General features: G+C 41.0%; 1 protein-coding gene across 1 annotated transcript; it reads right to left on the reverse strand.

Moving 5' to 3' along the window:
* Window positions 1-26,618: 26,618 nt before the first annotated feature.
* Window positions 26,619-482,725, reverse strand: GRM8 (glutamate metabotropic receptor 8). Its single transcript, XM_077807845.1, has 9 exons — window positions 482,216-482,725; window positions 401,180-401,396; window positions 275,394-275,529; window positions 274,774-274,928; window positions 274,118-274,255; window positions 210,917-211,117; window positions 117,297-117,433; window positions 78,052-78,987; window positions 26,619-26,915 (listed from the first exon to the last, which is right to left on the reverse strand). Exons 1-9 carry the CDS (start codon window positions 482,723-482,725, stop codon window positions 26,619-26,621), a joined length of 2,727 nt encoding a protein of 908 aa, XP_077663971.1.
* Window positions 482,726-542,237: the final 59,512 nt, after the last annotated feature.

The raw sequence follows: 542,237 nt of genomic DNA on the forward strand, positions 1-542,237 counted from the left end.
CAAAAATATGTTCTCTTCCATACTGCTGACTTCCCACTGGGGTCAGAATAGGTCTGTATTTGGATGGGAGATGTGGAGAAGAAACACATAGGTGCTAAAAAAGTGATGTTGTGATTAAGTAGGTGATCAATTGATATATTGCCACGAGTATATTGGAATACAAAATGCCCCAACATCCTAGAGGGTAACAAAATATTGTTTACATGGAACATAAATAGTGTACTTTCTGGCCAGCTCTAAGAATTTGCTTCCCCTCCTCAACTGTTGTGCAACACTTAAGGCTGTTAAAAAGCTGCAAATTTTCACCTCAGAAATGACTATATTTCAGTAGATGGTGATGTAGCTCCTAAATAGGGCATGCAACAAACAAACAAAAATAGAAACCTACTGAAAGCAGACTTTTTATAGCCTGAAAAAAGAAGACGAGACAGAGACATCATGAAGTTCTCTAGGGACTTCAGAATTGTGAATCTCTGTAATCTGGAGGGTGTTCAGATACTATCGTGGCAGGCAGAAATATCAAACCAATAGAGATGAGATAGATTCTAAAACACTTGTGTGTTGGGAGGGCATGCTTACCAGTGGCGTCACCTAGTGCTTAGATCATTGGGCCCTCAATTTCCCTCTCTCAATATCTGGTGCCTCCCACCAGCAACTCCTCCAGTACTGGGCTAGCCTACCGTTAGGTGGGTGAAGACTTGGCTCTCCAGCCAGGTCACCAATTCAGGTCAACCCCCCTTTTCAGGGTAGTGGTGTGCAATGAAGTAGGGGGTTCAGTAGAATATTAGGGTTGCAAGAGACTCAGGAGATCATCTAGTCCAATCCCCTGCTCAAAGCAAGACCAACCTCAACTAAATCATCCCAGCCAGGGCTTTGTCAAGCCGGGCTTTAAAAACCTCTAAGGGTGGCGAGTCCACCACCTTCCTAGGTAACCCATTCCAGTACTTCACCACCCTCCTAGTGAAATAGTGTTTCCTAATATCCAATCTAAACCTCCCCCACTGCAACTTGAGACCATTGCTTCTTGTTCTGTAATCTGCCACCACTGAGAACAGCCTAGTTGCATCCTCTTTGGAACCCGCCTTCAGGTAGTTGAAGGCTGCTATCAAATCCCACCTCACTCTTCTCTTCTGCAGACTAAATAAGCCCAGTTCCCTCAGCGTCTCCTCATAAGTCATGTGTCCTAGCCCCCTAATCATTTTTGTTGCCCTCTGCTGGACTTTCTCCAATTTGTCCACATCCCTTCTGTAGTGGGGGGACTAAAACTGGATGCAATACTCCAAGTGTGGCCTCACCAGTGCCAAATAGAGGAGAATAATCTCATTCCTTGATCTGCTGGCAATCCTCCTACTAATACAGCCCAATATGCTTATGGCCTTCTTGGCAACAAGGGCACACTGTTGACTCATAGCCAGCTTCTCGTCCACTGTAATCCCCAGGTCCTTTTCTGCAGAACTGCTGCTTAGCCAGTCTGTCCCCAGCCTGTAGCGGTGCATGAGATTCTTCCTTCCTAAGTGCAGGACTCTGCAATTGTCCTTGTTGAACCTCATCAGATTTCTTTTGGCCCAATCCTCCAATTTGTCTAGGTCACTTTGGACCTTATCCCTACCCTCCAGCACATCTGCTTCTCCCCCGCAGCTTAGTGTCATCTGCGAACTTGCTGAGGGTGCAATTCATCCCATCATCCAGATCATTAGTAAAGATGTTGAACAAAATCAGCCCCCGGACCGACCCCTGGGGTACTCCACTTGATACCGGCCGGCTGCCACCTAGACATCGAGCCATTGATCACTACCTGTTGAGCCTGATAATCTAGCCAGCTTTCTATCCACCTTATAGTCCATTCATTCAATCCATACTTCTTTAAGTTGCTGGCAAGAATACTGTGGGAGACAGTATCAAAAGCTTTGCTAATGTCAAGATATATCACATCCTCCGCTTTCCCTATATCCACAGAGCCAGTTATCTCATCATAGAAGGCAATCAGGTTGGTCAGGCATGACTTGTCCTGGGTGAATCCATGTTGACTGTTCCTGACCACCTTCCTCTCCTCCAACTGTTTCAAAATGGATTCCTTGAGGACCTGCTCCATGATTTTGCCAGGGACTGAAGTGAGGATGTAGTTCTGTAGTTCTCCAGGTTCTCTTTATTCCCTTTTTAAAATATGGGCACTATATTTGCCTTTTTCCAGTCGTCTGGGACCTCCCCTGATCACCATGAATTTTCAAAGATAATGGCCAGTGGCTCTGCAATCACATCACCCAAGTCCGTCAGCACCCTTGGATGCATTAGGTCTGAACTCATCCCTTAAAACAGGGATGGGCCCTCATTCTGTCTCCTGGCCCCTGGAAGTGGCTTGTCCTTGCCATGAAGCTTTCAGGGTCTCTTGCTACTCATGAGAGGGGAGGAAATGAGGTTTATGTCCTTATATGGCAGGTTGTTTGGTACGGGATCCTGGACCCTCCCACTCCATAAGGCTCTGGCCATATGAGAGGCTAATATCAGGCACCAGAGTATGTCTCAAGACTGCCTCCCTGGGTCACTTCCTACTATCTACCACCCTCTGCAGCCTCAAAGTCCAACTTAAGCTAGCAAAGGGGAAAAAAAGAGTAACTGAACTTTTAGCATGGCTGAGCTCAGATGTAGTCGCCAGCAGCAGCTTCTGTGGCAGGTTTGGTCAGGAGGTCTCAGGGTAGATCTGCCCTTTTCCCACATCTGAGGCATCTGGCTCCCTTTTAAGATGTAGTATGCTCTACAGGTTCAGGGCGATGAATGCACTTAGGCCCAGAACTGCTACTTAACCCCTTCAGTTCTAGAGGGGGTGGTTTACTAATCTATTTTTCTGGATAAAATACTATATAAATGTTAGCTGTTAAGTAGTAGCCTACACTACTGGTTTCAGGGGGTCCCTTGTTCAATTATTATTATAGACTGATACCTTAGTAATCTGCCAAAGGTGAATACCAAGTCTGAAGTCTTCTAGTTGGGGCATACTTTAGGCTCTGTGGTAACCTTCAATACTCAGGTCACTTAAACACTTGGTTGGATGCCCTTGAGCCTGTGTCAAACAAAACCACTTCAGATTCACCATTAAAATTACATAGTACAGTGGTCACTGTTGAAAAATAGCTCCTCCACAGAATTTCTCTCTCCTTGTGACTAGTTGTGGGTAAATGCTTATTATATATTGATGGCTGACTACTGTACTTTTAATGACTTAAAAGTATATCATCTCATGTAATTAAAGAGTTTTCACTCTTGTTTAAAATGGACATTATTTACATATATTAATATCTTAATAGATTATGGGGTTTTTTAAAATTTGTTTTTAATCTCAAGGTGTGCTAATAGCCCAGGAATTTCACCTGATAGAGTTTTGATTGCTGTTGCACAACAGAATAACGAATATGTCGTAGGTACAACTTCTGTTTGATTATTAAGTTGACATTTGTGGTATAATTTTGCTAATTACTATACAGATATATCCTTCCCTTGGTTGCTTACGTCCTTCCGTATAAACTTGATGGTGAATCTCCTTCTTTACCAGACACAGCCTTCCTCCATTTAATATACAGTTACTTTTTGTAGAGTTGGTCATACTTACTTAAAAAAAACACCACCACCAAGAGTGGAATACTTGTTTTTCAAAAAGACAACACAGTAACAGAAAATATTATGTGGGCGTTGAAAAGAGAGTTGAGAACAAAAAGGGCGGTTTAATTTTGAAGTTACCCAACTTTTGAAAAGCATAATTTTCAAATCACATTTTTAAAAATATATATTATTTGATTGAAGTAGTACCTAAGAAGACCCAGTCATGGATTATGGCAGTCTTGTGCTAGGTATCATACAAACAAAGAACAAAAAGACAGGCGGTTATACTCAGGTACCTCACTATTAGTGAGAGACACGGAGAGAACTGATTGAAAAATACCCAACAGAATCATTTTTTGTTTGAAAGTGCTGCATCAGCTAAATCAAAATAGTTTGCAGGAATGTATTGATTTCATTTTTATGGAAAATTATAGAAATGTTTCATTTCAATAAGGTTGTTTTGATACTATCAACATTTTTGTTTACTGTTTTAACTTTATATTAATTATAATTAATATTAATTAATATTAATTATAATTACCAGTATATTATATTATATCCTTGTCTTTATCAAAATGAAACATTTCAATAAGGTCAAAAGGACACTTTTTGGAATATTTCATTTTGCAAATAATGCCGCAATGTCACAATAGGGGATGAAACCAAATTCAGAAATCTCAGAATTTTTCATGGGACATAAAATCTATCTTTTCATCAGCTCTAGACAGGGCAGAGCTGTAGAATTAGGACCAGTTCTCAACACAAATGTCCATGAACTTAGATCAGAGGTTTGATGCCAAGGTTTGGCTTTTGTTTTCAAATCCAGTAGCTCTCTCCCCATTCACTTCACCGATAGTCAGTACATTGTGTGAAAATATTGTGGCATGTTGTGCTATTTGATGCTTTCCTGTGCATCCCAGACACTGTCATGTGTCTCTACTGCTCTGGGAGACAAAATACACTTTTTTCTTTCCCTTACTTAAAGGCATGGCATTTGGTAGACAAGAACTATTGCTATAGCACCAGAGTATAGAGTGTTACTGTCCCTCCCCTTCTCCCTCCCACACAATTATGTAATGCTGCTAAACATGGGTGAAATATTGACCCCTTTGAAGTCACGGGAGATTTGACATTGACTTCAATAGGGCCCAGATTTCACCCATTGTGTTTCCAGAACTCTCTGCAGGCTATGTCCTCAGCTCGTATAAATTGGCATAGTTCCACTGAGTCAATGGAGCTACCCTAATTTAAAACAGCTGATGAGAGGGCCCTTACGTCCCAGATGCACATTTCCTAATGGTTTCTCTGCGATCAATTTTATACGGTCCCTGATCGGCAGAGTTAAAGCCCCAGTTGAAGTCGCAGTCCCTTTTCTTTTTTGTCTTTGGGGAGCCTGCAAGCATCTTCTTGAAGATCCAGACAACAGCACTCCTTTCACCATTTCCCGAGTACTGTGTCTGGAAGCCGAAGCTGTAGATTGCAACACATCTCCAGGAGGTGTTCTCCTGTGTGTAACACAGGAGTGTTCCTTTAGTAAAGAGGCCTACAAGTGGCGCTGCTTCACTTGATGTTTATGGGGCCCAAACTCCTGATGTCTGGTATACAGGACCGTATTATTTAATAGACCTGTGGGGCCTGAGCACAGAGATTTTGGAGACACTGTTTTTGTGATGCAGCACCATCATGGGAAAACAGACACAAAGAGCCTGAAACACTTTCCAAGCAGAATATATGTAGCACTGCAGTAGAGTAGGCCATTCTAACACTAAAATTGTAGCTACATGCCAGCTGATACATGGGTGGGAGGATGACAGACAGGCTAGGGGAATGAACTGCAGAGGTGGCCCTTGGAAAAGAAAGGGTGGCATCCTTATCATCATGTTGCAACATTTGATCTAAAGGTTAAGTGTTGAGGGTAAGGGGTTACCATAGTGACTGGGGGCTGGACAACACTGTGGATCCTGTGCATGCTGGTTGGATGCTCCCAGTAACTTTTCCTTATTTGCTCTCTCCCCAGGACAATCAGAGTGCATGTTCATCCTACTACCCATCAACTATTAGCATTAATTATCTCCAATCAATGGTTCTCTCCTGCTTCCCCTTTAAATTATGGTAAGTTCTAGGTAGCGTATATGGATGAACACTCATGCTCCAGGGAGGTTTCTGTGCCCTTGATGGAAGTTGTTATGGACCTTTTAAGGTTAACAGGATGCTTTTAAAGGAGGTGGTTCCCAATATTTTGTTCTCTTATCATTTGGACTTTGATTACCACAACGGCGTCACCAGTCCTTTTCCTCTTCTCTTCATACACCTCTGAGTATGCCATGTTTGCTACTTCCTCAGTGGTACTTGTCATTTCTGCAACATACACATAAGGCTGACTTGCCTTCCAGGATGTTGTGGATCCTACTGTGCTTCTCACCGTTGTTTGGTTTAGCTTTGGGAGAAATGCTGCTTGCCCTTCTCTTCCTACTGCCTCACTACTGAAAACGAAAGTTCCTGGAGCTTACTACTTACTACACACTATCATGCCAAGCAAGAAAATGATTCCATTCAGTATTGCAATATGATGGTATATCATGAATATCAATATTCATGGAATGTGTCAGGAATTTTACACGGAAATTTTGTAGGTGACCCTTCTGCAGATTTCTTCAGACTATTTCTAAAGCCAGTGTAGCACACACCCAACTTTGCAGAATTCTTTTACCATTATATCTAGCCCACAACTGTGTCTGATTAGATACAGCTTTTGCTTCCTTTACATTATTAACCAGAAATATTGCCCAGTGAATGTGTTCTTTCACATCAAACACATGCCCTTTGCTTTCACAGCATAAGTGTAGCAATTCAATTCTACCAGCAATATACTTTCTAAAATCCATGACATGACTCAGACATTTGGGCCAAGGAAATAGGTGAAATGGGCCAAACTACAGAAAACAGTTCACAAATGGAGACTTTTCTTCTTAAATATGCAGTATTAACTGGATCCCATTAGTCACAAGGGCAATTAGTGCACAGTGCATTTCACTTTCTATTCTTAGCAATCATGAAAGTATATAGTGAAGTCATGCATTAGACTTCTGCCAATTACATGAGTTTGGCTCCCTTCTGAAGCTCACCTGAATATAAAAGAGGAAGAAAGATCCAATTGCAATGGAAACCAGGAAGCAATCCTCTCCTACCCTCTTCCACCTCCCCAAGAGCACCTCTCCATGTAACCTTTGCCTTCTCAGTGAAAATAAATAAATTAGCATTAAGTTGAAGCTGTCATTGGAGCAGATGGTATGGCTATATTCCACTTAGACACATGTGGCGGGCCTGTGCTCAGGCTAAGGGACTGTTTAATTGTGAGGTCGATGTTCAGGATCGGGCTGCAGCCCCAGCTCTGGGATCCTCCCACTTCACAGAGTCCTAGATCCCAGGCTCCAGCCTGAGCCCAAACATCTACACCGCAATTAAACAGCCCTTTAGCCTGAGCCCTACGAGCTGGAGTTAGCTGGCACAAGCCAGCCGCGGCTCTTTAATTGCAGCATAGACATACCCCCAAAAGTTGTGATCATGTCCACAATGACTGAATTTTTGGTCCTGATTCTGATATCCTTTACACCAACGTAATACCATTATAACTCCATTAAAATGAATAACATTAAACACTTGTGTAAGTGAAATCAGTGGAAAACGGGTATAAGAGAAATCAAAATCAAGCCGGATGAGACTGTGCTTTTCCATTCCATGCTCAAGCTTTGCCCAGTGCAATTTTTAACAGGCACTAGTTTGCAGAGACATATTTGTTTGTCTTAAGCTCACCCTATGATAAGCAGCCTATCTGCAAATGTGTTACCATATTAAACCATCTTTCTAAATTAGTGGCTGACATGATGTTGCAATAAGCTGCATCATACAGGTGAATTTTAAAATTAGAGCACAATAAAGGAACACTATAAAAGAGACATTTTCTCTTTATACATCATATTATGTCCGCCACTTTCATGTTCTGCTTGAGATACATAAAGAAGGTAATTGTATTTTAATACAACATATTTACAAATGTGAGATGTTAAAATGTCTTCTAGCATTTCTTCCCTTGGTTAGTGATAAAAATTATCTATTCATTGGGAGAGAATTGATGCTATTCGTTAAAAACCCTACTGTGTAAATTGCTATTTAGGCATTTCTTGAAAAGTGGATTTTTGACACAGTGGTCCATTATAGTTTCTACAGAATGTTTAACGTCTCTCTCTTATAAATCCTGTTCAATTTCTGGTTCATTGGTCTGATACATAGCACCATTAGAGTCCATTGTATCTATCCTGCAGTCACAAAACCACATTAAGGACCGGTATCTGATTTTCAAAGTATAATAGTATAAGTCATCTGTCCTGATGAATTAGCTTCTCTGTGCACACATGCATGCACAGTAATTGAGTTTTTAAGCTATGGTCTCTCGCTTTTCTTCTGTGATCAGAATTGAGCCCTAAAAGTCTGTGTGATAAAGAACCCTTATGGATTTTTTTTTTTTTTTTTGGCTGAAAACATTACTGTGCCTATGTAGCCATTTATCTTTTACACATTAAGAACTCAGATGAGGCGGTTAAATTTTTAGTACTCTGGGAATTGACTGGATTGAAATCACTCAAGACTGAAGCACTTTGTGTAACAAAAGCCAACGGGAAGCATGGGCAGCCACAGTTCACACACTGCCTTGCTGACGTGCCTGAGCTGTGGTGTGAGAGGCTGTGCAGATACAGCCTTCCGCCTCTTTGCTGAGACAGCCTTCCAGGGGCCCAGCTAGACTTCTGCCAATTACATGAGTTTGGCTCCCTTCTGAAGCTCACCTGAATATAAAAGAGGAAGAAAGATCCAATTGCAATGGAAACCAGGAAGCAATCCTCTCCTGCCCTCTTCCACCTCCCCAAGAGCACCTCTCCATGTAACCTTTGCCTTCTCAGTGAAAATAAATAAATTAGCATTATGTTGAAGCTGTCATTGGAGCAGATGGTATGGCTATACTCCAGTTAGACACATGTGGCGGGCCTGTGCTCAGGCTAAGGGACAGTGGTGGCTTCTGAGGTTAAAAATTAGGAATGGACTGTAGACTGACGTATAAGGCATGTGTGATTCATAAAGGCCATATTGTGGCATTAAGCCCAGGGCCTGGGCTGAGAGTGAGGCGTTTGCAGGAGTGGGCCCTGGTTCAGCGTAGGCACACCCTCCCCATATTTTGACTGACATGGCAGGCTCTCTGACCCAGCTCCTCAAAGGCATTTAGGCACCTATCTGCCTCTTTAGGTGCCTAATCCACCCCTTAGGCACCACTGACATTTTCAGAACTGATGCCCAGCTGCTACCTAATTATTTAGGATCCTACATCCCCTAGGTGCCCACGTTTCCACCAGTCAGCATTCACAAAGCTGGGTGAACCCTGACACCATCCCATAGCTAACAAGCAGCTCAGAACCTCAGTTTAAGCCCTGGAGGTCCCAAAGCAGCATTCTCAAACCAGTGGCAGTCAGGTTTTGTAACAAGGTGGGGTGGGGTGGGGAGGGTGATGGGTCATTAGTAGTGCCTCCCTATTCAATGGGAGCATTCCTCCTTCCCTGACAAAGGGGCACCAGCAGCACCGTCTGCCCTGTCAATGCAACCCTCATCTTGGACTGGTGCAGAGGTGAGGCCCCAGACTGGGATGGGAGCATCAGTTTGAAAAGCAAGCTGGCCCTGCATTCAACAGGCAGTGGTGGCTCCTGTACCTTGAGGCTGAGCCTGGCTCCCCACTCTGGGCATTGCAATCTGGTGCACAGATTTGCAGCATCGCTCAGGTTTGGCATGGCCACCCCTCCATCATAATAAAGGAGCAACCATCCAAAAGTGAGCGAGTGGTGCTGTGACAAGTTGCATAGGGTCTCAGTGTCACGTGGCCCCATGCACCATGGCACACCGCCCAGAGCAGGGAGCCAGGTCCAGCCCCGCAGGAGAGGAGATTGACTTGTATATGCATGTGTGGTTTTTCTGGGTCAGTGCAGGGTGGACTCGCTCTCCAGCCCCATGTGAAAAGGCGCCACACATACTGAACATCACCCTGCCCCGCATTTACTCCACTACTGTCTCAAACTAGGCAGGGGAACGCCTAGCTCAGCAGTGGAGCCCAATCCTGTAGACATGCTGTGAGCACAACTGAGAGCTGATACCTATCAGACCCTGCAACAGGAGGGCTGGATGCAGCCCATAGATGGCATGGAGGTCAACACAGCATCCATGCAAAAGATAGCCAAGGGCACAGTGAAATATAGGGTGAGCAAGAGACAGATATTGAGTGTAAGCAGGAGAGAGAGAGAGAGGGAGGTGGGGTGGTTTGACTGCTAGAGCAGCGGTACCTAACCAGAGTGCCTAACTCCAGGAGAGGGTTCAAGGATGAGGATCTTGAATGGAGGCAGGTACTGATTTCCAGCCCATCATCCCAGCACCACTGGTCAGAGACTTAGGTGCCCATGCTGCTTGCTCCTCTTCTCTCTCCTGTCTTTGCACGTCTCGACATTTCAATCCTGGCTAATTAGGCAGCTTCCTGTTTGGCTTGCTGGCTTCTAAGGATGCCTTTCTTAGGTGCCTTATGCTTCCCATACATTGTATGGGAATCTGGGCACTTAGCTTAGGGCTGGGGATTCCACTAGGCATCAGCTGACTGTGGGTTAGGCATTGCAGTGCTGCTGTGGAGCAAGGCCGAAGTACCTTTGAGGACTGAGCTTTTGTCTCTGCTCCCCCCTCCCCCGCCATTGGGTCAGCTAAACCAATTCCCTAGCAGCCTGATTTTCAAGACGAAGCACCTGCAGAGCCTAGTGAAGCCAATGGGATCTGAAAGGGTGCTATGCCTCTGCAAATCTGGCCCATATAAGATGCTTAGTACCCATTAAACACTAATTCACATGTAAGCAAAGGCCTTGTAAACACACACAATTTATGCACCTGAATTGCTCATGTGCATTAGTGATGGTGGGATCAGCTCCTAAGAATGCACACATAATATTTAATGTAGCTCTCAGCATAACTCTGCTCACATCGGTTTACACAGTGTTACTAGGTGAGAAAGCAGTGACCTACATTATTGATTAAATCAATGGAGCCAAATCCAAACCCTATTGAAATCAATGGGGAAACTTTTATGGACCCTTAAACAAAGAAAAAAACATACACTGAAGATGGGTCGAGGATTATAGCTTAGTATGTGTCTTTTACATACTGTGTAAACCTAATTCTTCAAACTGTAGCACAAGCAATTGGAAGACATTATGCGATAATCATTGGCCAACATTCAGGTTTTAAATTGCTACCGCCCTTCAGTTATATGTGTTTGGGAGATACGTTCAATGTATAAGCTTTTCATTTTTAACCTACATAAAACTTCAATGGAAAAAACGATGATGGTGTTTTTGAAGAGAGTATTTCAGACCCATTCTTAGACTATACATGCCAAGTTTCATCCTGCAGCGTCTTTGTAAGGCTGTGTTAAATAGTAGAATTTATAATGAAAAATGCTGACAGGTTTAACTACAGCTTAATGACTGGCAAGGCTATAAACGAAAGAGTAGAATGGGCTAGACCGAGAGAAGAAGGTTGTGAAAAAAGCAATGTGTTTCCTGTATAAAAGGAACGAGTGATGGTTAATTCCAAGAGAGAGGGAGAATGTGTGGGAGAAATTAAGAAGCTTCCTGAGTATTCACAGACACAATAAGCACAGATACTACGGGATTTTCTCTTATTGCTGTCCAACCTCCTGATAAAAAGGGACCTGGTAACGTAAAGTAAAAAGTATAGCAGAAGTCATTTTTCCATAGCTCATTCCATTAGATTCCCATGCTCCAATTGTAGCCATTTTTTCTCCAACCCTGTCATGACATTGCTCTTTTTATTGTTTTATTTTTATTGGTTAGTCTCTAAGGTGCCACAAGTCCTCCTGTTCTTTTTGTGGATACAGATTAACACGGCTGCTACTCTGACACCTCTCTTTTTAGGAGCAGAATTTTTATAGTGGTTAAATTGGGGAGAAAGAACCAAATAAGGTAAGAACAAAATAGGTAAAAAGAAAAGGAGGACTTGTGGCACCTTAGAGACTAACCAATTTATTTGAGCATGAGCTTTCGTGAGCTGTAGCTCACAAAAGCTCATGCTCAAATAAATTGGTTAGTCTCTAAGGTGCCACAAGTACTCCTTTTCTTTTTGCAAAAACAGACTAACACGGCTGTTACTCTGAAACAAAATAGGTGTTACACCATGGCCATTGCAAAAAAACCCAAAAAACCTTTCTTCTGTTTTGAGTTAGTTTACTAGTAATGCTGGCATATCTCTGAGAAAGTTGTGGTGCTCTTGTATGGACTGTATGCTGCACTACAAAAATTCCAGTAACATCACTGTGTGTTCTGCATGCTGAGGTAAGCAGGATCTGGACCAATATATCTTAATAATGTATGGTACCCTGTGTTTTTGACTGACACAGTGCTAATATGAGTGAACAAAGAAGTTCCTTCCTGACTACTGTGACACCCCCCCCCCCATTCAACAAGGTACATAAACAAAAGCATAACTTAAAAGTTTGTGAAGTCAACGGGACTACTCACATTCTGAAAGTTAGGCATGTGTGTAAATAGCCTGTTAAAGTGAAACCAATACATCAGTAGTGTAAGTTAGACATTGCAGGCTAGATTCACAAAGGGACTTATTTTTAGGTACACTGATGACTAGTGGACTTCACAACCCTGAGTGAGGTGCTCAGGCTCCCTATACATTGCATGGGGACAACTAGGCACCTAAGAATGGGATTCACAAAAGCCAGCATGATGAGCAGAGAGGTGCCTAAGGTAGCCAATAGGAAATGGCAAGGAGAGGGGTGTGATCTACGTCCCGCCCCTCAAAGGGCTGGAAGGAGGTGCCTATTTCCACTTGGGATTTGCAGCCATGAATCCACTCCTGGAGTGAGGCACCTAAGCCATTTTTTGCAAGAATGATGTTGATGCTTCCCCTCCCCCCCCCACCCCCATTTTTATAACTTTTAGTCCAGGGGACAGGACACTCACCTAGTATGTGGGTGATGCTGGTTCAATTCCCTGCTTCTCCCTGATGTGGAGGAGTGATTTGAATTTGGGTCTTCCGCATTGCCGGAGTATGCCCTGACCACTGGGCTAAAAGTTATAAAGGGGCTGCCTTCACTCCCCCACCCCACCTGCGGTGCGCATCCCAGCCATAAGATTGGCTTTTTTCACATCTCTGACGTTAACATGTTTGGCCTGATCCTGCAAATCCCTACTCACAAGAGTAATTCCACTGTGGGTAATGGATTGTAGGCTCATTCATCATAACAACATTGCCTCTTAGTGTTCTTCTTCACAACAGATTAATGGGCTATTTCTTACTTTACCTGAACATTCACTAGCTTCAATCAGCGTCACATGCAGAGAACAACTTCAGGATCAGGCCCATTACTGATTAAGGGCTTCATCCAGCAAACACTCATGCAGATCTTTTGAGCAGGCCGGAAGACAACAATTCCATTTCATGACAACTTTCAGCATTTGTTTTCATTCTGCACTGGAATGAAATCAAAACCTTTTAAAGGTTTTTGCAAACTGCAATTGTGTTGAAATGCCTGTTTACAGTTAGAAAACGTCAGGTCTCTCTGACTTTCTCTCTCACATCCCCCTGAACTTGAGAAACTTCCCATTGAAACCTTAGTCAAAACTGATATATTTTGGTTTGGACACAGTGGCATTCTCTGCAACTAAACATTTCATCAAAAAGTTTCCAAGCAGCTCTACTGAACTTTAAACGTGTGAATACTGCCCATTGACAGCAACGGCACTAGTCGTCCATAATACTAAGTGTATGTATGTCTGTAGGGTAGGGACCATAGTATGCTTAATGGCTTTCAAGCATAGTCAATAGAAAAAGTAATTAATCCCTGGTTCTTTATTTTTTCATTTATAATTATTTTGTAGTTTGGTGAGTGGTCAGTCATAAACATTTCAATTACACTATAGTGAATGATACATCATCAGTAACTCAGGCGTCCAAATATTGGGATAGATCCTTCCTAACTGTACTTTGTCGAAGTGCTTTGGAACATGGACATTCACTGAGGCGATAGTTGACTGAAAACAGTTTGCTGGCTGCACAAGAGGGTAAAGTACAGAACTGTAACATGTAGGAGATTCAGTTTCAAATAAATTAGCCTTCCCTTATTCAATAATGTAATCCAGGGTCCACTGCAGCCTCCTTGGAGAAGGTATGTTACAAAGAGATAGCGCCTATTGGAAAGAAGAACAATGAGCCGTCCAGGCTAAATCAGCAGAAAGAACATTTAATAACAAACTGATTGCGAAGACCCATTGACTTGATGAATGGCAGATATTGTATAGAGTAGAAAAAGTCTCAAAGCGCATCATAGACATTGGTGACAGAGCTGAAAGCCTCTAGCAGTCTGCTTTTAACTTGTCTAGAGTGGCTTATTAACATGATAGATCTCTACACTGGTTCCAATCTCTCTTGTTTTCTCTCTGTCTTTGGTACAACCATTTCTAATGGCATGGCACCATTAACTACTGAATAATTTAATTCTGAAAATTAGAAGACATCAGAATTGTACTCAAATAGCCATTTCCTTTGATTTTCAAAGGTTTGATAAGTTAGTTCATATATCCACTTTACTGCTTTCCAAATATTCTACTGATTCCTTTCCATGTTATTTCTAAGGCATTCATCAATAAGATGTGATTGCCAGCAATGGCACGTCATCATAGCTGATGGGGGAGTATCAGCAACATAATACCATTGTACAGGATAATAAGATTAACCTTTTATTTCAGTTTGCTGGTTCTGATTACTATAAGAAATCTGAGTTTTTCGTTTTTATCATCTTTGCTATAATTGTCTGATAATTTTTTCAAAAGAAAAAAACCAGTTGCTGAATCATAAATGGTGAGCACAACATCAGAAATCCTTCATTTCACAAAATCTTATAAAATGTATTTACTTTGGGAAAAACTCCCATCAGCAATTTTAAAATAATAACAATTTTTAAAACAAATAAAGTCACCCACCTCGGAGAGTACACACACACACACACACACACACACACACACACGGACACCCCCGTCAACATGCTTCGACTTTACACTGCATTCTTCTGACACCGTTATTATTGTTTTATTTATACCTGCTCCCCCCTTTACTGCACATTCTAAACAAACAATAAACAATACTGTCCGGACTTAAAATATTATTTGTTTTTCCTTCCTTAAAACTGCAACGAAACAAGTCTGAACATTTGCAAAACATTCCTTTATTATTAGAAATAAATTATTTTGTATAAAAATTTGCATGCGTCAATCATTGCACTTATTTTAGCACAACCCAGGGCTTCAATTCAGTCAGTCATCACAAGAAACAAACTCATCTTCTTATACAAGTTCAACAATGTGGGACAGGAATGGAAATTCTCACAATCACAAAAAAGTACTTACAAGTATAACATCAGACATGGTTTATTTCAACAGCATTTTTTTTTCACAAGCTAACATTTACTTCCTTTTGTGAGTAAACAGTTCAGAAGTTTGACATTCGGTCTGAAGTGTATAAAACTGAGCTTTTTCCTTCCCCACCCTTCCTGCTTTTGGCTCGTGGTTAATCTTTGTCCATTAAGAGACTGACTATTGATTCGATTGTAGTCTACAGCTCTTTCCAAGACCGAGGTTTTGGTGGTAGTAAATTCATTATTTATTTTTTTTTATTTTCACATACTTCAGGTGCATTTCATTTCCCTGCTCAGTTTGCATGATTGCTGTAGCTGACATACGTTGTCTTGGTAGAGGAAGCTGCAAAGCAAAAAAGAAGAAGAAGAAAAGAAAAGAACAAAGTTACATTTCAGGTTTTGGAATCAACATAAAGCACTTTGTGTAGCAATAAGAACAGTTGTACTTGTGGCACCTTAGAGACTAACAAATTTATTAGAGCATAATAAATGTCGTGTGGTGTGTGGTTGCTGGTGAGTATTTGCTTCAGGTTGGGGGGCTGTCTGTAAGCAAGGACTGATCTGTCTCCCAAGATCTGTGAGAGTGAGGGATCAGACAGACCAGTCCTTGCTTTCAGACAGCCCCCCAACCTGAAGCAAATACTCACCAGCAACCACTCACCACACAACAAAAACACTAACCCAAGAACCTATCCTTGCAACAAAGCCCGATGCCAACTGTGTCCACATATTTATTCAAGTGACACCATCATAGGACCTAATCACATTAGCCATGCCATCAGGGGCTCATTCACCTCCACATCTACCAATGTGATAGATGCCATCATATGCCAGCAATGCCCCTTTGCCATGTACATTGGCCAAACCGGACAGTCTCTATGCAAAATAATAAATGGACACAAATCTGACATCAGGAATCATAACATGCAAAAACCGGTAGGAGAACACCTCAACCTCGCTGGCCACTCAGTAAAAAATTTAAGGGTGGCAATTTTGCAATAGAAAAGCTTCAAAAATAGACTCCAAGGAGAAACTGCTGAGCTTGAATTGATATGCAAACTAGATACCATTAACTTGGGTTTGAATAGAGACTGGGAGTGGCTGGGTCATTACACATATTGAATCTATTTCCCTAAGTTAAGTATCCTCACACCTTCTTGTCAACTGTCTAAATGGGCAATCTTGATTATCACTATAAAAGTTTTTTTCTTCTGCTGATAATAGCTCATCTTAACTAATTAGTCTCTCACAGTTTGTATGGTAACTTCCAACTTATCTGTCTCTCTCTCTCTCTATATATATATATCTATATCTTACTATATGTTCCATTCTATGCATCCAATGAAGTGGGTGTAGCCCACGAAAGCTTATGCGCTAATAAATTTGTTAGTCTCTAAGGTGCCACAAGTACTCCTGTTCTTTTTGTGGATACAGACTAACACAGCTGCTACTCTGAAACCTGTGTAGCAATGAAATTAATTTAGTATTTAGTCAGCATTCAGCTGTATAATCAACTTCACCAAGGTTCCAATTCAAGAAATCACATGAGCGTATTCTTGACTTGAACCATATGTTTAAGTGCTTTTCTAAATAGCTTGCTGGAAACAGGGCCCAAATACTGTGCTTTTGATGACATTTTATTTGTGTGTGCTTTAGGGGTAATATGATGGCTGCTGGGTGAGAAAAAGACACACAGCTCTTTATTCTACAAGCTATTCGGCATATTTCATATCTCTTGCTGGCTAGTTGTGTTTTTTTTAAATATAGTGTGCTGTGCCTTAGTTTCAACATTTTATTTGGCTAATTTAAAAAAAAAAAACAAATTAGCAAAACAATTGCTGGCACATCTGGGGCTTGAGTCACGCTCCAATTTCCACTGACTGAGGCCGGCTAGGCATCCACTGGTGGAACGGAGACCTAGGAGGGAGTTACAGGCATACAAGACATCCACAACACCTGTTATATGAGGGGAAAGAGGCCAAAGGTGGCTGATGCAGCCCTGAAAGTGGCAATGCTGGCTGATGAAGGTATGTGACCAGCATCCTCAGGAGATGCTCTGACATAGAACATCTCTCTTCCAGGAAGTGTCCACAGGCATGTTTACTAGAAAGCTCAGACTGTACTTTAAAACTGCCCTCCTGTGGTGATATTCCTCAGGCAGATTAACAGCATCAACAGCACCACCCTTTCTTACAAGTGAATTTCCCCTTCGGGCAGATATTCTCCTGCTTGTTCAGAAAGGTGCAATATGTGAGGATGAGTCAACTCCTGGACTACTATTAAGGTAAAATGGTGACAAGTCACTGAACCTAAATATAGTACTGGGCATTTCTACATGGCAGCCACTGTCCCTTATTGTTGTTAGAGATGTAGCCAGTTCTCCATTACGTGTTCAGATAGAGTGGGCAGTGGTGGCTTCAGAGAGCCACCGGGAGCTCTCTGATCCCCAGCTGCATGGACCCAGCAGAACTTAGAGCAGTAGGGTGCTGACTGTATCTTCCACCACTGTTATAAAGTCTGTACGGCATCAGGTGCAGAGGGACTCGGCTTCAGCACACCCCTTTCTGCCTCTAGCCTGCCTCTGACATACTCCATTTACCCCAGTGGGTGGAGGCAGCTGGCAGCACAAAATGAACGTAGTGGTCTAGAGAATCTGGCCCATATAATTCTATACGCACGCCAATTTAAATCATGAGTAACTGCACTGACGTCACTTCTCCATAAGACTGCAATTCTCCAAAGACTTAGGCCGCGAGTAGTCACATTGTCTTCATTTGGATGGCTCATATGCTTAAAGTTAAGTAGCGCAGGATCAGGCCTAAATCTATAACTCCATTGAGGTCAATGAAGTTACACCAGTGTAAACTGGTGTGAGCTCAGAATCAAGGCTAACACAGTATCAATCAAGCTTTTTTGCTCTCTCTCTCTCTCTCTCTCAGGACAGTCCTTTGCTATGTTTTATTGGATAGGAATCCACTGATGTTTTTACATAACTGAAATAGGAAAAGAAATCCTCACACTGTCTAAACCTGGCCTGGGAATCTGAGGGTGATGGTGGAAGAACAGAAATACAGAAGCAGGGAAATAAAATCTTCTCTGGGTATAAACTTTCATGGGTAAAACATCACTTCTTCAGATGAGGAAGTGGAGTTTTACCCATAAAAGCTTATGCCCAAATAAATCTGTTAGTCTTTAAGGTACCACCAGACTCCTTGTTTTTGCGGATACAGACTAACACTGCTACCCCCTGAATCTTCTCTGGCCCAATCCCCAGTTCCACTACATTATGTACAGAACCGTGTTATTGTAAGATTTCTAGGGAATGTGACTCTAATCCTGCAGTTGCAGCTTTGGAAGATACCAGGGAACCAGCCCACTGAAATTCAAATCGGATTTGACTTTTTTCATTAGGATATTGGAATGCATAATCATGAGAACACACACATCAAAGAAACTGTCAAAGAGCTTGTTGTTTATCACCACACATACAGGTACCTCCAGTTTTGGAGTTTCAGAAGTATGACCCCTGGGAAGGTTTGGATCTGAGAAAATGAATGTGAATTCTAAAACTCAGCTCAGTGGAAACTGGCAAGCAAATTGTGTTGCTTACAAAAATAAGAGACCAGTGGCCATCCAAGTTCAAGAGAAGACTACTCTGAGCAGGTGCTGGGCAGGGCCTTCATAGGACTCTGCCTAAGCATCAGAGTACCGCATTCCTGAGAGGAAATAGCCCTGCTTTTGGAGTACCAGGACTCTTTAAGCAAGTATAGGCAAATTCATGTTTTTTCAGAACCTTCGCATGGGACATGAGACTCCTTTGTGAGCTCGCTCTCACGCTCCCACAGCTGGATTGGTGAGGAGACTGTTCTCACTCTGCCCTGCATTCTCCCATCTGGGAATATAATAGGATTGCTGAAACTGGACCAATTTCTTTAGAACATAAAGTGATTTTTTTCGCAGTAAAACATGAGTAAATAAAGCACACATACTCAAATTGGACAGGTTTCTTTTTTGTGTGTGGGAAAAGAAGTAATGTTGAATTATCTGCCAGTCTGAATACATAGCTTTGATGCATCTAGTGTTGGATGAGTCAAGAAGAAGAAAGTAAAAATCAATAAATAGGTGTATTCCTTACAGTATGACTTTGAAAATAAAATCAGATTTATTCCAAAGTATTCCCATGGAGGGTTTATATAGTAGTTCATACTGCCAGACTGGAAAAATCAGACCACCGGCATATTCAGCTTTTCTCTTTTTATTTGATTAATACCTTACATATCTACACAGTTTATGCTAATGAGCCTGCAGCTCCTGTTTGGAATTTAAGAGCCTCAACATCTAGTTTCTTGGTCTTTAAGACTGTGAACATTTCAGAGTTGTTGCATAGACCACACTCAGCAAGCTTATCTGGCCAGGGAGGGCAACAAATTTGACTTATCATGCTCCTGAAAATAGCCTTTTCAAGGCCCATTTATTACTCTGCTCTTGGAATGAGACAACAGAAGTAAACCAAAACAAAAGGATTTAGAGTTGTATAGAAACACTATCATGAAATGTCCTGTACATATTTAAAATAGGTGACATAGTTGTTTCTTCGGTTGACCCATCTGCACATCTTTTTTTCTTCACTTCCTGTCCTAGACAGCTGTCTAATTTGTTTGACACTGGTAAATGTGCACCATACTCCACTCAACAAGGACCTGTGTTTCAATGAGGGTGAAATGGAGCTGGGACGGAGGGGATGTAGAGAACAGGGGCCTTGCATGGGAGATTAAAGGACTTCTGACCCCTGTCTCCTACTTTCTGTAAATTTACTGAGGTATGCTGGGAGGAGATTCCCCAGTGTCTCTTGCCCCTTCCTTACGAGCAGCAGGATGTTTGATAAGACCTGCCTAAGCACGAAGATTTAACCCACCACCACCGAACTTTAAATGCCTCATTAGGACCACACCCAAACCCCCAAAAGCCTTAACTTGTCCCCTGCCAAGCCTGTTTTGGATCAATCCCTAGCAGAGGAATTATAAACTGATTGAGGTTCATTTGGGGCTCAGGAGCCAATCTGGTCTTTAGGAGTCTACAAAACCAGTTTGCAGAGTCCAATGGTATGTCCTCACTTTGAGCTGAGGGTGTGATTCCCATCTGGAGGAGACATACTAGCTTTGGTGGAGCTAGCATGCTAAAAATATTGTGTAGACATGGTGGCACAAGTGGCAGGAGTTACATTTGCTGTTATTCATTTATTTTATTGATTTTTAGAGCAGCTCTTGCTGTAGCAGCCAGACATTTATTTACACAGAAGGATAAAACTACCCCAGGATTCAATCAGGGGTATTTATGGTGTAAGTCATGGACAGGTCACAGGCTGTGATTTTTTTTATTTCTTGTCCATGACCTGTCCATGACTTTTACTAAAAATACCAATGATTAAATCGTAGCCTTAGTAATGACAAAGCAGCACATCGAGGCCCTAACGTTGCATGCGTCCCAATGTGGTTCAGTCCCTGCACTCCTGTGGAACCCCCCGGGTGTGGAGATGTGCCCACATGAAATAGCTTGCAGGATCAGTGCCTTGGTGTAGAGACATCTATTAGTGAAACAAAGTATAAAACCAGCATCCTGTGGTGCACATTTTCCTTCCCCTACATGCAAATAAGGAACAATGGTAGGCTAATATTAGCATGAGTTCAGAGATTTGGAAGTCTAAGTGCCCTGTTTGAGAAATGCAATTTCACTTCTGCATTTCCCAGGTTTTGAATGTTTTAACTCTTTCGAAAAGTAAAATGTAGTCAAACCATTGATATGTGCTTGAACCTTAATGACAACTTAAAAAAATAAAAAAAGATAAAAGATATCTGTCGGAACATATATTTGCATAAGAGTTTCATAGTAGAGAGGAATAAATGTACAGTTGTGGTTACCTATGAGAACCACAATATTATTTGGAAAGCAATTTAAAACCTATATTTTATTAAAACCAAAGGAAGGTTGTGTTTAGTCCAGTTATTATAGCTGGCCAAGATTCTCCAAATATTGAGTTTGTTATGCAATTTTTGTAAAATAATTCAGTGAAAGTCAGGTTTTTTTAACCATCTCTACCTATGATTTAGCATATAAAGCATCTGTGATTAAGTTGTCTTGGATGAAAGTTACTACATAGAGATATGGTGCTATCATTTATTTTATTTTCATACTGTATTACAAAACCTCCACGTTTCTTCTTCTTACTAGATGTTTATCAGTGGCATCATTAGGATAAAAAAAGGCACAGGAAACTCCTTCATACTTGTTTGAGTATTTTTTTTCTTCCAGTTTTACCAGGCAATGCCAATAATGGAAATTAGCATTGAATATTCAGGATTAGCTTTGTGAAAATAGACTGGGAATATATTAGTGGCTTTGTCTCAATAGTTCTCTACTGAATACCAAGTTATTGATGGGCCCATATTGATTCCCATAGCTTGCTTCAGCTCACTGCAACTTCTAGAAGGACAGAAAGAGCTTGTTGCAAACACAAACAAAACAGAAGATAGAGTTTTGGGTCATAATCCAACACAAAATAAAAACAGAGAGTGAAATCACAAACATCAAACAGAGAGGGCAGAGAAGTAAACAAACATGAAGAAAGAAACAAAGAAAGGAAACACAAAAGAATGGGGGGAAAACTAACAGAGAACATGACAGTGAATCAGTTGACGCATGTGACTGGGAACAGAGAAGCTAATGGAAACAATCAGCATCGGAAAGGGCTAGAATACCTGGTCCCTTGGTGCCTGGAAAGAGGACAAGGGGTGAGGGGCACTGAGATTCACTACTACCTGTTGTGGGAGAAGAAGATTCTGATATGAGCCATGTAGAGTGCTCTGTTAGGTATAATGTGTTTGATCCCAGCCCAAAAGACACTAAAGTAGAGGACTGCTTGGCCTGCCCTGAGTGGGAGTAGCATGGAAGCTTCAACAGAAATTGTTTAAGCCCCTAGGTCATCCCTTGCTCTCTGCAAAGGTCTGGTGAATTTGGATGAATGGAGGTTGAATGAAGACTAAGAACTCCTGTTTAATCAAGCCACTTGAGGCGTCCTGTTAGGCAGTAACAACTAAACTGCAGTGAGTGATGCTGTAATATATGAATTTTGTACATGACCACAGAGAGATCTCATTTAGCTCAAGCAGTGTGGTTTCTCCTTTGTAGAACTGAAGGATAAGGGTTCTACTCCCAGATCTCAAGAGTTGTGTGTAATTTATCTTGCATTTTTTTCTCTGCTGTCTGAAGCAAATGGCTTTGGTTCAGTCTATGGGTGAAATCCTGGCCCCACTGAAATCTGTGAGTTTTGCCATTGACTTCAACAGGGCCAGGATTTCAGTTCATGTGCCTAGAAGATTTTGACAGAAAAAAAATGATTTGTGAATGGTCAAGCACAGGAGTGTAGGGGAACAGATTAAAAGAGATGGACCCAAGAAATGTAAAAAAAAAAAAAAAAAAGATATAAAGGACAGACCTAAAGCACAGAATAAGGGCAGCCAAAAAGGAAAAATAACAAAAGAGTAAATGGCTGTAGTGAGTAAAATATAAACAAACAGGACAGAAGACAAAGAATAGGAAGGGAAAATAAAAAATAAAACACTCAGTATATAAAAAACATAGGAAGAAGAATAATTTAAAGAGAGAAAAAGTGTGTGGAGGAGAGTGAGTAAGGAATTGCAAAGCACCAAAAAGGGGGTCAGGGGGAAGAAAATGCACCAGAAACAAAGACACTAAGAAAAAGAAAAAGGCAGAGAGCAAAGAATGACAGAGAACAGAACAATGAAAAGGTGGACTATGAAAAAATCAAAATATATATGACAATGAAAAAAACAAAGAGGCACCTGAGAAAGACAGCAAGAATAATACAGATCATGTCAGAGGAATCATCAGAATGAGATGGGTAGGAGAGAAGAAAACCAAATTTGGTGACTGTCTGGTTTTAACCTCCTTGTCCCTCTGTTTATTGCCTAGTGTTCACTTGACCACATGCTGACTTTCACTCTGCCCTGTCTGCTCACTCTCTGCTGGTGACTGATCAGGCACACCTGATCCCTGCTTTGGACCTGATCTTGCAGACCTTTTGAAAGAAAAATCTTCTTTTGATTTCAACAGGAATTACTTCTGCATCTAGGCTGCTGAACTAAGCCTTCTGGGCCAGATCTTGAACTGGTATAAATTGGTATAGCTCCATCAAAGTCCATGTTTTACAGCAGTTGAGTATACAATCCTGTTGTAGTTATCCTGATGTATCACGCCTACTGATTACTCTCTCTTGCCCTCCTGCCTCTTCAAGTGGCAAATTTTGTCCTCAGACACATGCACACAGCTCCCTTTACTTTAGCATATACAGGTATATATAAATGGAATCAGAATTTGGCTGCATATCTTTAAATAAGAAATCCCAGAATGCACCATTGATGCCTCCCAAAAATCAGCAAACAAATTCACTTCTTCCTGTTTGTGCTTTGGTGGTAAATTGTGGTTGTTGTCATCAGTATCAGCATCGTCGGGGTAAGGGGAGGGAAACTTCTCTCTCCATTTCTGGAGTGCTAGTGATACCCTGATTTTGTGTATTCTGTAACTTTCTCCATTTTTGGAGTGTGAGTGACACCCTGCTATTCTCTAGATAAGACTTACATGCTGGAACTGTGATCACCTAATAACAATTTGAGACTGGGTTACAGGTGTCAGTTCGAAGAGACATTTTTCTGTATTTTTTGGGTTATTACAGCAGATCTAGATTTATTTTAATGTGTCCTTCGCTACAGCCTCAAAAACTTGTTGACAATAATTATTTCAGCAGAAAAGAGAAAAGTTAACAAAATCTAATGGATATAGTATGTTTTTTGAAAACCTAACAGCCCATTCTTTTAGCCAAGCCAGCTCAATTACATGGGGCTAGCTCTCTAAAATAGGGATTTGTTGATTTTTCTGAACACTTGCCTATGGAGTATAACAGTACATGGATCAAAGCCTTGAAGAGATGTACTACTGAGGCACTTGAAAATTATAGGTGTGCTAGTGTTAAATCAGGTTTAGAATATGGTAAATTGATACTTCCCTGCCTGCGTCACACTGCTGGAGAAAGCATATTTGCTTCTAGTGGCAGCTGTTTTCATGAATTATGCATAGTCATAGTTAAAAGAATACCAGACACAGCATTTCTTCTTCATTAGGTACAGCTGATAAATCTCAGGTACACAGGACTTTCTTACCATCTTCCTTTGTACCCCATTGTGGAACTATATTTGACCTTTTTCTCTGATGTTGATCATTTTGCCAACTCAGCAAGGAAACTCTCTTTCTCCCTCCTCCCTCTCTATTTTCTTTTGGTGACTTCTGAAGAATTGTAAAAGATGTAGGGGTTTTCGTATTTACAGGCTGACATCTGATCTACAGAGAATTTCATCATGATTTCTACCTTTGTCCCCTGTCATAGGTTGTAGTATGAACCTATCGAAATCCAAAGGGCAGTGGCTCCATTGCTTCATCTGGTAGTTACACACCTTTGAATGACCATAAGTTTTGCAGGCGAATTATTGAATTTTTAAAAGATAATCTGTACCCAGTATCCTCCAACAAGTGAGTTATGGAACAAATCTAAGATCCTCACTCACTTTTTACACTGTACTTCACTCTGGTGAACTCTGACTGAATTCATTAGGAGTTCCATGTGAAAGGAGTAAATTTCACAATCATACGTGCAGTGGTTTGTCTGCATGTACAAGCAAAATATTATTATTCAACTTTCCTTCAACCTCAGGAGTAGTAATAATTCAGAAAACTCTAGAGGATCCATTTGCAGCATAATGGCAGGAATTAGTCCTTAACTATAACAGGAACTACCATTTCACTGAAGCTTTAACTATAACATAGATTATGTCTTCACTACCCGCCGGATCGGCGGGCAGCAATCAATCCAGCAGGGATTGATTTATCGCGTCTAGTCTGGACGTGATAAATCGACCCCCGAGCACTCTCCCATCGACTCCTGTACTCCAGGGCCTCAAGAGGTGCAGGCAGAGTCAACGGGGGAATGGCAGCAGTCGACTCACCACAGTGAAGACACCACGGTAAGTTGATCTAAGTACGTCAACTTCAGCTACGTTATTCACGTAGCTGAAGTTGCGTAACTTTGATTGATTCCCCCTCGTGTAGGTCAGGGAATAGAAACTTATGTTCTATTACCACCGGATTTGGGAAAGGGGATTCATTAGCTTTATTCAAAACTTTTTTATTATTTTTGTTCAGAAGTACAGTTAATCAGGCTTTATTACTAGAGTTGGGCAAAACATTGATTTTTCAATTTGCTGGCAATTCCAAAAAATGTAAAAAAAAATCTTTAAAACAATATTTTAGGTTGACCCAACAACAACATTTCTGGTGAATCAAAGAGTAAAATAAAATTTGTTTGGAGCTGAATGAAACATTTTGTTTTCATCAAATTGAAACGTTTCATTTCAGTTTTGACCATTTTATATGGTTTTGATTTTTTAAACGTACAATTAAAGGAAATGTTCAAATGAAAAGTCATTTCAAACTAAAAAATCAAAAGAAAATGTCAAAATAAAACAGTTTGGGTTTTGTGGAAATTTTTTTAATTTCCAAAACAATTTTGGCAAAGCCAATATGAATTCACTAAACGTTTTGGAGTCACTGAATCTGCGATTGTGACTGAAAAAGGCCGAGTACAGAAAACATTCACTCAGCTCTATTTATGACATGCTGCTGTCTGGAAGTTATAATAATTTATCAATTCCTAAGAGATGTGCCAGGATTCAAAGACCTTCCAGATGTGGAAAATACTCTCTTCCCACTTCTATCCTTTGGTAACTCTAAAAATATAGTGTCTAATCTATATGTGCATGAACACTTGGAACATAGATACTTATGTTAAATTTTTGTAAACTTAAAAAGAGATCCAGTACTGTTTGTACAAAATGAAAAACTACAGCAAAGATTTGGGTGATGGGATCATGCGGTACTTTCTCCCAAAAGTCCTCACAAGGTGGAGGCAGGCAGCCTTTTTAGGACTTTAGATAAATCATAGGAAATGCACAAGTTATACAAAATATTCTAGTACACGGTAGAAGGTTAAGGAAGGAATATTTTCACCCATGTCTAGTTGTATTTTAAAAAATAATGTAGAATATGAAGCCATATTTTTCAAAAGGCTAGAAAATGGCTCACCTAAATATATCCTAAGAAGCATCAGTATATAATGAGACTGCCATAGTAAAATCCGATGCAACAAATTAGTGCTTGCTAGGCCAGATCATTTAAAAAGATGTAGTTTTTTCAAAATGTGTTCATTTTTTTAATCACCAGTTGTCACCCCTAAAAAAGATTTGCATGTAAGCAAACCATAGGCATTTCTGTGCTCAAAGGTACTTGAATTCTGACACGTCTCTGCATTCATGCAGGACAAGCAAAGAAAAGAATAACGTTTACAATTAAAAGTGAGTGCATTCTTGTGAACGTACATCTATTAGGAAGTGTTCCCACTCTTGACCATGGGAAAGTCTACAGATGACTTACTGTTGGTGTCAAGACTTTCACACAGTTCAGTTTTGACCTCGCCATTTGGTCTGTCATTTCCTTTTTGGATCAGTTTGCTTTGCATTGTGGCAGCTGTCACAACAGCCTTGAAGCTTCTCTTCCGTTTTTGAACATTCTGCTCTGGATGAAAAATGATAATATAAACCTTGGGCATGTACAGCATGCCCAGAGATACTGAAGCACTTAAACTCATGGAGACAGTAAGTGTTGTTGTCTGGATGTACATCTGTGGGGGGGAAAACAACATAAAAAACAATGTTTGTAAGACTGATAGAAAATACATAGGCAAATGCAGTAATTATCTTAAAAATACTAACTGAACATGGAAATGGTATCATGCTGTCACTTGACTGTGTGTACATTAGAAGGAAGCTTCACTCAGATTGTCTTTAATTATAGTCAAGCGTTCTTTTTTCTTCCACTGAAGAGTGGGTGGTAGAAGCAGCTAATGCTTATTAAACTCCATTCCCCTAAAAATAATTAAGCCTCTGAACCACCTCCATTTTCAGATTATAAACAAATGTGTCTGTGCAGACATAATATACAACAAAGCTGACAACAAGGTTAGCCCTGTATCATCTATTCTAATAAACTGAAACTTCTGACATAATGTACCATTCCCTGATGCACCAGTGCATGCAATACTGTTCAACTGGCAACATGCTTAACACAGAATCTAATGAGAAACATTTGATTTACTGTTTGACTCCTGTGCCTGGAAGAAAATTAGTTTCTCCACAGTAAAGCCTGAATACCATTTCCTTTAACATTTGTACATTACAGTCGAATTCTAATCATACTATTATGTGGCACATAACAAATACTCTTATATGCTATGGACTTTGTAAATAGGAAATTGGAATATAGTGTCTCCAGGGAACCAGTTTGAAATAGACTTCTATCCCCTATAGACAAACAGAAAGAATTACCATTTCAAAGGGAGTGTTCTGTCTATCACTTATTACTTTGAAAACCAAGCTATTCTGATCTTTTCCTGCTGCCTGGGAAGAAAAGGTGATGATGGCTCCATGGTAATAAACACCGAGTGCAAATATTTATTCAAAAAAGCACATTAAAATACTCATTGTGGCTTTGTTCAACATTTACCTCTCATAGAGGATTTTATATTATTAAACAAGAATTTTACGTACAATTCTGCATGGTTTACTCCAATTTCTCTTTCTAGCTCAGCAATACTGTGACTGTATCAGAAGGAACACTGAGCCCACTCTATGGGACAGAATAAAACCTATTCCACCTCCTAACAGAGCTTCACTAACATTTAATCTCAGTGTGGGGTGTGTTTTTATGGCATAGCGACTATCATCATGAGCTACAGTACTAAGAATCTGTCAATAATGTCAATCTCCAAATCACCTGTTTTCACTACAGCCAATCCCTCAGTAAATCGGCCCTAAGCAGAAAACTAATGATATAATAAACTGGCCTAGAATAGTCCAAACAAAAGCACATTTTGAGTATTCTTCAACTCATGAACAACGTTTTTCCATTAGCTACTTTACCCTTAGAGATCACAAACAGTGCTATCACTTAAAACACCATTACATGAAAAGTGTAACAGATTTGCTTAAGTGGTGTGAACTCACACCATGGGGACACTCCACAAACTATCTGTGTTATTCTATAGATAATGTGTAAAATCTCACCAAAAAGCCAAGAGTGCCCTGTGCAATTTACCACTTGAGTAGAGATCTGGCACTTTTAAACCTGACAACACTAAGCATACTAAATGTAGAGTTGTCACTCTCCACGGAGTTGTCTGCATGCAACTGTCAGGATAATAAGGTCCAAAGGATTTCGCATTTTGTTACTGAAAGTGGTATGCAGCAATTCCTTCATTTAAATAATACATCACTATAATAGCTCCAGAAGTGGATAAACCCCAATTGTGTACTCACACCAGTATAAAACTGGAATAACGCCACTGATTTCAATCCAGTTGATCTGGATTTACATTGGTGTAACTAAGAGCAGAGTCTGGCCCACAGAATGCCTTAAGATTTGTCCAGGTAACCTTATATGGAAGGTAACCTTAAAATAACTGGAAGGTTTTTTCAACCTTATATGGAAAGATGTTTGCACATACATGAAATGCATATTTTACATACAAATGGCATCAATGCCTGTTGGCTGCTTTAAATAGTGAATGGTTTCAGAGTAACAGCCGTGTTAGTCTGTATTCGCAAAAAGAAAAGGAGTACTTGTGGCACCTTAGCGACTAACCAATTTATTTGAGCATAAGCTTTCGTAAGCTACAGCTCATTTCATCAATAAATTGGTTAGTCTCTAAGGTGCCACAAGTACTCCTTTTCTTTTTATAAATAGTGAATATAATCTGAAGACAAAGCACATTACAGACGCCTTTACTGCCAGTAGGACTATTCAGCAGCTAACAATTGTTAGTCCTTTCAGGTTCCATTTATTTGGTGTAACTAATATGCCCAGTGTTTTACCGACCGAGGGAAAGGGGATTGCATTCATTGCTGGAATAAGTTTAAACCCATTGTTGGCATAATTTAAACCCAAAGAGTTATAATTTACACTCCAAGGATCTTATTACTGTGGATTACATTGCGCCACTTAGACACAGCCCTGCAATGAGAAAGGGGAAACTCAGGATGAAATGTGCCTCAGGTAGCCAATTTCTTCCCTGAGTTCCCAAGTACACAGTGTGGGTGTTCAGGCTGCACCATCCAAACTATGCCTGACACCTTCCCGTTTCTCCACAACTTTTGGAGGGAAGTGTTTATCCTCAGGGAGAGAACAGTTCTCTTTTCCTTGTATGGTGGTGCGAGGGCCAGATAAAACCTGCCTGTATATTATTACTTAAAACTGCAGCTTTAGAAAACATTTGCAGTAAAACACAAAATATGTTAAACTTAATTTCACATTCACAGAATCATAGAATATCAGGGTTGGAAGAGACCTCAAGAGGTCATCTAGTCCAACCCCCTGCAGGACCAATCCCCAGTTAAACATTCTCACATAGTTTGAAATTAGCTCCTGATTCATCCAAAGCTTAACTGTGACTAAGGTTTGTTCAAAACTGGGCCTCATCTGTGGATTGAAATCAGGCAGTTTTAGTTTCACACAGTTTCCCTGTGGAACTAGGTGAAACTTGGACCTTTTCACTGAGTTTTACCTTAAACTTCTAGGTTTATTCCAGCCTGAAACTCAAAGTGAAACTCAGGGGATGCAAATGTGCACAGAGCAGGACCAAAGACAATGTTGCATGAACCCACAAAAATGGAGCCACCTAATTTTGCACGGTTCTCCTTACATTTAGAGAGAGGCCCAAATCAAAATGCAGGCTACAAAGATATCCCAGGTTTGGAGAAGGGTGGATCCAAACTTTGTAACTGGGGCCCGTCTTGTCTTATATCACTCATCTCTACAGTACTTCATAACCCAATTAGCCCAACCAGTTCTACAATAAGTAAAGAACATTTAGGTATGGTGAAAGAAGGAAAAATAAATAGCCCTCTGACAGGTTTCAGAGTAACAGCCGTGTTAGTCTGTATTCGCAAAAAGAAAAGGAGTACTTGTGGCACCTTAGAGACTAACCAATTTATTTGAGCATGAGCTTTCGTGAGCTACAGCTCACTTCATCGGATGCATACCGTGGAAACTGCAGCAGACTTTATATACACACAGAGATCATAAAACAATACCTCCTCCCACCCCACTGCCCTGCTGGTAATTAAGCTATTACCTCTAAGCTATTACCTCTAAGATAATTAAGCTATTATCTCTAAGTTGCCACAAGTACTCCTTTTCTTTTTGCAAATAGCCCTCTGTTATTGCAACCAAAGACCATCAGAAAACTGGTTTTTGCATGTAATGAGAATGGATAGTGCTTGCACCAGTTCCCATTCTTATTACCATCCTTGTCACAAAAAGAATTTTTCTATTGTGCTACTTTCTGTTTGTCTCATAAAGAACGCTGCTGCTGGGAGCTGCTATCACTGATTCGATTGCACTTGCTCTCTACTGCATCACTGATGTTGTTCTCCATTCCAGATGAAACAAACCCAGATCCCAAACTTTGGGCCTAATGCAACCCCAGTGTCTTCAAAGGGTTTGGATCAGGCCCTCTTATAAGATGTATCTGTTGCTAAAATTGTATCTACCTGCAAATTTTCTCTGGATTATGCTAATCTAAGCTTCAATTAAAAAAAAAAAAATAAAAAGCTTTTGCCTTTCAGGTTGCAAAGATAAGTTTTAACAATAAAGTATTTATAATGACTGTTGTGTTTTTGAATCAGACACCAGGCATACTGAAACATTAGCACTAAAATAGGCGTGACCATAGCCTATTGTTCTTAATGGTGCATTGCCTCTGAAACTTAATTATGGCTACTTAAATGCTGAGATTGTCAAGCATTTTACTGCTAATTATTTTACCAGGAACATTGAGATGCTGTGATTAATACAGTGCTGCTGAACATACCTGTCAAATTCTCATGTCCCATTAATAAAAAGGCTTCATGTTTTGATTATGGAAACAGCAAATGATTTTTAATGACATCATTTGATTATTTGGCTAATGTTGGGGTAAAGGTGGTGTTTCTTAGCATCTAAAACTTATTCCACTAACAGAGAAAACTGCCTGGAGCCCTGAGTGGAGGAATCCCCTGTGAACAAGTATGTTGTACCCATGATTTGAGCATTGCGCTGGCTTCCAATTAGTGTCTGGCTGACTTCAAGAAAGACATTGCTGAGGTGTCCTGTTCTTTGCAGGTCCAACCCTGCAAGGTGATAAGCACCAACTCCTGCTGAAGCCAACTGGAGCCGAGGGCACTGAACAACTTGCTAGACTTGTAAAGGCAGTCTCTTGATCACTTTACTGCATACCCCCATTGCAGCATTCAGCTCCGCTAGGAGAAAGTCTGACAGCCCCTGTGCTTAAACACTCCGGGCCTGATTCTCTGTTCTTCTGCACCTTGTACCATCATTTATACTAATGCAAAGCAAGTGCAAATGACTACACAAGATGAAGGGCAATGGGAAAAGAGCCTCTCCATGTCTAGTGACAGACTTTTCTCTTATGATGGTCTTTTCAATCTTTAGAATTCACTCCTTTGGCACCCTGCCAGAGCCCAGGTCTAGTGAACTGCAGAGCATTATGTATTCGGTTTAACTTTTGTCTGACTCTTATCTTCTGTTTGATTTTATTCCTGACAAAAGGATAGTGGTTTTTTAATTGCTATGCATTGTGGGTAGTTTTATCCTTCTGTGTAAATAAATGGCTGGCTGCTACAGCAAGAGCTGCACTAAAAATCAATAAAATAAATGAACAGCAGCAAAGACAGTTTAGTTTAATAAGCTAGCAAATACTGAATGATCCTCCATGTGTCTCACAGTGGTAGCTAACCTTAAGATATAGAAGTCTAGGAGCTAGGCTGCCACCGCTGGGGTAAGTTTAAAAGAACTACACACACACTTAGGCCGGTCTACACTACCACTTACTTCAGTATAACTTACATCACTCAGGGGTGTGAATAAGTCACCCTCCTGAGCGACATAAGTTACACCGACCCAAGCACAGTGTGGACAGCGCTACTCTGGTGGGAGAAGCTCTCCCGCCGACATAGCTACTGCCTCTCACACAGGTGGATTTATTATGCCGACGGGAGAGCTCTCTCCCGTCGGCATAGAATTTCTTCACCAGACGTACTACAGCAGCATAGCTGCGCCAATGTAGCACGTGTAGTGTAGCCTAGCCCTTTAGACCCCTCCCAAACTACACCCCTTTTGTCCAGCAAAGCCCCTTCCAAAGTCCACACATACACGGTTCATGGTACTGCGAAAGCAAGATCCAGCTTTGCTTAAAAGAAGGCATTACAAGTGTACCCATTACATTTAAAGATATCATGATTTTCATTATTTTGCCCAAAGATACATAAAAATACAAAGCCAGTGTCCGTGGACAAGATTTTGCTTCAAACTTCTTTGTGGGTTAGAAAATATGGGGCACTAATCAAATATTTTTTTGATCCTTATTAAATAATCTTTTGCCAAACCTATCAATTAAAATCAGGCTGTGAGAAAAATGAAATCTCTCCCACCATGTTCATTTGCTTATTATCATTAACAGTAAACACAGATTTGATTCTGTGTTCTGCACAGAAGATTGGGAAAACCAATTCTGGCTCCTTAGCTGTACATTTCAGTAGCTTTCAGATTTTAAGGGGAAGGAAAGATCTGAGGGTAGATTTGAAATTAAATGTGTATGAATGCATGACTTGGTATAAAGCTGAGGTGACATCATGACAGCTATGGAAACCTATAGCCTCACTGGAGCCCATGTGTACCTGCGCTCCCCAAAATTACTGATGGTAACAGCTCCACTGTCCAGATATTTTTCATTTAAGTCATATGTCTATAAGCATCCCATTTTTATCTAAAAATTCTTCTGTTGTGACAAGGGAATAGCTTCTGAATGGCTTCTTTATTTTCTTTTCATATTTTATTTGTTATTTTAAATAACGTAACAATATCAAGGGCTCGAATTTGCAACCCACTCTTGGAAGGCTGTATGTCCAGTAATTGTAGATGACAAATATTACATAGGTGATTCATATACTAAGTAACAACTACTATTAATTGCCAGTATGTTACCAAAAATGCTTTCCCCCCAGGTGCCTGAAGCTATTCTATGATGGGGCTCTCAAGCTAGCTAAAACAAGTCCCAGAGGGTTTTTCCCACTTCAGCCTGCCACAGACTCTGGGTACATCTACTCTGCATCTTGGATGTGTAATTCCCAGTTTGGGTAGACGTACATGCACCAACTCTGCTCAAGCTTGCGGGCTAAAGCTAGAAGTGTGGCCGCAGCAGCTTGAGTTAACCACCTGAATGCGTACCTAGAATCTCATTCAGACAGCTAGCCCGAGCCACCACCTGCACAGCCGCAGCCACATGGCTATTTTTAGCATGCTATCTAGCAGAAGCAGAGCCTACAAGATGGGAATTACACCTCCCAGGGTAGCTTCCGGAGACAGTTTCTAATGAAGAGGAACCCGAACTTCAGAGTAGGACAACTCTAGTCCAAACAAACATACCTCCCGGAACCCACTCAATGAGGGACAAGTGAACTCCAGTTCCCTCACCTAGTCCCAAATATCCAGTCATGACTACCCGGCAGCACCCCTTTCCCTGTTCCTCTCTGCCCAGTCATGGTCATCCAGTGCCCCCTACAAATTCCCTCACTTCATACACTACCACCTGTACCTTGCTTTCTCTACTCCATTTCCAGTAAAGGGGCCATCTGGACACCTTCTAATGCATCAAAGGAAAGGAGGGATAGCAGGCCACTTGGATTTCTCTAACCCTGAAAACAAATAAGGTAAAGGGGAGTCTGGGCCTCTAAGAGGAAGGCTGTGCAGGGAGACAAAGTACACAGCAGCATGAAAATTGCCCCAAACTCAGTGGAAACTCAGCCCAGTTTTCATGAGTTGCTTTCATAACGAAACCCCAGAAAAGACGTTTTCCCCTTCTTTTTGTTACAGACATTGTAACCTCTGGAGACCGAGCCTGCGGCCTGGTAGGTAACCTATGGTAAAGGAAGCTGTACTTAAAATATTGTATTGCAACATGTGGGGAAAATTAGTAAGAGACATAAAATGTTGTGCTGTCAAATGCTGTGATCATTGGAAATCCCCAGAAAAAAAGCTAGGTTAAAACAGTTATGGTTCAGATTTGTTTAATTTACAATGGTTATTATGTTTTACTTAGAAAATAACAAATGTTTGAAAGTAAAGCTACTTAAAGTTTAAGTTCCTTCTACAACTACCTTAAATCTTGTCCTGCAGCTTGGTCCATCCTCTCTAACATTCAAATGCAAGCTCACCCCACACACTCAGAGAGAACTCTTCAGATTAGCTTGCAAAACTCCAGACTCACTTATTACTACTAGGTGGAAGGTTTGACTATTCTCCCTTCTCCTGACACAGATCGGATACAACAGCATCTCACAGACTACATTCCATGCACCACACCACTTCCATCCATTACACCACTGTGGGTTGTCCATCCTACTGTAATCCATTCACCCCACAATCTGTATTGTGAAGAGGCCCTGCTGTGTACACACTGGTTCGAGATCAATCTCTAAAATTCCCATTCTACACAAAGATCCTGATACTCAGAAGTAATACGCTCCCAAACCTTAAATTACACACAGTGGGAGCTGTGATTCACCCCATCCAAAAAATACTCTGCAATGCTCACCACCTCTGAAAAATCAAGCCACTCTGGGGTGAAAATCTCCAAACACTAGTCGCACCATTGCATTATTGGATTGAGATCTGCAGGCACTACAGGCCAGAACGGTTGGTGCAAGTTATATAGTTAAAAAAAAAGGAAGAACATATGTGCTAAAAGGCAGAAAATCCTACCATTAAGTGAGGGGTGCATTGTGGGAAGAGGGCAGAGTTATATAAGAGTGAGGAGTTTCTTTGGTATTGAACATTTAAGTTTTACTTTTATCCCAATTGCATTTTATTTGCATCATCTATAAAAGACATATATTCACAACCTTAATTATTTCCAACTGAAGCCTTTTTGGGAAAAGGGATACAGGGGAAAGATGTAAAGATTATAGTGGCCCTGCTGCCTCAGCAATGCACAATGATATACATTTTTAAACTAACAAACTCTCTTACATGCAATTGAGGGTTATTCTCTGTCTTAAGGACAGGTTTCAGAGTAACAGCCGTGTTAGTCTGTATTCGCAAAAAGAAAAGGAGTACTTGTGGCACCTTAGAGACTAACCAATTTATTTGAGCATGAGCTTTCGTGAGCTACAGCTCACTTCATCAGATGCATACCGTGGAAACTGCAGCAGACTTTATATATACACAGAGAATATGAAACAATACCTCCTCCCACCCCACTGTCCTGCTGGTAATAGCTTATCTAAAGTAATCTTCAGGTTAGGCCATTTCCAGCACAAATCCAGGTTTTCTCACCCTCCACCCCCCCACACAAATTCACTCTCCTGCTGGTGATAGCCCATCCAAAGTGACAACTCTTTACACAATGTGCATGATAATGAAGTTAGGCCATTTCCTGCACAAATCCAGGTTCTCTCACTCCCTCACCCCCCTCCAAAAACCCACCCCCATACACACACAAACTCACTCTCCTGCTGGTAATAGCTCATCCAAACTGACCACTCTCCAAGTTTAAATCCAAGTTAAACCAGAACATCTGGGGGGGGGGGGTAGGAAAAAACAAGAGGAAATAGGCTACCTTGCATAATGACTTAGCCACTCCCAGTCTCTATTTAAGCCTAAATTAATAGTATCCAATTTACAAATGAATTCCAATTCAGCAGTTTCTCGCTGGAGTCTGGATTTGAAGTTTTTTTGTTTTAAGATAGCGACCTTCATGTCTGTGATTGCGTGACCAGAGAGATTGAAGTGTTCTCCGACTGGTTTATGAATGTTATAATTCTTGACATCTGATTTGTGTCCATTTATTCTTTTACGTAGAGACTGTCCAGTTTGACCAATGTACATGGCAGAGGGGCATTGCTGGCACATGGTGGCATAAATCACATTGGTGGATGTGCAGGTGAACGAGCCTCTGATAGTGTGGCTGATGTTATTAGGCCCTGTGATGGTGTCCCCTGAATAGATATGTGGGCACAATTGGCAACGGGCTTTGTTGCAAGGATAAGTTCCTGGGTTAGTGGTTCTGTTGTGTGGTATGTGGTTGTTGGTGAGTATTTGCTTCAGGTTGCGGGGCTGTCCGTAGGCAAGGACTGGCCTGTCTCCCAAGATTTGTGAGAGTGTTGGGTCATCCTTTAGGATAGGTTGTAGATCCTTAATAATGCGTTGGAGGGGTTTTAGTTGGGGGCTGAAGGTGACGGCTAGTGGCGTTCTGTTATTTTCTTTGTTAGGCCTGTCCTGTAGTAGTTCTGGGAACTCTTCTGGCTCTATCAATCTGTTTCTTTACTTCCGCAGGTGGGTATTGTAGTTGTAAGAAAGCTTGACAGAGATCTTGTAGGTGTTTGTCTCTGTCTGAGGGGTTGGAGCAAATGCGGTTGTATCGCAGAGCTTGGCTGTAGACGATGGATCGTGTGGTGTGGTCAGGGTGAAAGCTGGAGGCATGCAGGTAGGAATAGCGGTCAGTAGGTTTCCGGTATAGGGTGGTGGTCATATTCCGACCTATTCATGATGACAACAGCACCTCCTTTGTCAGCCTTTTTGATTATGATGTCAGAGTTGTTTCTGAGGCTGTGGATGGCATTGCGTTCCGCATGGCTGAGGTTATGGGGCAAGTGATGCTGCTTTTCCACAATTTCAGCCCGTGCACGTCGGCGGAAGCACTCTATGTAGAAGTCCAGTCTGCTGTTTCGACCTTCAGGAGGAGTCCACCTAGAATCCTTCTTTCTGTAGTGTTGGTAGGGAGACCTCTGTGGATTAGTATGTTGTTCAGAGGTATTTTGGAAATATTCCTTGAGTCGGAGACGTCAAAAATAGGATTCTAGGTCACCACAGAACTGTATCATGTTCGTGGGGGTGGAGGGGCAGAAGGAGAGGCCCTGGGATAGAACAGCTGCTTCTGCTGGGCTGAGAGTATAGTTGGATAGGTTAACAATATTGCTAGGTGGGTTGAGGGAACCATTGCTGTGGCCCCTTGTAGCATGTAGTAGTTTAGAAAGTTTAGTGTCCTTTTTCTTTTGTAGAGAAGCAAAGTGTGCGTTGTAAATGGCTTGTCTAGTTTTAGTAAAATCCAGCCACACAAAGATGGACTACAAGCCGTCAGGAACACTATCCCCGATAATGTCACGGCTAACCTGGTGGCTGAACTTTGTGACTTTGTCCTTACCCATAACTATTTCACATTTGGGGACAATGTATACCTTCAGATCAGCGGCACTGCTATGGGTACCCGCGTGGCCCCACAGTATGCCAACATTTTTATGGCTGATTTAGAACAACGCTTCCTCAGCTCTCGTCCCCTAAAGCCCCTACTCTACTTGCGCTATATTGATGACATCTTCATCATCTGGACCCATGGAAAAGAAGCCCTTGAGGAATTCCACCATGATTTCAACAATTTCCATCCCACCACCAACCTCAGCCTGGTCCAGTCCACACAAGAGATCCACTTCCTGGACACTACAGTGCTAATAAACAATGGTCACATAAACACCACCCTATACCGGAAACCTACTGACCGCTATTCCTACCTGCATGCCTCCAGCTTTCACCCTGACCACACCACACGATCCATCGTCTACAGCCAAGCTCTGCGATACAACCGCATTTGCTCCAACCCCTCAGACAGAGACAAACACCTACAAGATCTCTGTCAAGCTTTCTTACAACTACAATACCCACCTGCGGAAGTAAAGAAACAGATTGATAGAGCCAGAAGAGTTCCCAGAACTACTACAGGACAGGCCTAACAAAGAAAATAACAGAACGCCACTAGCCGTCACCTTCAGCCCCCAACTAAAACCCCTCCAACGCATTATTAAGGATCTACAACCTATCCTAAAGGATGACCCAACACTCTCACAAATCTTGGGAGACAGGCCAGTCCTTGCCTACAGACAGCCCCGCAACCTGAAGCAAATACTCACCAACAACCACATACCACACAACAGAACCACTAACCCAGGAACTTATCCTTGCAACAAAGCCCGTTGCCAATTGTGCCCACATATCTATTCAGGGGACACCATCACAGGGCCTAATAACATCAGCCACACTATCAGAGGCTCGTTCACCTGCACATCCACCAATGTGATTTATGCCACCATGTGCCAGCAATGCCCCTCTGCCATGTACATTGGTCAAACTGGACAGTCTCTACGTAAAAGAATAAATGGACACAAATCAGATGTCAAGAATTATAACATTCATAAACCAGTCGGAGAACACTTCAATCTCTCTGGTCACGCAATCACAGACATGAAGGTCGCTATCTTAAAACAAAAAAACTTCAAATCCAGACTCCAGCGAGAAACTGCTGAATTGGAATTCATTTGTAAATTGGATACTATTAATTTAGGCTTAAATAGAGACTGGGAGTGGCTAAGTCATTATGCAAGGTAGCCTATTTCCTCTTGTTTTTTCCTACCCCCCCCCCCCCAGATGTTCTGGTTTAACTTGGATTTAAACTTGGAGAGTGGTCAGTTTGGATGAGCTATTACCAGCAGGAGAGTGAGTTTGTGTGTGTATGGGGGTGGGTTTTTGGAGGGGGGTGAGGGAGTGAGAGAACCTGGATTTGTGCAGGAAATGGCCTAACTTCATTATCATGCACATTGTGTAAAGAGTTGTCACTTTGGATGGGCTATCACCAGCAGGAGAGTGAATTTGTGTGGGGGGGTGGAGGGTGAGAAAACCTGGATTTGTGCTGGAAATGGCCTAACCTGAAGATTACTTTAGATAAGCTATTACCAGCAGGACAGTGGGGTGGGAGGAGGTATTGTTTCATATTCTCTGTGTATATATAAAGTCTGCTGCAGTTTCCACGGTATGCATCTGATGAAGTGAGCTGTAGCTCACGAAAGCTCATGCTCAAATAAATTGGTTAGTCTCTAAGGTGCCACAAGTACTCCTTTTCTTTCTCTGTCTTAAGACACTGTGAATTTCAGGTTTCAGAGTAGCAGCCGTGTTAGTCTGTATTCGCAAAAAGAAAAGGAGGACTTGTGGCACCTTAGAGACTAACCAATTTATTTGAGCATAAGCTTTTGTGATCTACAGCTCACTTCATCAGTACTCCTTTTCTTTTTGTGAATTTCAGATATTCACAGTGGGTGAAATTCACTCCTGAGGCTGGGAAGTAAGCAGTACTTTAAGCCTTGTGCTGGCTTCCTACATGGGTGTGAATTTCACCTTTCATATTTCCAGGTGTCCTTTCACAGTCAATGCTAGAGACTTTCCTGTACAGATATGTTCAAGTTCACAACACATTTCCAACCTCTTTTCAAAGACTTGAAACACGCTATCTTCTGTTCTGTCTTGTTCATACTTACACTATCCACGTGGATAGATAAAGCTAAACAGAACACAACATGATTTAAAGAATCATTTTATATTTGCTCTTTTGGAATTTTGCAGAAAAACATCCTTTTAGAGAAGATGCTAGTCTGTAGTTAATTCAGTTTGCAGGTATCTTCTCTCAATGCAAAATGTAATAGCTGTCCAAAAGCTAAACCAACTAGCAAAAGTGGCAGATGGGCAACTATTCAAAATAAATTCATGTACATTGGCACATCTTCAATTATAATCCCTTTGAAAATATGGGAGATGACATTTTGGAACATTCAAAACTCAAAAAGCCAGTTGGCAATACCAAAGTTGTCAATTTCATATGCATGATTGTCTTGTAATGGAAAAGAAAAAAATGTTGATTTAAGGAGAATTACAGAGATATGAGCTAAGTAAAGAAATGTGGATTGAAATTGATTTCTCCATCTTCATGATTTTAAAAATGAGTGGTTTCCCACAGCATAAACTGACCCTTTAATTGACTGGTACAACCTTTGATCTGCAGTATTCTAGCTGAACAGCAAAGATTATAATTTCTTGTTCAATTATGAAACATAAAGAATGTTCCTGTTCTGCATATATTTGCTAAATGACCTAACCAACAGTAGTGGAGTTCCATTTCCATGTCTGAAAGACACAGAAAAGAATTATTAATCCTGCTGATGCATAATGCTATTAATTACATTTCACTTCCTAATTTCTGAAACACCTAACCTGCAATATAACTTCACTAAACAAATAATGGAGAGCACTACAAATACTATAAAACAACCTGGAGTCCGGTGGCACCTTAAAGACTAACAGATTTATTTGGGCATAAGCTTTCATGGGTAAAAACCCACTTCTTCACATGTATGGAGTGAAAACAAAACAATCTTCAAAAACAGACTTCAAAGAGAGACTGCAGAACTACAATTCATTTGCAAACTTAACACCATTAATTTGGGCTTGAATAGGGACTGGGAGTGGCTGACAAAAGCAATTTTCCCTCTCTTGGTATTGACACCTCCTCATCAGTTATTGGGAGTGGACCACATCCACCCTGACTGAATTGGCCTTGTTATCATTGGTTCTCCACTTGTAAGGTAATTCCCTCCTCTTCATGTGCCAGTACATCTATGCCTGTATCTGTACCGTAATTTTAACTCCATGCATTTGAAGAAGTGGGTTTTTACCCACAAAAGCTTATGCCCAAACAAATCTGTTAGTCTTTAAGGTGTCACCGGACTCCTTGTTGTTTTTGTGGATACAGACTAACACGGCTACCTCTCTGATATAAAACAACCTCTGATTCTATAATAATTAACCTGCTAGTAGGTTTGTCTTTAAAATGTTTTTATTTATTTTAACGCATATGGCACAAGTGACAGAGTTCAAGTACTTGACAGAAAAATATTAAGTGAAGTACATTTGTTCGGAAGATAATTTTATTTAGCATCTTTAAGCAGGGCATAATTAAGATACTGTGTCATACAAAATGATTGAGGCTTACGTAAGTAACAGCTGGTTACCCCAATGGCTGTACAGCTGCAGGGCAGCCATTCGCAAGAAAATCTGTGCGAACACAAATAATGTACTATGCTAATGGACACAATGTAATAAACAAGGAAACAGCTAAAATGGAAAGACAAAAAGAAAATCAAACAATCAAACAAATCCCTTTAGACCTCAGCATGCATTTAAATTGCAATTAGTACATGAAAATCTTACAGAAGTACTACCCTTATTTGGAAATGTTAGTAGAGTCAATTTCTTATGTCGGCTGAAGTTTAGTGACAATAGGAGCGCTCCTCAGCTGCTGTAAATTGATATAGTTTATAGACTTCAATTAAATTAGAAAGCTGCACCAATTGAGGTCCACTGATTATAGGGGTAATTAGGATATTTTTCACAACTGTCGTCTCCCACCTTTTAGAAGAAAAATAAGCAAGCTGCAATTTAAATGGTCATAATTAGACGAAACTATGTCCACGATGGATTTATGGCAGAAAATCAAAAAGGAATCCTACAAAAACTGGAAATGTGGACAAATTGCTAAGGATGAGTACAACAGAATAGCACAAGCATGTAGGGACAAAATCATAAAGGCTAAAGTGCAAAATGAGTTATACCTAGTAAGGAACATAAAAGGCAATATGAAGTTCTTTAAATACATTAGAAGAAAAAGATGAAGGAAAGTGCAGGTCCTCTACTTAGCAGGGAAGAGGAGCTAATAACTGATGACATCAAGAAGGCTGAGATGTTTAATACCTAGTTTGCTTCAGTCTTTACTAAAAAAGACATTAGTGACCAGATTATCAACACAATTAATACCAACAACAAGGGGGATGGAATGCAAGCCAAAAGAGGGAAAGAACAGTTAGAGCAGTGGGAATAGCATATTGCTATTCCCAGAAGACTGTGGTGGGCGCTGGACACCCCGCTGCCGAAATGCCGCTGCAAAAAGCGACAGTGGGAAGAAGCGTCACTGCTGAAATGCCTCCGAGAAATGACGACGCTTCTTGGCAGCATTTCGGCTGCAGGGTGTCCTGTGGGCACGCAAAAATGCCCCGGTGGGCACCATGGCGCCCACGGGCACCACGTTGGGGACCCCTGAGTGAGAGAATATGTAGATAAATTAGATGTATTCAGGTTGGCAGGGCTTGATGAAAGTATTTAGAATATGTTGCATGTAATATTTATACATTTCTCAAAAACAGTCATCATAGGTATGATGGTAAAGCGAACAAGTTTTATATGAGGGTCCACCTTTGTAGCTCTGCTGCATTACCTTGTCATTTATTGTACAAACTTTTCTGTGGCCTCAATTATTACAAAAAGATTACATAAAACCCATCTGATTTCACATTCAGCCCCTGCCATACACGTTGCTCCATCAATGACATTAGTCTTAAGAAGTGAGCATTTTCCCATTCCATGGGAATTTCTGAGATTTAAAAAAATGTTTCTCAGCACAAATGGCATGAATAATTGAAATCTCAATTTTTGGAAAACCAAAAATCCACCCAAAAAATGCAGATTGGATCAATTGAGCTAAAACATTTCCTTTTGATAATTTCAAAATGTTTCATTTCCATTTCAACTTTTTGATTTATTTTTTTTTTAACTATAAATTAACTAAAAAGAAAGTTGTTTCAAACAAAAAAATGGAACTGTTCATTTCAAAGAGGTCACACTGGGACATTTTGACAGTTTTGAGGTTTTTTTCAAAACATGTTTGAAATGGGAACTTCATCAAAACTGACTTTTTTCCATGAACAGTTTCAATTTTGAAAAACTGGCAATTTCTGACAAGAAAATTGAGTCAAAAAATTCTGACCACTTCTAGCCAATCTCTCTTTCATCTCCTTCTCTCACAAATACCTCTGTGCCTTCTTCCATGCTTCTGCTGGGGACATTCAATTCAAATCTATTCACTGAGCCACCTCCCTCTGCTTGTGTAAATCCCTCATAAAAATACAGTTATGCTATGTCACCGACAAGAAGTTAGCAGGAAGGAAAGGTTATGATAATAATAATGAGTCATGATCATTGACTGGAACTATCAAGATGTGTTACTGAGTTATCACATGGTCTTACTATTGTCAGCTTTGGCCTTCTTTTTCCTTTTCCGACAGTCTAGTCTTTAAACCTCCCTTGTGTCTTCTTGAATTGAGAATATAAGCACTTCGTGGCAGGGAGCATATTTTCATTTGTTTTTGTGAGACGCCTAGCACATTTTTGAGTAATCAAATATACAATAACTAGTAGCAATAATTTAAAAATAGTATTCAACCTCAAGTGCTAAATTTTGGTTCCACCTATATAATATACATACAATTTAGGCCTGCCTAATATAATATTTTGTATTTATATGGCACATTTTAGACCTTGCACAAACAAAGAGTCCTATCCCAGAAGGTACTCTATAAATTAGGGCTGTCAATTAATCGCAGTTAACTCATGCGATTAACTAAAAAAACTAATTGCGAGTAAAAAAATTAATTTTAATTAATCCCACTGTTAAACAATAGAATACCAATTGAAATGTATTAAATATTTTGGATGTTTTTTCACATTTTCAAATATATTGATTTCTATACAACACAGAATATAAAGTGTACACTGCTCGCTTTATATTATTATTTTTATTACAAATATTTGCACTGTAAAAATGAACAAAAGAAATAGTATTTTTCAATTCACTTCATACAAGTACTATAGAGCAATCTCTTTACCATGAAAGTGTAACTTACAAATGTAGATTTTTTTGTTTGTTACAGAACTGCACTCAACAACAAAACAATGTAAAACTTTAGAGCCTTCAAGTCCACTCAGTCCTACTTCTTGTTCAGCCAACCACTCAGACAAACAAGTGTGTTTATATTTATGGGAGATACTGCTGCCTGCTTCTTATTTACAATGTCACCTGAAAGTGATAAAAGGCATTCGCATGGCACTTTTGTAGCCCGCGTTGCAAGGTATTTACGTCCCAGATGCGGAAACTACAGAACCCTAACCACCAAAAAATAAAATTAACCTTCTGCTGGTGGCATCTGACTAAGATGATGAAAATGAACATGCGCTGGTCCGCTCTGCTTTGGATCGTTATCGAGCAGAATCCATCATCAGCATAGATGCGTGTCCTCTGGAATGGTTGTTGAAGTATGAAGGGACATATAAATCTTTACCACATCTGGCACATAAATATTTTGTAACGCTGGCTACACCAGTGTCATGTGAGTGCCTGTTCTCACTTTCAGGTGACATTGGAAACAAGAAGCAGACAGTATTATCTCCTGCAAATTGTAACCAGACTTGTTTGTCTGAGTGATTGGCTGAAGTAGGACTCCGTTTTACGCTCTAAAGTTTTACATTGTTTTATTTTTGAATGCAGTTATTTTTTGTACATAATTCTACATTTGTAAGTTTAAATTTTATGATAAAGCTGTGGTGGGCAACCTGCGGCCCATGGGCTGCACGTGGCCCATCAGGGTAATCTTCTGGCAGGCCGTGAGACAGTTTGTTTACATTGACCGTCCGCAGGTACGGCCGCCCGCAGCTCCAAGTGGCCGCAGTTCGCCATTCTGGCCAATGGGAGCTGCGGAACAGCGAACCGTGGCAACTGGGAGTTGCGGGTGGCTGTGCCTGCAGACGGTCAATGTTAACAAAATGTCTCGCAGCCTGCCAGCGGATTACCCTGATGGGCCGCGTGCGGCCCGCGCGTTACAGGTTGCCCACCACTGTGATAAAGAGATTGCACTGCAGTACTTGTATTAAGTGAATTTAAAAATACTATTTGTTTTGCTTTTTACAGTGCAAATATTTGTAATCAAAAATGAATATGAAGTGAGCATGGTACACTTTGTATTCCATGTTGTAATTGAAATCAATATATTTGAAAACGTAGAAAACATCCAAAATTATTTAAATAAAAGGTATTCTATTCTTGTTTAACAGCGGGATTAATCACGACTAAGGTTTTTAATCGCTTGACAGCCCTACTATAAATATTAATCATTAATCTTAGATAAACCATTTTCTATGGTGCTATGATTCCTATGCTGGATTTAAATCCAATACACAACAGATTGCTCATTTTCAAAGTGATGGCAAAGCTTTAAACCTGACAGACAAACCTCTTGATTATGATTTTTCAGACTATTCGGAGTGCCTCTACAAATCTGTTGTAATGATTAAATAAGAAGACACTCCACCTCTCAAGGAAACACCGGTTCAGATGTGCTAGCAGGCTAATGGGTACGTTTCTCCCCTGTCGTCCCCACACACTCATTTTTAGAAATAATTGACATTTCTTCTCCCTATTTATTTGCAAAAAGAAAAGGAGTACTTGTGGCACCTTAGAGACGAACAAATGTATTGTTTTCAAACTTTAATGACACTTCTCATTATATTACTGAATGTATAGGGAACTGTTGCATGCTACCAGTTGTACAATATCCCAATTACTATTTAGTAAATAATTATTTTCTATCATTATAGACTATTAACAGTCATCTCTAGAATTATTAGTTACAGTTCCAAAGCAGCTAAATGAGGAATACAAGACCAACCTTTTCTTTCAAACTAATGAGAAAATCTAGCTGCTTTCCCCATGAGTGCATTTCACTCAAGGAATTGGAATGCAGAGTCTCAAGACTGCAAACTGGTGGCCAGATAATGGAGCCAATCTCACCAATTAGCCAGTTCCTCCAACCCGTCACAGGACTCACCCAAACACATTTTTCTTAGCTGACAGACCACAATTTGTAAGTGCAGTATTGAGAATGTTAAAAACGATGCCTCCAAAACATGACAGAAATGGAAACCCATGTGATGGATTTGCCTGTTACTGTCGCCCAGGCTTAAATGTGGACTTTCAGGGTCCATAGGCCTTGGCTTGATTATGTGAGAATAAAGGCGCCTTTCCCTGCCAGTAGAGGTCACTGTGAGCTTGTTTCAGCTGGAAAATGCTGTACATATATCAGGGAGGAAGGATAGTGCAGTGATGAGGTTGCTAACCCAATACCTGCGTTCAGTTCTGTGTGTGACCTTAAGCAAGTCTCCTAACACCCAATGGAAGTTAGATGCCTAGCTGCATTTTTTGGTGCCTAAATATCTGCCCAAAAAACCTGTCTCTTAGTCTCTCTGTGGCTCAGTTTGCCATTTGTAAAATGGGATAGCATCTCGCAGGGGTTTAGGGATAAATTAAAAGATTCTGTGGTGCTCAGATATGAAGGTAATGGGGCCACTGAAGTAGTGAAAACAGATGATAGCTTACACTGAGTTCTCTCCTGCAGAATCTCATCAAATTCCTGCCTGACTCTGGTTGGAATTTTACAACATTTCCACCTCTCATTCTTATTAAACCTGAAGGATTTTTTAGATTAATGGCTAATAAATTTGGACTGTGCAGCAGAAAACCCCATCATTAGTCTTCTGAGGAAAAGATGGGTTTTGTTTCATGCTCTGCAATCGGCATAAACAGCAAGCAGGAAATATTCATGGCACAATCAGATGTAAACTATTATTTTATTCTTCTTCAACTTTATCACAGTATAAATAATCTGGCTTGAAGTCGTAACAGTCCACTGTGGATTTAGCACACTACTGATAGCAAACAGTGGTGGTTTGAGTAAATTGCGCAGAGTGACAGGCTGTACTACTGCGAGGCAATATTTCAGAGAGAAGTACCATGATAACTTGAGGTAAAATATATCTGTGGTGTAACACAGATAATAAGCATACTGTGTTCAGTCTACTGAGTTTCAGTTGAGAGGCATAATAATACATGGTTGGCCCCAAAGCAAAATTCAAAAGTTTGACCCCCTTCATCCAGCAGCTTCCCACAGCCACCCCTTTCTCCTCACTCAGACAACATGTTCACCTGACTCATGCCATATTCTCTTGACTCCTCCTTTATTAAATTTCCTTCCTACGTTAAATCCTTCCTACGTTAAATCCACCATTTCCCTTCTCTTGCTCCCCCTTCTCTCTTTATTTCCTCACCTTGCTGTCTGTTTCCCCAATTCTTTTAGAGTATTTTATATTTGTAATTTGATATTCAAGGCATGAGACTGGGCACCTAAGTTATATGGAATGGTATTGTCTTTCCCTGATTGGAATACTTAATTTATATAAACAGGAGCAGCTTTATATAAACAGGAGCAGCTTCCCATTTCTCACTGGCGACGGCAGTGGGATTGATTTTCCTCCCCTTTGACATTGTGGTGATGGGTGACGATCTTGCTGAAAGTTGATATACTTCTCCCTGGACCATGGTAGATGCAGGGGATAATCCATTTTTGACCACAATTGTCTTGAGGCTGGACCTCATGTAAGTGTCTCTAGGCAAGGGACCTTTCTGCTGCTCATATTTTCGTTCCCTTCACCCACATTTTTCCCTCTCCTACTTACTAGTGCTCATGCTGATGATGCCTTGATTTGGTTGAGAACACCAGTGATTTTAAAATAGCCTTCTTGTCTCATCGCTTTCTCTTATGCCCTGACTCACAAATATGTAAAGCAAATGTGTACAGGAGCAGGCGTGGTAGGATGCTGAGTTGAAAACCCATATTTACGTGACTATTTGCTCCATCACAAATGCACTTAAATAAAAAAAACAGATGTTTGGGAAAAAAGTGATATTTAAAAAAAAAGAGTATAAAGGTGTTTGAATCGAATCAAAAATCAGATTAAGTGAATACAATCAGAAATACATTTTTCTATTATTCACCCATCTTTAAGTCTCTTAGCAAATAACATTTTGTCGCATAAGATTGGAAATCCCATCTTCTCTCTAAATCTACCCTCCTCTGTCTCTTGTATTTGACTTACACTGAACCAACAGAAGAAAGTGACAGTTAATGCTAAATTGCTCCTCCCTGTGTTTAGGGATTGCAGGGGTCTCCCAACAGCAAGTGGTTTTCCTCAACATATGTGCTTCTTTGTCTTGGCCCAGCAAGACTGGAAAACACATTTCACAATTTTAAAATCTATATTTGCTATTTAAGTATTGATTGCAACGATTTGCTGTGTCTTTCCTTTCACTGTAAACACTGCAACTTGATACAAATGCAAAAGTGAATTAGTGTGAGACCAAACCCCAGATTATGTATTTGTTGCTGACAGGCCACCCAGTTTATAAGTGTAATATTGAAAACCTTACCCACAGTTACTACAGTATATGACAGAAATGGAATAGCATTTAAATTTGCCGGTTTAAACAATGGGTGTTCAGTTCCAGGTTTCATAGACTGGACTGTAGTCAGCCTCTGCATGGGTGCACTAAGGAGGAAAGTGGGAGTGTATAAGGAGCATACTTTCTGTATTGCATCTGCTATACAGCTAAAACTGCAGCTCTTGTGCATTAGGTTTGGGGAGACAATATGCTATCATCAGGTATCGTACTTTTTCCCCTTCTTGTACCTCAGCTTACCTTTCTGCTACAGTACAGGCCAGAGTTTAGTCTTTTCAGGACTTTGATATCTATCTGTCTATATTATAGAGAATTAAATTTCTGTTAGAAGGAGAGTGACCCAAACTCTCTAAAGGAAACTGTTTACTAAATCACTCACTCACTGTCTCTCTCTCTTTGAATATGTAAGAGTTTACTTGTATCTTGAAACAACTGTGAATATCATCAACAACTCTTTGAAAGACAATGTTTTGGGGAAGGGGTCCTCCCAATTTATAGTACTTGTTATTATCACGAATTCAAATGCAAAATATAATTATGCATACGCCTACTTTCCCAGGGCTCTTCTCTGGGAGGATTTACTGTCTAAGGCTCTGTGGAATGCACAAGCTCCTTAAAGTCTTGGAAACAAATGATAGTCCCACTACTCCTTCACACTCCCTTTGAGTCTCTGTAGTGACAGCCTGAAGCAATTCTAGTTGTCATCTTCTCTCATGGGGGGAGGGAATCTGCAGTTTAAATCAGCAAACTGGCAAAGTCCCTGGAACACAATCCGGACAACAGACCCTTTTGATCCTTGTTGCACTGCTCCACTGCTGAGTGTTCCAGTCAGGCTCCCACTCCCATTTATAAGCTCCCCCCTCTCCTCTTGAGTTCCCATTCATTCCACTCTCAGAGAGTGATTCTGGATGTGTCCTGTCACTCTGCTTGCCCACAATGGAAATCAACTAAGCAGTTTTAAACAACTAATGAGCTTCTCTATCCAATTTCTGGATGATTCTAGCTCGTACAGCGGAGTCAATTCCCTCCCTGGCTACAGCAAGTCTGCAGGCACACAAAGTCCCCCAAAACAAAGAACCAAGAACTATGTATTCTCCCTGCGATGTCCTGCACCTTTAAGCACTTCTCCCTCCCCACTGCAAAGCCTCCCTTTTATGTTAATTTCAGTTCTGCTGCCTGAACAATATAGTGAACCATCACAGCAGAGAGCTGTGTTTCTATCACCTCCCTCTGTGTTTGTGTCTGTCTCCTTCTCTGCTGGGTCCAAATATAACATTCCCTACTGTTCTGTCCCTTATTTACACCACTAAAAACTGCAATGCAAACATGTGTTGCATTTGTATTCTCCTGAGCAAGAGGGCATGTACCACTGAATGCTGTTACCAAAAGGGGTGGCATGGGGAGATGCTGGAGCCATGGACCACCTCTCTATCTCCACTGTGGCCAGCACAGATTACCAACTGCAGAGAGAAGCAGCCTTTGCACCCATTAAAGCAGATTTACTACCTTTGCATACAGGGGTACTATGAGAGGCCTTCTACTAAAAGGCCATCTATAGCTCCTACGGTATTCCAACTCCACACCACCCTCAACTTGCGGTAGTACTTTAAAGGCACTATATATAGTCTATAACAGTGGTGGGCAACCTGTGGCCCATCAGGGTAATCCGCTGGCGGGCCACGAGACAGGTTGTTTACATTGGCCGGGAACGGTGAACCGCGGCCACTAGGAGCTGCGGGTGGCTGTGTCTGCGGACAGTCAATGTCTATAATGAGGGAGGAAGCCCTTCTACCTAGATTCTTATATTGGCACCCATTACTGCTGTATCAAAGTGCCTGGAGATTCCTGAGGTTCTAATCTTTTACTGGAGAAAATGTGGATTTTAAATGTAACTCACAGCTTGCCTGTTAGATTTAGGCCCCTCTACACAAATCTAATTCAGGCCCTGGACTAATTCATATCATGTTCTTCATATCATGGGTCAATCAAATATGTACAGAAGCTGTTTAACTTCAGACATGGTCTCATATTGCAAGGCCGCTAATAGTTTCTCAATGTTCACAGGGCCCCATGAAAATCATGGTCCTGTCTAAATCCACTCTTTTTTCCACCACCATTCAAAAAAATAAATCATAAAAAATACACCCCAAAACAAACAAAAGAGCAGCACCCTCTTCAACCCTCCCCAAAACCCCTTATTATTACAATAACATAAAATCACCTATGAACTTTCTGAAATTCTTGACTCACAATCTCCCAAAATAACAGATATCTTTGCTGTCACTGATTACCTGATGGTACAAAAATAAAAGTAAAATAGATTTTTATTTATACTAGTTAGCCAAATGGTGAAATAAATTTAAAATGAGCAAAAACAGGCAGCATTTATTTTAGCTATGTATCTTCAAACCATTAAAGGATTAGTTTATATTTTAGTAGAACTCTTTAAAGTCTAATCATGGGTGGCAATATATTTTAATTTCACACTTGTCTCCTTCTTGCTTCTCAGCCAAAACTTTATAAGTTAAAATACTTCTGAAGATTTTTTTCCCTAAGAAAATCATTCTGCGAAGTCTTGCGGCAAATTCTTTTGTTGTTGTAGTAGTAGTAAAGTAATTTAATTTAATGAAAAGGAACAGTAACAAACTCATTTGAAAAAAAAAGCTTTCTTTATCATGCCAAATTAACATAGCAGACCACAGTCCTACAAGGAAATTATGTCAATGGAGCAAGAAAATGAACATATAGTGTCTAACACTAAATGTGTTCTATTTCTTCTTAGAAAAATTACTGTAAATCATGCTAACATTGCCTTCAAATGTAAAACCTACAGAACCCAAAGTTTATGACTAACATAAGTGAACAGAATTGGTTTGACATTAGAACTGTTTAGGGAAAGATTGTCTGGTACCGTAATTTGCTTGGTCTACACTAGAAAATTAAGTCAGATTAACTATGTTGCTCAGGGATGTGAGCGGCTTAGTTAAACTGACCTAACTCCCAGTGTGGACAGCTCTAGGTCAACAGAAGAATTCTTCCATCAACCTAGCTATCACCTCTCAGGAAGGTGGATTACCTACGCCAACAGCAAAACTCCTTCCATTAGCATAGGTAGTGTCTACACTGAAGTGCTGCAGCAGTGAGATTTCACTTGCTGAAGTATTTTCTATTTATACACCACTGAAATGCTTTATATGTGCAGTTACAGCACGTTTTATTTTCTGTTTTTTCCTTGTGCAACAAAGAACTGCCATGTATTTACTCATGCATCACAGAGAAATCTCCTGCTGCTACGCTGACAAAAGTTAATAATTGTGGTTGAAAGTTTCCATATGCTGCAAATACAGAGACAAGAGTCAATGCAATATACACATTCATGACACTGGTAAATGTGAACATCTTCTAGGGATGGTCAAAGATGGAATTCCACAATATAACATGTAGTTTTCGAGTCCTGATTTGTGCTTGGAGAAGGTAGTTTCTGACCAGAGAAGTGGTGTCATTTTTGTGGCCCTTGTGTCCACATCTAGGGTGGAGATTCAATCTACTGTGTGTTTTGTGTGGCTGGGAACAGAAAACATCTGAAAAAATCTCATAGGGGTTTGGATGGAAATGTGGGGCAGGGGAGTGTCCTGCGTATTGTCATGGTCAACATGGCTATTAAAGTCTCTCAGAGATGAGTTTTGGGGATTCTCTGACCATTGCAGACCCTTGTTAGCTTTTCTAGAAAACAGTTTCTGTGGTAGCCTGTAGACCATTTCTCCAGTGTTGGCCTTTTCAATGATTCATAAATTAAGTAAACTGACTTGCAGGACATTGTTTTTTGTGGGGTCCTTTCTGATACAAGCTGGGTTGGTGTTGGTATTAGTCCATTACAAGATGGAAATACAAAAATAATCAATAATAATGCAGGAAAGACAGAGTGTTTATTAAATATTTCTGTTCTGTATCTGGGAAAAAAACAAATTACGAAGCCTTATCGTATGCTGCTGATAATACTCTTTCAATTCCGGTAGTATTGCTGGAGGCTGTTATACAGAAGCTACTGAAGATAGACATTTTAAATCAGCAGGTCCAGATTACTTGCATCCAGGAGTTTTAAAAGTGATGGCTGAGGGGCTTTCTGGACCATTAATGTTGATTTTCAGTAAGTCTTGGAGCACTAGGGAAGTAACAAAAGACTGGAAGAAAGCTAATGCTGTGCCAACTTTTTAAAAGGCTAAATGGGATGACCTGGGTACTTATAGGCCTGTCAGCCTGACATCAATCCAGGAAGAAAGTGGAGCAGCTGCTACAGGACTCAATTAATAAGGAATTAAACAGAGGGTAATGTAATTAATGCAACTCAACCTGGGTTTATGGAAAATAGGTCCCTTCAAAGCAACTTGATATATTTTTAGATGAGATTACAAGTTTGGTTGATAAAGGTAATAGTGTTGATGTAGTACACTTAGACTTCTGTAAAGTATTTGACTTGTACCACAGATGTTATTGAAAAACTGGAACAATATAAAATTAATATTTTTGTTTTCAATGTTGTAGCCATGTTGGGGTCCCAGGATATGAGAGAGACAAGGTGGGTGAGATAATATCTTTTATCAGACCAACTTCTGTGGGTGGAAGAGAAAGAGATATATCTCTGCTGCTATGATGATCAACAATCCCAACAACACACCTTTCAAAATCCGTGGGTCTTACACAGGCCTATCACAACATGTCGTGTAACTCATCCAGTGCATCAAATGCTATGTGGGTGAAACCAGACAATCACTCTGCTCTTTAATGAACTCACAGAGGAAAACGATAAAAGACAAAATCACCCTATCACTAACAATCAACAAAACAATCACAATGACCTCTCAGGCTTCACCTTCAAAGGAAACCTGAAGAATACCTTCAAAAGATGAGCCTGGGAGCTTAAATGCATAACTTTGCTTGACACTAAAAATCATGCACTCAGCAGAGATACTGGTTTTATATCTCCTTGCAGCAATCTGTAACCTACTAACCCTCCCTTGTCTTAGGACTGCAGAAGTGTTAATGGCCCACTTCAATTTGTATGGTCCCTTACAATGTGTTAACTCCTATGCATGTATTTATAGACATAGACTTTAAGGCCAGAAGGGACCATCATGATCATCCAGTCTGACCTCCTGCACATTGCAAGCCACAGAACCTCACCCACCCACTCCTGTAATAGACTCATAACCTCTGGCTGAGTTACGGAAGTCCTCAAATCATGATTTAAAGACATCAAGATACAGAGAATCATTTACACTACTGTAAACCTGCAAGTGACCAATGCCCCACACTGTGTTAGCTATAACATTCTGATTACTTTCCCCAGACCTGAAGGAGAGCTCCATGTAGCTCGAAAGTTTGTCTCTGTCTCTTCCACTGACAGAAGTTTGTCCAACAAAAGACATTATCTTACCCACCTTGGCTTTCTCATAAAGTCATATGGCACACACAAAATGGATTAAAAACTGGCAAATTGATAGGTCTCAAAATGTAACTATAAACTAGAATGATTGAGTGGGTGTGTTTCCAGTGGGACCACACAAGGATTGGTTCTTGGCCCTATGCTATTTAACATTTTTTATCAAAGAAGAAAACAAAATAATCACTGATAAAGTTTGCAGGTGATACAAAAATTGGGGGAGTGGTAAATAATGAAGGGGACAAGTCACTGATCAATCTGGATTGCTTGATAAACTGGGTGCAAACAAACAATATGCACTTTTAATATGGCTAAATGTAAATGTATACATCCTGGAATGAAGAATGTAGGCCATACTTACAGGATGGAGACTCCATCCATAAGAAGCAGGGACTGAAAAACAGTTGGGGGTCATAGTGGATAATCAGGTGAACATGAGCTACCAGTGGGATCCTAAAAGAGCTAATGCAATCCTGGGATGCATAAATAGGGGAATCCTGAGTAAGAATAGAGAGGTTAATTTACCTCTATATTTGGCATTGGTGTGGCCACTGCTGAAATACTGTGTCCAGTTTTGGTGTCCACAATTCAAGAAGGAGGTTGATAAATTGGGGAGAGTTCAGAGAAGAGCCATGAGAATGATTAAAGGAATAGAAAACATGCCTTATAGTGATAGACTATAGTTTAACAGAGAAAAGGTTAATGGGTGATTTGATTACAGTCTATAAATATCTACACAGGGAACAAATATTTAACACTGGGCTCTTCAATCTAGCAGAAAAAGGTATAAAACTATCCAATGGCTAGAAGTTGAATCTAGACTAATTCAGACTGGAAATAAGGCATAAATTTTTAACAGTACAAATAATTAACTACTAGACCAATTTACCAAGGGTTGTTGTGAATTCTTCATCACTCTCAATTTTTAAAACAAGATTGGATGTTCTTACAAAAAATGTTTTTCTAGGAATTATTTTGGGGAAGTTCTATGGTCTTTGTTACACAGGAGGTCAGACTAGATGATCACAATGGTCCTTTATGGCCTTGGAATCTATGAATCTTACATTGGGCTTGTTGTAGTTGATATTTTATTTTAAAGGGGTTGTTTCAGATGCCTGAATTTGTTCTTACTACTGTTGCTGGGCCAGTTCCTTCTACCAAAGACAAAGACACTGAAGTATATTGGAAGAGAAGTGGCCAGCATATATAAGTTCTTGTGTACTAGTAGCTTGCCAGATACCTAGGTTGCTGCATTATTGCTCTGCTGTATCCTTCCAGACACTGGCCACAAGTGAGGGAAAGGAGCATTTATGCAGAAGTGGAGTGCAAAGTAGAGTGAGGGAAGAGCGAATGAAAGTGGAGGAAAGTGTTAGAGCTAGCATTTTGGCTCAAAGTAACAGTATGTGTGTCCTGGGTGTTATGCTCATATTGGAGCTGTTTTCCTCTGTCCTTTGATTATGAATCCTCTTTCATTGCTGGTGTATGAGTGTGGCATTTTGAGGGATTGTGGAATTAGTGTTACTATGCTGATACTATACCAGGGACGAATCTGGCCTGCCAGCATTTTCTTAAATCAACATTTTACCATGCTATTGAACTTTGTTTTCTTGTTTCTCGCTGCGCTGCTGGAACTGATTTATTTTTTTTTTAATTTGCCAACGTAAAAAGTGTTGTTAGGAGTTGCATCAGTAAAATGCAGAAACATCCATGTTGAAATACATCAGGCCAGAGATGTTTCATGGCAAGTTAAACTGGCAAAAATTTCAATAAAAATCAAACTATTACGTTAGAACATCATTCCCCATTAGCTTTTGTGATCATAATAATAACATATTCTAAGGGTTAGATCCACAGGGATTTAGGTGCCTATCTGCCATTTTAGTGCCAAAAATGTAGAACTTCAAAATCGCCACTCAGCAACTGCCTAATCCTGTAGGTGCCTAACGTCCATTTGGCACCCAAGTTCCCATTGATAAAGCTCCTTAGGTGCCTAAAAGTCTGCTAGTGGACATGCACACAGCCACCACATTCCTGAAAACCCAGGCTATCTATCCTATTACTAAAATGAAGCACGCTCCTCAAACTAGGCATTCCTCCTCCTATCTCACCTTCAGGGCCCAATTCTCAGATGTCATCTAACAGATTGGGCCCCACACAAAACAAGGGGAGGAGTTGCTGCTGCCCATATCACCTTTACCCCAGTGAGCAGAGCACTTGCCCAGGATGTGAGAGACCCATTCAATCCACCCCTCTGCTAATGGGGAGCATAGACTTGAACTCACTTCTCCCACTTTCCCCAGGACTACCTTAACCACGAGGCCACTGGGTGTTCTGCAGTAGGGTATTCTCAGTCTCTTCTGTTGAAGCCCAAAAGAAACAAGTCTTTTCTACTCTTTCTGCCTCTGCTTCCATTCCCATCCTTTGCCTGTCTTTTCTATTTAGATTGGAAACTCTTTGCAGCCGGGACCATCTCTTACTATGTGTTTGCCCAGTGCCTAGCACAACAGGGCTCCAGCTTTGGTTATAGCCTCTAAGTCCTACCATAATAGAAATATGAGGCAATTCATAATTATGTACACAACACACAGTCCCCCACCTCCCACACACTTGTAATACTCCTATATTCGTTTTTCAACTAAAGTATAGATGGAAAGTAATTTACAAGTGTTTTGTTGTTTTTTTCTGAAAACTACCATCTCTTTACTCTGATTTGTTTGGAGGACATTCTCAATTTATTAAAAACAAAATTGAAACATGACCCATGAACTGAAGTTAAAGGTGCTTCAATTTTAAAAGAAAAAAAATCACATGCAAATTGCACTGAGTTTTAGTGGAGGTATCAGCACTATGATACAATCTATTCAGGCTCAGCAATATTGCTCATAAATTACATTTCAAAACAAGTCCCAGGTTGCCCTGTGAGCTATGTTATGGAACTCAGTGTAATTGTTGGTGCAGTATCATTATGTTTCCACTAATCGTCTGAATTTATATTATCCAATATATCCAATTATCCAATATAATAACAAATTATCCAATATAAATTCAGACCAACCATGTGCTGAGTGCCATGCCATTTCACAGGAGTGTTCAGAAGAAAGAGAAGAGGAAGGATAATCTTTTCCTTCTGCAGTCTTTACTTCCAAACTTGCAACTAGGCAGCTCATTAATAAACACAGCGGTGCTTTCTCCTCATTTAAAACGACAGGAAGAGGAGAAAGGAGTAGCTCAGAACAGAACTATACACAGGTAGCCTCATCTACGTGAAGAGGTATTCTGTAAACGGCTGATGCCTTAACAATTATGTCAAATTAGGGAATCTCACTAACTGTGTGAAATGCAAAAGCCTCTGTTAGGATGAAAAGTCAGACATTATGCACTTAGAAGGTATTAAACATTGTGACTTGCATTATCAGATGAAAAGAACTTGGTAATGAGGAGAAATCAAGACACAAACCTGCAGTATTTCTCTTTAAGAAGTACACTGTTGGTATGCAAGTGGAATATCACAGCAGGATTATAGATGCAGATTTACTTAGCTGCATGAATACAAATGTATTTAAAACCTTCAGGGACAACCACTATACATAGAGAAACACCTTTCTTGTTATAACCAGAGACACTTAACGAGGGATTTTTGCAGCACTTTATCTTTCACACAGAATAAATGACCAGATCTCTCACATACAGAATAAATGGAAAAAACAGATGGTGCACAAATTTACAAGGTTGCACATCAAAAGACAGTCTCAGAAGCTCAAGAACTGAAAGAAAACTGCCTTAGAGGTAGATCCTAGGAATGCCACACTATGAAGGGGGAGAGGCCAGAGACATAAGAGAAAAAAATATTACAGTATCCAGACTAATTTATTTTTAACAGCTGCTGTTTCTTCTGGGGAAAAAAAAACACATAAAATATTTTGTCCTTAAAATGTTTAAGAATGTATCAGCATAGGAAATGTCAAATTGGATCAGACACATGGTCCATCTAATCCCGTGTGCTATCTCTGACCATGGGCAGTGCTGGACTCTTCAGAGGAAGATGCAAGAAACCCCACAGTAGGCTGATGGTGAAGTTTTCATCCTAATCACTAATATTCTAAAGAGTGCATTAAGGTCTGAAGCATGATGTTTTATATCCCTTCCAAAATTTGCACTAGCATTAACAAATATGAACTGGTATTGTTATTAATTTAAATCTAGTCCTTCTTTGAATTATGCTGAATTCTCATCAAGTGGGGCAGGAGTTCATTTTTTGTATAATTCTCAAATGACATAACTCTGTTTTGGAGGCCTACCCTGTGTTTTAGCATCAGTATAAAATGCTATTATGATGGGCATTAGAATTAAGAATTTGAGCTCAGTCCCTCACTCCTCAGCTGTCAGGATCAAGGATTATTGCAGCAGCAGCATACTCAGACTCTGGGTGCACAAAAAAACATATTTCACTCTACAACAATGAAGGCCAGCTCCTGAACTACCATGATTTACTCTAGCTGAGAATCTGGCCCTGTATTTTTTATCTTTCTATAGTCCTGGACTCTGGCTGATAAAGCCTTAATTGCTTGGCAATAGAGGCATACAATCTGCATTGCTACAAGGATACAGGTAGCCCAAATAATAGGTGTTGTTGGATGTCAAAGGATGCAATTAATCTATGCATCACCTCACCAGCCTCTGCTGTGGCAAGTCTCCTACGGAGCCAGCCGTGAATTTTGGAGCTGTCCCCGTTTCGCAGAAACTCTAAAGAAGGGTTAGATCCTTCTTAGATGCAAAGAGGTGTAATTTAAGAAGAGATAACATTCATTCTTCAAAAAGAAAAGGAGGACTTGTGGCACCTTAGAGACTAACAAATTTATTTGAGCACAAGCTTTCATGAGCTACAGCTCACCGATGAAGTGAGCTGTAGCTCACGAAAGCTTATGCTGAAATAAATTTGTTGGTCTCTAAGGTGCCACAAGTCCTCCTGTTCTTTTTGCGGATACAGACTAACACGGCTGCTGCTCTGAAACCATTCATTCTTCAGACTGTTTCATTGGTCTTATCTCACAAACAGCTTGTCCTATTATCCCATAGGTTTTCAGACAATCGCCTCTGCTAGAGGAGTATACCTTGTAATTTTCAGACAATCTTGGTCAATTTTGGTGAAGACAGAGGAGTGGAAGGTCAATGTCCAGCTTGTAACAGTAAGCCGGCTCCATTCTTAACAATAGCGAGACTGCGCGCTCTCTCTCTCTTTCTCTCTCTCTCCATAATACAAAGAAATGTGTCGCTACTGATCCTGCAGCATGTCCACAAGCCTGTTGCAAAGATGATTAGTGAAACGTGGTGTGAAATGAATGAGATAAACAGTGGTATCATAATACTTGCTAAAGTGTCTCCAGGATGCAAAGGCAGGGATAATTGCAGTGCTGACAGCCTTTCTCTCTAGGCGAAGGACCTGTGCTGATCTTATGTGTTTGCTACATTTTAGTCATGGGTCAACACTCACTACTGACTGTAGCCAGAGGCTGGTTGTCTCTCCTTTAGCTCATCTGGAGAATAGTATACGCACAATGGCCTTGGAGGAGGATTGTAAGAGAGGAAAAAAGAGAGGCCCTGAATGAAATCCTAGTAAGAACGCTAACCCACTTGACTGCTGCACTCTCCCCTTGCACAGAATTTATAGAAGTGAAACCACCCAGCCTCGTATTATAGGCTGGGTCAATCTGGAAATCAAAAATAATCATATTCACATTCTAAGGTCATCTGCTTTAAATTACAGCCATGTTTTACAAAGCAAACTGCCCTGCTAGTAGCTGTACTTGTAGCATGTGGGGTTGTGGCAAAGTTGTAACTTCTGACAGTAAGTAGTAGGTCTGGGCAAATCTCTTTTGTGGGGAAAAGAACTATAGAAAACCCTAGCTAGATTCTGAGTGTTTCTCCATAATCAGTGCCTCCCAGAGTTCCCAGGTGCACAAGGAGAGCATGCCCCTAACTCTACCACTGTTGGGGGCTTTGGGGGAGGGGGGCATTTGGGGATGCTGAGTGCAGGGTGGGGGGGCCTGGGTCCTGTTGCAATTGAGCTGAGCAGCTCCAGTGGGAGGGTTGTGGATGGGGAGTAAGTGCCCAGCCCTGGGGGTAGAGGAGGCTTGGAGAGGGTTCGGAGGGGCCGATGGGGGGGGTGAGTTCCCAATCCTGGGGGGTGGAGGATAAGGCCGGGGGAGTGGCCCCGGTCAGAATTAATCTCTTTTGTTTGTTAGAATATGTTTCTCCTAATCAGGCTAGATTCACTAGGGCACTCTAGTTCCTATGCAACATTTTGACAATAGAAAACCATTGTCTGATCAGCCAGGTAAATTGAGTTTATGGAGTGGCTCAAAAATAGCTGGAGCATACCAGTGAATCTTGCCCCATATGGGGTAGGATCAAACCTTATCTGAACAGCATGTGTGTCTTAGTGGTACTTAAATGTAACAGACATTGCTGAGGACTGGCTTTTTATCCAGCTCAGGTAACATTTCTATGTTATGGAAGCAGACATACCATAAGTCCCTGATTTAGGGCTTCTCTACCCAAGCATTTAGTTCACAGTAAGCTACAGTGTGAATTGAGCCCACATTACCCTGCTGCAGACTAACTGTTTGGGTGCACCTTGCTGGTGCACACTAGCAGTCCGCTAATGTGCTTTTAATCAAGTCCTGTTTCTAAGAGGACTAGATCAAAGCTCTCCAGCAAACTGTTAACCCACGTCAGGCTAACGCAGGGTAGATTCACATGCCAGCTTGCCACAGTCTAATTGTTCATGTAGACAAGACCTAAGTAACATAAAATGGACAAGGTATTGTGATCTTTGAAAAGTGCTGACGATAGAGTTCTTTTAAGAGGTTTTTGTTCTGCTTTGTTTTATTTTCATGGCACTATGGATTCCTGTGTTTGGTTTCTGAGACACAGAGACCACATTTTCAAAAATGGTCTGTCTATTTGTGACAACACTTGCTTGCTTTTGGTGCCCAGGCTCATGACTGGTGAATGCAAAACAAATGCGGTTTTGCAAATGCAAAACAAATTGCAAATTTTTCCATAGCAAAATTATGGGTTCAGTTATAAAGTTTTGAGGCTTGATTCCCCATTGCATTACTTCCTTTTACAGCTGTAGGTCCATTAGAGATGCACCAACTTGAAACTGGAGTATCTACGTGGCTCTGGGAAGAAGGATAAAGGAGTTTGAGGCGCAAGTGGTGTTCTCGTCCATCCTCCCCGTGGAAGAAAAAGACCTGGGTAGGGACCGTCGAATTGTGGAAGTCAACGAATGGCTACGCAGGTGGTGTCGGAGAGAAGGCTTTGGATTCTTTGACCATGGGATGGTGTTCCATGAAGGAGGAGTGCTAGGCAGAGACGGGCTCCACCTTACGAAGAGAGGGAAGAGCACCTTTGCGAGCAGGCTGGCTAACCTAGTGAGGAGGGCTTTAAACTAGGTTCACCGGGGGAAGGAGACCAAAGCCCTGAGGTAAGTGGGAAAGCGGGATACCGGGAGGAAGCACAGGCAGGAATGTCTGTGAGGGGAGGGCTCCTGCCTCATACTGAGAATGAGGGGCGATCAGCAGGTTATCTCAAGTGCTTATATACGAATGCACAAAGCCTTGGAAACAAGCAGGGAGAACTGGAGGTCCTGGTGATGTCAAGGAATTATGACGTGATTGGAATAACAGAGACTTGGTGGGATAACTCACATGACTGGAGTACTGTCATGGATGGTTATAAACTGTTCAGGAAGGACAGGCAGGGCAGAAAAGATGGGGGAGTAGCACTGTATGTAAGGGAGCAGTATGACTGCTCAGAGCTCTGGTACGAAACTGCAGAAAAACCTGCGTGTCTCTGGATTAAGTTTAGAAGCGTGAGCGACAAGAGTGATGTAGTGGTGGGAGTCTGCTATAGACCACCGGACTAGGGTGATGAGGTGGATGAGGCTTTCTTCCGGCAGCTCGCAGAAGCTACTAGATCGCACGCCCTGGTTGTCATGGGTGACTTTAATTTTCCTGATATCTGCTGGGAGAGCAATACAGCGGTGCATAGACAATCCAGGAAGTTTTTGGAAAGCGTAGGGGACAATTTCCTGGTGCAAATGCTAGAGGAGCCAACTAGCGGGGGAGCTTTTCTTGACCTGCTGCTCACAAACCGGGAAGAATTAGTAGGGGAAGCAAAAGTGGATGGGAATCTGGGAGGCAGTGACCATGAGTTGGTTGAGTTCAGGATCCTGACACAGGGAAGAAAGGTAAGCAGCAGGATACGGACCTTGGACTTCAGGAAAGCAGACTTCGACTCCCTCAGGGAACGGATGGGTAGGATCCCCTGGGGGACTACATGAAGGGGAAAGAAGTCCAGGAGAGCTGGCTGTATTTCAAGGAATCCCTGTTGAGGTTACAGGGACAAACCATCCCGATGTGTCGAAAGAATAGTAAATATGGCAGGCGACCAGCTTGGCTTAACGGTGAAATCCTAGCGGATCTTAAACATAAAAAAAGAAGCTTACAAGAAGTGGAAGTTTGGACATATAACCAGGGAAGAGTATGAAAATATTGCTCGGGCATGTAGGAATAAAATCAGGAGAGCCAAATCGCACCTGGAGCTGCAGCTAGCGAGAGATGTTAGGAGTAACAAGAAGGGTTTCTTCAGGTATGTTGGCAAGAAGAAGAAAGCCAAGGAAAGTGTGGGCCCCTTAATGAATGAGGGAGGCAACCTAGTGACAGAGGATGTGGAAAAAGCTAATGTACTCAATGCTTTTTTTGCCTCTGTTTTCATGAACAAGGTCAGCTCCCAGACTGCTGCACTGGGCATCACAACATGGGTAATAGATGGCCAGCCCTCTGTGGAGATAGAGGTGGTTAGGGACTATTTAGAAAAGCTGGACGTGCACAAGTCCATGGGGCCGGACGAGTTGCATCCGAGAGTGCTAAAGGAACTGGCGGCTGTGATTGCAGAGCCATTGGCCATTATCTTTGAAAACTCGTGGCGAACGGGGGAAGTCCCAGATGACTGGAAAAAGGCTAATGTAGTGCCAATCTTTAAAAAAGGGAAGAAGGAGGATCCTGGGAACTACAGGAATCACTTCAGTCCCTGGAAAAATCATGGAGCAGGTCCTCAAAGAATCAATTCTGAAGCACTTACATGAGAGGAAAGTGATCAGGAACAGTCAGCATGGATTCACCAAGGGAAGGTCATGCCTGACTAATCTAATCGCCTTCTATGATGAGATTACTGGTTCTGTGGATGAAGGGAAAGCAGTGGATGTATTGTTTCTTGACTTTAGCAAAGCTTTTGACACGGTCTCCCACAGTATTCTTGTCAGCAAGTTAAAGAAGTACGGGCTGGATGAATGCACTATAAGGTGGGTAGAAAGTTGGCTAGATTGTCGGGCTCAACGGGTAGTGATCAATGGCTCCATGTCTAGTTGGCAGCCGGTGTCAAGTGGAGTGCCCCAGGGGTCGGTTCTGGGGCCGGTTTTGTTCAATATCTTCATAAATGATCTGGAGAATGGTGTGGATTGCACTCTCAGCAAATTTGTGGATGATACTAAACTGGGAGGAGTGGTAGATACGCTGGAGGGCAGGGATAGGATACAGAGGGACCTAGACAAATTGGAGGATTGGGCCAAAAGAAATCTGATGAGGTTCAATAAGGATAAGTGCAGGGTCCTACACTTAGAAAGGAAGAACCCAATGCACAGCTACAGACTAGGGACCGAATGGCTAGGCAGCAGTTCTGTGGAAAAGGACCTAGGGGTGACAGTGGACGAGAAGCTGGATATGAGTCAGCAGTGTGCCCTTGTTGCCAAGAAGGCCAATGGCATTTTGGGATGTATAAGTAGGGGCATAGCGAGCAGATCAAGGGACGTGATTGTCCCCCTCTATTCGACATTGGTGAGGCCTCATCTGGAGTACTGGGTCCAGTTTTGGGCCCCACACTACAAGGATGTGGATAAATTGGAAAGAGTCCAGCGAAGGGCAACAAAAATGATTAGGGGTCTGGAACACATGACTTATGAGGAGAGGCTGAGGGAACTGGGATTGTTTAGTCTGCAGAAGAGAAGAATGAGGGGGGATTTGATAGCTGCTTTCAACTACCTGAGAGGTGATTCCAGAGAGGATGGTTCTAGACTATTCTCAGTGGTAGAAGATGACAGGACAAGGAGTAATGGTCTCAAGTTGCAGTGGGGGAGGTTTAGGTTGGATATTAGGAAAAACTTTTTCACTAGGAGGGTGGTGAAACACTGGAATGTGTTGCCTAGGGAGGTGGTGGAATCTCCTTCCTTAGAAGTTTTTAAGGTCAGGCTTGACAAAGCCCTGGCTGGGGTGATTTAATTGGGGATTGGTCCTGCTTTTGAGAAGGGGGTTGGACTAGATGACCTCCTGAGGTCCCTTCCAACCCTGATATTCTATGATTCTATGATTCTATCACCATGAAGGCTCAAGCCCTTGGACTTTTTGACTAATGACGTGTACTCTGGATGTGCCTTGCTACTTGGTTTAAAGTTTGGCATATAAACACTGAGTTATGCATGTTTTATGTTGGTACAATATGTGTATTTATTACTAATATGTAAAATTTCATAATTGCTGTTGTGCAGATTTTCAATTAGCTAACTTTTACTGGAAAAACGTTAGTTACGTTGTGAGTATGGGTGTTTTATCTTATGATGACATCACACATATCTATGTCTCACGTGACAGAATGACCAACTTGAGATCAATTCTGCAGGGTTCTGGCACTACATGTGTAGATAGCCTGCAAAAATGTATAGACAGAACCTGCATATCATGTTTGTGTAGGTGTGGATAAGATGGATATATTCTGATTTTCCAACATGGTGAAAGGAAGCAAAATTTTAGATTTTGGAATCAAGAAGGGGGCCCCTAACCTATTTTTGCAACCGGGTCTTCTGGGGTCTTGTTATGCCCCTGAAACCAAGTACATAGGGAGGCATGTTGCCGATGGAAATCTCTTCCCTTATCAAAATGTCCTAAAGTATCTATAATAGAGATGAAACTTAGAATTTTAGATACATTTAAAAGAGCTCTATAGAAATTACTGTAAAATCCTATACACCTTAATCGGGAATGAGATCCTTTCCACAGGTGTTATAACCTGTCCTGTAGAATTCTATAGCACGGCTAGCATCCTGTATTAAATTCCCCAGGATAGTCAAAATCACCTATAAAAAATTATCTGTTTTAGTTAGATATTGTATTCAATTGACTAGAAGTTTTCCATAAGGATGTGCCTCCACAGAGGCCCCACAGAGTGAGAAATGCGTTCATCGGATTTCACTCTAATCACAATTTTTTTTTTAAAAGTGAAAATTAGCATTGTGAATGTCTATCCTTCTGGCCTTAACAAAACTGAAGCCACTAGCTCCTTTCCATGCCTTCTCTTCCTGTTCTCATCCCACAAAACCATCTCCCGCACAGGACCTGCCCCATTAGGGTTGCCAACTGTCTAATCACACAAACACAAACTCCCTTGCCCAGCCCCATGCCCCGCCCCTTCCCCAAGGCCCCAGCCTGCTCACTCCATCCCCCCTCCCTCTGTCGCTCACTGTCCCCCACCCTCACTCACTTTAACCAGGCTGGGGCAGGGAGTTGGAGTGCAGGCTCTGGGTTGGGGTCAAGGGGTTCAGAGTGTAGGAGGGGGCTCTGGGCTGGGGCAGGGGTTTGGGGTACAGGAGGGGGTGAGGGGTGCAGGCTCCAGCTGGGCAGCATTTACCTCAGGTGGCTCCCAGTTGGCAGCACAATGGGGCTAAGGCAGGCCCCCTGTCAGCCCTGGCTCCGCGCCGCTCCCGGAAGCAGCCAGCATGTCCCTGCAGCCCCTGAGAGGGGGGTCCAAGGGGATCCATGCACTGCCCCTGCCTGCAGGCACCACCCCCGCAGCTCCCGTTGTCTGCAGTTCCCGGCCAGTGGGAGCTGCAGAGTCGGCGCTTGGGGTTTAAAACTTCCTGCCAGTTGATGCAGCCAACCCTGTCATCTCCTCTTCTTCTTGCTCTCTGAAGGAACTGCACTCCCTAGTAGTCATCTGCATATTCATCTGAAAATAACCAGACATGACTAGATAGCTGCAGACAACTGCATTATTTTAATACAGTATAATTATGGGTGCTTTGCCTGAGGAAAAAAACTAAGAACTGCAAGATTTGGCTTAGAAACATCCTTGCACTGTAGAGGTCCTTTAATACTCTATAATAAAAATAAGTATTTTAGTCTTTTCAGAAGTGACATTATCTTTTTTTTAGACTTAGTCCAGCCATCACTCATGTATTTTTCTTCAAAAACTGCTTGACTGCAAAATGCATAGTCCTATAACATGAATATAAAAACAGATTGACATCTAAAATCTCTGAAGAACAAAAGTGCACTCGTTCTCCAAAATAAATTAAAGGCTCTGAAAAACAAAAAAAAGTATATAAATTGAAACATGGATGAAATGCAATTTCAACAAGAAGGCAATAAGGCATTGACCATGGGGTTTCTATGAAAATATTCTTCACCCAAATGGATGGTTTTGTAGGAGGGAAAAGAGTATTGCTTAGCAGGGTTGACAAGCGGGGGGAGGGGAAGGCTCGAGGAGAAAGAAGAACACTGGTGCACTGAAATGCATAGCTGCTGGCTAACCTGACAGGCTAGATCTAACTTACTTGCTTACACACTGTCATTTTAAACAGCATGCTAGTGCTAACTGCTGTAAAAATAGGTCTTGGCATCCACTTTTAGGCATTACATGTGTTGGAGAGGTGCCCAGTGTTTCATTTTGCAGTCATAGGCATCTATTCTCTGTGTGTGTGAGTGCGTCCATGGGCAAAGAGACCCCAAAGAGCTCACTTTGGTATTCAGGTAGATTCAGGTAGCATAATTAATAAGGCTGAATTTATAATTTCCACTGTATAGATAAAAAGTCTAGTATAATTTTATAAAAGCTTTTATTTCAGGCATGCACAATAGATAGAAATTATTATTTAGGCTCATAGTTAAACAGTAAGATTAGCATTTTCCATATAGTATTAGTGTATTCTGTGTGATAAAATCTACATAAAACTCAGCATTTATTAACTTTTATCTTATATGCTGCAGTAACTGATCTATCTTTGCACATAGCTAATCTCTAATTATGCAGCTCTCTTGAAGCACTAAGAATAATATCCCCCCATGCTCTTCAGTATTGGTGATTCCCACAGACTGGAGTAGAAACTATGTGAATTTCCTCCTCTATCTTCCATCATACAGGAGAGGCTAGTTTGCCCCCCCAGACATGCAGCTCCTTTTAAACCATGGTGCTCTTGGGAAATCCACCAGTGGTATGGGCCATCCACACTCCCCTTAGACCCTGCATTGCTATAGAGAGTCTCTGGCTCCCTACAGCAGCTAGATATGTCAGCTCCATCGGGAGCCATACCACCAGTGGCTTACCTGACTATACTGCCCAGAAGAGGTGTTCCAGAGTCCAAAGAGGAAACCCATACAAGCACCACAAGAGTCAATGTTTCTTGGCAGCATGTGTGTAAAGGGAAAGCATGGCCCGAAGAACAGCCATTCCCCAAGACTTGCCTCTTGCCACCTCATCCCAACCTGCAGATATGGTTTCCCTTGGACCTCTTATGAAGGGGTTGCCATAGGATCTAAGAGAAGGAACAGGGAGCGTACCATGAAACCCGCTTTCCTACTTCTGTGTGTTTCCCATCTCAAACAGAGGTTTCGGCTGCCCTCCATTTGTAAACTGGAGAGATGTAGGAAACTCTATATTTTAAGGATAGGACACATTTAGTACTCTTTACTAGTAGGGATGTTTAGGAGACCAAACCTGCCTGGAGAGTAATTTTTATTTCATTTCTTCTTTTCTCAAGGTGTATACTAGTTATAGTATACTAGTTGTGAGCAGAACTACAGAAGGTTGCAGTGTATTTATTGGAAACATGCAAAAAAGTATGGTAGAATATTCTGCAAAGCAGCTATTGGTAAAGTTTGGTTAAATCAGATTCAAGCTCTTGGATTTTTACTTTCATGCTAGATAAACAATGAAAAATACAACAACAAATTCAAACTTTTCATTATTAATTGTTACTAGTATAGTGCCATTGGTGTGCAAAATGCTAGCACATAATTTAGATAGATCCTTGCCTCAAACAGCTTGTAATCTAAATGGGATGGATGTTTTGCAAACAATGAAAGGATTCAGGGCACTGGTAGGAAGAGATAGGGCAGTGACCTACGTCAATGGTAAAATTTCCATTGGCTTCACTGGGGCCAGGATTTCACTCATAGTCTGTCAACCATGAAAGGCTAAACAAAAAGAAGTGGGTCTTGGATAGATTTGACCATGGAAATGATGGGTGCTAAGTGATCAGTGGCATGCCAAAAGCTTCAGGGGTTCAACAAGATTGCCAATGATGGACACAAGCTGAATATACAAATAAACCACCTTAAGCAACTTGTCACACACTGATCTGGGTGGCATTTGATTTGCCTATGGGATTTGCTATGACGCGATGATGGTGATGATAGTAGATGGAAGGAATGGAAATTGTTTTAACAATAGCATAAGACTAGGCATGAAATTAGGAGTGGGAGTTGGGAATAAAAGGAACATTAAGGAGAGAACATTGAGCAGAGCATAGTGTCCATGAGGGAGAGTAGGATGAAAGAAGAGCTGGATTGTAGGCAGTGCATGTAAAGTTTTAAAGGTGAGGATTAGGTTTTTGGATATGAAGGGGAAAGATGTGGAAGCCATTGGCTGACATGGTTAGGACAACAGCAGAGGAAGGTTAATTAATGGTGGTATTTTGGATAAACTAAAATGAAGTGGACTGGAGACAAGAGAGGAGGATATCAGAGTAACTGAGGTGAGGGGTAATGAGAGCATGGATCAGGGCTTTGGCATTTGGGAGAAAGAGAGTTGACAAGTCTCCCTGACTGCAAGGACAATGCAGAGAAAATAGCAACTTAATCTGTAATTAGGAAATCTAGAAACTTTTATGAAGTTGGATGACTTTTGTTGCAAAGTGAAAGCTTATCATAACAATTCAAAAAGGTATAAGACAAAGCATTTTGGAGGATGTAAGCCCATTATATTGAGTTTTATCTGACCATATTGTACCTAGCATTGCATGTGTAAGATTTCTATTTCTGCATCATCACTTCAGCAGTTCAACTTTAAAGGAAACATATGGTACAAACAAGGCCCTCACAGAGACGGTGTGAACAGCACTCTGTTGGCAGGAGCGCTCTCCTGCCGATAACACTAATGCTGCTCGTTGGGGGTGGAAGTTTTTTGTCCGTAGGAGAGCTCTCTCTTGCCGACAAACAGCGGCTACACTGCACACCTTTTAGCGGCACGGCTGTAGCAGCACAGCCATGTCACTAAAAGCTGCGTAGTGTAGACATAGCCTGAGTGAAGTGCGAAACAAAGTCAAAAGCTGTCGAAAGTACAGACGAACATTTTGTGGCAACATATATGAATGAATTGTTTTTTTTTACAGTAACAACTAGGTCACTGCTTAATCTTGAGTGGTTTGTAAAAACTTTAACCGTTGTAATAACATTGTGTCTAGCTGCACAACCATGTTGGCTGCGACAGGTATTTCTGTACTCTATCATTATTCTGAGCAGAATGGCCAACAAAGCCACTGATAGTTTTGCATAAAAAGTAATGGCAGGCTATGGTCCAGACAGTACACCTCACTCTTCGTTTTCAATCACTTTGTGCTCCAGTGATCTTGGCATGACAAACATGCCCTCCTTGCACACTGCATCTGAGAAGGATCTTCAGCAATTCTAACAGTTTAGTAAATGTGGGTTTCCCTTGCTCATTTACAAGCCTAGCCTCAATGTGTGCACTGATCAATGTCAAGGTGATCCTGGTAAAATGTGTATCATAGGTCAAGAAAATGGATTAAAGGGCAAATCCAGGCTCCACCTCTTGGTAGTACAAGCAGTGCAGTTCTGTTATGTGAGGCGAGCACTAGATGTGTGTGGAGGTGTGAGTTTGTATCCAGCAACATAGCACAGAGCCCATCTCCACAGAGGCTCCCTGTTGGGCAGTGTTCATCTTCATGTAAATCCTCCAGCTCTCCCTTAGAGGAAGTGTGTTGAGACCAAAGCAGGATGTTGCACTTCATGCATTGTCTCATGACACCTGTGTAGAGTGTTCTGCAAAGCTACTTCATTGCCTGAGGGAAGGATTCTCTTCCCCCCAGTCATGTTTAGGGGTAGATTTAAGATTTGGCCTATGTGCACTATGTTCTTTCATATTCTTCTTTGTCTTGATAAGAATAGGTTTATTTTGCGCCACTTTTAATCCTGTTAACAGCTTTTTGTCCTGAAAATATGGCTTTAGTAATTGGCAAACCTAAAAGAAACTATTGTGTAGAAATCAGGATGGAAATCTTGCTGGAACAGCCTTTCTTGTGAGATTCCTGGTACTTCTTAGTTCCTGCTGAGTTGGAAATAGAACAGAAATAGCCTTTCTTGTGGCATCACAGTATTTTTACTTTGGTCATAAGTAGAGAAGCACATGTAAAAAAATGCAAAAGAGAAAAAGGTTCAAACATTAAAGAAAGCTTTTGTCTGAATTTTGCATGGAGATTCAGGTTATTTTTTATTTTTATCCACCCCTAGTAAGAACGCTAATTCTATATATGCTTTGTAACACTGAACTAGCCTACCTAGATTTTGTCAATATTGTGCAGTTTGATTATTTGAGAATTTCTATTCATCCCTGTTTATATGTTCAAGAAGCCGCAAGAGCTAAAGCAGGAAGCCAATTAAAATACAAGATATATCCTTGGAGCTTCATTGGGTATTGGCAATACTGTATTTTAGTCCAGATTTTACAAATCTAGTCAAATATTATAGTCTGTTATGGAGGATATTAGGCATTAAAATGACATCTCACACTCATTATAAAGATGGTAACATTGAGAGTCAGATAATGAAAGAAATCTGATTTACACTCTCGCTGTGTGGGCTTAATATTTACTATTAAAATACAAAATTATTTTCAGGAATATAGTTACTATTAAATTGCTACCACTGAATATATTTGTTTTCTATTTTACACTTCTCATTACACTATTGTGGTCAAAATAGACAGACTCTTTTCTCTGTTACTAGAGAAAAAAGAGTCTGTGCCTTTAAAATGGCCAAGAGGCTGTAGTTCCAATCCATATTTGGCAACCCTCCAAGAAACAAAAAAAAAAGTGTAACTGGGCTCAATGAAGCTTACGTTTTAATAGTTTCCTTGGAGCCCTCTTATGAAGAGATAAAATGAGGGTGGAGATGTCCACAGCATCGCTTGTCGTCAGCAAAACTTTTGTCTTTTGGGGGTGGGGGGACTTTTAACACCTCTGAAAGACAAAATTTCTCAAGCCTCAAGCTGCCCCAATAGCCCTGCTTTCTCAGAAGCTATCTGCAGAGACCTGAGAAGCTGGTGCCTAAGACAAAAAGATGTCATTTGAGGTGAATTCCACACTTTTGATCAACAAAGACTTGAAGAAAACCACACCATTCATTTAAAGAGCACAGTGAAAGGAATAATATATACTGCACAGGAATCAGGGCCTCGAGTGTATGCAGATAGAGTGAAATTCTTGTCTATGCAGAGGACCAGCACATGGCCTATGCACCATATACATCCCACTACGGATATGTCTACACTCCACAGTTTGGACAAAGAGCGTGTGAACAGCAGTGCACACCAAAGTTCCACTCTGTAATTCCCACTGTGGACACTGCAGGTGCAAACTTAACGGTTCCAAGTTCATATGGAGCATAAGCACTCCCTTACTGACTTTCACTGGTTATCTGGATTGTGGGTGGGAAAGAAAGGGATAATAGCCTTGCAGTACTTCTGCATTCACTAGTTGAACATGTGGACAGAAGTGGATCTGGTCCACAACTGCACAGGGGAGCTTCACTGTCTGACACATAGCGGGAAGTGTGCTGCTCCAGGTATGGACCTGGAGCAGGGTACTTCCCCCACAGACCTCACGGAGCCTAGATTCTGAGTCAGACCGTAGTTCCCATTCTACTCCTGGAGCATCGTAAAAAACACATGGTCCCTTGCTCAGCCCTTTGAAGATATCAAATGTCATGATTTATTTGAGATTACTAGAAAAAGTTTAAAACTGAAGAACTAATTTAATTAATAAAACACTTTTTGGAACAATAAAAAAACTTAGGGCCTGATTCTCTTCTCACTTATACTGGTGCAAATCAAGAGTAATGCCACTGAAATCAGCTGAGTTCAACTGGAGCAAAAATAGTGAAAGTTAGAGGAATATCAATCCCACAGTCTGCTAAATGTGCACACCCGAGCACTGTACACTGATGGGTCTACCAAAAAAGTGTTCATTACCGCTAGCTGAATTCTTATGCAGTTTGTTACACTGGAGCAAAGGATTCAATTAAACTCAATACAGACATTATGAACAAGATGAAATAAATGTTAACATGATGAGTTCCCTTTCTCAAGATCTGCTTTCTTTCTTTGGTGCTGTGATGTGTACACGATGGACAACCTTCAGAGACACATCTCTGAATATTGTCTGAACTAGGAGGATGATACTTTGAGATGAAGAAAACTCTCAGTGCAGGCTGGTTCATTAACAAAGTCTGAAGCATTATCAGACATTTTGTTTTCTTAATGTCACCTTCAAATCATTTTGAATTCATCGTAAGTGAAATAAAAATTAGAAGAAAAAAATTTGACCAACATCTCCAGAAATGTAGGGGGGGCAGAGGGAATTTACCTGCACCAGAGTTTTCAAGCTTTTTCATCGTTTGGACCACATTTTAACAGATAGTCTCTTGTGGTCGCCTCTCCCTCCCATTGGAAATTGAATAATATCCTTATTACAAGTACAGCAACAGTTTGCATGGACAATTAGTATTATGAAATGATCAGATGTATTTGTATCTTCTTTTAAGTGACTTAGCAGCTGGTAACAAATAGGAGAGCCATGTTATGTGACCAGCAAGTTCTCTACCCACTCCCAGCTATTGCTCCCTCAGTCACCTTGAGTCTATGTACAAGAGCTTAAGAACTGTGAGACTAGTAAAGCCGCAAGAATAATGATGTATTGTAACACTCATATGATCTGTTTATGCCATACTTTTTAATTTGCCTTTACTCCACTTGTTGGAGAAAAGATCAAAGTTGTAGGCAGAGTTTGGAAATATGCTGAAATGTTCCTGTCTCTTTAAATTACCCCTTTTGGTTATTTCACTGCTTCCAGAATGGGGAGAAGAACAGGAAGGGGGGAGAATGACTTAGTGTTTTCTGTGGGTCCTTTTTCCTTATCAAAAAGTTCAGCCTCCTTTCTTTTGCAAAATGGAAAACAAGTATTCGTATGTTCACTCAAAACAGAAAAGTACTAGGCTAATATAATAAATTATATCTTCATTATCTGAATGAACATGATTCATCCACCTGTCAAAACTTGTAAAACAAGTAATGCAAGGAAATTAAGTAGATCTTTTCATTGAATAGAGATGTATTTTAGACAGTCATTTATCCTCTGCCAATTCTTGTGCAGTCTGCCGTTGTAACATAATTTTACCCAGTGGTTCATAAAACATCTGTTTTAATCATTCAGCCAACTTCACTTTTTATTCTACAGCATTCCAACCATCATGACATTTTAAGAGATCTCTATTTCAGAAAATCCCAGTACTTTAACACTGTGCCATGCAAATGTGAGGTCAAAGGATATGCAGGCTGGAATGCTATCTTGTACAGTTTTGCCACTTTCCACTTCAAGCACCTCAGTGACATTTACTTCTGTGCAAAGGATATAGTGTTTTATGTCTTGAGGTAAATTTTCTCCCATTATCCCCATATAGCTTCGAAATATCTTTCAATGCTTTTAGTAGGTTTCCTTTTTTTTATAGTAGAAGACAACAGCATAATCATGAAGTGACAAAATAAGAAAGAGAAAATCAGTCCAAAAATACTCAGCAGAGTCATTGCCCTTTTTTGCTCTTACACTTAGGCTGATGATGGAATCTGCTGATGAACAAAACCTGCATACTGTTCTCGTCTGCATCTTTTGAATCCCGCTAGTAGCAACAACCACAAACTGAAATGCTACAGAAATAATAATCAGAAGAAAGGCTTTCTTAGGCATGTATGTTGGTTTGATGTTCTGCTGGTTGAGATTCAAGATAACTGAAGTGTCTGGAAATTTATAAAAACCATCAGACTAGGATGAAGGGAGGTTCAGAAGGTTTTTTTGTGCCTTTGCTTATTTGCTACTTTAAATTTACTTTTTTTTCTCATATGTTTCTAAATCCTCCCAACTATGTTTTATTTTTACACCTACATAATTACAGATAATCGGAAGGTGAGTAGAAAAACGATCATAATGGGACTATTAATAACAAACTACATACATTGGGCCTGAACCTGAGCGAGGGTAATCAGCCTAGCCCTATTGACTTCAGTGAAGTTACGCTAATTTCCACCAGCTGAGGATTTGGCCTAGTAATTATAATCTTGAATACTCACATAAGCCTTTTCTTTTCCTCAATCTCCAGTGTCCCTTACATATGTCTAAAGTCCAATCCAGCATCTTGCTCATTAAGACACTGATGCAGCAAATTCAGCAAAACACTTAACCACATTCTTAACTTTCGGCATGTGTTTGAGTCCTATTAACATCAGTGCTTAATTATTGACTTAATTAATCAGGGTCCAAAGTTTTTGTAATAGTTGTACATTCAAACTCAGCTTCATCCTGTCCAAAATCTCACTGGACTCTTATATCTTCTAGGATTTCTTCAAATACCATGAAAGTCAATGGGCATCTTTCCATACATTAATTGACTTTGGATCAGGCCTTCTGTTAGTTTCAAATAGCAAGCTGTTTAAATTACCTTGTCTCTCTGTTTATCAGTATAAATATCTTGGGAGTGGAAGAACAACAGGAGATCCTAAAACATTTTCTACCTAAATTGTGTGCTCATTAGTTCTTGGGATGGGCAATTGTGTATATGATTCTTCCAGAAAATATATTGGTTTCTGCTGCTTGTTGTGGGTATCAGTAGCATTTAGGGGACAAAGAAGTGCCCATCAGGAAGCAGGGCCTGCAGCAGAGCCAGTCTCTCGGCAACCTGCCCCAGTACAGCTGGCCTGTAGTAGGCTGCCTGAATTGCTACACCACCTGATTGGCTGGAAAAGTCAGCAGACCGGCTCTTAATCCCCATAGAAGCACCACCATCAATAGCACCACAGTGACTGCTCAAAGTGTATCCCATGGCTGCAAAAGCTCCTGTGCCTGCTTGCCCGCAGCCCTGCTCTGGGCCTGTTTCAGTCTTGGACCCAGCATTGCCTGTCTTGCCTCACTCCAGGTTAACTGGTTCTGACCCTTGACTCCAATTCCTGACTTCTGACTCCAGCTCAGACTCCTGCTCAGGCCACTAGGCCCCTGATTCCTGCTCACGCCCCAGTTCTGACAGTGCCCCAGAACACTTTCAGAGAAGTTTTAACTATTTATTATTATGATTTATTATTAATTATTTTTATTATTATTAATAGGAACATGTCTAGAGATACAGATGCTGTAAAGTACCAGTTGGGAATAGATTTGGGATGTAAAGACTGCCTTGCTCAATTTTATTCCCTTCAGCATTTCAAGAATGCAACCCTTGCTCTTATTCTGTCCTTTAAATTCCCCAATTTATAGCTAGATTCCCTTTGAACAAGCTCAAGCCGTATAGCCAAATAATATAAGGGCTCTAAAATCAATTGCAGATAAGGTCCAGGGTGATGAGCATCTCAGAAACCACCACTTCATTTAATTTATCGCATTATTTCCTTATCAGATAAAAATAGGTGTACAAAAAGCAATTCCAATTACCAGATTTTATAGTGTATTAGCTTTCCTTAGAACATGCGTCTTTAGAAGTTCTATATTGACTGAGAAAACTACAAGTAACTTTGCCTAAGTATATTCAGAGACTTATTATATATGTGAGCACTAATCATTACATTTTTGTCCCATTTAGAGCAATAATTTAATTGCATGCATGCTTGAGCTATTGTGATGATGTCCATAAGGCTCAGTGTGGAAACATGTTTTTATTTACAACAAGAAGCAGAAGGGCTGAAAGAATTATTTGAATTGCAAAACTACTGTATTAACATTTTAATTTGTTTTTTCCCTCCTGAAAGTCATTATATGAAGAACAAGAATAACTGATCATTTTTTTAAAAATGCAACAACTAAATAACAGAGTTTAGTGCCAGAACCCAGGAGATTTAGTTATGTTCATTTGTCCACTTTGGGAGTTCACATAAGAAACCAAACAGAGGGGTTTATTATTCTCTTCTTTCGAAGTGGAGAGCGTGTCATCTCTTGCGTCAAATAAATGAGAACCTATTGTGTAAATTAAAAGTCATTCCGGAACCACCGGCCAATAGCATTTTCCATTATCCAGAAATACATGTGTTTAGTCACAAATACCATGCCTTGCTAAACTCAGCATGCCCTGAATGGTAAAACATTCTCTTTCAAATAATAAGTATTGCATCCCTAGCCACACAAGTTTTTACTGACTTAAACCTATACATAAAAGCATCAGCATTTAAACTCTGTTCACACATACAATTATCAGCTAAAAGTATTTCCCTGTTCCAATTATAAGTGTCACAGTTCTTCAGCTTTACTTACTTCACCTATGCTGTGCCACTACCTTAGGGCTTAATTCTCCATAAAATATTAATGGCCTTTCATTCTGAACAAGGCCATGCAAGTCATGACAGGTCACAGATCTTGGCTTTGTGGCAGCCTGACCTATTCAGCAGTGAGTGTGCTTAGTACTTTTTTTTTTCTTTTTTTTTTTTTAAGAAATCTGGGTGAAAACCACATTGATCTATGGAAATGAAAAAGATCATACTAATGAGCTCTGCTCCCCCTGAAAACTTTTCTGACTGAATCAGCAGGTGTTTTATTTAGTCACACATTACCACTTTTTGAATTTTGAAGCCAAGGGGGTTATGCCAGCCGAAAGCATGTGGCCGTTTTGCATATACATTAATGGGGATAGATTCCGTAGTCCATTTTCTGAAAAAATATTTTGGATAATTTAAAAAATATTTTTTTAAAAAATCACCCATTAGGAATGGGAGTGGGGGGAGGCTCTGGTTCAGAGATTCATACCCTACATTTCTGCTTTTCAAGATTTTCCAAACCGTCTTGGCGATTGATCTGTGTTTTATTGCTCTTTCCTGGCAGATTTGCCATCTTTCCCAATGTCAGCTGGAGACAAACTCACATAGCTGACATGTGTCTCTGTCTTCCCATTAGAAGCAAGAGAGAGAGAGTTAAATGTCTGAGATATTGTATATGGTTCTCGCTGACTGATATTACGAAAGGATCTTGTCAACTGAACAAGGAAGAACTGACCTCTGAACATGTTAGACTGAATCTCTCATCAAAAGAGCTCATTTTCATGAGCCTAATTTCCTCAAAAAGAAAAGGAGGACTTGTGGCACCTTAGAGACTAACAAATTTATTTGAGCATAAGCTTTTGTGAGCTACAGCTCACTAACACAGCTGCTACTCTGAAACCTGTAATTTCCTCAAGGCGCTATTAATTAATTAACTGAGCCCTTATGTAAAGTTTTAAATGAGATAAATATTCAATTTACTGAGTATTTTTCTCTCCATATTTGTATTTATTTATTTATTTATTTGTATGTGTGGCTGACAGGTAAAGGTAATGACTTTCATTCTACCCAAACATTCTTCTTCATTATTTTTGACAAGTGTAAGTAGATCTTGGTGGAGTTTTGAAATATATCTATTTACATCAGTTCTGTGCTAGGCAGCAAACATTTATAGCATTTTGTATAACAGACTGGAGCATCATGAATAATAATAATACCCATTAGTGGAAGCAGTCATTTAAGGAAAAGATGTATCCAGAAAATAACTTGGTCATTTTGGCAATCATGGCAGTTATGGCAGTCATGTCATAATCAGATCCCAGATCTTGATACAAATCCCAGGAAATGTACATCTCCAAAGACACATACCATTACCTTCCATTTCTTAATATTCTAGCAATTTGTGTTCACATTCAGAATTAGTAATTTATAAGACTTATAAGATTTATTAATGTAATGTTACAAATATTGTAATGGAAAAAGGCAGGTTAACATTTGATTCTTAATTTTATTGTCACTTACCTTCTCTGTGGACTGCGCAGTACCAAAAAAGATTGGAATAAAAGCTAACCAAATTATGCAGGTGGTGTACATAGTAAATCCAATGGGTTTTGCTTCATTGAAGGTCTCTGGAACCCCTCTTGTTTTAATTGCATACACAGTGCATGTGACCATCAAGAGAATACTGTATCCAAGGGAACAAATGAGAGAAAGATCAGAAATGTCACATTTGAGAACTCCCCTGGCATTTTCAGGATCTAGTGTCCTCTGCTCTCCATAGTCTACTACGATATGTGGTGGATCAACAGCAAACCAGATGAAGACTCCAAGAAGCTGCATGGATATGAGGCTGAAAGTGATCACCAACTGGGAAGCTGGGCTAATAAACTTTGGAGCTGTGACAGATTTTTTACCTTGCTCAAATATTCTGTGGATTCTATTAGTTTTTGTGAGCAAGGCAGAGTAACTGAAGCACATGCCGAGTCCTAAAAAGAGCCGTCGAAATGAGCAGATCACTGTGTCCGGAGCGGCAATCATTAAAAAAGTGATAGAGTAACAGAGAAAAATCCCAGTCAATAGCACATAGCTGAGTTCGCGGCCAGATGCTCTGACGATGGGTGTGTCATTGTAGCGGACAAATGTCACGATGACAAAGGTGGTTGCAATAATTCCGAGAATAGCTATGAACACAGGCACGATGGCCCAGGGAGAATGCCACTCCAGTTTGATTATTGGGATAAGCTGGCAATCTGTGCGGTTGGCATTTGGTCGCTTATTAAATGGGCACAGTTCACAGGTGAGCTCATCCACTTGGTAATGGTACCCTTCACAGCGTTCACAGTGCCAACAGCAAGGCACTCCTTTTACTGTTTTCTTTCTTTCCCCAGGTTTACAGGGCAGGCTGCAAACAGAAGCTGGATGTGTATGATCTCTGTTAGCCCACTGCATGTCTTCTACCTATGGGTATAAAAAATTAATGAGCCTTCCATTTTCCTTCATTTATAATATCCTAATCCTGGCCACAGGTTTGTTATAAATCATGGTTTGCTGACAGTACAAATACAGTTTACCATAATAAGCAACCTGTTTCTTTCCCTTATATTGACTTTATGAAAGTGTTAAATGATCGTGCCCAATAAATCATTCATGCCATGGGCTTGATGAGTGTCATTTGTTTCTATTTACCTCTTTACTGCCGACCAAATTGACATCTGTAAAGAGATTTATTGACTCCAGGCTAGTTTAAAGGCAAAATGTCCTACAGAAAGAAGTGTATAAACTAATCACATGCAAGTATAAATACCAGTAGTTTTCCAACATTTAATTAGGAAATGTGGATGATGTGGGTTTTGAATTAATTTCTGGTACAGCAAAAGGACAGATTAAAATCTCCATGCATCAACTCTGACAGAATAAAAATTACCAGGGAAGGATCCACTTCCATTTAGACATAATGCTATCTCTTCCAAGAAGAACCTGTTATCTGTTCATATGTTTTCATCCTTCAACTTTTGCTCAAAATGCATAAGAATATCTTTTTTTCCCACTTCTAGTAGGTAAAAATGTGTATACACCACAATATAATTAATAATTTAAAGAGATGTCACAGCTGCACTTCAATCCTCCTGGTTTAAAAATTCCAATTTTTTTTATAATTTAAAATTCATACACACAGTGCAACCTTGTTTCAAAGGGGCCATCAATCCTGGATCTCTCCACAATGACATATAACAAAACAGGAAGTCTCCCCCACAAAAAATAAAATAAAATCTATAAAGAAAACTAACGGATCTAACAAGATTCTTGCTTAACTTCTGCAGCTTGGCCCAGATTCTGCCACCTTTACTCAGGTTGAGTAGCACTTTGTTCCACAAGGGATCCCACTGCTTTAAACAGAGCTACTTACAGAATAAGGTATTATTGCAAGGATGGCAGAATCTGGCCCTTTTCTTTGTGCTGCATCCATGCCCCATCCTTCATGTGTACATTATTTAATTAGATTGTAAGCTCTTAAGTGCAGGGACTGTGTCCTGATCCTTGCCTGTAAAGTGCCTAGCACAGTTCTGGATTTATAAATAAAACAGCAATAATAAACCTTTGTGTGGCATGGGTGTTTTCACCTCCCACTGGCAGAGGACAGAGTAAGGCCAGGTTGGCAAAGGTGATCATTTTGGCCTTAGCAGTTCCAGCAGTGTTACCACAAATTTCAGAGAGCAGCACACCATGTAAGGCAGCTGCTTCACAGCCCCACTCCCCTGCCTCCGAGCAGCCAAGCACCAACCATACAGCCATGTTGACGTGACAGTGGAGCCTCCATTCCCTTCTTCTGTGCCATAGGTGACCTTCTGGTTCATTTTATTCTTCACAGCAAAAGTGCCAAATTATAATGATGTGTCAAACGTAAACACACTCATAAAGTCAAGTCTCTAAGGCCTAAATCTTCAAAGGGATTTCGGCATCTAACTCCCATTACAATCAATGGGAGTTTAGGTACTTAAATATCTTTGATGATCTGGGTCTAAGGGCCTAATGCAAAGCTCACTCAAGTCTATAGGAGTATGTCTACACTGGAATAAAACAGCTGTAGCTAAACTGTGTCAGCTAGGGTTGCCAGCTTTCTAATTGCACAAAACCAAACACGCTTGGCCCAGCCTCCTGCCCCGCCCCTTCTCTGAGGCCCTGCCCCACCACATCCTGGCCAATGGGAGCTGCAGCCCCAGCCTGCCTCAGCCCCACTGCACTGCTGACTGGACTTTTAACATCCCAGTCAGCAGTGCTGACCAGAGCCACCAGTGGCCCTTTTTGACTGGGTGTTCTGGTCAAAAACTGGATGCTTTGCAACCCTAGTGTCAGCTTACTCAAGGTCATGAGCAGTGTTCCCTCTAATTTTTCCCACACATGTATGGAATGAATTTTGTTATGTCACACATCACCTCCATATTGGTGCACATAACAAAATTCATGTGGTGGGGGTGGGGCCAAGGGGTTTGGAGTGTGGGAGGGGGGCTCAGGGCAAAAGCAGAGGATTTGGGTGCGGTGGGGAGGGTGAGGGACTCAGGACTGGGGCAGAGGTTTGGGGTGCAGGGAGGAGATGAGGGCTCTGCCTGGGGGTGCAGGTTCTGGAGTGGGGCCGGGGATGAGGGGTTTGGGATGCAGGCTGCCTGGGGGCTACAGCAGGGAGAGAGAACTCCCCCCAGCTCTTTCTCCCCACAGAAGCACCTGGGCTGGCAAGGGGAGAGGCACCTCCCCCGTCACGGCAGGTCCCTGCTGGGGCTGGCAGAAAGAGGTGCCTCTCCCCACCATGGCAGGTCCGTGCTGGGGGAGAGGCATCTTTCTCCACCACAGCCCTGAGCCCTTGCGTGGGGCTTAATAGGCAGCTGTGCAGCTTAGAGGGAACTTAGGTAATGAGGCTTAGGCTACAGGGCTGTAAAATTGCAGTGTAGTCTTTTGGGCTCAGGTTGGAACCCGGGTTCTGGGACCCCACAAGTGGGGAGAGTCCCAGAGCCTGGGCTGTAGGCCAAGCCCAAACGTCTACACTGCAGTGTTATAGCCCCACAGCCCGAGCCACACGAGTCTGAGTCAGCTGACATAGGCCAACCAACATGGGCCAGCCATGGGTGTTTTATCACAGAGTAGACATAGCCGTGGAGTCTTAAGCTATTCTACAGTCCTCTTGATTCTCAAGACCAGCAATCATACTATTTTGAGCAACCTAATTCATCCAATAGGAATGAAGGAAAAGTGTTGCTATGATTCTGAATGATAAGTACAGTATTAGCACTTTTCCCTCACATCGGTGCTATGAAGATAAATACATTAAAGACTGTGGGTAGAATTCTTTGAGGGGTCAACAAGCCTGTGGACCAAGGAGATCCAGTGGATATAGTGTACTTAGATTTTTAGAAAGCCTTTGACCATGTCCCTCACCAAAGGCTCTTATGCAAAATAAGCTGCCACGGGATAAGGGAAGGTGCTTTCATGGATTGGTAACGGGTTAAAAGATAGGAAACAAAGGGTAGGTATAAATGGTCAGTTTTAAGAATGGAGGGAAGTAAATAGTGGTGTCCCCCAGGTGTCTGTACTGGGACCAGTACTATTCAACATAATCATAAATGATCTGAAAAAGGGGGTAAACAGTGAGGTGTTGTAGATGATACAAAATTACTAAAAGTAGTTAAGACCCAGGGAGACTGCAAAGAGCTACAAAAGGATCTCTCAAAACTGGGTGACTGGTCAACAAAATGGCAGATTAAATTTAATGCTGATAAATGCAAAGTAATGCACATTGGAAAGCATAATTCCAACTATACATATAAATGATGGAGTCCAAATTAGCTGTTACCACTCACGAAAGAGATCTTGGAGTCATTGTGGATAGCTCTCTGAAAACATCAACTCTATGTGTAACAACAGTCAAAAAAGCGATCAGAATGCTGGGAATAATTAAGAAAGGGATAGATAATAGGACAGAAAATATCATGTTGCCTCTATATAAATCCATGGTACGCCGACGTCTTGAATACTGTGTGCAGATGTGGTTGCCCCATCGCAAAAAAGATATATTAGAATTGGAAAAGGTTCAGAAAACGGCAACAAAAATGATTAGGAGTATGGAATGGCTTCCATATGAGGAGAGATTAATAAGACTGGGTCTTTTCAGCTTGGAAAAGAGACGGCTAAGGGGAGATATGATTGAAGTCTATAAAATCATGACTGGTGTAGAGAAAGTAGATAAGAAAATGTTGTTTACTCCTTCCCATAACACAAGAACAAGGGGTCACCAAATGAAATTAATAGGCAGCAGGTTTAAAACAAATAAAAGAAAGTTTTTCTTCACACAATGCACAGTCAACCTGTGGAACTCCTTGCCAGAGGATGTTCTGAAGGCCAAGACCATAACAGGGTTCAAAAAAGAACTAGATATATTCATGGAGGATAGGTCCATCAATGGCTATTAGCCAGGATGGGCCAAAAATGGTGTCTCTAGCCTCTGTTTGCCAGAAGCTGGGAATGAGTGACAGGAGATGGATCACTTGATGATTATCTGTTCTGTTCATTCCTTTTAGGGCCCCTGGCACTGGCCACTGTCAGAAGACAGGATACTGGGCTAGATGGACCTTTGGTCTGACCCAGTAGGGCCATTCTAATGTTCTTACATAATAGTAAGGTAATGGGGGGGGCATACAAATACATCATTCATATTATATAAATCACTCGGGTACTTCTGAGTGTTTCCCTTGTTCAACTGGGCAAAATGGGCATGGTTTATTTTAATCTACTACTATGCAGTATTTGTTCTTGAATGTCCCTCAAAACTCTTGTGGTTGGTAAAAACACTTGAATGTCTCACAAGTTACATGATCCAGTGACAACAGAGGTAATAAATGCCCATCTTGAGAAGGTCAGTAGTAATGATTCACATTATAGTTTTCATTCCAGTAGATCTGGCACACAAAATATGTACCACATAATTCATATTATGGCAATATAACGTTACAAATATTGGAAAAACTTCCCAGAAGAGCAAACTTGCTTCTTTTTTTCTTAAAAAAAAAAAAAAGTAATCATTTTAGTCTTCTAAGCCTAGAATTATCTAAAACAGAGTGATCTTTCAAGGCTCAGAAAATGTATGTAAAAATAGGAAATATTCAATATTTGAGGTGGGTTGGAATGTTTTATTCCCCTATTTCACTTTATTTCTCCCAATTTTTTTTTTTAAGGCTAATCTGATGATTAGATTCATAGATCCAGATTGCCCCAGACATGGAAAAAAGGTCCCTAGCAGACAGGAAATTCTGTGAGTCCCTGCTTATGGGATTTTCATTGCATCATTAAACCTTAGGAGAAAGAAGAAGTAGTAAGCAACTGGGCCTTCTAAATCCAAGGACACCCAGTAATCTTCAAAGTTGTTTTCCCTTCACAGAGTTTCACATTCAGCACTTCTTCTATACTTGGATATTCCTTTGGGTCTGGGGAAGGGTACAATGCTGCAGAAAGCAACTGTTCCCCCAGCTTTGCTCCATCCCACTCTACCACCCTCTTCCCCCCCTCCACTGCTAGGGATCCCTGCAGATCACTCAGAGACCACTCCCATGGAGGCAGAGTGAGAGCAGGATGATACCACAGAGCAAGCGTTACTTTTCTTTGGTGTCCCCAGACCTGCTAGAGGTCCCCTTTACTCGCAGAAAGGGAAGCAGCAATCCAACTCACATAAATTAAAGACTGGAAAGACATGTTGCTGTAGGTCATCTAGCTGAACCCCCATGTACCTATAAACTTCCAGTATGCTATGCACTTCATATGTTTTAAAAACTTTATTTTACTTAATATGAATGTATTGAAGTAACTCAGTACATTTCACAATGGCCAGAGTCTTTTACAACGCTCTCAAAAGCCCTTGCAGTTTTTCTAACATAAAGTGAACAATATAAAAATGGATTAAGCACCCCAAACCTCAAGGCATAATCAACCCGTAAATTGACAGGATTGCATTTTTCTCTGAATTTAACTGGAGACCCACTGGTTATAAGAAAGGATAGTAAGATACGAAAAGGAGAGGGAAGAAGACATGGGACAAGACTTTCACAATTGTTTGCCTAAAGCTAGGTTCCTAAATCCACACTGAGGCACTAAAATAATGGTCTAATTTTCAGAAGTGTTGAATGTCCATAACTTCCACTGAAGTCAAAGGGAGCTGCTGGATGCTCAGCACTTTTGGTAATCAGGTCATTTATGTTGGTGTGTAAATATGGATTTAGGGGCAGAATTTTCAAAAGTGCCTAATGGAATGCATTTAATTCAATTCATTGATTTAAATGCAAGTTAGTCTCCTTACATGCTTGGGTGCTTTGGAAACTCCCTCATGGGTCCTATCTGCATTTTTAGATGCCTAAATGCCTTTAAAAATCTCACAAAAAGTTATTTAGGAGCTTAACTTTACACGCCTACTTTTTAAAAACTTGGTTTAGAAGAATAAAAATAAAAATAAGACAAAAATAAGATAGGAGAGAGGAGAAAGAAGAGAAAGTCCCAGTAAGAAAAAATAATAATTATTGTATCACTTCTGGGACTATTTTACCCAGGGTGAACAAGAGGCAGACCTTCTATTGCTCAGACTCTGCTAAAGCTGGCTGAGGTCACTCAGATTATTTGATAGTCCTTGGTAAACTTCATTTCTGGTAGGCTCATTTTTGTTACTTACGTTTGTGTGTGCCAGCTTCTTAGTACTCTCAACTACAACATCAGCACAAGACCAGGCAAATTACTATTTTAAATCCATCCTAATCTGTTGCCCAGGTTAGGTGAGTACAGAATAGGCTAGCTCAGATTTTATTATTGGTAATAGTTTAAACCTGATTATCAATTTTATTTCAGTGGCTCCTCTGAATTTTCAAACCAAACTCCTTGATGGAATTATGTGCTACCAAGATTTGTCTAAAGTTCCCTTAGCAAAAAAGGCATTAGATGATGAGCTGCCATTTTCCACTCTCTTAATGATTATCCGCATAATAACCAAAAACAGAGTTTATAATAATTTCCTTAAATTACAATATTTGTTCGTTTTAGCACTAATTTGTCCGAACAGAGAGAATGTGCCTTCCTTGCTATTTAATCTGGAATAACCATCATAAAAATCAACTATGTAGGAGATGTATGCCTGATGGAGTTGTAATTTGTTCAGATTTACAGCCCTAAAACTCATTATATCAGCTAACTGATATATATAACATAGACTGAATGCGGTTTCATAACAATGCTGAGTAAATAGTGCCAGCCTTTTATGAACAGTACAACTACATTTGTTCTTTAACCTCTAATAACAAAGCTAAAAAATAACGCTGGGAGAGCTGGGTTAATACAAGGCATGATCTGTACATGCCGCAGTACAGCATACAGCAGGCATATTCGCAATCCAGCACCTACATTCCTTTAGCTACTCAGCAACTAATTTAATTAGTAGTGCTCTTAGACACTAAAGGAGACCAACCATTAATGTTCTTAATAGGTTCCATAACAGATTTTTTGAAGCAGACTTTCCATTATTAATGACAATAGTATTTGAGGGAGGGCCAAATTCTGCCCTCCCTCAAATACTACAGTAACCAATGACAATATCAGAACCTGGACGAGAGAGAGAGAGAAACAGATTGATCTTATTGCTGGGGCAACCCCACTGACTTTCCTGGGAAGGACAGAATCTGAAGAATAAATCATGGTTTTATAGGTGTTCATCAGGGCTCTAACTAAATATTATTGCAAGGCCCATAAAATTGCTTCAAGATATATAATATTATAACTTATCATTAGGAAATTACCTTGTATTTGAACTTTTTAAAACATTAGTTCAGAACCTGATATTTACTCAATGACAATTCAATAACAGAAAGATATTTCTTTAAGGATAATGCTGTAATGAGCTGAATAATACTAGCTATAGACAGAGGAAGTCATCAATCAGTAGTATCTCTCTAGGATATAAATGGTGTATTCTGGTCGCATTAATTGAACAAACAGGCTAATGTTTTCATTTAGAGTCAGGCAACTCAGTTCTTCAGAAGCATCAAGACTTCTGGGTATCAGTTAATATGGCTTTTAAAACATATTCTAATCCTGATTTATAAAAATGACCAAGAACTAAAATGTTACCCACAGCTCTTTCCAAGAGTTTTGCTTAGTTCTGTCACAGATCCCTACAATTATGTCTTTTCTGACTAAAGGTTCATCACTGAAGCAAAACAACTGCATGATATAATACAATTTAGTCTAATATTTAGCCTTTTGCATTCTATAATGTATCTATAACTCCCAAAGTACAAGTTAAACTCTCATGTACCTTGTCCAACCAAGTAATTTGAACCATTACGTTCAGAAATTAAACTGAAACTGACTCACCAAAAGTGAATGTTATTCATTACAAGCCTAAATATGATGATCATTGGATTTGGCCTGCTAGCCAGTTTTTATAGCTCCCAAGACAGGCTGGTGTACTTACAGGCTGAAATTACAAATATTTAACTATGGATGTTTAGACAGGAAACAAGTCAAGGGCAACCAATCCATCAGAAAGCAAACAGAGTCAGAGATAAAAACTGTCAGGAATCTGGTTTGCCAATGGCAGTGTCAAGTCAGTTTCATTACTAACTTCGTCATGTTTGCTGTGAAATGTAAGCCCCTGACCGCACTGCCTGATGTTTTCCTGCACATTGAATATTGATTGTCATTTCCTGGATGCCCAGGTTTAGACATCTGCCTAAAGCTTGACAAGGTCTTCTACTTTACTACAATCAGTTATAAAATAATCCAATCCTAAATGAAGCAGACTGGATGAAGATTCTGAATAACAGAATCAAATATAATTATCACTAATGCACCAGCTTGGAATGTTGTGAGAAATGTCATTATCTCCATTTTAAATCAGGGAAAAGAGAGGCATGGAAAAGCTAAGTCATTACATACTGAATCTCTGTTAGAATCAGGATGAGAGATTAAGACTCCTCTTAACCCACTAGCCCACAATCCTTCCTAGGCAAACCACTGAACCTCTCTATGGGTACATCTACATTTTGTGCTGCAGGTGTATATTCCAGCTCAAGGAGGCATACTTGCAGTAGGTCTGACTGAGCTAGCATTTTAAAAACAGAGTGTAGCCATGGCAGCACAAGCTGCAGGAAGACTAGCTGCCCATAGTACAGTCTCATCTGGAATGCTAGGCATGTACTCAGGGTGGCTTGTCCACTTGTGCCACTGTATTTTTAAGCACACTAGCTCAATCAGCACTAGTGTGGATATGTCTCCTCAAGTTTGTCTACACCTCCAGCTCAAAGTGTAGACAGACGCTACTACCTCTCAGTTTCACTAGTTATAAGATGGGGCAATGATATTTACCATATCTGAAACCCTGAAAATATATAAGATTTAAGATATCCCCAATTACATGTAGGTAGGTCAATTATCCCCATTATTTGGGAAGAGAGATACAGAAAGATGAACTGACAATAATGTGTTCTAAAGGAATTTGTATAGGACTGACAGTCAATAGGCCTGGTTGTGTGATACTAGTGTGATGTTGAACCCTATAAGGCTTTATGGAAATATGCTTATGAATGTATATATGACCTAACTGGAATATATTTTATGCTACATATGCCATGTAACCTATCTCTGTAAAGGTTATGATTTACTGAGTCTATTCATCCTATTTGTATGCATGTATCATTTTTGTATTCGAAGTTATGAATATTGGCTCTGTACTGGTTTGATTTTAAGTAACCTTAGTAAGGCATTTCGGCAGCTTCTTTAGAAAGGAATTTGCAAATTAAGTGCCCAGTCAAGAAACACTTAACGGACAATGGATCTTGGAAGGCTCTAATCCACATAAGAAGACTACTTGAGGACATTCAAGGTAGCATGTGAACCATGGCTGCTACCTGTAAGTTCTGAATCATGCATGGACATCTGACTTGCCCATGTGACTCCAAAACTCCATTTTGTAGCTGGATTCTACACAGTGGGAGGGAGGGGTGTCCACCCACAAGAGAAAGTCTATTTAAACCCCTGGGAGACTCCTCTATTTGGTCTTCAGCTGGCTCAAGAGGTAGCAGCTCCACCCCAAAGGATACCTTAAAGAAACGGGTACAAAGGACAGTAACTACAGGGGGTGTGAGTGATTGCTGGATCCAGACTAGAAGGAGACTAGTCTGTAAAAGGAAGCTTACTGGAACACCTTTGTGGGTGAGGTTTTACCTGTATTCAGTTTTCTTACTGGCATAGACTTGTGTGTTTTATCTTATTTTGCTTGGTAATTCACTGGGAAGATCTGAGGGTGCAAGGGAGCATGGCCTGCAAACCAACCCTCAGGTTTATAATCCACCAAAGCCATTGGTGCCCATTGACATCTGCATTGGAACAACCCTTCTGGGTACTTTGGGGTGATAACCTCAGCTAGATAATAGTTTTAAATAAAGTTGTGGCCTCTGCATTTAACCATATTATGATGTCTGTCTCTTATTGTTGCTGTGTCCATATAAATAACAACATCTACCAACTTGACTAAAAAATATCTGTAAAGTTCTATATCAGAACAAAGTACTATTAAAGCCTGACAGGGATAGAGTAATTCTGGAAAACGTGACTCACAGTTGGGTGTTTAATACATTAGACCCCAAGGCCTCTCGAGACCACCATGTTCTCTTGTCTTTTTACAAAACTATTTCTGTATTTTCAGAACAAAAATGATTTTCAATCTTTCTCAAGCATTCCAATAGAGTAAAAATAATGTGCATGAAATTTTGAAATAAACATTGATTATTTTAAATGCTCCAATTTCACACACTTTTTTTTAACTTATAAACAGAAAAAAAATGTAACAACAACAACAAACATGAGTTTGTGTAAGAAATACTTCTCCCAATATTACCACAAAAGCAGCTTGGGTAGATAAGGACAGTTGTGGTACTGAAGCTGCTGACAGGAACTGGAAGTCCTGGCACAGTCAAGGAATTATGATGTGATTGGAATAATAGATACTTGGTGGGATAACTCACATGACTGCAGTACTGTCATAGAGGGGTATAAACTGTTCAGGAAGGACAGGCAGGGCAGAAAAGGTGGGGGAGTTGCACTGTATGTAAGGGAGCAGTATGACTGCGCAGAGCTCAAGGATGAAACTGCAGAAAAACCTGAGTGTCTCTGGATTAAGTTTAGAAGTGTGAGCAACAAGGGTGATGTCGTGGTGGGAGTCTGCTATAGACCACCAGACCAGGGGGATGAGGTGGACAAGGCTTTCTTCCGGCTACTCACAGAAGTTACTAGATTGCAGACCCTGGTTCTCATGGAAGACTTCAATCACCCTGATATCTGTTGGGAGAGCAATACAGCAGTGCACAGACAATCCAAGAAGTTTTTGGAAAATGTAGGGGACAATTTCCTGGTGCAAGTGCTGGAGGAACCAATTAGGGGCAGAGCTCTTCTTGACCTGCTGCTCACAAACTGGGAAGAATTAGGAGGGGAAGCTAAAGTGGATGGCAACCTGGGAGGCAGTGACCATGAGATGGTTGAGTTCAGGATCCTGACACAGGGAAGAAAGGAGAGCAGCAGAATACAGACCCTGGACTTCAGAAAAGCAGACTTTGACTCCCTCAGGGAACTGATGGACAGGATCCCCTGGGAGAATAACTTGAGGGGGAAAGGAGTCCAGGAGAGCTGGCTGTATTTTAAAGAATCCTTACTGAGGTTACAGGGACAAACCATCCTGATGTGTAGAAAGAACAGTAAATATGGCAGGCAACCAGCTTGGCTTAACAGTGAAATCCTTGCTGATCTTAAACACAAAAAAGAAGCTTACAAAAAGTGGAAGATTGGACAAATGACCAGGGAAGAGTATAAAAATATTGCTCGGACATGCAGGAGTGGAATCAGGAAGGCCAAATCACACCTAGAGTTGCAGCTAGCAAGAGATGTTAAGAGTAACAAGAAGGGTTTCTTCAGGTATGTTAGCAACAAGAAGAAAGTCAAGGAAAGTGTGGGCCCCTTACTGAATGAGGGAGGCAACCTAGTGACAGAGGATGTGGAAAAAGCTAACGTACTCAATGCTTTTTTTGCCTCTGTCTTCACAAACAAGGTCAGCTCCCAGTCTGCTGCACTGGGCAGCACAGCATGGGGAGGAGGTGACCAGCCCTCTGTGGAGAAAGAGGTGGTTAGGGACTATTTAGAAAAGCTGGACGAGCACAAGTCCACGGGGCCGGATGCGCTGCATCTGAGAGTGCTAAAGGAGTTGGTGGATGTGATTGCAGAGCCATTGGCCATTATCTTTGAAAACTCATGGTGATCGGGGGAGGTCACGGACGACTGGAAAAAGGCTAATGTAGTGCCCATCTTTAAAAAAGGGAAGAAGGAGGATCCTGGGAACTATAGGCCAGTCAGCCTCACCTCAGTCCCTGGAAAAATCATGGAACAGGTCCTCAAGGAATCAATTCTGAAGCACTTAGAGGAGAGGAAAGTGATCAGGAACAGTCAGCATGGATTCACCAAGGGCAAGTCACACCTGACTAATCTAATTGCCTTCTATGACAAGATAACTGGCTCTGTGGATGAAGGGAAAGCCGTGGACGTGTTGTTCCTTGACTTTAGCAAAGCTTTCAACACGGTCTCCCACAGTATTCTTGCCAGCAAGTTAAAGAAGTATGGGCTGGATGAATGGAAGATAAGGTGGATAGAAAGTTGGCTAGATTGTCAGGCTCAACGAATAGTGATCAATGGCTCACTAGTTGGCAGCCGGTATCAAGTGGAGTGCCCCAAGGGTCGGTCGTCGGGCCGGTTTTGTTCAATATCTTCAAAAAAGATCTGGAGGATGGTGTGGATTGCACCCTCAGCAAGTTTGCAGATGACACTAAACTGGAAGGAGAGGTAGATACGCTGGAGGGTAGGGATAGGATATAGAGGGCCCTAGACAAATTAGAGGATTGGGACAAAAGAAATCTGAAGAGGTTCAACAAGGACAAGTGCAGAGTCCTGCACGTAGGACGGAAGAATCCAATTCACTGCTACAGACTAGGGACCGAATGGTTAGGCAGCAGTTCTGCAGAAAAGGACGTAGGGGTTACAGTGGACGAGAAGCTGAATATGAGTCAACAGTGTGCCCTTGTTGCCAAGAAGGCCAATGGCATTTTGGGATGTATAAGTAGGGGCACTGCCAGCAGATCGAGGGACGTGATTGTTCCCCTCTATTCGACATTGGTGAGGCCTCATCTGGAGTACTGGGTCCAGTTTTGGGCCCCACACTACAAGAAGGATGTGGAAAAATTGGAAGGAGTCCAGCAGAGGGCAACAAAAAGGATTAGGGGACTGGAACACATGACTTATGAGGAGAGGCTGAGGGAACTGGGATTGTTTAGTCTGTGGAAGAGAAGAATGAGGGGGGATTTGATAGCTGCTTTCAACTACCTGAAAGGGGGTTCCAAAGAGGATGGCTCTAGACTGCTCTCAGTGGTAGCAGATGACAGAACAAGGAGTAATGGTCTCAAGTTGCAGTGGGGGAGATTTTAGGTTTGTCATAAATATAAAGGGAAGGGTAAACCCCTTTGAAATCCCTCCTGGCCAGGGGAAAGCTCCTCTCACCTGTAAAGGGTTAAGAAGCTAAAGGTAACCTCGCTGGCACCTGACCAAAATGACCAATGAGGAGACAAGATACTTTCAAAAGCTGGGAGGAGGGAGAGAAACAAAGGGTCTGTGTCTGTCTGTATGCTGGTCTTTGCCGCGGATAGACCAGGAATGGAGTCTTAGAACTTTTAGTAAGTAATCTAGCTAGGTATGTGTTAGATTATGATTTCTTTAAATGGCTGAGAAAAGAATTGTGCTGAATAGAATAACTATTTCTGTCTGTGTATCTTTTTTGTAACTTAAGGTTTTGCCTAGAGGGGTTCTCTATGTTTTTGAATCTAATTAGCCTGTAAGATATCTACCATCCTGATTTTACGGGGGGATTTCTTTATTTCTATTTACTTCTATTTTTTTATTAAAAGTCTTCTTGTAAAAAACTGAATGCTTTTTCATTGTTCTCAGATCCAAGGGTTTGGGTCTGTGGTCACCTATGCAAATTGGTGAGGCTTTTTATCCAACATTTCCCAGGAAAGGGGGGGTGCAAGTGTTGGGAGGATTGTTCATTGTTCTTAAGATCCAAGGGTCTGGGTCTGTAGTCACCTAGGCAAATTGGTGAGGCTTTTTACCAAACCTTGTCCAGGAAGTGGGGTGCAAGGTTTTGGGAAGTATTTTGGGGGGAAGGACGCGTCCAAACAGCTCTTCCCCAGTAACCAGTATTAGTTTGGTGGTGGTGGCGGCCAGTCCAAGGACAACGGGGGGAATATTTTGTACCTTGGGGAAGTTTTGACCTAAGCTGGTAAAGATAAGCTTAGGAGGTTTTTCATGCAGGTCCCCACATCTGTACGCTAGAGTTCAGAGTGGGGGAGGAACCTTGACATGGTGGCATAGTGGTGGGATTAACCTGAAATCATTTTGAGATCCAGTTGAGATTTTTTGAACTAGAAATACAGATTTAAAAAAAAAAAAAACAGCTGAAACTGAAAGCTGAAACTGTGGCCAAGCAGAGACAAAAGGGGATTATCTTTGTGAATTGCAGGTTTTCTTTGCCTGGAGGCAGGGTACTTAACTCCTGCAGGGAAATTCACAGTCTTCCAACCCAGAGTTTTTTTTTTCTTTTCTTCCTAAAAGTAAATAGGGGGTGTGTGTTCTACCCATTTGCTTTTTCTTTGGGCTGGATAAGCAGGTTTCCAAGTAGTTGGAAGTTTTTTGCTTTAATTTGGGCCCAGAGCAGAGACAAGGGAATTGTCTTTTTCTGTAGGCTGACAATCACTATCAGAGAATAGGTATTCTATTCCAGCACAGCAAAATTTTACAGCCAAGTTTTGTTTTTTTATTTCTAAACCTCGGGTGTAAAGTTAGTTAAAAACAGAGAGGTTAGAATGACCAAATCCTCAGCTCGACTACAGCTGGAATTAGCCAAATTTCAGGCTGAGGAAAAACAAAGGGAACATGAAAGACAGATAGAACTCATGCGGCTGGAGAAGGAGGTACAGGAGGCTGCCCACAAGAGGGAAATGGAGGCAAGGAAGCATGTGGAGGAGGAGAAGGAAAAAGAGAGGAAGCATGTGGAGGAGGTGGAGACGATAAAGGCCCAGCAGAATATACCAACAAACCCTAGCAATCCTTCTCCAGGTACCACTTCCCATCCCAGAAAGTTCCCCACCTACAAGGCAGGTGATGATACTGAGGCCTTCTTAGAAAACTTTGAAAGGGCCTGCCTTGGGTACAACATCTCTACTGACCAATACATGGTAGAGCTGAGGCCGCAGCTCAGTGGACCCTTAGCTGAGGTGGCAGCTGAAATGCCTAAAGAACACATGAACAAGTATGAACTGTTTAAATCCAAGGCGAGAGTCAGAATGGGGATAACACCCGAGCAGTCTCGTCGGAGGTTCAGAGCCCTAAGGTGGAAACCAGACATGTCATTTACCCGACATGCCTACCACATTGTGAAGCATTGGGATGCCTGGATATCAGGAGCAAGTGTTGAATCTCCAGTAAATTTGCCCTTCCTAATGCAAATGGAACAATTCTTAGAGGGTGTTCCTGAGGAAATAGAAAGATACATCCTAGATGGGAAACCCAAAACTGTAATCGAGGCAGGAGAGATTGGAGCCAGATGGGTGGAGGTGGCAGAGAAGAAGAAAACTGGTCGCAGTTGGAGCGGAGACCAGAGGGGACCACCCCAGACCACACCCTATTACCGGGGGCCGCCCAAAGCCCCACCTACCTCCCAAAGAACCCTCCAGACCCCTTATCGTCCTGCCACCCTGTTCTCCAGCAACCCTCCTCGCCCCAGTGACCCGTCAGCTGGACGATGTTTTAAATGTAACGAGCTGGGGCATGTAAAGGCCAACTGCCCCAAGAACCCCAACAGATTACAGTTCATTGCACCAGAATCACACCAGAGGTCCACAGGCCCAGATACCTCCCAGATACCCTTGGAGCGGAGGGAAACTGTGAGTGTGGGCGGGAAGAAGGTCACCGCGTGGAGGGACACCGGAGCACAAGTGTCAGCTATCCATGCTTCCTTAGTGGACCCCAATTTAATCAACCCAGAGATCCAAGTGACGATTCAACCCTTCAAGTCCAACTCTTTCAATTTGCCTACAGCCAAGTTGCCTGTCCAGTACAAGGGCTGGTCAGGAACATGGACTTTTGCAGTCTATGATGATTATCCCATCCCCATGCTGTTGGGGGAAGACTTGGCCAATCATGTGAAGCAGGCCAAGAGGGTGGGAACGGTCACCCGCAGCCAGGCTAAACAAGCCGTGAGGCCTAGCTCTGTTCCGGAAACTTCTATCAGGACCCGGTCAGAGGTGATGGACCGGGACCCCAGGCCAATGTCTGCAACAGCAGTAGTGGATCCAGTCCCAGAGACCCAGACGGAACCAGTCCCAGAACCGGAACCAGCCGAACAACCAACACCAGACCCCGTGTCAGCACTGAATCCAGTACTTGCAACCTCAACACCAGAGGGCCCCACCGAACCTGAACTGGCAGCAGCCGATAACCCTACACAAGAGGCTCAGCCGGAGCCTGAATCCCAACGTAGTGCACCAGCGGAGAGCGGTTCACAGTCAACGGAAACAGCTCCATCCCCTATATCGCTTCCAGAGGGACCAAGCCTAGGTCCACAATCCAAGGAGGAACTGATGTCCCCAGCATCAAGGGCAGAGTTCCAGACCGAACAGGAAGCAGATGAAAGCCTCCAGAGAGCTTGGACTGCGGCACAGAGCAACCCACCGCCTCTCAGCTCTTCTAATCGATCCAGGTTTGGATCTTGAGCTTAGCCCATGATCACCCTAGTGGCCATGCTGGGGTGAACAGGTCCAAAGACCGTTTGGGGGGATCATTCCACTGGGAGGGAATGGGCAAGGATGTTTCTACCTATGTCCAGTCTTGTGAGGTGTGCCAAAGAGTGGGAAAACCCCAAGACCAGGTCAAAGCCCCTCTCCAGCCACTCCCCATCATTGAAGTTCCATTTCAACGAGTAGCTGTGGATATTCTGGGTCCTTTTCCGAAAAAGACACCCAGAGGAAAGCAGTACATACTGACTTTCATGGATTTTGCCACCCGATGGCCGGAAGCAGTAGCTCTAAGCAACACCAGGGCTAAAAGTGTGTGCCAGGCACTAGCAGACATTTTTGCCCGGGTAGGTTGGCCCTCCGACATCCTCACAGATGCAGGGACTAATTTCCTGGCAGGAACTATGAAAAACCTTTGGGAAGCTCATGGGGTAAATCACTTGGTTGCCACTCCTTACCACCATCAAACAAATGGCATGGTGGAGAAGTTTAATGGAACTTTGGGGGCTATGATACGTAAATTCGTAAATGAGCACTCCAATGATTGGGACCTAGTGTTGCAGCAGTTGCTCTTTGCCTACAGAGCTGTACCACACCCCAGTTTAGGGTTTTCCCCATTTGAACTTGTATATGGCCGTGAGGTTAAGGGGCCATTGCAGTTGGTGAAGCAGCAATGGGAGGGATTTACACCTTCTCCAGGAACTAACATTCTGGACTTTGTAACCAACCTACAAAACACCCTCCGAACCTCTTTAGCCCTTGCTAGAGAAAACTTACAGGATGCTCAAAAAGAGCAAAAAGCCTGGTATGATAAACATGCCAGAGAGCGTTCCTTCAAAGTAGGAGACCAGGTCATGGTCTTAAGGGAGCTCCAGGCCCATAAAATGGAAGCATCGTGGGAAGGGCCATTCACGGTCCAGGAGCGCCTGGGAGCTGTTAATTATCTCATAGCATTCCCCACCTCCAACCGAAAGCCTAAGGTGTACCACATTAATTCTCTAAAGCCCTTTTATTCCAGAGAATTAAAGGTTTGTCAGTTTACAGCCCACGGAGGAGACGATGCTGAGTGGCCTGAAGGTGTCTACTACGAAGGGAAATGTGGTGGTGGTGTGGAAGAGGTGAACCTCTCCATGACCCTTGGGTGTATGCAGCGACAGCAGATCCAGGAGCTGTGCACTAGCTACGTGCCAACATTCTCAGCCACCCCAGGACTGACTGAACGGGCATACCACTCCATTGACACAGGTAATGCTCACCCAATTAGGGTCCACCCTTACCGGGTGTCTCCTCAAGCTAAAACTGCTATAGAACGGGAGATCCAGGATATGTTACAGATGGGTGTAATCCGCCCCTCTGAAAGTGCATGGGCATCTCCAGTGGTTCTAGTTCCCAAACCAGATGGGGAAATACGTTTTTGCGTGGACTACCGTAAGCTAAATGCTGTAACTCGCCCAGACAACTATCCAATGCCCCGCACAGATGAACTATTAGAGAAACTGGGACGGGCCCAGTTCATCTCTACCTTGGACTTAACCAAGGGGTACTGGCAGGTACCGCTAGATGAATCTGCCAAGGAAAGGTCAGCCTTCATCACACATCTCGGGCTGTATGAATTTAATGTACTCCCTTTCGGGCTGCGAAATGCACCCGCCACTTTCCAAAGACTTGTAGATGGTCTCCTAGCGGGATTAGGAGAATATGCAGTCGCCTACCTTGACGATGTGGCCATATTTTCGGATTCCTGGGCAGACCACCTGGAACATCTACACAAAGTCCTTGAGCGCATAAGGGAGGCAGGACTAACTGTTAAGGCTAAGAAGTGTCAAATAGGCCTAAACAGAGTGACTTACCTTGGACACCAGGTGGGTCAAGGAACTATCAGCCCCCTACAGGCCAAAGTGGATGCTATCCAAAAGTGGCCTGTCCCAAAGTCAAAGAAACAGGTTCAATCCTTCTTAGGCTTGGCCGGTTATTATAGACGATTTGTACCGCACTACAGCCAAATCGCTGCCCCACTGACAGACCTAACCAAAAAGAAACAGCCAAATGCTGTTCAGTGGACCGGAAAGTGTCAGAAGGCCTTTAACAAGCTTAAAGCGACACTCATGTCTGACCCTGTACTAAGGGCCCCAGACTTTGACAAACCGTTCCTAGTAACCACAGATGCATCCGAGCATGGTGTGGGAGCAGTTTTAATGCAGAAAGACCTGATCAAGAATTCCACCCTGTAGTGTTTCTCAGCAAAAAACTGTCTGAGAGGGAAAGCAACTGGTCAGTCACTGAAAAAGAATGTTATGCCATTGTCTACGCTCTGGAAAAGCTACGCCCATATGTTTGGGGACGGCGTTTCCACCTGCAAACCGACCATGCTGCACTGAAGTGGCTTCACACCGTCAAAGAAACTAACAAAAAACTTCTTTGGTGGAGTTTAGCTCTCCAAGATTTTGATTTCGACATCCAACACATCTCAGGAGCTTCTAACAAAGTGGCTGATGCACTCTCCCGTGAAAGTTTCCCAGAATCAACTGGTTAAAATCGTCCTTGAGATGTGGAAAATATTGTTAGTCTTTATGTACTTGGTAGTATATTTAGAGATGCATGTGTCTTATTAACTCTGTTTTTCCTAGAGCTCTAGGAAGAAATCCCAGCCAGTGTTTCACCCTAGCTGAGATTTGGGGGGCGTGTCATAAATATAAAGGGAAGGGTAAACCCCTTTGAAATCCCTCCTGGCCAGGGGAAAGCTCCTCTCACCTGTAAAGGGTTAAGAAGCTAAAGGTAACCTCGCTGGCACCTGACCAAAATGACCAATGAGGAGACAAGATACTTTCAAAAGCTGGGAGGAGGGAGAGAAACAAAGGGTCTGTGTCTGTCTGTATGCTGGTCTTTGCCGGGGATAGACCAGGAATGGAGTCTTAGAACTTTTAGTAAGTAATCTAGCTAGGTATGTGTTAGATTATGATTTCTTTAAATGGCTGAGAAAAGAATTGTGCTGAATAGAATAACTATTTCTGTCTGTGTATCTTTTTTGTAACTTAAGGTTTTGCCTAGAGGGGTTCTCTATGTTTTTGAATCTAATTAGCCTGTAAAATATCTACCATCCTGATTTTACAGGGGGGATTTCTTTATTTCTATTTACTTCTATTTTTTTATTAAAAGTCTTCTTGTAAAAAACTGAATGCTTTTTCATTGTTCTCAGATCCAAGGTTTTGGGTCTGCGGTCACCTATGCAAATTGGTGAGGCTTTTTATCCAACATTTCCCAGGAAAGTGGGGGTGCAAGTGTTGGGAGGATTGTTCATTGTTCTTAAGATCCAAGGGTCTGGGTCTGTAGTCACCTAGGCAAATTGGTGAGGCTTTTTACCAAACCTTGTCCAGGAAGTGGGGTGCAAGGTTTTGGGAAGTATTTTGGGGGGAAGGACGCGTCCAAACAGCTCTTCCCCAGTAACCAGTATTAGTTTGGTGGTGGTAGCGGCCAGTCCAAGGACAACGGGGGGAATATTTTGTACCTTGGGGAAGTTTTGACCTAAGCTGGTAAAGATAAGCTTAGGAGGTTTTTCATGCAGGTCCCCGCATCTGTACCCTAGAGTTCAGAGTGGGGGAGGAACCTTGACAAGGTTGGATATTAGGAAAAACTTTTTCACTAGGAGGGGGTGAAAAACTGAAATGCGTTACCTAGGGAGGTGGTGGAATCTCCTTCCTTAGATATTTTTAAGGTCAGGCTTGACAAAGCCCTGGCTGGGATGATTTAGTTGGGATTGGTCCTGCTTTGAGCAGGGGGTTGGACTGGATATCATAGAATTACAGAATATCAGGGTTGGACAGGGGGAATATCCAACCCTGATATTCTATAATTCTATGATATCGAATCAGAATGATAATTGAGTGTATTCATTTGACACATATATTCATCAGCTATATGACATGTTACTAGAGGATATAAGGGGTAAATTGTTTTTGGTTGTTGGTATTTGTGCGGCTTAATCTTTTCAATAGATCCATCAGTTAAAAAAAATAATATGCTTTACTTCATGTTAAAGTACTAAATGCTCCTGCTAGTTGTTTTTCCTTTGTTGCTGCTTGTTTGTTTTAAAGTTACATTTGTGTGGGTGAAAAAATCTCTATATTCATTCCTCCCACAGCAAAATAACTGACTGCAAGTATACAATGAATATATTCTCATGCATTCCACTTGACACTGTATTTCCATTGTGTTTGAAACCCTTGCTTAGAAATCAGCAACTCAAAAGGCAACTCATTTTGTTGAAAATAACCTGTGAAAGATAACTTTTTTCCTAGAAGTTATAATGGACTACAGAAAAAAGTAGGCATGACTCTTCATCAGAATGGCCACATTGGGCCACACCAATGTTCCATCTACCCCGGTTCCTGTCTTCTGACAGCAGCCAGTGCCAGATGTTTCAAAGAGGATGTACAGAACAGGACAATTTTGCGTGATCCATCCCCTGTCGTCTTGTTCCACCCTCTGGTAGTTGGAAATTTAGGGAAACCCAGGGCATGGACTTGCATCCCTGAATCTCTTGGCTAATCGCCAGTGATGGACCTATCCTCCATGAACTTATTTAATTCTTTTTTCAACCCAGTTATACTTTTGGCCTTCATAACATCCAATGGCAATGAGTTTCAGAGGTTCTCTGTGTGCTGAGTGAAGTACTTGCTTTTGTTTATTTAAACCTGCTGTCTGTTAATTTCAGCAGTTGATCCCTCAGTTCTTGTGTTATGTGAAGGGGGTAAATAATAATTCCCAACTTACTCTTTTCATACCATTCATGATTTTATAGATTTCTAGGTTGACCGTATTTCCCTGCGCTGAAAACGGGACACAGGGTAAAAGATGGTCAATGTTCAGGTGCTGGTGTTGATGCTTGCCTGAGCTGAGATACTTGGCATCGCAGTTTGCCTGAGTCCTGCTGTATGGGGCTGGTGTCACCACTCGCTGGAGCTGACATCACGGATGCCACAACTTTTTTGGCAAAACTGGACATTTGTCCTGTTTGCTCTTGCCTGAACATTGCTCTGTGCCCCCCCAGAGCAAGACTAAATGGAACAAATGCCCAGTTTTGGCAAAAAAAGTCATGACTTCCAGGACAGAGCTTAAAAAGGGAACTGTCCTGGCCCAAATTGGGACATATGGTCATCCTATAGACATGGGTGAAAGTAACGTAAGCAGGGTGGCCTGAGCAAGGTGCGTGGGCAGCTCTGGGCTCCTAGAAGGGGTAGGGCTGGGGCCAGACTTCCCAGCCAGCCATTCAGTGCTGCTGGGCCTGTGCCGCCCGGGGCTCTGGGAGCAATTTAAAGGGCCTGGGGCTCCTGGTGGCTGCTACGACTACCCCAGGTTCTGGCTGCAATTTAAAGGGCCCGGAGCTCCAGCTTTTTACCAAACCTTGTCCAGAAAGTGGGGTGCAAGGTTTGGTAAAAAGCCTCACCAATTTGCCTAGGTGACTACAGACCCAGACCCTTGGATCTTAAGAACAATGAACAATCCTCCCAACACTTGCACCCCCCCTTTCCAGGGAAATGTTGGATAAAAAGCCTCACCAATTTGCATAGGTGACCACAGACCCAAACCCTTGGATCTGAGAACAATGAAAAAGCATTCAGTTTTCTTACAAGAAGACTTTTAATAGAAATAGAAGTAAATAGAAATAAAGAAATTCCCCCGTAAAATCAGGATGGTAGATACCTTACAGGGTAATTAGATTTAAAACATAGAGAAGCCCTCTAGGCAAAACCTTAAGTTACAGAAAAGATACACAGACAGAAATAGTTATTCTATTCAGCACAGTTCTTTTCTCAGCCATTTAAAGAAATCATAATCTAACACATACCTAGCTAGATTACTTACTAAAAGTTCTAAGACTCCATTCCTGGTCTATCCCCAGCAGAAACAACATATAGACAGAGACACAGACCCTTTGTTTCTCTCCCTCTTTCCAGCTTTTGAAAGTATCTTGTCTCCTCATTGGTCATTTTGGTCAGGTGCCAGTGAGGTTACCTTTAGCTTCTTAACCCTTTACAGGTGAGAGGAGCTTTTCCCTGGCCAGGAGGGATTTTAAAGGGGTTTACCCTTCCCTTTATATTTATGACATGCCCTAACCACTGCCTGCTCTTCCTCCTGTGATCAACAGGGATGTGGATTGGTTTCAGTTTCCCCAATGCTCATAGGTGCATCAAAGTGGTAGGAGAAGGAGTGAAGAAATATTAGATCAGGCGGTAATGGCATAGAGAAGAAAGTCAAGAACGAGGAGGAGTGGCCAGGGAAAGGGAAAAGGAAGTCAAAACTGCTATCAGGAAGATAGGTGTTGCCAAAGATGAGAACAGCTACCAAGAAGGCAAAGAAGGGTAAGTAACTACTAAGGAGAGTGAACAAACAGGAGAGGGTAACCACCAGAGAAATTAAGGGGAAGGGGTGAGATGCCTAGATAGAGAACCACCAGGAGAAGACTCCAGATCAATGAGGCTTATATTACTTTTTTATTTTATTTTATTCATATTTTGACCCCTTGAGATGTTACTTTGAAGGTTGTTTTCTGCTGCTTCTTGGTATTCAAGCTAGATTTTGGTAATGTAAAGTAATTGCCCCACCGCTCCAGCATAAACTGGGAGGAAGAGTCTGGAGAAAAGAAAGCAGGGAAGTACATTACCTAGTTCTCACTGGAACTTCTGGCAAACCTTGGCCAAGTTTGGAGTGAACATTTCCAGAGTTATGGCTTGCACATTTGTAGTGAAACCTGATTAGTCTGATAACTTCACACTGAAGCAAGCATTTGAGAATGGGGCTTCATAAAATAGACACAGAAATCCAGCAAATGTCAAATATTTGCAGGTTTGATAATTATGTGTGTGGCAGGCTGGCAAGCCCACAGAACCATGCATTAAAATTTTTCTGTGATCACTGGAAACACATTGCTGGTGACACGCAGCTTTCATAATTCAAAGAAACCAATTATTTAAACTCTTAAAACATGAGCAACGATTTCTCAAAAAATAAACACCAGAAACCAAAAAACACTGTACACAGCATATTAGCTTCTGTTCTAATCAGAAAGACTCTTATCCTCTCCACTTCCCTTGCGCTCAGTATCCACTAGGATTAATAAAGCTATATTGGAGTGCTGCTTATCTTATGTTCATAATAAAAAATGATTTTGATGAAAGAAGAAAACTGGAGTTAAAAAGGAGACTAGAGTGGAGGAAGAAAATGTAGTGAACAGAAAGGAATTAATGTGAGTCGGTGGATGTATATCTCTCACACCCCTAAACGCTTACGGTGGAATCCTGGCCCTACTGAAGTCAATGGAATTTGCTTATAACTGCCGTGGAGCAGGATTTCACCCCCAGGGCCAAGTCCTTCAATCGTAAGCAATGAAACTCATGGTAGCTGCACACTTATAAAGTGGGACACATCATGGACATTTTACACGGGAGCGCATCATATCACTGCACCATAATCTGCACTGTCTGCCTATTAGCTCCCAGGTAGAAGTTGTTGGTTTTAAACTGAATGGCTTGGGACCTGATTACATAAGAGCCTGCTTCTCTCCTCATGTGAGAGGGAAACAGCTAAGGGAGCAACAAAAGCACTTGAACTAACACCCTCTTGGTTTAAAAGGTAGGCGCTGGTAATAAGCCATTTTCTGGGACAGATCCTCACTTTTGGAATGCATTCCCTTCTTCAGTCTGCCAGAAGCCAGAGGCCAGATTTGTAAACCACCAAGGGAGGCTGCAAGGATCATCTTTCCCCCTCAGGCTTATGGGGAAAGGGGAGGGTGCAGTGTAGTCTGGTGGGCTGTCAGATAAGGGGTTACTGACATTGCTGCAGATAAGTATTACTGTGGATTTTTATGGCATTCCAGGATGCATTTTTCTGTGTTTGTGTATGATTTATATTTTTGTAGTTGTAAATTTTAATTGCCATAAAAGCACCTAGAGCAGGAGAAAGGCTCTTCACTTTCAAGGGAAATAAAAAAAATTACCCTCTTCTACTTAAAGTTTTTATGCCCCAGAAGTATCCTACTCAAGTTGCTCTCAAGAGACTTTAAGTTAGTACATAACACATTTCCCGTGGAGTGTTCTCAAAGAAAATATATGACAGCAAATGAATCATAGAGAGTAATTGCAAGAATGACTGCATCTTTTCTATTATACTTGTGGGCAGGGGCGCTGAAACAATTTGCATAGTGGGGGTGCTGAGAGCCATTGAACCACAGTGTAAACCCTGTATATAATGGAAACCACTCCAAACCAAGGAGTGTGGCAGCACCCCCAGCACCCCTAGTTCCAGCAACTATGCTTCTCGGATTTTCTTGAGAATTCATATTCATTTCTTGTAATTCATATTAAAATTGGTGACAAATTTGTGTCGGGGAAACGCAGCTAACTTTAATTATTCTTTGCATTTCTATAGTACCTTCCATGCAACCATCTTAAGATACTTTTCAAACATTAGTGAATTAAGGCTCATAACATCCCCACCATATACCACAGTGATAGATATGGTAGGAGAACCTAAATAGAACAGAGAGACCCAGATCATTTTCAGATATTTAAAGGAGAAGGCTACAGCACATTAATACTTAACTTTCACCACCAGCTGAACTAACCAGCTACTATACCATCTTTCTTTTTTGTACTTTTTTTTGGGGGGGGGGGGGAGGATGGAGTGGAGTCAAAGGAGGGAATTGAGCTATTTATTTATATAATATGTTTTTCCATTTTCAATCCTCGAGGGGGCCATTTAGGGATCTGGGACAAAAATTGGGGATTGGTCTTGCTTTGAGCAGCGGGTTGGACTAGATGACCTCCTGAGGTCCCTTCCAACCCTGATATTCTATGATTATGATTCTATGAACTTGAAGCATTTCACCTTGCTAAATCCAGAGATTTATATATTGATATTACTTTAAGTGCTATCAGCTGTCACTATAATAAGTCATATTTCTTTTTTTAACTACATGCCAGTTCTTTTTAGGGAAAAGTCAGATCTTCCTACTGTAATTAGCTCCTGATATGTCAGTTCTACATAGACAAAAGAAAATCACATCGGCGTTTTAAACATGATTCCAGTGCTGGGTGAACAAACTGGATCCAAACATCTGAAAACCTGAACTGGTTCAGAACTGTGAGACAAATGTTTGTTTGTATTTTGAGACGTCTAGCTGCAAAGGAAAAGCTTGTTTTCAGGTCTGTTTTGCCACTTATATGAAGAGTCAATACATAATTTGAAAATTCTACACTTGGACTTAGTGAGCTGCGAACACAGAAAACAAGCAAGAGAAACAAATTTAAGCTACAGAAAATACTGTCAAGAAGATTTACTAGAAGAAATATCTTTTTGCTAGGGATAAAAGACAAACATGAACAAAAAAGTAGAGAAGACTCAAAGCATAAAACATTTTGAGCTGCAATAAAAATTAAATAAAGAGAAACAGTAGTAAAAGTAAAACATTTGATGTCACATTGGAGACCCCCAGTTAAAAGGTTTCAGGATCTGACTGCTGGGACACTAAAGACCAGATATATCACAGAGGTTGAAAATTTTGTTTCCAGGGGGGGAAAATAAGAGGGGATTGCTGATGATCACACCATTCCTCATGATTTCCCAGCCACCTGATTATACAGCATTAGAGATATCAAAAGTAGAGATGCTGGATTCATCCCAGTTATCCAGAGGGAAAGTGCTGCTGTGAGGGAAAGCAAAGGAAGGGCTCAAAGTAAATGAGAAGGGCCCCAGATTGTAGGCATGTTTTTTGGGGTAAGCTGTGTACCTACATCCCACCCACAAATGAGGGGAAATGCATCAACATGTGTGTCATGGACATATTTCAGTTTGGAAAATTATTAAGTGGGCTTCATATATTGTCCCACGTGAAGGAGCAAAATCCAATCCGGAGGTAATAAAGGCATGGGTTACCATGGTGAATTCTGTGTCTGAATGTAAAGATCTTATGCATCTAGCAAGGAACAGATCTAAAAGGCACATTTCACTACTGAAACCCTCTGAAGTGGCATCAGGTGTACTGCAAGTTAGTGAATGCATAGTGCAAAGAATGGAAAACAGCCTCAATATTGAAGGCATTAATCTTCTCTACTATAACAGCCCTGTCAAATGCTTCCTCCACACCACGAACATCACCTCCCTCATATCCAGACTGAGCTTCAACTTCACTATCATTCAAGTACTAATCTGGAGAGATTCATAGATTCTAAGGCCAGAAGGGACCATTGTGACATCTAGTCTGACTTCTTCTATGACACAGGCAATAGAACTGTCCCAAAATAATTCCTAGAGCTTTTTAATAGAACATCCTGTCTTGATTTAAAAATGGTCAGTGATTGAGAATACCACCCACAACCCTTAGTAAATTGTTCAAATGTTTAATTACTCTCGCCATTAAAAATGTATGCCTTATTTCCAGTCTCAATTAATCCAGCTTGAACTTCGAGCCATTGGATCATGTTACACTTTTCTCTGCTAGATTGAAGATTGAAATATTAAATATTTGTTCCCCATGTAGGTATTTATTGACTGTAATCAAGTCATCTGTGAGGGAGCAGAGGAACTGCCACCTGGCACAACAGGGGTTAGAGAAAACGTGTGTGCTCAGCTAGCCCCACCCCAGTATACATACAGTGGATGCCAGGCCTGGAGCAGGGAGAAGAGAAGGGAGCCTGGCTCAATTGGGGGCTGACTGGCAAGGAGGCAGGAGCTCTCTGTTTGCCTGCCTGAAGCCAACACAGCCACTGGTGGCAAATAAGCCTTCCCCTGCCAAGGGGAGCCTGCAGGTATGCCCCAAATACAGGGTAATTGAATTAGCGGGGCCAGGACCCAGATTAAAGAGACTTTAATTGGATGTAGCCCAAGGAAATGGGTCTTGAACACACACCCCGGCCAAGAGGCAGACCCATCTCTCCTGTTAAGGGGTTGAACTACACAGGGCCCTGGGGAGGGTCCAGGTCCCCCTCCAACCCCTCTGACCAATGGTATAGCCACTAGGCCACCCAGTCACCAAAGGCCCCTATCACATTATACCTTAAACCTCTTTGTAAAGTTAAATAGATTGAACCCTTTTAGTTTATCACTATAAGGCATGTTTTCCAATCCTTTAATCATTCACATGGCTCTTCTCAGAACCCTTTCCAGTTTATCAACATCCTTCTTGAATTGTGGGCACAAAAACTGGACACAGTATTCCAGCAGCTGTCACACTAGAGCCAAATACAGGAGTAAAATAATCTCTCTCCTCCTACTCAAGATTCCCCTATTTATGCATTCCAGGATCACATTAGTTCTTTTGGCCACCGTGTTACACTGGGAGCTCATGTTCAGCTGATTATCCACCATGACCCTCAAATCTTTTTCAGAGTCACTGCTTCCCAGACTAGAGTTGTCCATCCTGTAAGTATGTTCTTTATTCCTAGATATATACAGTAATAATAAAATGTATGCATTTACAATTGGCCAAATTAACGTGCACATTTGCTTACACCCAGTTTACCAAGCGATCCAGATTGCTCTGAATCAGTGACCTGTCCTCTTCATTACATATCACTCCCCTGGTTTTTATGTCATCTGCAACCTTTATCAGTGATGATTTTATGTTTTCTTCCAGGTCATAGAAAAAGTGTTAAATGGTGTAGACCCAAGAACCAGTCCCTGAGAGGTTGATGATGATTCCTCAATCACAGTTACATTTTAAGACCTATCAGTTAGACAGTTTTTAATCTATTTAATGTATTCCATGTTAATGTTCTATTGTTCTAGTTTATTTATGGAACTATTGTGTGGTACCAGCCAAAAGCCCTTATATATTATGACAACACTATTACCTTTACCAACCAAATTTGTAATCTCATCAAAAAAAATACCAAGTTAGTTTGAGTGGATCTATTTTCCATAAACCCAGGTTGATTTGTATTAATTACATTACCCTTCTTTAGCTCTTTATTAACCAAGTCCTGTATCAGTTGCTCCATTATTCTTGCCTGGGATTAATGTCAGGTTGACAGGCCTATAACTACCCCGATCATCCCATTTACCCTTTTTAAAATTGGCACAACAATAGCTTTATTCCAGTCTTCTGGAACTTCCCTAGTGCTCCAAGACTTACTGAAGAGCAACATTAACAGTCAAGCCAGTTCCTCAGCCAGCTTTTAAAAAATTCTTCGATGCAACTTAAATGGACCTGCTGATTTAAACATGTCTAACTTTAGTAGCTCCTGTTTAACCTTGTGGAATGAAAAGAGTGTTATCACTAGCATATGATGAAACTATATAATTTGTTTTCCCACAAATACAGAACAGAAATTTGTATTGAACAGTTCTGCCTTTTTTGCATTATTATTGATAATTCTACCATTTCCATCTAGTAGCAGATAGATATCATTGTCAGGATTCTTTTTGTTCCTAATGTATTTTTAAAAACTTCTTATTGTCCTTAAGTCTTCTGGTCATAGATTTCTCCTTGTGTCCCTTGGCTTCCTTATCAATAATCTACATTTTCTAACTTCTGATTTATATTCATTACTATCATTACTTCCCCTTTCTTCTGTTTGTTATATATATTATTTTTTACAAACTGCCTTCACTTCCCTCTAAATCAGGTCTTTTGTCATTGTTGTTTTTTTAACCACCACAAGGGCTCTTCCTCAGTTGTAAGATTGTGGGGTTTGGGGAATCTAATAAGGTGTTCTTAAATGATTCCCAATTATCATTCACATTTTTCTGATTAAATTCTTCCTCACAGATGATTTGTCTCATAATTGTCTTCAACTTTGTGAAACTGGCGCTATTAAAGTACCAAGTATGTATAAAACTGGTCTGGACTTTATTTTGCTTGCACATTATAAATTGATCCATGAGCACTTGTATACAAGCTACTATTAATTTTTAATCATGGGATCAGTTCATGTTTATCTGTTAGGACCAGGTCAAATATAGAATTCCCTGTGTTGACTTCAGCACAGCAGAACTAAGTGTCATCCACGTACAGCTGCAACCACACCCCAAATTGCCCCATAGTTCTATACCATCCCCTATTTCCCTACACCCCAGTGACCTCAGAACACTTCCTAAAAAGACTTTCCTATATTCAGCTAAAGTTTCAGTGCAATTTGGTATTCTGTCTTCACTTCCTACTCTAAACTGTAATGGTGTATAAACTGTTAATTAGTAACTCTATTTTTCCCAATGTTGGGTGGTTTCCAGAAATACACAAAGGGATTACTTTGCATATCAGTTAATAAAATTTGCTTTGAGATTGATCTGGATGAAAGACGCTATATAAATATACAAACATTAACAATATTTTGTGCTATAAATTAGTTAATACTATTGTGAGGGACATAACAAGCCAGGACAGAAAGTATGATAAAGTAAACAGAAAGAAATATGAATTAGTAAATGAGCTGCCACGTGATGGTGGTTCTCTTTTACAAGACTCTATCCCCTGAAAATTCTATTCCAGAATGTTTTCTTTAATTTAATGATTTTTCATTTAGTAGTAGAGTTCAGTTATTTAAAACAAATGCACAAAAATTAAAGGTAATTTAATCAACTACCCTGGCTGTTAACAATAAACATTATACCTCCAGATTTAAAGTACAGTTTAATTTTCAGCGACAAAAACAACCAACCAATGCTGGTGGCCTTAGCCTACTTTTTGCCCCATGTTCCACACTGCCTCACAATTTGCTGCATACATACTGTTGGCAACACATTCACTGAACTACTTGTTATACCTGAATAGATGTTTCTCTGTGTCAAATATAATCACATTGACAAGTTCCATAGAGCAACTTACCCAACACTCGATGGCTCTTAGTTGCTCTATCATTGTACAGTGGCCTTACGTGTGAAAGAGGAATTACTTATTTAAAAACCGAATAAGATTATTTAATTTATCATATGTCATAGGGGCTCTTTATATTTCTTGAAATGATCAGAAGTACATAAAAATAATCTGCAATCCCTCATGCTATGGCTATTTAAAGTGTAGTTCTTTCAAAGCATATTTGTTCCTGTATGTAAGGATCACAAAAATGATAAAATACTTACTGCTGAAGCAAGAGGCTTGTGACAAATTCATAGTCAAGTTTTTCATCACACTTCCCAGTGTTTTACTGTGTAAGCAACCCCATACTTCACTGGAGAAACCTGACTTTCACTGACCCGGACAAGGTGGGAAAAATCTCTATTTGTCTTAGCTCTGGAGCAGAGGCAGTTTTATTGGCAATGTGGCATCTTTCTAATGATGAACAAATGGTTATCCAAGTCCAAGGCATTTCCTCTGCATCTCACTTTGTTTCCCCTGTACATAGCATTTCATGGAAGCCTGACTTCTATTTCATTGGGGGAAAAAAAGACTATTAATTCTGTCACACAGTAAGCTTTCGAGGAGAAGATATGTTCTTTTTATGTATCTTTCTATTCATTGAACCCTGAATCAAAGGTCTGTTCAGGTGTTCAGTAATGTACCATATGCTTCCTAATCTAATAGAAGTACTTCTCCAAACCAACTGCTGTCTTTTCTACATCTATATTCATTTTGCTTTTTTCTTCAAAGGTAAAATGTTTAATAACATTGGGATGTGCAGTCTCCCAATGCTACAAATGTTCCATTTTCCCGCTTTTTTCCTAATTAGGCACTCACAGAAGTGCTACTTTTAAAAATAATCTCTTTTTGGCCCAACCTACCTATTTCACAGACTGTCCCACAGACTACATTCATTGTCTGCTGTTATTGATTGGGCTGTTAAGTCTGGCATCTGCACTTCCTGCGAAGAGGCTCCCTGATGTATTCAGACTGTTAGTGAAGGAGAACATGAGTCATACTCATCTGTCAATTCTATTGAACACCCAGGTCTATTTTAGTGGAGCCTAGCAACTCTCCCCAGCATTATCTAATGGTCTTTTCCTGCCTGGCTTTGAGCTACCATATACTACAGAGAAAGTCAATGGAACTTTTTCAGGAACAGTAGAGAAAATTCACTTCTTCGTCCATCCATTCAGTATTATTCTTAAGACATCCTGACCAATGTCATGATCATTTGCATTGTTGGAAAGCAAGGCTGAACTGTATTGCTATGAGATTATTTGCATGCAAAAGCACACCCATCAACCACCCTGGTCACCATATAGTAAAATATATTAGGATTATGACGAGTGGTCCAACTTTTTATTATCTTCCATTAGGTGCTCCTACTAGGAATTCTTGTTTTGTTTTTTAAATTTTTCCAGTATTATACTTCGAGTTTGGATTCAGCAATGTTCTATAAAATCAAATTTATATTAGCCATCAGAGGAAAATAGATTCTTTGGGTCCTTTAATGAAATGTAATGGCCTAGAGCAAGTCCTGAATCATGTTTACTACAGGTAGAGAAAACATCATGACCATCTTATATCATTTGCTTTTGCTGCAGGTAGACAAGAAGTCAGTATAGTTTTAATTCTGACTCATAAAAATTGAGGGATCTCAATTCTGATCCTCTCCTACAGGGCTAGGCTTATAATTTGTGAGGCCTCTAGCCACTGAACAGAGACTGAGCAATGACTCACCTCCTCTGGTGACACTACTGCCAGAAGGTAAGTTCTGTCTGCTCTCTAGGATTTCCAGTGTTCAACTGTTCACCAAAGCTTGTGCTTCAGGTCAGCACTGTCTTCTTATGATTACGACTATCTCTGCTAGATCTTCATATCCACAAAGGTTTAATTTAACCCTTCCTTAGCTGAAAAGCACTGCAAATTAAGATGCAGCCACAGAATAAAAGCCATAAACAAGTCACTTAACATTCTTGTATACAGTCTCTGATAATCTGAGTGACCAGGCTTCTTCTTACTGCTAAAACAATCTTGTAAATCTGTGATGCTTTTTTTTCTTCCCCAACTTCTATTCAGTGTAGGAGGAAAGAAATCTAATGTTAAGTACAGTTTTTCATAAACCTCCCTGTGTTTCACTGAAAAGTTTTATTATGTTTAGATGTCTTCTTGTCTTGCATCTCAAAGACGGTGATAATTCCAGTGTGCCTTTGCTTCAGCTTTTCATAGCCTCAACCAAGCCCCAGATATTAGCTGTTCTAAATTCTGGGTCAAACCAAAGCCCAGGTCAACATGACCAACTTCAAGTTCAGATTTGAATCTGATCTTCCTGGCTCAGGAATTTGTCTAGTTACTGCAGTTGAGAGAAGCGGTCAGTAAGCATTTCTAGCTAGCACTCATGTTACAACACATACTACTAAGTGACACAAGTTCTAAAAGGGGATTCATTATTAATCATAGAAGGAAGTACATTTGCCAATTCATAAATGCCAAGGACTGCTAGCTTGTTTTTAACAGCTTTCCTCCTGTGGAGATTACATGGCTGAGGGCTCAAATTTGCTAAACCCACACATTTGTTGGGAAGTACTACATCTGACCTGGTATGCAGAGTACTGTAGCTAAATGAATAAAACATGATTTTTTGGTGGAAATAAAACTCCCGTCCTTTATGTGTTTCTTATTTGTTATGAATATGAGCACCTTTTTATGCAAATATTACTTCTTTCAATGTTTGCTCTGAAATACCTTGCCTGCTACTAGTAATAAAGAAATGGAAATCACAAACAGACACTTAACTTATTGTCAAAGATCATACTTTATAATAGCCCTAAATTTCTGTCATCATAATATAAAAATCAAGTGCTTTGTGTCTGGTTATTATTTATACTGAGCCCCTTTTACAGGAGTCTGGGAGTGTAAAGGGATTTTAAAGTGGGTGTAAATGTATACTGCCACAGCGGTAAAACATGGCCTTATTGTGAATGAGAATCAGGCTCTTTGGGTTTGTGATATTCATTTGACAGCTTTAAGCATCTGCATTCAGATTGGTCTGGTAAAGGTCAAGTGTCTGATGTCTCCAAGCCAAAGAAAATTCTGTTCTTGTGTTCAAGTGTATATATAGGAGCTAACTATGCTTTTTTATATTTTGACTTCTATATTGTGTTTGCCAGATGTTTTGCTTCCATATTAGCATTGTCAGGTTAAAGTGTTTATTCTTGTTGGTTCAGTGTTGAGCAGTAATCATAAACCCTGATTCTGGAAGCTATAGCTGCTGCAGAGGGAATCTGAAAGGTCAGTCAGCCTGAAGGAAAGCTGAAGATTAAAGGAAGAAACCCATATCATAGCTAGAAGGAGCTCTGAAGCCGGTCAAGTCTGCTGACAAACAAACCTTTAGGGATTCGATATAGAGTCTTTATCTAAATACTCTATCTAAATACTAGTGTTAGTATTTTCTGCACCATGTGAAAGCCAATATCACACAAAAAGAGGGACAAGTTGCCAATGAGACCCTGAGGAACCAGTGAAAACTTTTGAAGAACCAAAGGTCCCAGCACACAAATCCTGAAGGTCTGGCTTAGAGTCAGGACCAGACAAGAGGGTAGTCTGATGCACTGCAGCCAAAATCTGATAGAAAAAATATCGGGGACAATCCTGAAAAAAATTTCTAGTTCAATACTCCACAACAGAGAAATGTACTAATCCTTAGCTAAACTTAACAGTGGCTATTGATTGTTCACAGAGAAAGCCCTAAGAATAGACACAAAACTTTTATGAAGTTTCACTATCCTGCTCAAAAAAATATAGTTCACTGAAGTATGGCATTTACTGAATAAAGTAGATTTATGAGAAAAGTGTATTAGCTTATGAAGCAGTTTGAAATGAAAATGTCGGCAGAAGCTGGAATAGACCATATGAACAGAAGTGTAGCATCATGCATCAAACATTAGAGTGGCACAGCAGGGACCTGAGTTCTAGTTTCTGGCCTGCTGGGTCCCCTTGGGCAGTATTCCTTCTGTAAAATGGGGGTGATGATACTGTACTTACCTCCTTTGTAAAGCACTTTGAAATCTACTGATGAAAAAAATTAGTGTTAGGTATTATAGATGATATTTGGTTAATATTAATTAAAAATCGCAGTCATTTAACAACTGGGTATGTAATGTAGCTTCATTAAAAGGAAGGTATCCACTCTGGAGGGTGAGAAAGATATTGAAATAAAAAGGCCTGTCCTTTGTAGGTCAGTAATGTAAAAAGTTGGTCTATTATCTTACACCAGTATATTGCCTTTGATACACCCATTGCCATCAATGGAAATTCCACTGGGGATCAAAGACTATAATATGGTTTGCAGTGTGATGATTAACAGTGCTGGTAATTATCAGTAAAGGTTACCCAGTGCCCAATAAATGTTGTCTAGTGAAAGAAATATATTATTTTGTTACAATAGGTAATCAGTAGATAAAATAACACCCACACATGAACTAAGCTTGGTGAAAAAGGAAATAGGGCCTAAACAAAATCTATCATCATCATCAATAATTAATTTATTTCTATTGTGCGAGTGGCTAAGGATCCAAACAGGGATTAGGACCCATTGCACTAGGCACTTTGCAAACACGATTACACGGAAACAGTCCCTGCCCCAGAGAGTTTATAATCTAAAATTTAGACAATATGTGGCAGGTGAATAAGAAATAAATAGGAGAGGAAGTAGGAGAGAAAGAGATGGGAGGACAAAATTGTAGCAGACACAGGTGTTCAGTGTTTTCACTTGTAACAGTGTTTTCAGTACTCCCTGGTACTTGCCAGACTCACCTTATATTTCACACACCATCATAATTACCATATGACAATGACATACAGGCGCTATATGGAAAAGAACAAACAACCAGCAGCAACAGGACTGAAAAGCTAAAAGACTGAATGGGAGCTTTAGTCATCTTTTTTTGGAAGAAAACATGAATGCAGTTACAACTAAATCAAACAGAACAAAGCACAAATAATTATGAAAAGTGTAAATATTTAAATAGAAATATTTCTTTTCACCGACAAGCTATATCATGCTACCAAAACTGTAGCATTTCATGGAATATGGAATCTATCCCAAAACTGTAAGGAACACAAATTTAGTTTCAAGTTCTTGTTCTCATGTGTTCAGGACCTGGCTAGTACATTTCTCCTTATGTTGTTGAGCACTTCTCTTTCACGTCTCCTATTTCTCTTACACTACTCAGCAGACTGATACAAAGAGGAACTCTCCCTTTCATAGAAGACTACAGGAAGGAGATAATACAGGCACATAACCTGTTGTCAAAGGCTGCATATTTGTAGGCTTCTATTTGGGCCCCAAAAATAAACCAATAGTGTCTGGCCAAGCAGCAATAGAAACTTAATAGTAGATATGGTAAGGTGATTTATCAGAGCTGTGGCTGAAAAGGGGAAGCTATAATATTGGTAGCACTCTGATAATTACTGCAAAGTAGTCTCAAAGGAACAATAATTTGTAAATACTTATAGCTTTGTTTTTGTTATTATTTATGTACCTGTTATACTGAAAACCAGAGCTGTGTGAAACCAACTCTTTGAGGTTTGCATGATATCAGGATCCAATGGGTGGATCCAGTCATCAAGGTTCACAATTCCTTAAGTTCATTTTGTGTTTCAGGTTTGCAGAGACCCAGAGCTTAATTTGTAATGAAAGAGGTACTGGAGCTCAAGCAATTTTTTTTACATTCATAACTGATGCAGCAAGCCCAGGGGTACTGGGGCTATGAACGGTCAAGTTTAGAGGTGCTGGGGCTCAGCCCTCGCGAGCCCTGGCACAAATTAAGCACTACAGAGACTCCAAACCAACCTCACACCAAACCCTGTAAGTTTTTTGGGGGTTTACACTGAACCTGGTGAATTTCAGCACCCTCCTCCTATGATCATAATTTCCCCTCCTCCTTACATTGTGCTATTTTCTGAAGGAAAGGTGATGTTCCATGGCCTCTCCCCTTTAGGTTGTAGCTATCTGCATCTTTGGGGTGTGCATAGCTGGCCCTATCCCTTGTTGCAGGGATTCCCCATTTGATATGGTGTTTTCTGCTGAAAATATACTCCAGAGGGAGGTAAAGTGTCTTCAGTGAGGCAGCAATGGATCTTAAGAGCAATTCCAAGTTTAACTACTGATGGTGACAGAATTGGCTGCCAATGCACCTGCATTTTATGGATTAGACTTAGATTTCCACTCAAAAAAACCCAACCAAACAAAAAACATGCTAGATGGGGAGCAGACCAGCCAGCCAGCCATTTCCTGAAGATCTGATGGCGTGGGAAAAGGATTGTTGGCCTTTTCTTCACCAGCAGAGACCACCAGGTAGGGATGGTTTTGGGACTACCTGAATTAAGCAGGGTGCATGAAGGGTATGAAGGGATTTGGTATCTATTGGGAGGGTGGATATAATGAGGAGAACAGCATTCTGTGAAGGGGAATCATAGAATCATAGAATCATAGAATCATAGAATATCAGGGTTGGAAGGGACCCCAGAAGGTCATCTAGTCCAACCCCCTGCTTGAAGCAGGACCAATTCCCAGTTAAATCATCCCAGCCAGGGCTTTGTCAAGCCTGACCTTAAAAATCTCTAAGGAAGGAGATTCTACCACCTCCCTAGGTAACGCATTCCAGTGTTTCACCACCCTCATAGTGAAAAAGCTTTTCCTAATATCCAATCTAAACCTCCCCCACTGCAACTTGAGACAATTACTCCTCGTTCTGTCATCTGCTACCATTGAGAACAGTCTAGAGCCATCCTCTTTGGAACCCCCTTTCAGGTAGTTGAAAGCAGCTATCAAATCCCCCCTCATTCTTCTCTTCTGCAGACTAAACAATCCCAGCTCCCTCAGCCTCTTCTCATAAGTCATGTGTTCCAGACCCCTAATCATTTTTGTTGCCCTTCGCTGGACTCTCTCCAATTTATCCACATCCTTCTTGTAGTGTGGGGCCCAAAACTGGACACAGTACTCCAGATGAGGCCTCACCAATGTCGAATAGAGGGGAATGATCACGTCCCTCGATCTGCTCACTATGCCCCTACTTATACATCCCAAAATGCCATTGGCCTTCTTGGCAACAAGGGCACACTGCTGACTCATATCCAGTTTCTCATCCACTGTCACCCCTAGGTCCTTTTCCGCAGAACTGCTGCCTAGCCATTCGGCCCCTAGTCTGTAGCGGTGCATTGTATTCTTCCGTCCTAAGTGCAGGACCCTGCACTTATCCTTATTGAACCTCATCAGATTTCTTTTGGGAAGGAGGATCCCCAGTCAGTTCAATTCTTCTTTGATGTTCCCTAAAGCCTGAACAGTGGTTTGGATTCATACTAAAACCCAGGATCTGGTAAAACTGCTCGCTTTCAGGTTTTGATGTGAAATGTTCCCACAGCCCAAATGAACACTATGTACAACAGCTACCACAGTAGAAATGAATATTTTCATTTCATGGCACCTTAACGCATGAATCTGGGCTATTTATTGTTCTTGTTGAAGTGTTATCCAAATTAACAGTATAAATATATAGCCATAACTTCATTCCAGCCTCTCCCTTTTTTATGTTCAGAAATTAACATTTTATTGGTCTGGCGGCACAGTAGCCCTGTACTTCACTTTCATGTGGGTGATCTGAAGTCAGGAGTGATTGCTGGACAAATCTGCCCCTTGACTTCAAGGACATTGTATCCATTTGCATCAAGGACATGAGTGGTGTACATCCAATCTTTTTGTGTAATAGCCTACTTATGAAGAAGAAACTTCCATTACCCCTACCTGGCTATAGAGAAGATTCTACAATACAGTTTAACAGAACAGAGGAACACAAGGGGAAATCTGTGCTAAAATACAAGATATTGTTTTAGCTCCCTTGCTTAGGAGAAAAATGGGAATTTTCTTGCTGCTGACAATTATAAAAAATAATATATGTTTTTTAAATGAAAGCTCAAATGCTCTAACTTCTCATTAATGAGAACTATGTAATCAGCCTGCTACTTACAGTTAGGTGAAGTTGATTTGTCCAGTGACCAATTACTTTGTATTCTGCACTTTTGTTGGTCATTTGATACTGAAATATATCATAGCGCCCAGGTGCATCTCCATTTTCATTGAAAATAACAGGCGTTCCAGCACTCCCTACAAAAAAGTTGAACAACAATTGATATAAAGTTCCTCCAAAAATATTCTCATAAATCTACTTTAGCTTCTATTTTTTTTCTTTAACGTGTGCTGGAAAAAATGAGACAATATGATATAATTACATCAAGCAAGTTTTCATGCAATGTTGCCAGTATTATAATAAACCTAAAAAACTTGTAGAGAAAGGCCATTGTTACTTGTAGAGAAAGGCCATTGAAAGGACGTTATTACTTGCATCACAATATAAACTGTCCGTCAGTGCCAGCTAACCTATGTAAAATTAATCAAACCAAATTACAAAGGTAAATGTTCAGTTAAATGTTTAACACTGATTAACATTAGATGGCTATTTTAAGAAGCAGGGATAAAATCCTGGCCTTGTTGAAGTCAATGGCAAAACTCACACTGACTTCAATGGGGGTCAAAACTTCACCTCAGGACTGAGTACAGTGTAACAAAAGTGCAGGCAATAGTCAGGCTGTGTCTGGTCAGCTGAGAGTTCCACAGGCATAGGGGAGCTCTCAGCTAAGCTGGCATAGCCTGGTCTTGCACCACACACCCCAAGGCCCATCATATGAGGCATGCTAACAGCAGCAAAGGGTTTTGCTGGAGTGCTACTGGACTCTGGCTGGTCTCAGCTAGTGAACAGTCACTTTGGGACAATTGCCAACTGGCATAGAGTTAAACCAGCATAGAACGGGTGTAACTCAGTGACGAATAAAGCCCAGAGTTTCTCAGCAATTACAATTGTCAGGAGTGGTGTACTGAAGGTGTGGCGAATTCCAACTCCCTCCACCCTGAAAATTAGAAAATGAGAGAACAGTCAAAGTGTTGGAGGAAGAAAGCAATGTGGGATTCCACTTGTGGAAGTGAGTAGCTACTTGCTATGGTATAATGTTAAAAGACTTTGGGGGCCTGTATCATGACTTAGCTAGAATATCTAGAATATCTTCAGCGGAGGATGAGGTTGGAGATCCACATCTGGGAGTTGCCTTTTGGTGGACCTACCTGTGTGAAATGACTTGGGTTGGTTTTGTGAAAATTTTGCAATATTGCAAAGCTCTGGTGGCTGAAAACAATGGCTAAAACAACATGGAAAACCAAGTCTCAGTTCTCTGCACGTTCCTCTATCCCCACTCCGGAGGCAGCGAGGCATTCAAATGATGAGAGGCTGCAAAGAATCTCAGGTGCCAGGTCGCCAAAAGGAAACTGGACGACTCTCAGTGTGCACTTATAACTGCAGAACACTGATGAGGGAGGAATCGATAAACCATCTCATGGAGGAAAAGGCAAAAACAGCATGCGATGTGCTGGGTGTTTGCGAAACATGAGGAAAGAAGGAGATGGAGGTCAGCTGGAGGGATGGAAGCATGACATTCTAGGAAAAGGAGAAGGCACGAGGACAGTTGGAGGAGTCAGATTCATCACAAACAAGGAATGGTCTTCGAAAATTGTCTCATGTCATTTTAAGTCATTGTGTATCGGGGTGCTTTACCTCCGATTGAACCGTAGTACCCTCAAAATCATCCAGATCTATGCTCCCACAAGTGCATGAGAAGACGATGATGTGGAAGGATTCTATCAACAACTGGAGGAAACCCTCGTTCAGAGTTCCACATAAACTATTGTAATGGGAGATTTTAATGCCAAGGTTGGAAGAGGGAGAGAGGGTGAAAAGTTCATAGGAAGGTATGGTATCGGAGAATGAAACATGCAAAGAGAATGACTAGCTATATTGGCAGAGACGAGGAAAATGTTCATTGGTAACACCTGGTTCTGAAAGAAGGCCAACAGAAGATGGACCTGGATTGCACCAAACGCGATGACAAAAAATGAAATCAATTACTTTCTGATCGATAGATGATGCATCGTGCAGGATATATCAGTAGTGCCATCATTCAATATTGGTATCGATCATCGCCTACTGAGAGCCAGACTCACGTTCACTGTGAAGGTGGAGAAAAGGGCGCTGTGTATGGTAAACAGAAGGTGCCAACCAGTAGCTTTCGATGAGGCAATCCTGAAGGAAAACATTTCTAGGGAAGATTGGAGCCTCCTGGACGACTGCAACGATGATTATGAGAACTTCAGTAAGAGACTGAAACGGTGTGTGAAATCAGCTTAGCATGAAAGACCAAGAAGAGCTAGCGGAAGAATCTCGGAGAATACAAAGACTTTATTGGACAAGAGGAGGAAAATGAAAAGAAATGGCAGTGACAGGCTTGAGTACTCCCCTCTCTGCAAGCTCATATGAATGAAGCTGAAGGAAGACTTTGAGAAATTTTGAACTGAAAAACTCCTAAAGGCTGCTGAAGATCGCAAAAGTCTCAAAAAATGCAAATGGGAACTGGAGTTGTAAGGTCATCATTATCGGCTTTGAAGAACAGGGACGGAGAATCAGTAACCGATTGAACAGAGGTGGAGGCAATCTGCAGGGATTTCTATACCCAGCTGTTTGCATCCCATATAGATGTACCAAGGCCATCACTTCACCAAACCGATGAACACATACTCCTGGTTCTCATCAGCAAAGTCCGTCATGCAGTCCATCAAAATAAAGAGGGGAAGGCTCCAGGCAAGGATGGTCTGACAGCAGAAGTGCATAAGGCGGGAAGTCAGGAACTTTGGAAAGCTCTCACCCAAAGGTTTAGCTGCTACCTGGAAATCCAGAAGATAACGTCCAGTTGGAAAGAGTTCAATACCGTCTTGTTCCATAAGAAAGGCGATCGAGCAAATCTAAAGAACTATCACCCAATCTGCCTGCTTTCGCATATCTATAAGTTGTTCACTAAAATAATAACAAATTGACTGTCACGAAACCTGGATGAACAGCAACCTAGAGAGCAGGCCGGCTTTTGAAGGAATTACAGCATGAGAGACCACATCTTCACTCTAAACCAACTACTAGAGCATTCAAGGGAATACAAGTTCCCTTTGTGCATTGCCTTCGTGGAATACAAGAAGGCTTTCGACAGCATAGAGACTAACGCCATTCTTGAAGCTCTTTCAGAACAGGGCATCAGCATGAAATATATCACATTACTAAAGGAAGCGAACTCTGGCTGCAGCACGGACATATCGCTGTTCGATACTCCCCTCCGAATCCCCATCAAGAAAGGTGTGAAACAAGGAGATACTGTTTCACCAAAATTATTCACAGCCTGTCTTGAATTGGTTTTTCAACTAGCAGACTTGAAAGGCTGGATTAATATCAACGGTGAGCGGCTAAATCATCTCAGGTTCACAGATGATATAGTGCTGATAGCCGAAAATATAGCCCAGCTTGAGAGAATGCTTAAAGAACTGAATGCGAAAAGTAGTCAAGTTGGATTAAAAATGAACTGGTCAAAAACAAAATACATGAGATCAGATGTTCTGCCAAGAACCCAAATAACTCTTGGAGGAGAGCAGATCCAAGAGGTTGATAAATATGTTTATTTGGGCCAGGAAGTCAACATGCGCCATGATCAGAAAGGCGAACTGTCGTGCAGAAAAAAAGCTGGATGGTGCACATTCAATAACATCAAGGACATCCTCCAAGGAAAGATCAGCAAAACAACTTGTGCAAATCTTTTTAACTCAACCGTGCTTCCAGCGATGTTATATGGCAGCGAAACATGGTCACTGACAAAGACTGAAGAATATCAACTGTCTGTCACACAGTGGGCAATGAAACAAAGATTTCTGGACATTTCGCTCCGTGATCACATCCCCAGTGAAATAATTAGGCAGCAGTCTGGAGTGCGAGACGTTGTTGTTGAAAGTAGGCTCAGCAAAAAGCAGTGGGTGGGACATGTGGCCTGACTCAGCGACAACAGATAGACCGCAGCTATATCCAAGTGGTATCCGTGAGAACAGAAACGGCCACGTGGTCGGCCTCCAAAGAGGTGGGATGATTTCCTAACAAAGAGATATGGACAAGCATGGTGAAGGATGGCCAGAATAAGAGAAGATTGGAAGACGTGTTGTGGTCGGCTCAGTCTCAACTGATGAAGGACCGACAGTCTATGCAGTCTATGCAAAGCTCATACCAAAAATCTCTAGACATTCTGTTCAAACTACAAACAATCGTTATAAGTTCAAAATCATTTTATGATCATTTGTCAGCAACCATTTAACACTGTATTTTAAAAGTAAGTAAATGGAGGCTTTCCATGTTTTATCCACTTATAGTGTAGTTATGCTGCAATCTATTATTTTAACCTATGATTGATGCAGGTACTTATATGCAACATGTCACCATTGTAACTATATTGAGTGCTTCACAACAGAAGGTATATGGTAGAAATCTTAGGAATGAGAGAACTGGTTTGGATAAACTTAGAGCTTAGCTGGACCTTCACCTGACCCTCAAACCAAGCTTTTTCTGAGGCTCAAATGCATTTATGTTTCTTGTTGTCCATTTCTTACTCACTTTCAGAACCAAAAGTATCAAAATATTTCAAGAAAGTCTGTATTTCTAGCCTGCCTGGAATCAGGAAGTACTTCAATCTCTATTCATAAGGTCTCCAGACCATTTTAAAAAGCCCAAATGGGAAGTATGTGGAAACATTACTCTAACCAGTCTCCCCCACATGCCAACCAAAAGTGAGTGGGGTGACTATGCTGAACCTTCAAAGAAGTGCAGCAAATTATATTCTTCTCAGCGCAACATCAATACTTCCCGATACTCCCCCTGGGGGTGCAGCGGTGCACCATCCCTTCTGTAGGACTGTAGTTCAATCGTGATATAGCCCTAAAGAGTCATACAGAAGGACGAGCAGATGGGCTGGATATCTGAACCAGTCCCCTGAACTTTGCACATCACTAACATAGTCCTTTTTAGGTGTGCATTTTTCAATTTTTAGCATCCTTTTAAAGGGAGTTTCTGTGATTGACAATGCATATTGTAAGTATTCTGTGGCCTCCTAACGTCCTCAGAGCTCTACAGGCGCAGTGGGGCTAGAACTCAGAACCACCTCCTCCCACCTGAACAAGAAGAGACTCTTTCTTAACATGACACATAGCTGGGTAGTTCTGATTGCATCCAGCTGAAGGCAATGTATATCAGACAGTTCAACACAAAATAAAGGGAAAGATTACCATTTATTAAGGCTAAAGTCATATTTCCTTATCATAATTTGAAGTAATAATCTAGTACTGAAAAATCCCATCCACCCTGGGTAGCAGCAAATGACTTTTTGTGGTCAACTAGCATATTAGCTAAACAGTATTAAATAATGGCCTTCTGACCCAATCATAGGTGAACCCTTCAAAACTGAGGTCGTTTAAACAAGGCCAACACTGTGATTCAGGAAAAACAAAAACAAAAACAAAACCCATAAATGAGGTGTATGTATGAGAGAGGGGAGCAAAAGGAAGCTAATATTATAGAAGTGTTTGATTTTTTTAAACCTTTTGGCAAGAAGGATTCTTTATGGTAAACAATTGTTTCACAAGAGATTCCTTAGACATGAAACATAAAGTCAGTGAAAGTGTAAAATATCACAGATCCACAAGCATGATACAGCTAGCTGAATATAATGTATGACAATACATCCTGTAACACATTCGGTGTTAATATTACTGAATCTGAGAGGAATTAAAGAGTCCTTAATGAAAATGAATGTGTGTGGTGTTGTGTGTGGAGGACTCTGAACAGCAAGAAAAGCAGATACTGAGATAGTGGTTGACTCTGATAGACAGGCATTGATTCCCCAGTAAAGGACCTTAAAATTAGTGCAGTGGTCAGCCTTTTAGATATGTAATTGGCTATTTGAGAGAGGAAAAATGCTAATTTCTATCATAGTCCTGGGATTCCTCATATAGAAATGTTTAATGCTTCAGGAACTTGGTGTAAAAGCTAAAAAAAAAAATGGCTGTGATGATAGGCTGAATCAGGGCCACATACCAACAATTCCAAACTCTCCTGCAGCAGATTCAGTACAACGATTTCCATAATATTCCATCAAATCTCAACACCTTGCCATTCTTATCATGCCAGCATATCAAACTGTATCTATTTTCTTAAAGACAGGTTTCAGAGTAGTAGCCGTGTTAGTCTGTATTCACAAAAAGAAAAGGAGTACTTGTGGCACCTTTGAGAGTAACAAATTTATTTGAGCATAAGCTTTCGTGAGCTACAGCTCACTTCATCGGATGCATTCAGTGGAAAAACTGAATGCATCCAATGAAGTGAGCTGTAGCTCACGAAAGCTTATGCTCAAATAAATTTGTTAGTCTCTAAGGTGCCACAAGCACTCCTTTTATTTTCTTAAAGTAAGTGTTAATACAGAAAAGCCTCATTATTGAAACCCTAATCCTGGAAGCTGATCCATGTGGGTGGATCCTTTTTTCCACTGGAAGTCCCACTGAAAATGAAGTCTCATTGTGGGGGTATGCCCAGGTAGATCAGCTTACAGGACTGAGTCCTTCTGATGCATTCAAATATAGACAATAGACTGGTCTACAGAGAAAATCTCAGAATGTACTATAGCTTAAAAAATGTGTTAGAATTAAGACATATTGGAAGAGTGTGGCAGTTTATAGGATCATCAGTCATTATGATTAATAATATAATCAGTTTTGAGTGCTAAGGATTTTTATATAGCTTCTCTTTTTAATTAACTGTTAAAAACAACAAAGAGAATGTCTGATGTACATTAATTAAAATGTGATTGGGGGAGTAGCAAAGGAAAAGCTCATATTTGAACTGACAATACTTAGAAATCCCAAAAGGGAAGGAAGTATCTTTAACATTTAAAAGGAACTATTTGTCACTGATATGCATTTCAACAAGACAGAAGAAAATAGAAGGGTTAAATGAAATCAACTCAGAGAAAAAAGAGGAGTTGTTAAAACATTTTATACTTGGTTAAGGGACAGAAACGGCAAAGAATTATCAACAATTAGGTAGAACTGAGGGAGTCTAATTTACGAATGTTAGGCTGGAAGACAAAAGAGCAATATACACTCTATCCAGTTATGTAAGGTTCAGTTATAAATGCAGCTATTATCTATGCAATCTCCATACAGAAGATCATATTCAAACAATGAACAATATGGTCTCTAAAATAGCAAACAATTATTGTTCTACAGCTATTAAAATTTGCATTTTCAAACAAAGATCTTTGATAACAGCACTCTAGAATTACTGATCATGAGCTGTTTCAAAGTAGCAGCCGTGTTAGTCTGTATGAAGCCAGTGAACGATTCTCCCTTATCATGTGAGATGATACTGTTGCCAAGTGGCTGGCTCACAGAGAAGATAAGGGGCCCAGGTACTACAGTTCATATTGTAGAAGCCTATTTTAGGAGGTGCTGGATGATTCTAGTTCTGATTCCATAGAGGTGGTGTAATTTGTCTGGTGTCTGTTGCCTGCAGCATATGGATTCATTATAAACCTGCTGCCCATTACATTTCTGCACAAGAGACAGCCAGAATCCCACACCTTGTATTCCTATGCACAAAGGGGAAGTGTTAGTGCCATGAGTGATAACAGATGTCCAAAAGGGAGCAGACTAGAGCTACGGCTTCACTGCCTCATGCACTATCAGCTATATCACAGCTAATACTGGGAAGAGCACTCTGCACCCTATGTGCACGCAGGGGCTGATCCACATGTGCTTCCTTCTCCCAGCAAACCTTGAGGCATTCTGCCAGTTCTCTACATAATCAGGAAGTGTATCAGAGAAGCTTATCTGGCTTACAGCTGGACTGCACAGTAAGTTAACGGAGAACTACTAGAGTCACACAGTAAGTACATCGCTGTATTCCTATGAAAATGGAAACGTACAGAAGAATCCATTAAAAAGTCAACATTTTCCTACCCACATAACTCCTATTCTATTTATATAGAAAAACAGTGGTAATCTCACCTACCATGTGACTGTTGGCAAATCACATGGATACAGTGAGACATCAGAAAAAAATCAGTTTTTGTGCAGCAACCACAGCACTAGGATGCATCAGAGACACAATGTTGCATTTGTGTGAAAGAATGGGCTGGAGTCTATCAAAATGTCAGTGGGCAGATAAAATTCATTTTTTAAAAATGTAAACAAATACACAATGATTTTAAAAGTTGGGTTTTTTTAAACATATCTTGCACCTTCAACAGTAGCTGGTGTATTTTTCACAGTCCTTCTCAGAACAGCTAATGGTCCTGATGTTCTGCAGAGGGAAAATCAGAGCTCTTTTGCCTTAAATGAATGCCGGGAACTGAGTTGAGAACTGCCAGGGAGCCTCTGTCACAAATATAACTGAACTTCATTTGCAGTAGTGTCAGCAAAATAGTACATAAAGCTCAAGAGAACAGTATAGTTGTCACTGACTCCCTCCCCTCAGAAATCACATATCCTCCCTAGCTCACACTCCTCTACCATCCTCTCACACTCATTTTTCCTGAGCCACCTTCCTCCTCCCAGCTCCCATTACCAACCTTCACTTTTCCACTGTTTTCTTTCATGCAGATCCACCCCACTTACCTAGAAAGATATACTTATTGTACCATAATTACTTCTTCACTGCTGGCCCTCCATTGCCCTTTGCTACGTTGTCATTCCATTAGGACATTCCTGTTCGGCAGCACAGCAGGTGAATTCTCCCTAGAACACTTGGTACTAATCAGGAGGTAAACATGATACCCTGATGACTTAATTTATAGCCCAAGATATTCTGGAGCAGTGGTCTCATTGCAAAGTAAATAAATAAATGAAAAAGTTAAAAGGAGGGGGCATAAGTGTGGACCTTACAAAGGGCTCTAAATGAGGTTAAATGTGCAACTCATGATTTTATAAGACTTCTTCATCTCCCATTGGTATCTGGATTGTTTCCTCTGAACTGAGCCCTTGCGGTGGGTTGTATTCCACAACGATGCTTTCAATGTCACTTCCATACTACACCCTATTTTCGACATGTGCACACACCCTTAACTTTGCAAATAAAGACTTATTGAGCTGAAAATTGGTAGAATGCTTCTTGGGCCAAGGTAGAATATTTCCTACCAATTTACCGAGATACTGAAAGTGGGGAGGAGGGGTTCTGGAATTACTATCTCTTCAAATACAGGGGGTGCCTATAGTTTGAAAATTCTTCTCTCTTTTTTTGCTCACTCATAATTCCAATATTAGAGGTGGTGCAGACATAACACACACCTATCGGAGGACTCCCTTTGGGCACACACTAGTGCCAGTATCAGACCAATAAAAACACAGAATTCATTCAGATTATTTTGGGGAACAACCTTTGGAAATGTCAGCAAACAGGAAGTTATTGCACAATCACTGGAAGAAGAGATTTCTTCTTCTGATTCCAGAAAGCATGGCCATGGGGAGCCAGGGAAATGACAGTGTGTGTTGTGAGGGAGTGGGAGGGGAGCAGAGATATGGGAGTACATGAAGGGCTCAGTGGAGGGCATAAGCACGGAGTTGGATCATGCATAGCGTCACAGCACAGTACAAGGGGCTCAACAGGGAGTTGAACTGGGTGGGAAAGTTGTAGATGAGATGAAATCCACAGAGCTACCTATAGCCATGTGGTATTGCTCAGAGATGAGATTCAGACTCCTGAGTAGAACTTCCAGGCTCATGGACTCCTGGAGGCCTGCCAGAGCATAGCTGCTCTCTGGTGAATCATGGTGGTTTGTTAGAAGGAGAAGCTACTATGGTTCAGAACAACACCTGTGTGAGGAGCAGTGAGCACCTTTGGAGTCTGGCGGACTGTTGAAGTGGCATTACTGGGAGGACTTAAATGTCCCCCTAATGTGCCTCATTCCCACGACTTGAGCTTCTACCCAGTCTCCAGTGATACCCACTGCCTGTGAGTCCAGGTCTTCAACCTCCCTGCCAGATGATCCAGTCTGATGAACCAGTTCTTCAGCAAATTTCTACTTTTATCTGCCAGCCTATGGGACAGCTGGTGGTAGCTGGAGTTTTGACAAACCTTCAGCTATCAGGCTCCTCCTCTCCTCTGCCCCTTCCAACCAAAATAAAGGGCATGGAGGAGTGAGTTGGAGGGGAGAAACTAATAACTGAAACTCTGTCAGAGCCATTAGGCTCTCCTAAACCATGACCACACCCTTTGAAGTCTGTACACAATATTTTAATTTCATAATTTTGTTAGTACTTACGTTCAAGGAAGCATATATTTGATGGCATATTTACTCTCTCTGTCCTGTCACTCCTCTCAAAAATTACACTGTCAGGAGTAAAAAAATATCACTAGGGAAATTGCAACTCTCCAAAATTATGTTACAATGAAGTTGAGGTTTTGGCCATTATGACCTTCCTCAATGCTAGTTTAAATCCTTGAAATGTTAGGACAAATCAGGAAATATTTATCTTCCCTTGCACCAGTCCTGCAAAAAGTTTTAGAGATTTTTGTTTTTTGAAAATACATCAAATGTGAGAAAAACAGGAAATGAAAAGAAAGTTTTATTCTTCTCAAACAAGACACAGATGTAGCCTTAATTCCTCCCCCTTAGGAATGCTAGTAGGAAATCAGAACATCACATCAACTTAGCCCATTGTAACAAACATCATTTTTCTGTATGTCCAACACAACTCCAGTTGAGGACTCCTGTTCATGCAATACAACAGGATCCCAAATAAGAACAATGTAATACCATTAATCCATAGATCAACTAGTTATGGTTCAGCAAGATCACATTAGACACACTGAGCTCTCTCTTCTTCCCACAGTATTCTTGCCAGCAAGTTAAAGAAGTATGGGCTGGATGAATGGACTATAAGGTGGATAGAAAGCTGGCTAGATTGTCAGGCTCAACAGGTAGTGATCAATGGCTCCATGTCTAGTTGGCAGCCAGTATCAAGCGGAGTGCGCCAGGGGTTGGTCCTGGGGCTGGCTTTATTCAACATTCATTAATGATCTGGATGATGGGATGGATTGCACCCTCAGCAAGTTCGCGGATGACACTTAAGCTGGGGGAGAGGTAGATACACTGGAGGGTATGGATAGGATACAGAGGGACCTAGACAAATTGGAGAATTGGGCCAAAAGAAATCTGAAGAGGTTCAATAAGGACAAGTGCAGAGTCCTGCACTTAGGACGGAAGAATCCCATGCACCGCTACAGACTAGGGACCGAATGGCTAGGCAGCAGTTCTGCAGAAAAGGACCTAGGGGTTACAGTGGACGAGAAGCTGGATACGAGTCAACAGTGAGCCGTTGTTGCCACGAAGGCCAATGGCATTTTGGGATGTATAAGTAGGGGCATTGCCAGCAGATCGAGGGATGTGATCATTCCCCTCTATTCGACATTGGAGTACTGTGTCCAGTTTTGGGCCCCACACTACAAGAAGGATGTGGAAAAATTGGAAAGAGTCCAGCGGAGGGCAACAAAAATTATTGGGGGACTGGAACACATGACTTATGAGGAGAGGCTGAGGGAACTGGGGATGTTTAGTCTTCAGAACAGAAGAATGAGGGGGGATTTGATAGCTGCTTTCAGCTACCTGAAAGGGGGTTCCAAAGAGGATGGATCTAGACTGTTCTCAGTGGTAGCAGATGACAGAACAAGGAGTAATGGTCTCAAGTTGCAGTGGGAGAGATTTAGGTTGGATATTAGGAAAAACTTTTTCACTAGGAGGGTGGTGAAACACTGGAATGTGTTACCTAGGGAGGTGGTGGAATCTCCTTCCCTAGAAGTTTTTAAGGTCAGGCTTGACAAAGCCCTGGCTGGGATGATTTAACTGGGAATTGGTCCTGCTTTGAGCAGGGGGTTGGACTAGATGACCTCCTGAGGTCCCTTCCAATCCTGATATTCTGTGATTCTATGATTCTTGTTTCTAGCTGTACAATAAGCTGTGCAATAATTAAACAGGCTAACAATACATTAGGAAATCTCCTCATATGATTTTCCAGTAATTGACACAGGTCACAAAAGGCTTCATTTTCTAACTATGCTGGAAGGAGGAAAAGAGACACTGGATGTTGTTTAATTAGGCCACAACTTTATTCCCAAGGCTTTGTCTACACTTCCAGGGTAAATCAACATAAGTTATGGTGCTCCAGCTACGGCTATGTCTACACTACCGCAGGACTGATGCTGCTGTGATCGATACACCAGGGGTCGATTTAGTGGCTCTAGTGAGGACCCGCTAAATTGATTGCAGGGCACTCTCCAGTTGACTCCGGTATTCCACTGGGAATGAGAGGAGTAAGGTGAGTCGATGGGAGAGTGTCTCCCATCTACCCAGCATGGTGTAAACACCGCAGTAAGTTGACCCAAGCTACGTCTACTCCAGCTACATTATTTACATAGCTGGAGTAGTGTAACTTAGGTCTACTTACTCCGGTAGTGTAGACATAGCCTACGTGAATAACATAGATGGAGTTGACATAGCTTAGGTTGACTTACTGCAGTGTCTGTACTACACTGGGTTGACAAGAAACGCTCTCCCATGGACTTACCTTACTCCTCTTGCTCTCGATGGAGTACCAGAGTCAACCGGAGAGTGCTCTGCTGTCGATTCAATGGGTCTTCACTAGACCCACTTAATTTATCCCCGGTGCATTGATTGCAGCAGCATCGATCCTGCGGTAGTGTAGACATAGCCTAAGTGTCAGGAAGTGTCCAGCCAATAAAAGTGTACTACGCAGGTAATTCCATAATCATTTGCATATAGAGGTCTTCTGTCAGCCCTCCCTCTTTACCCATCCTGGTCTCCAGTCAACACGCCGATGGGACCTCACCATACCCTCTTAAATGAGGGTTAAGGGAGCTATAAAGGAAGGAGAGTTTGGCTCCCTGACATATCAATCAGAGGAGCCCCAAACCCCTCATGTTTCTACTCCTTTAAGGAATACCTCCTTTAAATCCTTTACCAATCCATGTTATGTGACCATTGTATCTATTCCCTACAAAGGACATGCACTGGACATTCACCACAAGGAGGCACCAGCAATTAGTTGGCTGCCATCCTCCCTCTGCCCCCCATACCTAGCTGGGTTTCCAGACTTCTACTAAGTGCCCTCTTTAATATGGACCAAAAAGGAGTCAGCTCCAAAGTCTGACAAGTGGACCCCATCCTCCCTGAATAATTCTGGTGCCCCGTATGCTATGTCCAGATGAAAAATTACCAGCCCGCCCCTCCCCCGACTTTGCCAACTGTAAATTTGGCCACCTCCCTATTTACATACCTCCTAGCCTTGTCAACCTGAGGGGACTTCACAACTGCCTGCCACACCCGTCATGTCCAACCAAATAATTTTTACTCCTAGGAAAAGTTCCAGGATCTGCCCCAAGTCCTTCTGAGCTCTAATCATTAAGTCCACCACTTTAAATGTTCCCAAATTATTTTCCCTGAGGTGAATCACAATCATATCTGCTGTAGGCTCAGGGGCCATAATGGTGTACAGAAAGGGCAAGAGCTTGTCTCATAACATGCCCTTCCTCCCACACCAGCTCAAGACTGCTTCACCACGAGGCCCAGCAGTGAACCTCCCGACAACCTGGAAGCCTACCTATGTGCCCAGTAAACAATAGTGTGACCGCAAATCCACACCATCAGCCAGGCCCATGTGCCAGCATCTGGAATGAAAGCACAAAGGAAAAGGAATGCTGATTCCCCAAGTGTGGTCTCACATGCATTCAGCATGCTTTATGTCAACGCCCAATTGCCTGAATTGCACTAGCCCCCAGAACCAGCTTAGTCGCTTCTGAATGAGTGGGAACCAAATTCATGCGCTGGAAGCCCCAACTTGATCAGTCCCCGTCTTAAAACTGTAACAAACTGGTATGTTGTGAGGGGACTCCCATCCTGGTGAATCAAGAAGGGCCCATCACACCCTGACTTATTTCCATATATGCCCTCACAGTCTCCACAGGGCACATCCCAGGCTCACCACCCTCCTGTAGAATAATGGATGCACCCAAGCCTCCTGTAGAATAATGGATGCACCCCCGTATTTCACCTCCTTGAGGTTAATATCACAGATTGCCTCTCCCAATATGTATCCCTCAGTTCCAAAATCCATCCAGGAGAGTCCCTACAGGACCCAGGTACTAGTTCGCTGATCCTAAAAGCTCAAAAAAACACTACCAGAAATGCCACCCCAAACAAGGTTGCGTCTTGTTCACAATAACACACGGCTCTAGAATCCATACCATATCCCTGAGCATATTACCTGGGATGGGATGGGTATCTTCTATAGGGCTGGTGCTTCTAGACCACCCTGTTAGAAATCTCTGAACTAAAAACCCATTAGTAGGATCTGGGTAATCATTCAGCCTACTGGCAAATGTAAGGGCTGCTAGGCAAGTGGAGATGGTTGTCAGGTTGCTAAAGGGATGTACTGCAGCACCCATTCCTCCATAATGGGCTATATCGGTGACAGGCCCTCCCACTCCCAAAATTGCACAAAATCATTAAAACTTCTCTCATAGCTCCACAATGTTTATGGAGCCACTGATCTCCGCACTACCCTGACAGCCATCATATTCCAAGTTTCCACAGTGCTAGTGGCATCCATTCAGGTTCCTTGCTAGCTCCTGATTCCGGCTCCCAGAATCTGCCCATCTGAAAATGAGACAAATTGTCAAGGTTCCTTCCCCACTCTGAACTCTAGGGTTCAGATGTGGGGACGTGCATGAAAAACCCCCTAAGCTTATTTTTACCAGCTTAGGTTAAAACTTTCCCACGGGTATGAACTATTCTACCTTTTGCTCTTGGACTTTATTGCTGCCACCACCAAGCGTCTAACAAATATATTACAGGGAAAGAGCCCACTTGGAAACGTCTTTCCCCCCACCCCAAAATCCTCCCCAAACTCTACACCCCCTTTCCTGGGGAAAGCTTGATAAAAATCCTCTCCAATTTGCATAGGTGAACACAGACCCAAACCCTTGGATCTTAAGAACAATGAAAAAGCAATCAGGTTCTTAAAAGAAGAATTTTAATTAAAGAAAAAGTAAAAGAATCACCTCTGTAAAATCAGGATGGTAAATACCTTACAGGGTAATCAGACTCAAAACATAGAAAATTCCTCTAAGCAAAACCTTAAGTTACAAAAAGACACAAAAACAGGAATATACATTCCATTCAGCACAGCTTGTTTTATCAGCCATTTAAACAAAACAGACTCTAACGCATATCTAGCTAGATTGCTTATTAACCCTTCACAGGAGTTCTGACCTGCATTCCTGCTCTGGTCCCGGCAAAGGCAACACACAGACCGAGAGAGCCTTTGTTTCTCTCCCCCTATTCCAGCTTTGAAAGTATCTTGTCTCCTCATTGCTCATTTTGGTCAGGTGCCAGCGAGGTTGTCTTTGCTTCTTAACCCTTTACAGGTGAAAGCGTTTTGCCTCTGGCCAGGAGGGATTTAAAGGTGTTTACCCTTCCCTTTATATTTATGACAGTGAGCATCTGCTATGCCATTATCAACCCCAGGCACATGTTTGGAAGAGAAAAGATGTCAAAGCTTAAACACTGTAGCATAAATGCCCTACCACCAATCTCATAACTCTGTTTGATCTGGTCAGCTGGCTATTGATAACATGTATCACGGCCATGTTGTCCCGTCAGAAACATACCTTTTTATTAGCTAACTCTATTTCCCAAATGACCAAAATGGGGGAAAAAAAATCCAGAAATGTTAAATCCTGCACTATTTTTGTATCCAGGTGGAGCGCCATCTCTGGGCACACTACCTCCCTTGGTAAAATACCCCCAAACCCATACCTCCTGAAGCATGTGAGTGGATCTTTAAATCAGCCTCAAGTATCCATTCCTCCCTCCCCACAATAGACATTCCACCAAAATGGCTCAGAGACTGCTCCCACACCCCCAAATCCTCCTTCACCCTTCTAGAAACTCACCACAAGTTGCCCCAGGGCTACCATCCAGTAGGCAAAATTAAGAAGCCCAATAATGGATTGAGCTCCCAAAGTGTAACTTTCCTAGATGCTCTGCCTCTCCTAATCAAGCCTGGGAGCTCTTGAAGCTTATCCTGAGGGAGTCGTGATATACCCATCAGTGTGCCTAGTTCAGTCCCCAGGTAGGTAAGAGTTGTGGAAGGCTCCTCTGTTTTTCCTTTGCTAGGCGTACCTGCAATTTTTTGCCCAGGGTCAGAAAGAGATCCATCAGCCTAACACACTTATCTGAAGAGCAGCAGAATATGGACCCTAGACTTCAGAAAAGCAGACTTTGACTCTCTCAGGGAACTGATGGGCAGACCCCCTGAGGGGCTAATATGAGGGGGAAAAGAGTCCAGGAGAGCTGGCTGTATTTTAAAGGAGCCTTATTGAGGGTGCAGGAACAAACCATCCCGATGTGCAGAAAGAATAGCAAATATGGCAGGCAACCGTCTTGGTTTAACAGAGAAATCTTCAATGAGCTTAAACACAAAAAAGGAAGCTTACAAGAAGTGGAAACTTGGACAGATGACTAGGGAGGAGTATAAATATATTGCTTCAGCATAATGAGGAAGGCCAAAGCACAACTGGAGTTGCAGCTAGCAAGGGATGTGAAGGGTAACAAGAAGGGTTTCTACAGGTATGTTAGCAACAAGAACAAGGTCAGGGAAAGTGTGGGACCCTTACTGAATGGGGGAGGCAACTTAGTGACAGATGATGTGGAAAAAACTGAAGTACTCAATGCATTTTTTGCCTTGGTCTTCACAGATAAGGTCAGCTCCCAGACTGCTGCCCTGGGCAGCACAGTCTGGGGAGAAGGTGAGCAGCCCACAGTGGTGAAAGAACAGGTTAAGACTATTTAGAACAGCCGGACATGCACAAGTCCATGGGGCTAGATGCAATGCATCCAAGAGTGCTGAGGCAGTTGGCTAATGCGACTGCAGAGCCATTGGCCATTATCTTTGAAAACCCGTAGCAATTGGGGGATGTCACATACGATTGGAAAAAGGCAAATATAGTGTCCATCTTTAAAAAGAGAAAGAAGGAGAATCCTGGGAACTGCAGACCAGTCAGCCTCAGCTCAGTCCCTGGAAAAATCAAGGAGCAGGTCCTCAAGGAATCCATTTTGAAGCACTTAGAGAAGAGGAAATTGATCAGGAATGGTCAGCATGGATTCACCAAGGACAAGTCATGCCTGATCAACCTGATTGCCTTCTATGATGAGATAACTGGCTCTGTGGATAGCGGTGGATGTGATATACCTTGACATTAGCAGAGCTTTTGATAGGGTCTCCCACAGTATTCATGCCAGCAAGTTAAAAAAGTATGGATTGGATGAATGGACTATAAGGTGGATAGAAAGCTGGCTAGATCATCGGGCTCAACGTGTAGTGACCAATGGCTCAATGTCTCGTTGGCAGCCGGTATCAAGCGGAGTGCCCCAGGGGTTGGTCCTGGGGCTGGCTTCATTCAACATTCATTAATGATCTGGATGATGGGATAGATTGCACCCTCAGCAAGTTCGCGGATGACACTTAAGCTGTGGGAGAGGTAGATACACTGGACGGTAGGGATAGGATCCAGAGGGACCTAGACAAATTGGAGGATTGGGCCAAAAGAAATCTGATGAAGTTCAACACGGACAAGTGCAGAGTCTTGTACTTAGGATGGGAGAATCCCCATGCACTGCTACAGGCTGCGGACCGACTGGCTAAGCAGCAGTTCTGCAGAAAAGGACCTGGGGATTACAGTGAATGAAAAGCTGGATATGAGTCAACAGTGTGACCTTGTTGCCAAAAAGGCCAACAGCATATTGGGCTGCATTAGTAGGAGCATTGCCAGCAGATCCAGGGAAGTTATTATTCTTCTCTATTTGGCACTAGTGAGCTACATCTGGAGTATTGCGTCCAGTTTTGGGCCCCCCACTACAGAAAGGATGTGGACAAATTGGAGAGAGTCCAGTGGAGGGCAACAAAAATGATTAGGGGGTTGGAGCACATGACTTCTGAGAAGAGGCTGAGGGAACTGGGCTTATTTAGTCTGCAGAAGAGAAAAGTGAGGGGGGATTTGATAGCAGCCTTCAACTACTTGTAGGGGGAGTCCAAAGAGGATGGAGCTAGGCTATTCTCAGTGGTGGCAGATGACAGAACAAGGAGCAATGGTCTCCAGTTGCAGTGGGGATGGTATAGGTTGGATATTAGGAAACACTATTTCACTAGGAGGGTGGTGAAGCACTGGAATGGGTTATCTAGGGAGGTGGTAGAATCTCCATCCTTAGAGGATTTTAAGGCCTGGCGTGACCAAGCCCTGGCTGGGATGATTTAGTTGGGGTTGGTTGCGATGTGAGCACGGGGATGGACTAGATGACCTCCTGAGATCTCTTCCAACCCTAATCTTCTATGAGGCTATGATTATATGAATTCATATTCATTATATGAATTCTGCCCGCAAACAAGAAGTCATCTAAGTAATGAACTACCTGCCGTAAACCAACTTCTCGCATCACTGCCTAGTGTAGCATTGTACTAAATTTCTCAGATGCTGAACAGATTCCATGGACACTGTTTTATCAAAATAAAATTGTCCTTCAACAGAGAAATCCAAAAGGTTAAAGTCAATATGCACCGGCAGCAGTGGAAAAGCAGACTTGATATCACACTTGGCTATCAGCGCCCCTGGGAGACAAAAACTAACCATACGCGCAGCCTCATCAATGGATAAACACAAGGCTGGGTCTATTCCATCGTTAACTGATCTACCCTGTTGGTGTGACAAGTGGTGAATTAAGCAGTTTTCTCCCAGAGCTTTCTAGGGACCAAGCCAAAGGAGAATCCTGCAAGTTCTGCATAGGTAGATGACTGCATGGCCATGCTACCCTATTCTACTTTATTTCTTGTGTAATCTTTTTATTTACCCCAACCATTCCCACTAAGGATATCAATTATTTGTACATCACATGACTTCTTTCCCCCATAAAGAGGATCCTAAATCCTGCAGTGAACCCATCCCACAAATATACCCCTTTCATCTCATCAGGGTAATCCCACAAGAGCACCCTTAACACCTCCACCTTAACTGGAGATAGTACTCTTGTCCAGCCCCCCGTTTCAGTTCACCCTCCATCGCTTTCTTTGTCTTGGCCCTCATACCCTGCTCCTGATCCCATGGATCTGTGGGAAGCGCCTGACTTATCCCTCTTTACGTTTCCCCCCTGAGGCCTTCCCAAGTTGCTGTGGCAATTGCTGGCTGTATGCTCCCCAAAGCACATTTCACACTCAGGCCTACATTTGCACATGCCGTGAAAACAAGAACTTCCATTAAATGCCCAGAAAATGTCATTATGAGCCTCGGGCCTCTGGCAGGCTTCCTGCAGAATGAACAGGACACTATCAGTATGGATACCAAGCTCCTATCGTGTCATCCACTCTAATCACAGTGTTTAATGTGGTTTGTGCCACCGGATCCCGGTTTGTGATGCCACTCTCAATTTAAACGGTTTGTCATAGCTAACCCATGCCAGGTCCCCAAATGCATTATATGCATATATTTGAACAACACTGGGCTTCGGTCTGGATAGGCTTCTGCAATAACACCTTCCTAGATCAGCAAGGCAGCTTCCAAATTTTCTGATGTTCTAACCTCCCTGGCCTAGTTGGGCATTTCATTGCCCTGCTTGCTCTGTCCCGACTTACTCTCTGTCATCAGCTCCCTGTGCAACAGTGACAATATGTTTACATATTCACCTCTCAAAATGTTATCTTAGTAGTACTGTGAAGGTGAATTCCCATTGGGTCAGCCACCCCAGCATACTCACAATCAAACTGACCATTGGGGCACCCTCTGTGCTCTGTTGCCCCCCGGCTATCCCTGGGGCAGCAATTCTATCCCACAAATTCACATTCCCTACCAGTGGCTGAGTTGTAGGGTGTTCATAAGTCACCCCCATGCTCACATTAAGGGCTATCGCCCCTGGTGAGAGATTTGCCCCACTTGACTATTGTCTGTTTCCTAAATTCAAGCCCAGGCTGGATTTCCATTATTACCACTTTCAGACCCCACCACAGTACCCACTGAAGCTCCCAGCTGCTGCAACAACTTAGCTTGCAAACGCCATATAATGCCATTAGCTTCTGTAAAAGGTGTGTGTAGCCCAGACAACTCCAACACAGGTCCTAGAACACCAGATTCTTACTCAACTACTCCCACACCCCTTAGCCTATTTGCTAGTTCTGCTACTGTTAGGTTCAATGTCTCCTGCATTCCATGTGGGGAGGGGTAAGTGACCACCCTCCCCTCCCCCACTTAGGTCCTCCAAGAGAAAATGTGGGCAAGTTCCCTGAACCCCACCAACGTCATCCTTCAGATACCTATTTCAGCACTGGATGGAAGAGAATCACTTTCACACCCTGCCCCTGCAACCTTCATCTGGTGCTGGGTACACTCCCCCCTGCTAGCCGTGTCACTCTCCTATCCTGCAATCTGTTCATTCAACTGTCCTGGCTCTGGTTGACACACTACACCTTGTAAGCCTTGTAGTGCTGCAGTAACAATTACAAAAACAACTTCCCAGATTACTTGAATAAATTCTCTCCTGGCTCACCACCAAGAGAGTTTGGTTCCCCATGATCCAGCTTACTTCCCATTTGAGGGAAAGCATTTGGCAGACAGATAGAGTAGCCTGGGATCTGCCCATCATGGTCCTGTGACCAACTCCTTGCCCATGTGACGAGGATCCTATCCTCTAGTCTCCCAGGGCCCCTCGAACCCCACTCAGCTGGGTTTGGAACTCCCTCCCCATCTGCTCTAACACACCTGCTATGGCTTGTTGGAAGGAGAGGGATACCCTGTTTTCACTGGTTTGCTATGGTCCCACACCAATGAGTTTGAAAAGGCCTCCCGTTTTCCTCTTTTGCTACAAAATACCTGCTTCTGCCACTGTGGGCTGGAAGGGTGGGTGGGAGACTTCCCCGCCTCCCTGTTCTCACCAATCTGCTATGGCCCCAAGATGAGTTTGAAACTCCCTTCTCTGTTGCCAGATGCCTGCTTCTACCACTGCAGGCTGGAAAAGTGGGGGTGGGCGGCCAGAAGTGGGACTGGATAACAAGGGATTGATCACTCTATAAATTGCCCTGTTCTGTTTATTCCCTTTGAAGCATCTGGCACTGGCCATTGTCAGAAGACAGAATACTAGGCTAGGTGGACCACTGATGTGACCCAGTACGGCCGTTCTTATGTTTTGCAAGTCTCTCTCTGGCTTAGCCCTTAAAGGGACCCCATGCTTTTCCTACAAGCCAGACAATGGCCTCAACCACTTAATGTGCAGTTCAGTCACTCTCCAAAGAATGAATCTTGCATCTTCTTTGTGAATTGTAACTTTTAACTCTGCCTTTTCCAGTTTTCTGTGTATTATTTTAGATTTCATTTTGTCTCTAATGTTCTAGCATGGATTTTGCATAGGATATTAGCTCAAACTTTTCTGTTTCTCCAACTTTTCAGTTGGAGAATTTAAACTCTTATGTCCAGGAAGAATGAGGAAGACCTTGAGGAACTATGTACCCACACTCTTAACACCATCTTAGCAAAGCATTTTGCACTGGAATAATGTTCTATATCAGAACCTGTTTTTCCTTTATAAAATCTATGCCTTAAAGAAACGAACTTTTTTAAAAACTAACTTTAAGGTTACTCCTTAGTTACCAAGAAGCATATAAAGAAGTGTCATGCTGAGATGTCCCTGTTTGAATCAGTGCTTCATTTCTCTCAAAATATCCAAGGCATTATGTTCTCTCACTGCCACATGTCCTTGTCATGTCTTGTTGTAGATGTTTCAGAAATGTTAAGTTTTCTAAAGTTATTCAGAATTAATACCTTTTATTAATTCTAAGTAGTATTACTTGTGTCATATAGACAGGGCAGGCACCACAGGAGCAGATGTTGAGACGTTTGAGGTACTGCATTCAAAAGTAATAAACTAAAGTAATTATAAAAATAAAAACCCTGAAATGCCATAGTCTCTCAGCAGTTACTGCATTAAAGTAGGGCTGGTTTGTCCCTCTTTACAGCTAATAATTTATAAATTAGAGACTAAGAATAACAAATCATTTCTGGTTTTAATAATCTTGTTTCCTTGCAATTACTGCAACTGTCCATGAATAATTGGTCAGTGTAACAAGTGCTAATTTACGGGTTATTTCAGGCTGTATTGGTAATTCTCAAAGGCATCAAGCAATATTCAACCCATCTATAAAATATTAAGACAGCATTTTAATTTACAAGGATTTGGAAGTATATTATTGGTTACAGCTCTATTTATGAACTGACAAATTTGGAATGGTGATTGTTTTATACTTCTATCAGCTACAGACTCACTTCCTCACGTCCAACCTTTATGGGGGGACGAAGAGGTAGTGGGGAAGAAGGAACTTCAGCTTTGGAGATCATCATGTTCCTTTGTGAAATGAAGTCTTTAGAGCTAAGTTTGGAGAAGCCTATACAGGTGTTACCATTTGGAGTTGGTGTATATATACTGAAGGGCATGCAGCACACCAGAAGGAGAGATACATGGGGAGGTAATCTGCTTCCATCCATGACAAATGCACAGAACTGTTTTTGAACAGCAAACAGATGGATGACTGCGCCTCTGAATACCTGTCAACAACAGTCTGTAGATTGCCATTAAATGGAACTAGCTGAATAAGGTTCTTTCACTAACTCAGTTTACAATATCCGAATGTACTTTGCTTTGCCGTCAACATATGTCACATTGCTAAGGCACTAAAGACAGAGACTGCGAGTTCAGGAGTTATACACTACTAATCTTAGTCTCTACACTACCCCTAATTTAACCTTTTGATTTAGACAGTCATATACAAATGGAGTTACCAGGAGGAATAAGAAGTCAACAGTGTTAACATACCATGCAATTTTATTGCTAGTTGCATAATATTTGGTATTTGTCTGATAGTCCCAGGTCCTGAAATCATGTGAATTTCTGACAATCTGAGTTTTCATTTAAAAAAATGTTTCTAGCCTTCATCGTTGCAGACAAAAGCTTAAAAAATTGACCCACATGTATACTGAAGACAAAAAATAGAACACAAATAAAATGAGTCCAAAATGTTTTTTTAAGTATCATGATTATTCTCTAGTTTACAATATCTGCAGCACAATATTGGATATTGAAGGTAAATGTTTATTTTCTAAATTAAGAGACTACTTAATGTATTTATAGGTCAGGTTTGCCATCATGATTTGCATCCTAAAACTTCACAGACAGATGAAGTCCTTACATCCTTCCACTGTACAGTGAATGTCATATGTTACTACAATTCCAAATTTCCAAATTTGGCACAGTCATCTCGGATAATAATAATATATATATTTAATTCTGTCATATTTGTCCCAAGTCCTAAAAAAAGTGTTATCACAACAACTGAAGGAACATCTGTACAGTGATAATATATATCATTACTGTCTGAGTTTAAGCACATACATAGCAATGACACTGCCCTCATGACCCACTTTTCACAATAGATATGTTTCAGCTGACATACATGTTGCTTTAGGTCTATCTGAAGCTTCCAATACATAGGATTATAAGGTAGTTGAATTGCCTAAGGAGCAGATCAAATGTGTTGAACTGGGTACGATCATACCTGACAGAAGAGTTCCAGTCAGTGATACTTGATAATATGAGTCTGTTTTGGTTCTGGTGCTTTTCAGAAAATATTATATTATATTATATTATATTATATTATATACACACAAAATCACAAGCTAAAGATATAGATATGATACCCTACTTTTCAAGAATATACTGCTATTAGGAATGTATGCAGATAATACTCAGACAAATATTTCTTTATCTTCAGAGTCTGAGAGTAATATACTGTACCTAAAAGTCTACATCGCTGAGATGGGATGTCTAGGAACTGGCTAAGATTGAATCCTAGGAAACAAAGTAAGTAGATTAGTTTGGTTTCAGAGTAACAGCCGTGTTAGTCTGTATTCGCAAAAAGAAAAGGAGTACTTGTGGCACCTTAGAGACTAACCAATTTATTTGAGCATAAGCTTTCGTGAGCTACAGCTCACTTCATCGGATGCATACTGTGGAAAATACAGAAGATGTTTTTATACACACAAACCATGAAAAAATGGGTGTTTATCACTACAAAGTGTTTTCTCTCTCCCCACCCCACCCTCCTGCTGGTAATAGCTTATCTAAAGTGATCACTCTCCTTATAATGTGTATGATAATCAAGGTGGGCCATTTCCAGCACAAATCCAGGTTTTCTCCCGACCCTCCCACCCCCAAACCCACTCTCCTGTTGGTAATAGCTTATCTAAAGTGCTCACTCTCCTTACAATGTGTATGATAATCAAGGTGGGCCATTTCCAGCACAAATCCAGGGTTTAACAAGAAGGTCTGAGGAAGGGGTGGGGGGGTAGGAAAAAACAAGGGGAAATAGGTTACCTTGCATAATGACTTAGCCACTCCCAGTCTCTATTCAAGCCTAAGTTAATTGTATCCAATTTGCAAATTAATTCCAATTCAACAGTCTCTCGCTGGAGTCTGGATTTGAAGTTTTTCTGTTGTAATATGAAGGCAACTTTCATGTCTGTAATCGCGTGACCAGATAGATTGAAGTGTTCTCCGACTGGTTTATGAATGTTATAATTCTTGACATCTGATATGTGTCCATTTATTCTTTTACGTAGAGACTGTCCAGTTTGACCAATGTACATGGCAGAGGAGCACTGCTGGCACATGATGGCATATATCACAGTGGTAGATGTGCAGGTGAATGAGCCTCTGATAGTGTGGCTGATGTTATTAGGCCCTGTGATGGTGTCCCCTGAATAGATATGTGGGCACACTTGGCAACGGGCTTTGTTGCAAGGATAGGTTAGTGGTTCTGCTGTGTGGTATGTGGTTGCTGGTGAGTATTCGCTTCAGATTGGGGAGCTGTCTGTAGGCAAGGACTGGCCTGTCTCCCAAGATTTGTGAGAGTGTTGGGTCATCCTTCAGGATAGGTTGTAGATCCTTGATAATGCATTGGAGGGGTTTTAGTTGGGAGCTGAAGGTGACAGCTAGTGGCGTTCTTTTATTTTCTTTGTTAGGCCTGTCCTGTAGTAGGTGACTTCTGGGAACTCTTCTGGCTCTATCAATCTGTTTCTTCACTTCCGCAGGTGGGTATTGTAGTTGTAAGAATGCTTGATAGAGATCTTGTAGGTATCTTGTAGATTAGTTTGAGTAGGAACAGAAGCATGAACAGAGAAATATTTTTACTGGGTTTCACAATCTTTGATCAGGTGTTGTTTCAGAAGGCCAGTTTAAAGAGTGGTGAGGTCCATAACTTATGACTAATATTTCAGCATTGTGTGTTGGCCATGGTCAACATAATTTTGTGTTTTAAAAATGTCACTGGAATGTAGACCCTCCTTTCCTGGTAACTCTAATGCAATATCAAGATTTCATTACTACAGCAAGCTCTTTTGAGGCTACCCAAGAAGCTGACCTGTCACCTGTAGGCATATCAGGATACACCAGTGTGATTATTCTCAGGGGTATGTAGAGGGGATTATGCATGCACATAACTTCCCTACTGTTTCCTTCTGGGCTGGCTCTCTCTCAGGCCACAAACCGAACATATAATTTTGGTTATAACTTTATAGTCCTAAATAGGAAGGATCCCATATACATTCTTAAACCCTCTTGCTCTCTACCTTTGAGGAAGTAGATCCCACACATGGGCAGAACAGATACAGCTCAGATCTTTGCCTCTGCAGATGTCTTTCTTCAGAATAGACCAACTCCTGTTATAAAAAGTAAAATCAACCTGGGCTCTTTCAGGTGCATTTTAGAAGACACCATAAAAAATAAAATATGATCATCATTAGGTGTTTCTACAGACCAAGAAATAGGACAAATGCAATGGGACTGGTCTTTTCCAATATGCAGGGCCCAGTACTGTTCCCAGATATCCACTGACTTCAATCACAATTGCACTGTTTTTTCTGGGGACAGAATTAAGCCCAAAGAGCTCAAGATTTACGATTTGTTGATCTTGCTGTGTATGTATTTCATGAAACTTTATGAATGCAATATTACATCAGCACTTGAGAAGACTAATATTCTTGAGCTGCCTTTATAAAATGATAGCCACAAGGTAATTAACTCCACATAGTATCCTGAAAGGATTAAAGCCTGGGAGCCAATTTTGTTGAAGCTGGCAATTAGAAAGGTAATTTGCACCTCCCTGCATGAGCCTGACCCAAGGAGGGGCAAACCCTTAAGAAGAGAAGACAGTGATGCTGTCACCTTTCTTTCAGTTTCTCAGCTGTGGAGAGTTGCTTTTAGATACTGACAAGACCCCATCCGAGCTCCACAGCCTACTAAAACATTGCAGTCCTCCTGCATTAGTCCCTGTCCCCAGCACAAATATATCTGTAATAGCCAATCATTATCTCTTATCCTCAAATAAACAAAAGAAATAAAAGCCGAATTCCAGTTCAATTAAATATAAAAAGCTTTTTTCAAATTCCTCAAATCTCAAACTGCCTGAGCAGTTAGCCAGTATTCACAACCTTACAGGTTTGTTTCCATTTGAAAGATAAATTGATTATATGGGTCACATATTTCAAATAATTTACACAAGGTCCTGTTTCCCTTAACACAACAGACAAACAACAGCAGGCAGTCTCCTTGCTGCTCACAGTTTCCAAGTCTGTCCCTCCAGTCAGTTCTGTGCCCCAAGTTTCTGACTCTCTACTCCTTCACAGGGCCATACTCATGACTGCTTCTCTCACTGTGTGCTCACATTTTCCCCTCTCTAATGCAGACACACAGCTTGCCAAACAACACCCTAGCACCTTCGCTTACAACCAGGGAACCCCGCAACTCACTTAGCTTAGCTTTCAGAGTAACAGCCGTGTTAGTCTGTATTCAAAAAGAAAAGGAGTACTTGTGGCACCTTAGAGACTAACCAATTTATTTGAGCATGAGCTTTCGTGAGCTACAGCTCACTTCATCGGATGCATACCGTGGAAACTGCAGCAGACTTTATATATACACAGAGAATATGAAACAATACCTCCTCCCACCCCACTGTCCTGCTGGTAATAGCTTATCTAAAGTGATCATCAGGTTGGGCCATTTCCAGCACAAATCCAGGTTTTCTCACCCTCCACCCCCCCACACAAATTCACTCTCCTGCTGGTGATAGCCCATCCAAAGTCTTGGGCAGAGGCTTCTATTGTTTCCATGTATCTCTCTGCATAGAGGGGCTGAATTGCTCCTTCCTTTGAACTAAATGAAGAGTGGTTAGCCCACCCATTGACTTTAAACCAGGCCTGTGATTATCTATAGATCAAAGACCCGCTTGATGACAGCCATTAACACCTTCTAGCATAACAGTCTAAAAAGTTGCTGTCCTCCTCCCTCACATCACATAGCCCTGACACAAATATATCCATCATAGCCAATCACTATCTATCATAGCCAATCACCCTCAGATAAATGGAAGCAAGATAGGCTGAATTCCAGTCCAACAAAATACTGTAAAGCTTTTTCAAATTCCCAGATCCACAAATTTCTCGAGCTTTACGGGTTTCAGAGAAGCAGCCGTGTTAGTCTGTATCCGCAAAAAGAAAAGGAGGACTTGTGGCACCTTAGAGACTAACAAATTTATTTGAACATAAGCTTTCGTGAGCTACAGCTCACTTCATTGGATGCATTCAGTGGAAAATACAGTGGGGAGATTTTATATATACAGAGAACATGAAACAACGGGTGTTACCATACACACTGTAATGAGAGTGATCACGTAAGGTGAGCTATTACCAGCAGGAGAGAGAAAAAAACCCTTTTCTAGTGATAATCAAGGTGGGCCATTTCCAGCAGTCCACATATCTATTCAGGGGACACCATCATAGGGCCTAATCACATCAGCCACACTATCAGAGCCTCGTTCATCTGCACATCTACCAATGTGATATATGCCATCATGTGCCAGCAATGCCCCTCTGCAATGTACATTGGCCAAACCGGACAGTCTCTACATAAAAGAATAAATGGACACAAATCAGACGTCAAGAATTATAACATTCAAAAACCAGTCAGAGAACACTTCAATCTCTCTGGTCACTTGATTACAGACCTAAAAGTCACAATATTACCAAAAAAAACCTTCAAAAACAGACTCCAATGAGAAACTGCTGAATTGGAATTAATTTTCAAACTGGACACCATTAACTTAGGCTTGAATAAAGACTGGGAGTGGGTGTGTCATTCCACAAAGTAAAACTATTTCCCCATGTTTATTCCCTCCCCTGCCCCCCCCAGCCGCTACTGTTCCTCACACGTTCTTGTCAACTGCTGGAAATGGCCCACCTTGATTATCGCTACAAAAGGGTTTTTTTTCTCTCCTGCTGGTAATAGCTCACCTTACCTGATCACTCTCATTACAGTGTGTATGATAACACCCGTTGTTTCATATTCTCTGTGTATATAAAATCCCCCTACTGTATTTTTCACGATATGCATCCGATGAAGTGAGCTGTAGCTCACAAAAGCTTATGCTCAAATAAATTTGTTAGTCTCTAAGGTGCCACAAGTCCTCCTGTTCTTAGAGCTTTACTGTAGCTATTTGTATTTGTGCATGGGAGGGGGAGAGAGGGATGGCAGCAGCCAATGTTTGAAACTGATGACTTTGAAAAGATGTCTACACTGAGCTCCTGTAAGAAAATGATGACCAGTAAGGACCTTGACAGCCATCCTCAGGACAGCAATTAATCTCAGTAGAGTGGTGGTATATGAGTCCTTTCTGGCTATTTGCCGTGCTCTTTTCACTTACATGTCTTAACTTGTACATCAGCACAACCTCAGTAAAGTGTCACTTTCCCAAGCATAATATTGATTTGGTTGGTCACTGCTCTGCACTACTCTGGCTTTGACATTCAACTGTTAGTCTTCAGTGTATACTGTAGGCTTTGCACAAGCCATTCATATTCCTTCTCAAGGTTTACTTGCATTTGTGTTTTATTCCCAGAGTTGCTATTGTCATGACTTCTTTATGACCGCTGATTAATAATTATGCCCTTTAGAAAGCAGGTCTCTGCCTCCTCTGTAGCTAGACAGATTTTAAAGTATTCAGCTCCTTTCTGCCTCTGTCTTACCTTTATAGGTAGGAGGACTTGTGGCACCTTAGAGACTAACACATTTATTAACATTCTCCTGCTATTACCAGCAGGAGAGCGGGGGTAGGGGGGAGAAACCTTTTGTTGTGATAATCAAGGTTGATGAGAGAATTCTCCTGTCTACCTAGCACTGTCTACACTGGGAATAGATCAGTTTAACCGCAGAGCTCAGGGGTGTGGATTTGTCACATCTCTGAGTGACATTGTTATACCAGCCTAATTTCCTAGTGTAGACCAGGCCAAGGTCTGAAAGGCAGATATTTATAAGCTTGGTGTCCGGTAGGATGTTTGATTGCATTTCTTACCAGAATTATTGAGTATTTCCAGTGACCAAAACTGAGGAGAGAAAAAGCAATGGCATGGCATACTGGTGTGTGTATCTTCTTATAAGACTCTTTCTATGGAGTGTGTGATACTTATTCTCTCTATATGCTATATCAGTGGGTTCTCAAACTGGGGGTCATGACCCCTCAGGGGATTGTGAGGTTATTACTTGGAGGGGGGGATCATGAACTCTCAGCCCCCAAACCCTGCTTCACCTTCAGCATTTATAATAGTGTTAAATTTAAAAAAGGTGTTTTTAATTTATTAGGGGGGGTCACCCTCAGAGGCTTGCTATGTGAAAGGGGTCACCAGTACAAAAGTTTGGGATCCATTGTGCTATATAATTTAGTTAAAAGCCTATTTTTAACTTTAGAACTATTTGCTTATGGCTCCAGTTCAGCTCCCACTGAAGTCAGTGAAAGTTTTTGCATTGGCTTCAGTGGGTATTGTCTCAGATCGTGAGCTACCATAATATCTAAGAATAGCAAGATGGTTTTGCAAGTACAGTATGGCTCTGTGTGATGGGGAGGCTGCCCCTGACTGTCAGAAAAGGGGTTAAAAGCGCTAGGGAGGCTGAGCCAGACGGAGCCAATTAGAAAGTGGCTGAGAAGAGTAGCCAATCATGGCCTGGCAGGCTCATATGAGAAGGGATGCAGGGCAGAGCAGAGGTCAGTAGCTGACTGGAGCTTGAGGGGAGAAGGCCAGGCTCTTAGCAAAAGGAAGAAGCCCCAGCACCTGGAACAATTCAATTCTGCAAGCAGGGACCGGGGGAGCTAGAGAGAGGCCCTGAGGTAAGGGCAGAAAAGGGTGCTGGAGCCACATGGAGACAAAGGACTGTAATTGCTACTGAGGTAGTGGCTGGACAGAGACTGCAGGTCCCCCAGAAGGGGAGAACACAGAGTGTGGCAGAGCCAGAGAGCGGTGTCACTGAAGAGGATGCTGCAGTCTTGGGAGTGGTGCAGGTCCTGGAACAAAAGTGATGATGGCAAGGCACCACCAGAGGAGGGTGCCCTGGCTAGCAGAGCTAATCCCCAGGACAGGCAGCAGGAGGCACCACAGTGGTGAGTCACACCATGTCACACTTATAGTCGTCAATTTCACTCAGCTATGCTGAAGATTGCAACTAAATGAAGATGGCATACCCCATCTTTAAGAAAATGCTGGAGTTTCAAGGCACTGTAGATGAAACTTCAGAAGGGATTTATTGATGGGGTTATTTTACACAATTATTAAAGAATGATCATCCCCTTGAGAGATGTGGGGTGGAAATCCAGGGTAGTAGTTTATACTTAGCCCACTGAAGTATTTTCTCAGAAAGCTCTAGTTCAAATCTGTGCTAGAACCTTACTTTCTCATCAAAGAGGAATTGTAAAATAAGGGAAATATTTTAATGCCTCAGTTCCCTAAGCTTCTTTCTCCAACTTACAGTGTGCACATGAGATTCACTTAAAAAGAGCTGAATCAAAGAGAAACAATGTTTGATGGCTTGATGCTGATGGACAAATTGGATCAAATTAATACAATCATAGAAATGTAGTTCTGGAAGGGATCTTGAGAGGTTATCAAATCCAGCACCCTGTGCTGAGGCAGGACCAAGTAAACCTAGACCATACTTAGCAGCTGTTTGTCCAACCTATTCTTAAAAACCTCCCATAATAGGGATTCCATAACCTTCCCTCAAAGCCTATTCCAGAGCTTAACTACCCTTATAGTTAGAAAGTTTTTCCTAATATCTAACCTCAATCTCCCTTGCTCCAGATTAAGTCCATTACTTCTTGTCCTAGCTTCAGTAGAAATGGAGAACAACTGATCACTATCCTCTTGTAACAGTCCTTAATATATTTGAAGAATTATCAGGCCCCCCTCAGTCTTCTTTTCTCAAGACTGAACATGACTAGTTTTTTTTAGAAAACTTGACCTATGAGGAAAAGTTTTTTAAACTTTTTATCCTTTTTTCTCCCCTCTGGACTTTCTCCAATTTATCCACATTTTTCTTAACGTGTGGCACCAAGAATTGGACCTAGTGCTCCTGCTGAGGCCTCACTAATGCCCATCTGAGCAGGACAATTACTTTGCATATCTTACATATGACTCTTCTGTTAATACACTCTAGAATGATATTAGCCTTTTTTCACAACTGCATCCGCATTGTTTACTGGTATTCAATGTTTTATTCACAATACACATTCACTTTTTGGAAAAAAAACTGAACATTTTTACCTTTTGGTTTTTCAATGAAAACCAGAAAAAATCTATTATATTTTTTAACAAACCTTTTTTAAAAAAAGTTCAAGTAAATCCATCTATTTAAAATTATAATTAAAGCTTCATGATTGATTGATGGTTGGGTAGGCTGGTTAAGAAAAACAAATCAGAGCCCCGTTTCCCCCAGTATATGTACATTTCTAGAAACAAACAGTAAATAAGCCCTTTTTAAATTCTAAAAATGTTTGGATATTTCACTTCCACTTTGTGGCCATAAATAGAAGTGAAATTGTTGGGAACCTTTAAAAAAAAAGCCTTTTCTCTCAAGATTTCCATACAGTTTTTCAAAATATAGAGGTTTGGATAACCGCTAGTGAAGCAGCAGGACCTTTTGAAGCTTAGTTGAACCAAATATGATACCTACATTTTTAGAGGTTTATGTATTAGTAATTCTAATAGCATTAAGGTGCTTTAGGGTATGGTTTTCCCAGCCCATTAATACATACCTCAGATGGTTGAAGGCATGAAGCCATATTTATCAGGCTCATACATACCTCCAAGGTAGGTATTAATGGACCATTACGGTATGCTTGTTATGACTTGCTACATTAACTCACTTTATAGTAACAAGGATGTCATATGTACAGTACTTCTGTAAGAGGTCAAAAAAATAAATTTCTAGTATTATCCTAGTGTGGTGGAGATTGAAACAGCACAGGAAATGTGTGAAATGTTTTTAGAAGTGGCTCAAACAAATCACTCTGCTTCAGAATATGGAAATAGGACATTCATAAATTGGAGTAATAGCCATCGTATGGAATTTTAATTGAGAAATCCAATTTAAGGAAGAATCTTTAGTACCTTCATTATATGCAGTTTTCAGAGTAACAGCCATGTTAGTCTGTATTTGCAAAAAGAAAAGGAGTACTTGTGGCACCTTAGAGACTAACCAATTTATTTGAGCATAAGCTTTCGATGAAGTGAGCTGTAGCTCACGAAAGCTCATGCTCAAATAAATTGGTTAGTCTCTAAGGTGCCACAAGTACTCCTTTTCTTTTTGCGAATACAGACAAACACGGCTGTTACTCTAAAAACTGAGACTAGGATGCTGTTCAGTCTGAGTGAGAGGAGCGCAGTGAAACATTATGAATTTCCAGGAGAAAACTATTGGTTCTTAAACACAGTCTACATCATGCTGACCAACACCCCTGTGATTGACCCACAGCTCTTCGGAGACATAACACATTGCATGAGGCTAGAACTGATCTGAATATGTTGAAAATTGTAATGATATGACTGTACAAACTATACATGCCTTAAGCAGATGTAACATATAGTCGGTTTCAGAAAAATACTAAATCATCAAAAAAACTCAAGTTTTGGTTTGATTTGATTTTTTATAAACACCAATAAAATAAATCAGTTTATATTATTTTTATTTATTTACCAGTGTAGATTTCATTGCAATAGAACAAAAGATGGTTGCTAACCATCAGCATCAAGGAGTATCCTTTATAAATAATAAAGAAGTTGATTATCACACAGCAAAAAAGTTAGGGCAGTTGAAGTGAGACTCTTCTGATAAACCAAAGAGAAATTGACTCGCTTAATGCTTATTACTTTATACTTAGACTCATGGAGGTGGGAACTTAAACTCATTAAATGTATTCAGAAAGGTGAAATTTTTACAAAACCAGATAGAGAGCCATATCATTTCAAGATATTTATTCAGTTGCCTTATCAGATTCAATTTTAGATCTATCACAAATTTTAGATCAGTAAAACTATCTGTCAATTAAACTCACAGCTCGGGACAATTCCTGGCAATATTCATTACTGAATGCTGCAACAGAGACTTCGAGTACTACTGGGTTAATTTACCACCTATGGCCTAGATTTCAGATTTATACACTTGCTATCCACCTCCAGTGTGTGAGAGACTGGCCCATCCATTCAGGAAAGAATATATGACATTTGCACATTACTCTGAAGATAAACATCTTGGGGTGGGGGAAGTTGGTGGAATTTTGATTGACATTTACTGATTAACAGTTTCAGTATAGGAAAAGTGCATGGAGATCTATACTTCATGGGTCACTGGGAACTTAAATTTGGTTGAAAATATGTACTGTAAAAAGAAGACCAATATAAATGTTTCCATATTTTTTTACACTTAAACAAATAAACATTCCCTTGCAGTGTCTGAAACCCAAACATTTCAGTATTAAAAGCTTGCAAATGAACTAACTAAACAAAATGGAACTATTGTTTTTCATTGTTCAGCACTGAAAGAAATACAAACAAATAAAGACAGGAACGTTGGATTTTTTTTAAAAAATCATCTTCCTTTAGGGTCAGATTGTGATGGGCTTTTACACAGGTGCATGTGGTAGAAGGGGAGTGCAAGGATGGTGCAACTCCGCACATCACTTGTGGGGGGGGAGGGGCTTAGGGGAAGGAGTGAATTGTGCCCCAAGCTCTAAATGGGGTACTCTGGTGCCACACTATACGCTAACCCTCCCACCCCCAGCACAGGCCAGTGGCTAAATACCACGATTAGACCTATAGTGATTAAAAGTGTTATTGATGGCATAGATAAAAAATGTGTTTGTCATCAACATATAGATCTTGATTTTTGGCTGCATCTTCAGAGAGACGCTGCACAGAAGGTGCAGACCAGGAGGAGAGGGAGAAAGGTTGCTTTGTGACATTTTTGGACTGCCCAGATGTTAGGATGCTGATGGAGCCAAAATGGTCACCAGTATAACTCAGAGCAGTCAAACAGCTTACCCAGAGCACTCAGGCAGCTGCTACACCCATGTGTAACATAGAGTAGCCCTGAGGCTGTTCTGAGTAGCCCCAAAGACCAAATCAGTTTCCAGACAGACTCAAATTCAGAGAGGGAGTAAGGTGATGTACAGTCATCTTCCTATCTCTCCCCCACCCCAATTCTTATATCAAATCCTGCACCAAGAGCACTTTAGCTGGGCCAGAGGATTGGGCTTTCTGTTGCAGGATAGCTTTGTTGATACCATTGTAATAATGGTACAGAGTCAAATCATTATAATTTAGAAATGAAAGAATGTAAGAAAGCCATGTTGGTTTGTGCTTTTAAGGAACATAAGAAAAATCTAAAGTTTGCTATTGAGTTAATATTAACCCACAGTTTGCTACACAGTACAATTTCAAGGTGCTATACAAGAAAAGACAAACAGGAAGGGAAAGAATACTATGCGTTTAAAGTGATATTAAAGCTCTGAAGAGTAAAAATAACTTTACAAAAATATTTCAGAGTTTACTGTATGTCTCAACAGCTTCTAACCGCTTCTATCTGTCATTTTATAGCCACAATTACTTTTGTCCCACGCAAACTGCTGTTATCTCAGTTCTATAATGGCAAATTGGCAGGGAAATGGACAGGATGATCTAATAGGTCTTTCCATCTCTAATGTCTTCAGTGAAATTATTTATATTACTAATGATGAATCTTGGAACAGAGGTCAAAGAAAAAGTTTTTCTATACCAAAGGAATTATTCCCACACTGTTTTAAGCTTCCTGAACTATTGCTTTTCTTTGTGCTTCTCAGCCTGCATCTTTGCCTGAAATCTAAACTGTTACTGTAGGATGAGCGGCATGCTATTAACCATTTCAACGTCATTAAGCTGGATCTTTATCATGTCAGAAAACAGAGTTGTAGATTCATTGATTCCGAGGCCAGAAGGAATCTAATTATTTAGTCTGACATCATGTATAACACAGGCCACAGAACTTTCTCAAAATAATCCCTAGAGCATATCTTTTAGAAAAACCTCAAATCTTGTTTTTAAAATGGTCAAAGATGGAGAATACACCATGATGGTTGGTAAATTGTTCCAATGGTTAATTACTCTCACTGCTAAAAATGTAAGCCTTATTTCCAGTCGGAATTTGTCTTGCATCCATTTGTAACCTGATATATAGCTTACATAATTATTATAAAAAGAAAAGGAGTACTTGTGGCACCTCAGAGACTAACCAATTTATTTGAGCATAAGCTTTCGTGAGCTACAGCTCACTTCATCGGATGCATACTGTGGAAAATACAGAACATGTTTTTATACACACAAACCACGAAAAAATGTGTGTTTATCACTACAAAAGGTTTTCTCTCCCCCCACCCTACTCTCCTGCTGGTAATAGCTTATCTAAAATGATCACTCTCCTTACAATTGTATGATAATCAAGGTGGACCATTTCCAGCACAAATCCAGGTTTTCTCTTCCCCCCCCCCCACACACACAAACCCACTCTCCTGTTGGTAATAGCTTATCTAAAGTGATCACTCTCCTTACAATGTGTATGATAATCAAGGTGGACCATTTCCAGCACAAATCCAGGTTTTCTCCCCCCCCCCACACAAACCCACTCTCCTGTTGGTAATAGCTTATCTAAAGTGATCACTCTCCTTACAATGTGTATGATAATCAAGGTGGGCCATTTCCAGCACAAATCCAGGGTTTGATAAGAACGTCTGAGGAACAGTGTGGGGAGGGGGGGATAATAAACAAGGGGAAATAGGTTACTTTTTATAATGACTCAACCATTCCCAGTCTCTGTTCAAGCCTAAGTTAATTGTATCCAATTTGCAAATTAATTCCAATTCAACAGTCTCTCGTTGGAGTCTGTTTACGAAGTTTTTTTGTTGAAGGATAATCACTTTGAGATCAGAAATTGAGTGACCAGAGAGATTGAAGTGTTCTCCGACTGGTTTATGAATGTTATAATTCTTGACATCTGATTTGTGTCCATTTATTCTTTTACGTAGAGACTGTCCAGTTTGACCAATGTACATGGCAGAGGGGCATTGCTGGCACATGTCACATTGGTGGATGTGCAGGTGAATGAGCCTTTGATAGTGTGGCTGATGTTATTAGGCCCTGTGATGGTGTCCCCTGAATAGATATGTGGGCACAGTTGGCAACGGGCTTTGTTGTAAGGATAGGTTCCTGGGTTAATGGTTCTGCTGTGTGGTATGTGGTTGCTGGTGAGTATTCGCTTCAGGTTGGGGGGCTGTCTGTAGGCAAGGACTGGCCTGTCTCCCAAGATTTGTGAGAGTGTTGGGTCATCCTTCAGGATAGGTTGTAGATCCTTGATAATGCGTTGGTTTTAGTTGGGGGCTGAAGGTGACAGCTAGTGGTGTTCTGTTATTTTCTTTGTTGCACCTGTCCTGTAGTAGGTGACTTCTGGGTACTCTTCTGGCTCTATCAATCTGTTTCTTCACTTCCACAGGTGGGTATTGTAGTTGTAAGAATGCTTGATAGAGATCTTGTAGGTGTTTGTCTCTGTCTGAGGGGTTGGAGCAAATGCGGTTGTATCGCAGAGCTTGGCTGTAGACAATGGATCGTGTGGTGTGGTCAGGATGAAAGCTGGAGGCATGTAGGTAGGAATAGCAGTCAGTAGGTTTCCGGTATAGGGTGGTGTTTATGTGACCATTGTTTATTAGCACTGTAGTGTCCAGGAAGTGGATCTCTTGTGTGGACTGGACCAGGCTGAGGTTGATGGTGGGATGGAAATTGTTGAAATCATGGTGGAATTCCTCAAGGGCTTCTTTTCCATGGGTCCAGATGATGAATATTGTCATCAATATAATGCAAGTAGAGTAGGGGCGTTAGGGGACAAGAGCTGAGGAAGCGTTGTTCTAAGTCAGCCATAAAAATGTTGGCATACTGTGGGGCCATGCGGGTACCCATAGCAGTGCTGCTGATTTGAAGGTATACATTGTCCCCAAATGTAAAATAGGTATGGGTAAGGACAATGTCACAAAGTTCAGCCACCAGGTTAGCCGTGACATTATCGGGGATAGTGTTCGTGATGGCTTGTAGTCCACCTTTGTGTGGAATGTTGGTGTAGAGGGCTTCTACATCCAAAGTAACCTATTTCCCCTTGTTTATTATTCGCCCCCCCCCACTGTTCCTCGGACATTCTTGTTAAACCCTGGATTTGTGCTGGAAATGGCCCACCTTGATTATCATACACATTGTAAGGAGAGTGATCGCTTTAGATAAGCTATTACCAGCAGGAGAGTAGGGTGGGGGGAGAGAAAACCTTTTGTAGTGATAAACACCCATTTTTTCATGATTTGTGTGTATAAAAGCAAACATCTTCTGTATTTTCCACAGTATGCATCCGATGAAGTGAGCTGTAGCTCACGAAAGTTTATGCTCAAATAAATTGGTTAGTCTCTAAGGTGCCACAAGTACTCCTTTTCTTTTTGCAAATACAGACTAACATGGCTGTTACTCTGAAACATATAATTATTATACTGATTACTTAAGAATTCCCTGTTATTATTTTGAGGGTTGCCAGGTTCTTGTCCCAAGATCAGGCCCAGTATTATTCAAATTATTATATAGTTCGGAACCCCGATGTACACAGCTGCAACGCTCACATTATAGGAACTCTTCTTACAAATATTTTATTAATATATTTATCATAGTCAGAAACACCCCAACTCAGTAAGGTAGATCGAGGTACTACAGAGTGTACATCTGTACATCCATATACTCACACCATCCCAATCTGAAATATTAGCCATCTTTTTAATCACCATCATCTTCTCCCTCATCACCACTGGCCATCATTCTGGCACCTCCCCAGCACTGTATCTCTCTCTCTCCTACTGCCCCTAGGCTGGGATGCCATTTTTATAATATTTTTATGCTGTCGGATGCATATTCAGAAGCGGGTTTTCCCTTTTTCCTTATTTGTATTTCCTCACCTTACCAAGGTTGGAGTGCCCTTCTCCTCTAGGTTAGTATATCAATTATCTCAACTTATTATCATATATGTTAATTTGTTGCCATGGCCCTCTTGTGATTGGTCTCATGTTCCTATGGTCAAAAGTTCCCCTTGAACACTCTATTTTCAGCTCCCCAATACTTGGGGTTTTCCATTGGGCCATATATCTGTTCCAAGTTCATAGGCCTCAAGCTTTATGCTAAGTTGCTGAAGCTAATGTCTTACAGGATACAAACCTGTAGGTTCCTTGCATTACTGCTGAATATAACAAAGGCAGAAATCAATTAACACAAAGCAGTGAATATAATAAAGGCAAGCTAGCACTATGGGCTACACATTGGTCACGTTATACCTTTTCTCTACTAGACTGACGAGCCCATTGTTAAATATTTGTTCCCCATGTAGTTATTTATTGACTGCAATCAAGTCCCCCTTAACCTTCTCTATGTTAAGCTAAATAGATTGAGTCTACCACTATAAGGCATGTTTTCCAATCCTTTAATCATTCTTGTAAATAGGAAAATACAAAAACCTTTAGCTTTGTCATACAAAAATACAAAAGTAATATTTTAAAGATCATGACAAAATATTCAATTAATTTTAAGGTTTTTTGTTATGGAACCATTTTGAGATGACTCATATAAATGTTTTAAAATAATGTTTATCTAAACCGGGATTGGCAACCTTCGGCATGCAGCCCATCAGGGAAATCCGCTGCAGGTTTGTTTACTGGGAAGGTTTGTTTACCTGCAGCGTCCACAGGTTTGGCTGATCGCAGCTCCCACTGGCCGCGGCTCCCACTGGCCAATTGCAGCTCCCACTGGCCGCGGTTTGCCGTTCCAGGCCAATGGGGGCTGCAGGAAGCAGTGTAGGCCAAGGGATGTGCTGGCCGCCGCTTCCCACAGCCCCCCAGTGGCATGGAACAGCGAACCGCGGCCAGTGGGAGCTGCAATTGGCCGAACCTGCGGACGCTGCCGGGAAACAAACTGGCCCGGCCTGCCAGTGGATTTCCCTGACGGGCCGCGTGCAAAGGTTGCCGATCCCTGATCTAAACTATTTAATAGCACTTAAGCAGGGTCTGAATGAGCTCTCCCGTGACATCTAGTGATGAGCTGGGGGAAAAGATTTCAGGAACGGACTGTATTTGCATAGACACACTGATTCTGCCTAGGTGCACAGAATGATGGAGCTGCTTTGCCAAAATAACCACTTTTGGCTGGTGTTGGGTTACACATAACTTTAGAATTGAATGCAGGGTAATGAAATGTTGTTATCCTTATTGTATGAATAAAGGGCAGCAGAACTTTACTTCGCGTGCCCTGATTGCGGGGGTCCCCCTAAATGGAACCTCACTTACTAAGCAGGGACTAGCGATGCCAACTCTCACTAAAGAAGAGAGAAGAGAAAGGGTGGGGGGCCACACGTTCCTACCTGGTGCTGAGGGTTCTGCCTAAGGAGTCCTAGATGCACCAATCTGACCCACTCCATTGTTTAAAGACAGAGCTGATTGTATTCAGCTGAGAGTCCTTGTTTTGTTCAGTAATCACTAGACCTGGGACCAGGTGCTGAGCCTTAGACCTGGTATGGGATAGTGTTGTAGTGAAAGACATTGCACAGCCTGCACTAGTAGTGAGGTTGCCCACTACCTGCTGAAATCACTGAGAGCTGGATTAAATGGTGGACCCTCAGACTGTGATGTCGCAGCAGCAACACAGTGGTAGCAGAGGGCGCTGTCAGAATGAACAACCGCAGCGGTAGCAACTGAGGCGTCGCTCAGCGCTTCCCCGTTCCCCTGGGATAGGAGGGGAACTCACATGAATGTACCTCTGAACTCTGGGTCTCATTTGTTGGACTTTCACCGACCACACTGAGCAACACGGCTGAAAAACGTAGGCCAGTGTTTCATTTACATGATGCACAGAAATGTTACAGAAAACACATGAGATAACAAAACAGTATAATAGTATATTGAATTTCTTTAATATGTCTACCCAATACTTTCCAATACAGTTGGAGGTACATTCAATAACATAAACACCAGTTCCCAGCTTCTCAATGTTTGGCTGAAATCATCACTGGGGGGTTGAAAGTTGAAGCTAGACAAATTCAGATTGGAAATCAGTTGTACATTTATAACAGTGAAGACAATTAACCAGAGGAAGAATTTACCAAATTGTTGTTGTGGATTCTCTATTATAGGCAACTTTTAAATTAAAATTGGATTTTTTTTTAAACATACACTCTATTTCAAACAGGAATTATTTGGGGGAAGTTCTAACATCTGTGTTATACAGGAGGCTAGATTAGATGATCACAACGGTCCCTCTGGCCCTGAAATCTATAAATCATCAAAAATCAATCTACAATGAAAAGAGTCTACAAAAGCTCCAAATTTGGGGGGGAAATTGGTCAGCTCTTAGTAGAAACCAGCTAACACCGGTGTCTTATTATCATTTAAATATGTCGTTTATACCAAACGTTCTGGATTGCAGCCCTTCAAAAGCCTGCCTCCCATGGCCAGTTTTAACACTAGGCATTTTGAAATACATATACTTAATATATTTGCAGTTGCATTGTGCAGAAGTGAAATGAACCTATCGGTGCTAAATAATGTGGAAAACTAATGTTGCTGTTTCCATTCAGAGAGATGTGGCCACCAATCACTTGTGCTAATTCCTCACAGTACTTCTTGGAATCATGTAAATTTAATTTGAAAGCAAAAACAATATTAATTAATGCAGTCATATTAGCAGAAAACCAAGTTATGAATGTCTTAAACATTCATTCTATCATACCAGATAGGCTGTTTTCCTTCTCCCTATGTTCTCCTCTGGTCATATTGCATTTGAAGGGCATATTTGTCTGCTTAATAAAGTGAAACTGGATGATACAATTTGTAATCTCAGGCTGAGAATCTGAAATCTCCAGTTTGAAATCTCAATTTCACTGGGGATTCAGATGAAAATCTGAACCCACTGAAACACCATGTATTCATGTCTCCCAAACTAATCCCAGATTATTGCAAACTCATATTTGGTAAAGAGAAATGTCATTGCTGTCAAACATAGAGAAGATGTCACCCAAGAAGTTTCATGCTGAGGAGCCTGACTCTGGGACACAGACATAAAAAAGAGGCTTTGTCTGAGCATTTGTAGTTAACACAGTTCTGAACCCAAACTTCTGGTTTGGCCTTATCTATCTTGAAGGAACATTGGGACTGCAGATTAGATAAGTAAAATCCTTATCTCCAGTGGTAACAGCAAACTTTCTGTGAACTTGGGCCAGCCACTGCTGAGCGTAATTTAGTGTATGGATGGTTTGAGCTTTTCTTTATCAGTCCATAATTGAGTAAATCTATTCAAGCTAATTCAATTTGCATTTACATCAAGGGAAACACATTTTCTACACAAAAGATACACCTACAGTAGAGGTTCTCAAACTTTTGTACTGGTGACCCCTTTCACATAGCAAGCCTATGAGTGCAATCCCCCCCCCCATATATTAAAAACACATTTTTATATATTTAACACCATTATAAATGCTGGAGGAAAAGCAGGGTTTGGGGTGGAGGCTGACAGCTCGCAACCCCCTGAAGGGTCCCGACCCCCAGTTGGAGAACCTCTGACCTACAGAAAGGTTCTCTTAGGCTTCTGAGGGGATGTCACATCACATACTCTATCCCCTGCTCTGAAATAAAGTTGTTTTGTAGACAATATGTCATCCATGAACTGGAGAAGTGAAATCCTTCTAATGTTGCTAGTCTGTAATTCTTGTACACTATGGGTGGTTCTATTACTTGCAAGAACAGAGGAATATTTCTAATTGACAGTAAATGTTTGCCCTAAATGTTTGAAGAATACATTATTGCTTTCCAAAGGCAATTCCTACATTTATTATCTATATAAATAAATATGTGTTCATATGTTTAATGTATAAACAATACATGTATTCATTATTTTTATTAATGATCTGTGCTCAAAAAGTAGGATACATTTCCTGAAATGAAATTAGCTGATGATACAAAGTTGAGAGGCATTGACAATACAGAGGAGGATCAGAACAGCACACAGGAAAATCTGGATGACCATGAAGACTGGAATGACAGAAATGGGATAAAAATCAATAGTGCAAAGTGAAAGGTCATGCGCTCTGTGTCTAATAATAAGAACTTCAGCTATTCACTGTGGGCTCATCACTTGGAAGTGACAAAGGAGGAGAGAGACATGGGTGTATGGGTGGTTCATAGAAGCCACCAATGTGATGTGGCCGCGACAAAGGCAAATGCAATCCTAGGATGTATCAGGTGAGACATTTCCACTCTCAATAGGGAAGTTTTAATGTTATTGTACAAGGAACTGGTAAAACCTCATGTCATAAATATACAGGGAAGGGTAACCACCATTCTGTATACAGAACTATAAAATCTCTCCTGACCAGAGGTAAAACCCTTTCACCTGTAAAGGGTGAAGAAGCTAGGATAACCTTGCTGGCACCTGACCAAAATGACCAATGAGGAGACAAGATACTTTCAAAGCTGGAGGGTGGGGTGTCATAAATATAAAGGGAAGGGTAAACCCCTTTGAAATCCCTCCTGGCCAGGGGAAAGCTCCTCTCACCTGTAAAGGGTTAAGAAGCTAAAGGTAACCTCGCTGGCACCTGACCAAAATGACCAATGAGGAGACAAGATACTTTCAAAAGCTGGGAGGAGGGAGAGAAACAAAGGGTCTGTGTCTCTGTCTATATGCTGGTCTTTGTCGGGGATAGACCAGGAATGGAGTCGTAGAACTTTTAGTAAGTAATCTAGCTAGGTATGTGTTAGATTATGATTTCTTTAAATGGCTGAGAAAAGAATTGTGCTGAATAGAATAACTATTTCTGTCTGTGTATCTTTTTTGTAACTTAAGGTTTTGCCTAGAGGGGTTCTCTATGTTTTTGAATCTAATTACCCTGTAAGATATCTACCATCCTGATTTTACAGGGGGGATTTCTTCATTTCTATTTACTTCTATCTTTATTAAAAGTCTTCTTGTAAGAAACTGAATGCTTTTTCATTGTTCTCAGATCCAAGGGTTTGGGTCTGTGGTCACCTATGCAAATTGGTGAGGCTTTTTATCCAACATTTCCCAGGAAAGGGGGGGTGCAAGTGTTGGGAGGATTGTTCATTGTTCTTAAGATCCAAGGGTCTGGGTCTGTAGTCACCTAGGCAAATTGGTGAGGCTTTTTACCAAACCTTGTCCAGGAAGTGGGGTGCAAGGTTTTGGGAAGTATTTTGGGGAATATCCATTCCATTCAGCGTCCAAACAGCTCTTCCCCAGTAACCAGTATTAGTTTGGTGGTGGTAGCGGCCAGTCCAAGGACAACGGGGGGAATATTTTGTACCTTGGGGAAGTTTTGACCTAAGCTGGTAAAGATAAGCTTAGGAGGTTTTTCATGCAGGTCCCCACATCTGTACCCTAGAGTTCAGAGTGGGGGAGGAACCTTGACAGGGGGTAACAAAGGTAACAAAGGTTCTCTCTGTCTGTGTGATGCTTTTGCCAGGAACAGAAAAGGAATGGAGTCTTAGAACTTAGTAAGTAATCTAGCTAGATATGCGTTAGAGTCTGTTTTGTTTAAATGGCTCATAAAATAGCTGTGCTGAATGGAATGTATATTCCTGTTTTTGTGTCTTTTTGTAACTTAAGGTTTTGCCTAGAGGGATTCTCTCTGTTTTGAATCTGATTACCCTGCAAGGTATTTACCATCCTGATTTTACAGAGGTGATTCTTTTACTTTTTTTCTTCAATTAAAATTCTTCTTTTAAGAACCTGATTGCTTTTTCATTGTTTTTAAGATCCAAGGGTTTGCTTCTGTGTTCACCTATGCAAACTGGTGAGGATTTTTATCAAGTCTTCCCCAGGAAAGGGGGTGTAGGGTTTGGGGAGGCTTTTGGGGGGAAAGACGTTTCCAGGCGGGCTCTTTCCTGTTATATATCTGTTAGACGCTTGGTGGTGGCAGCAATAAAGTCCAAGGGTAAAAGATAAAATAGTTTGTACCTTGGGGAACTTTTAACCTAAGCTGGAAAAATAAGCTTAGGGGTTTTTCATGCAGGTCCCCACATCTGTACCCTAGAGTTCAGCGTGGGGAAGGAAACTTGACACCTCATTTGGAATGTTGTGTACAATTTTGGTCACCCGTGTTCAAGAAAGATGAATTCAGACTGGAACAGGAGAAGAGATGAGCTATTAGGATGATTGGGGAATGGAGCATTTAGCTTATGAGAGAAGACTGGAAGAAGTGGGCTTCTTTAGCATTGCAAAAAGAAGACAGAGGGAATATGAGTCTCTGTAAAAACAGAGAGGTAAACAGCAGGAGGGTGAAGAGCTATCTAAGATAAAGGACAATGTTGGCACAAAAACAAATGGATATAAACTGGCCATGAGCAAATTAGAAATTAACTGAAAAGTTTCTAACCATCACAGGGATGAAATTGTGGAACAGCCTCCTAGTAGGATTTATGGGGGCAGACAACTTAATTAGTTTTAAGAGAGAGCTGGACGAATTTATGAGTGCATTTGTATGATGAAGTTGTGCATGGTTAGGGGGAAATGCTCAGCAGCCCCAGGGCTCGTTTTCTAGTTTGTCTTATGTTCCTAGAATCTCATACTTCAGGGTTTCAGCTGGCCCCTACGGGGACAGGAAGGGATTTCTTTCCCCAGTGTATTTTAGGGTGGGATTTTTTGTCTCCTTCCTTGAAACATCAGGGGTAACCGCGGTTGTAGACAGGACATTGGAACAGCAAGGGACGTGGCTCTGAAGTGGCACCAAGAATGGTCTCTTTCGGGTGCTCAGCTGGGTGGTTCTTCCTCACATGCTCAGGTTTGAACTGAGTGCCATGTGTAGTGTCAGGAAGGAATTTCCCCACAGGTAAGATTGGCAGTGACCTTGATGGGTTTTCACATTCCTCTGCAGTGTGTGAGTGGGGGTCACTTGCCAGGATTATCTGGGTATATATCACTTAATCATTTCCCTGCCATTGCAGGAGCCTCAGGCATTGTTGCACCTCAGTCCCTCCGATTCTCTCCCTGAGGCACAGAATAGTTTAGTCTCTTGTGATCTAAGGGGGGGAGGGATAGCTCAGTGGTTTGAGCATTGGCCTGCTAAACCCAGGGTTGTGAGTTCAATCCTTGAGGGGGCCACTTAGGGATCTGGGGCAAAAATTGGGGATTGGTCCTGCTTTGAGCAGGGGGTTGGACTAGATGACCTCCTGAGGTCCCTTCCAACCCTGATCTTCTATGATCTGTACTACTTTGGTTTAATTTCAGTCCTGGGTTTAGTGTGGGGGTTCTAGGTGGTGTTGGTAGCCTGTAATATGTAGGATGTCAGACCAGATGATCTGGTGGTCCTACTGGCCTTAAACTATACGACTCTATAACTTTATTTAGGTGTCCAGTCAGACCTACATGGTATAAGTGATTGGAGTAGATGGGTTATTGTATCCAGATCCTGGTCTAAAAGTGCAACAGTTGTGAAATTCCATCCCAAGTCAGGTGGAGTCATGACGTCTAACATCTGAGGTGGGGCACTCAGACAGACCACAGAAAAGGCAACAGGGTGCAAGCTGCCCCAATCCACGACAAAGATATTGTTATTTTGTTCTCTGAAACTGGCACGACACTCAGATATTTGAGTGATGCATGTGGTACATCATCACTAGCTAGATAGGCAGATAGTAATAGACATGTCACACTGCGTGTTTTATAGATTCAGTGATTTTAAGGGCAAAAGTGACCACTGTAACCATCTAATCTAAATAAGTACACTGAAAGACTGTGAGGAGCTGAGATGGTATGGTAATGGAGGTACGCAATGAAGACAGATGGTTAGTCTGATCTCCTGCATAACACAGGCCATACACTTTCATCAAGTGATTCCTTTATCAAGTCTATAACTTCTGGCTGAGCTAAAGAGTAACTTTTAGAAAGAAATCAATCTTGATTTAAAGACTTCAAGTGATAGAGAATCCACCAGACCCCTCGGTAATTTAATGTCTAATTACACTCACTTAAAAATGTACACCTTATTTCTAGTCTGAATGTGTCTAGCTTTAGCTTCCACCCATTGGATCTTGTCATGTCTTTGCCTATGAAATTAAGGAGCCCTCCATCTCAGAAATCTTCTCCCATGTATCTATTTACAGACAATGATCAAGTAACCTCTTAATTTTCTCTTGAATAAACTACATAGATTGAGTTTCTTAAGTCTCTCACTGTAAGGAAAGTTTTCCAGACCGCTAATCATTGTTGTAGCTCTTTCCTGAACTCTTTCCAATATGTTAACATTATTTTAAACAGAACTGAATGCAGTACTCCAGTCATGGGCTCACTAATGCTGTATACAGTGATATTAACACTTTTCTACTTTTAATCAATATTTCCCTCTTTATACACTAAAGGATCACTTTTGTTCTCTTAGCAACAACATCGCACTGGGAGCTCGTGCTCAGTTGGTTATCCACCATACCTCTAAGTCAGTTTCTGAGTCACTTGTCTCCAGGATGCAGTCCCACATCCTTAATGCATTTTTTTTTCCAGGAGTGCGGGGGTCGTTAATTTATTTATTCATTTAGGGCCCAGTCCAAAGGTCATACCCAATGGGTTTTAGATCAGCTCCTTACCCTTTAAAAATGCTTTTTAAAGCCTTTATATCATAGTATGGAAAATGTTTAATCACGTTCCTGGCTTACCTGGGCAACTTGTGTCTCCACAGGACGCACGATAAGTATTTTATAGAAATAAAAAAAGCGCCAAGAAGAATATTGCTATTTTTGACAGTGATAATTCTGTTTGCTTTACTTCAAAAAAGCAATAATAATAATTCCAACATTATACAGATGTTTAATGTTAATAGGTTTAACTGATATTGATACCTCTAATGTAATATAATTGTTTTGTAAGGTTTTACAGTAGCTTATAATCACCATGAAACAGATTGGGATCATTTCAGTGTAATAAAACATTTTAAATAACCAGATTATTCAACATTTTATATCATGTAACCTTCCACTATAGATTCATTTAATGTACTATATACAGTATATTCATATAACCATGCTATTTTTATACCAGGGCAAGTTGGGAAGTCAGCTCTTTAAAAAAGTTTCATAGATTTCCAAGCCTAGGGCAAGTTTAATTACAGTCAATGAAGGATTTCAAAGTGAGAAGAAAATTCAAGTAGTAAGAAATGGGGGAAAATGTCTACTAATGCATTTGAAAGTTGTCCAGGAGAAGTCAAAAGGATCAGATGTTAATGATCATTGATTAAAAGGATGGAATATGTTAAAGGTAAGAAAAGGCAAATGGAAACTATTCTTAGGAAACCTGGCTTTAGAATATGTGTATTGGGCTGGGGGGCCATTGGAAAAGGAATTTTCTGCTGAGAGTGTAGAATGGATTGCTACGAAAGCTTGTGTATTAATATCTGGTGCTTGACACTGTGGGAAGAAAGGCAAAAATATTACAAGATCTTGTGTGTTTCTTTGATTTCCCATTGTGTCCCTTAATCTAGTCATTATCATCTTGTCTGTATGAAATAAAACTCATCTAGATGGTGGAAAAACAAACAAATGGACCTTTGGTTGGAACAAACAGTTATTTTGAAGTTAGTTTATTCTGTCCATTATCTTTTCTGTATATTGTGGCATATCCCTCTCAGGAAGGATAGAGTTCTTTAATTCTGTTCTTATATCTTTGGACTCCTTTTCAGAGGATTTCATCTTAGGTGTTTATTTTGAACTGAAATGACACACTCTTTCCTCATCAGTATGAGAATCTATTTCACCACCTCTGACAGTATAAGTAGCTAGAGTTATGTGAAAATATTCTAATATCTGTAAAAACTGGTGGAAAATCCCATTATCATGGTTTCAGCAAATTGTTTTTATCCTTCAATTTTGCAGTTTCCCCTCAAATATTTACACTGCCTTGTATAAAATAAATGGTATTTTTCACATGTGAAAAAAAGAAGTGCATTTTGTTCACAAGAACAGATTACTCTATGAAAAAGACAAACTTTCTTCACGGTGAAGCCAATAACAACCACAAACATCTAACACTGCTTCTTTTTTCATTTGGGATATGAGGAGATAGCAGGTTTTACAAGGACAGAGGGAAGGCTGTTCAAGTGATGTTAGTGTTATATTTCTATCCGTTCTCATGTTTATTTTATTTTGTATGAGAAGTCCCTTGAATGGATTGTCAAAGCAGTAAAGCAGTGCATAGTAGTAGATTAGCAATCAGCTGTTACTGCCCATAGCAACGGCCAAGCCAGGTATTTCAAAGATCAGCAGTTTCACTCTTCCGTATTGTTTTTGTTTTGCCTGTTGGGTTGGTGGGAGTAAGCTTTTTCTGCTTTCTGATAATTTTGATTATTTTTGCTACACTGCACTCATCTGTGGACTAAAACCAGGCTCAGCTTTGATACAGCTAGTGATAATCCTCAACCCCTCTTAGCCCAACATTAATTAAAATGTCACGTTGTATCATGATCTTCTTTCTTTATGAATTTTATACTATTTTTAAATCCTTGCTTCCTGAATAAGAAATACTAATAAATATGAATGTCAGACCTACTGAATAAGGAAGCCTGGTCTCTCTTTATCAGCATTCCCAGATGTGATGAAAATCTCCTCCCTAAGAAGACATTAATTTCAACAGCTGCAATCATTTATTATCAAGGCTCCAGATCCAAATTCTTTTAGGATCCAGGCAAAGGTTAGATTTCATGCAGCTTTAAAGTAATCTTTCACCACAGAGTTCCACCACGATGTTTCAACAGTGCATGTTTTCTCATGTGCTTTACTGGCAAACAGCAATCACATTTGGAGTTGCATGTCAGCAAATTGTCTATTCATAAAAAAAAAAAACAAAAAAACCTTTAAATATTGTCAAGTTTTGGTTGTGGATTTTTTTGTTTCTTTGTTTGTTTGGTTAGTTAGTTTTTGTTTTGTTTTGTTTTTTGGCTTTTTGTTTTATTTTTAATGAGGTAAAAGTAATATAATGTTGGGAGTTTCAAAGGCACCTTCTGGGATTTGGCTCTCCAATCCCTATTAGAAATCAATGAGAATTGGCCATCCAAATCCCCTAGATCAGTGGTTCTCAAAGCCGGTCCGCCGCTTGTTCAGGGTAAGCCCCCTGGTGGGCCCGGCCGGTTTGTTTACCTGCCACGTCCGCAGGTTCAGCCAATCGTGGCTCCCACTGGCCGCGGTTCACTGCTCCAGGCCAATGGGGGCTGCAGGAAGTGGCATGGGCTGAGTGATGTGCTGGCCACCCTTCCCACAGCCCCCATTGGCTTGGAGCAGCAAACCACAGCCAGTGGGAGCCGCAGTCGGCCGAACCTGCAGACGCGGCAGGTAAAGAAACCGGCCCGGCCCGCCAGGGGCTTTCCCTGAACAAGCGGCAGAACAGCTTTGAGAACCACTGCCCTAGATACTTTTGAAAATCCCACACTAAAAATAGATGAAAAACCCCAAACCAGAAGAAATTTAGGCTTAGAAGTACAGGGTAAACTAAAAGCATCTGACCACATAGACCAGTGGTTCTCAACCAGGGGTACATATACCCCTGGGGGGATGCAGCGGTGTTCCAGGGGGTACACCAACTCATCTAGATATTTGCCTAGTTTTACAACAGGTGACATCAAAAGCACTAGCAAAGTCAGTACAAACTAAAATTTCATACAGACAATGACTTGTTTATACTGCTTTTTATACCATACACTGAAATGTAAGTACAATATTTATATTCTAATTAATTTATTTTATAATTATATGGTAAAATGAGAAAGTACGCAATTTTTCAGTAATAGTGTGGCTCTGACACATTTGTATTTTTATGTCTGATTTTGTAAGCAAGTAGTTTTTTAAGTGAGGTGCAAATTGGGAGTATGCAAGACAACTCAGACTTCTGAAAGGGGTACAGTAGTCTGGAAAAGTTGAGAACCACGGATATGGCAAATACATCCCAGTGACTACAGTATGTCTACTATAACAAAAGTTACACCATCCAGGCAATATAGATATTGGTCTACTCTATACCTGGGGATTAGGATTGTTCAAAAGTCTTCCTTACATTATTCATACACCAAAACCTGTAATACTTTGTCCCTTTTGATCAAAGAAAATGATCACATAGCTAAACTGTGACTGCAATATTCTTTCTGGAAATATTAGGCATCAAAGCAATCTTTTGGGGTACCCACATTTCCAATGACAAATTGATACAGCAATTCAGCAGGCAGGATTGCTATCCAGAACAGGCGGTGGGGAGGAATATTACCTGAACAGACATATTTACCAGGTATACTGAATTTATAACAGATCCAAAGAACAAGAGTATTTACAGGGTATGTCTACACTGCAATTAAACATGGTGTCTGGCCTGTGTCAGCTGACTTGGGTTCATAGGTCTGCAGTGCAGACGTTTGAGCTCAGGATGGAACCCGGGCTCAGGATGGAGCCCAGGCTCTTGGACCCCGTGAAGGGGAATGGTCTCAGATTCTGGGTTCTAGCCTGAGCCAGAATGTCTGTACTGCAGTTTTACACCCTGCAGCCTGAACCCTAGACGCCTGAGCCAGCTGACATGGACCAGCCACGGGTGTTTTATTGCAGACATAACAACAGTGTCCAGATAACTCAATTATACATGGAAATACTGTCACCCAAATGACTATTATCGACGTTTTGTTCCATTAGTATATGATCAAAGTTCTCTGTTGTTTCTTTTTGTGCTTCACTCAATCCTGAAAAGTTATATGAAGACAACGACACTGAGACAGGATAGGCATTTAGGCCATTAGCAAAGAAGCCTCCCAGAGAGATGACTACTTTACCTCTGTCATAACTTGTTGAGGAGTAATCCAGAGTAGCCTTGAGAAATAAAAATGCTATGAGGTTTTTTTTCTTCCTTTCTTGGTTAATCCATTAGAAAGTATATTTGCTTTCATCTATTTTTTATCGCCTGAGAGCACACGTTGAATTTTGTAAAGATTAATGTTGCATACTCAGTTTTTTTTCCTCTCTCTCTTCACTGATTAGTGCCTGGGATCCTGTGTAAATTCCTTTATAAATACTAACCTGATGGAGAATTTCTGATGTAATCTTCAGGTTTGCTCACCTCTTTCTTTTATCTTTACTTTTGTATGGCATCCCATTGTGGTACAAGGATGTCTCACTTTCTCCTGATCTCAGTGAAGGTATTTATTTATAATCACAGGGCTTTAACTTTTTTTGATTTTGTAGTCCATATGCCACATTAATTGTGATTGTGTTACTATTACACAGTACCTGCTGAATCCAATGAATAATACCACAGTTTTTATCTGAAGCTCACATTAGTGTCCTCCATTAACTATATATAAATAACAAATCTAAATAAATTTCTAAGAACAAAATATTAAAGCATTTTGAAGAGATGTTGCACTTGTCTTTTCTTCTCCTTCATTTGGTTCAGATACATGAAAGGCCAATGACACACAGATCTCCCAAAGTTTATCAAAATTGCTATTTTGGTGGTCAGCTCTTGCCCTCCTCTTCTGTCCTGTTTCATCTTTTTCTGCTCCTTGTATGTTATTCTGACTATTCCTTTTACAGTTCACCATCTTGGTTGGTTTCTGTGCTTGGAGCAATATGAATTTCCTTCTGGCTCAAGAGCACAATTTTCATTGTCTCTTTAGGCTCTGTCGTCATCATGATTTTAACTAACATGCTTCTCCAGGCTTGAGAGGAAAAGCAAGTCTGCCGTGCCAATGGCAGTAAGTCCACAAGGGGTTTGATAACCAGAGATTGTAGCTTTTTTAGTTTTTACGTTATGCATTATAAGGAGCAATAATAAATATGATGCCACAGCAATAAGTAATGGAAAATATGCTTATCACATACACTTGATCTAATTCGGCCCAGAGACAGAAAGATGTTTTGCATACATCATATCATCTGAGTTGACTAGTGCGAGGAAACAGATTAGACTGTGTGGGGAGGGAAATTACTGGTACATAAGGCGTGTTATGACATCACGTGAACACCAATATTAACACCAGAGGTTTACAATAGCGGTTTTACTTCACATATAGTGAACCTAACTAGATAGATACAAGCAATGTAGCAAAAGAGTATTGGTGCTTTTTTCGACAGACATCACACAAAAGAATTTCTTAGGATTATAGTGGACAGTAGCACATAGCAGAAGGCTACCCTCAAAGCTTGAATGGGAAAGTGGGTAAAAGTGAATGTCCCCAATGTGTGTTTGGGTGGGGGCTAAGAGATATCCAAAGGTAAGCAATGGGTGATTTGGTCTTGCATGAGGAGAGGAAGGGTCCTGCAGTTATATATGGGAAGGTGATTGTAGGAGGGGAAGATGTTCTGGGATAAGAGAAAGGGGACTCCCAGGAATGTATGGGGGTGGTGGGAAGGGAGAGTGTTCTTGGGATAGGAAGTGTTACAAAAGGGATGTTTAAATCCACAACTAATTGGTCATTGTGTACCCTTTTTCAAAGAATTACTGCACAATCATGATCATTACTCACACAAATTATCCATGTGAACTTTTGCACAAAAATCTTAAAACTGGTCCCATGTATTACATTTGCTCAATCCTGCTCTATTGAGGTTGCATTAAATATACCAGTTTAAAAGAAATGTCAGTGTATTAAGAAACCAAATCACGATTACCAGTGTAAATTTCCTATGTATTAATCTGAAACACTTTAAGTTTTATCAAGATGTCTGGCTTTTAAATCTGAAGCAAGTGGAGCGGCCCAAAGTAACCATTAAATTTATCACTGGAAGATAAAATGTAGATAAAAAGACCATTATTTAAAATAGAGGAAGAAAACACAGCATTGATCCTAATTTTAATGCCATTTAAAGTATTCTTTGTGGGAGGCAGCAGCTTGCAGGAAACATCTGATGATTTTGGCTTCTTAACCCCTTTTGGTTGAAACTCACCATGCTACCAAGAAGAGTATATTAAACTTCATATTTAGAGAACATCATAATTTAAAGACAGCAAGAACTAAATGTGACTCATAAATACTTTGCTGTTTTATTACTGAACCTACACAATATTGCGAAGAGTGAATCATATAGGAGCTATTTTTTGTCTAGGGAGCATCAGAATCTTAACTTCTCTAAATTCCCCTACTCAGTATCCCAAATATGATTTGAGGTCATTAAAACAGCTATCCATATCAATAAAACTGCATCTAGCATCTTGCTATTAATTTGAATATCCAGGGACAATAGCCAAGTTGCAGCTCTTGTACAACAAGTCAGGTATTTCCATATCCAATCTGCTGATTACAGGAAATGTTCTGGCCCAGCTCTGCCTTTGTGTGCTATGATATCTTGTTAAGTTTACACACCTGAGGTGAATAAAGTGTTTGTCATTTCTGCCATAGGAAAATGCTTGTATCTTAGAGACCTTGGCAGTTCTTTGAATGGTAGAACACAACCTAAAATACAGGACAGGAATCAGGCAGAAAGCTGCTTAATTAGACCTGATTCTATGGTATGTGCACACAATTCCCATTAAAGTCATGTGTGAAAGTACTACAGGTTCAGTCCCCAAAATAATACCACAGGCAGCAACCTATACTTTAAACTGGAGTAACTGCATTGACTTCACCAGCATTACTCCTGGTTTACGGTGGTCCAAGATCAGAAGCAGGCCAATCTGTATTTTCTCTGTAACACGGTAGCACTGTCCTGGCCAACTCAGTGCTGCAGGGATGCCTCACATATTACTAGATCACCAGGAAGTATGGAACTTGAAAGCAGATAAGCGAATATCTACGGAGGGGATGTAGCTTTTCCAATAGCAGCTGCTAAGATAAAAGGCAATCTCATGCCTGAGAAAAATTCAGGCAAAACATGCTTTTTCTTCTAGTGTTGCCAGAAATGTCTCCTCCTCCCCCGAGCGCTCTAATCCTAGGAATCTTAAACTTCAGGCGTCCGGATGGTGATTCATTCATAGAATTATCTTCATTGCTATCTCAGCATCAATTTGTGATAATATCCACATCATTTAATAAACAATGTGTGCAATCAATAGCCATTACAGCATTCACTTTGTCTTTTAAAAATGCTTAGTAATCACTCCAGTGACCTCACCTTGTATATCAGAGAACGAGGGACTTTACTTTCAATGCAGTGAACTAATGACATTAATTAACCGTAAGCCTTGACAACACACATGATTTTTACCCAAGAGCATAACTTCTCCATCAGAGAAAGGGAGGGGAGAGTAACAGCAACCTGAAAATCAGAAAAAAATTCATCTAATTTAATGTGTTTCTGGAGGAGACATGGTCAGATGAAATACAATTGGCACTGTGGAGATCTAGACTGCATTCCTGAATTTAGGAGAGTTACCCCAGATTTATTCCAATGTAAATGAGATCTGAGTAAGGCCATTTGAGCCTCAATTTATCAATGTGAAATACATGTGGATTCAGTGCAAAATAGGTGTGAAGTATATATGTTTTGATATGAAACACACACTAGTCTGTTAGCAAAATAAAGTCAGACTTCATCTTTTCCACCTTTCACCCGTCTCTACCCTCCATGACAGGTCTCCTGATTTTTCACTTTGGAAATACAGTCACCCTAGTCTTCTTAATGTCTTTAAAAGGCCCAATTTTCAGTCATCCTCAAAAACAGCCTTTGAGTTTATGCACACAGATTTTGTGGGAATAGATGTGTATGTAAATTTGGTAAGTGTGTGTCACATTTCCCAGTCGGGACTTCTTGCCCTTCTAAATCCTCAAGTCTAGATTTTCCCCATGCAAAAGATGGATGCATTTCTGAGGTTGTAAGAATTAGAAGATGCCATCGGAAGTATGACCCCATGTGACTATGCAACTTAAAGAAAGTGTTTTAAATGTGCCACCTACGTTGGACCTTCAATTTTGTTCTCCATGCATCTAAATATATATTTTTTATTAAAATCTAATATTAACTCCTGGCAAAGAGACTGACCACGTGCTTCCAAGTCCAAACACCTTCCTACATTTTCTGAGCCCACATTTAAGATTGGTGGATAGAAAAGAATCCCATTCAAATTAAAACACTAACAATGATTGCCCACTATCCATCATTATAATGTGGATGTAATTACAGCAAATGCAGATCTATTTTTCAGATACACTTCAACTATTTTCATGAGGGGTAAGGACACATGCTTAGGCCTGAATTTTTATTCTCCTTGAAGTCCTATCTACATATACTCTCAATAAACTAGGTTTTTGTGATAACAAATGCAATAAATCCTGTAAAAACTATAGAGCACAAAAAAAAAAGAAAGGCAATAAAGAAGATTATTAATGGTGATGGCAGCCTAACAATAAAGTGCATCTGTTGGAAAGTACTCCCTACAGAAATCCAATATGTTATTTTATTTTAGTAAGTCTGTCTCTATCTCTGCAGAGTAAAAGCAAAAGTCTCTTAAACTGTCCACCTAAGAACAACTGATGCTTCAAGGATATATGACATAATTTTCTTGCAATTAACTAAGACTTTTTGTTTCTTTCTTCTTTGTTTTTAATGCTACCTTCCTAGAATGAACATGTTTATAAAATTTAACACATGCTGTCAAGACTGAAGTTATCTTTTAATGATGTTATAATACTAGGGTGACCAGATGTCCCGTTTTTATTGGGACAGACCTATGGGGACTTTTTCTTATATAGGCGCCTATCACCCCCCACCTCCTGTCCCGTTTTTTCACAGTTGCTATCTGGTTACCCTATATAATACAGTATATTAAAGACAATCTGTTATACTGTATAGAAGGGAAACCATGCATGATTATATTTGCCAGTGCATCAGCATTATCAGGATGAGGTCCAAAGAAATCTTTCAAAAGGGTGATCTCACAGAGAACTCAGTCTTAATTTCTCTTGTTGCAAACTCTCCAAATGTTCTGGTGCTATGTACTCAGAGGAAATGCTGGTCAAGCAAAATCTAGACAAATAAAAATGCTATTATGGACACAATCATTTACCTCTGTCTAGTCATTATGAGTTTTGTTAAACTGATGGATGAGTGTCACTTCACATTTCTCTTTCTCTTCCCCTCCCTCACACACGTGCACATTTAGAGCTTTGTTGAGTGCATTAAAATTCTCCTGTTACAGAGATTGTCAATATTCAACTTGAAGTGGTTTTGACAGGTGGATTGGCTTTAATGATGGTAACCCTGATAGCTGTGAAATTTAAAATCATTTTGCTTTTTTTCATTTCAGCCTTCTTTTTCCACCCCAACTCAGTGATGGTCCTTCATTACTCCACATACATTAAATGAGATATGAAAAGTATAGGAAGTTACAAGTGGAGGACCTTTCATTCCTGAATGGTGGACCATCAGGGAAATTTACAAACCTGGAATAAATACATGTTAGCCACCTTGCTCAGTAATGAAATACAATTTTATGTCACTATCAAGCTGCAATATATTTTTGCCTTGTAATTATATTCCAGAGTAAAAAACGAACGGTGGGCTTAGGAAACATAAGGGTTCCATTTTTTCTTGCTGCTAACTTTTAGCTGGAGAATTCCAGTTCAGGACAGTTGATACTGTATATAGCTATAATAGTATGGGCTTCTTTGGATTTGGTTTCATATTTAAGCTGAATAAACTTTGAATGTTGAGAGTATTTTTAGGCTATTTGTCAATGCATTCTATGTTCTTTGTGGTGGAATGATTTTAACCAACCTTAAGACATAGAGTTTGATCTTGGTGACTTAACATAGAAGTGTTTCCTATTGACTCTGCTAACAGTTCAAATTGTAGAAAGCATTTCCTATATAAAATGTACACCTGTACAAAATCACCTGTACAAAAAATACATACTTCTTTTTAATTAGATGGCATCAGTAATGTGAGTCCTTGAAAATAAGTGGGTCATGCCAGGGGTTAAAATTTGTTCTCAGTTCTGCACTTGACTCTAGATCTTGACTCTAGATCTTGACTCTAATATTCTGGGAGATCTATTTAAGCAGGGGGAACAGAATGCCAATATTAAGATAGTCTGGGCAGACTATAGTGGGAACTTTTGCTCTAAAGGTCTGTTTTCAGAAGTACTGAACAACCACAACTCCATCTGAATTCAGTGGAAGCAACAGGAGTTCTGCACGTCAGACAATCAGACCCTAACTATATAATCTTCGGCACTGAAGATGACTACTATGCCTTCCCCACCACTGTTTCTTCTAGGATTCTTTAAAGAAGTTTAAAAGATAAATATTTTCTATACAAATCTTAAGCATTTTCAAACCATTCACTATGTATATCAATTCTTCTGAATTAGACACATGAAAAAACTTCTTATTAGTTGGCAACTATATAATATTTATATATACAACCAAACATTACTCAGAAGAGTACATAAATAAGGTAACTATACCCGAACTGAAGCATTTCTAAACAAGTAAATGCAAATTATATATATTCTGCGCAAAACCCTCTGACACCAACATACAGATTTTTGAAATTATATTGATAATGCTGCACAATTAGGCTACTAAAAGTATCTTGCATTGTGAAGCTATATCATTCAGTACTGTCCATTGACTATATATCGCTATATGAACAACAGCTCTAGCAGAAGATCACAAAGTACAGCAAGGAAAGCAACCTATTTTTGAGACCTTTCTCGAAAAACTATTTGGCCTCTTTACTAAAAAACTATGCCCAGCTACCTGCTGATACTTGACAACAAGGGTATTTGCTGATAGTATGAACAAATGAAAGATACAAAATGAGTACCTGAATTTTTAATATAAAAAATAGACTCTGGGGTAACCATTTGAACCCAGGAGCATATACAGCAGGTATTTCTGCTAAAGGATATAACATGGCAGTTAAAAAAAGTCATTCTCCCTTACAGTCAGAGTCATACATTACAGCCTAATGTGCTGTAATTCTGATCCAATGAAAAAATATCAGCTATTTTCAGTTTTAAATATTTGGAGACTCACAATGTAATGTGCCCAAAATGGAGATTGATTTGCAATACATGTGCTATTAAAATGTTCCACTTTTCACTTCATACCCAGCAGAAGCCTCTCTGACAAGTTTTAAAAATGATCCTGGATTAGACTTCAATCATAATCACATTGAAAACCCAAATGCTTCAATGTGTGAGCTGAGTCCAGGGAAAATATGTTACTCTGACCAAGCACTGCCTTTCCTTTGTGGTGGAATTTAAGGCTAAAATCTGTGCATTTGAGGCCTTTCAAAATTCATGTCCCTGCTTTATGCATCCAGATTTTGTAATGGGCTTCAAACTGCTTTTCCATTAATAATAATTATATTAAAGTATTTGTATTAGAGGACCGCCCAAAGACCCCAATCTACTTCAGTGGGACTCTGCAGGGGCACAGAGGCCTGCTCATGCAATTCTCTTACAAGGATCAGGATCTTACATTCCAAGACCCCGATGCTGCAACTGGAACATTACAGGTGTACCTTTAAGTTTGTGTGAACTCCTAGTAAAGTAATGTACATATGTTTGCGTGAATCCAAGGCAAAATATATTTTTGTTTGCTAGGTAGTCTCTTTAAATAATAAATAAGATCATTTGGAAGTATTATCAGTCTCCATTTATTCCCACCAGTCTGTGGGTGTGTGTATGCACACTTGTAAACCCTAGCTATTGCTGTTGATTCACACATCTTTTGTTATTTAAATGTTTCAGGTGAGTCTTCAGGTGACTACTTCTAGAAACATATAGGGAAGCCTTAATTATTTCCAGAACTTTTTCCACATATCCTATGTCATCACTTATTACAATACTAGTTAAGATGGATTTTTCAGGAGTTGCTAACAAGCTCACCCCTTGAATGCTAACATACAGTAGCACTGAGGACTGGATCCAATGAAGCACTTGAGAACATGTGTAATGTTAAGTATGTTCAATGAGTCAATGGAATTACTTGCATGATTATACTGTATGCAGGTATTTCAGTGCTTTGCTGGATCAGGGTCTATAAACTCGGCTTCTAAATCTTGTTTAATATTACCTTCCAGTTCATTTTGCACAGCATTGAACGTTTAAGCTATTCACAAATGCTGTCGTACAAATGATTTTAAGAGACAATGGTATCAGACTCAAGGATTGCCTAGGAAGTGCTGGTAGGTAATAATATCATGTGAGTGGTTTTTCTTTTCTCTTTTAAATTGTAGGTAAAACAATATTACACATAGAATCCTCCCTCCATTCTCTCCACAAACAAACTGGAGCTCCATTCTCTCCACAAACAAACTCGCAACAAACTCCATTCTCTCTACAAACCTCAGGACCAATGAGGTTTTGCTTGAATAAATCCAGGATTGGGCCTATAAAGTATTTTACCAATAGATCCAATTTAATATCAATGCATTATTTTAACAAATCTCAGTTCCCTCACATTTTATATTGAAATATAATTACTTTGTGAGGAAAAATAAGGGCCAGATTCTGCCACCCCGATGATCTCTGAGTAGCACTTTACTTAGCAATTAGTTCTATTGAAATCAGTGAGCACAGTAGTATTCACCATATGTAAGAGCGGACTAATCTGATCCCATGTGAATACAAAATCCATATAACAATTTCCTGTGACATGCTGATGTGATTATGTTGCGATTATTATTATTTCAATACTTCAAATATTTTTAAAAGCAGTGGCAGGAACATAAAGAATCCTTCAACCAGCCCTAAATGGGTAGATAAGTATTCCCCTGGCATGGATTCCCACCTCCCTTCAGAGTAAGGGGCATATCAAGAGTGGGAAGGGGTTAAGAAGAGGCAATTCAGGGCAGGAGACTGGCAGGACAGAAGTATATGCTTCAGTGATCTGGAGCTGCTGGAAGAGTCCTGAGATGACCATCCCACTTGGCATAAGTAAGAGCAGACATGTGGCTACACAAACACGTACCAGTGGCCAATATGGCCCCAGGAGTAGAGTGGAAAAAAGTGGCTTAGAGCCACCTTGCCTTTCAGCTGCTGAATCCTAAACTCAGGGCAGCTGAGGGTTCAAACCATTACTTTTCCATATGAATCGCTGGTGTATGAGGATGTTTTGTAATTATAAATGGCAATTCAATGTGGTTTACATAAGCACGAATGGGAAAGGAAGTGGCCTACAAAACACTCTCTGTTAAGATATTGCCTACATTGCAGAAAAGTTTAAGAACCCCTGCACTAACCAGCTCCCTATTAAAAATCTTAACACGGATCAGTTACTCAGGGTGTAGTACATGTATCACAGCTACTTAAGGACACTCTTGCATATTCATACATGATCTTTCCACGTTTTCTGGCATGGCTACAAGTGATGTTTCTGCTTTAAAAACAAGCATAATTAGTATGGAGGACGGGATAGCTCAGAGGACTAGTACAAAGAAACAAGTCCTTTCACCTCTCTAACAATTTCAAGTCTAGACCAGGCTGGTAGTAATCAAACATCCTTACCATGTGATGGCAATGTGCCAATCCATGTGAAATTAGCTGGTGGTCTTCATCCGTGGACATCAGAAATACTTCCAACACAACTGGAACTAACTGGCATGCTCATGGGCAATTTCAGCAGAGGCCAATGAATGAATACACAAAAACACTGAGCTAACATCTCACATATAGGACTGATCCTTGCAAGTAAGGTTTGAGACATATTATAAGCACAGAGTGAGAAATCTTTGCTGCCACTCCCAACACTATATCTGTTATAAAAATAAATAGAGAACTATATCTTCCTTACCTTTCCTTGATACACTGGCCCTAAATACCACATAGTACTTTCAGGAATATTAGTACATTGTCAGAAATGATTATACCTTTTAGATTTGGGAATAATGGCACAGTTCAGTACAACAAGCAGGGTTCTGGAACTACTGCAGCTGGGGGTGCAGCAGTACCCCTTGGCTTGAAGTGGTTTCCATCATATACAGAGTTTACAGTTTTGTTCAGTGGCTTTCAGCATCCCCACTATAAAAATTGTTCCAATGCCACTGACAGTAGGATTATATTGCAAGTTCAATTGTACCTCTTTGGGGACTATCGAGTGCTGATGGCTATCAAGTATTACTGTAATAGTGCCTTCTCTTGTTTGTACTAAACGGTGCTTTCAGCATTAATTTAGAAATTAATTACAACCCCCACTGGATATTATTACTGCAACAGAAATCTAAATCTCAGATTAAGTTTTGCCACTGCTTAACAAGGAATTATTTTTTAGTTACCGTACTAATTGTGACTCTAGTGTTAATATGAAATTCATTAAAATGTCTCCAGATAACACAAATTCAATCCAGTTTGCCAACAACCAGTGCCAGCTCTGAAATTAGTGCTTTTCGCAAATCTTGGCAACTGCCCTATGTGATAAAAAGTACATCATAGAATCATAGAATATCAGGGTTGGAAGGGACCTCAGGAGGTCATCTAGTCCAACCCCCTGCTCAAAAGCAGGACCCATCCCCAATTAAATCATCCCAGCCAAGGCTTTGTCAAGCCTGACCTTAAAAACTTCTAAGGAAGGAGATTCCACCACCTCCCTAGGCAACGCATTCCAGTGTTTCACCACCCTCCTAGTGAAAAAGTTTTTCCTAATATCCAACCTAAACCTCCCCCACTGCAACTTGAGACCATTACTCCTTGTCCTGTCCTCTTCCACCACTGAGAATAGTCTAGAACCATCCTCTCTGGAACTACCTCTCAGGTAGTTGAAAGCAGCTATCAAATCCCCCCTCATTCTTCTCTTCTGCAGACTAAACAATCCCAGTTCCCTCAGCCTCTCCTCATAAGTAATGTGTTCCAGACCCCTAATCATTTTTGTTGCCCTTCGCTGGACTCTCTCCAATTTATCCACATCCTTCTTGTAGTGTGGGGCCCAAAACTGGACCCAGTACTCCAGATGAGGCCTCACCAATGTCGAATAGAGGGGGACGATCATGTCCCTCGATCTGCTCGCTATGCCCCTACTTATACATCCCAAAATGCCATTGGCCTTCTTGGCAACAAGGGCACACTGCTGACTCATATCCAGCTTCTCGTCCACTGTCACCCCTAGGTCCTTTTCCGCAGAACTGCTGCCTAGCCATTCGGTCCCTAGTCTGTAGCTGTACATTGGGTTCTTCCGTCCTAAGTGCAGGACCCTGCACTTATCCTTATTGAACCTCATCAGATTTCTTTTGGCCCAATCCTCCAATTTGTCTAGGTCCCTCTGTATCCTATCCCTGCCCTCCAGCGTATCTACCACTCCTCCCAGTTTAGTATCATCCACAAATTTGCTGAGAGTGCAATCCACACCATCCTTCAGATCATTTATGAAGATATTGAACAAAACCGGCCCCAGGACCGACCCCTGGGGCACTCCACTTGACACCGGCTGCCAACTAGTGAGCCATTGATCACTACCCGTTGAGCCCGACAATCTAGCCAACTTTCTACCCACCTTATAGTGCATTCATCCAGCCCATACTTCTTTAACTTGCTGACAAGAATACTGTGGGAGACCGTGTCAAAAGCTTTGCTAAAGTCAAGATACAATACATCCACTGCTTTCCCTTCATCCACAGAACCAGTAATCTCATCATAGAAGGCGATTAGATTAGTCAGGCATGACCTTCCCTTGGTGAATCCATGCTGACTGTTCCTGATCACTTTCCTCTCATGTAAGTGCTTCAGGATTGATTCTTTGAGGACCTGCTCCATGATTTTTCCGGGGACTGAAGTGAGGCTCACTGGCCTGTAGTTCCCAGGATCCTCCTTCTTCCCTTTTTTAAAGATTGGCACTACATTAGCCTTTTTCCAGTCATCCGGGACTTCCCCCGTTCGCCACGAGTTTTCAAAGATAATGGCCAATGGCTCTGCAATCACAGCCGCCATGGTTATATGTATATAGCAATATTATATGTGAAGTTATGAAATCCACCTGACGATGATATTAGCATATGTTCAAAACTACCACAGCCCAGCCCAAGCAAAAGGTGTTAAACGGGTCTGTCTTAAACAAAGGAATGTGTGTTTACCTTAGTTTACATAGAAGTAGTAAAGAGGGTCCTCAAGACAGCAAGGAGGGAGATGGCAGGAGACTAATCAAATTTGCATTTCAGCAAACATGGGTGAGGCAAAAGAACATGGAGCCTCCCACCACCAGACTCCATGTCACCCTCTTTACTGCTTGAATAAACTTTATTTTGAAGGCTAACACTCAGAATCCACTTCAAAGGTTCACTGTACTACAAAAGAGAGGGGCAGAAAATCCCAAATTATCTCTATTTCACCTAAAAAGACAATGGTACCAGCACATTTGTGCCTCTGGGAAGATTCTGACCAAGGAAAAGGTCAGTCACCATCTTGCTGGGAGTCTGGGGTTAAGAAAGGCCATTTTAAACAAAGCCTTGAACCAAAACTTGCTAGATTAAGTTTTAGACTTTTAGATGTATGTTTTCACTTTTATTTGCTTTTCCAACTTTCTTTCTTATACCTGAATTCACTTAAAATCCTGTCTTCTCTTGTTAATAAACTTGTTTTATATTTTTAATCTAAACCACTCTGGTGCTGTTTTTAAGCTGAACTGTTTGGTAACTCCAGATACAGTAAAAAACTGTTGAATATTGACTCTGTACAGAGCAACAAACCTTAATATCTGAACTGTCCGGGAGAGGGCTGGACATTGCGTAACACATGCTTTTGGGGAAATTTGCAAGTATGTTGCAGTCACTCTGAAAATAGTAACCAGGGCTGGTGGAATCCAGAGTGTTGCTGGTGTGTTGCTGACTGGCTGCTGTGGTCAGCACTTCTGGACCAGGCTGCAAATATACACAGACACTCGAAGTGTGACCTGCAAGCTGGCAGACTTTTTCTGAGTGGTCCAAAATGGGAGCTACAACAGCAAAGCATTGTGAGGCAACCAAGGTTACAAGGCAGTATCATAATCCTTTACTATCTGGATTGCACCCACAACGTGACACCCAACTATTTAAAAAAATCCACCAGGTCCAGATTTTCTGACACACTGGACTGGATTAAGCAACAGTTCCTTCAGTCTTTTCAGGAGACCATGCTTGTTCTTCACAAAAGCTACAATGAAGATTGTAAAGAAATTACCCTGGCAGCAAAGAAACCCACCATAATCTCAAGAAGTTTTTAAATCCCATATTATGCCTCTCTTTACTGTACTGTACTATTATCTTCTTTCATTCCATCCTTCTTGGACATTCAAGGTATCCATAAAAACATCCATTCACAGCCTCTTTCATTCAGGCACATTAAGAACTTATTACTTATTGCCTTAAGTATGTCAAAGTCTTTCTCCTTTATATTTGTTTCTGTATTTGATAATTACTCGGGACTTCTTTATTTTATCAGCATATCCAAATTTACTTTACAAACTCTCCTCCTTCAGCTAGAGCACATAGTCTTGGAAGCATTTTGATGTAGTGGTACATCAATTTCCTAATCAGGCCACTGAACTAAGTCATGCCAGACAACCTCTTACTAAATCAGTAAATTCATCTCTCCTAAAACTAGCTTTCAGACTTACACACATTTTCTATATCAAGGGATTTTACATACTTTTCTCATAATATATTTTGTTCTCTCTAGGAAATGCCCAACCATTTAGACTTGACAGACAGATGCTATTATGATAGAGTCGGTGAATACTACAGAACAGTGAATTATATATTTTCCTCTCACTTCAATAGCTATAGTTTTCAGGATTTCTCTCTTCCTCGGCAATATGTTGACAACTGTCAAGATGCTGACAAGTAAAAAATTAATGTATCATCCCTTTGGTTTCCTAATAGCCTCCAGAATTAAATGAAGAGCATTTCTACCACCCTTTCATTCTGTTTCTCAAATAATATCCTTAATATATGAAGTTCCTGAATTACAAATAATCTGACAAATACTAACACTAGATTCCATAACCTACCTCCCCTTTTCCTACCTTTATTTCTGCAGTCTCATCAATACCTACAATTTATTGCTTAACTTATTCCTGTAGTTATTGTATCTTTTCTGCAAAGACCCACTGCATTTACAGGGTCCCCCTCCACCCCCCACACACACACACACATCCTGCTCTACCCTTTGTCCTTTTACAGGCTCTTTTCAAGGATATAATTTTATATTAACCTTTTAAGATTGGTCCTTTCTCACCTCCTCCTTGGTGCTTTTCTTGTGTTTAACCTTTACAAACTCCATCTAACTTTTTAGAGGCTCTAAAAGGCATGTTCGCACTGCTACAATTTAAAATAATTTTTAACCAACACACTATATCTTAGTCAGCATTGATGTTGTTGCAGTGTCAGCAGCCTATCTCTCATAATACTATATTGTTCAAATATATTTTAGTTAAAATTAACACATTGTAAGAATGTGAATTTTTAGGAAAGAACTGAGTATGTGTGTGAGAGAAAGAGCAAGAGAAAGAGAAAGCAAACCCGTACAGAGACACTCTCTCTTTCACTTCTTTTAAAGCAGCAATTTGTACCATCAAATATTTTTCCCGTTAAATACTAGACTAACTCCATGTTTAACTAATTTATGCTAGTTACTCCTCTCAATAATTTGATTCTTATATTAACCTATTCTATATTCTTGTTGTATCTGTTCATTCCTTAGCTTAAGTTCATGCCCCTTTTATCTTTTATGTAGCAGTTAACTCAGATGTCTTAGAATATCAATACTCTCTATTCCCTTCAGTGTGCTGTGTACCTCAATGACATCTCTGCTTAATCTCCTTCCCCACCCCCCACCCCCAAAGAATAGTTTCTCTAATCTTTATGAATAACTAAGATGCTCATGTCCCTGTATCTTTCTGGTTGCCCTCTATTGTGCCTTATACTTTTTATAATATCCTTTTTATAACAAGGTGAACAGAACCGCTCAGAGTACTCCAGATAAGATGTTTCACAATCCTAGAATAAACTAAGCCTTACAGGCTCTATCTTTGTTTATGCATCTGAATATTGTTTGCTCTTTCCCCTTCTGTTAAGCATTGTGAATAAAGCTTTAGAGTTTCAGCCAAGATTTACCCCAGATCTATCAAGTGTTCACCATTTGTTGTATGTTACTTGTTGAAGGTATAATCCCTCCCCTTGGTGTTTGCGCCTAACCTTACTACTTTATACTTTTCTGCAATGAATCATGTAAGTCAGGTACCAGCCTCTAACCCTGCTCTATGCAAGTCATGCTCATTTGCTCTCATCCTCAGTGATCTGGCCCCCGATTATTAAATATCATCCTGGCAATTCAGACCAAGGCCTGTGCTCACTTCTATTAAACACTCCATTACAAGTCACTAATAAGTCATGGCCACCAACACAATATATTTTACATTTTCAAAAATATTCTGTTACTGCTCTAGATGTTATGGGTTGTGCCAGAATGATCTCCAAGGAAGTACAGGATGATAAAGAAGCAATTGTGGCTGTACCAAAAAAGCATACATAATTTTTACAACAGCTGTACAACACAAGAGGAGTAGCAGATGTATAAAGTCAGTCTGGAAGATATTTAAATTGAAGTTAATATAAACAGGGCTAAATGTGCTTTTCCGCACAGCCCTCAGTAAAGGATAGTGCATTGCTGCATCACCCTCAGGGTAGCCCCAGCAGGCAATGTACCTCACAATAATTATTCCCTCACATGGCCACTACATTAGGCACAATCTATTTATCTTCAAGACTTTTATGGTCCCCACATCCAGAGTATCTGAGCGCCTCACCGTCACTGTTCCCTCTAAGCTGTGGGTGTGTGCGTGTGCACACAGATCCTAAACCCCACGCACATGGCGAAACGCTGCGTGCACAAAAATTTGCACAGCCCAACAATTTGCAGAGGAAATTTTTTGCGGACCCAGCCTGTCAAAAATTAGAGGGAACACTGTCCACCGTCTTTAATGTATTGATCCTCACTGATACTCCTGGGAGGTGGGGTAGTAATACTATTGTCATTATACAGATTGGGGACTGAGGCACAGGGAGGCCAGGTGACTTGCCCAAAATCAAGTGGCAGAACAGGGACACAAATACAGGTCTCCTAACTCCTAGTCTAGTGCCTCAACTACTGGATCACCCTGGCTCTGCTCTTTCTCTGAATATGAATACTAAGTTCACCATGAATAGTTTCCCAAACAAACCAGAGGTGGTTTCTCAGTTTTAACCTATGTCAAACAGTTAGCAAATAAAAATTAAGCCTCTTTTTTAAAAAGTGGCATATGTAGATATTACACTGGCTACTGACTGATAATGAAGTTTACGGATTATAATCAGGTCTGGTTTAAAGAAGACTGGTTTAAAGCTGAAACATCAGTGCATGTACACATTGCCATTATGCCAATGTAATTCCACTGGTAGGGGGCTTAGGCTGCAGCAAAAAAGGCAATAACTATGCTTGGAGATTTTTTTCAGTAGATGAAAGATTTGAGTGTCCTGAGCTCAGCCAATATAATTGATTACAATCTTTGTCATAGCAAAGGATTATTGTGTGTGGTCATTTATTTTCTAGCTGCAATCTTTACCATAAAAATGGAGTACAAGATATTTAGGGGCTAGTTTTTAAAACCTGAGAAGCCCAGGGTCACACGGAAAAACACATGCGCAGATGCATGCCTAATCTAAATGTGAAATTACATAATTGCATGTACAAATTGCCATTTAGTCATTTCACTAGCAATTTGCAAATTCAAATACAACTTGCATGCACGAACAAGTCAGATTTAGAACTGCATATGCATTTTCCACATGGTCATAGGCATCTCAAGCCTAGTAATCAATATATTATACAGATGGATGCAATACCATTTAGACATTTGTAGTAATTTATTTTCATTCCTGCTGTGAACATAGTATATATTGATTTGTATATTATGAAGGAAAAAGGGGTGCTCTGGAAGAGATAAAATGAATGAGGAGATTTCATTACAATGAGTCTGTATGCTCTGACCAACATTTTATTAGATTTGAATCACATCATAATTTCTTACATGGTAATAGAACCATTTTTATTATTGAAAACTAATGGACTTCAGAAGAGTGTTAATAATGGAAAATCCCATAAACCACAGGCATGAAAGCTCAGGAAAGACAGCTTTTTGGGTATCCTCTGCTAGCAAACCTGACTTCAACAAAATGCATTAGAAGCATATATGTGGTCTCTTGGCTGCACATACTCATGGCCATCTGTTCACATGGCATTATAGTCACTCATACATTTCTCAGACCCTTGCCATGAGATACAAGAGTCATGCAGTTCTGGGGTAAATGGGCTGCTTACATATCAATACAAATGTTATTTCTGTTACATCAAGTCTTTTCTTTATGCCCATTTGGAAACATTGCTTCTACTTGAAGTGAGCTGTAGCTCACAAAAGCTTATGCTCAAATAAATTGGATAGTCTCTAAGGTGCCACAAGTACTCCTGTTCTTTTTGCGAATACAGACTAACATGGCTGCTACTCTGAAACCTGTCATACTTTTCTTCTGGCACTGGATTTAAACGTTTGATATTTATGTGCTAAAAAGGAATGCCTGGCCACTCCTGTTAGGGGCTGGTCTACATAAGAGAACTTGAACTACTTTAACTGAGCCTACTTACACCAATGTAAATCCCTCAATGTAGATGCCCTTAAGCTGCTTTAAATCAGTTTAATGTAATTCAGCAATTCACTGCTTTAACTACGTCAATTTAAGGAACGGTTAAATGGTTAAAATCCATCCACATTAGGGGATTGATTTAAAATCGATTCAGTTAAAGTGGTGCATTCATTTTCAAAATTACCAAATTAAACTGATGCAGACTAGTTCTTAGTCTGGCCCTGTTAAATCTACTTTGCTGCTCAAGAGTTGCAAAGCAGATTAAAAGGCCACCTGAGGATTTTCCTGGTGTAGGGTTATCCTCCAATGCTGAAGAGAAAGCATAGCCATCCCAATACCACTCCTTCTTGGTGAGCACAGCAGAATTTGGACTATTAACTCTTTATGTCAGGGATTTCCTTTTTACTACATGTTTGTACAGCACCTAGCATCACCTCTGATTGACGCCTTTACTGTAATATAAATAAAAAATAATAATAAGAGACCCATTGGCATCTGTTGCAGCTGGGGATAGCCTGAAATGGTCTGGCTGGCCCAAGGACTGGGGAAGGACAGGAGGCAGACAGCCACTATGCCTCAACCCTTCATGTACTGCACCAAGCGGAGCTTAGACAGACCTGAGATCTGAGCCCATAGCACTTATGGGCACCTGTGATTAATCAGCTGAAGAGCCTGCAGCACCTGAGGCTGCCTTGAAAAGCTATGGGGTTGTCTTGAGGAGTGTCAAAATATCATTAAAATGAAGTAGTGTGATAGTGTGACAGTAATCCAATGACACAGAATCACCAGGAGACCAACTGAACCTCAAAGAAATAATAGTGAATCTCACAAAGTTCAGGATTAGCTATGGAGCAAAGCAGATAAAATAAGTAACCACCTGAACCCCATGCAACCATAACTGGAACCACATTTATTAGAGGTTATAGAAAAATTGCCTGAATATTGTGGTGGTGGTGTTTTCTTTTTTCAGGTGCCTCTCTACTTCTTGATTCCTCTGGATTGGGAGGGTAATCATGAAAATACTCCGACAAGGGCTCTTCTCACATTACTTTCCAGATAACAATTAAAAAAGCTCTACAAACTTTCCAATGAGTCTTTTCTCATGAGATTTCCTACTTAGTTTAGTAGGCTAGAGGGATTCAGATACTTTGAGTAAGGTTTAGAGAAGTATTCAAACTTTTGTTTATCCAAACAAAGCGTCTGAATATTTGGCTCAAGATATACTGTACATTTTCCACTGAAGGGACATAACCACAAGAGAAACAAGAAAGTGTGTAATGCATCTTTTCAAAAATTTTGATTAGGGATGGCATAGAAACAGCGTCAATAAACTTTTGGCTCCTGACTCAGGATTAGGCTGCACTGAAGCCAATCCAGGGAAGTCCTAAAATGGCTTCAGAGCCAAACAAGAGGAATCAAATGCTGATCCAAATGGAGCTAGGTGTGCAGTAGTGTTTCTTCAGCGGTTATTCCTATTTGGTTAGCCTTCCTGTAAAATGTAAGTAATGCACTACTAAAGTCCTAGTGTTATCATTTTATCAAACACAGACAGACTAGAATTTCTATTTAAAAGGTGTGGTCAGTAATATATGGCAGACCTCCAAGGAAATAAACACCCACAGGGCAGCAGGAAATGATGCATCATTTTTCCATCCACTAAATCTGTACTGACACTATGCCATACAAAGCCAAACCGAGATCTTCAAAAAGTGGAGGGTTTTCCAGCTAAAACATTCAGCTCCCAAAGGAATGTATCTAGTGAATAGCAAAGACTATGTCTTTAACAGCACCAAGAACAATGGGACCCAAATACAGATTGTGCCCACTACACACTACCAGATCACAAATAACAAATACCACTAATGTGTGACACAGAGCAAATCTCTGAACACAGGCATGTTCTGAAGCCCACAGATAGGTCAGGTAATTATTACGCCTCTCTGATCATTTCCAGTCCAGTGTGAATTACATTCTTGTACTGATTTGTCTAAGCATTAATTCCAATAGTGAAATTACAGCTACAGCTAGAAGACTAAAGGCAGGTGAACTACTAATTATGAGTAATATTATAAATTTTCCCCTTGTTTGGTTAGCAACTGACCTTGATTTTCTTTGAATTAATTCATTAGCAATATTTGACCAAATAGCTGGAACAAATTATCTTTAGACTATGGTTTATTTACTTTGTCTGTAAATTATTCATAGTGGGTGATATCTTGAACCAAGAAAGTTAACAGCAAACCTTCCGCTGACTTTAGTGCTGCCAGGATTTCACCCAGAGTGTTATTGGTCAGGTAAATTAAATGGTATTGTGTCATTTCCCTGACTGGATGAAGAAAGCTTGTTAATCAAACAATAAATAACACAGTTTGGGTATGATTTTCAGACAAATAAGCATTCTTGTTAAAATCTGTGACACTCATAAGATTTGCAAACATTTTCACAAATACTTGTGACTGAGTAAAATCATTTTTCCTTTTATGTTATTTGTATCTGATAATACTGAGGAATGCAGAATGCAATTTTTTAAAAAAGAAATTAAAAATCCTCCAATATTTAAAATAAATTAAATCACTTGGGGAAAAGCTACAATGAAGAGGTAACAAAAGCATAGAGTGAGTTCCACTTGCAAGAACAAAGAAGTCCTGCAACTGCTGTTTCATATACAGTGCAAAATAAACAGAGCTCCTTACAATTCACTTTTCCAGTGATCTTCACAAAAATGGACTTAACTAATGACTTCTATTCCTGATTATATGTTCACCAGAAAACTGTGAACATTCTTTTGATCACAGTGCTAACTAATCAAGCTGTATTCCACACATTGAGAGGGTGTATTATAGTAACTTCGAAACACAGTCATTTTATTTTATTTCATTTTGACTGAATTAAATTTTCCTGTGGGACAGGGCAAAATACCATATATATAAACTACATTAGATCCTCAAATCATTTAAACATAGTGCTGACCCATTCCTAAGCTACAGCACGTCCTGATGTAATTCTACTGCTGTAAATGTAAATTACATATTTTAATTTGATTGTAAACCCAAAATATTACAGGCTTCATTGGCTTTTTTTGTTCTTTATTTTTACATACTGAAATTTAAGAGCACTTCACTCATTGTTCATAGTGAACATGCATCAAAACTATTGCAATAAAATCCAACCACCCCTGCAGCCAGTCTCATGCACAAATGGCAGTTAGTTCACCCTTACTTCTGCACAAGGCAGGTGAAAGATATTTTTTCACCAGATGTCTGTGAACTTACATATTTTATTTTTATGTTGGCTGGGTGTGGGAAGGTGGGGATGGAATTGTACTGATCACCTTTGCTCTGATTCTGCTTTCACAGAATTTAAAATGCCGTTCGTTGACAGTATAGTCCCCAAACATCTTCATAACACAGAGTCACATTTTTCTGTGCCTCCTCTCTTTCCCCCCAGTTTCTGAAATAAGGTTAATCAATTGGCAGTCTTGGCTAGGGTCACTAACTGGCTAAATCCACAAAGGGACCTAGGTGTTGCAATGCCTAACTTTTAGTTGCTCTGCCACCTAGTGGAATCCTCAGTCATGAGTTATTTCAGAGTAGCAGCCGTGTTAGTCTGTATTCGCAAAAAGAAAAGGAGGACTTGTGACACCTTAGAGACTAACAAATTTATCTGAGCATAAGCTTTTGTGAGCTACAGCTCACTTCATCGGATGCATTCAGTGGAAAATACAGTGGGGAGATTTATATACACAGAGAACATGAAACAATAGGTGTTATCATACACACTGTAATGAGAGTGATCAGGTAAGGTGAGCTATTACTAGCAGGAGAGCGGGGGTGGAGAGGGGACCTTTTGTAGCGATAATCAAGGTGGGCCATTTTCAGCAGTTGACAAGAATGTCAGAGGAACAGTAAGGTGGGGGGGAATAAACATGGGGAGATAGTTTTATTTTGTGAAATGACCCATCCACTCCCAGTCTTTATTCGAACCTAAGTTAATTGTATCCAGTTTGCTAATTAATTCCAATTCAGCAGTCTCTCGTTGGAGTCTTTTTTTGAAGTTTTTTTGTTGAAGAATTGCCACTTTTAGGTCTGTAATCGAGTGACCAAAGAGATTGAAGTGTTCTCCAACTGGTTTTTGAATGTTATAATTCTTGACATCTGTTTTGTGTCCATTTATTCTTTTACGTAGAGACTGTCCAGTCTGGCCAATGTACATGGCAGAGGGGCATTGCTGGCACATGATGGCATATATCACATTGGTAGATGTGCAGGTGAACGAGCCTCTGATATTGTGGCTGATGTGATTAGGCCTTATGATGGTGTCCCCTGAATAGATATGTGGACACAGTTGGCAACAGGCTTTGTTGCAAGGATAGGTTCCTGGGTTAGTGGTTCTGTTGTGTTGTGTGTGGTTGCTGGTGAGTATTTGCTTCAGGTTGGGGGGCTGTCTGTAAGCAAGGACTGGCCTGTCTCCCAAGATCTGTGAGAGTGATGGGTCATCCTTCAGGATAGGTTGTAGATCCTTGATGATGCGTTGGAGAGGTTTTAGTTGGGGGCTGAAGGTGATGGCTAGTGGCGTTCTGTTATTTTCTTTGTTGGGCCTGTCCTGTAGTAGGTAACTTCTGGGTACTCTTCTGGTTCTGTCAATCTGTTTCTTCACTTCAGAAGGTGGGTACTGTAGTTGTAAGAATGCTTGATAGAGATCTTGTAAGTGTTTGTCTGAGGGGTTAGAGCTAATGCGGTTTTATCGTAGAGCGTGGCTGTAGACAATGGATCGTGTGGTGTGGTCTGGATGAAAGCTGGAGGCATGTAGGTAGGCATAGCGGTCAATAGGTTTCCGTTATAGGGTGGTGTTTATGTGACCATCGCTTATTAGCACTGTTGTGTCCAGGAAGTGGATCTCTTGTGTGGACTAGTCCAGGCTGAGGTTGATGGTGGGATGGAAATTGTTGAAATCATGGTGGAATTCCTCAAGGGCTTCTTTTCCATGGGTCCAGATGATGAAGATGTCATCAATGTAGTGCTAGTTGAGTGGGGCATTAGGGGACGAGAGCTGAGGAAGCGTTGTTCTAAGTCAGCCATAAAAATGTTGGCATACTGTGGGGCCATGCGGGTACCCATAGCAGTGCCGCTGATTTGAAGGTAATACATTGTCCCCAAATGTGAAATAGTTATGCGTGAGGACAAAGTCACAAAGTTCAGCCACCAGGTTTGCCATGACATTATCAGGGATACTGTTCCTGATAGCTTGTAGTCCATCTTTGTGTGGAATGTTGGTGTAGAGTCGTGAGTTAGGCACCCCGGCTCCCATACAATGCATGGGAAGAGTTAGGTGCCTAAGAAAGGGATTATCAGAAGCCAGCAAGATAAGCAGGGAGCTGTCCTAAGATAGCCAGTAGGAAACACAGCAGTAGCCAGTTACCTGTCTCTGCTCACGATTCACAGGCATGAACCTCCCCACTGGAGATAGGTGCTGAAGCTAGGTCACTTACTTATGGAAAAACCAGAGAGAAATACCTACCTCATTATAGCCCAGTAGTTATGGCACTCGGCTGGGATGTGGTAGGACTCTTTTTGATTCTCCTCTCTCTGCCACATTTGGAGGAGGGACTTGAAGTTGCATCTCCCATATCCCAGAATGATTTTCCTGACCACCAGGCTATTGGATTTTCCGGAAAGGATCTCTCAATCTCTGAGATGTTCCGCTTTGAGAAAAGGAACTTGAAAACAGGACTCCCACATCCCAGGTTTGTGCTATAACCACCTTCCTATTGGATATGCTGGAACAGTGGTCCTCATCCAGGGGTACGTGTACCCCAGGGGGTACGCAGAGGTCTTCCAGGAGACACATCAACTCAACTAGATATTTGCCTAGTTTTACAACAGGCTACATAAAAAGCACTAGCAAAGTCAGTACAAACTAAAATTTCATACAGCCAATGACATTTATACTGCTCTGTATACTATACACTTTTGAAATGAAATGTACATACAATATTTATATTCCAACTGATTTATTTTATAATTGTATGGAAAAAATGAGAAAGTAAGCAATTTTTCAGTAATAAGGTACTTTGACACATTTGTATTTTTATGTCTGATTTTGTAAGCAAGTAGTTTTAAGTGTGGTGAAACTTGGGGGTACGTACGACAAATCAGACGCCTGAAAGGGGTACAATAGTCTGGAAAGGTTGAGAGCCACTGTCCTGGAACACACACAGCCAGCCAGCCAGCCAGCCCCAAAATCTCCTGAACATCTCATCCCCTGGAAACGTAGGCACCTACAGAATTTAAGCACCTAGAGAGTTAGGCAGCAGCTGAACAGGGGTTTTAAGGATATCAGTGCCACCCAAATATTGAACTGAAGTGTCTAAGTGGCAGTTACATGACTAAGCCCTTCTGAGGATATAGTTCTAAGGGCTCAGGCTTGTAATCATTGGTCACACTAAAATATATGTGAGTTTTCCCAAAGTAAGGACTTCAGCTAAGGGCCCTGAATTTAATCTTATTTTCACAAACATTTCTACTTTAGGTTTGTGGAAAAATTTATGGACCAATTATGCTCTATTTTAGCAAGAATGAAAGATGACATCATGTTCAAAATTGGATAGTTTAAAGTAGCATTAGCAGAGTCAGGATGAAACACGCCAGCCGAATCACCTGAATTCCAGCATGCTGATGTGGAACATTGATTCCTGATGGGTCGATGTCCCTTGGGCCACTAACCCCTACTTGTGGACTCCCCAGCCTACGAGGGATACATCCATGTTCATAGTTCTTATCGGGAGCGAGAAACTGAATAGAACTGTCCTCCCACAAGCCAAAGTCCAGGACCCTTTGGGGAAGCAAAACTAGCAAGTTGAGGCTGTCTGCCCAGGGCATACACAGCCCATAACCATGTTTGCAGGAATCTTAAGTGGAGCCTCACTAACAGGGCCATGAAAGTGCTTGTGCCCACATAACCCAAAAGGGCCATTTGCTCTATTAGTCCGCTTATGGCTAGAAAGAGGTTGTCTGGCAAGTATTCCTTGGCTAACATTGCATCCAGATGCACCTCAATTAACTCTATAGTTGAGTGAGTTCCAGGATAGACTTGTCCAGGTTCACCCGAGACCCAGTCTCTCAGAAAAGCCTAGGAGCATGGCTGTTGCCCCCGTGCCTTCTGGCAAAATCATCCTTTTAGGAGCCAATCCTCCGAGTTGGGGTCAATTACTGCATCCTGCCAGTGCCAGTGCATTGTCACCACCAAGAGCATGTTGGTGAATACCCTTAGCACAGCGGAGTGGCCGAAGGGGAGAACCTGACACTGGTAAGTACTTCTAGCTGGTGACAAGCATCAGGAATCTCCTGTGTGCTGGATGGATGTCTATGTGGAAATAGGTGCCCTTGAGATTGGGCTTGGTTCCAGACCATGAGCAGTGAGGAGGAAGTGAAATGGTGGTGATCTGGTAGTCCCCTTTATACTTTGGAGTGGAGCAGAACAAAAGCAGGGGCACATGTGTGGACTGAGCAGACACTACAAGGAAGAATTCTCTGGTCCTGGGGTGCATGTGCAAGCTGAAGAGCACCACACATAGGGCCAAGCGCTTGAAGAACTATTATTTCTGAAATGGCAATTTTCCTTTCGGCCATTTCTGAACTTGCAGCTATGGTAATCGGTGAACACAGAAGAGGGGTAATTGTGAGTTTTTAGAGTTTGACACACTAGTTTAAAGGTTTGCACCCTGGTGCAAGGAATGGTATCCTTGAGGTTTGTAAGGCAGAGTCACAGAAATCAGCATTATAAAACCTGTTTTATTCCTCTGATACTCTTATCTTTACAAAAAAGTCCAACTACTAGCAAATCAAAGTAGCTGTAGTATTCTAACAGTCAAATTGACAATATTGCCACTCATTAGCTGAGTTGTAACTAACAAGGAGAAGCACCCTTTTCAAATTCACCCAGCTATGCAGGCTTCTATGGCGGAGTTTGGAAGACTTTGGGCCTGCAACTATAACTGCTTGTGAAGAGGCCTCTGTATTTCCCACATTTCAAACTAATTTATTAATTAAACTTTAACATAATTATAAAAGTTAATAACCTTAAGAAATTAGCATAGATTGAGTCATGCTGAAGTGAAACTCTCTAGTGCATAATCATCCTGATCATGTTCTACTACCCATAGAGGTTATAGAATTACAACCAAATCCTTGCTTCAGGATGATTTCACTTTTCATCATGTCATGTAACATTTGATTAAGGCAGTAATAGAAGAACTCAGAGAGAAATCTCCTCACTAACTGAAATAGGAAGCTTCAAGGACTTTCTGCAGCATATAATTTTTATTTCATGTTAAGATGATCAGGCTTGCCTAAATCTCTGGTGCCCAGTCTTCAGGTCCAGTCAAGCTATGCTCAGTACAGTTCCTAAGCTGGAGGGTTGGCAAAGATGTCTGGATACCAAGTTTATGAGCCCCTAGTCATGGGGTACAACAAGGGATGATTTCTCCCATGAAATAAATTAGAGCAGATTCGAAGATATCCTAACTTACCTTCAGGTACAACAGACCCCATGTAGCTACTTCAACAAGTACGACTGCCAGAGCAAAGCAACATTCTGGCCACACCACTGGAAAGTGCTGTGAAGAGGGTGGCAGCAGCATCAGGCCACCTATACTAATTCTCCCCACTTAGGACACTAGGCATAGAATCCTAGGTCTCTTACACTAGGGGAGTTCTCTTATCTTAGAGGAATCCCCAAGGGGCCCCAGACGCCAGCTTTCAGACTCCTTTCTGACACCAGATAAATAATAATCAGATTCAGTGTAAACCTAGATCTGACTGCTGGACTCTTGAGGGGGAATTTTCAAAAGCCCTGAAGTCACTTAGGAGCTTTTGAAAATGTTACCTGTGTTTCCTGGGTGAGCCAGGTTGTTTGGTTAAGTTCTCTTCATTTGGTCTCACTTGAGATCACACCTGGTAACAAGGTTAGCTAAAGCTGGGTGAATAACTGATTTTTCAGTTTGCTGGCAGTCCCAAAAAAGGGAAACAAATAATTCAGTTCAATCTGAACTGATTCTAACATTTTTTCAGAATTTTCAGTTAATTGAAAAAAGTCAGTTTCAGGTTGAAAAAAATGTCACTCTCTCCAGTTGAAGGTGTTTCACTTTATATAAATAATTTAATATACATTGGATCAGGGACTTGAACTTGGGTGTCCCACATCAGTGCCCTAACCAGCAGGCTAGATAGTCATTCTCACTCTCTCACTTGCTCTCTCTGCGCCAGTGACTATTCAGGTATTTAACACAAAGTGGAAGAGCTTCAACAAGAGAAATTCAGGGAGACCCATCCTGGACTACCCTATGCCCAATGGTTAGGACACTTACCTGGGAGAGGAAAACCTGAGTTCAAATCCTGCCCCAGTGTGGGGATTCAACTGGCTCTCCTGCATCCCAGATGAATGCCCCAATCACAGGACTAAGAGTTATGAGGGGGTGAACTACCTCCTCCTCTCTGTGTTGAGTGTAGAGCCTAAGGGTATGTATATACAGCAAAGAAAACCACATGGCTGGGGTGATCGGGCTTGCAGGGCTTGGTCTGTAGGGCTGTTTCATTACTATGTAGACTTCCAGGCTTGGGCTGGAGCCCAAGCTCTGGAGTCCTCTCATCCCGCAGAGTCCTAGAGTCCAGAAGTCTACACAGCAATGAAACAGCCCTGCAAGCCCGAGTCGGCTGGCATGGGGCAAACACAGGTTTTTCTTTGCTGTGTAGCTACATCCTAAGGTCCCTTGCAAATCTAGCCTCCCACAAAAAAATTTGGCCAAAACTATTTGATGAACCTGTGTCAAAGTCATGACTAGTTTTGGGTCAACCGAAACTGCATGAATAAATTATTTTTCTGAAAAATTTTGCCCAGCTACAGGTCTGACCCATTTCTATCTTGCTGTCTTACCCAATATTGTTTTGATTACTAGCGTGAAATTAAAATGAAATTAAAACTGGGCTAGATGGATCATTGGTCTGACCCAGTATGGCTGTTCTTATGTTAGGACTTAGACAAATATATGAAAAGAGAAACATACTGCATAATCCCTGCTTGCTTGATTCATGGAATCAGAGTTGATTGTTTGAGAGGATTCTTACAACTTAATCTATCTCTCAGGCATTTTGCTAACAATAAGTTTGGTCCTGAAACATCTTGAGGACCCTCATCTAAGCATGCAGGGTGCTCAACATCTATAAAGCACTTAGCACCTAAAAGAACTGTACCCAGCCTGAATAAGACACTTCTTAAATTTGCCTAAGAAAAAGATGTCATTCTGGATGCACTTCTTTGGTGCTCAGAAATCTTCTCTCCATATGAGGTGGGGATTAATATTCATTGTTCTTCAAAAATGCAGGGCTTTAGTCCTTCTGGTGATCACATAGGGACAATGTATTTTAACCTGGCTGCATCCCCAGGGATGACTAATGGTTGCATTTCAGGTTTTGCATGCACATTGGAAACAATAAGGACTGTCCTATATCACCTCTCCTTTATGCATCAAGTATTGAACAGCTGCTGAGAGAGTTTGATGATGTTCCTCTATGGCATGAAATATCATGTGGAATATTAGGTAAATTAGATTAGATTAGATTAGAATTGATAGATAATTCTGCATATAATCAATGCTGCTTTTCATATCCATCCTTAAGAGTTAATAAAATGTTTTATGCTGTGCCACTCTATCACAACCTATCATTCTAGTCATCTAGGTTCATTAGGTATCTAAGAATCACGGTGTCTCCAAACTATGTCCACTGTATAAGCTTAAAACCACACGTTATATAAAAGCAGCAAGAGGGATTCAGACCACTGAACAATATTATATCCAGCTGGATTAATTCCATTACAGTAATTAGCATGTCAGAACTGAATTTATTTGGAGTCACCCCCTGCTACATTCCCAATAAGGTTTTAAGAGATCTAATACTTGTCCAGTTTACCACAGAAGGACAGAAAAACTGGACATCAGGTTTCTGTGATACAAGCTAATAATTATAATAATACCACCTTGCTCTTATATAGTGAAAAGGAAAGGCTGATACAGAATTGCCTGTCTCAAGCACTCAAAAATCAAAAGTTTCCCCCCCAAAAAACAATGAGATTTAAAATAATAAATTTGGGGTCCTTTTTATTTGCCCTCTGATTTTTGTGCTTTCCGTTTACACACCAGTCATACTTTCCAACATTTCTCTGCAACCATAATGGCTAGAAACTTAAAAAAAAAAAAAAAAAAAAAAAAAACACCCCTAAAGTTAAGTTTCTTATGTAATCAACAGATTCCGGAGCTGGGGCTATAAAAGAACACAGATCACCACAAGACTGGTGATAACATCACAAGTGTTAGTATCACTGCTAATAGGCTTTCCTCTTCTGCTGCTTCGCCATCCTGCGGTCCTCAGGTTTCCCTTTGCTTGTCCAATATCCAGGGTACTGATTGATTCAGCTGATGTTTGGCACAAGTCAGCAAGAACAATATGGATGATCCTTTTCCCTGTTACCTTGTGCTCTCCCATCTGTCTATTGTACCCACCTGTGGTCTCTCATTTTATACTTAGATTATAAGCTTTTCAGTGTCTAACATAATAGGGCTGTGGGCAGTAGGAACCAATGAATTACAACTTAATAACAGCAATACGAATAATTTTTTTTTCGAAAATATAGACTCTCGGTGTCTTGAGCTGCCACAGCAAACCTTTATTTCTGTAGTAGTAACTCTTTGGAGTTGGATTTTCAAAAGTGCCTAAGTGAGTTGGGAGTACAGCGATTTTCAGTGGAACTTGTACTCCTAAATCACCTACATGGTTTTGAAAATCCCATCACAGAGCCCAGTCATATGAAATGCTAAGTATCCTCTTCTCACACTAATTGTACTGGGAGCTAAGATTACTCAGCACCTCCAGAAGGCACCTGGCATCCTGCAGAACTGGGCCCCAAACATCATGTGGATTAATTCTTCCATTGTGCTAGGTTTTCTTCTTTAAAAATCAGTGTATGAACTGTGTTGATTTAAAACCATGATTTCCTCAATATTTCTTTTTTTCAGTGGTGTCTTTTTCACATTAGAGCCTGATTTCAGACCCAGCCTCAACTTGTTCATGTTCACTTGTGTGTATGTATATGTCTGTTGATGCACTTTCCCAGAACTAACATCTGTGTATGTAGAAAGTAAACTCCAGTATTAACTGATTTCAGAGTAGCGGCTGTGTTAGTCTGTATCCGCAAAAAAGAAAAGGAGGACTTGTGGCACCTTAGAGACTAACAAATTTATTTGAGCATAAGCTTTCGTGAGCTACAGCTCACTTCATCAGATGTATACAGTGGAAAATACAGTGGGGAGATTTTATAAACACAGGTTTCAGAGTAACAGCCGTGTTAGTCTGTATTCGCAAAAAGAAATGGAGTACTTGTGGCACCTTAGAGACTAACCAATTTATTTGAGCATGAGCTTTCGTGAGCTATAGCTCACTTCATCAGATGCATACTGTGGAAACTGCAGCAGACTTTATATATACACAGAGAATATGAAACAATACCTCCTCCCACCCCACTGTCCTGCTGGTAATAGCTTATCTAAAGTAATCGTCAGGTTAGGCCATTTCCAGCACAAATCCAGGTTTTCTCACCCTCCACCCCCCCACACAAAGTCACTCTCCTGCTGGTGATAGCCCATCCAAAGTGACAACTCTTTACACAATGTGCATGATAATGAAGTTAGGCCATTTCCTGCACAAATCCAGGTTCTCTCACTCCCTCACCCCCCTCCAAAAACCCACCCCCATACATACACAGACTCACTCTCCTGCTGGTAATAGCTCGTCCAAACTGACCACTCTCCAAGTTTAAATCCAAGTTAAACCAGAACATCTGGGGGGGGGGGGGGTAGGAAAAAACAAGAGGAAATAGGCTACCTTGCATAATGACTTAGCCACTCCCAGTCTCTATTTAAGCCTAAATTAATAGTATCCAATTTGCAAATGAATTCCAATTCAGCAGTTTCTCGCTGGAGTCTGGATTTGAAGTTTTTTTGTTTTAAAATAGCGACCTTCATGTCTGTGATTGCGTGACCAGAGAGATTGAAGTGTTCTCCGACTGGTTTATGAATGTTATAATTCTTGACATCTGATTTGTGTCCATTTATTCTTTTACGTAGAGACTGTCCAGTTTGACCAATGTACATGGCAGAGGGGCATTGCTGGCACATGATGGCATAAATCACATTGGTGGATGTGCAGGTGAACGAGCCTCTGATAGTGTGGCTGATGTTATTAGGCCCTGTGATGGTGTCCCCTGAATAGATATGTGGGCACAATTGGCAACGGGCTTTGTTGCAAGGATAAGTTCCTGGGTTAGTGGTTCTGTTGTGTGGTATGTGGTTGTTGGTGAGTATTTGCTTCAGGTTGCGGGGCTGTCTGTAGGCAAGGACTGGCCTGTCTCCCAAGATTTGTGAGAGTGTTGGGTCATCCTTTAGGATAGGTTGTAGATCCTTAATAATGCGTTGGAGGGGTTTTAGTTGGGGGCTGAAGGTGACGGCTAGTGGCGTTCTGTTATTTTCTTTGTTAGGCCTGTCCTGTAGTAGGTAACTTCTGGGAACTCTTCTGGCTCTATCAATCTGTTTCTTTACTTCCGCAGGTGGGTACTGTAGTTGTAAGAAAGCTTGACAGAGATCTTGTAGGTGTTTGTCTCTGTCTGAGGGGTTGGAGCAAATGCGGTTGTATCGCAGAGCTTGGCTGTAGACGATGGATCGTGTGGTGTGGTCAGGGTGAAAGCTGGAGGCATGCAGGTAGGAATAGCGGTCAGTAGGTTTCCGGTATAGGGTGGTGTTTATGTGACCATTGTTTATTAGCACTGTAGTGTCCAGGAAGTGGATCTCTTGTGTGGACTGGACCAGGCTGAGGTTGATGGTGGGATGGAAATTGTTGAAATCATGGTGGAATTCCTCAAGGGCTTCTTTTCCATGGGTCCAGATGATGAAGATGTCATCAATATAGCGCAAGTAGAGTAGGGGCTTTAGGGGACGAGAGCTGAGGAAGCGTTGTTCTAAATCAGCCATAAAGATGTTGGCATACTGTGGGGCCATGCGGGTACCAATAGCAGTGCCGCTGATCTGAAGGTATACATTGTCCCCAGTGCCCACATATCTATTCAGGGGACACCATCACAGGGCCTAATAACATCAGCCACACTATCAGAGGCTCGTTCACCTGCACATCCACCAATGTGATTTATGCCATCATGTGCCAGCAATGCCCCTCTGCCATGTACATTGGTCAAACTGGACAGTCTCTACGTAAAAGAATAAATGGACACAAATCAGATGTCAAGAATTATAACATTCATAAACCAGTCGGAGAACACTTCAATCTCTCTGGTCACGCAATCACAGACATGAAGGTCGCTATTTTAAAACAAAAAAACTTCAAATCCAGACTCCAGCGAGAAACTGCTGAATTGGAATTCATTTGCAAATTGGATACTATTAATTTAGGCTTAAATAGAGACTGGGAGTGGCTAAGTCATTATGCAAGGTAGCCTATTTCCTCTTGTTTTTTCCTACCCCCCCCCCCCCCAGATGTTCTGGTTTAACTTGGATTTAAACTTGGAGAGTGGTCAGTTTGGACGAGCTATTACCAGCAGGAGAGTGAGTCTGTGTATGTATGGGGGTGGGTTTTTGGAGGGGGGTGAGGGAGTGAGAGAACCTGGATTTGTGCAGGAAATGGCCTAACTTCATTATCATGCACATTGTGTAAAGAGTTGTCACTTTGGATGGGCTATCACCAGCAGGAGAGTGACTTTGTGTGGGGGGGTGGAGGGTGAGAAAACCTGGATTTGTGCTGGAAATGGCCTAACCTGACGATTACTTTAGATAAGCTATTACCAGCAGGACAGTGGGGTGGGAGGAGGTATTGTTTCATATTCTCTGTGTATATATAAAGTCTGCTGCAGTTTCCACAGTATGCATCTGATGAAGTGAGCTATAGCTCACGAAAGCTCATGCTCAAATAAATTGGTTAGTCTCTAAGGTGCCACAAGTACTCCATTTCTTTTTATAAACACAGAGAACATGAAACAATGACTGTTACAATATAGACTGTAACAAGAGTGATCAGGTAAGGTGAGCAATTACCAACAGGAGAGTGGGTGGGGGACGACGACGGGGGACAGACCTTTTGTAGTGATAATCAAGGTGGGCCATTTCCAGCAGTTGACAAGAAGGTGTGAGTAACAGCGGGGGGGCGGGGGAGGGAGAGGGGGAATAAGCATGGGGAAATAGTTTTACTTTGTGTAATGACCCATCCACTCCCAGTTTTTATTCAAGCCTAAGTTAATTGTATCCAGTTTGCAAATTAATTCCAATTCAGCAGTCTCTCATTGGAGTCTGTTTTTGAAGTTTTTTTGTTGAAGAATTGCCACTTTTAGGTCTGTAATCGAGTGACCAAAGAGATTGAAATGTTCTCCAACTGGTTTTTGAATGTTATAATTCTTGACGTCTGATTTGTGTCCATTTATTCTTTTACGTAGAGACTGTCCAGTCTGGCCGATGTACATGGCAGAGGAGCATTGTTGGCACATGATGGCATATATCACATTCGTAGATGAGTTGGTGAATGAGCCTCTGGTAGTGTGGCTGATGTGATTAGGCTCTATGTTGGTGTCTCCCAAATAGATATGTGGACACTGTTGGCAATGGGCTTTGTTGCAAGGATAGGTTCCTGGGTTAGTGTTTTTGTTGTGTGGTGTGTGGTTGCTGGTGATCATTTGCTTCAGGTTGGGGGACTGTCTGTAAGCAAGGACTGGCCCGTCTCCCAAGATCTGTGAGAGTGATGGGTCATCCTTCAGGATAGATTGTAGATCCTTAATGAATCCAATGAATCTTCCTACATTATGTATTAACAATTTGATGCATGAGAAAATGAAACTTGACTTGGATTTTCAAAGTTTCTGAGTTTTAAGCCAAGAGTATATTTTCATGCCTAATAAAAACACAAATATTGGAAAACAATTTGCAAATGAAACATCATGTTTTGAGTATACTTGAGGAGAGCAATGGAGGGTGAAGATTTATCTGAGAAAAGTTTTGATATGAAGTGTGATCTGCATATTAACATTGAATGAATTTCAAGATTCAGGTCAATCTAATAGTAACTGGAAGTAATTGGAGTGGCATATGAATTATGCAAACAGCTCATGCTATGGTTATGGCTCACTTGTTGGTTCAAAATCCTTTCTGAAATTTCTGTCTTCATTCATTAAAATTTGTCTTCTGTAGATGAATATTTACTTTATTTTTTCTATAAATTATATAATTACTTTTTAAAAAAATTAATTACATGATAGCAGCTGCAATTATATGTGGGTTTGAATATTCATGTTCATTCTTGCCTTCAGTCGCTCACCATTTTAACTTTTCAGGATGAAATTTTCCATGTTTGTTTTTTTTAACAAAGGATGATCTTTTGTGCATTTGCTGACAAAAATTAATTAAATAAATACCTCAGACAAAAAATAATTTACCATATTACAAAATCTAAGTCAATAAGATATACTGGCCAACTATAACTAAGAAATTAGTTCAAGTATAAAAAGAATAAAGAAATGTTACGAGATTCTACAATTGGTTATCTAAGGTTGTATTATAAAAAACTGTCGTACGGTATTGCACTGTACTAGTAGCCAATTACTCTTTCCTTATGAACTGGCTCAGCTTGCTCTGTTGGCAGAGTCAATGCTCCTCCCATTCCCTGTTCCTTCTGACCTATTCCTATTCCACCCGTGAAGGAGGCAAAGTCGCTGTTCTTTGGAGGCTGATCTCCACCCATGCCATGACCCCTGGGGCCATTAGCCTATGCAGGAGAGTAAGGAATATCCTTGCATTCCTGAACTCCCATGCATGAGCATGCAGGTCACATCACGACCTTACCCTTAATGATTGTGTAATTAAACACTGTATTGTAAGGTTTGCAAAATGGATTGAGTTAAGGTGCAGCCATAGTTTTGGCATTTCCTGAGTGCTTAACCATGTAAATGTAACATTCTTGAAATGTAGTTTTCTGCACTGAATATGTGAACACTTAAATTAAGGTGGTTAGCAAAGAACAGTTCAGGTGGTCCACATAATAACAACACACTAACTATGAAGCTAAAGGAAGACTGAACATTATTCTATTCTTCAACCTGATAATTAAAGAAGTTATGTGAAAATTGGGAATTATGACCTTTACCTTTAGGGTGACAGCTACATAATTCTAGCTTTATCTTTGCAGAGGAACAGCAATGAAAGAGGACAATCTGATCTATACTATGTGTGTATGTTTTATCATTGCCCAAAGGAAATATCCATTGCATCCACCTCCTGCTTTTCCTATACGTATGGCAGGAGGTTCACAGATTAATCACTTTCTAAAAAATCTTTCAAAATGTCCTCAGAAATGTGTATGATCTGGCAAGGTTGTGATTGCCTCCTCCTGACTTCAATGGGAGTTTAGCTCCTTGCAAGAAGCACTAAGTATGTCACAGGATTGTGCCCTTCAAATTCCTCTGTTTATTTTGTATAATGAAGTGCTGTTGTAGCCATGTTCATCCCAGGGAGACAAGGTGGGTGAGGTAATGTCTTTTATTGGACCAACTTCTGTCTCACCAACAGAAGTTGTTACAATAAAAAGATATTACCTCACCCATCTTGTCTCTCTATTTTGTATAATACCAGCCAACAAAGGGGATATATATTGTATAACTTGGAGTTGTATTATTTCCCTCCCAAATTTATGTGTAGGACAGGGATCGGCAACCTTTGGCACGTGGCACGACAGGTTAAGCCCAGTGGCTGGCCAGGCTGGTTTGTTTATCTGCCGCATCCACAGGTTCAGCGGATCACAGCTCCCACTGGCTGCGGTTTGCCACTCTAGGCCAATGGGGGCTGTGAGAAGTGGCAGCCAGCACATCCCTCGATCCGCGCCGCTTCTTGCCAAAGGTTGCTAGCAGATCCCTAGTATAGGAATTGAGGATTGCGAAGGGGACAGTGACCATAGAGCCCAGCCACCACCCTCTTTCACCCTTTTAGATAGCCACTGAGGGTATGTCTACACTGGGATGGGAGCAAGCCTTCCAGCCCAGATAGACAGACTCACACTTCAGGGTTTGAGCTAGTGTGCAAAAAAAAAAAAAAAATAGCAATGTGGATATTCCAGCTTAGGCTGGAGCTTGGGCTTTTCAGCCTAAGCGGTCAAGTGGGGTTGTGGGCCCAAGTTTCTTCTTAAAAGGCTAGAGCTTTTCATGTCATCGTGAGACACGTTCCAGAACCCTCCAAAATCCATCACTAGTCAAAAAATTCACAAGAATTGGCAATACTGCCAAAGTTTTGGCCTGCAGATAAAACAAGGCTCTTAGGATTTTTCCAGCTTTCTCAAACTGTGCATTTTCCGATGACCTAACAAAATGCTGTAAAAATATAGCTGTTCAAGGTTCCCTATCAAACCAAATTAACTACTAAACTTCCACTATATATGAAAAGCAATTGATTTTTCTTTCAATATAGCTTGTTTTGTTTGACTGGTAGGTGTCCCAAGAACCAAATACAATAATAATAAGAAGAAGAACAACAAATACCCACTCATGCATTCCAGAAAAGGTTGAACAATTCATTAAAGTGGATTCATATGCCAAGCTGACACATCCATCAAATTTCCTCATTCCCATTACAAGTGTAAAGGTGCTATTCCCGTTACGATCACATTCTGCTATGTGATATTCTGGGTTTAAAATATAACTTGTGGAAGTTCATCTAAGCAGAAACTAATGTCATATCAATTACATCAATACACTGTGCTCTGGAGATTATGATGACCCTGCTGTCATGAAAGTGTCATAGAATATTACATGGATGAATCCTTCAGGGGAATAAAATCTTTGCAATATAAATATAAGTAAACAAAGAGGCGTCAAAAATAAACACTTTTAAGACTGATTACCTGCATTCAAAAGCCGAATAATTATCTCCAGGTAACAGAAAGTTATATTCTTCCCTGTTCATCAAAGCTTTCTGGGTGCTTTGAAGGTATTCTTCACATAATTCATTATGTTTAATCAATTTTAACAAACCCATATCTATAGGACTCAGTGTGACAATATACGAATAGCAGTTACACCAGGATATCCCACTGAGGTCAATATGGTTGCATGGGAGTAATAGAGAGGAGAAAGTGACCCAACATCTAAACAGTCTGGACATAACAGAACAGGGATACTCTCAAGTCAAACCAAAAAATAATCTACATAGATGGTAAAATGCCCATCATCCCTGGATATTGAAAATTGCTACATTCTTGCAAAACTGGGCCTGATTCTGTCAGCCTTCCCAGCAGGAAGAGCCATCTGAAATCAGTGTGAGCTCTACATCGGAGAGCTTGCAAGATCAGGCTCTAACTTTCTGCCTTTTTCCCCCCTAATGTTGCTTTCAGTATATTTATGTACTATTTACCAACAAGAATACTGGCAATTTTTATGAAAGTAACTAAAATACCACCTTTTATGCTTGTGGGTCACAGGAACACATCTCTGCAGATTATTTCCTTAGTATTTTATAGACTGTATTTTGTCTGAATGTGAAAGGTACTTCCCCACACTGCAGCCACCATCACAAGTGACCTTCTCTCAGATAAGAGGCTAGCAAAATCCCTTGGAGATATGTGCCATCCCCTTTTTTCCCCTTTTCCACCCATTTCCTTATTAAAATATTTAAGGACTTTTTAAGGCAGAGTGCGTTCCCTATGACCAACCCCAGCACTTGTTTCTAAGCTTTCTAGAATCAAGAGCTTTAATACAGCAGTTCCAATGGAAGTGCACATGCAAATTTATTTTGCATTTACTGGCATGGGCACTTTGTTACATTTAAATTCTTGTAGTTCAGACTATAATATTTCACATGTACATATCTCAGCCACAACAGAAGGTCCATGAAGGTGTCTGAGATGTGTTAGGTTTCAGAGAGGTAGCCGTGTTAGTCTGTTTCAGCAAAAAGAACGAGGAGTACTTGTGGCATCTTAGAGACAAACAAATTTATTCGAGCATAAGCTTTTGTGGGTTAAAACCCACTTCATCAGATGCCTGAAGTGGAAAATACAGTAGGAATATATATATATACACACAGAGAACATGAAAAAATGGGTGTTGCCATACCCACTATAACGAGACTGATCAGTTAAGGTGAGCTATTATCAGCAGAAGAAAAAAAAACTTTTTGTAGAGATAATCAGGATGGCCCACTTCCAACAGTTGACAAGAAGGTGTGAGTAACAGCGGGAGGTGGGGGGGGGGCAAATGGGGAAATGGTTTTACTTTGTGGAATGACACACCCACTCCCAGTCTTTATTCAAGCCTAATTTAATGGTGTCCAGTTTGAATATTAATTCCAATACAACAGTTTCTCGTTGGAGTTTGTTTTTGAAGTTTTTTAGTTGTAGTATTGAGACTTTTACGTCTGTAATCGAGTGCCCAGCGAGATTGAAGTGTTCTCTGACTGGTTTTTGAACGTTATAATTCTTGACGTCTGATTTGTGTCCATTTATTCTTTTGCGTAGAGACTGTCCGGTTTGGCCAATGTACATGGCAGAGGGGCAATGCTGGCACATGATGGCATATATCACATTGGTAGATGTGCAGGTCTTTTACAGTCTCTATGTAAAAGAATAAATGGACACAAATCAGACGTCAAGAATTATAACATTCAAAAAACAGTTGCAGAACACTTCAATCTCCCTGGGCACTTGAGTACAGACCTAAAAGTCGCAATCTTACAACAAAAAAAACTTCAAAAACAGACTCCAATGAAAAACTGCTGAATTGGAATTAATTTTCAAACTGGACACCATTAAATTAGGCTTGAATAAAGACTGGGAGTGGATGGGTCATTACACAAAGTAAAACTATTTCCACATGCTTATTTTTCCCCCTACTGTAACTCATACCTTCTTGTCAACTGTTGGAAATGGGCCATCCTGATTATCACTACAAAAGTTTTTTTTCTCCAGCTGGTAATAGCTCACCTTAACTGATCACTCTTCTTATAGTGGGTATGGGAACACCCCTCTTTTCATGATCTCTGTGTGTGTGTATATATATATATATACACACACACACACATATATATATATATATATCTTCTACTGTATTTTCCACTGCATGCATCCGATGAAGTGGGTTTTAGTCCATGAAAGCTTATGCTCAAATAAATTTGTTAGTCTCTAAGGTGCCACAAGTACTCCTCGTTCTTTTTGAGATGTGTTACTGGCCAAAGTGAGAGCTCAGCATCCTACATGCATGTAGGGCAGATCCAGGTACTTTCTACAGAGTCTCTGGAGCTTTTCCAGCGACTGAGACTCATAGAATCATAGAACATTAGGGTTGGAAGAGACTTCAGGAGGTCATCTAGCCCAACCCCCTGCTCAAAGCAGGACCAACCCCAACCAAATCATCCCAGCGAGGGCTTGGTCAAGGCAGGTCTTAAAAACCTCTAAGGGTGGAGATTCTACCACCTCCCTAAGTAGCCCATTCCAGTGTTTCACTACCCTCCTAGTGAAATAGTTTTTCCTAATATCCAACCTACACCTCCCCCACTGCAACTTGTGACCATTGCTCCTTGTTCTGTCATCTGCCACCACTGAGAACAGCCTAGCTCCATCCTCCTTGGAACCCCCCTTCAGGTAGTTGAAGACTGCTATCAATCTCCCCTCACTCTTCTCTTCTGCACACTAAATAACCCCAGTTCTCTCAGCCTTTCTTCAGAAGTCATGTGCCCCAGCCCCTAATAATTTTTGTTGCCCTCTACTGGACTCTCTCCAATTTGTCCACATCCCTTGTGTAGTGGGGCCCCCAAAACTGGACGCAATACTCCAGATGTAGCCTCACCAGTGCCAAATAGAGGGGAATAATCACTTCCCTGGATCTGCTAGGTTTGCTCCTACTAATGCAGCCCAATATGCCATTAGCCTTTTTGGCAACAAGGTCACACTGTTGACTCATATCCAGCTTTTCATTCACGGTAATCCCCAGGTCCTTTTCTGCAGAACTGCTGCTTAGCCAGTCGGTCCGCAGCCTTTAGCAGTGCATGAGATTCTTCCATCCTAAGTGCAGGACTCTGCACTTGTCCTTATTGAACCTCATCCGATTTCTTTTGGTCCAATCCTCCAATTTGTCTAGGTCCCTCTGGACCCTATCCCTACCCTCCAGCATTTCTACCTCTCTCCACAGCTTACTGTCATTCGTGAACTTGCTGAGGGTGAAATCCATCCCATCCTCCAGATCATTAATGAAGTTGTTGAACAAAACTGACCCCAGGACTGACCCTGGGGTACTCCATTTGATACCGGCTGCCAACTAGACATGGAGCCATTGATCACCACCCATTGAGCCCGACGATCTAACCAGCTTTCTATCCACCTTATAGTCCATTCATCCAGCCCATACTTCTTTAGCTTGCTGGCACAAATTCTGTGGGAGACCGTATCAAAAGCTTTGCTAAAGTCAAGGTATACCACGTCCACTGCTTTCCCCATATCTTCTCCAGACCAATGGCTGTAGCTGCTTTAGGTCCTTATTCAGCTTCCCCTACTACCACCACCACAACAGTTAAATGATGGAAAGATTCATATAAGTCTTCTGGTCCTGGCCCACACAGCCTTGTGTCCACTTTTCCCCTGCCCAGTACCCTCAGAACCACATCAAATCCACTTCCTAGGGAACTTCTACACTTAGAGAAGAGGCTGAATTTGGTCCTCAAATTCTCCTGCACACTATTTGTCTGACCTCAGTATGAGTTCCACAGACCAAAGGGCTGAAAAGCGCAGTTTACCTTTAATAGAGTATGTGGACTAAACCAATATAAGGGATTAATTAACACAATTATTTCTTAGGGTTTGAAAAACTGACCTCATCTGCATTTTTTTCCACTTCTGATAAATCACTAACGTAAAAAAAAGATAAAATGTTCTCATCAGTGTCCATCATGATACTTATAAAACACGCCACATTTCATCTCCTTGTATTTACAGCAACAGTTACAGCAGACCAGAGAAATCACAACAGGTATTAATCATATACATCAATCTTTAGGGTAAGAGTGGTTTGAAATAAACTGTACAGCTTATGTTTTTATGCTAAACTTCTACACCAACCAAATGAAAATGGATCACTTTCTTTATGCCTTAGCAACTTAGATTCAAAAGAATATTTATTGGAAACATCATGGCAAACCTTTCAATATCCTGCATACTTTGTCATCATAACACTCCCCATTTGTAAGTTACCTATTTTGCTCAAGGTTTTCTTTACAATCATTAAAGAATCATTCAAACCCACTTGAATGAGACAAGGATTCCCTGTACAAGGAAATTTCAGAGGACGAAAAAAGAAAAATCTTTTAGGAAAGAATAAATATATTGCAAACTATGGACAATGTTCATATCAACCAAATGGTCTGGTTTATTACCTGAAGCAAAAACAGCTTCCTCTTGGAAGCTAAATTGAAAATGACCTTGTGCTGTTTTATAAAAGGCTGGCAGCTGAGGTCATTGGAGTATATTGTGATAGACAGTGCTACTCTGTGTATGGTTAGGAGGCATGTCTGTTATGTGGATTACAGCCAAATGTGGGTGTGCGGGGGGAATCCAGTGAAGAACACCATATCAATTCATTTAAAAATAATGACAGATGTAATTACAATTATGACTTTCATGAAAGAACATACGTTGTCAGTAACTTTGTTTTGCCATGAAGTATATTCTGTTCTTTTAAATTTAATACTTATAGATTAAGTATATTCTTTAACAGCCTCTTCTGACAGTGGCATAAGCATCCATAACTATATTTCTCCAGCAGGCAGATCCCAGCTGAACAGAAGCTTATACAGTGTAGGTTGTTGTGGTGGTGGTTTTTACTGGGATTTTTTGGTTTGTTTTTTTAACACCGTGCATGGCTTAAAATTGACTACATCACTGAATCAAAACCAATGACACAGAACAGAACCCAGAAGGGTTAGAAATTATTTAATCAAGTTTTAAATATGTAAATACAAAGCAACCTCCAAATTATTCACTATTGTAGGAAAATCATTAAACTGATTTTAAAATAAAATAATTTGCAAAAAGGCATTTTCCACAATTCATTCCTTAACAAATGCACAGACAAGCACCTTCACAGGAATTTAATCTGCCAGTAGGACTGCATGAGTCCTCTAGTTGTTTCTATAATAGCAGTTTTCCACCAGAATAGTTTGATTGACAGATTCTTATTTTTAAACGTCTGCCTCTTTTAGCGGCAGCTTAATGTTACGATGGGGTTTCAAAGCAGGTGGGAAAATTCACACTTCTGATTAAAAAGAGAACTGCTTCTAATCCTGTGTTTTCCACTGTGCCTGAAAGTGTCCTATATATAGAAGAAATCCTGTCACTTCTGAAGCATTTAGAGAAGAAGAAAAAAATGCTTATAACTTACCGTTAAAGTTTACAGCCCGGATATAACTAAGTAGCTCTTTACCATCAATCGTGCTCATCCTTGGACACAGACCAATATAGCCAGGACAGAGATCTTTATGCATGCTATGTAGTGCATAGGCCATGGAATATACAGCATCAATTACAAACTGGACCTTTCCTTCTTGCTCATAGGCTGAATCTCTAGCAATTCTTTCCAAGCCTGTGGAAAAGAAAGAAAAAAAAGAGTCAGATCACTTTGTGCGTATGTGCATAATCCTATGTGCATTCCTAGAGTTCATCAAAAACAATTAGAGTCAATTGATAGATCAAATTAGGGCCCAGATATCCATCAGTGGAACAAATTAAACAAGATAAAATATGGCCATCTGGTTTCACCTCTAATCATTATACACTAAGCCAGGTTTATAAACTGTATATTGAGTTCTGGGCTGGGAAAGAGGAGAAAATATTTGATTACAAGAAAAATAGAAAAAAAAAGTAGATTTGTATTTCCAAAATCTCTCTTTCTGGCTTACTAACTCCCATTGAACAGTTGGTTACTGTTATTTATAGGACACTTTTACAGCAGCCTGCCATTCTGGTTTAAATGAAATTTAGTGAATACCTTGATTTTTATCTACATCTATTGTTTGATAAACATTATTTAACCATGTTGAAAAGAAGGTGAATATTTGCCAAGTGCTGCTACCATCTGTTTCTCTGTTTAAGAATGCCTATTTTGAAGTCTTTTCCCTATATTTAACACCAAGTTATTTCTCAAATTGAGAATCCTGTATCTTATTCTAATTTATTTGCTTCTTTTTCTCATAAAGCCTTTATTTTCCATAGAAAAAAATTCAGACCAAATGAGTGCGCACATGGGTCACATGAAGTAGCTTGAGGTATGGGTGGTTAGGATGGGCAGAGGACAGTTAACCAAGAAGAAGAGGTGGATGAAGTTTTATTTAAATAACTAACAAAATCATCCAAAACACAGGACTTGGTGGTGATGGGGGACTTCAGCGACTGAGACATCTGTGGGGAAAATAATACAGCAGAGCATCCAACAAGTTCTTGGAATGGACTGGAAATATTTTTTTTATTTCAGAAGGTGGAGAAAGCAACTAGGGGAGAGGCTTTTCTAGATTTGATTCTGACAAACAGGGAGGAACTGGTTGAAAATTTGCAAGTGGAAGGCAGCTTGGGTGAAATTGATCATGAAGTGATAGAGTTCACGACTCTAAGGCATAGGTGCAAGAACAAGGGGTGCTGCCGCACCCCGTGGCTTGAAGTGGTTTCCATCATATACAGAGTTTACAGTTTGGTTCAATGGCGCTCAGAACGCCCACTATACAAACTGTTCCAGCACCCCTGCTCTAAGGAATGGTAGGAGGGAAAACAACATAATAAAGAGAATGGACTTCAAGAAGACCGACTATAGCAAACTCAGAGAATTAGTAGGTAAGAGTCCATGCGAAGCAACTCTAAGGGAAAAAAGAATTTAGGAGAACTGGCTGTTTTTTAAAGAGATATTATTAAGTGCATAAGAGCAAACTATCCCAATGAGAAGGAAAGATAGGAAGTATGGTCAGAGACCACACTGACTTAACCAAAAAATCTTCAGTGACCTGAAACTCAAAAAAGAGTCATACAAAAACTGAAACTAGGTCAAAATACAAAGGATGAATATATATAAAAAAACAAAACAAGCAAGTAGGGATAAAGTTAGAAAGACCAAGGCACAAAATGAGATTAAACTAGCAAGGAATAGAAAGGATAACAAGAAAAGACTCTATAAATGCATTAGAAACAAGAGGAAGACCAAGGACAGGGTAGGCCCATTATTCAGTGAGGAGGGAAAGACAATAACAGAAAATGCAGCAATGGCCAAAGTGTTAAATGCCATTTTTGTTTCAATTTTTACCAGAAAAGTTAGCAGTGATCTGACAACTAACATAGTGAACATCAGTGTAAATGGGATAGCATCCAAGGCTAAAACAGGAAAAGAACAAATTAAGAATTACTTAGACAAGTTATATGTCTTAAAATATGCAAGGGCTGATGAAATTCACCCTAGAATACCTAAGGAACTGGCTGAAGAGATTTCTGAGCCATTAGCGATTATCTTTGAGAACTCACAGAGGATGAGAAAGATCCCAGAGGACTGGAAAAGGGCAAACATAGTACCTATCTATAAAATGGGGAATAACGACAATCCAGGGAATTATAGAACAGTCATCTTAACTTTGGTACCCAGAAAGATAACGGAGGAAACAATCAATTTCTAAGCACCTAGAAAAAATAAGGTGATAAGTAACAGTCAACATGCGTTTTTCAAGAACAAATCACGTCAAACCAACCTAATATCCTTCTTTGACAAGATAACAAGCCCTGTGGATGGGAAGAAGCAGCAGATGTGATATAGCTCAACTTTAGTAAGGCTTTCGATATTGTGTCACATGACCTTCTCATCAACAAACCAGAGAAATATAGCCTAAACAAACCTACTATGAGGTAGGTGTGCAACTGGTTGGAAAACCATACACTGAGTGTAGTTATCAATGGTTCAAAATTAAGCTGGAAGGGAATATTGAGTGGGGTCCTGGAGGGATCTGTCCGAAATTCAATAGCTTCATAAATTATTTGAATAATGGCATAGAGCGTACACGTATAAAGTTTTTTGAGTGATACCAAGCTGGGAGGGGTTGCAAGCACTTTGGAGGGCAGGATTAGAATTCAAAATTATCTTGACAAACTGGAGAAATGATCTGTAATAAATAGGATGAAATTCAATAAGGACAAAGCAAAGTACTACTGTTAGGAAGGAATACTCAATTGCACAAATACAAAATGGGAAATGACTGCCTAGGCAGGAGTAGTGCAGAAAAAGATTTGAAGTTTATAATGGATCACAAACTAAATATGAATCAACAGTGTAATACTGTTGCAAAAAAACACCAGACATCATTCTGTAATATTTTAACAGGAATGTTGTAAGCAAGACACAAGAATGAATTCTTCCACTCCACTCAACAATGATAAGGTCTCAACTGGAGTATTTTGTCCAGTTCTGGGCACCACGGTTCAGAAAAGATATCGACAAATTCAAGAAATTCCAGAGGAGAGCAACACAAATTATTAAAGGTCTAAAAATATGACCAATGAGGAAAAAATGAAAAATCCTGGGTTTGTTTAGTCTGGAGATGAGAAGACTGAAGGGGGATGTGATAACAGTCTTCAAATGTGTAAATGGTATTATAAAGAAGTGCATGATAAATTGTTCTCCTTAACCACTGAGCACAGGACAAGAAGTAATGAGCTGAAACTGCAGCAAGGGAGATTTAGGTTCGACATTAGGAAAAAATTTCTAACTGTAAGGGTAGTTAAGCACTGGAACAAATTACCTAGGGAAGTTGTGGAATCTCCGTCATTGGAGGTTTTTAAGAACAGAATAGACAAACACCTGTCATGGATGGTCTAGATAATACTTAGTCCTGACTCAATGCAGTGGACAGGACTAGATGATCTATTGGGGTCCCTTCAAGTCCTACATTTCTATGATTTCTATGTCTGAGACAGAGATTGATATTTTAAGCAAGAATTAGCAAAATATGGAAGGGAAAATTAGCTAATGTAAGTAGATATCGAGATATCATGAAGTTTATTGAAATTTTGCCTTTGACATCAAAGGAATTAAAATTTCTCCAAATACCAGGGTGAAATCCTGGATCACTGACATCAGTGGCAACACTCCCGCTGACTTCAATGGGGCCAAGATTTCATTCACAGATCTGTTAATTACCAGCATATTCAGTCAGCCAACATTCCATTCAAATTCTTTCAAGAGTGTTTTCAAAACAACAAAGGTTACTTCCTGCATCATTGATTTCTTTCCACTTATTTTGCCCACTATATTCAATTTTCTAAACAGAACAACATTTCTTGAAAATATCTATTTTGTTCCATTTTATCTTAAAGAAAACAAGTATATTATTTATGTCTGTTAATACATTGAGCATAAGGTCTCTCAGACCTGCCATTTCTCTGTGTTGAATCATTTTCTTTTTAGTTGTAAAGATAAATCACGTAAACAAAGATTAACTGAAAAATAGCCAGGGATTATACCTGCAAGCATTTATTCTATTAATCCCACAGGCCTGCAATGCAATTTTCCTATGGTACACAGAACACAGAGAAGATTAGACGACTCTGTAGAGCTGGACTAATTTATAATTTGACAATCAGTGGTGCTGAGGGCCTGCTTGTCCTATAGACTTCTGTGGGAAATGTGGGTACCCAGTACCTCTGAAAACCAGCTCACTACCTTCTTTATCTACTAATGGAATATTAGTGAGAACATTGCAATTTCTTCAAAGGTACTAGTTCTTTGAAATAACATACATTTTGGGCACGTTTTGGATTGATTGTAAGCAATCGGATAGACACTTTCCAAGCTGTGTTACTTAGTGATTGGGGGGTAAATCACATGGTACTGCACCTGTTCTCTGACTGGATGAGTTTACAAGCTCTTCCTTGCAAATACTCAAGCATGCACATTTAAAATTTATGCTCTAGAAATAAATATTAGGGCATAAAACATTGAAATTCACAAACATTTATGAAACTAAATCAATGGCACAAATGTGCAAACAGCAAACTTTCTTTTTGCTAAACAATTAAAGAAAAATACGCAGTCCAATTCCCCTATCTTAGATTATGAATGCTCATTATTCAGAAATCTAGTTTCTTATTCATGCACATGGGATTTATATAAACAGCCCCTATTTGCTATAATCTTTCATTTTTATTCCTCAAAAATATGTGGTCATAAATCACTTTACCACCATAAATTTAGAAACAGTTTTATTATTTTAGTAGTACTGTACGCGTTTTCTTAATTAAAGGTGGGAGAATGACATAACAGGATTACTCTGTTTCAAAGATGCTAAAGACCTTTAGCAAGTAGCTTTTAAACCAAATATTTGACACCAAAGATCTATGCTTTCCATGATTAAGCGCAAGAGGAAAACTGCAAATCATGTTTATGTGCAGGTCATTCTTCTTGAGATTTTCACCAGTTTTCTCTTTCTAGCATTCTCAAACATCTAAAACAGTAATTTACAAAGATGACAGTGACTCATCAACTTAAATTGGCTGTAAAATTTGACTACGCTGTACTTCCCAAAGTAAATATTAATGTATAGCTGTAAAATGGTGCATATCGTCAATGCTATAAATATGGTAACCACTCACAAAAAAGTCACACCTTTAGTAGTCATTATTATCAAACATTGTTTTTATTAAGCCATGGGTATCAAGTTACAACATTTTCATTTATAGCTAGAAACTAAGGTCTACAGGGCATCTTTCTACATATAATAGAGCCTTAATGAAAGAATACAACACTATAAATCTTGCAGCAGAATTTTTTAATGATTTCATTAACGAGCTCTACAGTTTGTGATCTTGCACTGTATATTCAGGCAAAATTCCCATCGCACTCAAGAGGACTGCAGAACTTTATCTTCATTGAGACAACAATGTAAATACATCTTGGACAAAATAATATAATGTTGGCTAGCATATTAAGTTGTTCAGATATTAAGGTGATGATAATTTTGTTAGTTTTTTCTAACGAAATATATCATAACAGAGTTAGTATGTTGGCTGAGTGGGTGACTAAGTTCACAAATAGCCTCTAAAAGTGCTTCACACAGGAAAGATGCCAAATAAGAAGCAATTCTGAGAAGAAGTTAAGGGTTGAATTTGTCTTTTCCTGACTCGTTGTCAGGAAAATTGGGAAAGCAACAGCAATGCAAGCAGAAGGATGTGAACGGACTGAGTATTCTCCATCAATCAATAGATGCAGTTCTTTGATTTAATGAACTTGTGTCTGCTGTAACTTTTTTTTTGTAGGGATTGTGCCTGCTTGTGCTAGTTCACCAAATAATGGACTGTGAGAATACTTCACAGCAGAGCAGGACAGGAAATGGTTTTCCCATCCTGTGAACATTTTTGAGATTTCAAACATTTTCCCTATTCTGAATAAGGACAAAAAGTCAAAATCTCAAAAATACGAATGAACCAAATAATAAAATCAGTTCAAGTCAAGCAAAATGTTTCCCTTGGGTAATTTTGAAACTTTTCATTTCTATTTTGACTATTTTTTTATTTTGGTACTATAATTAGCTTACATTTCAAAACAAAATGTCATTTGAAATCAGAAAAACAGATTTCTTCATTTCAAAAACTGTCAAAATGAAATGTTTCAACCATTTTAAAACTTCAAGCTGAAAAATTCATCAAAATCAACCTTTCCTTCAAAAAGTTTTCATTTTGATAAATTAGCATATTCCAAAAAAAATGTCCTGTTGAAAAATTCTTGATCAGTTCTAGTTAGCAGTATATACAGAAGTTTAGTTAACATAGCGTACTTCTAGACACATAGCTTTTATTGTTTTTAATACTGTATGTGACATTATTAACAGTTTCACATTTTGTAATCATGTAGACACCCACAGGAATTAAAGTCTCATCACTGACATGTTATCATTTATTTTTTCAGGTTCTCTTCATTTTCTAAGACTCTCTGAAGACACATTGAATTTTCTAATGTGGATTTCAGAAGGTTTCACCTTTTCTAGTTATCTGCCTTCATTGTTCATTGCAGCCCCCAAAACACTAAACCACTGATTAGATTGATCATAACTGAGGCTACGATTTAGTCATGGAGGTCACGGTGGTCATGGATTCCGTGACTTTGCCTGGCTTCCATGACTTCTAGGGCTTCAGGAGGAGGAGATGGGACTGTGCACCCCTGCCCTGCCACTGGGCTGGCTGGAATCTGGACCCTGCATCCTCAGCCCCGTGGCTTCCTCTGGGGGCTGCAGCCAGGCTGGGGGCTGCAGCCAGGGCATGCGCCCGAGCCACCCGGTTTCCCAGGCTTGGCAGAGGATGCAGCTGGGGCTAAGCGCCTCATCCCCCTGGCTTCCACCAGGGGCTGCAGCTGGGACCGTGCACCCCTGCCCGGTGTTGTCCTAGGCTTGGCGGGGGCTACAGCCAGGGCCATGCGCCCTAGCCCTGCAGCGTCCCGGTCTTGGTGGGACTGCAGCCGGGGCCGCATGCCCCAGCCCCGCAGTGTCCTGGGCTTGGCAGGGCTGCAGCCAGGGCCATGCACTCCAGCCCCATGGCATCCCTGTGGCCACGCACCCCTGTCCCACAGATGGGCCAGCTCTGGAGCAAGGGCTGTCTCCCCCCCTTGGCTGCAACCCTTGCTGTGGCCACTGGAGTCAGTGCTGTGCCCCCTGCCATGGTGGGGGGCTCAGCCTGTCAGTCCTTCCCCCCCTCTTCATGGGACTCTATTCCTTCCCTCAACCTAGCCTGGTCCCCGGTTATTTTTAGTGAAGTAACGGACAAGTCACGGGCTTCGTGAAGTTTTGTTTATTGCCCGTGACCTGTTCATGACTTTTACTAAGTCACATGAAAAAAAATTAGCCTTAATCATAATAAATGAGAATATAACCCTTGGTGTGTTCTGAACCCCTGCATCTATCATATCGTCCAACTTTTGAAATGCAGTGAAGAAGAGTGATCAGTAAATTGGAAATTCACTATGATGCATATGCTATTTCTAGTCATAATAAATGTGTTCAAATAATAGTCTATCATCACAGTATCTGTTTGATACAATGTCTTGAGCATGAACAATTGTAAATCAATCTATGAAGTGCATTACACATAAATTGTCTGTTGCTGAAATTACAGTGGGTCAGACTATGCCACTCTTATTCACATTGATTAGCAGTCAGCAGTCTGTTTTCTTCAAGGAAACTACTCACGGAGTACTACTTACCCATTGAGAGTAAGAACAGCAGAATCTTTCCCTGTACATAAAACTGGTAATAATGAAATTGTACTTGTTCTCAGTAAATTGTAGCACTTTGCCTGTAGATCAATAGCTAAAGATACCTTCAATAGATTCCTCATAAAAGGAATGTGACCCTGGAGTTTATCAATATATTTCTACTGTTCACTTCTAGGGTAGGAAATGTTGTACTTTGTGCCTGATACAGCATATTCACTCCAAAAATTTGTACAGAAGCCATAGGAGACATTGCAGGAGTGGGTTAAGAAGAAGTTGGGTTACATGGAAGGGAGTCATAGCACTAAAATAAATCTGAGATCATAGAGGACATTTACAGTTTTTATCCAGTTATTATGCCAAAGAGCTAACTATCATCAAATCTGGTGAAACTGTATTTGTAATTCAGTCCATGCCCTTTGCAGCTTTCTTAACTATTTACATAATCACTTAAACATCACCGAATCGCATCTTGTTTCCTCCATTCCTGAGCTCGAAAAAAAAGACACTTAAACCAGAGATTTGTATTTCCATTCTGATTAAGGGCCTTAGTCTTGCAGATTTTATATCACAGGACATTTAGAAGAGTGTTAACGATTCATGGCCTCTTTCATTCTTTCTTTATTCCAGGGCTTAATGCACATTGAGTGAATATAACTGATGTGGATCTATATTATCATGGTGCTACAGTTCTTTAGCCCTCCAGTTGTCACTGCTGCAACTTCTATGAACATAAAAGTTCAACCCAGGGTTATAAATTTAAATAAACACTGAATCAAGTTTCACAACTGTCATATTTAAGAATATTATGGAGTAGCAGCAATCACTCTATACTTAGGTTGCTGTAACTGAGTTTCTATTATAAGCCTCAAGTTGAATCTCCCTTCCCTAATAGCTACCAAAAAAATAGGAATATTGGTCTCAAAATTAGTTGGTTTGGCCTGGGAGTGAGGCAATTTTTTTAACCAAAGATGAAGTGAAATGACCAAGGAGTTCTTGAATCACGACAATCTAAAAATAGATTCTGCCTTAATTAATAATAGCTCAAAGCTATTTCCCCCCCCCACACACACACACACTTTATAGCAAACAACAGAAAGGAAGCAAGAAAGTAAACCTGGTTTACTAAACTCACTTACTAACACTGCCCAGGAGCAAAAAGAAGTTGATTAAAGACCCCCAGAGAAAGGGTAAAATGTAGAGAGATTTCACCAAAGAAATTTGGCTACAGTAATGGCAGAGGTTGAATTAGGGGATTGTGTGGGTTAGGCACACTCTTTAGTCTGACTGGTAAACCCTAGAGAAGTAGACTATGCCTGGCTGAGGCAATTGTATGTTTTGCAGAGACTCTGGACAGAAGCTTCAGGCGGGCTTTAATGCTAAGTCCCACCTGGACTAACAGTACTTCACTATAAATCTGGTGCCCTCCCACCAACTACTCAGTAGTTTGGGGTCCATTTCTCACTGTGAGTGAAATAAGTTATGCCAGACTCCTTGTATTTCCTCCCTATTTTAGGCACAAAATGCACATATATATTGTTCACCTTGATCAGATAAGGCAAAGCTACACATAGATCATCCCCTTTGTAGAAATCCAGCTAAGATACTGCTGAGCTAGATTCACAAAAGAATTTAAGTGCCTACCTGCCACTGTAGGCACCTAAATCCCAGAATCAGACCCACAGGGATTCATAAACCCTCCTCTCAGTTGAGCAGGGGGCTGGATCCTGCCTCTCCCACCTCCCAGGTGAGTGCTCTAATGCCCAAGCTACCAAGTCACACAGTGCAAAAGCTTCAACAGGAGAAACTGAAGAAGTCCCACATCAGAATACCCCATAGTTCCAATGGTTAGGGCACTCACCTGAGTGATAGCAAAGCCCTGTACAAATCCCTTTTCCCCCTCAGGTGGAGGGGGGACTTCAACCATGAGACTCCCACATCCCAGTGGAGTGCTCTAACTACTGAGAGTGATTGAGGGAGCACTAATTTCATTGTCTTATTCTGTTCGCCACAATGGTTTTTATGTTTTTTTTCGTTGTATACAGCTGTGCTATACTACTGCATACTGGTGTCTGCTTCCTTCGCTTAATAGGATAGAGATTCAAATCCAAAAGGAGATGATGGTATACACATGTATAGTTACACATGCTAATTGTGTGGTTACCATGAGAAAATAGTGTCCGTAGTATTTGTATTGACTTTCAAGACTGCACACTGTTGTTATGGAGACAATGGCTTGTGATTAATGCAACTTGTTACAAAGGATCTCAGCAAAAATTGCCATGAAAGAGCCAAAATAGAACAGAATAGCATCTCACCCTAGGTATACAACTAAATTTGGTCACTGATCTGTCTGTCTTAAAATAAATGCTTAGTCAATACAAAGGTACCTGGTCTCCAGGAGAAAGGCACCAGTCAAATGGCTGCATTCAGCAACTTGGCAGGAAAGAAATGGCAGTGAGAGAGTTAAGCACTTGAGGATTAAAGGTACTTTTGTCAGGAGGAAGCAAAGGGAGGAGGAAGAAGAAATGGTCAGCTGCAAGCAGGGCCACAAAGAGGTTTTGGAGGACTGGGGCAGAATCTGAAACTGAGGATCCTTATCCTTCCCAAAAAGTTGCCATGGCAATGAAAGACTCAGGAATAGGGTGGGTTTGGAAAGTGAATCTGTCTCACACTCACCCCGCAGCAGTGTCTCCTGTCCAACAGGGCTGGGCCTGGCTCCCTGCTCCAGCCACGCAGGTTTGGCCCAGCCACCCCTTTGACATTTGAGTGAGTGGCATTGTGACCAAGCACAGCACCACTCAGGTCGACAGAGGGCCAAACCTGAGTGATTCTGCACCAGGTCGCAAAGCCATTAACTCAAATTCCACATGCTTGGGGGCTTTCTCAAATGGAGAACCTGGGCAAACTGTCCCTTTTGGTCCCCCTTCTCCCCTCCAGGGTTTCTCTGGGAGAACATGGGAGTACGAAGGATGGGTGCTTGTCAGGAGACAAACAGAAGCATTTGGTGCTGGTATCTTAATTATGGAAATTATTATATTACAAATATTTCTGTAGAATAATTTGGAAACATAATTATAAGATAACTTTTCTATGCACCAGAATCTTCCCACTCCTGATTCTAGGACCTTAATATTTTATAAAAACTGGAGCTTAGCGAAAAAAAATCAGCATCACTGTTGCAACTAATAAAAAATAAAAATAATTTAAAAAGCCCATACAGGTTTGTGAAAATTTAAATATTCTACCTTTTCACCTGAGGGCTTTTTTTTGTGGGGGGGAGTTTTCCATACAGAGGAAGGCAATTTTTGAAGGCCAAAACGGGAAACTTTGTAACAAAAGCTGTGAACGATTCCAGGGTATGCTTTCATCATTTATTGCAGCCAAAATAAATACATCTGCCTTGCTGGAAATGAAGAAACGTCGCTCATCTCTAATCCAAATGAACACATCTTCACAAAAAAACTTTGAAATAGGCAGTTTTTCACATGTGAATATTCACAAAGTGAAAATCTGTAATTTCTCTGCAGCTCTAATTAGAGTTATTTTTTTCATCTCTATTTAAAGTTATACTTTTGGCTTAAATCTAATGGACTTGAGTCAATGCCACAGACTGCATGACTCTGGTGGAAGAAATTTTGCTCAGATGGGTGCATATTGGTGCAAACCACCCACAAATGCTGCTCTGCCAAAGGGCCTGGAGCCAGCTAACACTGCTCAGAAAGTGATTAGGGCTGACTGGGAAGTGTTTAGGGCTAGGGCAAGCAGGAGATGCGCTGATTCAACGCATCTCCTGCAGTTTCCCCTGGCAGAGCTCTTATGGAGCCTTGGCTATAAAATTAAGCTGTATAGAATTCCCTTCATTGGCACAGCTCTCCCTTTCAGGCACAGAGGGTCAGTTTTCACCCACGGTTCCCATGAGGATGAATCAGGCTCATTATCTAGAAACAATGTAGTTTATGATAGAGAGAGCGAGTTGGTGTTTCTCAGGGCTGGCGATGATGTGCCGGCAGAGTGCTTGCAGCAAATTTGAGTATGATTTGTCTGAGACACACTGAATTAGGCAGCGCTGAATAAGATGATCATGGCTAATCAACAAGTCTTCAAATAACACATGATTTGAACACTTAAAACTGTACCTCACTGTACCCTGTTACTGCATTTCCACCTCTTATGCATTGCTACTAAAATTAAACAGTATTGAAACTCACTGGTATGCTCTTTGCCAGTACTGCGTTCTTGAGAGAGGGCTCTGTGGTCTGGGATCAACTACTTTAAGCAGTCTACCAGAGGCTAAGTTTGGTGACTATCTGAATGTGATGCAAGAGGCTTCTGTTTAATCTTACCTTACCTTAAGTGTAAATGGGGAAATGCAAGGTTGGCAGAGGGAAACATCTGGGTTATTTACAGGTGTTGATTCCAGTTATCCAACTAAATTACCCAGATGTATGTAGCAGGGACGGTCTTTTAGTTCTGGGTTTGTTTAATGCCTAACAAAACAGGGGTCTGACAAATAAATACATTATTAATAGTAAATAATAATAATCAGTGCAATACACAGAATACTGTTAAATGAAGTATGATCATTCCCACAGTGTTACATTTTGCATATTGATACCAACAATACTTGTAGAAGGAGTTCTAGCCAGCTGCACCATTTTAAACTGTTATACCAGTATGCAGTGCATTATTGGATTGGAGCAGTATTTTTATCAATGATTTCTAGAGCTAGTATGAACCCAAAAGGCTAATCTTTAGTGGCTTGTACATATCACAATAAACTTGAGGCAAACATACAATCTTAGCTTATGGACAGCTTCAATCTACTGGGTTTTTCTGATACATGGAGAAATCAAATGAAAAAGGACATGTCACTTTAGACTTTCTGATGCTTATGTTTGAAGGAAAAGACAGCTTGTTATAGTCAGTCTGATACTATACACTAAGGAAAAGCTGGTTAAAAGTCAACTTTCAGCTTGTTCCCGATCTCATTTTGAATTTCTCTTGCCACTTTCATGTAATGCATTTTACTTCTACTAATAGTCTTTTGTAGAACTCTTCAGTAAAATAATGTCACCTTGTACAGTTCATGTTCCAATTCAGCAAGTGAAACTTTATCTCATTTCCAACCTTCGCTTTTCACCTGTCACTTCACTTCCCATCATTCTAACCTTCCATCCTATTTGGTCCTGCTCCCTGAACTCCCACTGCGGGATCACCTATTCCAGCTGTCTCTAGCAACCAGAGAAATCCTAAGCTTGTTTTCTTCTACTGGCCAGCTGCCACTGCTATGCCCCAGAATTCTTTGTTCCTGTCTGTCGCATCAGGAGCATGCTGACTTTAAGCCCTACACCTGATGTGATAGAAAGAAGCAAAGTATTCTCAGCCAGGATAGCTAATCCAGCTTTGGAAAACAGACCCTGGGGCTCAGCAATACAGGTGGCAAGAGTTAGACAGACAAATGAAAGTAAGAGAAAAAGACAACTAGAGGCAAGTCGACACTATGCTGCTCCATTATGGTGCGTCTGGTGAAGATGCACTATGCCGACAGAAGAGTGCTCTCCCATTGGCATAATTACTCCATCTCGGTGAGAAGAGAGAAATTAAAAAACAGAAGGATTTTTTTTTGAGGATCTTATTCATGATCTTTGAACATCTATATTTGTCAAGGCAAAGCTCTTCAGCTGGAGTAAATCGGCCCAGCTCCATTGAAGTCAATAGTCCTGGACTGATTTACGCCAGCTGTGGATCTGTCCTCATACCTCTCGGATTGCACTATTGTAACCATGCCTGGAATGTTATATTGAGAACTTTAATTTTCAGGAGAGATGAAGTAACTGCCTTCTCTTGCAATGCAAGACAGTGGAACAATTTCTTCATTTTCTTGAGTGTTCGTTTTTAAATCAGAGGCCCAGAGAGACAGAAAGAGAGAGATGTGACGGAAATTCAAATAAATTCAAATACAATTAAAAAAACCCTAGAAATAGGGTAGCTCAGAGAAGTTTTGGTGACTCTCTCACTTAACACCCTCAATTCTAATGTATATGTATGTTTAGATATAGATATATAACAAATATGTAATTCACGATACAATCATCATTGTAAACATGTCAGCCAGATTATACTTATTTTGTAATTTCAGTTTCCTGAAAGCTACAGTAAAGGCCAAAATAGGTCTAGTAATGTTCAGAAAGAACAGCAGAAAGGGATGGAAGTGAAACACAATAACACAGTAATTACTAAAAAGAAAAGGAGTACTTGTGGCACCTTAGAGACTAACCAATTTATTTGAGCATATGCTTTTGTGAGCTACAGCTCACTTCATCAGATGCATACTGTGGAAAATACAGAAGATGTTTGTTTTTATACACACAAATCATGAAAAAATGGATGTTTATCACTACAAAAGGTTTTCTCTCCTCCCACCCCACTCTCCTGCTGGTAATAGCTTATGTAAAGTGATCACTCTCCTTACAATGTGTATGATAATCAAGGTGGGCCATTTCCAGCACAAATCCAGGGTTTAACAAGAACATCTGAGGAGGAGGGGAGGGGTAGGAAAACAAGGGGAAATAGGTTACCTTGCATAATGACTTAGCCACTCCCAGTTTCTATTCAAGCCTAAGTTAATTGTATCCAATTTATAAATGAATTCCAATTCAGCAGTCTCTCACTGGAGTCTGGATTTGAAGTTTTTCTGTTGTAATATCACAACTTTCATGTCTGTAATCGCGTGACCAGAGAGATTGAAGTGTTCTCCGACTGGTTTATGAATGTTATAATTCTTGACATCTGATTTGTGTCCATTTATTCTTTTACGTAGAGACTGTCCAGTTAGACCAATGTCAAATGTCAGCTATTACCAACAGGAGAGTGGGTTTGTTTGGGGGGGATTGGGGGGGGAGAAAACCTGGATTTGTGCTGGAAATGGCCCACCTTGATTGTCATACAAATTGTAAGGAGAGTAATCACTTTACATAAGCTATTACCAGCAGGAGAGTGGGGTGGGGGGAGAGAAAACCTTTTGTAGTGATAAACACCCATTTTTTTATGATTTGTGTGTATAAAAACAAACATCTTCTGTATTTTCCACAGTATGCATCCGATGAAGTGAGCTGTAGCTCACGAAAGCTTATGCTCAAATAAATTGGTTAGTCTCTAAGGTGCCACAAGTACTCCTTTTCTTTTTGTGAATACAGACTAACACGGCTGTTACTCTGAAACAGTAATTACTATTCAGGGTCAAGAACAACTGAGACATTTTTCCTAGTTGTAATCAGTTTATAATTACAGTCCTCCAAACTAGGCAACACAAAGACCCTGATAGAAAGTACCAGCCAGCTTCCATGCTATAAATGTATAGTCTCTTTAGACTCTTTATCTTCACTGCCCTCAGAGGCAACTGGAAATCTGCAGTTTGGGGCCTAGTGCTCTCTTCATTAGTAACAGCATCCAGATGTACAGGTTAATGTTCTGGAGAAGCTAATTTATCAAAAAAACCTCCACGGAATATAACAAACACCACACTTTTTTAAACATATATATCTAGCAAAGCATGAAGAAAAAAGAGATTTCCTATTTAGTATGTGACATCTAACAAGCCTGAATAAAATGAAAAATGTTTTTCACCAGATGAAATTAACAACAGCAACAATCAGGTATTGCAACTCATTCAGTCAAGTTAAAATGGAAAGGACATACTGCCATTTTCTGTCGATGATATTAACTCCTTCAGTGTCATGACTCTAAGAAAGGCATGTCATTTAAACAGGGTTAATAATATTTTCAACTGGTCTACCAGATGAATTAAATATATTTGCAAAGCCATTTGCTGAACTATGGTCTATAGACATTATATGACTAAAGTCTGGAGGAATTAATCCCAATGAAACCTAAGTGGCAGCCTCCCACATATCTTAATGGGAGAATTATCTGTTAGCAAAATCAGACCATTGATGGAAAAAGCATTTGATTTATTTACCAATAGCCCACAATGAGTTGGTCTATCATTATTTAGTTAATATCACCATTGCTTACAACAGATAAAAAATGACAAACATATTTGACATGAAGGATGTTAAAAGTGTGTATGCTGATGATCAGTTAAACAAAACAAAGTTGTTTTATTACACATTTGTGCATTGCTATGAAAAGGAAATCATAAATCCTATTATTAGCATTGTGGACATATGAAGTAGGATGTTAAGTTTAAATATGTCTGGTCTATGTTCCAGAACTTTTTAAAGTATACAGAACCCAACTTTTGGTCTGAACTTGGCAGCATCCTTTTAAGCAGAAGTGCTATATTTGGAATTGCTGAATCCAGATTTCTCACCTTTCTGAAACCTATGAACAATCTCTTAGTATTGGAGTGGAAACTCATTGAAAACATGCCAATATTAGAACTAAAAGGCTCCTTAAAAAACCATAGTCTACAGAATATTGTCCAAGCCAAAACCTAGCATCATTATGAACATGTCAAGGGACAATTTATTCAAGACATCTGACCTTAAGAGAAAATGATGATATACTGAAAGATATATTTAACAATCCTCACAATGCCCCAGTGAAAGAAGATGCCTTTGCAACCTTCATGGGCCATCATTCCCCTTCTCCCCCAACACTGCCCCCCCACACACACACACATAATTTCTGGGGAATATAAAGAGATTGATACATTTTGCAAGAGACTTAAAATTTCTCAACCAGACTAATGAAATGATTTGGGCACTAACACCCCCACATGGCTGAATCATCTCCTTAGGCTGGCTGAGAAAGTTTATATCTGGCCAGTAAAGTTTTGGAACTAGCATGATCTTAGCTTTCCAAAATATTAGGAGGGAGAAATTGTGAAGCCTTGCACCACCTGGGGTTTTCCTTGCTGGTCCTAATCACATCAAAGTGCTGCCTAGTCTCTGCCGTGCACCAGTATGGAACCTAACAAGCTCACAGCCAAGCTGGTATAGAGCTTCTGTCATGGATCAGGCAACACAGCAGTTGAAATCACAGCAACACGTACTTTCCTAGCCACCTGTGTCACCTAATCCAGTAGGTGCGATGTGTAAGAATTTTTAGGCTTTAATAAGCATCCCAGTCCAATTATATTCCTCTTAGAATGCTCATCATTATAAGTCATGGTGAGCTTTCCTCTCACCTTTGTTATGACACTCAAATTAATACTTCCAGTTTGAAGGAACCCAATTCAATTAAGCTTTTTGTTTGTTTGTTTGTTTTGTCCTGAAGGCTAAGTCAAAAGGTTGGTCAAGCCAGAAACAGAAGTAGAGCTTATTCAGGAACTCATATAACTATAATTCCTTGACACCAAAGTCAGCAAATTTGTTAGATGTATATAACTCCCACTACAGTAAATGGAGGTTAGCATGTTTATGAGTTGCAGGATCAAATAATATATTAGCTGCAGTACTAAAGCAGAAGATGTATTTAATCTTGTCACATTTAAAAGCACTAAACTTCTTTCATGTAGCAAAAATTATTCTGAACTGATAGTCTGAAAGATCTCAAAATGGCTCTTTATGAAAAAGTAGATTTAATCAATGTTTTGCTTAAGTATCCCAATGAATAACTGTGTTCCAAAATGTTCCTGTGAAGGAAAGAATTTACCAGTTGAGGACTGTTTTTTCCTGTCTAAACAGCATATTATTAAGATTTGTAGTTTGTCTGTGTAGAATTCAGGGGCCAGATGCTGACTCCAGTTACACAAATATAAAGCCAGAGTAATTCTATTGAAGTAAATGGATTTCTACTGGCATAGCTGTGGCCAGAAGCGGTCCCTTACTATTTCTTGGTAAATCAGAATATATCCTGAAGGTGGCATAACACTAGTGGTCCCTTCCTGCTATACGTTCCATGTCTGCCAACTCCTGAGAACTCAATCACGAGAACTGGATTTCTAAAGACAGGCATTCAGGGGGGTTGTTTACTATGCTCCTTCACATTTCTCCTCATAATGAAAGATTTCATTTTACTGAGGTAAGCAAAGTGCCTTCTTGAAAGGATATAGTGCAACTATGTTGGGATTATTTACTTGGCTCATCAGTTGCACTTTCCCCTGACTTTCCGTTTGACACAGTTTCCTTCCATCGTCTACAGTACACTAAACATCAGATTCAGTCCTTTGCATGCCTTATAGCAAATAACCGTGCTAATCAGCAGGTAATTCAGATGGTCCTGAATTTTTGCTCAAGTATTTTCAGCTTCTAGCCCTCCAAAACTTCTGACAAAACCTTGGGGGAGTTCGACTTTTTTGGTCCAAAAAGAATAAGAGAGAATGAGAAAAAGAGCAGGAGAGAGAGATTCCTCTCAGAAAAGAGAGACTTCAATTATTAACTGCTTGGCACATAACATTAGTCAAAGTTAAGATTACCAGGGATTTCTCAATTTTCACAGCTTTGCCCTAGGTAAACCTTTTCCTCCATTAAATCCCGGGAAGAATAATTTTAGATCCTTAGAGCAATGTCAGGTCATTAAATCAATTAGATCTAAATATAATTTGCTATGAGATGTAAGCTTAGTGCTCAATTATCTTAGTAAAGTTGATAACAATGGGTCTTTGAAAGATTTACCAGGACCAAAGGAGTATAAATGACATACGAAGGGCAACCCTTGCTCGCTTATTTTCACTCAACCACTTTTTATTCTGTTGGTGTCAATTAAATATATCAATTGCCATTAAAAAGAAAAACATAAAACTCTAACTAGTGTGCTATTCTTCTCAGTATGTCAAAGGTAAGGATATTTTTGAGGAATGGGGATGAGGGGAAAGCAACATGGTTGTCACAGGTAAGCTTCCCTGGGTCTCAGCAGGCTGAACCACTGTTTCCTCCCTGGCACATTTTCTGCAAACCAACACACAGTCTATTCCATTTAGCCCTCGGAACCAGCAGTAACCTCCAAGATACCTTTGTAGCTTAAACACACCCTCTCCAGAACTCTACCTAAACATGTGAAGCTTCTGGTTTATCTGGTTGGCCATGTGTTAAGTGTAACATATCTCATAAAGACACTCTGCACAGAATTCTAAAACCATTGTTTTTTACTTAACAGATAAAGCACAACAGAGCACAGATAATGTAGAAACATCCTGAACACAACGCCCTCCACTCTAGTGTACAGCTGTGGTGCAGGCTAGCTGCCCAGAATACATACCTCCCCCCATATTCCCCCCCCCCACGGGTCCTTGTGAGTTTGTACATCAGGCAACTAGCCTATGACACTGCTCACTACTGCCCATGTTTCCCTGGCTACACTATTATATTTAGTGCACTAGCTCAATGACAATGAGCCTGAGTACATCGTCTTGAATTCATGAATTATACAGATCGATATCTCAAATCATCATAGTGGCTTTTTCACATAAAATATGGTAAATTAGTATATTCACTCTGATAATGTAATGCACATTCTAGAAATTGTGACAGGCACACAGACGTGGCACAGACGGTTTTGAAAATCTGAGTAAGTTTCCCAGACTTGAAGAAGAGCTTTGTGTAAACTCAAAAGCTTGCCTCTCTCACCAACAGAAATTGGTCCAATAAAAGATATTACCTCACCCACCTTATCTCTCTGACTCTAAGAAGTTCAGTTATGTGACCCTAACTTCAGTCATGTTTTTCATTAGTTATAAAGTGTTGTGTTGACCTATAAGGCCCTTCAAAAACAGAATTCAGTTTAGCTTTGTGAATTATTGACTCTTGCTCATCTTGTTGTCAACTCATCCAAGTCTCCTTGTATCTTTATTTCTGAAATGTATCATTTTGAGTGGCTGTCCATAATGATATTAGAACCATTGATAGTATAGCTTGGAAAAGGCACATTAGGTCACCTGCCCACCCCCCTGCCAATGCAAGATTATTACAGTTATTTCTCAAGGAGAACTCATTGCCTACTAACTAACTACCTTTCCCTTATTTAAACTAAAGGCAGATTTATTCTCATCAGCTTTTAAATTATTTAATTAGCATCCTGCAGGGAGGGTTCATTTTCAACTGTATTTATTATTTATTTATTATTAATTATTGTTATTATTATTGTAAAATGCCTCAAGTTTCTGTTAAACTATGCAAACGTTTAAATTGCTTTTGATACAGTGTGCATTGTACATGAAGGACCAGGTCCTTTCACATGCAAAATTCCTATCAACTTCATCATCCAGTCATTGTGTATTCACTGTTTTCCAGTTTCAACCTTTGTGTGTAATAATCCAGTTATCAGATCCTAATAAGGCATTTTTTCCTTTAGTCATGAAATATAATAGACTCCTGTTTTGTTAATCTGCTTACTAAGGACCCAGTCCTGCTCCCATTGAAGTTTTGACTCTGACTTAGATGGGAAGTGGATTGGGCCATGATTTAGAACAAAATTATTTCCTGGGATCTGACCTGAGGATCTTTCATCTGCAGTGTGGACCTTATTGCACATTCTGCACTTGATCCCCAAACAGAATTTCCATGGAGATTATAGTCACTTGGCGACAGAATATGGAGAATGTACAATGCTGAAATGTGTCCTTTAAACAGAGGCACATAGTGCTCAAGCTGAAAAGTCTCTTCCTCCTTGAGAATTATCCCCAGTTACAGAGGTATTGGCATTTGAAGCATACGGAATCTCTGGTATAATTTTTCAAAATGGCGGGAATGCTCAAAGTGTCACCACTTGCACATAAAGGCTTTGTCTCTTTTTAATCTATTCCTCGTCCCCTCCACTCTGCCCAAGCCAGGCACCTAACCATCCTTTTAGCTCTCTCCCCCTCTCATTATTATTGTCATCTTATATTTGATCCCCTTTCCCTACCATGGTTGGAACTCCCTTTCAGACCCAGTCACATGTGATTCCTCCTAATAGCATGCTTCTCCCTAAAGGACTCATAAGCCCTAGTTCCCTTAATTCTCCTGAAACAGCATCATAACATGCATACATAAAGAAATAACCTCCCAGGACACATGCAGTGGTAACCAATCAACATCATCTTCTTACCTTGTCCTCCCTTTCCCCTTCTCCTGAGTGTTTATAACCAGTTCTTTTAGTGTAATGTTTTCTTAACTCAGGACTAGATCATGCTCCATTGTAAAGCTAGTGAAAAAACTCAGACTGACTTTAATATGAGTAAGATCAAGTCCTTAGACTGTAAGCTGTTTGGAGGGTGAACACTATTTTTCATTGTTTGTACAGTTCCAGACACGTATATTCCACTGTTAAAGTAATGCATTTGACTGCAATGTCACTCTGCATCTCAACTAATAAAGGAAGTAGGCTGAGATTTGCAAAACAATCTATGGAATATAGATGCCCTATTGCCATACATTTTAATGGGGATTGGATATTCAAATCTCCAAAATAGCTTTTAAAATCTCAGCCATAAACCACAGATAGTAATAGTGCATGATACTTCCAGCATGCCCATTCTGTACTTGCGATGGATCATTACTGTAGCTTCAACACAAACTAATGGAAATGAATGGTTAAAAGATTGAATTTCAACAAAGGAGATGAATAAAGGGGTGTATTTTTAAATGAACATTACAAAAGGAAGAGGAATAGACACAGTGAATCTACCCTGCTCCTCAGAGCCTCAGTCTCTATCTGTCATTTCAGTGAGATAGGCACTGAAACAATTCATTGTGTCACCTTTACATTACTATGTAAGATCATAAGTTGATTCACCAAAGGAAAAAGGGAACAAAGATAAAATGGAAAAAATATGAGGTCCAGAAAACGATAATTTGCAGATAAAATACTGCAAAAAGAGATGGCAGTGGTGAAATCCTGAGTGTTACAATATCTGAAGGTCAAACAAGAAGTGCTGATCCCCTTGGCACCTGGTACTATCAGCACTAGTGCCCAAATACTTTACATTTAGGAATTCAAAGTGACAATTTATTTTAAAAAACCACTGGGCTAGCTCTGTCTCTTTGCATCACTGAGCATGATTGTTGTTGTAACCTTCTCTGCCTTCACTGCATATGATGATTTAAGCAGAAGGTACAAAGGAAGTAGGATAAAGTTTCAAAACCTTCTACCAGAAAAAGAGAAATGAAACCAGAGATCATCATGTAAGAAACTGTCTGGCCAAGGTAGCAGTCTATTAATACCTTAGACTGTCTCAGTTAAGCTAACACCTGACCATCCTACCTCTGTCCACACTGCAATCCACATAAATTTAATCCCTGATAACTCATACATGATTTATCTTGCCCATGAATTACAACATAGCACCAATAAATACCACAAGAGCATTTCAGTGATATTCCACCTATACTGAATGGTGGCTTTTGAAGCACTCAGGAAAACAATATCAGGCAAATTGGAAGAGATTGTCAGAAGGGAAGGGCTGATCCAGAGTTCAAGAAGGGCAAATCTAGCTAGGGGTAACAGCATCTGAGGAGAAGAGGATCAGCTTTGGGGTACAAGGCATCAGGGGACAGAAGAGAAGGGAAAGAGCAGGGTCAATGGGGGAAGGGCATGGGCATGGGGATGAGAGGAGTAGGAGCAGCAGTAATGAATGGATGAAGGTCAAATGAAGTAGCAAAAAGGGGGAAAGTTGCAAGCTTTTGAAGGGCATGGTTCCAGGTATTGACTTGAATCTATGCATTATATAAAATAAACAAGAGGAACATTAGTACTGTGTTGTAATTCCATGTAAGGCGTTGAGTGACTGCGTCAAGCAATGGCACTTTATTATTCTGCTTTGTACAATGACTAGAACAGGAAAATAATAGAATGGCATTGACTAGGAACAGTTGCTCACGATTAAGGCCTTGGTCCTTATTATTTATTTATTTATTATTTGTATTACAATAATACCGGGAGACCCCAAACAAGAACAAGACTTAAATTGCCTAAATGACTTTGGAGCCTAAGTCCCATTTTCAAAAGGGACTTAGGCAGTTAGGGCCAGAGTTTTTAAAGTATTTATATGCCTTATGATGCAAATAGGTGCACACTGGGATTTTCAAAAGTACCTAGGTGCCTAACTCCCAATGGGTGGCTTTTGAAAATTCCCCTACATGCTTACCTGCATTAGACCCCTTTGGAAAATGTTACCCAAGGGCCCCATTGTGCTAAGCAATGTTCAAACACTTGGTGAGTTACGATCCTTATGCTACAGAGCTAACAGGTTAAATAGACAAGGCAGACAAAGGGTTGGAGGGGAAATAGAAAGGCAGTGACTTGGCCAAGGCCAAACAGTGATGTGAAAACCAGAAAGAGAACTCAGCTATCTTGAGTTCCAGCCCAGAGTCCTATCCATTGGACCTGCTGCTTCTCAATGGGAAGAACTTGGGGATTGGTCCTGCTTTGAGCAGAGGGTTGGACTAGATGACCTCCTGAGGTCCCTTCCAACCCTGATATTCTATGATTCTATGAACTTTACCGATCTGGCTAGTCCCATTGAGTTCAAGGGAGACCGTCCAGTCAAGTTACTCGCCTGGATCACTGTATACAGGACAGATCCTAGACATGAACAAATGTAGTAGGTCTTAGTATCTCTCATTCCGTTTGTGTGTTCATTTTTAAACAAGGATCCAGGATCACAGCCAAGAAGGCAAGTGATATTATTTTCTAGCGTTTTAGAAAACAGCCAAATTTCAGGGGGAAAGACAGGTTCTTTGATTTATTGTTTATGATTTTACCAGATAGACATTGTACAGATGAAACATTCAATTCAAATATAAAAAAAATAAGTGGTACAGGCTGATAAAAATCAGGCCACGGAAGCAGGAAGCTTTAAAATGAAAAAGCTGCAGAGCTATGTAAACTTGTCAAACCCCTTTTCATTACTGAGCCACATCAAAAAACTCCTGATGGCAGAGCTTATTTTTAAAAGGTCCTCAAATTTCTGAGCTGAAGGAATGATAATTAAAATCAATTTACACAAATAAAATAACCACTAATGAGGGCTTTTTTGAGGCTCACAAACCATTGGCATGTCAAAATAAGATTATCTGAGGGGAGGATTTTACTTTGTTTTCTGAACTTTATTTTGTGTTGACGTATATTTTGCTGCCTTTGCTGCTTCTAGGCCCAAGACTGCAAGGTGCGGAGCATCTCCTGTGAGGAGCTGAGACTGTCATTGCACATTAGCTAGAGGTTTTAGATAGACAGTTATAGGTGTGAATACAATTAAGGTCATTGGGACGTCAGGGTGCTGCACATCTTACAGAATCTGGTCCTTTAAGAAACAAATAAACATTGAAGACAAAAACATAACTTCATTGAGCAGACTTGGATCAAAGTATAGGAACTATAGGTCTGTGCCTAGTGCCCCAGACTTTGGAATCACATAATGAGATCAGAATCCTAGCTTTCATTAAAAACCTTGTTTTTAGTCTTCATGGATGCAAAGAAAAGCTTGAAAACAATTACTCAAGTGACTGAGTCTGCAGATAGCCTGGAATAATAGCTCCAAGGTGTGTGAACCAATTCATTCATTTTAACATTGAAATCAGTACCTGCCCCAAAGAGAAACAGGGCCATGCCCAGGAGAGTCGGTTCATGCAAAGCTGGGGCAGAGCTTTGGGAGCCCACTGTAAAGGGTACTTAGAGCCTTGGATTGTCTTAATTTGGTCCTGCCTACATGAGTTATTCTGAATTCAGTCCATTCTTACCTCCATCTTCATGATCTCTGTATCTCCACCGTTTTTATAATAGTAATTGCACTTGAAGTGCTATTTTCAGCGTTCTGATTCTCAAAGCACACTTCCTTCTCCTCTCTCTTTCTCAGCTACATACCTGTTGATTTCTACATGTTATAGCTTAGTTGGGGAGTGAGTATACTTTAAAAACACTATATTCTTTCTGTTGTTTTGGGAGAGAAGGAAGTTATGGTATTGTGGATAGAAGGGAAAGTGAAGGTTGTGGGATGGTAGAGAAAAAGAAAATAATCCCACACAGTGAACAGGGGCAAAGAACTAAAGAAGATAGAAACAACAATGGGAGAATAAAATAAATTCCTCAAGTCCCAAAGTGCCCGAGGTCTATCAAAAAGAACACGCAGCAGGTGAAAATGTGTTATCAGCAGTAACTTCTGTCCTTATTCTGAATCACAGCATGACAAAATGCACCGAACTGACCCAGATAATGACATTTATCTATGTTTGCAAACTGAATGGGACTGGCTATCATCGTTTTACCTGGTACTGTAATTCCACAATTTTCACTTGAATTTTCCTCCAGTTTCAAAAATAATGTCTAAACAAAACTTGTAAAAATGATTTTTAATGAAAAAAGCTCAAGGAATATTTCCACTTTTAGTAGTGCCTTGGATACTAAGTGGTGGCAAAGATGAGCAGAATTTTATGAGATTTAACCATGCAACTAAGGCCTCAGCCTTTAACAGCCTTGCACATGTGCTTAATTTTCCATACCATGAGTAGACCCACTGAAGCCAATGGGATTATTTACAGAGCAGGAAGTTAAGCATGTGCACAGATCTTTGCAGGGCAGGGTAGCTAAGCCCCACGCAATTCTCTGGAAACAAAGATTGGTTCTAATTTATACATGTTCACTAATGCATCAGGGAAAGTAAAGCACTAACGAAACAATGTGCAGGAAGAAGAAAAGGAGTACTTGTGGCACCTTAGAAACTAACCAATTTATCTGAGCATAAGCTTTCGTGAGCTACAGCTCACTTCATCAGATGAAGTGAGCTGTAGCTCACGAAAGCTTATGCTCAGATAAATTGGTTAGTCTCTAAGGTGCCACAAGTACTCCTTTTCTTTTTGCGAATACAGACAAACACGGCTGTTACTCTGGAATGTGTAGGAGGAAATGTCTAAGCATCATTGGGTCAACAGGCCTGTCTCACCTGCACAATATTTGAGATGCTGTATGATATTTGAGATGCTGGTGTATGTCAGTGACTGGGACATGGCTGGTTGTGCCTAGTGGTTTGAGCAGGAGTCATGAGTCAGGAATCAGAATCCAACATCAGAACCAGAGTCAGAGGCCAAATTGCAGAGTGAAGGGTCAGAGACAAAGTCAGAAATCAGAGCTAAGGGTCAAGACTAGGTGTGCCAAGACAAGGGCAAGGCTGGGTGCAAGGCGAGAGCAAAGCTGGGAACAAGTTGATATAGGCACTATTAGCACCCACTGGACTGCTACTGCTGCTGGGTTTAAGAGCTGGTCTGCTGACCCTTCCAACTAATCAGGCAGCAAAGCCAATCAGGCAGCCTACTACAGGCCAGCTGCAGACCATGCTTCAAGACCGGCTCTGCAGAGGACCCTGATTACGTATGACATTAAACTTCAGCATTCATTGCTAATGAACTTTTGTGAGCCCTCTGGAAGGTGCACCCATTCACCTCAGATGATCTTAGATGTGCTTTGAAAAAAAAAATAGAAAAGAGAAGAAATTGGGTCCAAGAAGAAAGTGTACTAACCAGAGACAGAAACAAACACAAACACGCCTCTCCCAATTCTGCATGTATAACCTCATAAAACACAAAGTTAGTTTGATTCATTAAGGAGTGACAAACTGTCATTAGTGATAAACTAATTAGAGCCTGACTTGCCACTGATACCCAAAACTATTACTGACATTGGTGGGAATGCCACATGATGAATGAGGGCAGGATCACACCTCCAATGCAGGGAACTCTGCACAATTTTAGTCCCAAATAAGCACTATATAAGGGAAGTGAGCAGAGCAGCCACATGGGGGTAACAGCTCCTCTCCTCTGCATCACAGAAAGAGTTTTCGTGGTAACTTCACATGAGCCAGAACAAAAGGCCATGATAGAGAAAGACTGACCAAGGGAGGATCAATGAGATCCATATTTACAGCACCCAAAGGTTCCAACACCTCATATAATCCCCCTTGTGTGGGGAGATTCCACCTGTCCAGCCCTACCACATTCTAATTACAGAGAGCCTGAATACTTGCCATTTATGCAGGTGGACTGAATTTGATCCATGAAGATTTAACTTAACTGCTATTCCTTATAACTGACCGAATCACTGGGACAATTTAAAATCAATAATAAGCAAAATCAAGAGAATGAAACCAAAGAAACCTCAAGAATGCACAATGCCCATTAAGCTTCCTTCCCCTCTTGCCTAAAGCTAGGAAACTGTTTACACATGAGCTCTTTGATGGTCTGGATGTGTGAGTTCTTTTCATTATAAACTAATAGGAAAGCCCTCTGAAAGGGCTGATTTTCCCAAGCAGCTATTTATTCAAGCAACACAAAATTATATCAAAAGGAAAGCAATATCAGTTTTGTGTTAGCATTCATTGTAAAGCAATGAGATACACCAAATGAAGGTTGCTGCCTGCTCAGGACAAGGGGCATTAATTCAATTTTTCATTTATCTGCTCATATAAGTAGATGTATTTATTTTAATGGGTTTTTGAAGGAAAAATAAGCTTAATTTGCCTGAATCATTATTGATTATTTTACAGCCATCAAACATTTGCTAGAAACCACATATAAAAAGACATGGTCCCTGCATTAATAGTTTACAATCAGACCTGACTCAGTGAAACAAGTCAACAAAATAGTAGAGTAGGTTGGGAGGTTACACTTCTTTTGGTTGCAGAAACATATGTAGAATGTAACCCACATCCCCTTTTGATATACAGTGGAACAGATCCACCTCTCAATTTCACCCAGGAAACATCAAACAAGGGGATTAATGGCTGTATTGACTGAAAATTTGTCCATGTAATCTGAACCTGGACAAAGAAGTGGCATATCTGGCAAATATAAATTACAAGTCATTTTCAATAAGAGACAGAGGGGGTAACGCTCAATCCATTGAGTTCAATAGAAATGTTACCATTGACTTCAGTACAACCAGGATTCCGTCCAAAATGTTATAGAACTATAGAAATGTAGGGCTGAAAGGGACCTTGAGAGTCCCTTTTACTCATGCAGGAGCTAATATACCTAGACCACCCTTGACAGGTGTTTGTCCAACCTGTTCTTAAAAACCACCAATGACAGGGATTCCACAACATCCCTTGAAAACCTATTCCAGTGCTTAACTGTCCTTATAGTTAGAAAGTTTTTCCTAATATCTAACCTAAATCTCCCCTGCTGCAGACTAAGAAGATAACTTCTTCTCCTGTACTCAATGGACATACAGAACAATTGATCACCTCCTCTATTTGAAGACTGTCATCAAGTCCCTTCTGCCTTCCTAAACTGTGTCAACGAGATCTCAGGGACTGGCGCCTGTCCATGGACCAGTCATTGGAAAAGCTGCTCTAGACTCTCTCCAATTTGTCCACATCTTTAAGTGTGGCACCCAAAACTACACAGTACTCAAGCTGAGGCCTTACCGGTGACAAGTAGAGCGGAACAAACCCCTTCTATGTCTTATATGTGAAGGTCTTGTTAGTAAATCTAAGAAAGATATTTGCCTTTTTTTGAAATGGTATCACATGTTTTACTTATATTCAATATGTGATCCATTATAATTAGGGTTTCTCATGTTCAGTTTTAAACACAAACTCGGATAAAACACCCGCAATTCAAAAAAAAGAAATCAGTATTTATCCAATAAACACCAGAAAAACACTGAAAATGGTTACTTGTATCTAAGGGCTTTTCCACACAGAGCAATAATATACAGGTGTGTGATTTTTAAAGAGAACTAATATGTTGTGCATTAACAGCCCTACAAGACCCTTCTTGTGTGCACTAAAGATTCCCCAGTGCATTTTAACACAGTGCTATTTGAAATATGTTAAAGTGCACTGGGGACACCATTACAAAGAGATTACTCATTACAGTGCATAGGACAGTAACGAGTAATATATATTATAAAAAGTATGTAAAGAGAAAGACTCAAAAACCCAACTTTTGGACATCTACATAATCTTCAAATATTGCTAAAAATAACCCCCTGAAAAGGAAATTAATAATCACCCCCAAAAAAATCTCTTAGTACAACCCCCGGATCATTTTCAGGGTAGTACTGCTTAGCCAATTATTCACCATTTTGGATTGATGCAATTGATTTTTCCTTCCTGAGTGTAGGACTTTGGACTTGTCCTTATTGAATTTTATCTTGATTTCAGACCAATTCTCCAATTTATCAATGTCTTTTTGAATTCTAATCCTATCCTCCAAAGTGCTTGCAACCCCCTCCCTACCCCCCACCACTTGGTATCATCCATAAATTTAATAGTATACTCTCCACTCCAATATCCAAGCCATTAATGAAAATATTGAGTAGCACTGAATCCTTCCCTTTCTTTACATTACATTAAAAAGTCATGCCCTAGAAATCATAATTACAGCTTGGGCAAAAGTGGTGAAAGACGTTTTGTGAAAATGAAAGATTTGTGAACTTGAAGATATGCATGTTCCAACCAAAACAATATCAACCACATTTTATTACGAATGTTTTGCTATCACTGGTCATAAGTGACAGGCAAACAGAACCTTTGCTGTGAGGACTGTAATTTGAAAGGATAGCTGCTTTGTTTTTGCAGGGCTGTCTTAAAAAAATTACATTTTAATCTATCAGGTTAGTCTCTCTTCCAAACATTGTCCGCAGGCAATTCAAACAAATGAATGCAACCATATTATATTGCATTAAACAAAAGGAATGATATAACTTTGAATACAGTCCAGCGGACAAGTAGTAATTGAATTATCCCCCAATAACACGTTATGCTCACAAATACATTCTTCATCTTCGTTGCAGCAGGGTCCCTTCATAGCACTAACCATTCTAATCTTAACATTAAATGAAGTTGATAGGTTTTCTTCAGATATAATGACTGTAATCTAATATTGTATTTTACAATGGTAGAATACTGAAACCTCAATTGAGATCACAGTGCATCTGGAGAAAACTGAAGTAGCTTCCAAGCTCTTTGTGTACTTTCCTGGGAAGAGTTCAAGTTGCCCTTCAAATCTGAGTGGCTGAAATGGCTGTTGTTTAAAGTAAATCCAAAGTGAATAGTTTTATTTGTAGTACTACTCATTATTAAAATAGTTAGGTCTTTCCCTGCACTTAACCATGTTTTAGAAAGCAGATCAATTAAATAAAAACAATTGTTCAGTACATACAGAGGTAAGCTAGTTGTTCTTCAGTGGTGTCCTTAAAAATGGAAGCCAGTGTGAGAACCAAAGATTAGTTCTATAGAAAAGGTTTTCTGTGAGCTGTTCCTATTTCAATACACTCAAAAAATGAAAAGGAAGCCCATCAGATAATGGTACTAGAAAATTATTATCTGTCTGACTGGTTAGGTAATAGAAAATAGGACATTGGCTAAAAGAATTTAAAATTAAAATAGCTTTTAAAACAATGAAATAGTGATGATTCTATTTATCCAATAAATATCACTATTATTTTAGAGTTTGGTATATAAAAATAATATTGAAAATACTTACTATGGTACCCATGTTAGGTTGCTTGTTAATGAGATATGAATATTGTCCCATAGCCATAGGAAAGGAAACAATAAATCCTTAGGATACAAACAAAAATGGAAAGGCACAAGGGACTATTTTTTTTTCTCATCTAATTTCACTGAGTTCATAACTTTTGATCTTCCATATTTTGTTATTGAAGAAGTGGGTTTCAAACAAGAGGTTTCCTTGTGGAGCTGTTATCACTTTGCTAAGGGGATAGCATTTGTAAAAGCAGCAGACATTCCAAATCAGTGCTTGAATTCATTAGAATTCTATGGACTAACACTTTTTAAAATAGTAATCGTCTCTTGGAATGTTTTCCACATCAGAAAGGGCTAGGCAAAAATTTTCCATCAAAATTGTTTTTTTGGTGGGAAATTGGAGTTTTCACTGAATGAAATTTTTTGTTGAAAGTGTCTTCTTGTGGCAAAGTTTCATTTTTCACTGAAAAAACAAATATCTGAAAATCTAAATGCACAGGCCCCAAATGTTGATGTGCTGCTGTGGTGCCTCCTGGGAGCTGTAGTTCAACTGCCTCATGTTCCCCTTCTCCTCTATGGAGTGAGCTACCCAGCTATACATCATCTCCCATGATGCACCACCATGGCCATGCAAATCCCAGGCTACACTGCCTCTCCTTGCCAAGAGTCCAACCAAGAGCTCAACACATACAGGAGAATGGGAGCATGAGGCACCCATGAGACATCAAAGTGGCATCTCTCTATCAATATATTTCTGGTTTTAGGTGAAACATTTCTATTTTCAATTTTTACCAATAAATCAAAATTTTTCATGGGAAAAACAACATTTTATGATGCGCTCTAATGTCAGCACTACATCTTCGTCCAGGCTGAAAGAGTCTACCCTGTTAGCAGATGTTGACTCAAGGGAGAATTATAAGTAGGTTCTACTCACATACTAAGGCAGGTCATTGTTACCCCATTTAGATATAGGGGATGTGGCAGTAGTTGTCTACACAAAGAGGATCGAAGGTGTGGATTGAGCAGTCCAAGGAGCAGACAAGCCTGGATAAAAGGTTTGAGCAGAATTTTATCTTATTTGTTAATTCCAATTGTGATAAACGAACTCCCTAGGAATAAGCTGAGTTGGACTCTACACAGTGTGTGAAGTGTTAGAAAGAAAGCTGGAAAAAGCACCTGCTCACATGCCCAGTGTCAGATTGCAGCCCTCCAACAATAATTATTGAGCTTTGTGTCAAATTCTTTCGTAACTGTTATTCCACCGACCTGTCTTAGATGGATCAATACAGAATTATCGTTCAGTTTCTCATGTAGGCATAGATTCAGTAAAGTGCTTAAGCATGTGCCAAACATTAAGGATAGTAGTAGTCCCACTGAAGTCAATAGGACCACTCACCTACTTAAGTACCTTGTTGAACTGGGATGTTAATGGACAAAGCACTTATCTGAAAACCCCTAATAACTCACTAGTTACTTAAAATTTTTAATTTAATTTAAACGGAAATTTCAAAATGTATCTAACAAAAAGGTCTATTCTCCAATTGCTGCCTGAAAAAAAAGTGTAACTTCCCCTCATACTGAAAAGATGCTTGACAAGGAAACTTCTTTGAAATACACCCATTTCTTCAACTCGGGGAAGCCATTTTCAGCAGCTGCAGAGATCTTCACACATTATTTACAAATGCCTGTTCTAACAATGGAACTACTTTTTTGGTAGAATGCTTTGTGACACAAAGATTGTATTTGCCTTTTCCTCAATATTTAGGGCATATCTATGCTGCAGTGTAAATCCTGGGTTGGAACTCAGGCTCAAGCCTAACTCCTCCTTCCATCTACATACAAATCATGCTAATCCATAGTTTAGACCCACTGTTCCAGGACCCTACGGAGGGGCAGGGGCTGAGCATGAGTCAAGCTGGAACCCAGGGTTCAAGCCCTATTGCTTTGCATTGTAGATGCAGCCCCACTGCACTCATACTCTAGGAGTCTGCCAGCATTCCACAATCCTATGAGCCTACTTTCTTTGTCTTCTGGACTGTCAAGTTTGGGGGACAGTCAAGTTTTCCCACAATGCATCACAAACAAAGGGCTAAAGCAGTCACATTTTGGGAGGGTGCCAGGGAGTTTGGAACGTGGGTGGGTGGACTCAGGCCTGTATAATGCAGTGTTGATGCTGCAGCTTCAGGTTGGGATCCAGTGTACAGCAGCTCCTGAACTGGAGTTACAAATAAGTGTAGATTCTCAAGCCCAAGGTTGACAAACCCAAGGCTGCTAACTCAAGTTCTACTACCCCTTTGCTTACATTGCTTACATGGGTCCATCTACACTGCAATAAAAATCCTGCAGCACCGAATGTCAGAGACCAGGTCAGCTGATTTGGGTTTGTGGAGCTCTGGCGGTGGGACTAAAACGTGCAATGTGTAGACATTCAGGCTCGGGCCCAAGCCCAAATGTCAACACTGTAATTTTATAGCCCTAAAGCCTCAGACCCACAAGCCCAGGTCAGCTGACCCAGACCAGCCATGGCCTTTCTGTGGGTCTTTTACTGCAGTGTAGACATACCCTACATGTTCTGACTAGTGCCAGATGTTGCTTTAAAAAGTCAAGCAATCTCATTCTGCCAGAGGACAATTATTGCACACCTGATCCTGAATGGCTTCTGGTAAAAGCAGGTGATGAACTATTGAACATTCAGTTCATTAGCTGTCAACCAGCTTGACATCTCCATCTTTCAAGCAGTTTTGCAGAAAATCAAAGACCCACAGGGCCATATTTAAAAATCTGCAAAGGGAGCCAACTCTCTTAAAGAAAAGGAACCGTGAAGGGCAGGGGCGCTGGAACAGTTTCTATAGTGGGGGTGCTGTGAGACATTGAACCAAACTGTAAATCCTGTATATAATGGAAACCACTTCTAGTTAGGGGGTGCTGCAGCAGCCCCTGCACCCTGAGTTTCAGCACCTATGGTGAAGGCTATCTCTAATGGAATGTAAAAGATAACAGTTACCAGGTAGAAATCATGACAGAATGATCATTGCAATACTACATGTGCCCAGGTGACTCCAGAAAATAACCAACAGAGTAAATGCAAACACAGTGAATTGCTTCAAAGATCTTTTTTGTATTCTGGTATTGTGCTATGGTGCCTTTTAATGTCTTATTATGGAGGCATAATCCTGTATATGCATGGATACAAAAGATACCATGATAATTTACAGACAGCTTCTTGCAACAGACAAATCTAAAAGATTATTCTTCATCAGCCTAAAAATCCTGCATGTCATGATTCTCAGACACTATTACCAGCATATAAGCAGAGGAAATGATTACTGTTCACGCTTTCTGGTGGGCTGCCTACACAACATCAAAGCTCTAAAACTCTTATTTCTATATTAGGGAGGCTTTTTTCTCTTCTTGATGTGCACACAAGCCTCTTGGACTAAGACTAACGGAAAGTTCTGTATACATATTTTAAAAGATATTTACCCCTAGAACATGCAAAAAGATGCTTTTGATAAAGTTTAATAGCTCGCTTTCCTCAGCACCTCCAGCTTACAGACTCTGATCTGATCACCTTACTCACACAGGGTAGAATCATACTCCAATAATAATCCCATGGACTTCAATGGGACAGTTGGTAGAGTATTTAATATGAGCGAGAAATCAGAATCTGGCCCTAAAATGGTGAGTGGGCAAAAGCACATTCTTATGTTCCTATGTTATCCTTCACGCAACCACAAGGGACTAAAAGGGCACAAGGTGTCCCTTATTCCCTTATGCCAGTGCATCCTACTGCTGGTCCCTGTGCTTGGCGCCTAGCAGGCCCTGCAAAGCCATGGCATCCTACCCTTGCACAAGGGAGCAGAAGGGGGCAAAGAGTGGGTTAGGAGTTCTGTAAGTGTAACTCATGCCTGCTTGGTGTGGCTCTCTGTCCCCCTCTAGTGGCACCTAAACTCTAGAGCAGTGATGGGCAACCTGTGGGCCGCATGCAGCCCATCAGGGTAATCTGGATTGTGGGCCGTGAGACATTTTGCTGACATTGACCGTCCCCAGGCATGGCCTCCAACAGCTCCCAGTGGCCACGGTTCACTGTTCCCGGCCAAATAGGAGCTGTGGGAAGTGGCAGGCCGCAGCTCCCATTGGCCAGGAACGGAAAACCGCGGCCACTGGGAGCTGCGGGGGGCCGTGCCTGCGGATGGTCAATGTCAGCAAAATGTCTCGCGGCCTGCAGATTACCCTGGTGGGCTGCATGTGGCCTGCAGGTTGCCCACCTCTGCTCTAGAGATTGATGAGCATGCTACAGCTGTGGTTTACTGACATGTATCTTTTAGCTCATGAAGTAAAGGCTCATGCATAAAGCTTCAGTGGTCCCAGGTTTGATCCCAGGCGATGACAACTGGAGTGTGTCAGCATTACATAAGCACATCAGGGATCCTACACTGTAACAAATATATGCCTGTTGCAGTTTACTCCTTCCCCAAATCAAAGGGAGTCAGGGAATGAGATTGTGACTTTCCGTGTCATGGAACAACAGAACAATAATGCGCTGCCCCTTCCTAGAGGCTATATTGCACACTAATGAACTAACTCAATATGAGGAAGTCAACTATTACAACATATTAAACAAATACCAATAATGAGTGACTTTTTCCTTATTAAATCAATTTCTATTTTGTGCTGAAGGCTGTTTTCTTGAATATTATTTTAAGTAGTATTTTTAAATTATTCCATATTTAAATATTTGCTTTCTCATGAATAGTTATATTTTATTATGAAAAAATAGATTTGTTTGCTTTTTTAGTCTATCTTGATAATTTATTTCTTAAACTAGTTGGTTCCTTGTGCTTCTCTATGACTATAGAGATGAGTAAGTCGTTATTTTTGGAAAGGCTGCTTTTAATATATTTTCTTATGACTTAGCTTAGTGCCTTCATCTTTTTGGGGGGAGGGTTGGGTGCATACTATTTTCAATATGTATTTTTTCCTCTGTACAATATGTTCTGCACTTGTAGATCTGGTAGACAGTCATTCTATTAAAATGCCTTTTTCTGCTTTTTTCAATTAATTGCTGAAAAAATTGGGTTTCCTCTAGTAAGTACTTTAAAAATTCCTCGCCGCAGACTCTCTCCCATAAGTAAATTGCCATAAAAAAAACATTTTCCATTTTCATATTATAAATGAAAGGGGCTAAAAGACAGCCTATCTAATAGGTGTTTTGCAATTTTTTTCTTTACACTTTTATAATGTAAGAAAGCACACTAATTTTATATTATAAATGGAATTACAAGTCTTATTTATGTATTAGCCACCAGATCAACCAAGCAATTTCAGAGGAAGAGCTTAGAAATTTAATATATAAGGTATATATCATTTTTAGTGAATATTCATGTGTGAGAAGATTAAGAATACTGCAATGCATGAAAACAAAGCCTTTTGTTTGCAGTAATTATCTATGGAGTCATACTGGGTGATATTTACAGAGGTGTGGATATCCCATTCAAAGTCCTTTACACCATTGATCTACCTGTCTACCTATTTCCCTATCAGTTTTCTAAGGGACCTACCACTACAGTATCCAAATGCCACTTAATCTCCAAGGTGCAGATGTGTGGTGTGGCTGCACATGAGGGGAAGCCCTCTGAATCCCTGATCTCCATGGCAGTCACACATATGCCAATGTGGAGGGTAGGCTGAAAGACAGGTGAGGAGAGACGACATAGCATCTACAACTATATAGTTCCAATTACTGTAGCACTCTCGGCCCGTGAACGGGGTGCCTACTTTCCCACCTGCAGGAATGAGATGAAAAAAGCAGCTGCAGCCCCATGCCCTGGCCCTGATGTAGTTTTCCCCATAAAGTGTGATTAGCCAGGCTTTACTGGAAGCACAGAGTATGTAATCCATATTGTATGCTACAGCCTTCTGTCATTTACCCTAGTGGCCACCCTCTAGACTGAAAATCGACTCATCTTGTACATCAGTTCAGTGTTGGGCCTTTCCTTACTTGAGACTCTCAAATTCATTGTGTGGCCAGCAGCGAGTGGTACTCCCCATTAAACGTAGTGCCCTCCTTTAAAAATAGAGTTAATATAGGAAGATAACTACATTTAGTACCTCAGACTGAACTCTAGGCTCCGTAGTTACTGCAGTTGTCTATATGCCCTTCTAGCTAAGACGTTAGATCATTTTTTTCCACACCCAGCAAATCTGAGTGTATAATATATGACCTGGACACCAGTTTTTACTTTGATTTCCCAAGATAAAGTTCATAAAACTAAAACCACTCCCAGTTATGTCCATCATGTCTAAGAGACACGTTCACATTGTCAAAGTATCTTCCATTTCTCTTCTGGTTAGTGCTGCTCAAACCTCTCACTGAGCTCTTCTGCTTTCCCTATGCCAGATGTAATGCAGATGGAAGAGACAGGATACTGAGATACTTCTGGGGGGACTATGAGCAGTGGTGTAATAAAACAAGAGAAACATTAAATATTTCCAAATGAACTTCATCCCAGAAGGACAGAAAATTTCTAGATGGGAACTTCCTTTGTTTGTGTACAACCTTCCTGTGTACAAGATCTTTGACACGGAACATTTTTCATGGTCTGAACTAAAGAAAATATCGGTATCAAATCTATAAAATCCTGATGGGAAACAACAGACTTTCATGTTAGAAATTAATTATTTTTAATCTCATGCTCAAGCATGAGGTCAGCCCCTTTATATCATCCCTGCAAATTTTCAGGAAAATAACAACTGCGGAGGTAAAGATCAACTCCCACCCCCTAAAATTGTTTTATGGCAAACGTATCACCCATAGTAAATATTGTCTGAATAAGACATGTGAGTGGGAGATTAGGAAGTGTAATTATCATTTACTATTAATTTATGGTTCTTTTTAAATATATGAGATTTGGTGTCACTGAAAGTATGTACAGACACACACTATGTACATTGCACAGTTCACGGGAAGTGATAAGCTTGTTATTTTGTTTTAGTTCAAGTGCCAGGTAATAGGTAACATTTTCAAAAGAGCCTAAATTCCATTTTCAGAAGTGACTTAAGGCCAGATTTTCAAAGGCATTTAGGCACATAAAGATGAAGGTAGTATCTAATAGGATTTTCAAAAGTACCTAAACCAGTTAGATGCCTAACTTCTATTGAAGTCAAAGGCAGAAAGAATCTGGCCCTTGTTATTCAAATGTACTAGGTGCCTTCCAAACACAGGGAAAACATAGTCACTGCTTAGGGTGACCAGATAGAAAGTGTGAAAAGTCAGGACTTTTTTTTTATGGGGGGGGCGGGGATTACAGTTGCACATATAAGACAAAACCCCTAATATCAGGATGGTCCCAATAATATCAGGACATCTGGTCACCCTACCCCTACTCCAAAGACCATATAATTGAATGTCTTTGCCCTAGCAGGACTCAAACACAGAACATTCAATATTGTAAGCTAGGTCCTTTGGAATTAACATTGATAAGTTAGCAATTTTATTTCTGGTGCATGGAGTTCAAACAGTTATCTACCTTCAGACAGTAAAAAAAGAAACAAACAAACCAACTACAACAAACACTACAAAAAGGCCTTTATTTTATCTCTGTTTTTAAACAAAAGCACTGTGTTTGTGTTTACTTCAGGCACAAATAGTGCCGCCTGCTACTCTTAGAACCCTGGCATTTGGTTCTTGTTAAATGGACTTCTATTATCAACATCTCAGTAGTAAGGGCTTATACCCAAGCACTGTTACTATGGATTCTAATGCACTCAGCATTCCACAAGGAATTTAGCACAGCATAGCAATTAAGCATATTCCTATGTGATTTCTTGCCAAATCCATGGTACTATTACCCTACACCCTGAATGTTTGTTACAGCCTGCGTAACTACTATTAGTATTGCTAAAAGTATTTATTAATAAATTTTAATATCGAGTTGCTGTATAAGGGAATCAAATCCGCAATTCTAAACACACTGGCAGAGTTAATGGGAATTAGTCACACAGTCAAGCTGCAAAGAAGAATGAGACTCAACTGATCAAACATACCCCATACATTAGCTAGTGACATCTGTAAGTGGAAACAGGCAAAAATATGCAGCCTTCTAGATCTGTGTAGGAGGCTGTTTCCTCGGAAAATAGATACAAAGAAAACTGGTGCAATGTATTCATTTCAATGATGCATTATTGCACGTAGAAGTACACTGTGACCATGGTACACAGTTTATATGGTGTGTGACAGAGCGGATCTAGCCCAAGGCCAAAGCTCCTGACAGAGGTGCACGAAAGAGCCACATCTCAATCAGCTCTAAAGAAAAAGGCAGTGATGGAGAAAAGGAGCAGAAAAGGAAGTTATGGGGGAAAAGAAAGAACAATAAAAGAAAAAATGCCAAAGGGGAAGAAATAGGAGAAATGGCAGTAATGATTGCCAAGAAACATTTTCCCTTGCTACCTTAATAAAATAAAAAATAAAGCAATAGAAAAGTTCACACCTATTGTGCTTTCTTCTATAGTTATTACTTCTTTCTTTCTCTCTTCTTTTCCATAAAGTTTATAGGATGGTATATCTCTGCCCTATCCATGTCAGGGCCAACCCACTCTACTCCACACAAATCTTCCATTCCAAGATGAGGCTGGGTTCTTTCTTTCCCACTTCTCATCTTTGACCCCAGGTTATGTCCCTCTTCTTCCCACAACCTGTTTTCACAAGATCCTTTCCCTTTATCTGCCTCCAGGAGGCTAAATTTCCACTCTCACATCCAGCTGCTCATTGAGCTATGAACACTACAAGAAGAGCTTCCCTCATAACATTTGGCTATTCCAAATCCAGTGCTGCTCAACAGTAGGAACTTCAGAGACGTGAGACCATGAAAAACCTTTTCAAAACTTAACCAACTTTTAATATCTCAGAAAGGATATGTTCATGTAGATAAATTCAGGTTCTGAGTTAACTTCTGGCACATCTTAAATTATCTAAAGTGCTTTGTCATTGTAGAACTCACTTGCTAACATCATCTCTTCATCCTAGGATAATGACAATTCAGTGTGGCTAGGGATATAGCTCTTCTCAGTCAAAGGAAGACCCAGTGCCTGAGGTTGAAGGGACTTGTCATTGCAATGAGCAACAGGCAACATGGCATAAAACTGAACACTATAGGCCAGGCATCTGCTGGTAAGTCCATGCAGTGATGAGCTGCCAAAATCTTAACAACCAGTTCCTTCCTCACCCCACGAGGGGGTCGTGGCCCACCCCTGCCCCCCGGGGACTCCTGCCCCATCCAAACTCCCGTGTTCCTTGACACCCCCCTCCGGACCCCTGCCCCATCCACCCCACTCCCGTCCCCTGACTGCCCCCAGAACATACCCCTAAGAGCCAGAGGGACCTGCTCAGGGGCGAGGTGGGGAGTCCCAGTGGAGCTTACCTGGGGCAGCTCCCAGGAAGCATCCGGCAGGTCCCTATGGCTCCTAGGAGCGGGGAAGCGTAGCTGGGGGGGAACAGGGGGAGTGGCCGCTCCCCCCACTAATCACATCAAAAGTGGTGCCTTAGGTGCCGACTCCCTGGGTGCTCTGGGGCTGGAGCACCTACAGGGAAAATTTGGTGGGTGCAGAGCACCCACCGGGAGTTCCCCGCGCCTGGCCCCAGATCACCTCCGCTCCGCCTCCTCCCCTGAACGCGCTGCCCCGCTCTTCTTCTCCGCCCCCTCCCCTGGCTTCCTGCGAATCAGCTGTTCGCGCAGGAAGCCTGAGAGGGCTGAGAAGCAGGCGGCAGCTTCACACTCAGGCCCAGGGATGCGGAGGTGAGCTGGAGTGGGGAGCGGTTCCCCTGCCCCCTGACCCCGGGTTACCTGCTGCGACGTGGGCGGCCCTCCTCACGCTCCCCCCCCAGCTCACCTCCGCCCTGGGCCTGAGCGCGAAGCCGCCACTTGTTCTCAGCCCTCCCCGGCTTCCTGCACGAACAGCTGATTCGCAGGAAGCTGACGGGGGAGAGGGGGCAGAGAAGCAGAGCAGGGCAGCGCGTTCAGGGGAGGAGGCAGAGGTGATCTGGGGGCTGGGCAGGGGCGGGGCGGAACAGGGAGCTGCCAGTGGGTGTTCTGCACCCATCAAATTTTCCCCGTGGGCACTCTGTGAAGCCCCCATGGAGTCAGTGCCTAAGGCACCACTTTTGGCCAGTTGTTAAATTTAGAAGCCCTTTTAGAACCTCATGTCCTCATGGGACAACCGATTCTAAAAGGGCTTCTAAATTTAACAACCGGTTCTAGTGAACTGGTGCGAACCAGCTCCAGCTCACCACTGAGTCCATGGTGCTCTCTCAGGCCACCTCATGACTTAATAACATAGTTAGCGTTTATATGATGCTTTGTACTTTCAAATCACTTCACAAAGATTAATTAATCTAACTAACATGGCCTAAGGGAAGAGACAGAGAAAGGACATTATATGAGTCTGACTCAATCAGCACGAGAACTGTCCATTACTCATTGTCTGGAAGCATAAGAGATAGGGATTGAGTCCATGTATTTGTAATGCCGACAGACCCCAATCGTTGTCAGGATGAAACCTGGGACCTCTGAAGCTTGTGTACAAGCCACTGCTGCATGAGCTAAAAGCCATAGCCTTAGCCAAGGCTGTAGCAGACTCATCAATCTCTAGGTGGTCCAGGTGCCACTAGAGGGGGACAGAGCACCACACCCAGCAGGCATGGGTTACACATAGTTTTAATCGACCCCTACACTCAGTGGGGAAGTGATAAGGGAGACAGCCACTGGAAGGGACTGGATATGCCTGATTTAGAAAGTAAAATATCCTCTTTCTGATCTGCAAAAAAATTATTAATGAGCCGCACTCTATAATGAGTGGGCTGATGTATCTGTCGAACTGTACTGGTACAAGTAATTACCTTAATAAATATCATGCCCTAAAATATTTCCATTTTGGGCATCTCTTTTAGTAGCACTCTATAAATCTGCTGTCACTTTGTAATCTTGAGGGAATGCCTGCATCTTAATAATAAAATAACTGAAGTTACACTGGAACAAATGTATGACTACAGTGCATAAATTTTATATGTGCTTACTCCCAAAACCTCCTTTCTTAAGGTAGCAAAGTCCACACTGACCTGACTATGGTCTTGCCCCAACTTGTCAGCTCTGTCAATCACTGGTTACTCCACTTCCACTGAAAACCCTGCCAACTGAAATAATTTCACAGCTATGATGAAACCTATGCCCATCAAACTGAATAAATTATTACTTGGTGTAACACATGAATTATGTGAATTTTGTGAATTTGTCTGTTGCACAGCATGAGAACTTTGTTGTTCACTAAGCTACTGAAAAGCAATCTCTTATTTTCCCCAGGGTATGTTACAACTGTTGAAGAAACAAAATTTATTTTTTGAAGAAAGAAAATTTTCCAGTGTCCATTGCATGAGAGAGAGGCAGATTCTAATGTTTGGAGTAACCTGTCACAAAAAGGCTCTCCATAAATGTGAAGGGCTGGTTTTTGCTAACTGCCAAAACAAAGCAATTTTGTGTGTTTACAAAATGAAGAGAGAAGATTGAGGGATCTTCCAAACAATAAGAACATAACTGGGTCAGACCAAAGGCCCATCTAGTCCAGTATCCTGTCTTCCAACAATATCCAATGCCAGGTGCCCAAGAGGGAATGAACAGAACAAGTAATCATCAAGTGATCCACCCCCTGTCATCCATTCCCAGCTTCTGGCAAACAGAAGCTAGGGACACCATCCCTGCCCATCCTGGCTAATAGCCATTGATGGACCTATCCTCCATGAACTTATCTAGTTCTTTTTTGAACCCTGTTACAATCTTGGCCTTCACAACATCCTCTTACAAGGAGTTCCACAGGTTGACTGTGCATTGCGTGAAAAAATATTTCCTTTTGTTTGTTTTAAACCTGCTGCCTATTAATTTCATTTGGTGACCCCTAGTTCTTGTTTTATGAGGACTAAATAACACTTCCTTATTTACTTTCTCCACATCAGCCATGATTTTATAGACCTCTATTATATTTCCCCTTAGTCATCTTTTCCAAGCTGAAAAGTCCCAGTCTTTTTAATCTCTCCTCATATGGAAGCCATTCCATACCCCTAATCATTTTTGTTGCCCTTTCCTGAACCTTTTCCAAGTCCAATATATATTTTTGAGATGGGCTGACCACCACTGCATGCAGTATTCAAGATGTGGGCGCACTATGGTTTTAGATAGAGGCAATACGATATTTTCTGTCTTATTATCTATCCCCTTCTTAATGATTCCCACATTCTGTTCACTCTTTTGACTGCCACCACACATTGAGTGGATGTTTTCAGAGAACTAGCCACAATGACTCCAGGATCTCTTTTGTGAGTGGTAACAGCTAATTTAAACCTCATAATTTTATATGTATAGTTGAAATTATGTTTTCCAATGTGCATTACTTTGCATTTATCAAAATTGAATTTTGTCTGCCATTTTGTTGCCCTGTCACCCAGTTTTGCAAGATCCTTTTGTAGCTCTTCCCAGTCTGCCTGGGACTTAACTATCTTGAGTAGTTTTGTATCATCCGCAAATTTTGCCACCTCACTGTTTACCCCCTTTTCCAGATCATTTATGAATATGTTGAATAGTACTGGTTCCAGTACAGACCTCTGGCGGACACCACTATTTACCTCTCTCCATTCTGAAAACCGACCGTTTATTCCTACCCTTTGTTTCCTATCTTTTAACAAGTTACCAGTCCATGAGAGAACCTTCCTTCTTATCCATGACTGCTTACTTTGCTTAAGAGCCTTTGGTGAGGTACCTTGTCAAAGGCTTTCTGAAAATCTAAATACACTGTACCCACTGGATCCCCCTTATCCACATGCTTGTTGACCCCCTCAAAGAATTCTAGTAGATTGGTGAGGCATGAGTTCCCTTTACAAAAATCACGTTGATTATTCCCCAACAAATTATGTTCATCTATGTGTCTGACAATTTTGTTCTTTACTATAGTTTCAACCAGTTTGCCCGGTACTGAAGTCAGGTTTACCGGCCTGTGATTGCCGGGGTCTCCTCTGGAGCCTTTTTAAAGGTTTTTAAAAATTGGTGACACATTAGCTATCCTCCAGTCATTTGGTACAGAAGCTGATTTAAATGATAGGTTACAGATGACAGTTAATGGCCCTGCAATTTCACATTTGAGTTCCTTCAGAACTCTTTGGTGAATACCATCTGGTCCTGGTGACTTATTACTGTTTAGTTTATCAATTTGTTCCAAAACCTCCTCTAATGACACCTCAATCTGGGACAGTTTCTCAGAGTTGTCACCTAAAAAGAATGGCTCAGGTTTGGGAATTTCCCTCACATCCTCAATCAACCGTGAAGACCAATGCAAAGAATTTGTTTAGTTTTTCCGCAATGGCCTTACTGTCCTTGGGTGCTCCTTTAGCATCTCGATCGTCCCTACTGGTTGTTTAGGCAGGCTTCCTGCATCTGATGTACTTAAAAAAAAATGCTAGTACTTTTGGAGTCTTTGGCTAGCTGTTCTTCAAATTCTTCCTAATTATATTTTTACATTTCATTTGCCAGCGTTTATGCTCTTTTCTATTACCTTCACTAGGATTTAACTTCCACTTTTTTAAGGATGTCTTTTTGACTCTCACTGTTTCTTTTACTTTGTCGTTTAGCCATGGTGGCTCTATTTTGGTTCTCTTACTATGTTTTTTAATTTGGGGTATACATTTAAGTTGAGCCTCTATTATGGTGTCTTTAAAAAGTTTCCATGCACCTTGTAGGGATTTCACTTTTGGCACTGTACCTTTTAATTTCTGTTTCACTAACCTCCTCATTTTTGTGTAGTTTCCCTTTCTGAAAGTAAACACTACAAAGTTGGGCCACTGTGGTGTTTTCCCCACCACTGGGATGTTAAATTTAATTATATTATGGTCACTACTACCAAGCGTCCAGCTATAATCACCTCTTGGACCTGATCCTGGCCTCCACTTAGGACTAAATCAAGAAGTGCCTCTCCTCTTGTGGGTTCCAGGACTAGCTACTCCAAGAAGCAATAATTTAAGGTGTCAAGAAACTTTATCTCTACATCCCGTCCTGAGGTAATATTTATCCAGTCAATATGAGGATAGTTGAAATCCCCCATTATTATTGATAATGCCTTAGATTGCACTAAGAAATAAAAATAAACCAGGAAAAGCATGTTTTTTCTGATGAACATGTCTCAATAACAGCCAGTGTAGAATCAGAAATGCCCTTTTCGTGTAAAGGGACCTGCTGAAGTGACAATACAGTCTCTGAGAAATGCATGGTAAGTCATCTTTGTGATTCAGCTACAATGATTTGTCATAGTTTTCCTGCATTATTTTTTCCTGGGGTTAATAGAACCCAGGCAAGAGGAAAGGCACTGATGCAGAAATTTTTGGTAATAAATAAAAATGTTCCCAGTGTGTCCCAACCTCCCTTTGTTACAGACATAACTGGATGTAAGGAAACATACATGTATTAACTTATGTGCATTGCTACCCCTTCCCTGACATGATACTCCTCAGTACTCTCACTTTTTTATTTATAGGAACTGATTAAATAAATGAATTAGGTATTTTCTTATTTTAAAAATGGCTAACCATTCGTTGAAATGTAGATCTATTGACTTGAGACTTTCAAAATTAATTGGTGTATCAACTTTTTGCATGTGATTAATCATAATTTAAAAGTGTATAATATATATATACACATGTGTGTGTTTATATAGATATATATTATTACAGTATTATCATCATCTATGTGTATTTATTTGATATATAAACACCCACAAGGTCCCACACTCTGGGAATATTTTATGCAATGATCATGTAAAAAATTATTTTTTGTGAGCCTCAGTTACCTTCTCCCATTCTCATCATTGTGCTTTCTTCCTTAGCACTGTCTAATTCAGAAACTATCTCTCTCTGCTGAACTGCCATACCACTTAGGACTCCTTCCTATCATTCCTTTAAGCAAACTGCTTTTATTCGGACTTTCAGCAATGGCCTCATAATGATTTTTGTACCAACTCAAGTTAGTATCATCATTTGGTGGGGCCATAGCCTCAGCTGTGGTTAACCATCACAGATTCATTGATGTCAATAGAGCCACACCAATTTACACCAGCTAAGGATCTGTCCATTAAAATGTCTGAACTAGATTACAAATTCCTTGGGCTAGAGCTCTGAGCACACCGTCAGTGCTCATTAAATACATTTTAAGAATAAAGATTTCATTTAGGGATTGATTAACCTGAAAACCATTCTGAACCATCAACCAAAATTCAAACTGAAACTTTTTCAAACTGTGGCATGTGACCATTGGCACAAATAAAGAGGAATGCAGTGCCACACTGCCTCAAGGACAGCTCAACAAGGGTATGATGGGGTGTTTACCCCATACGCAAGTGGAAGAGGTAAAGGCAGGCCCCACGGTCCTACCATACCCTGCCCCAGAAAGGAGCAGTGGAGGTGAGTCCTCCAAGCAGCACAGAAAGACTGCATGGAGTGCAGCCAATCAGAGAAGTGCTGCAGAAAGCAGCCAATCCAGGATCGGCAAACCCAAATAAGAAGAGTTGCAGTGCAGAATAGAGGCAGTTGCTGCTGGGAACTTAAGGAGTGAGGACTGTGTCTCTAGCAATCTGAGAGACCTGCTGGTAGGAACTGGGGGAGCAAGAGGGAGCTCCTGGGTGATTGTTGGGACTGAGTAGTTGCATGCCCTGAGGCAAGGGTGAAGAAGGTGCTGGGGCTGTGGGGAAGTAGCCCAGGGAGACACCGCAGCATTTGGGAGAAGTTAAAGAGTTGCAGCAAGAGGCTGCTATCTATAGGGTCCTTCGGTTGGGACTCAGAGTAGTGGGCAGGCCCGGATCCCCCCCACTCACCACTGAGGAAGTGGCTGGACTATTGGACAGTAATACCCACCACACTCCCAGGAAGGGAGAAAAACAGAGTGACCTAGCTGGAGGGCTGGGTCATGAAGAGAAAGTGTCTGAGAGAGGGGCTATGGGCCAGGTGTGCAAATAGCAGATGGGGGTGTTGGCATCAAACAAATCCCCAGAGTGATTAGGAGGAGGTGTCAGCCCAGTGGTAAGAGGTTCCCCCATGACAGAGTGACTGACCATGGGGACAATGAGAATGACCCAGTATGCAGGGGAATTGTGCAGGATACATCACCTTTTATGACATTGCCACTTGCTTCCTGCAGTGTAAAAAATTCCACAAAAGCCTGCAAAGCTCTTTGTTTTTCATATTTTCAGGTGTTGTAGGTTATATATTTTGCAAGAGAGCACTGTGAATTGCAAAGCTTATTTTATACTCTCCAAGGCAATGCTTATATTGTGACATTCCTAAATACTACTGTTTTTATGCTCTTCAGTACCCCTTGATGACTTAATGGGAATACATCAGACTACTGAACTAGAAACAAATTTATCAGAGACAACCAAAAGCCATGGGAGAAGACATAATAAACAAATAATTCAATAATGCCACCTTGAGGCACTGCTGCAGCTGCTGATAGAAGTGAATTTCTCACCTCAACATAAGAGAATACTACTTGCTCTTTGTCTAGATGGTATTCCTTAAAGAACTGCTCTGTTGAGGATATGGCACAAGAAATTTTTTTACCAAGAGCCAAAACTGAGCAGTGAGAGTGAAATACATCCTGATGGAGATGGCCAGCACAAGACCTATGCATCGCTTCAGTCCCATTTGACCCCTAAAATAGATTTTAAAAGCATTTGTATAGAGGGTCAACAAATTATTAACATCATTCATTTGCACTGTGGTAGCACCTAGGAGCTCCAGTCATGGACCAAGACCCCAATGTGCTAGGTGGTGTACAAATACAGAAGAAACACATCTTCCCTGCCCCAATGGGATTACTTACAGTTTAAGTGTCAGACAAGGAACAACAGATGGATACAGACAACAAACATAGAAGCAAAGGGAAAAATGAGGCAAATATTGGTCAACATGACAAGCAATAGTCTCAGCACACCAGCTGTCTAATCACTACTGAGTTATTTGTAGGCCTGTAACCTATGGACTACTTACATCCAATTTAAAAACTATGTTGAAGGCTCAAGTGGGACTTAAGTATTGCATAGTTCTGCAGTGTCCTTCACAGAAGGGGTGAATCCATGGAAAAGTAACAAACCACTAACACTTTTCTTGACTACCTCCACTTTAAGAGAAGTTGCAGTTGTAGAACCAAGTGACATAAGCCACCTATTGTTTATTAGAGTGCTGCTGAAGTTATTACAATGTCACTTTAATAAATCTGAAAGTGAGTTACTCTTTGCAAGATATGAAACATATGAGGTCAGAACAGTAGCTGTTCTTATCTAAGTGGCAGACTACATACATTACACAGGCATATCAAAGTCTTAAAAGTCTTATTTTGTTTACCTCCTTGGTTTCTCTCATCACTGGGTAAAGTGACCACAGCTGGGAACACAAAACCCTTCATCTTAGAATCTATTAATATTATAATGAATGTGGCAATCCAAGTTAACACTTGAAAATTCACATCCACTGGAAACTTTTAGGGTATTCCACTAAAATGCTACATGCTGAACTATTTTTTGAAATAGTCATCTAAACCCACATTCTCAAACTCTCTGCTGTCACATGGTGTTGGCTCTTCTCCTTGTTTCCAGCTATTTAATTGCATTAAATAGTTTTCTGATGTTACCCTTCCACGGAGGCAATTGCTGTAGTTCCCATGGGGATGTTATGTCATCACAAGTGGGTCAGAAGAGGGCCTGCTGTATTAGCAGAGTGGTGATCCATCTAATCATGAATGGCAGGGGTTGGTGTTGACAAGACAATCTCTCTACTAACATGCAGCCCACACTATGAGAAAGTTTGACAAAATAAGTAACATTATAAATCTTGATGATAATGTGCTGGAGAATAGTGACCACATAGATAATGAAGTAAAAAAGTATTTTGACTAAATACACCCTTCTTCAGATAAAACTTGGGTTGGGGAATGAACTGTATCCTAACTCATAAGCTGGGCATGAGATAGTTAGACAGGCCCTGAACTGCTACTGTTGCAGCACTACAAATGGGGTTGCAAGTTCCACTATTGGCCACCCTAAATCTATGTACTTTGAATCTATGTAATCATCAACCCAGAAGACACCTCAGACATTTCCCCAGGATTCTGATTTGAGGGCACCCAGGAACTTCCAATCTGAGCTTTTCTATTGAGACTGTACTAGCGTGTTTCAGTTGCTAAGTAGTTTAAAAGCTTAAGTTGCCTGTTTCAAATGTTTTATTCAAATATTATTTGGAACAATTTTTGAAATATTGAAGAATAGTTCATTAGTTATCCATTAAGGGCAAAATTCTGACACCCTTTCTCATACCGAGTAGCACTTTAGAATGCCGTACTTTTAGAAAGGCTTTTGACTTTCTCATAAACAAAGTAGGGAAATTTAGCCTAGATGAATCTACTAAAGGTGGGTGCACATCTGGTTGGAAAACCATACTCAGTAAGTAGTTATCTACACTGGAAAAGCGTATTGAGTGGGATCCCACGGGGATATGTACTGGGTCCATTTTTTTGATAATTTCATAAATGATTTGGATAATGGCATCGAGGGTAGTTTCCGGACAATACCAAGCTGGGAGGGGTTGCAAGCACTTCGGAGGTCAGGATTAGAATTCAAAATGATCTGGACAAACTGGAGAAATGGTCTAAAATAAAAAGGATGAAATTCAATAAGGACATATGCAAAGCACTATACGGAGGAAGGAATAGTCAACTGCACAAATACAAAATGGGAAATGCTTAGGAACGAGTACTGCAGAAAAGGATCTGGGAGTTATAATGGATCACAAACTAATTAGTAGTCAATAATAAAAAAACATAATTCTGAGATGTATTAATGGGAATGTTATAAGCAAGACATGAGAAATAATTCTTCCACTTTACTCAGCAAAGATAAGGACTCAGCTGGAGTATTGTGTCCAGTTCTGGGCACCACACCTCAGGGCAGATGTGGACAAATTAGAGAAAGTCCAAAGGAGAGCAACAAAAATAATTAAAGAATTTAAAAGCATAACCTATGAGGAAAGATTTAAAAAAATGAGTTTGTTTAGTCTGGTGAAGAGAAGAGCTGGCTGTATTTCAAGGAATCCCTGTTGAGGTTACAGGGACAAACCATCCCAATGAGTCGAAAGAATAGTAAATATGGCAGGCGACCAGCTTGGCTTAACGGTGAAATCCTAGCGGATCTTAAACATAAAAAAGAAGCTTACAAGAAGTGGAAGGTTGGACATATGACCAGGGAAGAGTATAAAAATATTGCTCGGGCATGTAGGAATGAAATCAGGAGGGCCAAATCGCACCTGGAGCTGCAGCTAGCGAGAGATGTCAAGAGTAACAAGAAGGGTTTCTTCAGGTATGTTGGCAACAAGAAGAAAGCCAAGGAAAGTGTGGGCCCCTTACTGAATGAGGGAGGCAACCTAGTGACAGAGGATGTGGAAAAAGCTAATGTACTCAATGCTTTTTTTGCCTCTGTTTTCACTAACAAGGTCAGCTCCCAGACTGCTACGCTGGGCATCACAAAATGGGGAAGAGATGGCCAGCCCTCTGTGGAGATAGAGGTGGTTAGGGACTATTTAGAAAAGCTGGACGTGCACAAGTCCATGGGGCCAGACGAGTTGCATCCGAGAGTGCTGAAGGAATTGGCGGCTGTGATTGCAGAGCCATTGGCCATTATCTTTGAAAACTCGTGGCGAACCGGGGAAGTCCCGGATGACTGGAAAAAGGCTAATGTAGTGCCAATCTTTAAAAAAGGGAAGAAGGAGGATCCTGGGAACTACAGGCCAGTCAGCCTCACCTCAGTCCCTGGAAAAATCATGGAGCAGGTCCTCAAAGAATCAATCTTGAAGTACTTGCATGAGAGGAAAGTGATCAGGAACAGCCAGCATGGATTCACCAAGGGAAGGTCATGCCTGACTAATCTAATCGCCTTTTATCATGAGATTACTGGTTCTGTGGATGAAGGGAAAGCAGTGGATGTATTGTTTCTTGACTTTAGCAAAGCTTTTGACACGGTCTCCCACAGTATTCTTGTCAGCAAGTTAAGGAAGTATGGGCTGGATGAATGCACTATAGGGTGGGTAGAAAGCTGGCTAGATTGTCGGGCTCAACGGGTAGTGATCAATGGCTCCATGTCTAGTTGGCAGCCGGTGTCAAGTGGAGTGCCCCAGGGGTCGGTCCTGGGGCCGGTTTTGTTCAATATCTTCATAAATGATCTGGAGGATGGTGTGGATTGCACTCTCAGCAAATTTGCGGACGATACTAAACTGGGAGGAGTGGTAGATACGCTGGAGGGGAGGGATAGGATACAGAAGGACCTAGACAAATTGGAGGATTGGGCCAAAAGAAATCTGATGAGGTTCAATAAGGATAAGTGCAGGGTCCTGCACTTAGGACGGAAGAATCCAATGCACCGCTACAGACTAGGGACCGAATGGCTAGGCAGCAGTTCTGCGGAAAAGGACCTAGGGGTGACAGTGGACGAGAAGCTGGATATGAGTCAGCAGTGTGCCCTTGTTACCAAGAAGGCCAATGGCATTTTGGGATGTATAAGTAGGGGCATAGCGAGCAGATCGAGGGACGTGATCGTCCCCCTCTATTCGACATTGGTGAGGCCTCATCTGGAGTACTGTGTCCAGTTTTGGGCCCCACACTACAAGAAGGATGTGGATAAATTGGAGAGAGTCCAGCGAAGGGCAACAAAAATGATTAGGGGTCTAGAACACATGACTTATGAGGAGAGGCTGAGGGAGCTGGGATTGTTTAGCCTGCAGAAGAGAAGAATGAGGGGGGATTTGATAGCTGCTTTCAACTACCTGAAAGGGGGTTCCAAAGAGGATGGCTCTAGACTGTTCTCAATGGTAGCAGATGACAGAACGAGGAGTAATGGCCTCAAGTTGCAGTGGGGGAGGTTTAGATTGGATATTAGGAAAAACTTTTTCACTAAGAGGGTGGTGAAACACTGGAATGCGTTGCCTAGGGAGGTGGTGGAATCTCCTTCCTTGGAAGTTTTTAAGGTCAGGCTTGACAAAGCCCTGGCTGGGATGATTTAACTGGGAATTGGTCCTGCTTCGAGCAGGGGGTTGGACTAGATGACCTTCAGGGGTCCCTTCCAACCCTGATATTCTATGATTCTATGATTCTAAGACTGATTGGGGAAATGACAATAGTCTTTATGTACATAAAGAGGAGGGTGAGACATTGTTCTCCTTAACCACTGAGGACAGGACAAGAAGAAATGAGCTTCAATTGCAGCTAGGGAGATTTAGGTTAGACATTAGGAAGTTCTATGATTCTATGCACACTGTCCCACTAATTTTAATGGGACTGCTCATGCAGTAAAGTGCTACTCATACTGAGGGTTAGAAAACTTGTATTACTGTTTACAAAGGACCACTGTGAAACCTTCACCCTCAGGGGTGAGTAATAATTCATCATTTCAGTCTCATTGAAGTCTGTACTAAATATTATTACAAGTGTAATTTAAATATGGATATTCTTTGGATATCAGTGGTGTCTAAAATGAAACATAAATCTGAATATGGAAAAATGTTTGTTTTCAAAATGTCAAGAAAAATAGGTAATAAGAAGCTTAAAGAATTATCTTTTTTCTTTAGTGAATCATGTTTTAGAGTAGTTGACATCCTGCAAGTAAAAAAATGATTAATAAAGAAAATGTTGTACAATATGAAGTTTCTTAGATGTGCCTCAAATATTTATGGTGTAATTGAATCTGTAACTTAATTTATATGTGAAATGCCTTGGTTTTCTTTATAGTTACATAAGGGGAACTGAGAAAGACCAAGCTGCTTTTTCCTGTATCTATTACTAAAATTGCATTGACAGATTTGAATATGTATCTTGAATCATCTCATACTGCCAGAATATTAAGAAAATATTACTCTACAAAGGTTGAACAGAATATTAAATGGCTTATTTTTCTCAGAACAGTTAGTCAATGGAATAATATAGGGCTAGTTGACAATCTGCCAGGAGTAAAGGACCAAGGACAAGTGTTCCACCACAAGAGCAGATCAAGGAGAGAATTGTGGCTCCTGACTTGTTCCAGAAGAGAAGTAATCTGCTATTGAACTATACCTAGTAGATTACTTCCCCTGCCACACTGGTTCAGGTTGCACTGCTGGCATGTTGGCGGGCACCAGAGCCAGGGTTCCACCCAGTCTCTGTGTCCCAATGCCTACTTGTGCAGAATGGAGAGTAGTAGCCCCCGGAGGCTGCTCTCCCCACCATTCTGGAACCTTCCAAGTACATAGTCCTTTAGGGAAGTAGGACAGTAAGACACTCCCAAGTGCAGATGTCTAAGACATGGAACAATTGTGGCCTTTATGCCAGATACTGGAAAATACGTAGATAATGATCATTTTCAGAGACTTTCATTGCCTTTTAGTCTATGTTTCATGTTGCTATATGCTGCGGTTTAGTGGAACAAGCACTGGAGTGGGGGTCAAAAGCCCTGGCTTATAGTCCCAGCTCAGCTACTGGCCTGCAAGTCACTTTACCTATCTGGGCCTCAGTTTCCCCATCTGTAAAATGGGGAGAATAATACCTCCTTTGTCAAATGCTTTGAGATCTATTGATGAAAAGAGGCAGGCATCCTACGACTGTATGATTAACCCTTATTCTAAGGGTGTAGCTAGTGAAGGTGGGTGGTATGTCATGAATACATAATAAACATAATATTTTATATATAGACTGGAACCTGGAATTCTTGGACAATACCATGTAAATAAATGAAATTAAATAGTATAACAGTTTACCAGTTCCTCTCATGTGGCTAGATTGTGATCCTGACTACATACCCCCACAGAGGAGAAATACAGAGTAAGAATCTTCCTTAAACCTTACAGATATTGTTACCTTGGGTTTCTCAGAACGCAAAGCAGTGGTAACTTAACTGTTTCTTTCCAGGCAGCATCAGGAATAAATCAATGGGGGGCACAGCTCAGCTGTCTGATAAATAACTGATACAAACCAGAAGTGCTTTCATCTAAAACTACTTTTTTATTAGATCTCACGCACACATGTTGTCACAGTAGGGTTAGAGCATTTCAAAACTTTTATAGTTACCCAAAGTTAAAAAATGGTTCCAAGGGATCAGCAGCCAGGCTTCTGGAGGGCCCTGCCTTCTGTTTAGCTGCTGGGGAACTTAGCTATCAAATCCTTGCCCAAAGAAAGCTTCCTTGGGCTGCTCCAAAGCATATTATTTCACCTAATCTTTTATAGCTAACTTCAAACAAAGCACAAAACCTGTAGTGACCCCTAGGGGGTCACCAATTCTCCTAATTTTAGCAAAACTACTCATCTCTTATCATCAAAATATTTCTAGTCATAACAACGTGTCAGGGTACTTAAAACCAAGGTTGCTATTCACTCGCTCTCTTCCATACTGTTAACTTTCTGTTCCATCTTCCCATTATGATTAATAAACTGCAAGTATGCAGCTGTCAGACCTTGCCTCACAAAGTCCTAAGATTTTCCTAGCTATGTGATGTTTGTTTTTTCAGCTGGCAGTGGCTGAACATACAAAATGGCTGACTGCAGTACTGTCAAATTCTGGAGTACGTGCAGGAATGTCAAATTCTGGGGTAACAGAAGGTCTACACTGCAATAACACACCTGTGGCTGGCCCATGTCAGCTGATTCAGGCTCACAGGGCTCAGGCTGGAGCCTGGGCTCTGGGATCCCGGGCCCCAATGTCTACACTGCAATAGCCCCACAGCCTGAGCCTCATGAGTCTGAGTCATCTGACACAGGCCAGCCTCAGGTGTTTTATTGCAATACAGACATACCTTATGTGCACCTTGGGTCCAGGCATGAAGGAGTAAATTATAGTTATTCCAGAGGGGTGGGTAGAAAGTATGTGAGGATGGGTTAGGAATGGTCTGGGCCTGGGGCTCCTTCCCTCCTATTAGCACCTTGTCAGTGTAGCTGAGAGCATACTGCAGGTGAGGGAGCAATTTACTACTTACCCCCAGGAACAAGGAGTGAGAAAGGGAGGCGTTGTGAGATGTGTCTGAATTACAATGCTTCCCAGGGCTATGCCTGAGATGTTACACTTACAGCCTTTGCTCAGCGCTGTGCTTAAAGTAACAATTGGCCCAGCTTTCACCAGTCTTGCAGACCATCTCTGAAGAGTACAGCTGTCTTTATGAAGCACTGTATACATACATGTTCCAAGTATTCAAGCCACAATTTGTCAGTAAGAATATCAGTTTTAAATGGGTAGGATCAGCTGTTTTCCAAATGCTTGTGTAATGGGGCATGGCTCATAACAGAGGGGGAAATTACAAATCTAAAAATGATACTTTTACTGACAAACAGGCTTGAATTCTTGATCCTGAATACAAATTACACAGAAACAAACAGCAACCCTTTGTTTTGTTTTAACATATTATAATAAGCAACTTTTTGAACTGTTATTTGTAACTGTTTCTGAGGCTTGAATACTGTGTCTTACAATGAATATATATTGGACCAAAGCTAGGCAACCTTTTTCCAACTAGCCCCATGCACTATAGTGCCAAAAAGGAGGCCAGTAAAGTGTGGGCTGAATACTGAGAGGTGAGGTCCATGACAGCTGTAAATGTTCAACATTTCTCAGGGCATCATGTTGTACTTAACTCACACTAGCTGTCCCCAGTATTAAATACTACTCAACATGGGTAAGGTTTGCACATTCATGCTTAGGATTTGCCACTCAGAGCAGAGGTTTGATGGTGTACTATTTGTGACTGACTTTGTGTCAAATACGCATTTACAGTGGAACAAGTATGTTCTAATTTAATATGGTATATTTCAATGCATTCTATTCTATTAAGGCTTTTACAGAAGAAAGATGATGAAAACCTATGTGTCTGAATTCTGCTGTTTAACTCCCCACCATCATGAGAGAAAACCAGCTAAACAAACATTCTGATCTGAAATGGGGCACAGGGAGTCCACATTACAATCCTTTTTTTTATTTTGACAGAATGCCACGTTCTTAAATGTCAGCCTTCACAGTTGGACAGCAACTTTTCATCTGGAGTTTACTGCCCAGGCTTCTGAAATTGGGAGCCAGACAACATCTGCCAACCTGGTGAATTTATGACCCAAAATATAATGCAGTAAACAGATTAGGCTCTAATTAGATTATCAGAAGGGTTGGCAGGGCCACCTGGGACATGATCTGTTGTAGAAAAGGCAAAGTTAAATGCTCTCCAGCTCTATAAATTACTTAAGGACATATTTTACATTAGTCATTTGATTTAGTGTTACATTAGACAGCATGGGACCTCTGCACTGTAAGTGCCTCTGTCTAACACCTATTTTTTTTAAGAAGTCTGAGATAATATCAAAACTAGAGTAGCGGGCAGTTCAGATGAATCCAACAAATACGCCAAATAGCCCCCCAAATCCTGCTTATTGTGATACAGTGATAGCTATGACGACTATAATTTAGTATTACTTCACAGCACACAAAGGTGCAACAGACATTTTTCAGAGCAATACAGAAAGAGTGGTCCTATCCACAAAGAACTTACAAGCTGAATGTCAGACATGATACCCAAGAGGATGACAAAGAATAGCAGAGGAGGAGGAGTAAGGGCAGATACAAAAAATGATCATATTAGCCAGGCACAGAGTGAAGTCAGGCAAAGCAGGGAAGCCTGTGCACCATCCTTCTGTATGCCAGAAAGCTGAGAGGGAGAACCTCCTGAGCCATAATGCCTCTTGGGCAAGACCACTGTGCAAGTTACAGACAATGTAGTCCTCCCTGAGCGACTATATGGTGCTTTTCACATCCTGGGTGGTTTTCATTCCATTGAAAAGCATACTTAAGAAGAGTACATTAAATAGGATTGGGACTATTACCCAAGTTAAATAGGCAGCAACTGTGCACTAAGAACGTTTACATTCTGTTAGTGAACTTTATAATGTGTCCTACAAATTTCTCAGATCATGGTTCAGGACTGTGATACCAATGAGTAAATCTGTTTCTTTTCCCTTAATATTTTCAGCTTGCAATTGCGTTCAACTAGAACTTAGTTAAAAGCAAGGAGAATTTAACTAATGCATGTCTAAAGTTCACAAATATGCAATAAATAGATTTAAAATCTGTTATACTACACTGTGAATTTTCAGTGAAACAAATAACCCAGTTTGATAGAGCAAATTCAAATTTGCCTAATTTGCACAGGTCTCTATATGCTTCTGGAATCTTTTCTCCCATCTCTATTTTTAGCAGTGCAGTCAGTCATTATAGGTATTTAAAGGCTGATTAGGTTTGCAGAATAGTTAAACAAAATGCTAACCAGAAACAGAAAGATATTTCTTCTCTAACAGTAAAAGGTATGCATGAAAGAACCCTTTTAATTAACATTGCTGTTGAGACATGTTTTAGAGAACCAGATTTCTCTATTCAAAAAGACGTAAAGTACTATGTTAAATGCAGGCCTGGAAGGGACATTATGAGGCAAATTCAGACCTTGAATCTCAATGGAGTTGCAACCTCTTATGTCATGTATGAATTTGGCTCTACAATTTGATCCATTGAAACATAATACACTGCCCTTTACGTTAGCCTACATTAAATTGCTGGATATATGTACTAATGGTTTCAGTTAAAGTAATAACCTTGACAAACTTCTCTCCATCCCTAGAACTCCATCAAGTCTAAACATCAATTTCAGTTAACCCCAATCCCTTACCTCAGCCCTTTCAACCTTTAATGGTAGTATCCTCTGCTGTTGCACTTCACATCTTCCTCATTAGTGACTCCAGGGCAACCAACCCTGAGCATTCAAAAATCACGAGACAGGTCCCCCAAAATCATGAGACTGGATTCAAAATGGTAAGATTAAAAATAATAAAATTTGGATCTTTTTATTGCCTTCTGGGTTTGGGTCCTTTAAATTCATGTTTTCAAGCTTCAGCAGCCACCATGGCAGTTAGAAACTTTTTTTTTAAATGAAAGCTGAGATTTTCAAGTAATAACATGACTCCAGGAGCTGAGGTTTTAAGCAAAATTTCAAATTTCATGACACTTAACATTAAATTGCCAACATCAGACACCTCACAATACACATTGCTCCCAAGTTATCCTAAGTCTTCAGTTACCTGGAATTTCTCCATAAACTTGTCGCCTTCCAGGTATTTCGGTTGGAAAAGCTCCAGATTGTAGTATTCAAAAGTGGGGCAAGAGGCCCATTACCTCTGCCACTTTCTGCTACTGTTGTGGGGAGGCACAAAGCTTTCCTCCTGAAGGATGTGGGTGAGAGGAGGGTCTCAAAGCCTCTCTACCCTAAAAAAGATAACCTGTTTAAAGTTACATTTTGAGATCTATCAGTTAGCCAACTTTTAATCCATTTAATGGGTCCCCTGTTAATTTTATTAACATCTATTTAGCATTCAATCTATTTAGAATAAAAAAGAAAAGGGTAAGAGGTAACTTTATTGCAGTCTACAAGTACCTACGTTGGGAAGTTCTGTGACGTGTGCTACACCAAAGGTGAGACTAGATGATCACAATGGTCCTTTCTGGCCATATAATCTATGAGCTTATTGGGTCTCTCTCTAGAAGGTAGGTTCTCTAATCCTTTTATCATTCTCGTGGCTCTTCTCTGAACCCTTTCCAATTTATCAACATCCTTCTTGAATTGTGGACACCAGAACTGGACATAATATTCTAACATCAGTCACACCAGTGCCAAACACAGAGGTAAAATAACCTCTCTACTCCTTGAGATCCCCCTGTTTTTGCATCCAAGGATCGCATTAGCCCTTTTGGCCTCAGCATTGCACTGGAAGGTTACGTTCAGCTGATTATATACCACAACATTCAGAGTGATTGCTTCCCAGGATAGAGTCCACCATCCTGTAAGTGCAGCCTATATTATTTGTTCCTAGATGTATACATTTACATTTAGCCATATTGAAATGCATATTGTTTGCTTGCACCCAGTTTACCAAGCAATCCAGATCGCTCTGTTTCAGTGACCTATCTTCTTTATTATTTACCACTCCCCAATTTTTATGTCATCTGTGAACTTTCAGTGATGATTTAATTTTTCTACCAGGTAATTGATAAAAATGTTAAATAGTGTAGGGCCTAGAACTAGTCCCTATGGGATCTTGCTAGATAAGATTCCCCATTTACAGTTACATTTTAGGACCAGTCCATTAGCCAGCTTTTATTCCATTTAACGTGTGCCAGGTTAACTTTATATCTTTCCAGGTTTTTAATCAAAATATAATGTGGTACCAAGTCAAATGCCTTACTGAAATTTAAGTATATTACAACAACATTATTACCTTTATCGACCAAACTAGTAATCTCAGCAAAAAAAAAGATGTCAAGTTAGTTTGACAGAATCTATTTTCCATAAACCTATGTTGACTGGTATTCATTATATTATCCTCCTTTTATTCTTTATTAATTGATTCCCATATCAGCCTCTCCATTATCTTGCCCAAGATCAGTTTCAGACAGACAGGGCTATAATTTTCCAGGCCATCCCATTTATACTTTTTAAATATTGGCACAACATTTGATTTTTTCCTGTCTTCTGGAACAACCCCAGTGTTCCAATACTTCTTAAAAATCAACATTAATGGTCCAGACAGTTCCTCAGCCAGCTCTTTTACAACTCTTCGATGCCAGTTATCCAGTCTTGCTTATTTAAAAGTGCTAATTTTAGTGGCTGCTGTTTAATATTGTCTTGAGAAACTAGTGAAATGGAAATAATGTTATCATATAATGTGACCATATCATCTGTTTTTTTTTCCAAACACAAAACAGAAATATTAATTGATCACTTCTGTCTTTTGTGCATTAGTATTGATAATGATAGAGGAGCTTTCCCTCATTCCACCCTCGCAAATTAAGTCTCCTATGTGCAGGAGAAACAGCTGCCAAGCTTCTCTGACAGAATCGTCCCTTCCAAAATATTGACTTGCTAGGAAGGAAAAGCTCTGCTGCCTTAATGAATATGCAAAATGGTCTCCAGATAGCCTTCATGTGTGGGTCAAAACTGTGAATTGCACCACTCCTGCACATTAAATTACAGCAACAGAGAGAACCATCTTTATGCATGATTTTTCCTTCTTTCAATGAAAGGATTTACGGATAATTTTGTAATTATTGTTCCATCCATGCTAAGTTAATGGTCTGATCTGATAACTTTTTATTCCAGGAAGGTTTTCACAAGAACAACCTCATATCCTTCAATATACCATTCTAGTCACTATCACTTGATTCATACATACAAACACTCAGAGTCCTGTTGCTAAAGTTAACAGCAAGAAAAAATAAATATTTTTTGCAGTATCGAGGTCAGGGATCGGCAACCTTTGGCACGAGGCCCTCCAGGGTAAGCCCCCTGGAGGGCAGGGCCGGTTTGTTTACTTGCTGCGTCTGCAGGTTTGGCCGATCGCAGCCCCCACTGGCTGCGGTTCGCTGCTCCAGGCCAATGGGGGCTGCGGGAAGCAGCGTGCAAAAGGTTGCCAATCCCTGATCTCGGAGAATGATTGCTGAATGTGAGTTGGCCAAAAAAGGGCAGTATATTATCAGGAAAACTTGAAAGGAAAACTCCACTAATTTCACTCAGCTCAGAAGCCTAAAATGTTTAAAAGGTAAGAAAGCAATAACAAACATGTCTAAATAGTGAAGTACAAAACAAAGGCTTGAAAACAAAGGCTGCTTTTTAAGAATGCAATTTTCATTAAACAGAGTATGATCTAGTGAACCATAACTATAATTAATAAGAATAATTAATATTGTTAGAGGCCTGAGGGAAGCACGAAGCACTCTGAGCGGTATATTGTCTCTTAAAATATCCTCTCTCTAGACCTGAATGGACATCTGATTTTTCAGTTTGCTGACAGTTCTAAAAAAAATCCACAATAATTTGTTTCGAGTCAAACTGAATCCAATTTTTTTGAATTTTCAGCAACTTGAAAAAAATATTTGACCCAAAATATTTTGTTCCCAGGCATTTAATGAAGGTCTACATTCACAAAATAGGAGAACAGGTGGTGAAGGAGGAGCCTCCTTCACCTTCTTATAACCTGTAGCACAGTAGTTAGGATGCTCACCTAGGAAATGAGACACCCAGCTCCAAATCTCCACTCTAGAGCAGGGATCTGAACCCTGTCTGAAATACTTCGCCCAGCTCTATATACCACTATTGTGATGTAGGGCAAATCCTGATCAGGAGAACTGTTCCAATGGTAGAAACCTGGTGAAACCAGTTTGTCTTTTTCTGGATTACAGTTGAGCTTTTTTCACTTTAAAGTGGTTTCTATTAACTTCATGGATCAAACTATTTGGATTAGATTGGCAGAGGCCTTGGTAGCAGACCGATGTAATAAAAATCTGAAGCCTTATTTGAATTCCATCCAGTTTCACTCACTCTAGAGGCATAGGTGCCGACTTCATGGGTGCTCTGGGGCTGGAGCACCGAGGGGGAAAAAAAAAGGCAGGTGCTGAGCACCCATTGCTGGCCCCAGCAATCAGCGCCTCTCCCTCCCTCCCAGCACATAGATCAGCTCAGAGGGGGAGGAGAGAGGGTGGGGCACACTTGGGTGAGGGGCAGAATGGGGCAGGAAGAGGCATGGCAGGCGTGCAGCAGAGGCGGGAAGAGGCAGGGCAGGGGTGGGGTCTTGAGGGAAGGGATGGAGTGGGGGCGGGGTCTGGGGCAGAGCAGGGTCAAGCACCCCCTGGCACATTAGAAAGTCCGCGTCTCTGTCTCTAGGTACTTCAGGCTATGAGCTGATAACAGGGCCACACCCCACGTGGGTTGTTAAAATAGTGTGGGAACATTTATTTCATTATTGGTGGAGAATATAGATGCTTCCCCTCAGAAGAACGAAGCACCCACATCTCTTAAAAGAGAGAATGAGCAAAGGCCTGATAACAAAACCATCTTCTGATGCTGATAAACTTGACAATTATCACCCTGCCAGTAAATTTCTTTGTCGAGGAAGATTATTGATTATTGTGTGGAAGCACCACTGGCTATATCTGGAGCCCTCAGATTTACTTGGCCCATCCCTTTGGCATTGGCATGGCACAGAGATTGGGCTAGTCCCTTTGGTGGATAGTAGACAGAGATCACATACGGACAGCCTACATTTGCAATATGGCAAACTGCAGCTGCATTTGCTTGTCTCAAATTTAAAGGGACAGCTAGCAGAAAAACAAGAGAGGAAAAGTTTCTATAGAAGACCAGTGTGAACATGCAATTGCAGACGCAATAGTTCCAAAGGGAAGAAACTGAAATCCTAACTTGGGGCTGAGGGAGGGAGGGACAAGGGATCTAAGTGAAAGCTATCCTAAGATTTTCAAAATTGAAGATTTGCAAAAGTTGTATTCATACATTTTCCTTTGATATTCTGATTCTAAAATCAATGTCCTTGGTTAGGACATTAGCAGCTTTTATTGCTTTAACGTTACCACCATTGTATCAGAACACACTTGACCATGAGGCATTGTTAACACATCTCTGGACCTGAAAAGGCCGAGATGAAGTCATGCTTCAGACACTCTATTATTTAGTCTCTGAGAGGAACTAGAATATAGTAATGCACTATGATTCATTGCCTCAAGGGCTCTCTTATGGGGGGTAACACAAGATTCTAGTCTATCATACTTTTTTTGCATTGTGCATGGGAGGCCATAATGAGAGAATGAAATAGTGTGTGCTGCAGTGCCACCAGGAAGCTCTTCTGTGATTCATCAGATCCAGATGGACTGGTCATTCAGCAGTCCCAGTGTCTGGCCAAAGAGGAGATTTCTGCTCCTTCATATGCATAACCAGGAGTTATAACTAAATGTCCCTAGTCTAGGGGCCCGGTTAGATCTTTTTCTGTTTCAGGATGCGCAGACAATATTGGTGTCCAAGAATACTTCATTCCACCTTTTGCTTAGCAAAGAGGCTCTCACTTTTTCTGTTAGAATGCAGAATGTGAGGTTCCGTAGCAATAATTCACACATGGAGCACATTACAAGTGTGCTCCATAAACTGCACTGGCTCCCAATTTGTTTCCATTTGCAGTTGAAAGTGTTGATTTGAATTTATAAAGACATGTATAGCTTGTATCGTGTGCATCTCAGAGACCAACTCGTGGTGCTTCAAATTCATAAATGTGATGAGCTGGGACACCTGAGCTAACAGTCCCTGGTTAAAATTAGAACCATGCACTAGATGTATCAAGCTTTTTGTTCAGTGTTCACAAGAGTATGTCAGAAAATGACTATTTCCTTCCCACAGGGAGCTCTTTATTCAGTTCTTATTCAGTCCTTAAACACAGTATATAAACTGAGTAAGGACTTCAGGATCTGACCCAGAGTGAAGACGACAAGTAATCTCACTCATAGCTTACATGTGTCAAGAGTGAAAAGAACATCAGTTTTGTATTCATTTGCATATAGTTTGAAACAGTAGTTCAGTGAAAAATAAGACCTAGTCTGAACTTCAGTCCAAATATTTACCCAAACCTGAACCATCTTTAGATGTGGATAAATTAAATACCCCCTTTTGCTCCCCAACAGGCCTCCTTTTGCCTTTGCTGAAACTCATCACATTTTCTTTGCAGGTGTAGCAATCGCTGTTGGCACAGTTTTCAAATCTTGTAAGTTCCACAGGGTAAAAGATATGGTACTCTCTTAAAGTGAGACATGCTATAAGGCTGTCTAACAAACATGTGACTAAAGCAACACCCTAATAAGAGTTTGCACCCTCCAGTATAGACAAGAAGGTATCAGAATTTATATTTCAAGGTGGAATGAGATTGGTATAAGAATACAGTGAAATTTGTCTTAAGCAACCTCTCAAGGGACAAAGCAAGTTCCTTACCAGTCTGTCTTGTAATAGATTACAAAGAATTTGAAGAAAGTATTTTATTCTAGTGTGTTACCTGTGCATTTCTTAATATTGCTGTTTCTTTTTCCATGTGATCCTAACTTGCATCCAAAATTCTCCTCCCAAAATTCTGCAAACCACACATTTCTTCGATTATTAGCCAGGGTGCGGCTCCGAAAATATCTATCAAATCCTAAAATTAAACAAAAAAGAAAAAAACGCATACAAATATGACACAGGATGCAGAAGAATACATTTACAAGTTTTTGGTGGATCTGTTTGGTTTGCATAACAAAAATGCAATGCATATCTCCATTGCATAGGGATATAAGCTACCTAGGTACAGATTTTTTTAAAGAATAAAGTGGTATTTGGGAATATAAAAATAACTACATTTGCTATTAATATTTGTTTTAGAAAGCTGTTCTTGAAACTGCTTTCTAAATTATTTCTGCAATTATTTGATGAAACCCAATCGATAAGGCTGCTGTGAAATACTACAGCTGAAAAAAATTCAATGCAGGTGGTCAATAAACCTGCCAATTCAACATCAATATACAGTAAAGGCCCGATCTTGCAAGGTGCCAAGTGCCCTCAATTCCCATGGAGGTCTGCATTGCATTCAATACCGCGTGAAGTAAATAGGAGATTCTCATCAACTAAATGTAAGTCTTAAAGTGTATCTTTTGTGTCATTACTATAAGTTCTTACCATCGATCGAAGCTCTTTTGGGCAGAATGGTGACTGCTCCTTCTGCAATCTCTTCCTGTTGGTAAACGGGTGAAATTTTTGACCCCCAACTATCTGAGCCAATCCAAAGAAAATGTCCAGTTTGATTAGTTTTTTTGGCTGCTTCTAATATTCGCCTACAAATAAACGAACGACTAATTAGATATAACGCATTTATCAAGAAATGTTACTGACTAGAGTCCCCCTGCAGCATTGGTTCTGGTTATACATAAATAGCCTGTCTTTAACCAATTGGTCAATTGTTCTGACAGTCTAAAGCATATTTCTCAAAAGACAGAGTTCAGCACTCGAGCTACAGTACGGTAAATATTAATTTGCCTCATCCTTACCCTTAAACATATTATTCTGTCTATCATTCTAATTTGCTTCATCTTTTTCCGTCCTCAAGTTACAATATACACCATCTTCATTCTTAGGAAGTTTGGGGTCTCTGTGGAGCAGTGGCATAGCATAGGGTATAATGGTAACCTTACATTGGACTGAAATCTGAAATCTGTTAGGAAATCAGACACGGGCTCCCAGAAGGGGACTTTCTGCAAAGAGGTAACTTCTTCAACATAAAAAATTACGAAAACAAGCACCTAATATCATCCTCATTTGCAAACATAATCACTGCTCGAGCATTAGGAGTTTCCAACAAGCGCTTGACGATCTTGTCAAATTCTCCCAGTCTCGGTTCACGGGGGATTTTTAGCGACTGAGCAATGCAAACGCCACCTGCATGCACACACACAAAAAAAAGCAAAACTAATTAATTGAGGTGAAACTCTGAACTGTTTATTAATATTTAACTTAATAAACCCATGGCAAAACAGACAAGGAAAACAAGATACCAGTTTGATTGGAGGAGACAGTTCAGCCAAAAAAACTTTATCATGTTTATCATGTCCAGAGGGAGTGTCTAACTCATCTAACCAAAAATCAGCAACGATTACATGCAACGAAAAGCTTAAACATGATGACACCTGGTGCAAGTTATGTATGTGTTTATCATTCACTGTATCCAAAATTTAAAAGGACATATCAAGCCAGATCCTCAACTGGGGTAAATCAGCAAAGCAGTGATATGTACCTGTTGAGAATCTGGCTCATCATTTTGTCACAGGATTGCATTTAGCCTAGGAAAATACCTGTGGGTTGACAGTTATCCTGCATTCAGAACTTCTTTTCCAGGGGTGGGTAAGCTGGCCAATGATTAACAGTAAATATTATGGTTAGAGGAATGACATAGCAAACTTGTAGTCCTTTCAAGGGAACCATACACTGAATTTTTCCAATTGCTATTACAGCATTTTTAATTAAGTTGTCTTAATCATTTAACCACCTGTGTTGCCAATGGAAAGTCTAAATTATTAATCGCTGAATAAACACAAACTCAGAGGCAATATTTATGTTTTTTTTTCCCTGACAGGAGCAGAACTGGAGATAATTAGAACCTTTACATTTTAACGGTGCTGCAGGAAAGGATCCTTAAACTCAGTGTTATCCAATGGAATAAATCCTGTAGGTTGGGAAACTCTCTGCAGCACAGGTGGAATTTTGTGACACCAGGGTTATACACATTTTGAGAATACCAGGCAAGAAATTCACTGAGAGCCTGTCTTATGGCACACTTAGTCAGGAAGAGCACCAAATCATTGTACCTCAGGGTATTCAGCCCTTAGGGTTTTGTTGCGGGGGGGTTAAAATATTATTTACAATAATTACTTTCTCCTTAAGAACTAGCTCCCTAATATCCTTCAATCCAGTCCTAGATCTTCTGAAGCACTTCATTGTGAAGGTGGTACAGTCCATGAGTAACGGAATCTGAAGAGGTGCAGGATCCAGACAGTGACAGCTAAGGTTTTCTCATGTTAGGGAGTTTAAAAGAATAACTTTTAGACCTTAAAAATAGGTTATGACCTGGTGTTTTTTGCTCAAATATAGATTTATATTTGGACCACATACCACGATACTATGCACAATCCCATTGATCTCAATTGTTCTCCACTCAGGTAGATCACAGCGCAGGGTCAGGATTTAAGCAAGTCACTAGCAGCTAATGCAGTGTGAAACAGTATGAAACTTATCAATTGTCATAAATAAATATGATGTTTTTTTTAAAGTTCTTATGAAAATCACTGGATTTGGTCAAAGACAAAAATGTCACCTTTTTCACCACTGGTCATGAACTTCTTTATGACAACAATCGTAATTTCACCAGTTTGGTGAAAGTAAAACACCGTGTTTTACCTTCAACTTTTCTCTATTTCACATGAAAACAAAAACACATTTTTGCAAGTGAAAACACCTGCCATTTTACTGCAAAAACAATGTTTGTATAGAAGTGTAACAGACTTAGACCAGAAGGATATAAGAGAGTAGTAGAAGCTTCAGAATGAGCAGGTCCCTGTTCCCTGGATCGCCAAACAAAGGCTACTCCAGGCTAATCAAGACATCTGACATCAATTAACCAGTTAAGGCCATTAGGCTAATGGAAACAGGTGGAATCAATCAAGGTCTCACTCATACTGCTTAAAAACTCTCCTTTCCAGTTCCCTCAGGGAAGCCCAGGTGAAAGGAGTGGGAAGAGAGGAAGCATGGCTGAATCCTGAGGTAAGGGTGAGGCTAGGAAAAGGGAACCATGGGGAACTGGCCCAGGGAATCAAAGCAGCATCAGTGGTAAAGGGAAAACTGCTAACAGCTGCTACCATTAGGGTCCCTGGGCTGGAACCTGGAGTAGAGGGTGGACCTCGGTTCCCCCCTTTCCCCACATGCTTTACAGAGATTCCCTTGAGAGGGGAAGCAGACTTTGGTCCAGGCAGGAGGCCAAACTGCACCTACTGAGCTCTAAAGAGCAACAGAGACTGGGGGTATTCCATCTTCCCACCTCCCATACTCGCCTGTGATGAAAGTAGCTCAATAAGCTGTGACCTTTGCCGCTATACTGAGAAAAGGGAGGTAATATTGAGGGCCTAAGGAAGCTTCTGAGGCCACTCTCTGGAAGCACGGGACCCACCAGTACAGGCTCGGAGCTTTGTCACAGAGGGTAAAGATGTAGTAATTTACAATTTATTCTATTTGTTTCCAGTGGGATGTTACCATTTTTGCTGACAACAATTTTTTCTCTCATAGCTGTATTAATAACCAGGTTCTCCACAAAAGACTGCTATTTTGTCAGTAACAAGTGAGAACAAATATTAGGTGATCCTAATATCTACCAGGTATTTATGATGATCCAATGGTGATATAAATGACAAGGTGCTATGAAAATGTTTGGCATATTTCTAAAAATAAGCTAAACTATTCTAACGTACAACCAGAAAATAATCCCTCATTCTAAGCTATTTCTGAGTTAACAGTTTTGCACACCTGACAACAAATGCTAAAAAAATTTTAACAGATATACTATACATTTCTGTCATTTAAGTAATAACCGTTCTCTGGTTTTAAAAAAGTAAAGGCTTGAAAAAGAACATTAAGCTCTCAACAGTACCCAAAGTCATCCAGGCATGGGAATGAAAAATGACACATAATAATAATTTGTTACCTCATACATTGCTTGAGTATAATTTTGAACCCTTTCTACTCATGCAGTGGCTCTTTGGGAAAAAAACATTCTCTCTACATGAAATGCAACCTCAAATATTACAATGCATATATATTATATAGTGCATATTGCCATCTACATGGAATGGATATCAAGGAATGAAAAACTACAGGAGATGAAAAGTTATTTTCCTAGAGTCCAAATGGTATATCAAAAACACCTTTCCATCATTATAGCATTAAATTTAATCATGACTTCACAGTGCAACTTAACATCTCTACACTGAAGATCTATTATGAACAAAACAAGATACATTTCAACCTTATTGTTACATTTATAATTTCTGGAAGCTATCTTCTGATATATAAAACATTTTGTGTATATCCATATCAATTTATTACTTATATTATTGTGACAAACAAGTAACAGCATATCAATTTACAATTAATGATCAAATCTCCAGTTTCTAAAGTCAGGTTTCAGAGTAGCAGCCGTGTCAGTCTGTATCCGCAAAAAGAAAAGGAGTACTTGTGGCACCTTAGAGACTAACAAATTTATTTGAGCATAAGCTTTCGTGAGCTACAGCTCACTTCATCGGATGAATTCAGTGAAAAAAAGTATAACAGAACAACATTAAGGTGACACCCAATTGTGTATAGGTATTGCAGATTTGATCCTAAAATGCAAATATCCATACTTCATTGATTTAAGTCCAAAACAACATTAGATCAGTGTAGTATTTTTGTGTTTCTTATGTTTTGTTTTTTAGTATCCTTTAATTATGAAAATCTGAAAATATCAATCTCGTAATGGACGAATTGCCAGACTCCTGGGGTGATTTCATGTAAGGCAGTCTTCACTGAGTGTCCACAAGTCCTATTGCTGTAAAATGGAAGTTTACTTATTTGATTTCCTTAGATTTAGATAAGCACATGCTCAGAAAGCTAAAAGAATGCGTACTCACCTGCATGTGCCCTAGACAAGAATTCAAACTACAAGTATTAAAATGCACACGTCTCTTGGTTTTTCCTAACCAACAGTTGCCAGACAGAAACTAGACCCTGAAATTGAGTTTCAGGTGCTCACCCCCTGTAAGATCAGATTCTAAACTGGTTTCTGCTATTGAGGAAAAAGCCAAAGGAGCAAATTATCTAACCAGCTCGAGGAGTCATTTCAGGCATGCATATTTACGCCTCAATCCTGCAATGAGAACTGCACAAGAGGATCCAAGCAGAGACCCAGTGAAGTCAACAGAACGACCCTAAAGGTTCTCAGTGCAGGACTGGTAACTTAATAAAGAAATGCCAAACTACAATCTGTGAGAACTCTCAGTATGGTCAGTGAGTTATAGCTCTTATGGGCATGTGAGCAACTTGGTCACTTACAAGCCCAGATCCATAAAGCTATTTAGGCGCCTCTCTTCCATTGATTTCAACTGAAGCCTAAATACCTTTGTGGATCTGGGCCTTCCTCTCCCATTCGCTAACTATTGTGAGTTATGTAGCTGCTACCTAAAATGTCTAAACCAATGACTTATCTTCCCATCTTGTATTTATTAAAAGCATTTGTGCACAAAAGCTGAACAGTTACAATTACTGCCTGCCATACTCAGGAGGAGACCTTTATACAAGGCATACAAATCATGTTTCTTTCATGACACAGGCTGATTACTTGTATATCCTTATGTTTAAGCACTCTCTTTACCCAAGAATTCCTCCTGCACAGAAATTCTCATTTCTCTTGAGAGAGAGTTCTATTTTAATTAAATTTACAACATACCATGACAAATATGATTTACAATTTGGCCTTGGTAATGGAACAAAACTGTGATGCCTCTTGACATACTGTAGTTGGCCGTAAATACGGCTGGGTGAATAACAGATTTGGGTTTGCTGGCAATTCTGGAAAAAACTGTTTCAGGTCAAATCAAAAACAAAATTTATCAGTTTTCTGTGATTCAATGTTAAAATTGTTTGGAATCTTTTTAATTGGATTTTGAACATGTTTTAGGGTATAATATATGTATACTATATACACTGTAGGAAATTTAGAAATGAAAAGTCTATTTGAACTGAAAAATTGAAAGGTTTCATTTCAAATTTGCTGAAACAACCTATTCTGGCTGTTTGGAATTCGTCTTTTTCCCCAAAACGAACAATTCAGCAAAACCAAGACAAATGTGCAAAAGATTTTGTTGTCACTGGATACATATTTTTGTCAACAAAAAATCTCAGGCAATAAATTTTACCCAGTTCTAGCAGTAAATGTGTTCACATGTATTTTCAAATCTAGTCCCCCTATCCTGCAATCATTTGCACATGTGCTTGACTGTACTCCCATGAGTAGTAAATTAATGTCCATAGGGCTTCTTGGGTGTTTGAAGTTAAACAACTGTGTAAGTGTTTGCAGAACCAGGGCCCTGGATACAAACCACAGGTCAGCTGGAGACTAAAATTGGCTAAAACATTACCACTGATCTCTCTCTCTCTCTCTCCTTTCATAATATTAATATATAATCAAACAATACATACTGTGTTCAGAATATTTCATTTCTAAATAAAGAGCACTAAACCCAACATCTAATAAATGAATTCTTCCCGTCTTCTAATCATCTTCTGATTTTAAAACCAGTGTTATTAAAAATGATCAATGAAGTTGCTATACAAGAAGGCTTTATACAGGGTTGCACTGATAGACCTATACAGATGCACACAGTTTGTACTGCAGAAATCATGACTCATCCTTGGTGCATTACGTGCCTCCATGGGAGTATGAGAAAGAGCAGTCCCTGTGCTCCCTTGAAGAGAGAGAAGAGATGCCTCCATCCCTCCACGTACTCTCTTTCTGTTTCCCCATCTGTAAAATGGGGATAATACTTAACTACCCAGACAGGGTTTTGTTTCACAGGAAATTTTGACTTTTTGGTTTCAGTAATTTTTTTTTTTTTTTTTTTGCAAATCTGAAATTTCCTAAAAAATGGAGATTCCAAAAAAGTTCACTTCAAAAACACGAAAACATGGGGTTTCTGAAACAAAATATACTCCCAATAATATCTGGCAGAAGCTGAACCACTCACTGTTCCTGAGAGGTGGGCGGGAGTGAAACTGACAAGAATCATGTCAATTTCACTCAGCAGCTCCAGGGATTCCAGCACTACCAACAGGGGCCAGCTGACTCCCCAGTCTGGCAGCCTAGGAAGTCTGGAAGCCTAGAGACTCAGGCAGTCTAAGGAGCCAGCAAGCCTGAGAATGTACCAGACTCCCAAATCAGCATCAGGGAGCCCAGAAGCCCTGTGAGCCTCAACTACAGGCAGGGGTCCCTGACTCCCCTGGCCTGGGGCAGTCCACATGACAAGGCTGCCCTGGAGCCAAGGACTCTAGAAGCCTGGGCTGTCCAGAAGCCTGCCAGGGGAAATGGCAGGGAACCAGACAGGGATCCTCTCAGGGATTGTTGAGCCCATATTGTTCAAAATCATTTTGGGTTCAATGAATTGGCACTTTCTGAAGAAACTAGGTTGGAGAATTTCCAACCAGCTCTAGTTGTGAAGATTATAGCTGGTTAATGTTTGAACAGTGCTATATAAGTGATAATTACTTTCTCATTTTGTCTTTCACTTAACAGCTAATAATCTGTGCGCTTTTAAACATAGGATACAGTTAGACCGGCATTTACAAACAATGCATTGTTTAGTTTTGTTTTGTTGTGATTAAAAATCATGTCCTAAACAAATTTTCAGTGTCAGACTTGGCCAGTTTACAGGTACTATGTATAACAGCTGTGGGAAACATGATATGAAGCCGGCAATGCATGTTTGTGAGATACTTTGAGTATTGTAGATTTGGAAGATAACAGCAGTACTTGGGATCAATAGCTTTTGCCTTCCTTTGTGCTTCAATAACAAGGGCAAAACTCTGATAAAATGGTAGTAAAATGCCTATGTCATTTTGGAGGTTAATCTTATTGTGTGTTAGGATGGTAAATACTTTTAGCTCTCGTGGATAATTCACAAGGTGGAATTCTCACTGTAAACAAATATTCAAGAAAGTAGAAGTGGATGTTGGTGGAAGTGATACTAAATGGGTATTTAGAAAATAATAGCAGACACTGTTGTAAACCTGTGACTGCAAAAATGAACAGGACACAGGGAACAAGCAGAATGACTGACTAAGGGGCACATTCTACCACTCTCAGTAGTACCTAAGCACAGCACATTTTAGACCAACAGCATTGAGATCAATGGGAGTAAAGTATTGCTCCAGTTAAGGGTGGAAGAATATAGGCCTGAAGTTCAAGCTTATTCAGTTTTGGGACCATAAGCACCCAGCTCAGAACTACTTAGCTTTTTAAACTATTTTATTTTCCCATTTATACAGTCAACGGTAACACTGTAAAAATGAAAAAGCATAGATCAAGGTCTGTACTTGCTTTGACATAACTTTGTTTCTCAGGAAATAGAGGCATTTGTCTCATCCCTCAATCATCACTTATGACATAGTTTTTTCACAACATCTTTGTAGTAATCCATATTTTTTCTTACAGACTCACTAGAAAATAACAGAAGCATTATTAAGGGCAATCCTGCCTTTGTATGGCCATTCTTTGCCCTCAACTGCTCTCAATTACTCCTTTTTGTTTCTAAAATTTACAGATCATAGAATCTGCATAGCAGTAGGCAAAAGAAGGCAATAAATTCTTAATACATATGTATGGATAGTCTCCAGTGCACTCTTCATAAATATATAAAGTCAGATTCCAAAGTCCTTGTTCCAAATTGGGGAACTGGCAGCAGGGACTCCGAATAAGCTTCAGCCAGGCACCATTTTCGGAGACAACTGGTCCCTTATGCTGAAGATTTTTCACTAGACCTCATTGAATGGTGAAGATTTGGGGCAACATGAACTCAATAAGATTGCATGTAGGCACAGAGTATGCCCACAGAGAGGTAGCAGGATGGTGATTTACAGAGACCAAAAAAGATGGGAGAAATGAAGGATTATTATCCGAATGAGGAATTGTGACACAGATTAAATGACTCTCCCACAGTCAGACAAGAAGTCCACAGCAGAGCCAGGAACTGAACCCAGATGTTCTGAATCCTGGATAGAAAGAACAACTGGATTGAGAATTGATTTGCTGGCGGGGTATGCAAGCTAAGATCAGTGCTTAACAGCAGCTGTGGTGGTTTACTTTCATAATAGAGGCCAAATTGCTTGGGGGGGGAGGGGTATATTACTAAGAAGAGGTTTGCCTTAATTTCTGTTTAAAAAAACATACTTTTAATATATACAATTATTTTTCATTTTTCTACAGGTTCTAAGGAAATTGACCTGTGATAAATGAAGTGGAGGGTAGCTCCCTTTTATGGACAGCCAGCCAGTTAGCTGTAAAATCCCTCTTGGTAGCTGTTCTCTGCTTGCTCTACCTGTAAAGGATTAAAAAGCCTCCCTGCATAGGTACCAAAAAAAAAAGTGGGCACCTGACCAAAAGAGCCAAAAGGAGGACTAAAACTTTTTAAAATTGGGAAAAACCTTCTTTGTTTTCTGTTTTCTCTGGCTGCAGGGACGCAGAGCAGCAATGCTATAAGCAGGAATGCTGTGTGAAGTTTGAACCAGGTATGAAAAATTATCTTCCATACCAAGAAGTAATCATTGGGACAGAGAATGTTTAGATAGACATGATTAGGTTTATTTCTTTATTTTGGCTTGTGGATCCCCACTGTGCTAACCCCAAATGCTTTTGCTTCCTTGTAACCTTTAAGCTGAACCCCAAAGAGAGCTATTTTGGGTGCTTAATTTTTGGAATTGTTCCTTTAAAATCAAGATGTATTTTCTTCCTTTTTGTTTAATAAAATTTACCTTTTTTAAGAACAGAATTGGATTTTTGGTGTCTTAAGAGGTTTGTGCATATGTTTAATTAGCTGGTGGCAACAGCTAATTTCCTTTGTTTTTTTTCTCTGCTCTTCTCTGGAGGGGGGTGAAAGGGCTTGAGGGTACCGCACAGGGAGGAATTCCCAAGTGCTCCTTCCTGGCTTCAAGGGGGTTTTTTGCATTTGGGTGGTGGCAGCATTTACCAAGCCAGGAGTGTAAATCAAGCCTGGAGTGTAATACAAGCCTGGAGTGGCCAGTATTTTTAAAATCCTTGCGGGCCCCCACCTTGTGCACTCCAAGTACCAGAGTGGGAATTCAGCCTTGACAGGACCAAATCCATTTCCCAGCAAGATTACACATGTACCTATTTTTAGGTCAAACAGGGTCAGACCTGCAGGAACACCAAAGCTGTTATGGCAAGCCTTGGTGTTACCCTAGGAAATGATCTTGAACTGCATGGGCCCTTGAAGTAGGATGACCAGATGTCCCATTTTAAAGGGACAGTCCAGTATTTAAGCCCTCCTGCAGGTGTCCTAACTTTTTCTTAAAAACGGGCAAATTGTCCTGCAAAAGCATGGGCCAGGTCATCCCTTCCCCCTGCCTCCTCTGTAGCTGGAAGCAGCTCCCATCCCTTCCCTCCCACACAGTGTGGAAAGGCTGCTGCTGGCCACATTTTGGTGTGAAACCTGTCAGAAATCTGGGGAGGGGGAGCATGTGACCCTACATGTCACCCCCCCCCCCCAACACACACACGTGTTGCCTCAGGAAGACATGGTACCAGGAGAGGTGGCTCTGTCCTGGGGGCCCAAAAAGGCATGGAGGGCAGACAGCTCTGGGCAGGGAGGGTCAGGTCAGTCATCCCTCATGTGAGAGAGGTGTATGGGAATGTGTGTCACCTCTCCCCAAGCATGGGAGGGGTGTGTGTGTTTGTGTAACCCCTCCCTGTATGAGCCTTAAAGATAAGGTAAATAAAAAGAATCCAACTCCATAGTATTTCTTTTTAACAGGGGCTCAGTCAATGTGATAATTTGAATGTTTGTACTGCATAGTTCTGATTGCTGTTGAACTCACTTGAATACAAGTAATTTTACCAGGTGTCCTATATTCAGCATAAGGAAATATGGTCACCCTACACTGAAGGCCTTCAGTTTAAGGAGGCTGTTCAGATCTTGAACAGTGAGGATGCTTAGAATTTGATATTGGAAGGAGGGCAGGCAAGTGACAGTTTAGGGTAGCAGCTATTCTCCTGCTTGCACTGCTACCAGGGCAGAGTACCTTTAGGAATTGTCTTATGGTCATTTAAGTTGCAACCACTTGGCTAAAAATCAGCTGCTTGTATCTATCTTCACTAACTCCAACCATTTGCTATTGTAATTTACATTTGCAGTTCAAGTTTAGGTAGGTAAACTTACAAACTAAAGATTAAAGTTTATAGGCTTGTTTTTCAAAGTAAGTGTTTATCTTCTTGTAAAACCAAAAATCTTGTGGCTTATCATTCCCACAAATTCCTGCACAATACCCCAGCAGACGGCTACGACATTAGCTGATTCTGCAGTCCAACATGGCCATGTTCTTTGATGTAGGTAATAGAAAGAAAAACATTTAATAATTTATAATACTTCGCTTTGAAAGCTTCAAGCAGCACTCAGTGTCTAATATACTAAAACATATTATGTTTTGATGGATGATATGTAATTTGGTTGTGATCTATTAAAAGCCAGAAAGGGGGGCATGTTTAGACCCACAAGTTTCTGGGGTTTAGTGAGAATACACATATTCTTTTGCAGAAATCTTTAATAGCTGAATGCTAGTGTGTTCAATACCTACATGAAGTCATTAGCTCCCCTACTCATGGCTAACAACAACAGTGAGGTCAAAGCTTGTGTCAATTACTCTCTCTTATTGTTTCAGTAGATGGTCTTTTAAGGATGACTTATCAGCTTTTCCATACTATCTTATGACTTGTGGCATTGGAAATGTTTAAAAATGTATTTGCTTAAATTGCATGTGGTCATCAAAGAGCATCCATATTTCTGACAGGTGTGAATAAGAAACCAGAAACCCAGATATCTATAGCTGTAGATATCTATTTATCTAGATATAAAATAATAGGCAAAACCAGTTTTAAAGCAATATTTAAAGAAAGGAGGGGGGGAAGAAAAGGCTCAGCCTTGCTCCCATAGACAACTGGCCATTGACTTCAGTGAGCAGAATCAAGCTCTAATATAACCTGAAGAAAAGGAAAGTGTTTTTCTTTGTACTTTTATTTTGAATAGCAAAAGTTTCTACAGCAGCGGTATTGAAAAGTGTGACCAGCACCATTATCCACCCCGACACCAGAAGAGAAATAACTTCAAGGGATTTTAGCACCATAAGTGAAACTAACAAAAAATCTCATTTTTGCAGGTTTGCAAAAAAAGCAACACATTTTTCATTCTTGCTTTGACTCTTCACTGCTATTTGTGAAAATGAAAGCCAGCTTTTATAGTCCTGGAAGTGAGAGGCTGAGAGAAGAGCTCATCTACAGTAAGAATACTTATGAATGGGTGAATATCTCATAACCTGCCAAAAGACTGAATGGGTTTTTCAAAGGGTTGCGAGGTTGTGGGCTTGGAATTTTCCCTACAACTATGAATCAGGGTCTGCAATAGCTACATAGGTGGACGAAAGTGGACACAGGATGCTATGTCAAACTCAGGCACAGTCTGTGGCCAATAAATTCTGATTGGAATTTGTTTTCAGTTACAATTGCTATTCATTTGTTGTAATTTTTGAGTCCCTTTGTTTTTTGTAGACGTAATAGCTGATCTGAATGTCTCCTCCTCAGGATAAGTGGTACTTTCTACTGCTAGTACATTTGGAAATTGGAGAACATGTTGTACTTGAATACAGCGTGTAAATAAAGGGACAATGCCACTGTTTGTGGTACCACTTTCTTATTGGACACTGGTAATTTTTTAGTAAAGAAGGGAGAATGTGGTTGGTTTGTTTTTTAGGGGGTAGGGAAGTTGTGGACAGTAGGGATTTCAAATCCCCCTACATTTAAAAGGTTTGCAAAATGTATTGGGTTCAAACCTGGTATAATCAAATCAGCTCAAAATAAGGCCTTTGGAAATGTATGAAACATCTTCTTAGTAATTTAAATCATTGTTCAGTTGTGTAAAGATCAGGCCCTTTCTTTTCCACTCCTCCCCACACCTTTATGATTATTACAAGAGATGTGTCTAAGTTATAAAAATCAGATCTGGATCCAAACTGTCCCAAAGTTTCAGGGAGTTCAGATCCAGGATTTTGATTTAACCTGTTACAGAGAACATGGTCCAGGTGAAGAAAAAAATCATTTCCAAGCCTGTGTGTGTGTGTGGTTGTCTGTTTGTTTGGTTTTTTTGTTTTAAATCCATCTCCAAGTATAGAGGCAATCAGAGCAGATGACTCCACATGCTCCATTTTCTCAGTTTTCATTTATTTCAGACACTTTTTTTTTTATCTGGTCCTACTTACATGACATGGGACTAGGTGAATATATCCCTGTCACATGGGGTCAGTATCCTATCACCTCCATTGGCTACTGTACATTCCTCAGCATACATACAAGCTGATTGGTGGGGCTTGACAGGCCTCTGGCTGATAGAACATGCACAATTGGTATCATAGGCCTGACACAGGGGCTTCTAGCATTCATAGAGCTGTTTGTATGTGGTTTGGGAAGGAAAGCGGCCCCTACTTGGGAAATGGCTGGATTTTGCCCAAAGCCTTTAGTTATAAAAATGTACTCCTTTCCCTCCTCTAGGCTAATCCATCCCCGGCAGGAAGCTTTGGTTTAACATTTTTTAAGTTTCATTTCCATCCCCTGCCCTTTGTTTTATTTTTAATATTTAATCAGTTATACATGAGGGCTTTGTTGCTTAAAGTCTCTAGACTGTGTGTTATCAATGTCTCCCTGGTGACCCATTTTTCCTGCATGCTGCTTCTTGCTGTTGTGATGATCAGAGACTGACCTCAAATTGCCTGTTGTATTTCGTATTTTTTTCAGTCATCCCAGACCTGTTTTTTCTGATGCTTTTAACAAAAATAACTTCTTGTTTTGGATCTGTTTGGCCTGTTTTTCGCAGCCTGTGGCTTCCTTTAAGTAACAACCACCAGGGACTCCAACCACCGAGCGCTCAGTCCCCATGGCCTTGCTTCTGCCCTTCCTAAAATAGCAGGACTGTAACAGATGCATTGCTTATAGTGGGTTTAAAGTATAGCAAAAAAGGCCCTTCTGTCTCACTTGGTCCAGTTCCCAATCAGTCATTTCTGGCATGCAAAAATGCAAGATCAGACCCTCTGTCTCTATCTGGCTTGAGGGTGTGCATTGCTGGAGTCACAAGTGGTGAAATATTAACAGTAGGACTGTTGATTAATCGCAGTTAACTCATGTACTTAACTCAAAAAAATTAATTGTGATTAAAGAAATTAATCACAATTAATCACACTGTTAAATTTCAATTGGTATTGTATTGTTTATTAAATATTTGGGATATTTTTCTACATTTTCAAATATATTGATTTCTATTACAACACAATACAACCTGTACAGTGCTACTTTATATTTTTGATTACAAATATTTGCACTGTCAAAATGATAAAAGAAATCGTATTTTTCAATTCACCTCATACAAGTACTGTAGTACAATATCCTTATCTTGAAAATGTAATTTAGAAATGCAGATTTTGTTACGTAACTGCACTCAAAAATAAAACAATCTAAAAAGTTAGAGCCTACAGGTCCACTCAGTCCTACTTCTTGTTCAGCCAATCACCAAAACAAACAAGTTTGTTTAAATTTACGGGAGATGATGCTGCGGCTTCTTATTTACAATGTCACCTGAAAGTGAGAACAGGCATTCACATGGCACTTTTGTAGCTGGCATTGCAAGGTATTTACATGCCAGATGCGCTAAATATTCATATGTCCCTTCATGCTTCAACCACCATTCCAGATGACATGCTTCCATGCTAATGATGCTCGTTTAAAAAATAATGTGTTAATTAAATTTGTGACTGAACTCCTTGGAAGAGAATTGTTATGTCTCCTGTTCTGCTTTACCGGCATTCTGCAATATATTTCATGTTATAGCAGTCTCAGATGATGTCCTAACACATCTTTCTTTTAAGAACACTTTCACAGCAGATTTGACAAAATGCAAGGAAAGGTACCAATGAGAGATTTCTAAAAATAGCTACAGCACTTGACCCAAGGTTTATGAATCTGAAGTGCCATCCAAAATCTGAGAGGGATGAGCTGTAGAGCATGCTTTCAGAAGTCTTAAAAGAGCAACACTCTGATGTGGAAACTATAGAACCCAAACCACCAAAAATGAAAATCAGTCTTCTGCTGGTGGCATCTGATTCAGATGATGAAAATGAACATGCATCGGTCCGCTCTACTTTGGATCGTTATCGAGCAGAACCCATCATCAGCATGGATACATGTTCTCTGGAATGATGGTTGAAGCATGAAGGGACATCCGAATCTTTAGCGCATCTGGCGTGTAAATATCTTGCGACACCAGCTACAACAGTGCCATGCGAATGCCTGTTCTCACTTTCAGGTGACATTGTGAACTAGAAGCAAGTAGCACTATCTCCTGCAAATTGTAACCAAACTTGTTGGTCTGAGCAATTGACTGAAGAAGGACTGAGTGGACTTTTATTATCTAAAGTTTTACATTGTTTTATTTTTGAATGCAGGTTTTTTTTACATAATTCTACATTTGTAAATTCTGTTTTCATGATAAACAGATTGCACTACAGTACTTTTATTAGGTGAATTGAAAAATACTATTTCATTTTTTACAGTGCAAACATTTGAAAAAAAAATATAACATGAGCACTGTACACTTTGTGTGTTGTAATTGAAATCAATATTTGAAAATGTAGAAAACATCCATAAATATTTAAATAAATGGTATGCTATTATTGTTTAACAGCACAATTAAGCACTATTAACTTTTTTTAATAGTGAATTTAATCACTATTAACAGCCCTAATTAAAATAAATAATTGGTTTATAGGAATTTTAAAAAATCTTTTCTTCCCATTACCATCATCCAGGCTACTAACTGGCAAAGATTTTCTTTCTGTGTGTTCTTATCCAAGCAATTCAATCCAGCAAGTCATATAAAAAATGGTCCAAGCAAGGACTGATGCAGTTTAAAATGCTTTGTGTCAATATTTGAATTGGGTTTAAATAGATGGTTTGGTTTTGTGCACATAAACATTTCCTTTCACTTCAATAAGTATAAGTTTGTGTTTTCACTGAGTTTCATTGGAGTTCAAACGACATTTCAAATCTCAAAGTAAAACTCAGTAAAAACCACTCAGTTTCATCTGGTTTTCTGTCAAAATCGTACAAAAACAAAACTTTGTGTAATTTTTACTCCAAATCATCAGACCTCTTCATCATAAAGAAGGTCCACAAGTGATTGCAAAATCCTTTCACAACCCTGGATTTGATTTGAATTTGTAATGAAATCTGTTACCAGCAAGGCAAATTTCACATCGTTGCAAGGTCTGCTGTAAAACATTTAATGTGAGGCTAACTGCTGCCAGTATATGGTTTCTCCGAGTAGCATTCCTAGTATGCTCACTTACAGGCTTGTACCCAAAGGATTCAATATGCTTTCACTGATGTTGTTGTCAGACAGGATCAAGCCCTAATTGCTCTTGCATGTCATATTTATCTCCAGCAGTGCTAACATTTAAGACAAAAGTGTGGTTCTCTGTTCACTTATTAGATTAATAAATTCATAGATTTTAAGACCAGATAGGAGTAGTGTGATCCTATAACCTGACCTGAATAGGTTGAAGAGTTGAGAAATTTTCCTTGGAAAATGCAGTTTCACTGATACTGAAATATTTCATTAAAATGTGTTTTCAAAAAAAAGACAATGGAAAATGTCAAAATGATTTTTTTGCCATTCTTGTTTTGTTTCAACAATGCTGAAAAGTTTCACTTAAGTAAAAATGATTCAATTTGTCTTCATTTGATTCATATTTAGACTTTTCTATTCTATTAAAATATTAATATATTTACTTCATATTAAGTTTCAAAATTATCAAAACTAAACACTTTGACATGATCAGAATGAAATTATTAGACATTATCTAAACAAAACATTTCAAGTATCTCAAATGACATTTTTGGGGAATTTTCATTTCACAGAAAATTATGAAATGTCAGTTTTTCATTTTGATTTGGAACAATTTTTTCTGTAAGGTCAGAATTTTCTGTGCAATGGAAATTCTATTTTCCAACCAGTCCTATAAAACAGCACAAGGCAAAAAGCCTCACCCAATAATTTCTGCATCAAACTCATAACTTCTATTTGAGTTCTAAATATATATTTTAGAAAGATACCTAGCCATGATAAAAAAAAAAAAAACTTCAAGGGATAGAAAGTCTACCACATTCGTATATAAGATGTTCCAATGGTTGTTAACCCTCACTGTTAAAAAATTGTCCTTTATTTCTAGTTTGAATTTTTCTAGATTCAGGTTCCAAGCATTGGTTCTCATTATACTTTTTTCTTCTAGTTTAAAGAGCAATCTCAGAAATCTATTCCCTGCAGAGTTACTTGTAGAGTGTGATCAAATCACCTATTTTTTTTCTTGGATAAACTCAATAGATTACAGTTAGCAACTAAAAGAAACTGAAAGCAGGTTTTCCAGCCTTCAGATCATTCTTTAAGCTCTTTTCTAAAATTCCTGAAGTGTGAACACCAGGCTATACTTTACTTCAGTTTATAAAACTTTCTGAGCTGAAAATTTGGGTAAGAATAACCCCTTGAATCTAAACATGTTAGTGAATTTTCATTTGCCCACTTCTTCCCATTGTTAGTTATGAAATATGAAGAGAATAAAACTAAATCTGGTGTATTGCTTCATTTCTTTATATTTCTAGGCACTATCTGAGAATCTAATGATATTAAGAAACAGCAATACTTCTTCCATAACACAACAGCAAAAGAGAGGAATGAGTTACTGAGTGGGTAAAGGAGGCATTCAGTACCCTTTCACCTAAATAATCCTACTGAAGCCTAACCGTAATTTTAAAAACATAATCAACTTGGAGCAGGCTTCATCATACTGCAGGTTTAAAAGAAGCTGGTAGGGCTTTGTTATGACTTTTGGTTCAGAGAATAAAGTTTGTGAGTGGGTTTGGTGTCTCCAAGGCTATGGGCATGTCTACACTTATCGGGGATCGACACTGCTGCAATCAATTCATTGGGGGTTGATTTTGCAGGTCTAGTGAAGACCCACTAAATTGATCGCAGATCACTCTCCCATTGACTACGGTACTCCACCAGATAGAGAAATGTAAGGTAAGTCGATGGGAGAGCATCTCCTGTTGATGCAGAGTAGACACCACAGTAAGTCGACCTAAGGTACACCGACTCCAGCTACATTGTTCACATATCTGGAGTTGCATAATTTATGTCGACTTACCTCCCTAGTGTAGACAAGGCCTATGTCTACACTGCCGTGTAGTTTGGACTACAGGGGTGTAAATAGCAATGCACACCAGAGTGCTGCACTGTAGCACTGTAACTCCCCTGTGTGCACTCTGTGGGCATAAACTAAAAGATTCCTATTTTGCACTAATGTAGTCCTGTTTGAAGAGTACTACGTTAACATGAACTGGGAACCTTTTGGCTCCCACCTGCAGCATTCACACAGGGAAGTTACAGTGCAGACTTTGTTACGCACTGCTATTCCCACCCTTGTAATCCAAACTGCTGGGGCAGTGTAGACAAGCTTTACATGTTTAATACGAGGAGGTGAAATATCCCTAAGGAAGAAGTTTAGAACTGAGTGGATCCACTAATTAGACTGAATTGTGTCTTGTTGCAATGAATGATTAGCTTAATTAATAAAGCCCTAAGAGTTGGAGGCACTAGTTGAAATATGGTGAAAGCGGAAATGTGTTTTTGGAAGACTACTGTGATTTCCATGACTTGGAGGCAAATGCATTAGCAGAGAAGTGTTCAGGAACTCTAAGCATGGTATCTTTGAGAGAGCTTGTAGACTGGAGGTAACACATGGTAGTGTGCTTTAAGCCATGAAGTGCCATTTTAGGAAAAAGGCGGGTTTAGATCAAGTTAGAATCACATCTATCCCTGGATGAAAAGCACTAACACTCAGATTCTAAATCAATGGAAGTTAGGAGCCTAAATACTTTTGTGAATCTGGGCCAAACTGTAGAAGTGCAAAATAGAATGGGGCAAATGTAGCAGTGTTTACTCAGACAAAAGTGTCATTCAGTTTCTACTCTTAAATGTAGCAGTGTAAGTCTGGAGTAACTCAAAGCAAGATACACTCAAGGGAGCAGTGACTCTACATGACACAGACTCCAACCCCAAAGAAGGAAGATGTGGGGAGAGCTTGCCACTTACCAGCCAGGAAGATATTGAGGAGGTGACAACCTGGGCCCATGAGGTTACAGGAGAGGACTCGGCTCACCTCCCCAAGAAGATAGCAAAGGTAAAAAGGGATGACTTAGAAGGTGACTTAGAGGGAAGGAGGAAAGAAGAAGAGTTTCAACCCAGCTAGGCCAAACTGCTGTTTATGGACCTCTGCTGACAGTGGTTGGTTTAGCCCTGATCTCAGGGGAATCCTACCAAACCAATTCAGTGACCTCAGGTGAATGTGAGGAACTGCAAGCAGAATTTAGCTCAGTGGTATTATTTTTATTGTGAAAATACAATAGGTAGGTCTTTCAAACGCACAAGAACAATTGACTAACACAGTAGAGGTGTAATTCTGAAATTGGCTCCAGCCTCGATTTTTGCATGGATTTTAATTTGTTAAACTTACAGAGACAGACAGGAGAGTTGCAAGTGCCCTGCTCCCTCCATGCAAATGACAACCATTCTAGAAGGCACATCTATCAGTAGGAAGAGAGCAAGGCAGCAGTTTGTGTGGCTGCTCTGGGATAGGCTATCGGCTGGAAAAGTAGCAGTGGTGTAACAGCAAAGAATCTTGGTGTGACCAGTGATTGGTCTGCTGCATTTAATAAACCAGAACCACCACACTCTGCAGACAATGCACCCAGAGATGAGCTAAGGATCTGAAAAGCCTGCAATCACTAGGTATACAATTACTTTTAAAACAGAATGTGAACCCTGTGAATTCATGAAATTGATGCTGAAATAAAAGCCTATTTGACTGTGAACCTAATCTCCAGGTAGATCTTTTTACCAACTACTCACCTCTTTTATACTCATCATCTGATGGATAGACGATTCTCCATCCATGCTACCAGGCTGCTCAGCTGGTAACAGTAATTTGATATCTCTCCCTTTCTATTACACATAACACTTGTCAAACATTCTTATTTTTAAAGAAAAAAATAATACTACACGGAGTCTATTGTACATGGAGCAGGTACATTCTGATCATTATCAACTCAAAAAAAAGCTGATCTGCAGAGGAGCTGGAACTGGGAGTGCTGCCGCACCCCCTGGCTTGAAGTGGCTTCCATCATCTACAAGGTTTACAGTTTGGTTCAATGGCTCTCAGCGCCCTCTACACTACACAAATTGTTCCAGCCCCCCTGCAGATATGTACATGTTTTCAGCATTATTAATTCTACAAACATATTATCCTTTCAACCTTGGCATAAAGGTAATGGAAGAAATAATAAGGTACTTCAATTTGCCAGGTATAATTCTTTGAATAAAGAAATATGATTAGCACAGTAGACTCATGAGAAAGAAGTTCCTTGTTGCAAACAGTAATAAAAGTCTATCCTACCTTACTAGATGAAGTTAGGGGGTGGAGATGAAAAATGAAGATAACAAAAGAAATAAAAACAGCCAGAGCTTTCAATGTTCTGAATAATGCACAAATAAAGCACTGGTCCTAAAATAAAACCTTCACCAATTGCTTAGCATTCCAAACTAAAATATTACCATTTGAAATATTATGCATTTGTTTGCAATGCCTTAACCTTAATCACTGTCAGATTTTGAAGTGGAAAAAATATTAGTTGGACTGAGTCACCTTGTTCTCAAAAAATTCTACATAACTTTCTCCCTTTGCTGGTTCAAGTAGTTCCATACAATAACGCCAACAAATTTGTACAAAGCACAGTAGAGAGAGTTGAGCACTGCACAAGGGCATTCACCAATACACTTGCAGCTAAAACTTGCCTGGTCACTTTGTTGATATTTGTGACTTTTTTTTTTTGCTTCCTTACTCAGGAACATTTGAGTTAGAAATTTCTTTTATTTTCAGGTCAAGTTAGTGGAAATGTTCTGAATTTAGAAAATTTTCCTTGAAATCCCACCCAAATTTTGAATGTTGATGCAAACAAAACACACACAAAATTCCTTCCCCATTTTTCAAAGCAGCTCAACATGCAAGGGCACTCTCCAACAGTGAAACATGCACACACACGCCCGTGAAATAATATTCAAGAGTATTCTCATCTGAAGCGCTCGTGTAGACATTTTGAGAGCTCTTTGTGGGTTGGAAGATGGAAGGGCAAGGGAGGAATCAGGCCACCACAGAGGACCAAGAGACAGCATTTTTCAAAATTAAAAATGAGAAAAAGCAGTGAGGAGAGGAGATTATTCTCACCCATCTTTTTTTTAGATCATGTACACAGAGCAGTGGTGGCAACCTGCAGCCCGTGGGCCACACGTGGCCTGTCAAGGTAATCCGCTGGCAGGCCACCAGTTTGGCCAGGGTTCACCGTTCCTGGCCAATGGGAGCTGCGGGAACCGGCACGGACCACAGAGACATGCTGGCTGCCGCTTCCCACAGCTCCCGTTGGCTGGGAACGGCGAACTGTGGCCACTTGGAGCTGCAAATGTAAACAAACTGTCTGGCAGCCTGCCAGTGGATTTCTCTGATGGGCCGCATCAGTCCTGTGGGCCACAAGTTGCCCACCACTGACACAGAGGGATCTAATTACTGTGTAATCAAACAAATAAATGGTCTCCAGGAAAAAGGCAGTCTGGATTCTCTATTTCACCCCTGTGCAGAGGACCAACATAAGGTCTACACACCACTTTAGTGACCCCTCTTCTTGAAGACATAAATGGATTACAGGCTTGTGATGGCCCCCTGCACAGGGGTGAATGTAACCCAACGTAAATAAAACTGGCAGGTTTTCACCAAGAAACATATTTTGGCTTACGACGTTATCAGTGCTCTGTGTTAACCTCCTCCTTTAACCCATCTTCTATGTTGTTGTGGTCTTCCCTGTCACTGCTAATCATATGATTTGGCATTCAGTTATTGATGGAGTCGGGTGTTCATTCATTCTAATGAAGCCCAACCACTCCCCATTGCCTATGGACTGGCAGGTATGCCTGTTGGAGACTACAATATCTGCTATGCTAAAAAAGTGTTTGGCGCAGTGATCCTCAGACTGAGGCTCACAAATGGCTCTTTTCAGAGCAGCAGCCGTGTTAGTCTGTAACCGCAAAAAGAAAAGGAGGACTTGTGGCACCTTAGAGACTAACAAATTTATTTGAGCATAAGCTTTAATGTGTCTCCTGTGGCTCTTTGAAGTACATGATAATAAAATACTGTGGTTTAATTATTAACCAATCAAAGTTATTAACCAATCAGGATGCTTTTACTATGTTATTAACCAATTGCAGTTGATAAAATAATAATACTTGATCAGACAGTTTGTGTGAGAATTTTATATATATATATATAAAAAATTCTCACAGCAAACTGTCTGAAAAAGTGTGTATATATATATAAATATAACCTAAATATTTCCTGTCATACTGTTTAAAATGAATATATAGTACCATAGTAAATAAAACAATGAATTCACACTATTGTGGCTCTTTTGGGTAATGCTGATAGCTAATTTGGCTCCTGAACCACTGAGGTCTGAGTAAACCTTTATGTGGGGGGGGAAGAGATGGGGAGTACAGCCTGCATTACAAAACTATGTGAAACAGAACCAGCCATAGATCCTTCTTGAGTTGCCAATACAGTAATGGATCTGTATTGGAAGATATAACAATAGTGTCCTACAGATATCCATCCACCATCTGTGCAGCCTCTAGCTTCAGCTCAGTCCTCCAGGAGAGAGGACAGCAGCATCAAGGCCAAAGTGCTAGAGACTTTCACACAGGGTCCTCCCCAGTCTTAATTACCACTGTGATGCTACCCTTGCACTTCTTTCTGAGTTGCATGTCTCTGCTTGGAATTTTGAGCTGGGCCCTGGCAAATAGGCAGTAATAGTGTGATTTAAATCAAAGCCAGTGGATTCGATCCATATCCGAAATATGTGCATTGTTGCTGTATCTGATAAGGGAGAATACCGGCTGGCCAAAGCCCCAGAAAAGAAGCTATTAAATGAAAGAGAGAAGGATCTAGTTGAAACAAGCATTATATGTAAAAGCTGATGCATAGCAAATAACAACAGCTGAGAGACAGTGTGAGAGAAACCCCCCCTTGGCTGGAAATTATTTTTACCAAAAATTGATTGACCGATTATGAATACCGAACAAATTTATAAACATCAGAACCTGTTTGTGGATAATTTGCATGCCAAAATAAGGGTAAATTCACTGAATAAATTATTTGTTGCAAATTGTTTACCCTCCTCTAGTACAGAACCACAGCTTCAGAGTCGTTCTTGGTAAAAGCCTGACTATTGAAAACTTTTCCCTTCTGTTAAAAGAGCACGACAGAGACCACTGGACAGAAGGACACAGGACAGAAGATTTCTGTTCCCTCACTAGTGACTCTCTTCACACAAGGCATTTTTCAAGAGTTGGCAGCTTTTCTGTGTAATCCATGCTTGTTTTCTTGTTGAGTCTCATCATAGGAATTTGGCAACATGTTTCCACTCAGATTGGTTGTTGTAACATATTTGAGCCCAACAGTTCTGTGAGTGATGTCAGTTTAGTTCAATCTTCCTGACAAAACTCCATTCCATTCTGGCAGGGATGCTCCAGACTTGAATGTTTCAAAACACTCAAGTTTTCATTCCATATCACAAAACTCTGAATCAGGCAGTCTTTAAAGATATATTTTCTCCTGACTTTCTCCATTATTATAATTTTCTACTCAGCGGCTGTCAGTGAAAGTTTAACTCTGCTCAGTCAGTCAGTGATCAGGTCTGTCAATTCTGGCAGACAGTTTTCAGCTCTCTCTTGTAACAAAGATGGTATCCCATGCATGCCGCATATATGCATTATATATATTTCCTTTAGCGAGCACATCTGCAAAATGTATATATCTGGAAGCATTTCTGTGGATTGCCTCATCAAAGTATCTGCATATGTCTAAAAATGGGAGCATAATTTTGTTCATGCATTTGTGAGAACATGGTAAATGAGGCAGAAGAGGGAATAAGATCTAATAAATTATGACCTAGATTCAAAGCTATTTAATCGCTTTGATCCAAAACTGGACTTTGCACAGGGTCTGTGCCGATAAACAAGGCTGATGGTAAAACATGCTTGACCAAGAAGTCCTGAAAAGATGCAAAGAATATTATGAGTCCACACTTAACCATCTTGAAGTGATTCCATGTCCAGTTCTGGATGCTTTAGCAGTAGATACAACACCTGAACCCAAAACATGTATAGATGCAGCTATGTTGGAAGAGGTTCACTCTGCCATAAAGAACCTGCAAAGTGGGTGTACTGCCATATCCAATGGCATAAAATCCCAACTTCTCAGTTGCTCCACAGAGCCCACAAGTGTAGCATTACACCAACTTTTTGCCCACACTTGGACTACTGGAAAGATACCAATGGCGTGGAAGGAAGGAATCAATTATCCTGCTCTAAAGGGAAAGGCTCATAAACCAAGTGCAGTAACTACAGGCCAGTAACTCTGCTTTCTGTTCCTGGAAAAGTCTTCACACATATCCTACTCACCCAGCTCTAGCCTCCCCTTGTGAAACATCATCTGCCAGAGCAATCAGGCTTCACAGCCAGGTGATCCACAATGGACGCTATACTTGCTCTCTCTGTCTTTGATCTGAGTCCATCATAAATTTAGCCAGCCTTTGCTAGTAGCATACGTAGACCTTAAAGCAGTCTTTGATTCTGTTGATAGAGCTGCCTTGTGGAATGCTCTATGGAGTATCAGTGTTCCCAACATCTTCCTGAGACTAATTCAAGATCTACACAATGACTCACGGGCATGGGTACATTGGGAGACCCATATGGCTGACAGGTTTTATGCTAGATCCGAGGAGAAACACAAATGTGTCCTGGGCTCAGCCCTGTTCTCCCCCACAGTGCATTGGATCTTTGAATATATCTCTGGAAATTTTGGTATAACCACCAGTTCAACCTCTTTTACCAACCTGGATGATACCTATGATGTTATCCTCTTTGGGCAAGATGCAAATGATCTCAAAGCTGCATTAGAAAGCTTCCAGCATGAAGCAGCTGCCCTTGGGCTAAGGGTTTCTTGTGCAAAACACAAAAATTCATAGTGTCGGCTCAAAAGTTGTGATACAAGATGTGTGTGCTTCCAGACAAACTGTGGAAGTAATGGATAACTTCATCTACTAGGCAGTAAATGGTCAACAAATGGAAGCAGCCAGCCGGACATCTTAAGAAGAATTGGCTTAGCAGCCTCAGCCATGAAAGACCTGCATAGGATCTGGAGCCAAAAGAACTATAAACGAAAGTACAGATTTATCAAACTTCTGTACTTCCAATCCTCATATGGATTTGAAACACAGACACTGCATAAACAAGATATAAGGGGGCTGCAGGCATTTTCTGTGGATTTCCAGCAGCAACTACTGGGTATAAAATGGTTTTACTTTATCAGTAATGTGCGAGGGGACCTATCATTGAGAAAGGGCTTTGAGCGGACTGAAGTCATCACTGGCCACCACTAGCTGGCCTTTTTTGTTCATGTTGCCCACCTCAGGAACGAAATCCCCACACATCGAGCCCTGAAGATGCAGGGCTGCACCAGATTAATAATAATCCTGTGGAACTCTTAGACACACAAACTGTAGTCATGGACACTCAGCACTACAGACCTTCACCGTCTAACCGTATTCTCAGTGGTGGTGTGATGTGTATTCATGCATAGCTTTTTCATGCCTCCCCCCTACAAAAAAACTGGCCATGAAAAACAGCACGAGCAAAAATTTGAATTCAGAGGTATGCTTAAAGCTTTAAAGGCTGGATGGAAGTTCTTGTAAAATACTGGCCTTTTACAGTCGAGTAGACAACATATATGGAGTGATCTACTATGGTAGTCAGAAAATTTGGTGCTCTAGAACAACATTAAAGAAGTGGGAGAACCATATTTTTATAGATGCCTGAAAATAACAATCCTAGAATGGATTCAGAGCTATTCTACCGAGTGTATTAAGGATAGTCCAACTCAGAGTCAATGCTGCTTCCGACAGTGGCCAGCCTCTTTCTATTTCCTTCGATTTCTATTAACTTTACAAATGCTTATCTATTTCCTGCAAAAATCTACTTTCCTGTACCTATCTACAACAACTGTGCTCTTTATATAGTTCTCATATGATACATGTTTGGTATCCTCTCCCCTCTAGATGGGAGATGACTACATCTGTAACTATCAACAGCAGAAGGTGAAATAGTTTTCTGGTCTACGTGCCAGGTAATTGTATAGGCAAATTATCAAATTTATTAAAAGCTTGTTACTAGGGACTAGGGCTGGTTGTAATTTTTTTTCATCAAAATGATATTCTGGCAACAATGATCTTTTTACAAAACCAAAATTTTACATGAGAAAATTTTGCTGAAAAAAAATCAATTTTCCATTGGGAAAAATCATACTGGTGACTCTCTGGCTGCCTGCCTGGAATATTCTTGTGAATTTCATTTTCTGCCAGTAAAACTGACAAAAACTTTCCTGGATGGTTAGCTCCAGGATGGCAAAGCCAACAGCCAGAGCGCTCAGCCTCCATTTCAGCTCCAGGGGATGGAGAGAAAAAGAGCCTGGACATTCAGGCTCTCTGCCTCTTTAGCTCCCAGTGCTGCATGGTGAGGCTGAGTGCTTGGACCTTCCACAGGAGGGGACTGGAAGGCTCTTGTCAATTTCACGAATGACACTGACTAAAGCCTTCCAGTTGGCAGCAATCCTGGTGGGCAGCCAGGAAACTAAAAAAAGTCTATTTAGGTTCTCCTGCAAATAATTTTTTTTAATTCATTTTTTGCAATAAAGAAAGAAAGAAAGTTTTGGCAATTAATCCCAGTTCAGGATCATTTGAAAAAAAAAAAGCACAATTTTTTGCCATAAAGGGTTCCTTTTTTTCAGCCATCTGTAGTAGGGACCATATTTTTCCACCATGCAATGTGAGTAGTTCCACTGAGATCATTTAAAAGGCTTGATTTTCCTTATTAGGCACCTACATGAAAAAACAGAATATTCATTGCTACGTTAGATAGGATAAAAATAGTTTTATTGGGCATTAAAATCTCATACTACAGACCGCCCCGAACCAGGAAGAAGAGGTAGATGAGGCTTTTTTTAAACAACTAACAATCATCCAATGAACAGGACTTGGTGGTGAAGGGGGACTTCAACTACTCAGACATCTGTTGGGAAAACAACACAGCAGGGCACAGGTTATGCAACAAGTTCTTGGAATATATTGGAGACTTTTTTTCATTTCAGAAGATGGAGACAGCTACTAGAGGAAAGGCTGTTCTAGATTTGATTTTGACAAATAGGGAGGAACTGGTTGAGAACTTGAAAGTGGAAGGCAGCTTGGGTTAAAGTGATCATGATTCTAAGGAATGGTAAGAAGGAGAACAGCAAAATAAAGACATTGGATTTCAAGAAGGCAGACTTTAGCAAACTCAGGGAGCTGGTGGGTAAGATCCCATGGGAAGCAAGTCTAAGGGGAAAAACAATTGAAGACAGTTGGCAGTTTTTCAAAGAGACATTATTAAGGGCACAAGAGCAAACTATCCCACTGTGTAGGAAAGATAAGAAGTATAGTAAGAGCCCACCCTGGCTTAACCGGGAAATCTTCAACGATCTTTCAAAAAAGAGTCCTACAAAAAGTGGAAATTAGATCAAATTGCAAAGGATGAATATAAACAAATAACACAACTATGTAGGGACAAAATTAGAAAGGCCAAGGCACAAAACGAGATCAAACTAGCTAGACACATAAAGGGTAACTAGAAAACACTGTACAAATATATTAGAAGTAAGAGGAAGATCAAGGACAGGGGAGGCCCATTACTCAATGGGTGGGTGGGAGGAGACAACAACAGAAAATGTGGAAATGACTTCTTTGTTTTGGTTTTCACCAAGAAGGTTGGTGCTGATTGAACATCTAACGTAGTGAATGCTAGTGAAAATGAGGTAGGATCAGAGGCTAAAATAGGGAAAGGACAAGTTAAAAATTACTTAGACAAGTTAGATTTCTTCAAGTCACCAGGGCATGATGAAATGCATCCTAGAATACTCAAGAAGCTGACTGATGAGATATCTGAGCCACTAGCGATTATCTTTGAAAAGTCATGGAAGACAGGAGAGATTCCAGAAGACTGGAAAAGGGCAAATAAAGTACCAATCTATAAAAAGGGAAATAAGAACAACCTGGGGAATTACAGACCAAACAGCTTAATTTCTGTACCCAGAAAGATAATGGAGCAAGTAATTAAGCAATCAATTTGGAAACATCTAGAAGGTAATAAGATAATAAGGTAACTGTCAGCATGGATTTGTCAAAAACAAATTGTGTCAAACCAATCTGATAGCTTTTGGATAGCAGGGAAGTGGTAGACATGGTATATCTTGACTTTAGTAAAGCTTCTGATACTTTCTTTCATGACCTTCTCATAAAAAACTGTTTATTCTGAAAATTCCATTCAATATTTTCATCAATGATTTAGAAATAGAAATAGGCATAGAAAGTACACTTATAAAGTTTGCGGACCATACCAAGCTGGGAGGGGTTGCAAGTGCTTTGGAGGATAGGATTATAATTCAAAATGATCTGGACAAACTGGAGAAATGGTCTGAAGTAAACAGGATGAAATTCAATAAGGACAAATGCAAAGTATTCCACTTAGGAAGGAACAATCAGTTGCACACATACAAAATGGGAAATGACTGCCTAGGTAGGAGTACCGCAGAAAGGGATCTGTGGGTCATAGTGGAGCACAAGCTAAATATGAGTGAACAGTGTAACGCTGTTGCAAAAAAAGCAAACATCATTCTGGGATGTATTAGCAGGAGTGTTGTAAGCAGCACACGAAAAGTAATTCTTCTGCTCTACTCTGTGCTGATTAGGCCTCAGCTGGAGTATTGTGTCTAGTGCTGCATGCCACATTTCAGGAAAGATGTGGACAAATTGGAGAAAGTCCAGAGAAGAGCAACAAAAATGACTAAAGATCTAGAAAACACAACCTATGAGCGAAGATTGAAAAAAACTGGGTTTGTTTAATCTGGAAAAGAGAAAACCGAGAGGGGACATAACAGTTTTCAAGTACATAAAAGGGGAGAAAAAATGCTCGTGTTAACATCTGAGGATAGGACAAGAAGCAATGGGCTTAAATTGCAGAAAGGGAGGTTTAAGTTGGACGTTAGGAAAAACTTCCTGTCAGGGTGGTTATGCACTGAAATAAATAGCCTAAGGAAGTTATGGAATCTCCATCATTGGAGATTTTTAGGAGCAAGTTAGATAAACACCTGTCAGGAATGGTCTAGCTAATACTTAGTCCTGCCATGAGTGCAGGGGATTGGACTAGATGACCTCTCAAGGTCACTTCCAGTCCTATGATTCTACAATTCAGGGCATAAGCCAACCATTAACTCAGTGGTCCCCAAACTTTTCAGGGTTGCTCCCCCTTACTCCTGTCTGCGCTCCCCCCCCCCAAGCCAGGGCTGGGAGAGGGGATATGGACAGGGGTAAGGTGGGCAAGGCTGGGGCCCCAGCTGGGGTAGTGTCTGGGGCTGGGAAAGAAGCCGCAGCCAGGGGCTGAGGCTGGGAGCGGGGCTGGGGTTGGGAGCCGGGGAAGGGAGCCGGGCTTGGTGGTGCTCCCTCCCTGCACCCTATGGGGGCTGACCCGGCTCCCACCACACCCCCACAAACATTCCTCCGTGCCTTCCCCTCGGGGGGCGTGCCCACAGTTTGGGGGCCTCTGCACTGATTGATGGATTTAGGAAAAAACTTCACTCACAAGCAAAGTATTTCAAAACTGAACACTACTAAATTTCAAAATCTTTACTATATCTTCCTCTGCAGTATTTTCTGCTATTAGAAACAAGATACTGGACTAGGAAAACTACTGCTCTGATTTGGTATTGCAATTTCTATGCCCATATGCCTGCTCCGGAGCTCAAACATCCCATGAAGCTGACTGCCTACATTATGGTTCCCAGCACTCTGCTACATGCTGTGTTCTCTCTCCATCCACATCCAGACTCCACCTAGGCTTCTTTGCAGGCTCAGGTATCAATCAGTTCAGCTAATCATAATTTTTTCCACATACTTCGCACTCTCCAACAGGGTTTTACTGCTGCACATCAGTTCATTGAATTTCACACCTCCTCCCATTTCTTAAAGGCAAAATGACAGTTTTGTTCTCATTTTCTTAAGCAATCAGGTACATTCTTCCATTATTCTTTGAACCCAAGACACACCATCATGCTGCACCAGCTAAAAGTAAGACTGTAAATTATCTTTCTCCTTCATTTGCATGTTGACTTCGATAGTTGTATCATTGATCCAAAGCATGGAAATGTGCACTGGCAAACTATATTGAGCTAAATTATCCAAGGCTTGTATTAAATGAAGATAAGGGAAATCCTTTTTAAATGTAAAAAGATTAAGCATATAAAACATGTAAGATTATCAAGTTTGCTTTTAATATGCTTTGCAAAGAAACTATTGGAAGACGCGAAATCTGTCATTCACTGTAGATACGGCTCAAAGGGCCATTACAGAATTCCGGGTTTAATTGTTTCAAAAATGTTCATTAGTCGGGCTGTCATTTTTAATTCAAAAGTTCTTTTGATTTGTTTTAGTGAAATTTACAGTACATGTACATCACTGTTTAACACCCTTAGATCTTCACACCAACTTCTTTGTGAATATATCATTGAATTTCCTAAGTCACTCCCCTTTGGATGTGTTTCACTCCTGTGAGAGACACTGCATACTGGTGCTAGCATTCAGATACTCTAGTGATGAGCATGGTATAAGAACTGAATAGATTGCTACATGGAGAACAGTCTTAAACACTAGCGTGAATCTGTGCAGGCTACACACAACAGTAAGATGAAAGCGCCTCACCCAGCACCATTAAAATCAAAGATCCTGAGTTGAAGTGAAGTCCTGTGTACTAGGAGAAAGTGGCAGCTGAAAGTGGATCCATCTGCTCTTGGAGCCTGTTGTTCCTTCCATTTCCCTCAGGAAAAGCAAGCTAAGTGGGAGGTTGCGGGAGGAAGAGTGGGCCATAAGAAAAAGAACAACACAGCCGAACAGTCTGGAAGCAGAACGAGGAGAGTTGACAGAGAGCTTTTTTCAGCCTCTGCCTCATCCTACTGTCCCTTCAATCAATGCTCTCTCCACACTGGGGAAGGAGAAAAGAAAAGGAGACCATTTTAATGGGCCCCAAAGCATAAACTCCTTGCTAGCACTTAAATACAGAGGTTCTGTGCCAGTTCACAGAAGTTCTGCCTGTATTGCTGAGAGAGAAAAAAAAATATTGCTAACATATAGAACATGGATTTAATTCCTTTGGGTGCTGAAGCAATCTTTGCCTGTGGGGCTGGCCAACATGTTCCAGTTCTTGAAACAGCTCTGTTTCTGAAATAGCCAAGTGACCCTGATATGTACCTTAGCTGTCTTTGTGAGTAACTACCCACTGTCCCAGCATAAGCAGCCTGCAGCCATAGGTCTACTTATTTAAGGCCTGATTCTTCCACCTTTATTTGCATTGAGAGGGACATTTGTCCATGAGTAGTCCTTACTCACAGAGTAGTATTTTAGAGGCTTTTCAGCAAGGTGTCCCAAGGATCTTTAGTAAGATCAGTTTTGTTTACAATAATTATTACAGATAATAGGGAATGGGGATACATAGTGTTGAGGCAAAATTTGAAGATAAAAATGATTAGAGTAGTCAAGACTAGAGATGGTTCTGGGGGTAGGTGAAGGAACAGGATGATGGCAGATTAAATCATTTCTTACTTTATGTAATGAAGGGCTCATTGAAGTCCTTTCCCCCTATCTTTTCTTTGACATTCCTACAGTACTGGTGTTGACCCCTTAAATCCAACATACAGCTAGCCCAACAACAGGCATTATATATATAATCAACATGACCACCACTATTTTATCAAAAATCAGGTACCTTGTGTTGTGTTTCACAGGTTGGAAGGAAGATGATTTCTCTTTACCTCCCAGAGATGCATAGGCAGGTACAGACATGCCACTTGTTAAGTTAACTGGGATTCATCTTACAAATCACACCGAACAAAATAATTTAAGTTTGCAACCTCTTTTTATTCCACAATAGTCACAATCCTGGGAAATGTACAGTACATGGAGAGAAAGATCTTGAGAATAAATAAACAGACTGCAGCTCAAAAAGTATATTGATTCACAATCCATTTATCTCTGAATTTGTTCCACAGCAAACAAAATAATTATTGGAGCCACATATAACCCAGACTTAAGTTGCTAAGTTTTACATTGTCATAATACACAAAGGAAGTCCAATACAGTAGGTCTGCTTCTAGAAGGCTGTTGGTAATGTCATAATGTTTTTTAGAATAATTGTTTTGCACATACTGTGTTTTAATAACTCACGAATTCCTATTGCAACCAAGTCTTCTTTAATAAGTGTTTGCTCAGAACATAATAATAATTTTTGAATACCTGTCATAAGAAAAAATCATGCTATCTACAGTAACTGGCTAAGCTCAGCCCTACAGTAAATGTCTCATTTAAACCATGTGTATCATCTCTACCCCACTTCATGGATTCGGCAGGTAAGGAAATGCAGTTGTGTTCATTACACAGTAGACTACAAAGTATTCTACAGAAAGAATGTCCAAAACACACAATACAGGCATTCACTGCATTATCAATCAACTTTATCGCAGCTGTCTGCTCAGATTCCCATTTACCTCTGTTGTCCATAATGTTGGCATTATCCAAGATCCTGAACTCAGCTCCTCTTCCCAGCTCTCCCTATGTATTAATATGGAATATAACTAAGCAGGTGAATAGTCCCATTAACTTCACTGGGACTACTAGTGTGCTCAAAGTTATGTATATACTCATGTACCTTGCTGCATGTGCCTAAATCTGCAACATATTCTTTGAATGACACTGCCTTGACCTGATTTGCGTTGAAATCCTGATACATGCCTTCATCTCCGCTAATCTTCACTATTAAAACTCCTTTTGCTATGGCTTCAGCAAGTCCCACCTTTACAGACTCCAGCATATGTGAAGTGCTGCTTCCCACCTTCTCTCATATTAAAAGGAAGAGCAGCCACAAGCAAAACCTGTCTTCTAACAACATTTCTGGTTCTTCATTTGGCAGGCAGGGCTACCAGATGTAATGACTTTTGAGGGAGGATGGATGTTTTGTGTTCAAGACAAAGGCCTGACACTCAGGCGATCTGGGCTGTATTTTTAGCTCTGCCATACACGTCCTGAGTTATTCCAGACATCACAACTTCTATCAGCTTCAGTGCTTCCATCTGTAAAATGGATGTAATATGTATTTATGACTTCACAGGGGCGCTATGAAGGTTAATGCCTTAAAGTTTGTGACAATTTCTGACATTATAGCTATGAAGATCTACAAAAGAATAATGAATATGAGAATTCAGTACAAAACTGACTGCTATGTTTTTAAAACCCTTCATACGCTTTCTCAAATCTGCTCTGCAGATCTTTGCCCAGAGTCATCACTATGCTCCAGCTGCTTTGAATCACTAGAGAAATTGATTAGATGAGCCTGGTTGATGGCTGTTTACATCACCTGAGCAACGCAAAGCATACTGGTGAACCTGGTCCCTTGATTTAAATGGAGTTGTCCCTGCATATACCAAGAGTGAATTTGGCCAAAGTATTACTAATTCCCTGACAGTTCCCTCTGCTGTTCTAACACTGTCTTAGCACTTTTGGGAACAAGTGCCTTCTCGTATTTCTGCCATGTGGAATAGATATCTTATCTCATAACCTCATTAACTTGCTATTTCTTCTCAAATTTCATTTCCCCCCATGTCTATCACTGTTCTCTCTCTTAGTTGTAGCATCTACTCTCATATAAGCTGCACTACAAAACACATTGTAAAGATGCTACACAATATAAGGGCCTGATCTGCTCCCAACTAACTCAACGCAAGCTTTGCCAGTGATTTCAAAGGGAGCAGGATTGCATCCTCATGTTCTATATTAGATTTGGGGAAACTATTTCAAATGAGTGCTTTGTACAGGAATATGGGTGACACCTTTTTGACTATATAAAGCTCATATCATAAAAAGGCACAGACATGTTACAGGGTATCATGTTGTAATGAACTGGGTTTTTCGTCTGCACCCCTTCTGAACTGTGGATGATTTAATCAAATGACAAGTGTCCTGGAAAGTCTATATGGATGTGGATCCACTCTGACTTAGCAGAGTTGTGTCAAGTTTCTGCCAGGTCATAAACAACAGTGAGTGATCAGCACTCAATGATTGTCTACTCTTGGGACAACAGGTTTGCATTCGCTAGGAAAAGATGTTCCCTCCTCTTGCCTGAAGGGGAGCTTGGGGAGTAATGGAAACCCACCAGGACAAGAGTGATCAGGTGATTAGGAGGCACACGTAGGGACAGGGGCAGGAAATGTGAGGCAGGATAGAGTGATATCATAAAGCTGGGTCAGAAGGTGCATGAGGGAGCAAGACCAACTAGCAGGCAACAGCCTGCATAAAGAGGGGATTCCTTGCCTGCCTGCTTTCCTGGACCCAGATGGTTCGCCAAAGAAGCCCAAGGGAAGAGTGAATTAGTGAGGGACATTGCTTTGAGGATACTTTACTGTTTTGTATGGTCGGTACTCTGCTGTGCTTTATCTGTTAAGTAAAGAGCATAAAGTTGTTAGATTGTGCAAAGTGTGTGTGTGTGTCCGCACATGTTGCATATCCTTGAGAGAGTTAAGCTGTAAACCAGAAGCTTTGCACCTTTGGGTGGAGCCGTGGGAGAGGGGTGTGGTTAAGTACTGGGGAATCTGAAGGCTCTGTGCTGTGACATGGCTGAACAACACTCACTGGCAGACAGATGGTGTGCACCCTGAGAGTGTGCCTAAGGACCCTGAGATGGGGTCAGTGGCTGGACTCCATTCAGACTCCAGGAGCTTGAAACCCCAGGGACCCCAGCACAAAGGCTCCCCTCAAAGCAGTCCTAGTGGGTGGCCAGGAAGGGGCACTCACTAGGATCTGTGACACGTGTAAAAAGCATTCATGAACCTATGGGAGTCACAGGAAATGTGCAGGTCAAACTGTTCTACTGCAGCCTGCAGATTCCAATGCTCCTGCTGCAGCCATTTCTGATCCCGACAAGCTGTTGCCTTTGTATACTGTGCTGCGAGTGGTAGTCAAAACTCTTGGGAAATAGGGTCTTCTGGCCATGAGGACAATCCACCTTCCACTAAAAGAAGAGAACTTTTTTCCTAGACAACAGCCACAACCACTACAGTAATCCTAAAGGGAGATAATCCCAAAAGAAGACAGAAATGAGGAGTCAGAGTCTGTTCTCCATTATTACAGGTCTTGGATATTCTGAGAGGGAAGGAAATACAACAAGGGCAATAGTGTTTTGCTTATATGATCATTAATGACTGTGTTAAAGAAGAAGGGGAAAAGACATGTCTGCTCAGTGTTAAATAGAAGTATTGGCTTCCTAATTAATTGGAGACTTATTCAAAACCAGCCCAGCAATATGAAAATGATTTCTGAAGATCCAAGTGATAAGGCTTAGGCGGCTAAATATTGCTCACCCTATCCATGCAAAATTCCCACTGTAGTTAGATGGGAGTTTTGTGTCAGGATTTGGACTGTGGTCTTTGGCTCACTTGGTGGTGGCCATACACCTGTAAAAGCCGTCTCTAAAATGGTTAATTTGCACATCAGTTTTTCTCAAAATATCAGATTTATTTTCATGGGCCACTTTCCTCTCCCCTTCCCCTCCCCCCATTCTTTTCTTCCATTCCTTTTTAATGTTTTATTCCCACCCACCCCACCTCAATCATCCCATTCTCCTTTTGCTCAGTTGGCAAGTTACTTGACATGCACACAAAATCTAGGAGAGAGAATACTAGTGCTGCATAATTTAAGATAGGCTGTCATTACACTGCCTCTTCATATCAATTGCTTCAGCTTCTTATGCACCGCAAGGCATATGTGGGATCCCAATCAAGACCTAACAGTACTGCTCATGTTGTATTGCTCTCTGTTGAATGAAATATCTTCATACCAACATCCAGAGAGTTAAACTAAGAAATCATAATCAAGCAAACATAGTTCTCAGGGAAAATACCTTGTAAATTACTCTGGCTTTACAGTTCTGTATCACATATTTGCAATAAATCTTCTCTACAGTATAGCTCTTATACCTACGTCTATAACGAATCATTTTTTATCATATTTATTTTTCCAGCGATACTTATTAAACTTAAAATAACCACTGCCAACAGCAGGCGGTGCAAGGTATAAGACCTCAGTGCCATTTAATATGTTCATCGCCAAAAGCAGATTAGAGATTTATGTGTTCTGTGTGTCATGTTCCCTTTTCACTACCACATTTGCTTTTTATGATAGTCAAACATTTAGGGGCAGGATAAATACATTCTAGTTATTAATGGGAGGCTAAAAAAGATGTAAAGCTTTGACGCTGTCATCAAAGCCAAAAAAGATGGCTGCAAAATGTTCAGTGTCTCCTATTAACCCTTCGATACCAGTGCTTTCTGCAGGTCAGCTGCACAGAAAGGGCACTGTGCTGGAATTACCTCACTCCATGTGCAAAAAAGGATTTAAACATCAAGCAAACTCCCCTTGGTGAGACTTTTTAGGAACTAAGAGGCCAAAACCTCAACTGGTATAAATCAGCATAATTGTATTGAAGTTAACACAGCTACATTAGTTCACACTAGTTGAGGATCTGGGCCAATATTTTTTTTTAAACTATGCAGTGGCTTGTATTGGTCAAGATTTTCAGAAGTGATTTGGGGGCACCTGTGTTGCTTTATTTTGAGACGCCCTAAAAAGGGCACTGAGACACCCAAAATCACCGGTTACTTCTTAAAATCTTGGACATTGGCTTTACAATTACTTCCCAGTATTCGTTTGGGACAATCACGATAATAAACAGAAAAATAACTGATACTTCTTGCGCCCAAGCCACCTCCTGCTGTGATTTTGTTACCTCTCAGAAAATAAGCAGGATCGCTAGGGGTCAAATTTGGAGGGAATCCTTCTGGAACTTCCTAGTGGTGAAGGCATGGGGGCCTATGTGCTGCATAGGGGTAGCATATGGGGTGTTGTGAGAATTAATGAATGTTTGCAAAGGGCTTTGAAGAGAAAATATCTCCAGAAATACTCAGGCACAAATTCTCACCGAGTTAAACCTCAGGAAATCAATCCTATTAAGGTCACCAAAACTGCTTGGAGTGCCAGAATTTGTCCCTAAGTAATATTAAGAAATCAGGAATACCCTGCCACAGATCTAGGAGGCTGTTTGAAGCTGCAAGTGGAGGTAGAAGAGGACGCTTGGCCCAGTGCTTAAAAGGTGCTATCTTGGGATTTGAGAAACTTGGGTCGGTTCCATGCTCTACCACATGTTCCCTATGTGACCATAGGCAAGGCACTTAGTTTCTCTGAACCTCAGGTCCCCCTAGCTGTAAAAAGTGTTGTGAGGTGTTGTGAGGATAAATGTACTGAAGATTGTGAGGTATTCAAATACTGTAATGGAGGCCATATAAGTACCTTAGACACAAGTCCCATATTGCATCAGACATGTAGATGTAAAACTAAAGTTCTGCCCATATGAAATCATTAAAGATCCTATGGTACTTTTTTAATTGTTTGCTGTCCTGGCCAAATTCCTGTTTTGATAGTTAATACTTTACCCACCTAAATTCATCCTGTATCTTCACAGTTAGGTTCTGTATACTTCTTCATAGATTCATAGATATTTAGGTCAGAAGGGACCATTATGATCATCTAGTCTGACCTCCTGCACAACGCAGGCCACAGAATTTCACCCACCACTCCTGCAAAAAACCTCTCACCTATGTCTGAGCTATTGAAGTCCTCAAGTCATGGTTTAAAGACTTCAAGGAGCAGAGACTCCTCCAGCAAGTGACCTGTGCCCCATGCTACAGAGGAAGGCGAAAAACCTCCAGGGCCTTTTCCAATCTGCCCTGGAGGAAAATTCCTTCCCAACCCCAAATATGGCAATCAGCTAAACCCTGAGCATATGGGCAAGATTCACTAGCCAGATACTACGGTAAATTCTTTCCTGGGTAACTCAGATCCCACCCCATCTAATATCCCATTAGTTCCCAAAAGTGTCCTACTTCTTCATTTCCTTCCCAAATGTTAGCTAGTGTTGTTGTATTTTGTTAAATGCCAGTTGTGTTTTACCTAGTGGTGGGTGATTTGGGATGAATGGCACCACAACAAAAATAATAACAAAATATAAACTGAGATCAGTAAAAGACTTATTGAAGAAAACTGACATTCAATACTGTCAGTGGATTTTGTTATACTTCTTGGGTACAAAATAAATATTGACCAATAAGTAATGTTTAAATATTAGTTCTGTGACTATATTCAGTAGTCCCTATCCCTCTCTTTTTTTTTTCTATAGGTCAACAGTCTTGTTGCATTTTATTCATTTAGCTTGTTTTTTATACCTCATTGAGAATATTGTACATCCAGCTTGTTAGCTTAAAATTTATAGAATGGCTCTAGTGTTAAACTTCTTATTTTAACAGTAGGCTCAGTTTTTGGTTTATTGTAGAAGCAGAAGTAAAATATGAATCCTACTGGGGTGTTTCAAAGAATAGTTCTAAATTAGATAACTTTAATATGAAAGGCCAAGATGTTTTTAAAGAAAGCTTATAGATGGGTGGCAACTGGCAAGCAAGGGAAAGCCTTGGGGAATGCAGGAAAAATATGCTGCATTCAATAGTCTCCAGAACAGAATAGGACAATGTGCACTTACACAATGTTATATATAACAGATAATTATTCAGACTAGAAATGGTCCAGACCCACAGGTGGGTCTGGATTTCAAACATCCCAGCAAAGAAATTAAGGTCAGCTAAAAATGCATAGATCAATCTAGGTCTAAATTCCAAACTCCCCTCCCCCTTCACAAAAGTTCAAGGATCTAGTGTTTTTGGTTCAAGCCCATCTCCAATTAGCATCAGAATTTAAAAAGCTTATGCTCTAATAGATTTGTTAGTCTCTAAGGTGCCACAAGTACTCCTGGTTTTGTTTTGTTTTTGTTTGTTTGTTTTTTTGCGGATATAGACTAACTCGGCTGCTACTCTGAAACCAGAGTTTAAAAGTGTGCATGGTGGTAACTGCAGGGAGCAAATCCTTTCCACAATCACTTGCACAGTGGTTATGTCGGAAAAGTGTCCTCCTTTGTAGTTTGCTACAGTAATTCTCACAATAGGATTTTTTTCCTTATTAGAATCGAAAGTCATTTACCTTGGGCCCAGTTCTATTAAGTGCTGCTTGCCTCCTGAGAGGTGCTTGTCCTGAGCACGCAAAACACTCACGGCTAACAAGTGGAATACAGAGCATTCAGCACCTTGAAGAATTCATCACTTTTTTCCTTAATCGTGTGAGCGCTATCAACTTTTTTATTCTGCTTAAGTAAGCAATTTCTTTGTGCTACAAAATTCTGACTAAATTCTTTAATCAGCTTTTGTTCAGAAACTGTTTATTACCATCTGCATTACAAATGTAGGATTTAAACAATCTCTCAACACAGCGTAATGCAGCCAGTGATCTTGTCAGTATGTCCTGTCCTCTTAGGGATACAGATACTGTACTCTGTACTTCCGAAGAAAGGAATTAATAGGATTAGAAAAACACTAAGGTCAAGAGGTTGTCAAACAGAAGAAAGCATACTGCAGTTCTAAAGCATTTTTATCCGGTTTTGGGAATTGTAATCCATTTGTGCTAAAGACTTTGCCTTTGCTCATTATACAAAAAACATGAAAGCCTGCTATATTTTGATACTGCAGTTTGGCCTACTGGGAACCATAATTAAAACACATTTGAGCAAATGCAATTGTAGTCATTATTAAGCAACCAAAAGTACAGTCAACCTAGCAAATATGGCATTATCTGAGTATTACAACATGTGAGACAGCAATCAAATAACCTTAATAGGTTCTATATTTATACAACATATCAACTATTACTTAATATATAATGCCCAGGTGGTTTACAAAAGCAGTTCTATGCATTGATGAAAGAAATGTAAAAACGTAGTCAAGAGTATCTAATTTTTAGGTGCACTGACAGCTATTGTGCAGAACTCGGTTCATTATGCAAATAAATAGCCTCCATTATTTTGCATAACTCCAGGCACGTGTTTTAAATCTATATATCTAAATCCTTCTTTTGTAGCTCCAACGGACAATTGTTTTTTAAAAAAACTATTTAAGCAGCAGAATAAGCACATTATACATCAGATATTCATTATAACTCTTCACAGCAGCTTTTTGCTCCCTGAATTTCTTTGTTTTTTGGAGATATGTATCACAGTTTTGTTTTGACAGCTTTTTTGCCTTACTACAATTTAATATACCAGACTAAATAAGCATTCACTTGAATCTCTTTTTGTTCTATTGATACCGAATGAAAGTGAGGAGCACAGACCTCCACTATATACAAAAGGCTAAGCAAGAAAGGTGAAAAAATGTGTCTGACCTTGTAAAAGACTCTACTTTCTGACTGAAACCTATCCTAAACAAGCTCAAAGTTGAGGAGAAATTGAGCACAAACAATTCCTTACTATATTAAAGATTTGCCCTTCTCTCTCATACATTTGTAACCACCAAGCTCCACCTGAGTGAGCTACATTTAAGTACAGGTAGGAGAATCATTTACAAAATAAAAATAAATAAAAACTCACACTGAACTTTTGTTATTTGTAGAAGCAAAATCAAACTAAACTTTTTATAAGATTCTGAAATATTTAGTTAAGGGTTTGTGTTATTTTTCCTCCTGCTTCCGATTCCCTGTCAAGGTCAGAACCAGAAGAAATGAAATACTACAAGAAAGACTTATTGTTGTAATTCTGCCCATGACTGGAACAGGCATGCTGGAAGTCTCATGAGAAAGTCTCTCCTCATGGGATGTCCAGCTCAATCACAGAGGCTCAAAAAGTTTAGTTAACTAAGATTATCATCCACTGTTTCCGAGGTTATCTAAATTCAATCCAAACTCTGAACCTCTTGAGATTCTATCACCATTATCTTTGACCAGGCCAACACACATATTTTAGAGGTAACATTTATTATTCTGAGAATGTATTTTTCCTTGTTATTCTAGAGTTCTTGTGAGCATTAGCCTATGATACAATAACGTCAACCTGACGTAGGTGCACATCTTCCTCAGTGCACATTCAAACTGGACTTGTGCAGTTATGGGTGTGATGCTGACATACCAGCTCAAGCCAAAGACGTAGGCCAGTTCACTGGTATGTGAATATCAAAGAAGTCTGAAGTGTATTAATGGCCATACAGACTAATTCACTTGTATGCTAATAGAAATCAAAACTGTGTCAAAAGGTATTGTAGTGTAATCAGGCCAGTTATTGTGTGTTAGTTTAGTTTAAAGGAAATGTTAATGGTATTGTCTTTACTTATCTATAACCTGTCGATTGCTATCAAATTCCATTATGTATATGCCAGTAACTTGTTAGACCAAAAGTGTGTGTTAGTGTTAAGATGAGAATGTACTTGATATATAAACTTCATGAAAACTAATGAAGGATTGTTGTTTGCTATTACATTACCTTTTACACTGTGTATATCCCTGTAATTAAAATTACCCATCAAACACAATTGGAGCCTTGGAAATGTAAATGAAGAAGTATGCTAAGTTTAAAGCAATTGGTCATTGTGAGTAAAAACACTTATCAGATTGTTGTCTGGAGAAGAAGGTGATTCAAAGACAGATCCTTTATCTTCGACTGTTTGGACTCTTAAGATTGGGAAGATACCAAATGCAAAATAGAGATCCCCAGAAACGTCTGGATTTCCTGAAAAAACTTTTGGGAAACTAGCAGTGTATTACATCAACTTCTATTATTTTGGACTTACAAACTTTGACTCACCTGTTCTTATATTTTACCTGTTTTAACCTCTCAATAACTCTCATTCTCTTTTCTTAGCTAATAAACCTACAGTTAGTTTACTAGAGAATTGGCTGCCAGTGTTGTTTTTGGTGTGAGATCCAAAGTACCAAATTGTCCTGGGATGAGTGATGATCCTTTGGGATTGGGAGTAACCTGATGTGGTGTCATTTTTGGTTTATATAACCTTTTTATCACGAAGTCCAGATTGTCCGGCTGGCAAAATAAACTGGATAGTCTAAGGGGACTGTCTATGATTCCATGGTAAGACTGGTACAGTGATCCAGGAGTTCACCTTTGCTATTGACTTGGTGAAAACTAAATGCATAATATACCACCAGTTTGGGATGTCTGCCCTTTTTTCTGACAGTCTGGCCTAAGATTGGCATTCACAGTTGTGAGCCACTCCAGACAGCATGACAATGTGTATGCACAACTCTGGGCAACATACATGAATCTAGAATGACTGTGAGTAAAAAGCACATTCACACACTTGCACACATATCCATTTGAAAATTTGGGCCCCCATGTTTAGGGTCTTTTATTCACAGTGGTAGATATAGGCCAAATCCAGCCATTAGAGGAGTACAAAGTTACCACTGGAACCTTTGGGAGTATGTGTGTGTTTCTGAGGGAAGATTTTAATCTCTAAGGTGAACACTGCCCTGTACTGTTTACTTAGAAATTACAATACAATTAGAAAAAATACACCTACAATTATGGCTGTCTTATTAAAGATTGTACTATGTCGCATGTATCACATCAACAGCAAGCCTTATAAATTAAAAGCTTCTTTTTATTTACATAATGCACAATGTTTTCTGAACAGGAATATGTGCATGGTCAAGTGGTGTAAGAGGTGTGCATTCAATATGGTTGAAATGGTGGGTGGTACATATTGAGATGGGCTGAACCTCTTCTTTTACAAGGTAGGCAAATGGTGGAGACTGGGCTGGAGCTTCCAGTTTTTTGCTTGAAAAAAATAAATTGAAACTTACTGGTGGGATTTTCAGAGATGCTCCGCACTGGCCTAACTCTGCTCCCATGGCAGTCAAAGACCAAATTTCCATTGACTTCAATGGTAACAGAGGTAGGCCAAAATGAGCATTTTTTAAAATCCTACAGTATAGGATCAAAGCCTTCCTGTAATCTCCAATCATCAAATTTTGTCATCAGATGCTAGTGTATGTGGCTGCCACTGAAGTCACTAGATTATTCAGACATGCATCTAAGGGCAGATTTTGGCTCAAAGGAATAGATCAGAATGTGGAGTTTTAATAGTGAATGCTCTCAAGCTCTGTTCAGCCAACTGTTGTAACTTCCAGTGCCCTGAATCACTGAGAATATTATTGCATTAGTCCTAATTAGCCCAATTTTCAAGCATGGGTCCTTAATAAAACATTCAAAGCTTACATTTCAATGCTACAATTGATTCTTAAGTGTATAGATTCCAGAACTGAAGTGCCAAGCTGATCATCCAAATGCAGAATGTACATAGCCTATTAAAGCGCCCATATATAAAAATTGGTCCCTGTTGATTCCCTTGAAAGGAAACAGGTGGTCAGTTGGGTGTTCAGAGTTCTGATAATAGACTCCTGTCTAACTATGAAGATGTAAGGCTTTACAGAGCTGCATCACTGTGGCCGGTTTCTCCACTGCCTTGTGAATTTCATAGACATGCCTGTACAAAATGAGTGTAAATCAGAATGGTAGCCTTTTGCAAATTTGCACAGATGTGGAGGACTACACAAGGGTTAAGGCAGTGGAGAATCAGGCCACACAGATTTAGATTCAAACTTCCCCAACATATAAGCATCTGGGTTCAGAATTTTGGTCCAGTATAGACATAGGAGACAATCTGTTACGTTCCAGATCTGTGTCAGAGCTTCCTCAGAGTTCAGGGGTATTTGCATCTGGGATTTCAGTTCCAACCCAACTCCAGATTCACAAAGCCAGATCCTCACCCTGCTAAAGCTGCTTTGCATGGCTCCATTGGTATAAAGAAGCCTTAAACCTGAGGATTCTGCTATGCGAATCCAGCCCCACTCCCTTTCTGGAAAGAGTATGGCTAGAGGAAAGGGGATGTGACTGGTGCTCTCTGGCAACCAAAACAGCCCTTTCAGGCTCTACATTATGCTAGAGGAGTAGTGTCCAGAGACCTGAGTTTCAGGACCGAGCAAAGGTGGTTTTCACCTGCCCTATCCTGAGCTGCTCTAGGTGCAGAAAGACTGGACCCTAAGATCTGCCCTACAATATCAGCAACATCCTTCCAAAACTCTCATAAAATTTCTTGGTTACTTCCTCTAATTGACAGCATCTAGGTCAGGGGTTCCCAAACTTGGTTCACAGCTTGTTCAGGGTAAGCCCCTGGCGGGCCACGAGACACTTTGTTTACCTGAGCATCCGCAGGTACGGCCGCTCGCAGTTCCCAGTGGCCGTGGTTTGCCATTCCCAGCCAGTGGGAGCTGCGGGAACCTGCGGACGCTCAGGTAAACAAAGCGTCTCACGGCCTGCCAAGGGCTTACCCTGAACAAGCTGCGAACCAAGTTTGGGAACCCCGATCTAGATCATATTTTAATCCAATCTCAAAGCATCTATTTTGTACATCAAGTTCATTTGAAAGCTTACATGCATTTTATGGCCTCAATGCTGCAGTTAAATCTAAGCAGGCAGGTCCCTGCGCCTGCATGAACTCCCAGTGACAGGGATCTGCCTGAGCAACTTTGACTGAAGGACAAAGGCCTAAATTATTGGCCTTTCCTTATTCACACTTCTGGAAGCCCAAAAGAAAGCTCCTACAATCTCTCTTCCACAGGACACTGAAGGAAGCCAAGCAAAAAGCCAGACAACTGCTTAACAGAAAGTTCATAATAATACTTAGAAGTGGGTTAATCTTTTATGATATAGTGATGTTAGTTACAATGTAGTTAATAAACCTACATGTAATAAACCATGCAATTACACTGTAGTTTTGCTTTTTGATCTATAGGATTAGCACCACACTAGTCACACTTACAATATTTCTGACCATTTGAGAGACTTAAAGATTCCATTGGAATTCCTTATTATGGGCCTGATTGTTCAGAGATGCTGAGCACTTGCAGCTTCCATGGACTTACATTGGATTTATAGGTGCTCAGCACGCCTCAAACATCAGGCTCACGATGTACAGGAAATACCTCTTCAAATAATCAAAACATAGGTGTGTTGCCCCGTTTAAAAAACGGAGACTCTGGAGGCTTTGAGAGAGGTCTGATCCAATAGCCATGAAAGATTACAGCCACTTTTGGCTTGTGAAAGCCAAGTAATAACAATCAGGCCCATCACTGCCCTCAGATAATCACTGTCCCCTCTTTCACAAAAGGAAATCCATATACCACCCTGCAACAAACAACAGTACATCTGAAACCGAAACCTGATGCCAACAATCTCATCGTCGATCATTTAGTCGTCAATCTCTCTTTCCTAGGGAGACTCACAGTGTGTTGATCACCAAACTCCAAAAGCACCTGGCCTTTGTCAATGTCTCAGCCTTTTCACAAGCCAGAACAAAGGCTGGAAAAAAATAATTTAAAAAATCCAAGAAAGAATGGCTGATCTGAAGATAGATGTGGGGATTCATGGGACTTGAAGCTGCAGGACTCCAGGTGGGTGGGGCATCCATACTGTCACAAGGCAGCCTTGGCAGTGCTACCATCAATGTACCATACTTCCTGGGAGACCAATCACTGCAGGAAGTGCCATCCACACCATAGATGACTGGCAGCCCCTCTCAGACCTGGTGTAGCAGGTGTAGCAGGTAACTACAGGTAACTAGAGGTAACTGGTGTAGCAGGTCTGTGTAAAAAGACAGATCCCTGATCAGTTGCTGAAATAGGCCCTCCCTGGCTCCTGCCTCCTTACCCTGCCCTCTGGTTCCTGGCTACTGATTCTAGACCCCAGCTACCAACTCTGGCTCAAGACCTCAGGCCTGATCACCTACAGCTTTAATCACTAGACATGACTGCCCATGTCCCAGTTTTTGACAGCAGGGAGCAGATCCCTTTATACACATACACAAGTCAAATATTTGTTTCAGATGACCAAGTACTATGGTGGTGAATGCAATAGAAACACAGGAGATAAAACAGATTGGTCAAAACAATAGAAGAGAAATTAAAGAAAAACAAATAAAGCTCTAGGGTGGGATTTCCAGAAGTGCCCGGCTTTGGTCAAACTCTGTTCGCACTGCAGTCAAAAGTAAAATTCCTATCAACTTCACAGGAAGCAGAGTTAGGCTAACAATGAAGATATGTCTACACTATAATCAGAATTGCAGCATGGATAGGTATACCCAAGCTAACTTTGATCAATGCATCAGGGATAGGTATACCCAAGCTAACTTTGATCAAACCTGCTCACTAAATAAAGCAGTGTAGCCATAGCAGCGTGGGCTAGACATCCACGTACATACCCAGAGGTGATTGTGTCCAGGTGGCTATCTCATGCCACCGCCTGTGCCACTGTGACTACACTGCTATTTTTGAGAGCTAGCTCCATTGAAGCTAGGCCAAGTAAGCCTACACATGCTGCAATCACACCTCCTAACTGCAGTGCCCACATACCCCAAGAACTCTGGAAAATCACACCCAACAATAGGGTGGCTTTAAAAAAAAACAGGAAGTAAAAATATTTTGAGATGTGAGGGAAATAATAAAAAAAAAATCACACAGAAATACAAGACACTGCATCTTTCTCACCCTCTCACATGCCAGGAAATCTGTAAACTAAAACTCTACATTAAATTAGCATGGGAAAAACCCACTGCCAACCAAATGCAGCATACAGTGTATAGTTGCTTCAAAATGGTGTCACATCTTTTCAGGCAAATGAGAGAAATTTTGTATTAAACCAGGATTGTCATTTTGTGCTTTCTGTGGCCTCATCATAAGGTGTCAGGATGCTACCCAGGTTTTCTGCAAGATCCCTACTGTGGGTGTCAGAGTGAAAGTGCCTCTTCATTATTCTGTATCAGTGCAAAAGGTCATTAATAGCCTGCATAGGTCTATTGTTCAGAGTCACTCAAGGCAGAGCTGGTGGAATTCCATCTGGTTAGCACCTACTGTATCTCTTCTTTGAGCTGGTGCACAGACAGATTCCTTTGCATCTGCAATTGTTGGAAATTTGTAGGATAACAATGGAAATGTGGGATGTATCTACACTAATTTCAGCTCCTTCAGCTGAAAAAACACCTTTTGGAATATTTTTCTAACAAATTTCTGTCTCTCCAGTTTCTCTTCAACCTTCTCTCTCCCACATAAATATAAATAAAAGGCTTTTGCTGCTAAATTATTCTGCTCACTAACAAAAACAAGAGAATCACAAACAAGTTTAGTTGTAGCTTAACTAACTGTGTGTGTTTCTTCTGATTTCTGCCCCTACCCCACCCCCGAGGCCACTCTAGTTCCCACATAAATCACAATCTCTCCACAGAGACAGCAAGTATGGGTGATTATTTCTATTCACATTTAAACATTTTGTAACCCTTCTGCCAAGTGGAGTCAGTAGCAACAAGGGCCAGATTCAATATCTAGGGCTTCCTCTTAATCATACAAAATAGAACTGACTCAAGCCAACACCCCGTAACCTGGGAAAACTTAACACCACTCCTGGGCACCTAGAAGAGGCAATACTTCCCCACTGGCAAGCACTGAATCTGTGTATAACGAGAACTTTTAATGAAAGGGAGAGGGAGCCAAGTATTAATTTGGGAAAAACAACACAACCATATTCAAAAGCATAAGCATGCCCATTCCCACAGTGCATTGGCCAGTGTTCTTTCCTGCAGTTTCCCACCACAAGGTGGGAAACTCTGATGAACAAATGTCCCTTTAACACATCACTCCCCTCTCCCTCCACTGCATCTCACTCACCATTGGCTGTCCTTGGTTAGCAAAGACCCAGAGTAGAAACACCTGCTCCCACCCAGTCTCATCTTCACTGAGCTTCGGCATCCCCCTACCCCCTGCTTAGCAAGTGAGGTTCAGTTTAGTGGTCAGTAGTTTGGGCAGTGGTCCCCAAACTGTGGGGCACGCCCTTCTAGGGGGGCACAGAGAAACATTCAGGGGGAGCCAGGCCAGCCCCCACAGGGGGCAGGGAGGGAGCACCACCCAGCCCCGCTCTGCCCCCAGCTCTGCTCCGGCACCAGCTGCTGACCTCTGGCTCCCAGCCTGGCTGCGGCTCCACTGATTTAGGGTGACCCCCTCAGTCAGAGCATGCTAAGCTCAGTTCTGTTGCCCTTTATCCAAACAATAAGGATAACAACAGCAACTATTACTCCTGCATTCAAATACTATCGGGATGTGTAGCCCCAAATCAGCCAAAATTGATTATTTTGGCAAAGCAGCTCCATCTGCTGCATACCTAAGTAAGTAAGCATATCTAAAATCTCTCCCCCCGAGTTCATCACTAGATATCAGGGGGAGCTCATTCAGACCTTGTTTACATCCTTCTTGCAACCAAGAATTCGTCATCCCAGCAAATCACGCTCCATATTATACCAATTCCACTAGTTCTCCCCAAAGAGTCCGAGGACACCCACTATGACTGCCACAAGCCTGTGAGCTAAGTGTATTGATTTTTTTCACTAAATCACCCCCAATAAATAAGGCCAATAAATTAAATGACAGATGTCCAGCATGCTACTTCAGCTTTCATCGCAAAACTAATTTTGATGATGGGCCTGAAATTCATTTTTTGGTAAAAATTCATACAAGCAAAGCTCCATTCATATGAAAGTTTGCCAAAAGCAAACACAAAGGGGGGACAAATTTGGCAAATCAAAACGTATTTCCTAATTCTCTGAAACACTTATAAAACAGTTTTCTCACTCTGGTATTTGTCTATCTCTACTTCTTACACTCAAACTCCCACTGATTACTTATATAATTGTAAGCTAACCAACACATTCAATAGGAGAGCTGATAGAGCACGATATGCAAGCCTATACTATATATGCCACATAACAGAGTTATCAATTAGAGGACCATAGGGGGATGGGACTAAATGACTTCTTGAGGTCCCTTCCAGACTTAGATTTCTATGATTCTCTGATACTAAGAAATGGAATCATATTATTTTTAGCAGCTTGCACTCTTTTGAACTTATACATCATAAAGGCTAGAGAGCGTACCCATTGAGCTACAGTAATGTGAGGAGTCCTTTCAGTGCTGATGGATACTCTTAATTATCACTGTTATCAACATGTCAATACATTTTTCATGTTTTTATTAATCTGTTCTTTTATACCCATTGATTTCTACATTAATAAAGGCCTGGTCAATGTCAGCAACACCCTTGTGATTCTTTCAGAGCAGTCCCATCTCTCTCCCTGATACACTAACAAAACATATTGATTCTTAATGTTCTTAGAGCACAGCCCTTCATTTTGAGGATAGAGTCGTCACACACATTTGGATGCCACAAGCCCTGTCAATGTCTGGGTTTGGAAGACGGGGGTTCAGAATTAAGATTTACCCTTTGCATTTTGGATGGGAAGCAGCTTTGCCAAATGCCCAAGTCATTACAGTAACTCAATGCATCTGGAAATATTGGATTTGGGTGTGAATGGTTCCCTACTGAGGTTGCTAGGCTTCCTACCTCGGATCCTGCTGAATCAGCACTATCTCCAATGACAGTGCTTGTTAGAGACAGAAATGTTTCTATACATGCTGATTCACCATGACAGGGAACTGAATGCCCAGGGGGACGTGTAGGAGAACTTTAACAGTATTCAGTTACTAGCTTTATTAATTAAAATGGCAAACATATTTAGAAGGAGGGTTCATCTCGGCCGGGGTGGGGTGGGAGGGAGAGAGAAGAATCGCTGAGGAAAGGAGTATCTTACTGTACTACACCCTTATCATTTGCTCCACTGCCCATATAAAAGTCTGACTGTTCCATTAACAAAATCTGCTTTAAAATAACAATTTTTTTTCTCTCAAGGCTTATGATTTGCATATTTTCCTTTCTTTTCTGTACAGCAAATCTAAAGGCAAACATCGACTGGATGCAAATACTACAGAGAATCACTAAATATAGGGCAATATGGAAATATGTTGAACACATTTGTCAGCACTGTATTAGAACAGAGCTGCACAGCAGAAAGATTCCCACACTGTTCATAGCTACTGATTTCAGCACCATTCTTAAGGTGTGAGCTCCCACGGGATTTTATAAAGTGAGGTTTTCACAAATTGGTTCAGGGATCCCCCTCCTCCAGCCCAGAAAATGCATACCAAAAACCTATTAAGGAAGGTTACATCAGTTCTTCATATTAGAATATTTTCAGAAATTAATTATTTCATTTCACACTAGGGAAGTCTGAATCTCCCTTGGCTGAAGTATTGCCGGCACACCTGCATAAAACGTTTCAGATTAAATGTGAGCCACAGCTAACCGAGTGAATTACCCCAGCTGAGATTTTCTATCCAACACCCACAGCAAGTAAACAATTGCAAACTTCCACATTTTTTTCTGCAATGTAATGTCAATGCCCATGACATTATGATGTTATGTAGCAAGGGACGTCAAACGCAATATGTCACATCAGCAGAAAATGCAGAAATAGTGGGGAGGAAAAATACTTTCACAGACTATTTTCAGCCTTCACAGGAAAATCGCTGTGACACTGTATGGGAGAGCTCACAAATGCAGCAGCTTGCAACCTACCAGTCCTAAGGCAATAATGGAACAGTGCTATTTAATGAACAGCCTTTCAACCTTTAGCTACACAATAATTCAACAGAATAGAAGAGGGTCCGAGAATCTCTATGATCCCTCAACCAATGGGTATTGCTAATGAGATTACTCCATCACTGATTTTTTCCTATTCTTCTTTTTCCTGTGAGGCTCATGTTATTTCCTTAGATCCTGTCTTGCATCCAGAGCTAAAGTGACAAACCTTTCCTTCTCCAGTTTGCTCCTGTTGAACCAGGTTAGTCAGTTTCATTCCTTACAGATAACAGAAGCAACAGTCTATTTGCCAAGAAGGCCAACTATTGTGAGTGGGGAGTAAGGAAATGACAGATTTAGGTAAAGCTGATCTAGATGAAAGTAGCCTGTGTTGCCATCAAGAAATAGATAGCAAGAGGATAACTCAGAAGAATAGTAATGGGTTATTGCAGCTTTGAATCATTGTCTTAAATCTAGCCCTGATCTGCAGTGCCTGAAAGCAATTACCATGTGGTGACTGTGTAAAATGAGTTGGTAGTTCCAATTTAGTGCTTCATGAACACATCACGTCACACAACACCCCCACCATCACTATTATTAATCATATTTTTATAGCTGTGCCTGGGGCCAACGAAGAACAGGGGCCCATTGTGCTAGGCATCATACAAACACAGGATAGGAGACAGCCCATGTCCCAAAGAGCTTACAATCTAAATAAAAAATACAGACATAGTGTGGGGCAGATCACACAAGTGGAATGAATAGTAGGATGGTGGCAAATGTATTGTCAGTTCCATAATTATTTTTTTGGTTGGGGTGGGTTTAGTTAGGAAGGAATCGACTAAATAGGAAAGGAAGCATCCTTGCTGGAAGTCTCACTGGATAGAATAAGTGCCAAATGGGTGTAAATACCCAGGGCTTATTTACATGGCCCTGCAGTTCAGTCTACGAGGGCATAATTTTGATTTTTAAGACTGACTTTTAAAAATGGATTACTACTTCATATCTGCCTATACTCACATATGATCAAGTGTAGACTGCAGTTTATTCAGAAATTTTCTGCCCATAAGTAATAAAATTATTTCTTCCAATGCTGGAACAGAATGATGAAGTGTATAGTTTCTGGAATGTAAAAGCATCAGACATGTATTTATCCATTCACTAACCTCGGAATCTGAAATGTTATTTTGTTTGTTTGTTTTTCTGTCTTATAAATTTTGCTGGTTTATCAGCATCCATTTATTTCTCTGTTGTAATCAAAAATAATGGACCATACTATTTTCTTCTTGACTTCAGTGAATCTGCACAGATTTATACCAGCAAAATTTTGAAAAAATTGGCCCACTGTAAGGTCTTTTTAATAATACCAGTTATCAGCCAGACTCCTGAAAGACAGAAACTGAGGTTTTCATTTCCATTGGCTTTCCTTATAATGAAATAGCCATATAAGCCTGGTTTTAGCAGGTACCTATCCTACTGATTCCATTTGTTTGTTTTACATTTACATCAATAATCCCTTGGAATCTAGGTAGTCATTCTTAAAAAGCGTACATATCTCTGGTAATTCACAAAAATGAGTAATATAATAGACATTCAATGCTATCCAAAAAATCTTACAGATATAGCGACATTTATATAGAGGTGGCAGGGTCAGTGTCATGTTCAACCTTTGGGCTAAAAAACAGCTTATCCTGTTATCTGATTTATTATTTGAATTCCATCTCTCGCCTGCACCTTGTTTAATTCTCTGAATGCCTGCTAACAGAAAGCTTGTACCAAGGGAACTAATACTTCCAAAAGGAGAGGAAAAAAGATAAATCATGTGCTAGAACTGATACTAAATTCATCTTTCACTTCTTTCTTCCACCTCCAGTCTGATCTCCTCTGGTGATCTTCTTCATACCATTAGCTAAGCGCTTGGCTGTCAAAAAACATATGAAATTAAACAAAGCAAGATGAAACTTCCTAAATACCTCATGCCCCTAGATATGAGGAGGCTACAGTACTGAAGTAACTCTGTACCCCAGGAATATTTTAGCTTACACTGTCTCTACAAGCATGGAAAGGCTGCCTTGCTTTCATTCCCTTTAGAGGAATCACTTCTATGAAATATCCCTTAGCAGAATACTTTTGACTGTTTAGTACTTGGTTTCTTGCAACCTTTTTTCTCTGAACAAGCTAATATAAATTTCTATCCCCACTGAAATGAGTCATCTTTATTTTTCCATCCTACCCATCCTCCTCCTCTATTTTTGATTACAATTCTTTTATTCCTCCAACTTACTCTCAACTTCTGCCATCTTAAAAACACTGCTTTGTCCCCGGTGAATTTTCATTCTATTTTCAGACTGCAGCATAACCTGGGAAATATTACAAAGTTTATAAAAGATGGGGGCCACTAATTTTTTTCTGTGAGAAATGCTCAGGGCCACGTCATCTGCTTTACATCTACAAGGAAGTTAGCAAGAGTGTTTTGATATCAATCACAAAAGAAGCAAGAGATACTGTTCTTCAAAGCTGCACAAAAGGGATTTGTAGAATGCTCCGGTATAGGATACTTTAATGTTAACCTCCATAATTAAATGTTAGCTTTTCAATTATAAAAATTATTAGATTAAAGATGGGTGATGAAGAATTTAAATTTAATTGGGCTACTGCTGAATATGGGAGACATGCTATTCAGAATCAAACCACAAGTACTTAAAATTAAGGGCAGCTCAAGAAATGCCACATCACATTTCAAGCCAGAGTCTATTCTGCTTATGTTACCTACCTTATGGAGAGTGAAATTCTGCCCTTTTGAAAAAAATGCATATAAGAAAGATTTCTGCTGATCTCTGCAGGCTACGAGAGCAGGAAAAAGTTATATAGTATCCTATCCTTTGAATTTTCACCAGTCTAATTGCAAGTTACATGCCCATATCCATGCTTCTGGCACATATGGTTTAACCAATACCTATACCAATGCATATATTTAGTCATTTAGGGGTGAAAATTTCTCCCTGTGCAGAGGATCAGTCCAAAGTCTAGGTACAATTAAGCCCCACTTAAGTCACCAGAATAGGGCTTAAGTGGTACATTGGGCTTGTGCTGGGTCTCTGCACAATGGAGAATTTCACCTTTGTGTGTCGACCAACTCCTTGTTCAACATATACAATATCTTCACACTAACCTGTGCAGAGGGTTTTTTTAAATAAAGGACATGGTCAGACTACTTCAGCATTCCTGTCTCAATTTAGCTAAGTATCTATACAATAATACAATGTGCAGAGTACACTATGAGGGATGCTCTTCATTTGAAAACATATTAAATGGTAAGAGAATTGTATCCCCATAAAAGAACTAACTATGTATATCTTAACTAATTAGTGGGAACTAGATTTGGCCCTAAGTGAACAAATGAGCAATTAGTCCATACACCATTGTTTCAAATACCACATGGACATTCTCAGCTTAACTGTGTAACTGGTATGCTTTTGAAAAATAATTTTTTCCATTACATTTATGGCAGATTTGACCAAAAGCTAGGTAATTTGCTTGCTCATGTTCTCACCCAAGCAAATGCATCTGTCAGAAATCATTTCACACCTATTTTGGTTTCCCTCACTTTTCCTTTTCCCTTTTTGAAATGGTGCGACATGGAGTAGCTGTTCATTTCATTCACTTAGGGCCTGAACTTAGGGTTCTACTGAAGTTAGTGGAAGTTCAGTGGAATTACTTGTATGAATAAATACCACTGAATGTAAGCAAGAGTTGCAGAATATACCTTTAAGAGTTTAATTGGAGATGAGCTAAAATAGGAACATTGGATCTTAGTCGCATCAAGTTTTGGAAAAGTTCAGAATCAAATCCTTGGATCCACCTTGCCTATGAATTCTGGATCTGATCCAAAAATAAACTTAAATCTGAATCCTAGATCTGATAGGGTATCAAACCCAAACCCCAAAACATAGGGTAAACGTAATCAATAACCCAACCCCACATTCTTAGTTTATGTTTTGAGTGAATTTACAAACATTATCAAGGAATTTGGGGTGCAGTATAATTACAGAGAATTTAGCAAAATTCCCCACAGACCTTAATGATAATCAGATACAGAGAATGGGATGGTATATGACTAACTGTCTACTAGTATGTTAACGGAGAAATAGCGAGAAGAGAGATATTATTTAGGATGGTCCAAATGGGGATTAATAGGGTAACATTAAAAGAAATGTAGGTTGAATGTCAGGAAAGATTTCATAACACAGGGAGGTAATAAATTGTAGAATGGTCTCCTGAGAGAACTAGCAGAAGCAGCATGTCTTGAGCTGCTTGAAATTACACTAAACAAAGCAGTCTTGCTGTGGGAGAGAAATGGATATGATCCTATAAAAAGATTTTCAAGTGACCTTGACTTGGTCTCCATTTGTGTACATGCAAATACTTCCCCCTGTCATATACATGTTGAGAATGCTGAAAATGCACTTTTAAGTGTTGTGCAGACAAAGTTGAACATGAAGTTATGGAAGCCTTTTTTTAAAAAAGTTTGCCAGCTCTAATTTATAAGATAGTGTTTCTTAAAAGAGAAATCTGTGGATGTGTGTGCATGCCAATGCCAAAAAGACTGTTTTCATTAAACACCTGGTTGATAAGCAGTGAAAAATGTTCTGCTGGCCAAGGCTAATGTTGCTTTTTCATTCTACAAAATGGCACAACTTGAATTCTCAAGAGGCCAGAATTTTTGCCATTGCTCCATGGTTCTTTCAAGGGAAAATATTAAAGTAACCGTAGAAAACAATAAATCCTTACCAAAAATGAGAATTGTGAGTCTTGGGAGGTAAAAGCAGCTATGTGGCAGATGTTCAAATGGTAAAAATTAAGAGCTTCATTATGTGGCAGCAGCTTGTTGTGCACTGAAATCATATATATCAGACAGTGCATTTTCTTTCCCTCTTTACCTTCCCATCTGTCTTTTAAATTCGTCATTGGTTATTGGGCATTATTGCCTTTTAGAAATTTTCTGTGTCATTATAAATTTTATGCAATTCTCAGAAGCCGATGGAGTTGAACCTATTAAAAATAAACATTTATTCACATTATTACTATTCTAGTACCAAATCCTGAGGGCCCAAGCATGCTCATGGAAGCTTGAAAAAATGTGGGACTGTTGGACCAGGGAAGGGGGGGAACAGCTAAGATCCATGCAGTGGATTCTACATTCTTTTTGTACATGATGGAGATCTATACAGCATTTTGTGGAGTAGGAAGGAATGTGGACATTTTGAGGTTGCAGAAAGGGGCATGGCAAGTGGGTCCATCCATGAAGAGACCCATGACAACAAAATAGACATAGGGAAAGAGCAGCCAGCCATGCCCTCTATTCTTCCCCATGTAGAAGGTAGTTGTGTGGGTGCACCATACAGGTTATGAGGTAAGGATTCTGTCCCTTTCAGCATCCTCAATTTCCACAAGAAAAGAAACTATAAATTGGACTTCGTTCAAAGGCTTAGACTGGGTGAGGTGTTTTATTGTTTTGTTCTTTCCTTCCTCTCCTTTTTCTCTTTTTTACTTCATCTATTGTATCCCCCTGTTTCTCTCTCTCTCTCTCTCTCACTTCAATTCAACTCTTTTTCTTACTTAACCGATCCTCTTCGGTGCTAAACTTACTCCTCCCCTCACCCCCCCCCCCGCCCCGCTTCCCACAGACTCAAGTTGGGACGTGCTTGAAGCTAAGACTTTCTCACTGTTGCAAAAAAAAAAATTGTAACTGCTGCCCTCTCTAGCTCATCTTTCCCATAATTCATTGTTCTCCTTTTCTTCTCATCCAGAATTATTCAAAGTACCAGCTTCATGTCACAGAGCGAAGATAGCCAAAAAGTGTTGAAAATAGCTACTAGAAACAGACAGTTGTGATATATACTGATTATTGCAAAATATAGGAGAGTTATCACTCCCGTAGTTTTTCAAGACTATTGCTCATGAATCTGCCTCTTTCATGGGATTTTATTGTCATACTATTTGCTATAACCTAAATAATTGAATGAAACAATTGTCTTATTTGGCATGTTTAATATATACATGCTGCAGCAATATTTAAGCACTAAGTAAGAGTATTCCACCCTTTGGGTAAACATGGCACCAGGAGCACACTAACTTGTCTTTCAACAATTTACTTGACTAGAATCCGGAAACCAGAATAGGTGGCCTCTAGTCATCTTCCCATCTTCAAACAGGAGATCTCATGCTCCCTAGTTCCCATACAAAGATACTTGAATGGATTAAAACCAATAAAACATCAAGGCATACACTTGAAATGTCAAAATTTAAAATCTGGAATGAAAAAAACAAACTACAGTTCTGAGCACCGTTAGTACGGTGACCTAACCCACAGTGTAGATGCAGCTAGGTTGATAGAAGAATGCTTCTGTCAACCTAGATAGAGTCATTTGAGGACATTGTGTTCCTACAGTGACAGAAAAACCCATTCCATCAGTGTAGACTTTCTTCCATGGGGTTATGACAGCATAGCTACTGTGCCATAATTATATATTATCATAGAATCATAGAATATCAGGGTTGGAAGGGATCTCAGGAGGTCATCTAGTCCAACCCCCTGCTCAAAGCAGGACCAATCCCCAGCTAAATCATCCCAGCCAGGGCTTTCTCAAGCCTGACCTTAAAAACCTCTAAGGAAGGAGATTCCACCTCCTCCCTATGTAACCCATTCCAGTCTTTCACCACCCTCCTAGTGAAAAAGTTTTTCCTAATATCCAACATAAACCTCTCCTGCTGCAACTTGAGACCATTACTCCTTGTTCTGTCATCTGCTACCACTGAGAACAGTCTAGATCTATCCTCTTTGGAACCCCCTTTCAGGTAGTTGAAAGCAGCTATCAAATCCCCCCTCATTCTTCTCTTCTGCAGACTAAACAATCCCAGCTCCTTCAGCCTCTCCTCATAAGTCATGTGTTCCAGTCCCCTAATCATTTTTGTTGCCCTCCGCTGGACTCTTTCCAATTTTTCCACATCCTTCTTGTAGTGTGGGGCCCAAAACTGGACGCAGTACTCCAGATGAGGCCTCACCAATGTCAAATAGAGGAGAATGATCACATCCCTCAATCTGCTGGCAATGCCCCTACTTATACATCCCAAAATGCCATTGGCCTTCTTGGCAACAAGGGCACACTGTTGACTCATATCCAGCTTCTCGTCCACTGTAATCCCTAGGTCCTTTTCTGCAGAACTGCTGCCGAGCCATTCGGTCCCTAGTCTGTAGTGGTGCATGGGATTCCTCCATCCTAAGTGCAGGACTCTGCACTTGTCCTTGTTGTACCTCATCAGATTTCTTTTGGCCCAATCCTCCAATTTGTCTAGGTCCCTCTGGATCCTATCCCTACCCTCCAGCATATCTACCTCTCCTCCCAGTTTAGTGTCATCTGCAAACTTGCTGAGGGTGCAGTCCACGCCATCCTCCAGATCATTAATGAAGATATTGAACAAAACCAGCCCCAGGACCAACCCTTGGGGCACTCCACTTGATACCAGCTGCCAACTAGACATGGAGCCATTGATCACTACCCGCTGAGCCCGACAATCTAGCCAGCTTTCTATCCACCTTATCATCCATTCATCCAGCCCAGACTTCTTTAACTTGCTGGCAAGAATACTGTGGGAGACCGTGTCAAAAGCTTTGCTAAAGTCAAGGAATAACATGTCCACTGCTTTCCCCTCATCCACAGAGCCAGTTATCTTGTCATAGAAGGCAATTAGGTTAGTCAGGCATGACTTGCCCTTGGTGAATCCATGCTGACTGTTCCTGATCACTTTCCTCTCCTCTAAGTGCTTCAGAATTGGTTCCTTGAGGACCTGCTCCATGATTTTTCCAGGGACTGTGGTGAGGCTGACTGGCCTGTAGTTCCCAGGATCCTCCTTCTTCCCTTTTTTAAAGATGGGCACTACATTAGCCTTTTTCCAGTCGTCTGGGACCTCTCCCGATCGCCATGAGTTTTCAGAGATAACGGCCAATGGCTCTGCAATCACATCCGCCAACTCCTTTAGCACTCTCGGATGGAGCGCATCCAGCCCCCTGGGCTTAGTACAGTAGACATATCCTGTGTATACCAAATGTCAAAGTTCTAACTCAGCAGAAATATAGAAATATATTGTAATTAAGTCAGTGACCTGTTATAAATATCTGTCTAGTATCAGATACACCCTTTAATCAAGATGCACTTTATTAGGAAATCTGCTTAACTCAGGCTGTCTCTCAAGCAGACACATTTAAGCCCAGTGATACTTATCGGCAATGACTGCTTCTTAATGGGGACAGTAACCCTGCTTAATTGGGACGCATTTGGGCGATTTAGTGTTGCTGAGGTCTGTGCATACATCTCAATCTTGCATTAGTTTTGTGTGCTGTGATACATACAGAAAACATATGAAATGCTTCACCATTACCTCCTTCCTGCCGCTAACGTGTGTGATGAAAATAAAAGTGGAGGGGTTAACACAGCTGAACATATACCGAAACACTAGACAAAGATAGACATGCAGCAGTCATGCAGGGTGAAGAAGAGGTTCCTGATTTGAGGGGGGAGGGAGTTAAGTAATCACAAGAAAGACTGGAAAACCTAAGTTACGCTTAGATTTGCGGGAAGCATCACTGCTTGAAGACTGATATGTGAAAGGAGCACTCTGCAGGCATCCTGGAATAGACCTGTGCTGTATAGACCATATTCTGAGAACGATTCCACTTTTTACTTTAATTAATTACTTGGAAGGAGGGATTATATATAGTTTCTACTATTTCAAATAGCCTACTGGGACCAGTCAGTATTCTCTGGAACTACCATTCTTCCTCCTTACTTTTGTGAACTGCGTAGACCATTCTTGACTCATTGGTTACATATCTTACTGTAAAACAAACATCTAGATATTTTTGTTTGTTATTTCTCACCACTTGTATAATTTAGACTTCAATACTGTTTTGGGATTAGATTGGAACAAAATAAGTGGTGGTACTTTCCCAAACTCCACCCTCTCAGGACTCCAAAATGAAATGGCACAAATAGTAGATCGTGAAGTTCTTAATCCTATATTTTTGTGTGTGTGTGTTTGATCAGCAGTGAAATACATAAGAATGCTGACATTTAAATCATTATCATCAGGATTCAGAGATCACACCCCATCAAGATGAATAAGAGCAGTTAACACCTTTCTCAGAGCTATAGTTAGGGTTGCACAAAACCAAACACCCCAGCTCTGCCCCTTTCCTGAAGCCCCACCCCCACCCGTTCCCCGAGGTCCCACCCCCACTCATTACATTCCCTCTCCCTTGGTGGCTCCCCCGTCCTCACTCACTTTCACTGGGCTGGGGTAGGGGGTTGGGCTGCAGAAATGGGGGAGGGCTCTAACTGGGGGTGTGGGCTCCAGCATGGATTCTGTTTTCACTAACAAGGTCAGCTCCCAGACTGCTGCGCTGGGCATCACAAAATGGGGAAGAGATGGCCAGCCCTCTTTGGAGATAGAGGTGGTTAGGGACTATTTAGAAAAGCTGGACGTGCACAAGTCCATGGGGCCGGATGAGTTGCATCCGAGAGTGCTGAAGGAATTGGCAGCTGTGATTGCAGAGCCATTGGCCATTATCTTTGAAAACTCGTGGCGAACCGGGGAAGTCCTGGATGACTGGAAAAAGGCTAATGTAGTGCCAATCTTTAAAAAAGGGAAGAAGGAGGATCCTGGGAACTACAGGCCAGTCAGCCTCACCTCAGTCCCTGGAAAAATCATGGAGCAGGTCCTCAAAGAATCAATCTTGAAGTACTTGCATGAGAGGAAAGTGATCAGGAACAGCCAGCATGGATTCACCAAGGGAAGGTCATGCCTGACTAATCTAATCGCCTTTTATCATGAGATTACTGGTTCTGTGGATGAAGGGAAAGCAGTGGATGTATTGTTTCTTGACTTTAGCAAAGCTTTTGACACGGTCTCCCACAGTATTCTTGTCAGCAAGTTAAGGAAGTATGGGCTGGATGAATGCACTATAAGGTGGGTAGAAAGCTGGCTAGATTGTCGGGCTCAGCGGGTAGTGATCAATGGCTCCATGTCTAGTTGGCAGCCGGTATCAAGTGGAGTGCCCCAGGGGTCGGTCCTGGGGCCGGTTTTGTTCAGTATCTTCATAAATGATCTGGAGGATGGTGTGGATTGCACTCTCAGCAAATTCGCGGATGATACTAAACTAGGAGGAGTGGTAGATACGCTGGAGGGGAGGGATAGGATACAGAAGGACCTAGACAAATTGGAGGATTGGGCCAAAAGAAATCTGATGAGGTTCAATAAGGATAAGTGCAGGGTCCTGCACTTAGGATGGAAGAATCCAATGCACCGCTACAGACTAGGGACCGAATGGCTAGGCAGCAGTTCTGCAGAAAAGGACCTAGGGGTGACAGTGGACGAGAAGCTGGATATGAGTCAACAGTGTGCCCTTGTTGCCAAGAAGGCCAATGGCATTTTGGGATGTATAAGTAGGGCCATAGCGAGCAGATCGAGGGACGTGATCGTTCCCCTCTATTCGACATTGGTGAGGCCTCATCTGGAGTACTGTGTCCAGTTTTGGGCCCCACACTACAAGAAGGATGTGGATAAATTGGAGAGAGTCCAGCGAAGGGCAACAAAGATGATTAGAGGTCTAGAACACATGACTTATGAGGAGAGGCTGAGGGAGCTGGGATTGTTTAGTCTGCAGAAGAGAAGAATGAGGGGGGATTTGATAGCTGCTTTCAACTACCTGAAAGGGGGTTCCAAAGAGGATGGCTCTAGACTGTTCTCAATGGTAGCAGATGACAGAACGAGGAGTAATGGTCTCAAGTTGCAGTGGGGGAGGTTTAGATTGGATATTAGGAAAAACTTTTTCACTAAGAGGGTGGTGAAACACTGGAATGCGTTACCTAGGGAGGTGGTAGAATCTCCTTCCTTAGAGGTTTTTAAGGTCAGGCTTGACAAAGCCCTGGCTGGGATGATTTAACTGGGAATTGGTCCTGCTTCGAGCAGGGGGTTGGACTAGATGACCTTCAGGGGTCCCTTCCAACCCTGATATTCTATGATTCTATGGGGCCAGAAATGAGGGGCTCAGGGTGCAAGAGGGGGCTCCAGGCTGGGGCAGGGAGTTGAGGTGTGCGCAGGGGTGAGCGCTCTGGGTGGGGCTGGTGATGCGGGGTTTGGGGTTTAGGAGTGGGCTCCAGGCTGGGGGTGAGGCCGAGAAATTTGGAGTGCAGGAGCGGCTGTGGATTGAGGTAGGGGGTTAGGGTGCGGGGGGGTATGATTGCTCTGGCTGGGGGTACAGGAGGGGGGCTTCGGATTTAGGGGGGGCTCAGGGCTGGGGCAGGGAGTTGGGGCTCGGGGTTGGGGCACGGTACTTACCTCGGGCTGCTCCCAGTCAGTGGCGCAGCAGGGCTAATGCAGGCTCCCTGCCTGTCCTGGCACCATGCTGCACCCTGGAAGCAGCCAGCAGCAGGTCCAACTACTAGGCGGGGGGACCAGGAGACTCTGCACGCTGCTCTCGCCCACAAGCACTGCCCCCCCGCAGCTCCCACTGGCCGTGGTTCCTGGCCAATGGGAATGTGGAGCTGGTGTTCGGGGCAGGGGCAGTGCGCAGAGCCCCATAGCCCCCTGCCTAGGAACCAGACCTGCTGCCACTTCCAGGCGCAGCATGGTGCCAGGACAAGTAGGGACTAGCCTGCCTTAGACCTACAACACCGCCAACTGCACTTTTAACAGCCCGGTCGGCGGTGCTGACCAGAGCCTGCAGGGTCCCTTTTCGACTCGGCGTTCCGGTCAAGACACCGGACACCTGGCAACCCTAGCTACAGTTTCAGTCAATCTGCAGATTCGTGTACACATCAATGCAGTGATCATCAGTTCATGCGTACAAATTGTTTTGGTGTGTTGGTTGGCTTCTTTATTTTGGTTTGTTCTTTGTGAGCCAGTCCATTGCAACCCTTAACAGTGCCCTTTCGAAGAGCATTGATTGTTTATACAGCCCAAAGCAGTAGCTCCTTAACATGTTAGCAATAAACTGCTGCTGCTTCGTATTCCATCCCAAAATCCTTGTGTAATAAATACCCACTTCAGTTTCCAGTTTTTTCCCTTCCTTAAAAAAAATGTATTATGGAACATGAAAATCTCTTCCGTGAATATTAAACACTATTGCCACCACTCTTTAGTCTGTGCTAAACTCTGATCTGCATTTCAGAATATAGCCCTCATCAATATGTTTGCACCCTATCCTCATTAATGTTAGGGAACTGAAATACTTTTCTGATTTATTACTTTTATATTTCCTTGACTGATTACAGTAAATTCCTGGATTAAAATATTCCAGTGTCCCATAACTATATTGGAGAAATTTCAGGAGGATTACTTTACTTTGGGGAGGGTCAAAAATCACTTTTGTACAGAAAGCTATAGTCACTCTCATCCTTCATGATATATCATATCTCAATAATAATACTATCGGGTCCTCCATCTAATATAACTTATGTTGTTTCCATTTTACTACAGTTTGCAATAATAACCAAAGGCTTGAAGCTGGAAACCCACAGGTAAAGCATCTTTTATGAGAGGGATAAATACTTGGGCATCAAAAATTAAGCAGTCTCAGTTAACATGAAAAGCTCTCTCAGAATCTCCTCTTTCTACAAATAAGGAAAACAAACACAAAGAAAACACAAATTATTCCATACACATTGCTGGAGAAGAAAGTAATTTTCTCAGTAAAAAATATAACTCCATGTGCCATACTGTAAATGCTTTGCAAGGCTCCTTCTGGGACTTGGGTGCCTGATAGCTGCTTTGGAAAATCCCAACCATATAATATATGTCTGAATGTTTGGGTTTAGTCTACACCCATAGGTCCAATACTGGTTAAAAATTTGTAATAGGTACAATACTGCTCAAAAATTGGACATCCCTGCCTCAGAGTCTTTGGTCCAGAAATATCTACTTAACTGATAGCAAAAGAAGACTGCTACAGTGTAAAGTAAGCAGCAGCTGGGCTAATAATGTTTCAGTGGTTGAAACCAGAGAAGAATTTGCACAAACTAATCAAGGACAGAAGGACCGTCAATTTCAGCTTCTGTCCTGTGAGGTCCTGAGCGCTCTCATCTACGAAGGTACTTGAGAGTGTTGAAGAATTCAGAAGAGTTATTGAACATCACACAGGAATAGGACCTTACTTGGCAAAAATACTTCCTTTTACAATACAAATCCTACACTATAATTATTAATTACTCCTACAAATTGTATTTCCTGAAGAATTTGCTGTTTGGGGAAACCTTCTCGTAAAATAGCAAGACAATGTGAATAGGATTCCTATAGTTACTTTCAAAGGTTTACTGTAGATATTCCATTGCTTTGTTTAGACCAGATATGTGATTTCTTACATATTATTTATAAATCCTATAAAAGCTAGCTCATTCCTGAGTTAGTTATATAATTGCCACCGCGAACAGTGCTAGAGAGCTGCCATTTTATCTATTTACTTTATTAAATCTGTCTTGAAGATATCAAACTTCAAGGCAGAAAATACTAATACAGGGCACTTTTACTTTCTACCTGTATAGAAAATTTCCTTTTAAAATATGAAATATTAATTTGAAATTATAAGTGACCTTTTAAAAACTTGCACCTTGTTGTTTAGTGTTCTAGCCTGACACAAATTCCTTACATCATCGTAAATGACAAATTCTTTTGATTTCTGGAATGTTCTCAATTTTAGTGGTATTTTTTGTATATTTAGTTGCAATTAAAAATCATGTAACTGTCAGTTTTAACAATATCATATCAACTGTTTTAGAAACCAAACCAAAAATAGTTTCAGCCTTGCATTTTGAAAGTGAAACAAAAAATAAAATACTAATGTAATAATACTGGCATCCTATTCAGCACACCATTTATAATAGTTCTGTGCTTAATTTTAAGCACTTGAATAGTCCTATTAACTACATGTGCTTTGCTGGATTGGAGCCTTAGTTTAGTCCATACTGGACATTTATGAAATTACAAGAACACATTGTATATATTCATACATAATCATTTAATAAAATATTTGTATATTTGACACATAGGAATGTATGGGTCCAACGAGCTAAATATCCTGCCTCCAACAGTGCCCTGTATTTGATTTTAGAAGAAGGCAGAAAATGCCATAACTGAATTTAAGCAACTGATTTTATCTGAGGGAGAAATTCTTTCCCAACTCCTTCATGTAATCATCTTAAGCCCTAAAGCAGAATGGCTGTGCTCCATTATCGCGCTGAACTAACCTAGGGTCTCGGTTTAACTGCTCATACTGTTGTAATTCACACATCCATCCAGCTCCCATTAAACTATTTGATTCTATTTCCGCATGGAAGTGAATTCCACCCATTAATTATGTTGTGTAAAGAAGTATCTTTTCTAAATTTGTCTGTGCTAAATTTGCTACAAATCAATGTCAATGAATGTCCACTAGTATATTATGAGACTGAATGAAGGGGAATAAGTAATCAGTCTTAACTAAGCCCTTCATTGTTTCAAACTATTTCTATCATGTCACCTTTTAGTGTCCTCTCTAAACTAAATGATCCAAATCTCTTTAATCTGTCCTCAGATATAAACCTGGCCTAACCTTTCATCATCATACTTCCCCTTCTCTGAACTTTTTGAAGTTCAATAGTGAGAGGGCCTTGTTTTCATTTCCAGTAAGGCCAGTAAAGCAGTCTTTAAAGTGGGTATAAAAGGAAGTTACACCCACTTTAGAGCCCTTCAGGCTAAGTCTTCACTGCACAGTTAACCAGGATGACCAGTAAACCTAGGCTTGGTGCGAGCATCCCACAGCCAAGCCCTACCCACCTTACTCTCTCTTCACTGTTTCTGCACTCAACCACGTGTGTCTCGGTGTATATCTCATGGTTCTGGGTGCTGAGACACTCGAGGTTGGAGTCAACTGTGACAGTCATGGAAAACTTGTTGGTCCTTCAATGGGAATTGTGAGAAAGCTATTGGTGGACTATCAGCACTCGAGTGATTTAGCCTGCATCTTCACAACAAAAGTGGGCATGTTGCAGCCCAAGTTAAACTGGAGCATGGGTACTAATCTATATCCCCAGCCAGGTAAAATACACTGGGTTTGCAGCACCTCCCAGATTGAGACAGAGTTTTTTGTATGTGAATTTTGGGGGTAATGGGGGGAGTGAGCTTGGACTAAAACCTGGGTAAGGGTCTGCTTTAACTGTGCATTGAAGACATACCCTTCCGCTGCCAGAGCAAAGTAAGAGGGCTTAGTCTAAATGAGAATCACCCCCATTGTCTCACTTGCATAGGGTTGCAGGCAGCATGAGACAGGTGCTGAGGAGCCGTCCCCCTTGCTCTCCTGTGTGGGCACCTAGGGTAAGTTACAATCTCACACCTAATTTGTCCTGTTATTTAGAGGCCTCGTCATCACTGGTCTTTCAATCCTTTTGAAATTCCTGTCACCCAATTTTGTGACCACCCTAAGCAATCACAGTAACGATTACAATAATTGCTGTCAGCTTTTAGTCAGAGGAAACTTCCAATTTGAATACCAGGCTTTCCAAGTGAGATAAACACACAGAGTTGTGCCTGAAGAAAATTACATAGCATGTTCATCAGCACAGTAGAGGCGGAAGCAAGCAGCTGTGTTACATGCATCAGTAAAAGCGCCTGTATTATTCGTAGCAGCCTCTGACTTTCGGAAACGTTACAGGCAATTTTTGAAAAAGGAAACAAGATCTGCAATCCTTGTGCACCCATCTTCAGATGCCATCTACCAGCACTACATCTAGTGATATAACAGCCCATAGAAATACATGGCCCCTTGACAATCTGAGATAACCAAGAGCTTATTGATCCTCAATCCCTCTCCTCAGCTAAGCAAAAAAGAGTGAATGATAAAGAGGTGCTGTTGAGGTAAAAAGCACTGAAGAGCTTATAGCAAGTGTTACACATGAAAACACCGAGCACATGACTGATTATCTGTGCTGTAAGTTAAGTTACAGATTCTCTCGTCTAGGCAACATCTATGGATGATTTTCCTCAACCTGCTACTACCACCTAAACATGTGACTGCTGGCAAGATAGCAATGTTAAAACCAATCATCCATGTCCCACATATGCACAACGATACCATGTATGTGTTATTGCTGATCCCCATAGCACATGTTGGGATAGAGGTTCACAGAGTCCTGGATTCTCCTTTCACTTATGTTCTTGTAAACTAAAAAGTAATGCCACTAAAGGCAATTGAATTGCTTCAGTGAAATTCAGGTGTAAGTAGAGCTGGGTGAAGAACTGATTTTTTTTGGTTCACTGGCAGTTCTGAATAAATAATAGTAATAATAATAATAATAATAAAAGTCAATTTGGGTTGAACTGAAAATTTCAAATTCCAACAGTGAATCAAAAAAGTCCAGAGCAAACAAAACATGTCAGTCAACCTGAAATATTTCATTCTCGGCATTTTCAAAGGTCTAGATTCAAAAAATCTTTGGAGGAGGAGACACCTCCTCCCCTGATAACCCAGTAGCAGGCAACTCACCCAGGTTGTGGGAAGCTTGAGTTCAGTTCTCTCTTCTCTCTCATATGGACAAGGGATTTGGACTGTGGTCTCCTCCACAGCAGGAGTGCACCCTAAACCCTGGGCTGTAAGATAGTCCAGGGCATCTCTCTCCTGTTAAAGAGCTGTTTCACGTTGTGAAAGTAATTAAATATTCATTGAAGCACAGACTGGACCCAGGGTCTGCCACATCCCAGGTGTGTGCCTTACCCACCACACGCTCTTTCTGTCAGTCTCAGTGACTATTCAAGTATTTTATACAAAGTGGAACAACTTCAACAAGAGAGATTTAGCAACACCTCCCCAAGCTTCCCTATAGCTCTGTAGCTAAGACACTCTCTTACAATGTAGAGGAACCCAAGTTCAAAGCCTCTCTCCTCATCAAGCAAAGCAGCCTCCTCCATGACTATCTGGCAAATTCATGACTAGTTTTGGGTTGACCAAACTGTTTTGTTTTTGTTTTTTTGGCAAATACTGTAAGCTATTCATGCAAAATATTTCACCCAGCTCTAGGCATAAGTGAAAATAGAACCAGGCCCAGTAGCATCTGCAGCATGTATTTATTCATCTCATTGTTCTCTTGTTCCATTTGTCTCCTTTCCTTGCTTCTGTTTTTTCCCTTCAGTTTACTGCAGTGGGAATGAATGCTAATGACACAATATCTGGTCAGACTCTATGCGCTGATGTTTGAGCAATTAATACTTGGCAGCATATTAAAACAGCACTTAATGGTTCTGATTTTCCTGACTAGGAAACAAATTACTAAAATCCAACTATAATATTAATTTATTGTCAAATTGTATTGGGATATTGCAGAGAGGTTTCTTGAAGAAGGGCCTGATCCTGCCAGGGACTAAGCACTTCCTAGAAGCATACCCTCAACTCTCATTAGTTTCCCTGGAAGTTAAAGTTCCTCAGCAGATTCTAAGAAGTGCTCAGCACCTCAGTGGATCAGATAGCTAATTTATTGTCTTCTCTAACTGAATGTGCATAATTTCATAGACAATTAGATCACTGAAGGCTGGACTAGTGATAGCATGAATAACAGAGGAAGCCTTAAGGATAGAGCTGGGTGAAACATCAGAGAGATGTACAGGAGCTTATAATACCTTGCACTTCTATGATGCCATCTGTCTGAGGATCTCAACCTTCTTTGAAACATGAATTAGTTAAGACTCAGAACAACACTGTGAGGTGAGTATTTTTGACCCTTATTAACTGATGCAGAAACCAAGGCACTGAATGTTTTAATGACTTATGTGTGGTCACACAAGAAGTCTGTGTGGAGCTGGGAGTGACTATAATCCAAGGCTCCTTGCTCTTAGTCTTGTACCTTACAAAAATACAATTCTTTCCATGAAGATTATAGGAATTTCTTAAGATTTCTGAAATTTCATATATTCAGAGAAAAAAAAGAGGTGGAAAAGATAATTAGGTCACCTACTGCATCCTTTTACCACTGTATAATTGCTCCCTGTAACATATTTCCTACTGTTTTATCCACTCTGCCTTTAAATGTTTCTGTGACACGGCCTCCCGCATTGCCATTAGGCCACTATTCCTTAGTCATAAGGGTTATATCTACACAGCAAAGAAAAACCTGAGGCTAGCCCATGCCAACTGACTCAGGCTTGGGCTGCGGGGCTGTTTCATTGCTGTGTAGGCTTCCAGGCTCAAGCTGGAGCCCGAGCTCCTGGACTCTCCCGCCCCACAGGGTCCTAGAGACCGGTCTGCAGTATGAGCCTGGAAGTCTACACTGCAATGAAGCAGGCCTGCAGCCCAAGCCTCACAAGCCCGAGTCAGCTGGCACAGGCCAGCAGTGAGCTTTTCTTTGCTGTGTAGACATTCCCAAAGATTTCTCAATTTTGCAATTTCATTTTACAAAGTGAAACATGGAGGGCCAGATTTTTCAGCCCCCATCCATCATTTCTTCATACCGCGAATTGTATATATGCAAACATGCACCTGCATGTTGCAGTTTCAAACACTTGCGTACACTAACATCTGTATGTTCCGACTATACTTGCCTTGCAATTGTGCAGATGGTAACATTTCTACTTCTATACCCATTAAGGACCTACATGATTTTGCAGGTGAAAGTTCTAACACATTCTCCTGCACAGGTGCTATTTAGGAGGGCAAGGACAGAGCTAGAATTTTTAGCAAGTGCAAGCTTGTGCATGCACAATGTGAACAGAGGATGGAGAAAGGCTTGATAGAAAATTTACCCACCCCCACAGAAATTTCGTATTAACAATGTTGCTCTTGGGCATTCAATATTGCAAAAGGAAGAACCAGTCAGTGTCTTCACATAAGCATTTAAGCACAACCCTGTTCATCATAATGAAAAAGAAAACAAGTGACAGGAGGGAGCCAAGATGAAGAGACTAAACCAATTAGAGAAAAGTATATACATAGCAATTACAGACACAGTGCTTGCAAAAGCTGCTGGTGAAGACAAGCAAAACTACACCTGTGAAAAGTGACTTTTATTTTGGCTTTTTGAAAATGTAGCAAGAAGCCAGAATCTTCCACCTTCATTTCATGGATGAAATGGTTCCACACAGTCGTAATTAAACAGAGTATGGAACAGCTCCTCAGCTGATATAAATTGTCATAGCTCCATTTATTTCAATGGAGCTATGACAATTAATAGCAGCTGAGAATTGGTCCTAATATTTTGGGAATTTTTGGTTTGGACAACCAGATTAGATCATTTGTCCATCAAGGCTGGTCTCCTGCTTCTGGCAATGCTCAATACCAGATGTCTCAGAAGGAGAAAAATCCCCGAGAGACATATTTTTATCATTTTGGATTTTATTCTTAATAGTTTAAAATTCAGAGATGTAAAAGCAAAACTCAACTGCCTGTATAATATATACCAAAGAATTTCACCCAGTAATTTCTGCATTAAGCCCATATCTTTTTGTTCAGACACAGAATTTTTTTTTAGAAAGATATCCAATTTTGACTTTAAAAACTTCAAGCAAGTGAGAATATTATTTCCCTTAGTAAGTTGTTTCAGTGGTTAACTACTCTCACATGTAAAAAATGTGCTTTTTCCCTCTATAATTAATTGGGCGAGCACCAACTTCCAGCCATTGGATTTTGTTATGCTTTGCTAGATTAAAGAGCACTCTAGTAAAAGATTTCAGAGTGGTAGCTGTGTTAGTCTGTATCAGCAAAAAATACGAGGAGTCCTTGTGGCACCTTAGAGACTCCTCAGGTTTTTTCTAGTAAAAGAGATCTTCTCCTTGTGTAGGTACTTACAGACAATGATCAAGTTGCCTCTTAACCTTCTCTTCAATAAGCTAAGTAGATTCAGCTCCTTAAGTCTCTCATTGTAACACATATTTTCCAGACTTTAACATCGTTCTCACCTCTGAATTCGCTCCAATTTTTCAACATCTGTTTTTCACCGTGGACACAAAAACTGAACACAGTATTTCTGTCATGGTCTCATCAGTGCCATATGCAGAAGTAAACCCCCCTGGCTCTTCCTACACAGTGTTACTCCCTTTATACATACAAGGATCACATTAGCCCATTTAGCCTTAGCATTTCATTCACAGCTCGTGTTCAGTTGGTTATTTACCATGATCCCAAAGTCCTTTTCAGAGTCACTGGTTTATTTGATACAGTCCTTCTTCTCATAAATGTGACTTGCATTTTAATTTAGCCAAATGCAAGGTCACATATCTAGGAACAAAGGATGTATGTTGTGTGATTGTGCCCGTCTGAACCATGTGATCCAGATAATTTTGTAGAATTGAGCTGTACTAATCAATATTGACCACTCCACCCATCTTTGTGTCACCCTCAAATTTTATCAGCCTTCCAACTCAGAAGTTTCAAAATAAACCATTTTTTCCTTCTACATTTGGCAAGTATTTTTCTTCTCATTTTCCAGTGCAACTGAAACTATCGGGGGGAGGGATAGCTCAGCGGTTTGAACATTGGTCTGCTAAACCCAGGGTTGTGAATTCAATCCTTGAGGGGGCCATTTAGGGATCTGGGGCAAAAATTGGGGCTTGATCCTGCTTTGAGCAGGGGGTTGGACTAGATGACCTCCTGACGTCCCTTCCAACCCTGATATTCTATGATTCTATGAAATTAAAGTGGCTCTTTAAAAAATCAACAACAACTTCCTGACTTTATTGGGACTATTCACCTGAGCGGCTTGGATTTGGTCCTTCAGTTTACATACATTATGACAAAGCATCATCAGGTGATGCCAGCACAGCTCTTCTGCTACTGGACAGCTAGCCAGAGATGCAATATAGGACTAGACTTCAATAGGCCCTTACACAGGTGGACAGGAGAGAAGCATGCAAACAACATGCTTCCTCTTGTAGGTTTCACAAAGGTCTGCCACAACTGCAGTCCCTGTTCCAAGGGAATGCAAGGTCTATACTCTTGGTGTGCTTTGGGAGGAACTAGCCCTCTCTGAAGTATCCATGGCTTTATGCAGTTCTGCACTGCTCAATCAGGCGGGTGGCTACATCTCACCTGTGCCCCCTAGAGTTTTTGTAAAACTGGGTATATTTCTGCATTCCTTCCTGAGCCAAAACATTCTTTGAATTCAGTGTGCGTGTCATCTGAATGATGGGTGCAGATTCAGCTGCTATTTTAAAAGAAAAGCCTTTCACTAGAGTGGTAGATTTAAAAAATAACAACGCTAGCTATTCAGGGTCTGTGGATTTTCACCATCAGATACACAGTAACAAGTGATCATGTGTGGGGTCTAAAGTCATGTCCATGAACCCTTTAAGTTTCAAATTATTAATTTAGCATTTCAAAGCAACTCTAGCTCAGCAGCCATCAGCTTTGATTATTTCATCAAGTGAAAAACTGTTAAACTGAATTTAGGAAGAGAGAGCAAATAAACTGGTTGGCTGTCAAAGGTTCCATATTTATTACTCGTGTTTATATCTCATTAATGTTTGCACAGCTCTGTGTGTATTGGTTAAGTATTGCTGAACAGCCAACAGAGCACACCCAGGAGAACATTTTATTTTTGTAGGTCCTACAGGAGCACTGGAAATGGCTTTTCAAAATAAGAGCATTTGTTGATTCAAAGCTAAATCTGAAAGCACTTATTAAGCGATTATGTAGTTTTCTGAAATAAAGACACTTCTGAAAACACCTGTGATTTTGAACAGCCTGCCAACTTGCCTCATCAGAGCAATTCAAATTGTGGAAAGCAATTGCAGTATGAAAGCTCAATCCTGCAAGGGGCCAAGCAGCTCCTGTGAGCTGATGAACATCCTCAACTCTCACTGAAGTCAATGGGAGTTGATGATGCTCAGCACCTTGACAGAAATGCTCAGCACTCTGTAGGATTGGCCAGTGACTCCGCTGCAGCCTCTTATGTGGATATACAGAGCTAACAAACTGAACGTAAACAACTGTAAATAGAAATATAGAAGGGAAAAATAATCAGAAAAGGTAAAAAATAATACCTTTTATGGGGCAATACTGCTGACTGTATAAAAACTAACTTTCTTTAACACACACAACAAATTTTAAGTTTTATTCACTTGCGCACACTTCTAAATAACCACTTTTAAAAAACAGTAGTACATTCCAGGATGCACAATGCACAGGAGTTTCCTGCATCTCCTGACATGCTTCATCCCTAATCTTGCTGCTATCAATTTCAACTTTTGCCCTACACTAAATATGTTGCTTTTGGAAATGCTAGTAAAGACATTTCCATTTTATTATCTTAACTGCACTGGAAACTGCCCACGAGTTGCGATGAACAAAACACCAACACCCCAACACCTCAGTTAGGTACTAAGATTGTTCCTACTTAACCCACAGTGGCTTGAAGATGTTGTGAGGAAGGCAAAAAAGGCCCTACTCCTCTGCCAATTGGCCAATGATAGAAAAAATTCCTTCCTGACCTCGTAAACAGGTAATCAGCTATACCTGCAGTATCTGTCAGGCTGGGTTCCCATTCCTAGTTCGGGTGGTCTGCTGGAATGGAGACGAAAGAGAGTCCACATGGCTCCCACACTGGGTTAAATCCTGGGAACTGGGGAATGCTGACCAATCAGCACTCCTTTCCCCCAAGTGGCCAGTGGGTGCCAGAGACTCCCAGGGGGAGGAGCTACCTATTGTCCTTAGCAAGTATCTCCCTCCCTTGCTTCTCGGACGTCCCACTTTCACCACCAGCCCCATCAGGTTCCCTCATCCATTAATGCAGGTGGGTGGCATTTGGTCTACAGATAACACAGCAATTATACATTATGTGGGCTAAAAACACTCTTGTAATCTTGCTATTTTAGTACTTTAATGACAATTAAACTCTATACTCTGTTAATGTTCATTTAGTACCTTAATTTTGGCTATACTTAAAAAAAATCAATAACAATCTTAATTCCCACTACAGATAAGTGGTCCAGGTCTTTAAGTATGTATGAACCCAAGAAATTTAAGCAAATATATAAAGGCAATTTGGCTCACTACATCTTACTTCATTTTCAATATATGTTTTCCCTTGATGCTGTCCAGTTTTTTCAATGAAGCTAGTGTTTTTAATTGACAACTTTGCCTTGTAGGCAATTCCATACATTTCTGAGCTCTGATTCGGAGTGGGGAGAGAAAGTATCTGATTGTTATGCAGAAAAACAACTTTCTTAACAAATCTGGATATATTATATGGCCTCAGTGTACTGAGAAACCCTTTACTGATGCCTGGGCTTCCACTAATACCTTGATAAGTAAGTTGCAATCTTCTAGCATGGTTAGGATGTTACAAATATGTTAACACTAGGAGGTTTGTATACTCACTTCCATTTAGCCAGAATACTAACTTTTGTACTGTGAATCAGTCAGCAGTATTACTGATTCATCAAAAAGTGACATGAAAAATTCTTTAGATTGCACATGTAAGGGGACTATTGTCCTTACTAAAACTCATTGGGGGTTTGGTTGGCTAGCTCCCAGTACCAAAAGAAAGGGGGAAGGGTTGATGGGAAATCAGGACCCTGAGACTGACAGTCCCCAGGAACAATGGGGAGAGGCCAATGCTCCAGGTCTGCCGGCTGTGCTGAGGCAGAGTGGAACTGGAGCTGAGACAGAATGATGGAGCTGGAGCTGGGACTAGAGCAGTCTGGAGCTGGGTGCGGTGAGCAACTGAGGAGAGCGAGGGGGACCCTAGGCAGCAGGCCCAGTGCAGGGAGATGCCCCCAGCCAAGAAGCTGTGCAGGCCACTCTTGGAGGGAGATCGTAACCCCAATGGGGTGGGGGCGACACTGGGAAGAAGGGTCCAGCCATCTAGAGCCTGAGGACATGTGGCCACTGCCAGAACAAGCGTCTGACCCGCAGCATGTCTGCGGCACAGCCAGGGCCTGAGGAGGTGGTCTGGGACTTGTGAGGAAAAAACTGAATTTCCCTTACATTCCAGAGATGCTGGTTGTGATATCCCCGTGCCACAGAGCAGGGTGACGGGTTTTCCTTTAACCTTTCCGATTTTTTCCTAATTTTTTTAATTGATTGCTGTTTAATAAATTGCATTTGCTTTGAACTGTATGTAATGATCAGTGGGTCAGGGAAGCATCCAGTGCAGAGAGAGTACTTCGGCGTGGGGACACCCTAGCCCCTGCCCTAAGTGACCACGACAAGGTTGGAGGTCAAGCCCCCCAGGAATCCTGGGCCCAGCCTTGTTGGTGTTATGAGGACTCTGCCAGACAGGAGGGTTGAAGGGGAGCCCTTGAGGTCAGGCAGGTCTCTGGGTAAAGGAAGTGGGAGTGAGGACTCAGATCCTTTCGCTAGCCCACTTCACTAGGGTAGTGTATAAGCCAGGAAAGTTACCCACAATAGCGGGATCATTCCCCTGCTTACACACAGTTGAGCACGTAACTCTGATCTCTTGTTTATATGCATTACGATAAAAGTATCATGTCCCCCATTCAAATCCTCTTTTCCAAACTAAACATACCAAGTTCCTTCAGCCTTTGCTCATATGGCTGGCCTTCCATCCTTTCGATCATCTTTGTCATTCTCCTTTGGATCATTTCCAGTCTCCTACATTCTTTCTATACGTTGGTGACCAAAACTGGACACAGCACTCCAGCTGACACCTAACCAGCACTGAGTAGAGCATTACTATCACTGCCTGTGACTTGCATGCCATGCCACTATTAATGGAACCTAAAACTGCATTTGCTTTTTTTGCAACAGCATTGCATTACTGACTCATGTTGAGGTTGTGATCTACTACAACTCCCAGATCATTCTCAGCAGTGCTGCCGCCAAGCCAGTTTCCCCCCATTCTGCATTTGTGCATTTGATTTTTCTTCCCTAAGTGTAGCACCTTACATTTGTCTTTGCTGAATTTCATTTTGTTGTCAATAGCCCAGTTCTCCAATTTACAAGATCCCTCTGAATCTTACCTCTCTCTTCCAAAGTGTTGGCAAACCCACACCCCAGCTTTGTTCACCTGCAAATTTGATTAGTATGCTCTCTATTCCTACATCCAGGTCATTAATAAAGATGTTAACCAACACTGGACCCAGAACAGATCCCTGTGGAACCCCACTTGAGACCTCCCTCCAACCTCTAATCATTCCATTAATAGTTACTCTTTGTTTGCGGTTGTTTAACCAGTTATGTATCCACTTAATGGTAGTTCTGTCGAGCCACATTTCTCCAGTTTATTTATCAGAATGGTGGGACTGTGTCAAAAGTAGAGGTATATTAAGTCCACTGCTTTTCCCCATCCACCAAACCAGTTACCCTGTCAAAAAAGAAAATCAAGCTGGTTTGTCATGGTTTGTTCTTGGTAAATCCATGCTGGCTGCTAGTGATTACCCCTTCATCCTCCAGGTATTCGCAAATTGAATGTTTTATTCATTGCTCTAGTAGCTTCCTGGTATCAAAGTCAGGCTGACCGGTCTATAGATCCCTGGCTCCTCCTTTTCCTCCTTTTTAAAGATGGGCACTATGTTTACATTGTTCCAGCAAAAATTGGATATGATTGGACAGAAATCAAAATCAGACCTCATGCTTTTGCAATAAGTGGTACAGTTTGGGAGAGACAAAGGTTATACTGTACATATATATATATGGAATGAACTAGGGCTCCATATGAGCCTTTCCTTGTTCTGATCCTGTTCATTCTATTGATTTCAACCAGCATTGGATCAGTCCCCCTTAGCCCATGTAAGTATGTATCAGATCATGCACTTTTATAATAAGGTTGGCAACCATACAATGTAGGAAAGAACGATTTCCTCAGGTAAAGCTTTAAAGTGCACTTTTTGTATGGTGCACTCTGAATATCCCTGGGGAGTTCGGCCCTGTTCAACGTACACCTTGTATGGTTTACTTTGTATATTTGAAGCCCTACCTCATTAACTGCTCATCTTCTATAAAAAATACTTGTTTTGACTGTTGGGCTTACACGGGGGAATGAAATAGTAAAAAATGCTATATATAGGTATCTGTGTATGCTGTGCATAGATTTAGAAGATTCAGATGACTGGGCTTTCTACCACTTCCAGTAAGAGTAAGTTTGACAGTCTAGTATAGGAGGCCTCACTGTAGGAAATGTTTCCCTAAAAATCAGCCTAGATTTTCCTATGTTTTGTTACCTGAGTGCTTTTTAGCTTACTCCTTTTAGAGCATATTAATCAATTCTGCACCCTCAGTTTTACACACAATTTCAGTTAAATTCACCTCACAGATAGAAATGGCTGGAAAAATGGAATTCCAACCTTACAAAATTTGTTTTCATCCTGAATTGGGATAAAAAAAATCAAACTGTTTCAAAGAATGGAAATTCTGAAAAGAAAAAAAAATCTATGTGGGAAAGGCAAATGATCTTGTCAAAACATTTCATTTAGATAATGTTTAAACATTATAATAGACTATATGTATATATTTTAAAATTAATGTGGTAATATAAAAGTCTAAATAAAATGAAACTAAATGAGGAAGTCAAAACAAAAATAAAAAAATCCAAACGAAACAAGAAAGTAGGAAGAAGATACTCCATTTCAGTTCTGAGGCTTTTCCATCAAAATTGACAATGAAAATATTTCAGTTTCTACACAGCTGCATTTTGTTCCATCAAAACCTGTTCCATCCAAAAAAACCCCAAAACCTTTGACCAGCTCTAACAATCGATGAGTTTGGTTATTTTATTCTTTCCTCCTAAGCCATTCCCTTAAACACCTCATTCATTTTTTTTCTCTTCCTTGATCCTAGTTTGTTGTCATATTTTTGATATAAAGATGCCCAGGACTGTATGCATTTTATTATGTGTAGTTTTACCAGGATCACACAGAGAAGGGAAAGATCATCTCCCTGTCCTAAAACATAATCCTCTAAATATGCTGCATCTCTAGCCTGCACTGGCTTTTTATTGCTATATTGCATAGCAAACTTATATCTAATTGTCTTTTATTGCCTATAGGACTTTCTTCCATGTTATTGATTTCCATTAATCTTCTTCCAGTTGAATATATGTGTTTGGGATTATTTTTCCCTTGATATAATCAATCTTATTTCATTTTCTGCCCATATTTCAAAGCCTCTCTAAGACTGCATAAGATAATATGAAGCACTGTATCAATTATACTACATGACCACTCCACATTCTCTCTACCCAACTCACTGCTGTTTAAAATTTTTATTTTTTAGTTCTGTGCATGAAAAATAAAGATGATTAGCTGTTACAACAGTAGCAACTGGGATAAAAGACTGATTTGGTGCCAGCTTTTGCCATCCTTACTCAAAGCAAGTGATCCTTATTCTTCAAGTAGTTCAGCTGAAATCATGGGAATTACTCCAGGTGTATCACAGAATGATAGAATTTAAAGGCAGAAGGGACAATCAGATCATCTATTCTCACATCCTGTACACAGCAGCTTACTATACCCCATCCCATTACCCCTGTAAACTAATACCATGCTCCATGGGAGTAAAGATGGCACGATCTGGTCTTTCATTTGTCAAAATTTCCATGGAGACCTGATATTATATGACAATGTTAAATCAGAGTTGCATTTTTGATGCTGAGGAACATTCTTTGAATGTTATTTAGCTGTTGAACTACATACTCTACACATCTTGTAGCTGTGCATTTTTACAAAACACAGTACCTGTATAGTGCAAGAAATGGGTTTTATGGGGTTTATTTAATCTGTTGCTGGTTGTGGCAATGGAACTTTATCAGGGTATTATTGTGGTCAATACTGTGGTGCATCGATCTTATTTTGAAAACTTCCTATTCTAACATCCCCGTAAGTGTGACTTGAACAAAAAGGTTAATCTTTTCACTTTTATTTCCATTTTTCATTTTCCTTTGTGACCTAGAAGTTATTTTTCAGTAATAAGGTTTCAGAACCTTACAGAGGAAATTGTATTTCTAATGCCCAAGATTGTGACTTACAAAGCAGTATAAAAATCTAGTGTGAGTAGTTTTCATACAGATTTCCATTGTGGAGTCTCTGTTATGATTCAAATCATTTTAAATAATTTAATAATAATATTAGGCCAGATTGTGACTCACTTATGTCAAATAAGGTACGACTCAGTGTAAAGGGAGCACAGTCTGTTCCATATGGAAGATTGGTATTAAATTTTGTTAATAATATTGGCTCAAATACTGTGAGAAACTCAGTCTCTACAGACTGCTTTCAAGAGGCTTCCATTAAAAAAAGAAAATAGAGAGGACATTTTTTATTCTATTAACTTCCATACCTTCCTGGCTCATGGGACACCATCCCTGATATAAAAAAACCCCGTAAGGTGGCTCCTTCCTCTCTTCCTTCAAGTCCCTCCCCAAAACTCATTTTCACTCTACTACGACTTGAGAAATCTGCCAGCCAGGGATGTCCTGGCTGGGTAGCCGTTGGGGACCAGATGATTTTATATTGTTATTTTTAAAACATTCATATTATTTAGAACAATCAAGTTGTGCATATAGTTACAGTTTCATGCAGATAGGCTACATAGCCTTCATTTCATTATCCTCCTCTGCCCTTCCCTTGCCATTATACCTTCCCCATTTGTTATACTCACGTCTTTTATCTTGTTTCAAGAGAAACTGGAAGCTCTTGGGGCAGGAGCTCCATCTGTGAATGTGACTAGTATGAGAAGAGGCCAATCTTGATTGAGCCCCTTGAGCACTATTAACTATAATACTATAACTCCTTTACAGAATTGAAATGCAACAAGGTACAATTATACTATTATAAAACAGTCTAAGAAAAGGACTGAATTGATTGACACACTACGGGGTTAGGTCGAATTTAGCCGCATTAGGTCGATTTAAAAATGACTGCGTCCACACAATCAACCCCTAAAGGGCTATTAAAATCAACTTCTGTGCTCCTCCCCAACGAGGGGAGAAGCGCTTAAATTGACCTTGCTGCTAGTGCTGAAGCAAATTGACGGTATCGGCCACCGGAAGCTATCCCAGAGTGTTCCATTGTGACTGCTCTGGACATCACTTTGAACTCTGATGCACTAGCCAAGTACACAGGAAAAGCCCCAGGAACTTTTGAATTTCATTTCCTGTTTGGTCAGCGTGGCAAACTCAGCAGTACTCAACAGCACTGGTGACCGTGCAGTGCGCCCAGAATCGTAGAGCGTAGAAGTGCTGGATGAATGGACTATAAGGTGGATAGAAAGTTGGCTAGATAGTCGGGCTCAACGGGTAGTGATGAATGGCTCCATGTCAAGTTGGCAGCCGGTATCAAGCGGCGTGCCCCAAGGGTCGGTCCTGGGGCCGGTTTTGTTCAGTATCTTCATTAATGATCTGGAGGATGGCGTGGACTGCACCCTCAGCAAGTTTGCAGATGACACTAAACTGGGAGGAGAGGTAGATATGCTGGAGGGTAGGGATAGGATCCAGAGGGACCTAGACAAATTGGAGGATTGGGCCAAAAGAAATCTGATGAGGTTCAACAAGGACAAGTGCAGAGTCCTGCACTTAGGACGGAAGAATCCCATGCACTGCTACAGACTAGGGACTGAATGGCTAGGCAGCAGTTCTGCAGAAAAAGACCTAGGGGTTACAGTGGATGAGAAGCTGAATATGAGTCAACAGTGTGCCCTTGTTGCCAAGAAGGCCAATGGCATTTTAGGATGTATAAGTAAGGGCATTCCCAGCAGATCGAGGGACGTGATTGTTCCCCTTTATTCGACCTTGGTGAGGCCTCATCTGGAGTACTATGTCCAGTTTTGGGCCCCACACTACAAGAAGGATGTGGAAATATTGGAAAACATCCAGCAGAAGGCAACAAAAATGATTAGGGGACTGGAACACATGACTTATGAGGAGAGGCTGAGGGAACTGGGATTGTTTAATCTGTGGAAGAGAAGAATGAGGGGGGATTTGATAGCTGCTTTCAACTACCTGAAGGGGGGTTCCAAAGAGGATGGATCTAGACTGTTCTCAGTGGTAGCAGATGACAGAACAAGGAGTAATGGTCTCAAGTTGCAGTGGGGGAGGTTTAGGTTGGATATTAGGAAAAACTTTTTCACTAGAAAAGTGGTGAAACACTGGAATGGGTTACCTAGGGAGATGGTGGAATCTCCTTCCTTTGAGGTTGTTAAAGTCAGGCTTGACAAAGCCCTGGCTGGGATGATTTAGTTGGGGATTGGTCCTGCTTTGAGCAGGGGGTTGGACTAGATGACCTCCTGAGGTCCCTTCCAACCCTGATATTCTATGATTCCCCCTATCATCTCCGTCCCTGAGGTTATCGCAGATTTGAAGGCGAAAAAATCGCACTCGCGATGACATGTTTTCCGAGCTCATGCAGTCCTCCTGCACTGATAGGGTACAGCTTAATGCATGGAGGCATTCAGTGGCAGAGGCCAGGAAAGAATTAAGTGAGCACAAAGAGAGGAGGCAGGACGTGATGCTGAGGCTAATGGGGGAGCAAACGAACATGATGGAGCATCTTTTGGGGGAGCAAATGGACATGATGAAGCATCTGTTGGAGCTGCAGGAAAGCCAACAAGAGCACAGACCCCCACTGCATCCACTATATAATCACCTACCCTCTTCCCCATGTTCCATAGCCTCCTCACCCAGATACCAAAGAACACGGCGTGGGGAGGCTCCGGGCACCCAGCCACTGCACTCCAGAGGATGGCTTAAGCAACAGAAGGCTGTCATTCAAACAGTATGATTTTTAGTGTGGCTACAATAAGCAATGTGGCCTTGTACTTCCTTCCTCCCCCATACCACCCAGGCTACCTTGTCCGTTATCTCATTTTTTTTAATTAATAAAGAAAGAATGCATGGTTTCAAACCAATAGTTACTTTATTTTGAAGGGGGGAGGGTGGTTGGCTTACAGGAAATTAAAATCAACAAACGGGGCTGGTTGGCATCAAGGAGAAACACACACAACTTTCACACCGAAGCCTGGCCAGTCATGAAACTGGTTTTCAAAGCCTCTCTGATGCGTTGCGCACCTTGCTGTGCTTGTCTAATCACCCTGGTGTCTGGCTGCTCAAAATCGGACACCAGGTGATTTGCCTCAACCTCCCACCCCGCCATAACCATCTCCCCCTTACTCTCACAGATATTATGGAGCACACAGCAAGCAGCAATAACAATGGGAATGTTGGTTGCGCTGAGGTCTGACCTAGTCAGCAAAAAGCGCCAGCGAGCTTTTAAATGTCCAAAGGCATGTTCTACCACCATTCTGCACTTGCTCAGCCTATAGTTGAAGTGCTTCTTACTACTGTCCAGACTTCATGAGCCATGGGAGCAAGGGGTAGGTGCGATCATGTGGTGCTGCCAGCTGGGAGAGCAGCCTGAGGCAGAAGCCTCCAACTTGCAAAAGAGCAGGAGAGCAGAGTTGCAGCGGAAGCAGTGGAGCCGTACACCATGTCCTAGAGGTTGCTAGGAGCCGGGCAGGGAAGATGTTCCCAGAACCCCCGGCCATGCTACATGTCCAACGAGGACGGCTACCAGTCCTACTGCACCGTCTGCTGCAACAGCAGCTGTGACGGTGAGCTGAGCAGTCTCCATACTTGCCGTGGTATGGCGTCTGCACGGGTAACCCAGGAAAAAAGGCGTGAAATGATTGTCTTCCATTGCTTTCACGGAGGGAGGGGCGACTGATGACATGTACCCAAAACCACCTGTGACAATGTTTTTTCCCCATCAGGCACTGGGAGCTTAACCCAGAATTCCAGTGGGTGGTGGAGACTGCAGGAACTGTGGGATAGCTACCCACAGTGCACCGCTCTGTAAGTCAATGCTAGCCATGGTAGTGAGGACGCACTCCGCCAACTTAATGCCCTTAGTGTGGACATACGCAATCGACTATATAAAATCGACATCTATAAAATCGACCTAATTTCGTAGTGTAGACATACCCTAAGGTTCTAAGATGGGCTGATAAGGAACAATAGACACAGAACTCCTTTCTTCATCATGGTCAGTTCAGAGGATAGCCCAGAATAGGTTGGAAGCAGAAGGGGAGTTTATGAAGAAGTTCCATTCCCTTTTGGTCTCTCACTGCAGCACTAGTCTTTTCCTCTCCATCCTCCTTCACACCGTTCCATTTTGATTAACATGAAATGTTGATTTCTGACCCTACTTCCAACCAAAGTCTCAGGGATGGCACAAGAAGGTATGTTTTTTCAATACCCTCCCAGAACAAGTAGGGTAGCAGCATTAGTATTTGCTATTTACTATTCTAGTGTCCTGCTAGCTATTTTAAGTATTTTTAACACATCTTTAACCTCAGGGCCTGATTTTCCACTATGTTCCCTGATTCACCACGACATTGAAACCAATGGAATTTCAGCAGTGTAGAATTGGAGTAACACAGCAGAGAACCAGACCATCAGTAACTAAAAATGCCACTTTGGTATCTAATCTAAGAGATCTGCTAGGATGTTACACCACCCTCATGATAAAAATATAATAATCTGGATACCTATGTGAAGGTTCCTGAGGAATATCATCTCCCCTGACAGGTAAGATTCAGAAACTTTGTGTGGATGTGACAGCACAGATGGGAGCAATGTGTTCTCAGGAGTAACCTTGGGACAAGTCTACCAGATGGCCTCAATTGCCTAGGATAACCTAGGAATAATAGCCACTATTCTAAGAATATGCATGCTAGGCCACATCAGTGTCTTGGAGTTTTACATAACTGGCTCTTTCTGCAACAGAGCCCCTGCTATGCCTTACACAGAGCCCTGTCACAGTCGTTGTTCAAAGAAGAAACCCTGCAGGTGGTCATAAAAAAAATGGTTGACAATTACGATACACACAGGGCCTGAATTTCAGACGTGCTGGGCACCTGCAACTCCCACTGACATAACTCAAGTCACAAAATGTTACGGATCTGGAGTTTTACCCCTGTAAGATGAAGGTACATTCCCTTTGCAAAATATAGAGCTGGACCCAGGTCTGGCTACCTCTTTCTAAAATATATATTTTAAACTACAGAGTTATATGTAGCCTCTCAACCAATCTTTTCCATCCCCCAGGCAACACTGCCCATACAAATGATGAAACTATTACTTTTAAAACTTCACAACAGGGACTCGTAGGCAAAATCTGTTTCACCTGTAATTCATTTTTTCTAAGTATATTTTAAAAGGTCTAGTTTTTTTTTTAAAATGGGCTTACACTTTTGCTCTCTAGACTCCATTAGAGGAAGAATTACGTTTTTCATTACATGGTAACAGAGGTCTATTGCCTGCAGGATGCATCACTCAAAGCAGCTTTACCTGGATGATGAGCATGAGCCTGTTCCCAGGCCACACTAACTCAGCAGTGAGAGCCCTAAGCTACCTCTATACTACGAGCGAGAGGTCTGATTCCCAGCTCACATACACGTTCTCATGCTGGTGCCCGTTTAAATAGTAGCATAGCCACTGGAACATGGGCAGCGATGGCACAGCTTTGCCATGCCGAGTGCATATCCACAGGGTTGAGCTGGGTTTTCATTCGGCCCAGCTAAGCCATGCCGCTGCAGTCGTGCTATACTCAGGTGAGTTCTCATTGAGTATGTGTACACGAGCAGGGAACCACATAGCCTTAGTGTCATACTGTACAACTTCAACTGATGATCCTGTACGGACCACAAAGTGCTCAGTCTCAAAGAATCAATCCTGAAGCACTTACATGAGAGGAAAGTGATCAGGAACAGCCAGCATGGATTCACCAAGGGAAGGTCATGCCTGACTAATCTAATCGCCTTTTATCATGAGATTACTGGTTCTGTGGATGAAGGGAAAGCAGTGGATGTATTGTTTCTTGACTTTAGCAAAGCTTTTGACACGGTCTCCCACAGTATTCTTGTCAGCAAGTTAAGGAAGTATGGGCTGGATGAATGCACTATAGGGTGGGTAGAAAGCTGGCTAGATTGTCGGGCTCAACGGGTAGTGATCAATGGCTCCATGTCTAGTTGGCAGCCGGTGTCAAGTGGAGTGCCCCAGGGGTCAGTCCTGGGGCCGGTTTTGTTCAATATCTTCATAAATGATCTGGAGGATGGTGTGGATTGCACTCTCAGCAAATTTGCGGACGATACTAAACTGGGAGGAGTGGTAGATACGCTGGAGGGGAGGGATAGGATACAGAAGGACCTAGACAAATTGGAGGATTGGGCCAAAAGAAATCTGATGAGGTTCAATAAGGATAAGTGCAAGGTCCTGCACTTAGGACGGAAGAATCCAATGCACCGCTACAGACTAGGGACCGAATGGCTAGGCAGCAGTTCTGCGGAAAAGGACCTAGGGGTGACAGTGGACGAGAAGCTGGATATGAGTCAGCAGTGTGCCCTTGTTGCCAAGAAGGCCAATGGCATTTTGGGATGTATAAGTAGGGGCATAGCGAGCAGATCGAGGGACGTGATCGTCCCCCTCTATTCGACATTGGTGAGGCCTCATCTGGAGTACTGTGTCCAGTTTTGGGCCCCACACTACAAGAAGGATGTGGATAAATTGGAGAGAGCCCAGCGAAGGGCAACAAAAATGATTAGGGGTCTAGAACACATGACTTATGAGGAGAGGCTGAGGGAGCTGGGATTGTTTAGCCTGCAGAAGAGAAGAATGAGGGGGGATTTGATAGCTGCTTTCAACTACATGAAAGGGGGTTCCAAAGAGGATGGCTCTAGACTGTTCTCAATGGTAGCAGATGACAGAACGAGGAGTAATGGCCTCAAGTTGCAGTGGGGGAGGTTTAGATTGGATATTAGGAAAAACTTTTTCACTAAGAGGGTGGTGAAACACTGGAATGCGTTGCCTAGGGAGGTGGTGGAATCTCCTTCCTTGGAAGTTTTTAAGGTCAGGCTTGACAAAGCCCTGGCTGGGATGATTTAACTGGGAATTGGTCCTGCTTCGAGCAGGGGGTTGGACTAGATGACCTTCAGGGGTCCCTTCCAACCCTGATATTCTATGATTCTATGATTCTATGTTGCAAAATAATTTGAGTGAAACGAGGCCACTCTGAAGGGGGGGAACCAAACTCCCAGGGCCAAATTTTCAAGCTGAACTCTAAAATTAGGCCTGCAGATTTTGCATATGTTCCCAAATGTATGAGCAAATCAGGTAATTACATGTCTAACTACTCTATTTGTATCTGTAACCGATGTGGGCTTTACTTGTGCAAATGCTCATGGTTATGTGTCCCTTTAAGCAGACAGAGAAGGGAATGGTTGTTGTATATGGTATGGAAAGGAATTATTATTATTTATGTGTATCACTGTAGCACCTAGGAGCCACAGGCATGGAAGGGTGGTACATTATATTGCTTTTTTCTTTAACCCATTTCAATGGTATTTGGAATAACCTGCACATCTAAAATATCATCATCAGGAAAGCCATGGATCATCATCATAAACTCACATTGCACTGCAGTTTTCTAAAGTCAGTAGGTGCTCAAGGTATTATTCCCATTTTGGCAGTGCCCTGGGCGTGCTGTCACTGTACCATGGCATATATACAAAACGTATATTTTAACATGATCTCTGCCCCACTGACCCTATTATCTAAGACAAAAAAACAAACCACAACAGGCAAAGGGTGGGGAGCGAGGGTAGAATATGCATGCAAAGACTGGTGTGCGGATAGCCCTCATGTTTGTTTTATATAAGAAAGTTGGTTTTATTTAATTATGTGTTGTTTGTATTGGAGTCAGAACAAGGGAGTAGGAAAAAAGACGAAAGGGGCAGAGGAACACTGAGGGAGAGGAAAGAATGGAGAGAAGAGGGAAAGATGGATGGAGAGGAGCGTAGAAAGGGATTGTGGAGGAGAGGGAGGTGGGCAGAGGCTGGGGCAAACCACCAACCAACCAGCAGGCATAATTTCTAGCATTGAAATTGCACAAAAGCAGTCCGCTGACAACAGCCGAACTGAGAAGGCTCTGCTTTCCTAGCCCACGTGGCTGGGAGCAGGGGAGTTGCTGTGAACAGAGCCCCTGCATAGGGAACCTACATAACAAGGGGTCCCATTTCTAATATCCATGTCCTCAGGGGGTAGGGAGGCCGAACTGGGTCTCTCCCTGCTGCTCCCAGGGGCTGGCTCCAGGAGAACTGAGTACAGCGACGGTGAAGCTTTTGATGCTCCACTGCAGTGAATCAGGAGCCAGCCGTGCCAGAGCACTGAGAAGAACATTTTAAAACATATTGGATATTCTGTGCCTTAAGCACTTTCTTAAGGATGTGTCTGTGCTCTCAGTGTGGGTGGAAATGGAGCAATGGTCCCCAGGGTGCTTAAATTCCCGCCACCCATGGTAACAATGTCTTATTTCAATTCCGCATTTTTCTTTGCTCCCTTCGCAATGAAGGGTTTTACTGTACTGTTAGTGCAGTGAGATGGAAATAAAATCTCCAACCGTGGACAAAGCATACAGATGGTTAAGAACTTTCAGACAGTGCCAAAATGTTTATTTCTTCTTTGCTTTCTCTGTTACTAACTTCATATGTGACTGAAATTAATGGTAGTTGCCAGTGCACCAAGTTGCCCAGTGTGCCTATATACCACAGACCTTTAAAAAACAAACACTCGATAAAAATAATATATTCCTCTTTCACCTTTACTTTGTATTAAAGTATAACTAGACTTCAAGAAGCCACTGAGACACCAAAATGAGAAATATTTGTCCAGAGATACACTGATGGCATAGAAGCCAGGCTGTGTAACTGCACTTTTAAGTGGCATCAACTGAACTGGTGATGTGGCCATGTCTGGAACAAAGTTTACTCTGTGTAATTTCACCCTGCCTAACTAAATTTTTTCACTTCCAGCTGAATGTGGTATGTTTTTTCCCCTAAACTCCTGTATAGTGTTGGTGGGAACTATAAAACTGTTGTTATGCTCCACCCTAGAAGTAGCTGCATTTTAGTGATAGATGAATTGGTTCCTTTGTGTGTGTTTGTGTATATAAATACATCTCTCTCAGATATGCACTTTAAAGAGTGCTGAAGCTCTTTTAGGATGAAGAGAGCTTTATAAAGGTAAGATTTTATATATTGCTGTTTGTAATAATATTCATCTTAGGCAGCTAGAAGACCACCACGTATAGATATCCAACAAAAAAGAAACCTTTTAGAAAGTTTGTTATTTGTTTTTTCTTACTTCTGAGTAGAAACCCAAGGCAAATAACTGATTTTCCAATTCATGGGCAATTAAAAAAAATAATGTTAAAACTTTTCACAAATCAAAAAGTAAAAGAAAAATGTTTCAGGTCAGACAAAACATTTCATTTTGATTGAGCATTTTTGAATTTTTTAAAGGAAATTATGAGAAAAGAAGTAATTTTAAACTGAAAGAAATCAAAATATTTTATTTCGAGAACGTTAAAATGAAATATTTTCATTTTTAATTTTCCTCAAAGTGAACAATTCAGTGAAACCAACAGAAATTCATGAAATGTTTGTGTCACAATCTCCATTTTTCTCAAAAAAACCCACCGAAGTTTGCCAAAAATTTCCACCCAGCTTTACTTCTGAGCTTTTCAAAGCGTCTTTTGTACAAAGTTCTTCTAGTGCTAGTTAATGCACATAATCCACGCCAACAGATGTAGTAGCAGAGTAGGAAACACTCGGAATAGTAAGATATCCTCTTGATCTAGACAGACAAGGTTATGTTTAGAGATGCCCAAATATTTTGACGTCAAGTCCATTTTCAATTAAAGCTGTATGCCATTTCACTATCCAAACCTGTACAACTCCGCTATTCACTTCTTAAACCCATGTGGCTTTAATATAACATTACTTACATGCTAAAACAAGAAATCCCATAGTCACCCAGGGTTTTCTTTGCACGTCTGATCCAATCTTTGTAGCCCTTATTCATTGTCCAGCTGTCTGCTTTAATAGCTCTCTTGTTTACAACGGTCTTGGTGACAGTGAAGGGAACTAATAATACATCATGAGAATGGGAATTACATGGTTTGTGTTCTCAAATATATTTTAAGAAAAAGAGCATAAATAAAGCTAGTGAAGATTGGCAAACAGCAAAAGTTATGTTAGGTTTAAACAAAGACCTTGGCTAGCCTTTGTTTAGGGAGGGCAATTTCAGTTAATAATGAATTGCACTAAGTTTCAGAAAACTCCAGATTGCAGTTTCAGACAATATATTTTTTGTATGGGTCTCTTCAGATGAATAAATGTTGCACCAACAGGTGGGACACAGTAATAACAAACACACAGTCAGTCCCTCAGAGACTTTTCAGGGAAAGAGGGAAGTATTTTTTCCAATTGCAAGAAACTGCCTCCAATATTTTTTCTCTTAGAAGTCTCCTTTCAACAAATATAATTATTTGTCATTTATCTTGACATCAAAAAAATAACAATGCATCCACCCATGCTTCCAGGAACTTTGGGCATTATTTAAATCCAAAGGATGAAATCTTAGCTTCCATAGAAAACAAAGGAAAAACTCCCAACAACTTAAGTGGAGCCTGGATTTCACCTACAATTATTTGTTTCACCGATGCCCCATATGGTCAGGCAATAAATAAATAAATAAATAAATAAGCTCCACCATTCACTGCACTCAGTCCTTGCACCTTCTTTCCCTACCATCCTCCACACAGACATCTCTGAAAGCCAGAGAAAGTCTTGGAAGCAATCCCTTTGAAACAAGGAGAGAGAGAATTGCAAAGTCTAAAGGCTCCCATAGAGAACATCTTGCCAGCTGTCCCCCTCTTCTATACCAATGGGACTCCAGATTGAGTGGCTCCACTTTGTCTATGGCCTAGCCATCTTGGCTTGTTGTTGAATTCAGATGACTTAACCTTTTAAATGTTCTGCTCTTACTTTTCTCTACATCAGATGCAGGGCAATACAGAAACAGAAAAAGGAGGTCACAGAAACTATATGATACCCAGAGAACTGCCATGGGCAGGATCCTACCTTTGAATGTGCTAGATGGGGGCATAAAGGAACTTTTCCCTTCCCACCAACCAGTACAAACAGCAGTGCAGAATAGTTCCTATCACACAAGAGAGAGGATGCGGGAAAGACATGTTTCTGGGTACTGATCTTGCCATGACTCCCCGTGGGTCCTTGCAACTCACCTTATCTGCACAGAAGAGCCATGTCTTGCCACAAAATCAAGGGTGAGTTATGCCAACATCAGAGTGTTAACACCTGCAACATAATACTTACCTTGGATGTGTGAATTGCTGTTCTCGTCACTTTTCAAAAGCATTCCCCAAATAACAGAGAGGATAAAGAGCTTGTCACAGTAACCAGCAAACTGAACAATGGGTGAGTGGACAATTTTGGTTTCACTTTAGGCAGAACTTGCTCTGATTCTTATCATGTAGTGACATCTAGATACTACGCTTACAGATCCTCCAGAACTGCTGACAGTGGGCAAAATCACAGCGCCTAGACATGAATTTGGGTGTTTGAAATCAAGATCTGAATCTTAACTCTCCCAAATTTCTGTGTGTTCAGATTTTGTGAGCGGGTTTTTACTCAATATATAGGTTCTGGGAGAGCAAACTTGGATCTCAGCGGAGGTTCAGATCAGGCCAGCCTCTACAATAATACAGTGTTTTTTAATGATCCCTTTAGTTCTAACAACTTCCACAAAACCCAACAGCTCAAGGCCAGACTTGGTTCAGATATAGTCCAACTGAATCTTTAATATCTTTTCAAGCTCACCAGAATGCATAGTTCTTGATCATACCATCATCTACACAGAGATGTTTTTATGGCTCAGTTATACGTTAGCCCCAATCAAGACTTCCTATTCATCATCTCCATTTTGTTCTTTGCATCTAAACCATGTTGCTTTAACTTAGCATTAGCATTATAGGCTTGTGGGGAAAGGACTGTTTGTCTAGTGTGTAGCACAATGGGGCCCTGATCCCTGACTCATGTTTCTAGGCACTACTATGATAGAAACAGTAAAATAATAAAAATTAAAATTGCATCTGCACAAAGCACATGCTAGGAAACCATTTCAGTCTCAATTCATGTTTGTGCCAGCATTTTCATCACCGGGTATCAAGATGTGTGCTATTTGTTTGACTGCCAAGAGGTGTCAATTTATTACAGTTTGTATTTTTCCAGATTCTGTTTCAGTTCTACGTTGAAATTTAGTCCCAGTTCATGTTCTGTAGTCAAAAGAGAATTTGTTCTCAGTGACTCCATGTGACAGCTGCTGCATATGATGGAAAAGTGTATGCTGACTACTGTAATTGCCCACAAGAAGAATAAATGCTAAGAAATGGCACAAATTCGCAATTTGTATAATTGACCATTTGTATGAATGACAGAAGCATTAAATGCAATGAAATGGTTGGAATTTGCAATTTATTTATTTCTGCAGCTCTGCACCTCTCTGTTCTGGAGCAGTATTGCCTCACACAACCCATAGTTTAACTAATTTGGGGTGCCCCCACAGCAGTAATTATATAAATCGAACTGAAACTGTAACAGTCACATTATGTGTCATTGAATTAATCCTCAGGAAGCCACAAAATAATTAAATCACAGTGTTCTGACAGCATGTTGTGATAACTACATCCTAACATTATGTTCATCAGTAGATCTGGACAAATAACTCTTGAATAACTCAATTCTTGAAGATTGATTTCTTCTTCCACACCAACAAGAAGCTAGCCTACACAGTGATCTATTTACAAGTGCATTTATTTATCCTGTAGATGAACTGCCCACATCTGTGAATCCAGGAAGGAGGATTAAGATGTGTAAGAACACTGGAGGTGCCCCATGCTGGGCATTGGTGTGGTGAAACAAATGGAGAGAAATTAATTATGACAGGAGTGAGTGGGGAGGAGAATTGAGTAAATTCAACTTGTAAAAGTAACCTATCAGCAAATGTGTAGCAAATAAGGTACATGCCTATCACCCTGATTGTATTGCCTGTGTGTTATGCCTCTTTCTCTTTTGTGTGACTTTGGCTTTTTATACTGGATTCTCTTTGGGACAGGGACTGTTTCTTCTTCTATGTTTAGAAAGCACCTAGTACATTTTGAGTGCTACCACAATCTAAACAATTATAAGGAATCATTTATTCACTGAATTTTGTCTCTTTTTATGTTTGAATACAGACACCATTAGATCGCAGTTCTCTGACTTATTGTTCAAAATTATGTACTCAATTGTTTTCTGTGAATAATTCTCAATGGACAGCTTGCTCATGAGCAGTTCACTGCAAGTATCAGAACACCAGGGTTTCAACAGGCAGACAGAATGGACAGATTATTCAATGTTCTTTGAGATAAAATGTTTCCAAAATGGCCCACTTTCAATATGTGATAACTCCTTTACTGAACTGTCCTTCATGTCATTCTTACTGTCATCAAGATGTCATATTCAAAAACAAAGCAATACAGGCATCTGAATTTTGATATGAACATAAATGGGAAGGAAAATTAATGTCATATGCCCCTTTTTGGCTGATACCAAGTTAAGTGATGTCATTCCTAGCTTGTTCCCCATTGCATCTGAGAAGCAGTTATGGGACATGTCTTATCTCAAAGGTATGCATGGCACTAGTCATGAAATACTCCAAAACCTCTCCATTTTTTATTCTCACTAATGGGTTCAGAAAGACCTCTCCTCACATGAACACAGTGGATCTCTTCGTTTTGGGGCAGATATGAAGATACCATATTGGCAGAGCTGGGTCCCAATCATGCATAGCCTAGCTACGTACATACTGCTGCTATAACTGTTTTTTGGCAACTGCTAAAACATAGGACACAATAAGTGCCGTTGCCGGGCTCACAAATTATTTCAAGGGTTACCCCCATATTCCTGTACACTATGAAGTAAGGGGATAATCAAGCCTGGTGAGTTTGAGCCCTGGAGGGTAGGAGTAGGGGCAGCACTGGTTATTTTATGGTAATGCCCAGGGCCTACACTTGATTTCTACAAGCATAATGCCACTAGATGTACTGCGCAGAGCACATTTACTAGCAGCACTTCTACATAGAAATAGATGACAGAACTGAAACAGTGTTTCGAGTGGATGGTTGACATCCCAATCCCAATTATTAACTGCCTGGCTTTTTGAGGCAACGGAGTTCTTATTCACAAGACAATCCCCACCCCTCTAAAATCCCACTAAAGAATCCAAAACGGACTCAGTGGCGGTCAAGTGGGCATCAGTGGGTTGATCCCCTCTGCCTGTCTGCTCCAAGCCAGGGAAGCCCATACCACCAGATCCTGTTTCAAACTCGTGGCTACATGGTCCAGCTCCACCAGCTCAGCTGCTGCCCGCTCTAGTCTGGTCTTGTGAAGTCATTTCTGTCACCACTGGTCTGGTCTTGCAAAATCAGCTCTGCTGTTGGTCAAGTTTGGTCCTTCTGAGGCAGCTGTACACAGAACTCAGTCTCTGGATAGAAAACCCAGAGCAAAACAAGACCCCAAAGAGAAGCCCATGTCTTTGCAACAGAGATGCCTTGTTGTTAAATATGAATTCCCTATCCAACTTGAGTCCATTACTTGTCAGCTAAAGGTGACCTAATTTCCCCACTTGCACACTTGCCATATACCATAGATTTCCAAAACCAGACAAATTCACTCCTAACCGTTAGAACTGGTTGGTAAATTTCTGACAAAATGGATTTTTAGTTAGAAAGTGCTGATTCGTTGAAGCTGACATGTTTTGTGGAAACCTTTTGGTTTTGAGGGACTTCCACTGAAACACTGGCAGGGTTCCCTGCCAGCTCACTTGGCAGGCTGCTAAGGAAACCAGGCTTCCAGGGTCGGTGGCTCTGGGGCAGCCATGGCATGCAGATTGCCCTGGAGTCCCTTTTAGGACCAGTACCCAGTTCCCAGGAGACTGAAAGCCTTCAGAGCCCCAGCCAGACCTAGGGTTCTCAGGGTTTCTACGCTCCCTGTTCTGCAGTGGAGGACTCTCCTGACTCCTGGAGACTCCTCAGGAGTGGGGACAGCCTCCTTCTCCTTTTCATTTTTGAAAAATATATTGAAAACCTTTTGATTTTTCCAAAATGATTTTTTCCAGCATTTCCTTCCTACAGAATATTTCAAATGTTCAAGTTTTCATTCCAAATCAGAATGAAAAACCTTTTCAAAGCTTCAGAATTTCCTAAAAAATTCAAATTCCAAGTTTCAACCAGCTCTACTAACTATACAACAAGAGACAGTTCAAAAATGCCCTAGGGCACAATTGTAGTTCATACAAATGAAGCCTAGCCACTTTCTTTCTTCCTACATGGAGAGTAAAGTTCTTCTTCCTTTAAAGCCTTCTAACTCTGAGGCTTACATTTAGTTGGCCAAAGACACAAACACCCTCTTCCATGAGGAACATCTGGCCATCCTCTGATGTAACTGAAAACAGAACCTGCATCTTCTGCATGACACTGTAGAACAAATTAGTAAGCAAAGAGGCAAAGAGTTGGTTATTTTCATCCATTTTAAAATCTCAGCATATTTTCTGATTGCAGCTAGGTAACATACAATACAATTAAGTGGTGTGCAAAAGTAGTAATAACATCACTTAAAAAGGGATAAAAACCTCTTTAAAATGCTGACTTGAGAAAACTGATTGAGGTCATCAATATTTCTTTGACTCACCTGAAACAAACAGATTTCTCCTGAGAAATCCTAATGACGCCGGTATTTCTGGCCAAATCTCTCACGCTTGCCCAGGAAAATTGCTGTTACTTCACTAAGGCCAGTATTGGGGCTTCATGACGTACGGAAGACAAGGCAGCTCAATTCTGTTTATTGGTTTGTGCAACATCGTATCTCGTGAAAGTATGAGGGTCAGACCATTGCAAAAATAGTAGCCGCTCATTACAATATTTCATGTAGTAAAATAGAAGTAAATAAAACCACTTGGTTACATCTTGCCTTTGGGATTAACACTCAACAGGCAGGTGGTACTCAGAGAGGAGAGAGAGCAGATTGTGTTTTGTGCCCTCCAGAACCCAGGGCAAAGAAGGAAAATGAAGGAGATATGAAGTGCAGTTTTGGAAATGGACTTAGCAGTGCTGCAGAAGTACAGTTTTTCTCTATAATACTGGAGAATTAAAGGCAGGTGGGAAAGGTATCCTACAAGAATGATCTGGACGGAAGACAATTCTGATTCTTCATCAATAATCTGTGCTGCAATAGGAGGGAGGTAAACACTAATACAAACAAAAGTGAATCCCAGTTTCTCTTGCATGGGCCTCACTGATTAATATATTTGCTCAATAAAATAGTGGCTGAATCAAACATGCATAACTAAACTGGTGAGAAAGGGTGCCCGGGCTGTACTTAACCCATTGCTGAAATTTTTCCAGGACAGTGTTATCCTCATGAAAAATACGTCCCATCTCTTCGAGACATGTGTTACCTTAGCTTCTACATAAACAGTGCTGCATCTGTTAGAACTAATAATGGAAGAGTCAGTCAAACTTGTCCTGGTCCAAATTCTGCTCTCTCTTAAAATTCTGCAATTCCACTGAAGCCAACAGATTAACAAAGCAGGTGCCCAGTATATATATTATATATTTCTCAGTATTTTAAGCACCTTTAATATTTGTGTGCATTTGAAGTCTTTGACAAATACATTTATAAAAACATTATATTTGTATCCTGAAGACTTTGAGCATAATAAGAAGAAAATCATAATATTTCAAATTACATTGCGGCAGTGACAATTTATTCAACTGTGCTGTTATTATACTTCTGCACTTGCGGGAGTGACATTACCACCGAAAACCATTTCTCCTCTTCTTTTTCCTCATTCTCTACCCCACATTCCTTGTTGCATATCCCAAAGCTACCACCAACTAACTACTTCATACATTGAACAACATCAGGTAAACTATGTTGACAAATCCCTTCGTCATATAACTTCCTGGGGAGATGCTAATTACATGCCTGTCCCAAACAAGCTATAGAAAACCCATGGTATTGTGGGTGCAATTAAAACTTGACGTTTACCACATACAGTAGGTAAAAAGAAAAGGAGTACTTGTGGCACCTAAGAGACTAACAAATTTATTTGAGCATAAGCTTTCGTGAGCTACAGCTCACTTTATTGGATGCACTCAGTAGAAAATACAGTGGGGAGATTTATATAGAGTACATGAAACAATGGGTATTACCATACACACTGTAAGGACAGTGATCACTTAAGGTAAGCTATTACCAGCAGGAGAGTGGGGGGAAGGGAGGGGAGGAACCTTTTGTAGTGATAATGAAGTTGGGCCATTTCCAGCAGTTGACAAGAACGTCTGAGGAACAGTGGGGGGTGGGGGCGGGGGAATAAACATGGGCAAATAGTTTTACTTTGTGTAATGACCCATCCACTCCCAGTCTTTATTCAAGCCTAAGTTAATTGTATCCAGTTTGCAAATGAGAGACTGCTGAATTGGAATTAATTTGCAAACTGGATACAATTAACTTAGGCTTGAATAAAGACTGGGAGTGGATGGGTCATTACACAAAGTAAAACTATTTCCCCATGTTTATTCCCACCCCCCACTGTTCCTCAGACTTTCTTGTCAACTGCTGGAAATGGCCCACCTTGATTATCACTCCAAAAGGTCCGCCCCCCCCCCCCGCGCTCTCCTGCTGGTAATAGCTCACCTTAAGTGATCACTCTCATTACAGTGTGTATGGTAACACCCACTGTTTCATGTTCTCTATGTATATAAATCTCCCCACTGTATTTTCCACTGAATGCATCAGATGAAGTGAGCTGTAGCTTACGAAAGCTTATGCTCAAATAAATTTGTTAGTCTCTAAGGTGCCACAAGTACTCCTTTTCTTTTTGCAGATACAGACTAACACGGCTGCTACTCTAAAACCTGACAGTAGGTAAAGTTACTGTCGCATTTACAGTATGCCACATTCTGAGTATAAGGAACACCACAAATACTATGGGGAAGGTAAATACTGCAATGCACCAAATATGACTGTAACGAAGCTCAAGGTATATATGGTGCATAATTCATGATAGTCAAATCCTAAATTAGGTTCCTCTATCCTTTCTTTATCTGTTAAGTTTGGGTAGAGGAATTAGTCTCTTTTTCTTCCCTAAACAAACCTTGACTTCCAAGAGAAAAAAGAGCAGTGAACATTTTGAATCAATCTTTCATTTTCTCCTGAACAGTTCTGACTTGGGGGAGAAAATGGATAAAAAAGGGGCTGTTCATTTAGCACTGCAAAGTGGATTTTGACATTGTCCTTTGCACACATTGATTACCTTAATTGGTTTTATTTTCATGTTCAGAAATAGAAATCAGCAGTTTAGGAAACCCCAAGCCATGTATCTGCTCTGTCTCAGGAGCCAGTGAAAATACCTGATGATTTTTCTTATCAAAATGATCTTTCACTTAACACATCCCTTTCAAACATGTTATATAATCACCTGTGAAAAAATAGCTTAGGTATTTAGCATCACTGTACTTTTAAAACAATATAATTTCTGGTATTCTGTATTCATATATATGATGTTAAATGATATTTTTTTCAGTGGACTCAGCTACAATTCCTAGAGGAAGGGCTATCATCAAAATTTCTTATTCTAGCATGGAGTTCATATAGTTTCTAATCCTAAATCATCTATTTTCTCTCTTTTGTCCTTATTCCTCTCTCCTTCCTGTGACCCAAACCGCCATCTTCGTTTTGTCTGAAATAATTCAATAAGCAGCTCTCTCAGCAACAAAAGCTTTAATTTACCCAAGAACCTAATGGTAGGCATATAGTATTATACACCATCAGTGGTACTGCAATTTCCCCAGGGTTTTTTTTTCATCATTCATGGGATTAGGAGCTCTGCATCTAGTCTCAACAGGTGCCATTCCCCACCCCCAACCCCATTAATTTTAATGATTTCTGCAATAGTGACAATGCATCTAAATCATTATCTGAAAGCATCTTGTTCTATAAAAAAATCAAAAGTTACTTTATAAAAAAATCAAGGGCTTAGAGTAACTAACAGAGGATGCCAGTAGTCTACAATGAAAAAAAAACCTTACTAACTATCTTAGAATAACTTGCAGAGGATGCTGTAATAAAATCTAATTTCACTAGCTAACTAACTATCAGGATAGTTAAGGCCTGGAACAAATTGCTTAGGGAGGTTGTGGAATCTCCATCATTGGCGGTTTTTCAGAACAGGTTAGACAAACACCCGCCAGGAATGTTCTAGTTATTATGTAGTCCTACCTCGAGTGCAGGGGACTGGACTAGATGATCTCTCGAGGTCCCTTTCAGTTCTATGCTTCTATGATTAGATGCCAGCAACTGAAAATGCAGTTAGACAAAACTGACATTTTATAATAAATCTAAATGCAATCAAAATTAGAATTGACTCTAATCTATTTCAGCATTTCTAATGTGCCCATCACCTTATTATCTAGGGACCTGAATACAGGAGCAGGGCTCATCTATATTAGGGTTATAAGTATTTAGTACAAAAATTATACTGTCATCAGCCCCCTGAGGCTGGCTATACCATGGACTGATTGCTTTCTCCTCAGTTTGATCAATGCTTATGGAAACAGGGCATTAACAATGTTAAATATGCTGAAAGGATAGGTAGCATATAAACTTTCCCACAACACCTTCAATAATGCACACCACAGATTGCTAACCATGCTGAATTGTGCAGTGATTTTATTACCAGAGCAACTATCCAATGCACCCGTAAGGCTTGTAGAGCACCAAAACCTCTTGATTTGTCACCCAAATGGGATTTGAACCCACTCCCAGAGGTGAAAAAAGTAGTGTACTAAGTAACCCTCTATAACACCAATGAGCTGTTTTCTAGGTTTAAAAAATTTAGCAGAGATTAACAGGTAATTCAACAGAGCATTCTGGGACAAAATTTGATTTATCCTACATTCCATGTAACTGCATTAATCTCAATAAGAAAATGCTATTATTTGTATTATAAAGATCAATTCTTCACTAAAAAGTGACTGAATCAGAAAGGCACCTTGTAACTCAACAGATCTGCTCCTGGGTTATATTCCCGGTTCTCATCTCCTCATTTCAGTGACACAGCCAACCAGTGCGCCAGTGTTACCACTCTCACTCACCCAGATGCATATGTGGGTGATTTCAACAGCCACCACACTGACTGGGGTTAGTCAGAGCCAGATGCAGACGGCAAACGACTGGTGGATTGGGCATCAAACAACACCCTTGACCCAAAACAATGGGTACATTTCACTCAGCTACATGGTCACATGCTTACTCACCTGACCTCTGCTGGGTGACATCACTAAATGGTCACCCCCCAACCAGCATTGTGTGTGGTCCTGGAAAACTTTTCACATAGTCAACATAGACAATCACTCATCCCTGACAGCTGCCGATTGTTAGAAACTTTAGGAAAAGACGATGGAATTTCAGAAAAACTAATAGGGAGACATTCAGTGAAACTCTGGAATGAAGTACCATTACCATCCCATCACATTCCATCCCAATCAATGAAGACTACAACCATTTCCACTGAGTCATCATCAAGGCAGCCTGTGTGTCCAGGTTATCGCCTTGTCTACATTCCTTGTTTAGATGCTATATGTTCAGAACTGTTGAAGCTGTATAACTGTCTGGAAATCCAGATATTGCTGACCACTTAGAGTCGTTCGATGCTGTGAGATGAGCAAGATGGGAGGAAACAACAGGGAATACAAATTTCACCCATTCCAGATGGAAATCCTGGAACCTTCTGGCACAACAACCACCAGTGCTGCCCTGTCCTTCTGTCACTCCAAACCAAGTTGCTAGTCACTTCCTTCAGGTTGCAAAGGTTCCTCTGAATAATCTCATAAAACAGCAGATTTGCAATGAGTGGTGGCAATTCAGATGATATAATCTGCTTTGTCAGTGCATAGCACCCTTCACAAGCACTGAATTAGACACTGTACTGAGCAGCATCAAACCCAGAATGGCAGGAGGATATCACAATATTTCACCAGAGTTCATGAAACACCTTGGAATCAATGCCCATCAACGGCTATCCAAATACCTAATGCGGGTTGTTAATGAGGGTAACCTGCCAAGGATCTGGAGGATGTCAAGGACCACCCTTCTAAAATCCGGAAAGGACCCACACAATGCGGCAAGCTACCAACCAATCTCTCTGCTATTTGTGGTCTTCAAAGTCTATGACCAGCTTGTCCTCCAACGTGTATCTCCAGAGGCGGAGACAACTCTCAACATCAACCAAGCTGGCTTTCAGAAGGGTTGAAGCACACACAACCAAGTCCTAGCCCTCGCCTCCATATGTAAAAAATGGGTTTCAACAGAACTTGAAGACAGGAGCTGTTTTCTTGGACCTGACAGCGGCCTACGATACAGTATGGCATACTGGTCTTCTGGTAAAACTGTTGAGAGCTCTCCCAGCATGGTGGTGGAATTGTTGAAATTCTACTTTGTGACAGGCATTTTCAGGTACATATGAGAGACAGAACAAGTTCATGAAGAACACAATCCAACAGCTTACCCCAAGGCTATGTGCTTGTGCCCCCCTGTTCAAACTGTACACAAATGACCTGACTCAGTCATGCCAGTTTATTTATGCCCGATGACACCTGCTGCAGTGAAACTCTTTCACCAAATTGGAGAACATCTTGAATGCCGACCTGGTCAAGACAGCAGTCTACTGTAGCACTTAGTGATTCCAACCAAGCATGATTAAGACAGTTTTGAAAGTCTACCACCTCTACAATGCAAATGCTAAATGTGACTTAGATGTCTTCCTCAATGGAAAATGACTGAAACATGAGGCAAAACTGGTCTAGCTTGGTATTACTCCGACTTTCCATGATTATCTAAAAAAGACTGCTTCCAAAGTCAGGACCAGGAATAATCTAATCAGGAAATTACCCAGTTCATCATGGGGCACAGGAGCAGAGACACTTTGCACATCGGCTTTGGTGCTGTGTTATTCCTCAGTGGAATACTGTGCCCTCTGAAATGTCATTTGCCTCAGATTAAATTGGTTCATGTTGAACTGAACTCGACAATGTATATCATCATCGATACTCTGCATCACACTCCTATTCCATAGCTACCAGTTCTGAGCAGCATAGCCCCTCCACACATTCATCATAGAGAATCTACAGCCAGACTGGTGGAAAAACTATGTGCCAACCCAGGTCTCCCACTATACACGGACATTTCCATTCACCCCAGAGCATGACTTATGTCAAGGTATCCATTGTGGTCTCAACTGCCAGACTGGAATCTGCCAGCAGCAACCCTATGGCGTGGTGAGTAGTCAGCTAAAGAAGTTTGGAATTGTTTCCTTGTCACTGATCTGACCATTCAATTGCTTGATTTTCACCTGCCACATCATCTTGGGACTCTGCTGAACAGGTTCCAAACTGGCCAAGGAATATGTGCAGCCAACCTCTACACATGGGGTCTGTGTGATGATCCACTTTGTCACTGTGGTTTCCATCAGTCAATGCCGCATGTCAACAAGTGGCAACTTGTTAGATTTCATGGTGGCCTTAGGACCCTTCATTGTGCCGATGAAGCTGCTGTTGGGTGGCTTGGCAAGCACTGCAAATGCTAGAAATGACAAAACCACATTTTTTCTGTGTTTTATTGCTATTGCCACCACAGAGCCAACAACAACTAAGAGAAAGTGAGCTGGAATCAGGTTCTCCTTGTGCATCACCAGAAGGACTATTTCCTAAATTCCAGTCAGTTACATCTGAGATAACCCACTGGAATCAACAAGGACATAATATGAAAGGAGTGAGATTCATAGGTTTAACAAAGGGTATAATGGGTTAGTGGTGGAGATAGGCAAGAATGAATGAACCAAGCTTGTTTCTCAGAGTTTGCAGAGTTGACCGAAGATTAACTATATGGACTTGAAAAGAGAGCATACTTGATCTGGAGTTATTGAGAGCCAATGACTGGTGAACCTCATGATACCAGAGTAGAACCACATTGTCAAAATGAATATAGGGGAGAGATAAGGAATTTACCTACTGCTCAGAAAAACTATCTTTAGAACATCATTCTCTCAGAAAATGTAGCCAACATTCCAGGAAGTGTTTCTAAAATGCTAAACACAAACTATAATTAGGTGCTGCGGTAGGTCATAAGAAGATTGATCCTGGAATTTTCTCCTTATTTAAGTCCTCTTTCTCCCTCCCCTTTCTTTCCTCTGTTTTCTTTTATCTTCTTTTTAGATTCACTGTAATTTTGACTAGATTCACTGTAATTTTGAAAAGCTATTTGTATGTAATGTGAGTTTTTTTCCTTCAGAAACTGTCTGTGTGTGTCTATTATTTCAATACAATAAATATATCCAAATAAAAAGGATAGAAGAAAAGTTAATTCAGAAGAAGATAGAAGTGGCTTCCTGTCAAATACAAAGTCTTTTGATATCCCCAAGAGTGACCTAAAACGTGTAAACCATTGGGAATTTTCAAGAGTTAGCTGAGCCTGCAGGAAGCATACATTCACAAATCCTACTTGTGCCCTTCCATCATCAACATGTTTCCTGAAGACAAACAGCTTCCCTTTGCAGAAAATTGTTACCCTTTTAATTATTTCTCTTGGAATCACAGAATCATAGGACTGGAAGGGACCTTGAGAGGTCATCTAGTCCAGTCCACTGCACTGAGGCAGGACTAAGTATTATCTAGACGAGTGATTCCCAAAATTGTTCCGTCACTTGTGCAGGGAAAGCCCCTGGCAGGCCGGGCCGGTTTACCTGCCGCGTCCGCAGGTTCGGCCGATCGTGGCTCCCAGTGGCTGTGGTTCACTGCTCCAGGCCAATGGGAGCTGCTGGAAGCGGTGCAGGCCGAGGAACATACGGGCCACCGCTTCCAGCAGCTCCCATTGGCCTGGAGCAGCGAACCATGGCCACTGGGAGCCGCGATTTGCCGAACCTGCAAATGCGGCAGGTAAACAAACTGGCCCGGCCCGCCAGGGGCTTTCCCTGCACTAGCAGCGGAACAAGTTTGGGAACCACTGATCTAAACCATCCCTGACAGGTGTTTGTCTAACCTCCTCTTAAAAATCTCCAATGATGGATATTCCACAACCTCTCTAGGCAATTTATTCCAGTGCTTAACTATCCTGACAGGAAGTTTTTCCTAATGTCCAGCCTAAACCTCCCTTGCTGCAATTTAAGCCCATTGCTTCTTGTCCTATCGTCAGCGGGTAAGAACAACAAATTCTCTCCCTCCTCCTTGTAACAACCTTTTATGTACTTGAAAACTGTTATGTCCCCTTTCTGTCTTCTCTTTTCCAAACTAAACAAACCCAGTTTTTTCAATCTTCCCTCATAGGTAATGTTTTCTAGACCTTTAATCATTTTTGTTGCTGTTCTCTGGACTTTCTCCAATTTGTCCACACAATTCCTGAAATGTGGCATGCAGAACTGGACACAACACTCCAGTTGTGGCCTAATCAGCATGGAGTAGAGCAGAAGAATTACTTCTCATGTCTTGCTTACAACACGCCTGCTAATACATCCCAGAATGATGTTCACTTTTTTTGTCCAATTTACTGGACTTACCACATGCTGTAACACATCTAGTTAGAGATCTCATATGCTAAGTAAAAAGTATTACAATGACCCAGCTATTGTCTGCCTATTAGATAGACTTTCCTTTAATGGCTAGAATCAGAACTGCTCAATTGCTAGGCACTTGTGGTTTTGAAGGACAGGGATTTGTGTTCTATCCCTGCTATCCTGGGAAGTTCCAAATAGCCATTACTTGCAACAGCCACAACTACGAAGGCCTAGAAATTGAGGATTTGTTACATTATCTCGCATTCCATTTTTCAAGATGTAGTTTTCTTGGTTCACAGTATCCATGCCATGTCTGAGCTCTAAGTTTAATAAAACTAAGGCTTTTCATTTCTTTGGACCACAAAATATACTCTTCTTTCATCCTTCAGGGACCTTTCCAGGAAGATTATCATTGTCTGTTTCTCTATATCTCAAGTAGTTATGGGTGACCCTCAGTTTGAACACAGTTTGAATTTAGTTCTCTCAAACATTATAGATATGAAAGTTTGACTCTATTTCAGAGGTTAGTGGGTTCACATATTGCTTAGGAGAGATTTACAAAATCAGTGACAAATTAAGGAGAAAATGGTGCAGAGCGCAGGCTGAGCACAGGAGAAACATTAAGACTGTGAAAAAAGAGGGGAAAGAGAAGGAGACAGAAATACCAACACAGAAACATAATATAGTACCAAGTAGCTGAGATAACACATCCGTTAAAACGTGGTGTCTCAGATAACACTGTGGGTAAAAAAGGACTCTTTAAAATGGTGGACTTGTACTGGTGAGAGGGTAGTTGGGGGCTCTTCTTCTAATCCTAATTATAGCATGGGTTTCTTAGCAAAATAATTAGGTCATTTTGTTTACGTTCTTACTTTACTTAGAGGTTGAGTCTACAAACACATATGCACATGCTTAACTTTAAGCATATTGACGTCAATGAGACGGCTCACATGTGAAAGCAAACACAAGAGTTTGCAGGATCAGGGCCTTATTCTTATTTCTGGAAGTGACTGGACATCTATTTTTTCCATTTGCTGTAATTCCATAGTCTGCCTCTGCATGGGGAATTCAGTGAAATGTCTCACTTTAGAAATAAGCGATTTCCTTGTTGCCATCACTTATGTACTTAAAATTTGCTTGGCCTCATGGGACGCATATTTTTGTAAGGGAGCCATGAAGAAGCAGCAATACAAAATCACTTAAAAGTACGGTACTTGTTACATATAATCAATATATATTAGGCTGCTTTCTACTCGTATAGTCTCCAATAATGCATGGGGACTTATCTGATTGATAACCACTGCTGTTCATGGATATTATTTTATAACTCCAGTTCTTGATTAATTAATTCTACCAGTCCAAAGGTCCTGCTTGGGTTATTGGATGTAAAAGAGACAGGCCAATATTTTTTTGGTAGAATTTCAGCAGTTGAAACAATTAGTTCCAGTTGAATTTCTTCAAAACAGAAATCAGAAGTGTAATCATTCCATATTAATGAGACACTAAAGAGAGAGAACAAACAGAATGGCCACAGCAGAAAGACTAAAAGAGAAAGGATTTTTTGACTAAAAAAATCATTTGTATCCTAGCAAGGGATAAAAACTCGCTCTCTCTCTCTCTTTTTTTTTTTTAAGTTCTACAAAATATGCATACTGCTGCCATCCCAATTTATAGTGATGGTATCACAGCTTGTAATTTGCATTTAAATCAGGCATCTTTTTAAAAAAATAGGTGTACCAGTCTTTCCAAATATTACTGAAGCACACACAACTGCCCATTTTTCCTGAGTGAGTAATGATAAGTGATGCAATTATTTTAGAATTAGCCATAATTCTCTGAAGTTCCATGTACAGTTAACTAGATAATGGAAATTTAAGGGACATGTGGGTAAATAAATAGGTTATACCAAGTCTCTCTCTCTCTGTCTCTTTCTGTGTGTGTGTGTGAGAGAGAGAGAGAGAGAGAGAGAGAGAGAGAGTGCAATGGTGTTTACAAGCCGAACACTAAGGCCAACTGAGGGGAAAGGCTGGAGAAGTTCTGGACCCAGAAAGCTCCACCCTTCTGGCACTGATGACCATGCTCTTGAGGAAAGGAACTGTATAAAGACAGCTCCACAGCCCAGGAGGCAGAGGAAAGAAGCCACATACAGGAGGAGAAGGCCTGGCTGTGAGTCTCTCACCTTTGAGACATCAGCCCAAGGGTGGGAGGAACCATCCAGGGCACCAGAGGGTTACCTGCATCAGCCCCGAGACTCTGGGCATTTGGAGCCAAGGGCTATAATTGAACAGCAACCACTTCCAAACTGAGGCATGGGTGGGGTAGGATGTGATGCAGGGGAAGATGAGCAGGAGGTAGGCCATCCCATGAAGTCACATGTTCAGGACCCTGGGCCAGGATCTGGTGGAGCCGGAGGGCCCAGGTCCCCACACCCACCCCAGATTCCCCTACGCCAAGCCCTGGGATGGGCAGGAAAAGAGGGTTATCAACAAGGAAACTGATCCAGCTGAACCCTGTTCAGGGGGACCCAGACACACAGAACTAAAAGACTGGGGCAGCAGGCCCCAACCACTAAGAGTGCTGATCAAACAGGCAATCCTGTCACAACCACACACAACTGAATTCTTCTATTAGTGGAAGGGGGTAGCTCCCATAGACTTCTATAGCAGACTTGTGCCCACTCTGACCCAAAGCAGAAGTTGGCCCCTCGCCCTTCTCCATAAGAAAATAAAAGAAATGAAATGGAAAACAATGTTGTTTTGACATTTCCAACCAAACACTCTAATCTTGTAATTTTACAAGAGCATTGTCATCATTGTAGCATTCAACTCATTCAACCGTTCTATATCAAGCAGATGAGCAAAACTGAAGTGTCTTGTATTAGCATACAATATTAAAAATAACAGTCAGTGAAAAATTTCCGCTAATCCCTACAGGCCCTAGATTCTCATCTACTGTAAAAAGAAGAGAGAGAGAAAATGTCAGAAGGAGTGGAGAGAGCCATAAAGAAACAAGTTCAGTTCTGTAAAACTAGGAGTGAGGATCCCAGTGACAAGGCTTGCAACACTGTGGGCCTTTATCAGTACATTAAGGAAGAGCAGTGATAGTTATGACCTTTTACTAGATCATGGGGTATTATTGTTTTGTTTTTATTTACACTATCAGTCCTTATCTGTCAGATTAAAGAACACTAGTGAACTAATCGGGATGCTAAATTTGGCATGTGCCAATAGATTCGTTCAGTCTTGAGGCAGCTGCCAAGCAACTCAGACACTGCAGGCTGCAGCAGTTTGGCTATGGTACATCCTGCTAAAGAGGACATAGCCATATGTCACAGCACTTGCCACATTGTAACGTGTGTAATGTCACATGCCATATTATGCAACTAACCCACATCAGTACTGTAGCAGAGAGGCGTGACCATCCCCAGAGATTGACAGTGACGGATGGCCAGATGCTCCTTGGTGGGCGGAACCAGGAAGGTCACGCTCTCCTCGCCAGAAGCAGAGGGATGGGACAGGAACAGGAAGTATAAAAGAGGGGTCCTGTAGCTCAGTTGGGGAGCAGCTGCCAAAGGAAATGGATGCATTCTTCCCACTGCTGATGCGGGAACCCGCACAAGACTTCTGCTGTCCCAAGGAGGCTGCCGAGCTACCCGAATGGCCAGACCCACCTGACACTGAGGAGTTGCTGGGACTGCCGCTTGCAGTGTATCCTGGGAAGACGGAGGACAACCCTTGGAAGCAGATACACCTGAGGGGGAGTATAGGAAGCAGCCTAGAGAAACCAGACTACCATCTGGCTGTGGAGCTGCCGGAGACACGGTCAGCGTGTTGTGGGTGGATTCCCCGCTGACCCAGTGACAGACCACTCTGCCACTGTTAGGGCCCCGGGCTGGGACACGGTGGAGCTGGGTGGGCCCGCGTCTCCTCTACCACCCCACCCCCTAGGGTGGCAGTACTCCCGCCTGCTGTCCTCAGACACCTGTGCCTGAGTCCCATAGACTGTGGTTGGCACGCAGTCTTGGGTTGGCCCCTCGACTGCTTGGTGCTTGCCCCTGCCCAAGGGCTGGAGCACTAGACTGCAAGGTGCCCCGCCCAGTCTGATGGCCTGGGCACCTGAACTGTGCACTGTTCTACCCTGCCTGAGGGTTGGAGCTCTAGACTCTTTGGTGCCCCACCCTGCCTAAGGGCCTAGGCCCCTGAACTGTTTGCTGCTCTACCCTGATTACAGGGTGGAGCCCTAGAGACAGCTAATTTCCCCCTTGTACAGATTGCCATTCCAGGTGCATGACAGCAAAGAGGCATGGCTGCCCTTGGAGATTGACAGTGAGGGACAGCCAAGCAAGCTTATAGGTATATTTCCTTTTTTGTTATAGTTACCTTTTGAGGATAAATAATTATCTGAATTAACAGCTTCCCAGCTCTTAAAACTAGTAGTTTTGTACTTAAGATGGAATGACATGCTAGAGCCACACACCAGATTTATTCATCATTCTAAGAACATAATTTTGCCCGGGACATGGAGAGGAAGGATGATCCAGTGGTTAGGGCTGGTCAGAAATTTTGGGATAACAGCACTTGCTACCTCATGTGGGTGTTGTGATGACAAATGCATTTAAGACTGTGAAGTGCTCAGATACTATGGTAATGGTGCCCTATAAATACCCAAGATAGATATATAATGCAAGTTGTTTTGAATTAGAATAGAACTGAATCAAATTCAATTGTAAATTACGTAATCAGAATTTAAACAGAAGATACAATAAGTGAAGTTGTCTTTACGTGATGGGATTTTGCCTCCACTACCCTCCACCCCAGCCCCACCAACACAATGTAGAATTTAGAAAACAGAGCATAGGAAGAAATGGTGGATTTTAACATGGGAAAAGGTTAACAGTGCCCCGAGGATCCATGCTATGATTAGTGCTGTTGATCAAGAACAGAGCAGTGAGGTGGCCACATCTGCAGATTGCACAAGATTATATAGGATTTACAAGAAGAGAAGAGTGAAAAACTCTAACGGACATTCACAAACTAGGTGAATGGGCAAATGATGGCAGATAAAATTTACTATTGACAAATACTGGACAGAACACATCAGAAGGAAAACAGAACTATTCATACACATCACTAACTTCTAAATTATCTGTAGGCATTCAGCAAAAAAGATGAGTGCTATTGCAAACAGCTCAACGAAATCCTTTGCTCAGGGCTGAGTAGTCATCAAAAAGCTAGCAAAGAGTTAGCATGTATAAAAACGGAATGGAAAATAAATATGAGATTATAATAGCATTATATAAATCAATGGTCTGGCCTCGTTTTGAGTACTGTGTCACTGAGTACTGAGTACTCGTTTCAGTTCTGGTCACTTTATCTCAAAAGAGAGAACTGGAAAACAGAAGGGGTCCAAAAGACAGATAATGAAAATTATTAGCGGTATGGAGAAAAGTACTGTCTGTGGAGAGACTGAAAAGGTTGGGACAGTTTACTTTAGAATGAAGGCAAATAGGAAGGAGTGTTATGGAGAAGGTAAATGGGCACTCCTAATTAACCCTGTCCCATAATACCAGAACAAGGGGACAATCAATGAAACCGAAAGGTGATAACATTTGAAACTGATGAAATTTGCTGTGGCTAATGCATAACTAACCTATGGACAGAGGTGGATTAAGATCTCCTGGGGTCCTGGGTAAGAGCGGGGGGGGCCCTCCCCACCCCTTCCACCTGCAGGCCCACCCCCATTCTGCCCTTTCTGCCTGTGGCCCTACCCTCAGCCCCACCCTTTTCTGCCCCTTCTCCAGGGACCCACCTCTGTTCCAACCAGGGTCCTCCCACATTCCACCCACCCCACAACCCTTTTGCTCCTTTCTGAGCGTCCCCCCGCCCTCCCCGACTGCAGCCCCAACACCAAAGAAACTCTGGCTAGATTGTCAGGCTCAACGGGTAGTGATCAATGGCTCCATGTCTAGCTGGCAGCCGGTATCAAGTGGAGTGCCCCAAGGGTTGGTCCTGGGGCTGGTTTTGTTCAATATCTTCATAAATGATCTGGAGGATGGTGTGGATTGCACTCTCAGCAAGTTTGCAGATGACACTAAACTGGGAGGAGTGGTAGATACGCTGGAGGGTAGGGATAGGATCCAGAGGGACCTAGACAAATTGGAGGATTGGGCCAAAAGAAATCTGATGAGGTTCAACAAGGACAAGTGCAGAGTCCTGCACTTAGGACAGAAGAATCCAATGCATCGCTACAGACTAGGGACCGAATGGCTCGGCAGCAGTTCTGCAGAAAAGGACCTAGGGGTTACAGTGGATGAGAAGCTGGATATGAGTCAACAGTGTGCCCTTGTTGCCAAGAAGGCCAATGGCATTTTGGGATGTATAAGTAGGAGCATTGCCAGCAGATCGAGGGACGTGACCGTTCCCCTCTATTCGACATTGGTGAGGCCTCCTCTGGAGTACTGTGTCCAGTTTTGGGCCCCACACTACAAGAAGGATGTGGAAAAATTGGAGAGAGTCCAGCGGAGGGCAACAAAAATGATTAGGGGACTGGAACACATGACTTATGAGGAGAGGCTGAGGGAGCTGGGATGTTTAGTCTTCAGAAGAGAAGAATGAGGGGGGATTTAATAGCTGCATTCAACTACCTGAAAGGGGGTTCCAAAGATGATGGCTCTAGACTGTTTTCAGTGGTAGCAGATGACAGAACAAGAGTAATGGTCTCAAGTTGCAGTGGGGGAGATTTAGGTTGGAAATTAGGAAAAAACTTTTTCACTATGAGGGTGGTGAAACACTGGAATGCGTTACCTAGGGAGGTGGTGGAATCTCCTTCCCTAGAAGTTTTTAAGGTCAGGCTTGACAAAGCCCTGGCTGGGATGATTTAGTCGGGGATCGGTCCTGCTTTGAGCAGGGGGTTGGACTAGATGTCCTCCTGAGGTCCCTTCCAACCCTGATATTCTATGATTCTGTGATTCTGTCCCCACATCGTGGCCCCAGGGCAACAGCGGGCAGTAAAAGCTCCTGCAGTCCCAGGGCTGCAGCAGGTGTCTGGGTGCTGGGGCTTCTCCCAACACCCCTGCGCTTCTGCAGGGGACCAGGATCGGAGTGCTGGGGCTTTTCCCACCCCACCCGCTCAGTGCTTCTGCCGGAGAGCGGGGTCGGGCATAGGGGCTTCCCCTGCTATCTTGCGGCTTCTGCCAGCGACAGGTGGGGGCACCGGAGGTTTCCTCTGTGGGAAGGGGCTGTGGGCGGCTTCCCCTGCTCTGTGGCTTCTGCCGGGGATGGGGTCGGGGGGAACTACTGAGGGTGCTTCCCCTGTCCCACGGCTTCTGACAGGGATGGGGATCAGGGGGATGCTGTGGGGGCTTCCCCTGGCTTCTGCCAAGGAGGGAGTCTGGGGATGCAGGGGCTTCCCCTTCCTGACCTGCCGGGCAGTGGAAGATGGGGCACCCCAGTTGGCCAGGGCCTCTGGGCAGAGACCCCGTGGGCCCAGTGGCTAATCCATCACTGCCTATGGAATCATTGCTGCAGGGTTCAAAGAGAGGCTAGACATGTATATGGTTAATATGAACTTCCACACTTTTATTAGAGAGGATCAAAATACGTCAGGGATATAAACTCTTGTGCATTTGGGAATAAGTTAATAAAACACTATGGGCAGATCCTTTAACTGTCCATTATTGAGATTGCACTGTCCTCTTGCATTTAGTTGTGGCCACCATTGGAGACAAGACACTGATCTAGATGGTCTAGTTCAATTTGTTAATTCCCACATCCCAATGTATAGTTGTAGATATTGATAACTAAAATGCAATTAGCAAGAACAAATTACTCATACTAATACTTTAGTCAAGAAATCTTGTCTTGCTTATAATATATAAAAGCAGGTATTTTCCTGATTTGATCATGACATTGGTTGGAAAGCAAAGTTGTAAAACTACTAAGCACAACACTGGCCCTTTTTTTTAAACCAAGAGCAAAAGTGTTCTGCACAGGATCAAGAGGCATGACATATAATAAATTTATCCAAAGATGAGACTTTTTTGGTACACCTACCCACAGGCCCCAGGTTAGTGGAATCTAGCTGAGATTGTAATACTTGGAATCCTCTGAGGAGTTAACAAAAGATATAATTAATGTAAATGCAAACCAAGCCAGTGTCTTTATGGTCCTTCCTGTTGTCTGTGCTCTGAGAATGCACTTAACCACAGACGCACCTGACAAAGACTTACTTGCTACGAAAGCCAAAATATTAGAGGCTATATTGGACAGGTTCAGTCACACTGAGTCTGAAGAAGGCCACAGTGGCTTGTGTATCTGAGCCTTAATTTAAGATGTACCGCTTCAGTGATTGTTCATACTTGAACAATACAAAAGGCGCCATATTGAAACTTTGTCTGGGGGACAAAGACAAAGGAGCTGTTTGCAAGCCCTTGATGAAGGGAAACAAATCTCACTTAGGAAGTAGTACAAGTCTGTGGAGCTGTTGGGACTAGTTATTCCTGGAATCTCTGAACAACCTACAACCACTGTGGAGACTGAGCTGTCGGTGCATATGGCAAAGTCCTGTATCCCCTGCATCACCAGCCTTATGGAATGATGAAAACAAGACACAAGCAGCCTTTCTGTAAGGGGACTGTTGCCCCCTTACTAACATTCAGTGGGGGTGTTTTGGTTGGCTAGTTCCCAGTACTAAAAAGGGGGAAGGGTCGATGGGGAATCAGGACCCTGAGACTGACAGCCCCCAAGAACAATGGGGAGAGGCCAATACTCCAGGTCAGCCTGAATGACAGGGCGAGCAGGCTAATCAGGGAGTCAGGAGGCCAGGGAGGTCCCGTCCTCCATGTGAGCTGGATTTGCCTGGGTCAGACAGAGTGGGGCTGAGCTAAGGAGAAAGCAGGGGCCCAAGCTAAGCTGGGAAGCAGAGCTGTGCCAGATGCAAAGGGACCAGAAAAGCAGCCCAGAAAGGGCAGACACTGTCCTGGGAGCAGAGCTGCAGCCCCAAAGCCAGGCACAGCCCAGAGAGAGCAGACTTGCCCTGGGATCAGAGTTGCAGAAACCAGAGCCAGAGGGGCCAGAAAAGCAGCCCAGGAAGCAGGTCAGTGCTGGGAGCAGAGTCACAGAAGCAGCCTGCAGAACAGACCCGTCCTGGGAGCAGAGCTGCAGCAACCAGAGGCAGAGGGGCCAGAGAAGCTGCCAGGGAGCTGGAGGCAGAGCAGCAGCAGTGCAGAGACAGAGTGATGGAGCTGGGGCTGGAGCAGTCCGGAGCTGGGTGTGGTGAGCAGCTCGGGAGAGCGAGGGGGACCCTGGGCAGCGGGCCCAGCACAGGGAGACGCCTCAGCCAAGAGGCTCTGCAGGCCAGGCTTGGATCATAACCTCGACAGGGTGGGGGCGACACTTGGAATAAGGGTCCTACCACTTAGAGCCTGAGAGCTTGGCCACCACCAGAGCAAGTGTCCAACCCACAGCATCCCTGCAGAACAGCCAGGGCCTGAGAAGAAGGTTTGAGACTTACAAGGAACAGACTGTGAACTGCCCTAACATTCACGAGACACTGTTTGTGATGTTCCCTGCCACAGAGAAGGTTGATGTGTTTCCTTTAACCTTTCCCATTTTTCCTTATTCTTTTTTAAATGAATTGTTGATTAAATGACTTGCATTTGCTTTAACTAGTATGCAATGGTCAGTGGGTCAGAGAAGTGCCCAGTGCAGAGAGAGTACCCCGGAGTGGGGACACCCTGGCCCCTGTCCTAGGTGACCACAGCAGGGCTGGGGGTCGAGCCCCCCAGGAATCCTGGGCCCAGCCTTGTTGGGGTTACGAGGACTCTGCCAGACAGGAGAGTGGAAGGGGAGTCCTCAAGGGTAGGGAGGCCACTGGGTAAAGGAAGTGGAAGCGAGGACTCAGATCCTTTTGGTAGCCCACTTCACCGGGGTAGTGCAGAAGCCAGGAAAGTTCCGCACAAGAGCGGGACTATTCCCCCGCTTACATTTCTAATATTGTAACTGTTATATTGTTATCCCTTGATGCTTTGCCCTGCAGTGTTCTGTCTGTGAGTCTCTCAACTTGTGATAGGAACATCCACTCAGATCAACATGGCGGTAATCCAGTGTCCTGACAGGCTTTCATTTTTAAGATGCAGTTTGTCCATGATCACCTAAAAGAATGACATTTGCTTCTAGACACTGAAGCTCTTTGGAACAAGGCGTGTCCATCCAGAGCGAGAAGGAGTGTGAGTGCACACGCGCATGCAGTGCCTAGCACAAGAAGATCTCAACCCTTCAGGGGGGCTTCTATGGAGAGCTGGGCAAAAACTTTTGCACAAATAATTTATTTGCAGAAAAATAGAGTTTCGTTCAACCCAAAATGAAATTTGTCAGATTTTTTAGATTCGGTGAATTTTTTTTTTAGCACTTTTGGTTTTGGTTCAAGTCAAACCGATTGCTCTTTTCTTTAACTTTTTGGAACTGCCAATGAACCAAAAAAAAAAGGAAATCAGTTATTCACCCAGTTCTACTCCTAGGTGAAAATAACAATGGAGAAACTTAATTTCTATTATGATTAAGACCTGACTTAAATACCTAGGCATTAATATTACTTTATTATAATGTATTTTAAAGCTAGAAGGGACCATTTTGATCATCTAGTCTGATCTCCTGCATAACATATGCCATAGATAGGGCCCTACCAAATTCATGGTGCATTTTGGTCAATTTCACGGTCATAGGATTTAAAAAATAATAAATTTCATGATTTCAGATATTTAAATCTGAAATTTCAAAGTGCTGTAACTGTAGGGGTCGTGACCCAAAAGGGGATAGTGGGGGGGGTCCCAAGATTATTGGGGGGGTTCATGATATTGCCACCCTACCTTCTGTGCTGCTGCTGGTGATGGCACTGCCCTCAGAGCTAGGTGGCTGGAGAGTAGCAGCTGCTTGCCAGGAGCCCAGCTCAGAAGGCCATGCCAATGCCAGCAGCAGTACAGAAGTAAGGATGGCAGGGTATATTATTGCTACCCTTACTTCTGTGCTGCAGCCTTCAGAGCTGGGCCCTTGACAGGCAGCCACCACTCTCTGGCCACCCAGCTCTGAAAGCAATGCAGAAGTAAGAGTAGCAATACCACAACCCCCCTACAATAACCTTGCAAACTCCCACACACACACATACACACACCCTCTTTGGCTCAAGACCCCCAGTTTGAGAAACACTAGTCTCCCCTATGAAATATGTATAGTATGGGGTAAAAGCACACAAAAGATCAGATTTCACAGTAGAGACAAGATTTCATGATCGGTGACGTGTTTTTCATGGCCACAAATTTGGAGGGCCCTAGCCATAAAGTTTAACCAGTGATTCCTGCATCTAGCTCAACATTTTGTAACTTAAGTAGAGCGTATATTTTAAAAAGATCTCCAGTCTTGATTTAAAGACCACAAGCAATGAATAAATCACATCTCTTAATAATTTGTTCCAATGGTTAGTTATCCTAAATGTTATAAATGTACATCTTATTTCCAGTTTGAATTGCTGACTTCAATATACAGACACTGAATCTTGTAATCTCAATTCTTTGTCTACTACATTAATGAGCCCTTCGTTTTCAAAACCATTTTATGAACACGTTCAGTATTAAATACCTACACACTATATTTCAGCTAAACCACACTTTTAATCTAATGGCAGTATTTGCTTAAAATTAGCATTAATATATGGTTAATTTAGTGCAATTAAGATTATAATTTATCTGTTAACTAGTTCAAAATTCTTAATGATGTACCAACAAGATATTGCATTTAAAGTACTGCTAAAATAAATGTTTGCTTTCTTTCCATTTGACCTCTCTGTTGCATTTGCATTAGTTATCATCATTGTACGATCTGATGTTCAAGTGAATTAAAAAGAAAAACTATTGCCTTTATCCTGCAAACACATACATGCTTAACTTACTCAAGTGAATAGCTGCAGCTCTGGGTCTACTTACATGAGTCAAGTTAAAGAAATGCATAAGTTTTTGCAGGAGTGGAGGCCTATATATCATCATCATTTAACATTTATATTGTGAGAGCGCCAAAAGGCCACAACCAGGTTGCACTTCATTGTGCAAAGGACTGTACAAACACAGTAAGAGTCCTCACTCCAAATAGCTTATATTTGTCATATCAGGTCTACTTCACACTTGATGGAAGTTCACAGTAACTTAAAATATGAAGCCAGGTTCAAATCCAATATGGTATAGGAGAAATTGGAAGTCAGTGGCATCCGCTGGGGTTCAGGGGACCAATGTGAAATTAGTTGGTGGTCTCAGATTTGACCACTGTCCACATCACAGCTGGTATCCTTGTGCGCAGTCTCACAAGACAGGCCAATGATTAAATACAAATGAATACAAAGGCCCACAATCCAGGAAAGCACTTAAGTACATGCTGAAGTCCCATTGTAAGCATGTATTCAAGTGCTTTCTTGAATAGGGATGTTTTCCTGAATCAGGGTCTCAATTACTTTTTTTCTCCAAAATGAACAGGAACGAAACCCAGTGGTGGGGAAGCAAGGGAGCTTGCACTGCTGATTCCTCTGCTGTACATATTCTGTGAGGACTAAGTCTCCAGGGTACCCACTCTGTCAGCTTTCATGACCACCGAATTCACTCTAAAATTAATATATATTTAGAGCGTCACTTGGAAGGACATCCCTATGGTGTCATACCACGCAGAAGATGGAAGATAACACAGAACAATGGGAAAAAATGTATATAAACAGTTTTAAAATATGTCATAATACTATGTTTTCCTTAGGTAAAGAGCCCATGAGAAACCCTAATAAGCTTGTAAACTATAGATTCATAGATGTTCAGGTCAGAAGGGATCATTATGATCATGTAGTCTGACCTCCTGCACAATGCAGGCCACAGAATTTCACCCACCACTCCTGCGAAAAGCCTCTCACCTATGTCTGAGCTATTGAAGTCCTCAGATCGTGGTTTAAAGACTTCAAGGAGCAGAGAATCCTCCAGCAAGTGACCCAGGCCCCATGCTACAGAGGAAGGCAAAAAATCTCCAGGGCCTCTTCCAATCTGCCCTGGAGGAAAATTCCTTCCCAACCCCAAATATGGCAATCAGCTAAACCCTGAGCATATGGGCAAGATTCACCAGCCAGATACTACAGAAAATTCTTTCCTGGGTAACTCAGATCCCACCCCATCTAATATCCCATCACAGGCCACTGGGCCTATTTACCATGAATATTTAATTACCAAAACCATGTTATTCCATCATACCATCAAACCAGTGTCTTTGGAGTTTTATTATTGGTGAGACATCTATCTTCTTGTGTAATCTCCAGAAACCAGATATTGCTGCTTAATTGGAAATGTATTAAGTTGCTTGGAAAGAATTAAGCACTTTAAACTGAACATAATGTTCTAGGACATGTTCACAAGCTTGAAAGTTCATTTTGTGTCTTTTCTTTGTTTACATGGACAGAGGGAATGGGAGGTGCAGGGTTAGTTATGTTGCCTTTATCAGTACAGTACGGTTCACAATTTTCTGTTTGGGGGAGTATAAAAACAGTCTAACAAGCTCCGATTGTAGTTAATGGGAGCACTACATATAGACTGCTTGCAGCATAGCATCTTGTGCCACATTTATCAAAACAAAACACATCAAACAAGCAAAAAAATATATTTTTGAATGGATAATATACATCATTTTCTCTGGAGCTGGAACATAAGGAATACACATTCAGCACAGGAATTAATGCTTCCCACAATTAATGGTATTTGGGTCTCTAAATCCCTTAGTCAACTTCTAAAATCTTAGCCATAATATAACATTCACAGAATGTAGGTAGAAATCCAATTAAGTTGGACACAAAAATGTTGTGATATTGTTTTAATAGAGAAGTAATATGCCCAACTTAATACAGTTAAGAGAAAAAACACATATTTATTAGCACCAGTGAAGATAAAGAATTAAAATGGGACCTTCATAATAAGCCCTTAAAATTATGCTGTACTTTATCTGTAAAGGTTCTCTAAAAGTTGTGTAAAATTATTTTAAAAATTCTAGAATCTTTTTAAAGATTGCAATATTAATGCACCTACAGTTTGATATTGCAATTTTCCAAACATTACAAGTTTTTGTTGACAATTATATGGTGTTAGTACTACAGTTTGCAAATTCAAATGCAGTATTATCAATAGAGTTCAGCTGCATAATATATATAAACAAAAAATTCACAATTGAATTAAAATATTTCCCTTTTGTGACAGCATGTTAGAATATTGTTAGTTTTATCAAATTAATTTGTTAAGCTTGAATCCATTTTTAAAACAGGAAAATTCTCTGAGAAGAAATAATACAATGTGAAATGTAACCTCTTTGTCTTTGCACTGTTTTTTTAGTATAAAGTCAGCCACATACTTTCCAAGACCAAAAAAAACTTGAAATTAAAAGATAACTGCAGGAAATGTGAGTGTGAGCGGTCTTGTTTATTTCAAAGGCATCTGTTGCCCTGGAGCTAAGGGCAATAAGAATCTTCTAAGTGGAAGGGAAGGGTTGGTTTTCTTTGCCCTATTACTTGGATACCAAACAGTTTCACAGATCAGATGACAATTTAAATAGTTTGACAGGGTGTGTGTGTGTGTGTATTTCTAGAGAGAGATTCATTAAACTTTGTACCTTCATTTTTTAAGGAGGGCTGTTCAAGTCCAAGAGATGTTAAAAGGCAGCTGACAATGTAGTGGTTTAGAAATATTTACAAAGCAAAGATACAATGTATTCACAGGGCCATATAAACCATTTGCAAAAGACAGATGATCCAACAATTTATGTGCATATCTTTTTTTTCAATAGGCCATTCATTAAGATTAGGAAAATGTGATAACTCATCTATGTCAGTCGGTCTTTGAAATTACATAAAATGTACATATCAAAATTTTAAAATACACAAAAACTGTAGTGTCATCCATTCATTAAATATGTACAGTGATCGGTGTGATTATCATGACACCATTTTTTGTGGTAAAAAATTATTATATGAAGGACCACTGTCCAGTCACTGAGGTCCCTCACAGAAGAATGTTATTTTAGCACAAGAATCTATCAAGATGACAGGAGTAGATAAAAATTCCACCACCAGAATCCAGTCTTAAAACCAAATGAATGGGGTACCCATCAGAACAAAGGGCAGTTGGGGTAAATCTACATAGCTGTATTCAGTTCAGTGGAGTTACATCTATTTATCCCAGTGATGATTTGACCCCATCAGTGGCAGGTATAAGAGTCCAGGAGAGGCTAAGTCTCCCCAAACAGCTGACCCACTGCCTCTGGAGAGCATCATCACCAAAAGGGCACCTTGGATGTGGCCCCGCCCATGCTCAAGCCCGAGGCCCTGCTCCCACTCATCCTTTTCCCCCCAAGACCCTGCACTCCCTCCACCTCTTTCTGTCCCCTCTCCACCCACATGGGAGTCTCAGGGGAGGGGGCAAAGAGGTGCATGCAAGTGATGAGTGGCCAGCTGGCTAGCGGGAGGGTGGAGGGGACAAAGAGGCATGCGGGAATGGTGAGTGGCTGGCTGATGGGTGGGCAGGGGTGGCCTGGGGGAGAGGGTGAAGATGCACATAGGAGTGGTGAGCAGCCAGCTGGCAAGCAGGGGCAAAGAGGTGCAAGGGAGCGGTGAGTGTCTGGCTGGCCGGTGGGCAGGAAGGGTGAGGGGGGCCTGAGGGAGGAAGTGAAGAAATGCAAGTGGTGAGCAGCCAGCTGGCTGACCAGCGAGTGACTGGGGATCTGGGGGATGAAGTGAAAAGGCATGGGCAGGGGGGCCTTCATGGGAAGAGGCGTGAGAGGTGGGCAGGGAGGCCTCAGGAGAGAGAGCTGAGAGGGACAGGTTGAAGCATGGGCAGGGCTTCAGCAGGAGGAGGCTGAGATGGGGTGGGCCTCAGGATGGGACTCCCAACTAGAGGAGTCACGCACTGCCCATGTTTGGCCCTACACTTCTCTGTCTCTCACTGCTTCTCTGCCTTCTCTTCCTGGCAGGATATATATGCTATTTTTCAGACTTATGAGCAAAAGGGACAAAATGCTAAATGTTTTCATCTGTCCTTAATAAGCTACAGTTTTCTGCTTTTATCATTTTTATTGTCTCCTTTAATAGTCTGCCGTAAGAAACAGCTACTTCCTATCAGGATGCATGCTGATGCTTCATTGGCCACTAGTGGGGTAAACATATCCTCCAGCATTCCACATCCCATTGAGGCATCTGAGGAGGTTTTGCAATATAAACAGGGCACTAGCTAAACCAAGCAAGAAATCTGACCCCAAAAGAGACTTTTCTTTAATCAGTTTCCACAGTGTATTGCCATACCCTGGAAAATAAAAGCCCCCCACACACACACACAGTTGCCTCTCTGGTGGTGAATTTGTGGTCTGACTAGGAATATACTATGCCTGAGTGAATCGAGCAGAAAGATGAAGCTTATTAGAGAGAAAAAAACCTTGATTTACCAACAAACATTTTGGGAAGCAGCACTGATGGGAAAGGAAATACAAAAAAAGAAGTACTGTGCTTCACAGCTTAATGGGAACTTGGTAAAATATGTTTGCTTTTGTAAAGTTGCCTTGAGCAAATCAGTGATTTCTTAAGCATTATATTTTTATATCAGTTCATTCTTGGGGCAAATATACTAACATGAACTGAACTCAACACCTAAATGATAATAATATCATTGGGAAACTTTGTGATATGAGAATCAAATAATAAAAATCTAATACATTGCCTTCAGATGATAAAAGTACAGTAAAAGAGAGTTAGAATTACAACCATTTCCCATTCCAATCATTGTCATGTAAAATATTTAATTTTCATCTATGTTTTGTACCAGATGTTATATTTGTCTTTAAAATGAGAGACAATTTTGATACTTACTATATTCTGTGGCATATCACTTTGACATTTTCATTATTCTTCATTTCAACTAAGAGGCCATTACTCCCTGTCTGCGCAAGTTAGTGACTACGGAGCAGAAACTGAATGGACAGCCAATCAAATTTGAAAATAAAAAAAATAAACTAACTGTAAGAGCGGGTGATTTTTGGTAGCCCAAAGCCCAGTAACATGCTTAAACCACTGCCAGCTGCTGGAATACCAATTGTTATGCTCATTGCTAAAGCAGCTAGAAAAGTCATTTCTGAGATCTTAGCATGACTAGCAGACCAGGTTGGGAGGGGGAAGTGAGTGACCATGAGGAATAAACATGACCCCGTGCACTCTTGACTTGAGCTTTTTGCTGAAGCATGCAGTTGTGTAAATGGGAAGTCTGGCAAGAGCTAACTATTGCTATGTAAAATATCGGGTTAACGGATGGAAAATTCCCTGCCTGACAGGCTGGAAAATTCCACATTTATCCCAACTGCTGAGCAGAAGTTTTTGTTTTGTTTTTGATGAACAAGCTATGTAATAAAAACAAATAGGGTAAAAAAAGCGGGGGGTGGCGGATCTGAACTCTGGAACACTTGGGACGCTTTGGACATTTCTTGGACTCCTCTTGAGTTCCTCTGCAGATGGAAGGCTGGCCACTGGCAGTCTACAGATATCCACTGAAGACCTCCTCAAGACCTTGGGTAAATATTAATCTGGGGTTAATTTGGGGTGCTCTACTAACCTACTGCGGACATGTGTAAGTGCTAGAGACTAAATAAAGTTGAAGCTTTGAGTGAAAGCACTTTTGTTTGCCTGCTTGCATCAACTATCTGTTGGCTGAATGTTCCATGTCCCCATTGATTTATTTCCTGCCACTACTTTGCAAAAAGATTAAAGTTACCAAGAGCTTTGGGTTCAGCAAAACCCCAGGTAACACAGCGACAAACCAAACACTGTTCTAACCAACAGATATACAAGGCACTGAAAATATTTTCTATTTTAAGAGGACTAAAAAAAAACCACCAAGCACACAGCACTTCCTAACTCCATTCTCATTATAGTAATTCCTACCAGACTGGAGAAAGTTTTATTAAAAAGATGGGAACTCATTCTAGTTTAGAGTTTGATGACTACAATCGCACACATTCCCTCTGGTGCTGAACTTCTAACAGTAATGAAGACAACAATTTGTCTCACGTTCTTTCCACAAATTAATAATTTTCCACTACTGATAATAGCCTTATTACTATTACCACCTTTTGTGTCCATACGCCCACTTTGCCTCCTGCTGTTAGTGACACTTACCAGTTTTAAGTTAGTATGTAAATTATTCCAGGTAGGAATTGTGTCTTTCTGAATTCATACATCACCCAGCATAAAGGGTCTGTACAAGAGTCACTATCCCAGAGTGCCCTCTTGCAGCACAGTATGGCACTGCAGTTGCTCTGACAGCTTCCTCGCCACACTTTTTGGCCAACTCCAGTCACAAAGATGACTTGACTCTCCAGTCACACTGCTTTAGAGAGTTCCATCCCTTCTGGGGCAATGGAGTCCTCTAAATGAAATCCAACAAAATTCCAAAACCAAAGGATTCAAATGGGATCAGTATCCAACCCCCTTCTTTCCAGGCAGACCCCAGCTGCAATGGCCTGTCTACCCACTAATAGGTCTCTAGGCTCTAGTCAACCAATCCAATCTAGGCTCACCCTTCTACAAAAGTACTCTGAGCAGTCACAGTCCTCAAACAGTTCCTGTCCCTCAACCAGGCTTCTTGCCCCAAAGTATGAGCAGCACGTCCATTCTCCTCCCAAGCCAGCCTTCCGCTGCTTCTTCTACTACTACTACTTCTTGTATTTAATGGTGTAGCAGACTCACATTCTATGACCAACAAGGGCGGGATTTCATTATGTATTGTTACAAACTCTCTCTTTTCACAGTATTTTTAAAAAATTGTAATATTGCTTTCTGAATGGTGCTCCATATTCCTAATGCTATTAACCAGGTATTTTAGTGTGAACTTTGTCACTTTTAGGTATTTGAGTTTCTCATACAAAATCCCCCTATTGCTATTGCACTCATTACAACCCCAGAGGTTGTGATCAACTATTTCTTTGACCTTGTATGTCTCACATATCCCATCATTGTATCGGTTAATTAAGTCCAAGTTACTGTTTAAGTCACTGTACTCAGAGTAAAGTTGTGTCATTCTTTCTCTCAGGTGCTTGCAAAATGTCAGCATTTTTAATTCTAGGGCATACTTCATAACATCTTTTCCCCCTTGTTTCTTTTGTCCATACTTCCTGCAACTCCTCTCTTAGTTCATTTTAATTAGATTTTTAGTTGCCTGTTTACTTAGAGGAATCTCTGTCAATTTTTTTTGTTTTTACAGCATTTTTTGCTACTTTTTCAGCCATGTCTTTTTCTGATATCCCAACATACTATTGCAGTGTTTATACCCATCTCTGCCAGTTCTGTTAGTAATACCATTTCTACTATCGGAATCCAATTTTTCACAGCCACTAGTCCTGATAGTGAATCCGATAAGATGACAACTGAGGTAGGTCACACATCTAGTATCCAGTATAATGCCAGCATTATTCTTGCCAGTTTGGCCACCCTAGTGGTTACAAAATTTGATACTCTTATGGATTCCTTTATTTCAAGTGTTAGGACAGAGAATGCTGGCCCCACTCTCCTGTTTTTTCCCCTCTTTAGACCCATCTGTAAATATTTAGCAATGTTTACCCCATGTATCATTTTACATAGAGAGAGAGATTTGCTAAATTTAATACATTTAGCTCTCCTTTTAATTTCATTATATAGTTCCACATTTATATCGGGGGTACGATTTTACATTCAGAGAGCCATGGAAAATGCATTATTTGCTCATTTCTTTTAGGTCTTTCTTTTCTCTTAGTTCCTTTGTCTATACTTTAATTCTCTTCACGTGAAGTATTTTGGAGTCCCCCTCACCCAATGTTGTCCACTGAATTCCCAGTATTCTTCATACATTTGTCTAGTGTTTCCATCTTCCCTGTGACCTTTTGGGTAAAAGATGAAGTCCAGTAACTTCATTCTTAACACAACAGGCACTTCACCAACTCCTATCTTCATTACACACACAAATGTTGTGATGAGGTAATGCCTGGGCTTTGAGTGAGTCTAGCTTCCTGGGTGCATTTTTGATGCTGAACTAAACATGTGGCATCCATGCTCAATGTTTGGTCTTATTGATGCTCTATAAAGCATTACCATTGCTTTCTTATCAGTGCCCCAGGTGATTCCAGAGACAGTGTTAAGTAGACCGAGTTTACGATTACATTTATCTACAATATTTTCAGTGTGATCCTTCCATGTTAGTTTGTTATCAAACGTCACACCCAGGAATTTGTAGCTTTTAACTATGCCTATTTGCTGTCCATAGAGACACAGTTTCCAATCTTTTTAAATTTTCATTTTACTGAATATCATTCCTTTAGTTTTGCTTATTGAAAATGTAAATGCCCTCCTGTTTCCCCATTCCACACTTTTCCTAAGTGCTTAATTAATTCACTTTTCAGTTATTTCCTGGTTTCTGTTTTTAGTCCCTTCGGCACAGTCATCTGCAAACAAGGAAAAGCCTACTTCTGCACTCATCCTTTTTAGGAAATCATTTATCTTTACATTGAATGAAGTAGGGCTGATAGCATTCTGCAGAGGAGTGCCATTTGTGAATGTGTATAGAGTTGGATTTCCCTACTGTGACCTGCATAGTTCTTTTACTTAAGAAATCCTTTATCCACCTGTATACAGCCCTCAGCTGATGCACTTTCTTTCTTTTAAATTCCACATCCTGCACAGGTGGGGCAGGGCTAATTTAACAGTGCTGGCTGGTCGAATGTCTCCTGCCCTTAAAGTTGCAGGCCACCCTATTGCAGGATCCCACTTCTAATTCGGGCCTTTGAGAGTCACCGTAGAAGGATTATTATTATAGTGTTGCCAACCTTCACTATTATCTGGAGTGTCTCATATTTAGTAGTTTTCTTATAGCTCAAGGTCCTGAAGCCCAGTGATTATGTGAGCAGTTATGTTTTCATTTTTAAACAAAAATGATTCTATGGTTACAGAGAAAAGCTAATGTCAGTGGGAGAGGTAGAGGTGTCAAGGCAGAGGTATTTATATCTTCTGGGAATTCCAATATTTAAAAGTTTTAAAATCATGTAATTAGTCATAAAATGAAATATTTGATAGATTTCACTGACCTTATCTAAATATTTCAGGCTCATAAAGCCAAAACAAAATGTTTCAACTTTATCATTTTGAATTTTATAAATTATAACATAACAACATGTGTCCAGCTTATCAAAACAAAACATTTCCATGATTTCCCATTGAAAATTTGGACAAAAATCAATACATTTTCATGAAATGTTTAGATTTTGTCCCATCAGCATTTTCTCACAGAAAAATGTTCCATGGGACATTTTTTGACTAGCTCTAGGCAGTATTTATATTCCAAATTGAATAGATTTTGACAAAGAATTTTTGAACTCTTGTGCTGTGGTTATGTTGGAAACCAAGAATGATTTCTTCTCCATCACAGCATCTATGAAGTCTTGATCAGCAGAACTGTACTAGGTGGTAAACAGCCTGATGAATCTTCACTTGGTTATAGAGACAAATGTTTATCAGCAAGAGATTTCTGTATACTCTGCAAACAAGATATCCTGAACTAGGAATGATTTGTTGGCCTCTGTGGTGGTAGAGCTATACTTGGGATGGACAAATATAAAGTCATGTAAAGGAAGACTGAGAAAGTTATTCTGTCGATCCAGAGAGTCAATGAATTTCCTTTCCAACTAGTTTTATACTAGTACATGGCAGGGAGACTGCACTTCTATCTAATACACACACACGGGATGTAGGTAAAACACCCATACTGTTTCACTTAGATCTAGCAACTCCCTTTGAAACCATTGACAGAGAGAGTTGCTATTAATGCGCCTGTGGTCCCTGGCAGATACACAATACTGCCTGAGTCACTCTGTACTATTCTTTCCAATAGGATGTATTAAGTGATTATGAGATGCAAAGGTTCTCTCATGTGGGGATCCTGCCGCATTTTCAGGTGCTAATGGAAATCCACATTGCATCACTGGCAAAGAATGTTCTACTATTAGTGCTTAGTGTGAAAATTGCAGTATTGTCTTTTGAAAGCAGACGTCACCAAAGTCAACCATGCCTTGGTCCCCTCCTGATCAAATAATTGGAAGGTACTTTATTTGGGTTGACATATGAAGACCACTTGGAAACTTCAGAGTATACTCAATGAAAGTGGTGTAGTTACTTACTGATGGTTCTCACATGGATCATTATATACTGTATAGATCCAACACATTTCAGGTTGTTGATCCATAAGGCCCTCTATGGTTTGAGCCCTGGGTAGCTAGGAGATGCCTCTCCCTTTGTGCCTTATCTAGATAGCTGGGAAATTCAAGCTGATGGTCTCTAAATCTGTATGTGGAAGTTGGGGACAGGCTGGAACTCCTGCTCTAGAATTCTCTTCTCCCCGTCCCACCACGAATTTGTCCTGACAAAGTCAGAGTTTGTTGAGCTTCAAGGCACGCTACAAGCCCAATAAATTAATCCACGCCATATGGGGAGGAATAGCAAAGCTGTTTGAGGTTTTTGTACAGAAGGGGTGTTATTTGTGTTAGTTAACATTGGTTTAGTTGGTGAAATATCAATACCAGACATCTACTACTCTCTCCTTCATACCACCTATTACTCCCCTCCATGGAGTCTAAAATCCATTGCTCCTGAAAAACAGCCAATTTTGCAGGCCAGAAATAACTACTGCACTGAGGAAAGATGAAACAGACCTTAAAAATACTCCTCATCATATGCCAATGTTTATATAACACATTTCATGCTGAAATAAAAACAACCAGGGTATGTCTTTGTACTTTATAGAATTTTTAGAGCAGCAAGATTAAAAACTCCATGAACAACAGTGAGAAAGATTTGCCAGGACTTTGGGGTCATAAGATTAGGATTTTCTAAAAACAACTCGATCATAACCTCTCTGGCTACAGTCCAGCTGCCATTTTTTAAAAAAGGATGACAATTTGCTAACATAAGTTTCAATCTAAAATGACCATATTATAGCCATTTATCAAACCTGTAGAGTCTCTAATTTGTCAAAGAGCGTCTCCTTTTCAAAGTGGGTGATCTTTTTGTATTTCTTGCCTTTGTCAGGAGCTCTCCTTCCTAAATAAGCCCCAAAGTGTCACCTTGACAAACCCATGAACAGCAAAATCATTCATAATATTCTCCACTTCTCTCAAGAATACAGTCTAGGTCATGCATCTGTAGGAGCTCTAATTATCCCACATAGACCAGACAGTGTTTCAGGATGCTCAGACTTTGTAACCTGTCAGCTATAAATACAAAATCTGATAAATGTACGCTTACCAATTTCCCTCGAGATCTGAGTAAATGCTTCTACACCACTCTCTCCATAGTTTCCCTCTGAAGCCAGTGTTGACACGTAGTTCCATCCAAGTGCTGTCACAATATCGACCATGGCTTGGGCTTGATAAGAGTCAGGTGGAACCACTCGAGAGAAAAAGTCATACCTGGTGTTATCACTTAATTCTGGAGCTGTAGATGCATAGCTGACTTGAGGTATCTGCAAACAAAATGACAAGTAATTCAAGCCAATCTAAAATAATTTTCAGTTTAAAATAGATTATGCACAGGAGCAGCACAGATCTGAATATCTTGTCATAATTAAAGCAACTAATCAGAAACCATTTCAGATATTGTAAAATGTCAGTTAAGTTTCATTTTCATTAAAGTTTTTTTTCCCCAGTGAATAATGAATTCTGCTATTCCCCAGATGTAATGAGTCATGACTCCTGATGACACACCAGAACAACATTTTTCCCCATTCCAGCCATATTAAGAACTGATGCAAAAGTGAAGGAAGAAAGGAGGACTTGTACAATTCACAAATCAAGAAAAAAGGTCACATCTTTGAGGAGCTTAATGTTTAAATGTTAAATTTCTTCCAACTATAAATGTTAGATTATTTTCCCTATTTCATAAGGTTTGTCTCGTTCACGTTTTGTTTTGATTTTTCATGATTTAACACGGCATCATTCATAGCATCACACAAGAATACAAAGCCTAAGTAATTGGGTTATGCATGAAGATCTTTTAAAAAAAGATATTAGCTTTTAGGAAATAGATATAGGAAAAAATAGGGCCTTAGTGACTTTATACAGCCTGTTATCAGAATTATTTTGCATGCAGAGAGCAGAAGAGATTTTAAATAAGTGCAAAGCAATATGGTTATGCTATTTCTGAGGACTAGTTAAAATATTTAAAGAAACCTTGCTTTTATGCATCTAGAAAGAGTTCAGTCATAACTTTGCTTGCTGAACTAAGTAAAGTTTGGGAAGGTTAAGAAGTTATTGTCTAGAGGTAATGTTTATTGTCAATTCTGTTGCATAAATATTTCTTTGATGAAAAAATGATAGTTAATGTTTTTGATATTTTATAATGAGTATGATTTGAAAACAGTGGTGATGGGATACACTTGAAATATTCACCAACTAGTCATGGAAGTTACCAGAAAATACTTTGAGTGAGGAATGTGGAATACCAGCTAATTACCCCAAAATTATTGTCTGAGGGCCAATGAAATATTGTGTCATTAGCACAAGAAGGAAGGATGATTTCATGATTAAGGCAAAAGGAATGGGATTTAGGAAATTTGGTTTCTTATCCCAGCTCTGTCAGAGGCTTTTTGTAACTTTGAGCAAGTTACTAAATCACTTCTTACTTAAGTTAGCCTTCCCTTCCCTCTGCTGCTTTTAAGGTCTAGTCTGAAAGGCAGGTTACTAGTTTCAGCTGACTGAGGGGGGACAAAGCCATTTAGAAGATGGGCAGAAGGACAAAATAATCTCAAAAATATAAAATACGGGTGATCTCTCAAAGAAAATGCTACTATCAACAAAGCAAAGCTCCATCAACTGAAAGGAAATACAAATTCCTTCATGGGATGTTCTGAAACATTTCTAGCACTTTAAAAAGCAATAGGTAGATACCCGTTTGTAAACATGTTTGTTATATTTGCCATTTTGCTCTGTGAAAAGTTACATTTATCCATGGGAGGGGGGGAAGGAAAAGGGGAAATACAGCCTTAATCATTGGTTTCCTCATGTTGGATCTCAGAATGCCACCTTGCAAATCCTCAGGGGAGGCTTCTTCAGTGAACAGTTACTCAGTGGTATTCATCATAGCACCAACATTAGTAACCGCTGGTAATTTTAACCTAGCGATGACTTTGTTGTTACAAATCCTAGGAGTAGGACCCATACCACTTATTGCCATTAATTTCCTCAGTTCTGGTTTCCCTTCAGATATAAGGCAAGTGTCAAATCCTAACAACATGTTTGTTTGGGAGCTGATGGTGTCATGCAGTGACATGAGGTTTCAGCTCAGACAACAGAGGTATGCTTTGTGCATCCCTGATTGAGCCACTGGAAAAGCCAGAACCACCAACCATTTTCCAACACCTAATAGAATTTATTTTAGAAAAGGGGGCTAGACTAAGAAAATTATGAGACTGTAAAGAAAACATACATGAATAATAAACTGAAATGAATATACTTTGGCCACGAAGAACCTGAACCAACATTGGCTGAAGTCAACAGAAATCTTTCCATGGATTTTAATAAGCTTTGAAATGGGCCCCATGCTCATTGTCTGACACAGAAGAGTACAGTGCAGTGTTGCACCAACAGATATACTTAATGAGCTTGACTCTCCACTGCTTTACATCGTGCGTACCCATTTACAATGGTGCAAAGTGGGTGTAAAATGCCACCATTTTGATTTGGCAGTGTTTTAGTGCCAACTTGACACAGATGTAAGTAACTATGACAGCTCAACGGCAAGGGAGAACTATGCTTACTCTAGCCACTTAGCCATGAGACAAAGAACAGCCTAAAAGCCAAGAACACTTAAATAAAACACTCTTAGAACTCTTTTCCTGAATCATTAGATGTCTCCCCTGTTTCTTTTTCTATTGACCTCTCAGGACGGAGCCCCTGAACAAAGCTATTATTCAATTTTCTTCTCCCCAAAAGTTCATAATCTCTATCCAGGACTATATTGTAGATTTTCCTTAATAAAAGCCTATTTTGGTATTTTGAAGTTACCAGGATGAAATAATTAAATGTGTAGCTTCACACTCTTATTTTCAGAAGGAAACAAACTCTTTGTTTCTTATAACCTGAACTTTTGTATGCAGGAAATCCATGAATGTGGCTAGACAGCTCAGGTGCTTTCAAATACAGAATTAAGAGGTCTGAGGTTTGGGGGATGTTAAAAGAGAAAAAAAGTAGCTAAAAAGACACACTAACTCTTTTTCAACAAAATTCAAAAGAATGTTTAGCATGCAGGCAAGTTGTTAGAATGCACTGGATCAATAAACCATGAACCATGAACTAAGAATTTATACTTTAACTGTAACAACTCTGGTTATGGACTGTAGATTTAATAAACCATATTTTACATATCCCTAGAACATTTTTACATGACAAAGCACAATGCTTCCTATGCAAAGGAGTTGTTATGGTCTATCAATTCAGTAATATATATTTTCAAAACTTCCTAAATATGGTCTGCATCTACACTATAGATACAGATTTTTACCCTAGTTACAAGTAGTGTTTTGAAAGAGACCTATGAGGATTTTTTCTTATATTTATCCTTTATTGTCCTTTAAAATTAAACACAAATACATGTAATAATATCCACATTGTATTCATACAATATGCAGTCCTAATAATTGTGGGGCAATAGTTTGTTTTTTGCTTTGCTTTTTAAGAAAAAAAATGAATAAATGACTGCATAACTATGCTGAAGTCAGCTGTTTTACAAACTGCCAAAAGCTATACTTTTTAACATGAGGATTCATGCTCCCATCCTAACTGATGGGATAGTTCCCGCACGCCACCCCCATCTGCCTGCCCCATCCCGATTTACAGTGAGTCAGATTCTGCCACTTTTACTTGGGGAATGGGGTAATATTCAATGTGCATAATGGTGACAGAACTGAGCCCTCTGAAAGAAGGAGACACACATGGGGGAGCCTTACTATTGAATTTAATAGCTTGGGCTGGTTTATGCCACAGCCTTAAAGTTATTTAACTACATATATTTCTATGTTCATTCCTTAGTGCTTTGTCGCTTAAAGCTATAGTGTACCGTTTTGAAAGACCCACAGGTTTTAGTATGTATGGTCTTAGGTCTTGATCCTGCAAAATGCTGACCTACTCCTCCTGGAAATACCAGCCACCCTCACATCAGCATGGGTAGGACAACATTAATGCCTCAGGCAGCTATCAGAGATACCAGTGAAAGGTCTTATCCCATTAGATGAAGAAGACACATGTGAAAAAAGGAGCCTCTCCTTAGTGCCAGAAGCAAAAGATCAGTGCCTTTTATTTATTTTCAGGCAAGTGGTGATCCACATCTAGTGTCCTCCACTGAAGGAAGATTCACCACTTTCTGATCCAGGGACCACTGAATAGGGAATGTTACTAACGGATTTATTCTGGTGTTCCCAACATAGGGTCCAGACTAACCTAAGGGAGGCCCAGGATACAGAAGAAAAGTATGGAAAACTGCCTGGCACTGGAGAAGCACAGAATTAAGGGTAAGTGTCCAAGTTGCTCCTAAAAGTTCTTCCCCTCTGCACCTGTTCAGTTCAAGTCTTGGACAAACGTTCAATGGGTTCTTGCCCACTAGATTTGTCAATTTAAAATACGGTATTAGCCAAAGCTTTCATATGAAATCTCTCTAGATCCTTTCAGGCAAAGACAGATGACTTGTGAGCAGTTTACCAGATATAGGGAAGTGAGCTGAGATAGAATGATCCTATAAACAGAATCTTAAGCCAAGAATCTTAAAAGTTGTTGATGAGGAGTTACACTGACGTAGCTAAAATAGTCACTGATGCAGCCGACTTCCATCCTGTCCTCAGTATTTCAGCAATGACACATTAAAAAATAATTATTATAGCTAACATTGTTGGCAACAGTTCAATTTCAACTGGCATTTTGCTACCTACTAATAAACAAAACAATTTTGCTAAGGAGTACAAATGCTTAGATAGAAGTTTGCATCGTCAAACATTTTCATGTTGGTGATTTCTCATGTTTTATGTCTATCATTAATCATTAAAAGCCTTGTCTTTTCAAAATTATTACCACCTCTTCTGTACAGAAGAGCTTTGTGAGCACAAAAGCCTCAGTGAAGTGAAATAGATCCTTAGGGCCTAGATATTGAACACTTGCTGGATGAGAGCCGAGGTCACTGTCTTCCAGCTATTAGACACATCTGCAAATTGCCATCCCTCAGATCATCATCTTAGTCTGCCTTCACTGAATAAAAGCTTCCATGGTAAAGTAGAGTTAAATTCACTTGGTATGGATAATCAAGACTCAAGTGTTTGATCTGTGCTAATACTATCTCATGCGGTGATCAAACAAGGTCAGCAGGGTTGTGTGTTGTTTTACTACTTTGATCAGAGATCTCAAATCAGCATTTTGGAGATGCAGTAAGTTTTACTAGTGATTCAGTAGGGGACATTCTTCCCACTCAGACAGTAGTAAACCAGTCTCCCTGTGCAGCTGCAACAGGGTCATCTCACTTGCTGCTATAGCTTGGTAGCAGGGAAAGAAGGCAATCCTAACCCATCTGTGAAGGGGTCGGCTCACCACTTCTGAGGCATCAGCTTGTAAAATGAACTCTCGAGGAGACGGAACTGAACAGGACAGACTCTTTACATAAAAGGTCTTTCAACATCTGAAAGGCCTTTTCACAGGCCTTGACCAGTGCACCTTCTTGGGGCTCCTGTCCTTAATCAGGTCTGTGAGAGGGGTTGCTACTGTTAGAAACCCAGGAACAAATCAGCAGTAGCAGCCTGTGAGCCGCAAAAACCTTCAAACTCGCTTTTTTGTGGCTGGATATGGGCATGCTTTGAGAGCCTGGAGGCGTGGCCAAGCAGCTCTGCATGCTGCCTCCCCTGCAGGCACCAGCCCCGCAGCTCCCATTGGCCAATGGGAGCTGCGAAGCCAGCACTCGGGGAGGAAGCAGCACGCAGAGCTGCCTGGCCAAACCTCCCCCTAGGAGTTGAGCCCTTGGCCCTCCAGTCAGGTCACTTCCAAGTCTCTCCTTGTAACAATCTTGGTGTTCATTAAAGTACAAACCAGTGAATGGGAAAGGAATAAAACTCTAATAAAACAGACTGTAGTAAACTGCTGCACACAGCCATGTGGTGTTCCCAAATCCTGCCTCCAGGGCACATCTCCAAATTCCTATGTTCATAATACTGTCCATTATGAGGGAGCATCTCTAAATTATAATCTTCTACAAACATATCTCTACACGCCCATTCTGGGTAGTCCATAGACAAAAAAGCAAGGGAAATTAACACAAACAAACTGAGTTAGTGATAGAGAGGAGAATGCCTCCCTCTCAGGGTGTATCAGGATTAGGGCATCCCTTCCTTCAGGGAGAGACCTTCAGGCAGTTGTTGGGGAAGCTCCTGGCTTTCCTCAGCAGCTGAGGGATGAAGGTGTGGTCTCTTCCCTGGTCTGGCCACAAATGAGCTGTTTTTCTCCCCTTTTAACTCCTCCTCCAGCGTGTGCATGGCTTGCAGGTGTGGTGGGCCAGGGCAGGGCTGGCTGAACCCACAGAAGTTCCTTAACAGCTTGTTGTCCAGTGGGAAGTTTGTACACCCCATCACACCATCCCACACTTTAGTAATGCAATCTCTGGCCCTGGAGCAAAGCAATAATCTAGGTTGTCCCTCTAAACTCTCCTGGATTCCAAAGATTCCTTCTTCTCTACAAACACATTCCCTCTTCCTGAAGTGGATCACCCTGGAGTAAAGCAAAGCTCCCAAAGCATAGCACAAGCAGTTTCTGGATCTTCTGTTTTTAGAGGGAGACTAAAGCTTTCACAGGCCGGAAAATAAACATCCCTGAGATCCTTTCCTTAAAAAGGAGACTAAAAACCCTCAGAGGGACTGAATGAAAAAAAAAATCAAAAACCAATGCCTACACAGGCTTTTAAACCATCTGTACTCACCTACCAATAGCCATTGATACCTGCTTCATGATCGTTTCACCTCTGTCATTAAAGATCTCGTGTCAGGTTAAAAATTGTATTTTAAAAAGACCTTACCTGTGTTACTCATGACACTTCTGATTTTTAAAAGCTAAAATAATTGTACTGGCCTGATTTACTTTTCATGTTGTGTTTGGGCCTTTCACTCAGCCTGAAAAATAGTCTTACCAGTGTCACTGCTGTGTAGTCATCTTTTGTTTCTCACGCAATATAACATTATCAGTGCTCCATTGCTTGAATTGTAAACATTGAAAGGGTGGGGGTTTGCTTTGGTTTTTAAATCAGTTTCCACAGAAATTAAAGAAAAATTGATTGTAGTCGTGCTGCCTACCCAGTCTGGCTTCAGGCTAACCTCTCATTCAGGTTGGATCCCCCAACCTTCTCAGACCAAGTCTCTTTCCAGGCACAGTTGTATTCTTCAAATACAAAACTTAGGCAAAACGTCTAAAACAAAAGCAGTCCCTGAGCCCACAGTAGGCTACAGTTTTCAGGGCTCTTCCCCTTGACTTTCTCAGTGCTGAAAGGAGAACACACTCTTCTATGCACTTTAGGGTTTGTAGATGCCAGTGTGTCTGAAACCTAGAGAGGAGCCAAATTTGACTTGCGATGCCCTTTTACATCTTTCTGAAAGGGGCTGAAGAGTCTCTTTGCTCACATGAGAGCTTTGTCAGGAGTAACTTCCCCTGCCCAGGATAAGGCCACTCTCTTAGGGCTCCACACACCCATAGGTATGGGGCTGAGGTAGATCAGCGAAGCAGCCAGTGGTAGTACCACTGGAAAAAGTGTGACCAGAGCATCAACACAGAGCCTTCCCTCTAGGATGCCTGGCATGTCCTGCTCCATAGACATCTATGATCTGTAATGTTGAGAAGTATGGCCCCCTGCAAACTCCAGGGACCACAAAACCCTCCTCCCATTAAGAGACACGTCCACACTTCAGGTCTTCTTTTATGGGTTTTACAGCGGGAGCAGGTAATCTGTCCCAAGGATTTTTTAGCGATGGATTCCCTGTTGGTAGAGCATTTATACGTACATTTTAGAAGTACAGATATTGGCTGTTCATCTAAATTGAGGTGTGTGACATAACTGGCACGATACCCATCAACCACAGAAGTAATTTGGGTGTCCAATAATGCATCTGGTTCAAGAAGTCGTTATACATTTACTATGAAAAATATTTTACCAATATTAGCTAGAGCAAAAAAAGTTATGCCCCATTTATGCATCTAAATGACTGCAGTTTAAAACCCATTTTGGTTAGAAAAAATAAAGTTTAGTATTTGAAAAGTGAAGTACAAAAGTATAATCTATACGCTGCCATTAGCTGGTTCTAAATCACTCTGATTCCCACTGGTTAGCAATACACACTGCCCTGTTTCCTGTGAACAGTAATATCTTCTACATCAGTAGTTAATGGTCAGCTACTTTCAGGTCCTCTGGAAGGTCTCTATGCACTTAAGTGTTGCTGTGTAAAGATAACGTTTATGCTAATACAGAATGTCAGGCAATTAAACCTTTGCTCTTTATCGGAAGAACAAAAACATTTTTCTCTAAAAAATGAGGATATGATTCATAACAGTTTATTTTGAAACTCCAATAAAATTTGTCAGTTTGCACTTGGACACTCCCATGGGAGAAGAACAGTTTTAATGTGCTAGGTACCTCACAGTACACAGAAGGCAATGAGGTTCCTGCCCTGAAGAGTTTCCATGTAAGGACCTGATCCCTCTTTCCTCACTCATGTACCATACCTTGCTATTAGTGCCATTAATTATGCATTAGCCTCTTCTTATTGTTCTGTTGCCCTCCTCCTTTATCATCTCCTCTATGGTCCAGTTTTTGCACCTTTATTCATGTTGAATAGCACCTTACAGCTCTGTTAGTCCCATGAGTTTCAGGACATAAGTGACAGCAAAAAATTCAGTAAAGGCTCGTGGGTAGTTTGGTGGGGCAGGGCATTTGTGTGCATGTGTATACATGTTGTTGGCATCACTTGTGCAGGCATCATGAAGATGTATATCATGCTCTGTCACATCTTATATGTTTTTGAGGTCGGAAGCGTATATCATTACTACATTTCTTTTCATTATCTATTCTCTTGCCTGGCCTCCCTCCAGCTGTCTTGACTAATGGCTAACCCCAGGTGTCCTTGAACCTGAGCAGGTGTCAGCTTCTAGATGCAACACTGCTGTATTCATGAGCACAGAGCAGAATTAAGACTATTAATGGTTGTTTGCTGATAACAGTGTTATTATTTCTATAGATGTCCATGGAACATCACAGAACAAAAGTGAAAACATAGTTCCTACCCAAAAGACCTTACATGCATAAGGCCAATCATCCACATCCTTACTCACATCAGTAGGTTTACTCAAATAGATAATGGTCTGCCAGATCAGGCTCTTAATAAAATTAAGATAAACTTACTGAATTTAATATGGGTAATTGTTTTGCAGGCTGTGGGTAGCAGAAATTAAGATACTTAGCACCACCTGAGTTTTATCCATTAGCTAGAAAGTACCTTTTTTTAAAGTGTAATAAGTGACATTACGGCAAGGCATGTTAGTTTTCATCATCCGCTGTGCCAACATGGTATAATAGAATATAATCAAGAGGGTTATCTTGTACAATGTGAAGTGTTAAAAATTTGGAAAGTAGTTTTTTTCTAATGGGTTGAAGTAGGTCAGGGACTCATTAGAAGTCATTATTTGTAATTACTCACAAGGGATACCACAAAGGAATATAATTTGATACCAGAATCTTGAATCCTATGTAAGATGCAGCATCTACAAAACAAATCAACCAATCCTGAAACATACATGTTATGACGTTGAACTCCATACACTTTATGAAAATATGTTTATGAATGTGAATATGATGTAACTGGAATATGCTTTATGCAAAAGGTCTCATTACAAAGCTTATAATCTACAGAGTGTGTTCACCTGACTTGTTTGCATGTATTATTTCTATGTCTGGAGTTAAGAGAATAAAATATAAACTTATATCACTGATGAAACATATTAAGTGGAGACCATTAAGGGTGCTCCAGAAACAATCACTTGTAAATAGCCTTAGTTACTTGAAAACCTTCCTGTGTATGTGTGGGTCAGCCGATGCGGAATGGAGACTAGGAGTCTTACAGTGACATGTGACCATGTCACCTGATAATGAAATCCATCTTAAATCTGGTACTTTTCTATTTAGAAGGAGGGGTAGGGACCCAGAGAGACAAAAGATTCCTGCCTTGTGCCAAAGCCATAAAAGGGGGTGGAGCAGGACAAAGGGGTTGCCAGTCATGAGAAAACCCCTGTTTTCCACCTAAGATGTCTGCTGGAACTAACAAGGACTGTACCAGGGGAAATGATTGGGCCCAGAAAAGGAAGGAGTCTAGTCTGTGAAAGAAGCTGATTGGAATATCTCTGAGAGTGAGCTATTACCTGTAATCAGTTTCTTAATGTATTAGGCTTAGACTTGCATGTTTTTGCTTTATTTTGCGTGGGGACTTACTTTGTTCTGTCTGTTATTACTTAAACCACTTAAATCCTACTTTTTATACTTAATAAAATCACCTTTGTTTATTAATGAATCCAAAGTAAGTGATTAATACCTGGGGAAGCAAACAGCTGTGCATCTCTCTCTATCAGTGTTATAGAGGCTGGACAATTTATGAATTTACCCTGTATAAGCTTTATACAGAGTAAAATGGATTTATTTGGCGTTTGGATCCCATTGGGAACTGGGTGTCTGGGTGCTGGAGAGGTGACCTGCTGAGCTGTTTTGGGTTAAAGACTGCAGCTTTGGAGGTATGGCCCAGACCCTGAGTCTGTGATGCATCAGGCTAGTATTTCTGGCTCAACAAGGCAGGGTTCTGGAGTCCCAAGCTGGCAGGGAAAATGGGCTCAGAGGTAGTTTCAGCACATCAGGTGACAGTCCCATGGGGGTCTCTGTGACTGAACCCATCACACATGTCTCTATGCACTGTGATGTACTTAAGGGGAAAACATTAAAAAGGTACTTATGTATTATGCACATTTTTACATCTGAAGCAAATATTGTCACACTGTGCACTGCTATGGGAACTCCAGGAGGATGAAAATCCATCTAAGGACAGCTTGAACTGTCAGTGTTCTATACAACAAAAAAATCTATTGATAAATGTTTAACGGTGGCATTTTCCCAGTAAGGGAGCTCCACTGATATATTCACATCACTTTGCATCATGTCTCTTGCCTCTCTGAAAACCAGCTACATTAAGTTATCCTTCCATCTGAAAGCAACTTTCTAAATATTTTAAATCCAACTGAGGTTTAAACCCAGCCTCTGTATGATGAAATGAAGAAACTGTAGATCAAATGGATAATATTCATGCTGAAATCAGAGCACATGGGGAGGAGATTTGAGCTTGGGAATGACTTAATTCTTCTTTTGCCATTTCACACATTCTCCAATGAGTAGATCAAACAGGAAACTAAGAATGGCCAGACAGCCTTAGGGACTTCTTAACCCATTCAAATTCCTTTTTCTACTTATTGGGTGGGGGGGGGAGAGATTTAATTATGTGTATCAGTTTGTTCATCTTGCTCAGAACTCTGAGCTCAGTGTGAGCTCTGATATTTCAAAGCCCTCTCAGCTGTATTTACTTCATTAGGGTCTGTCAAGCTACCCACTTTTTCAAGAAGTATAATTGCTTGTGATGAATTATGAGAATATATAAAAAGAGATCAGTCTCAGGATGAGCTAGCACTGCTGCTTTTCTAATTCAGGGACAATAAAGTAATGTGGTAGCTGGAAAACTGGATTCGGCTCCAGTCGGCTCTCTCTTTTGAAATTCATTTGCTAATTAGTACTATAGAGTCTATAGCTAGTAATTTAAGGGATTTAGGATCTCGGATTGTCCGCTGGCAGTTTATCGACTTAAGAGAACTTCCTGAAGAAGTGGGAAATCCCTTGATTTATAGGCAATTCTGTTTCTTTTAGTCAATAGGAGAATGAGCTGCCCTGGTGGTTCTGTTGACTAGGGGCCAAATTCAGCTCTGCAGTAGCAAGGGAATCTCCACTGAAGTCAGTAGGAGTCACACACACTTATGCCAGTGACTTAAGTTGATGTATTGACCCTCTTGCTGCCACCAGATCCCCTTCAGAGACTGGAAAATTTCTGGAAATAACCATTAGGGTGATTGTCCTTTCTCTTCCCCAGCCCTCACCTCTCCTCCTACCCTATAGAAGTGAAAACAGATTTTGTATCATTTTCACACACTGTTGATCATGAAGTATCGGCTAGGTGGCAGTTGTTGTGGTATAGTAATATTGAGGAAAATATAACTGAGGGAGGTGGGAGAGAATTATAAGTGAGGGTGAAAAACATAAATGAGGTGTTAGTATTAAATCAAGTCAGATCGCTCACTTTTAAAGAAGTGTTTGAAACTTTAAGGGACAATATACTCCCTTCAATGCACTGTAGTTGCCTCCTAGCTTCCCCAGCTAGCACTTATACACAGATGTAACAACCATCATCTTAGCTGTCGCCATGGATTGAAGAGCTAAAGTCTGAGCTTCTACGGTTTGAGGTACAGGTCTAATAGGGACAGCTATTTAGGCACCTAAAGATTCAGATAGCAACTGTAGTAAATCCCACTAGGCACTAAGCAGGGTAAGTGCCTAACTCCCATTGACTTCAATAAGAGTTAAGTACTTAACTCACTTAGATGAGTAGGGGGATTTTCAGACATGCCTATCTTCAGATGCCTAAATACCTTTGTACATTTGGCTTCAAGTCTGCTAACTGGGAGCTGTAGCACACTTACAGTCAAAAAAATTAGTATATTACACCCAAAAACTGAAACATTTTGGTTTCTTTTGTGGAATTCAAAACTTTTCTGTGACTTTTTCAAAGTTTTTTGCCTCTTTGAAAAATCCCTGCTTCTCACCAGTGAGAAGTAAACACCAAATTTAAAAAAAACCAAAAACCAACAACCTACCACCAAATAAGAATGGCAGCATTTCACACACAGTTGGCACTCACTGTGCCCTGGGGAAATGATTACAGCTACTCTGTGACAAGAACTGTACAGAAAGGAAAGAGTTAATATTTACCAATCCAGTCTGGATAGCAGAGACTCGCTATATGTATTCAGAACTAGCTGTTCATATATAGCATGGCTGTGTTTACAAGTTAAAAGAACATTCTATATGTCACTCAAGGCTCTAAACCCACCAATCAGCTTTGCCTCATGTTTTTCTGTATCAGCTTGCTCCTTTCTTATCTCTGCTTTGGATACCACTTTCTAGGCGCCAAGGGTCTGTGAAGCCTTGTTCCCTGCTTGTACAGGATGTAGAATGAATGTATCTTGTCTCTGACAGATTTAGTATTTGCCTGTGCCAAGATCTGAATTCAGCTATGCAAAGTGTTGTGGGATCCATATCTGGGCATGGGTGAGTGGGAGTAAACAGCATTGTGGGGAAAGCATAATAGAATTCAGTTAACACAACTACTGTACCTTATGTTCATATATGGTATAATGTATACAATATGAATATTGTGCCCGTAACACATATTAGTGGGGTGTGCCCATATATATATTGGCTAACCACACTCTACATTTTACCCACCGTTCTTCACATCTCTTGCCTCTATTTTCATCCCTCTTTAACCGTAGCTCCATCATCACTGCTTCTTCCATCCTGCCATCTTGTTCTGTGAGATTTTGGCAAACCAGTAAAGTGCCTAAACCACTATCACTTGTTGCTAACAGTAGCCATGTTAGCAGGCCGTATTGAACCACTATTGTGTGTTGCTAACTGTAGTCAAGTTAGCAGGCCATACTGAACCATTCTTGCTTCTTGCTAAAAGTAGCAAGTCAGCAGGTCGTAAATTGGTCACGCAAAGGCCTCAGCGTAACCAAGACAGGAGGGGAGGGGGTTTGGGGTGCCACAGCCAGGGCAGCTCAACCCCGCGTCCTTCCTGCTGAGAATATGGAACTTGCTGATCTATGTATTTTAGAAAAACAGGAAGTCGTCTATATGTGCCCCCAGGAATGTTTGTCAGGGACCTAAGGCATGAACATTCTGGAGGAAAAAAAAAAACATATCTGGTAAATTGATTACCATAAGAAAATCTCTTGCTTGAGCTTTAAAAACTGCTTGCTTAACAAGTTTTCTTTAAGGGATATGTCATTGTATTACTAATGTATAAATTAGGGGGAAAGTTTGAGGCAATTGGACTTCTCAGGAGGTGCTCTTCAGGGATGCTCCCTCTGGGTCCCCACTGGCAGATAGAGGCCTGGCCAGCTGAAGCCTGTTATGGTGCCACTCGAAAGCCACACTCAGCTTTGGTAATTATCGGGGGTTGGGGGTGTTTTACTAACCTGTTGCAGATGTGTGCAAGTGCTTGAGACTAAGTAAAGTTTAGCTTTAAGTGAAAGCACTCGTGTTGTCCTGTTTGTGCGAGCCATCTATCGGTCTCCCTTGATTTATTTCCTGACACCACCTCGCACAGAGTAAAAGTTACCAAGAGCTTTGGGTTGAAAGAACCCCAGGTAATAATGTGTTCTCTCCTCCTTTTAACTTCTCCCTCCATTCCTGACTCCTGGTCTCCCACACCCTTCATCACTTTCCCCTCGGTGCTCCTTTCTCAGTGACAACAGGCTGAAGTAATAAAGAACAGTGGCTAGTGCTGAGGTGTTGACAAGTGCTTCACTGCTTCCCATCTCCCATTCACGGATGCTCAGTGTTTTCACTGGGACCAGCATGAAGGCCAGAGGGATTCTGCTGTGCTGCTGCTGAAAGATAAGCTTGGACAGGGCCACTCTCCAATGGACTACTGGCTAAGGCAGCTTCTCCATGCACACATGCTCATGCTGTCTGCCTGTACTGGGGGTGCCTTCATGATACCAGAGAGAACAATATGCAGTGCAGGAAGGAATATGTTCAGACCAGCTCACAGAATTTCTATAAAATTCCCCTTTCCCCTATTTTCATTCAAAGAATTCCAAACCAGTTTAAACCAAAGTCAAACTACATTTATCACCCTTCAGATAGACTTCTGCTTAAGTGTGAGGCTCAGCCTGAGCAGTAGGCCAAAGGTTTCCTCCTTAGCTGTGATTCCCATATACGTATGCATGTGAAAGCACACGCACAAAAAATAGCTTTCCAGTCAGGTGATTCAGGTGCACTTTTGAGGGCTTCTTTAAACATTTTGTCAAGTTAGCCTGATCCTGCCAGTCTGGCTTTGCTGGAAAGCACAAAGCAGTACTTATGAAGCTCAGACGCATCCACATGGGATGCATGTTTGTGTTCCAGTAGCCATGGGCACTACTCATTGTGAAACCTGAATGTCCTTTGCTCTGAAGAAATAGTCTGTCAAATCTCCTCTGTCTTGCTTTTGTGTGTATATGTTAGCAAATCTTGCCTCCCTCCACTCCTCTTAGGCAAGATGGAAACATACGACACATTTTGTCTTTCATCCCAGAGGATCCCAAGAATTCTGTAAATCATACACATAAAGGAAATCACATCTCTGAAATGCAACCACCTTTGGGACGGAAGTTTGTAGCCAGGCAGATGACCAGAACATGTAGCATAGCATATCAGAGGAGTGAGAAGGAATGTTGGTCGGGGACCTCCACGCAAACCCTACCCCGATAAAAAAGTATCATGAGCATTTTCCTGATCACTCAGAGAAGACAGAACCTCATTGTTTGAGATTGGTTTCAGGTTCCACACAGTAAACTTTATGGAATTCCTTTTCTCTACTTTTGTAGAACAAGGAGCTGTTCTGGCCCTGCTATGATTTAAACCTGCAGGAGTCTACAACATGCTTTAACAACCTGCTAAAGGTTTTGATGGATGAAGAAATTCCAGATTTCTAAACACAATTTTATCATCACTCTCTGTAAAGAGACCTCAGACAGAATAGCTTATGTCTGACTTTGCTAGTAGATACACAGTGCCAACAATCTGCATCTCTCTATGCCAACAATCTTCCTCTCTCTAAAGAAGTATTTCTGTACACAGTGCACAGTTGATTTGTATTAGGGACTCTATGCTGTATCATTTATGACTATCACAGCAGATTTTGATGAACGAACATCTTTTATTTTGAAATGCTCTTCCTTCAGTCTGTGGCTGCATATGCTAAAAGAACTCATAATAAACAAGATTACACCAAACCAAATTGAAATGTGCCAACTGCATTGAATAAATATTGGAAACATCAAAAACCAAAGTGGTAGCTTCTGAGGACAAGTTGGATTAGTAATGCCAAGACAACCTGTGTTGATGCACATACAATTTGATTTTCACTTGCTAATATAAATTAGTCCCAAATGCATTTTTACATGTTAGTTTCACTTATCCATTTTCAGTGGTCACCATAAAACTGGTTGAAATTTTTCAGAAGAAAGTTTTCCATCAGAAAATCCTGATCTGACAAGATCAAAAAATTATTGATGTGCTTCATTTTGACTTCTTTGTTTGATTTTTTATATTATAAATAATAATAGAAAAGCCTCAATGAAGCACTTCAACCTTATCAAAACTAAAAGGCTCAATAAGGCCACTTCACTATATTTGAAACAAAACATTTTAGAATTTTCATTTTGCAGGAAGTTTCAAAATTTTGATCTTTTGTTCCAACTCAGGACAAGAGGAAATTTCGAAATGTCAGAATTTCCCGCATAAAGGAAATTCTAGCTCCAGTCAATCAACTCTAGTCATCAACCTACACTAACAAGCCTAGCCATTCATGAATGAAGTTGTTTTCTATAGACTTTTATGTCACTCAGTCTTTATAAATGTATGCTACTGCTGATGCAAGTCTTTTCACACTCCATAATACATATCCTTCAAATGGGCTTAATTTGGCTGCAGTATACTGAAACAACTATTAACAATAAAATTACTGAGGAAAAATGAAAATGTTGGCTTTATAGAAGCAGATGTCACAACAGTCGGATACTAACAAAAAGACTGGCTGGCTTCAAACATACTCTTCACATTCAGTTTAACGGATGAATACAGTGTGCCAGACATGAGAATAAAATCAGGGCTGTGTAGCAATAATCTCATTCCATTCACTCAGTTGCTTGCTACACTAAATGGTCTTCGAAAGATGAATAAATTACTCTTTCATGTAGATATTTAAAATACATTTCCTTACACCTAATTGTCATAGCATTGTGATTCCAATTTCCTCAGTTCATGGAAAAGCTTTTTAACTAGGTTTCTGTCACAGAGTTTTTTTTCTGTGGTGGAAATTTAAGAGTTCTTTACATTTACATCTACAGGTATTCATAAGTTTCTATTAAGAATAGAAGAAATATATATATACTTTATTCCCCAAAAACTGGTATTTAATTCCATCTGAAAAGAGCTATAAGCGAATGTAACGGTTGCATGTTTACACACGTAAAGTGTCAGAAATTTACAGAGTTTAAGTTGCCAATGCAATCTTGATTCTGCCCAGATCTCTTTCGAGAGCTATGGATAGGTGAAGTATATAAGTATTATGAAATAGTTGTTAATTACATTATTACATTGGTCATATATTACAATAGAGCTTCATATAATTCTTTTTTACTACCTTAGATTCGCATGTTTAGCATTTTTTTCATTCTTTTGTATTTACTTTATTTTTATTGCCATAATGGTACAAAGTATCTTTACTGACCTAGGTCAATTTTTCAAACCTGGTGTTCCAATGTATACATGGCCTCATTTTAAAAAGTAGAAGAGCACCCATAAATCCCACAGAAATCAATGAGAGCTGCAAGAGGTGAGAAGCTCTGAAAATAAAATCCCTTATATTTAGGCACATAATTATGGATTTAAGATCCTAACTTTATATCCTCCAGGTTTTGAATGTGTTGGCATTAGGGTTATTAGGATACTCTCTCTCTCTTTGCGCTAAGGTATGTATTTTAATAACATAGCTCTCAGTTTTGCCTTGCAGCAGTATTGCCAGCAAATGTTTTGAGTGGCACAAGACTATGGTCCCATCTCTCCTTCTTAGATGGTAGCCTAGTGGTACTAACCCTGCCCAGTCCTTTCATACAGATTAGCAGAAGGAATACAGCTGTAGCCCAGGGGGAAAGGGTGAGCTAAAAGAACAGAAGAAACGCTTTTTACTCTATTCTTCTTGTCCACCCATAGAGACACTGGCCACTATCTGCCACTGAGACAGGAGCCATGTATTGTACAAATTCATTTCAATCAGCAGCATGGCCATCCTTAGGAGATGAGGCAATTAGCCACAAAAATAACTTACCAACAATTTTGGTGATCTTCCTATGCTAGCAAGTTTTCACCATTATTCTATATTATATACCTACTATGCAGTGTGTTGGGTAAGAACAGTACACCATGTACTCTTCACATACACAATTTTAATGCAATGTATCTGACAGACATGCAGTGGTAAATAGTATTACAAGATGCTTCACATATGTATTAAGAATATAGATTTTTTTAATGATATACTGTAATATTTAAGAAATAGTATGTGATCATGTAATAAACTGAATTGTAGGGCATATGTGCAAGGGGGAAGAATTAAGGCTGTGCATGCATTTTCCCAACAGTTATTTTAAATGGAATTTCCTAGATTTTCTTTAAGAGGAAAATAATTACTCTGCGGTACTATTTAGCTAGCCATCACCAGAACACCCTATATCAAATATCTAATGAGGTTCACAGAAGAGAGCCTTAGAAGGCCTGCAGCTTTTAAATTGCAAGACATGCAATAAATGAGTTAAGGCTTTCAAGATTTCATGGAAGCCCTCACTTCATTCACTGCACTCCATCACTACACTTTTCACTGTGCATCTAAAGTAACCACACTGCATGCACAATGTAGCTTTTCTTTGATACATACGTAGAATACAATATTCTCTTCCACAGGCCTTAACTAGTCACAATAAAGCAGGTGTTTCTGAAATACTTGAGGCCGTTTCCCCTCAATCAAGGCTGTTTCCATGCTAGATTTTAACTCTGTCTGTAGCAATTTCAGCACTAAAACTGTTCAAAAAAGGTTACGAGAATTTGTCTTTTTAATAACGTGAGACTATTTCCCACCCCCCACCTTACACTCCTTGACTACATTCTGCTCAAACTTTGAAACAATAATCTGCCTTTGTGCAGATATTAAAGTGAGTAATCCTGTCCACATGGAAACCAACAGAAGCTTTGCAATGATTTCCAGGGGGGCAAAGCTGGAAAATCTCAAGGTGAATATTTGGGGAAGTTACAAGAGACAGATAAAAAGGAAAGTCTTGGCTAATATTCAGGTTACATGCCATCATCACTTTATTGAATTTAAACATCATATTTCTGATGTCATGTAAATTCACATTACACAGTATGAATACTTAGAAAATATGAGGTCCAAGGACCCCATTCTGCAAGTTGTTCTGAATGGGCAGACAAAAGTGAAAAGCACCAGTGAAATCAATGGGGCTCCCTGCAGGCACAGAATTCCACCTTCATAGAACACTAGAAGGCTCAGAATAGAACATAAGAATGGCCCTACTGGGTCAGACCAAAGGTCTATCTAGCCCAGTATCCTGTCTACAAACGGTGGCCAATGCCATGTGCCCCAGAGGGAATGAACAGAACAGGTAATCATCAAGTGATCTATCCCCTGGCGCTCATTCTCAGCTTCAGGCAAACAGAGGCTAGGGACACCATTCCTGCCCATTCTGGCTAATAGCCATTGATGGACCTATCCTCCATGAATTTATCTAGTTCTTTTTTTGAACCCTGTTATGGTCTTAGCCTTCACAACATCCTCCGGCAAGCAATTCCACAGGTTGACTGTGCGTTGTGTGAAGAAATATTTCCTTTTATTTGTTTTAAACCTGCTGCCTATTAATTTCATTTGGTGACCCCTAGTTCTTGTGTTATGAGAAGTAGTAAACAACACTTTCTTATCTACTTTCTCTACACCAGTCATGATATTATAGACCTCAATCATATCTCTGCCAAGCTGTCTCTTTTCCAAGTTGAAAAGTCCCAGTCTTATTAATCTCTCCTCATACGGAAGCCATTCCACACCCCTAATCATTTTTGTTGCTGTTTTCTGAACCTTTGCCAATTCCAATATATCTTTTTGAGATGGGGCAACCAAGTCTGCACACAGTATTCAAGATGTGGACGTACCATGGATTTATATAGAGGCAACATGATACCTTCTGTCCTATTATCTATCCCTTTCTTAATTATTCCCAGCATTCTGTTTGCTTTTTTGACTGCTGCTGCACATTGAGTGGATGTTTTCAGAGAACTATCCACAATGACTTCAAGATCTCTTTCTTGAATAGTAACAGCTAATTTAGACCCCCATCATTTTATATGTATAGTTGGGATTATGCTTTCCAATGTGTATTACTTTGCATTTATCAACATTAAATTTCATCTGACATTTTGTTACCCAAATAGATCAAATAGATCATCAGAAATTTGATCTTCTGACTCTATCATAATAGACGTAAAAGCTGAATTCACAGTATCATCTTTGTTTTATTTATTTATTCTTACTTCTAAACACACTCCCCCATGTTCTCAGGAAACAAAAGCCACTTGAGATTCTTCTCACACTGCATCAAAACACAAAATTGCATCAATTCCCCCATCTCATCTCACTTCTTGTTCATACTACCGCTGGAATGAAATCTAAGAAGCCAAAAAATAAAATTATATGTCAAAACCTACCAAGCAATCACCAGTTTTGCCTACATATCATGAATTTATTAATTCTATTCTTGTTACGCCAGACTCAGAAAGCATCAGGTGAAATAATAACATAATTTTTACATTCTGACAAAGATTTAATATTTGATATCCCTTCGACTGATTATCCAAAGAACTGTTACAAGGTGGACTATTCCTGCTTTGGTAACAGTCTACATACATTGTTTAGAGTCCAAACTTACTTGCTCCTTAGGTTTTGGCTTTATTGTTAATTCAGACAATAAGAATAAAATATAAGCTTCAGCTTTCTCCCCAAACTTGGCTATTCATAGGGTTTCCTTACATAGGGTTTCCTCTGTCACATTATCTAGTTACTTCTGCCTTGAAAGTCCACAAAATTTGTTATATCCCAATTGAGTTAATGAGTTCCACCTGCTTGCATTAGTCACCAGTTAATACCCGCTCTTTTTATGGAGGTTTCTAGCACCTGAGCTGGGGGTGAATTCAAGAGAAGGTTAAGAGGTGATTTGATTGCTGCTTATATGCACTTAGAGGGGAACAAGATTTTTGACAGTAGAGGGCTCTTTAATCTAGCAGCCAAAATCATGAAAAGATCCAATGGCTGGAAGATAAAGGTAGAAAAATTCAGAATAGAAGTTGCAATTTTTTTAAAAGGAAGGGGCAGGGCCTCATGCGGGAGGGGAGGGGCTGCATCCCCTGGCCAGCCCATCTGCGCTGCCTGACCCATGCCACTCGGGGCTCCAGCAGCAATTTAAAGGGCCCAGGGCTCCGGCCACTGCTGCAGTAGTGGCAGCTGGAGCCCTGGGCCCTTTTAAATCGCCGGCCCCAGGGTAGCTGCTCATTTCCCCCTCCCCCCCACATTGGCAGCCGGGGCTGGGGTGGGGGGGGGGGGCTTGTGCTTTAAGCAGGGTTCTTTGCCATGACAGCACTTTAAGACCCAGCAGGACTGGCGACGGGGGGCAAAAAGTGGCAGCGACGTTAAAGTGCGGCCGCAGCAGCACTTTAACTTTGGCTGCATACGGGCCGGTACCGGCGGCCATTTTTTACCAGTATGCCAAACCAGCCCATACTGGCTTACTTTCACCCTGCCATGATCCCGCTTTAAAAATTTATTAATCTGAATCAACAGGAAGCCTTGCATTCCTATGTAGAGTCCTAGAAAATGCAATCCTATTACAGAAACTGGCATATCAATAGTAGGTCTTTTGCAGGGTATTATTTATATGTTGTAATTGTATCAATATAGAGCTGGTGGACTCACTTTCTACACAGAACCTCTCAAATATTCAGGCATATACCACAAGCCAGCCAATATCTGGCTGAATTCATACTTGAGTTTAAATTTTAAGAAGTAAGCAGGAGTCACCCGATTTAACTTTGGACGTTTTCTAAGTCTTTACAATAGACAATATGTCTTAGTCAATGTTAAACATACTAGATTCAGTGCATCAGCAGGATCTGTGCCAACGGAGGAAGCTGCAGTTGTGGCATCCTTCATTCTTGCATTTGGTGTATAAGGGCATTTTCTTTAAGTCTTTCCGTACAAAGAAGAGCAAGTACATTTTCGTTCAGCAAAGCACGGAAGTTCTAGAGGAGAGAGTCACAAAATGCTGCCAAGTTGCATTATGCACCAGTCATACCTAAAAAAAGTTACACATCAAAAAAGGCCATGTACTCCATGAAAAAAAATTGGGAACTACTCAGCAGAGTGTGTAAGAAACTCATCCTGAATTAGCACAGTAGATCTGCTTTGCATGCCTCCAAGTAAAAATGTTCATGAACTGAAAGGTGGGTGCGTGCATGCACGCACAGACACAGGACAGAGAGAAAGGGAACAGTGAGAACTGGGGTCCAATTCTCCATTGCGCTAAGCCCCCTTTACAATACTCTGGTGATACAAAGGCTCATAGAAGAGGACAGAATTACACAATATTAATATAATACCCAGGGAACGTTCCCTGTGTAAGTGCTCTTCTTCGCCAATGTACAGATATTGAGGCAGACCTTTACCAGCCCTACTCCTTATCCCCAGCACAAGGAGCATATTGGGGCAGGCCAGAGGCACATTGCACTCTGCTAGTCTCTGCATTTTTAGGCCCACAGCCCTGAGGTTACTCTAAATCAGTGGTTCTCAAAGCCGGTCCGCCGCTTGTTCGGGGAAAGCCCCTGGCGGGCCGGGCCAGTTTGTTTACCTGCCATATCCACAGGTTCGGCTGATCATGGCTCCCACTGGCCGTGGTTTGCCTCTCCAGGCCAATGGGGGCTGCAGGAAGGGCAGCCAGCACATCCCTCAGCCCGCGCTGCTTCCCGCAGCCCCCATTGGCCTGGAGCAGCGAACTGCGGCCAGTGGGAGCCACGATCGGCCAGACCTGCGGACTCAACAGGTAAACAAACCGACCCGGCCCGCCAGGGGCTTTCCCTGAACAAGCGGCAGACCGGCTTTGAGAATTACTGCTCTAAATGACACTGGGGGCTTCCAGAAACACAAACCCACCTTTCCTAATCCCTCTGTGCTCAGCACAGATATGGATATCCTGAGAATTAGGGCTCTTGCCTTCCAGAGAATTCAAGACATTTTGGCAATATATATTCCTTACATATCTGTAACAGAATATCTAAAATGGACATCTGTTCCATTAAACAGCTAAAAAGGTCAATGTCACTTCAGCAGAGAATGATGAAAAACCTTATCTACATTTCTGCCCTTTCCCACAGATTTTTGAAGATGGCTCCCTTTCACAAAGCCCATCCCTTCTAATCAATTTCTTTTCCTGAATAAAGCTACATTAAACATCTTTCAGAGAACTTTTTGCATTTGATTAACTTTCATTAGCATTCTGCGCTTAATGAAGACTATATATTTATTTTTCAGTTTTATTCCGCTTCCTCACAGCAGCCTTTGTTGTTCCTGTTCCGGAACAAGTATTGGTCCAGTTCCATGCATCGAGACATTCAAGCCACATATCAATGCCATCGATAGATGGACATCTACAGTCTTTCAAATCCTCTATAGTTAGAAATGTGTTCCTTTTAATTGACACTAAAGGGAGTAAATTATGGCTGATTTTGCCCAGGTGCATTGGAGTGGGACCCATAACTTGGCTGCACGCCCTGAGTAGTACAAAGGGAGATGGAACAGCTCTGCCACCAGCACTTACTAGCACTATAAAAATGTGTCTTGTTGGAACACGGGCACTGCTGCGGCTCCATCCACCCTGAACATTAGGAGGCACTGGCAGGTCTGCACTGTGAAGCACAGAGTGCTATATCTCTTTAAAGGTGCGCAAGAGCTAGCATTCACCATTCTGTCCACCAGTAGCACTTTTTATGCAGACATAATACCTCCTTCCCCCTTGCACATCCCTTAGGAATGATAACTGTGCCCTGCCCGCACCCATGTTGCCCAAATGACCCTAATTTGACTCATAGTAAAGACACTTTGTAAGATATGTTTAAAGAGCTCCCAAAACTTTGACACTAGAAAACAACTTTCTTGTAATTTTTTTCCACAAATCAACATATTAAGTATGCTACAAATAAAGCTAATAAATTACCATTCTTAATTAAGCATAACAAACAATAATTAAACAGATGACATTTTAAATTAATTTTCTCTACTGGAGAAAACATTGCTGATTTCAATGCTAGCCATGTAGATATTACTTCAAAAACAATGACATTCAAAGCCAGTGCAACATTTACAGAAAGTGTTCCCATTTTTGTAGCATTTGAGTCATGGTTTGGGCCAGGTTTGAGCAATTACCAAACTTTCTATGGAACGGCTTCAGTTTTGTAGTTTCTGTTTGTCTCCAAAGTAAATAATTGCTGAACAGCTGTACAGTCATAATAACCAGTGATAACAAGACAATACAAACATCTAGGCGAATCATATTCATATCACATAGTATTTGAAGCCTCAGAAAAGCAGGAGTACTTCAAGGCCAAGTTCTGAAAATAGGACAAGAGAATCCTGAGAGAGACTATAGTAAATGCTGTAGCAGCAATGAAGCCTGCAGCTGCCTGAAACTCAACACTCATAGAATATATTGTTAAATTCCCTGATTTTGACTTTACTCTATCTGTTAATAAAAGGATTACCTCCTGGTGGCTGTTCCAGTAAGAGGTGAAAATACTGCTCTTTAAGGCCCCAATCCAGCAAAGCACATGTTTAACTCTGAGCACATAAGTAGTCCCATTGACTTCACATGCTGAAATACTTAACCTGAATCAGGGCTTAAAAGACAGTTTAGTCAGCCAGCAGAAGTGTGTGGATGCACTAGTTTCCTATTTCTAAAACAGTGATTCCCAGACTTGTTCTGCCGCTTGTGCAGGGAAAGCCTCTGGTGGGCCAGGCCAGTTTCTTCACCTGCCGCGTCTGCAGGTTCGGCTGATCACAGCTCCCAGTGGCCGTGGTTCGCTGCTCCCGGCCAATGGGAGCTCCTGGAAGCAGCGGCCAGTACGTCCCTCAGCCCGCGCCGCTTCCAGCAGCTCCCATTAGCCTGGAGCAGCGAACCACAGCCACTGGGAGCCGCAATCAGCCGAACCTGTGGACGCGGCAGGTAAACAAACCAGCCCGGCCCACCAGGGGCTTTCCCTGAACAAGCGGCGGAACAAGTTTGGGAACCACTGGTCTAAAGACCTTGGCTTGATTCTCCATTCATATTGGTTTAAATCAGAAATTACTCTATTGAAGTCAGGGGACGTAAGATCAGTATGAGAGGAAAATCAATAAGAATGCACTTACACACATGTTTTGCTTAGTAAGAATTGTCAACAAACCGTGCAATTTTTCTGGACAGTACTGAATGCTAGAAAGGAAGCAGCGAATTTTCATACTCACTAAAAAGTGACTGACAAATTTAGTAATACTGTAAAATGTAATTGAGCATTTCACCAGCTAGCACCAGAGAAATAGGAAGCCAAAAAGTGGGAACATTGATCTAATTTGTGTTCCCCTGGTCAAAAGAGCCAAATATACAGTGATATGCTCCTGCCTTGATTATATGCAAAACTCCCATTAGTGGTAATGAGAGTGATGCATGTGCACTGCGGGAGGAGTAATTAAATACTGCACTCATAAAATATATGCTGTTTGGAGGGGGGCGGTTCTGATTCAGTTGAAAGAATTGATGAACTGACATGACCATTTTTGTTGCTGGTACACAGTTAAAAATCCTAAGTAGAGGAGACAAGGTGGGTGAGGTAATATCTTTTGTTGGACCAACCTCTTTTGGTGACGGAGACAAGCTTTCAGGCTTACACATGGGCTTTCCTTGCTTCAATACAGAAATAAAAACCTCCTTGAACTGCACACCCCTAGTTGTCACCTACTACTCCACACTGGAGCCCATGCAGGGTGCCAAACAACAAAAACCCATACTCGATGAGGACCATATCCTGAAATAAACCTTTCCTGAACCCCCTCTTCTTGCCTTCAAACTCTCCAAGCTCATCAGAAGAAGCAAGCTCCCCCCAGACCAGGACAGACCAACTCAAAGCTGCACCAGACCCTGCCAGAACGACAGAAGCAAAACCTGCAGACATATCTCCACTGTTACATATCCCCACCACACACTTTTCAAGATCCATGGGTCTTGTGGAGTACCTCCTCCAGTGCACTACATGCCCCAACAACAACTATATGGGTGAAACAGGATAATCACTACACCCTCAAATGAACACGCACAAGAAAATGATAAAAGACTCTGAAGAAAGGCTCTTTGTAAGCTTGACGCTGTTTCTCTCTCCAACAGAAGTTGGTCCAATAAAAGATACTAGAGAGACAAGGTGGGTAAGGTAATATCCTGAGACCAACATGGCTACAACACCACTGCACGCAACTAAGTAGAGAAGGAAGCCAGAGCACCCCAGTATGCCATGTGGTAAATAGGCACTTTCAGGCTATAACTATTCTGTGCTGCAGCATTTTTCTTGCAGAAAAAGCATGACACATATCATACAAAAACAGAACATGCTTTGAAAACAAAGATATTATGCCATAAATGAGTCCCCTGCTAGGGAAGAAAGCCTCAGGGGAATGCAGACAAACCCCTGAAAGAGAAAATGCTTCTAGGGAATGCCTCCCTAAACAAATCTCCTGCTAAGTAAAATGCCTCCGGCAAAATGCTCTTGGTAAAATGTTTCTGAGGGATGCCTCTCTTGACAAAACCTGTGTTAGCTCTCTGACCTCCCAGAGTAAGCCTTTCATCATTGCAAGCAGATCCCCAACAGCCCATCACTGAACAAAGCCTGCCTAATAGTAATACGCCATCTCAGCGGGGCCCAACAAATCAAAAATAGACCCAGATGCTCTCTCAGTCTGTTTGACTACTGTAATCATTGGTGACTAGTCTGCCACTATGATTACAGCAGCCAATCAAGCAAGTGATTTCCATAGTCACGTTAGGGTTATTCAGCAATAACCCGAACGTGATTATGCAAATACCTGGGCTCTGATTGGCTAATAATGGCAAATAACTATCAGAATTAAGGGATTTACATACAGTAGAGTTATTGAGAAATAATCATGCAGCAATTATGCAAATCAGACCCCTTTCAGCCAGTCTGGCTGCAGGGATTTGCATAAATGTTATGCATCGATAACTGTATAGTAACCTTGGGCTCTGACTGGTTGAGACACTACTATTACAGTATAAAGCTGAGTTGACTGGACAAATCCTAGTTACTCTTGTACTGAAATGCACTCTTGTTCCTTTCATCTCTGCTTTCATTAGCTCTCATAAATATGCCTGTTAATAGGTGTACTGGCCTTAGAATTACAATTCATATGCCCCACAACAAACATTGTCAGCCTTCAGCAGTTCGTCTTCTCTAACCACTTCCCTCCTGCCCCAATGAAAAAGCCGAAGAGTAATTCTTTTTTAAAATTCAAATTATACATAATATCTGGGGCTAGGTAAGAACACAGAGTGGAGAGGGAGTCAGAAGTTGGAGAGGGCCATGTTTATCATGGGCATGTAAGAAAGAGTTCTGAGTCCAGGGTATATGCACTCTATAACTGTCCAGAAAATACCATTTAGTTATTACTTAGGCAAATCAAACCTCCTCAGCCAGTCAGAGTTCAGCGCTTTGCAGAAATGAGAAATAAGCAGGACAGTAACAATTAAGTATCCTGGTATTCCATGTAGCTAAGGAGAGTGAATTTCTGTTTAATAATATAAACTATGCCTATACATTATATTTAATAGCAGCCTCTATATTCAAATTAGAGCTGGCAGTAAAATGTAAATCTCCTCCCACAGAAACTTCCAGTTTTGCAAAAAGACCATTTTTCCAATGAAAAAATGCAACCAGCTCTCATTCAGATGCCTCTTTCTTCCAAAGGTTTATATCTTTGAAAACATTATTTTTTTGGTGAAGCAAGATACTTTGATTTTTTTCCCCATCAAGTTTTAAAAACTATATTTCCTGGTACAGTTACAAAGAGTACTGTTCCTACACATGGCATTTGAATTAGAGAGTCTGATTTTCATTTGTTTTTGTTGTGCAGTTCCTTTCTGTTGTGGCTGCAGAAATTAGAAACACAGAAATCTGTGCAATTAGAAATACAGCTGATGAAAGTTGAAGACAATTAAAAGACCCTTAAGGAAAACTCCCCACATTGGAGACAATGAATAAAATATTTTCAGGCTTGTGCATATAAATACCTCTACATCAGGTGCTGGTATCCTACTGTTGATACAATACTCTTTTTTTTTTTACATTGTTAATGCAAAGGGATCATTTGTCAATCAAAATTAAATTTCAGGTGATTTCAATCTATGGTACTCACTCATTATAGCTAACTAATCAGACAGTCAATTTAATAGCTCACAACCTAATAAGATCTCCCCTTATAATTCTTGTAAAAAAAAAAAGGCATGGGATTAGTTTACTTGAGAAACCCTTATCCCACTGTGCACATCAATATAATCACAAGATCAAAATGAACCTATTAAAGGGTGTGCTATATAAAGACAACATATTAGACCCTAGTAGAAAACAGTGTGTAGTTAGTCTAATATTAGGACACCATTCCAAAAATCACTCACAGATTTTCCATTTCATTCATTTATTAAGTATAGAATTAATCTCATGTTTTATTTACAAAGACAGCAAGGTTGGTTTGCAAGGACATCAAACCTCTTTCATGCAAGCCACTGGCACAAAATTATAAACAATGTGATTGATATGCCAAAATCACAGCAAGAATAATATGAATGTCCATAGATAGTTGAAAATTGCTGGGTATTGCAAACAGCTGTCAGTTAAGTCCATCCATTTATCCTGGCATGTGAAAGAGGCCAAACAAACGGTATTATCCTTCAGTGGAAGGAAAACATTTTTTTGTAAAGGAATAGCTAATGTAAAGGAATATGCATTATTAAGACTTAAAAATCAAGTACTCAAAAGTATGTAAATGCACAGCTAAAGTTCAAAATGTAACCTTAACTCTCCTTCTGTGTGCCGATCTCTTAAAATATGCTCTCCTTTTGCTAAGTAAGACTACATATAATGTAATACATCATTAAGTTACGGTACATACAGTCTTCAAGTAGTTGCTTGGACCCACATTTTCAAACTTGTGTGCACAAAACTAGGCATCTAAATACATGCTAAGGAACCTATATAAAAGTGCCTTGATTTGCAGAAATGTTGAGGACCCACAGCTATTATGAGTTAGGAGTGCAGAGCACCTCAGAAAATTAGACAGGTTTTATTTAGGTACCTATATGTGTATTTAGGCTTCTAATGGTGACATTTTTTTACCTTGATTTTATGTCAGAGACAGTGCAATCTGTGGAACAAGCCAGATTTCAAGTATCTGTATTTTCAAAGGTAAGAATGTTTGCAGTTGAATGGCCCAGAGACTAAGGCCCTCCTGAATTTGAGATTCCCAACTATAAGAAAATGATCTCTGTTTTGTGACAAACTTCTACTTCTGAGGTGTCATAGATTAAGATTGGCCCAAAGGAGGGCTCTCAAATTTGATATAATCCAGAGTTTGAGACAGGCCAGAATTTGTTATTCACAATAGTTTTGAATCAATTTTAAAAGGATTATGAAAAAAATTTCAAGTTGATAACTTTAATTTCCATAATTTAAAAACAACTGAACCAATTAATTTAATAATTTAAAAACAACTGAACCAATTTTCTTCAAATTTAGTTTTTGGCGTTTGAGTTTGAGTTTTTGCCCTGTGGTGACATTAACAGCAGATGAAGGCAGGGGGCATAGAAGCCAGCTCTACCCTTGCTGGGGACTGCCCCATGCCTGGGGAATCCCCATTAGGATACTTGCAGCCAGGGTCCCACTCTTTTTACACTGCTTGAGTGGTGTAAAGTCTAGCCCCTTATTTGGAAAACCTCACACAGTAAATTGCACAGAATTCACTCTCTCTTTCTCAAAGATGAAGGAATGAACCACACTTGCCAACATTTCAACCAGGGGCACCAAAGAGGCTAAATATTTCAAACCTGATGCCATCCCATTATTTTTCAAAACAGAACACTCCACTCAAGTAGATTCATAGATTCTAAGGTCAGAAGAGACCACTGTGATCATCTCGTCTGACCTCCTCTATATCACAGGCCATAGAACCTCCCAAAAATAATTCCTAGAGCATTTATTTTAGCCAAATATCTAATCTTGGTTTAGAAATGCCAGTGATGGAGAATCAATGGAGAATTGACCACAACCCTTGGTTAATTACTCTCACTGTTAAAAATGAACACCTTATTTCCAGTCTGAATTTGTCTAGCTTCAGCTTCCAGCTGTTATACCTTTCTCTGTTATGTCAGAAGAGAACAATATCAAATAGTTATTCCCCATGTAGATACTTATAAACTGTGATTGGCATATCTTGACCTTCCCTTTGCTAAAACAAACAGATTGAACTCCTTGAGTCTATACCGATAAGGCATGTTTTCTAATCCTTTAATCAGTCTCATGGCTCTTCTCTGAGTCCTCTCCAATTTATTAAAATCCTTCTTGAACTGTGAATACCAAAACTGGATACAGTATTCCAGCAGGGGTCACACCAGTGCCCCATATAATGAGGCAAATAACTTTTCTTCTTCTACTCAAGACTCCCATTTATGCATACAAAGATCCCATTAAACCCTTTTTGGCCCTACGTTGCACTAGGAGCTTATGTTCAACTGATTATCCTCCACGACCACAAAATCTTTTTCAGAGTCAGGCTTAGCTTAGGTCCAGCTGAAGTAGTGTGTGTGTGTGTGTGTGTGTGTGTGTGTGTGTATTTATTATATACATAAAATCTCCCTATGATGTCCAGTCTGTTCTACATGAACCTTGAACGCATACACAGAAAGAAATAAGGGACATGTGATTGTCCAGCATGAGTCTCTTGTTTTCTGGCCACTGCTCCGCAGGTGTCTCAGCTCCTGCTGCTGTTGCATAGTGACACATTCCAAATACTGAGTAGGACTAAGGTTTCAGAGTAGTAGCCGTGTTAGTCTGTATCAGCAAAAAGAATGAGGAATACTTGTGGCACTTTAGAGACTAACAAATTTATTTGGGCATAAGCTTTTGTGGGCTAAAACCCACTTCATCGGATGCATGCAGTGGAAAATACAGTAGGAAGATATATATATACACAAACAGAGAACATGAAAAAATGGGTGTTGCCATACCAACTATAACGAGACTAATCAATTAAGGTGGGCTATTATCAGCAGGAGAAAAAAAAACAATTTGTAGTGATAATCAGGATGGCGCATTTCTAACAGCTGACAAGAAGGTGTGAGTAACTGTAGGGGAAAAATTAGCATGAGGAAATAGTTTTACTTTGTGTAATGACCCACCACTCCCAGTCTTCATTCAAGCCTAATTTAATGGTGTCCAGTTTGAAAATTAATTCCAATTCTGCAGTTTCTCATTGGAGTCTGTTTTTGAAGTTTTTTTGTTGGAGTATTGTGACTTTTAGGGCTGTAATTGTGTGACCAGGGAGGTTGAAGTGTTCTCTGACTGGTTTTTGAACGTTATAATTCTTGACGTCTGATTTGTGTCCATTTATTCTTTTACGTAGAGACTGTCCAGTTTGACCAATGTACATGGCAGAGGGGCATTGCTGGCTCATGATGGCATATATCACATTGGTAGATGTGCAGCTGAATGAGCCTCTGATAGTGTGGCTGATGTGATTAGGCCTTATGATGGTGTCCCATGAATAGATATGTGGACAGAGTTGGCAATGGGCTTTGTTGCAAGGATAGGTTCCTGGGTTAGTGTTTTTGTTGTGTGGCTTTTGGTTGCTGGTGAGTATTTGCTTCAGGTTGGGGGGCTGTCTGTGAGCAAGGACTGGCCTGTCTCCCAAGATCTGTGAAAGTGAGGGATCGTCCTTCAGGATAAGTTGTAGATCTTTGATGGTGCGCTGGAGAGGTTTTAGTTGGGGACTGAAGGTGACGGCTAGTGGCGTTCTGTTACTTTCTTTGTTGGGCCTGTCCTGTAGTAGGTAACTTCTGGGTACTCTTCTGGCTCCGTCAATCTCGTTTCTTCACTTCAGCAGGTGGGTATTGTAGTTGTAAGAACGCTTGATAGAGATCTTGTAGGTGATTGTCTCTGTCTGAGGAGTTGGAACAAATGCAGTTGTATCTTAGAGCTTGGCTGTAAACAATGGATCGTGTGGTGTGGTCTGGATGAAAGCTGGAGGCATGTAGGTAAATATAGCGGTCAGTTGGTTTCCGGTATAGAGTAGTATTTATGTGACCATCGCTTATTAGTACTGTAGTGTCCAGGAAGTGGATCTCTTGTGTGGATTGGTCCAGGCTGAGGTTGATGGTGGGATGGAAATTGTTGAAATCATGGAATTCTTCAAGGGCTTCTTTTCATGGGTCCAGATGATGAAAATGTCATCAATGTAGCGCAAGTAGAGTAGGGGTGTTAGGGGATGAGAGCTGAGGAAGTGTTGTTCTAAGTCAGCCATAAAAATGTTGGCATACTGTGGGGCCATGTGGGTACCCATAGCTTGAAGGTATACATTGTCCCCAAATGTGAAATAGTTGTGGGTGAGGACAAAGTCACAAAGTTCAGCCACCAGGTTTGCTGTCACATTATCGGGGATACTGTTCCTGACGGCTTGTAGTCCATCTTTGTGTGGAATGTTGGTGTAGAGGGCTTTTACATCCATAGTGGCCAGGATGGTGTTTTCTGGAAGATCACCAATGGATTGTAGTTTCCTCAGGAAGTCAGTGATGTCTCGAAGATAGCTAGGAGTGCTGGTAGCGTAGGGCCTGAGGAGGGAGTCTACATAGCCAGACAATCCTGCTGTCAGGGTGCCAATACCTGAGATGATGGGGCATCCAGGATTTCCAGGTTTATGGATCTTGGGTAGCAGATAGAATACCCCTGCTCGAGGTTCTAGGGGTGTGTCTGTGCAGATTTGTTCCTGTGCTTTTTCAGGGAGTTTCTTGAGTAAATGGTGTAGTTTCTTTTGGTAACCCTCAGTGAGATCAGAGGGTAATGACCTGTAGAATGTGGTGTTAGAGAGCTGCCTAGCAGACTCTCCTTCATATTCCAACCTATTCATGATGCAGGCTCGGGCTGATGGCCAGCCACTTTGGGTAGCATAGAATGTTGGGTATCTGCTCTTGAACCCAACCCCAAATACATTATCTTTTCTGTCTGTGTAGGTTATAGTAGTTTGGAAGCACATAAGGTTGTCATAAGGACTGATTTAGCATTGAGCACCCCAGTATGGACTATGGAATTGGGTTTGCTCCATACAACAGAAATTACTACTCCTCTAGAATGGTGAAAATGGCCTGCTGCAAAGGGCATCAGTATATGTATTTCATTTAAGACAAATGGGACCTGATTTTCATGGATAGTGAGCACTTACCACTTCAGTGGGAGTTGTGTGCACTCAGTACCTCTGAAAAAAAATCAGGCCGGGATGTATAACCAGATAGGATAAAGCCATCAGTCAGAAATGTTTTATGAGTCTCTTTTTCTTTTATCTGGGTTTCATCTAAAAATACTTTAAAATATCCCAGAAGGTTACAAATCTGCTGACCATAGTTATTCACTGCTATCTCTAGGAGCTCATTTGTGAGATACTTCTCTGTGGCAGCTTGTCTCCTAAATCTTGATGCTAGCATGAGATTTGTTTACAAGACAAATCATATCTTTGGGTTTTTTTTCTTGTATAACTCTTATTGCAGTCCTGACAAAATTCAACTGAAACATAATAGGTCCTCAAACTCAAGTTAGAAAAATAAGGTAATGGGTCATCTGGTCCATTACACTGATCATTCCAACCCCTGGAACTTAGTACACATTCATTCAGACATCACATATGAAAATCATTTTTATAGATACTCTATTAGTAAATAAATTATAGGAAAATTGTTTTGTAACACCTTCCTCTTAGCTTCAGGATAAAAAAAGCAAAATCCATTACAATATCATTTTCATAAGATGTAGGTCTCCCATATCCCAGGGGAGTGCACTATCCACTGGGCTATAGGGTATTCCACTCCATATCAGCATTTTGTGAACCATGCTTAAGTCTCCTTGTATACTCCAGAGAGCATTTTCTAGTCCTTATATATTTTATTAAAAAAATATATTTTCCTTTGCCCCACAATGTTTTCATGTGAATTTGACTGCTGCTGAGACTGCCAACAGGGTGCCAATGTGTCCCCTTGAAAATTGGACCGAGATCACCAAACTCATTTCATATATGCCACCAAATAGCCTAAGGCTAAGAACTTTCATTCACAACTGAAATGAGCTGAATTAGGATTTAGAGGTGAAAGTGTCTATGTCCCATAACAAAGCCCTAAAACATCCAGGGGATTTATTAACATTTCCTTATAATTCTCAGTCAATGTCTACGCATTCCTAGAACAATATGGACACCCTCTGGTGGCAAAATAGTACCTTTAAATTCTTGTGGATTTTAACTGTAATCCGTTAGTCTAGCAGAGTGGTTTTCAGCCTTTTTTCATTTGTGGACTCATAAAAATTTTTGAATGGAGGTGCAGATCCCTTTGGAAATCTTAGACTAGTCTGTGAATCCCCAAGGGTCTGCGGACCACAGGTTGAAAACCACTGGTCTAGCATATATAGGGCCAGTTTCTGCCCTGTTACATCAGTATAAAGGTAGAGTAACTATATTGACATCAGAGTTGTTATTCTGGATTAACAGCTGATGTAAATGATAGAAGAATCTCTTATATTTCCAAGTATTGGACCTAATTCTGCCCTCAATTACATGTGTGCAGCTCTCATTTAGTAAAATACAGGGATGGCACCCATGTGACTGAGGCAGATTTAGGGCTCTACCGTTCAAATCCAGCTGGAATGAGTATGTTACACACACACACACAAAACATAAAAACACCTGCAACCTATCTCCTCTCAACACAAAGTGCAAAGCATATTTTAAGTACTTAATTATCTCTACCATCAAAAATACTCTTAATTTAAAAGAAGCAATATTTGTTGATATTAATCCTTAGAATGTTGATATTTTCCAAAGGGAAAAAAACAAAGGATTGATTAGGAATGTGTATTTAAAGAATGGCCAGATTGTGAATGGCTCTTCCACCAGTGATGGTCACGCAAATAGTATTTGCACCTCCCTCCATATTCCATGGACAAGGGCCAATCACATTAGCTATCCCTGTGATGTAACATACTGCTCAGCCCTTCCTACCCCCATAAAGCAAATTGCTTGAAATGGGGCCAGGAGTATGACATGCTGTGCTCTACTGTGAGGAACAATCAATGCCATCCAAGTCTTTCACGTGCCGGGTGAGTGCCTTCACCACCACTTGGTAGTAATACTTAGATATCCATTGGTCCAGATAAAGAGAGTGAGAATGACTCTATAGTTTGGGATATAGGGCACTCCCCAATGAAAGGTAACACCCAGGATCTAGTCCCTGCTCCAATTAATAGTTAATTATTAATACAAAGTGGAACAACTTCCACAGGAGGGATTGAGAGAGACCCATTCCTCATAACCCAGTGGTTAGAGCATTCATCTCCTGAGCAGAGATTGAAATGTAGGTCTCTCGCATCCCCAGTAAGTTCATTCTGCACTATCCACTGCCATATCAGCTGTGACAGGGTCAGGCCAGATGGCCACAGGAGAGTGACAGAAGTCAGATATATTAGCCCCAGGTTGAGTAGGTCCCTTTTCCCTGGGTAAGGCAACAGGGAAAGTTCCAGAACAATCAGGAAATTTCTGGAAACAATTAAGACAGACAGGCTGATTAGAACAACTGCAGCCAATCAAGAAGCTGCTAGAATCAATTAAGGCTGGCTAATCAGGGCACCTGAGTTTAAAAAGGACCTCACTTCAGTTTGTGGAGTGCGTGTGAGGAGCTGGGAGCAAGAGGCACTAGAAGCTGAGCGTGAGAACGCATACTGTTGGAGGACTGAGGAGTACAAGCATTACCAGACACCAGGAGGAAGGTCCTATGGTGAGGATAAAGAAGGTGTTGGGAGGAGGCCATGGGGAAGTAGCCTAGGGAGTTATAGCTGTCGCACAGCTGTTCCAGGAGGCACTCTAGACAGCTGCATTTCACAGGGCCCTGGGCTGGAACCTGGAGGGTGAGCCCGGGTTCCCCTCAAACCTCCCAACTCCTGGTCAGACACAGGAGGAGTTGACCTGAACTGTGAGTTCACGAAAACAGCCAAACTGAGAGCTGCCATGAATCTCCGAGGTGAGCAAATCAGCCAATAAGCGCAAGACCCACCAAGGTAGAGGAGGAACTTTGTCACACAGCATTTTGTGAATGGTGCCTAAGTCTCCTTGTGAATCTAGCCTGGAAAATCTAAATGTTTTATTTTACCTGAAACGTCAATTATTTTGGTTCATTGTCAGTTCCAAAGGGAAAAAAAAGTTATTCACACAGCTCTACCTAGAAGCTCGAGGAAAGACTGTGCCTTCTGAGGTACATGGTGTCCTTGTGCTTCCCTATAGGTCGTGTGGTTTTGCATTGTTCTGTATGCTGGCCTTTGTGCCAACTACTCTAGACATAAAGGACTAGAGGGTGCAGTCTGCTGTGGAAAAGAAGTATTAGTCTTTCCATAGGGGCCTTTCCATAGAGGCTGGGGGTGCAGCCAGCCCCACTCTCTGGCTCCCCACCACCACCTCCCATCCAACACAGTGGACCATTTTTGATGTCATTTCATTGCATTCTCTTACCTTTTCTCCATCATTGCAATTACAGATCTTTGCCATTATTTTAAACAAAGAATAGAAATGACAGTTAAACAAAAACATTTTGTAAGTTTAAAAAAAATCCAGTTCAGAGAAACAACAATTCAGATACACAAAAATGGGCTAATCTAGAAAAGCACCTGTGTTAGAACAGGGTTAGTCATTTCAAAAGTCAAATTCAACAAGACACGATTAGGGCTAAGGCGGTCTTTTCTCTTCTGTTCCAAGCTACCAACTGCAGTGGTTAAAATAGATTGAAATAGGATCTCCCTCTTCCAAGGGAAACTAAATGTCTATCCTCCAAGCTTCGTGCTTATTCTCAAAAGTAGCCTAATTACTCAGTGGGATTGCTCTTTTGAGTAAGATTTGCAGGAATGGTTTATATGTTAATCCCTATTGTTTTTAATTTTTTCCATTTAAACAGCTAACTTTTTTTTAATATGGCTGCTTTTGTCACTATATGGATGAACTGCTTGTTTATTTAACTTGGGTCCAAGATCCTCAGCTGGTGTAAATCAGCAACTAATACATCAATTTGTACCAGATGGAGATCTGACTCATGGACTTTTGTGCATGAAAAATATTTTAAATCAGAGTTGTGTCTCTCTAGATGCAACTACTTTTTAAAAGAGCCATGAATAGCCTAGGAGTAAAAACAGAATGGCATAAAGTAGGTAAGTTTTGTGAACTTTCAGTGTCTATAACAAATGAATGATCTTGCATTCAGCTGAGCATTGGATAAAATATTATAATTGTCATCTTTCAGTGCCATTCATTACATTAGAGGAGGAGAACTATTTTACTTTGAAATGCAGTTTTTAATATCTTACCACTGCATGACTTATTATTTTCTTCTGTCATTTCAGCAAAAAGGATATACTTTAACTGTGCCTGCAAAGAACTGAATACTGTACAGCAGATTGAGCATGAGCTGTGACAATAAGAATAAACATTCATGTGTGTAACTCAGTCCAGTACTCTAGGAACTAAACTCTGCCATCCTGCAGCTACTGGTCTGTTAATCAGAGCAGAAGCCCTGAACTAATACAAATGGAATATATAGATTGATAAGCTAAATAAAATAGTCGATATAATAAAACATACAAATCATTTTTGTAGCTAAAAACTGGTTCCCAGATGATTTAACAGTTCAATACTGCTTACTTCAGATGGTTCTCTCTTTATTCTGGAGCATAAGAGATGATTCCACAGGCAGGGCATAGCCAGTTAAGAAACTTGGCTATTTGATAATACTTTCTTGAGATCAACCCAAAGACAGAGGCACATTTTCCATTGACTTCAGTGGAATCAGGATTAGACTCATGGAAACAATGAACATTTTGAGAACTTTGAGTCTGCTGAATTCAGCAGCATTTGCTGCTCTTTCTTGCAGTCATTTCTTGAATCTTATAGAAATTTGTTATCCTATTCTATGTATGCAAAAACAGAAGACTTCTGTATTTATTCACAAGTAGTTTTGTTTCATTTGATGCTAGTAAATCCTCATCCTTTGTTTACAAATGTTCTTTATTTTTATATTTCCCAATAGCAATAGAAGTCCCCATTTTAGTTTCAATATATCCTTTACAGAAAAAAGTATAATTATTCTGTATTTAATTTAAAAAATTAAAGTAAATCCTGAAGTCGTTACTTAGTGCCAGATTCAGATACCCTAGTTGCATTTCTACTCTACAAGTTGAGGTTGTCAAAGGTGCACGGTCTACAAGCTTCTATTCCACAAGCAGTTCCACTGACATCAACAAGACTACACATGATGTAAGGTACTACTCATTGGGAGTAAGGGTATCACAATGAGGCCCTTAGTGTTTGTTCAGTTCCTGTTCAGACAAAACTCCAATGGGTAAAAAAAAAATGAGTAAGGACTTTAGGATTTGGCCCAATTAATGGGATTTTTTGAAATGTCTATATTAATATAAATGTTTCTCAAAATGTCCAAACAAGTGTCTTTACTGAGGGCTGATGCAGATTTTAAATCAGTATTTTCCCCCCCCATAATGAATCATTTTCCCTAAAACTCAGAAAAAGTGGGAGTGGCAGATGCAAATTCAAAGAACTACTTAAGACTTTATTCTTCCTGACAGAGCGGTGATGACATTTTTCATTAAATACAGCAGCCATACACAGAGGTCACTTTTGGGAGACTATCTTTCTGAAGGATATATGGACACAGTCACCTTCAAATACTTACTACATCAATGAATACCAGTAAAAGCCTTCCTTGTTTCTGGCCTGATGCAAAGATTTGAAAATGCTTTGAAAAGACTCAAACTGACTTCACTCTGCTTTGTACCCGACCCTTGGATGAGTAGGTTGTAGTAGTAATAAATACATTATGGTAGCCCCGCCCTAAGCTCCAATCAGAGTCAGGGCCCCATTTGTGCTCGGTACTGTACAAACACAGAAAAGAGCAGATTTCTGCCCTGAAAAGCTTACAGCCTCCTGTGGAATCTCTTGAAGTTTTGGTCTGGGAGTTTCCTTCAGAATTATTGCTGGAATTATCTAGCCTAAGCTGCTGTGAATACCAATGCATCCTTCTTTAAAAGTGATACAATGATGATGCTAGAGAGGACTTGAAGTACAGCATTCAGTGTCCGAACACACTAAGCCCCCAATCCTGTCCTCCTTCCTCAGGCAAATCTCCCATTGAAATGAAATTTTACCCTGAACAACAAGGGCAATGTTAGGCCTTTAAGCAAGGGTCCAGTGCATTACTGTAGCTGAGACTCCAGCTCGGATGTGTGTGGACCACAGCACGTGGCACTCACAGATGATACAGTGGTAACCTTCCGGCTGAGTCATTAAGAGTTATGCTGAATTGGTAGTTGTTCTTTGCCCTTTATTACGAACAGATTTTTAGTTGTAATCTGTAATGTAATGTAATCTGTTCTTTATAAAGTTTTGTTCAAAATGTCGCACAAGGAGTTCCCTGGGAGACTGTTTCTTAGACAACAGACTATGAGTTTAGCCAATCCAAGCAATCCAGACCCTTTTAGCTAGCCAAATTTGCAAGTGTCTCTGCAGCAGCAGTTCTGAGGTTTAAAGTGCATTTCATATTATGGGACATCTGGATGCACTGGCTATATCTGATGTCATTGAAGGAACACAGTTCTCAAGTATTTGCTCAGGACATGCAGGTAAATGAAAGTCAGACACTGCAGCAGGCCACAACTTTACTAACTGAATGTTGGGCAGAGGCAGTATATGCATACCCATCTCACTTACTAGGCATTTCACTGGTTCCAGCGCGGGTTTACAGGGCCCCTAGCATATAACCAATATCTCACAATAGACCCTCCCCGGCCTACTGCCCTAGGGGTCAGCTCACATCCAAGTCCTCGAGCTCTGCCCCCCACACCATGTAAATAGAGTGTACTGAGGGAGATCCCAGTCTGCAAAGACTTCAGGACTCCTCTTATGTGCACAAGGTACACATTTATCTCTGCAGGCTGGTCCTTTTAGCCTTTAATTGAATTCAACACTGGCCACAAGTTGTGACAAACTAAAAACTTTCTCATATGCTCTCATATTAGGCTTCTAAATCCTATTCTTCTTTACACCAATGCTGTGAGGAAGGCACAAAAATCCATCAGACTTCAGCCAATTTGACCCAGTGGGAAAAATTCCTTCCTGATCTTGCAAAACCGATGATCTGTCAGGCCCACAACATCCTGGAAACTACAGCTCACTGCCTATAGCTACAGGAAGGGAGGACAAGGCAGCTAAAAAGGCAAGAGACGGAGCAGCACAAGGAAAGATTTAAATTATTGGTGGGGGAAATAGGAGAGTGGGAACCAATCAGCGACCATCCTTTTTCCTTGGCTGGCCAATGAGATGCACTGATACTTGAGTGGGAGGGTGACTTCTGCATGTGCTATTCTACTTTCCTATCCTCTCCTTCCTGGGAGCAGCATATCTCCTTTCTTGGCCCATCCCACAGCAATCCCCTGACCCGATGTAGCAGAGGGAAGGCATTTTTCAAGTACCAGTTCTCCTCCCTCACACACACTTCCTTTCCAGGGACAATACATTCTCCCTGCAGTCTGACCAAATGCCCCCACTCCTGAGTTAGGGCATAAAAGAAGTTAAATGAGGTGCATGCTTTAGAATATCCACAGATGGTGTTTCCACTCTCTAAGTGAAGGTTTCCTGTGCCTTCAGTTATAGCCACTGAGCAATGAGCAATCTCTGAACTAAGTGACTTGAACAGAAAGATAATTCAACTTTTGCCTAAGTTTTCAGCTCCACACAAAAAGCAAAGCCAGTATTTGATTTGGAAGAGCTTAAGAGGCTCTTTTAGAAGGAAGTATATACCCTGCTTTTAGAATATGGGACTAGAGTGTCACCTGTCTTACTTCTCTGAGAAGATATTCCTGCTTGTAAATCAGCATTCAGGAAGTTGTAGGGTAAGATTGCTCGAACAACTGAGAGTTGGAGCTCCTTCCCTCCTTTTTTGGAATCTGCTGTGATCGATAGAAATGCGTCTATTCACATCCTCTCTTTTTCATTAGCTTTTTTATTATATGTAGAGCCTCAAGCCACTCAGATTAGGAAATGTAAAAGGCTTAGGTATTAACTTCTTAAGAATTAACTTCTTAAGGTTTAACTTCTTAAGACCATATAAATTTAGAGTCTCTCTGCTTTGACACTACCCCAACAACTCAAGTAAATGTACCCTCTGATAAAAAAAATCAGCACAATTCATAATGTGAATTATCAAGCAATAAACTCTCCAGCTATACCTTCCAGTCTCTTTCTTTAAATTTACATATAGAATACTATTTCATTCATCTCTGATAAAAATCTCTATTTTGTTAGCAAGATGAACAAACTCACAGCAAAGCTGATAAACAATAGGAGTCTTCCAGACCTTATGTTTCGTCCACAGCTCTATATACCGGGTCATTAAACAAACAGAAGTGCAGAGTCAACAGTCTCTTTCCCCTCATCATGACTTCTTCTCTAATCTACTACAGACATGCACATACCTTCTGTAAGAAACTGCTGTAGGTGTGCTGGGAGACTGTAACATGAACAAGAGCCCAGGACAAATGCTCTCAAATAGATTAGCGCTTGTCATGCTGATTTCAGATGCAGAGGCATCCAGTGAAAAGCATTTTAAAGAAGTGGTTTATTTTCACAGAAATCTGAAAGTTTAACTCATTTTCATTTCCTGTTCGATACATTGTCCTTGCTGGAAGCAGATTCACAAGCCTTCCTCTTTTGAATCTAGCCCTTTAAGACTTGAAATTGTTTACATAAAAGATGAGAAGGATGTGCTTGAGCATGATTGAGTATAAACACCCTAAATACTGAGGAAACATGCCTGAACTGAATGAGGGAAGCAGAATAGAATTGTAGGAGCTGAGTCCGTCCTCAGATATGCAGGTACAATACCCACCAACTTCAACAGAAGTATCATATTGAATTGTAGAGTCAGACACATAGAAATTAAAGATGAAAAATGTCCATCTTTAATAATAATAAGTATTATTACTATCCAGTCCATCCCCCTACCACTATAGGATTATTCCCTACAGTACAACCTCTAGTGCTTTGTTCAGTATAGTTGTAGATATGTCAAGAGAGGGAATTTCCATGCTCTGTTTGGGAAACTAATTTCCCACTAATAACATCACAGTATTAAGATAATTTGCTTGATATTCAAGGTCAATGTTCCATTTCTGAATTTTGTCTCATTATAAACCCCCTACCACATTAAATAACAGTAGGTTATATCCAAATACATAATGGGTGGAATCCTGTCTCCACTGAAGTCAATGCAGAAATTCCCATTGACCTCAATGGAGCCAGGATTTCACCCAATATCTCATTTTGTAATTATCTTTTTCAAAAAATTCTCTCCTCCCCTGCCCACCTTTGTGTTTACAGCTTTCAAATATTAGACTATCATCCTCTCTCACCCTTCCCCAATGTTATCACCTTGCCAAATTACAGATAATGGGCTAAATTCAGCCCCGGCATAACACATTTTCCTTCTGTGCAACAGTATGGCTGATACCAGGAGTGAACTGGTGCCATTAACTTTTAATCTTTTTTTATAATTTTTATACAAATTTCTGCTACTCTTCTCTGAATTGTTCCTTATCTGAAAATAGCTTTGGGGGGTCAGAGGTGCCCTGAACTGAAGGCAATATTGCATTTGCAGTAGCATCACAATATAGAAATGGAATTATTATTTCCCTGCTCTGTGACTTAGTGCCACTGCACATTCAGTCCCAAACTGCACTGGCCTTTTTCGCTCCCTCACCACACTGCAAACTCACATCAGATTTGCTGTCCACTGTCAGCCTGGATCTTTTTCCACCTGAAACCTTTCTAGGTTTCTCTCCCCCTATGGAATATTTGTACATTTGAACATATTCCCTGAAATGAGCTAATTTGCTTTTTTACCAAATTACTCACATTTCATTTTCACCAATTAAATCAAGACTTTCTAGGTCCACTTGCATTATTTTTCTATCAGTGATGTTTGTAAAACTTACCTTTAGGGCTTGTCAAGAAGTTCCCATCAAAACTTGTTTATTATTTTTGACAGAAAATGGCTTTTCTGACTAAATAGAAAAATTCATGGACAAAATGTCTGTTTTCATTTTTAAAGTATCAGGGTTTTGTGCACATTTTTGTTGGGAAAAAATGTATTTTTCAGCCATCTTTAACTCTTGTCTAGCTATTGGTATTTATTACAGTGACAATTATTGTGATATCTGAGTGCCTCCCAAATCTAGAAATGTCCTGCAGCACAATTCTCCTACCTAGTTCCACACAGCAGTTGGGCAAATATTTCTATTTTATTTCTTGTTTGTTTTATTTTTCTTTGAGTTTTTATTTCCATCTCTCTGTCATGATCCAGGGGTCTCAAATGTGGGTCTCCAGGAACAGGCTCCCTCCAACGCTCCATCTGGCATCCTGCTCACCTGGGATCAATGAAGTCTAGCCCCAGTTTGAGGTTCCACCCCTGCAGTCCTATTGGCGGAGTCCCAGGGCAGCCAATTGGCCTGCTGGCCCTACTTAAGCCAGCAACAGGAACAGGAAGCTGTCTGAACAATAGGGCTACACCCTGTACTGAACTGTGTGGCTTGTGCTTCCTACTCTAGCTCCCCTAGCTTGATTTTCTGGCAACCTGACCTGGCATGACTCCTGGCATCTGATTTGTGGTTCTGATCTCCTGTTTTTCTCCTGACTCTGACCTCCTGGTATACTGACCCACCTGACTCCTGTCTTGTGACTGTGGACTCTGACTCTGACTACTAGGTCTGCCTGCCCACAACCCAGCTGACATTCTCTCTTCTCTGCATTTTCCTACTATTCCTTCTTATCTCTCTCTTCTTGTTCTCTACATTCTCTTCTTCCATTTATTAGCATCATCTGAAAATGTTATTAGTTTGCTATTTGTCCCCTCTTCTAGATATTGATGGAGATGTTACATAAGATAGGGTTTAAATCCATTCCTTGTGGCATTCTGCTAGACAACTCCTCAATTCATTACATTGCCAATTATTATTGCCTTTGTTTATGGTATAGCAGATAAGTCTACATGCCAGTTCTCATGACTCCATGACATATTGAATTTGCTTTGAAAGTAAGATTTCATGGGACATTGGACAAAATGGTTTACTAGCATCCAAACACATTGTGCCAAATTCTCTTCATCCTCATTGTGCAATTCTATCAAAAACAGCAATCAGCTTTATGTGGCAATTCGTGGGATTGAGGGGGGGGGGGGTTGTTGTTGTTTTTATTAACCTGAGCAGTAAATTGCTCCTGGGCCAATAATCTTCTAGCTATTTAGAGCTAAACTTTAGATTCCACTACTCAGTTGGAGTTGCCAGGCTATGTAGTGGGAGTCTCAATGGGTGCTGGGTGGAAGGAATCTGCCTCCATAGCATGCACAGGGCTGCTACTTCTGTCTCAGGGAGGATGGGAACTGAATGAATGGATGGTGGATCTGTTTAGATGGAGATACAGCTGCCCAGCCCTATTCCTGTCCTTCATGCTGGGACACAGACCTTCCCCATGGAATAGGGACTGTGCATCCTGCTGAGGCATGGGGTGTACAAATCCTGTCTACAGTTCCTTTGGGGTAGTATCATACTAGTTCTGATGGTTCTGCTAGTCTAGGACCCTCTTATGCTCCAAAACTGGAGATAGGATTTGGGCCTTAGAAATTTCTTCTCTTACTATTTGTTCCAATATTTTCCCAAGAGATAGAATCATAGGGGTCTTATTCATCATTCTCTTACCCATTCATGCCTCTACTGAAATCAATGATGCCGCATGCCTGTGAAACTGGAGTAACAGAGTGGTGAATCAAGCCCATGGAAGTTAGAGCTGGAAAAGACCTGTTGGATTATCCCGTCCATCTCCCTGCCAATACAGAAAGTTACAACAGCGTGGTTTTTTGTCTGGTTGGGGTGGGGTGGTTTTTTGTTTTTGTTTTTGTTTTTTTTGCGGGGGGGGGGGGGTTGGTGTTTTCTCTGGCCTAATGAGTACCAAGCAATTGAACTTTCTCCACGTCCCTTTGGAAACGGTTTCTCAGCTGGTGTCTCATTCTAAACATGTCCTCTTCTGTTTTTACATCTTTTAAATAAACAAAGTCTGTTATTGTATTCCTCCCATTTAGTCCCACTTAACGAAGGTATACATATTTAGCTCTTTTAATCTTTCCTCAGAAGTCTGTCCCTCTAGACCTCTGATCAGTCTTCTTGTTCTTTGATTTCCCTCCAATTTTTCAATATCTTTCTGATATTCCGAACAAAATATATATGAATAATTATACAAAAGTATAGACACAGGAATGGTTACCTTCTTGCTGTGTAGTGTAATGACTTTGCATATAGACTAAAAATCACACTGGCCGTTTTCTGCTGTTTTATCACATCGCAATCTTATGTCTAATTAGCTGTCCTTATTGGGTAGTAATTGCCATTATCGCTCTTCTTTCTTTGTCTTGAGGGGATTATATTTTTTTTTCAATCTATGATACCACCTACGTTCTTAGTGACTTTTCAAAACATTGAGGTGTTTAGAGAGTTTGTTTGCTAATTCCCTAACATGCTACATTCGTGTAACCAGGAATGATTGTTTTGCATCTATTTAAATTTTCCAAGTATGTGTTTCCCTGCTTTTTAACAATAGGAAATCATGAATGCCTTGTAAATTGGCTATCTAAACCTCTTTTTTTAATCTTTCTTGTTAAAGACAGAATAAGAAAAACAGTTCAATATCTTGGTTATTTTGGGGTCACCATTAATTACATCCTCCTCATTTATTAATGGCCTGACTTTCTGGATGCAGGGCAGGAGCAAGGCTGGGTGCAGGGTCTGAAGTGAAGCAAGCACAGGGAGGTACAGAATCCACAAGTGTATGCGTTGAGCAGCCACTGACCCTCTGCAGGTGCTGGGCTTAAGAGCAAGCCACCTAACTGCCTTAGCCATTCAGGGAGTTCTCCTGTGGCACAACTCCATTTGTTGGCTGCCTGATGACTGAACAGGTGAGAAAGATAACAATCTGAGGTCTATTAGTTATTTCTACAAGAGAAGCACCTACAGGACTTCCCTGGCTAGACAAGGGTCCAGAGAAAGTGGGGCAATATACAAGTGTCGTGATCAGGGTGAGGATGGGTTCAAGTCTTGTTAGAACATTCTTTTGCTCCCCTGTGTTTTAGTCGTGGTACGAAAGCACATCTGTTGCTGAAAACAACATCCATTTTATCTGATCAAATGCTTGTAGGTAGCTGTTTAATGGAGGCTTTTAAGCATCCAACAAAATACTTCCCTTAAATGCATAGTGGGTAATCCTCCTATTTGTACAGTATATTGGCCTGATCCAAATTCCACTGAAGTCTATGAGAGTCTTTCCATTATCTTCAATCGGCTTTAGATCAGGCCTTGTAAATACAAATGAATGCTAAATATACCTGTAAAATAAAAAAACTCCAAAGAGACCTAACTAACAATGAAAGTACATCAGATCTTCAGACTCAAGACAGATCCGTATGCAGTAACATGGCCCAAAACCCAGCTATCTGAGTAATGTATGGTGTTTGGGGCTATCATGAGCACTATTATGGGCAGGGATCTATGAGAAAAGTTCAGTAAGGCCTTTTTTAAATGATGAGGGAGATAAATATAATTGGTTTATTTGAGATGGAGACAAACCAGGGAATGAACCAGCCATTATGTAAAGTAGAGACTGTGGAGTAACACAGTGCTGCTAGTTCAGAGAGAAATTCTTTTGACAAAAAGAGACCCAGACAGTTCAGTGGAATAACATTTCACAATGAAATGATACATGTTATTATTATAACAGTCTCTCCTGAATGCTTTGGTACATTTCATCTGCTTTTTGCTTAGCAGAGAGAAATCTATTTTCAGAAAGATACTTTTTAAGGGAAAAATATACTCATCATGTCACAGCAGTCAGTCATTTTAATTTCAGACCTGTGCTCTTTGACTATATGAAGGATCAGAGCAACACGCCTACCACTGATGTCAGAATTCTAATATCATTTTTATTATTATTATCAGAAGGAAGTAAACCAAAAATAACCTTATTTTTCTTAACATTTGCAGACTGGAAATCACTCTATTTCTCTTTACTGCACTATCTATCTCATCATTCCCATCTCTCTTCCCCTCGCTACTTATTTCAATCTACCTTGCCAAGAAAATACCCATCAAAACCGTTAGGGCTGGTCTTGTGACATTCACCCTTTCCTGCCAGTTGCTACTCAGCAAGTAATCTGTAACAGCTAGGATTTCAGCTCTGTACTCATCCAACAGCTAAAAGCCCTAAGTATTCCCACGTCTCTAAAGAGGCAAGCTGTCTTTGACTTGTGCTTTTTCTTAAATCATCCTATGAACATTAGGTTGAAAGTGGCTGAGAGCAAGTACTTTGTAACTCCTACATGAGCTGAATCACCAAATTTCCACCTCATTTCCAAAATTGCCAGTGCTCGTGGAATAATACTTGGAAATAACATGGCGCTTACAGGAACGCTCGCTGACTTTATGACATCATCCCTGAGCAGTGGCCTCAGCAGTGGCATTTTAAAGGTACCTGCGGACATCAGCAAGTAGTGGCTATTTTCTGACTCATCTCTACAAATTGGTTTGTTTATTAACTGCAAGGGACCCCAAAACCTTGCTGCTGGTGATGTTCTCCATAAACAATGGTAATTCTCAATGCCCGATCTGTGTAGGGTGACCAGATGTCCCATTTTTAAAGGGACAGTCCTGTTTTGCAGGAGTTTTTCTTATATAGGCACCTATTACCCTTCACTCCCATCCTGTTTTTTCCACAGTTGCTATCTGCTAACCCTAGATCTGTGTACCTGATGACTCATCTCCAAACACCAAAATCACTTCATTTAGAATCAGCCTAGAAGGAGGGGGCTTATTTTCAAGTCAATAAGGAAGGTCTATGACATTCTGTCTCATCCCCTTTCTCTGGCAAGTCTGATTCTGTTGCTTCATTCTGCAGTGATTTGAGTACACATGAGTAGCGGACAAACACCCTGCAATGGATACTTTTCTAATTTTCCTAATATGTTCTTCTAACTCAGGGGTGGGCAAACTATGGCCCGCAAGCCAGATCTGGCCTTCCAGGGCTTTGGATCCGGCCCGCGGGATTGCTCCCCATGGTGCCGCAGGCCCAGCACAGCTCTCAGAAGCAGCCAGCACCACGTCCCTGGGGCCCCGGGGAGGGGAGAGCTTAGAGGGCTCCCTGCATTGCCTTTGCCTCCAGGCACTGACCCCTGCAGCTCCCATTGGCCGGGAACAGCGGTCAGTGTGAGCTTCAGAGGAGGTACCTGGAGGCGTGGCAAAGGCAGCGCGCGGAGCCCTAGCCCCAGAGCACACCACTGCCACCCCGGAGCTGCTTTAGGTAAGCGGCGCTGGGCCGAAGCCCGCACCCCAACTCCCTGCCCTAAGCCCCCCGCCGCATCCCTCCTGCACCCCAATCCCCTACCCTGTGCCCCCTGCTGCACCCCAACCCCTGCCCTGAGCCCCCTGCCTCACCCCACACTCCTCCTGCACCTCAACCCCCTGCCCTGAGCCCCCTGCTGCACCCTGCACCCCCATGCACCCCAACCCTCTGCCCTGAGCCCCTGCCACACCCCGCGCCACTCCTTCACCCTAACCCCCTGCCCTGAGCCCTCTCCTGCACTCTGCACCCCTCCTGCACCCGCACTCCTCCTGCACCCCAACCCCCTTCCCTGAGCCAGCTCATACATCCCACACCCCTCCTCTCCCCCAATCCCTTGCCCTAAGCCTGTTCCTGCACACTGCACCCCCTCCCACACCCCATACTCCAACCCCCTGCCCCAGTCCTGCATACAATTTCCTCACCCAGATGTGGCCCTCGGCCCAGAAAGTTTGCCCACCCCTGTTCTAACTCCTGCTGACAGCCCTGAACACACAGTTGCTGTCAGGTAGTAAACCACTTTGCACAGAAAACACCAGAGAGAATTTTTTGCAGATACTTAGCAGGTCTAGTAACCTCTCAAAATGGGTAATTTCTTCTAAGAAGTGGCCAATTCAGAAGCTGTTTTTACTTCAGCACATGTGTTTTAAATGTGCTGGGCCAAGGATAGCACATTAAAAATCAACTTCTGGGCTTGCTAAAGGGGGAAGTATTTTTGCAACTTATATTAAGACAAAATTAAAACAATACAGACTACAATTCATCTTTCTTAACAGATAAAAGAATATTTGAAGTGATGTCAGGTTTTCTTATTTGACTTGAGTAAATGGGAATCAAAAGCCCATGTTTTAATGATTTTCTATGAAGACACTAGTTTATTGGGTGAAGCTCAATATTTTTGCAGCTGGGGCTGTGATTTAAGTATGGCCTGAAGTCTTGAGTATATAGATACTGAATTCCAGCTCAGTCCCAAACCCCAGCCATCAGGCAAAAATTCATGCAGTTAGATTTACTTAGGAGGAAAGCTCAGAGTAAGGTATTAGAAAAAAGAAATCTCTTCTGACCAAACAAAAGAGGAGACCGCTCCACATATAATTTCATCTCATCCAATGGCTTTAAACACTGATTCCACTGCACGCGAGGGGAAAAGTATGTGAATAAATGGAGAATTTCAACTTCCTGTGCCTTTAGCCTTCTTGAGACCGTATCTTCCAAGAAAACATAAACATACATAATAAAAAGGATCATTGTTCAAACTGTAATTAATTAGGCAATTTTTCAATTAATTGTGTTTCTTAAAAAGCCCTAATCTGTTCTTCCTATTTATATTTTAACCAATAACTTACTGCAGATATCATAACCCTGGTATCTTCCTCTCATAGTGGACAATTACTTGTTCAATACAATTACCACAACCAATAAGTTAATATAGTCTCATAACAGAGATGCCATCATTACACAGATTTATGAGCAGAGCACTAAACATAAAATTGAGGTAATTGCTTGTGTGCTTCCCGGCTATTTTGCCAGTTAATATAAATAATATAATTCTCAGCATGAGCCACCAAAAGGACATCAGCCTTAAAACTAATTCCTCACCTGCCTGTGTCAGGTATTCTCACTATAAACTTAAAAAAGAATGTGTTGCTAAGTGATACTGACAACCATATATTACCAGGGAGAAGTGGTTTCCTCAAGAACCCCAAACAATCTGTTGTTTTGGTTTGTTACCACATAACATTGATTTAAGGCTGCAATTTTCCATTCCTCTCTGGAACACGAGCTGCTAAATTTATTAGTGTCACATACACCGAAATTTCTACTTTTTCATCCCTGTTAAAATTTCCATAAACAAACTGATCAAATATGTGTTTTGTTTTGCTTATTTTAAGACACACTTAAAACAATGATTATTTAACCACTGCTCCTGGTATTATCGGACATGCTAAGCAAAGCAATGTAGAAAGCTATACAAATGATCCAGATTGTGAAATGCTATCTGGGGCACACAATATTTCTGTGAAGTGTCTTTTTCTACTCCCAAGTAAAGATTTACAAAGCATCAATACATAAGAGAGGAAAATATGTCTTTGCTGGCAAACTGCAACATTATTTTGAATGGCTGACAAATTTAAAGAACTGGAGTTTCATTTAAGAACATAAGAACAGCCATAATGGGTCAGACCAAAGGTCAGTCTAGCCCAGTATCCTGTCTTCCAACAGTGGCCAGTGCCAGGTGCATTTAAATCTCACCCCTAACTTTTCTTCCTTTGCAAATTCCTGTAAAAAGGGCTGCATAGCTGACAGAACAAGTCCAGTGTGTTGGTTTTTGGTTGTCTGGTCATTCATTTTGTTTTATCCTTTTTTCCCAGAGCTGATACGAACTATAGCAAAACTGGGCCCTGAGAGCTCATGAGCTTTAGTCAGTGACCTATCAGCTTTTTACCCAGCAGGTTCACTGATTATCATGAGTCTCAATGAGTCCATTGAGGGCTCAAAATGAAGAGCAACATAAAACAAGGGAAGCAAACCAAGGGAAATTTCAGACTTTATCAAGAACAAGGGCCAGTGGAGCTGCTGAACTGTAAGGTCACTTTCTGAACAAGATCACTATATCATGATCTCATTCTCTGCGGGTGTTTTCAGTACGGTTAGATGAACCTAGCGATTGCCTGGTGCCTGTGCTAAAAGTAATAAATAATCATAACAGATATTGCACGTATATTGTATCGGTCTTCCAGAGGGATCACAAAGTGCTTTAGAAAATAATTAATGTGTCAGCTGGATGCTTCATCCTCCTGTGATATGCAGCTGCCTCTAGAGTTGCCCATGGTGCTTTACAACACAACAGCTTTTAGGAAAGTTAAGAAGTATAAATACCTTCCATTAAAACTGTGGATACAAATTTGTAAGGGTCCTTTGACTCCACTGGGTGCTACATCAGGCCCTATGTAATTACTCATACTGAAAATGGGTTAGGACAGTGCAATTAATAATATCCCAATGCTTGTAAAATGTCCCATGGGGGCCAGATGTGATTTAATCCCCAATTTTACATAACATAGTCCAAAATCTCCCAAGTAAAGTGAATAACAATAAAAACAACACCTCAGAGGAATACCACTGATTCTTCCAGTAGATACTTTCAAGGCAACTAATTTTCAGTGAAGTAATACATCTGCCCAAAAATGTAACGTGGACAGTGTTTGCTGGAAACATTAAGTGTGTATGTTCATGTCTGTCCATTCCCTGTGGTTCTTCATAATATTATGTTTGACAATAAATAAGCACAGCTTTGGTACAATTCTGGAAATACAGTGTTCCCAGCCTGAAAAGCCTTTTCTGAGACATTTCAAGTGCTGAGAAACATAGGTTTTATCAGTCCAAGAGTCAAGACAGCAAAGGTAGGATTTCAGGTAACAGATACATTATGGCCAATTAATCCTTTAATAGGCGCTACAGATTGGAAACCTGCATGACCCTATTATTGTGATACTGAGGTACCATGAGGTCATGTTATATATCTTGACTGAAAATGCATCTATATTTAATAGGAAATTTAGAACTGTAATTACAGCCCACTGTTCAAATAGTGCTAATAGCCATTTTCACCATACCATCCTTCTTTCTCTGCTCCTTCTTCCCTGCCTGTCTTTCAAGAATATTTTCTATGAAAAAAGACTAAGTCCCAAATCTACCTCCTGACTATTCTTCCCCAACCTTGTATTTCCTATTGACCTTTAGGGTCAAAGCATGAACTAAGCAGTAGATAATCTCCTAATCTCTTGATAAAACTATCACGTTTTTTGGATGAGCTCTCTAGAGGACAATTTGAGCACTATCCTTCCCGTAAAGCCTGCTTTTGCTTGATCAATTTTTTTTGAAATACAAGTAATATAGCTAAGTCATTATACTATGTTCAGCTGCATACACCCCCTGCACTGGCATTGCATAAATACTCCCAACTCATAAATCCCATTTCCTCAGATAGATAGGGTGTTTCTTTCTTGAAACAATTCAGAAAACTCAGCCCACTGGACTCAAACCTGTGAGACAACAAATTCAAACAATGTAATACATGTTGGGGAATAGCTTCCTATGTTGATACCAAGTATCTGTTACAATCATATGGAAAATAAGAAGTAGAGTGCACTTTTGCATTAACAGTGAGTCAAATAGAGGACAAGGCAGTTCAGACAGTAAATCTATAGCTTAACCACATGGCCCACCATCAAGCAACTATAGAATGCCAACAAAAGTGCCTGAGGATTCTGCCAAGGATACAGATGCTCCTGATGGAAGAAAATATTGTTTCTGGGTTTTATAACCAACCAAAGGGAAAGACTTAGAATAACAAAAACAATGAATACCTGACTTGATAATTTTGACTTCAGAGATAGAGGAGGAAAAAATGGTTTTTTTATACATATAACTTGAAGTTAGACCCTTTTGAAAAACACAATGATAATATGTTAAAAAATAATATTCCATCCATTCCAAATTTGTCATGTGTGTAATTTCTTCATTAAAGTTTGGGCAGACAGTGACACTGATAGATGATGCCCTTAGCTAATGTGCACTTTTCAGAGCTGGTTTCATAGATTACATGAGATAGAAAATGAGCACTTTTTAATGAATTGTTATGCTTATATTTGAAATGAAATGCATGAGTCTGGAGCATTTGTAGGTTAGCTACATGTTCTGCAAATTATAATACTGCAGATAACCAAAAGGATTCCACAAATGTATTCCTCCTATTCACAGTGGGGGAACTGTAATATTTTATATTATTTTTTTTATGTTTTTCAAAGTTCTTTTTGCTCTTCACTATCTTCAGCAGAACTGGATTGGCTTTGTTAGACTCACTGCTCCTATTTTTCTGGGTTTTGCAGCTTGGGCGATGAAGAAAACTTATTTTTTCCATTCTCCCATGGTTCCCTCAGTCTACTCCTGATTATATTCTCTCTCTTTCTGCATGTTTTCAGCAGACACAAGGGATTTGCAAGCAAGATGCCAGTCTCCTTCAGCACTCAGCCCCACGCCAGTTGTCCTCCCTGTTCCAGTCCCCAGGGACACATTCCGGGAGAGATTAGAGCAGGGGTTCTCAGACTGGGAGTTGTGACCCCTCAGGCGGTCACAAGATTACATGAGGGGCGCAAGCTGACAGTCTCCACCCCAAACCCCATTTCACCTCCAGCATTTTTAATAGTGTTAAATATTTTTTTAAAAAAATCTTTTTTATTTATGGGGGGGGGCACACTCAGAGGCTTGCTGTGTGAAAGGAGTCACCAATACAAAAGTTTGAAAACCACTGGTTTAGAGGATAATCTGCGTAGAGTACATCATCTACTCCAGCCCCATATCCATGGGAAGAGGCTCCTGGTGGCACGCAACTACAGGCAGACCCCACTGTCTGCCCCTGCGTTGCTAATTTTTTGTATAATCTCCCTTGCTGATATAGCAAATTGATAAGTAACTTTGAAATATCTAAGCTAGATAAAATAGATAGAAGCCAGGATTCCTGGCTTCTATCTCAAACCCCAAAACACCAGCTGGCATGAATATTGGGGAATGGCATCCAGAAGGCCCAAGAATGAACCCTGTGAGTCTCTCAGATCAGGTGGAGGCATCCTCTTGTTAAAGTTCAGGAAGATATTGGCACAGGAGCAATGGCAGCAGAAATTCAGAGCAGAGGATTTTTCAGTGTGTCCCCCCCCAAGCAGAAGCTTATTCAGCTAAACCCTAAAGCCATCATTGACCCCATTGCTAAGAACTGAATAAAATAGGGGTAGGGGTTTTCAGCAAGGTTCTGAGAGTCCTTAAAGCAGCAAGGCTTAGGATTAGCTCAGCACTTCACAGAATGCTGTGTGGTACTAACAATGCCCGAAAGAAGTCTAAATGTTTCACATCAACACCTTTACAACCAGAAGTATAAGTAGTTCATCTGACAAGAACTACATTCCAAACATCCATGTTGACCAGCATTCATTAAATTCCCATCCTTTAAGGATAGCATCTTATATCATCTGTTTTATTATTTTGCCCAGGACGGATGTCAAGCTAACCAGCTTATCTGTATCTAAGTCATTCCTTTTACCATGTCTATATACTACTGGCTTTCTTCCACTTGTCTGACTTCAGCTGAACCATTTCTGAAGTAAGCTAATACTCAGCCAGAGTAAAGGAGGCAGATTCGGGTCCTCAGCGGGTAATAGACAATGGGGAGTAGAAACAAAAATCCATAAATTACAAAAAATTACTGAGTAGTGCCTGACTCTGCCTCTTTCCACCACTCCTGCATCACAAAAGGAGTGGAAGCTCCTGAAACTCCCAAATGGAGATTCTTTCCACATGGAGGACTTCCAAGTGAGCATAGAGCCAGTACGGTCTGCTCCTATGCCCCACATGTTGGTGGAATGAGGAGAGGTGGGGAAGTGATGCAACCTGAGCATGCTACGCTCCAGCAATCTCCCACTGGTGCTCGCTCATTTGGGGACTACAGCCAATTTGCATGTGTTAGAGCAGTTTGAGCTAGTGCAGATCAAACCATAAGCCCAGGGAACCATAACAGGTGCTACCCTCCTCTTTGTTCCTGCACCTACTGGATCCCAGTATTAGAAAGAATCTGGGTCAAAATATTGTAGGATGACAGAACACCAGTTTTTAGCAGTTTAATTCAGAGTACACAGTTTTCTCAACTAAATTACACTGAACATTGAAATGTGTAGGGCATAAATGACGGGAAAAGGAACCTTATTATTTATGTTCCAAGTATTCCTCTCTGGTGAGTAATAAAAAAGCATGATAAAACCCTGCATCATAACATTTGCAAAATGTAATTGAAATCCAAGTGCACACATTGTGTTTATATACTTATTTCTTTGCTGTGCTAATGCATAATAATTGATATCTATCTACCTATGCCTCTTGTTACATTGATTTATATGGTTACATAAGTATGTTCTCACTGTCTTAGTGAAAGAAAGGTTCTAATGGAGTAAATGTCAAGATGATTGCTTGGATGTCTGCTCACACCAGGATCTGATCTCTTGCTTATGTTGTTTAATATTCATAAATTATGGCATATGTTTCAGGAACAAGTAATTACCCTGATCATTCTGGGTGTTAAACTTGTAAGTACTTTAGAGTGAACTCCATGATAGATAGCCAGTTCAATGATCATTTAGTGTAATGCTTTCAGATAAGGGACAAACACATGTAGCTCTGTAAAATGGTCAGAGATGTATGGAACTATTGTTACTGTCTGCTTTCCAACTCTTTACTAGCAAGATAATTGTATGACAGTATAATGTTAAACTACTGCTAGTGTCTATTTGATACTCCCATACTTAAAAAAATACAATATTCCTGAGCCTTTCTAGGCCAAGTTTATAGCTGGATATTTTCCGAAGTATGGTGAACTTGTCTTAGTGACGCTGTCAGTTTCAATATCTGTTCACTTGCTTTTAAATGAATTTTTCAGTTCTCGGAAAATGAAAGTCAACCCTATTTAGGTTTTATGTTGAATTAAGCAGTGTATAGGTCTTGTGTTCTCCTAATACAGAGGATGAATTTCATCCAGACTTTACTGTATTTCTTTAAGTACTAGGTCAGATGCAAAAGGTTATTTCTTAATTTACATCATTCTAGAACTCTTTTGTCAATTACTTTCTAACAATAACCAAATGAAGAACCAATTTGCACACATGGATGGCAGTACGTCTTAATGGACCACATTCTTCCCTCAGACCCACTTCAGAAGTTCTCACTGATTTCCATGGGAGTTGTTTAAATGCCTTCAAGAGCAGAACTAGGCTCAAAATACTCAGAGCAAAATCTTGCTCTGAGCAAATCCAGTGGTATAGTGCTGGAGGCTTGGCTGGCACAGAAGACAGCCTGCCATTGTCAGTAGGATGGGCAGTTTCCAACATGTTGTCTTAGGATGGGCAGCTCAACATATCAAAGGGCATATATTGCTACTTCTCTGAATGGTAGCAATGTCCGTATTTGATATTCTGCCAGACAATATTTGCTGCTAACGTAGCATATGCATAGACCGATTTACGGCCTAGGATATCACAATTTTCCCCATGACCACCACGCCTCAGGCCATGGGCTCACCATCTTGCCAGCTATTTCTCCTAGTGCTCTCTCAAGGGATTCTGGGTGGCAGCAGAAACTGGGTACAGCACTGCTTGGGTGCTCATTTGGGACGATCACTATGATGTTCCCTCTTTCCCAGTGTGTGCCCCAGTGCAAGCAAGGACAGCAGTTATTTATTCCTACTTGGTAAAAGCTATGTATGTAGCATTTCTTAGCAAAGTCTTTTCCTTAATCTTTTCAATAGGAGCTTTTAGTAACATCCGTGAGATTCATTAATATTGACATGTAACATGTTTTTAGTCACTGGGCCTGAAAAAGTATGCCAATTAAATTCATAACTACTATAGTATTTCATTAGGGCTTACAAGAAGATGTTAGTTACAGGGAGTATGTTTGCCTCTCCATGTCTCTGTGTCATGTTGCCCCCAAAGTTAAGAAATGCCAGACTTGTGCTGTTTAGAGAGAGAGAGATAAGCATCTTTTATGTGAAAAAGCTTTTGGCACAGCCCAATTATTTTATTTATCCATGTGGCATTATTATTTATGGTTCACTGGCTCTCTGTTTTAACGTTTTAATGGTTTAAACTACGTTACTTGGAAGTGCCTGGAGTGCTGCAGCAGATAGGCATCATAAAATAAAATGTAGCATTATTTATTACCATTATTACATTAGTCCACCTAAGTGACTTCAGTACCAAGAGAAGTCACAATATCCTAAAGAAAGGAGGAGCAATAGCCTGTCTATTCTATAATATTGCAAACTGTAAATGGAGAAATCTTTATGGTCCTTATAGAAAGCTGTATATAAAAAAACAAAGCCAAGAAACTTTAGAGTCTTATCCTGAGAATAAGCAGCATCTACATTTATGGAGGGGGTAGTTATGTACCTATGGTTCAACAATGCAAGGTGCTGAGCACTCTGGCCATTATCCAGCAAAGCATATCAGCACATGCATAGGTCCACTGAAGCCATGGAACTACACACAATCTTACAGTTAAGCAAGTGCTTTAGTGCTGTCTTTGATTGGGACCAGAATGCTCAGAACCAGGATCAAACCCCTTACATAAACTGTGGTCTTCAGACATTTTTTTCAACATTTTCACCTGAATACCAAAAGATAGTCTCATAAATCCATAGTTAGGCATCTAAATAAGTGCCCTGATCTCCAGAAGTGTTGAACTCCCAGAATCTCCCATGGGCAATCAATTAGTTGGATTTCTTTTATGTAGAGGGTTTTCAATGGTTCTGGTCACTACAGTACCTGAATACCTCTCATGCACTCATGAGTTTATCTTAACACACGTGCACACACACAAGCTACAGAAGGAGAAATGAGGCACAGGAGACTAGGGCCCCAATCCTACAATCCATGCAAGCAGATTTTACATCCATGTGGAACTTCATCAGAGCCAAAGCCCAAAACTGATCTAAAAAGGGATGTTGCAAGTTCCAAAACCCTTTTTAAAGAAACAAAAAAAGAACATTTTACAATATATCCACAACTGTTAATTTTTATTTATTTACAGTTTGGGGGTGCAGTTACTGTTTGAGCATAAAATATTATGGTGAACTTTTTCAAAAATGAGTGATTTTGGATTCCCCACTTAAAAGGGCCTGATTCTCACATTGTTTAGCTCTTGTGACACCCAAAATCACTAGTCTCTTCTTTTTTAAAAAATACTGGCTTGTTTTTGAATGGGTGAAATGTGGAAAGTTGGTTTGCCAAAAAAGATCTAGAGAGATTGCTTAGCTAAGCGGCAACTGGATAGGGAGATGACAATAATCTACAACTCCTCGAAGTGTGTACACACCAAGGATGAAGAAAAATCATTTAGGATGTAGCATACAAGGGAGTATAGTTAAAAATAATAAGCTGAACTAAAGAAAATGACCATTTAGGTCACATAGCAATGAGAAAATTTTCTTGCTATCACTCATCTTATTCGTTGTCTGCACCCACTCTTTCTTTTCCAGTTCTGAGTATTTTCTGACCAGAGACTATTAATACTGTATCAGGCATTTTTCAGGTTAATTAGCCTTTTAGTTTCCTTTTCAAAAACCAGCCTCATTCATGTTCAAAAAATCGGTCTACCAAATCGTGACTTAGCTGTATCAGAGCCTTCTAGATGACTGCACACAGTAGCTTTGGGAACCATATTATATTAAGTGTACCAATGGCTTATGTATCACTGTGACCCAGGGAATCTATGCCACTCCAGTGAGGGAGAATCACCACATCTCTATCAGGAACTAAGAACAGCGGACGGGCAGGGAATTAAGGTGAAGCACTCACATTGTAAACACCTCCAGAGGGGTATCATCCTCTGGGGATGCTTGATTATACAGGCCTGAGCTGGGTTTTCAGAGGCCAAAAGACAAAGAAAGGACATTTTGGCATAAAAAGATGGCATTTGAACTGACTCAGGGCATTTTTTTCTGATTCAACAGACAGACAGGACTTTCTGTCTAAAGGAGGACCAACACTTGCAGAAGTGTTGTAAAGATCTTGGCCTACTAGGGTCCCATAAGACCGATGGGTGACTTCTGGTAAGCTTTTAGCATGCATATAAAAACAATAAAAGTTCCTTTTAGGAAGACTGGCTTGCTGGAGATACCACAACGTAAGGCAGGGAACTGTGCAGCTTTAAAAACCTCTGGTCAGGAGATAGAGACACACACAGATCTCCCTCCAGGAAAGGTGATAACTTGGAGCCAGAACTTTAAGTGGGTGCCTCAAGGGAACACAAAAGGTGAATACAGGTTCAGTTATGCTGAAACTGTGACAGATGGTTATGATCTTATGGACAGATTCCGGCTGGTCATATGAAGGTACACAAATCTTCCTCCTCCTTAGATTCATACACATGGACAAAATGATGGTGAACCTGGGGAATTCAGGTACCGTACTCAGATAATGCTGCCAGTGTCTCTAGCCTCCTCAACAGTAGGAATAGGGGGGTCATGGATGAAGTGACATATCCAGGTATATGCAGAATGATTTTTCTGCTACACACTCATTTGGAGCCCCCAGGAGGAATTCTGGCTAATTGAAGTCTATAGAATTGAACCCACTTACACCAGCTCTCAATTCCTCCCAATATTCCTGCTTAAAACATCGGTGACAGATTTTTAAAGTAGGGTGGTTTCTTGTGTCAGTTATTAGATTTTGCAATTAAAGTTCAATTATCATAGGACAGATCCCTTAAGATAGTTATAAATGGTGAAACAAGAAAAAATAGAACAGTCAGGCTTTTATTTTTCTGAGGAAAGCATTCACATTGTTCTTCAGCATGGATAGAGTATAACGTTCATATCCTGAAAGCACACTGACAATTAGCAGCCAACATTGTAAAGGGCCCCCTCACCTAGCAATGGCAACATATACAGCAGCTTTAAAGTTGTGCACCTGCTCTTTTGAAAGCTATTTCCCAGTTTTCTCGCTCTGAATGGTATATGATTCTGATCTTGCAACAGCTCTGAGTGAAGAACTCCCATCTGATTCAATAAACATTCTGTGCACAAAAGACTTGTGTAATGAGACCCTATATAGGACAAAAAGAACTAAGATGCTGGAATTTTGTTATGAAGCTTGAAACCATGGTACGCTCACCTGGTTTCAGATTTCTTTAAAAACCTCACACCACCAACTATTTTAATCTAAGAACCACATTTTCTGCTGGTATAAATGGGCACAGAACCATTGACTTCAATGGAAATTTCCATGGAGAGCTTGGTTTTGAATGTTTATTATGGTCCTCCAATCTTTTGAGCAAACCTGGGCCAACTTACATTTTCCATATGAAACTGAAAGAAAAACTTAGCAATTTCAATAGAGTTTCATTTTGAATTTCTGGTTGCATTTAAACCTCAAACTCTAAATAAAATTCAAGAGGTGCAAATTCCACCAACTGAAATTGAAGAAAAGATTTACACTGGCTCTTCTGAATTGAATCTGTTGCTTTTACACAGCTCTACTCAAGGGTTAGGTTGGACACTCATGTTCAGCAACCAAGCAAAACCTTTGTTCAAAATGTGATTCCTAACTGGGGTTTTTTTCTTTGAGGTTTGTGGAAAATTTTGAAGCGGTTTTCTCCATTACTTTATATTGACACTGTCCTCAGTTCTGTCAGGCAAAAGTGCGAAAATAAGGCAAGAAAGGTTATTCTCAGGGTTCTTCCAGTCTAGTTTTGCAGATGCAAAAATTTCAGATGGTTCAGATAATGTTTAAGGATTTCCCTTTAGTAGCCTGACTAGAGCGGGTCAACATTTCTTGAATTTTGAAATTTTGCCAAAATTTGTTTTTTAATTCAGAACTTTTCCAAACAATTTTCCCATTAATTTCCCCCCCATTTTTCCAACAGCTATAGACATTCAACAATTAGAAAAAGGGAGGGAATTTCTGAAACAAACTGTGAACACTGGCTTTTGCGGGGATGGAGGAGCTGGCTTTATTCTGAACCCACTAGATTTTTGCAGGCCTGATCCAAAGCCATCAAACCAAATCAACTGAAAGAGCCTCATTGAACTCAGCGGGCTTTTAATCAGACCCTAAAACAGAATCCTCTTGTAATCTACCATATTGTTATCAACTGCCCCTTCAGTTCTACCAGTTCACCCAATACTTAGCTAGAATAATAGGCACAGGGCTTTTCTCAAGGTGTGAATATGGAACCAAGCTCTGAACTGTTCCTTAATTGATGTACAATACTTTCCCAAATGTATAATTAATGGCCAAAAGAACTATATAGTGAATCTGACATTGATCATGTAGTAGTTCTGGATTAGTCTCTCCTTTTCCACACAGTGTTAATGGTTATTCTTAGTAGACTGAACACTGACTGTTTCAGTAGAAATATATTTGTTATGTTGAATAGCTTGAGCTATATAAAAGGGAAAGCAGTTACACCAGCGTAAGTAAAAAAAGAACTGTACCTCATATTTGCTCATAATATTGCATTGATGCTTTTTAATTCTTGGTAACAATAGAAATAGCAGAAAAGTAAATATATGAAGCTATATTTTCTAGAATGTATCAGAGTTAGTCTTAGGGCTTAAAACACTGTCATGGGTCAGCTACACCACTGTAGCACTTCAGTGAAGATGCTGCCTATGCTGATGGGAGGGATTCTCCCATCGGTATAGATACTTCACCTTCCCAACAAATGTCAGCCTAGCAGGGTCTACACCAGTGGTTCTCAAAGCCAGTCCGCCACTTGTTCAGAGAAAGCCCCTAGTGGGCCGGGCTGGTTTGTTTACCTGCCGCAATCACAGGTTCGGCCAATTGCAGCTCCCACTGGCCGTGGTTCGCCACTCCAGGGGCTGCAGGAAGCGGTGTGGGCCGAGGGGCCGAGGGATGTGCTGGCTGCCCTTCCTGCAGCCCCCACTGGCCTGGAGCGGCGAACCACGGCCAGTGAGAGCCGCAATCAGCCGAATCTGCAGACGCGGCAGGTAAACAAACCAGCCCAGCCCGCCAGGGCCTTTCCTTGAACAAGTGGCAGACCAGTGGTTCTCAAAGCCGAAGATTAAGTCGGTTAAACTGCATTGCTGAGGGAGGTGGATTTTTCACACCGGAGTGATGTCGTTATATCGACCTAATTTCCTCATGTAGACCAGGCTCTAGTTACTGATCTAGTCAGAATGGAATGTATCAGTCAGTCATTTGACTTCCAGGGGCTATGCCTTACAGGGATTCATTCCCCAGATACAGAAAAGCAAACACTTTTAGTGAAAACAAAATATTTTTTTAAATGTTTCCTAAGGCACAAGAGTGAACTTGAATAATTGTCATGCAAGTCATTTTCAAATCCTATTTGACTGTCATTTTTCTCAAGCATTTAAGGAAAAAAAGAATCCACTTGGCTAGGTAGAATTAATGTGAATTCCGCTACACCTATCTTAATCTTCTTTTATCACATAGTATTTAATATCATGCTTTGTTGTAGTAATGACAGCCATTTGTTCTTCCAGTGACTTAAATCTCAGTGCTGATATCTATATTAAACAGTTTTAATTTTTCAGGGGCAGTAATCTGAATATTTTTTTCCTGTCAGTTGAGCTCTTTTTCTTTGACTGTCATGCTTTTCTCTTGGGGATATACAATCTGTAATTACAGTTCATGTGGGATTTCAAAATTTGCTTATAGCAACTGATAATTTGCACTTTAACACCCTATAGTGGGTCAGATCATCCTTTCCCACAGGAAAACCCATGGCAGTCAGGGCTATGGCGGAGGAATCTCAGTTAGGAGTCTCTTATCAAGAGCTTTCTGTCTATTTTAGGTACTTATATGGCACCCATCACCATAGTTATCAGAGTACCCAACATTCTTTAATGTATTAATGCTCATAACACTACTGTCAGGTTGGGAAATATTACCTCTATTTTACAGATGGGAAACTGAAGCACAGAGAGAGGCTAGGTGACTGTGTGATGAAGGAAGGAATTGAACCTGACTCTTCCGAGTCCTAGACTAGCACCCTAACCATCCAGACCCATATCATCCTTCCTCTCCAGGTATCCATGCATACACCATCCCACCAAGGAGGAGGTGGTTTGCCCCACCCAGAGAAAAGGCTGCAGGGCCTGCCCCCAAAGAAACTGGGTCCTTTAGGAGCCATGGGCTATCAGCAGGATGACCCTGTGTTTCCTTGAGGGCACCCCCACCGCGCCTTCCCAATCACTCCTCTTTACCAGATACAAAAAGTTTTCAACTATAAATTGATGAGGAAATAAAATAAGTAAAGCTTGAACTGTGAATTTCAGATGCTTATCACCAAAGTGTAAGTCCTTCATTATTGACAGTAAGTGTTATATGTATATTAATTGGCCTTTCCAATCAGTGATACCTTGATTTCAGGACATTTTTATGACATTCCAAATGGGCAGGTCTTTTGTGATTCTTCCCCTCCCAAGTTCTATGATTAACCATCCCCTCTGTACTCTAATGACAGTTCTAGTTACATTTTGACATTTTCTAAGAGCAGCCCCAGGCATAACTTCCACCACAAAACACTGAAAAATCTTCCCATTATACACACATTCCAAACCATATATTTTTTCCTCAGGTTACTAGTCAATTTGTCTTGAGTCTCCTGTGTATCTGTTTTTCATATTGTTGTTCAGTTGGTGCTAGAAACAGCGTCCCTTCTCCCCAGAATGATAAAGTTTTGTTTTTCAGAAATTTCTAGATATAGTTGGCCAAGTTGTTCCCTGTAAGTTGATCCAACACCATTAACTTCAGTGAGGTTGCAGAGGTGTAACTGAAAAAAGAATATAGCCCTTTTTTTTGTAACACTGAGAAAGACAAAGACACATTGTTAATGAGATCAATGTATACACTTAAATGTTCAAAGGGTACTATCATATTCTAGCCAGCAAAGAGGATTTACAGACTGGTTTCTTCCTTCATGCTTTATAATAGCTTTTACTTTCATTATAAACATTTCAGTTCTGCCTCAGCAGAGCACAAAGAGAATCAGTCCTTTAATCCTCCAGACAATATGTATTGCCTTCAGACTTTGGCAAGTAAATATTGCAGCTGGTAACTTTTAAGTCCTGGGCTTTGTTATGGAAAGACTCTCATTCAGAATCCAAGTTAGAAGTGGAACAGAACAGTCACTCATCTAGTCCACTTTCCAGGAATGTTCCTTACCTGGCATTTTTGTACTTTTGCCTAGTCTAATTTTAAAGATTTAAGCAAATAGGTTCCCACCTCTTCTCCTGGAGGACTTTCACACAAGCTATTGCAAATGAAGAAAGCCCTAGACAATGCATAATAGGGAACATCCTGGCACATGTTCCCTGATATTCAGCCCAAAATTCTTTCTTAACTTGTGTACAGTTTACTCCTAGTCACCGCATATATTCTACACTGATTCTTCTTCCTTTTTAGGATTATACCCTTCAAATATTCATATGGACCAATGCAAACACATTAGAGAGAGAGAGAGCGTGCTCACGCACACACACACAATTAGATTGAGGTGAGTTCAATTTTGCTCTGAAACACAGATGGAGCTCCCTATGAAATAAATGAGATCAGAATATAGCCCACGCATCTTCTATCTTGCCAGGAGTACAAAAGCCATTTCTGAGGTGATATGTCCTTGAAGTATACACTAGTCATACTACTCTTACAGGACCAACAGCTGACCTTCAGAAATAAATCATCATCTTCTGCTCCCAAGGGAGGCATCTGTATCCCTCTCAGCCTAAGATAAAAAGAGGATCATCAGATCGTAGCATGATGAAATAATGAAGGGACTACTTCTGCTCTTGCTGCACTTATTCACATGGAGTAGAACCTGACTATGCCAGTAGTCCCACTGAAAGCAGTAGAAGTTGAGTGCTATTTTTCATACTTATACAACTTGACTCTGTTATCCTGATTTTTCTCTCAAATCCAATTTTACATCAGTATAATTCCATTGGCTTCCTTGAGGTTACTCCTGATTGAAAAGAGACTCAGACTCCATATTTGTTTTGACTAACCGGAATTTAAGAAATTACTGTTCTATCCAGCCAAGGAGGAGCTGAATTTTTTATGCTAGCTGCCTGCTACTGCAGACAAGCCAGCTACTCTGCGAGGTGCCTCTTTTGTAGTGTAAGGCTGGATTGGCAGCCCAGCAGAGAAGTTCTGATACAGCAGCAGGCAGGGAAGAGAAAACTGATTGCCAGGTGGATAGGGGCAAGCTGCTCCTCCTGTGGAGTAGAGAGGAGTCAGTTCCGCTCCTATTCCACCATTCTGGGTTAGGAAGTAGGAGACAGTGCATGAGACAATGGAAGATGAGGTATAGTAAGTGCTATTTCCCTAACACTCACCCAAACTGTTTTGCTATATCTCAGAAGCCCCAGCTAAAAGCAATTCTCTTCTGGTGAGTGTTAGAGTAAAATGAAGTTGCAGACAAGAGAAAGTCAGATTTCTCCCTCCTCCCCATTAGCAGTATCATTCTGACCCACCTCCTCATGGCAGACCTAAGTGAAAATCTTTTACCTCTCTGTTCCATGAAGGCTCAATCTCCTCAACAAGCATTAGTATTTTCCATGACCCCCATGAGGTTGCCTTCCCAGTATACTCAGCTCCCAGCCCTTGACCACAGCACATATGTGGTCCCCCTCGTTACCCAAATTCCAGTTCCTCCTTCTGAGATTCAACACCTGGCTTCCTCCACAAGCTGAGATGAAGTAGAACAAGGGTGGGCAAACTTTTTGGCCTGAGGGCCACATCTGGGTATGGAAATTGTATGGCAGGCCATATATGCTCACGAAATTGGGGGTTGGGCTGTGGGAGGGGGTAAGGGGTTGGTGTGCGGGGGGGGGGCTGGGGATGAGGGGCTTTGGGGTGAAGGAGGGTACTCTGGGCTGGGACCAAGGGGTTCAGAAGGTGGGAGGGGGATCAGGGCTGAAGCGCTGGAGGAGGTCGGGGTGCAGGCTCCAGGCGGTGCTTACCTCAAGTAGCTCCCAGAAGCAGTGGCCTGTCTCATCTCTGGTTCCTATGCGGAGGCGTGGCGCCAGCCAGGCAACTCCATTCGCTGCCCCATCTGCAGGCACCGCCCCTACAGCTCCCATTAGCCACGGTTCCCAGATAGGGTGACCAGACAGCAAGTGTGAAAAATCAGGACACAGGGTGGGAGGGGGGGGTAATAGGAGCCTATACAAGAAAAAGACCCAAAAATCGGGACTGTCCATATAAAAATGGGACATCTGGTCACTCTATTCCCAGCCAATGGGAGCTGCAGAGCCAGCGCTTGGGGTGGAGGCAGCATGCAGAGCCCCCTGGCTGCCCCTACACATAGGAGCCAGAGGGGGGACATGCCGCTGCTGCCGGGAGCTCCACGGAGCAGGTCAAACCCCGACCCTGTTTCCCAGGGGGATCTCGAGAGCCGGATTAAAAGGTCTGAAGAGCCGGATGCAGCTCTCAGGCCATAGTTTGCCCTCTCCTGAGGTAGAGCCTCACCTATTTATCAGAGCAGGGCCAGGGAACATTTGCCTGAATGTGATTGGAGAATGCTGACTGGAATATTCTCTTGTGAAGGTGCTGGGAATGGTGGTGATAAAGTAAGATTTTCTTTTAAAAAAATAGGAAGATGATGATGGAAGAGGGACCAACAAGAATCTTCTGAGGGAGGAAAAGAAGGCTGGATTAAGAAACAGGCACATGCCCCCCATATCAATACATAACCTTCCAGTAAATATATCTAAGACCTTCTTTGCCTTTTATGGTATGGAATCTCAGGCTCTGTTCAAGCCCTCCATGTGTGAAGAAGTTCTGTGTGGGGAGGGGAGCAAGTAGAAGAAACTTCCATTCTCCTCTCAAACAGTATAAAGCTTTTCTGATCAGGGTCCATATGCAGATTATAGCCCAGAGAAGCATTTTGATGTTCATTGTTCAATTAACCCGAGTAGAAATTGTGCCTTTCAGTAAGGCTCTTGTATGACTGACTATTGTTCACTGATAAATGCTACCAAAAGAAGAAACATTTAGCTAGTTAGAAGCCAGTTTATTGCTAAACGCACAGTGTGCTTCAGAAAAAAAAACCCACACTCAGTTATTTTACTAGTTGGCTGTAGCACACAGTAGTTCTTGTTCTCCAATGACTGTCAGAACGCAGGAGGTCAGTAATAATATTGCACAACTGTCGCTCTACTACAGCGGACATCCTTCAGAAAAATAAGGCTTCATCTATATCATTTGGGCTAATAAAAATAAAATCATTGCACTAAAACACTGTCACAGGATCAAGGTCTCCTTTAAAAATAAATGTCTTGACTTCACCTCACATTTACGTAGCAGCAGGAGACCTCTATACTGAGAAAATCTGTCAATAGAATACACAGTCTCTTAAAAAGCTTCCACCATGGGATGCATGTTCCAGTTCAGAAACTTCCCCTTAGTGGACTGTGTACCTTAGCCTTTGAGCCTTGTTTTTGGAATTCTTTGTGAACCTAGCATTTATTTGCACTGTTACAGAAAATATAAGTGACAGGGGAAATAATTCAGTGAATTGTGCTGTATCTATGTATTTTTATTATTATGGACAGGGGAAAAAAAGTCAGCTTTAAAAGAGTACGTAATGGGGTGGCACCGACCTCTCACGAGCGCTCCCTGGTGGACTGTGTGCATGCCTGCAGTTTTCTCAATTTCTCAGCTCACCATGCCCCTTGTCAGCCACTGCACTTGTCAGGTGGGTCTTCAGTGACTCAGTCCTCTGGCCAAGGCACCCACAGTCCATGTGCAAACAAACCCCTCCTGGAGTACATTCTCTAAAATGTCCTGCAGCCTTCCCTGGGCTCAGTCCTTTAACAGTCCAACTGGGTCCATCATGGTACCCCTCTGTTGGCAACATCTCTTTAGCTCTCCCCAGGCTCCAATCCTCAATCTGACCAACAGGACCTATCTCAGTATCCTAGCTCACAGCTTAGGTGCATCCTGCTCCAGGGTGGAGCAGCATCCCCCAGGGCTTCCTTCCAGAGGCTTTTCACCTGCCCTTTAGTCCTCTGATCCCAGCTCTGCAAGTCTCAGTTCATCCCCCTGGAAGGGGACTAATAGGTCCACATGCAGTCACTTCCCTGGACCTGTCTAAACTCCCTTCTCTCAAGCACAGCCACTTCCCCAATGGCTGTTGGAAGTGACAGGATGCAGGCCCACCCACTACTCCGTGACCCAGCCTAGGGACCCTCTAAGTAGCAGCCATGGGCCATGTCCCTTTAACTAACTGCTTTTCCCTGGGCCACTTCCCCATAGCCCAGATTAATAGAGTCCTGACAGCCAGCCAGAAGCTATCCCCTTGCTTCCCCGGTCCATGCCAGTAACTACCTACCTTAACCCATGCAGCCTGCCAGAAGCACCTCCTGCTGCTAGCAGACTGAACTCACGCTAGCCCTGTAGCTCCTTTTATATGAGCCTGCTAGGCCCTCATTGGCTGCTTCCTGAAGTCTCTCTGATTGGCTGCTTCCCCTGCAGCAACTCTAGCCTGCTTGGATGACCTCTCCACTGTTTCTTTCTTGGGATGGATGTGGCAGGACTCTGAGCCTTCCAGCAGGGGGCCTTTGGACCTAGTCTACCCTGTCACAGGGTAAAAGAGCACTTTCCACCTATGCAGAGCCCTTCATCTGAGAAAAGAAAAACAAAACAAACCACATTGTCCCATTTGCCCAGGAGAAGTCGGAAGGAAATTAGACCATTGGCCTTTCCTCTTTGTAAAATGTTCAGATACACAGGTTATGGAATGATATAAAAACCTAACCAACTTAGATTTATTTACAACAATAACAAAACCATTTTATAAAAATTAATTGAGCCTCACATGACCTTTCTATAGTATTAACTATTATAAAGATTAGGAAAGTGAGGCACAAAGAGACTGAGTAATTTGCCCATGGTCACATAGCGAATCAGTGGCAGACCTGGAATATAATCCAAAATGCCTGACTGCTAGGCCTTTCCTGTAGCCCCTAGTCATTACTACTTTAGAAGCATATTTAAATTACTAGTATACTGTAAAACACAATGTATCAGGTTGATTTTGCACTCCCTCACCTTGAGCATCTTAGCACAAATTAAAATTGATGCTAATCACTCTGAACAGTTTTCATGGAATCTGGAAATCCATTATTTCCTCTGGTGGCAGTTAAAATATTTCCAAACTATTTCATTATTGATAGTTGTAAAGTATTTGCTGTACACTTCAGTTATCTGTACTGTTGCCCTGGCATTTTATTTCTCATCCATGACACTTAAACCTGTCACGGACAGCATACTCATAGTTGAATTTTAGGGTTTTCTAAGGTGATCCAGGTATCTATTACCATAGAAACATAAAGAGATATAAAAGCTGTTTTATGTAATGGCAGCAGAGCTGTCAAAACAAGGGGGGAAAAAATCAAATGGTTTTCAATGGCATGTTCTAACTAATAACAGGCAAGATGTTCAGGCACTAAATAGATATGGGCTTGTAATAAGGTAGAGAAAATACTGTAAACATAAATAAGATATGTTGGCTATGGCTTCCTTTTATAATTAAATATTTTCAGAAATTGAAAATATCTAGAAAACAACTGAAAACAAGTCTGTTCATCTTAAAAAGTTGATTTTAAAACCTTTTTTTTTAAATGGGGGGGAATAAAGATCATTTTTCTCACATCTCAGATAAGATTTTTTCCAGCTTGGTTTTAACTACGGGGGGGGAAAAATAATCTCATCCTAATTAATTTTAAGTAGCTAATTATTTCAACTATCCTGCTGCAGAAAATATTAATGACAAATATAGGATGATATAGTAAACTAAACACTGGTATGGTTTCATCACCACATTTTGATGAGTATGCCAATGTCTTGGGTAGATTTCTAGAGCTTGCTCTTACTCCCATCAAAGTTAATGGCCAAACTCTCATTGACAAGAGAAGTAGGCCTTTTATAAATTTCAGAAACCATGGCCTTAATATTGTAGTCAGGTTTGGGTGGGTCTGGCACCTACAAGTAGTCTCTGAAGTCAATGAGACTTCACAAGGACACAAATAACCCCCCTGTGGATTCAGGATCAGGGCCCACACAATTCAAATTGCCACCAAAGTGCATATATTTTCTTCACGCCAACTTCTGATCATGGAGAACATACACACAGGACATCCAGATGTACTGATATGGGGGCCCTATTGGGCAGGTCTCTATACAGGTGCAGTCCCTATGTTCCATTTAGTTCAGGAACTGCTCCTTCCTATCAATTGTTGGGATGCCTGCCTGGGCAATCAGGTAGGGATTGAGACACTGTCCTGATTATTCACAAAAAGAAAAAGGAGTACTTGTGGCACCTTAGAGACTAACAAATTTATTTGAGCATAAGCTTTCAAATAAATTTGTTAGTCTCTAAGGTGCCACAAATACTCCTTTTCTTTTTGCGAATACAGACTAACACGGCTGCTACTCTGAAACCTGTCCTGATTATTGTTCCCACTGCAGCTATGTGCCCAGTGCAGGCATGTGTTAAAAAGTCAAACAAGTCATTTAAATACACACACACTCACATATCATGCATGTCTTAATCAACGTCACAGTAGGAGCAGCACAAGGCTGACAGCTGAGGGTATTCATGCAAAACAACACAAGGCAAAGAAATTGCCAGAACATGCTTGGAGAACTGCAATTTCAAGCTTTGTGATTATTTGCAAAAAAATACCCCCTGAATTTCTGGACAATCATATGTAAAACCAAAACAGAAGCTCCTGAAAACCACCTGCATTTTATCAATATGTATGCATATAATCCACATAAGGTAAACGTGTATTTGTCAAGGTTCCTTCCCCACTCTGAACTCTAGGGTTCAGATGTGGGGACCTGCATGAAAAACCCCCTAAGCTTATTTTTACCAGTTTAGGTTAAAACTTCCCCAAGGTACAAACTATTTTACGTTTTGCCCTTGGACTTTATTGCTGCCACCACCAAGCGTCTAACAAATATATAACAGGGAAAGAGCCCGCTTGGAAACGTCTTTCCCCCCAAAATCCTCCCCAAACCCTATACCCCCTTTCCTGGGGAAGACTTGATAAAAATCCTCACCAATTTGCATAGGTGAACACAGACCCAAACCCTTGGATCTTAAGAACAATGAAAAAGCAATCAGGTTCTTAAAAGAAGAATTTTAATTGAAGAAAAAGTAAAAGAATCACCTCTGTAAAATCAGGATGGTAAATACCTTACAGGATAATCAGATTCAAAACATAGAGAATCCCTCTAAGCAAAACCTTAAGTTACAAAAAGACACAAAAACATTAATATACATTCCATTCAGCACAACTTATTTTATCAGCCATTTAAACAAAACAGAATCTAACGCATATCTAGCTAGATTACTTACTAAGTTCTAAGACTCCATTCCTTTTCTGTTCCTGGCAAAAGCATCACACAGACAGAGAGAACCTTTGTTTTCCACCCCCCAGCTTTGAAAGTATCTTGTCTCCTCATTTGTCATTTTGGTCAGGTGCCAGCGAGGTTATCCTAGCTTCTTAACCCTTTACAGGTGAAAGGGTTTTGCCTCTGGCCAGGAGGGATTTAAAGGTGTTTACCCTTCCTTTTATATTTATGACAGTATTAAGTAAATATTATGGGCCAAATTCCTCTCATACAAGAGGCAGCTGAAGTCAGTAGGGTTGCACTAGTGTAACAAGGAGAATTTGGCCATACAGGGTAAATAAGACTTCCATTGTGTAAACAAAAATATTTTAAAGGTATATTTTGGCAAAAAAATAGAAAGCCTAACGTCCCAGTTCTCCAAGCATATTGTTCACCCGTCTTGATTCACACGCAAACCATTGTCCCTGGGCTGCTCCCACTGTGACATTGACTAGGACATGTGTGAAATGACAGATGGAATGGCGCTGAGATGATTAGGGATAGCTTGAGATTTTTAGATGGGAGGAAACCAGTGTAGGCAAATGTCTCTATTTTCCAGCAGACTTTAACCATTTAACATAGATTCAGACATTTTAAGACATGTCTTAAATGCATGGAAACATAAGGAGGTGAGCTGAGCTGAAAGATTAAACCTATTGTTTCCTCGGCGCCCAGTCCTGAGAAAGTGAGCGTAGCTTGGGGAATAAGAGCTGCCCTCATGTGATACTTCCGGAGTCAAAGGCCATGACTCAGCCCAGCCTGATTGCCATATATGGCAGCCAAGCTCTTAGAGAGGCAAAGTCAGGGGAGGCACAGTGTGAGCGGTTTCTTCTAGATGTTCCAACAAAAGCTGAGTCTCCCCCCCCCGCCAACTGGCAGTCAGCCCAGGAAAGAGACAGACACTAAATGGTCTTTACAGACTGCACAGAAGTCTCCGTGGGAGACAGCTGAGAAATGGAGATTTTGGCCTGGAAGAAACAATGCGCTCAGAGATCTCTCCTCCCATTAACCAGAGGAACGAGTGACCTTTGACCCACCAGAACAATGGAAGGGCCCTGGTCTCATCCCATCTCCCCAGTTTCTCGAGCCACTACTCATGGGAGCTGCAAAAAAAGTTATTCTAGAACTGCAGGAGCTCTGGTGGCAGCCTCAGCTGGGGAACGCCTGCACTGGAATCCATAGGAGTAGGTAGCTGTGCAGCTCATTTACTCTATTGTCTGCCACTACAGGTTGTCTCCTTTCCCCACTGTGTTCACAAACAGAACATCCCCAGCATCAGTTTACGTAGCCGTATGGAGCTATCAAACTCCTTATTACCATGGAAACCAGGCCCAGAATTTGGCCACCTGTGTGTAAGTAATAATTGCAAACAGGCAGGCTGACGCGCTTCAAAATTCACAATGTTATATAAGTTCCCTATGGCTTGCCCAGAGATGGAGTACCTCTCAGCAGCGAGGAGGCTCGGGGAGAGGGGTAGGCTATTGAAGATCCTCTGTCCTCACGACAGCCAGAAGAGTCTGGAGGTGGGAGAAGGAACAGAAAGCTCTTTCTGCTTTACAGCAGCAAGAATGAGATGGAGCTTCAAGTGTTTCCAATACTGACCAGCCAGAGGTTGCTATGGGAGCTGGAGCCACCATGCAGGATGCTGGACAGCAGCCACAGAGAAAGTCCAATACCCTTACTCAGCAGCTGTGGATGGTAGGAGCTCACCATTTGCATCTCCCTACCTTTGGCTGGTAAAGTTTTTAAACTCTGTGCAAATTTGTTTTCTTTCAGTATAAAAATTGAGTTGACACCTAGATACCCCACATTAGAAATTCTCAGCAGAGATGCAGAACCCACACTTTCTCTGTTGGAAGAATAGGGGATGCTATGCTATAAGGTAGAAGTACCTGCCTTATACCTGTAGCCAGTAATAAGATCTACCCTTACCACTAGAAACCCTAAACCTTGAAATAAAAAATAAATGCACACTATGCCCTAGCCTTCACTCAGGAGCTATGACATCATATTTTGTAATCCACCCTTCTTTTCCCCACCAAAAAAAAAAAATCCTCTCTAATGTTCATTATCCCTCTTTGTTATGTCCAGAATTAGATTGCAAGCTTTTTGGGGCAAGAATCATGGGCGAGATCTTCGCCACTGTTCCAGACATTTTATATAAAGTAAAAGAGCCAGAGTAGCCTACAATCCAGAGGGTGCATAGGTGACATAAATCCATTTTAGGCCACCTCCCCCTGGGCTGTGAGTTCTCAAAGATGCAGTTTAGAATCTCACCCCATGTCTTATTTGTACTGTGAAATCTCCAGCCACTTTCAGGAACTGAAAAAGAATAAATAGACAACAATTAACCCTGGGCTAAGAAGGATGTTAATATATTGGAGGGAGTTCAGAGAAGAGCTAAGAGAATGATTAAAGGATTAGAAAACATGCCTTAGATTGTGCTTCTTGGGTCTATCACTATATTTACATAACAAAGAGACAATTAAGGGGTGACTTGATCACATTCTGTAAGTACCTACGTGGAGAAAAAATACTTGATAATGGGCTTTAATCTAGCAAATGAAGGCACGATAAGATCCAAAGGTTATGTTAATAAATATTAACCTTTATTATTTTTATATGTTAAGCTCCCAGAATTCTTGTATATGTTAACCAAATCCTTTTTATGTTGTGTATCTATATATTTAGTCCCCTGAATTTATGACGCTAAAAAGTGCTGTCCTTAAACTGAACTTAGAACATGAAAATGCTCAGGAATACATGTAGTTAAGTACTGGGTTGTACCTAAATATCTCCTAAACCTCTAAGTCTGTGAGAGTCCACACATCCAGGGAAAGAGCACCTCAAAACTAATGAAGGGACCTACAAAATTATATTACAGTAAACTAGACTGGGTAATAAATAAGAAGGTGCTTATAACTCAATTATCCTTTGTAATTGATAAGGGCTATTTGTTACCACAGATGTTTTCTGAAGTAATGACCCATTGCAAAATGGTAGGAGGTCTTAACACAACAGGTGTTTTGAATAGTAATGGAACTGGAAATCCTTTAGCCTATCAATCACATAAGCTAAGATATCAGAAAAGAAATTCCATTAATAATTAAGTCAACTGAGATATTGAAAACAGTAACTATTATGGGAAAGTAATTTTTTTCTCCATCAGGAATTTCTTTGTCTCATACCCTATGAAAGGAGAGAGGTTTGGAGTGAGATTGGAAATGAACACTGACAGAATTCCTCCAGTTACATAGGGAAGGAACAGAATGCCATCCTTTCACCATTCACAGAAGGTGGTGAAATATGTTTTCTTTCTGTGTCCTGCGTAGTGCTCTATTAATCTTTGATTAATAATTCCATCTGAGCCTGTTATTTTTGACATCTCACATTGTTATTAAAGTCAAGCATGTAACAGTTGGAAGTTGAAGCTTGATAAATTTGGGCTGGAAATAAAGGCACAAATTTTTAACAGTGAGGGTAGTGAACCATTGGAACAATTTGCCAGGGTCCTGATGGATTCTCCATCACTGGCAATTTTTTAAATCCCAAATGGATATTTTTCTTTAAAAAGTTAAGCTCTCGTTCAAAAAGGAGTTATTTTTGGGAAGTTCTGTGGTCTGTGATATATAGGAGGTCAGATGCAATCAGTGATCCTTTCTGGCCTTGGAATCTATGAATATGTCTACACTTTAAGCTGGGGGTATGATTCACAGCTTGAGATGACATATTCCTGGTAGCTCTCAGCAAACTGGCACAAGAATGGCTCCTTGGTCTGGAAATCACATCCCCAGCTTGAAGTGTAGATGTACCCTATGTATCTAAACATCATCTTTCACATCCTCTCCCTTCCCTTCCTACAAAGATAAAGACAAGACAAAGTTTGCACCAAGCACCTCGAGTAGTATAGAGTGTAACAACAAGCAGCCTCATTGCAACAGCTGGGATCTAACACCTAGTCCCTTGGACAAACAGCTGACAGAAAAGAAAAAGAAAAAAAACCCACCTCCATATGATGTTGGTGGAGATATATAAACATAAAAACCCAGAACTGTAACTTGGCTAATTTTTCAGGAAACTGGCCGAGGATCAGGGCCTCTCTCTTTGGTCCCCAATCTGCTTGCTTCTTGCAAAGAAACTGAGACAGAAGGATCCTATGAATATCAATCAGTTTATGTTGCCAACCAGCTTATCAGCTAGGCTTATCGACCCGTGTGTTTTGTGTCGTTGAATCAATTTTTTTTTAATTGAGCAACAGCAGCATAAAAAAACGCAGCTACTGTTCAGAATCTTTTTGTAACCACTTTATACGTATATTCATACTTGAACTATCTAATATATGACCCATAATTTCATCACAGATTTCCACTTGATAAGTTGCACATGCAGATCTAGCAAAGTATGCAGTCCTTGCATTTAGTAGTTCCAGAGTGCACATTAAGGTAATATTGGACTTCAGACTACAGGTTCAAGCTGTTAAATAGAACTGTTATGGTTGGAATATGGGTGAATAACATGTATCTTGAAAATAGTGTGGAACACAGATTTGTATGGTGGTGATCACTGACTTTAATAAAGCTACATAGTTTTCATCAGCTGAGCATCTGGCCCCATATGTAGTGACATTTATTGAGCACTAATTTCTTATCTAGAACACAAACTTCTTGGGGCAAGGACTATGGGCCTTATCCTCAGCTCTGGAGCTATGTTGATTTTCACCAACTAAGAATCTACCCCCAAGTCTTCCTGTAAAGTATCACCAACCCCTATGGTGTTATATTAATGTTAAATATTAATAATTATTATTTTTCTCTTCTGCTTGCATAAAATCAGTGGGAATATTTCCTAAAGTGGCACTGAAATAGAGTCTGATCCTGACGCCTTTAATCAAGCAAGATGTCCTACTCATGTCAATGGGCCTACTCATGTAAGGGTTGCAGAATCAGACCTTTTGAGTCCAGTCCAACATGCAAACATTAAAAATCATCCTATGTAATTTGTACATTAAGGGCACTTGTGCAGGGTCTATAATTAAACGTAAGAGAGATGTCTCCTTCTTTCAGCAGCAACTGTGTTATATCAATTAAATGGGTAAATAGGAGCTTTCCCCAGAGGGGTGCCATGTGATGCTATATTGATTAAGACTGCAGCGGAACGTTATTTGCAATCTTATTGCATAATGGAAATCAGGAGTTAGCTGTCATGGCTTCAGAAGACAAATTAGTGGCATCTGAGACAATTCATAGGCTTCTTTCCTTCTTGCTGTTCTCAATTCACAGCTAATGCATGTCTTACAAGGCTTAGTTTCTTAAATCAGTCTACTACACTGTCTTCAATAGTAACAAAGAGTGGAAGTGGTAATCTAGGTGACTCTGCATTAAGAAAGGCATTAAAGTGACCATTACTTCAGAGCTATGCATTATTTAATAGGTTAACAACTTCAAAAAGGGCATCAATTAAAAAGACGTCCATTCAGCAGCCAGTGTGATTATTGCCAGTAAAGACAGGAATTCAACCAGGCATAACTCAAAAGACTGCTATCAATATAGAACATTTTAAAATCTCATTTGTGTTGTGTGTACCTTGACTTTCAGAGCTAGCTAATAATTTGATGGGTGTAAGTCTCACGCTCTCAAATTTTCATAGTGACCATGGCCTGCGATCAACCAATTGCCTACAACACAGACTTAACCAGTCTCCAGTGTACAGGCTGCTTCTCAGCTGAAGTGTAAAGCTAGAAGAAAGGACAGAAAGAAATCCCCCTTAAAATGATTGAAAACATACTTCTACTCTGGCTTCAGAGTGGCTCAAAAAGACAATCAAGTTCTACTAGGGTGACCAGATGTTCCAATTTTATAGGGACAGTCACGCTATTTGGGGCTTTGTCTTATATAAGCGCCTCTTATCCCACTCACACACACACACCTTGTCCTGATTTTTCACACTTGCTAGCTGGTCATCCTAAGTTCTACTCAAATTCCTTCCTTCCTGAATGCATCTGATGAAGTGAGCTGTAGCTCACGAAAGCTTATACTCAAATAAATTTGTTCGTCTCTAAGGTGCCACAAGTCCTCCTTTTCTTTTTTCCTTCCTTATGATTTTTTCAACAGTCAAACATGCACCAAAATTAATAAATAACAAGGAAGATAATCATTTTCAAAACTGCTATAGTAAGCAAATTGTTGTAGCCATGTTGGTCCCAGGATATTAGAGGGACAAGGTGGGTGAGGTCATATCTTTTATTGGACCAACCTCTGTTGGTGAGAGAGACATGCTTTCAAGCTGCATGGAACTCTTCTTTGGGTCTGGGAAAGGTATTCAAAGTGGGGAGAGCCCCAGAGCCCCAGGCTCCAGCCTGAGCCCGAATGTCTACACTGCAATTTTATAACCCAGAGTATCACAGGCTTTGGGGCATGTCTACGTTGTGATAAAAGACCTGCACCACAGCCACATTGGTCCAGGTCACCTGGCTGCAGGGATATATAACTGCGGCGTAAACATTTGAGCTCAATAGTCTCGATAACATGCAAGTGCGTGTTCCTGCACCACTGAACTCAATGGGTTTATCATGCGTTTCAATGGGCACCAAGTCCTAAGGAAATGAGATAAGATGTTTTAATGGAAGGAATCAGCATGACTATTCACAGGCAATGGGACAGTAACAGTTTCAGACATACGCTACAGCCATTGTGTGTACCGGAAGCATTTAGCGTTCAATTTACCATTATCTATTTACCATCAAGCAGACTTTAAAATTAAATGTTAGCTGCCCAATCAGTTCCAGCTGAGTTTATTGATTAGAATTCATTCATCCGTCCATCCAAATTGACAAGTGTAGATGTGGCAGGCTCACCTTTCAACTGTTTATACTGTAGAACATAATGAAGCACAATGAAGACAAAGAATAGTATGTCAACACAACTCTTGGATTGAAGTGATCCACCAAAACTGGTAACTAGTCTGAATGGAAAAGATATCACCTTGTGAAATTTACCGGGAAGATTAAGATTTCAAGAGAAGAGACGATGCTTCGCTACACTTCATTTGACTAGACATGCAAATCAAATCACTAGTTAATTTCTCTAAATGAGAAAATATACTTGTAATAATCTGGTCCTCCTACAAATGGATTTATATTTAAACCTTTCATTTGTTTGTCTTGGAAATATGCAGAGTGGGTCAATTCTAGTACTGAAGAACATAGAATTAAATACAGAAAAAAGATTAGCAATGACAAAAAATAAAGAATTAAAATGTATGGCCAACATGCCATTCTCTCCTCATTCCAACAGACTATTTTTCAGTCATAATCATCTTATTGACAAAGAACTACTTGTAATGTTTCAGGGGTGCTTGTCACAGTAAGAGATAATGGGCCTGATGGTCTATTGTCTTGCAACTTTGCATAGTCATTTATACATGTGTAGAGTGAGTGTAAAATGGTATCACATCAGAATGGTAGCATTTTACAACCACTTTGCACATACATAAATAATGCCACAAGGTTCAAAGCAAGAGTGAATCTGGCCCAAGTATAATTTTCATGTTATTTTTATATTTAACCTCTTTTTTTCACTAAGACCAAACTGAAAATATTTCTAGAAAGGTTATTGTATCCCATTAGGTGAAGATATGTACCCTCTTTGCATATTGGGCCTGACCCAAACCCTTTGAAAGCCATGGAGGCAGGCTCATTTTGCATGAATACTGTATAGCCTGTTATATTTTCAGACTTTCTGAGTCAATTTCATCCATGGTGTAATTCCATTTAAGTCAGGGGAGTTAAACCAAGGAGGAATCTGGAAAGTATAGTCCGTAACTAGTTAAACAAAAATTGGACCCATTATGTTCATCCAACATTTGTGAAACTTCACAAGTTGATGACATCAGTGGACTTTGGAATAGGCCTCATGTGAGAAGGGGTCACATTAATCACTAGCATGTGGCATATCTCATTGAAGCTAAAAAGGCACAGTTCCTAATTCAGCAAGGCACTTCAGCACATGTTTAAACATGTAAGAAATCTGACATCTATTCACTATTAACTTTAAGTATATGTTAAATGTCAATAAAATGTCAATAAAACTTCAGACCTTAATCACTTTAAGTGCTTTTCTGAGTAAGGCCATAGTGCATACCTCATTTTTATATAAAAGTATGTTTACGCCAAGAGATGCTTCTTCCATTTGGAATTTTTAGCACAGTAGATTTTAATAAACTGTATGATATCACTTTAAATAGCATGACATACGAGGATGTGACTACATCTGTCTCAAACTGCTCCCCAAAAAACTATATGGAACTAAAGTACTCAAGAGTATGTGCCAAGTCTGTCTTACATTCTTGACTACAACTGCTTGTGTTTAAATTAAAACCTTTACTTTAACAAATGCATGTCTGCAGATACAGGTATGCAACATTTACAGTAACTGCACTCCAGCTGAGGACGATAAGTAAATGTTTCAAGTGAACTGGCCTAACATTTATCCCAGGCTTTGAACAGTGAGTTCTCAACTAGTGGGGCAACATACTACAATTGTCCCCTTTTTTATTCAAAACTCTTCCTTAGATGAGGGTCCATTTGTCCAAGTGTGGAGCAGGTACACATCCAATATAAAACACTGGCCTGTGAGAGTATCCCAGGGATTCCCTGTTATGCCTTTCAGCTCTCAGATCTGATGGTAAAATAATACAGGTGTGATAGCCAATTTATAAAACTTCATACCCTTAGAATTTTTGTTTTCAAAGTATCCAGCATGATTAGCCTGATTTATGGTCTAGTTACTTGCCAGATACTCACCCCAGGATAGAAGAAATTCTTAAAAGGACAACTCTATTTTCTTTTAGAAAGATCATATATTTAATAATGTTCCTAACTCCTAGCAGATTAGATGAGACTCTATATATGGGTTTAACTCCTGGCAGAATTTTTCCTTCTAAGAAAACAGTTTCCCCGAGATGAAATTTAACTACTGAGTTCTAGACCCTTGAAAATACTAAGTTATGAAGCAAACATTGACAATCCTGGGCATCTTACACACGAGTAGCCCCTTTTGCTCTATTGCAGTCAGGGGTGCTATACATGTAATCTGTCCCCTGGACTAAACAGTAGGGCAGTCATGATATTAACAAGTACACAGTTTGAGTGAAATTCCATTGTGTTTGCTCAGGGCTGATGTACTGAGTGATTCGTGCAAGATGCTGAGAACTTGCAATGCCTAGTGTAGCCAACGAGAGTTAAGGGTGCTTAGCACTTCGCAAGAGGCACCCTGCATCTAGAAGAATAGTGCCTTCTGTCATTGCTCGATGTTTTGTCTGAGAAATAACTAAAAAAGAACTTCTAATTTTGGCCCTTTATTTTTGAAAATGGAAATACCACAGTCATATTACTTATCATCATGATGGTTGGTATTTAAATGAAGAGTAGAAAACTTTACCTACCTTAAAAAGTCTTAAAATATTAGCAACCATGATGGATACAGAACTTGCAGCAGCACCTATTACAGCTGATATCTTGTCTGGCTTAGTGAAAATAGGTGGGTCTCCATTAGCACATTTCACATCTGAACCATCTTTCTCTATCAAAGCTTGCACAAACGTTAAGGACTGCTCCAATGCATAAGTGTCCCTGGAACAAGTATCTAGGATCCGGACACCTAAAGTGATATTGGCAAGAAGATCAGGGTCCTTATTGATCTGATCTATTGCATATAGCATTGCCTCTAGTCTGTGGATCCCCTTCTCCTTCTTCAGCTCCCCACAAGGCACCCCTCTATCCCCTTTTGCATGGACAGGGAACAGTCCTCCCAAGATGATGTCCCCATCCAATCGAATAGAGTGAGCATATTCCTGGCCATGAGTTCTTTGCATCATACTGAGTATCCAGTAGAATTTGGCTGTTACTAGGAAGAAACAATGGCAGGAGACGAGCCGCTTTCCTTCGTATACCATTTTTCCTGAAGATGTTGTTGCTATCCAAGACCCGAAGTTCCTTCTTGCTAAAAGAGGAGGTGGACCATTTGAAGCAGCACCTTCTGAAAGCTACCATCAGTGCCCAATAAGTAACAATATAGAATTGTGCCACAAGTAGAAAATAGATCTCAACAAAAGTTCTTAAAATATGTTTTACAAAAAATGTCCATCAGTACCATGGGTTAATTTGTTTTGTGGTGAGGTGTTTTCAGCTATTGTAGATTGATGTTGAAATACAGATTAATATCTATGGCTCTGACGCTGGGAGGAAGTCAACGACTCATGTCCTTGCATTTTGCCCTGCAGCTGAGGTACTCCTGAAAAATCAGTGAAAAATATTATTAAGTTCAGCAGTTTTGCTCTTGTCAACAGTATTTACTTTGGAATATGAGTTACATTGCCTAGGTTTTACTTTCCACATTATGTAAGGGACTCATTCTTGGCCCACTGTGAATTTGAACACCTGGTTGTACTGTACTAAAAGCTGAGAGATTGATGATACCAGCAAAGCAGAAGCAACACTGAGGTAACAAAACCTAGCTTGATGCTCAGTCAGATCAGTAATATTTATTTACAATTGCACTGCATGAAACATTTAGATACAAAGACTATATACCTCTTTGGGTTTTATTCTGCAATATATTAAATAATATATTGTATTGGACCCATTCATTCTATTACAGTCTAAGGCTCTTCCCCTGCAAAGATTTACACTTACTAGTCTCATTGAATTCAGCAGCCTATTAATGTGCATAAAGTTAAGCACACACTTGAGTTTTTGCAGCACTTGATAGTAACTGTGTTACTTCTCCGGCACAACTCACTTTCTGTTCAGGTCCATGTATATCTATAGTGCTCCATAAACAATAATAATTTCAAACTCTGAATATATTTAATGGAAAAATAATAGAGTTCCCAAGCAAAAGTTTCACACTATATTTTACCAGATAAGGTATATATTTTACTTAATTTGAGCCTCAACATTATCAGGGCCTCCATTTTGTGCTTGCAGTTTGTGTGTGCAAAATTGGGGTGAAATCCTTCCTTCACTAACATTAATTGAAAAACTCCCACTGATTTGAATGGGGCCAGGAATTCACCCTATATCTAAAAATCAGAGTGACACTATCTTAAATATTTCTAAGGTACCTATTATCTTGGTATCTAAGCACCAGTAACTAAAAAACTAACACAATCAAGTTAACAAAGTTAGACATTTAAATTACCTAATTAGCACCCGTATTTTAAAAAGTCTAGCTCCAAATGCATTTTGTTACAAGTACCAATGATATCATATTTGGGGGGGAGGGGTTAAGCCCCCTTTGTCTTAATATGACGTGCTATAATATATTATAATTCAAAATGTGATTCTATAATCCCTTTAACGGATCATCTTCCACTAAATATTATTTTGTTCCCCAATTTTCTCAAAACAAATTTTACTCAAATCACAGAAGCTACAGAAGAATTCTAAAATAATGGATGTTTGAAGGCCTGTGAAAAAGATTGGTTGTGGAGTGTCACCTACGTAGACGTATCTTCCCATGATCCGGTAACAAAACAAAGACTTGAAACTGAACTATATATAATTGGTGTGAATAAAAGCACTGCCATTGGGAATATTAAAGTGCCGAAGTGTATGAAGCACAAGACTTTCAATGCCTCTAAATATTTAGTTTGTTTGAGTTTAGTTGGGGATTGAATCTAAATGGATCAAAATCTGTGCTGATTGACATAATCTCATTGGCCTCTCTGTAAACATACAAGGTATAAATGAGTGCAGGCTTTAGCCCAATGAGTTTACTTCCAGCTGTAAAGATGGTAGGACAAAATTTGCGCTCAGTTACCCAAGTACAAATCTGCATCAGCTTCAGTTGTGTTGATCCTGATTTACATCAGAATAACTGAGGGCAGAAATTGGCTCAAAATATATTGATGAGTACAAGAGCACCATTAACCAATCGGAACTGATCATCTTAACCATCCAGAGAAAAGAGCTTCTCTACATCTAAAGTAATCTACAGAGATACTTTTTTACTGATCCCTTGTTCATTTTGAACAGCCAAGTCTTTAGACTATACATACTAGCACCACTTTTCAAGGATTTCAGAATCAGTTCTTTGAATTAACAATATTTAAAACAGCTCATATTTAACAATATGCTGAAATTTTGGAGGCAAGAGTAGAGAATTTAAAATGTCTCAGAATATTGATAAGAAAACTGCTGCTTTTTTTCCGTGTGCCGTTTGGTGGGATGGTTAGACCAAAGTCCATTTCTAATGAAGAATATTCTACTCAGAAATGGGAGCTTTGAAAAAGGTATCAATCCTTATAAACATGTACAGTGGTAGGTCAAACACAGTGGGCTTGACTTCTAAAGGGTTTTTGGGAGTACAAGTGGGCCCAGTAGCTTATCTAGGATGAGTAAGTTTAGAATAATTCAAAGGTTAAAGAAATCTCATAAGCAGCATTTTGCAATATTATGTAATACTTGAGTATTAGTCATCATGCATTCTATCGCTAGATATTGTTAATTTTCAAAAAGAAATGTGTATTTCATGATGTTAATGCCATAACTTACCTATAAAATGGAAGGGACATTCTTCATAAAGCATTAATTTTAAACTTTAATAGATTTAGTCTTATTGTATGCCTTCTAAGAAATCAAAGCTTGTATTATATTGCTTAATTTATTTGTATCAAATCACTTTGGCTATATTGATAAAGTTTTACAACTATGTTTTGTGAGCCTGTATAGCTAAGTTGAAAGTTTTATCTAAATACATGTCATTTTTATCAATGCTTTTTAGTTATATGAAAAATATTGACCTTCTGTGCCATAAATCCACACAATTGTGTTTCATGTTCAGCGTTTCCATTCAAAGTACAATATAATCCCTTTCTGTATGACCATAAATCTGGATTAATCCAAATGTGTTCCCAATTTACCAGGTTTTTTATAGTGGTAGTCAGTGCTCACTGGGAAATAACTTCAGAGAAGAAATGTACACATCTCCTCAGCACTGAGCATATAGATTCAAGAGGAAGTGCATCATAGAACTTCACTTCAAGTCAACATAAAAGATCACAGGTTGCTTGCTCTTAATTCCCTTAAAATTGAATCTGGTAGTAACTGAATTTAAGCCCTTTTTAAAGCAAAGTTTACAGTACAAATTTCTATAGATTATCATGTACATTCATTTTTATACATAAATAGGTGGGGTTAGGGTGAAGGGGGGGGAGGTGGAAGCTTTTATAATGGAACTAGGATAATGTTTAACTTCTGAAAGTAGTTCCTTCAGCAATCACCCAGATCTTTAAGAATATTACTATTTCTTGTTTGGTAAAGCATGGTTAAAGAAGATTTAGGCTCAGTACATACTGGAGTTCACTCTTGTTCTAAGCAAGGTCTCATGAATACTACAATGACAGTGTGTGCGCATGTGTATTATGTAATAGGACTGTTCATTATTCTGATCACAAACTCATTACTTCTACACTAGTCAGTCTCGTTACTGGAGTTCTTTATATTAATGAACTCTAAATAATGAGCTGAAATGATAAATAATGAAATGGGTTAATAATGAAGTGGCTATATTTTGGAAACAAAACTACTGAAAGAGTGACCTTTAATTTACAGTAGTGTCAGCTAAAATGAATACAAATATCATGAAGAGATCCTCCCACAAAAAATATTCTTAAAATCACTTATGCCCACGCTGTGATTTCAAGTAGCATTCTATGCATTACAAATAGGGAAATATGTTTCCTCTAGTACAGTGGTTTTCAAACCTTTTTTCTGCTCACCCAGTTGAAGAAAATTGTTGATGCCCATGACCCAACGGAGCTGGGGATGAGGGGTTTGGGGTGTAGGAGGGGCTCAGAGCAGAGGGTTGGGGTAAGGGCTGTGGGATGGGTCTGGGAATGAAGGCTTTGGGGTGCAGGAAGGGGCTCCTAGTTTGGTGGGGGGCTCAGGGCTGGGGCAGAGTTGGGGCGCAGGATTACCTCAGGCAGCTCCTGGTCAGCGGCGCAGCGGGAGTGCTAAGGCAGGCTTCCTGTGTGTCCTGGCATCACGTACTGCATTGCGCCCCGGAAGCAGCCAGCACCAGGTCCGGGTCCTAGGTGGAGGTATGCAAGTGGCTCTGCATGGCTCTCAGCCGCAGGCACCACCCCACTCCCTAGCTCCCATTGGCCAGTGCTCGGGGCAGGGGCAGCGCGCCGAGCCCCGTGGCTCCCCCGCCTAGGAGTTGGACCTGCTGCTGGCTGCTTGCGGAGCACGGCATGGTGTCAGAACAGGTAGGGACTAGCCTGCTTTATCCAGGCAGCATCGCCAATGGGACTTTTAACGGCCTGGTCGGTGGTGCTGACCAGAGCCACCGTGACCCAGTGCCTTACATTCCATGACCCAGTTCTGGGTCACAACCTGCAGTTTGAAAACCACTGCTCTAGTTTCATGGATCTTTATCTCGATGACCTGTTAGACAGTTTAACAGACATGACTCTACTGGGACTGTGTGAAAAGAGCAATTTTTTTCTATTAGAAAATATTGGCAATTATGTTTGAGGCCATTTCACATTTCCCTGATTTCACTTTTCACAGCATTTTGAAGAGTTGATGAGGTTTTCATTAAATCATATGGAATTTTGCATATTTTAATGGGAAATTTGATCTACATCAGAATAAAACTGTTATATCAAAATTTTGTTTTTAAAAAAGAATATTTTTTGAGAAAAGGAGAGGCTTTTTGCGCTCAAATTTACCTTCTTTTCAAGTGATAACCCACAAAATTGTTCAGATTTATGAGAACCTGAAATGAAATGAAAATATAAAAACCTTCCTTTCCAAAATTTTGGGGAGAGGGTCTTGCAAGTATTTTTGACTTCCCTCTTTATAATATGAAAATAAGATTTGTACAGTAACAGACTGTTATCTTCCTCCTTTTCATGCTAACACTCATTTTCCTGGGAAATATTTTCTTTTGTACTGTACTATAATCAGTGATGAGAAAATATGTGAATATCACGTAAAGGTGTTGCCAGTTGAACACTACAATTCGAATTTCATATAAAAGCAGATTGTTAACAAAAAGAATCAATGTAAGTGGATTGTGGAAGTCTTAGGCCCGGACTCTGAAAACGCTAACTTAAAGGAGTACCTTAGGTCCTGGAACTAGAGGTGCTGCTGCACCCCCAGCTTAAAGTGGTTTCCATCATATACAGGGTTTACAGTTTGGTTCCATGACCCTCAGCACCCCTACTACACAAATTGTTCCAGCACCCCTGCGGAGTACTCCTTATTTATGGTAGTCCCATTTACTTCAGTCCTATGGGAAAGGATGTATCACTTCTTCCTGCTGAGAGAACCCTTTACACAATAAAAAAAAACAAAGCATGTCACCATCAGCATCCAGTCCACATGACTGGATTTTTTCATTGTACGGCATGGGAGAAATGTCTCAGATCAGTCTATTTCAGACTCTTTTCAAGGCAACTTCAAGTACCGCCAGAGCTTCTGCCTTCACATCCTACCCTGTGAATCTCCATCTTTTAAACAAGCTATCTTTAAAAGTCAAAACAAATCCTCTGGAAGTGTGGGCCTAATATAAGTTTAAAGCTAATAGATAAATCTTCCAAAGGAAAATCATAGTAAGCACTTCTCTCTGTCCCTGACTGGTCTTACAACTGAACAAACTCGATCAATATTCACACCTTTCAGACTTGATTTTTCACCCCTGGTCTAACAGGTGAAGAAGAGCAGGGAGATTTTCCAGGTCAGCCTAGAGGAGTTTCTTCACCAGAGTTCAAATCTCTGGCCACCAGCTGTTGCTGTAGTTTAGAGCAAGATTCTGTGCTTCATCGAGGATCTGGAACACCCGAACAGGGACAGTGGGGAACTCAAATGTAAGTGCAGAATAGGATTTTTTTTCCCCCGCAACAGCTCTGAGAAATATATTTGTCCACGAAAAATAATTTGGTGGCACAGGAAAGTTAATATTAAAAGGAAAATCTGCTTGTGCCTAAGGGACTGCCCAAATCGCTCAAGAATCATGACATCCCAACATAAAGATTACCATCCTCACACTGCCACGGTCATTGCCAACTTGGGTTACTGGCTGTGCAAGTGCCAAGACGCAGGCAAAGCTGTCTATCAGCAGCTTCACTTTGCACAGCCAATATCTCAGCTGAAACATCCAGCATCCTCATTTGCTTTCTTTGTGGCAGATCTTTCCTTTCCCTCTTCTTTCCTGGCTGCCTTTATATGAATAGCGATACTGGGTACTTCTGTAGCTTTTGTCATCCCAGCACCTAGAATCATAGAATATCAGGGTTGGAAGGGACCTCAGGAGGTCATCTAGTCCAACCCCCTGCTCAAAGCAGGACCGATCCCCAATTAAATCATCCCAGCCAGGGCTTTGTCAAGCCTGACCTTAAAAACTTCTAAGGAAGGAGATTCCACCTCACCATGCTTAAACATAAACTCGGTCTTTTAGACTTGTTCCACCTGGAAGGGTCCTCTACTGCCCAGTGAAAAGGTCCAGTAACCCTTTCAGCCGCGGAATAGGATAAGCTGCGTTTCACCGATTTTTCCTGCTAAACGACACATACATCAACCACTACCTAGGGTGTGAGCCTTCTTAGCAGGGAGCCCTCTATTGTTCTCTACTTTTACTAAACTAAGCCATTTTTATCCTCCCACGCTCACGTCGACCATACCAATTGGCTTCTGTTATTGAGGAATTCTATTAACACACTAAACTAAGCTATCCCCACTACTCCGGCGTCTTTCATTATCATTAGCGGCTGTAGTATTTTAACTATTTTACTACCCACCAATCTTCCTTGGAACCTAAATAATCGCGTGCAAGGTAGTTATGCAAATGACCAGATTAGAACCGAAGGCTCCTGTTGTTCATTACAGTTAATTAAAAAAAAAATCTAACGTGAAATAAACTTTCCGCCATTTGGTTATACGTGATCACTAGCCTCTCTGCACAGCTACAGACGATTTCATTTTCTCCTTAAATTAAGTGGTCCCTTTTAATGGGCTAGGTTATTATTGAGGGGAAAGCAAATATTCTTTTAACGAATCCCCCAACCCCCAAGCCCAAAGGTCAGAAGCTTTCCAAAGCCAAATGTCAATGCGGTGTCGGGTCTGCATGCAATTCGGATCGGTAATCGATTTTCATGGGGGGGGGCGGTTAATGTGTTATCCATGCAGCCCTTGCAAACACTTTATGACTCTCACATTAAACACATGCACAATGCTGTGAAAAAACTCATCATCCAGTGGGAGAGCTAACACTTCCGAAACAGAGGTGAGATTACGTTGGAAAGGTGCAGATTCCTCTCTATTAACAGCCTTATTTTGGGTTGAGTATTGTGCGAAACATCAAGGGAGCAGAGGGATTCCTCCCCCCCATCGTGCCCCCTCAGATATCTATGCCCCCCCCCCGCCCAAATAAACCCTTGCAACCTGATTGAAGTAATTCGTGCTGGCTCTCAGGGGGGTTCTGTCATATCTTGCGCAGTTTGGTGGCTGTTTCATTGACACAAGCCGGCACTTGTCAGCCAGCCAGTATCTTGTGGGGCTCTAGTATATATTTTCAGCAGCTTTGAACAAGCTGCGAGGGATCTTCGCACTGTTTCGCTGAGCAGATGGATTTGGGTTCAGTATTGCTAAGGGGGCTTTCTGTCTTCTAGCAAACATTGCGCCCCGCTCCTTTCTGGTGGTGCCTGGGATTCGAATTACCTAACGCTGGGGAAAGGGGACAGCATCAGGCTGCTTTAAAAAAAAAAGGGGGGGGGGAGGGAAAGCTACTGAAAATAACAGAAAGAAGGGAATCCTTGGTGCCCTTACCTACGCGTCCCAGCCCTGCATATTCCCACCCTGCTAGAATCGAAGTTTGTGGCAGAAGCTTCCTGCACTCACCCAACGTTTATTACTACGCACTGAATAAACAGGTTAAATACTTAATGTGATTTTATCCGCCCAGCGCGCAGAAACTGAAGCAAATAAGGAGCTGGAAAGCTCAGGTGCTTGTAAGGGAAAATTGCCCCTCTTTGTGGTTTATAATAGGCTACATTTAAAGGAGGAAGGGGGGTGGAATCTTGAAATTCAGGGTTACAAATGTCCTTGTTAGGATGGTTCTTTGCTCATTGTCTTTTTAACGTGCCGTTTGATTCGAGCTGGCTTTAGGAGGAAATTGACAATAAAAGTCCGGGCTATTTCAAGCCCCACAAATCAGGCAGATACGAGTCTCTTCTAGCAGAAGATATTAACTAGGACAAAACTTGCATTGACGGTTATTTGTTGACTTCCCTCTCTCCTTCCCCCGCCCCCACCAAAAAAAAAACCCCGGTACAAGTACCTTGAGCCTCCAATCGATGAAAAATAGTTGCATATCCGTATTGCTGAGAAACGGTGGAAGGAGTCCCCGGAATTAATCAAAGCTGCCCTAACCTACCGTTGGGAAATAGCATTCGGTAGTTTCTCTACAATCCGAGTCTCAGCTATCTTCCCCGGGAACGTCAGCTGAAGGGGCAGGAGCTCAGACCGGGACAGGTAGCCCGGAGAGCGATTTCCATGCTGCTGCAGAACACTGTCGAGCAGCCAAGCAAAACCAGCCTCCTCGCCCACCAAAAACACCCCGGGGAAAAAACTTTTAGGGGACCGCTTGTAGTGTAAACCTCAGTGCCGATCTCTTAGCCCAACTGCTTTGCTGAGCTCTGGGTTGCCTCCTCTTGGCATTTGAAATAAACCTAAGCAAAGGACCATTGATCTACTCTCCCCAGTCTCCAGCCTGTGTTTGGATACACCAATTAATTCCCTCCCCCTCGCAGTACATCAAATCACCAAACTCCAAGAACGGGCCAACTTGATGCATCCAACACTTGGACAAATAGCTGCAGCCCCCGCGCTCCTAGCCTAGCGGGGGCTTTGGCTCCCTACGCACACACGCTCCCCCCCGGGGTCTTACCCTGGCTCCGGAAGAAGCTGGTGGAAAGGAGCCGGCTCGGGGGCTCTCGGCCCCATGTCAGTGCATGCCGGCGCGAGAGGAGCTGCACTTGTAGCTGTTCTTGGTGCTGAAAGAGGCAGCGATTCCAGAGCACGACGCGAAGTCTCTTCCATGTGAATAACAAATACACCCACTGGCAGCCGCTATTGGTCTGTCTAACTCTCCTCCTAATCCACTGCTTATCAGGCACTCAGCCTGGCCAGGGGCAAAGGGAGCTTTCCCTGCTCGGGAACTCGCAGGCTAATCCCCGCCGTTTAGCGCCAAGCAAATCACATCTGGGATGCAGACTAAACCAACCCCACCGGTAGGAAGCCCCCTGGATCTGGCTATGAAGGCTCAGATTGAGGTACCCGGCCTCCCTTACAAGCTTTCGCCTCCTTTTGCACACACTGCAGTTAACACACACCCACACACCCACACACACCCACCCTTCCCCAGGGCAGCGGCCTGAGACCACAACGTTCAGGTAAACAAGTGTTTCTATCAGGTTTGATTTGCAGTGAAAGCCAATTACGGCTGGGGGGGAAGGGAGGGAGATAAGGCGGGGGAAACATATGGGCTCCTAAGGAACATGGCTGTTAGCTCCAGCTAGGGTGACCAGCTGTCCCGATTTGATAGGTACAGTCCCGATTTGGGGGGTCTTTTTCCTATATAGGCTCCTATTACCCCCCCCCCCTCCTGATTTTTCACATTTGCTGTCTAGTCACCCTCCTAGCTTCAGCCCAGGGAAGAGCTGTTAAGTCATTCAGACACAGGGAGGGAACCCTTTGGGCGGGGCACTCCTGAGGCTGCGGGTGGTGCTGGTCTGTGATCAATAAATAAGACTCACCGGGCCATCGATGAACACGTGGCCCGCGCGTGGAAATTGACAAGCAGCTGGCCGCAGGCCTCTGTCAGAGCAGCGCTGCTCTCCCCTTAGTTGCCCATCAAAGTTTGCAGGTGCCTTGAGTGGCCGCCTCTTGGTCTGTACCCGAGGCTCCGCAGGGCAGGGGGGGCTTTTCTCCAGCACCAGCGTTAGCGGGGAGGGGGCTCCAACGGGACGGGGAGGAAGGTGCTGGCTGGGACACAGGGGCGGGGTTCTCTATCTTGTATCGCGGCCCCCCGCCCCTGGTGCTTGTGCCCGTTTGGGGGCTGACGGGCAGTAGCGGGACGCCCCAGCTTTGCTTTGCGGATTTCAGAGTTCCCGGCGGGTGGGCGTCGGGCGGCTCGGGATGCGTCCCCTGGAAGCCCCGGGCCAGGTTGCTCCCCGCACCGCGCGCTGCGGGGTCTTCTCCTGGCTCCCGCTGAGCCGGGCGGGCCGGGCCTGGTGAACAGGCGCCATCTGGAGGCAGCGGCTGGGAATTGCGCGCCCGGGAGCTGGCTGGCCAGACTTTCTGGGTGAATGTGACGCAGGGAAGATCCCTCCCTGCACCGAGCCTGAGGCGGCCACGCACACGGGAGGGGGCAGCGGCAAGGCTGCAAAGGGGAAGGAGGCAGCGGGACAGGGCACCACGGAAATGAAAGAGCAGGGCTGAGCCGGGGGGCAGCTCAGGGGGCTTATGGCCACAGGACAGGCAGCGGTGCAATGGGCCGGTGGAATTAATTACCGCCCTCCTCCCCTTTCTGTTTCCTTTGAGCTCAAGTGAGGAGCAAGAAACCGTTATGAAATGCTGGTGCACGTGCTGGGAACGAGCTGCAGGGCTCCGTTCCAGGGTGGTCTTGCGCGCTGTGCATGGCGGGGCTGGGGGAGGGGGGGTACATATAATGTAATGAGCTGTAATGAGGCCAGCTGGCGCTGTCATCCTGGGCTTTGTTGTTTGTTACTGCTCGGCCTTGTGCAGTAATGGCCTGCCCCAGGCAAGCGGGAGGGCACTGCCAGCCCTTGCTGGGTCTTCTGAGCCTGCAGTTGCTATCCTGTAATGGTTCACAAATATCTTCCCTGGAGACTTCGTGCACTGTTATCGTGAATATGTTGTGCATTGAGGATTTGGGTGTCGGGGAGGGTGTTAATCCATTCGCTAACAATGAGAAAATCGGGGTGCTGGGCTAGCTTCTGTTAGTGGTGTGTTAGAAATCTAGGACACACTTATGTGGGCTAAAGTAGCATTTCTCAAACTTGGGTCCTGACCCAAAAGGGGTGAACAAAGCTATGGTAGGGGGGTCACGGTGTAGGGGGAGAATTTTCGTATTTCTGTTCTAGTTGTTAATACCCACGCGCCATCTTGAATTCCTATCAACAACAACTAGGAATCCATCTTGGCTGCCTTTCTTCCCCCTCCTTAGGGACAGTTACCTGCCCTTTTTGCCGAAAGGCAGGAAACCGGGCAACCATGTGACATGCGATCTGCCCAGTAACAGCAGGGCATATAAGGGTTAGCGCATCTAAGGGAGAGTGATACCCATCTGAGTGGCAGAGTGCTGTACTCAGGTGCGAAAGACAGAACACCGCGCCTTACGTTTGTGGGAGGATTTAACACACTTGCACGCAAGGGAGAGCTGCTAGCTGCCACCCTCTCATCCGCATGATGCTGCAGGGAAGAAGGAAGAAGAATCACCAGCACTAAGCAGAGTTACCACGTACCTGTTGCCTGAGGTCCACTTCTCACCCTGCCAAGTCACCTGGTCGGTCCTGGACCTGGGTGCCATGAGGTCAGGAGGCTCCAGACAAGCTGCAAGATATGGTAGAGACCTTTTGAGTCCTCCATACCCCTTACCTGGGACCCGTCTTGGGGAGGGAGTAAACCCTTTTGGTCACAGTCAGTATAGTTATAGTGTCGCCCTTGCCAATTTACTTTACTTACCTGTGTTGGGAGCCCTTTATAGCATACCCAGTTTACTTACCTTGTTGAACTGTTGTTAGTCTAATAAATGTACCTGAGTTTTATTCCTGCACTCTCTTGTTGGTTTTTTGGGGGGGAAAGCTTAAACCCCAATGATAGATGCGGGTAGGGAAATGAATCTCTTGGCTGGTCTCCGGCCATCCTAAAACCAGTCAACAGCGGTATTGCCACCCTTACTTCTGGGCTGCTGCCCTCAGAGCTGGGTGGCTGGAGAATGGCGGCTGCCGGCCGGGAGCTCAGCTCTGAAGGCAGAGCCGCCGCCAGCAGCGGTACAGAACTAAGGGTGGCATGGTATAGGGGTTGAAGTGGTTTCCATCGTATGCAGGGTTTACAGTTTGGTTCAGTGGCTCTCAGTATCCCCACTATAAAAAGTGTTCCAGTGCCCTTGCCCTTATAACTTTTAGCCCAGTTGTTAAGGAACTTCTCCAGGATGTGAGAGGCTCCAGCTCAGTTACCCCTCTGCCAGGTGAGGAGAAGGGAACATAGGTTTCCCAGACCTCAATGACTGACCTAACCACTGTAATAAGCAAATGTACAAGTACAGAGCTGTGTACTAGATTTCTCACAAGTAGAGGCACAGAATATAAGGTTTCCTACCTTCTATTTTTCATAAAAAAATAAGTTACAATGGTTTTGTTCAGTGAGGTTGAATGATAAATTCTGCCTTTTGTATCTCAAACTATTTAGACACTCACACACAGACACCCTCATCCCGCTTCTATTGCAGCTAATGACAATTGGAGCAAGCCCTTTGTTATTAGTACATTTGGGCAAATCTTCTCTTTGCCTGATTCAAAGGAGGGATTTGAATCCACATCTCTTATCTCCCAGGTGAGTGCCTTAATCACCCAGCTATAATGTCATTCTCCCTCTCGCCTTTTGGCCAATGTGTTTATACAAGAACATAAGAATGGCCATACTGGGTCAGCCTAACGGTCCATCTAGCTCAGTATCCTGTCTTCTGACGGTGACCAATGCCAGATGCCCCAGAGGGAATGAACAGAACAGGTAACCACCTAGTGATCCATTCCCAGTCACCCATGCCCAGTTTCTGGCAAACAGAGATTTCTAGGGACACCATCCCTGCCCATCCTGGCTAATAGACAATGATGGATCTATCCTCCATGAACGTATCTAGTTCTTTTTTGAATTCTGTTATAGTCTTGGCCATGACAACATTCTCTGGCAAAGAGTTCCACAAGTTGATCGTGCATTGTGTGAAGAAATACTTCCTTTTGTTTGTTTTAAACCTGTGCCTGTTAATTTCATTTGGTGACCCCTAGTTCTTGTGTTATGAGAAGGAGTAAATAACACTTCCTTATTTACTTTTTCCACACCAGTCATGATTTTATAGACCTCTATCATATCCCCCTTAGTCATCTCTTTCCCAAAATGAAAAGTCCAAGTCTTATTAATCTCTCCTCATACGGAAGCTGTTCCATACTCCTAATAATTTTTGTTGCCCTGTTCTGTACCTGTTCCAATTCCAATGCCAATATATCTTTTTGCGATGGGGCGACCAGGACTGCACGCAGTATTCAAGATGTAGGCGTACCATGGATTTATAGAGAGGCAATATGATATTTTCTATCCCTTTCCTAATGATTCCCAACATTCTGTTCACTTTTTTGACTGCCTCTGCACATTGAGTGGATGTTTTCAGAGAACTAGCCACAATGACTCCAAAATCTTTCTTGAGTGATAACAGCTAATTTAGACCCCATCATTGTATATGTATAGTTGGGATTATGTTTTCCAATGTGCATGACTTTGAATTTATCAGCATTGAATTTCATCTGCATTTCATTCATGAATTTCATTTCATTTCAGTTGTCCAGTCACCCCCATTTTGTGAGATCCCTTTGTAACTGTTTGCAGTCTGCTTTGGAATTAACCATCTTGAGTAGTTTTGTATCATCGGGAAATTTTGCCCTCGTTGTTTATCCCTTTTTCCAGATCATTTATGAATATGTTGAATAGTACTGGTCCCAGTACAGACCCCTGGGGGACACCACTATTTACTTCTCTCCACTCTGAAAACTGACCATTTATTCCTACCCTTTGTTTTCTTTTAACCAGTTACTGATCCATGAGAGGACCTTCCCTCTTATCCCATGAGAGCTTACTTTGCTTAAGAGCCTTTGGAGAAGGACCTTGTCAAAGACTTTCTGAAAATCTAAGTACACTATATCCACTGGATCCCCCTTGTCCACATGCTTGTTGACCCCCTCAAAGAATTCTAGTAGATTGGTAAATTAGAACAGCTTCAACAAGAGTGACTAAGACCTGGTCTGCACCTAAAATGTAGGTCAACCTAGCTACATCGCTCTAGAATGTGAAAAATTCACATCCCTGGGAAATGTTGTTAAACTGAACTAGTCCCTGGTACAGACACTGCTAGGTGGAAAAATAATTTTACCATCTATCTAGCTACCCACTCTTGAGGGGGTGGATTTACTACATTGATGGAAAACCCCCTTCCATTGCTATAGCAAGTGTTTACACTGCGGCATCGTAGCTACAGCATTGCCACTGAAGCACATATAGTGTAGAAATACCCTGAAAGCAAACCACCTCAGACTAGCCTGTGAGAGTCTGGTGTATAGGATACTCATCTGGAAGGGGGGACATCTGAGTGTGTATCCCTGCTGCACAGCAGGGATTCAAAGCTGGGTCTCCCACATCCCGGGCAGGTGCCCTAACCACATGATTAAAGGTTATAATAGACACAACCATGGACACAGTTTTCTGAAGCCCAAGACAGATTTTTCCGATTGGCTGACAAGTTCCAAACCTTTTAAGAATTGAACTTTCTAATTTGTTGACGTTCCAAACATTTTCAGGCAGAGGTGCTGGAACTGTTTTTATAGTGGGGGTGCTGAGAGCCATTGAACCAAATTGTAAACCCTGTATATAATGGAAACCACTTCAGGCCAGGGGGTGCTGCAGCACCCCCAGCACTCCTAGTTCCAGCACCTATGTTTTCCGAACTGAACCAAGTATTTCCCCTGATTTTTCAGTTTGCTGGCCAAACTGAAATGTCAACTATATGCCCAGCTCTAATTATGAGTGCAGGGGACTAACCCATCCTGGGTAAATTGGCTAAACACCTGGGTGAAATCCATTTCTGGGTTGATGACTAACACAAGGCCTACATTCCACTTAAGCATTACTTTTGAGCACATTTAACTCCAAGAAGGCCCTTAATTACTTTGTGCCTCTATTTACTGTTCTATAAAATAGGTATCATACCTACTTACATCATAGTGGTACAGTTAGTACTGATCAGTTTATGCTTATAAAATAATAATACTATTATTATAAGGACCTCAGTGGTAATTATTACTATGGCTGATTTTTAGAAACTGAGATGTGCTTGCTGATATTAACCCCCTCTTGAGTATCTTTTATGAGATTTGCAAAAAGAAAAGGAGTCCTTGTGGCACCTTAGAGACTAACCAATTTATTTGAGCATGAGCTTTCGTGAGCTACAGCTCACTTCATCAGATGCATCTGATGAAGTGAGCTGTAGCTCACGAAAGCTCATGCTCAAATAAATTGGTTAGTCTCTAAGGTGCCACAAGGACTCCTTTTCTTTTTGCGAATACAGACTAACACGGCTGTTACTCTGAAACCTTTTATGAGATTTAATTTTTCAAGCAAATATCATTATGTGAGTAGAGAGGTCGCAACATTTGCAGGCTCAACACTTGTGTGTTATGTATTCTAACAAATTAAGGTTTTCTATGAGATGAAGCATAACAATAAAAAAATGTTTAAAAGTGGGGGAAAGAGAGAGAGAGAGGAAATAGAATGGGATCTATACCCACAGTGTGGTATCTGGAAGCAGACAATCTTCTAAGATAGAATATACATCTAGAAAACCTTGATTGGGACTATTGCAGATAATTTTTTAAGAGATGGCTGAGATACCAGAGTTGGGAGTGTAAAGCAGGGAAATAGTCATCAGGTCGCAGAGGTGCTGAGCACCACATAGCTGAATCAAGATACTTTAATGAAACAGAATATTTTTAGTGCCTAACTCTCAAACTTAAATAGCCTACAATCCACAGCTTTTTAAAGGTTTCAGCTATTGGAAACTACCCCTCTGTTAGAAAAAGCAAAAATACACTTGAGCCCACCATTCAGTAAACGGGTTTTGAGACTCTGATGTATACTGGAATATATCCATTCAAGGATCTCTGGGTTTTGGTTTGTTTCAAATGCACATCACTAGAGTCAGACTTGCCATCTTGAGCACTGTGACATAACTCGATGCATTTTCTTGCTACAAAAGTGAGGATTTGAAACATATGCCTCTCCATATGGTTTAAATCTGAAGGAGTGACCCCTCCAGAAGTAGAATACAGTGGGCTCATATGAATTCAAGTGAAAGATGCATGAAGTTTATGGATCAAACCTGGTCCTTCCAGAAAATGGGAGTGTTGCGAACTAGTTAAATCCTCTCCAACACAAGCCAGAACTCTGCACTTTTATTTTAACCCCTATAATTACTAATGAAATGAGAGCTAGATTTTGATACGCTTATTTCTCTTAAATACTACCTTACTCCGTAAGTGGTCCTATTGAAATCAATGGGGACACATGGAGAATTGCAGAGGTTCTCAACCAGGGGTCCGTGGCCCTATGGGAGGCCATAAGCAGGTTTCAGGTGGTCTGTCAAAATAAACTAGAGAGCAGGGCTGGCGTTAGAGTTGCTGGGACCCAGGACAGAAAGCCGAAGCCCGAGCCCCGTCTCTTGGAGCTGAGGCCGAAGCCTGAGCAAATTAGCTTTGCATGGCTCCTTGTGGTGTGGGGCCCCGCGCAGTTGCCCTTCTTGCTACCCCCTAATATCAGCCCTGGCTTTTAATCTACTGGATATGCAGAAAAACGGTTGTTGTGGCACAGGTGGGCCATGGAGTTTTTAATAGCACACTGGGGGGCCTCAGAAAGCAAAAGGTTGCGAACCCCTGTAGAATTGGGCGCTATTCAGTAAGAGGATCAGAATCCAGCCCTAATTAATTAAGCATTGCAACACCCAAGTAGTACATATTATACCTATTTCACAGCGACTCTCCAGTCCAGCTCCTTCTAGGATGGTGCCGGTGTGGTTCTATATATATTTAATAACTTCTCTGTGTATGTACCAGCTTCTGAAAAGAGTCTCCCATTTTGTTTTTATATTCGTGAAAAAAGGAAATGTTGATATAGTGATTTTCATCCCTGAGCACTTCACAAAATGATATAAAACTAGAGAGAGTTTCACTCACCACTGAACTGCAGCCATCCTTGAGGTGAGACTCAGCAACAATTTATAACTCAGAGAATAAAGCCACATTATTTTTCCCCACATGTGGAGTCTAACCTTAACTTGTACATGGCATCAGGTGGGCAGCCCTCCATTCCCTGCCCAAAAGAAAGTCACTATAGATTGCTACCCTTCGCTGATTTTCTCATCTAACATGCGCTTCAGCTGAAGACTTGTGAGCCTCTTCCCTCCCACCAAATTCTGCCAGAGAGTCACTGACCCTCAGTGGTTCCAGCTGCCTCTTAGGATATGACCTCAGCTTGGCTTATGTGCCCTAGCATTCCCACTGAGGTTAGGAACAGAATTTGGTTTGTAAGGGCATGAAACTACCTAATATTCAAGCCTTTCATTCTTGTAAATCGTGTACATAACAGAATTTATCAGAAGATTGTTTGCTACACTAACTGCACAAAATGCCATGTACTTTCAGAGTGGAAAGTGTACTTAGCTCATCCGGAGATAAACTAGGTTCTAGTTTTATTGCTGCCTATTCAATGGCAAGAAATCTAACATAAATCTGTCAAGTACACTGCGATGCACTACACTGCAAAACCAAACATTACTTTTCGTGGCTTAGGTGGATGAGGTAATATCTTTTATTGGACCAGCTTACAGTAAGCTCAGTAGTTTGTCTCTTTCACCAACAGAAGCTGGTCCAATAAAAGATAGGTTTCAGAGTAACAGCCGTGTTAGTCTGTATTCGCAAAAAGAAAAGGAGTACTTGTGGCACCTTAGAGACTAACCAATTTATTTGAGCATGAGCTTTCGTGAGCTACAGCTCACTTCATCGGATGCATACTGTGGAAACTGCAGAAGACATTGTATACACACAGAGACCATGAAACAATACCTCCTCCCACCCCACTGTCCTGCTGGTAATAGCTTATCTAAAGTGATCATCAAGTTGGGCCATTTCCAGCGCAAATCCAGGTTTTCTCACCCTCCGCCCCCCACACACAAACTCACTCTCCTGCTGGTAATAGCCCATCCAAAGTGACCACTCTCTTCACAATGTGTATGATAATCAAGGTGGGCCATTTTCTGCACAAATCCAGGTTCTCTCACTCCCTCACCCCCCTCCAAAAACCACACACACAAACTCACTCTCTTGCTGGTAATAGCTTATCCAAAGTGACCACTCTCCCTACAATGTGCATGATAATCAAGGTGGGCCATTTCCAGCACAAATCCAGGTTTTCTCACCCTCCCACCCCCATACACACACAAACTCACTCTCCTGCTGGTAATAGCTTATCTAAAGTGATCATCAAGTTGGGCCATTTCCAGCACAAATCCAGGTTTTGTGCTGGAAATGGCCCACCTTGATTATCGTGCACATTGTAGGGAGAGAGGTCACTTTGGATAAGCTATTACCAGCAGGAGAGAGAGTTTGTTAGTGTGGTTTTTGGAGGGGGGTGAGGGAGTGAGAGAACCTGGATTTGTGCAGGAAATGGCCCACCTTGATTATCGTACACATTGTGAAGAGAGTGGTCACTTTGGATGGGCTATTACCAGCAGGAGAGTGAGTTTGTGGGGGGGGGGGAGGGGCGGAGGGTGAGAAAACCTGGATTTGTGCTGGAAATGGCCCAACTTGATGATCACTTTAGATAAGCTATTACCAGCAGGACAGTGGGGTGGGAGGAGGTATTGTTTCATGGTCTCTGTGTGTATATAATGTCTTCTGCTGTTTCCACAGTATGCATCCGATGAAGTGAGCTGTCGCTCACGAGAGCTCATGCTCAAATAAATTGGTTAGTCTCTAGGGTGCCACAAGTACTCCTTTTCTTTTTTCAGTAAAAGATACTGCCTCACGCACCTTGTCTTTTCAATATCCTGGGACCGACACAGCTACAAAACCACTGGGTTTTCATGGATTTTCACACAAGCAGTAGAAATGTAATTTCAGGTATAATTCCAACTCAGGAATTCAGACTCCATTTAAAGTAATAAAATACTGTAGAGAAAGTGATTTATAGTTAAACAGCACAGATCCCAGTCACCTTAGATCACAGTTGTATTGAGGTGTGAACATCTCTTAGCTTCTTAGGCCTACACTAGGAAATTAGGCCAGTATAACAACGTTGCTGAGGGGTGTGAAAAATCCACTGAGTGACACAGTTAAACCAACCTAACCCCCAGTGTAGACAGCACTAGGTCAATGGGAGACTCCTCCTGTCAGCCTAGCTGCTACCTCTCGGGGAGGTGGAGTACCTATGTGGAAGGGAGAACCCTCCCATTGGGGTAGGTAATGTCTTCACTGAAGCACTGCAGCTGCACCATTGCAACAGTGTACACAAGCCCTTCGTTGGGAGGTATATTTAAAACTTAGGTGCTTTTCCTCAGCTACACATATTGCTTACGTGAGCATGTGTGCAAATGCAGGTGCCAATACTTAGGCTGACTTACGATATTGGCCCCGATCCTGGGCTATATCTGAGTTGCAATATTTACATCATCTTTACATCCCGGGATCTTGAGGCTAACCAGAGACCGGCCTTGTCCCTGGCATAAGCTAGAACAGCCTCACGTCTTTTACTAGTTTCTAAACTTCTCTAGCTGTAAGTAATACAGTCTCACTATATCGATTTAGCTTCCAAGATCTCTTTTGAAGTTCAGTACCTTTCCTCCATAACTTAACAAGGTCTTCCATAGCCAAACCTTAGTAGGAGAGGTGTCTGGACACCACTTTTGTGTCACACACACAAGGCAAGCTGCAGTCACTGGCTCTTCATCTTTCATGCAGAGGCTTAATAAGAACAGCTGACTGGAATGAGGGAAACAGACATTATTGTGATTTGAATAAACCGTATTAGTGCTCAGCCTAGAAGATGGGGTGAATTTTTTTTAAGAAGGAAAAGTTATTTCTTGCAACAATGCCAAATATCAGAGCAGACCACACAAAGGTCCTGCCACAAAGGAAAGACTTACCTCCAGATGGGCAGTGGAGGGCCTCAAGACTGAGGACAACTTTTCCCCTCCAGACTTCCTACTCAACTGGGTCTCATCATAGGAGACCACTAAGACATTCACCTAGGAGCAGAGGTCACCACATTGGCACAGGCTAATTGGCATTGTCCTCTTCTCTTTTCATATTGTCTCTTGTTTCTTATTCCCACCCCAAATAAAATTTTATAATATTTGTGCATAAAGCCAACATCAAACCCATTATACCTGAGAGCAATAGGGTTAGATACTGAAAGAGAAAAATCTTTAAAAAAACATTTGTGTAAGTTTACAGACAGACCCCAGCTGGAACTGACCAGTTCACTGACCAGCAACCACAGCAAAAACTAGTCTTCGTATGGGCCAAATTACTTGCAAAACAAAAATCTTTGCTAGACACTAAAAAACATGGACTGAATAGAGACACTGGATTGTCTCATTACAACAATCTGTAACCCGCTAAACTGCCCTCCTCCCCTTGCCGCACACGCACACACCCACACCTTTTCCTCATCCTCATTTCCCCCTGTGACTGGAGAATTGTTAACAGGCCACTTCACCTTGAATGGTCCTTTGAAATATGTGTTAACTACTGTGCTAAACAATCTGTTCCATCTTGTATTTAGCTGTGACAGTTTATTTCCCAGACCTGAGTAAGAGCTCTGTGAAGCTCGAAAGCTTGTCTCTCACCAACAGAAATTGGTCCAATCAAAGATTTTACTTCATCTACTTGTCTCTCTTGCAAAACAAATGGCTTTTTCTTGCCTTCAAGTGAGTGAGTCTCACTTGTTTGTTCCCTGTTCCTTGAAACTCTAGAGCCAGTGACTTTCAGAGCCTCTCTTTTAAAGCTCAAAATCCTCTTACTTAAGGGAACAATCATCTCCACCTGAGGTCAGTCCCATTCTCAGTCTCCACAGTCTCTACAGAGAAAGCAAATAATTTCTAAGCTAACTTTTTTCTCTCCCTTGAGATTCCCTTGCTCGGGGATAACAACACTTTAAAACCTTTTCCAACCAGATAGGAGGGTCTATACAGTGCATCTTTGTCCATAATTATTCTTGTTCTATCTACAAGAGAAAGGGAGAGTCATGTATCAATGTAAACCTCTTTTCTTCAAACAAATAATGTCATTTTTCCCATGTAATTTCTACATAGAGAGAAGCCACATAGCGTAATGGAGCACAGGACTGGGACTCAAGACCTGATTTCTGTTCCCAGCTCTGCCACTGACTAGCTGCTGAATGACCTTGGGCAAGTCACTTCACCTCTCTGTGCTTCAGTTTCCCATCTCCTTTGTAAAGCCGTTTGAGGTCTATGGATGAAGAATGCTCTAAGAGAGCTACATATTATTGCTACTGAAGGGATAGTATGATCCCATCTATCTTAATCCTTCTTTATTACAGTCACAAGGGACATTCATTTCACTTATTCATTGTCACACTTGACATTTACTGTTGATTTGAAAATGCATATACACACACACACATGCGCCCCCATCTCCTCAGTGGTCTGATCGTGCACTACTGAAATAAATAGGAGTTTTACCATGGACTTGGTGGGAGCAGGAGCAGGCCCATAATGAGGCAAGACTCATCTCCGAGCCACAAAATAGTTCCCTGTTCAATTTATGCTCTTATCCACAAAACTCTTCGATTACTCTCATTTGTGAACGATATGGTGAATTCATTAAGCTGATGGTTTTGTACTTAAACTTTGCTTTAAATACAAACTAATCAATGGTCAATTGTAATAAATTGCGACAATGCAGGCATTTTTTCTTCTAACAAACTCACCAAGGACATTTAAAAGCCACTCACTCTTGTGGCTGGTATTAAGGCTAATGATTCTTGCATTATTGTGTTTCATTGCTTAACTGTGGGCTAAAAAATGGTAATCACCGATTAGTATAATTAAAGACAGCATTTAGACCAGCTATTTACTGAACAGGAACTCTTCTGTGGTGGAAACATTAACAATTATTAACTACTACTTCATCTGTCATCCTAATGGGACAGTTTGTGACTGACGGTTGATGTGTTGCTGTTTGATATGAACTCTATCTGCTATAGCAGTAGGTTAGATTTATGTTTTTTTTTATGTACTTTAGCATTCCAAATTGTATTTAGCTAGGAAACAAAGAGAACCCCTTGGGTAAAGTGTTCATCAACATGCTAACAGAAATAACTCCAAGTAGGCCATCCACTCAGACCCAAAAAGGGAGGTGAGGGATCCTTAGAAAGTTTGACAATTTTGTACGCACCTGAAAGGTCTCCTCCCTTAAATGGGTTCAAAGAGTTCTTTTGAAATGGCTGAAAGATCTTTGAAATGCGCAAAAATATGCAGGCTTCTAATTCGTATAGGTGTGTGTGAAGAAAAAGAATGGTGAATGGAATTGTAACACGGAGGGCACTCACCGCCGCAGTGCCTCCTGCTGGTTTTCCGGGAATTAGCTCAGTTCCAGCCTCGGAGCACCTCCTGCTGGCCGGTGTCTTCCTACCGGTGCCTGCTTCCTCCTGATCTACACCACTTATAGTACTTCAGGTCCCGTGCCCCTCTCGGACCCCGGTACCCCTTACTTTGGGGTGCTGCCCCACAGCAATGCCCCCACAATCTGGATCTCCCCTCCCCGGGGAACTCCAATCCCCTAAGCCCACTTCACCTCAGTGACCCACTGCCAGTCCTCATCTAGCCCCTTTACTCAGGGGCAAACTGCATTCTGGAATGGCCACTCATCATTGGCTAGGGGGTTGGACCTGCTGCCTTTCCCTGCAGCCCCAGTACCTCCTTAGGCCTTTCTGTCAGGCCTCAGCCTGGGAGGTCACCAGGCCTGAGCTCCCCAGCTCAGCCCGCCTCTTCCTAACCGGAGCAGGGTGACCACCCTACTACAGGAATCAAATGTGTTGTTCAAGGAAATTCGTAGGTTAAGGTTACAATGATTGTCTGGACTAAATTATTAGAGCTGAATGAAATTTTTTGAACAAGTATTTTATTGAAAGCTTTCTATTTTCTTGCATTGACATTTTAAATGAAATTTGAATTGAAATATTTCATTTTATTTTTTACTCTTTATGAAATGAGAAGAGAGCCATGCAGTGGATTAGACCTGTTTACAAATAATCTACTTAACCATGAGGGGGAATCAGCAATCAATCAGTTGATTAAATAATTGATGTATGTGTCCTTTATTCTTGCCCTTCAGAAAAAAATATTCATCATGCTATCATCTCACCACAAGGAGTAATTTCAGGAGGACCTCCCTCAAGATCCCCATTTGTGCCTATATTCTCACTCGCCAAATCATGGGTGAAAGGCGTCACTGCATCAGTTTCCACTTGGCGCACATTCTGAAGGTTATCATTGCTATACTAAGGACTAGAGAGTAGAGCAAGAGACTTGTTTTAAATGCAAGCTTAGACTCTGGAGCACAAATGGATAGCCTCTTCCCCACCCCCACTCCCTTCATTGTCCCCCAAAAATCAATTTACTGAAGTGCCATAAGCCAGCCTTGTTTGACTCCTGCTGAAGAGGAAGAAGAGATTGAAGCATCGTCATGGGGATGCCTCTTGGTGCTTTTTCCTGACTGGTTTATGAGTGCTCTTACTGGAGGAAAGCATGGAACTTCTGGAGGCATGGCTGAATAATGGGCCGGCATGAGCACATAATAATGACACTTCATAAGGTTCCTACTTCCTGCCCATTAGTGCTGACTAAAAACTAGGCCAGGGAATGGATGAGAAGGGAAGAAGTCTGCATTCCCCCCCCCCACACACACACACACACACCTCTTTTGGTCAATATTTTGTAATTAAAGGTTTGACCAGTACTTACACTGCAGACACTCAACCAATAGACTCCTGGACAATGGGAGATAGTGTGAAGATAAGTTTTCCCCTTCCCATTCCATGACAAGGTTCATTATTGCAAATAAGGGAATCCAAACCCTCCCTTTACTCCAGGCTTTATGTAGAGAAGCAGCCATCTGCTCTGGCTTCCATCTACTACTTCTCTTTTCATTTCAGGAAGGCTTCTTACCCCAGCTCTGTCGCAAGCCTCTTTCTCCAGCTCCCTCCCAGCCATAAACCCAGAGCTGGTCCTCTTCAAACCCTGTCCCCTGTCATGCTCTGATATCTTCCAGCTGTCTGCTATTCCCATCCAAATCCCCTCCTCACACACACTGAGAGCACCCAGTCACATGTTCCCACTCAATCAGAGGCCGTCTCTTAAAACTAAAAGTGCTCTGAAATCCTGACCTTAAAGGGACTGATATGCTGTAAGAGTAGGATGTAAAGGGCCTGTACAGCCTGTACTTAAAAGTAGGTGATGAAAAAAATGCAGCTAGCCAACTGTGCAGCAACTAGCCAAAGGGGCATAACCAGCCCTGAGCCAGTAATGAGTTTTGTGTAGGCAGCCCTATGCAACCACACGTTGCTCACTGCAGGATCAGAACCCACGGTGGTATGGCTGCAAGTCTATACTCACATGCCACTCAGCCTAGCACCGAAATGAACACATGCCCTACAATTAAAACAAAACAGTTCTATTTTTTTATTCTGCTTGACACATTATTTAACCTGATTATTTCTTGTACGAATGACAGCATACATTATAGTGATACTGAAAGAGTGAGTCACAAGAATGTTATCAGATTGCTTGTCAGAAATAAACCTCTTAGTAAGACTTATAAAAATAATTTCTTTGAGTTAGCAAGTGGATTGATGTTGCCAAAAATGGTCAGAAATGTCCAAAGCAGTTTCAAGTTGACACTGAAGGATGGTCCAGCGGTAGGAATGCTAGCGTCAGATTGGAAAAAACCCTGCTCCTATACCTCATGTGTGACCTCAGGCAAGTCAAACATAAAATGGGGCTAGCAGCAGTTCCCTATTTTCCCCTATTACAGAGGTGTTGAGAGACACTATACTATGATAATGAGACCCCTAGAAATATCTAAGATAGGAGTCTGATAAAATGGAAATTCATGTTCTATTAATGTTCCTACAATCAGTCCATCATCACAGTCCATTTGGCCAGAAGACATGGCCAACACATTAATCAGTGTCTGCATAGATAGGGCACCACCAAAGCAGAAAAAAGAGTGATTAATTGCCTCCTCGCCAGAAAAGGCAGAGAAAGTCCCCTTTGGGGTAGGCAGAGATTGAGGAAGGCTGGTGGGAAAGAATTGATCACTATATGTGTTGGGCTCCCTTGAGACCCTCTTCCGTTCGGGTTTCCAAAAATTCAGTTTGACTCTGGAATTTGTCACTTGGGTACCTTTATTTGGCATACAGCAACACTGCGCCCAAACTGGCCTGGCTCAAGCACAGGGCATTTTGGTACAGGCTGATACAGCAATTCCACATCACGTCACATGCTACACAGTGTGTATACATTTTTCTTAGCTCCTGACACCTATACTTCTTGAATGTAATTGCCTTTGACGTCATATGGATCATGTAAGGACCGATCACTTATGTCAAGTTTATCCGTTCAGTGTTTTCCCACTTAATGAGTCCAAAAACACTGTCTCAAGCACACAGCCTTTCACACTGTTGTTTACAGTTTAACCTTGCACTCGAATCAAGCTGCCTGTCAGACCCCTGTTTACAGTTTAATTTTGCACTCACATCATCCTTTAGGTAAGTTTACTCAATGCCCAACAAGATCTATGCCTACATGGTGGGCCCTGGAAAGTGAGTGGGATCCAGGGACAGACTACAGAGGAGGCAGGACCCCCCTACAGAGGGGAGTAGGCTCCTATGCGGGGAGGCCCTGAGTTAGGGTTTGAAGTAGAAACAGAAGACTTTAGTAGCCCCAGAATTACTCAAATTGGTTTGGAATTTTTCATGATACCCCAGAGGGGATTTGAAACTTACATAACTTGGCCAGAAAGCTGAGCCACAGAAGACCCAGAACCAGCTGCAGATGGCTTGCAGGAGGTGCCAGAGTTGAGCATACCATTCATGCACAGATGCAAAGGGGGTGCTCCAAGGGTGAACGTTCCCCCTCCCAGGCCCCATAAGGCTGATGGGTAACTTCTGTTGAGCTTTTAACATGCACATAGGAATATTTATTGTTTTCTGTATGTTTTTTCTGTAATGCTTTTTACCTGACAAATAAGTATGCTTGCTTAGAAAGAGCTACATGGTAACTTGTAACTGCTGGCAATACACTAGTCATAGCCCTTGGAGGAAAAGCAAAGCACAGGTGCTGATGTTTTAGGCCAACTGGCTAGCTGGGGATATCATGCTGCAAGGCACTGGATTGTGCAGCCTTAAAACTCCCAGTCATGAGGGAGTGAGGCACAGGTCTCTGCCCAGGAGAGGTGACAACTGGAAGCCAGAAACCTTTAAGTGGTTGCCCTCAAAGGACTACAGGAGACTACAAGTGCTGTTACCTTGAAACTGTGACAGTCAACACTAGTCAAATGTTTGAATTTCATCCCCAGTGTAGTGCAGGATTATGGCTTGGACCTTTCTTGCTGGACTGAGAGTCCACAGCAAAGCAAGACTCTTGGTGAGAGTCTCCATTCTCTCTTTTAACTGTTGAACTTGTTCAGCTATCCAGTCTGAGTCCATGGGCTATGAAATCCAGATGTCCAATGTTCTCCATATGTTTAGTTACATAACCAGTTTAACACACATTCCTATGAACAGAAAGACACTCCAAGTAATACAATTTTAAACACTTTATGAGGATATTGTATTGACGCAAGCCATAATTTTACAAATTAAACCTCCAAGAAGCTAGATGCCCTTCCAATATCCCCCTTTGCTCCTTTAGGGGGGCTAAAAAAGCTCCCATTATCTCTAAGCTTCCTACTCCGAAGGGTGTGAACCTTATGCGACTTGGCCTGAAGGCTGAGCCACTGAAGACCCGGAACCAGGTACAGATGGCAGGGGAGTAGTGGGAGCAAAAAAATCCAACTTGTTTCAAGACTGAGTTTGATACGTTTATGGAGGGGATGATATGATGAGGTTGCATACAGTGGCATTTGACCCATCCGTGACTGCTATTAACAAATATCTCCAATGGCCAAAGATGGGACACTACATGTGGAGGGCTCTGAGTTACTATAGTGAATTCTTTCCCAGGCGTGTCTCGGTGGGTCTCCTAACTGATCGCCATATTTGGGGTAAGAAAGAAATTTTCCCCCAGGCCAAATTGACAGAGATCCTGGGAGGTTTCACCTTCCTCTGCAGCATAGGACATAGGTTTACTAGAGTAAATGGTGGATTCTCTGTTACTTGGAGTCTCAGTAACCTTAGTAACTGAGCCAGAGGTTATGTAGGCCTATTTCAGGAGTGGGGAGGTGAGGGTCTGAGGCAGGAGATGAGTAGGGGGCAGACTAGATGATCATGATGTTCCCTTCTGGCCTTAAAGTCTCTTTTTTATAAAAAGAAAAGGAGTACTTGTGGCACCTTAGAGACTAACCAAATTTAGATTTTTAAAATAAATTTTTACCAGTACTTTGTCTAGCAACCTACATGCAGAAAATAGAGATTTATGGATTATCTTGGTCCAAGTTCTGATTCTTTTATACATATGCACTGATTTTAGCAATTCATTAGCTGCAGAGGTGCCAGACAATAGTTTTGCATTGCTTTCTACGTATACTATCCAGGGAAAAGGGAAAAGCCCATTCCATACATTAGAAGGGAAAAGACAGCTCCAAAATGGAGAGCTGTGGACCTGCTCAGAGCTTGTGTAACTGCCCTTGGCTCCTCCAGTGCATTGCAACTCCCAAGCTTTCATCCCTTCCCAGAGATTCCCCTCATATCCCATTCTGGGCTGAGCTTGACCCCTCACTCAAGAAGTTACCAGGCTCCCACATAACACAAACTTGTGGATCTCAGAGTATATGCAGGAAGCCACAGCCCCCCAGGTGGGCTATGTCTCTACCCTAGCCTTCCCACTCCCCACTTCTTCCATTGGAGCCATAATGCCACAGCTGCTCCTGACCACAATTACCTCAAAGACTTGGCTGGTCATCTCTTCCCTCTGTTGTGGCCCTAGACGTGCACAAAGGCTCCTGCTAGGTTTTGAGAATGGTGTGGGATAGGGATGGTGGCAGAAAATGGTGCTGTAAAGATCTCTCTCTCATGCATGTGTGCACAAACTTACCTGCAATATACCTGTATTTGTTTACGTGAGAGATTTCGACCAGAATGATGAGGAAATGCCAGATACGGTCAGGGAGCTGGCCATAATTCATTATTATACTCAGCTGCTATTCTGACTCTATTAATGAGATAAAAATGGAGTTTGTACTGCTGCTTAAATGCAGGTTTTCTGTAAAGAAAAAATAATACGTTTGATTAAATGATAAGTCATCGGAGGAGAAATCACAAATATATTCATTTTTAAAACATTTGTAAATGCACAATTTGTTTTATGGAAGGTGTTTGAATCTCCTGTAGTTCTTGGACACATTTAAAGGTAATTTTTGATCCCCTAACACATTTAGAAGAGCCTAGTAGTTTATTGTTGTGGGGTTTTTTAAGGGATTGCTATTTGCATTTTGATTATATAAGAAACTAATCTCTTATCAAGTATTGATATTACTGTTTTGACAAAAAACGTATTATCCCCCTTAAAAGACCGATAATATTGTAAGGTACCTTGCATCAATTAAGAGAATCAGAAAGGAGAAAAGGTTTGCAAATGGTGCAATTCTCTAAAAAAAAGATATGTAGTGTTACAATTGTTGTAACTATAAGCCTGGAGGACGAACAGAGGAATGGAGAAACTGGGAGGTTGAAATATGCTAAGGGACATATTCTGTACTCACTCGCTGTTCAGTTCCATTAATGCTAATAGAATTGCACGCAGAGCAAGTTGGTGAAGAATTTGGCCTTAACTAGGAGTCACAATGAAGATTAAAGCCTAAATTACATCAGTCATTGGCAAGTTTAGTATATGATCATTTTTAGCCTCTCAGGACTAGATCCATAAAGGTGACTTGGGCTCAACGTGTTGCTAACTTGAGGCTCCATGCCACTTACTGGAAACCACAGCCCCTTAGTTAGCAGCGCAGACTCCCCATGTAATGCATGAGGAGAGTTAGCAACCTAAGAACATGATCCACAAATGCCAACCTGCTGAGTGGGGAACTGTCTAAGCTAGCCAATAGCAGATGCCAAGGAGAGGGGTGTGGCCTAAGCCATGCCCTTAAAGGGACTTAAGACACCTAAGTCCAGGTTGAAGGGAGGCACCTATCTGAACTTGGTTTTCACGGCCATGAACCCTCTCTTGGAGTTAGGTGCCTAAGCCCTTTCTCGCCAAAAAATGGTGGCGGTGCCTCTGTCCCCTTTATAACCTTTAGCCCAGTGGCTAGCGCAGTTACCCAGGCTGTGGGAGACCCAAGTTCATGTCCCAGTTCCAGTGACTGTTTTATTGTTTGTGCAGAGTGCAACAGCTTCAATAGGAGACACGCCCCAGAATATCTCAAAGCCCGGTGGTCAGGGCACTCTCCTGAGAGTGGGTTCAAATCTGTGCTCCAAGTCAGGCATAGGAGGGATTTGAAGCTGGGTCTCCCACATCCTGGGTTAGTGCTCTAACAGCCAGAGTAAAGGTTAAAAGGGGGTGCCGCCACCCCAACACACACACCCCATTTTGGGCAGGGCCTCACCTGGGAGGTGGCCTCTGAGAATGCCTTCATAGAATATCAGGGTTGGAAGGGACCTCAGGAGATCCTCTAGTCCAACCCCCTGCTCAAAGCAGGACCTTCCATATGGGGCTCTGGAGGGGAGATAGATGGAGGGATGCCCAGCCTGTAGAGTGTGATGATGGAGCCTAAGTGTGAGATAGGCAATAAGTGGCAGGATTTAGGTGACCACAGGTATGTTCTCTGGCAGATTTTTAAGTGCATTGGGGACTTTATCAGCCAAAATGTAAGCACTTATGGAACTGAGGCACCTAAAGGGTTAGCAAAAAGAAAAGGAGTACTTGTGGCACCTTAGAGACTAACCAATCTATTTGAGCATAAGCTTTCATGAGCTACAGCTCACTTCATCGGATGCATACTGTGGAAAGTATAGAAGATCTTTTTATACACACAAAGCATGAAAAAATGGGTGTTTACCACTACAAAAGGTTTTCTCTCCCCCCACCCCACTCTCCTGCTGGTAATAGCTTATCTAAAGTGATCACTCTCCTTACAATGTGTATGATAATCAAGTTGGGCTGTTTCCAGCACAAATCCAGGTTTTCTCTCTCCCCCCCCCCCCCCCACACACACACACAAACCCACTCTCCTGTTGGCAATAGCTTATCTAAAGTGATCACTCTCCTTACAATGTGTATGATAATCAAGGTGGGCCATTTCCAGCACAAATCCAGGGTTTAACAAGAACGTCTGGGGGGAGGGGGTAGAAAAAACAAGGGGAAATAGGTTACCTTGCGTAATGACTTAGCCACTCCCAGTCGCTATTCAAGCCTAAGTTAATTGTATCCAATTTGCAAATGAATTCCAATTCAACAGTCTCTCGCTGAAGTCTGGTTTTGAAGTTTTTTTGTTGTAATATCGCAACTTTCATGTCTGTAATCACGTGACCAGAGAGATTGAAGTGTTCTCTGACTGGTTTATGAATGTTATAATTCTTGACATCTGATTTGTGTCCATTTATTCTTTTATGTACAGACTGTCCAGTTTGACCAATGTACCTGGCAGAGGGGCATTGCTGGCACATGATGGCATAAATCACATTGGTGGATGTGCAGGTGAACGAGCCTCTGATAGTGTGTCTGATGTTATTAGGCCCTGTGATGGTGTCCCCTGAATAGATTTGTGGGCGCAGTTGGCAACGGGCTTTGTTGCAAGGATAGGTTCCTGGGTTAGTGGTTCTGTTGTGCTGTGTGTGGTTGCTGGTAAGTATTTGCTTCAGGTTGGGGGGCTGTCTGTAGGCAAGGACTTGCCTGTCTCCCAAGATTTGTGAGAGTGTTGGGTCATCCTTCAGGATAGGTTGTAGATCCTTAATAATGCATTGGAGGGGTTTTAGGTGGGGGCTGAAGGTGACGGCTAGTGGCGTTCTGTTATTTTCTTTGTTAGGCCTGTCCTGTAGTAGGTGACTTCTGGGAACTCTTCTGGCTCTATCAGTCTGATTCTTCACTTCCACAGGTGGGTATTGTAGTTGTAAGAACGCTTGATAGAGATCTTGTAGGTGTTTGTCTCTGTCTGAGGGGTTGGAGCAAATGCGGTTGTATCGCAGAGCTTGGCTGTAGACAATGGATCGTGTGGTGTGGTCAGGGTGAAAGTTGGAGGCATGTAGGTAGGAATAGTGGTCAGTAGGTTTTCAGTATAGGGTGGTGTTTATGTGACCATCATTTATTAGCACTGTAGTGTCCAGGAAGTGGATCTCTTGTGTGGACTGGACCAGGCTGAGGTTGATGGTGGGATGGAAATTGTTGAAATCATGGTGGAATTCCTCAAGGGCTTCTTTTCTTGACTCGAGCAGGAGCTTGAGGGCCTGATGAAAACATCTTAAGTGCTGGATGCAGCCCCCAGGCTGTAGTTTGCCCATCCCTGCCCTAGCCCCAGGCTACCACCCTAATGACTGGACCATCTTTCCTCTTACCTGTTGTGACTAAATAAGAATGACAGTTTGAAAGTCAAGGGAAACAGGCGATGCTGTCCCACCACACAATGTCTGTCACTCCTGAGCATCTCTGAGGAGGAGCCGGAAGAAGGCTGGAGTAAGCTAGAGCAGGGGAGGAGGATTTCTGATTTCACAGCTCAAGCAGCACTGACACACAAATACACTCGGTGTGAATTTATCATTGAATGAGCAGGAAAGGGAGGAGTAACCGTGACAATACGCTTTTTTTAAAAAAAAAGGGGTTATGGCATCCAGACAAACATGTCAGTGATTTATTTTAAATGTTGAAGGCCTGAATCATTGCCGAAAGCAAAGACTGCTTAGGTGGGAACTAAGGTCCACCAGCCATTGCCCCACACAGAGTGGGGTTCTCTAATTCAGAAAAAGAGGTCAGGGTTAGTCAACAAATGTTAATTAGACCAGATGTAGAGGTTTAGAGAGGGAGCCTCTACTGGCCAAACTAGCATTAGCTCAACGGCAGCAGCAGATCCATAAACCTCTCTATGTGGTCAAACCACTAGGGAAGAAATGAGCCACCCCATGTTAGCGTGGGTCGTACCTATGTTAACTAGGCCCAACCTAACCTCAATCACTTGCCTTAGACTTTGTTTACACTTAAAACACTACAGCTGCACCGCTGTAGCACTTCAGTGTAGACAGTCACTACAGCGACAGGAGGGGTTTTCCCACAAGCGTAGACAGGGGCGGCTCTACCCATTTTGCCACCCCAAGCAGTCGCCGCCGAATTGCCACCACCGCAACAGCGGCAGAGCTGCCGCCCAAAAGCCGCGGCGGCAGGAAGAGCCGCCCCATTCTGAATGCCGCCCCAAGCACCTGCTTGGAAAGCTGGTGCCTGGAGCCGGGCCTGAGTGCAGCACAGGGGTTCTCAAACTGTAGGGTTGTGACTCCTCAGAGGGCTGTGAGGTTATTATGTGGGGGGGTCACAAGCTGTCAGCCCCCACCCCAAACTCAGCTTGGCCTCCAGCATTTATAATAGTGTTAAATGTAAAAAAACAAGTGTTTTCTGATTTATAAGGGGGCTCTCACTCAGAGGCTTGCTGTCTGAAAGGAGCCACCAATACAAAAGTTTGAGAACTACTGGTGCTGGTAATTCACCGCCCAGGAGGCAGTAGCTAGATCAACGGAACGTAGCTGTGTCTGTCAGGGGGTGGATTTTTCACATCCCTGAGAGACATAGCTATGCTGATGTAAGTTTTCTGTGTAGAGCAGCCCTTGATCTAGACAAATCCAGCAAGGGTATAGAAATTCTTACAGCCTCAGAGCTGTAGTAGCAACATAGCCCATGGAAAGGAAGATCTTTCTACCAGGCAAGGGAAGAGGAACAGCATCCAGCTTTGCACTGGGAACAAACTGCTACCTTTATTCCACACAGAAGTCGTATTTTTTGCTCGTAAGTTTTGATTATGAAGACCTCACTACTTGTATAAAAATTAACTACTTGTCTGTACCTCCCCTTCTTTTTTTTATACTTTACACCAGGCCTGTGAAAATTTCTCTATACACAAGTCTAATAACAAAATTGAAATTTAAGCAAGCTGACATAAGTGGCTCACGCTCTTAAATCTCCAGATGCTTGACAGTACAAGTACAAGCATCTGAGAGGCTGAATTTTCCTCTAGGGTTCCTAGAGGATTCCCAAAGCGTGGGATCTCTCTAGTACTTCCCATGAATCAGTTCTTGTAGGGTTTTCATGTCTGATGTTCATAATTCTAACAATTTCACTAGAGTATTAAAATCAGGACTCTAAAATGCTTGTATTTACAAGATGTAGTACTTAAAGTCATGCCACATGGACCATGAAACAGAACCTAATTAAATGAAATAAAGTTTGATATTTTTTAAAAAAATTACTGAAAGAAAATTAATCTGATATTGTCTTTTTAAAATATACCCATTATAATCCATATTAAAGCCCCAAAATAAGATAATTGGGTTAATTTGGATAATCTTTACTTCGTGGAGGCCATTTTAATTTTTTGATTCAATGTACAGCTAATATCGCCATTCAGACTTTTCCCCCCTCATACTTCTGATGTTTGCGTAAGGACTTTTCATAAGAATCCCATATAAAATAATAATGGCTTGAATGAATCTTTAGACTACATGTGACTCATTAAAAATGTAAAATAAGATCTGGGTTATATTCACATTTATTAATGCCTTCTTTCAGAGATTACTTTGCTAGAATAGCATGTTTTCATCTGATGGCAATACTTGGTGTGATAATAGCTACAGGGGTGCTATTGCTATTTTTAGCAATAAAAAAGTAATTTACAATCAGCAGCTATTGTCAAAATGCCAGGCAGCTAATACCATTACTATACATCCACACCTTATCTTTTATGTCAAAGCACTTAGTATACATAACTTCTTGGGTGTAAGGAGGCATTACACCAGCATAGTGTACAAAAATGTGGCGAAAGGGAGAACTTGGTCTGAAGACACTCATTCTTCTGAAAATTATCAGAATGTTCCCACAGAGAAGAAAGGATCTTACCTTTTCCTAACAATTTAGTTGAAACACCAGCAAATGTTGAACTTCATAGTACTCAAGTTGGCTGCAATATCTCGGAAGGCTGAAGAACTGAGCTGATTCTGGCATGATTTGTTTAAGCCATCATTTTCCACATCCGGTACTCAGTAAAGTTTCAGAATTGCCAACCAGAGTCGGTCAAATATCATGAGAGGTTTTAAAATTACGAGGTTTTTTTTTAAAATTGGGAGTTCATTTTATTTGTCATCTGGTTTCTGAGCATTTTAGATATACTCAGGTCACATTTTCAAGCTATTCTCTGCAACCATGAAGGCTAGAAACTTACTTTTAAAAAAAATGAAAGCTGGGATTCTCACATAATCAAATTAATCCAGTAACAGGTGCTTTAAGAAAGGCACCAAATATATAATGATGCTCCCAATAAAATATTGAGGATTGCTAACACTGCAATTTACCTGCTCCTCTGGTCAGCTTTACATGGTGTCCAATTACAAATTAGATAATTTGATAATTAGAAACTTTAAATGGATGAATTGTTATTTTATAGTGTTTAGTCTATGGTGCACTGAGGAGCAGGAAGAAAGAAACTATTGCAAGTTATAGCACATATAGATTACTTAAGCAGGGTCCAGAGCCAGCTGAAAACAACCATGATATCCCAAGCTATACACGACGTGGAAAGCTGCCCATGCCAAATCACAGTGAAAACAATTCTAGCTCTGCAGCTGCATGTTATAGAGTTAGCAGTGGAAGGAAGGAGAAATTATGCCAATCTGCCACCCACTCCTTTACCCCCTTGGTGCCCATGCAGGCCACACAAGATTGTACAGCCATAAAGCTGGAGAAATCGCCTTTCTTGGATGTTCCTGGGGAAAAACTACTTGCATCTGATGAAGTGGGTATTCACCCACGAAAGCCTATATGTCTGTTAGTCTATAAGGTGCCACAGGACTCTTTGCCGCTTTTACAGATCCAGACTAACACGGCTACCCTTCTGATACTGGGGGAAAACAGTAATTCCTGAACAAGGCTCTGGCTGGCCAGATTTACAAATAAATCAAAACATTTTGGGATTGGGTTTAAAACTTCTGTGCCCTCAACCCTGGAAGCAGGTCAGCAGTGTTGGCCTCCTGATGATCGAGGCCTTTGCTCATTGTTGGTTTGCTTAGAGAGCATGGGACAGGTAATTTTCAAGAAGGCATGTCTAACATGTCCCAGAGTTCAGCCCTAATCTGTACATTTTGTATGGAGTCCAAAGTATTGAATTTTAGTAGTCTGAGTCATCTGTAATTCTGTATTCCATTGCCCTCAATGCATCCAGCCAGAAATATCACCATAAAGAATAGGTATGTGGTATTTATACTCCTTTCACAGATAAATTACATTGGTAGTGAAGTCCCAGATGAAGTTATACAAAGTTGTATAGTTGGGAATTCTGATATTTCTTCTTTTCTTCTGTGTGTGCTGATCTAAGAGTTTTACCACAGGTGATCCTCCCTCTGAAGTGAAATCCAATCATAAAACAGAATGGTAAACATTAAATTTTAGTTCTGGGGCAGAATAAACAGAATAACAATTCATAAGGAAAGCAAAGTGACAGAAGGAGAAATCCAACAGAGTTAAGGGCAATAAGTAGTTATTTTAAGTATATGAGGAACAACAACAAAAAAATCTTGGCAATGGTATTGGTCCATTTATTAGATGGAAATGGTAGAATTATCAATAATAATGCAGAAAAGGCACAAGTGTTTAAATATTGCTGTTTCTGTGTTTGGGGGGAAAACGATGATATAATTTCACATGGTAATGATAACTCTGTTTCCATTCCATTGGTATCTCTGGAGGATGTTAAATAGAAGCTACTTAAGTTAGACATTTTTAAATCAGAAGCTCCAGATAACTTACATCCAAGAGTTTCAAAAGAGCTGGCTGACCTCCTTAGTGGAAGAATAATGTTGATTTTTCAATCAATCTTGGAGCACTGGGAAAGTTCCAGGAGATTGGAAGAAAGCTAGTTTTGTGCCCATTTTTAAAAAGGGTAAACAGGATGACCTAATAATTATAGATCTGTCAGCCTGATATTGATCCCAGGCAAGACAATGGAGTGGCAGTTATGGCACTACATTAATAAAGGATGGTAATGTAATTAATGCAAATCAACATGGATTTATGGAATATAGATCCAGTCCAACTAACCAGATATCATTTTTGAGCTGGCAAGCTTGGTTGAAAAAGGAAATAGCGTTGATGTTATATATTTAGACTTTTTGAAGGCATTTTACTTGGTACATCATGACACTGTGATTAAAAAACTAGAATATAAAATTAATCAGGGCACACATTACATGGATTAAAACTGGCTAACTGATGTGTCTTAAAATGTAATTGTAAATGGGAATGGCCATTGAGTGTGTGTGTTTACAGTGAGGTCCTGCAGGGATTATTTCTTGGCCCTACTCTATTTAACATTATCAGTGACCTGGAAGAAGGCATAAAATCATCACTGATAAAGTTTGCAGAGGATACAAAAATTGGGGGAGTGGTAAATAATGAAGAGGACAGGTCACTGATTCAGAGTGATCTGGATCATTTGGTAAACTGGGAGCAAGCAAACAATATGCATTTTAATATGGTTAAATGTAAATGTCCACATCTAGGAACAAAGAATGTAGGCCATACTTTCAGAATGGGGGACTCTATCCTGGGAAGCAGTGACTCTGAAAAAGATTTAGACATCATAGTGGATAATTAGTTGAAGACGAGCTTCCAGGCTGATGCAGTGGCTAAAAGAGCTAATGCAATCCTGGGATATATAAAAAAGGTAATTTAGAGTAGGAACAGTGAGGTTATTTTACCTCTGTATTTGGCACTGATGTGACCTCTTCTGGAATATTGTGTCCAGTTCAGGTACCCATAATTTGAGAAGGATGTTGATAAATTGGAGAATGTTCAGAGAAGAACCACAAGAACGATTAAAGGAAAACATGCCTTATAGTGATAGACTCAGGAAACTCAACCTATTTAGCTTAACAAAGAGAAGGTTATGAGGTGACTTGATTATGGTCTAGGAGTGTGTATATATATATATGAAATAAATATTTAATAATTGACTCTTCAGTCTATCAGAGAAAGGTATAACACGATCCAAAGGCTGAAAGGCTAGACAAATTCAGACCGGAAATAAAGTGTAAAATTTTAATGGTGAGAATCATTAACCATAAGAACAATTTACCAAGAGTCTTGGTGGATTGCGCATAATTAACAATTTTTAAATAAAGTTTGGGTGTTTTTCTAAAAGCTATGCTCTAGGAATTATTTTGGGGAAGTTCTATGGCCTGTGTTGTACAATAGGTCAGTTTAGATGACCACAATGGTCCCTTCCAGCATTGGAATCTATGAAAAAATTATCTCAACACCTCAACTTGAAACCAATGGGAATTTTGTTTATTTAAACTAATAGATCATCTTTAGGTAAAGGAAAACAACAAGCATCTAACACTTCACTTATAATTACTTTTTCCCATGGTCTTCTGTGGGATTGCACAGATGTTTACCAAAGGAAGAATTTGATCCTGTTTTTGGAGTATTGGATATATCAATATTTAAACCTGTCACTTCATAAAACAAATACCTCATGTGCACATAAATTCAGTGTGTTGTTCAACTGTCATCCAAAAGATAGTCTTGTTCATTATACAGCATGAAAAAGAGACAGAACAAATATGATCTGATAAAGAGTTTTAGATTTTTGGCAATGTGTCCATTTTTAACAGGGCTTATTTGGAATATTAATAACTAGTGAATGCCAATTCTGCCCCAGTGCATAGAAACAGAGGAAATAATCCTTGCCCTGAGATATCTATTGTGCAGGAGGCCAAATGGACACAGCACTGTATGACCATTTGGTAGAAATACTTAGTAATGCAAAAGTTTTGTTATTGTCTTTTATGAACCATAACTCTCCTTCCTTCTTACAGTTTTAACACAGGAAGCTTCATGGAAGAGCTGCATTTTGAATGGAAGTAGTGATTTTTATTATAGATTTGTCATTTTTATATTTTAAATAAATATTTGAGGTTTCTTTTTGTTCCAAGTATATTAAAATATTTTCTTATCTGAGAGAAATACAGTTTGGATATGGTCAATAGAAATAACTATGACAGATTTTAAACAGATGTTGATTTGATTTTAATCATGTTTATTCTTCCTCTCATGTTAAAATTTATTGTGGATCATTGCTCCAGCTCTTCCCTAGTGTGTTTTATAGCTGGAAGTAAATCAGGCCAAAGTCAATACCGATTTACTTCCAATGAAGAGTGTTTCAAATCAGCACAAACATTTAACCCCATTTTCAGATCAATCCTAGAGCTCTTCAGATTTACTGACAATCTAGCCTATTATCTTCAATTATGTCATCTGGACCTTTTTTGTTTTCATTTCTACATAAAATGGACCAGATTCTTAATTACATTAAGGCACTGCTAGAACAGTATCAAAGGGCCTTAACAGAACTGAGAATAAGGATCCCTATGATTTTGGGTATCTACTTCAAATTCCATGAAGAGAACATGAGTAAGGGAGGCAGAGCTAAAGAGCATCATCTCAGATTTAAAATCAGTCATTTTATAATCACAGAATATAACTTCTACAAGAACATTAATAAATTGTGGAAGATGTTTCTGGATCTCCAATCCACAATAAAGTTCATCAACACATAGCAATATATATATGGCCTCTCCAGCATTTCTCAACCAATAGGTTGCTACCCCCTCGGGGAGGTCACAAATGACAATCAGGGGGTGTTGCAAGGATTAAGTTTGATTACAGTCAAAAGCAAAGAAATCTTGTTTCCCTGTTACCACAAGAACAGACTCAGAAATCCCAGAGTAGCCCACCTATTGCTTACTTCCGGGTTCCCAAGATGTTGGCCTATTAATCTGTTCCTGCAAGGCCAAAGGAGGGGGGCCTGTAGAATTGCCAGTATTTACCAAGGATCTCCCTATGCCCTTCCAGAAACTCACCAGAACAGACTAGATCTGTTCACCCTGGGAGGATATGGGTACAGCCTTCCGCTCAAAGGATTGACACCCAGGCAGTACTTTTCCAAAACAAGGTATTTTCTTTATTTAGTGTAACCAACCTTTCCTGATACAATTTGTCTAAACCTAAATAAAAACAAACATAAATCCCTTACCAGAGGTATACAAGTTACAATATCCAAGACTGTGGTGTCATACAGTTGGAATGGCTTAAGTGATTATGTTCTGCACATGGTGATCAGTCATATGCAGGACACTGACAGCAATCTTATAAACCCTAAACTTTATACATAATAACACACCACAGACACTCATCTTTATTATCCCAAGCATACACATTCATTAACTCTATTTCTATTCTATATCCTATGCTATGACTGGCATGCTTACTCTCTGTACTCTCCTCTCCCTCTGTTCTGTCAGGGTCCTTCTGCTCGTCCCAGCAACACCTCTTCTGCTGCTGCTTCTGATTCCATTGCTCTTTTAGGTTTCTTCTGATCTTTTTTCTGTTTCTCCTTCTTCTTCTCTTGCTCCTAACTGGACTGACTTTTGTCTGTTTGCTCTCTGCATTATATACAGTTTTTGGCCTGTTCTGATTGGCTTATTTTTCATTGTTCGTATTAGCATGCCTATCCTCCAATCACCTTCAGTCCTTCGCTGATTGGTCCATATTTATAGCCCAATCACAAGGGCTAAATCTGTCAATCAAAGCTGTTGCACAACAAGTTTTAATATTATGGACTGTTTACTATTATGGGATGTTGAGCCTCACCTAGTTTTGGACTGAGGATGCCTAACTGACCCATCCCTGCAGTTTTTGGAGTGACCTGTTCCTAACCTCAGTCCACACTCTGCCAATCAACACACTGGCCATAGGTTAAACTGCTTAATCTGCCATCTCACTATCCTTAGCTGTGTGCCAACATTGTACACACACTTAAATTACCAAACATTTAAACTGCGAACCATAATCTTATTTCTTTAGTATATGCTTAATTGTTAACTTATGCACCTTGTGGTCTACTGCTGCCACCCCATTTCCTACCACTTTAATTAACTTTACATCATTTTTTCCCCTTGTGACACAGAGCCAGAAAGGATTAAGCAGCTTGCAGGCTAATTGACCCAGAGTCAACCTTTAGGGACATGTTAGAAAGGTATGTAAATGGTAATTAGGGCCATTCCATGTTAGGATAGAACTTTGAAATGCAAACCCATATAGTTAGAAATATTTGTATGAAATACTAATTGTATGTGTTTACTTATCTTGCTTATTGATTAACCATGTAAACAGACAGTTCCTGTCATTACAGCTATTAATTCAGAGATCAAAAGAGAATATTAACATTTAGATGAATCTTGGGGGAAATAACATCTTTGTCTATATGTCTCTTTAAAGTTTGTGATAGACTGCTTAACGGATAAAGTATCTTATATGAATGCATGTAGTTAATTACCGGTGAGGTTTGGGAAACTGAAAGTTACATCAAAATCCTATTGTTCACCCAGGAGTGTATGGTCAAGTTGCTGCTAGCAAACTGTATAAAGATACTTTGGGTCCCAATTCTTTTTATCTCAGATCCGCCTGATGCTTCAGGCAGGGGAAGCTTAAGCCACAAAGCTGAGAGGCCTGTCCTGACTGGACCACCCTGAATATAAACATTTGGGCTATAACCTATGAACTAATTCTGAAAGAACTCTTTGCAGCTACAAAGCTCACCATCTCTGCTATTAATCTGAATCTCAAAAAATTGTACTCGTGTTTGTCTGTATGCTGATCTTTTAACTAATACCCTCTCTCTTTACTTTAATAAATTTTAGTTTAGTTAATAAGAATTGGCTATAAGCATGTATTTGGGTAAGATCTGGAATATTCATTACCCTGGGAGGTAATGTGTCTGATCCTTTGGGATTGGTAAAACTTTTTTATATGATGAATAAGATTTTCAGTAATCCTCATCATATTTGACTTGGGTGTCCGGATAGAAGCCTAATGCTGGGTTACTTTGAGGGAACTGTGTTGTTGGCTTCTGGGTAACCAGTGAGGTATTATAGAAGCTGTTTTATGCTGGCTTGGTAAATCTAAGTATTGGAATATCCACCAGCTTTGGGGATTGCCTGCCCCATTCTTTACAATGCACCCTAATTGAGGGACCCCAGTCAAACCCCTCTTTTCAGTTAATGGTGGCAGATCAATGTTTTCCAGTGCTGTGCTTAAGAAGCAAAATAGAGCAGCTCAAAATCCTTTGTATTATCCCCCCTCCCCTGCCCTTCAAGATCCAGTATTCTTTGTCAACTTCTCAAAGCAGAAACAAGTTACATATGGTTACCATTTATACTTTTATAGTAAATGGCAGGGCAGGGGGGGAGGCTGAACATCTTTTACTTCAGATCAGGGATAAGCAACCTGTAAAGGTTGAGAATGCTTCTATAAGGAAATAGGCATGCCTTTAACATAATATCCTCTTACAGGGCCCTCTGAGGAATTCAGCATCTTTCAAAAGAGAGAAGCATTATCCTTTATTGTTCCGCGAGGGAAACAGAAAGGTTAAGGGACTTGCACAAGGTCACACACTGAGCTGGTGAAAGAGTTGGAATTTGAGCCCACGTGGCCAGGCTTTGGGCCCTGCTCTAAGAACTCAACCATGCAGCCTCCCTTATGTTACCCCGTTTTATTTTTCTTATATCTGTCAGTTCTCAAGCACTAGTTTGAACATGAAGTGATGGTGGGCAGTCCTGCCAAGATCACTTCAGGAAGTTAAAGATATTAGAGCCCGATTCACTTCTTCAAATTACAGTCAATCGAGTTTAGTTCCATGGCCATAGGAAAGTTTTACCTGGACCACATTTCTGTACTGTGTATGATTGAGTGATATGCAACTACCTGTCAAAAGGTTACTCAGCATCTGATAATAAAACCTGAGAACAATTCATAAGGCCTTGAGGTTCCTTATGGATTTAGAAGCGTCTTTTCTTGAGCTCATTCAGGGAGCAGAAACATTTTAGGGGAGGAACAATGCTGATTTTTAACAAATCTTGAAACAGTAGGGAAGAACGGATAGACTGGGGAAAGCTAAGTTTGCTAATTGAAATGGATACATAAGCTGGTGAGCTTGACCTTGCTCCTGGGAAAAAAAGCATGGGAAGGCTGATATGGATGCAAATCAGTAAAAAATTAAAGGCCTGTGGCATAATTAGTGCCATTCAATGAGGATTATGGAAAACAGATGTCACACACACACACACATCATTTTTTGATGAGATTAAAAATTTGGGTAAAGGTACCTGACAATATAATTACTTAGACTTTGGTAAGATATTTAATTTAGTACTGCATGACTTTCTGATTAAACAGTTAACATTATGCAAAAATCACTGTAGCACATATGAAATGGATTAAAAAATGACAGATCTCAGCAAAAAGAAAAGGAGTACTTGTGGCACCTTAGAGACTAACCAATTTATTTGAGCATGAGCTTTCGTGAGCTACAGCTCACTTCATCAGATGTATACCGTGGAAACTGCAGCAGACTTTATATATACACAGAGAATATGAAACAATACCTCCTCCCACCCCACTGTCCTGCTGGTAATAGCTTATCTAAAGTAATCGTCAGGTTAGGCCATTTCCAGCACAAATCCAGGTTTTCTCACCCTCCACCCCCACACACAAATTCACTCTCCTGCTGGTGATAGCCCATCCAAAGTGACAACTCTTTACACAATGTGCATGATAATGAAGTTAGGCCATTTCCTGCACAAATCCAGGTTCTCTCACTCCCTCACCCCCCTCCAAAAACCACCCCCATACACACACAGACTCACTCTCCTGCTGGTAATAGCTCGTCCAAACTGACCACTCTCCAAGTTTAAATCCAAGTTAAACCAGAACATCTGGGGGCGGGGGGTAGGAAAAAACAAGAGGAAATAGGCTACCTTGCATAATGACTTAGCCACTCCCAGTCTCTATTTAAGCCTAAATTAATAGTATCCAATTTGCAAATGAATTCCAATTCAGCAGTTTCTCGGAATTCATTTGCAAATTGGATACTATTAATTTAGGCTTAAATAGAGACTGGGAGTGGCTAAGTCATTATGCAAGGTAGCCTATTTCCTCTTGTTTTTTCCTACCCCCCCCCTCCCCCCAGATGTTCTGGTTTAACTTGGATTTAAACTTGGAGAGTGGTCAGTTTGGATGAGCTATTACCAGCAGGAGAGTGAGTCTGTGTGTGTATGGGGGTGGTTTTTGGAGGGGGGTGAGGGAGTGAGAGAACCTGGATTTGTGCAGGAAATGGCCTAACTTCATTATCATGCACATTGTGTAAAGAGTTGTCACTTTGGATGGGCTATCACCAGCAGGAGAGTGAATTTGTGTGTGGGGGTGGAGGGTGAGAAAACCTGGATTTGTGCTGGAAATGGCCTAACCTGACGATTACTTTAGATAAGCTATTACCAGCAGGACAGTGGGGTGGGAGGAGGTATTGTTTCATATTCTCTGTGTATATATAAAGTCTGCTGCAGTTTCCACGGTATACATCTGATGAAGTGAGCTGTAGCTCACGAAAGCTCATGCTCAAATAAATTGGTTAGTCTCTAAGGTGCCACAAGTACTCCTTTTCTTTTTGCGAATACAGACTAACACGGCTGTTACTCTGAAACCTGTCATTATGCAAGATCTCAGCAAGTGACTGTTAAATGGGGAATCACCGTCTATTTAAGTGTTTTTAGTGGGGTCCTACAGCAATCTGTTCTTGACCCAATGCTATTCAATATCCCTATTAATGATCTAGATATAAAATCACGACTATCACGAGTATGCAGTGACAAAAAATGGTGGAGTGGTAAATAATAAGGACAAGGCAGGTGAACACAGCTATCTCGATTGCTTGGTGAGCTGGACTCATTAGAACAGGTGTTTTAATACAGGCAAATGGCAAGTCAAATCTAGAAACAGAATGTAGGTCACACACTCAGATCCTTTTCTATAAACCAGTGAAAAGGATCTAAGTTCACAGTGGATAGCCAACTGAACATGAGCTCCCAGGATAATGCTGTAGTTGGAGGACTATCGTGAACCTTGGATGTGTAAATAGGTGAATATTGTGTGGAAGCAGGGAGGTGATATGACCTCTTTATTCAGCATTAATGAATGGTACTGGCTGGGGAGTATCATTAGAAAATAATGATTTGTTGAAATCAAAACTGTTCCTGGGAATGGACTGGTTTTGAAGAATCTCCCACTTTGAAAAAAAAAAAAAAGTGTAAGTTGTCAAAACATCCTGTTGTGATATTTTCTAAACAGTTTCACTTTCTGGTTTGAAACTCCTTTTCATTTCACTATTTTAATTATACTAAAGCTTTTTTTTAAAGGTTGAAATCTAAATTAAAGATTTCAACAAGATAGGCATGAAACATTTTCATTTACCCAAATCAGACATTTTCCCAGTGATCACTTCCTGAATAGTTGAGATTGATGGAGGGAAAAAAACCTGAAAATCTTATTCTTACAAGAAGGGGAAACTGTTTTCCACCCAGCTATTAATGAAATCATTACTGGAATACTGGAAGTGAGTCCACATTTCAAGGAGGATGTTGAAAAACTGGAAAGGTTTAGAATAGAGCTGAGATCTGGTGTATCCTGGAGAAGATTTAAGAGGTGACTTGGTCTTTGCTTTTAAAATTCTACATGGCATGATTTCTGATAGAAGATGGCTCTAATCTAGCAAAATAGAATCCCACACCAGGAAGTTGCAGCTAGAAAAATTCAGACTAGAAATAAGATTTTTCACACAGAGAGGAATTAGCCATTGGAAAAAACTTACCTAGGGATATGTTGGATTCTCCATCACTTGAAGTATTTAAGAGTGGATGTTTTCCTAAAAGAGATGCTGCAACTCAGCTAGAACTCATGGGCTTGATGGAGGATTTTACTGGGTGAAATTTTATGGCTTGTTCTATGAAGGAGATCAAACTAGATCAGCGTTTCTCAGATACGGCCACTTTTCTTACAGCCACAGCCTCCTGGACTACAATTGGGAGGACGTGGGGGGAAGGGCAGTATGGCTCAAAACAGCAGCCCATCCCTCTCCCTGTTGCTCCTGGTGATGTCTGCGGGGGCTGCAAGTAGGGGTTGGGCCCTGCCCCCCTCTGGAGACAGCTGGGGCACAACCCTGGAGGAGCAGACAACTGGTGAGTTCCCCATCATAGCAGGGGTGGTGGGGCTCAGGCTTTGGGCTTCACCGCTGGGGTGGTGGAGTGTCACGCTCTGACTTCAGGCTCCATCCCCATCCCCTGGCCACGGGTCTTTAAGCCCTGGACCCCCAATCTCCCCCACACACACCCCCACAACTCCACCGCCCCTGGCCCCTACTGCCTACACTGACCCCCCATCCAGGGCTTAATTTGTCCCCAGGCTTGCCAGGGCTGAGTAAGTCTTCTGTGAAAAGTGACACTTTATGTTTGTTAATATCACTTTTTACAATAGACTTACTAGCTAGCAATAAACAAATTACAATGATTTTGACGTGTATATGTGCATATTTATTTGTTTTTCTTAAAACTAACAAAGTATTTTAGTGTGAGAGCGGCCACGATCAAGAGTTGGTGGCCACACACTGAAGCCACCAAAAATTTTCCCTGAGAACCCCTGAACTAGATAATCATACTAGTTCTTCACAGCCTTAGGATCAATGAATGTAAGATTTAGGAAATCAAAACATCCTGCCTCTCAAACAATCTTGAAGGCAGGTTTGTAAAGACCCTACTGCCACCCAGACTTCTGAAGGCTCAGAGGAGATGGAATGGGGATTGCACTATCCCAGAAACCCAGTATGTGTGGGGCAAAAAGGAACAAACCAATAGCCCTCCATTTCTTCCCCCACTTCAAATGAAAAAGATAAGATAGGGAAGTCTTTGGCTTTGCAATGAAAGAGTCAGCTAGAAAAGAGATTAAAGACAAGCTGTGTAGGAGGGGAGAATCTGAAATAGGGGCAACATTAGGTCTACAGGAAGGTAGTGTAGGTAAAATTGGGGGGTTATACCCCAGCAGTCAATGAAAAATGGCCAGCAATACTTTTTTAAATGTTCATACATCAAATCCTAAGAGCAGCCCTCCAAAAAGGGCCAGGTGGCTGGAAAGATTCAAGTCAGCATCTCGACAGTATGCTGGGCGACTGGGGAGGAGGGAGACTAAGAACTGCATTCTTAAACCAAAACACAGCAAGCAGTAAACATCCAGCAAAAGAGTACATCCCCCCTGATATCCGCATTCTTTCTCCCAGCTCCCACTTTTTACAGTCACTTGCTCTATATAGGTCAGACTTTTTATTTAAATATAACAGTAAGCTTGAAATTTCTGGCTTTCTGATCTTCTTAAACAAGCCTACAGTGTTAATCTTAACTCCACTTTAATATATTTCATAGTGAAGTTTTCCTAGATTTTTAAATATATTCAAATTACTCACTAGAATGTACATTCTGGTTCTGAAATAGAGGATAGTGATAAATCTATCTTTTGAGAAGTGTTGTGTGGCAAATCATAAGTAAATGGTCTCTAATTTCCAGCAAAAACTGTTCTTAAACAGATTAGGCATAAACAGACTTTTGCATTTCAAATACCAGGTAAGCAAGCCTTCTTTTAGACCTAGCTGAAATTCAGTAAAGATACTGAATCTCAGTCTACTTCTCTTGTCTGACCAGAGTCTGTGAGCTCCTCAGCAGGGACTGTTCCTTCTAGAGCTGTCAAACGATTAAAAAACTTAATCACACTGTTAAACAATAGAATACCATTTATTTTAAATATTTTTTGATGTTTCCTTCATTTTCAAATACATTAATTTCAATTACAACACAGAATACAAAGTGTACAGTGCTCACTTTTGAAAAATACAATTTTGTTTTTTACAGTGCAAATATTTATATTGACCTCATACAAGTACTGTAGTGCAATCTCTATCATGAAAGTTGAACTTACAAATGTAGACTTATGTACAAAAAACTGCATTCAAAAATAAAACAATGTAAAACTTTAGCGCCTACAAGTCCACTCAGTTCTACTTTTTGGTCAGCCAATAACTCAAACAAACAAGGTTGGTTACAATTTGCAAGAGATAATGCTGCCTGCTTCTTATTTACGTCACCTAAAAGTGAGAACAAGCATTCAAATGGCACTGTTGTAGCTGGCGTTACAAGATATTTATGTGCCAGATGCACTAAAGATTCATGTGTTCTTTCATGCTTTAATCACCATTCCAGAGGACATGCTGCCATGCGGATGATGGGTTCTGTTTGACAACGATCCAAAGCAGTGCAGACCGACGCATGTTCATTTTCATGATGTGAGTCAGATGTCACCAGCAGAAGGTTGATTTTCTTTTTTGGTGGTTTGGGTTCTCGCTCCACACCATGTCCCTCTCAGATTTTGAACGGCGCTTCAGATTCTTAAACCTTCTTTGTGTTTTGTCAAATCTGCTGTGAAAGTGTTCTTAAAATGTACATGTGCTGGGTCATCATCCGAGACTGCTATAACATGAAATATATGCAGAATGCAGGTAAAACAGAGCAGGAGACATACAATTCTCCCCCCAAGGAGTACAGTCACAAATTTAATTGACTGATTTTTTTTTTTAAAAACTAGCATCAGCATGGAAGCATGTCCTCTGGAATGGGGGACGAGGCATGGAAGGGGCATACGAATGTTTAGCGTATCTGGCATGTAAATACCTTTCAACGCCTGGCTCCAAAAGTGCCATGCGAACACCTGTTGTCACTTTCAGGCGACATTGTAAATAAGCAGCAAGCAACAGTATCTCCCATCAATGTAAACAAACGTGTTTGTCTTAGCAATTGGAAGAATAAGAAGTAGGACTGAGTGGACTTGTAGGCTCTGAAGTTTACAGTGTTGTTTTTGAGTGCAGTTATGTAACCAAAATAATCTGCATTTGAAAGTTACATTTTTACAATAAAGAGATTGCACTTCAGTACATTGAATTGAAAAATACTATTTCTCATTTTATAATTTTTACAGTGCAAATATTTGTAATAAAAAATATAAAGTGAGCACTGTGCACTTTGTACTCTGTGTTGTAATTGAAATCAATATTTAAAATGTAGAAAATCAAAAATATTTAATAAATTTAAATTGGTATAAGTGCAATTAATTGCGATTAATTTTTTTGAGTTAATTGCGTGAGTTAACTGCCATTAATTGACAGCCCGAGTTTCCTCCTGAATGTCTGAAAAGTGTTCAGTAGATTGTGGGCACTGCCATAAATAAATAATTCCATAGTCCTTGGGGACAGTTTAAGAGAGAGTATAACGTTCTTTAAGTATTATATTTCTCTTCCATAATCCCAGGAAAGCAACACCATTCAGCATCTTAGTTTGCATCCCTTTTGTTTTTCTGGAGGGCCCTTCTGCAAGATACTAGTGCCACAAAGAAACTGGTGTGGTGAGTAAGGTTCTACCATGATAGCTGCTGTTTTGTGGATGACAAAACAGTCATTCTTTTCCAGCTGCTGCCCAAGAGAGAAGATATAAAGAGAACTACTCTGCATCACAGAAGCTAATCAGAAAAATGTTAACTAATGTCATCTTTTCAATATCTGAAAAGAGTTTATTTACAAGACATGTCACCAATAATCATTTACAGATTTGTCTGTTTTTGGTTTTTGTTAACTGCCGTTGGTCCATAGAGCATGTAACCTTACTCTTCCTCCTATGTGGTATATTACTTACCAATCTTTAAAATATTTTAGAAGCAACATACATAATTCAAAATGTAAATATCATACAGCTAAATAATTTAAGCAAATTCTAGACACTAACATTTCCACTTTTATTTACTTTAAATTTTCAGTGGGCAGGGACAATGGGTACTATTAGAGAAGCAGGAAACAAGACCAGAAATCAAAGCCAGGTTTCTTGCAATGCAAGGTCATCATAGTAGGCCACCAGCCCTCATTTTTCAGCTTCGAATGGAAGCATAGTGCCTGGTATGGAAAATAATTTTAATGTGATTGTGGTTTATAACAGCTTCCTGTATGTTTGACTTATAACATATCTTAAATGTAGGATTCTTAAAGTCTCAGTACAGAGAATAATGGATGTTTTCTCTCTAAACACACACACCAAGGCTAACACACACACAATCCTATTTCCACACTGGAAAAAAAAAATTCAGACCTTATGAGAACAGCAAAGTAATTAACTAAAGATTAAGGGAACTCCAAAAGGTATGGCGGATGATGGAAAAGGACAAGAGGTGCAGGAGGGTGGTAAAAAGAATATAATAGAAAGCTGGAAAATGAGAACAATGGAAAGATTAGTCTTTAAATCCAGGTTGGATGTTTTTCTGAAAAATATGTTCTAGCTCAGCCAAAAGCTATGGAGTTGATGCAGGACTCACTTTTGTGAAATTCTATAATTGCGTTATGCAGGACTAGAATAATCATAATGGTCCTTTCTGGCCTTAAAATCTATAGGAGTGGAAAAGATTTAAAAGTATCTGTGTGAAAACAGAAGTGAAGGTTAAAGTAAGGCATAAATCAAGAAATGATGACAAAAGCATGAACAGCTAGAGTTATGTCACCATGATAAAACTAGGGGGTCTCACATTTTGTAGCTTCTGTCAGCTGAGCTCTTTGCACATGCCATAGGCTCTTACGTTCCTCCTTTCCACCCCACAAGCTCTATGTGGGTCAAACTCCCTTTTCCCTTTATTTCAGGGACTCTCTGGATCTCTCCCACTCCCTCAATTGCCTGCTTTGCCATATACCGGGGCTCCATGTGTCCCCTTCCATCCTCTCCTCCACCTGTATACAAGGGAGTATTTTCCCCCTTCCCTCCTCTTACCCCCATTCCAGGAGCTGTATCCTCCATTTCACTTTTTACCCATACTGGGGTCCCCATTCTCCCCCTTCCAGGATCTGTGTACCCCACTCCCTTCCCCATTCCTGCCAAGGGCACTGTATTATCCTGCCCCCCAATTCCCTGATACCAGGGTCCTGTGTGTTCTCCTCCCGCTTCCCCATTATTATTTCTTGTCTACCTGGGAGATAATCATTCAGGGCATCAACATGTTGAACTGCTGTGGAGCGATGGGCAGAGCGTAGATGGGGGTATTGTTACAGTGGTAGGTATTAATGACTGGTGCGTTGATCATTGCCTCAATTTTTGGAAGTGACTGGATGCAGCATACAAAAGTTGTCACGTTACAACCAAAACAGCAAATAAAGAAATGCCATCAAGTTGAACTCAGACCCGGCTTCACTTGGCCAATAAAAACAGAGGTAGTAATTGGAAGGAGAATAGGCTGTTGCTAAGTGTAGATAGAAGGAATTAAATATCAGTACACAATATAAGGAGAGAAACTCAGGCCTTGTCTGCACTAGAAAATTAGGTCAGCTTGACTACGTCACCCAAAGGTGCAAAAAGTCCAGGTAGACAGCACTAAAATTCTTTTGTCAACCTAGCTACCACCACTTGGGGAGGTGCCTTACCTACATCTATGGGAGAACCCCTCCCATCAGCGTTTTACTGGAGATGCTACAGCAGCTGTATCACTGTAGCATTTCGTGTAGACAAGCCCAAAGGATTTGAAAGCATGAAGCTAGTGTACAATAAGAAAACGAGAGCTTGACTACACTAGGGAAGCATAATGTACACTGGTGAAAACCCCTAATTTAACCACACTACACCAAATACAAAACACGGCTTCCACTGGTCTGACTCCCCAGTAAGTCACTAGAGAATCAGTTAGACTGGTACAGTCCCCATTATACACTGGCATATTGCATGTGCACCTGAGCTTTGCACTGGTATAGCTACCCCATGGGCAAGTACAGGCAGAGCCTTTTCAGATAGGGTAGGAAGAGTATGAAGTCAACAGAAAAGAGTGGACACAGGGGCAATCAAAAACCAAAAGAAGAAAAGACCATGCGGTAGTCGACAATGCCCCTCTGAATACCACAAACTTGTAATATTTAAATTGTTTCACTCAGTTATTAAAACCATCTTCCCAGTCCAATTAAATCAGAGGGTGCAACTCAAAATAGAGGGGAGACAAAATGAAATGGAAAGATTGGTGAAAGTTACACCCAGGCTATATAAAAATCTATACTTCACTACCATGTAAGGTGAACTATATTTTTTATAGGTTAGAGAGTGGGAGTTAATCACACAGCTAGCTGTGAACACAGGTTTCCTATACTGCAGATAAAATGATCACCATAAAAAAAAAGCAAGCATTTGCCAATAGGCTGAGATACCACAGGTTTTCCCCATCCTTAGAATAGCAAATGGTAATAAGTGCCTAGTATTTCTTGGCAAGGGTCAACTTCTTAATGGCAACCACAGTAAATACATTACCAATTAACTCACAAGTGTACAACAGATAAGCAGGTGATGCAATGACAGTTCAGTAGTTACAGTATCTCAAGGCCCTCTCTATCCCACAATTATGCAGCTGAATCTCCCTTTCTTGTGAAATTTCTGCTTACATTCCTATTCATGCGTCAGAATTACTCTCCCTTCTACCAGGGTGGAGAATGTCAGTTGGCTTTCTCAATGCCATGCACTTCAAGTGCTCTTAGAAAAAAGTTGCTAAATATTGTTACCCAGAAAACTCCTAGGCTCCTCAGGAAGTAACTTGCCCTTTGCAGCAATCTATGTACTCCTTACCAGTGTTTAACGTGTGCCAGGGCTGAGCCTCAGCACCGGGTGGCAGTTCCTAGCCCCAACACCTCTGGGCTCGTCCGTTATGAAAGTGTAAAAAAATTAAAAAATTGCTTGAGCCCTGACACCTCTTTCATTACAAATTAAGCACTGCTCCTTACTGTGGGACACAGCTAACTGCCACTGAGCAGGACCGTCCATCTTATTAGAAACAATGAGCAACTGGACTGGGGGAGAAGCAGATGGTTCTAGCTCCAACCTGGTAGGTCTGTGGGCAGATAGACATTAGTTTGTCACAGGCAGGAGGACTGAAAGGAAGCACTGGCTCTTTTACTAGGTGTTGCTGGGAAAGAGACACTCATGTGTAGAGTACCTCTAGTTGGCTTTTAGGGCAAAACAGTGGAAGTTTCTAGTTGAGATTTTTTTTTCCCCCCCAAAAGGAAAAACCTCTGCATTTTGAAAGGGAGATGTAATTTTGCTGCCACTAAGTATTCTCCTATTTTAAAATGCAGAGATAAAAGGTAGATGACGCTTGGAGCTGGTAACAGACATTGATAAAGTGCAATTCATATGTTGCTATTCACTAAGGAATTATGCAGCACCACTGTCCTTAAACTGAACTACAGCACTGATGACAGAATGAATGCTGTTAAGGCCTGCCAAACATCCCATCCCAAAAATCTTGATTCTTGGAGAGACATTAGTCATGAATTTCAAATGTCACAATCTAGAAAGTGTTTTCCATAAACACATTAATGACTAACTTGTTTGTCAGACTCAAGCACCATTGACCTTTCTAATGTAAGTTTTCTTCCCTTTTAGATTGCTAATCTTACTTTTAAGAAAGTGTAAGTTTTATACATAAACGGATGGGGAAAAAATCTATAGCAATTACATGTCTGATAAAAATAATGAGTGCTGCCACCTTTTGGATGTATAAAAGCATGACATGCATTAGTAAATGTTTTATGTGAATTAGTTGTACAGAAGACTACTATAGGAATTTACAGGATAGCAGCATTCAGAGGTTCTCTCAATTGTCACTTGTCTCATTGTCACTCAAGCCCATAATACTGGCTTCATCTTTCACTCAGCCCTCTTTCGATCATGCATGCAGGTCACTTCTAAAGCTTGCCACTTTTTCTGCACAACAGCTCCAAGACGTGATGTGTTCACAGAGCCAAAATTCTTGTCCAAGCCCAGATTATCTCACACTTTGAGATTCTCCTACTCCATTACCAGGTGCTGGACTACAATACCCTGAATATTAATTGTTCTTATCCTGCAGGTCTGAGTTTGGACACCAGAAGTTTTTCTTTAGGGTGTCTGTGACCAGTCCTGGAGAGTGATCAGACAAAATATAATACTCTTTATTTCAACAGTAGAAACCAAGGCTTTTGAGAAAAGTCTACACATGTGTCTACCTTACCCTACCCATCCTTTGACGACGACCTAGGCAGGTCTAACTTTTCCAGAAACACTAGTGAGGTTCAGGAAACAATTACTCCCTTTCAAGCCCATGGGAGTTCTTTTGTTCTATATTTCCAAGTTTTCTCCTGTTCTGGTCCAAACCAATTTGTAGGTTGACTTGATAGAAGGGGAAATCAAAGCTAGTAGTTGTGGCATTGTCCCTTAACAACGTAAGTATCTGACTGAAGATAAGCCAGCTCTCAGCACTCTCAGTCTTGATGAGCTATCCCAATACAGTCATACAGAAAACACCCCAACAAACAGGCTAGCACACAGTATTCATAAATCTGTCACAGTAACATTGATAGAGACTTCAACTCTTGGGAATTGTAAACAAAAGTGTAGTACATTTGCTCAGTACAACTGTAGTGTTTTAATGGCAATTACACCTGAAAAAATATTTCAATTTTTGTAAAAACAAATCTCATTCATCAGCTGAAAAATAAGTGTTTAATCTCAAAACAAAACAAGATTCTATTACTTTTAGAGTTTATTGTACCTTTTTGCTATTATGTACTAAAGTCTCATATGCCAATTCATGACTAATTTAAAATTGAAAAGCATAAAAACTTGGCAAACTAAGCATTTTCAAAAAAATCTTACATAGAACTTTTTGAAAGATTTTCGACTGCAGTGGGGAACAGAGATAAGTGTTTTAATACAGCTATACTACAGCAAAGAACAGTCAGCATTTCTGTTATAGCCTCATGTTTCCAGGGTTTAACTTATCCATTGTTCACACAATGCTGAAACTTGGCCTAGACTCCAACATCGTATTTCAGTTACCAACACACTGAGATTACATAAGTGGCTCCAAGATATTTAAAAAAACTCGTTTCTCTGTGTTCAAGTTTTAAGCCATTTTAATGTCAAGGATGCTAACTGCTGCTTTGTTCACTGGCCAATTTCTGCAGTATTTAAATCCATAGCCTTCAGCTAAGTATACTCGGAATAGTTTAAAAGAAATAACCCAGCACTTTCCAGGGTATAACTCCCTTTGCAATATGGAATTTCTTTTAAAGGTGACCCAACTCTCTCCATGTGATTACCTGACGCCGCATTGTTGCAACCAGCCAGTTGCCTCTCATTGAAATTCAAAACACAACAGAGGACAAGGGAATTGTGTAGGAGAAATTACACACTTCAATATAATTGCAGCTGGCAAGCAACTGACTACCATGAGAACACTTTTTTCAAAAGCTAAAATTTGAACAAAAATTGCCAAACTACTAGAAATTTGACTCCAAAATAATCTCAAGTAGCAAGGTAGCATAGATGAAGCAAGTCTTATAAAATTAGGACTTTGAAACAGTAGTACTAATTAAACTGGTTTCAGAGTAGCAGCCGTGTTAGTCTGTATTCGCATAAAGAAAAGGAGTACTTGTGGCACCTTAGAGACTAACAAATTTATTTGAGCATAAGCTTTCGTGAGCTACAGCTCACTTCATCGGATGCATTCAGCGGGGAGATTTATATACATAGAGAACATGAAACAATGGGTGTAACCAGAGTGATCACTTAAGGTGAGCGATTACCAGCAGGAGAGCAGGGGAGGGGGGGAACCTTTTGTAGTGATAATCAAGGTGGGCCATTTCCAGCAGTTGACAAGAACGTCTGAGGAACGTCATCCTTCAGGATAGGTTGTAGATCCTTGATGTGTTGGAGAGGTTTTAGTTGGGGGCTGAAGGTGGTGGCTAGTGGCGTTCTGTTATTTTCTTTGTTGGGCCTGTCCTGTAGTAGGTGACTTCTGGGTACTCTTCTGGCTCTGTCAACCTTCAGCCCCCAAATAAAACCTCTCCAACGCATCATCAAGGATCTACAACCTATCCTGAAGGACGATCCCTCACTCTCACAGATCTTGGGAGACAGGCCAGTCCTTGCTTACAGGACAGCCCCCAACGTGAAGCAAATACTCACCAGCAACCACACACCAGAACCACTAATCCAGGAACCTATCCTTGCAACGAAGCCCGTTGCCAACTGTGTCCACATATCTATTCACCATCATAGGGCCTAATCACATAAGCCACAATATCAGAGGCTCGTTCACCTGCCCATCTACCAATGTGATATGCCATCATGTGCCAGCAATGCCCCTCTGCCATTTACATTGGTCAAACTGGACAGTCTCTACGTAAAAGAATAAATGGACACAAATCAGACGTCAAGAATTATAACATTCAAAAACCAGTTAGAGAACACTTCAATCTCTCTGGTCACTCGATTACAGACCTAAAAGTGGCAATACTTCAACAAAAAAAACCTTCAAAAACAGACTCCAAGGAGAGACTGCTGAATTGGAATTAATTTGCAAACTGGATACAATTAACTTAGGCTTGAATGGAGACTGGGAGTGGATGGGTCATTACACAAAATAAAACTATTTCCCCATGTTTATCCCCACCCCCCACTTTCCTCAGACGTTCTTGTCAACTGCTGGAAATGGCCCACCTTGATTATCACTACAAAAAGGTCCCGCCACCTCCCGCAGCTCTCCTACTGGTAATTGCTCACCTTAAGTGATCACTCTGGTTACACCAATTGTTTCACGTTCTCTATGTATATAAATCTCCCCACTGTATTTTCCACTGAATACATCCAATGAAGTGAGCTGTAGCTCACGAAAGCTTATGCTCAAATAAATTTGTTAGTCTCTAAGGTGCCACAAGTACTCCTTTTCTTTTTACTAATTAAACTGAGTATCTTGGAACACTGACAGAGTAACATTAAGTACAATTTATGAAGTGTTTGCAATTTGACAGCATGCAACAGTGCCTAGCACAATGGAGCCCTAATCCTTGATTGGCACCTCTAGGCACTATCGCAATAAAACAATACAGTCCATTAAATCTTTAAAGTGTGAAAGAATGGACTGCTTGTGAAGACTGGAAGAGTTAGTAATTTTCCCATTTGCTACAATTTGTTACGAGTTCCAAGCATATATTTTACCTGACCTCCACAGCAATTATGCAAAAATTCTCACTTAAGAATCCACAATATCAAACAATTTGTTTTGTTTGGGCTTTTAGAATAGTAAGGGCGTTTAGAAATCCTTTACCATTATGGAAAGCATACCCTCAACTCTATCCAAAATCCCTAAACAAACAGATATCTTTTGCAGGGTGCCTTTTTGGGCTATTTCAGACAAATGGGGAAGCAAGTTCCAGAGTCTCAGGGCACATCTACACTACACACTTACGGTGGTGTGGAGAGTACATACACTGCATGCCCCGTTCCCCCAGCACAGGCATAATTAGCAGTGTAGATGATGACACTGCGTGAACAAGTAGAGACATGCCTGAACCCAGTACCCTACAGGGTTCTGTACATGCCCAAGCAGCACCTCTCCCATCTAAACTGTTTTTAGGAGAGTAATGTCCCAGTGCCAGAGCCTTTCCCCACTGTCTCCCACTGCCAGAGCCTTTCACTGCAGCATGTAACTACGCATGCCACTGCCCTGCCAGGGGTGTGCAGTGTAGACATAGATTAGAGTTCTTAGAGCATGCTGCCAGTCACACCCTCTCTTTTGTAAAAAGGAGAATCCTATTCAGGCACCCCTGCTGACTACAGCTATGGTATTATACCATGGGTGAGGCAGTCCATCCAGTAGGCCAATCACAGGCATTAAGGATTTATAGGTCATAACATCTTAAACGCCACCCAGAAATCAACAGGCAGCCTGTGATTTACAACGCACACTTTGCTTCTCTACAAAAGAAAAAGGACACTAAACTTTCTAAACTACTACATGCTACAAGGGGCCACAGCAATGGTTCCCTCAACCCACCTAGCAATATTGTTAACCTATCCAACTATACTCTCAGCCCAGCAGAAGCAGCTGTTCTATCTCGGGGCCTCTCCTTCTGCCCCTCCACTCCCACGAACATGATACAGTTCTGTGGTGACCTAGAATCCTATTTTCGACGTCTCCGACTCAAGGAATATTTCCAAAATACCTCTGAACAACATACTAATCCACAGAGGTCTCCCTACCAACACTACAGAAAGAAGGATTCTAGGTGGACTCCTCCTGAAGGTCGAAACAGCAGACTGGACTTCTACATAGAGTGCTTCCGCCGACGTGCACGGGCTGAAATTGTGGAAAAGCAGCATCACTTGCCCCATAACCTCAGCCATGCGGAACGCAATGCCATCCACAGCCTCAGAAACAACTCTGACATCATAATCAAAAAGGCTGACAAAGGAGGTGCTGTTGTCATCATGAATAGGTCGGAATATGAACAAGAGGCTGCTCGGCAGCTCTCCAACACGAGTTTCTACAAGCCATTACCCTATGATCCCACTGAGAGTTACCAAAAGCAGCTACAGCATTTGCTCAAGAAACTTCCTGAAAAAGCACAAGATCAAATCCGCACAGACACACCCCTGGAACCCCGACCTGGGATATTCTATCTACTACCCAAGATCCATAAACCTGGAAATCCTGGGCGCCCCATCATCTCAGGCATTGGCACCCTGACAGCAGGATTGTCTGGCTATGTAGACTCCCTCCTCAGGCCCTATGCTACCAGCACTCCCAGCTACCTTCGAGACACCACTGACTTCCTGAGGAAACTTCAATCCATCGGTGATCTTCCTGATAACACCATCCTGGCCACTATGGATGTAGAAGCCCTCTACACCAACATTCCACACAAAGATGGACTACAAGCCGTCAGGAACACTATCCCCGATAATGTCACGGCTAACCTGGTGGCTGAACTTTGTGACTTTGTCCTTACCCATAACTATTTCACATTTGGGGACAATGTATACCTTCAGATCAGCGGCACTGCTATGGGTACCCGCATGGCCCCACAGTATGCCAACATTTTTATGGCTGATTTAGAACAACGCTTCCTCAGCTCTCGTCCCCTAAAGCCCCTACTCTACTTGCGCTACATTGATGACATCTTCATCATCTGGACCCATGGAAAAGAAGCCCTTGAGGAATTCCACCATGATTTCAACAATTTCCATCCCACCACCAACCTCAGCCTGGTCCAGTCCACACAAGAGATCCACTTCCTGGACACTACAGTGCTAATAAACAATGGTCACATAAACACCACCCTATACCGGAAACCTACTGACCGCTATTCCTACCTGCATGCCTCCAGCTTTCACCCTGACCACACCACACGATCCATCGTCTACAGCCAAGCTCTGCGATACAACCGCATTTGCTCCAACCCCTCAGACAGAGACAAACACCTACAACATCTCTGTCAAGCTTTCTTACAACTACAATACCCACCTGCGGAAGTAAAGAAACAGATTGATAGAGCCAGAAGAGTTCCCAGAAGTTACCTACTACAGGACAGGCCTAACAAAGAAAATAACAGAACTCCACTAGCCGTCACCTTCAGCCCCCAACTAAAACCCCTCCAACGCATTATTAAGGATCTACAACCTATCCTAAAGGATGACCCAACACTCTCAGAAATCTTGGGAGACAGGCCAGTCCTTGCCTACAGACAGCCCCGCAACCTGAAGCAAATACTCACCAACAACCACATACCACACAACAGAACCACTAACCCAGGAACTTATCCTTGCAACAAAGCCCGTTGCCAATTGTGCCCACATATCTATTCAGGGGACACCATCACAGGGCCTAATAACATCAGCCACACTATCAGAGGCTCGTTCACCTGCACATCCACCAATGTGATTTATGCCATCATGTGCCAGCAATGCCCCTCTGCCATGTACATTGGTCAAACTGGACAGTCTCTACGTAAAAGAATAAATGGACACAAATCAGATGTCAAGAATTATAACATTCATAAACCAGTCGGAGAACACTTCAATCTCTCTGGTCACGCAATCACAGACATGAAGGTCGCTATCTTAAAACAAAGAAACTTCAAATCCAGACTCCAGCGAGAAACTGCTGAATTGGAATTCATTTGCAAATTGGATACTATTAATTTAGGCTTAAATAGAGACTGGGAGTGGCTAAGTCATTATGCAAGGTAGCCTATTTCCTCTTGTTTTTTCCTACCCCCCGCCCCCAGATGTTCTGGTTTAACTTGGATTTAAACTTGGAGAGTGGTCAGTTTGGATGAGCTATTACCAGCAGGAGAGTGAGTCTGTGTGTGTATGGGGGTGGGT

Source organism: Eretmochelys imbricata, chromosome 1, assembly GCF_965152235.1.
Source record: "Eretmochelys imbricata isolate rEreImb1 chromosome 1, rEreImb1.hap1, whole genome shotgun sequence".
Lineage (NCBI taxonomy): Eukaryota > Metazoa > Chordata > Testudines > Cheloniidae > Eretmochelys > Eretmochelys imbricata.

Bases quoted from the DNA above. Each gene is read 5' to 3' on its own strand.
- GRM8 (XM_077807845.1), bottom strand. From the start codon at position 482,725: ATGGTATACGAAGGAAAGCGGCTCGTCTCCTGCCATTGTTTCTTCCTA. The intron at 275,530-401,179 runs GTAAGCGTACAT...GTGTGCATGCAG, and splicing joins TCAGATCTCGAGGGAAATTG to GTGGCGTTTGCATTGCTCAG. The intron at 78,988-117,296 runs GTAAGTAGCAGG...TTATACCCATAG, and splicing joins CAAATCAACTTCACCTAACT to GTAGAAGACATGCAGTGGGC.